General features: G+C 42.8%; 4 protein-coding genes across 6 annotated transcripts; all 4 read left to right on the forward strand.

Moving 5' to 3' along the window:
• The first annotated feature begins 17,807 nt into the window (after positions 1-17,807).
• Positions 17,808-36,926, forward strand: LOC125641921 (kazal-type serine protease inhibitor domain-containing protein 1). Its single transcript, XM_048862519.2, has 4 exons — positions 17,808-18,693; positions 27,342-27,502; positions 29,442-29,586; positions 30,738-36,926. The coding sequence occupies exons 1-4, from the start codon at positions 18,234-18,236 to the stop codon at positions 30,860-30,862; spliced, it is 891 nt and encodes a 296-aa protein (XP_048718476.2). The 5' UTR covers positions 17,808-18,233; the 3' UTR covers positions 30,863-36,926.
• Positions 36,927-40,170: 3,244 nt separating this feature from the next.
• Positions 40,171-320,669, forward strand: RANBP17 (RAN binding protein 17). Of its 3 annotated transcripts, XM_048862507.2 has the most exons (28): positions 40,171-40,295; positions 51,697-51,843; positions 58,081-58,171; positions 59,866-60,032; positions 64,725-64,790; positions 65,856-65,960; positions 68,759-68,924; positions 69,947-70,020; positions 74,716-74,835; positions 76,016-76,162; positions 77,259-77,431; positions 80,968-81,161; positions 93,261-93,366; positions 94,620-94,755; positions 195,246-195,319; positions 207,981-208,061; positions 215,283-215,346; positions 215,435-215,543; positions 223,399-223,502; positions 229,923-230,011; positions 238,013-238,120; positions 242,785-242,867; positions 269,388-269,602; positions 270,889-271,027; positions 277,292-277,458; positions 307,039-307,137; positions 315,604-315,731; positions 320,275-320,669. In XM_048862507.2, exons 1-28 carry the CDS (start codon positions 40,278-40,280, stop codon positions 320,369-320,371), a joined length of 3,267 nt encoding a protein of 1,088 aa, XP_048718464.1. In that variant the 5' UTR covers positions 40,171-40,277; the 3' UTR covers positions 320,372-320,669. The 3 variants fall into 3 exon arrangements, with proteins under 3 accessions (XP_048718464.1, XP_074987476.1, XP_048718465.1); XM_075131375.1 differs by lacking the exon at positions 51,697-51,843; XM_048862508.2 differs by lacking the exons at positions 40,171-40,295; positions 51,697-51,843 and having other exon boundaries at positions 59,925-60,032.
• A 29,055-nt stretch (positions 320,670-349,724) lies between these two features.
• On the forward strand, positions 349,725-356,079 carry TLX3 (T cell leukemia homeobox 3). The gene is made up of 3 exons (XM_048860776.2): positions 349,725-350,276; positions 351,505-351,748; positions 354,616-356,079. Exons 1-3 carry the CDS (start codon positions 349,862-349,864, stop codon positions 354,824-354,826), a joined length of 870 nt encoding a protein of 289 aa, XP_048716733.1. The 5' UTR covers positions 349,725-349,861; the 3' UTR covers positions 354,827-356,079.
• Positions 356,080-434,936: 78,857 nt separating this feature from the next.
• On the forward strand, positions 434,937-456,825 carry NPM1 (nucleophosmin 1). The gene is made up of 11 exons (XM_048861081.2): positions 434,937-435,098; positions 436,074-436,153; positions 444,314-444,433; positions 445,453-445,546; positions 446,875-446,975; positions 447,959-448,023; positions 449,137-449,188; positions 451,226-451,315; positions 453,319-453,426; positions 455,085-455,159; positions 456,472-456,825. Exons 1-11 carry the CDS (start codon positions 435,038-435,040, stop codon positions 456,508-456,510), a joined length of 885 nt encoding a protein of 294 aa, XP_048717038.2. The 5' UTR covers positions 434,937-435,037; the 3' UTR covers positions 456,511-456,825.
• Positions 456,826-485,808: the final 28,983 nt, after the last annotated feature.

Raw genomic sequence — 485,808 nt, forward strand, 5'->3', positions numbered from 1 at the left:
TGGGGTTGGGGATGAGGGGTTTGGGATGCAGGAGGGTGCTCTGGGCTGGGTTGAGAGGTTTGGAGGGCAGGAGGGAGATTGAGGCAGGGGAGTGGGATGTGGGGAGAGGCTCAGGGGTGCAGGCTCTGGGCAGTATTTACCTCAAGCAGCTCCCGGAAGCAGCGGCATGTCCCTTCTCTGGCTCCTAGACAGAGGCTCTGCTGCGCCCTGCCCTGTCCGCAGGCACTGCCCCTGCAGCTCCCATTAGAGCGCCAGAGGGGGCCCTTTGAGCGGCCCCCAACCCTGCACCCCGGCTGGAGTGGTGGAGCAGGGCAAGCCCCGCTCCCCAGTGGGAGTTTGAGGGCTGGCTTAAAATGCCTGGCAGGCTGGATGCAGCCCGTGGGCCGTAGTTTGCCCACCCCATCTCAAAAGCATCAATGGCATCTATTAGTAAAGACTAATAAATAATATTTTTTTTCTTTAGATCTCAAAGCACTGCAGGACTGGATACAGGCTCTCCCGCACTGAGACAAATGGTAGTTCCACCCACAGAATGTGCACATTTAATGCAAGAGACATTGTACAGTGGGGATAAGCAGGGAAAGTTTTGCCTTAAACCAGTACTGGCTTCCAGTTGTTGCTTCAGTATGGCATCTCTGCAGCATCTTTTGTGCCCTCCCTGTAACAGAAAGTAGTGCTTACTTGAATTGCCGAGTGGGATAGCAGCTGAGGCGAAAGGAAAGTCCTCAAAGCTCTCCTTTTTATGCCTTGCCTGCTGATTACATGTTTTTAGGGACAGGTAGCTTTTGCTAATGAGACTTTTAATAATAAAGTTTTCATTGCTTTGGAAAATATTAACTTTGCTGGGTAGATCAAACAAGCCCTGCAGTTATAGTTACAATATCCTAAAGATTTAGCTTCCCAGTAATAATAGGTCTAAGCCTTCGCACTGCCAGAGGCTATAACTATTTTATTTGAAATGAAACCTCTCATAAATATCCAACTATGAAGTCACTTTATATCAGTTGCTGTTATATAAACTGGACAGGGCTAAATATCCCATCGGCCAATATCAGGGCTGCCAGAAAGAGAAGCTGAATGTACAATGCCTGCAAATTGACAGATCTCCTTCTCTTTATTAAGCCATCCTGGGAAGCATTTTGTTTTGCACATTATAGCAACTTCTGTGACGATTGCAGCCATGGGCCAGTGGTCATAGCAGAGTTATCTTCTCTAAGCCTCAGAAGGTACGTCTACACTTCAAAAAAAAAAAAAAAAAAAAAAAAAGCCCTGTGGCAGTGAGTCGAGGAGCCTGAATCAGCTGATGGGGTTTGTGGAGCTTATGCTATGAGGCTAAAAATATAAGTGTAGACGTTGCTTCTCAGGCTGGAGCCCAGGCACTGACACCCCCCTCCCCACCCCTTTGCCAGGCTCCAGCTTGAGCAGGCATGTCTGCATTGCTATTTGTAGCCCCATAACACCAGCCTCAGTCAGTTGATCTGGGCTCTTAGACTTGCTGCCGTGGGAAGTGGGGAGGGTAAAGTTTCAGTGTAGATGTACCCAGAGATCTAATCTCCTCTTGATGTCTGTTCTATCAGCCCCACAATGGGCAGGGATACTAAAAGGAAGCTGGGCTTAAGTTTTAGGAATATGCATGCTCTATTCTGCTCTCTGTCAGCCCTGGTCTACACTAGGACTTTAGGTCAAATTTAGCAGTGTTAAATCGATGTAAACCTGCACCCGTCCACACGATGAAGCCCTTCATTTCGACTTAAAGGGCTCTTAAAATCGATTTCCTTACTCCACCCCTGACAAGTGGATTAGCGCTTAAATCGGCCTTGCTGGGTCGAATTTGGGGTACTGTGGACACAATTCGACGGTATTGGCCTCCGGGAGCTATCCCAGAGTGCTCCATTGTGATCGCTCTGGACAGCACTCTCAACTCAGATGCACTGGCCAGGTAGACAGGAAAAGAACTGCGAACTTTTGAATCTCATTTCCTGTTTGGCCAGCGAGGCAAGCTGCAGGTGACCATGCAGAGCTCATCAGCAGAGGTGACCATGATGGAGTCCCAGAATTGCAAAAGAGCTCCAGCATGGACTGAACGGGAGGTACAGGATCTGATCGCTGTATGGGGAGAGGAATCCGTGGTATCAGAACTCCGTTCCAGTTTTCGAAATGCCAAAACCTTTGTCAAAATCTCCCAGGGCATGAAGGACAGAGGCCATAACAGGGACCCAAAGCAGTGCCGCGTGAAACTTAAGGAGCTGAGGCAAGCCTACCAGAAAACCAGAGAGGCAAACGGCCGTTCCGGGTCAGAGCCCCAAACATGCCGCTTCTATGATGAGCTGCATGCCATTTTAGGGGGTTCAGCCACCACTACCCCAGCCGTGTTGTTTGACTCCTTCAATGGAGATGGAGGCAACACGGAAGCAGGTTTTGGGGATGAAGAAGAAGATAGCTCACAGCAAGCAATCAAGCGGAGAAACCGGTTTTCCCGACAGCTAGGAACTGTTTCTCACCCTGGACCTGGAGCCAGTACCCCCTGAACCCACCCAAGGCTGCCTCCTGTATCCGGCAGGCGGAGAAGGGACCTCCAGTGAATGTACCTTTTAAAATACTATACATGGTTTAAAAGTAAGCATGTGAAAGGATTAATTTGCCCTGGCATTCGCGACTCTCCTGGATGTACTCCCAAAGCCTTTGCAAGAGGTTTCTGGGGAGGGCAGCCTTATTGCATCCTCCATGGTAGGACACTTTACCACTCCAGGCCAGTAATACGTACTCGGGAATCATTGTACAACAAAGCATTGCAGTGTATGTTTGCTGGCGTTCAAACAACATCCGTTCTTTATCTCTCTGTGTTATCCTCAGGAGAGTGAGATATCATTCATGGTCACCTGGTTGAAATAGGGTGCTTTTCTTCAGGGGACACTCAGAGGTGCCCGTTCCTGCTGGGCTGTTTGTCTGTGGCTGAACAGAAATGTTTCCCACTGTTAGCCACGAGGAGGGGGGAGGGTTGAGGGGGTAGCCACGCAGTGGGGGGAGGCAAAATGCGACCTTGTAACGAAAGCACATGTGCTATGTATGTAATGTTAACAGCAAGGTTTACCCTGAAAGAGTGTAGCCACTATTTTATAAAATGTGTCTTTTTAAATACCGCTGTCCCTTTTTTTTTTCTCCACCAGCTGCATGTGTTTCAATGATCACAGATCTTCTCCTTCCCAGAGGCTAGTGAAGATTAGAAAGAAAAAAAACCGCACTTGTGATGAAATGTTCTCTGAGCTCATGCTGTCCTCCCACACTGACAGAGCACAGACAAATGAGTGGAGGCAAATAATGTCAGAGTGCAGGAAAGCACAAAATGACCGGGAGGAGTAAGTGGCGGGCTGAAGAGAGTAAGTGGTGGGCTGAAGACAGGGCTGAAGCTCAAATGTGGTGGCAGCATGATGAGGAGGCAGGATTCAATGCTGAGGCTGCTGGAGGATCAAACCAGTATGCTCCAGTGTATGGTTGAGCTGCAGCAAAGGCAGCTGGAGCACAGACTGCCACTACAGCCCCTGTGTAACCAACCGCCCTCCTCCCCAAGTTCCATAGCCTCCACACCCAGACGCCCAAGAATGCGGTGGGGGGGCCTCCGGCCAACCAGCCACTCCACCACAGAGGATTGCCCAAAAAACAGAAGGCTGGCATTCAATAAATTTTAAAGTTGTAAACTTTTAAAGTGCTGTGTGGCATTTTCCTTCCCTCCTCCACCACCCCTCCTGGGCTACCTTGGTAGTCATCCCCCTATTTGTGTGATGAATGAATAAAGAATGCATGAATGTGAAGCAACAATGACTTTATTGCCTCTGTAAGCAGTGATCAAAGGGAGGAGGGGAGGGTGGTTAGCTTACAGGGAAGTAGAGTGAACCAAGGGGAGGGGGGTTTCATCAAGGAGAAATAAACAGAACTTTCACACCATAGCCTGGCCAGTCATGAAACCGGTTTTCAAAGCTTCTCTGATGCGTACCACGCCCTCCTGTGCTCTTCTAACCGCCCTGGTGTCTGGCTGCGCGTAACCAGCAGCCAGGTGATTTGCCTCAACCTCCCACCCCGCCATAAACATCTCCCCCTTACTCTCACAGACATTGTGGAGCGCACAGCAAGCAGTAATAACAGTGGGAATATTGGTTTCGCTGCGGTCTAAGCGAGTCAGTAAACTGCGCCAGCGTGCCTTTAAACATCCAAATGCACATTCTACCACCATTCTGCACTTGCTCAGCCTGTAGTTGCAGAGCTCCTGACTACTGTCCAAGCTGCCTGTGTACTGCTTCATGAGCCATAGCATTAAGGGGTAGGCTGGGTCCCCAAGGATAACTATAGGAATTTCAACATCCCCAACAGTTATTTTCTGGTCTGTGAATAAAGTCCATTCCTGCAGCTTTTGAAACAGACCAGAGTTCCTGAAGATGCGAGCGTCATGTACCTTTCCCGGCCATCCTATGCTGATGTTGGTGAAACGTCCCTTGTGATCCACCAGAGCTTGCAGCACTATTGAAAAGTACCCCTTGCGGTTTATGTACTCGCCAGCTTGGTGCTCCAGTGCCAAGATAGGGATATGGGTTCCGTCTATGGCCCCACCACAGTTAGGGAATCCCATTGCAGCAAAGCCATCCACTATGACCTGCACATTTCCCAGGGTCACTACCCTTGATATCAGCAGATCTTTGGTTGTGAGGGCTACTTGCATCACAGCAGCCCCCACAGTAGATTTGCCCACTCCAAAATGATTCCCAACTGACCGGTAGCTGTCTGGCATTGCCAGCTTCCACAGGGCTATCGCCACTCGCTTCTCAACTGTGAGGGCTGCTCTCATCTTGGTATTCATGCACTTCAGGGCAGGGGAAAGCAAGTCACAAAGTTCCATGAAAGTGCCCTTACGCATGTGAAAGTTTCGCAGCCACTGGAAATCGTCCCAGACCTGCAACACTATGCGGTCCCACCAGTCTGTGCTTGTTTCCCGAGCCCAGAATCGGTGTTCCACCGCATGAACCTGCCCCATTAGCACCATGATGCATGCATTGGCAGGGCCCATGCTTTGAGAGAAATCTGTGTCCATGTCCTGATCACTCACGTGACCGTGCTGACATCGCCTCCTCGCCTGGTATCACTCTGCCAGGTTCTGGTGCTGCATATACTGCTGGGTAATGTGTGTGGTATTTAATGTGCTCCTAATTGCCAAAGTGAGCTGAGCGGCCTCCATGCTTGCCTTGGTATGGCGTCCGCACAGAAAAAAGGCGTGGAACGATTGTCTGCTGTTGCTCTGACAGAGAGAGGGGCGACTGACGACATGGCTTACAGGGTTGGCTTACAGGGAATTAAAATCAACAAAGGGGGTAGCTTTACATCAATGAGTATTTCAGGCAGGACTTCACGGAGGGTTCCAATAAGAAATGGTGCACCTAAGTAATTGTTCTTATTGGAACAAGCAGGTTGGTCTGGCCTCTGATTGATATATGGCTAGATTTACCTCGCTGTACCTTCTCTGTGAGTGACTGCAGTGTGACCTAGAGGAATGAGTCCCCTAGATGGGGGTGGGGGGAGCAAATGAATACAAAACAAATCTGGTCTATTTCTTGTTTTGATCCACTCCATCTATCTTTTACATCTTTGGCTGGCAGCAGACGGTGCAGAAGGACTGCAAGCCATCCACATCTCATGGCTGCTCGGCAGAAGATGGTACAATAGGACTGCTAGCCATCCTCATCTCTTCCCTGCCCAGCAGAAGATGGTACAATAGGACTGCTAGCAATCCGTATCGCCTGCCTGCTCACCATAAGATGGTTCAATAGGACTGACTGCAGGACTAAAGAGAATGACCTGGTCAAGTCACTTCTAATGTAGTCCCTGCACCCATGTCTGCCCAGGTCCACATCAGCCAGGAGCACCTCGGACATGACGATGACAGCTACCAGTCCTATCGTACCATCTGCTGCCACAAGGCAATGGGTTGCTGCTGCTGTGTAGCAATGCAGTACCACGTCTGCCAGCACCCAGGAGACATACGGTGACGGTTACCTGAGCGGGCTCCATGCTTGCCGTGGTATGGCGTCTGCACAGGTAACTCAAGAAAAAAGGCGTGAAACGATTGTCTGCTGTTGCTTTCACGGAGGGAGGGAGGGAACGGGGGCCTGACGATATGTACCCAGAACCACCCACGACAATGTTTTAGCCCCATCAGGCATTGGGATCTCAACCCAGAATTCCAATGGACAGCGGAGACTGCGGGAACTGTGGGATAGCTACCCACAGTGCAACACTCTGGAAGTCGACGCTTGCCTCGGTACTGTGGAAGCACTCCACCGAGTTAATGCACTTAATGCACTTAGAACATTTTCTGTGGGGACACACACACTTGAATATATAAAGCCGATTTCTAAAAAAAACACTTTTATAAATTCGACCTAATTTCGTAGTGTAGACATACCCTCAGACTACAGTTCCTTATAATACTGCCAAGAACCAGCACTCTATTCTTTGGTGCCCAGGGGCTGGAGTTAAATAATAAAATAATATATGTTCATTATCACTTTAATCTTAGTTTTGTACCATGCCTACGTTTGCCCATTTTTAATAGTGTGAGATAAACGTGTTTCTGTTCCAAGCTCCAGTATTTTCTTTCTTAATTAAATTGGTACATTTCAGGGTGGCTAAACTGCCCCCTCTCCCAGCCTCCCTGTTATCTTAGCCCACGTACATGAAGCTCTGAGAATAGGTACTGCACTCTTCATGACAAGCGAGCTGAAAGGACCATGGGCCAGATTTTAAAGGTGTTTAGGCAGATTTTTAAAGATATGGAAATAGTGGGTGTTAGATGCGTAGGCACCATTGAAAATCTGTCTAGGCACCGATCTGCATCTTTAGATGCCTACATAGCTTTAAAATCTGGCCCTATATGACAATAATAATGCATTGCTTGATTAAGCATGTCCATGTTCCAAACATTTGCCTTCAATAACATTGGAATATTGAGAAGAGTAGGAGTAATAGCTAGAATGCAGCAGACTGATCTGGACACTGTCCGAACTGTTGCAAATTTCCAAATTCAAACCCTTTTTTAAAGGTTCAGCTCTGTTGCGCAAGAGTATGTCTACACTGCAGAGAAAAGCCCATGGCTGGCCCATGCCAGCCAACTAGGGCTTGTGGGGCTGTTTCATTGCAGTGTAGACCTCTGGGCTAGCGCTGGATCCTGGGCTCAAGGACCTTGAAAGGTGGAAGGGTCTGAGAGTTTGGGCTCCAGTCCCAGCCTGGAAGTCTACACTGCAATCAAACAGCCCCACAGCCCAACCCCTGCAAGCCTGAGTTGCGGGTATCTAGTTGCTGTGTAGGCATACCCTTAAAGTCCTGCCCTACCCCCAACTTCCACCTTGCCATCATCCTGGCATTAGAATAGCTACCCGTCAGCCCATCTGTCTCCCCTCTTCCCTGCCCACCCACACACAACTTACCTCTTTCCTACTTTTCTTTCCAGGAGGGCAGCTCTGTTGGGGTCTGTGCTAGTCCCTGGGAGCTCCTTATCGAATCTTTGCAAGTACTGATGCATTCCAGAATCACCTTTGCCCCAGATTTTAATACTAATATGCATTTATGTGGCAACTCTCATATCAAAGACCTTTGAAAACTATTCATAAAGAATCATTTCTGCATCACTGCAGCCCTGCCTGGGGTGAAGCAAGGCAATTGTTCCACAGCCATGGTACGCAACAGTTTAAAACAAGAACTGACGATGACTATTATATCCACTGCAAATGCATAACTTAGCCTATGAACATTCAAAGCAGAGATGCTAGGGCCCATGTGGTACATCTACAATTTGGCTGTTTTTCCTGCTCCCAAGAGAGGAGCAGAGAGATGAGAGAGAGCTCTCCTTTTTGCACAAATTAAGGAGCAACTGTACTTGATTGAAGTGAGCCTATGACTCTCAGAAGCCTTAAGGTTGTGAGTTCAAAATGAAGGGACTAAGGGGATTCTTTAAGGCTCCAGCAAGAATACAGAGGCTACCCAAAGGAATAATGCATGGCCTTTTCTTAGATGAGTGCATTTCAGCCAAGGCAGTTCAGTGGTGAGAGAGAGTATCCAAAGAAAAGACAGAGATAATGTGTCAAAGGATTTCCACCTCAATAGCTTGCTAGGCATTACTTGTAAACCATACTTCTAATAAATCTATTGAAAACATCGGAGCATCGTAGTGAAAATAATGGAAGTGACCTGCAGTAGGAAATCAAGAGAAGGGATTGTCCCTTACAGTCCTGGAGCATGAAAATTCCACCTACCCTGTCTTTTTTTTTTTTTTTTTTTGAGGAACCCAATGCTGTTCATTGGAATTCAGCCTGAACTGTAGCGAATTCCCTGCCAGACAAATGGGATTGTAAAGTTCAAGGACTGCATACATGTCCTGTTTTGTGTTTTACACCACTAGTTAATGTTGAAAATACTCTTTCTACAGCAGTCTGAGACATGCAAGTCCTATGCTGAAGTATTACCAGGCAGTGGGGAAAGCACACAAAGTAGGTGTGGGATATGGGGAATGCTGGAAATGTGGTGGTGGTATATGGGAAAACACTGCTGTGATTCTTTAGGTGGAAGTGCTACCACTTTCCCTTCCCTACCTCATCCCCACCACATCCCACACCCGTCCAAAGCCGAGCTTCAGATAAACATCTGAATATTTGGCACTGAGCTTCCAAATCTTTTAAGTACTAGCTACATTATGTGGCATGGGTCAGTGTATTACTGGAGGAACTTACGAAGCTTTTTGGATTCTAACGTTTATTATCTGCATCCATGGTATAGAAGAGAAGAAGCAAAGCAGCACTGAAAAGACCCCCTGCAACGCTCAGACCTTGCAAGGAAAACTTTTTTTTTTATGTAAGCAGATTTTGTTGTGCAAAATGGGATCCAAGAGCTTGCATAACTCAGATATCTGGCACTAGAATACTGTCGCCGGCTCTGGCTGTGCAGGGTAAAGATTTTGAATGCCTATAGTCATCCATAATGTAGCAGAAGTTGAAGCATGAAAAAGCAACAAATCCATGATGAGCACCAACAGTCAAAGACCAATCCAATTCTAGTGATCAAAAACCTAAGGGGAAAAGCCGGTCTAGGTGACGGACAACCATCATCCTCAGGAGATAGGCATTGATTGTTTCTAAAAATAGCATTACTGTGGGCTACCTATCAGGCAAATGAGCAAATTGATGGCACCTCCTTTTAATCTTTCAGAGAAAACAATTAAAATATATAGGCTGTATTATTAAAATATGTAAAATTTATAATTTAATTATAAGATTAGAGCTTTATAGCCTGATGGCCCCACTGTATTTTGCATATTAGTGAACAATTGCTTCCTTAAAGCACGCAGTAGAATCATTTACTTGATACTTGAGAATAAGTTAATTATGGATCCCCTGCCTTTGACTAATGGATTTAATAATCACGTTACTGTAGAATTAACTTCTACTTCCCCGTGTTATAGCACTAATGAGGAGATTCATAAGTTAAGTTTCCTAAAAGTAAGATTGGCGTGTGTTCATGCGCACAAAGCTGCCCGTACAGTTCCGGCTTCCAGCCAGCAGTTCCTCCAAGAACATTTTCATGGTAGCCATCACTTTTGCCTCCATCTATCCTTAATCCCCACCAGCAGCTTGCCATCCCCGCAGCTGGCTTTGCCAGAAAGCTTAGTTTTCAGTGTGAAAGGATAATTTCCAATCTAAGGGCCAGGTTGTAAGAGAGGATGTGAGGAACCCTTCCCTCAACACATTTTTGCTCACTTATGCATGGGCCACCCAGAATCTGAGCCAAATTCTGCTCCCCATAACACCAGTGCAAATTCAGAGTAACTCCATAGGTCTCAATGGAGTTCTACTAATATAAAACTAGCAAAAGCTCAGATTCATTCCCTTACTGCTTAGCTCTTCAAGCAGACGGACCAACAGATGCCCACATGGAGGTACCAAACTGTGTTAGCAAAGAAATCTCTGTAAATTGCAAGGAATTTGATCAAAGAGAAGCCCTGGCACATTGGAAAGATTCGTACATAGCACAGTGAGAACATAACTGCACACCTCACAATGCTTGGTTAGCATCCCCAGCCTGGAGACTTGGTTAGGGTCCCCAGCCTGGAGACAGAAGGACAAAAATCTTAGTGCCAACAGCTAACAAGCTTTGGGTGCCAGAGACAATTAATGCTCCAGTCATTGCCAAAGAGCTATAAGGCAGGAAAGTGGAGAAGTAGTACAAAGACAAGAATGCCCAGCCATTACCACACTGCAAGTGGGAAATAACTACATTTCAAAGAGAACTTGCCTGGCAAGCGGTAATAGCTATTGCCTCTGGACCAAGGTCATATATCACTGCCACCCCCAAGAGTCGGACCTACAATAGGAACAGAAGGTCTCTAAACAAAATCAAGGAGTACACTAGCTCTCTTGAGGACATTCATAATGCTGCCAACAGAGGTAATACAAAGCCAGCCAGTCACTGACAATGAAAATCAGCAGGAGCAGCAAACACAAGTTCAAGGTGAAGATCCACCTCAGCTACCAAACAAGCTTCTACAGAAGAAACCGTTTTGACTTCAAGAGGAGTTTTCCTGAAGGAGGATTGAGGGTCTGGCCCACAAACCAGGTGGAGTACTACATTGTCTTGGGTATGGTCTCCTAAACTCAATTCCTCTTTCGCTCAAATAGCCTCTTACTTAAACCAAAATTAATCAGGACATGCAATGTTTACAGTGGATAGTCATATAGCCATGCATTTGTGTTGGGATACTAGGCCTGGCATCTTAAACGCACATAAATAACAGCCTCTGTACGGAGCCCTTTCGGTGATGATTACAGATCTGACAAGGAACTGGGATGCAGCAGGAGTACTGGGACTGTGTAGTGTACAAAGAGATGACAGCAAGGAACTAGGGTAAGGGGGGAAACTGAGATTGGATTAGAAGTCCAATAAGGGGCACTGGGACTGGAAGCCAGTGTGTGGGGGAGGGAGGAATAGATTTGAATTCTAGCCCTTCCTCTGCCACACAGTTCCTATGTGATGCTGGGCAAGTCACTTAAAGCAAACTTTTTACAAGGGGTCACTAATTGTGTTCCTCAATTTCTAGGTGCCTGACTTGAGATCCTGGCATCTGATTTGCAGAAGAACACAGCTACAACTGAAGTCTAAGACTTTGTCTACAGTAATGAAGTAAATAGATCTAAATTACGCTAGTTAAGTTAACTTAATTCGATGTAGCTTAGATTGACTTAAAGCGCTGCCAACACTGTGCTGTGTCGATGGGAGAGCACCCTCCCATTGATTTATTGTGTTTTCACCAGACCCGCTAAATCAATGCCGCTGCATTGATTTAGCACTGTTGTGAAGACAATCCCTAAGGGAGGGATTTGAACATCAGATGCTAAGTACTCTGAAAAAGCTAGTACTGGGCATCTCAAATTGGGGAAACTTTTGACCTTAATCTCTGTGCCTCAATTCCCCATCTGTAAAATGGAGATAATAGCTTCTTACCTCCCAGGGGTGTTGTGAAAATAAATACGTAAATGTTTATGAAGCAATAGCTCCTTCAGCAACGAGTGCCATGGAAAAGCCTGTAAGGTGGTTAATAATTCTGTCTTCAGAACAGGGTTTGAACAGAGTGCAGTAAATAAGGCCTAAGGCCACACAGTGAACAATGAGGATACAACAGAATATTGAGTAGCTCACTGAATGAGGCAAGGGACCTGTGGGGAAAAAAAACAGTGCGTGCTCATGTAAATAAAGACTGTATCAAAATCCATGCATTCAAGGGGGCTGAATTATAGCTTCATAAGCAACCTGGTTTCTGGCATTGCCTAATTTTTGAATCCTTGACTCTGCAACCTTAATATGCTTTTAACGTTGGGGAAAGGGGAAGAGGGTAGTGAATGCAATGTAAATATAGAATTAACATGAATATAAACTACAGCTTCCTAGCTATTCTTTCAGATTTCTTGCGAGACCACAAATGAAGATTTGTGCAGGGCTCTCAACTCTCCCTATAGGGTTCTGCAGGGGAAAACAACGGAGGGAGAGACCTGGTCAACGGTTACCTTTGGAACCCTAGTGTAGCCCCATTCAAGTCTAGGGGAGGTGTTGTACATTGGTCTTTGTTTTTTTTAGCAGAGATCTATCCACTGAGTGCTTACAGAGATAAGGGGCCAGGCTCTGAGGTCCGTACTCAAGCAAAATTGAGCAAATGTCTCCGGATCTGGCCCACAGACTAGAACACCTGACTCCAATGTTTTCTTCAAAAGAAATAATATGTTAGGGTTGTCAAGACCCAGTTTCAGGATGCTTCCACCATATACCATGTATTACCATGTAAAGCCAAGTAATGCAGTGTAATGCTGCAATTTAACATAATACTGCGACATGATGAGAAGCCAGGAAATGAATAAAAAAATTAATTTCCTAAACAATTCGCTTAAAGGAATCACTGTGCAGGGGAAATATGGTTTTGCCATTATCCTGCTGGAAGAAGCATTGCTACGACTGGTAGCAGGACATAATGTGTTCTATCAGAGGAGTTCAGGATTTTTGCTATTATCAATAAGTGCCTATTCCTTGGGGCTCCAGTTACCAGCCTTTCTGCAGAAACCTGACAGCATTCTGCTCATTCTTGCCCTGTGCCAGTGAGACCAACTGGTTTGAAGTGAGCTGCATTAGTGGAACAGCTCCTCCCAGCGGGGTTAAGGAGCCAGTTTCTCAGCCCCACAGTGGTACATAGGGACCTTAAAGCCATAAAGGGAATGCTGAAAGTTGCAGTAGGATGTATTCAATGGGTGGCCCAAGCTTGTGAAATCTGCTCTTTCTGGAGCACATGCTACTCTGGAAGTTATTCTTTCAAGATAGCACATCCATCTGGAATCTGCTTCTTCCAACACATGCCCAATTCTGGAACTTTCTCCCTCAGGTGGTTCTCCAGAGCTCAAGCTTGGTGAGCCTCAGGAAAAACCTACTTGTGAGGCTAGGATTTTGCTTGACTTTATGGCAGGAAATGATGGGGCTTTAACAGGCTAGGGGTTCTGCTATAGTCTGTTGATCTCTTATTAGTTTCACTGTGGTAGCATGTACAGGTGCCTTGGCAGTGGGGATGAGTACAAGTTTCTAAATAACTGCAAATAAGATACAAAAATAAATCAGAATGTGGTTTATTTATTCAGGGATCCCATTCCACCAACATCTCTCCAATCCCAAGCAATTTAAAATGGTTTTTGAAAATTGTCCTGAGAGGGTACCAGCCCGATGCATGGGATGAGGCTGTCTGCCATGAATCTGGGCAATAAGGAAACACTAATGATTTTTCACTTGCCCATAAAAAAAAATCACTCATTAGGGCAGTTTGATTCTGCAAACTGACTACATGAAAATTGCAACTTGCTCTTCAAATCCGCTATCTGCATATTCATATTTCAGCGACACAAATATATCTCACTGCTTTCTCTCCTGTTAGCCCTAAAGAGCCAACTCAACTCAAAGACAGTAAGCTGGAGACTGTTCCTTCCTGCTTCTCATCAACATAATTGTCAGTTGCACATGGAAGGTGTTAGGGTTGTACAGGTGCCACTGAGGTAACCATCTGAGGACCGTGAGTTGCACAGGTTGGGCCTGCAGTCATGGTAGCAATCTGTGAGATGGACAGATCTTAGGCTTGACTTTCAGAACCCAGGCTGAGTTTGCAGGCCTAGGCAGTCAGACCTCTCTCTACATGTAAAATGAACACTTTTAATATAAATAATTGAGGCACAATAAATCAGGACCCATCAATACCATTTTTAGAGTTGCTTTTGCAGCAGAGAATTGCACTCGAAAGAAATTAAGATGAGGATCTTGAGTATGCCAATGATATTGACTGTCATGGACCATGGACTCCTGACCAACTACAGATAGAGCTGCAAAAAACTGCAGAATCTGTGGGACTTAAGATCAGTGGTAAGAAAACCAAAGTTATGCAAGTTTCCTGTAAAATGGTAAGGAATGACCTGCTGATGCTGCGTGTGGATGGCAATGACAGTGAATGGGTGAATCGCTTATCCGGGTAGTGAGTTGACAGCAGGAAGTTCTATAGCTGCAGAAGTCATATGTCGTATCAGTCTTGCATCTATGTAATTTCACCTTCTTCAAAGATCTCTGTTTGGGCCATGGGATGTCTGTGTGACAACTAAGATAGGAGTGTTCAATGTGGTAGTGATGATGATTTTGTTACATGAAGCAGAAACATGGCCATTATAAACAGCTGAGGAGAAATGTTTTGCGTTTTATTTCCAGTGTCAAAAGTTATGGCGTGTTCCGGTGGCTTGATTTTTGTCACAAACAAGGAGCTAGTTACAAGGAGCTGCAGTCTTGCACCAGTTGACAACACGACAGCTGCAGTGGTGGCATCCTGTCTGATGTGCAGAAGATGGAATGCTTTTACAGATGTTTTATAAAGCTGAGGTCAAAGGATGGAGAGCAAGAGACTGACCACAAATGATGTTGGAAGATGCCATTTTGAGGGATTTAAGAAGCCTAAACCTTCCCAAACTGACTCTTGCTGAAGGAAGATTTGCAAAGGACTGTTCAAGATGGAAGGCCATTCTGTGCACCACCACATCTACATCACATCCATGTGAATCTGCTGCTGCTGGGTGAATATAGCATTTTAAAACCATTTAGAACTGTGTTAGAGAGCTGCTTTGGCATCCCAGTAGAGCAGTCTTTGAGGGACAGCTGAACACAGATCAGAGTTCATTGGTTTAGTCATAGAGTGGTTAGGATTTTATATGGCTTTCCATGGATACAGTTTTAGATAGTCTTCCAAGGCAATCCCACAATACACAAAACAAAGGCAACAAAGCAAATGCTTGGCAATTTCTTTCTTTCTTGGTTAGTACTTAGATTGTAAGCTGTTGGGGGCGGGAACTGTTTTTGTTCTATATTTGTACAGCACCTAGCACAATATGCTGTGACTGGGGTTCCTATGTGCTACTGCAATACAAATCATAATAACTGCTAATCTAGCAGGTCAATGTAAACTAGACTCACTGACTAGTGCTTTATCTTGTCTCGTGGGTCCATGAACTACCAGCACTTTAGAAATGGTTCCTTAAGCGTCATGGTAATGACCATTTAACAAAATACTGTTACACACTTTAAGCCACATTTCAATTTGTCATTTACCCCTTTTTGAAAATGGCATAATTGGATGTCTTGCTTGGGGTTGCTACCTGAATAGAGGATCAGAAGGGGACTGGTTAGTGAGGGGGAAAGGATGGGGTGTGGGCAGACAAGGAAGGGGTGTGGTTCAATGGTGAAGGAAAACTGTGGAAAGCAGGGTTGCAGAGTGGAGTCTTGGAGACTGAGGAACAAGGAGAGCTGGGTTGGGTAAGAAAGTACTTTGTCCTGGAAGGGTATTTCAGAGGGTTGGGCTTTTCAGTCTGAATGGGCAATACATATTGTAACAAGATGTATGCAGAACAACCAAGTCACAAATGTGACCCGATTTTTGTAAACCTCCTCCATTACCCTCTTCCCCATCCCCCCACTTCTTTAACCATGTTTACCGTTAGATAAGTTCTTTAGAGCAGGAAGTGTGTCTTCCTATAAGTTTGCGGCAACAATCATACTAATCTTACCGATAAGGACACAATCATTTCCTGTTACGTCTGTGTTGTTTTTTATTTTGTGGAGAGCAACAGAATGTTAATGAAAGGAAGATATTTAGACTATGAAGTTGTCTGGGCTTCTGCAAAAGACAATCACCAAGTTTGCCCCTCCCCCTGTCCCCCACACACATTGAAACAAGCTTCCAAGCTTATACACATATTGAGGTAATACTATTTGCATATTAAACCATATAGAAATGTCCCTTTAAATCCTGGGTGAAAGATCATATTTCCACTCTGTGATTCTTCTTTTCTTCTGTATTTATTTAACACAAACCTTGGTTATGAAAATGTGAGCAAATTTGTCTCACTAGAGTCATGATCATCATCATATTGACTTTAATGTAGCTGCTACTTGTGAAAATTACTTCTGGCAAAGCTATTGCTAATGAAAGATTGTAGATGGTTCATGGGGTGTTAAACAGACACGAATATGGCCATCTGTTCATGTTTCAGTCTTGATCACTTTTATATTAGAGTAAGAAATGAGGCTCAAATAAAGATTGGATCAGCCCCAGACCATGTTAACACTCATTGTGCTGGGCTGCAAAAAGCTATCCAAAATGACCCAAGAATTTCTCACCTGGGACCTTTTTCAATTTTATGAAGCAACAGCTTTTTAATAGCTTGCTGAATTTCCATTGTGCACACCACAGGTAGTGAGAAAAATCAATGTTTTAAAAACTCATTTGACGTGGCTTTGAAGACAACCGATCTGATTTTCCTCTCACTTGCATTCATTTAATTCCATTGACTTCAGTAGAGTTAATCCTTAGTTACACCTGTTTAAGTGAGAGCAGAATCAGGCCTAATTCTTAATTACCTTATCTATAGTGTTAAATCTTCAAGATATATCTGAATTAAAGTGACATAGTGACTAACACTGGCTATTCAGTGAAAACCTCAGGCAACTGCCCGGCTATGTTAAGGAGTCCTTCCTACTTATTAACATCCTGAATGTCTGCACTGGGCTTTTCCCCAGTCTAACTTCTCTCTGCAAACATGGCTCCCTACAACAAGGAACATTCATTTTTCACTGCATATAAGCCTCTGAAAACTTCTGTGCTTTACTGTAGATTTTCATCCACTGCACTTCCAAGTAATGAAGTTGACATTGGCATTTAGAATCTGTAATGTGAAACAATATATGTACAATTAGAATTTGATGTGGAAGTGTGAAATATAAAATATATGAAATGGATCAAGAAGGTGGGATAAGAATCTGTTTCAATTAAATTCACTAGTCACATATTTGCTGATTCTTAAAGTTCACAGCATCACTTACATACTTAATATACTATTTTATAGTGTGACCCTACAGCCAGAGGTAGTGCACAGTACAGAATATGAATTAGCCCAGCCATGATGTAGACAATATGAAGTGTATCACAGGTCTCTTCCAGGCAGGCTTTAAATATGGGCCCTCAGAAGTTAAAAAATAAATGAACCATTTTAGCTGATATTCCCCCAAAAATTCATCTTCAGGCAAGCACGCAGCATGGAAAAGAAGTACAATTTACAGTGTTCCTTGTATCATTGGCCCTCTCCCCAGGGCCTGAGAGAAGATGAGGTCTCCCATCCTTGGGAGCGCTCTGAATCTGGGCTTAGCTAGCCCCGGTCCTCTCCCCTGGCACTTTCTTCCTGTGCCTTTTTATCAGTCCTCTGTTTATGACCTAATTAATCCTCTAGCACCACCCACCTGCCAGCCCGATTAGATAATTACATCCCAATCAGACCAGTCTGGAGGACCTAATTAGTGCTACAGTGATCAGAGTGCTGTCTGACCTGCTAGCTCCCAGCACTGTCACACCCCTATTACTATCATTTTCACAAGGCAGGGGGACAGAGCCAGAACAATGAATCCAGGGACCCACCTCCATGTTTGAAGTTCAGATCTGGTCCAAGTGTGATGGCTTGGGGCCATCTCTACAAAGGATCCATAATGGAATTATGAATCCAAACACACGCAGACTAGGGAGATATTTGGACCTAAATCTTGGTCCAAATGTCCTGGCTCTGGCTCAGATCTAGAGGTAATTCCCTAGTGTGCTGGGCATTGATTTCCACCCATGTTTAGTTCTTTGTGACTAACACTATTAAGGGAGTGAGAGAAAAGAGTGAAATAGAAGAAGGTATGTACTTCTCTGCTCTTTCATCAGTTCATTCTGTACCTCTTCCTACAGCGGCTACAATATAATGTTTTTCAATAGAGCAACTCTGCAAATTTGGCTCAAGGAGACCCTGAGCAAACAGCATTTCACAACCCTTCAACTCAGCTGTCAGAGGGAAGTGTGTTTCATATGTATGCTTTCCAAACTACATTAGAGAAAAGCTTCTAGGTTTGTATGCATTTTTATTTATCAGTTCCAGATCAGGAACCTGATGCTAATTTCTCTTTAAAGCCTCCGCAGTACATTTATATTCCAAAAACAAAAAAGGAGTGTGACGTTTTCTCTTTCTCACTCGCTCGCTCTTGCTGTGTGTGGGGGGTTCCTCCCACCCCTTGGCTTTACTCTAAAGACCTTTGCATTTCATTACAGTCTCAAGATGAAGGTTCTGGAGGTTATAGTAGTGCTGGTAGCCCTGGTACAAGTTTCTCAGAGTTTCCCCACATTGTACTACAGGAGCTGGATGAGATTGTTAAGGGAAGGAGATAGCTGTGGAAAATGCAATTTGGAACTTTGCTCCAAGCCTACACACTGTCCAGCCGGGACTGTATTAGATCACTGTGGCTGCTGTTCTGAATGTGGGAATGTGGAAGGGCAGATCTGTGACTTGGACAAGGTCAATCATTTCTACGGGCAGTGTGGGGAGAACTTGGAGTGCAGGCTGGATGCCGACGAACCCAAGTTTGGGGAAATCCCTGAACCACAATGTGTCTGCAAATCCCAGGAAAGTGTCTGTGGACCTGAAGGCAAGACCTATGCGAACATCTGCCAATTCAGTGAGGCTTATTCTGAGAAGAGAAGAAATATCAACATGAAGCACAAAGGACCATGTGAATCAGGTAACATACATAGACATGTATACCAAGTAAACTGTTCTCTAAACCAGATATATAAAGGAGACAAAGATTTGATGTTAATTTCTAGAAATATCTTTTAATGTTTCAGTCTTCTTACAGCAAAATTATGCTTCCGCATCATTATAATTACAATAGTACTTCTTTGAGATTTAAACAAGTAATTCATCAGCTGGTGTTTAATCTTGTGTGTTGTAAGCTTGTTTATTACCATAGTGGATTTTATATCACATGGTCACTAATAAGCAACAAATCTACAGACTAGGTGATCTCCAAATATGTGGCGTGTGAACTTGTATATTACACAAGTTATATGTAAAGTTATATATGACCATAATGGAATTAATGTCACAAAGTCACTAATAAGTGAAAGATGTTCAGAGTAGCTGAACAGAAAGTGAAATGTGGTGAGGGTCGACCACAGAGGTAAAAAATCTATAGAATTGTTATTTAATGCCTGAATTGATATTGCAGTGGTGGGTAGCAAGGCATGTCTCAGTTAATATGGTGGTGAAACCGGAATGGAATGGAATAGAATAAGGTTTGGAAATCACTTTAATAAAATTCCACTCTTGGTATAAAGAGTTAAAAACAATGTAACAATGATTTTTAAAAGATCTAAAGACCCACTGATGATTACAAATCCACACATTAGAACAGAATCAAACTGGAATAATTTCCCTAAAGGCATTTGCATTCATGGCGATTATATAAAATTAAGAACCTCATTTCAGTTTGTTGAGGCTTTAAACTAAATACACCTTTGGCTATATTTTATTTGCATAGGTAAGAAACAAGCATTCAGATGCAGCTACCCCGCATAGCGGAGTGGTAGGAGAGAGAATGAAGTGATTAGGATAGTTACTTGAACACTGGCTGTTTTTACAGTCTGATTTTAATGTGATTCATCTTTCAGGAATTAGTATCACCATCTCACACAGCCGATTTCTGAGTGACCTAAAGCACATTATAGAGAAAGGTCCAAATTACACACAGCGAGACACAAATAGGGACTCAGAATGCACATATAGAGGGACTCTCTATACAAGATCTCAAAGTGTATATATGTTTGCAGTTTATCTGAGATTATATGTAGAGTTCACACACAAATCTGTACACATGAATATTCCTGTTTAAAACTGTAATGATGCATCATCTCCTATCAATTGTTTTATATAGTATAAAATGTTGCTTGGAAGTAGCCTCATTTCTTTGCAGAGAATTTGAAGCTTCTTGTCTCTTCATGACTTTCTCCCCGGAAGTTTATTTAAATTGTTTGCTTGTTTTACTAAGCTGGACTAGTAAGCACTGAGTGCAAGCAGAACCAAATGTACAGGATCCTCAGGTTTGCACATCAGCAGAGATGCCAAAGAAAATTCTCCAAATGCTTTAGCCCCACTGCCCCTTGGAACAGAAAGGATATTGCAGAAGACTAAAGTTGCACTGAAAAAATGTGCTTGAAACAGGAGATCCAGAACACCGAACTATTCCACTGATAACCTCTTGTGGTTCAGAGGTGATAGAGGTGATAGCTTGTACGTTGGTTACTGGTACAGCATTTGGCACAACAGCCTATAGTCCTCGAGGTCCATGTCGTATTCCCGCTGGGCTCTTCCCATTCTTGGCTGTGAACAGACAACCCTGGGCCAAATTCAGAAGTGATATAAATGGTGGGTTTTGTTACACTCCGGTCCACATATATTTGCTCCCTGGACCCGGGGGGCAATTGCATGAGGGTGGAGGTTCATTGTCCGGGGAGAGAACAGAGCAATCCCCCTTTCCTGTAGGGGGTTTGCCAAGCATCTTTAATTTGTGGCCTTGGCTCCATAGGAGTGTTGCTGGCCAAGGAGCTCAGAATGTGCACATCCGTTGATTGTCCTGCTCCCACCCTCCCTCCAGCAATCTCAGTGCCAGGCAGTTCCAACCCCCCGACAGAATGGGGGTTGTTGTCTGCCAGCCCAGCACCCACTCCAGACTTTGTCATGAGGATCCTATATGCTGGCAGGAAGGAATCCAGCTACAGGGACTCCAGCTACATGAATTTGCATTCATGCTGGGATGGAGGAATTGTTGCAGGAAAAGCAACCAACTAGAGGATGCAAGATAAATTAGCTCCCCCTGCCTCCATCTCACCTTGTCCTCTCCAACCCTACCAGAGTCCTTGCTGACTGAGGTTTGGTAGCACTGCTGTTCTAGTCCATCTGTTCATTCTCCTCTCCTGGCATGCCAGAGCTCCATGGGGAAAGGTTGATACTGACTCTCCTAAAATTCCTCTGCAACCACACCCACAGTGCTGCATACATAGAACTAGTCACTTTAAAGAGAACCTTGGTGGCTTTAGTTTATAGTCTCCTTGCAATTTATCAGTCATACATTGGAGTGGGGAGCAAGCGGTGCGTCCACCTCTGGTCACACCTTCTGTTCCTTAGCACTCCCATTTTCTGCTGCCTACACACTGGTGCGAACAAGGGCAGCATATCAGCACTCCAGTATATTTACAAGTGCTCTTGCAGGTGGCAGGCATTTCAAACACTGATTCTGATCCACTCTGTAATTGTGTAAATCAGTAACTCCTGGATCCTGGGAGTTAGACTACATGACCCTTGCTGTTCCTTCTCACCCTATGATTCTAATACTGATTCTGCCCCTGTCTGTCTCTCTGGCCTTGGACAAATTGTTTAGCCTTTGTGTGCCTTAGTTTCTCCAAGTGTAAAATGGGCATAATAGCTCTTTCCCACATTTGTAAAGCACTTTGCAATCTAAGGATGAAAACTCTGTAGAAATTCACAGTATTGGTATAGCAGCAGAGCAGAATATACACCTTACTTTATATTTGTGCACTGTGTAATGCACAGGATAATGGGACTTTATAAGAACTTCAGCATGTTTTACTTCAGTGCAATAAAACTTTATGTGATCTTAGGGGAAAACATTAAGAAGTTATGAGAGGCTGCCATGCCAAGTTGTCATACAAAGCTCTTTGAATTGTCTTCCACCACGTGAAAGAATAGATAGGATTTCAATGGGGAATATTTGCTTAAAAGCCAATTCCAAAGGGTATAAAAGGCATTTTAGCTCTAAAGTGGCAGAAAAAAAGTAAAAGATTAAAAGGTATTTTAAATCATATGTCACTAACACAAATGCCCAAGAATCTAGATGAGGATAGTACATTGAATGTGCTATTCACCACTGCTCTGTGCCTTGTGAGCTTGTTTACAGTGCTGCAAAGTGTGTGTAAAAGGCCACCATTAGGTTATGGCAGTGCTTTATACCAGTTTCACATAGCTACAAGTAATTCTAAAACGTGTAAGGCAGTGGGAAGTCTAGGCCCTGAGATTGGCAATTTGTCTGTGCCTAGGCATTCTGCTGGTTGTCCTTTGTATGAGAAACAGATGTTGAGCACGGATCGGTATCTTTTGGTAGCATTCTGTAAATATATACATCACTAATCTCAATGCAAGTTGTTTTCATACTTTTCCTTCAAAGCATCTCCTGTCCTAGGGATGCCAAATAGATTAATTGTATACAGCAACTGATGAATAAACAAATAACAATAAACTCCTTTCATCACAAGAGCAGACTTTTATCTTCTGTCTGCCACAAAAACACACACACAAAGGCAAAGTCACACACAAGAAAAGGCCCTTTTTCCTTCCCCGGAAGGTTGGTTTGATCAATTTCTATAATAGCTTACAAAAATTGTTAACTGTATAGATGACATGCAGATTCTCCACACTTAATATATCCTCTTTCAAACCTTTGCTGCTGTTGATTTCACGAAGCAATAGACCCAGCCCACAGCATTTCTCTTTACAGACAGTAGCACAAAATACCAGATTATTTTAATGGGAATTTTATACTAAAGGAGCAAAGGAATAGTTTACCACCTTATGTGAATTGTGTTACAGATCAGACAAATAACAGTAAAGATAAATATCATATAGTTTGAGAAATATACCATTTTGTTGTTACCAAATCAACATTCTTTAGTTTGAGTTTGATGTTGGATTGAAAAAAATATAATAGCACTTAGAAAATGATTTCTGCACTTTTTTCAATAGTTTTGGGGCTTATGGCTATTTTTCTCATATCTGTGGCGGCAGCGATAGGTAGGGTAAAATTCATGGCCAAGATTTTCAAAAGCAGCGAGTGATTTTGAATATTCGCTCTCCCTCTAAATCCGTCCTCCTTAAAGCTTCCACAAATGGACGCACCCCAAATCATTAGCCACTGTTGTAAATCCTGGATCATACCGCTGGCTCAGAGTGTAAGTACACTACCTGGTCCCTGGAGAACTTGGAGTCATCTATAGCTCATCTTCCCTGTCCCTTTGCACAGGTGCTCAGGAGAGAGGTTACAAGGGAAGCAGCTGTGGGGAAATGCTTTTTGGTAGATAATGCTCCAAAGCCAGAAGTCTGGGAGCTTTGCTGTTTAGTCTCTGATTGTGTTGAATGATTTCCCTGTCTTGTCATAAGCATTTACCTTTGCTGAAGGGTAACTGTGTCCTCTTTTGGTGAAGTAATTCTACAAGTAAATAGGCTTTCTGAGGTGAACTATGTGGGGATTTGAGGGGCAACATACTCCCCTGCAACCCAGACTGAGAGCCCTGATCACTAGTCTTTGGCTACTACTCTAGCCCAAGCATGGTTTGAAGCAAGTGAATTCATCCACTTGGTAGACTCACTGGGTATGTCTATACTGCATTGTATACCCACGTCTGAGCATCCACACTGCATTGTAAACCTGAGTTAAAATTGCTGGGTTCGGGTCTCACAACCATGCTGATGTGTTCAAACTGCACTGTGCAGACCTTCTGACTGGGGTCTGTGGCTTGAGCTGATTCCACACTCCAGAATGACAGAGCTTGGTTCTGAGTCTCAGTGAGACTCCAGTTCTTACTCAGCACTGCTAGCAGAGTCTGTGGGTCTGAGTCCAGAGGGGATCCAGGCCCCAATCAAACTGATTTCTGTTTGGCTGGAAGAGGGGCTTGGGCTCAAATTTCTGTCTGAACTTGAGTTGATAGTGCAGGATAGACATACCTACTGTGGGCATTCCCCTGGCCTGCTCAAGAACTCCCCACATTTACTCCCACAGAACGCCACTCTGTGGCATGAAAGGGGTTGCAAACCCCAACCTCCCTACCCCTGTTGCCTCTTCAAAGCTCGTCCTCATTGATTCCCCTACTGAAGCACAACTGGGATGTTTCAGGCCTTATGCTGTTGGTGGAAGGGGAGGCTGGATTTCAGTCATAAAGACTGTGCCAACCTAGAATGAAGTGGAACAGATACACTGCATGTGAGATGCTCCCCTCAGGAAATGCTATAGCAAGGTATGTGTATTAAGGGTAAAGGCACAGTTATGTGAACACAGACACACATGCAAGGCCAGAGTTGGAGGTATGCAAGATCAGAAACACATGCAAAAAGGAATTGTTAAAAATCTGGCCTTCAGTACATATTGTTCTTAAAGTGCTGGATTACCTGAGTTCACTTTGCCCTTGCAACAGGCAGCGAGATGTTTTTGTGAGACCAGATTCTTAAATCATTCTGGGTTTTTTTTAATCTTTTAGCACCTCACTTTTGATTGGAATTGTTAAATACTGCAAATAATTTGTGAATATTCATTCAAATTCCAAGTGCCTGCTCGGTTTGATCAGTCTATATACCTTTTTATTTGCTATGGGTGCGTGAGCTTGCACTGTGCTGAGTGTTCTGGCACTGATCCAGCAATGTTTTTAAGCACATGCTTCACATCAATCAATCAGATTGCCCATGTGCTTACAGTTAAGACTGTGTTTAAGTAGTAGATTGGAGCTAGAGTGCTCAACACCTTACAGCACTGGGTCCTGTTTGCAAACAGCCACACAAGCAAGGTTCTGTTCACAGGAATATCTGTAAATTTGAGTTCTTTAGATGAATACTTGGATCAGCATCTGAGCACAGGTATCCAGAAGTAAGAAGGAATATTCACCTGTTTAAAAAGTTTCTCATCTAATCTGTGATCAGAAATAACAATCTACGTAACGAATAGTAACAAGTCAAGTTAAACATTTTGGCTTCCTATGCTTATCTGTACTTCCATGGGGAGTCTCATTAAGATCAATAGAACGACCAGTAGTAAAGTTAAGCAAATGTGAAAATTTCTCATCCCAGCCATTCAATGTATCCTTATGAATTCTGAGTACATTAGGCAACTTTGAAAATCTCAGCCCTAAAGGATTTGAATGCCTAATTCTCATTAAAGCTCATGTGAATTAGGTGTTCAAATACTGTAGTCAGCTTTGAAAATCTGAGCTTAGAAGAAAACCAGGATTGTTTAATGAGCAATATATAAATAGCAAATGAGATAAATTTGCTGGATACTTTATCTGAAATGCATAATTTGACCTGGTTTGTATTTGATGTTGTCAGCACCTAACTAGATCAATTCTATCTGACAGCATGTATTGAAGCTATTGTTTGGAAATCTGGAGCATTGCTTTGCTTTGACAATTTCAGCTGCTGAAACATTCATTCTGCAGAGACCTATTGACTCAAATTTCAGAGGCAAAAATGTATTTATTATTTACCAAAGCTCCCATTTCCAAGCATCTGGGACAGGGGATGAACTATGTGGGGATTAAAATAAATAAAAAATAAAACAATTAAACCCAAACTGGACCTAGTGTCCCATAAAATACAGACAACTTTAAAGAAAGAAAAAAAGAGATAGGAAACATATGTTCAACTGAAAAATGTGTGTGAGTTGTGGACAAACATATTGGGGGAAAAATGCAACTAGATCGCCAAAACAAGGCTATAACAATGATCACGTTGGGTTTTTTCTCTGATTGTTGATGTAACAAATCATCTAGTATGTTCAATACAGGCATAGTACATGCTGCATATGTACATTCAGTAGATGCATTCATATAGTACATTCATCCTGACTCTTATCCTTGAACTGTTTATTTTCTTATTGTGTTCATAGCACTGGATGGGCTCCCTCTTGTGGTTAATGTAAACCTTTTCTTCTTTCAGCCGAACGTGTGAAAAGCTAGTGAATAAATAAGGTAGCTTTAAACTACAGTATAGCTGTTTATTTTTTATTGGGTAAAATGGTTCAGATAACTGGTCGTTCATAAGACTGAGATTCTACTGTATTAGTATTTTATGACCTCTATGTAACATGCAAAAATGCATTCTCTTTGCTTTTTCAAAACAAAGTACTGATATGTGCTCAAAAATATTAACAATTTTTAAACATAAGTTATATTAAGCTGTGATCAAATTAGGCAAGATAGAAAAGGCTTATGCCAGGTATATTAAGCATTGTTTCACTCAACACTACAAGTCCTCATTCTGCATGTATTGATCTCATTTATAAGCTCTGTAGCCCGGTATAAGGTTATATTGCATGTTTGCATTGTAAACTTCTGTAACTGTGTAACTCACCAAACAGGAAAGAAGCATTAATAAGTGTAAAGTGCCGGTCTTGTGGACAACAGGGCCTTTGGAACCAAATGAACCATTGTAATACCTCAAAAGGACAAATACTTTGATTACCTTCTCCACTGGCATGAAGAGGAGTCAACCACTGACACTTCTATCACAAGGATCGGCAACCTTTGGCACATGGCCCACCAGGGTAAGCCCCCGGCAGGCCAGGCTGGTTTGTTTACCTGCCACGTCCATAGGTTCGGCCGATCGCAGCTCCCACTGGCCGTGGTTTGCTGCTCCAGGCCAGTGGGGGCTGTGGGAACTGGCTGCCAGCACATCTCTCAGCCCACGCCACTTCCCACAGCCCCCATTGGCCTGGAGCAGCGAACTGCGGCTAGTCGGAGCTGCAATCAGCTGAACCTGCGGACGCAGCAGATAAACAAACTGGCCCGGCCCACCAGGAGGCTAACCCTGGCGGGCTACGTGCCAAAGGTTGCCGATCCCTGTTCTATCAGTTTGGAGTCTGGGGAGAAGGGGATAAAAATCTCTGACAAGGAGAAACTTGGTTCTTTTTGCTGCTTGGACTCTAAAGGGGCAAGAATCGCTAAGCAAAAGCCACCCAGCTGTTTTGCCTGGGTTTGCCCCAAAGGACATACAAAGTCAGCTTATGACAGCAATTTCTATTATCTTTTGAAACTCAAGACTGATACTCCTTTGTTTGTGTATCTTACCTACTTTAACCTCATAAATAATTCCTTTTTTTCTTTTCTTATTTAATAAACGTGTAGTTAGCTTATTTCAGGATTTGCTATAGGCATCATCTTTGGGTTGAGATCTGAGTAAGTGACTGGCCCTATGGGACTGGAAGTAACCTGAATATTATTGTGATATTTGGTGTAAGTGACAATCTGTGATGCCTAGGTGGCAAGATAGACTGGAATGCCCAAGGGGACTGTCTGTGCCTCCATGGTAAGACTATTATAGTGCATTCAGAGTTCACACTTGTTACTGGGTGGATGAAACATAATTATAGAACATACCACCAGTTTGGGGTGTTTGCCAGCCTCAGAGCAGACTGTCAAGAAGCAGGGCACTCACAGTTGTGAGCCGCTCCACATGGCACAACAATGTTGTTTGACTTTTTCTTACCGCGTACAGGCAGTTGCATTTTACCATGTGCATCTATCAGGCTCTTTTCATATTGGTTCCTTGCAGCTCCTGTTATTTCTTTGCCACCTCAGGATGCTCAGAATTTCACAGGTAATGACGTCATCTTTGGCTGTGAAGTGTCTGCCTATCCTATGCCACACCTTGAGTGGAAGAAAAAAGGGAATAAAATGTTTCTGCCAGGAGATGATGCCCACATCTCAATCCAGGTAGATCATACTTATTCCATGTATCATGTTTTATACTATTGAATTGTGTGGAGGAGTTGGAGGGTTAAGGAGGCTATCTCATTTTTACTGACGTTCTCCTGTTGCAGAGACAAATTGGGTGAGGTAATACCTTTTATTGGACCAACTTCTGTTGGTGAGAGCAGGTTCAGGTCTCCTGTTGCTTCACTACATAGCCCAGTTTATCTACATATGATAAAAGGTTTAGAAAACCTGACCTATGAGGAAAGATTTAAAAAAACTGGGCATGTTGAGTCTTGAGAAAAGAAGACTGAGTGAGGACCTGATAAGTCTTCAAATATGTTAAGGGCTGTTCTAAAGAGGACGGTATCAATTGTTCTCCATGTCCACTGGTGGTAGAACAAGAAGTAATAGACTTAATCTGCAGCAAGGGAGATTTAGGTTAGATAGTAGGAAAAACTTTCTCATTACAAGGACAGTTAAACTCTGGAACACACTTCTATGGGAGGTTGTGGAATCTTCATTGCTGGAGGTTGTTAAGAACAAGTTGGATAAACACCTGTCACGGATGGTCTAGGTTTACTTGGTCCTGCCTCAGCGCAGGGGCATGGACTCAATGACTTCTCAAAGTCCCTTCCAGCTCCACATTTTTAGGATTCTATGAACGTCAATAACAGGATACAACACTATTACAAAGCCTATGTTATTATGATAAATAGCTTGCCAGCACGGGGTGCTACAGTATGATCCTGCCTGGGAATTAAGAGAATTCTGCTTTCAGAAGTGCTTGATGAGAGAGGACAGCATATGTAGAGGAAGAAGTAAACCCTGAATGTCGCACTGTCTTGGTTCTCTCTCTAATGGATCTGGTCATGATCCAGCAGTCCTTACCAGGAAAAACTCCCATTAACTTCACTGTGATTTTTGCCTGCATAAGGACAAAGGGGATCTGGGTCTCTGATCGTTAGCAGTTAAATCGCTGCTGTCAAGATTAAAAGTGTATATTAAATCTAATCCAAGAGTATATACGAAGGTGGTGTACCCCATGCTGAGGAAGAAGTTCCTCCACCAACTTGTGTGGCAGGAAAAATAAGAGCTTTCTGGCCTAGAAGGTAAAGTGGCTGCAGGCCTTGGTAGGGACAACAGCCTTTAAAAGGAAGTGTTCGGGTTGTGGGAGGGGCCCTGGATTCCAGAGATGAAAAGTCCTGTGCCTGGACCTGGGTTGAGAAGCCCTTTGTCACCTTTTATGCTGTTCAGACCTGGGCACTGCAGGCAAAGTGAAACAAGTTTGCTTTTGAACTCCCAGCCATGTTTGGGATTCACCACCCTTCTGGAGCCAGAGCTTCCATAGACCCCTGCCTGGAAAACATGGAGCCTAGCACTCAGCCAGCTCAGTGCAGGAGCCAGCTGGTCCAGCCCAGCGGGAAGGGCTGAGTCTCCTCCCCTAAAGACTAAGACACCACCTGTGATTAGAGGGGAGCAGTACCCCCTGGAGAATGAAGGTGGGGCTGGGCCAGCTGGTCACACCAGAAGATAATAGAGGTACAGAGATCTAAAAGCCACCATTTCTACCCACCTGTACCCTCACCCCCAGAAAACTTTAAAGGATGAGAAGTAGGGTCTGGGAGGCATATGGAGAAGCTGGTGTATGGAGCAGAAGGGGAGTCAGGTGTGGGGCTGGGGATGCAGAGTGGTGTGTGTGTGGGGGGGGGGTGTCAGGGCTGAGTGTTGAAGAAGTTTGGGGAAGTGGGCAGGGGCAGCATGAGTTGAGGAGGCCAAGGGCAGCAAAGGGGAGGGGCACACAGGAGTAGTTACAGCTTGGAGGCCAAGGGGCAGTGGCAATGTACAGTAATTGAGAGCACAGTTTGGCCCCAAACATAATCCAGGTAATTACCCTTGTGGAAAGCATCCTCTTCTCTGGTGTCTGCTAAACCTTGACAGTGTGTTTGCCTTCTCTAAGGCAAGAGGTGGGCCTCAGAAGTATGGTGTGACAGGGTGGCTGCAAATTCAAGGCATCAAGAAATCAGACGAAGGCATCTACATCTGCCAAACAAAAAACAAGTATGGCACTGCGTATGCATCTGCAAGACTGAAAGTCATTGATGGTAAAGTGTTTTTCTTTTGAGGTGAAGAATTTTCAGCATTTGGTTTCAACACTTAGAGCCCGGGTTTCAAATGCATCTGCCTCACCTGGTAATGCAAATCCTCTGTGTTGGCACTTAAACTGATGCTCAGGTGCATAAAGCAGGCAATTGCCTCTCCTATGGTGTGGATCTGTCAGGGGCTGAGCACCCACAGTTCCTACAGACTTCACCTCACAGGGATTGGCCCTTATGTATTAAGGTGAGTGTCCAATTCTGAATGTCCTATTAAGAGGGCCACATTTGAAAACCATGTCCTGTCACTCTATCCTTATCCCTTATCTCTTATCAGCTCTAGGTATTTTTAGTCAAAAATGTGTATGAAGTGCAGTAAACAAAAATTGATAAACTGGTTAATATCATGGGGATTTGCTACAATTTTCACCTTTTTCCATCTGAAAGACACTGTGGATCACAACTGTAAAGTTCACAAGACACAAATTATTCTGCCATCCCTTTTTACACAACCCCCCCTTTGACTACAGGTAGAGTTTCATATCAGAACCATAGCTGCATGTGGCCCTGAGCAATTCTTAGAACTTCAACAATTCTGTTTAATCATTTATTTTTTGAAAAATTAGGAAGGAATTTGGAATTGCTTTTAATAAGGGTGCTTAGAGAAACACATGAAATAACTTTTACTATTTATTTTTTATTGGGCCCAGTCCTGGAGGCGAAACTCCTTTTTACTTTAAAGAGAATTGTGCTTGCATTGCATGGGCAGAAGCAGGCTACATTGTTCATGTTTCCCTCTTGATATGGTCCTCCTTCTCTTTGCCAAACAATGGGATTGATTTTACAATGGTAATTTCATGTGCAGAGCACTTGCAGGATCAAATTCATGGCTTACTTGTGTTTGGAACAGAGTTAAAATAAGTGTGTTTTCAACACTTGAGTGTGAGCGAGAGCTAAATACTACAAAGCTCCCGTTGACTTCAATGATACAGAAACGAGTCATCAGATATTGCCTCTTTCTCTCCAAAAGAGAATTTACTAATCCATTAACAAGTATGTTTAGCTCACTGTAGAATTCTAAAGTCATGTTATCTTCCTCTTAGTTCTTGCTTTGTATATGTTCCTTTTAATGTGGAGACAATTTATGTCTTGCTGTGCAGGTTCATCCTCTACATTTCAGATTTCTGCTGGCAGCAGAACCACAAGCTACGCTACAGATTATGGAGACTATTATGACCATACTGAAGAGGAGGAAGAAGATGAATCTGGGGACTATGAAAATTGAAATAAGTTCCTGTGTTAGTCTAGACTTATTAAGGGTCCAATATCCTTCCCTTTCAGCTGTATTTACTAGTGTGATCTGTTCTGTAAAGAGTCGTTTCCTTCCCACAGTTTGTATATCATTCTTCTGGAATTTGCAAGTTGTGCTCAGTCATTTGGCCAAAGAGTACTGTACTACATATCAGTAATAATAATAATCAGATAGACCAGGGGCTCTCAAACTGGGAATCATGACCTCTCGGGGGTTGCGAGGTTATTACGGGGGGGGGGGGGCACGAGCTGTCAGCCTCCACCCCAAACTCCGCTTTGCCTCCAGCATTTATAATGGTCTTAAATATATAAAAAAGTGGTTTTTAATTTATAAGGGGGTCACGCTCAGAGGCTTGCTATGTGAAAGGGGTCAACAGCACAAAAGTTTGAGAATCACTAAGATAGACCATAGGCTGGTATTGTCAGACTATTGAACACAACTGTTAAACATGGACGTGCCTATTAAGTATTCTGAAAAAGATAATCTTCTCCATTTTAATTTTTTTAAATGGTGAAGATTGGATTAACAAAATCAGTTCCGAAATTAAAGGAATTCTTTACCTGACATCCATTATTTTCTTTCTGCATTGCCCATGTAGATATCAAGAGAGCATTCACAAACACAAGTAGTTACGATTGCAAAATAGCTTCAAATCTAACTCCTTTCATACTTTCAGGAAGATTTTCCTTTTCTGGTTTGATAGCTTCTAGGGTTAGTCTCAGCCCAAAGTGAATTGTCTTTTTTTTTTTTTTTTTTGAGCTGAGTGCATGAAACAATTACACCTTTCCCACTGTATAAATACAGCAGGTCTCCTAAGTCATCATCCTCGTCAGGGGCAGAAATTTACTATCTGACAGAAGGGATCTGGGACCCAAGGAGCAGTGAGGAAAATCCAGGGCTGCCTGTGCAACCAAACCGACAGACATACTGTATGGCTCCACCCAGAATTATTTATTTACCTCCTATTCTTTCCCTCCATCTTAGAGACCAATGTCCAAGGCATGGATCTTCACTTATGCTTTAAGCAGCATTGTGTAAGCTGGGGCTTTCTACAAATTAATGTGGAGTTAGCAGGAGTGGCTACTCCTGGTCTCTGTCCATACCCTTCAGACACATGGAACTCCAACTGCACAACGGTCACATAGACAAAATTTTGTGGGCTCCAACGCTCACTTTTTTTGTGATGCTTCCAACTAACAGTGCATTTTAGCTGCACATGCTTCTGATCCCTTGAGATATTGCATTCATGGAAATGCCAAAGCCATTTTTTAAAAGCAGAAAATTATTTCTTTTTTAAAACATTCTGGGAAAATTCACATACATTTTTCAAGCAATCTCAATGATTGACCAAATGGAACACAGCCAATCTAATGTACTCTAACGGCCTTCAGTCTTGTTTCTCCACACATTTAAAACTTTAACATTTGGAATATAAAATGATAGCCCTTAAAAATTTGCCTAGATTTAGATAACTAAAGAATTACCTGAGGCCAAGATATTCAATAATGGGTACCTGTAGTTCAACTCTTAAAGCCAAATTTTGGGCGCTAAATAAGTGTCCTGGTTTTCAGACATGCTGAGCACACATTACATCCCATTGCACCCAGTGTTTAAAGTCTTGGCTTCAGTATTTTCAATCTTCCCTCCATATTTCCTATACTAAATACAGTGATGTATAAGAAATGCAGGAAATAGTGTGGTAATATTCTCTATTTATCCAACTTAAAGTTAGGAAAGTTTTAAGTGAATCCACTGAAAATGGTGCATTGACTTTACGTTAATTTAGTTTTTTGCATTTAGCATATATATATATAATGTGGGTGTTCTAAATGTATGTATTGTGAAATTTGAACATCTCCTTTATTCTTAGGATGTTGCTTTTTCTGCCATATGACACTGGAAATTTAAATTTTCTTTAGATTTGCAATAAAGTTGTAAGCTGGATATGAACCCTGTTTATAGGTGCTGAAACTAGCGGTGCAGGGGTGCTGCAACACCCCCTGACTTGAAGTGGTTTCCATTCCATACCGGGTTTACAGTTTGGTTAAATGGCTCTCAACACCTCCACTATAAAAATTGTTCCAGCACCCCTGACTCTGTTTGCCATGAGGTATTAATGAACTTCATGGAGATAGCAAAGACATATTTGGAGGAATTGTTTTTTGTTGTTGTTTTTGTAGATTTCCTAGCATGATGTTAATTTAGGAATGAAGTTCATGCCATAAGGTCATTGACAAGATCATTTGACTTAGGTTTAAAAGATGGCTTTGGATTTAACCAGTCGCCTTATTGTTATAAGCTATTACCAATATCTCTTACATTTTTGTATATTAGCTAAATGTTTATTAATTTAAAAAGAAACTTGATCAGTAGATTTTATTAATTTCTAAAATGTAATCTATTTCTATTGAAAATACCCAATCCACAGATATGGAGTTCCAGGGGACTTGTTTGTTTGTTTATTTGTTCATTACTACAAACAAGAGATTACCAAAGAAAATAATTTCATTGTGGTAAAGTACATATCAACACAGGGGACCAAAAGATATTATCTTCAAAACATTATGTGTGGAGACAAACTAGAATTCTTTATGGTCTCCTGCTGCTAATGCAAAATGAAAAACAAAGAGAATGACAGCTGGAGGAGAAAAACATATATCGTACTAGAGCTGTGTCAAAAACTATACAGTTGTATGCAAACTAGATAATTTGGCTGGATTCTTTGTGACCACCCTCAGAAAGCAAACATTTCCAAAGCATAGTTTTCACAATTAAATGTATTTTGTTTGTGGATGTGTGTATTTGGGGTAGTTTAACCACTTCATTGCTGTGTTATTTATTGCCATGAAATTCTTATTCCTTTCAGTGGAAATACTGTGCAACAAAAAATGTGAAGTCATTCAAGCAAGAGGGCATGCACCAAGCTGATCTTTTCTTGGCTGCTTTCTCTCTCTCTCTCTCTCTTTTTAAATCAGACCTTTCGAAATTAAATAAAAAGGATACAACAGATTCAGCCTTTTTCAGGTGGGATAACAATATGCATAAACACAAACAAATAGATCCAGTTTAGGGTTTCTCTGTAGCAAGAGAAATTGTTCTTTTTTAAGAAACCGAAAAAGGGTTTTATTCTTTATATTCAAAATTTTTGGTGGCAGAACCTCCACACACACACACACACACACACAAAAGAACCTGAGTCTTGGTTTACATTTGCCCTGCTACGCTCTATCTGGGTCTCTAATGGGGTTAGGAGGCAGTTTCACTGAGAGTTTAGAAACATGCACACACTTTCCCTCTGACTATGTTTGATTTTAAATCCCTGGAGTTTCCCACTTTTTCTGCCCATAAAAATGATTGTTCTTGCTCCCTATGAAGACTGGATCCTCAATGCAACTAAGACAAGCACGGGGAGGGATAGCTCAGTGGTTTGAGCATTGGCCTGCTAAACCCAAGGTTGTGAGTTCAACCCCTGAGGGGGGCCACTTAGGGATTGGGGCAAAAATTGGGGCTTGGTCCTGCTTTGAGCAGGGGGTTGGACTAGATGACCTCCTGAGGTCTCTTCCAACCCTGATATTCTATGATTTTAGCTCATATAGCCACACACTAGACAAGAGTGCACAAAATTGGCATGAGCTCCACATTCCCACAGGTGAACAATGGTGTCACTCTCTAATACTCTCAATTCTGCCCAGCCCAAGAAACAAGAGCTTTAAGTTTGCTCCAGCATTGCATATTGACTGTCTTTTGAGCAAAACATTCACCCAGCAAAAGGTTGCTGTTGCTTATCGTAACACTATGCCTATGAATCTCAGTGCATTTGTAGTTATTTTTTTAATCAGTTCCATTATCACAGTATTGCTGCCTCACTGTATGCAAATATCCTGACCTGCTAATATGAATGACGCAGTATTGTAATATACAAACAATTGTGTATAACACAAAGCTGAATAAAACCAAAGGCTTAATAATTTACTGTGAAAGATATAATACATTTAAATAATCCAACAGTAACACATTTGATTAGGAGGGACCCTTAATATTACAAATCTTAAAATGGTACAAGTATTTATAAGTTTTTGTGCAGTTAAATGTTACCTAGCCACTATAGTCCAGTGGATCGAGCTCAGAGTTGAAATACAGACACTTCTGAGCTCTAATCCTCTCTCGCTGTGTAGCCTTTTGGCAATTCACTTCATTTCTGTCTTATCTTCAAAATGGGATGTTGTGAGGTTTAATTTGTTGCTATCTATACAGTGTATGTATACAGCACTGGACAGCAGCTAGTTCTGCTGGTTTCTGAGGTGACTTCCACATGGATTACCACATCATACAAGATCCCAGGAAGAGATGACACAACCTTTGGCCAACTCACAGCTTGATCAAAATGTTTTGCCACTACAGGTGTTACTACATGTAGGTGGTGGCAGGGAGCTAGAGTATTGTTCAGTTCTCAGAGGAGTGGATGCTGACAATGAGGTGTGTGTTCTAGTTACTTGCAGAAAATGCAAGGCATTATCCATTAGTACAATGGCCTCCTGCAATGTCTGGGGCAAGCGGTGGAGAGTGTCAAGAGACACTTGCCCAGAAAGCTTGCTGAAAGGTGAGGCACTGTATCATGGGATAGAGCTGGGACACCCCTCTGAACGGATGCAGTTACAACATGTGACCTCCTATCCACAGTGAGGAAAAAGCATCATACTCAGCATTTGTCCACCCAGACTGGAGCTAAAGACTTGCCCCTGAGTAGTGCAATCATCAATCAATGGGACCAATTCCTGTAAAGATCCTGGAGCTGCATTTGTATGTGGATGCAGGACATTTTACTGGTGTTGCAAGTTCTGAGTATTACACTTTGTTGTTTGCAATGCTATTCTGCCTAGGGTAAATAGGGTTTAAGAAACTGTATTTGGAACCCTGCATTGGCTCCTCATTCAGCTTCTTAAGTAAAATTCAAATAGAAAGGAGCTCATCCATCTCTCAGCTGCTACGAAGCATTGATGGACCAGAAGCTTCCTTTGGGAGGAAGGGGAGGACAGACAGAAGAAAGAGGAAAAGGAGAGGGTGTGACCATTGTTATTACAGTTACCCCATTAACATTTCCCCACTGGGCAAAGGGATATTTAATGATATTTTGGTGATAAGGTCCCAGCCATGAACCATTGGGCATTTGTACATGGCTGTGAAAACATCAGGAAGACCCAGCTATGAGCTGTATGGAATATGTGGAACATTTGGTGATATTATTGATACCAATAGTATAAAATTGCAAATAATCTGACCAGATATGCCCTGTAAGGTACCTTCAAAAATGTTATTTGCCAAGTATGATAATCTTGTTTATAGAAAAGGAGTACTTGTGGCACCTTAGAGACTAACAAATTTATTTGAGCATAAGCTTTTCTTTTTGCGAATACAGACTAACACGGCTGCTACTCTGAATCTTGTTTATATGTTTATCACCTTTGTATTGTGAGTTATAGATATGTATGGTATATCTGTATTTCCAAATTTGTGCTGTGTTTCTGTGACACACCCCCAGACAGGTTGGCATCAGTTGCTCTGCATCCTATGCCAGCTCCTCTCTGCCCTTGACCTAGCCTATTTGATGGCGCATCAAGGGTCATGAGCTGTACAATGAACCCACTGAAAGGAGCCAGGGGATACACTTATGAGCCAGCACGGCGGTGGACAGCTTTTCCATGCCATGTCCTGTGAAGCTTGTTTTTGGGATACAGAAAGTACAAGCCGCATGCAAAGGGAATATAAAGGTCAGCAGCATCTTCTCTATTTTGTCTTCATTCCTGCTTTTTACCTCTGGAGTAACTTTTTTCTACAAACTGAAGCTCTGAACAAAGGACTGAATGACCCATATGGATGTGTTCCAGAGGGACTTTCAAGCCAGCAAACTTGCCAAATGCTAAGAACCTGATATATGGACTTTGAAGTCTTATGTATGTATCTGAGTGCTTTACCATTTAACAACTCTCTTCTTGTTCTTTCTTTCTTTTATAATAAACCTTTAGTTTTAGATGTTAAAGGATTGGCTGGCAGCATGGTATTTTGGGTAAGATCCAAACTAATATCGACCTGGTAATGTAGCTGGCCCTTTGGGGTCAGAAGAACATTTTTTGTAGTGAACAGAGTTTTTAAATAACTTCTTACTGTACTGGACCTATGTGCTGATTGGGAAACAGAGTGCTGGAATGCAAAAAAGAGGACTGTATGATTTCTTTTTTAGCTTCTTAATAACCAGTGTGGGGGATCAGGAGCACAGTTTGTGACTGGTTGGTGAGTCTCACTTCATTGTTAACCACCAGTTTTGGGAGTATTTGCTTTCCTTTTTGCAGTCTGCCCTGACCTTGGCATTTTCAGTGAGAGCTACCCGAGGCACCCCAGGTCACACCAAACAATCTGAATGTGGTTTTGGATAATCACAGCCCATACTTCTGCAATGGAATACTAGATTATCCAGTTAACATTCACCAGGCTTTATATTTATACAAACACCAACCAAAGGTGGACAATAGGCACCTACCCAGCATAATAGGTGTGTGCAGCTCAGAAAGGGTCTACACTGTCATGTTAACTGTGACCCAAGTGGATCCTTGCCTTACTATACACATTTGATGATGAGTGATGTCATGCATGACAGAGCCATTAAGAACCCTTCATAAATATATGTATCTATGGGCTGATACATCATCTGGGGATCCATGAACCCGCTAACCTGAGCTGCTGCCCTGCCCACAGTACTCAAGATACAGACCCCAGACTTCTGCATCAGAAAATCTGTTCCAAAGACAGAGTATCTTGGCCCTGTCGGGTAACTAAGGCTGGTAAGATGAGGAAATTGTTCAAGCAGGTATATAGCCCCAACAGGCAGATAATTGCACAATGTTCCCCGCCCACCTCCTACTGCCAAGCAACTCTGCCTAAAATTGCTCTGTATCCTGTGCCAGCTCCTCTCTGCCCTCCTAATGCACACTGCCTCTCTCCTTAGTGCTCAGTCTAAGGGACAAGGTGGGAATACACATGGGGGAAGACAGCTCAAAATGACAGAGCAAGGCAGGAAGTAGTAGGTGTTTTGGCAGAGTAGACATAGGGCCAGTTTAGATTTATTTTAGATGAGAGTCCTGACCTGGCCTTGTCTTCCTGAGGCTGCCAACCTGATCCTTTGCCAAATGCTTAGTTCTTAAATTGTTATAACTAATTGGCTTTGTTCTTTACAAAGCTTTGCACAGCAGGAAGCACGGTTTAGGTGCACAACATACAAGCCTGAGGAGAGCCTATGCATGGGGCACATGTGCTTAAGAACCAGCGAGCCAAAACCCCCTATGCATGTGGTTCCTAATCCACAAGTGCACAGTACAACAAAAGGGCAGGGCTTATGCAGAGAACGGATGTATCTAAGGAGGCATGGACTGACGTTTGCAGGTTATGGTGTATGAGTGCTCTTAGGCCTCACTCTTGATACTAGGCAGAAGTAACCTGTTTTCTGTACAGCAGTGCTCAATTAATGCACAGTCAGGATTCCCTGCATTTCCAGTCTTGTTCATTGCTTTTTAAGATTCTTATACATATCACACTTTACAGTTGTTCTGAGTAGGCCCAAGGTCTTTCCGTAAAATGTAGGAGTTTTTAATCTTATAGTTACCACTTGTACTAACAAGTTTCTTTTAGCAGTTAGTCCGATTCATTACTACACTGCATCAGATCCATAGCCAGAAGAAACGCACATACAACCTCCATGCTATAATTAAGCAATTGGCCATTATTTTTATTATCCCCGAGACTTTCTTTTCAGTTTCCATTCGTAGTAATTCTCTCTATTTTGGGGATATTTGTTGGGCTCCTGACCCATTTTCCCTTTAGTTTTTTTTATTATTATTAATACTATGATTATTTTTATTACTTGTATTGCTGTAGCATCTAGGAGCTCTAGTAAAGGACCAGCACCCCCACTGTGCCAGGTGTTGTACAAAAAGAATAAAAAGACAGGCCCTCCCCGTCCCCCTTTCCTTGTGTGTATCTCTGTGCCATTTTGCATGTTTTGCGACTTTCTCTTTCCCGATTGCTTATGATCATCCAGGTACTACTGCTCTTCCATGCGATAAAGAAAGGGTGGTGATTTTGGTGAGGTACATGTCTGGGAGTCAGGGGATCTGGGCTGAGGCCAAAAATTCTTAACGTGGTCTTTGATTTTTGAGGGCCAAATTTCAGCCTTCCCTATGCTTCTTCACCAATGGCAAAATAACTCGTGTGACATTCTCTTGGGGCTCCATGTAGCACCACGTAGGAAGTAAAGCAGATGCTTTTTTCTGATTACTATATTTGGATTTTGAACTAAAATGAGCCCTAAGGTAAACCCATTCCACATGGATTTAAGCAGAGGATCATTTTCCTACACCAAGCAGGAGATTTTGGAGTCATTGAGTCACTTGCTAGCAGTGATGTGTTCCTCTGCCTCTACCAGCCACCAAGACCACAGCAGCAAAAGGACCATTTATTGGTTCAATAGAGTCCCGGACATCTTGACTCACAGCAACGTCACCATTGATGGCAATGGTGGCACGTACAGGGCATTAGTCTTATGGCTTTTGTCCAATTACCACATCCCTCCAGCCTAGCATGCCGTCACCTTCAGCATCCCCTCCACTGTATGCAGCAAGAGAAATGGGACCATGCACCACACTGAACAGAGGAAATGGAGTAACAGTCCATCTCCACCAACCCTCTTGCCCCCATCTACTCTGGACTGGATTGTGCGCTCCTCCTTATTAGCGCTGGCTGCTCCGTGCCTCCCATCGCCCCCAGCACGCTCCACATTCCGCTCTCATGTCCCCCTGCTCTCAGCTGCCCTGCTCTGCACTGCCTCCCCCACTCCCTGCTGGCTTACACTGCATTATTCCCCCCCCTCGCCCTGCGTAGCTGTACGGCGTGGCTCTCTCCGCTCTCTGCTGGCTGTGCACTGCCTCCCCTCTGCCCATCTCATCACTGCATACAGTCTGGGACACTTCCCCCCCCCCCCCAGTTTACCACTGCATTCCCCCACACTTCCTTTCTGCCCCCATTCTCCTTTCGCTCTTCTCCCCCTCCCCAACAGTGCATCGCCCCCACCACCCCAGAAACACACTGCATCCCCGTTTCACCCTGCCCCCCTCCCCCATACACTGTATTGCTCCTCCCCCTTGCTGTCGCCCCGCCCCTTCACACTGCCCCCTCCGGCTCGCTTCCCTTCTCCCTCACTGTATCGCCCCGCCCCCCCGGCTCCACACACTGCATTCTCCCCCTCCCCGGCTGTACACGCTGCCCCCGCCCCGCCCCGCGTTGCCCCCTGGCCCGGGCCGGGCACGGCCCCCACGCCCGGCTCCCGGTGCCGCTCGGGAAGATGGCGCGGCACGTCCAGGTCAGTGCACCGCGGGCCGGGGCGGGCCGGGCGGAGGAGCCGTTGGGAGCCGGCCTGGCGGTTGGAGCTGCTGTGGCGCGCTGGGTCGGCCACGGAAATGGCCGTGGGGGTGTGCGCCGGGGAACCGGGCCATGGGGTGGGGCCAGGCTGGGGATGGGGTAAGGGGTGCGTGGGGGGGGGGGAGGGGAGTAGGTAGTACCAGAGTGCGTCGTGGGGAGTGCCAGGGTGGGGAGGGGGATGCTGGGGTGGGTCGTGGGGGGGGGGGGGTACCGAAAGGGGTGCCAGGATGGGTCGCGGAGAGGAACTAGGGGGGTGCTAAGGTGGGTCGGGGAGGGGTGTACCGAAGGGATTGCCAGGTGGGTTGTGGAGGAGTGTACCAAAAGGGGTGCCAGGTTGGGTCGGGAAGGGATGCAGGGGGGTGCCAGGGTGGGTCAGGGAGAGATACTGGGGGATGCCAGGTGGGTCGGGAGGGGTACCAAAGAGGTGGGTTGGTGGGCACTGGGGCGGGTTGTGGAAAAGACGGTGCCTGGAAGGTTGCAGAAAGCTGGAGGGATGGTGCCATACTCTACAGGGGGAATAATACTGGTACAGTGTAAGTGCCTCTGGGTGTGAAAGGGGGACCGATGTAGCAAGATAGCCAGTGCAAAGGTAGTCCCAGGACGCAAATGATATAGGGAGCAGGAACAGAGCTGTGCAGGAAATGGAATTTCTCTTCTGCTGAAAATTTGACACGTCTGGGGGAAAAAATCAGAACAGAAGTTGGACATTAAAATTTCTAAGGGATATTTAATTTCCCACACATCTCTACTCCTGCTTCAGCTTCCTGGGTCATTTATAATCAGTTGGCACCTTTGCACCTGACTCCTTTGCATTGGCTGTCTTGCTGTGTTTTCCAAAGCATTGCTGCAGCTACTTCAAACCAGATTGGAGTGCATTTGGGAAATACAGGCATCAGTTGCATGTGACCACGTGGGTTGGTATCATATTAGGAGAGGGTTATGCCAATTCCATTTCTGCTTGGAGGGGCAGTGTATTTCCTATGTCTGCTCTCTGTAATCTGTCACTGGCTTTCCCCACAGTAATGGTGTTATTTTTTAAAACAGGCTAGTGGAAAATACCTATATTCAATCATCCACTTTAGTTTCTTGCAGCAGAGAATTGTGCCCTTCAGCATGTCCTATTTATTAATTCAGTGTGCTTTTTGAAACATCATGCAACAAACACAATACATTGATTAAATAACAAGTTCCTGCATATTGACAGAATTCCAAGTAGAGGACACAAGTTAGTCCCTGCCTACCAGCGTGCATCTTTCCTACGGTTTGCCTCAAGCAAAAACCTGTCTGATAAGGTATGTCTGCATTTATGACGGTGTGTAAATTACAGGCACTACAGGAGCTTCTGGAGCCTTTCCCCTCTGGAGCCTTTCACTGTGGCCAGGAAAGGCTCTGGCAGGGGGAGGTAGTGGGACACTACGCTGCTAAAAAGAGCGGTATAGACATGGGAGGCACTGCGTGGCATGCAGTGAGCCTTGTATGGTATAAACCCTAGAGGTACTGGTGTGTAAAGCACTCTAAGCCATGTGTCACGATCTACACTGCTATTTATACCCATGCTAGCTGGAAGTGCAGTGTCTGAACTCTGCACACCGTCTTAAGTGTGGCTGTACCTATAGATGTGCCTTGCAGAGTGCGCTGAAGGGCGGCAGGCCCTGTCTCGGATAGACCAACTCATTTAGGGCTAGATTATTTTCCTGTTCTGACTATTGTCTAGTGTTTTGTCCAGTGTAGTTTTAAAAACCAGATGTGATGTGCCTTCCCTCATTTCCTTTGGGCAGTTACTCCACAGCCTAATATGTGTCATTGGCATGAGGTTTACCCAGATATTCAGCCTAAATATTTTCTGACTTAATTTCAGCCTGTTATTCATAGTTGTACTCTGATATACTGTACCAGATAATTCATTTCCATCCTTTGTGCTCACATTCAGCTATTTGGAGTCTGTAAATCATCGCTTAGTCAAGCTATAAATGTTTAGTTCTTTTAATCTGTGATCATAAATCATTTGTTTCAGGGACCTGATAACCTTTATTACTTTATTCTGGATTTTCTGAAATTTATCAGTACTTTATCTGGTATTTATCGAGGGCTGAATGCAGAATTCCAGATGTGATATAAAGATGGTCAATAGTCTTGTCCATGACATGGTACCTCAGTAGATGCTGCCTAAAATTGTGTTGACCTTTTGGAGCACAACCATACTGCATAGCAGACTTATGTCTCTTTTCCCAGTCACTATTGCTTTCAGGTCTCTTTCATTACTTTTGCTTCCTTGTTTGTTCCTCTCCTTCTCAGTGTGTATTTTGGATTATTTCCCCCCAGATGTATTTGCTTGCTTTTTTCCAAGTTTCATTTTCCTTTTAATCTGAATGGGAGTGGTTCACTCAGTTTTGCATCTGGGATTGTTACATGTTAGTTACTTTTTTTCCTATAAAATTCAGAGACTGATTTCTCTTTCAGCTTCAGCATCCCCTAGATGTACAAATTATCTGTAACCCCCCCTCCCCCAAGTGGCTATTTCCACAAGTTTTTAATGTGCAAACTGTATATGGCCATTTGAAGGTTGTATTATACAAATTCAGGGGCAGCCAATCAAATCCAGTGAAGGTTTCAATGGCTACCTTTAAAAAAAAAAAAAAAAAAAAAAAAGTGATTCTTCATACTTCTCAGAAATGTATTCTCAGAGTTACTGTCTCCCTTTCCTTGACAGAATCGCTGGGAAACTACATACCATGGTTAATTAAACCAAATTTAATTAGACAGAGATTCTGTTAGCGGTTTGTCTTCAAAATTTTCTTGGACTGCCATTTAGCTGAGTTTTGATGGTTGTAAATTCAATCCTTTTATTTAAAATAAAAAACAAAGCTTTAAGCATTCATTTATAGGTGAAGGTGTGGACGAAGAGGAGCAAAGGCAGCTGACTTCAGAGTATCCATTCTAAACAGGGCCTGTCACATATTAGATTAGGCCTATTAGGATTTCCCTGGCTGTTTCTTTCTAGGTTACACTCAGAGCTTGAAATATTTAGCAGATGCCTTCTAATAGAAGGACTAGGTCTACTAACTGGTAGCTGATGAGAAAGATGAGGGTGCCTACCAGTGAAATCATGTTAAAAAGTCCAGTTCCTACCCCCAGCTTCTGGGAAGTCAAAGGATGTTGGGATTTCTATTGGTATACTATCCCTGAACCTTGTTCAAGGGACTTCATCTTTCATATCATTCTCTAGCTAGTTAGGTCTCTAATAAATCTCAATTCTCTGGCTGATGGACAGGAGAAAGGATCCTTTCTCTCTCTCCTCCCCACTCACCTGAAGACCTCCTTTGAGTGTTGTTAGGTGGATAGATATTTTTGCTGTTTTGCCTGTCCTCTAGCCTCTGAACTATGAGGGTCTCCTCCCTATGAGTAGCTGCATTGTCTGCCTCTGCTGATCCTAGTTTTCAAGCAGCAATACAGTGACAAGAATCATGTCAATTTCATTTTAATTTTTCCCCAAAGGTTGAATAACACCAGTGAAACTGAGTAGTCTTGTCAATTTCTCCTTGCTGCCAATTCGAAAGATATGAGCTATTGGTGTGCAGACTCAGGAAGACAGAACTGTGTTGCATGTATTCTGAAGGATATCTTTGCAACCAGAAATGAAAGCTTCTGTCAGAGAATCTAATGGCTTTTTGCCAGGGAAAACATCCCATTTTTTGTTCTCCTAATTCATTTCATTGTTCCCTCCCTCGTTTTGCTCCTTTGTTCTTCCCTTGTTTGTCTTGTTCCAATTAATCTCGGTACTAACCTTCTGGATAGTGAAGAGGCAGTAATGTTTTTTTTGGGACTAGCCATTAAAGGGTATTCTAGAAGGAGACACTGTATACCTAGAGATCAAGGTCCAGATTCTTAAAGGTATTTAGGTGCCTAACTCCCATTGAAATCAGTGGGAGTTAGGCACCTAAATGCCTTTGAGCATCTGAGCCCACAGGCCTCACCTTTGTAGTCCCTCTTAGTTGCTTTCTGGCCAAGATTTAACTTGAATTCTGGGCCTAAATTTTTGTAATCCCTGCCATTATTTATAGGTATTCTGAATAATATGATTTGACATTGTTGGAAATTCTGCCTTTGGAAAGTTGTACTTAGAGGAGGAAGTGGCAGTGGCCACTGGTTTACATTTTCAAATTCTGTGATGACTTTCTCTGAAGTCTCCTCTGCAGCCGCTTTTACTATTGGAGTAAAAAACCCCAAAAATGCTTGGTGGCATCCTCTGTATTTGGAAATGGTCATAAATAACAAGCACCTGCCTAGTCCTGGATTAAATACTCTGGTGTTGAGGAAACATGACGTTTGCCTCATTTGTGCCAGCAGCTATATTAGTGGATGGGCTGGTATTTTTTCCCCCGAGGCTCTTTAAAGCAGCTAGAGTTGTACAATGATCTTCTTACAATTAATATTTCAAAAGTGAAACACAAACAGTAGCTTGGAGGGTGCATTTTTGCTTCATTTGAATTCTTTGCAAACAGATTACAGTAGTTTCTTCAGCGTTTGCTCTCAGGCTTCAGTGTGTCAAGAAAATTTTAAATGGTTGCTAGTCCTTTGAGGATACGACTTTCTTTTCTTCTGCTGAATGATCAGGATACACATACTTAAAAAATCATTCTTGTTTTAGAGCTATTATCAGCACAAGTGAATTTCCTGTACTTAAAATGGGGAATGTCTCTAAAGCTGTTAATTTTGTAACATGGAATATCATTTTACTCCTTGAACTTGTGATTTCAGTAGGTGTAGCTGAGGAGTAGGATATCTCAGTTTGAGTAAGGGCTGGTCTATGCTAGGATCTTATAATGATATAGCTACATCTCTCAGCGGTGTGAAAAATCCACGCTCCTGAGAGACATAGCTATACTGACCTAACCCCGGGTGCAGACAGCACTAGATGGGTGGAAGAGAGAGCCCCTTGGGGAGGTGGATTACCTATGCTGACAGGAGAAGCTACACTAAAATGTTGTAGCTGCTCTCCTGTAGGGTTTTAAGTTAGACATACCCTAAGAGGGTAGTGTGGTCCTGTATTTACCCAGGCTAAACTTTATTAAAAGACAGCATTCTAGGAACAAGAGTACTTGTGGCACCTTAGAGACTAACCAATTTATTTGAGCATGAGCTTTCGTGAGCTACAGCTCACTTCATCAGATGTTTACCGTGGAAACTGCAGAGCAGGACAGTGGGGTGGGAGGAGGTATTGTTTCATATTCTCTCTGTGTGTATATAAAGTCTGCTGCAGTTTCCACGGTAAACATCTGATGAAGTGAGCTGTAGCTCACGAAAGCTCATGCTCAAATAAATTGGTTAGTCTCTAAGGTGCCACAAGTACTCCTTTTCTTTTTGCGAATACAGACTAACACGGCTGTTCCTCTGAAACCTGTCATTCTAGGAACGTAACTTTTCGCCTTGAACAACCTGAGTCTTTGTATCCTTCCTTAGATTTGCACACAGAGGGTCTCTGCTACACATGGATCTTGCCCCTCCCTACCTGAAAGCGGAGTTGGCCATCTCGGCAGCACTATCCCCCATCCCTTTTACGTATCCCACAGAGGGGGTCTCACATGGTTAGGAGATGGAGGGTGGAGTGGCTGGACTGGAGCGGCCATAGGCACACAATATTCCTCCTTCAGCCTTACACAATTTAGTCAGGAAAGATAATGCAGACCCAGACAGTATTATCTTTTCCACGGAGTACCCATCCACTGGGATCCCACAACCAGTGTGTGTTCCGTGGTAGAATGGTTAAATGAAAGGCCTTGTTGTTTACCTCATGGGAAGGGCATGGAGGACAACAAACTCCACCTCTCTCAGGAATGTCCTCTCATGGGACATCCTCTCATAGGACATCAGGGTTTGACCCAGGCCAACATTTGTAGAAATGTGAAGGTACACTTAGGAGAAAAATGCTAGCTAGATTTTTTTTGGTGCGGAGTCCTTGTTTAGCTGTGGATGCTTTTGTTTGGAAGCAGACTTAGTTGTCTGCATCTTGAATTGAGGGTTTATTTTTTTTAAGTGAGGAATCATGAGTGTTGTTTTGTGCAAGATCATGCTACTGGTTAGCAAAGGAATGTCTTTTGAAAGTGTGTGCTTTCCCAGGGAATAAAATCTCTTAACTGTCTCCTGTATCTGAAGCAGTGCCAATGGCCTATGCTGAAAGACAACTAGACTGAATTTTTCTCAGTACATCATTTGGACAGTTCATATGGTGAGAAGCACCACTGTTAACTGTAATGAAGTTAAAGGTTTTAGTAAAATTGCTAATTTTGGAGACACTTTGCAGAATAGTAATGTTATTGCTGGGAGATCAAAGTCAGGGAAAGTAAATGTAAGATAGGAACTGTTCTAATCCTGATAGCATACGATCTATTTGAAACTGATGAGAAAAAGCTCCTCATCATCCAGAGTGAATAGCACTAAGGTAGCTAATATATGATTAGTTATTATGATTTGTTTGTTTTTTAATAATTACATTAAATGCAGATTGCTTGCATTGATTAAGAACATAAGAATGGCCATATTGGGTCAGACCAATTGTCCATCTAGCCCAATATCCTGTCTTATGACAGTGACTGATGCCAGCTGCTTCAGAAGGGAAGGAACAGAACAGAGTAGCTATTGAGTGATCCGTCCTCCTGTCATCCACTCCCAGCTTCTGGCTGTCAGAGGCTTAGGGACACCCAGAGCATGGGGTTGACTATCTTGGGTAATAGCCGTTGATGGACCTACCCTTCATGAACTTATCCAGTTCTTCTTTGAACTCAGTTATACTGTTGGCCTTCAACATCCCCTAACAATGGGTTGTACAGATTGACTGTGCGTTGTGTGAAAAAGTACTTCCTCATGTTAGTTTTAAACCTTGTGCTTGTTAATTTCGCTGGGAGATGCCTGGTTCTTGTGTTATATGAAGGGGTAAATAACACTTCCTTATTTGCTTTCTCCACACCATTAATGATTTTCTAGACCTCTGTCATAGCCCCCTTTAGTTGTCTCTCTTCTATGCTGAATAGTCCCAGTCTTTTTAATCTCTCCTTGTATGGAAGCCGTTTCATATCCCTGATTGTTTTTGTTGCCCTTCTCTGAACTTTTTCCAGTTCTAATATATCTTGTTTGAGATGGGGTGACCAGAACTGCGCGTAGTATTCAAGGTGTAGGTGTACCGTGGCTTTATATAGTGGCATTATATTTTTTGTTTTCCTATGGTTTCTTAATGGTTTCTTAACCTTTCCTAATGGTTCCTAACATTGTTAGCTTTTTTGACTGCTGCTGCACGTTGAATAGATGTTTTCAGAGAGCTATCCATGATGACTCCAAGATTTCTTTCTTGAGTAGTAACAGCTAATTTAGACCCCATCATTTTGTATGTATAGTTCAGATTATTTTTTTTCTATGTGCATTACTTTGCATTTATCAACCCTGAATTTCATCTGCTCAGTCACGTGAGATTCTACTGTAACCTGTTCTCAGTCACTTTTTGAATTTAACTATCTTGAGTAATTTTGTATTGTCTGCAAATTTTTCATCTTACTGTGTACCCCTTTTTCCAGATCATTTATGAATATGTGGAACAGCACTGGTCCCAGTACAGATGCTTGAAGGACCCTGCTATTTTCCTCTCCCCACTGTGAAAACTGACCATTTGTTCGTACCCTTTGTTTCCTGTCTTTTAACGAGTTACTGGTCCATGAGAGGACCTTTCCTCTTAGCCCATGACTGCTTACTTTGTTTAAGAGCCATTGTTAAGGAATCTTGTTAAAGGCTTTCTGAAAGTCTAAGTACACTATATCCACTGGATCATCCTTGTTCACGTGTTTGTTGACAGTCTGAAAGAATTCTAATAGGTGTGATTTCCCTTTACCAAAGCTTGGTTGACTCTTCTCCAACATATTCTGTTCATCTTTGTATTTAGTGCTACTGGGTGCATAAATTTTTCACAGGAAATCATAATTATGTTTAATCCCAATTCTTTTCATTAGTTTGGATGGGAAACTGCTCTACACACTACTGACCTGTGTATGCAGATTTATTCCCAAGAATGTTGCATGTGCATTGAGTTATATAATTACAGAAAGAAATCCTGGAGGAATCAGAGATGATCTATGGTTTATCTCCTGCTGTTCCCCAGAGTTGCATGGATGGAGGTTATAATTCAGAAATAATGTGACAGAGGAGACTCAGTGGACTATGTAATTAATGTGTATTAAGTGTCCGAATGATGGTGGGTTAATGCCAATTTTTATTTGCCAGTGAAACTTTAACTCAACAAAAATGTTGACCTTGGTACCTGCTACCACTTCTTTTTTAAAGGATTGCAGATTTATCCTCATTCCAATTTTTTAGTGGCAGTGTAAGTTGTCTATAATGGAGGTGCCTAAAGTGAAGTCTGAGTTTATTAGGGAAGATTTTTTTAGGCCAGTTTCTAGGAGAATGAAGATAGTAGCAGTAAAGTGGCTTCCACTTCCTCCAGTGGGATGGTACTGGGTTTGATACTTAGAGAGACAATATCAGAATATGTGGGGGAAAATGATTCGTTGTGCAGTTCCAGGTACATAGTTTAGAGGCTGCTAATATCAGAAAAATAATACTTGCTGATTAAAGGAGCTGCTTCAGCATGCAGAGATTAGTATGCAGGTCTTAATTGCAAGGTCATCTTCAGTGCTCTTGTACGTGCCTTTTATTTTTGTACTCCTCTCTAGTGGAGAAGGGACTTCTGTAAGGTCTCTTTTGCAATGTAAAGTGTAGGAGAGACTAAAATGACCTTTCTGTGAAAGAAGCGGACTCTGAAATGCTGAAACATTCCAGACATGACCTGAGGAGTTGCTATGGCCAGTCCCCAGGGTGCTATTTTGTTTGCTTTTGAGTTGAGATGTCCTGCAATGGGAGTTCAGTGAATGAAAGAAAAAAACTGCTAAAATAGAAGGGAGGGATTGGACGGAAGTTTGTAGCTCAGCATGAGCTCTAAGGAAGGAAATTGAAGAGAAGTGACCCAATATTCCATGGAGCATTTCAGGGGATGCAGATCCATAAGTATGGATCTTGTTTGAAGATCTGTTGTGCCAATAACTGTCAGAGGGTAAAGTGAATATAAACAACTGTTGGTGAGTGAGTGTTGGGCAGAAGAGAGTTTAATTCCTTTGAGTTAGTGTCTTGTTTGGGCGTTAGTGTACATATGTTGTTTTTTCAGGGTCTTATTTTCATTCATTAGTTTATATTTATAGAGGAATAAATAAATCTTCCCTTTTTATGTGACCCAAGGAGTGAGTTGCTTGAAAGAGAAATGTTTTATCTTTAGGAGATGCAAACCTTTAAGAATCAGAGGGGTAGTCTTGTTAGTCTGGATCTGTAAAAGCGGCAAAGAGTCCTGTGGCACCTTATAGACTAACAGATGTATTGGAGCATAAGCTTTCGTGGGTGAATACCCACTTCGTCAGATGCATGTAGTGGAAATTTGAAAGGGCCCTTTGCCGCTCTAACCTTTAAGGGAAGCGCTAGGGGGATATGAGATGTGTGTTGTCTTAATACTTCTGGGGGAATTCTTGCCACTACGCAATGCAGAATTTTGCAGATATTAACGTGTGTGCAGAATTTCCTTTCCCTCACAGAAATGGGTTGTAGTGCTGCTGGCCACCACTAAGAGCTGCTGGACCCTGCAGAGCCCAGCTCGCACATAAAAGACACTGCCGGAGGGAGGGAGAGGGTTCCTGGCAGCTACAGTTCCCAGCAGGTCCTGAGGGAAGGAAATGGCACATAGGAAATTCCCTGCAAGCCTGGGCTCAAGCATCAGGCTGTTTCTCCCTCTGGATCCCTGGCCTCTGAGGGGGAGGGGAGTGAGTGTCTGGGCCACAGCTGGGCTCTGCAGGGGAGAGGGTGCGGGTATCTGGGCAAGGAGGACCCTGTGGCTGGGCTTTTGGGGGGAGAGGGTGAAGGTATTTGGGCTGGGGGCAACACATTCAGTTTGCCCAGTGTGTGTGATAGTTTCAAAGCCACTTAGAGATCTGGATGCCCAGTTCCCATTGATGGGAGCTGGTAGTCCAAATCCCTTTTAGGGTAAATTTACCCAGAAAATGAAGGTGTGATAGTAGCATGGGTAAGCATACCCATGGGCCAACAACCCGAGTACATATCCAGGTAACCTGCAGCCTTGTACTGGGACAGCCAGCCCACTTTGAATCCTGTGCTGCCACATCTTCACTACTATTGTTACCTGAGCTAGTAAGGTTAAAGGTAGGATGGATATGCTTACTTGTGCTGCGGTCACACCTTCATTTGCAGTGTAGATGTCTCCTTAGACAGCTCTTCAAATCTCAGCCTGAAAAATTTCTGTTTTAGTCACTAAAACCTACCAGTGGAAGAACGTGTTCACCCTTCTCATGATAATTGGGGGGTGGAGTGGGGGGGACGGGAGGGAGGAAGGAAAGAGTATTGTAATTTCTTATTAGAATAGTGATTCAAAGTAATTGCTAACTGTACTGACCCTACGTTGTTCTAAAACAAGTGTTAAGTATGAAATGACAGCTGGACTTTTTGTAGACTTGGGTCTCAGTCTTGCAAAGAGTTAAGCCATGCTTAACATAAAGCATATGGATAGACTCAGTGACTTTCTGTTGGTCTTGCATAGATTTCTCTCTGGTCTTCAATCTTCATTTGGCTTCCTCTTAAACAGTATCTTGTTGATTCTTTCTCTTTTCCTCCTGTGTTGCATTATCTCTCTCTAAAATGTACCTCATGTTATAGCTGCTTTTTGCATTTAGTACTTTCTTCATTGTGCTTTCAAATATTGACTCTTCAGTCAATAGCTTACAACATTTTCATGCTATTATCAGATATGCTCAATAAGCCAAGTGTTGATTTAAAGCTTACCTTCGCTATCTTTGGAACTTACAGCTAATGTTAGAGAGCAAACTTTTTTTAAAAAATACATGTTAAATTTGGATTCTTTTTATTAACTTTACCAGACCTGTTGTTTCTGTTCTAAATTTCAAATTAGGAGTAGTCCATGGTAAAAGAATTGTGTTATGTCACTTAATTTTAATCACTGGTGTAATGTCTTCCATTTTAGTACTGTGGTATAAAATCTGTTTGTCTCTCTTGCACATATATTTTACTGGAGTTCTGTGCCACTCTTATTGCAGTGGGAATTGGGAGGGAAAGAAGCTACTGGGGTTTGATTGCACTTTTCTGGAAAACTGAGCATAGGTAGCATTTTATGTTACTGTACTGGATATATGTCAGTGTTTGTAAATAGCCAGTACTATGAATCTTAAGTAAGGCTTCCACAGGTGAAAGGCGTATTTGGAGGTTTCAGTATTGTTCTTTCTTAACAGAGTTTGGCAGAGCTAGAAGTACTATGTAACCAGCTCTATGAGGGGACTGATCTAGCACAGCGGATACAAGCAGAGAAGGTGCTCTTGGAGCTTATTGACAGCCCTGAATGTCTCAGCCAGTGTCAACTTTTACTAGAACAAGGAACAGTAAGTACTTGGGAGAAGTGTAAAATCTGACAATGTAAACATGCATTTATCATGAAGCCCACATTGGAGGTCCAGGTAATGTCAGTGTAAACGCAGTACATGTGAGATGCTCATCTCTTATAACAAATTGAGTTTTTTCCTTCATAAATAAAATTCCAGCAATCTGTCTACACACACAAATTGGTATTAGAGGGTGGGCTTTGTGGGATTGACAGTACCTAGCATTAGAAAGCAGATGGCCAGAAACAGGGGGAAAACCTAACTATGGGGGAAAATAGATGTAAATGTTGGTCTAATACTTGCAAAAGGTAGGAACCTTTATGCCACCTATTGCTCAGTATTGCTCCTCAACATGATTTGCTCCAGCACTTTTACAGTTAAGTCCCCTATGCTCCTGCTCGTCCAAGTTAGAATGGGACAGGCTAAGAATGGTATGAAAAGCCTTAAACTATGTTTTCCTGTTGTCTTAGTTTAAACCAGTCTCTTAGCATTGTTTCAGTTTTCTTTTTAGAGTACGAGGAGTCCAGTGTCACCTTAAAGAAAAGACTAACATATTTATTTGGGCATAAGCTTTCGTGGGTAAAAACCCACTTCTTCAGATGCATGGAGAAGTGGGTTTTTTACCCCACGGAAGCTTATGCTCAAATAAATCTGATCATGTTTAAGGTGCTACTGGACCCCTCGTTGTTTTTGTGGATACAGACTAACACAGCTACCCCTCTGATTTTTAGAGTATTATGTCTTTTTTTTGTATTGATATTTTACTTGCAGATATTTTGTCAGATTTAAAAGGTGGTGGGGGAACCAACCCTGAGTTAAACCTTCAGTCCTTCATAATCATTACAGTGTTTTGGAACATTATGATTTCAGATGACATGCCTAAGACATGTCCGTTATCTGGAAATCATTGACATAGTTGGTAATGCCTTGGAAGAACTTGACTCATCTATCATATTAATGGATGCTTAAGGAGTTCTTAATTCTGTTTATCATTATGATACAGTTAGGTTATTGCAATAGATGTTGCAAAATGCATTCTCAGTGGGGGGAAAATGAAAATATTCAAAGTTAGTATAGCACATTGGCCTGGTCCTGTAATCCATACTCTTGAGTAAGGATTACTTATGTGAGGAGTCCCATTCATATGTGGTTGCAGCTGTGGTCTCTTCGTTGAACAATGGTCTGGTGAATCGAGTGTTTTGGAGCCAGGACACCTACTACTTTCTATTTCCAGGTCTGCTACTGAATTTCTTTGACCTTTAGCAAGTCAGTTAACTTCTTTCTGCTTTAATTATCCTCTCTATAAATTGTTATTTGTTGACTCAGCTTTGTAAAGTGCTTTGAGATCCTTGGATAAAAGGTGCAAAATCTTATTTTTAGAAAGGACTCAATTATTCTGTGTCTTCAATAAGACTTTTGTTCAGGATGTGAGAAATGCAAGCATAAATATTGTTCTCTTCAATTTTCGGTGCATAGTAATTGCATTACAATCATTCAAATTCCATAATAGTATCAAGTAAAACAAATATAGGTCCTGGTCATGCAAAGATTTACACACATACTTAATTGTAAGTGTTTGCATAAGTCTTTACAGGAGTGGGGCCATAATGTGAACAAATGTAACAATACAGTTGAGCTACAGAATTGTTGTAATTAAGATACAGAAAATTCAGAATTCTAGTAAATTTCCTTTTTCGGTGTGTGTATGATTGTCTGAGATCATGTGTAAGACTGATTTAATATGTGGTACATTTTCTCATAGGGTGGGTGAATGGCTTCTATGATCTAATAAGTCTTTTCCATGTATAATAACTATCAACTGACATCAAAATAGTGCTCAACAGCTTTGTTGTTAAGGTGTCGTTTCCATTTCTGTTATTGTGGAGGCATGGTAGTGGCTCCATTGCTAAGATTATAGTTGTGCTGAAGCTTACACTTGAAGCAGGAATTAAACCTCTTGCATTTATGAAGAATATAATGTATCCAGCTATAGCACTTTTTCCTCAGTAATGAATTTTCAAGTAAATCTGTTAGTTACAATCATTTTAAAATGGCACATCTAACTTGCTTTTGAAAATTTATAGCAAGTAAATTCCTTAACTCTGATCTGTTTTATTTACATTATGTACAAATACATATAAAACAAGGTCTGTCTTTACTAAACCATACATATTTTTCAGATGTAATGTGTATTGTTTAATCTGAGATTATTAAAAATCATAGTGTATATCTATGTGTGTGGTGTAGCCCAGCCCATAGAGCTAGCTTTAGCATCAATTTTACTTAGCAGTAAGGCAAGGAAGCCTCCAGGCCTGTATCCTGTAAGACAGTGGCTGTCAACCTTTCCAGACTACTGTACCCCTTTCAAGAGTCTCATTTGTCTGACATACCCCAAGCATGGACAGTGAGTGCCATCGGCTGGGGGAGGATGTTCCTCCGCAAACAGCCAGGCATGGCCCCACCCATGCTCTGTCCCCAGGCCCCTTTCCCCTCCAGCTTTCGCTTGGCACGGCTGCTCCAATCTCCCTGTGGGATGGCCCCAGCTCCGGCCCTCCCCGTGCTCTGGGCCTGGGGAGGCTGAGCCCTCATTGTCTGCCCTCCTGCTGTTCTGAGGCTGGGGTGTGGGGCTCCCTCCCACTGCTCTGGGGTGGGGGTGCTGCAGCCACATTGTCCGCCCTCCTGCTGCTGCGCTGCTCGCTCCAGGGCTAGGGGGGCAAGGCTGGGGCACCAGCCTGGGGTGGGGGGGGTCTGGGATGGAATGGGGGGCACAGAAGGGGTGGGGCCTTGAGCAGAAGGGGCAGGGCTCGGGGCGGTTTGCGTGCTGCTCATGACCAAGTTTCATCTCACTTAAAAACTACTTGCTTACAAAATCAGACATAAAAATATAAACTTGTCACAGCACACGATTACTGAAAAAATGCTTACTTTCTCATTTTTACCATAAAATTAATTGCACTTATATTGTACAGTGTATAGTATACAGGGCAGCAAAAACAAGTCGTTGTCTGTCTGAAATTATAGTTTGTACGTACTTTGCTAGTGCTTTTCATATAGCCTCTTGTAAAACTAGGCAAGTATCTTGATGAGTTGCTGTACCACTTGGAAGACCTCAGCATACACGTACCCCTGGTTGAGAACTACTGCTGTAAGACAAAAAGAAAAGGAGTACTTGTGGCACCTTAGAGACTAACCAATTTATTTGAGCATAAGCTTTCGTGAGCTACAGCTCACTTCATTGGCTTAAGCAGTTAGCATAAGGTTTGAGGCCTATGAACTTTGGCACAAATAAGTGGCCCAATGGTAACACCTAAGTTTTGGGGAAATGGGAATAGAGTGTTTAAAAGGGAAGTTTGTACATAACATTTGGCAACTGCAGGAATATTAAACTGATACTAGGCTTGGATATTTTAGTATAGAATTATTGGCAAATACTTAACTATGAATTTGCCTTGACAACAAATTGGTGTATACGGTAATAAGTTGAAATCATTAATATACTAAACTCTCGGATAAGGGCACCCCAACATTAGTAGGTGTCAGGGTTCCCTTCCCACTCTGAATTCTAGGGTAAGACGTGGGGACCCGCATGAAAGACCCCCTAAGCTTATTTTTACCAGTTTAGGTTAAAAACTCCCCAAGGCACAAATTCTCCCTTGTACCTTGGATTAGGTAACGCTGCTACCACCAAGTGATTTAGACAAACTCAGGGAAAGGACCACTTGGAGTTCCTACTCCCCCCTAATAGCCTCACAAGCCACCACACCCCCTTTCCTGGGGAGGCCTGAGAAAAAACAAGATGAGCACAGACCAACCTTGGGTTTTTTTAGGAGACTAAAGAAAAACCCCAGTCAGATTCAAAAAAAAACAGAACTTTATTGGAGAGAAAAAAGGTAAAAGAAGTACCTCTGTAAAATCAGAATTGAAGATAATCTTACAGGGCAATCAGATTCAAAAACACGGAGGATTTCCCTCTGGGCCAAACTTTAAAGTTACAAAAAGAAAACCAGGAATACACCTTCCTCTCAGCACAGAGAAAATCACAAGCCAAAACAAAAATAAGCTTATGCATTCCCTTGCTAGTACTTACTAATTCTAATGGAGTTGGATTGCTTGCTTCCTTGATCTGTGCTCAGCAAGCACACAGAACAGACAGACCAAAACCTCTCCCCCCCCCCCCCCCCGCACCACTTTTGAAAGTATCTTGTCCCCTTATTGGTTCTTTTGGTCAGGTGCCAGCCAGGTTACCTGAGCTTCTTAACCCTTTACAGGTAAAAGGATTTCGTGCCTCTGGCCAGGAGGGATTTTATGGTACTGTATACAGGAAGGTTGTTACCCTTCCCTTTATATCTATGGCAGTGGGGTAAGGAAACACAAATAAGAAAAAGGGGAGAAACCCCTACTGAATATGTGTTAGGCACAGCGGCATCAGTGTAACATATTATAAACACCGGTATGCTTGGGAAGAGAGAGATGTATGTTGCCCTTGAGAGGTGCCAGGATGATGGCCACTGGTGATAGTGATGAGGAAGATAATGGATAATATTTCAGGTTGTTCTGCAAGGGATGGTGTGAGTATATGGGTGTTCAAATGTACATTCTTTATTATTTCTGTCTACCTTGCTGGCTTAGAGTGTTGGTGACTTTGCTAACTCTATTATTAAACTATTACAAATACAGAAGTGTGAGTGTTGTAACCATGCATATCGGGGTTCCCAACTGACCAGTAATTTTGATAAAACTGGGGTTGATCTTGAGACAAGAATCCGTCAAACCCTCAGAGTGTTAACTGGAAAATCCTAAGTAATCAATATAATTAATACACAATCCACAGATCAGGGAACAGTGGTTTGAAAGGGTAAGAAATTCAAGTACGTAATTAATTTTGTCGGCCAGATGCTGAACCCCAACTCAGCAGCACAAAGCAAGTGTAAAGCTACAGTGGAGGGACAGCTGGGGACTTTTCCAACAGAGGTAGTGCACAGCGGTGGGAGGGCTAGGAAGGAAGCATGCCAGAGGTGGAGGTAGGCAGGTGCAGATTGCTCTATCTGATCTGGGGTTGGTGCAGTGCTTCCTGTGAGGCCACTGAAACCTTAAAGTGGTCCTATGGCTGTTTTGGCTTCCAACAGGCCCAAGATCAAGGGGGTAAAAAGGTGGATTAGAGCTGTGCTTTTCCCCCAACACTTTTGTGTAAACAGCTGATAATCTGGCCCAGTGTTTTTTGACTACTGTATGGTATGGAAGTTCTAAGAATGCAGTTTTAAGATGTTTGTGATTAAACTATTAAGTAATATAGTGTTAGAAGGTTGATGTTAAAATTGTGCATTGTAGTGTGATCTTCAGGTCTTTCATGTGTGCATTTAGGGAGATAGTATTGTTGAATTGAAGTGAGTCTGCTAGAGGGGAATTGGTATAATTGAGTGACATAATGGAAGTGGGCTAATACTTGAAGAACTAGCATTTTATTAGGTGTGAATGTTGCCTTTTTGTGTTTTATGCAGTTGTGAAGCAATACCCTTGAGAAAATGACAGAGTGTGAGTTGTAATAACAGTTTTGAATGTTGATTTTTGCCAGAGTCATCTTTGAAATCCCCAACTCAATTTGCTGAATTAAAGAATATCTTTAAGGAGTTTCATTCCAAGTGCAATTACAGTTTTCATAGAGAGATGTCTGGTCTGATCCATGGCATTGCCAGAGGTGTTGCGGATCACATCTCTTGTGGTCTCAGATGAAGAACGTAGTTTACTTTTCAGTCTTCAGGGCTGTAATGAAGCTTATTTTTACCATCATGCACAAAAAACTCAAATGCTAAAGTCATAGGTATTAAACAAACAAAGACTTCAGATGTTCGAATCCAGGATTCTTGTGACTAAATCTAGAGTGTGACAAATTCATCCCTTAGTTATAAAACATCAAATGATTTAAAACCAAATATTTGAAAACTCAGCCAGTGATAAGAATGGGAAAGTGTTGTTAGAAAAGTAGTTCCAATCACAAGTCTACATTTTTTGAGGGTGCTGGACAAGGGGAACGGAAGGGTCTTCTTATTTCCTATATCTTGGAAATTTTAGTGATTTTAAAAGCAATTATGTTGTATTTATATTTAATTTTTTGTGTATCGAGTATATAGCCAAATCATTGTCTGACCAACTGTATTCCTACCTGTTCGTTCTGCTTTCTTTTCGCATAATCTTTTTTTTTTTTTTTTTAATAAAATGGTATGGTGTTTGTTTCTATAGACATCCTATGCTCAGCTTCTAGCAGCAACATGTCTTTCCAAACTTGTAAGCAGAACAACTCCTTTACCCATCGAACAAAGGATTGACATCAGTAAGTAACTTGTATTATTTCTATTAAAATTGTAGTTGTAGTCAGAGAATGACTCTAACCTGACACTGTCAGGTTCTGCTTTTATTCTCTTCTGTTAACTTCCAAATAAAATTTTTTCACTTTCAAAGCCAAAAATAGCTGGATTTTCCAGTTGCCAGAGCAGTAAACACCTGCTGGGACCTAGAAACTACGTTAGTCCTTTCTGTGCTTTATTGGACAAAAGGGAGAGAACCTGACCACATGGGTGTAAAAGAGAGCACAGTACCCTTTCCTGCTGTCACTTACTCTTGTAGAGGGGCCTGACATGATGGAACTCATTTCCTGCTCTTGCCAGCTCCTTATTTGACAAACTCACTGATTGTGGATGCAAATATACATTGCATCCATCAGGGGTGTAGTGGTGGCTGTGTTCCCCTGCATATAGGAGAATTTTAGGAGGAACCCAGTTTCCCATCTGTAAAATGAATATAATAGTTGTCATCCTTACCTACCTCACAAGGTGTAGTGAAGGTTAGTGAATGTTTAGAAACATGAAAATTCCTAGATATTAGTACACCTACTAATCTCTTATATTTACATGTTACTCCATTTTTTCCCCTTCCGATTAGCTCTTGGAAGTTGTGATAAGCAAGTCAGGGCAGAGTTCACTTCCAGACTTAGGACCCTGCACAAACTTACACATGTGTTTGATTTTAAGGTTGTGATATTAACTTCATTGTGGCTACTCATGTTCTTAAAATTAAGCAAGTGTGTAAACCTTAGTAGGACTGATCTTTGAATAATTAATCATTTTGCATGAGAAACATCTGAAATAGATTAGAATTATCAGTACTGTCAAATGTTATTTAGACCAGGGATGAGGAGAACACAAACATTTTAGAATGTTTCAAACAAGTTTTAGGTATTTTGCAAGAGGTGTTAATCTTGTAGAAAAATGTCTGAGAGGCCTAGGATTGAATGTACATAGAGGAAAGCCTTTCAGATTAGTATTGAGGCTCCCTACTGAGGAAATATATAGAAGTGTGCACTACTTTGGCTAGTGTTGTACCTGTTCTGTGGAGAAAGGATTGAATCTACAGGGTTATGAATCCACCTTTCTTGAGGACTAATTTCAGCCTACATGTTGTTTTTCTTTTGAAAATGAACTTTTGTACAGGTATATGATAAATCATCCTGCAAGTGTATAAAACAGAAATGACCTTCCCTTCCACTCCCCAGGAAACTGTTTTCTTATTTGAGGAAGGTGAAAAGTTAGGTGAAAAGTTTTCTGCCCTAGGAAATATGCCTCGACAGAACTGAAAGCAGCCTGTACATGCGCATACCTGAGAACACTGTTGTTAGTTTCTTGTATTTCATAAATGAGGTATGAAGGCTGCTGTTGCATTTAAGGCAGAGTAATTGATGCCCAGTATGTGGGACAAAATGAATGATTAAATTGGTTAACTGGTCAGCATCCTTGGTATTCACAAACTATTGTCAAATGTATGTTAGAATAATAATTACATACATACTTTGGTGCAAGTAGCTCCAATGTAGTTAATAGTTTCCATGACTTAATTTTTTGAAATTAGTGTCTTTATACTAAGCATAAAAAAAATTACATCACATGACCTAGATTCCCACATTTGTTATAATGGCTCAAGTGTGTGTTTTTTAAAAGAATAGTGAGGTTGACTAAGCATGTGTCTTTACAGGGAATTACATTCTGAACTACATAGCCTCTCAACCCAAACTGGCTCCTTTTGTCATCCAGGCTCTTGTTCAGGTCATCGCTAAGATTACAAAATTAGGATGGTTTGAGGTTCAAAAAGATCAGCTCATCTTCAGAGACATTATTGCTGATGTAAAAAAGTTTTTACAGGTAAGAAAAATTATCCAATCATGCTGCTACTTAAAATTACATAGTCTTGCGTTAAATTTATCTCTCTTCTCACTTAATGAATAGCTTGCTGAGTAACCCAAAGGGTATTTATACACATAGATTAGAAAGGCAGGGACCAATGCCAAAAAAAATTGCTTAGGTCAAAGGACCAGAGCAGACCTGCCAGGTTTAAGGTTTAGTTTTTAGCAAACTGCCAGGGCATGGAATGCTTTATTCCATTCCCCATTTTTTTCAAAGGTATAAAACACTTGTTTTTCACCTTGGCAGTTTGAGTTAGCAGACTTTAAAATCATGCCATTCTGGTTACCATCTTTATTTTTCCCCATTTGAATTCTAATAGAGTTTTAGCAGCTATTATCTCAAAAACATGAAGAAATGAGTACTATACCATCTGAAAGGTGGGAATCTCATCCTTCAAATGGAATAAAGCATTAACTCTGACTGTGGTGATTATTGCAATAATGGCTGCTACAATTGTGCAAACAGTGGTCAGTTGTAGGACCAGTACAAAAATTTTGCAGGACCAGTACACTTTTCTAAACACTGGTCCTTGATAATGGATCAAAAAGAAAAAAGTTTCTGTATTTGATACAGTGGTTGCCATTAAAATCTTTACAGTGTTGCCTTTGTGATAACATGTCTGCCATACTCATGTAGCTTATTAACAGGAATATGGAGAGATACTGCCCTAACTGTAACTACTTGCAAAGGTATGTGTAAAGATTTTTACTGTACTGCAGAGATGATCTATAAAGTGGTTTTGATAATGACATGGTCAGCATTCCTCCTCTCTCATGGTCACATTAAAAATCTTTTCCTGCGTGACCCAAAAAAGCAGAGCTGATTGCTTTAAAAAAAAGAAAGAAAGAAAAGAAAAGAGAGAGTTAGAATGTGTATTCTGTCTCAGTGGGGGTGGAGTCACAATTTGTAAGGAGTCTGCCACTTAGGCAATGGAAGTGGGTAGGTGGTTCCCAGTGTGGGGTTGGCGTTGTGGGCTTTCCTTGTCTTATGACCTAGTGTGTTTAAACCCAAGTCACAATAATTGAGCTTTTAGTTAAAGGGATATGAGCGAATAAGGGAGGGTTACTCACCTTCCCCTCCAGCATTTGGGGCCATCTTGCTTCCCACCCAACCTTGGCTTCATTGATCCTGGCACAAGGAATCTGATTGGACCCAGTATGCCCTAGAGCAGTTAGGTTAGACAGGGCCAGGTGGCAGGGACCAGCATGAAAATCTGCCGGGTGAAACTAGCATGGTGGTCAGGGAAAGGTGAAACCTCCCACTCTGCTACATGAGCAAATTCTTTCCTGACTCTGAAAAACAACGATCTGCAATGATCGCCTGGCAGACATTGCCAGAAGCAGTAGCAAACGATTCAGGGTATGTGTGGGTTGTTGTGATGCCCTCAATGGGAGTCCTTATGAGCAGTCCAGAGGAACGTGCAGGAAGATTACAAATGTCATTGCCTCTTATCTCAGAGACATAGGTGGAGCTTTGAAAATAAGGAGACTAAAGACAGGTAATACTTTGTATTGGTCGGGTGGCATATTGGAGCATTGCACCCTCAGGGATGAGCTTGACTTTGTACATGGAAGGAAGGCTAGGCGGGGACTTTAGCTGCAAGGGATTGCAATGCACACATAGCTGAGTAAGGACCCAACTGTTTTGGTTAATTCCTTTTAAGGTTTGGAGTAAAACAGTTCAATAAGGTTATGACTAGTGATCTTTAAACGAAAGGTGGTGTGGAGAGTTTTATTGGTGCTGCTTGGTGAGTGGCACAGATACATTCTTGTGTTTTTTTTCTACTAGTCTCTAAACACATCCATAATCCCTAGATTAGGAACAACATTAAAACTCAAGAGTGTAAGGAAATTAGTATCAAAATGCATACATGGAATGGGGCGGAGGGGTTATTTTCTTTCCAGAACTTATTTCAGTGAAATATCTGTAGTGGATTTGTCTAGATATTTCTGCATTTATTTCCTTAAGGGATGGTATTATGTATTGTTGGTCCAGGACGCTGTCTGTGGTGGTGTTTCTGGCTACTCCACAAGGAATATAATGGGTGCAACAGTTTCAGTCGTGTTCTCTGCCATTGAATGTCAGATTTATGCTTCATTTGTTTCTCTTTTTCAAAATAATTTGATTATAATATGTAAATGGAATTTTTTGAGCTAAATTGGGAATGACAATAAAAGATGGGCTGTAATATTTATTAAAAACAAACTCTTGAGTAGTATATTGTAGCTTCTTTGCAGTTATTTTTTTAAGTGTAATTGGATTTTACATTTAATATTAATGATTGCAGTGTGAATCTGCATTGGGTAGTTCACTAATAATGGAGGCTTAAATACAAAAAAAAACTTTGCTACTTAAGAGATTTTTCATTAAATTAAAAATTCCTCTAGAGGAGAAAATGAAGCTATAAATTTACTAGTGAACTGAATTTACTATTGAAATTGAAAAAAAAATCAAGCCATAATAGTATATGTTGATAATTAGTGAATAGCAGCCTTAGCTATGTCCATCTTAGTAATCATATGTGAATTTGATCCAGTTTGAATTAGAATGTAATTTACTGTGTAGAGAAGGTGTTTAGGAATCAGGACTCCTGTGTTCTATTCTCAGGTCTTCCACTAACTCTCTCTACCAACTTGGGCAAGTCTATACTTTAGTTCCCCCCTCCCCTCCCCCCATTTGTAAAATATGTTTAGTATTTTCTTATTACCCAGGGCGCTTGTGTGATGTAATGAATATATGCAACCTGCTTTGAGGTTCTGATATGAAAGACATTAAGGTGTTTAAGTTACTATTCAAGATCTATTTAAATAAGTTCCCATAGTTATCTGCTCCGTGATTGTGGAACACTTTTACTTTTTCTGTTTGTAGTACCCATTTTCTTAGTTTGAACAAAAAGCAAAACCAAATCTGTAGAGTGCCACTTGACCAATATCAAGAGTGCCACATGAGCAATGCACATTTAAACAGACAAAATAACAGTGACCCTGAAAAAAAACCTTGTTTCTGTGCACTTCCCGTACCCATTTTCCAAAAGAGGCCCTTCCTACTCTGGTCCCATCAGGAAAAGCCTGAACATATATGTGGGCCTTGAAGTGTGCTGAAAAGATTGACAAAACTGGCATCTGTCAGGCAAAAGGGAAGGAAATTAATTCCAGAGTCAAAGACCCTCTTCTGAGAAAACACTGTCACCATACCCTAGATGTATAAATCTTGGGACTATCAGCTTGGGTAATCAAGTTGATCACAAGTGCCAGGTTAGAACACCGGTGTCAGAGGAGGGAGGACATAAACCATAAAGAGCTTTCAAATCAAAACCAGCGCTTTATCTTTTACCTAGAAGCAAACTGGAAGCCAGGGCATTCTATGGAGCACAGCTGTAATGTATATTCCATAGTCCTGATTGTCCACTGCTCTGCACCTTGTATAGTCATTCACACCAGTGCAAAGCAGGTGTTTAAAAAAAACCTCTTACCCCATCATGCTGATTTGGTAGCCTTGTACACCTACTGTGCACAGGTATAAATGACTATACAAGGTGAAGGACAGTGGAGAATCAGACCCCATGTGTAAGCAATGAAAGTCTGCATTAGCTGAAGTTTGAGTGCTCTTCAAGGTTACTAGATTAATCCAGTCTGGAGGTGACAAAGGCAAAGAAAACTGAGGCAAGTTCCACATTTGAGAGAAAAGGTCTACACTGCTATCTGGATGTCCCGAAACAGCTGAGCAACTGTTGATTGTAGACTTTGATTCAGAGGATTATGTCCACCTTCTGTAAGAAAAGGCAGTAATCTGTAACACTAATTAGTTTACCATTGATTTTAAATATTTTTTAAAAAGTGATTATCTTAATCATGTTTTAATATTCAGTGCTCTGTAATGCCCCAATGAGGGGAACTCTATTGTGTTCTTATTGAAGTTCAAAGTAATATTAAATCATTTCTATGAATAATATGCTAAAGAGTTGTTTATTAGTAGTAATTTCACACTTACACTTTTATAGAATGCCTTTCATCTCAAAGCATTCTAAAGAATTGTTCAGTTGTGGGTCATACCCTCTGATATGATCCTGTGTGGCTCCCATTGAACAACACTAAATATATAGAGGAATTACTTCACCGGTAAGATGCAGACACTTGCAGGATGGAGTATGTCAGTCAGGCCAAAACCAGCATTCTGCTTGCCAGCATAACGGGGAATGTTTGACCAGACCTCAGTGTAAGTCTGTACTCTTCTGAAAAGTACCATCTGATCTTTAATCCACCCAGGATGCTTTTTTTTTAAACTCTCATCTAAACTATGTGGGACTCATTACAGCTACCTTGGAAGGATAAAGGATTGAATTAACTCTAGAGAAGTGTTTAATAGTTCCTCTAATGTAGATATTCAGAATATATATTTCTAAACGGAAGATATATAATATCATCCTTAAGTTTTAATGTTTTATGGTGAGATTTTGAAAGCCGCTTTGGGGATTTGGACTTGCAATTCATACTAGTTTAATGAGAATTGGACATCTAAATCTTGTAGACAACTTTAAAAATCTCAGCCTAAAAATTTAGGTTCACCCAACCTGTTTCTGCTAATATTAGAAATGTCTAGTGTTACATTTTAGATGTATAGATTAAGGAATTTATCTGTTTTGTTCTATAGGCAACTGTGGACCATTATATCATAGGAGTGATGATTCTTTCAGAACTGACTCAGGAAATGAACCTAGTAAGTATGTATAGTTTTTTTCCATTTGTACAAGATGAATGTAACTCTGCTAAAGCAGTGTGTCAGAGTCCCCCTGCACACTATAGAAGTGGTATTAAAAAACAGGACTTAGACTTGGAGGATTCTTTTGTTTTAAAACCCCAGGTGTTTAGAGGACCAAGACTTCTCAATGGGTGGGTGTGACCTAAAAGTAGGTTGCCCATCAGCTGCGGAGTGGGAAGGGGGAAAACATTGCCAAAAAATATATAGCAGCGAAGGCACGGTGAAATAGGCTTCAGCTGTACAAGCCCACTCAGAACACTGGGTACATATGTTGCTGGCCCATATCATACACACGACTATGTCTTGACTGTTTTTTAGCTGTGCAAACTAGATTAAAATTAGCATAGGTATGCCTACCTGAGCTGCAGTCACGCCTCCAAATGTGGTGTAGACATACAATCTCAGCAGCTGGCTCTTTGTGGTTTTGTACATAAAGTTCAAAGAAGAATTATCCTGGAGAGTGAATTTTGATTCTGGTGTTCATGGTTTGGGATGGAGGGTAGGGATCAAGCTAGAAATGGAGTGTATTGATCAGAGAGAAGGAAAAACACCAAAATTAAAGCAAAGGAAAAATGATTTGGTGACCTGACTTGGTACAACACTAAAACAGGAACAGTCAAAGTGCAGACCAGCTCTCCCTCTCTTACAGAACTCCACAGTGTTGGAGCAATTTCACATGAAATCCATAGGTGATGTGTTGCAGAACAGCTGCTGAATATCTCATCGCTTGCTTCTGCTTGTTCTTGGTGTTGCTGTAGACCTAGTAGGTCAGCATCATGAGTAGGGACTAGGATAAAACAGAAATAATAGGTAATATAGGAAAAAATAGAACAACAACAACGGATAGGAAAGCACAGAGTCAGTGGGTGTTGGTATTGGTAAGAGAAACCAGGAGGCCTGGACTTGGTACCAGACCATAGTCTTCATCTGTTGTGACTAATGCCTCAAGTGCCAGAAATGCCCTTTCACTAGTCTTAAGGACGAAAAGAGACTTCTTATTTTTGTGGCCTTATTTTTTTTTAGGTTGATTATTCAAGACCTTCAGCGAAACATCGTAAAATAGCTACCTCATTCCGTGATACGTCTTTAAAGGATATTTTGATGCTGGCATGCTCTCTTCTAAAGGAGGTAAGACTGTTTTATAACTGAAGCTAGTATTAAAATGCCTTAAAATGAGGCTTTTATGTTTTTACTGCTTTAAATTTATGCTAGGTATTACTCTGAGTGGACAAGGCCAGTCTGGACCTAGACTGGTGTTTGCTTACATCAAATTAGAACACACACGAGCAACCGATAAAATGGTTGAATTTTTGAGTGCCTGTCCAGTTTGTCTATTTGCTTCTTCAGTTACGTTCTACCTTCCACAGTAGGCAGCACGTATCCTGAGCTTTTCTTCTTGTTTCCTATGTTGTTTCCCTAGTTTAGTTTTATTTTAGCTTAGTTAGGCCTTCTATTTTAGTGTTATTAAAAAAGGATGATAAATCCTCTTTATGTGGCAGAGCAGCCTGGTCTGACCAGGGGTTTCTGCCTCTTTTGTTAGCCCTGTGAGCCTCTGTGTGGCACTCTGAGATAGTTCAGACAGTAGCATAGCTGGGGAGGAGCGGGGCAGCAGTCGCTCCCCCACTGAGCACAAGTGGCGCCTTGTCAATGTCTTGGCGCCTTTTCAATTTTCCCCTGTTGAGGGAACAGGGGGAGCGATCCAAAAAAAAAGGCACCACCCAATGTGGCACTTTTACTCACCCAGTGGTGCTCCGGGTTTTCGGCGGCACCACGGCGGCGGGACCTTCACTCGCTCTGGGTCTTCGGTGACACCTTGGCGGCAGGACCTTCAGTGCTGCCGAAGACACCTGGAGTGAGTGAGGGCCTGCCGCTGGAGTGCCGCTGGGTGAGTAAAAGCGCCGCAACAGTTAGTGCCTTTTTTTTGGATTGCTTCCCCTGTTCCCTCCATCTGGCTACCTGGCTGAGTTCAGACCCCAGCCTCTCCACAGGCTTGACAGCAGGTACTGAGGAGCAGCCTTCGGAAGCCAAAGAGTCTCAGGCCCATGTAGGCTGAAAGGACTCCAAAACTGGGCCTTACTCTTTGCGTCTTGTCTTCCCTGCTGATCAAGGCTGTTGTTGTGCTTAGGAAGCTGCTGAGCTCTGCTTCTTTTAAGCCCAAGCAACTGCTTGCATTTGAGAGTAGTCTATTTTGAAAAACAACAATTGCTTCCCACTCCTTCAGTGCTTTCTTTGCTAGTTGTTCAACACTTGAGGAAAATCAAATTATTTATTTAGGTGGGTAACGCATGTAGGCTCAAAACCACAGCGCCTCCTGCTGGTTGCTCCGGGAATTCGCTCTGTCCAGATTTGGAGCACCCTCTGCAGGTGGTGTCTCACCTGTTGCTCTGCAGTGTTGTCTGGGATCCTCGTTGCTCCCTAGCTTGCAGTATCCTCTTCTGGACACTGCCCTCCCGCAGTGCCCACTACTCCATTCTCACCCCCTTCTCACACACATGCCACACCAAACATTCTCCAGCCTAGTTGCCTTCAAGCTCAGCTGAACTAAAGTTAAATTGATACTCCCAAACACTGAAAAGTCTGCACGTGTTCAGCCCAGCCACCCTTCCAGGTAGTAGTTAATATGTAATAATTAAAACATCTGTATAATGCCAACTTCTCTTCAGGAAACTATAGTAATAAGTATAGCATTTACTAACTTATTTAATTGTGCACTAAACTAACATTTATCAAATCACTGGTGTAACTTCTACCTATAAAATGTAAGCACTCACATAAAAGTTGTATAAAAGCTTAGCAGAGTAACAAGTGTAATTGGAAAATAAAAATAAAATAGAGCAAGCTCTTGGTTTCCAAGCTGGGTTCTTTATGTCTCGTGCATCGTCACCAGTGATGAAGATTCAACAATTACAACTCAGTTAACAATTCTGCTGATGGCTCAAATAGATTCCAGCTCCCTCTCTGAGTCAAAACTTTTGGTCACTAAATCAACAGATATGACTCTGAATATAAACAGGGAGCAGATTCACTGAGTAAGAAGGGGCTGCATTTTGATTGTTGTTTTGGCCAGAAAAGTAACTCTTTAAGGGAAAATTTCCCAACCCAAGAACAACTTTAGTGACTAATATGTTTGAAGCTCAAAACTCATTGCCTTTATACTATATGTTCATAGTGGTAGTCAGTTGTTTAATTTGTGGTTGTGATGGCTTTCTTTGTAATTCTATATTATGGTAATTGCTGTAGTTAGAGAAGGACCTGTGTAAAACTCATCTTACTCAGAATATATGCTCCTTGTAAGCCTCCGAATCCCATCAGTGAACTTCACTGACAAAAGTGTTTACCCTTGGCTCTGTAGGGCTAGCTGAGGGACAGTGAGTTGTATTGTATTCTGGTCTTGTATATCACCAAACTGTTAGCTAAATTCAGATTACAGGCCTTGTACTACTGATGATGTTGTAAAACAGGAAGAACCCATTCTGGTTCTCATACCCCAGAGGAGTTTCTGGAGCTTTTGAATTGTAAAGTGAAAACATATTTGCTCTGGAGCAAATGAGGGAGAATGAGTATGGAATCCCAAATGTAAAATTTAGATACATTCTTCTAAGTTTTTAACCACACTTTAAAGATTAGGTCTGTATCTTGGAGATTCACAATTTATATACCAATACTATAGGAAAATGTATCACTTTACTTGCCTTTTTGAGAGAGAAGAGAACTGTCTCTTGTGGAATAAAATCGAATTTACTCTATCCTTTATGGGCAAAAAATCCTTAAAACTTAAAATTTATATTTAAAAAATTGAAATTTCTCTAACTATGTACTGACAATCTGTTGTAAAGATTTAGAACCAAATATTTTCTGTTTCAAAATTATATTCAATTTGTTGTATACAAACACCTTAATGAAATGTTTTAATTTTTTAACTATAGGTATTGGCAAAACCTTTAAACCTTCAGGATCAACAACAACAAAGTTTAGCAATGCATCTCTTGAAACTTGTCCTCAACTGTCTTAACTTTGACTTCATTGGCAATTCAGCAGATGAGTCCGCAGATGATCTATGCACTGTACAAATCCCAACAAACTGGAGAACAAGTAAGAAAAGATCATAACTGTTAACACTAAAGTACATTCTACATGAAAGGGAATATGTTATGTTTGTTTTGATACAGTACTTGTAATTATAAAGTTATCTAAGATCTTTTCCTGTAAGGTAGTCTTGTTTGCTGATATATTAAACAGGAAACCTCATGTGGCTATTCTATAATTTCTATCTATAACAGAAACAGTAAGGAAAGAGACAGTGTACTATGCCACACCACGGTGTGCAATTCAAACTGTTCTCTGCAGGTTCTTATACCATGCCCACACCGAAGTATCTGAGTATCTTGAAGAGCTGCAGTAAGCTCTCTGTGTGTATAATACAGGTCGCTTATAGAATCACGTTCCTGGGTATCCATGTGTGACAGGGCAAGGTCCCACCCCTTCTTCTGCTCTGTCTATACAGACTATTTGGAGACGTTCAGTTGTTAAACACCACCATGTAGTTTATTTACATTTGATCTTAGTGGGCCATACATATATAGCTGCAGGTTCTGCTCAATCCTCTGCCAAGGAGGAGAGAGGGAAGAGGTGTCTCCACCCAGAGATCCTTCTTGGTTTTGCCTCTCCTAGCCTGTTTTTCCTTCTTGTGCCTTCATTTACCCTCTGCCTTAAAGGGCCAATTAGCTGGTTAGTCCAACCTCCAGCCCATTCTAATTCACTGATTAGGCACAGTCAGGTCCACTGCCTGGGTGTGTGAATTAACTGGTGTTTAAGTGATCAGACAGCTTACTCAGCTGTTGTTCCCAGCACTTTGTCACACGACTTGTTGTACAGATAAATTTTTTTCTTTTAATGTATAGAATAGATTAATTGTGCTAAAAGAGCATTACAAGGTCTTATAAACTATACATTGTTTGAGCTGAGCTATTTGGTACACTTATATTAATATTCTTTAATCAAATTGTACCTCACTCTTAGCTCTTTTATGAAAAATAAAAACAAATCTGGTGATAGATATTTAATTATTACTGATAAACAGTGATAAAAACATCTCTCTTCCCCCCCCCCCTCAGTCTTCTTAGAACCAGAGACCTTGGACCTGTTTTTTGATTTGTATCATTCCCTTCCACCAGTGCTGTCGCAGTTGGTAAGTAAAGCTTAGTGATTTACATTATAATAATTACTAAAAACCAGTTCTCTTTTGACTTTGTAAATTTATTAAACATACAGGCTAAATGTTTACTCCCTGTCCATCCCCAGTGACATCTTTGGTGCCATCTGCATATAATTTGGGCCATCCCTAGTAAATGGAGATGTAAATTTTTTTTGCATGTTTAATAACTTCTGTAACCTCATGGTCATGATTTGCCATTTGAAATATACAATAAATACACCAAATATGTTAAAAGAATATCATTAAGATTGCAAAGTCAAGCACTCAGAAGTTAGGACATGCCAGAATTAAGGTTGTCTGTGCACCCTTAATTTGACCCTTAATGTGTGTGCATTATGATACAGTCTTTAATTATGATTATACACTATTTTATCTCCAGGACTGCTGCCTCATTCAGGGCAACCAGTGCTTTGGGGAGGCTCACTACCATCAGCTCCCAGTCTTCTTGCCCAACCCAGTCAGAGCCTCACCACCACCAATAACAGTCACAGTTTCTGTCCCTCCTCCATCCCCTCTTACAGTCCCAATCTCATCCGTCTCCTTTTATCTAGCCTATTTCTTGAACACAGCTGAATTCTTTTTGCTGACACTTGCCCCCCCCCCCCCCCCAAAAAAAAAATTCCACCTGAGGCAGACAACCAGCATGGAAAATTTTAGCCAAACAGTTGTTCTTTAAGTAGTGCCCCTATAGGTACTCCACTGTAGGTTTGGCAGCTCCCTTTGCATCTTGGATCGGAGATCTTCTGTAGCAGTGCCTGTTGGGCCTCACATTCACTCCTCTCCATCTCGCGCTGGGGTCGGCATCTATATATAGCATTGTGCGGTCCAGCTGCCCTCAGTTTCTTCTCAACCACCTTTGGTGTGAAACCGAATCCAGAGCAGAGCCCTTCTACCTTTAGAGATACTCTAATTAACTTACCTTACTTTAGTAGTGATTAGCCATTTTCATTAATTTTCTCCCCCTAAAAAGAAACCAAAACTTTGCTACTCTTCCCTCCCCGTTACCTTACGCTTCCCTGTTTCCCGCCCACCCTGATTGGGAGTTCTCCCCCTTGGGACTATGCTGGGATCCCCCTGGTTCAAGAGGTATCTCTCTTCTTGGTAGGCCTTACCCATAAGCAACAGTCACTCACAGTGCATCTGCTGCCTTGGTGGGGGCCACATCACAAAGAAGTGCATCCACTGCATCAGCTCAACCACCCGGACCTGAAAGGACCATGAACTCAGACTGAAACTTCTCCTCATGGAGAGTTCTCTATGGCCAGCTTTGGACCCCAGCCCTGATACTTCTCAGGCATGACTCTCGCACTCGACTTGGTCATCAGCTGACCCCTGCTTGTTACGGCCATCCAAAAGGAAATCCTCTCTTTCCTGCTCAGATGGGAAGAAACTGGCCACTACATCGCTTTCAAAGGAACCACCTCAGAGAATGCCATCCCCTGCGAGGTCAGTAGCCTCACCATCATCAGGGGTCAGACTTAACTCCCATGACCGTCTGGGTACCTCCAGTACTGGAGCTAAACAGAAGTCCAAGAATCATAGAATATCAGGGTTGGAAGGTACCTCAGGAGGCCATCTAATCCAACCCCCTGCTCAAAGTAGGACCAATCCCCAATTTTTGCCCCAGATCCCTAAATGGCCCCCTCAAGGATTGAACTCACAACCCTGGGTTTAGCAGGCCAATGCTCAAACCACTGAGCTATCGCGCCCCCCACCCCCAAGGACTCTAAATGGGCAGGGTCACAGGTGGACACGCTGTCTCTTGGGACTGAGACGCACAGTGAAAGAGCTTCCAAAACAATACCTCCAGCTGCTCAGCCACATGGCAGCAGCCACGTTCGTGGTAAAACATGCTGGGTTGCACATGCACTGTCTCCAGGTGTGGCTATGCACAGTACCTCCCAGACAGTCTTCACTAACTCCAGTCTATGCCTATCAAGATCAAGGATTCACTACACTGGTAGAAAAAACACCAAAACATCTGTATGTGGGTCTTTTTTCTCCAACCAGCAATATCCCTGATTCTAACAACCGATGCCTCCCTAATCAGTTCAGGAGCACACCTTCAGAGCCACATGGAGCAGGGAAGGTGGGCCTCCACATCAACCTTCTAGATCTAGATTCACAATGCACGCCGACATTTCCTACCACTGATCAGACACTGGACAGACAATATCGCCTGCATATTCTACATCAACAGACAAGGCGGAGTGAGGTCCTGCTCCCTATGCTTGGAAGTACTGAAATTGTGGAATTGGTGTATCCAACACAACATCAACATTTCAGCCACATACCTGCCTGGACACCAGAATACTACAGCACGTTCACTGAGCAGATGATTCTCACAAGACTGTGAGTGGGAACTAGAGACGAGTCCTTCAGTGCATATTCAGCCACTGGGGATTTCCCCGCATAGGTCTCTTTGCCACACCAGAGAACACCAAATGCCTTCAGTTCTGGTCGCGGGAGGGTCTAGGCTATGGGTCTCTGGAAGATGCCTTCCTCATTACATGGGATACTCTAGGACTTTATGCCTTTCCACCTTTTCCCCTCTTGTTTAAGGTACTTCACAAAATACAGGTAGAACAAGCCCGAGTCATCTTCATAGCCCCAACATGACTACGACAAATGTGGTATTCTTACCTCTTACGCATGACGGTGTGTTCTCTGATCATCCTGCAATTGATTCCACACCTCCTCTCTCAGGATGCAGGCTGAATTCTCCATCCCAATCTAAGTCTTGCTCATCTGAAGGCATGTCTCTTTCATGGTTTAAGGATTCGGAGATGACCTGTTCAGAGGCAATAAAAGAGGTTCTCTTAAATAGCAGACATGACATGACTCACCGTACTTACCTCCAAAAATAGGAAAGATTCCAATCCCAGTACAAAGCCAATCATGTCTCAGCAATGAACACCCTGTTAGCACTCATTCTGGATTATATTCTAGATCTTAAAAGATCAGGCCTATCTACAAGCTCCATTCGTATGCACTTGGACACCATCACAGCATTCCATCCCAAGATAGATGGCTATTCCATGTTCACCCACCTGCTCATGAAGAGATTCCTTCAAGGCCTTTTGAACCTTTACCCTCACATATGACATCCCACCCAACCCTGGGATCCCAACCTCATCTTGCACCCTCTCACCAGATCACTATTTGAGCCCATGGCAACATGCTCCTTCATTCATCTTTCCATTAAGACAGCGTTTCTTGTTGCCATCATGTTGGCCCGATGAATAGGACAAATAGGGGCTCTCATGGCATACCCCCCATACAACATTTTTCCTAAGGACAAGGTCATGTTACACACGCATTCAAAATTCCTACCCAAGGTACCATCCTCCTTCCATTTGAACCAACCTATCCACCTTCCCTTTTTCTTCCTGAAGCCATACACCGACTAACAAGAAGCAACTCTACTCACCCTGGACGTTAGGAGAGCTTTAGCCTTTTACCTTGCTAGAACTAAATCGTTTAGACAGTCGCCACATTTATTCCTCCCAACTGCCAAATGATTGAAGGGAGTGTCTGTATCCAAACGACATCTTTCCAAGTGGATCACACAGTGTATACACCTTTGTTATCAACTGCACAACCAGCTACCTCCACCTGGAAGTTGAGCACATTCCACTCGCTCTGTCTCCCCTCGATTGCCTTTCTCAACAATGTGCCGATCACTAGCATTTGCAAAGCAGCCACCTGGGCATCTGCGGACACTTTTAGCCAACACTATGCAATTATCCATGACACAGCATCAGATACCTACTAGGATGCACTGCCTTCTCCTCCTTATTAGACGCCACTCCGAAGCCCCAGCTTTCCATCTAGGGGCACTGCTCTACAGTCACCTACAGTGGAGCACCCGGTTACTCACCCTGTGCAGTGGCTAGGTTTTCCGAGATGTGTGTTGTTATGAGTGCTCCACTACTTGCCCTTCTCCTCCTCTGCTTTGGAGCTCAAAGATAAGCTCTATGTTAGAGAAGGAACTGAGGGCGGTTGGATCTCACATTGCTCTATATAGATGCCACCCATGGCGCGAGACAGGGAAGAGCGTATGCAGCCCAATGGGCACTGCTATCAAAGATCTCTGATCCCAGGCGCAAGGGGTGCTCAGCACCTACAGTGTAGAAACCATAGGGAGACACAGCTCAAAGAACCTCAATTAGTGCATAAGGTGAGTAACCTTCTCTTTGGCAGTTATTATACGGAATGGAAAAAACTGTCTTATAATGAAAAGGAGTACTTGTGGCACCTTAGAGACTAACCAATTTATTTGAGCATAAGCTTTCGTGAGCTACAGCTCACTTCATCGGATGCATAAAGTGGAAAATACAGTGAGGATGTTTTTATATGCGTGTATAAAAACATCCTCACTGTATTTTCCACTTTATACATCCGATGAAGTGAGCTGTAGCTCACGAAAGCTTATGCTCAAATAAATTGGTTAGTCTCTAAGGTGCCACAAGTACTCCTTTTCTTTTTGCGAATACAGACTAACACGGCTGTTACTCTGAAACCTGTCTTATAATGGGAGGTGTTGAGCAACCTGAATAATAAGTGGTGCAACAGTCCTGGGAAAAATCCTTCCAAGAGAGGGAAAGACGACTGGTCAGGCAGCAGAGATTTGCTTTTTTAATTTTACAATTATTTTCCTTTTTTTAGGCACTTTCCTGTTTGGTTCAGTTTGCTTCTACAAGAAGATCTTTATTTAGCAATCCAGAACGCGCCAAGTATCTTGGGAATCTAATCAAAGGAGTGAAAAGAATCCTTGAAAATCCTCAGGTATTTTTGTTTTTTAAATTCTTTGCAAATGTTAAAATTATTTGTGAATTTCTGTACCCTGTCACAACCCTGTTGCCTCTCTTTATCCCTCATGACCTTCTTCAAGAGGTCTTCCTTTAAACTTCCAATCTTCTCCTCCTTTCTTAACCAGAAATCATTTTGGGACACGGTTCATACAAAATAAGCTATGCACAACGAAGTTGTCATTTGTTAAATTAACAATGTTTGGAGAGATGTTATATGGCCTTGTCTCAGCCATGTAGGAATAAAGACAAGAGGCAATGGAGGTGGTTTAATTAGGCTGCACCTTTTGTTCACACAATGTATCTGGAAATAGCTGGCAATAAATCTTACAGTGCTGGTCATCATTCTGTCCTTAATTGTTTTCACTTATTTGGGAGGGCTGCTGTCAGCCCTTCTTCCCAACCTGGTCCCAGCCAGCATGTTGCTGGGACCCCACTGCTTACCCCTAATGTGAAGGTTAAGGGGGACTGAAAAATGTGGGGGGAATTGTCTTCCTGCTATACCAGCCATTACAAGCACCAACCTCCCTTTCTCCAGCTTCCGTTAGAGGATGCCTCTCCCTAAATCCACTTACAACTCCTGTGTATCCCCTCTATAATGAGTACCTGTGCTGGGCAACGGCCACACTTGCTGCTTATTTAATTGTGACATCTTGGCCTAACCACCTTACCTATCTCATCAACTAACTTGCTGTGGGGAAGGCTAAAACACTCCACTCTGCCCCAGCCAATCTGGCAGTGAAGAAAAAATTCCTTCCCAGCACCAAATAAAAAAGGGGCTAGCACAAGCCCACAACTGATCATAAAACCTGGTTCTGCTCTGATCCCGTGGTGGGAAGATGGGTGGTGTTGATCAGGGATTGAGAGAGAGCAAGAGAATTCTTTCTGGAATGCATGGGTATAAATACCTCTGCTCCTGCCCCGGTGCATATGGTGGGTGAGTCCCTGGTCCAGCAACTTCCTGTAGCCCCCTGGGCTCCACTGAGGGAAATCTGTCCCCCTCTTCAACCTTCTCTTCACCCAAATACAGTAGGGACCCTTAAAGGATCCTTGTCCTCTTTTCCCTACTGCCCAAAGAGTCACTGCATTCAGTTGCTGTGAGCATATTAGGTTAGTCTGGTGATTTTAAAAAAACTTTGTTTCTTCTGTAATTTTAGGGTTTATCTGATCCAGGTAATTACCATGAGTTCTGTCGTTTTTTGGCTCGACTAAAGACAAACTACCAGTTGGGAGAACTAGTAATGGTGAAGGATTACTCAGAGGTTATCAGATTGATAGCCAATTTCACTATTACTAGCTTACAGGTAAGGATATATACAGCCTTAAATCCTTAACGGATGTGGGATTTGGTTTGGGGAATTTTTTTGTTTTGTTTTTGGGGTTGGGTTTGTATTCAGTTGATGTTATTTTACTTGAAAATGTACTTTGTTCCAAGTTTGCCAGTAATGTAACTTTGTAAACTCTTCAGCCCTGGGCTCACGTCTTCCTATGTGTTTGTGCGAAAGTGTCTAGTACAGGGGTGGCCAAAATTACTGACTCTCTGAGCTGCATATGACAATCTTCAGATGTTTGAGAGCCCCCGGGAGGTGCCTGCTGGGACTCGGGGCTTCAGTCATGTGGGGAGAGGTGTCTCAGGGCTTCAGCCTTGCTCCTGCGCTGAAGCCCTGAGCCCTGGCAGGTGCGCCCCCTGGGCCTGAAGCCCTGAGACCCCCTCCCCGCTAGACAGAAGTCAGAGGTGATGCATGGGAGGGAGCACAGGGGTCAGGTTCCCCCTCCCCCCTGCCAGATTTTTACCAGGGTTTGCTGGCTCCACTTGATCATGTGGTGCCACTGGGCCCTCTCCCTGTACAGCAGCTGCTAGAGCCAGCAAGCTGGGAGCTCCGGCCTTGGGGACAGGCAGAGGAGCTAAAGCAGCGGCCCCTCCCTGCAGCTCCCAGTTCTTTGCATCTGCCTCTTCACAAGGAGCTAACATCTGGGAGCTGCAGGGAGGGCCCTCTGAGGGTAAGAGAGGGGTGTGACTCCAGCTTTTGTAGGGGGAACCTTTAAATTGTACCCCCCACTCCCAGCAGGCACCAGTTGTCTCACACAGAAGCTCCTAGCTGCACCATCCGGCTGCTAGGCAGAAGCCCTCAGCCTCCCTCCACCCAGTCTGGTAGGCAGAGAATGCGGGGAGGGGTGTCCACAAGCCACACTTCAACTGTAAAAGAGCCAGATGTGGCTCGCGAGCTGCTGTTTGGCCACCTCTGGTCTAGTATAATTCAGTGGGGCCTTGATTCTGATTGGGATATTTGAGGACTTCCTCAACATAAATAATACTAGTAGGGAAGATAAGGTTTGAATGTTCATGAATTTTCACAGGATAAGATATGCTCTAATGAAAATTAATTTGTTTCTTTGTAGCACTGGGAGTTTGCTCCAAACAGTGTTCACTATCTGCTAACTCTGTGGCAGAGAATGGTAGCATCGGTACCTTTTGTGAAATCAACAGAACCACACCTTTTAGATACATATGCACCAGAAATTACAAAAGCATACATTACTTCTAGACTGGAATCTGTTCCTGTAGTTATAAGGTAAACCTTCTTCAGTATAAACAGAACTTTGCAGTTTTAGAGCACTGATTAGCTGGTACATTGTTCTTTCTGTTGTGCTTTTGTTTTAAAATCAATAAAACTTAATGGTCTTTTTCTCACGTCAGTTACATTAAATTATATTCATTGATTGTAGTCATCACTCCTGTTTTACACTGTTGTGAGATCAGAATTTGGCCCAGTGTCTTAAAACCAAAATTAAAAATGAAACTTGAGTTCAATTTGTTTCTTTTCCAGAGCCCCCTTATTTTATAAAAAGATCCTTGCCCATTATAATCCAATATCTAAAATATTGTTGATGCTGAGCCTCTTCTGCCATTTATACCATTAGAGCAGGAGCTTCCGAGGGTCCCTCTCTACATGAGCAAAGGAAGGCAGCAGAAGCAATCCCACCTGTTAATGAAAGGGTGGGAGAGAGTAGCACAAGATGAGGTGGCAGAATTATTTTAAAATGTGATTCTGCTCTGAAAAATTACTGTAAAGTGGTCCCTTTTTACTCAGCACATCTGCTCCCTGTTGTATTCGAAGTTATAGTTGCTTATTTTAGTAAAAAAAATAAGCTATGAGCTGTTTTTAAAAAATATATATTTATTCCTCTGTTCTCCACAGGGCCAATAAAGCTAGGAGAGAGTAAGTTGGATTCTATTCCAATTCATGTATCATCAACAAAATTGCTCACTAAGTTCCACTTGCAGAATCTCTTTTGTTGTCTGTGTGAACTTTTTACTCGTAAACTGAGCATATTCTATCCATAACTAACTCTTGCATGCACACAAAAATGGAACACCAGTATACATTTTCTATAGTCGCTTTTCAGAGAATAACTTTTCAGAGAACTTTTAAAAAAATTGAATAAAAGGGTTGTTTAACAATTTCTGTACTAAATGCCATGACAGCTTGGTTAATGAGATACAAATCTGTGCTGATTCTGTATTATTTTTGCTTTGCAGTACACGTTTAAGTGAGTACTACCTTCATTTGCTATATAGATTTATACTTATTGTCCCAGCTAGTAATTCTTATTTATTGACTTGACATTTTATAGCCAAAATCCTTTTTATATTTTAGACAAATTTACCATACGATCACAGCAAATAAAGCAGCCAAAGAAAAAATGTGTTTTGAATGGCTAAAAATGTTTAATCCTTCTTCGGGGGGCCTCTGTGCATTCCCACTTGCAGGGTCTAGTTCCTGTAGTGTCAAGCTGTGAAACTGTATAACTAAGCTTTGTGTCCTGTGGGGTGCATCCTCTCATGCTAGGATGCTGTCATCATGTCAGTCTGTATGAGGAAGAGCACAACCACAGCCATCTCAGTTCGTTTGCAGCAAGACCGAAGTGGAACTACTTCTCAAGTCTGCAAGCATGTTAGCCTATCCTTTTACAGTGAGTGAGTCAGTCATATTAAAATTAGAGTAGATGAGGTCACTTGCCTTGGATTACCCCCTAGGCTGTGTCTAGTCCTGAACTCTGTTTGGAGTTGAAAAGATGTGCCACCTGCTCAACCATCTTTCCAGAGACAGATGAACATGTTTGGTGCCTACAGTGCCTGGGACAGGCTCATAGTCTCCCAGGAGACAGCTTGCTGCACTGTCTCTTCTCAGGTTTCAGAGTAGCAGCCGTGTTAGTCTGTATTTGCAAAAAGAAAAGGAGTACTTGTGGCACCTTAGAGACTAACCGATTTATATGAGCATAAGCTATCGTGAGCTACAGCTCACTTCATCGGATGAGAATTCATCTCTTCTCAGTTGAGGAGAACAGAAAGTTAATACTGCAGGTGCACTTGGCTTCCTTGGACTATCCTCACATTCTTTTGGGAGTGCTGAGGTCTTCTGTAAAAAGATTTGAGATGCATTTTGCTGCCCCAGCTTCATTGCCCCCCTTGTTGTCTGGCCTCAGATTGACCTTCCTGAAGCAAACGCTTACTTGGGCTGAGTCTCCTGGTTGGTACTGTCTAGTGCTGTATGCTTTATCCAAACAGGACTGCTCTAGCACTGCTGTCTTTGTTGGCATCAAAAATTTCCTTGGTTCGCTCCCAGTCAGCACTGGTCAACGTCACTATTCAGAGTCGGGCTTCCAGATCTCCTCATGATCCTGTCCCAGGGAAGAGAAAAGAAAAGAGGAGGAAGCATTCTGATCTGTGAAAGGAGCCTAAGGAGAAAAAGAAAAGGAGGCACTGTTCTTGGTCTCCTCTACTGATGCATGTCCTCTGTAGAGACTGCTTACCTGTTTTGACATTACTCTTGGCACACCCACTAGCTGTACATCTAACAGTGGGGAAGGAGAGCATACAGGCAGACATCCTCAGCAGGAAATCTTACAACCAACATCAGTGGTCCCTAAATGAGGTGGTATCCTCATTATTCTTCAGCTGTGGTCAGCCACAAATTGACTGATTTGTGACCATTCATAATGCCAGGTGTCATCTACTGCACCACTGGTCACAAAGATAAAAAATCTTCATCGGATGCATTGCTGCTGAATTGGAGCAGTCCTCTCCTAGCCTTCCTTCGATACCCAGACTTGTAAGGAAAATCAGAGAGGATAGAGCCAACATCATACTGCTAACACAAATGTGGCTGTGGCAGCATTGGCACACTGTTCTGTCCAGAGAACTGTTGGTTCCGCTTCCGTTGTGCCCTGACCTCCTTTCTCAATGCCAAGGGTGGATTTTTTTAGTTATGGCCTCTGAACCCATTATAGTGTTACATAAAGAAGTCATTTTGAGACCTCACCCCAGCTTTATATCTGTGGCGGTGTCAAATTTTCATCTGTCCCATTATATCTCCCTTCCTGTTTTGTTCCTCAGATCCCAGGCTACCCAGTGATGTTCTGCTTCTACGTCTTAGATGTTGAGCTTTGTTACTCCTTAGCCAAATAAACAGTATCTCTTGGCTTAAAGATGTATTCTGCTAGGGCCAGAGCTGCCTATGGAGCTGCCTGAGACTGCTATGGTAGAGACTTGCAAAGCAGCAACATGGAGTTCTGCTTATTCTGTCATTAACAATTATTCGTTGGACTTGGCATTGCGATCTAATGTTCAGTTTTGTAAGGCATTGTCATAGCCAATTTTTGCGTAAAATGTCTTGTCCACCATCCTCTAATAGGAGCACTACTTACTACTTTCTCATAAGCGGAAATGCATTGAGGCCCTTGAAGAAGAAAGTGGAATTATTTACTAGTAACCATTTTTCTTCAAGAGTTATCTCTGTGCATTCACATTGCTCATCTGTCTTTCCCCTCTGCCTCTGAGTTCTTTGTATTTCAGGACTCTGTCGGCTCGGGAGAAGGATAGAGGTGGTTGGGGTGTGTATGGTTCTTTATATAGATTATATGGTTTAAGCCAATGATGACATTGCAGCATGAGAATGCTAATGGACTGCCCTGAGGACACAACTTTGTTATACAGTCCTGTAGCTTGATGCTGGAGATGTTAGTTATTACAGATGTGAATGCACAGAGGCAACTCTTTAAGAACAATAGTTTCTAGTAAGTAACCCCTATTTTATGTTTATTGCAGAGATGGTTTGGAAGATCCTCTGGATGATACAGCTACTGTATTTCAGCAGCTGGAGCAACTCTGCACAGTCAGCAGGTGTGAATATGAAAAGACCTGTGCACTTCTTGTACAGTTGTTTGACCAAAATGCACAAAACTACCAAAAGCTATTGCATTCTTCTAGTAGGAATCCACTAGAAATCACAGTCCAAGAAGGTTAGTATTTATTTCATTTATGATTGAGACTGCATTGTTCTCTGTTATGTGGACTTGAAATGGTGCAAAATTATCCATCTGTGTATGAGAGGGAAGTGTGATCCGGTGGTCTGAGTACGTGTCTGGAAAGTGGTAACTCTTGAGTTCTAACCCTGTTTTTACTTCACTTAAGTCAGTTTGGCCCACATTTTCAAAAGTTGCCTCCAGCATGGAGTGCCTCAGTTTTTGGGTTCCCAGTTTTAGAACCGAAAGTTCTGACTTTCAAAGATGGTGAAAATCCACACTTCAATTAGAAGGCAGTGGGAGCTGTGAGAACTCATCACTTCTGAAAACCAGGCTGTACATTTCTCAGGTTGGATACCTGAAAACCGAGGGACCCCTCAGGTTGGATACCTGAAAACCGAGGGACCCAAACTTGACAGATACTTTTGAAAATGTAGGCCTTAACTTCTCTGATTTGACTGCCCCATCTGTAAAATAAATACACCAATTATCCTTACTTCCCTCTGAGTTTTGTGAGGATCAATTAGTAGTATTGGAAAAGCAGCTTAGTTATAAAGAGATAATGTATGTAAACTGTACAATATTATGGCCTATGTAATGTTATTACATAGATTAATTGTTCCTATCTGTGCCTTGTTTAACTTGACCATGTAAATGACTAACTCTTTCCTAGTGTAGCTGTTTTATAGTTATTGCATCTTTATATGACTGAATTGTGTTGTTCCCTCCAATACAGCTGTTCTTTTGTTGTCGATATTTTGGATTGGATATTGCCATTCATACTGCTGCTTTTTGTTAACATCTTGAAAATGCAGAGTTAAATGTGGGGAGCCATTTTATTCTAGCTTATGTAATGCACGTGGTCTGACTCTTTCTCTTACTTCCCTTCCCTGTATGCACCTGTCACTTCCCCTTTGTGGTCCATTAGCAAACTTGCATTGAAAGGCAGTTTTCTGTTCTCCAGCTGCAGTCTGTACTTCACTGCTGTTATTGGATTCTTCTACACATAGAGTCAAAGGGGAATGATCAGCTACAATAATGCAGGAATGTTCCATAGGCCAATACTTGGCATAAGAGAAAGTTTGGTGCAGTTTAATTCTGTATTGCTCCTTGCAGAAGAATTCAGTTTCTTTTCTGCAAACTAAACACTTCTGTTCATGCTGAACAATAAATGTTACATCCCTTAGTTATACATACTTTAATTTAGATGTTTAATGGCTTTTAATGTTACAAAATAAGTTAATATTATATTAAGATCTCATTTTATTATATTGTCTTGCTCTCTGTATCGATGGTGATGCGGTCATGGTTTACTAAACAATAATCCCCAAGAAATGGGTCATTAACAGTAGTTAACGATTACTTGTGATCTATGGTAATGACTGATTTCTTTGGGATTATTGCTGTTATAAACCATAATTACAGATTATTACAGCAATAATTATTTTGCCAAAGAAAAAATATGTAGTCTAGCTAAGCAGCTGCAAAAGCAAGTGCCCTGAACACTTCATATAGTGGAAGTAGAGAAGAACAGGGAAAACTGTAATGGTAAACTGGTTTTGTGTTAAGAGTTGAGATTCTGCTTTCCACAAATGAGACTGGAGAGAGAGTCATCAGAAAAATAGCCTTTGTTTAAATCTGAGCTACTTCAATAAGTGTCAGAGTAACTAGTTTTATGTTTAAATACAAATTGTTGACAAGAGTGTGTGGTTCAAAATAGTGGCTCTGCTGTTTGAACCATACAGCTCTGAAAAGCAGCTGCTGTTTGCTGCTGTCTTTTGAAATGGCCACTCTTTACTGGGTGGCTTTAGCCTTTCAAGTCACTGGAGAGCCTGCTGTTGATTTGGTCATTTTAGTTATACAGTCCTCTGGTGCTGCTGCTTCTATACGTTGTGTAATTTGGCTTAAATTGGCTTCTGTACGTTGTGTAATTGTGGAATATTTTTGTGCATGGGTGGTCTTTTTTTATTTGATGGTGGTGTCTGTGTGTGTGTGTGTGTGTGTGTGTGGAGAGGCCTCTTGAGAACCACAAATCTAGTAAGTTATTACAATGGTCTCAATACTCTCTGGAACCCTTCTTTAATAATAATTAATAATTTATAATAGAATATATATGGTCAAGTATAAACATTAGCTAATGAATTCTCATAACATTCCTCTGAAATAAGTAGGCATTCTCTCTTTTTTTTGAAAAACAGATGAGTAAATTGAGACAAAAATTAAGGCCAAATTTTCAAAAGCATTCAGTAATTATGGTTGCCTCAGTTGTTGCATGTGCAATTTGAGATGTGTGCAGCACATAAGAAAATTAGGCTGGAGGTGTATCAGGCATCCAAAATCAGTGTTCACTGCTGAAAACTTTGGCATAAGCTACTTGGTTAAAGTCTCACTTAGGGTATGTCTAGTTGCGATGTTTACACACCCAAAGAGTCCAAAAAGAGCCAAGTTTAGTGCTCAGGAGCTTCTTTTTCAAACAGCTGGTCTCATGTTCAAACAACTGGTCATGCTGCCTTCCTAGAGAGGGGCTCTTGTGCAGGGCGTATTTTACCTTCATAGTTCTTAGAAACTTGTAAATAAAATATTTTTTATTGCAGTGTTTGGCCATTTGGCAAACATCTTATTTTTTGCTGCTCCTTTGAATTAGCTTGCTTTTGTAATCATCTTTCTCTGGCTGTGCATTAGCCCCGTGCCATCAGTGATGAGTTCAGCAAGTATTTCACAGTCTTTGGAACACAGTTGTCCCCATAGGTGATTAATAGACACCTCCTTTGTTGATTCACTAATGTTCTATGTGATTACGTACAGTATGGTTGGTCAATGTATGATATCACATAGCTTTTTAAAAAACAGATTATCTAGAATCCAGGGGACGTTCTCTCGGATTATATATTTTTTGACATTGTCCAAGTGTAAGTGCCTTAACAGGTTAATAATTCTCCTTTTTAACTTAAATGTTTCGACAGCCATCACAGCAAATCTCATAGATTTTAAGGCCAGAAGATACCATTATTCTGACCTCCTGTATGTCAGATTGTAGAATTTCACCCAGTACCTCCTGTATACTGCTCAATGAGTGCCAAATCAGCCTGTGACAGAATCACAAAAATAACACTTATTTAAAAACTACGTGTTTGACTTAGTGTGAGGAGTTAATTTTATAATTTATTGGAATAGAAAAAGATACTAACATTTGGTACTGTTAGTCCAGATTGTTTAGACATACTGCAAAATCTTTGCAGAGAATCAGTCCCCCTGCGGTCTTCAGTCAGAGGTCCCCTCTGCCAGTGGGTCTGAAGTCAACTGAATCCATCACATCACACCTTTCCTCAAGTCCACAGAGGACTATTGGAAGGTCCAGGATAGGCACATGGGGGGGATGAGGGTTGGGGTACAGATAATGGGCCTCCAAGGGCAGCCACTATCTGGCTGCATTGCATGAAAGCATGTGTAAGGCTAGGGATTAAAGATAAGTGCAGAGAGACAGTGCCTCCATGCAGCTGGCTCTATCCTTCTGTAGGTTGTGGGGGGCTGACCTCCCTGCTTTCTTATCTTGGGTGTGGGAGGCAAACCACCATTTCCTTGGTCTCAGATATCTAATGAATTTTAAAGTAAGTGTCATCAGTGTCTCTCCAAAACTGTAAAATAATTTATTAATGTTCCTTTGTGCCTTGGAAGTAAAAGTAAACATTAGCATATGTATCCCTAAGCTTTATCTGCTGGTGATTTTAAATTCTATTGCAAAAGTTTTTGCAAGATATAGATCAGAATGCTCTGTTATAAATACTTGTATTGAAAATCATGTTCCCCTTATTTGCATTCTGTGGTACATTTTAGTATCTATTTTATCATTGCTTGTGTTCTTCCCATTAGATTACTATCACAGGGTTTAAATGTAGGGCCTGATTTTGTTGTTGTTTACATCAGAGTAACTCCATTAATGACATGGAGTCATCCCTTATTTACACCAATGTCAGAAATCTGGATCAGACCTTTAATGCATAGGTGTGTATCTCGGAAAGATTTACCTGAATGGGCCTGGGCAGCGAAAATTCATTGCCCTTCAGTTCTGTACTTTCAGAATGTGTCACTGTAAAACTTGGGGGAGATTAAATGAAGCTTAGTGGTATACAAATGAAGAATTCAGTAAAGAATGTGAAACAAACTTTAAACACTAACATATATGCAAATTGGAGCATGCTATACATATATCAAAAACTCTATTATACACTACTTAGAATAATTTTTCTCTATACATGCATACTTTTGGGTAATGTGTTTTGTCATGAAGAGATTTAGGATCTTTCCAAAAAGACAGAACAAACAAATCTGAAAAGTCTGTCTGTCTGTCATTCTTTCTTTCTCTCTCTCATTTTACCTATTCCTTTAAGATAAAATATAATATTTTGCCCTCATTCTCTGCAGAGAAATGCCATGAAGGACAGTATGTGGCCATTGGTATGTTGTTTAAAAGGAAAATATTGCAGTGTTCATGTGTCTAGGTTTTCCTTGGCATTCAATATTGAAACATGTTTTGGTCAAATCTCCAAGGCCTTGTCTTTACTAGGGAAAAAAAGTGTGTTCGTAAATCGAGGTTAAAATCCTAGGGAAGACCAGGCAGTTTCTGGTTTTCACATAAGTTAGCTGGTGGAGTTAAAGAATATGCTCCACCATAGCCTTAACTCATGTGTAAACTACCTTGTCTTCACTAGGCCCTGGTCTACACTAGGACTTTAGATCGAATTTAGCAGCGTTAAATCGATTTAAACCTGCACCCGTCCACACAATGAAGCCCTTTATTTCGACTTAAAGGGCTCTTAAAATCGATTTCCTTACTCCACCCCTGACAAGTGGATTAGCGCTTAAATCGACGTTGCCGGCTCGAATTTGGGGTACTGTGGACACAATTCGATGGTATTGGCCTCCGGGAGCTATCCCAGAGTGCTCCATTCTGACCGCTCTGGACAGCGCTCTCAACTCAGATGCACTGGCCAGGTAGACAGGAAAAGAACCGCGAACTTTTGAATCTCATTTCCTGTTTGGCCAGCGTGGCAAGCTGCAGGTGACCATGCAGAGCTCATCAGCAGAGGTGACCATGATGGAGTCCCAGAATCGCAAAAGAGCTCCAGCATGGACTGAACGGGAGGTACGGGATCTGATCGCTGTTTGGGGAGAGGAATCCGTGCTATCAGAACTCCGTTCCAGTTTTCGAAATGCCAAAACCTTTCTGAAAATCTCCCAGGGCATGAAGGACAGAGGCCATAACAGGGACCCGAAGCAGTGCCGCGTGAAACTGAAGGAGCTGAGGCAAGCCTACCAGAAAACCAGAGAGGCGAACGGCCGCTCTGGGTCAGAGCCCCAAACATGCCGCTTCTATGATGAGCTGCATGCCATTTTAGGGGGTTCAGCCACCACTACCCCAGCCGTGTTGTTTGACTCCTTCAATGGAGATGGAGGCAATACAGAAGTAGGTTTTGGGGACGAAGAAGATGATGATGAGGAGGTTGTAGATAGCTCACAGCAAGCAAGCGGAGAAACCGGTTTTCCCGACAGCCAGGAACTGTTTCTCACCCTAGACCTGGAGCCAGTACCCCCCGAACCCACCCAAGGCTGCCTCCTGGACTCAGCAGGCGGAGAAGGGACCTCTGGTGAGTGTACCTTTTAAAATGCTATACATGGTTTAAAAGCAAGCATGTGAAAGGATTACTTTGCCCTGGCATTTGCGGTTCTGCCTTTGCAAAAGGTTTCTGGGGAGGGCAGCCTTATTTCGTCCTTCATGGTAGGACACTTTACCACTCCAGGCCAGCAACACGTACTGGGGAATCACTGTAGAACAAAGCATTGCAGTGTATGTTTGCTGGCATTCAACCAAAATCCGTTCACGCGGTGGGAGGAGGCAAAATGCGACCTTGTAACGAAAGCACATGTGCTATGTATGTAATGTTAACTTTCAAGGTTTACCCTGAAAGAGTGTAGCCACTGTTTTATAAAATGTGTCTTTTTAAATACCGCTGTCCCTTTTTTTTTCTCCACCAGCTGCATGTGTTTCAATGATCACAGGATCTTCTCCTTCCCAGAGGCTAGTGAAGCTTAGAAAGAAAAAAAAACGCACTCGCGATGAAATGTTCTCCGAGCTCATGCTGTCCTCCCACACTGACAGAGCACAGACGAATGCGTGGAGGCAAATAATGTCAGAGTGCAGGAAAGCACAAAATGACCGGGAGGAGAGGTGGAGGGCTGAAGAGAGTAAGTGGCGGGCTGAAGAGAGTAAGTGGCGGGCTGAAGACAGGGCTGAAGCTCAAAGGTGGCGGCAGCATGATGAGAGGAGGCAGGATTCAATGCTGAGGCTGCTGCAGGACCAAACCAGTATGCTCCAGTGTATGGTTGAGCTGCAGCAAAGGCAGCTGGAGCACAGACTGCCACTGCAGCCCCTCTGTAACCAACCGCCCTCCTCCCCAAGTTCCATAGCCTCCACACCCAGACGCCCAAGAACACGGTGGGGAGGCCTCCGGCCAACCAGCCACTCCCCCACAGAGGATTGCCCAAAAAAAAGAAGGCTGTCATTCAATAAATTTTAAAGTTGTAAACTTTTAAAGTGCTGTGCTTAAAGTGCTGTGTGGCATTTTCCTTCCCTCCTCCACCACCCCTCCTGGGATACCTTGGTAGTCATCCCCCTATTTGTGTGATGAATGAATAACGAATGCATGACTGTGAAGCAGCAATGACTTTATTGGCTCTGCAAGCAATGATTAAAGGGAGGAGGGGAGGGTGGTTAGCTTACAGGGAAGTAGAGTGAACCAAGGGGCGGGGGGGTTCATCAAGGAGAAACAAACAGAACTTTTACACCGTAGCCTGGCCAGTCATGAAACTGTTTTTCAAAGCTTCTCTGATGCGTACCGCGCCCTCCTGTGCTCTTCTAACCGCCCTGGTGTCTGGCTGCGCGTAACCAGCAGCCAGGCGATTTGCCTCAACCTCCCACCCCGCCATAAACGTCTCCCCCTTACTCTCACAGATATTGTGGAGCACACAGCAAGCAGTAATAACAGTGGGAATATTGGTTTCGCTGAGGTCTAAGCGAGTCAATAAACTGCGCCAGCGCGCCTTTAAACGTCCAAATGCACATTCTACCACCATTCTGCACTTGCTCAGCCTGTAGTTGAACAGCTCCTGACCACTGTCCAGGCTGCCTGTGTACGGCTTCATGAGCCATGGCATTAAGGGGTAGGCTGGGTCCCCAAGGATACATATAGGCATTTCAACATCCCCAACAGTTATTTTCTGGTCTGGGAATAAAGTCCCTTCCTGCAGCTTTTGAAACAGACCAGAGTTCCTGAAGATGCGAGCATCATGCACCTTTCCCGGCCATCCCACGTTGATGTTGGTGAAACGTCCCTTGTGATCCACCAGAGCTTGCAGCACTATTGAAAAGTACCCCTTGCGGTTTATGTACTCGGCGGCTTGGTGCTCCGGTGCCAAGATAGGGATATGGGTTTCATCTATAGCCCCACCACAGTTAGGGAATCCCATTGCAGCAAAGCCATCCACTATGACCTGCACATTTCCCAGGGTCACTACCCTTGATATCAGCAGATCTTTGATTGCGTGGGCTACTTGCATCACAGCAGCCCCCACAGTAGATTTGCCCACTCCAAATTGATTCCCAACTGACCGGTAGCTGTCTGGCGTTGCAAGCTTCCACAGGGCTATCGCCACTCGCTTCTCAACTGTGAGGGCTGCTCTCATCTTGGTATTCATGCGCTTCAGGACAGGGGAAAGCAAGTCACAAAGTTCCATGAAAGTGCCCTTACGCATGCGAAAGTTTCGTAGCCACTGGGAATCGTCCCAGACCTGCAACACTATGCGGTCCCACCAGTCTGTGCTTGTTTCCCGAGCCCAGAATCGGCGTTCCACAGCATGAACCTGCCCCATTAGCACCATGATGCATGCATTGTCAGGGCCCATGCTTTCAGAGAAATCTGTGTCCATGTCCTGATCACTCACGGGACCGCGCTGACGTCGCCTCCTCGCCCGGTATCGCGTTGCCATGTTCTGGTGCTGCATATACTGCTGAATAATGCGTGTGGTGGTTAATGTGCTCCTAATTGCCAAAGTGAGCTGAGCGGGCTCCATGCTTGCCGTGGTATGGCGTCCGCACAGAAAAAAGGCGCGGAACGATTGTCTGCCGTTGCTCTGACGGAGGGAGGGGCGACTGACGACACGGCTTACAGGGTTGGCTTCAGGGAGCTAAAATCAACAAAGGGGGTGCCTGTACATCAAGGAGTATTTCAGGCAGGACTGCACGGAGGGTTCCAATAAGAAATGGTGCACCTAAGTTATCGTTGTTATTGGAACAAGGAGGTTAGCCTGGCCTCTGATTGATACATGGCTAGATTTACCTCGCTGCACCTTCTCTGTGAGTGACTGCAGTGTGACCTAGAGGAATGAGTCCCCTAGACAGGGGAGGAGGCAAATGAGTACAAAACAAATCTGGTCTATTTCTTGTTTTGACCCACTCCATCTATCTTTTACATCTTTGGCTGGCAGCAGACGGTGCAGAAGGACTGCATGCCATCCACATCTCATGGCTGCTTGGCAGAAGATGGTACAGTACGCCTGCTAGCCATCCCCATCTCTTGCCTGCCTGGCAGAAGATGGTGCAATACGACTGCTAGCAATCCTCATCTCTTGCCTGCCTGGCAGAAGATGGTACAGTACGACTGCTAGCAGTCCGTATCGCCTGCCTGCTCACCATAAGACGGTTCAATAGGACTGACTGCAGGACTAAAGAGAATGACCTGGTCAAGTCACTCCAAATTTAGTCCCTGCGCCCATGTCTGCCCAGGCGCTCCCAGCCGACGCGGCCAGGAGCACCTCGGACACGATGAGGACGACTACCAATCGTATTGCACCGTCTGCTGCCAGAAGGCAAGGGGTTGCTGCTACTGTGCAGCAAAGCCGTACCGCGTCTGCCAGCACCCAGGAGACATAGGGTGACGGTTACCTGAGCGGGCTCCATGCTTGCTGTGGTATGGCGTCTGCACAGGTAACTCAGGAAAAAAGGCGCGAAATGATTGTCTGCCCTTGCTTTCACGGAGGGAGGGAGGGAACGGGGGCCTGACGACATGTACCCAGAACCACCCGCGACAATGTTTTAGCCCCATCAGAGCGCTCCATTGTGACTGCTCTGGACAGCACTCTCAGATGCCCGATTGTTTGCCATTGCTCTGACGCTGGGAGGGGCGCTTACAGGGTTGGCTTCAGGGAGCTAAAATCAACAAAGGGGGTGGCTTTACATCAAGGAGTATTTCAGGCAGGACTTCACAGAGGGTTCCAATAAGAAATGGTGCACCTAAGTTATTGTCCTTATTGGAGCAAGAAGGTTAGCCTGGCCTCTGATTGATACATGGCTAGATTTACCTCGCTGCATCTTGACTGCAGTGTGATCTAGAAGAATGAGTCCCCTAGACAGGGGAGGGGGGGGAAGCAAATGAGTACAAAACAAATCTGGTCTATTTCTTGTTTTGACCCACTCCATCTATCTTTTACATCTTTGGCTGGCAGCAGACGGACTGCATGCCATCCACATCTCATGACTGCTCGGCAGAAGATGGTACAGCACGACTGCTAGCAGTCCGTATCGCCTGCCCGCTCACCATAAGACGGTTCAATAGGACTGACTGCAGGACTAAAGAGAATGACCTGGTCAAGTCACTCCAAATTTAGTCCCTGTGCCCATGTCTGCCCAGGCGCTCCTGATCGACCTCACAGAGGCGACCAGGAGCACCTCAGACATGACGATGACGGCTACCAGTCGTACTGTACCGTCTGCTGCCACAAGGCAAGGGGTTGCTGCTACTGTGTAGCAATGCCGTACCGCGTCTGCCAGCACCCAGGAGACATAGGGTGACGGTTACCTGAGCGGGCTCCATGCTTGCCATGGTATGGCGTCTGCACAGGTAACTCAGGAAAAAAGGCGCGAAATGATTGTCTGCCCTTGCTTTCACGGGGGGAGGGAGGGAACGGGAGGCTGACGATATGTACCCAGAACCACCCGCGACAATGTTTTAGCCCCATCAGGCATTGGGATCTCAACCCAGAATTCCAATGGGCAGCGGAGACTGCGGGAACTGTGGGATAGCTACCCACAGTGCAACGCTCCGGAAGTCGACGCTTGCCTCGGTACTGTGGAAGCGCTCCGCCGAGTTAATGCACTTAATGCACTTAGAGCATTTACTGTGGGGACACACACACTCGAATTTATAAAACCGATTTCTAAAAAACCGACTTCTATAAATTCGACCTTATTCCGTAGTGTAGACATACCCTAGGATACTACTTTGAGTTAGTTAACTTGAGTTAGCAGTACAACTTTTTTCCTGGTGAACATACAGGCCAGGAGTAGCATTGTAGTTGAGGGGACATGTTAATGTGCAACTGGAAGCTCTAACAATCTGATAAATCTCTTACAATTCATCTCTTAGATCAGGCACTGAAGTGACTCCATCTTATGGGAAAATACTATTTTAATACCACTATACCTTTTTTCCCAGTTGAGGGTATTCCTGGTTACTAGGTCTCATGGTTAAACACAAATAATTTAGCTAGGGCTGCCATGGTCTAAATATTGAAGATCAGGGTCTTGTAATTAAACTACATGGGAGAAATTTAAACTGTCCTAATTTCTGCAACATGGCATTGGATTTCCTGAGTTTTTGGGATACACAGTTTACATGATCTGCAGGTATAAAAACTCTACAGGGATAGTACTGTAACAGTCCTGAAGATCCCATACTTATCAGGATGGAGCTTACAGTCTGCATACTGGCTAAGCCCCATTGGCAATGTATACAGACCTTGTAAGCACAAGGGTGGTACGTATGGATCTTGCAAAATTTACATATTGATCCTACAGATATTCTAATTGTTGGGCTGTACCTGCAGACCTTGTAACCTCTGAAGTGGCAATCACATAGCTTACAAGATTGGCAGAATGGGCCTGCAAAACTTTTAATGGATGAGATGCACCTTCAAAACTTTTCAGCTCTGATGGCAGTGCCCATAGACCTTGAAAACTACATGATGGAAAGCTACTAATTTTCTGGAATAGGAAATATTTAACTCTAAGAGCATACAGGCTTTGCCCTGTGTCTGCAAAACTTCTGATTTCATTGGCTCAGAACTAGAGAACTTATAAACTACCAAGAGAGACTCTGAAGTTTTTTAATTTCTTATTTGAATGCGAGGTAACAAACTACAAAGGCTGTGCCTGTGGAATTCATAAATTTTGCCAGACCTGAAGAAGCTTATAAATCCTGTAGCAACCTCATAGAATCCCTAAAGTTAAAATAATTATTGAGAATAACTCCCAAATGAACTCCACAACCTTTAAAAACTTACATTAATAAAACAAATTTGACTTTCTAGACTAAGTGGTGTTTGAGGTGAAATGCTATGAAAAAATAGAAGTCTTGTCAAAAAGCAAAAAACTCTTACATTTTCCTAGCCCGAACTAACTTCCGTAAACTAAAAAACAAAAACAACAACTCTTATGGTTAAAGACCAGATGTGAGAGCATTCATATAGAAGGGAGAGTTAAAACTGAGGTGTGTATAGCATCTCATCCTCTTAAAATGGAAAGCAAATTACAGCTTTAACTATGGAATTGCCAGCACAGTTGATCTATCCTGTGGATAGGTTCTGCAGGTCGCTAATAAATTGGACATTCCTGAGTCATACTGATAGTCTGGATAGAGTTCCTTCTTCCTCTGAGCAATTGGTTCTGGGCTCTGTCAGAGAGAGGATACTGAACAATATGGAAGTCTGGTCTGCTCTAGTCTAATGCCTATGTTCATATTTATAGTTAAGGTTTTTTTTTTTAAAGAGGAAGAAACCCTCAAATCTGGCCTTTTCCTTTGTGAGCACTCGATTGTTCCTAAGTGTATAATTTTAATTGGTTTGTCCAGTCCACTTTAAAATGTCTTGAGGGATGACGCTTCCACCACTACTCTTGCAGACTCTTCCACAGTCATATGTCTTACAGAACTATACTCTGCTAATGTAGTTGCTTATTAGCGGGTTTTTCTTTCTTTTTAATGTTAGGACGTCTGGCGTGGCTGGTATATCTTGTTGGTACTGTTGTAGGAGGAAGATTAACTTATACCAGTACAGATGAACATGATGCCATGGATGGAGAATTATCCTGTCGGTAAGTGTATTGTTAAAACAAACCAAAACAGGGGTTGTGTTTTTTAACATGTATTGGTAAACGAGAGGTGCCCAAACTTTGCCCAGTTGTTGGATCCATTGGTATCTGCTACAAATTCAAGGGCTGTACTTAATTTGTGTAAATTTGAGCCAATTGCAACCGTGCTCCTTCATCTTTCAATATGGTGGCATGGTTCTAGATCTCAGGATGTAGTGTTTTCATCCTGATCTGAGTGGCCAGGCAGTAAGTCACTTAGGGCTTGAATTTCAAAATTGACCTCTCATTTTCTGTGCCCCAGTTTTTAGTGTCCAACTTTGGATGATTGTGGCCTGAGCACCTGCAGCTACCATTTGTTATGTACATAGACTTAAAAAGGTAGTTATTATTTATTATGCACATGGACTTAAATGGTAGTTTTGCTAATTGTTAGTTTTATCGTTTGTCTATTTCCTGGATTGCTTCCTTCATTTTAATCACATGAGTTTGCAAATAGTGAATTCAGTGGCAACTGCAGATGCTCAGCACCTTTGAAAATTAGGCAATAGGCATTTGAAGTCAAATACTCAAAATTTGAGGCCACTTTTAAAAATATGGGCCTTAACCTGTCTCTGGGTAGAGAGTTTATTGAAGCACAGACTGGGTGAGAGGTTATTGTGGATGATACCACATTCTCTGTGCTAAATAGGGAATTCCCACTTGCCCTGGCTCTACACCCAGCACATTTGAAAAAGGGACTTACACACTAAGAATTGGCTAATGATGCCTCTATTTACATCCTCATTTCAGGCTTCACTAATTTGCCTTGGACTCTGCATCATTATTGATGTTCTACTATGTGTTGTTAAATGAGAGAGGTATTTTAAAACAGACCTTGTGTATCTGGCTTCTAATCCAGATATTGCATATTTCAGAATTAGAAAAAAGTCATAGTAATTTTCAGAGCAACCGAATAAATTGTCTGAGAATTATATAAATGCTGTACTAAGAAAAAGAGCATTTCGCAAGTTGACAGAAGTATAAAAATGTATTTCAAGTGACAGAGCATAGTTTAGCAAGAAGCATAGTTCTGATGTGCAGCTGTGTGTGGTAGTCATGTTAGTAGTTTATAAAAGAAGGAAATGCAAGGAAGAAAAGTAGCAAATACTAGCTTAGGCAAATAAATAATGGCTGATGGACCCATGAGAAATTAGCTGTCAGAATATCATTTGTGTCTTTGAAAATTCCTCCTGAGAATGTTTTCCCTTGGCATTAAGAGTTTTTCAGCTGATATCCTTGATGGATGCCCAGTTACCACGGTCTAGTAATGAAAAAGTAGAACTCGCTATTCTCTGGTTTTTGGATCAATTCCGTAAAACATATGTGGGGGACCAGCTGCAGCGAACCTCAAAGGTAAGTCTTTGCCGCAAACGAGATTTGTGTAATTAAAATGAAGAAATCTGTGTAGGAAATGGGTTACTAATATATCTTAAGTGTATGTGTAAAAATATGTGCTGGAGTGAAAACTGAAGATATTATCTGATGGATATTAAGCTTATAGATATTTAATTTATTAATTTTTGATGGTTTGAGAGGATTTACCACCTTGTATATTTTAAGGTTTGGCATGCAGAGAGTTAATATTTTTAACAGTTGTATTCATTTTATAGTTTTAGGTTAGTTTGCATTTCAGTTTTTTATTTCAAACATTTAACTGGGTTCTGCTATATTGTGTTATATTTCACATCTGGGTACACAAGATTTATTCTTTTAATAGTTCTTTTCTTTTGACAGTTACTCATTTATGCAGTTTCCACTGTATTTCTCACATTATTTGGCTTTTCTGCATTTTAAATAGGGAAGGAATAGGGAAAAGTAAGATACATTCTTGGAAGAAGCAGCAGTTAATTCACCTTAACTGTAGGGGACAGTCATAATATAGATATTATAAAGAGAACATCAGTAAGACAGTATCAGTTGATCTTGAGAATGATTGAAGGAACATTGTTTGTTTGTGTTTGAGCCCCAAGCAAATCTTTAGGAAGACTTTTGACAGTGACTAAGATTTTTTTTTTTACTTATTGTACCCATGCTTTCTGGTGAACAGTCCCAAACCAAAGGATTATTTTATCCCCCTTGGTTTGAATCATACTTTAGGGTTATTGAATGGCTCCTTACTTTGATATTAAAAATAAAGTTTTATATTATGCTGAATTACTTTTTCATGGAAACTTAAGTGTTGCTTTAATTGCCAAAGCTGATTTGTGTTTTTCAAATATGACAAATTGCTTTATAATATTACAATAACAGATTCTGCTCCCAGTCCTGCTCAGATCTGACAAAACTCCCATTGACTGAAATTCAGTGGAAGCAAGGTTGTCATAATCATTCTGATCAATAATATCTGATTTTTGTCAGGTGGTAAATAAATGTATTGATGTGCTAATTCTCCTTATTGTGTGTGGGCTCTTGCTGTCCGGGCTGGTGCTGGGTGGAAATGACCTGTTAATGCATGATGGAGTATAGTATGCTATACTAGACTGTCATGGTTTTTTTTAGCACCCTCTCCCAGCCAATCCAGCAGAAGCTGTGCCTTCCATTATCATTCTGGTGTAGGGATAGTACTGAGTACTACTGGGGGAAGAATTTGGGTCTGGGTGAAGTGATGTCCTAAAAATGAAGCATTAACACTCAATTGCCTGGAGCTTCTCTGTCAAAAGAAGATGTAAAGTCTGAGTTCTTGCACACTAAATCATAACATGATGCACACAAAATGTATTACATTTACTGGCTGAGAAGTCTTAAGATTGCTGTCACAACTGCCATTCATATGAAAGCTGAAATAGTTAACTGTTGATTTAAAATGTTACTAAATATCAAAAATGTTTTTTAATTTGATGTATTGTCAATCCCTTATAAGAAAAAGAACACAACTAGTTTCATTTAAAGAAGATGGGGGAAATGATGTAAGAATGTCAGGATTTCTGTTTTCCCCAGATAGATGTGTATGGATTAAAGCAGTAGTCACCAATATCTTATTTGTGACCAAACTGGTCAACTGTCATGATGGTTCGGGAAGGCTTTCTTACAGAACTACTACTAATGGTGAAAAAAATTTGAGGTCTTTTTTAAAAGTCTAGTTACCGTATTAGGAATAGAACAACCAATCTGATTGCAACTCTGTGTCCGTTATATGCCCATTTTTATGAGTTGACTATATCTTCTACCAGTATAATTTTAATTTATAGAGAAATTGTACTTCATATTTTTCCCCATTCAGGGTCGAATTCTACCACCATTCCTTGCATGGTCTTATTGGCCTCACCACTTTAATGTCTTGAGGCCTGTCACTCCACTCCTGCACTAAAACCTGATAGAGGAAGAGCTTTGTCCCAGAATTTTCCATTATGAGGACTATACCCCAGTACACAAAGTCAGAGGAGACCTGTGCATGGTGGGTCTGGGGTGTGTGTGTGTATGTGTGTGTGTGAGTGAGTGTGAGACCCCTGATTTTTCTGTTATCAACAGAAGTTGCATGCCTGTTCTTGCAATTAGCTCCATATGTGTGGAATCCTGTGTGTTGAGCCCCACTGAAGTTGGTGTATTTTTAAAAACTGATCCCAAACTATATTTATTTGATATTTTATGTGTATGAGAAAAATAGAAAACAGAACTTGTGCTATCTTTTTATTGTTTTTTCCTGCTGTAGCGGCATTTGTAGCAGCAGATGGCATTCTATCCTCGCAGTTGTAAATCCTCTGGTACTGCATATTGCTGGCAGGTAGCTACAAATATGCAATAAAAGGATTCAAGCTTGGAAGCAGAAAAACAGATATATATCAATTGGCTAAGTTAATATCCATTTATATAAATATTCATGATGATTCAGATTGTTGTACAAAGTTTTGTTTACAGAACAGATAATGGATATTCTGCATATTTCAGCCATATTGAGATAGTTTGAAATAGTTTTATGTGAACATTGTTAAAACATTGGATCTTATGTTCATATACTCAGAAAACTGAGTAATCTAACTTAATTACAAGACTTGTTCTACAGTTAGTGTAATGTAGCAAAGTTTCTTTTGGCTTGGTGTAAATTTGGAGCTACATTTTAAAACCTCCTATAACATCAAATATCAGATACATAGATTGTAGGAGAGACAATGAAAATAATTCAGCAAATTCATTGCCTATGGTCTGTTGTTCATTAAATGGTCCTCGAGGGTTTTCTTTCTAAGTAAACTGAAAAAGCCGCAAAGGCTGCTCCCATAGTGCCACTACATATTTGTGGTACCACTGAGCAGGTGCTACTGTATTGTCAATGAAAGAGTAATGCACTAGGATATAGTCTTTCCGAGTTGTACACATTAACACATGTAATATGTTTCTAAGTGCTATTGGGCCATATTCTCTGGTATGATATAGCGTAGCACTACTGGTGTATTTTTGTCCTAAAGCTGATGTAACTGGCCCAACCAGACTAATCCCACTATAAAGCTAATCCTTTGGTGGCATATTGCTGACACAGGAGCCGTTAGTTTAGCAGGAAGGAGATGTGTCTGGAACTGCCCTGGGCTGTGCTGATCTTGGGCTGTGTTTTCAACTCTTTGGACAACCGACAGCTGTTCTAACATGGTGCCTGGGGTCTGCCTCTGAGCAGAATATCATTTGGATCAAAGCAATGCAGAGATGAACTTTTTAAACCATGTTTGTGCCACCACCAACAGTCTGTTAGCAGATCAGCCTCACATGAGGATCTGGCCCATTACTTCAGTAACGAAAGTCTTATTTATTACAGAACACTTTGTGTTTCATTATTTGACTAATTTATTAAATGGGTTTTGTCGGTATTCTTAACTTGTGACTAATATGTACATTTATTTTTGTTTTATTATTATTAAAGGTGATTATTTCTTCCTGTTCAGAAAATGTAAGTGATAGGGGAAATGTCATGAATATTTGAGGGAAATAACATACACGCTCAAGAGGGAAATGACCCTTTCTCTTACATGTGTTGTATTGCTAAAGTATGGTTTTTGAGGATATTTAAGAGGATAGATTTTAGCCAGATACATGCCCCAAGTAGTGCTCTGGTATTTGTGAGGGGTGAGGATTGATATCCTAGTGAGATAGTGGGGTGTTTCCTTCCTCCTGACTGGCAGATTTGAAACTTCCTCAGTCACTTGATTTCCCTTTTGGGCTTGGAATAAATGACCAGGTCTTTGAATTGGGGGAAGGAGTGATGGGCAGGAGTGCTTTCTTGGTCCATTGTCAGTGGTTGGCAAACTTCCCCTCTACCTTTGAAATTTACTTTTATAGGGGCATTGTTGATATGCAGTCACAAGTATTGAGAGCCAACAGTAGATGTAGTGTTTCCCAGAATGCTTAGGTCTACAGGAAACCATCACTGTATTGTGTTTAGAAAGAAGTTTTACCTCTCCACAGATTGGTTTTGGGGTGGGTGGGTGGGGAGGGGTGTGTGTGTGCGTGTGCACATGTGAGTTGAGAGGGAGTTTAAACTTACTGTACAGCAGGCATTCTCAAACTATTTAATTATGTTTAATACAATATAATAGAGAGATTATCAGGTGATCTCTCCTATCATCAGTATTCATATTACTTTCCCGTAGCAAGTACAAAAAATGCTTAAATGGAAGAGTAACATTAGGAAAGTAAGGAGTGTATTTTCAGCTGTCTTTTTATACAGTTTAGTAGCAGGAAACAGGTCAGGACAAGATAATCTGTAAATGCTACATAGGCCACCAGCAAGTGCCCAGCATGTCGACAATGGTCCATGGACCATAGCTTGAGAACTTCTGCCCTGGGGAAGTGCTGCTTGTGATAGAGCTGCAATGCATGTTTAATTTAGTCACAGAAAGAGGGCTGGTTTGGATGATTATGGCTTGGGGAGACACACCTCACTGTATCTGGGCTCTTTGGTTCTCATCAGTTTGTGGCTTGATATTACCTTGGGTAAATCTGAATATAGCACATTGGAGAGTTTTTTTTTTTCTTTTCTGGATAATAAATAATGGGAGTACAACTCAGACGATAAAATGCATAAGCTTAATAGGGTTGATAAAAGTTATGGTGGTCACTTAAACCAAGTCAAGTTGGTGGTGTCTGCATATCCTGACCTCACAGTAATAGCAACTGTCATTACTACCAACAGTGTGTTGTTAAGTTTCTCATACATTTAAAGTTTATAGTAAAGTTATAAAAAGTTACTCTTGGCTTAAATTTCCTTTTCCTTTTATAGACTGAGTTGCTATGTTTCTAGGATGCGAAGTTAAAAACATACATATGTACATACACACTCAGATGCCCCACAACACTCTTGGACAAACTGTATTTTTAAAAACAAAAGACTCCTTCTAACTATCAGCTCCTTTTTAATTTCTGTGGTTTTGTTTTTTGAGTATGGTTGTAAGTATGTACTAGATTTGAAGGTGGTGATGGGATTTACTCACTAGATTGCTCTAGTGGTTTTACATACTTTATAACCTAAGATAATTTTTTTTAAAGAAATTAAATTCAAAATGTTAAGGTGCTGAATGAATTCAGAATCAGTGCTCTAATACTGTCCATCATTTTCATTGCTTTGTGGCCTCTATCTTTAGTCTTCCTCCCTCTTCCCATTTTCCTTTTTCTCCCCCATCACCATGGATTAAGGATTATGTCTACCTTAATTATGCACTTGCCATCTTTACTTTGTACAGCATGTGGTGCTATTTAATAGCTTTTAACCTTGGGTTATATTTTTAGGATTGGGTCATTCTACAGCAATTTCCAAAACACTTAGGGCCAGAATTGGGTCCTATTACACCTTTGGGCAAGGGCAGCCTTGTGAAAGTAGCATTAGTAAGAGCAAGTGCTTTGATTTGGCTGTGGCACTTAACAGAGCTCCATCACAGATTAGTCCTGTTAGGATCAGGAGTGGTCTTCCTGAGGACTTGTATGGTTAGGCAGGGGAGTACTCTGGTTAAAATGTACAGATAACTCCCACATCCTGGTCCAGAAACCTGTTCCATTAATCTGGCTGCAGGTGACCTGCAGGGTGTGAACTCCACAGATTTTGGGAGGAAACCAGAACTGGGTCAAGTAGCTCCAATGAGCTTGTCTACCTCTTTACCTGTTTGTTCATATGCTTGAGGAGGGTGAGTTTTAGCTCCTAATTCAGATAATCAGGTTTTGCAAGTATATATCTGACAGCTTCAAAAGTATTTGTAAAGCAAAACGTTTTCAGTTCCACATTCCAGTACGAACCATTTTAAAATAAAAGTTTCAAATTTGAAATCCAACTTGCCAGATTCTTGGTTTAGTCTGAGAATGTAACGGAGGCTGATTGTCTTCCCCTGGCTCTGTCCTAACCCCAGTGTAGGTTAGAGCAGTCTGGGGGCTGTTCTAATCTACACTAAATGGCAGTGGTTCCCAAGGGACCACTCACTAGTTTAGGAATACTGGGGTCTAGTGTGTTCTGACCTGCCACGCTTCTTGCTGCCCCATGCATAAAAATGGAGGGATGCAATGGTAGAGTATTCTAGAGTAAGAGCAAGCTCCCATGCCCAGCTAGGGAGATACGGGCAGTTTTACTCCATTTGTGCCAGCTGAGCAGTCCAGGGAATCTGGCCCAGTATTCTCATTTGGGCGTAGAAGCTATGGAGAAGGGTAAATGGTAGAGATTATTGTATTTTAGTTATCCACAGTAAAAGTTATTCCTAAACTGGGGAATTATTGTGAAGTAGTTTAACTAATTATTGATTTTGGTGGGGGGGAAGATCTCTTGCTGTATATTATGTATAATACCATCACATTCCATCTACTTGTCTGTCTAATCAATATAAAGGTCAAGCTATTAAATAATATTTGGGACTACATTAATATTAAGATGCTTTTCCAATCTTTTAACTTGTAAATGTAAAATATGCGCTTTTGAGAAATAGAGCTGCATCATAATAAACAATAATTAGGAGAGTTAGAATTAGACAACAGTATATTGAGGGGGAAGAAAGGAACAAAATATGTTGATTTTAGGATAATTTTCAGCCTTGGTAAATGTAATTTGCTATTGCTAAAAGTACAATCCAAGGGTATTCTGACATCATTTAAGCACTTTTTGAATTTAGGGCCACGTTTGTTCTCTGATGCAGAACGTCTGCTATATTGACTTACGTTGATATCTCTTCACTACGCTATCTCTTCATTCATTTATTTGATTGTCTTCTCTGTAGGCAGGATAACATTAGAGCTGATAGGAACAAGAAATACACGTACAGAATTTGGCTACTTTTGGCTCTGATCCTGTAAAGCATTACACATAGTAGGATCCTTGTGCCTATGCGGATCCGCATTGACTTAACTGGAGCTCTGTGTGTGTGCAGGCACTGGCCTGTGCAAGCTATGTAACAGGATCGGGGCCTTAGTGTCTTCGTGATTAATGATATCTTAACAGTTTTGAGTGATGACCCTTTTTCTGAGGTGTAAAATATATACATTGTTTTATTTCATTACAAGAAAGTAAAGGATTGCTGTGCTGACAGGTGGTAGAAATTAGCAGGCAGTTTTGAAATTGTGCTGTGCACTAGAAATTAGATCTCATTTTAATTCAGCTTTTCCCAACTAGTAAATGAGGTTAATGCCATACATATTCAGCTGATATGGATGAAGAAATTGATATAAAGTAGATCAACATAGCTACAGGGCTAGTTTAATTTATAGGTAAAGAGGCAGTGATAAATGGGAGTAATGTAGTAGTGGTCACTAAACTCCTCAGCCATCAGGGATTCAATAGTGTTAGTTGCTCATTAAAGATATTGTCGGGGTGCATCAAATAGAAATTTGAAAAGGAATAGCCAACTAACCCCTAATTATCAAAATATAGAAAATACTAATTATGCCTTAATTAGCTTTTCTTTTAATGTACTGAAATTGTTACTTTTTGTGTAGCACAAATGGATAGTTATAACAACAATAAATAGGTTGTTTTAATAACTTTCTTTTACCTCTGGGAAAACGGCACTCCAATTTTTAATATGCAATAATGCTTCTCTGTAGCCTGTAGGAGATGAAAATTATTAAGTAGCTTTATTTTTTGAAGATTTTACAGCAGCTTTGGGAAGAATTATTTCACCATGCATCAATTATTTTTAATTGAACTGAATATTTTTCAGATTGCATGAAATGCCTCTCACTTGAGTTTAACATGTAGAGTTTGTTAAGGAAGCATCATAATGAGAACTGGGTGCAACTTGCCTCCGTAATACATTCGAGTAGGGGTATGGAATGATTAAAGTTTCAAAAGATGGAAAGAGGAGGCAACAATTTATTTTTATGTAGATAAAACTGAGATAAGCCATGACTTCCTTGTCAAAAATATGCTATAGTTTACAAATACTCTGGTTATTAAAAAACTTGTATCCGAAAATAGGATATTGCCACACACACATTGTTAGTTAATGATCATGGGGAATGAAATTATGGATAAAATAGAAGGGTTCTGATGAAATATTTCCAATTTGGAGTAATGTTCAGTATATGTGGAAGAACGCATATTAAAGACAGTAATCATTTACATCATAGGGACAGATCTTGGCTTTAGTATTTTCCACAGCATGGCTACCAGACTGTACTCCACAACGACAGAATGCTGTTCTTAAAGTGCTTGCTTCAAAGCTCATGAAGTCAATGGAGAGTCTCCCACCTAAGTGAGTAAGTCTGCCCACCTGGAAGACTTTTGTCAATTTCACTTGGGCAGAAAGTGAAATTGACAACAGCCTTCCAGCCTCTCTGGCAGCCACTCAAGAGGCAACTATCCGCCTCCCCCAGCTATGGGGCCAAATAGGTAGAGAGCCTGGCCACACAGCTTTCCTCCCAGACAAAAAGACAGAGAGCCTAGCTACTCAGCCTCCCCATCTCTCCACCAGCTCTGGGAGCCCAAAAGACAGAGAACCCAGACACACAGCCTCCCCCCAAGCTTCAAGGACAGAGAGGAAGAGAGTCAGAAAGCTCAGCCACTCCAGCCTCAGAGCTTGGAGGGGAGGGGAAGAACAGAGGCTGAGTGCCTGGGGTCTTTGCATTGCTGGCCCTAGCATGTGGAGTGGGGTGGGTGGGTGGGGAAGAGAAAGGGGAGAAGCACACTGTGCAGCCTGGCTTTCTGCATCTCCATGTTACAGAACTGGAGGGGGGGAGGAGAGAGGTTGAGCACCAGAGTCAGGCCTTGGCAGCCCTCCTGGAAAGCTCTTATCATCTGTGCTTTAAGAGCCTTCTGAGGCGGGGGTCATTTCAGTTTTCTCAATGGAAAAATCAAAATTTTTTTGGCAAAACTGAAATCTTCCTGTGGAACACTTTGGTTTTGCGAAAAAGCCTTTTTTTTCTGCCAAAAAATCATTTAGATGAAAAATTTCCTACCAGCTCTATTAAATATGCTTTGTTTTAAAAATCCTAAAGGCATACAGAACAGCCTTGATCTAAGGCCAATATAGAATGCCAACAAACAAATATATTACAGGAAGGCAAATATAGAAGTCCAACATGAATAAGCTTTAAATAGTTAATAAGTTAGGGAAGGGAAGACTATTTGGCTATTAGGAGGATTTAGTAAGGAAGCTGCCCCTGGTTACTATAAGTATTTCCAGTATACCTATATTCAAAATACAACAAAGAGCATTGCAAGGTGAAGCCGGGTACAACATGTAGCCCCTAACAGCTGCTTTGCTTGACATTTTCAATTCCTGAGATGAGTAGATGAATTAATGAATGGTATTCACTTGCTGGTGAAACAGAAAATATTAATTCATGCATTTTGTTTAATTCTCAAATTCTTAAAGTTAACTTGAATCTCTGCCATCCTGTTGCAATGCATTCAGGAGTTAAAGACTGTTCTAGATGTCTATTTTGTTTAAAAAGAACCCCACAAAACACGCAAGAAGCAGAGCAGAAGAGCACATTTTTCACTTTGTGGGTCCATCTGACACCATATATTCTGCATTACTTATTACCCATTTGACCTAGTTTAGAAGTTGTAATATCTGGATTTATGTAAGATGAGAGCAGGAAGAGAATCCTAAGATGTGAGAAATCTCCCCTTGATTATAGTAGGAGCAGAATATGGCCCAAGACAGTGACATGGTATAAGAACACACACTTAACTCCCACTTCAACCACACTCTTGGAATATGATTTGGGGAGACTCCTTTTTTTAAATTCCTTTCTGAATCTCTATACTAAATGCCCTGTAATACAACCCTCATTATAACAAAGCATGCTCATAGCTCTTTCTGACATACTGTGCCATTGATTTATCAGCACTTGGCTTTATATACAACAATACCTCCCCCTCACGCCACAAGATTAATTTGTTCTGGGCAATTGCTATTAAAAAATACTAATCTCTCTCAAATCACAAATTATAATCATATCCAAATAACCTGATAATATATTTGCCAAGCACTTAAGAAGTCAATCATTTGAATGGAAGCAGTATTACTTTTAAGGTCTGCAAGTGATGGTATCAATTCTGAATCGTTTAAATATTAGTTTACAAAATATTGCTTATAGCTTAATAGCATCATAGATGTAGCTTCACAAAGATATTGGCTCTAGACAGTAATTATATCCTCAGCCTAATGTTGTGGTTAATGGACATACACATTTCAGTGATAATTGCAATGCCTGAACATGATAATGTGCCTTTATTAGCAGCTACAAAATAAAGCTGAGTTAGAGCCAGTTGCAGAACTGAACTATGATCATTATTTATTTTGAAGATTGCTTGATTTTTATTGGAAAAATATTCTCTAACAGCACAAAACTTTATAGAAACCAATGTTTTGATTATAAATATAGGATTAAATACTAATTATATAAATGTTCATACAGGTAGTGGCTGGTGTGAATAAATGGACTAACTTAATCACATTATAAAGTAGAGATAAATGAATGTCTAAAATATGCAAAAAAGCATATCTTAATATTGCAATGTCAAATATTCAAAAGTTAGAAAATACCACAATTAAGGTTGCCCATTCAATCTTAATTTGACCCACCTGTATTCATGCATTTTGGTATAGTCTTTTATTACATAATGTCATATTACCTTTTCTCCCCCCCAGAAGACCCTTGCCATCCCAGTACGCAGACTGGATGGAGCTGAGGGAATGAATCCTGTTTGTGTAGTGAATAAGGCTGTTTGTCTGTAAGATCCTTGCCTCATTTGCTGCAGAAGTTGGAAGATGTGTAGTAATGAGACAGGAAACTGTAGGAAGAAAAAGAATGTTCTTGTAGTTAAGGAAGCTGAATGCTATGCTGGAGAAGTGGATTTTATTCCTGCATCTGCCACCACAAACTTCCTATGTCCAATGACATAGAATTACTAATCCAATATTTGGTTAAGATCTGCATGGGAGTCACAGAGGAGGTACTGAGAGACCTTATCATGGGAGGTCACGGAAAATGTAACATTTTGCACAAAAGGTTCAATAAAATTTAGATGGTAAAAAATGGACACCCCAGCTATTGTTTCAGTGAAGAGTGCAGGATCCAAGTGTAAGTAGCAGGCTGCTAAAGCTTCTGTTAAACGAGTACTAACCCCCTTACAAAATATTATTTAATACATAAAGTGCAGACCATGACAAAACATGTCATGAAATCTCATTGTTGCATAAGGTGTTTAGTCCAAAGCTTTGATTGCAGCTCAGAGAGGCATACCTGTGCTAGCTTTAATCTAGCTAGCGCTGCTGAAAATAGTGGTGAAGACATGGTAGTGCCAACCCCAGCTAAAGCTAGCATTCAAGTATGTATTTAGGTTTCCAGGTGAGCTTGTACAACCCATGCCACTGTGTCTTCACTACTATTTTTAAGCAGCCTATCTAGATTTAAGCTAGCATGAGTGTTCCTACCTGAGCTGTAATCACACCTCTAACTGCAATGTAGACATACCCTTTGTTTGATCTCAGTTCTCTCTAAAGAGTGATTTAGAAAGATAGATCATTTACTAAAAAGGACAATAGCATGTTGTGCCATGTCAGCTTAGAAAAAAATAAGAGGACAAATATGAGACACACAGTTTTACATGCACTGATTTGAAACCACAGTGTGCAGTGTATTCTCGCTGCCTAGAGTATGAAAGGGTGGAGAATGTGGGAATTTTTTTACAAAAATGCATGACTCAGTTTACCCACTCACATTGTATTGCTACCCACTTATATTGTATTGCTACCCACTTGGTGTGACGAAATTAATTCCTCCCTTGGAGAAGGGAAGTAAGACAAGACTCTCAGGGTATGTCTTCACTACCTGCTGGATCGGTGGGAAGTGATTGATCCAGCTGGGATTGATTTATTGCGTCTTCTCTAGGCGCAATAAATTGACCCCCAAGTGCTCTCCCGTCGACTCCTGTACTCCAGCACTGCGAGAGGCGCAGGCAGAGTCGACGGGGGAGCAGCAGCAATTGACTCACCGCGGTGAAGACACCACGGTAATTTGATCTGAGTACATCGACTTCAGCTATGTTATTCACATAGCTGAAGTTGCGTAACTTAGATCTTTCCCCCTGCTAGTGTAGACCAGGGCTCAGAGACCATGTCAACCCTACAGCACTGACAGGGGTCTAGTGGCACTACAGAGGCACAACTATAGTACTGTGATACTATAGTGTAGAAGAGATTTTTCTGTCAGTGTAGGTCAGTGGTTCTCAACCAATGGTATTTGTACCCCGGGGGGGCTCAGAGGTCTTTCAGAGGGTACTCAACTCATCTAGATCAGTGTTTCTCAACCTGGGGGTTGCAGCTTCCAGAGGGGTCGCAAGTGCAGGGCCGGCATTAGGGGGTGGCAAGCAGGGCAACATTTTTCATCAGAAGAAAGGCATATCGGTCATTAAACAGAGAGTGTACTTAAAATTTTGTGCCATATTTACAATTTGTATTTTGAAACCTCAAAACGTAAGTTGCGTCTTGCGTGGTTATATTTACAGTATTTTGCTCACTTAGGTTTGCCAAAGGATTGAATGGGCATGGAGAATAACCACCCCTGCGATCTCTAGAGATGGACCCTCCAGGTCGAGGTGGTTCAGGGCCCTCTCTGGGGCAGTGTGGGGAAGGCAGGACAGCTGCTGCTCATTTTTTACCTGTACTATGGATAAGCAAATGAGCTTTACTTCATGAGCACTCAATTCACTTAATTTTAAAGATTTTATTTTTGTTAGGAAATAATTTTCCCTAAGTAACATTCTTTGAAGGTAAAATTACGTGTGGACAGATACCTCTGAGGCATGTAGCCATGAACAGATGGATAGCCAGGGTAAAGTAGTGAAAATGTTAAAACTCTGACTTTACAGTCAGCTATAAGGTCTGTATTAAATATCACAAGTGAATTGTCATTCTTAAACGTAATCTTTGCCAGTCCAGTCTCTAGGAGTATTTTCCATGTCTTTTGTCAATCAGGCACAAGTTCCAATAAGATTCTTAATTTCCCAGTGCCTGCCATTTCTCCCCCGCCACCTCGTCACATATCATCACACCTTAGTTATTGCTGTAAAATGTGTTCACTTTACCTGCATTTTTCCTGTTCAAGTTTACTACTAGTTTTAATTTGCAAATCAAGACTTATTTCCAAGCATTTGTGTTGAAAAACAAACACCATCTGCATCCTTTAGAAGATATAAGGAAAGACAAGTAACATAAAGAAGGCATGTTTAGGGAACCTGATTCTCGTCGTCAAGATACTGTCACTTGCCCATCCAATCTAACGAGCAATAAATCATATTCACTCTAATGGAGATGAAGGCATAGAGTCTAGTTACTAAGAACTGTTTCCTGCAAAGCACAACAGCCAAATGTGTGATTATAGTATCAGGATCACTTATAGTTTGAGATATAAATGAAGTTTGATCTACTGCCTCAGTGTTCCTGTTCCCTTGCTTTGGAAACATAATGAAATTGTCATAAATGTGAACTGGGCCTTTGTCTTGGTCTGCACTCAAATTTGCATAACATTGCCAAAATATTAAATGGCCTGGCCTGCTCCCAAAGATTGGTTATTTGGGGAAAAGACTGGGACCATGGGAAAGAGTTTCCTAGTGTAATTAGAGGAGGACATTGTTAAGGTTCAATACCTTTCCGCCTCTGAGGAGAGTGAAATGTCATCCCCCGCCCTTCTCTTTTTCCACTGAGTCAAGACATTTTTGACAGATGTTACTTGTGTAAACAACTATACATAAAGTCTCCAGTTCGCTAACTAAAAGAAAAAGTAATTCAGCACACAGAACTCTATTTGTCCACTTGTTAATACGTGGCTCAGCCAAGCATTTCAGCAATTCAGATGCTACCTTCCCTCTAGGCTGTCAACAAATTATAGTTTCTCTAGTCGGATAAAGAAGATTGAGTGGGGCATGTCCAAAGCTGGATCCAACAGTAGTGACCTATACCCATAAGTTGTTTACAAGAAGACTTTAATTTAAGGATTCTCTTGGGTCTACCTTAATTATGTTTTTAATCTCTCATTCAGCCCATTTAAAGGTAGGCAGTTCAGGATTCTTTGCAACACTTATTGCCCACTCAGGCTCAATGTCCTGTGTGACAATCCACTGAATTAAAGATCCCTTCCATTTACTTTTAGCTGTGGTAAGGTGTAGAGGAAGACCTTTCCATCTCTATCTCCAAATGCTTTCATGAAGCATCACTTTTAAATGACCACAATAAGATCAGCAATGCTCTTGATTAATCTAGGGGATGTTTTAGTACTCCACCCATTATACTGGACACTTACTATGGAATCACATGCTGTCCTTTAGTTCTTCAACTATATCCCAAGACACTGAAAATTTTCATATTTGATGATTTAGCAACCAGTAGGTAAACAGACAGCCTTCTGCCTCCAATAATTCCTGTTTTTGTCACAAGTTAATAAAAGTGATTTAGAACACTGAAAAAATAATGGAATATTTGATTCCCCAGAGGTCTGAGAGATGAGAAATGACAGAGTTTGGTAAACGAGTAGCCTGATGCAGCTCAGTATGTCGCCTAATGAGAGGAGGTGCCTTTGGATAACTGCAGCTCAAAGTGTCAGTCTATAACTATTGTGTAGCCCATGGCGTCAGAAAGGTTTACCTCTCCTTGTGGTCACTAAATATAATAAAAGTACGTGCAGAATTCTTTCTTCAGTACAGAATACTCTTCTTTTTATTCTATAGTCGCTTGTGTTTTGACCAGTATATGATGGAGACAGCGACCCATCTATGCTAGGATGAGCTCCCAGACTATCAGACAGGGCACTGGAATGCCACAGACATCTTGTCAGTAAGCTTGTTAGGCGGTTTCCAGACTCCTGCAATTATTACATTGGCTTATTACTGCACAGGTAGAGCACACCATCAGTCCATCACAAAGGCTACCCATTTGCGGTATTGGAATGATCAATTTGAGAGCATTAAGAAGTAATGAGCACCCCCCAGCTCACCAAGTCTATTCAGACTTTGACTAAGCAACTTCCTTCAAAGTACTAGTGGAATGTTTCTCTTAGGCCCAATGGTCTTATTGAACCAGAGATCAGCTTTCAGTGGCTACCAGTTAAAATTCTATTATCTGTACAGTGGTCCTAGTGAGTTCAGAACCTGAGTGAGTAATTCTTACTCCTGATATCATTTAAAGTTATTGCTGAAATGGTGGTTGAAGGAACACCAGAGATTGTTGTGGAAATATTTGTGTTCAAATTATTTCAGCAGACATACGATTTTTAATCGAATATTCAAACTACTCAGATTTTTCATCCCCTATGTGAATTCTTGCTGCTGTATGACTGGAGTTATTTACTAGCATCCCACACCACAATGGTTCCCAAAAAGTGGGATAAGTATTTTAAGGATCTCTGCCATGGGAGAAAAAAAAGAAACACTTGAGGACATTGAGCCATATTTTTAGTTTAATATTACAAAGCAAAACTCCAAGAGGGTGGGTGGAGGATAGAAATAAAATATTTGTGGAATGATTGATTTATTAATATGGAACTCTAGTGTGATCTTTTGAAGGAACTTCAGTTGAGTACTCAAAGCCATCTTCTCCATCTGAAAACATGTTTCCTCACATTCAGAGACTTGAAAAGGAAGATCAACAATTTAGAGAAGACATATTCTCTAAACAGCACTCTATGGTACTAACTTGGACTTCTCAGTTTGGAGATTTTGTTAGGTGTGCATTATATACCTCTGGTAAATCTGAATGAAAGAGACCAACAGAAATTGCCATACCTTAAAGACTTGTGAAAAGTCCAAGGTGGTTAAGTCAAATGTGCATGAGATTTTTAAAGCTAGTTGGTACTAAAGCAGTATTTTGGCAGAGGTGTGTGAGGCTGGACAGGTGAGAGTTCTGATTGTTTCACCTTAAACCAAATATACGATCTCTTCCTTTTTGTATTTTTCAGCCTACTCCCTTGGTTGCCTTTGAGCAATTAGGAGAACTAATGATGCTTTCCAGATCAAGTTATGAGGAACCAAAACAAGTTAGAAAAAGATTTAAAGTTAGATTATCTAATTTTTAAATGCTCATATTTTCAAAAAGCCTTGTCAAATTTATCTTAATTTGTGTGTATGTCCATATGTATGTGTATGCATATATAAATACATTTTATATTAATATTTGTTTTAGAGGAATACTTAGTTTTATCCTTAAAATTATAGTCAATAATTATCATTGAAAATCCACATATTATATTAACGGGCAGTGAAAGTCTAATTGTTTCTATGGATTTTGGCTCCCTTCATAGTGATACCTCACTCTGCTAAGAATACACCTTCAGTCCATTATATGTAAGATCAACGGTGCTAATCCATTTGGAATGAAGCATTTCATACCTGCTAGATAAGTGATAAATGCTGTTTTCCAAGAGGATTATTGCCTCCACATCCTCTACTGCTTAGAAGAGAAGTTTCCTATTTTCTGGTTGTTCCCCATTGGAAGTACAGATATAGGCCTCGTCTGCATGAGAAAATTGTTCTGATTTAACTACATTGCGTTAGAAACTGATTTAGTTAAATTGGTACATTCCCCTTGTGTGGACATGCTTTCAATCTGAGTGCCTTGTGTCAATTTAATTTAAGTCAGTATAGAGTGATGGCCACCCCTTCAAGCAGGCAGTGCTCTTTGCAACTACATGGGGAGAAGAGTTGCTATGCGAAAACTCCCGAAGTGAGAAGGAGACACACTTTTGCCAAGTAGACCTTAAAGAATTATAACAAAACTTCATTTGTGGTGAATTTTTATCTGAGATACAGGGTTTAAAAGAGAACTAGATAAATTCTTGGAGGTTAAATCCATTAATGGCTATTAGCCAGGATGGGTAAGGAATGGTGTCTCTAGCCTCTGTTTGTCAGAGGTGGAGATGGATGGCAGGAGAGAGATCACTTGATCATTATCTGTTAGGTTCACTCCCTCTGGGCACCTGGCATTGGCCACTGTCGGCAGATAGGATACTGGGCTGGATGACCTTTGGTCTGACCCGGTATGGTCATTCTTATGTTCTTATGTACAGCACAAACACTCTTAAAACTAAGAATGTTCCACTGTATGGGTTTTAAAATCCCATTTTCATTGGCAGATTTAAAAAAATTATATCCTTTGTCTGATAGGACCTACAGACACTGTGTGCCAAAATGCTGGAGAGTCAGTAGAGAGAGTGCAAGTTAATGCCTACCTCTTCCTTGAGATAGGCTAGTGTCATTGATGGTTTTTTGTGACAAAGTAAATAAGTAATACCACATTACTTTTCATGTTCCATTAGAAAGGTTCTTGACAGTGACTCTTCTATGCAGATATCCTTCAGCAAATGTTTACTCTTGAACTCTATTAGTTTTAAAACTATACAGCTATTTTAAAGAACTATGCCACTTTCAATTAGAAATGAGCTCCAGTATCTAAGGAAGTTTCATTTCAACCAAAGGACTCAATCATGGTTCTTTCATGAGCCTCAGATAAGGGACAGAGCATAGTGGCATTGCCCTTGGAGCAGAGTGGAAGGTAAACTGTGCCTTCTGAGTTCTCCCTTGCTCCAAGGAGGAAGTACCTTGCACCAGGTCTATATTTCACCCACTTGTGAGGGAGGGGAAATGTGGCAGCCTTGTGAAGACTGCTCTCTTCCCCACAAAGGTACCCACAATCTGAAGATAAGGGGGGTCCATTAAACTTCCTTACAAACCAGCCCACTGTTTGGCCCAAAATGAGTGCAGAGCTCATGGAAAACACATTTCATTTTTAAGCATGTTTGCCTCTTAAGAGCCATGGCATATTTTAAGAGAGTTGTGTACCTGAAACCCTATAATTATTTGCATATGTTTAATAAAAACAACATACCTATCTGGCAACTACATTTTTATTTGGCTAACATCATCAAAATGCAGATGACCTAAAATGGTACATTGTTAGAATAGTAATATGCTGCTTGGAAAAAAATACCCTGTGATTTAGTTTTGATTCTGACAATACTCAAAAGGATTTGTTATGTCTTACAGACCTTTCTGCAAACTACTAATGGGATGAACACAATATATCACTTTTATAATAGTGAGCTATTAAAGGCAAACATAAAGCAGTCTGAAGCCCATAAGTGCTGCCAACAGCTCCTACTTTAATGAATTCCCTTTTAGATGTCCATTAAATGCTCATGGCAAATGTACTCATAATGGAAATGGCAAATCTAAATGGGTAGATATGAATAATCCATGGAGTTTAAATTCTGTTTATGATCATCTTCACATTTAGTTTTCAAGACAACGCAGTTTAGTTTTCATTACAGTTTGGAATAAAGAGGACAGGGAGTAATTGATTGCTTCAAGCAGATTAAAATCAATGGCTTTCTTTTCAAAGAACCAGTTCAATGCAGTAATTCCAGCTTTAAACATTGATTTAGGGAACTCAACACAAAATGTTTTGTGCTGTGTGAACTTTTATGTGGAAAGACATATTAATTTTATATCTGTATATGTATATAGAAATATATAGAGGCTGTTAGTGTGTGCATGAGTTAATAATGATCTATATTAAGATATTTGGATATTATTGCAATCATATAATGAATAACTGAGATCCCCGTCGTCATTGTACTACTGTTTCTAACCCATTAGCATGGAGAAATTACAGCCCATCATACATCATTACTGTGATTGAGGCTTTATTACCATATTCTCAAATTGTTTCTTGACATAAACTAAGTAGACACTAGACAACTATAGGTAAGCCATAGACTATGCATTATTGTGCTGGAAGTATTGAAGGATTATTGTAGCGTAATGTGGCAAAACTTATGAGGAAAATAAACTTGGCAGCAATAGCAAACCTGAGTCGTCATACACTTATTTGAAAGGTCAAATATATTTGTTATGATCAGGTTATTGTTTGCTTATTTCATGAATCATACTCTTCATATTTCAAATAGACCTTATTTATTTTTAATTGCAACCTTTAAAGCCTATAGACTATACGCTGTAATGTTCAACTTCAGAAATTGATTGACAACTCACAGAGAATTGGGATGTTCATCTTCATTGTGGTTGTGGTGGTGGAGTGTACTAAGTACTAGAGTTACTGAAACTGTAATGGCAACTGTATTCCATTCTATTGGCAAGGGGGAAGTTAAGGAAAAAGGCTAAATCAGCCAATGCAATTGAGGTAAAAAGTGATGCAGTTGTTTACCAAGCAGACAGAGGCAGCATCAGCAGCAACAATTTGAGGTGGTGTATTAAAATATTTTGTTTTGGTGCTAACAGATGGATAAACAGATTGTATTGGGATCTTGGTGGCAGCTAAATCAGCTATCTTGGAGGGGATTAAAGGTCATGAATGCAAAGGAGGAGTGGGACTTTAAAAGTGTGGTCTAGATGTTACTTCCCCTGGGAAAAGAAAATCAAGACTTCCTTTTTTAAAAAAAAAAAAATTTGTCAGTGAATTTAGTGTTCATGAAAAGTAAGAAGGGAAGGGCTTAACCCATAGTTCTAATCCTGACATGTAATTGTCCCTCCGATTCCAGTTCCATGTCTGTCTTGAGCAGAGACTGCCATCTGTGCTGAAGTGTTTGGTGGAATTGGGATGTTGGCAAACGGGGGACTGGGATGAGAATGTTAAATTCTCTTTCACTTGCTAGCAAACAGAGTCAGGAATTGTATGCAGACCTGAAGAGAGAAAACAGTGGCACTATCCACTTATCTATACATACTGACCTTCCTACCTTGCAGCCCTCTCCTTGTAAGTGTTCCTTTTGTGTTGCATCTCTTTAAGGAAAGTTGGGACCTCTCCAATGTCTGAGCAGAATCATTTAAAATAACATTATGGTTTTTAGTGTGCAGATTTTGAGATAGGACATAACTGGATTAACTTTGACTAGGCTAAGTAGGCATTATTTGGCTGAGAGGTAATGGAAATATTCAGGGCTTCTGAAATAGTTCCAGCTTATTACGATTATTATCAATTATGATTATGATTCAGTAGTGCCTAGAGGCCCAGGTTTGGATTGGGGTTCCACTGTGCTAGTAACTGTCCACATATATGAGCCACTATTCAGGAAAGTACTTAAGCACATGCTTAAAGTTAAACATGTGCTTAAATGCTTTTTCTGAAGAGGATTGTTTTCCTCAATCAGGGCCATAACAAAAATGTGATCCTTCCTCCAAAGAGTTTACAATCTCTATATATGATGAGAGAGAGATGGATACAGTAGATTTCACTTATTAGCAACCTCTTGGTTGCCAGCAAAAAGTTGCTCTTGTCTGGTAGTTGCTAATAAGCAGAAGGCAAGTTTGTGAGGCAGAAGCCAGGGAAGGAAGCATTGGGATGTGCCTTCCCTGGCTATAGCCCTGCAAACCTGCCTGTGGGCAGGGCAGCAGCGAGGAGGAGGGGCTACAGCCAGGATGCCAGGGTTTTCCATGGGGAGCAGGAGCGCTGGTGGGGCTCATGGAGCTGCATGAAACCTCTCCTTGCACTCTCCAGGGGTCAGGGCTCAATACATCCCAGGATTTCCTTCCCTATGTGCAGTCCCCGAGCCGAGCTCAGCCCAGAGAGCATGGGGATGGGGAGTACCAGGCAGCTCCAGCGTCCAGGCTGCCTGTCCACCCCAACTACTGTTCTGCCCACAGCCTCCCATCTCAGCCTGCAGCCCCTTATCCCCTGTGCACATCCTGTGTGCAGACAGGTTTGCCGGACTGCAGCCCTAAAAGAAATCACTGGGATAGACTGAGCACCAGATGCAGGCAGGTTTGCTTGGCTGAAGACCGGGAAGGCAGATCCCAATGCTTCTTTCCCTGGCTGCAGTCCCGCAAACCTGCCTGCAGGGGGTGGTTGGCATGTCTCCGCACTTCCTCTTGGAGCTGCAGCCCTGCAAACCTGCCTGCAGGTGGAGCCTTTCTTCCAAAATATAAGGAGTACTTGTGGCACCTTAGAGACTAACAAATTTATTTGAGCATAAGGTTTTGTGAGCTACAGCTCACTTCATCGGATGCATTCAGTGGAAAATACAGTGAGGAGATTTATATACACAGAGAACATGAAACAATGGGTGTTATTATACACACTGTAAGGAGAGTGATCACTTAAGATGAGCTAATACCAGCAGGAGAGCCGGGGGGGGGGGGGGGGGAGAGAAAACCTTTTGTAGTGATAATCAGGGTGGGCCATTTCTAGCAGTTGACAAGAGAGTCTGAGGAATGGGGGGGGGGGGAAATAAACATGGGGAAATAGTTTTACTTTGTGTCATGACCCATCCACTCCCAATCTCTATTCAAGCCTAAGTTAATTGTATCCAGTTTGCAAATTAATTCCAATTCAGCAGTCTCTCATTGGAGTCTGTTTTTGAAGTCTTTTTGTTGTAATATTGCGACTTCTTGGTCTGTAATCGAGTGACCAGAGAGATTGAAGTGTTCTCCAACTGATTTATGAATGTTATAATTCTTGACATCTGATTTGCGTCCATTTATTCTTTTACATAGAGACTGTCCAGTTTGACCAATGTACATGGCAGAGGGGCATTGCTGGCACATGATGGCATATATCACATTGGTAGATGTGCAGGTGAACGAGCTCTGATAGTGTGGCTGATGTGATTAGTCCCTATGATGGTGTCCCCTGAATAGATATGTGGAGACAGTTGGCAACGGGCTTTGTTGCAAGGATAGTTTCTTTTAACAACAAAGCCCGTTGCCAACTGTGTCCACACTTCAATCTCTCTGGTTGTGAGCTCAGCCGGGATCTTGAAGAATTAGTTGTGGCTCTGTGATGCTGTTCCTATTCTTAAAGGAAAATTCAAAGTAACAAGACCAGACTAAATAAGTGTGTTGACTGAGTGAGCAACTGTCCTAGGAACAAATAGATCTCTTAGAGCATCTCTTTGGGGGACTCCTCTCAAATATAAGAGTAAATCTTACTTCACTGGCCAGTATTATTGCTGGCTATTCTCATGTGTAGGTCATCTTGTTTCCCAGGGGAATGTGGAACTGATCAAGTAAGAAAATAATACATAGATTAGGCGGAGCATATTTCTTTTTAAAATACACTCTGGTTAGCTATGATATAAATATACAGTGTGTTTCTGTATGTGTGTAAGCTTATTTAATTTTCATGGGCTGTGTTTATAGATTTGAAGGCTACTCCCATTTTTTACCAAGAAAAAGATTTTCATAATGATAAATGATATCAGAATCTTCCTAAGTGTTTGATTTTCATATGGTTATCTTTCTAATTAAAAACACAGTAAATACAGGAGAAACACATATTAAATCATTTTAAGATTAATTTGATATTTTTATTTGGAGATTTAGGCTAACCTAAGTCTCCTATAATTAATGTTACCAGAAAGGCAAAGGGACATTCATTAAGTATATTGTGCCAGGGCCAAACTTTTTGCCTCCTTGCTCAGAACAGTCTTACACCGTCACAGTTCTCAGGTGCGTTTTCTGTGGCTAAACAGACCCTCTGCTTTCGGTGCTGTCAGTCCACAACTTTCATGAGCATCCAGTTTATATGGGCACATGTAATGTAATTTCCCACTTACGTTAAATTACAAGGGTATGTAATTAAGCTGTTTAACTCAAGTAAAAGTTAAAAGCAGACACTGAATTTGTCATAACTTCTGGCCAACCCCATTACAATAAAAATTAGAACTGGGGAATCTCCAAAGTGATATTTCAAGTTGAACCTTCTTTTACTATTTGAAAAGTGTTTAAAAAAAAATGCTACCCCATTAGAATATTGCTGGACCTTCCTCATGATTTTATTTTGTCTACAGTAATATAACAGTTAATACAGATTCCACTGCCAGACAACACATACATGTTTTATAACTATGATGTAATCAAAGGCCAATACATTTGAGCCATGATGCTGCAGGGGTGATTTTTTTAAGTGTTAAAAATTACACATATGCACGCACACACAACATAACTGTAAATATCTGAATGTATTCTTGTCCAGAGAAAATGAGCTAGGAAGCATTATTCTGGCAAGGAAGAGCATAAGAAGAATAGTAAGAAGCCAATATGGTTTCATCAGGAGCTCTTTAATGACCTGAAAATCAAAAAGGAATCCTACAAAAAGTGGAAATATGGATGAATTGCTCAGGAGGAGTACAAAAGAACAGTACAAGCATGTAGGTACAAAATCAGAAAGGCTAAGGCACAAAATTAGTTGTATCTATCATGGGACATAAAAGATGATAAAAAGAGGTTATTTAAATACACTAGGAGTAAGAGAAAGACAAAGGAAAGTTTTCAGAGTAACAGCCGTGTTAGTCTGTATTCGCAAAAAGAAAAGGAGTACTTGTAGCACCTTTGTAAATTGGTTAGTCTCTAAGGTGCTACAAGTACTCCTTTTCTTTTTACAAAGGAAAGTGTCAGTCCTTTACTTATTGGGGACGGGTAACTGATAACTGATTACTTCAAGCAGGGTGAGGTGTTTAATGCCTGTTTTGCTACAGTTGTCACTAAAATATTAATTGTGTTGAGTATCTGGTTGTAAGAACAAGGGGGAAGGAATGCAAGGCAAAATAAAGAAAGAACAGGTTAAATATGTATACAAGTTAAATGTGTTCAAGGTGGCAGGGCCTGATGAAATTCATCCAAGGGTACTGTCAGGATTAAGGACCCACAGATACTCTGCTTCCCTGATAGTTTAACGTCCAGGCAGTATAACGGGTGCAGCTGGGCCTCAGCTGAGCCGTGTGGGTGGCCAAACTGTCCCATGGGCTGAGGGAATCAACAGACCTGCTCTTAAGACAAGCAGCAGCAGGCACTAGCTGCTCAGAGCATTCACCCAAAGCTGCGTGTGCTTATGTCTAGCCTTCTCCAGACTTGGTTCCAGCATTGCTCATGCCTTGCCTCACTACAGGTAACCTGGTTCTGACGCTCGGCTCCAATTCCTCACCTCAAACTTCAGCTCTGCCCTTGGCTCTGTCATTAGGCCACTGACTTTGGTTCTGAAGCCAGGCTCCAGTTCCTGGCGACCAACTCCTGCTCTCACCATAAGGCTTCACTCCTGCTCCAGCTACTAGGCATGACCTCCTACCTCCCAGTGGCTAGACAGGCACTTGAACTAGCTGAAGCAATCTCAGAGCAGTTAGTGATTACATCTGAAAACTCACTGAGGATGGGTGAGGTCCCTGGGCACTGGAGAAGGGCAAACATATCTTTAAAAAGGGGAACAAAGAGGATCCTGGAATTATAGACCAGTCAGCCTAACTCTGATACCTCAAAAGATACTGGAACAAATGATTAAACAATCAGTTTATAAGCATCTAGAGGATAATAGTGTTATAAAGAATAGCCAGCATGGATTTGTCTAGAACAAATCATGCCAAACCAATCTAATTTTTCTCTTTGATAGGGCTACTGTTGTATTGGCCCGGGGAAAGCAGTAGACAAGATATATCTTGTTTTTAGTAAGGCTTTTGACACAATCCTACAATGACATTCACAAGCAAACTGTGAAATGTGGTCTAAGTGAAATTACTATAAGTGGGTGCAAAACTGATTGAAAGACCATACTCAGAGTAGTTATCAATGGTTTGCTGTCAGATTTGGAGGGTATTGTCAGAACCCCTGAGACCCCAGTATTCATCACTGTCATGTAATTAGGATATGTTTTGTACAAAGTATGTCTTGAGAGGTATCATTCTTAAAGTCTTGATCTGCCAGACATTAATATTTCGTTGGATTGTATGTGGTATCGATGTATGTGAAGTTATTAAATTTAGCTATGTATGTGTTACTGGAACATGTGAGGTTGAAAACACCTACAAGCAGCCTTTCAGGTACAACAGTAAAAAAGCCAAAGAATGTTAATGGCTTATTGAGGAAATGCACACAAGCACAAGGATTACCCCAGGAACTGTATACAATAGAAACCTCTCAAAGATAGCACTACACAATGAGAACTGTTTGACCCTGGTCACAGCAAAAGAGTTTTCCAGCAAGTGGGAAGAAGATATAAAAGAGGGACAATGACATCGTGAGGATACCTCATTCTCCCTGGAACAACGCACCTAGAAACATCTGAGGGGCAAGGACTGTACTGTGAGAAGTGATGGTCCCAGGCTAGAAGGATCTTTAGTCTGTGTATGAAAACCTAAGAAAGCCAAGGCTACTTGTGCCTTAAGAGTCTTCCCGCTTGTTTATCACTCAGGGTGAGAATTTGCTAATTTATATCCTACCTATCTAGTGTATTAAACTCAGATTACGGTTTTATTTATTTACTAAGGTAATCTGCGTTGATCTGTTAGCTATCCCTTATAATCACTTAAAATCTACGTCTTGTACTTACTGAACTTGTTTTTGTTTTAAATAATTTGTGTAATTCATAATCAGGGGAGCAAGAAGCTGTGCATATCTCTCTCAGCGTTGAGGGAGAGGGCAAATTTCAGTTAGCTTACGCTGTACAGTTCTCCGTACAGCACAAGACAATACAATTTTGGGTTTACTCTCTAGAGGGTGACTGCACTTGAGTGCAGGGCAAATCCATAGCTGAAAGCCTTCCCATGTAGTACTGATTTCAGTGTCTGTCTTTCTGCAGCTGGTTGTGTCTCTACCTGTGTGTGTGCTAGAGGAGGTTTGAGGGCCTGGCTTAGCAGGACAGGGTGTGGAAGCCCAGGCTGGTGGAACAGGCGGGCTCAGTGGTACCCCAGAACTTCAGGTGGCACCCCGGAGTGGGGGGTAACCTGTCACAGGTATATATAGTGGGTCCCTGCAGGGATCAGTCCTGGATCTGGTACTACCTATATTCAATATTTTCACTGATGACTTGGATAATGGAGTGAAGAATGTGCTTATAAAATTTGCTAATGACACCAAGCTGGGAGAAGTTCCAAGCACTTTGGAGGATGGGATTAGAATTTCAAAAACGCCTTGATAAATTGGAGAATTGGTCTGAATTCAACAAGATGAAATTCAATAAAGACAAGTGCAAAGTACTTCACTTAGGAACGAAAAATCAAATGCACAACTACAAAATGGGGACTAACTGGCTAGGTGGTATTAGTGATGAAAAGAATTTGGGGTTATAGTGGATCACAAATTAAATGAGTCAACAATGTTATGCAGTTCAAAAAAGTCTGTTCTGGAGTATACTAACAGAAGAATCTGTCATATGTAAAATATGTGAGGTAATTGTTTGCTCTACCTGACACTGGTAAGGCCTCAGCTGGAGTACTGTCCAATTCTGGGCACCACAGTTCAGGAAACATGTGGCCAAACTGGAGAGAGTTCAGAAGAGGGCAACAAAAATGAAAAAAAGCTTTAGAAAAGCTGACCTATGAGGAAAGGAGCCTGACCTATGAGGTTGAAAAAAGTGAGCATGTTAGTCTTTGGAAAAGAAGACTAACAGTCTTCAAATATGTTAAGGGCTGTTATAAAGAGGACTGTGAAGATAGAACAAGAAGTAATGGGCTTAATCTACAGCAAGGGAGATTTAGGTTAGTTTAGCTATTAGGAGAAGTTTCTATCTATAAGGGTGGTTAAGTTCTTCCAAGGCTTCCAGTAGAGGTTGTGGAATCCCCATCATTGTAGGTTTTTAAGAACAGGTTGGATAAACACCTGTCGGCGTGGTCTAGGTTTACTTTATCCTGCTTTAGCATGGACTTGACTTCCTGAGGTCCCTTCCAGCCCCACATTTCTATGGGTATGTCTACACATTAGGTCGATATTATAGAAGTCAATTTTCAGAAATTGATTTTATACAGTCGATTGTGTATGTTCACACTAAGCACATTAAGTCGGCAGAGTGCGTCCTCACTACCATGGCTAGCATTGACTTATGGAGCGGTGCACTGTGGGTAGCTATCCCACAGTTCCCGCAGTCTCCGCAACCCATTGCAATTCAGTGTTAAGATCCCAATGCCTGATGGGGCAAAAACATTGTTGCAGGTGGTTTTGGGTACATATCATCAGTCGCCCCTCCCTCCGTGAAAGCAATGGCAGACAATCATTTCGCGCCTTTTTTCCATGCGGATGCCATACTGCTTTCAGCAGACGGTTCAATAGGACTGCTAACCGTCGTCATCCACCGCTTCCGCTGCAACTCTGCTCTCCTGCAGACGCCATACCATGGCAAGCATGGAGCCCGCTCAGATCACCGTGGCAGTTATGAGCATTGTAAACACCTCGTGCGTTATCCTGCAGTATGTGCAGAACCAGAACCTGCAAAAGCAGGCGAGGAGGCGACGGCAGCGTGGTGACGAGAGTGATGAGGACGTGGATGCAGATGTCTCTCAAAGTACGGGCCCCAGCAATTTGGACATCCTGGTGGCAATGGGGCAGGCTCGTGCCGTACCACACTGATTCTGGGTCCGCGAAACAAGCACAGACTAGTGGGACCGCATAGTGTTGCAGGTCTGGGATGATTCCCAGTGGCAGCGAAACTTTCACATACGTAAGGCCACTTTCATGGAATTTTGTGACTTGCTTTCCCCTGCCCTGAAGCGCAAGAATACCAAGATGAGAGCAGCCCGCACAGTTCACAAGTGAGTGGCGATAGCCCTCTGGAAACTTGCAACGCCAGACAGCTACCGGTCAGCCGGGAATCAATTTGGAGTGGGCAAATCCACTGTGGGGGCTGCTGTGATCCAAGTAGCCAACGCAATCACTGAGCTGCTGCTATCAAGGATAGTGACTCTGGGAAATGTGCAGCTCATAGTGGATGGCTTTGCTGCAATGGGATTCATTGCAACTGTAGTGGGGTGATAGACGGAACCCATATCCCTATCTTGGGACCGGACCACCTTGGCAGCCAGTATGTAAACCGCGAGGAGTACTTTTTCAATGGTGCTGCAAGCACTGGTAGATCACAAGGGATGTTTCACCGACATCAACGTGGGATGGCCAGGAAAGGTACATGACGCTTGCATCTCCAGGAACTCTGGTCTCTTTGAATAGCTGCTGGAAGGGACTTACTTCCCAGACCAGAAAATAACCGTTGGCGATGTTGAAATGCCTATATTTATCCTTGGGGACCCAGCCTACCCCTTAATGCCATGGCTCATGAAGCCATACACAGGCAACCTGGACAGTAGTCAGGAGCTGTTCAACTATAGGTTGAGTAAGTGCAGAACGATAGAATGTGCATTTGGAATTTAAAAGCTGATTGGCGCAGCTTACTGACTCGGTTAGACCTCAGCAAAACCAGTATTCCCTTGTTATTGCTGCTTGCTGTGTGCTCCACAATATCTGTGAGAGTAAGGGGGAGACGTTTATGGCGGGGTGGGAGGTAGAGGCAAATCGCCTGGCCTCTGATTATGCGCAGCCAGACACCAGGGCGGTTAGAAGAGCACAGCAGGGCGTGCTGCGCATCAGAGAAGCTTTGAAAACCAGTTTCATGACTGACCAGGCTACCGTGTGAAAGTTTTGTTTTTCCTTGATGAAAACCCACCCCCTTGGTACACTCTACTTCCCTGTAAGCCAACGACCCTCCCCGCTTTGATCACTGCTTGCAGAGGCAATAAAGTCATTGTTTCAAAATCATGCATTCTTTATTAATTCATCACACAGATAGGGGGATAACTGCCATGGTAGCCCAAGGGGGTGCGGGAGGAGGGAAGCACCAGATGGGGTGGTGGATGAGGGGAGGAGGGAAGGACAATGCCACACTGCTCTTCAAAACTTATTGACTGCCTGCCTTCTGTTGCTTGGGCAGTCCTCTGGGGTGGAGTGGTTGGGTGCTTGGGGCGCTCCCCCCCACCCACCCCCATGTGTTCTTGCGCGTCTGGGTGAGGAGGCTATGGAACTTGAGGAGGGCAGTTGGTTACACACGGGCTACAGCGGCGGTCTGTGCTCCTGCTGCCTTTCCTGCAGCTCCACCAGACGCTGGAGCATATCAGTTTGATCCCCCAGTAGCCTCAGCATTGTTTCCTGCCACCACTCCTCTTGCTCCTGCAACCTCTCATCTTGCTTGTCCCTCCTGTCCTCGCATTCATTTTCTGCTTTCCTGGACTCTGCCATTGTTTGCCTCCACACATTCTGCTGAGCTCTTTCAGTGCATGAGCTCAGAGAACATTTCACCACGAGTGTGGTTTTTTTGCCTTAGCCTCTGGGACGGAGATGATAGGTGGACCTTTGAAACATTTGTAGCTGCCGGAAGAAAAAAAGGGAGAGTAGTATTTAAAATGATACATTTTAGAGAACAATGGGTAGACTCTTTCACGGTGAAGCAAGCTGTTAACATTACATAGCACATGTGCTTTTGGTACAAGGTCGCATTTTGCCTCTTTATATTGAGGGCCTGCCGGTTTGGTGTGAGAGATCACACACGCAGGGCCAGGCAACAGAATTCGGCTTGCAGGCAGCCATGGTAAGCCACAGTCTTTCAGCTTCTTCAACCTTCATAACATGTGGGAATGGTTTCAAACAGCAGCTCCCTCCTTTCCCGTACCAAGCACCCGTTGGGTTGGCCATTTAAAAGGAGGGGCTGCGGTTTTCAGGTTAACGTGCAGCACAAACCCAACTAACGCTCCCCCCCCGCCTTCCCCAATTCTCTGGGATGATCACTTCACCCCTCCTCCCACCGTGTGACTAGTATCAGGGAAGATCCCTGCCAGCCAAACGCGAACAGCTCAGCGTGAACGCCCCCACCGTGTGGCTAAAAGCAGGGATGATTTTTTTTCAGCCACAGGCAAACAGCCCAGCAGGAACGGCCACCTCTGAATGTCCCCTTAATAATGTCCCTGGAGGATTTCCGCTCCATCCCCAGACACGTTAACAGACTTTTCTAGTAGATGTACTAGCCACGAATGCATCCCAAGTCTTCAGGGCAAATTAATCATTAAACACGCTTGCTTTTAAACCATGTATTTATATTTACAAAGGTACACTCACCAGAGGTGCCTTCTCTGGCTTCATAATCCGGGAGCCTGCCTTGGGAGGATTGGGAGGGCATTGGCTCCAGGGTGATAAACAGTTCCTGTCTGTTGGGGAGAATGGTTTCTCTGTTTGCCTGTTGTGCGCTGTCGTCCTCCTCTTCCTCGTCCCCAAAATCCTCATCCCTGTTGCATGAGACTCACCCCTTGCAGGGGTCCACTGACAGGGGTGGGGTAGTGGTAGGGGCACCCCCTAGAATTGCATGCAGCTCATTATAGAAGTGGCACGTCTGGGGCTCTGACCTGTCGCGGCCGTTTGCCTCTTTGATTTTTTGGTAGGCTTGCCTGAGCTCCTTAATTTTCATGTGGCACTGCTGTGGGTCCCTGTTATAGCCTCTGTCCATCATGCCCTTGGAGATTTTCTTCAAATATTTTGGCATTTCATCTTTTGGAACGGAGTTCTGATAGCACGGATTCGTCTCCCCATACAGCGATCAGATCCAGTACCTCCCGTTCGGTCCATACTGGAGCTCTTTTACGGTTCTGGGACTGCATGGTCACCTCTACTGATGAGCTCACCACGCTGGCCAAACAGGAAATGAAATTCAAAAGTTCCCGGTGCTTTTCCTGTGTACCTGGCTAGTGCATCTGCATCGAAAGTGCTGTCCAGAGCAGTCACAGTGTAGCACTCTGGGATAGCTCCCGGAGGCCAATACTGTTGAATTGCATCCACACTACCCCAAATTCGACCCGGTGATGTCGATTTCAGCGCTAATACCCTGGTTGGGGAGGAGTACAGAAATCGATTTTAAGAGCCCTTTAAGTCGACAAAAATGGCTTCGTCGTGTGGATGGATGCAGGGTTAAATCGATCTAACGCTGCTAAATTCGACCTAAATTCATAGCGTAGATCAGGGCTAAGATTTTGATTCCCCACTACAAAGGGTAAAAGACAATAGATACACAGGTAGAGTCCTATACTGCTGTAGGTGCTACAACTAGGAGCTGGTAATGAAATTGAAATGAGAAAATGAAAATGTTCACTATATAGGAGGAGAAGTACTTATAAAATCAAAAGGGGGGGAGCTTTTATCATAGATGGTTGCAGTGAAAAAACAGTACTATAAGTGATGTGGATAATCACCAAAAAAAAAAAAAAAAAAAAAAAAAGGTGAAGTACTATGTCCAGTTACTTGTCAATTTACATGATTTGTGTTAATCTCAGGAAACTGAAGTGTAAAACACAGTGAACCAAATTCAACCCTGATGGGTTAATGGGAGTTGTGGCTTGCTTGATTCATTGCATTTTGCATGATGGTGCTTTGGAAAAATAAAAAATAATAATAATGATTCTTTGAGTGATTGTCCATATGGATTCCACTTCTAGTGCACATGTGCTCCACACACATAAGATTGAATTATTTTGGTCATTAGTGTCAGTTGTGGCTGTATCTGTACCCTTGATGGCCTCACACACTCCCATTTGAGGGCATACAGGATAGAGTGGGCCCAACAGTCCCTAATTTACCTGTTGTCACGGAGTGTGGGGGAGTCCAGGCCCTGTACCTCTCTTCCTGGGATTCACTGAGACTCTCAGCCAGCCAGTAAAACAGAAGGTTTATTGGACAACAGGAACACAACAGAGCTTGTGGGTACAACCAGGACCCCTCAGTCAAGTCCTTCTGGGGGAGCAGGGAGCTTAGACCCCAGCCCTGCGGTTCCCTGCGTTCCTCCACTCAGCACCAAACTGAAACTAAACCCCCCCAGCAGGCTCCCTTCTGCAGTCTCTGTCCACATTCCTGGGCAGAGGTGTTACCTCCCTCTCCCCCTCCTGGCTCAGGTTACAGGCTCTCAGGTCTCCCATCCCCCGGGCACATTCCCAGGTCAACACTCCTCCCTCTCTGCTGCGTCAGGTCACATCGTCACACCTGTTACCACCTGAGGCAGTGTAGTGAGGCAGAGAGGCCTTCCACGGAGGGGGAGAAACCCCTCACTGAGCTCTGATGGGTGGAGCCAGGCCACGCTCACCCCTCCTTCCAGAAGTCAGTGAGTGTGACGGGAAGTATAAAAGGCGGGTCTGAAAGCTCAGCTGGACAGCAGCTTCCGGAGGAGCCAGATGCCTCCTGCTTGTTCCCAAGCTGGAAGACTACTGCAGGCCCCTGGGGAGCTGAGGACTGGCCAGAGCTGCAGGAGCCCTATGCTGATCCAAACATGGAGGAGCTACCAGCACTACCACAGGCCTTCTACCCAGACGATGTGGACAAACCTCTACCGGCCAAGGTACATGCCGAAGTGGAGTTAGGAAGTGGCCATGGAGCAGCCGACCCTAGTCTTGCTGCAGCACTGCCTGAGCATAGGTTAGCGTGTTGTGGTCAGGATTCCCACTGACCCAGTGGCAAATCCCGCTGCCACTGTTAGGGCCCTCGGCTGGGGCGCAGTGGACTGGGTGGTGTTCTGCCGACCCAACCCTGGGATGGCAGTCTCCCCCTCTCGAGGCCAAAAAGCCACCACTTGTTGGCCATCTGCCAGAGCCAGGATGCCCGAACCCCTTGCTGCTCAACCCTGAACACAGGCCCGAGCCATAGACCTTTGTTGCCCCACCCTGCCTTAGGGCTTGGGCTGTCTAACTGTGTTTGCTGTTCGGCCCTGAAGCAGGCCCGAGCTATAGACTCATTGCCCTGCCCTGCCTGAGAGCCTATCTATCTGCCACTGCTGCTCAGCCCTGAACACAGGCCCAAGCTATAGACTGTTGCCATGCCACTAATTCCCCATGACAGGCGACGCTTAGAGACGTAGTGAGGCGGACTGGCCTCCCATGGACCTGGAGGGGGAGGAAGCCCACTGCTGAACCATTACAGGCAGCAAGACAGGACCCCTTCCTTATTTGCTTCTTTATGTACTCTGTGTGTGTGTGTGGCATAGTGAGTATAGATTTTTTTCTTGTGCCCTTTAATAAAGTGGGTTTTATTTTGGTGGTGTTTTTATGGAGGAGGTGGTTTGTGTTAGGAACTTTCTTGGTACTGGGATTTTTCCACTATTGCTGAAACAAAGCTGGGGTTCAGATCTTGCCCCTATGCAATTCTGCTCACTTTTTTGTCTTGGAGAGGCGCACATCACCAATAGATGATCAGTCTGTCACTCCTTTTCTAAGAGGACATGTGAGGCAAGAGAAGCCCATCTTAAGCTGTTTCCCTTGGAGCCCTCGATGAGGCCAGGAAAAAAGGGCATCCCAGGTCTGAATAGACCTCCTCAGCTAGGGCTTCTGTGAGCTTAACTCCAAGATCGTGGTCTCACTCTTAGAAGAGATCAAACCCCTCAACCACCGAGACCAGCTGGGCAGCTAAGTTCTCCTTCACCCAGTCATCAGACTGGGGTAGCAAGGAACATAATTTCCACTGTGAGTGTAGGCATAGGTCACGCTCAGGACCTAGTAAAATGAGGCAAAAATCTCCTTTGGCCACTGAGAAGAAAGGAGGTTTGTGGTCCCACTGATGCCTTGGCAAAATCTGGTCACCAAATAAACATGATCCATTCTGAGACAGCAATCCACGCTTCACTCGATACTGACCATCTTAGCACTGAAATCGGCACACATGGTGCCGCTAATTCCAGTGCCAATCCCTGCAGTGAGGATGCTTCTGGCACCAAATTCGTTGGTGTTGAAGTTATTCTTGGTACTGAGTGATCTTGCAGTGATTGCGCGATCTGAATCATCATTGCTCTATTCAGCTCTTAGTGCACTCTTTACGTTGGTATTGATTACTGGTACTGCTACCATTCACCTTGTTCATATTCATGTGACCCCAGTAATATTATGGAATCCAAGGGTTGGACTATAAATATAAACCCATGAAATCTTGGGAACACTCACCTTGGTATCCTCCTTCACTGCCGCATGCGCCCTACTTTTTGTCCCTGTAAAGTGCAGTCTGCCCCCTAGTCAGGCTCTTTGAGTCATGCAACTGGCTATGAAGACTGGCTCTACTGCTTTCCCACCCCTCATCGAAACTTTGTAGGGCTGTCCGGGCAGCAGCAGGTGATAGTCTCACAGCCTGTGCCAGGACAAACATCTGCTGGAAATAGAGGAGTATTTGATTTCAACGGTAATATACTTTTCCTCACCAGATGAGGAACTAAGGCTCTTCACTCCTGGTCAGCTGGGTGACTTCAAAATATTTCAAGAACTTTACATTGTGTAGCACACGTTTCAGTAACCTATATATGGAGAGTAATGCAAGAAAAATCCCACAAGTTACTGGACATTCTGCATTCCTCCATACCTGGAAGCCTTTTCATGCCCATCCAAGAAGAGCTATTGGAACCAGCAAAAGAAATTGTGGCAGAGCCTGGCATCCATAGCACCCACCTTTAAAAAGGTAGGTAGGCATTATCAAGTCCCCTCTACAGGGTTTGAATATTTTTACACACACCCAGTTCCTGGATCACTGGCAACGGTGACAATAACTGAAAGAACCAGTCAGCAGGGACATCCAAGAATGACACCAAGAGACAAAGACCCCCAAAAAGCTAGACCCTTGTGGCAGAAAGATTTATTCATCACTAGGTCTACAGATGCATATCTTAAATTACCATGCATTTCTGCCAAAATATGATTACCTCAACTGGGTCAAAGTGCCACAATTCATAGAGAAGCTTCCTCAAGAACATAGGGAGGAAGCAAAGTCTATTGTGACTGAAGGACATTGGATAGATCAAACATTGCTACAGCTTATGTTAGATTCTCCGGATATGGCAGCATGTTCAGTGGCAACCTCACTACCATGCGCTCCAGCTTCAGGAATACTAAAGAAGATTAATTCAATGTGTGTACAGATGAAGCCCTGTATTCTCTAAAAGATGCTAGAGCCATGCTCCACTTGCTAGGAGTATATACCCAACCCCTAGGAGAAAGATGGCCAGGTCTGAAAGCTTCACAAGATAGAAGCCCTCCACTTACTCTTATAATGTGCAGATGTCTCCGAGCCACTGAGAAAGAAGCAGCAGTTCCAACAAAGGAGGTCCTCTGCCTTTTCCTCCTTTGCTATGCACCATGTCTGCCTCATGGCAGCAAGTTTGATACTTGTGTCAGGAGCCACTCAGAACTATTAGAAGATCTGTGGCCCTTCTCTTTCCCTTTTGGCAACTGCCTTTTTTACTTTCAAGAGGCCAGGAATCAAATTCTCAGATAGCTTGGTCTTAGAAACTATAAATATTCAATTTCAGTGACTTCTTACGCCTCACCCTCTTCCTGGTCCATCTTTTGGGACCTCTTTTATTAAATACTGTTACAAATAAAAGTGGATTCCCTTCTGACGCTCTGAGTAGTGGAAGAATCATAGAATATAAGGGTTGGAAGGGACCCCAGAAGGTCATCTAGTCCAACCCCCTGCTCGAAGCAGGACCAATTCCCAGTTAAATCATCCCAGCCAGGGCTTTGTCAAGCCTGACCTTAAAAACCTCTAAGGAAGGAGATTCTACCACCTCCCTAGGTTACGCATTCCAGTGTTTCACCACCCTCTTAGTGAAAAAGTTTTTCCTAATATCCAATCTAAACCTCCCCCACTGCAGCTTGAGACCATTACTCCTCGTTCTGTCATCTGCTACCATTGAGAACAGTCTAGAGCCATCCTCTTTGGAACCCCCTTTCAGGTAGTTGAAAGCAGCTATCAAATCCCCCCTCATTCTTCTCTTCTGCAGGCTAAACAATCCCCGCTCCCTCAGCCTCTCCTCATAAGTCATGTGTTCCAGACCCCTAATCATTTTTGTTGCCCTTCGCTGGACTCTCTCCAATTTATCCACATCCTTCTTGAAGTGTGGGGCCCAAAACTGGACACAGTACTCCAGATGAGGCCTCACCAATGTCGAATAGAGGGGAACGATCACGTCCCTCGATCTGCTCGCTATGCCCCTACTTATACATCCCAAAATGCCATTGGCCTTCTTGGCAACAAGGGCACACTGCTGACTCATATCCAGCTTCTCGTCCACTGTCACCCCTAGGTCCTTTTCCGCAGAACTGCTGCCTAGCCATTCGGTCCCTAGTCTGTAGCTGTGCATTGGGTTCTTCCGTCCTAAGTGCAGGACCCTGCACTTATCCTTATTGAACCTCATCAGATTTCTTTTGGCCCAATCCTCCAATTTGTCTAGGTCCTTCTGTATCCTATCCCTCCCCTCCAGCGTATCTACCACTCCTCCCAGTTTAGTATCATCCGCAAATTTGCTGAGAGTGCAATCCACACCATCCTCCAGATCATTTATGAAGATATTGAACAAAACCGGCCCCAGGACCGACCCTTGGGGCACTCCACTTGATACCGGCTGCCAACTAGACATGGAGCCATTGATCACTACCCGTTGAGCCCGACAATCTAGCCAGCTTTCTACCCACCTTGTAGTGCATTCATCCAGCCCATACTTCCTTAACTTGCTGACAAGAATACTGTGGGAGACCGTGTCAAAAGCTTTGCTAAAGTCAAGAAACAATACATCCACTGCTTTCCCTTCATCCACAGAACCAGTAATCTCATCATAAAAGGCGATTAGATTAGTCAGGCATGACCTTCCCTTGGTGAATCCATGCTGGCTGTTCCTGATCACTTTCCTCTCATGCAAGTGCTTCAGAATTGATTCTTTGAGGACCTGCTCCATGATTTTTCCAGGGACTGAGGTGAGGCTGACTGGCCTGTAGTTCCCAGGATCCTCCTTCTTCCCTTTTTTAAAGATTGGCACTACATTAGCCTTTTTCCAGTCATCCGGGACTTCCCCCGTTCGCCACGAGTTTTCAAAGATAATGGCCAATGGCTCTGCAATCACAGCCGCCAATTCCTTCAGCACTCTCGGATGCAACTCGTCCGGCCCCATGGACTTGTGCACGTCCAGCTTTTCTAAATAGTCCCTAACCACCTCTATCTCCACAGAGGGCTGGCCATCTCTTCCCCATTTTGCGATGCCCAGCGCAGCAGTCTGGGAGCTGACCTTGTTAGTGAAAACAGAGGCAAAAAAAGCATTGAGTACATTAGCTTTTTCCACATCCTCTGTCACTAGGTTGCCTCCCTCATTCAGTAAGGGGCCCACACTTTCCTTGGCTTTCTTCTTGTTGCCAACATACCTGAAGAAACCCTTCTTGTTACTCTTGACATCTCTGGCTAGCTGCAGCTCCAGGTGCGATTTGGCCCTCCTGATATCATTCCTACATGCCCGAGCAATATTTTTATACTCTTCCCTGGTCATATGTCCAACCTTCCACTTCTTGTAAGCCTCTTTTTTATGTTTAAGATCCGCTAGGATTTCACCATTAAGCCAAGCTGGTCGCCTGCCATATTTACTATTCTTTCGACTCATCGGGATGGTTTGTCCCTGTAACCTCAACAGGGATTCCTTGCAATACAGCCAGCTCTCCTGGACTCCTTTCCCCTTCAAGTTAGTCCCCCAGGGGATCCTGGCCATCCGTTCCCTGAGGGAGTCTAAGTCTGCTTTCCTGAAGTCCAGGGTTCGTATCCTGCTGCTTACCTTTCTTCCCTGCGTCAGGATCCTGAACTCAACCAACTCATGGTCACTGCCTCCCAGATTCCCATCCACTTTTGCTTCCCCCACTAATTCTACCCGGTTTGTGAGCAGCAGGTCAAGAAAAGCGCCCCCCCTAGTTGGCTCCTCTAGCACTTGCGCCAGGAAATTGACCCCTACGCTTTCCAAAAACTTCCTGGATGGTCTATGCACCGCTGTATTGCTCTCCCAGCAGATATCAGGAAAATTAAAGTCACCCATGAGAATCAGGGCATGCGATCTAGTAGCTTCCGTGAGCTGCCGGAAGAAAGCCTCATCTACCTCATCCCCCTGGTCCGGTGGTCTATAGCAGACTCCCACCACTACATCACTCTTGTTGCACACACTTCTAAACTTAATCCAGAGACACTCAGGTTTTTCTGCAGTTTCGTACCGGAGCTCTGAGCAGTCATACTGCTCCCTTACATAAAGTGCTACTCCCCCACCTTTTCTGCCCTGCCTGTCCTTCCTGAACAGTTTATAACCATTCATGACAGTACTCCAGTCATGTGAGTTATCCCACCAAGTCTCTGTTATTCCGATCACGTCATAGTTCCTTGACATCACCAGGACCTCCAGTTCCCCCTGCTTGTTTCCAAGGCTTTGTGCATTTGTATATAAGCACTTGAGAGAACCTGTTGATCGCCCCTCATTCCCAGTATGAGGCAGGAGCCCTCCCCTCACAGACATTCCTGCCTGTGCTTCCTCCCGGTATCCCGCTTTCCCACTTACCTCAGGGCTTTGGTCTCCTTCCCCCGGTGAACCTAGTTTAAAGCCCTCCTCACTAGGTTAGCCAGCCTGCTGGCAAAGATGCTCTTCCCCCTCTTCGTAAGATGGAGCCCATCTCTGCCCAGCACTCCTCCTTCATGGAACACCATCCCATAGTCAAAGAATCCAAAACCTTCTCTCCGACACCACCTGCGTAGCCATTCGTTGACTTCCACGATTCGACGCTCCCTACCTAGGCCTTTTCCTTCCACGGGGAGGATGGACGAGAACACCACTTGCGCCTCCAACTCCTTTATCCTTCTTCCTAGAGCCACATAGTCCGCAGTGATCCGCTCAAGGTCATTCTTGGCAGTATCATTGGTGCCCACGTGGAGAAGCAGGAAGGGGTAGCGATCCGAGGGCTTGATGAGTCTCGGCAGTCTCTCCGTCACATCGCGAATCTTAGCCCCCGGCAAGCAGCAGACTTCTCGGTTTTCCCGGTCAGGGCGGCAGATAGATGACTCAGTCCCCCGGAGGAGAGAGTCCCCGACCACCACCACCCGCCTTCTCCTCTTGGGAGTGGTGGTCATGGAACTCCCAACCTCAGGACATAGCATCTCATGCCTTCCAACCAGCGGAGTCTCCTTCTGCTTTCTCGCCCCAGACATATCATCTGGTCTACTCTCTGCAACGATACCTGTGGAGAGAACATGAAAGCGGTTAGTTACCTGTGTCTGTGTTACTGGAACCCGGACATTCCGCTTACCTCTTCTGGAGGTCACATGTTGCCAAGCGTCTTCACTGGCCTCTTGGCTCCTCGGTGCCCCTGGAATTCAGAGGGAAGGGTTTTACTCACATTATTTTCTAATCTCAAAGAAGAAAGGGGGCTTGGTGTCCAGTACTAGGTCTGAGATGTCAACAAGTTCTTCTGCTGTTTCAATTTCAGGATGATAACTCTGGAGCCCATAATCCCACTGTTAGATCTGCAAGACTGGTTTGCAGCTCTCAACCTACAAGACATGTGCTTTTCCATATAGATTTATCATGTGCAAAGGGAGTACCCGCACTTGGAATCTGAGTTACTCCATTCTGACAATATGCAGCCACTGCCCTTTGGTCTTTCAACAGCACCAATGGTATTTACCAAGGGGTTGGCAGTTGTGGTGTCTCACTTAAGGAGACAAGGAATCCAGCTATACCTGTACCTCAATGGCTGGCACATATAAGGAAGTTCACTACAACAGAGTGAACAGTTTCATTCACCTAATTCTATATCTTTTCACCACACTGGGCCTCAGGATGAACAGAGGAAATTCTACACAATTGATTACCCAGAGAATAGAGTTCATAGGGGCTATATTAGATTTCACATCAGCAAGATATTAGCTACCACAGGAGGGATTCCAGACCATGGTAGACCTCATCAGCTATCTCAGGCTCATCCACAAATGCCTGTAAGTATATGCCTCATACTCCTGGGTCATATGGTTGCCTGCCTTATGTCATACAGCATGCAAGACATCACCTGTGCTCCATGCAAGGGTAGTTAAAAAATGTGTATTTACCCAACAGACATCACAAGAACCTGAGATCCCCCTGAGAAGTCCTCTGATTGTTTAATTGATGGAATGCCCTCTCTATGTATGCAAAGGAGTAATATTTTTCCACCTCTACCACCAAGAGACTGATGACAGGTTCCTTTACGTTCAGATGGAAAGCTCTCCTAGATCACCTTGAGATCCAAGACCTCTGGACTCCCAAAGAGATGCATTTCCACATAAACATTCTGGAATTCAGAGCTGTTCTTTTAGTGTGCATGGTATTTCTTCTCATGCTGCTCAGACTAATGATCCAGATAATGATAGACAACACAACAACGCTTTATGTCAACAGATGTGGAGGAGCATGGTCATCCCCCTCTTAGCCAAGAAACTGTTCATCTCTGGAACTGTTGTATTAGTAACCAGATCACATCAGTGGCTCTCCATGTCCCAGGCTTACAGAACCTCAGAGCAGACCAATTCAGCAGGCAATTTTGAGATGACCACAATGGACTCAGTCTTTTGCAAATAGGGATATCCAAGAATAGATCTGTTTGTTGTGGGTCTGAGCCCAGGTTCCCTGGTAGATGCTTTCCTCATTTCATGGAGTCTGGGGATAATGTTCTCTTATCCTACATGCCTGTTAATATCAAGGGTCCTGAGAAAAGAGCGGATTCAGCAACAATGATCAGACACTCTTAGTATTCGGACCTAACCAACATGTCAACTCCGGTCCTGATCACATCACCTGTCTTACCTGACATGATCTTTCAGACCAAAGGGTCATGTTTTGCACCTAGACCCAGTATCACTGCATGTGACAGAAACTTCCATCCAAAGAAACTGTTCAGGTGATCCAGAATATTTTGGTGCATAGCAGAAAAGACTCCACTAGTCTCAGCTATTCAGCTAAATGTATTTGGGAAGTACAGTGTAATTTTGTCCCCCCCCTTAAAAGCCCTAATCCCTGATTATCTAGACTGTTTGCTACCCATAAAACATTCAGGGCTATCGATCAGCTGCATATGGGTACATTTAGCAGCAATACCAGCACATCATCTGCTCATTCAGGGTCACACAATATTTTTCCTCCTCTATGGTTGCAAAATTCCCAGAGGGCCTCATTCATGTCTTTTCCCAAATTCAGGAGCCCCGTCCTTGGGATCTCAACATAGTCTTAGCTGGTTTAATGGAACCTCCCCTCTCCCTTTTGAGAACCTAGCAACTTGTTCTTTATACCTTCTCTTTCTGAATAACAGCTGTGTTAGTCTGTATTCGCAAAAAGAAAAGGAGTACTTGTGGCACCTTAGAGACTAACCAATTTATTTGAGCATGAGCTTAAGACTTCCTTTTTAATTGTCTTTACATTAGCTTGAAGGGTAGGGGAAATTCAGGCCCCAGTAGCTGGCCCACTTTACACTGTGTTTTATGGGGATAAGGGAAAGCTTAGACCGCACCTTAAGCTTTTAACTAAGATTGTCACAGATTTCCATTTAAATTAGCTGATTCACCTGCTGGTTTTCTTCCCTAAACCCCACAGGGAAACCAAACTGCACACAATTGATATGGTTAGAGCTCTGTCATATTACCTTGACAGAATAAGACTCTTGAGGAGCTTTCCCAGGATATTCATTTGTAGACAGAGTGTTTTAATGGGTATCTAATTGTATTCAATCATGCTATAAAATAGCTAGATTAGCTTCACCCATGTAGGTTAGAGTCCATTCCAGTAGGGCTCAGGCAGTTTCTGTGTAAAATATCTCAGAAATGTGCAGAACAGTTGTGTATGGAAATCAGTCCACACTTTCACCCAGTTCTATCTCTTAGTCTTGAGGTCTCAAGATCTGATGCTCACTTTGGCAGAGCTGTCTTAAAATCATTATTTAAAGCAGATTCCTAGCACTTCTGATTTTGAAGTCACTGCTTACTAATCACTAGAAGTAGAATCCAAGTGACCAAACTTGGATTTGAGGAGGAAAGAAAGGTTATTTACCCTACAATAACTATGGTTCTTTGATTCTCCAGCTCCTCTTCCTCCTTCCCTCACTACTATGGAGCCCTGTGCCATATGGATTCTGTATGGGTGAAAGAACTGATGGTGGTTGGGCCTGCTCCATACTTTATGTTGTTGGGTGAGAGGGGCATGAGGACATCCAGGGTGTTTCAGTGGACACTGCAGGCTAAAAGAATCTTATCTTGTGTGCATGGGGTGCATGTTCACCAGAAGTGGAATCTGTGTGGACAACAGACCTCCAAGAACCACAGTCACTGTAGGCTAACTAATTGTTCTTTGTTGTTAGTTAATTGTATTGTATTAATGTCGAAAGGATATGATCAGGATCTGAACAAAGAGCTTGCCTTTTAAAGTATATTCACGCGTTTACCTTTGTATTTTCAATAAGTTTTTCAAGCAAAGATTTTCAAGTTGGACTGAAATGATTATTTTGAAAGATTACACAGTGCTTCCTCTTAAAAGGTCATCTTTTACAAGCAGTTACCACACAATCATCCCTCAGATACCAGTTTTCCATACAGCATATTTAGGCCCTGCCAAGGCTCATGCTTACGTACCCTGCCAAGCTGGTACCTAGAACATAAAATAACGGTGGTATTTCACGTATCAGCGTATGGCAGCTGCTGGACTTATTCATGGCCATCGATGGAGCCTTGTGCTGCAATGTATACACCATTGTTGCTATACATTGATATGAAATCACTTTTAGCACAGTGCCTGGAAAAGAGCTTGCTTATTTTGCATTAAAAAAAATTAAGTACAACTGCGTGATCTTTCTTGGTGTAGGAAGTTCAGGATGTCCAATATCCTTTTCACATTGTAGTTCTTGATAACTAGACATAAAATGTAGATTAAACTAAGAAACATTTATTCACTGTAATATCCCACTCTAGAGGGGACATGATCTCTCTTTTTGTAACCCTTCCTTAGATTTCTGTTCCTTAATGAGAATGAAGTATATACTTCTTGAGGGACTTCAGCTAAAGAGAATGGTTACAAACACTTCAGTAGTGCAGAATCTACAAACCAGAAATTTCATATTAATGATCATTGTGATACAGCCACATGTAAGAACTTTGTTGTGATGGTTAAAATATGATTCACCTAGAAAGACTTCAAAGAACAGCATATATCAGATGTTCAGCTGAAGGCTTCTTTTTGTATTTACTGTTAAGCAGTTTTTACTGTTCAGATGCTGTCATGCATTAAGTGTATACTTCATTCTCATGATATGGATGTTTGTTTAACTCTCCAGTATACAGCTGTAGTACTCTCTTCAGCGACTATAAACCCAGTTATAGCCTCCCCTCATTATAAAAACACCTTTTTTCTCAGGCAAAATACTCTGAAGATAGTGATGTGCTATTGTATATGGTGTTATGTAATTCCATTACCTCTTTAATGGATGTTAGTTTAAAAGCAGCTTCCCCAGTGCCCTCTAGTCTTTGAGCCATGAATGCAACCATGGGGTTAGCTCAATTGTCAGTGAATCAGTATCATATTTTTTCAAGGAGAAACTTCTGTCAGTAGATTTGGAGTGTGCCATCTGGGAGCAAACTTGGTTAGGCAGCAATTTTTCTTGAATTGAAGACAGTTGCAATTATAAGCATTCCACAAAATTGTATTTTTTTAATTAGGCATGAGGCATAACAAGGAATAGCTTCACATTAAGTTTTGGGGAGCCAATAAACATTAAACAAGCCTTATTAGAATTTCACAGAGCTGTAGAAAGGTGTTGCAAGAATTCCTTTATCATATGGTTTTACCATTTTTTTTTGTATGGTATTGTACTACATAAACGCTTCTATTTTTATATATGTTGAATCTCTTCATGTAAATAACACATTGTCCGTGAGCTGTAGCTCACGAAAGCTCATGCTCAAATAAATTGGTTAGTCTCTAAGGTGCCACAAGTACTCCTTTTCACATTGTCCAGGGTTATTTTTTGACTAATGTATCAGTATATATGTATTCTCTATTTAGACATCTAGCCAAAAACAACTAATAATATTTTTGCCTTAAACTACTTCTTTTTTGTTTTGTTTTGTTTCTTTTGCTAAGTATTAATCTTGGGTATTGCTTGGATGTTTAGACTTACAACATGTTTACATCTGCTTTGCTCATGTAAGGTGGAGAAAATTCCATATTTACTCATAATAAAAGTATTAGAGAAACTGTCAATAAATTTTCTGTCATAATTGAATCATATGATATCTAAATTGTTGATAATGTGATCTGCTCGTTAAACAAAAGTGTCTGGAGAAAATGATGGATTAATTGACTGATGGCTAAGGTTTCTCTCAAATATAATGGTTTACCCAGTTTGATTTGATTTGTGTAAAATAACTTTCTCTAATAAACAATTTGCTCAGAGGCAATAGAAGAAATGAATGGTTATCAAACCAAACTTAATTAGTCTATCCTAGATTGATATTACTTAGGGAGTCTTCGTTTTAATTGTGGAGGGCTGGATACAAAGAGTTCGGTTCATTATATTTTTCCTTTATAAACACTATTGTGTAACTACCTATGGAATAATAACATGTGATTTCATTTTAATAAATGCTTGTAAAGTGAATTAGCTAATTATGCCAGGCTAAAAATGATTCCTTTAATTATTTTGGATATTTAACTGGTACTTCAATTTTATTATTGTTAGTCTGTAAATGTGATTTGTATTAGCTCTGCCAAACTAATTATAATATATAACTTAAACAATTTGAACCGGTTTGTAATGCTTCTAATGGACCCTTCTGTGCTAAGTAAAACATTTCTATTACACAAACTATATATATGAAGAGGGAATTGTTATAATAAATTCACTGTAAGAAAGTGAAGACCAATAATAGCAATATTTTTTCTTTAAAAATATATTGTGATTAAACAGAAAATTTGAAACCGTTTAAAAGAACCCTTGCATAATCTTGTGCAAAAACTCAACTTATTTCCTTCAGAACCAGGTTGATAGGTAACATAACTCTTTAAGCCATGCTGTCAAGTAGTTTAATTACAGCTAACTATTGGGCCTAAAGTAAGGTTTTTACAAAACATACTATTGATAGAACTGTTTTCAGAATAATTTATTGAGGTGCTGACTTAGCAGTCCATCCCTATTGAACAAAGCAGTTAATGGAATTTAAGTGCATCCTAGTCTTCAGAAGTTAAAGACATGCTTAATTGGTTTGCAGAATCATGGTCAGCATCATGCAGGATTGAGTTTTAAGACGGTCAGTTTAGGCTGAATATTTTGCTTTGGTTTAAAAAAAACCCACAAAATAGTATTGGTAGAAATGTTTTCTGAATTTTGTCTTTATACATGTCTATGGAAAAAACTGTTGTTTAGAAGTTAATTTAAAAGTGGAAAAATCACATGAAGGGTGAAGAGTAAATTAGGTGTTTATAGTTATTTCTTTTTGAATAATCTAAGGTGTTAGCAGTACAAGTAAGCAAATTGTTTTTCTTAAATTTGATTTTTCCTCTTTTAGGTTACTTAAATTTACTGTAGGTAATTTAATTTTATAGAGACCTGAAAAATCTCTCAGTAGAAATCTCACAGTAGAAGGAATGGAGAGTTGTTTTTTGCTTGTTTGTTTCACCTGTATGTTTTCATTGACTGTGGGTTTACAGTCTCCCTTTGGAGCCTGAAAAGTTATGTACGTAAATTTCTGTGTATGGAACTGACTGTACCTCTTAATCTGTTTGAGTGACAGAAAACTACTACAAAGTGGGGTGCTAAGTTTGGAGCAGAAATGAACACATACAAAGAATTCAAAATTAAAAATAAATACAGTAAGCCTTCATTAATGCTTTCTGATGTATGGCTACTTACATAGGGAATAGCCACATTGATTCCCAAGTTGTAGGTCTTTAAAAAAAATTACATATCTGCATCTTCACTGTGATTCAGCCTTGCTTTCCAAGAACAGCCTTTGTGAGAGGATATAGTAATCATTAAAGTAATAAAAAGTGCTCTGTTAGTTCGACAGATTACTCTTTAAGCATAGTTTTAAGAAAATAAAGAGAATCTAACAAGTCCTAGGACACTAATCAAACACCAAAGCCCAAGAGTGAAATCCTGGCCTCATTAAAGTCAAAGGCAGTTTCCCATTAACTTCAATGGGGCTGGGATTTCACCCCAAGTTTTCACTACCATTTCATGTGAAATGGTTTAATTATTATTTTAATAATAAAAAATACCAGATACTGAGATGAAAATACATTGTTCTAACCTTATGCTTTTACCCCTTCAGATTCAAACATTGAGTGGTGCCTTCTATCTTACCAGTTGTCATAAATATAAAGGGAAGGGTAAACCCCTTTGAAATCCCTCCTGGCCAGGGGAAAGCTCCTCTCACCTGTAAAGGGTTAAGAAGCTAAAGGTAACCTCGCTGGCACCTGACCAAAATGACCAATGAGGAGACAAGATACTTTCAAAAGCTGGGAGGAGGGAGAGGAACAAAGGGTCTGTGTCTGTCTGTAGTCGTCTTGGCCAGGGACAGAACAGGAATGGAGGCTTAGAACTTTTAGTAAGTAATCTAGCTAGGTATGTGTTAGATTATGATTTCTTTAAATGGCTGAGAAAAGAATTGTGCTGAATAGAATAACTATTTCTGTCTGTATATCTTTTTTGTAACTTAAGGTTTTGCCTAGAGGGGTTCTCTATGTTTTTGAATCTAATTACCCTGTAAGATATCTACCATCCTGATTTTACAGGGGGGATTTCTTTATTTCTATTTACTGCTATTTTTTATTAAAAGTCTTCTTGTAAAAACTGAATGCTTTTTCATTGTTCTCAGATCCAAGGGTTTGGGTCTGTGGTCACCTATGCAAATTGGTGAGGCTTTTTATCCAACATTTCCCAGGAAAGGGGGGGTGCAAGTGTTGGGAGGATTGTTCATTGCTCTTAAGATCCAAGCGTCTGGGTCTGTAGTCACCTAGGCAAATTGGTGAGGCTTTTTACCAAACCTTGTCCAGGAAGTGGGGTGCAAGGTTTTGGGAAGTATTTTTTGGGGGAAAGACGCGTCCAAACAGCTCTTCCCCAGTAACCAGTATTAGTTTGGTGGTGGTAGCGGCCATTCCAAGGATAACGGGTGTAATATTTTGTACCTTGGGGAAGTTTTGACCTAAGCTGGTAAAGATAAGCTTAGGAGGTTTTTCATGCAGGTCCCCACATCTGTACCCTAGAGTTCAGAGTGGGGGAGGAACCTTGACACCAGTCCCAGAAATATTTTCAATAATTTGAGAGAGGGGTGTCTGCATTGTCCTGCAGAGCCAAATGTTGCAGATAAGGTTTCACCCCTGCCTTCCGGGAACAGCAGCCCAGCACATTTTTATCATTTTACGATGGTTTTTTGCAATGTAATACCTGTCATCTCAGCAGAACATTGAGAATGGTGGGTGAAGAGAAGGGCTCTGTCTTCAATGGGTGAGAACATCAACCCTGCTCCAGTGCCGTTTAGCTAGGTAAAAAGGGCTGAAGCAGTGTAGAAGGGCCCTAAGAGCCATGTTTCTAGCTGAGGGAGAATTGCCTCAGCTCTGGAACTGCTGAGACAGACCTAAGGCTGGCTTCTGAGCACTCCGTCCCAATCCCTGGCATTCCAGGGATGAGACTGGGGGCAGTAGCGATGTGTTGGGGTGGGATGTGAGCACACAGTGCTTCAAGAGGTGCAGCACTCAATTACACCTAGTATATTTAAACACGCTCAAAGTTCATACAATCACTGAATAGATGTACAAGTATAAAATATCACTTTATTGCCTGTTTAAAAACAAATACTCAGTTTTGCACCTGTGTTCTCATGCTGTTAATCCAACAAAAACACACTTATAACCAACACAACTTTAGACATTGTTGAAATCATTGATTACAAATGAAAATGTAATACCTTCTGTAGACATGCCGACTCCTTTCTCTGTGGTAAATAATTTATCTGCGAACTTTGTTTGATGAATGAGGCATTTCAAACGCTCTGGTTTATACTGAATGTATAGGGTGAACCGGGTGATGATGGGTGTGTGGTTTATATCTGTGAGATGAGGCATCTGATTTATTTCCGAGAGGGTGAATATGGAAGGTCTAATGAGGTTTCTGCTGTGCCGCTTCTCTGCTTGTTCATAACAAGTAGGTCAGTGCCCCTATCTGTGGAATTTGGAGGTGACCTAGTTTTGCTGGAATCTCCAGAACTAAGCACTGGCATTCAACTCAGGTCACCAGAAATTCAGCCTCTGGCCGTGGGACAAGTTGGCTGTTCAGTTTCTCCTGACTACTTTTGTTTTATAATTTTTATTCATTTTTATGCAATAGCAGCTTCATTTCAACTCCTAGGTCTGGTCTCCCTCTCCTGAGCTGAGGAATCATGAGAGCTTCAAGTATCTACCTCTCTGGTTCCCCTAATAGCTAATGGGCTCCCTCTGTGCCCCACCACAGCAGCAAAGAAGCCCTGTAAGCATCAAACCAAGTCAAAGAGGCAGCTTTTCAGGAGCCTGAGTAAGAGCTATGCCCTGCTGCCAAAAGCCACCAACCCTCTCTCTGCTAGGGCATGGGTCAGATATACTTGCTGCCACAAACCACCAACTTTTGTTCTGCCAGGGAGTAGAGCTTTGAGTCGCACCAGCCTGCTAGGTCTCTTCCCCACCAGAAACTCCATCTTGTTAAGGCTTGGCCGGTAGCGTGAGTGAGCATTTCTGAGGAGAGGAGAAGCCTTCACAGCCTGCTCAGGGGTAAGTCTTGCAAACTCCAGAGACTTGGGGTCTGAAAAAGACAAAAACAAATGTCCCCTTCATAAGGCAGCAATCTGTATTGTTAATGAGCAAGTGGTGTAAAATCAGTTTCCTCCTTTGTCTTCTTAGACTGAGGGAGTGTTTGCTGGGACTGTTGTCCATTACAGGGACGCTCTGTGATCTGCTCCTTCCCATCCTGGCAGCACGTTCGAGCATGCAGAGAAGCTTTTACTTCTATGGAGCTCTGTCTCATGCACTCTTGTAATGAGAATAGTACCTGTCTGATTTTCAGCCCACGGACCTTGACTCCATCTGAAGGGCGGGAATGGGTATTACTCCATTACTTTCCCTTTCCATAGTCTGGCTCTTCATTATAGTATAAAGAGCACTTCAGGTAGTTTGGGCCCTGAAGAGAGCCAAATGAGAACTCCATTCCCCATGCAGCTGCACCATCATGGGATTAAAGAGGGAAAAGTGGGAAATCCCTTCCCATGTTCAGAATGCCTCCAGATTTACTGAGGGTTTATCCACAATACCACTTAAATTGATGTAAATTACATCGCTCAAGGGTGTGAAAAAGCCACCCCCATGACCAACATAAATTACATTGACCTAAAGCGGTGTCCGCACCGCTTTCCTGTCGGCATAGCACATCTTCACCAGACACACTACAGCGGAATGCAGCTGCGCTGATGTAGTGCTGTAGTGTAAAGCCCTGAGAGGTATTAGTTGTCTCCTACAGTGCTTATATGGGTGGCAGCCATCTAGCACACTATTCCCATAATGAGGATACTTGTTCCAGTACAGCTCCTCAGTTGAGAGGTCCCCAGTCCATAATAGCATATAAATAACCAGGATAAATACCACACAAAATACACAAATTAAATGCGTGACTTTCCCAGGACAGGAAATTAGTGATTTGCAAGGAAACTATTAATATTGAGAATAATAAAATATCATCTTCAAGCATTATTAGACACAAGCTTTCCCATACATGCTTCTTTGAGGACATCATAAGTTCCAAATGGGGATTTTTATTTAAAAACAAACTTTAAACTAAAATATATGAAAACATCAAGAAATATCCTAAGTTTTGGGAACCTAAAATTGGTCCTGCAGTAGCTCCACCTGTGAAAGACATAGTTGCACCTTCAGAAAGGGAATGTACTTTCAGAAGATCCCATAGACCATAAGAGTGAGGACCCACTATAGTATTATTCAAATAGTATGGGGGACAGGGATTTTATTGGAATTATCAGAAGTTCTGATAACTGAGAGGGCAGAAGCCATTCAGCAGTAGGGTGGCCTCCTCTGTGGCTGGAGGCTGATCTGCCTCCTCACAGTCCTGGATGGAGTTGCGGGGGAGGGGTGTTGTTTTGCCCTGTTCACCCACTCCTGTGATAACTGGGCTGCAGAGGGCTCTCTGTGCTGCTGCAGGGCCGGCAATACCCAGCCCCAGCAGGAGTAAGGTGTGGGGCAGAGCAAAGACCACAGGCCTAATCTCTGCTCTATTGCGCCAGGACCACAGCCTTCCCTGCACCTGGTGCCTGCAGGGATCAGGTGTCGCTGGCCCTGCAATAGAGCAAGGAGCCCTCTGCAGTTCTGCTGTCACAGCCCCACTTACTCACTCCTGTGACAGAGGGGCCGCAGAGGGTCTCTATGAACTGCCGCAGGAGCCATTCAGTAGCAGGGTGGCCTCCACCGCAACCTCAGACTTGTCCTGCTCCTCCTTTTCGCAGTCCTGGCCAAGAGTCTCTGCTCTATTATCTGAATCCCTTCCTTGTCCCACAGCATGAGATATCCAAATCCCTTCCTTGCTCCCAGTATAACATGAAGGTTCAGATAATATGATTTTGGATGAATGGGAGTGTACTGTATATAGCAGTTTCCAAGTCTCAACTGTAGCCATTTCAGACCAAAAATATTTTCTGTACTTAGTAAGGAAGATCAGGCAAGGGAATGATCCTAGGTTTGAGTGTGAGATTATGCGTTTTGTAGAGTCATAGAAGATTAGGGTTACCAACCCTCCCGCTTTTGCCAGGAGTCTCCTGAAATCACGGTCTATCTTTTGGACGGTACTTCAGCTAAACCAGGAGATACTGGGCACTAACAGACGGGTGCAGCTCCTTTACCTGCCTTGGCTCCATGCCGCTCCCAGAAGCAGCCAGCACCATCCCTGCAGCCCCTGCAAGAGTGGGGTAGGGGGGTCTCCCAGCGCTGCCCCCACCCTGAGCACCGACACCAAAGCTCCCATTGGCCGGGAACTGTGGCCAGTGGGAGCTGTGGGGGTGGTGCCTGTAGGCAGCGGTGCGCAGAGACTCCCTGGCTCCCCTGCCTAGGAGGCACTGCCAGAGGGATGTGCCAATCACTTTCGGGAGCTGCCCGAGGTAAGCACCAACCCCCCGATCCCCTCCCACACCCGAACTCCCTGCCCCAGGCCAGAGCTCGCAGCCTGCACTCGGTCCCGGAGCCTGCAGCCCGCACTCGCTCCTGCATCCAAACTCCCTCCCAGAGCCCGACCCCTCATCTGCTCCTACACCCAAACTTCCTCCCAGAGCCCACACCCCCCTCTGCACCCCAACCCCCTGTCCCAGCCCAGAGCCTGCACCCAAACTCCCTCCCAGAGCAGGACCCCACACCCCTTTCAAACCCAAACTCCCTCCCAGAGCCCATCCCAACCCCCTACCCCAGCCTGGTGAAAGTGAGTGAGCGTGGGAGAAAGGGAGCGACAGAGGGAGCGGGATTGAGTGAGTGAGGGTGGAGCCTTGGAGAAGGGGCAGAGCAGGGTGTGGGAGTTTGAGTTTGTGCAATTAGACAGTTAGCAACCCTATCAGGAGGTCATCTAGTCCAACCTTCTGCTCAAAGCATGACCAACTCCAACTAAGTCATCCCAGTCAGGGCTTTGTCAAGCCGGGCCTTAAAAACCTCTAAGGATGGAGATTTCATCACCTCCCTTGGTAACCCATTCCAGTGCTTCACCACCTTTCTAGTGAAATAGTTTTTCCTAATATCCAACCTAGACCACCCTGACTGCAAGTTGAGACCATTGCTTCTTGTTCTGTCATCTGCTACCACTGAGAACAGCTTTGCTCCATCGTCTTTGGAACCCCCTTTCAGGTAGTTGAAGGCTACTAACAGATCCCCCCCCATTCTTCTGCAGACTAAATAAACCCAGTTCCCTCAGCCTCTCCTCATAAGGCATGTGCCTCAGCCCCCTTATCTGTTTCGTTGCCCTCTGCTAGACTATCTCCAATTTGTCCACATCCTTTCTGTAGTGGGGGGCCCAAAACTTGACACAATACTTCAGATGAGGTCTCACCGGTGCTGAATAGAGGAGAATAATCACTTCCCTCGATCTGCTGGTAATGCTCCTACAAATGCAACCCAATATGCTGTTAGACTTCTTGGCAACAAGGGTACGCTGTTGACTCATATCCAGCTTCTCATCCACTGTAATCCCCATGTCATTTTCTGCAGAACTGCTGCTTAGCCAGTCGGTCCCCAGCCTGTAGCAGTGCATGGGATTCTTCCGTCCCAAGTGCAGGACTCTGCACGTGTCCTTGTTGAACCTCCATCAGATTTCTTTTGGCCCAATCCTCCAATTTGTCTAGGTCATTCTGGACCCTATCCCTTTTGGCACCATTTGTGGCATGGTATTGCTTCTGGAGTGTATATAGAAAATAAGATATAATAGAAGAAATCTGGGCCTTATTGAAGTCTATCGGAGTTTTGGCACTAACTTCAATGGAGCCAGGATTTCAATCAAAATATTTTATTCTTGACCAGTGGGAATTTATGTAGGAAGATCTGAGTCACATATTTTTATGTGATGGACAAGAGACAAAATAGTGGGATGTCTCCACCATAATGAATGGTGAACTAGATAATGCACAGTGGCAGGTTCTGTTATTGGTTTGTATTTGATGGTAGACCATATTGGAAATGTATAGTATGTAATATGGGTATTTGTAAAAGACTCACTAGTCCATAAGTTGTGGCTAGGTGCCACTTCAGGGACATAATTAAGGATTTTCTGTTGGTCTGTTTATTTTCCACATTCATATTTATTTAGCGATTGATAAATTCTGAAATATCTTTATAGTTCACACAGTCTTCCCTTCACCCACTAATCATTATATTAAATACTTCTTGTTAAACTGTAACTTTCCTTAGTATGACCATGTTTTAAATTTAAATACCATCTTTACCTATAGGTTAATCAAGTTCTTATTGGTTTTATATATAGTATTCATAGCAAGATATACTGAACAGACTAAGCTTATATGTAAATAAGCGTTTTTTTAAGAACCATGCCTGTTTTGGGAATTTTTTCAATAGTATCTGTAATAACGTCTCTGGATTTGGTTGGTAAATTCTCTCACTTCTTTCTTCTCTTCCCTCTGCCTCTAAGCACAATATTGAAGTTGGTCCTGGAAAACAGAAATAAAGAACAGTAGGAAAACTCACATTAGTACTAGCTAATGTGTATATCTTTAAAAAAAATAAATAGAAATTTGGTCTGTTTGCTTAAGTTAAGTCTGACAGTTTTCAAATATAGAACCTAATTTCATTAGGTAGTCTTTTTCATTCTATTAAAGAAAACATTTGTACACAAATTTATGTCCCACAGTCATGAAATTATTAAAGATTCTTTTGCTTTTTCAAGTGTGTTTTTATGGGTCAGTGAAAGATAGTAGTTTTATTTAATAGCAAATAAGTGCAAATCAGAAAGTGCTGCTAAAACTTTCAGTTGGATTAAAAATGCAAGTTTTTCCTGAAAGTATTAAAACTTTAGCATCAGGATTGAAAATCTGTCTTATATTTATTTAAAGAAATATTATAGGATTTACCTTACAAGACAGAAAGCAGTCTTGCAAAAGAACTGATGGTATCTATAAGATAAAATTGTTACAAGCATAATGAGCATAGTTAGGGAAAATACTACTTAAATATTTTAAGCTAATGTATATAGAATGTTTTTTTTAGCAGTTCAAGTCTTAAGTATATGATAAAGAGATATATTTGGTATCCTTTTACTGTGTGTGAACTCATTTAATTTCTGTTATTCAATATGTTGGGAAACTCCTATGTCAGCTGACTGGTATAAACTGATAAATATTTCATATACATTCATATTAAATTATCTCTCACTACATACCATAATTAACCTGTATTTATCAAATAACTGTACAATCAAATGCCACATCACATAGTGTTTTGTAATTAGTGTGTGTGCGCATGGAATTATGTGAATTTTTCAGATTATTTTAAGCACACAAAATCATGACTTGGTGGGGGTTGAGGGTAACTAGTATCTCTCATGATCAGGTCATAAAAGTGTACATAATTCCCTATTTAACTAATGGCTGATCAAGGACAACTCTTTAAAGTTGTCATAAATATAAAGGGAAGGGTAAACCCCTTTGAAATCCCTCCTGGCCAGGGGAAAGCTCCTCTCACCTGTAAAGGGTTAAGAAGCTAAAGGTAACCTTGCTGGCACCTGACCAAAATGACCAATGAGGAGACAAGATACTTTCAAAAGCTGGGAGGAGGGAGAGAAACAAAGGGTCTGTGTGTCTGTCTATATGCTGGTTTCTGCCGGGGATAGACCAGGAATGGAGTCTTAGAACTTTTAGTAAGTAATCTAGCTAGGTATGTGTTAGATTATGATTTCTTTAAATGGCTGAGAAAAGAATTGTGCTGAATAGAATAACTATTTCTGTCTGTGTATCTTTTTTGTAACTTAAGGTTTTGCCTAGAGGGGTTCTCTATGTTTTTGAATCTAATTACCCTGTAAGATATCTACCATCCTGATTTTACAGGGGGGATTTCTTCATTTCTATTTACTTCTATTTTTATTAAAAGTCTTCCTGTAAGAAACTGAATGCTTTTTCATTGTTCTCAGATCCAAGGGTTTGGGTCTGTGGTCACCTATGCAAATTGGTGAGGCTTTTTATCCAACATTTCCCAGGAAAGGGAGGGGTGCAAGTGTTGGGAGGATTGTTCATTGTTCTTAAGATCCAAGGGTCTGGGTCTGTAGTCACCTAGGCAAATTGGTGAGGCTTTTTACCAAACCTTGTCCAGGAAGTGGGGTGCAGGGTTTTGGGAAGTATTTTGGGGGGAAGGACGCGTCCAAACAGCTCTTCCCCAGTAACCAGTATTAGTTTGGTGGTGGTAGCGGCCAGTCCAAGGACAACGGGTGGAATATTTTGTACCTTGGGGAAGTTTTGACCTAAGCTGGTAAAGATAAGCTTAGGAGGTTTTTCATGCAGGTCCCCACATCTGTACCCTAGAGTTCAGAGTGGGGGAGGAACCTTGACAAAAGTCAATCAAGATCTTTTGTATCACTACCAGAAGTTGAATCATAAGCATTCCTAATAGATTGGCTTCAGTCCTGTTTGATTCCCAGTAGACAACTAGATTACATGTGGCTCTTGATGAATAACTTTCCTTACTTGTGTTTCACTCCCAGAGATTGACTCCTCCAGTTTCTCTATCAGTGTGTCTTGAGGATGAGGATAGAATTAAAAAGCTAGGCACATTTCAAATCATAATTGTGGACATTGTTATTTTGAGTCAAAAGGATAACCAACTAGTAATTAATTAATTAGACAAGCACAGGAACTATTAGGGTTTTACTGTGTCTGAAGATCTTTAATGGATGTACGCATGTATGGTGTCCTGAGTCTTTGCTTGTTTAGCTAGGATGCTATGGTATCTCATCCAGACAGTAAACTCACCACACAAGTTACCTTTTGATTAACAGGTGGGGAATGAGATGTTCCTTTAACATAGTTAGCTGTTAAAATGTTTTCTTGGAAAATTCCTATCCTTCATTTATAAACATTTTTTTAAAAATTGCTTTATTGTATGAGAGAGCTGTGTGGACAGCCATTTTAAAATTTGTTTTCTTATTGCTAAATAGCAACAACAAAAGTAGATATTGTATGATAGTTTCTGTGTCTAAAAACTTCTACTGACAAACTATATAGAATGAATATAGCAGGATTATTGAGGCATCTTTTGTATTTAATCCACACATGGATGCAAAAAAGATGCTGCCCATGTAGAACATGAAGATCCCTGAAGAACAAAGTTTTATCATCTCATTTAGTAGGCCACCACCAAAGAAGCAAGTCAGCAGATTGACAGAATCCACCTTGTAACCAAGAAGAATTATGTTTTAATCTGTTTCATTGTATCTGTAACATTCAAACTTTGACTTGGAAAGAAACAGCTAATAAACACATTTTGAAGTATTATTTGTGCTTAGTGAGCTTTGTATGAAAAAATGATGCCCTGTAGCACCCTTGAAACAACATTTTGTGGACAAATTTCAGAAGTACATCCATGAAATTTGTGAGCACAGAACTTTGGGAGCCTTTTCTGTTTTACTGTTCATCTCAGAAACAGAGTTTAAGCAACTTGTCCAAGGTCACCAAGGAATTTTATGGTGGAACCAGGAACAGAACCCAGATCACCTGACCTTTGTCTTTTGATTCGGTCTCAATACTTAATCAAATGTTGTGGTTGTTTGGCTGTGATATTTCTGTTGACATAGGCAATCTTTTTCTGATAAACTTACACCAACTAAAGTCTTTCAAAATATTTGAGATCCTCAGTAGGTGTTCTGTGAGTCCGAAGTGTTGTAGGTTCTTGTGATTACTATAAAACACAGTCCAAATGTGTACATGGGGAGGGATTTTTAAACAAAAGTTTGTTCATTGAAAAATGTCAGTTAATTGAAATGTATCAGAGTCAATTAGTGAGTGAGTGCCCTAACTGCTGAGCTATAGAGACCACTTTACATAAAGAATTGTAACATTCACTGTGCCAGAGAGAGGGAGAAACTGACTCTCTAGCTTGGTGGTGTGGGAGACTCAGGTTCAAGCCCCTGCTTTGAATCAACCTCCTATATCTCAGGTGAGTGCACTAACCCCAGACTATTGGCTATTCTGGGGGTGGGTCTCTCTCCCTTATGTATTTTAATGAAATTTTTTGAAAAGTCTCATTTTTGTTCCACGTTGAAATGAAAACAAAATGTAAATTTTTTGCAAAATGGAATTATTTTTCCAGCCAGCCCTATCCACAAAGAGCTTTTTCCAAATGATTTCTTTCCCAGAAGTTTACTACACATACAAAGTTCTTCTCAGTTTACTGTGCCTATTTTCATCTCTGTCTGGGCAGAAGATTACACTCCATCTTTATTGGACCCGTACCTGCCACTGTGATCCATAAGTTTGACCTCCACGCTTGATTATTGTGACGCCTGTCTAGAAATGAAGCCACATGCTCTGAAATAGTTTTGATAGGTGCCTGCATTTTGTACCAAAGTGCTTAACACCACAAGTCACTATGAACTCCTAACAACAGTATTCCACTCTGTAGTGGCTATACATTGAATACAGCCTTGCGGTTCATTAGTCTCTCTCTCCTGATATTTAAAGCCTTCCATGAGGTTGGTCTCAACTTCTTGAGAAATGACCTCTCCCTCCACAGCTATGATCCACTGAAACAATAAAACTGTTAACTAGTGGGAGATTTGTGAATGCAGGAGACAGAGCTCTTTCAGGAACTGGTCCTGGGTTATGGTACTCACTCCTATTGTAGACATACATTGTTAACTCTGGGGTGCCCCTCTGTGCTCAGACATGGTGTTATAGGAGACTTTGCCTCCCAATCTCACACTGTTCATTACTTGCTCAGTCTCAAGAGTAAGTTCCAGATGGTCCTTTCTCTGGACTCCCTTCTTGGGTCACCAGTGGCTCAACCCTCCAGGGTGAACTAAAGGTCCAAGTCCAAACTACCATACAGATAGTCCTCCTGCACCTGCCACTGTTGGGCTTCACCAAAACCCTCTGTTGCTCCTCCATCAGGATTCCTCTACCGCCTCCCTTCTCTAAGGATCCTGACAGCTTTCCATAGGGATCCCCCTGCTGCAAAGCTTCTCCTAGCTACTATCTCTTCTGCCCATTCTGAGCTTCTCTTCTGTTATTTTAGGCCCTAGCTCAGGGCTCCCTGACAGGAGGCTATTCTGCTCCCTATGGGGGTCTCAGACAGTCTTCCTCAGGCCCTTCCCAGAAGGGAGCTCCCCCTTGTTCCTCTTTCCAGGGTGTCCTTCCCTTTACTAAGTTCTCAGCCCTATTTAAGGGCCTAGCTCTGCCTCTTCTGGCCAAAAGCCAATTAATCGTACCCTAGGTGTGAGCATGACTAATTGGGATCAGCTTCTAATTAAGCCCCATTGCACCCAACTGTGTCACTAATTAGCACTTAGGTTGCCAGCTCACAAGAGAGGCTGAGGGATAGTTGCTATCAGTCATGGGCAAAGCTGAGCCCAACTTACCTCAAAGGGCCAGCTAGCCCATGCCACCCTACTAAAGGTGAGAATGAACACAAAAATAGCCATGTTCATAATTAAATGGAAAACTAATTTCTCTAAAATTGAGGAAAAGCTAAGTTTATGCATAGGCACACAAATCTACACACACACACACACACACACACACAAACATAAATACCTCCAAACTAATCAAGCTATTTTTTTTTCTGTAAGTTGGGAAACAAGGAAGGGAAAAAGACTGTTATGTCTATTTTTAAATACTTCATCAGTGCTCAGATACTACTGATTAGGCCATATAAGACAAGAATAGACACCTCCTTAGCCCTATGTCATTACAGCGGATTAGTGAAATGGAAGCTATTTTTCTATTTATTTCCTATGGAATGTGAATTTGTTCTCTCCTTCTCTCCCACCCCATAGTGAGTAGATCTATCATTTTTGTCTTATGTGTTACAGCAATCTGCTGTTAATTTACAAACTCTGGAGCAAGTTTTAAACTTTATCTGGCTAAATTATACTCAAGCTGGGCACTTGGATGTACAAAATTGGTATTTTCACAGTTAGCCATCTTTGTACAAGATTTGCTCGCACAGTTAGTTTATTCCACACTTACAAGATTCCAGTCACCATGGAAGTTTGGCTGAACAATGTACCTGCTTCAGGCTATTCCTCAAAGTACAACCAGCCTTTTAACACTGATAGTATGTACGTGCAGATGGCCGGGCATGTAATTTCTAGACATAAGTATTACGTAAACAGTGGGCTATTTCTTCGCTTTTTTTATGGAAAGTTTTTAGATTTCTTTTATATCTTTTATATCAGTATATCTGTGCCTAATGCTGGTAGTTCCTTCATAGAACTAAAACATCTGCAGAAGTAATATTTGATTTCTAGATTATTTGATGTTTAGAGAATAAAAATAAAACTAGGCTTGGTAGAGTACGATTTTTTAAAAAATTTTGACAGATGATAATTTTTAAGCAGGTTTTTCTATTTTTAACCATTTTAAATTTTCACTGTTGTGGAAAATTATTTTTTCCACAACAGTGAAAAATTATTATTGCTCAGACAATAATTATTTAATGATAGTAGACATTGAGATTTAAAAAGTTAAGTCTTTAATACCATTAAAACACAAGTTGTCATTATCACATGTTGAAGTATACAAAGTAAATAGTCTTATCAAACTCTAGTAAGTTCTCAAGCAGTATTTTTTCTTACTTTGCCTACCTGTACATTTTGATGGAAATGTTTTTTCACCTATTTATGTGTACAGTGAAATTGACATTTACTGATAAAAATCTAAATCTTCCAAGCCTAAATAAAACCAACATTCCTTGTAATAGTTCAGTCAGCTAGTAAATGGCATTCAGGATTAGACAAGAGGTGACTTTAAGCTTTAATGGAAAAAGCATTTTTAAAAAGGATTGTGTCAAACATAGTACAATAACTCTAAAATGAGAAAGGGCTGGGAGAATGCAAGAGTGAAAGGATGTGCTCTTACCTGTTGCCAAATGTTTTTTCATGTATACATTATAGCTCTTTTTTGTAATGGTCAGTATTATCCTTATTGTGTACTGTTTACATGTCTGACTTCTTGTTTGGATTTTACTTGGTGATTTAGTATTAATTTTTAATGTGAAAGCACTTAGCATTAGGAGTTTGACATTTTGTCTGACCTTAATCACCAGGAGGATCATGAGAGGTTTATTCAGTGGGAAGAGAACTGTTACAGCTCTGACAGAAATGATGGGAAATAAGTAAACAGCCTTTTAAATCTTCACCAGAAATCAATAGGGTTTAAAGATGATGGACGTTGGTGTTTTTTGCTGCTTAAGGACTTCAACCTTTTACGGGAAAATATCTTCTCAAAGTGTCAGCATTTTTCCACCTTAGCACAATGAATCACCGCTGCAAATAGAACACTCTGCATAGAACACTCTTCATCATTATTATGATGATGATGTTGTATATGACTGTCTTCGATAATGCAAAAGATGTTTTGCACTTTTGTACATAGAGAGATGCGGCCATACTTCATAATGTTGCTAATTATTGTTCCGTACAGGCCAGCAAAATAACTTTATACTTGGTTCATGATGTTTAAACTGATAAATTTGTGCTGTTTGTTCTGTCATTGAAATGGTTGCTGTTTCTAATTTTTCCTGTTTGTTAGTCGTGTTTTCCTCACATCAGTCGAAATAGCTTTATTTACGTGACAGTTCTCAACTTCTTTTAGTAACCAAGGATAAAAGCCGCTCTAGAGTCATTGAATCAAAAAGTATTTTAGAAGTGATACAGGTTTTGAGCTGGTACACAACATATTGTACGGTTTTGCTTTTTGTGAATGATTTATTAGACACTAGGATGCTACAGTATTTAGTAATATATCCACAAACAGCTCTATTCAAATCCAAGTATTCATACATTTATGTCATCATCAATCATATGTTGTGCTATTTGTTTTATATTATACAATATTGGATTCCATTTTAAAATAGCTAAGTATATAGTAAATTATTTTCAAATATAGTAAAGTTGCTGTTAAATAGTAATTGAGAACTTGACTTTCAAGCTTTCAGTTAATTTGTTTGCATCCTTATGCAGCCATTTACTCTGAATAAAGTGAACAGGATTTAATTTGTGATTTGTAGACAACCTTTTACATTAGAAATGATAACTGTAGCAACTATGGTTTTATGCTAATACCTAAGTGTGCCACATATACTTGTAGATAAAATTGTCCCTTAAGACCACCTGATATAAAGTGATCTTTGATTTAAGGATGCAGTACTTTGGCTACATCTATGTTCAATGATTATTAAACTGGAGTTATTACATACAAGCTGATGGAATATTTTCAGTAGTTTATCTCAATTGATTAGCCATATCGAGTACAGGATGGTGAGAAACATTTGAAGCAATTCTTCCTTATTTTTTGTAAAGCAGCCTGTCTTTCCCTGTTTTGCTTTTAGTTTTCCATTTCCCTTAATACTGCAAACCAACAGAACTATAATATAGCTGAATCAGATTAGGATATCAGTTTTGCAAGGTGCTGAGCACTTTCGCCCTGATGCAGCAATCACTTACGCATGTGCTTAACTTGAAGCACAGCATAGTCCTGTTGAAATCTGTGGGACTACACATGTACTTCAAGTTCGACACATACTTAAGTGCTTTGCAGGATTGGGGTCAGAATGCTCAGCACCTTGCAAGGATTTGCATCCTTTTGGACAGTATGTAGGAAAAGCTTCTTGTTGATGTGATGCTATCTGGATTTTGACAATGATAATAGTGTCTCATTTTTGTTCTGGCCATAAAACTAAACTCAACATTTTAAGAATTTGTTAAAGATTGGGATAGTATTGTTAGGCAGCTCTTACTCTTTTGAAAACTTATAATCGATACTTAATAACATAGTAGAGGAGTACTTGTGGCACCTTAGAGACTAACCAATTTATTTGAGCATAAGCTTTCGTGAGCTACAGCTCACTTCATGAAGTGATGAAGTGAGCTGTAGCTCACGAACGCTTATGCTCAGATAAATTGGTTAGTCTCTAAGGTGCCACAAGTACTCCTCTTCTTTTTGCGAATACAGACTAACACGGCTGCTACTCTGAAACCTGTTAATAACAAATAGTGCACTTAGCTGTACAAAAACAAAGCTAGTGTACATGTGGTGGGCCAGATCTTCAGCTAACATTAATCAGCGTAGCTGATTTGGTGTAAAATATGTAAGTAAATATAATGTTGCTTTCTTTGTACTGGACCTTTAAATGTCTAGGAGTTTGCTCCCTGCTGGGAGAAGCTGCCATTTTGTTTTCAGTTCATATTCAACCTGTTAACAGAGGAGATGCACACTGTGCTCTCATGGAGACCTTTCTGTTCTTGTTTCAGTATTTTCCCCTAATCGAAAATAAGTAATTTAGAATGAAAAAATATATTTGCTCTTTGTGTATGGAAAACATAACAATACAAGTAGATAATTACTTGTTGATAATAATTAGAAGGTATATGCATTTTGGAGGGGATAGAGGGGGTACAGACTTTAAGAAATACTGAACATTGGTCTAATTCGTCTCCCATTGAAGTCACTGGTAAAGCACCCATTGACTTCATAATAATACTGCCATCAGTGCAGCGGACTGCACTAGATGACCTCTCGAGGTCCCTTCCAGTCCTGTGATTCAGTGAGAGCAACATTAAGCCAACACTCAAGTGCTTTTGAAAAGAAGCCCTTCATTTTAATGAACTTTACAAACATGAACTAATCCTCGTAACATCCCCATTAAGGAGGAAGTGTTATCCCTGTTACTTATGAGGAAACTCAAATAGAGCTTTCATGACTTGTATCAGGTGACAGAAGGACTGTATGTCAGAGCCAAGGTTAACTCCAATGAAAAAAAAGACTACAGCGCTGCCTATAATGTTTGAAGAAATTTTCACCTGTCTCTGCTTTATGCAGAAACTTAGATGAACATCAAGGATCCAGATAAATAAATAACCCAAAACAACAGCAAGCCTCAGAGTAGCAGTGTCAACAAAAGAATATTATAAAAGGAGATGGCTTTTGACATGGTTTAGAACTATTTTACTGCCATGCCCTGAGTGGAGAGTCAGGAAAAAAATTGATTCTAAATTGTTTCAACATCATTCTGAATGACAGCTGTGAAGCTAAGATCTTCTCATAAATTCTTTTTTTTTAACCCCTCAGCATCTTCTACCTTTTTCTTTCAGTCTTGATTTACCCATAACTATGGGCACTAAATTAACATTGGAATCTGATTTTCTTTATTTTTCCAACAATAAACTGAAAATCTGCCAGTTTAGTAATTTTGTTTCCTCTTGTCTCCTTGTTGAAGCTTGCTGTGGTACCTTAAATAATTTTCGCCTTTGTTCACGGCAAAGCCCAGAATTCTGAAGATAGAAAGTAATTTTCTAAAGTCATTTATATGGGTCATTTATGCATACCATCTCATGGAGATGAAGCATTGTGCCTGCTATTGTGATTTGCGTACACAAACTCTTTTCTAAATTATTAATGTGTTTTAAAAAAATCGTTAGCTAAATTCTGGGCTCGTATTTTTGCCCTCAAGTTCTCCTTCAGATGCTGTTAGAAGTAAACAGGTTTTATGAATTCTTCATTAAAAATTAAGAATTAAAAATAGGATGAAATCCTCATCCCACTGAAGTCCATTGCTACACTCCCACTAACATCAGTCAGGCCAGAATTTCACCCAAGATGCCTTCCCATTTCCATTTCTTTTACATATGTTTGACTTACCATCTTACTTATGTTTACCTTAGCCAACAGACTACGACATAATTGTTTTATAAGTTACATACAAGGAGTAACCTTTGGGTTTATTTGGTGGTCTTACCATGGCCTGTTGAAATAATTGTTCTGGTTTGGGAGTTACTGGTATCTCTTCTCTGCCCCTCTTTTTTAAAAAAAAAAAAAAAATCCTAAATCAATAAAAGAAACATAGAAGTGGAGTGCTGGAAAGGACCTTGAGAGATCATCTAGTGCCGTCCCCATTGCTGAGGCAGGACCAAGTATATCTAGACCATCCCTCACAGGTGTCTGTCCAACCTGATCTTAAAATCCTCCAGTGATGTGGATTCCACATCCTCCCTTGGAAGCGTATTCCAGGGCTTAATTACTCTTATAGTTGGAAAGCTTTCCATAATATCTAACTTAAATCTTCCTTGCTGCAGAGTAAGCCCATTACTTTTTATCCTACCTTCAGTGGATATGGAGAACAATTGATCATCCTCTTTATAGCAGCCCTTAATATGTCTGAAAACTGTTACCAGGTTTCCCCTCAGTCTTCTTTTCTCAAGACTAAACACTCCCAGTTTTTTTAACCTTTCCTCCTAGGTCTTGTTTTCTAAACCTGTTATAACTTTTATTGCTGTCCTCTGGACTCTCTCCAATTTGGCTACATCTTTCTAAAGTAGTGCCCAGACTTGGACACAGTAATCCACCTGAGGCCTCACCAGTGCTGAGTAGAGCAAACAGTTACTTCCCAGGGCTTACGTACAACACTTCTGTTAATACACCCCAGAATATTAGTCTTCTTCACAACTGAATCACATTGTTGGCTCGTAGTTGTGATGCACTATAACCCCCAGATCCTTTTCAGCGATACTACTGCCTAGCCAGTTATTCCCTATTTTGTAGTTGTGTATTTGATTTTTTCCTTCCTAAGTGCAATACTTTGCACTTGTCTTAATTTAATTTCATCTTTGTTGATTTTAGACCAGTTCTTCAATTGATCCAGGTAATTTTGAATGCCTAATCCTGTCTTCCAAAGTACTTGCAGCCCCTCCCAGCTTGCTGTCATCCACAGATTTTATAGACATCCTTTCCACTACATTATCCAAGTCATTAATAGAAGTATGGAATAGTACTGGCCCCAGGAATCACCCCTGTGGGACTCCATTAGATACGCCCTTCAGATTTGACAGCAAATCATTGATAGCTACTCTGAGTATGGTCTTGCAACCAGTTTTGCACCCACATTATAATAATATTTATAATAATTGTTTCATGAGAACATAAGAATGGCCATACTGGGTCAGATCAATGGTCCATCTAGCCCAGTGTCCTACCTTCCAAGAGTGGTCAGTGCCAGATGCTTCAGAGAGATTAACAGAACAGGGCAATTATCGAGTGATCCCTCCCCTGTCATCCAGTCCCAGCTTATGGCAATCAGAGGTTTGGGGTCACCCAGATCATGGGATTGTGTCCTTGACCCTCTTGGCAAATAGCCATTGATGGACCTATGCTCTGTGAACTTATCAAATTCTTTTTTTAACTCAGTTATACTTTTGGCCTTCACAACATCCCCTGGCGATGAGTGACTGTCCATTGTATGAAGAAGTACTTCCTTGTGTTTGTTTTAAATCTGCCACCTATTAATTTCTTTGGGTGACCCCTAGTTCTTGTATTTATATAAAGGGGTAAATAATGCTTCCCTATTCACTTTCTCCACACCATGCATGATTTTCTAGACCTCTGTCGTAGCCTTCATTAGTCATCTCTTCTCTACACTTGAACATCCCCAGCCCGGGAAAGTCACGCTCTGGCTTTCTAGCCCTTAGGGGGCACACACCTTTTCCAAGAAGCCAGACATCAGCCCTGACCACTTAATGTGCAGTGAGGTAAATTCTTCCTATCTTGCATTTGCATTGGAATAGTTTGCTGTTATGCATTTAATATTGTCTCTTTGAGAAACTGCCAGTTCTCCTGAATGCTTTTTTCCCTTAGATTTTATTCCCATTGGATCTTACCTGCCAGTTCTCTGAGTTTGTTGTAGTTGTAGGTAAATGTAGACATTTTTAGGCAAAATATATGAAGGTTTGTTCTTTTTTCCTTTGACTTCCAAACCTTTAGTTCAGGAATTTGTGATTTTGTGGCAACTGCAACTATTGATTTAAAAATATAGTGCGACTGCAGCTCTCTGCTCATTTTAGGTGTATATTATTCTAGTGCAGGTGAAATAAAGATTTTGGAATCTTACATTTTATATTAGATATAATTTATATATTTATTAATACATGTGCATGCACACACACACGTACATGCTTTCCTGTATGCCTTTAGGATTATAGTAAAGATCTATCTTAAAGCTGAGGAAATTCCTACTGCAGGATCATAAGATCATCTGAACTGGGTGGGTTTTAATTTTATCTTTAATTTACCCCATTGTGTCTCATTGAGACCATTCCATCCTTAACTGTGAGTTTCCTTGCTTTGTGTCTCTTACATGTATATGTTTGACATATTTCCACCTCTATTTAACATTTAATATTCCACCAGTTGAAGTTAACATTTTCCTTCAAGACTCTGTATTAGTGTCTTAAAAATTTCTGTCTATAATATAATTTACAGGATTTTCATGTTTATTGTCCACCTGAAAAGCTATTGAGTAAAGTTTATTTGTCAAGTATTAAGATTTTAAGCTTGGAGAAGGAGAGTTGGCAGTTTTTCTTTAAGTATTGTCCTTGATACCACCATGGAGGGCCTGGTTAAACACAATGCTTGGTTGCACTTTACATGCCCTAAGAAGTGCACCCATAAACTGAATTTCGGAAGGTTGGAGAGGAAGTACATAAAACATCAGGAAAAAGTTTAAGACGCCAGGACAAAGGCTAGCTGTGGGCAAGACTTGCCCTATACTAGGTTCCATGACATGCATTTCAAGAAGAATACCTGCTTCTTCTGTGGTAAGCTGCAAGCTTGAAGGCATTCATTAAGCACAGTTTCAACACATGAGACAGGTGAGAAACTGCATGAAGTAGTCACCCTTAGAACATTGCATAGAAAGTTAAGTGGGTACATTTACCCAAACAACACCCATGCATTTGACATGATTTGTATGAAGCTTTCAGAACCCAAAGAATTATCCCATGCTCCATCTCTCTATGGGCTCTAGTCAAGAACAGACTAAAGCTGTGTTCAAATGCAAATAAGAAAATCAGAGTGAAGATGTTAGGGACTATTAGAGCTAACCTTAGATAGGTCATTGTTTGCATGCCTCTTGGTAATGTCCAGATTTCAGCGTAACGTGGATCTACATGACACTTTGGGAAAATATGCGTTCTCCATGGTACCACAGTTGACGTTCGACTGTGCTGGAACAATGTATGTGTGTCAAGCAAAAAGCAAACTAATGCTCATCTTGCATGAGCTTCCTAAGCCATGATCTACTGACAATGTGACTAGTTTCTTATGCCAGCCGTCGTACATGGTATGATAAACCAGAAACTGTTAACATCTACTGAAATTTGGCTGAATATTTCATTTGTGAGGCTACAGAGAAAATACTGGACCTATGAGGAAGTCCACCTCGTATTTGATATGTATGCAGAGGAATCAATTAAAAATATTACCAGAAAGAAGAGACTCTATGGTATCGCAATTGTCCATACAAAAGCATTGATTGCACAAACATCTCCAACTTTATAGTGAAGAAGCTACTCTCGCATTCTCATACAGAAAACACTCCAGCATGCAAATAATTGCTCAAAGAATTTCATCATTGCATGGTGTAATGAAGTTGATGCCTCACATTATTCAATGCAATTTCTTCGTGGTTCCCATGAGGAGGCTGATGCTGAAATTATCTGGCATGCCATCTATGACACTAGTAGACAAGGTGCCAGTTTATGCCTCAGTCCCCATGTTTTGGTCTAACACTGACAAATACTGAGCTCGAATCAATGTGGCTCACCTGTATATTAGTATTGTTAAAATAGATATTAGAATTATAAGAATGTGTTTAGTGTTTAAACTTTGTGAAATGCTTGTGAGTTGCTGCATGCAGTAATCTCACTTATAACATCTGTGTCCCATATTGTAAGGTAATATTTGAGCAGTTGTATTGTGAGCCTCTGTGACTGTGTAAATCACCAGACAGGAGAGAGACATGAACTGGGGTGAAGTACTGCTTTCCAGCGGAAGGTGTTATGTCCTGCCTGACAGGAAAGGTCCATCAACACCAGATGGACTATTGTGGGATGAGAAAGAGGACAAAAGACATTTGTTGTTTTGCGCCATTCACCCCCGCGTGAAGAGGAGTCATGCAAATGGGTTTCTTCTATCAGCTCAAGGGTCTGTATCTCTATGGTGCTTGAACTTTGGAGTGCCAGGTTTACTAGGCATAAGCAAGAGATCCCCAATGCCTAGTCTGGGTTAGCCCTAAATGTTGTATTGACCTTGTTTAGTATAGAAGCTTTTATTCTAAAAAAAATGTGTTGTTAATTTAAATGGCGGTGGTTATTTGTGAAAATACCATCTTTCTCACATCAGTCCTTCAGCTAATCAAATGCTTGTGTGCAAAGACCAGATGCTCACCATCCTGAAAATGTTTGTCCAGCAATCTGTCTTGTACAAAGAAGTGAAAGTGAAGTGTGGACGACTATCAGTGTGACAACATGTCCAGTGGCATCCTAGACGGAGATGACACTGATGATGACTTTGATGAATAAATGTTTTCAATCCTACATGTCAAGGCTAACTGTTTTAGGATTACTAATGATCAATGTCTTTTTGTATAAACAATGCACTCCTGTGTTAAAGTATAATTAAAAAATAATTTTAAATACATTTTCTCCATTACGTATTTACATAATTGTTCTAGGTTTGTCACATTTGGTACCATTGTGTTCATGGGAGAAATTGCTTTCAAATGATACCCAACTCTGCCCATTTCTGACAAGATTGTATTATCAAGATTTCCACCAACCAGAGGACCTGGAACAAGTCCCCCCCTTCCACGCTGCAGAGGGTGACACCATTAAAAATATGATTCTGTAAATTATTATGACTCAAATGACACCTCCCTTGCTTTTTTGTCACTACCTTGCTCCTGGAATGAGACTGTACTACATTACAGTCCCAGAGTTAATTTAAGACAGTGCACCCTTATGCATAATGTTTGGAGTGAGGTTACTGTAGTCATTGCATGGAGATATTACTCTAGTCTTCTGTTCAGGCTTGACTGTCAAGTGGGAGGCAGGTATAGGGGCTGGAACAAGGGAGTTTGGGGGTGCTGCCACAGCCCCTGGCTGAAGGTAGTAATGACAACCCGAATACATGGTTCTACCTTTAGCACCCCCACTATAAAAATGTTCCAGCACCACTGGAAGCAGGTGGTGAAAAAGTACAGAAACTTTTGCTTTCCCTTATTTTGGCCTTACTGAATGTGTAATTGTTGTATGCTTGTGGTCATGAGGATGTGAGGTTGATACTGTTGTGCTATAGTTAGGTGCCATGCATGCTTCCATTTTCTTCTGCCATTTCATCATCAGCAATGTCTGTAATTCTAGGTCTAGTTCTTCTGCAGTAGAGGCTGCTAGTAGAGTATGTTCAAGGGCCATATTCAACTGGTTCCCTAGACTGAAATCACTGAAGTTTTCAATTGTGACTTAACTCCTTATGAGGCATACAATGACGGTTATTTTAATGAATGATGCAGTATGGGGGGCCGCATACGTAAGAACAGCCATGCAAACATACTGTGTTTGTATATATTTCTATATATGCACTGACCACTTCAATGCATGTTCAAATTCAGGATTACAGAGGGAAATGGCTGATGTAACCCACTATTGCATGTTGAGTACTAATAGATAACCTATTTTGGATTGACTTACTATTATTGATTCATGGATTTAATAGAAAAAACTGAATCATTGGCTATCTGAAAGGATTAACAGTGTTATATATTTTCTGAATTAAAGAGTGGCAGGAACGTAAACTGTGAAGCTGCCATTAAATTGACAGAGTGAATGTTTATGCTTGTTACATAGATGTTAGAGGTCCCAATCGTTTGTCAGTGTGCTCCTATAATACATGCAGTACATCTTCATTAGATAGGCATATAGCAATCAGTTTCATGTTTCCGGATGAGCGTGTGGCCAGGCCATAATTAACCTTTTGAACCAGAATTTGTAACAGAATGTAAAATCAGCTTAGCTTATCAATTACACTCACACTCAATTGATAGTTTCCCAAAGTGGGTTTATGGTGGAAGGATGGAGGTAATAATTTACTCATCTTTTTAGAAAGTACCAAAAATATTCATAATTTCTCCAGTGATAAATTTAAGTAAAGCTGAATGCCCAACTCTCATATTTAACATCACTGTATTTCAGCACATTAAACACTGACAGTGACTGTGAATACTATACCTGCCATAAGTAAGATGCACAGAAGTTTTTGCTCTGAATAAACCTGAGTAAAGAATTATTGTTCTGTATAGAGAAATCCATCAAATTGCTAGGTGAGAATTTTTTAAAGGGAGAGATTTATTTGGAATACATTTGAGTTTTCAGATTTAATAGGAATCTTCTCATTGACATTGCAGAAGCATTTGATTGTTGAAAAATTATCCATGTTACATCAGAGTTTGCATTAATTTCAATATTTGTCACATTTCAGAAACTTGAGCTTTAGTGTACTTGTGTTCTTAAAATAAATACTGAATTTAAAAAACAGTACTTTAATATGATGATTTTTAAAGGCATTATAAACTATATTTCTGTTTCTTTCTCCTGATGTAGCCTGGACTTATATATTGAATTTCAGTTGTACTTGAAGGGAAAGCATTACAGTTACTTAATGATAGTATTCAAAGATAGCTAGCAAAAAGTTTAACATTTTTCTTAAGCAAATGATATATCTCTTTGATTTTATTTTTTTAGGGTTGTCCAGTACTGTGTGTATATGCAGAGTGCTTTGAAATCGACTTTTTACATTTTGTTTTCCCCATAATGTACTTTATTCAGCATAAAAATGAATAAGACTGTAAGTCAAGAACTGACTGCTTTTTGTTAGGTTTGTTTCTGCTGTCACTATTGTTATACAGATATAGAAGGATTTCCTTCTTAAAGAATATTTTATCATTATTATTCTATTAATCTAGACAGTAATTCCTCTGTCCACCCCTGTAATATCTTAAGATAGCGAAAAAAAATCCTATTGCATGTCCATAATATATAGAAGATTCTTAGCATGCACTCTAATAATTCTGACTGGCTCTTTTCTCTTTTTAGTTCTGAAAATTTGATTTTTAAAACCTATTTAAATAAACATAGAATTACCAGACTGTCTTCTGTGAAAAGCAATAAATGTTATATCATTGAGAAGACTTCTAACATGTTTTAGCTCTTTCATGTGTTATTTAGAAGCTAAACACAATAATATTCGTCTTCCAAAGATAAGCAAACTTTTTTAAGCTTATCTTATGCTATCCATTTTTTCCTACCCTAATTTCTAGTGATTACTGCTAACTCAACAGTGTCCACCAAAGACTGGTTACTCTTCTGCTAGACATAGCCTGTCCCTGGGGAACATATAGAACTGTTTTATAAAGTGGTGATCAAAGATGACCAAACAGAGCAAAATTTGAATCTCATCCCTCTTGGCGAGTGCTCTTCATTAGTACACTTACTAACCAAATTTCGCTTGGGCTGGAAAGTATGCCGCCTCTTCTATTCCCTTCCTTCACTTCTCTGTGGTAATTTAAAATGATTTGAGATGCTCATAATTCTCAAGCTTTTATTTAGTGGTTTTGTAGTTAAGGGCTCTGATGTTAGGATTGAACTCTAAAACTCTTGGTTTTGAAAAATGTCCTTCCTTTTTATTTGGATTCTGTTGTTTTAGGCAATGGAATTATAGACTAGCTGTAAAACAAGTGGCTTAGATTTTCAGTCATGGCTGTCAGCCAGCTTGCAAATAAGAAGCCTTCAACAGTTTCATTTGGCTTCAACTGCCACCCCAACCAAAGTTCCCCATGAGCTCTTGCTGCCATCAGGAGACTCTCCCCATGTTGCATAACAATATATTCTTCTTAAAATGAGCATGACCCTGAATGACAGTAGACCCTGCATGGAACAATCAAAGTTGGAAATGGGCCAAAGTGTTTTAACTACTTGGAGAATTTGTCAATTTCTTCATAAAACCTGAAACCCATGAAAAATGAAATTAAAAAAATATAAGAGGTTTCAACCTAAAAAGAAGAACCCTTAGCAGGAAGTGCAGAACAATCTATCTCAGCACCTTAGATCAGATAGAAGCAGTGACAGAGAGGGATGGAAGAAACTAGTTTCCACCCTGTGCACTAGCATTGGTGTGAAAAGATGTAAAAATAATCAACCTAAAAAGACCCAGAAGCTACCATTGTCAATTCATTTTTAAACCAGAATGTAATAAAATAAATATCCATAATCTGATGTCTGTTGTCTTTGCAAAAGTTCACTGCCCGTATAAAATGTTAGGCTGATGTTTCCAGCAGCTCCGGTTCCTTCCTCTCTGTCCTCTGTGGGAAGCATATTTCCACAGATAACACCATTGCAGTGTTTGTTTAACAAGCAAAGATTGTAGGGCTTTGTTCATTTTAAGTGTTCACTGCAGACCTGTGCTCTCAGTCGCGTGATTTAATATTTAGGGTTTTTTAAAATCTGTTAATGTGTGTATTTAGATTTTTAAGTCCCCCCTAGGAATACTGGGTGCTGTATACAAATATGTACAAAAAATTATCAGTGGCCCTAATCACAAAATGTCATCAAAATCCACTACTGGGTATGTATAAAAATCTCTTCCATTCTAGAAACCCTGATTCCCCATTGTATTCCCACCTTCCCTTTCTGAGGGGTAAGCCTGGGAGATTAGATGTGTTGTAGGTATACTGTAGCCTTTTGGGTTACTGAGAGCTTCTTGAATGAATGTTTTAAGATTCAGCTTTAAAGTAATTATCAATTCTATCAATCACATCCATACTTGGTGGAAGTCTACTTAGCACAAACTTAAGACTCCCCAAATCCTGTCTAGGACAAAACCTGGGATGGGCGGGTTTCTTTGGGGCAGTCTTACATTGTTCCATGTGTTAGTCAGGAAACTAGAAGGGTTTCCTCCAAGATATAAACCTGTAGACTTGGAAAATACTTATTAGGTCATCAGGTCCATCCCTCAATGCCTGACAGTGCATTTTCTCGTGCTGTGTCCAGTCTGCATGGATTTAAAAGTTGTATGGCCTGATTTCCAGATATGCTGAGCACCCACAACTCCATTGAAGTAAATTGGAACTCAATGCATCTGAAAATCAGGTCACCAAATACTAGGATCTTTACTCCTTCACTTGGGAGACAAAGTTTTGAGGTTTTTTTTAGATGATTTCATACTGTTAGGGCAGGGACTACACTGTATCTGGGAGTGAGCCTCCCAACTGGTTCCATGGACTCATGTTAATGAGACTTGCAGTAGTGCTCTAAAAATAGCAGTGTAGATGTTGCACCTGGGCTTGGAGATTGGGCTCTGAAGCCTGGGGATGGGGTGGGCTTGAGAGCCTGAGCTCTGAGATGTATCTCAAAGCAACATCTACATAGTGGTTTTTAGAGCACTTGCGCAAGCCCAGCTTCAACAGGACTGTGGACCCAGACTGGAAGTGTTGCTTGAGATACAGTGTAAATCCATTCTTAGGATCATTTCTTCCCTTATTTGGAGAATGATTTTTGGTTGCACTGTATAGACCAGACAGGTTTCTTTTTTCTTTCAAACCCGCTTTACCTGTTGGTAGCCCTGCTTGGGCATTGCTCAGTCACTCAGGACATTTAGTCCCAGAGCCCAGTTACAGTTAATGTTCCTCTACGTAAGAAATTTGAATTAAACCACGTACAGGTGTTTGGAACGTCAGTTTTGGGAGTTTAATAAATGCTTATTTTGCTCACTGTAGCAAATGTGAAACATCACAAGGTGGAACGAAGCCCTGTTTGAGCACTTGTTTCTGTTTCACATTACTTCTCCACTGTACAATAGATGAAATCTTCGTGTCTGGAAGTTCTTGATAAATACGTTGCTTTGCTGTTCTGGGAACATCCTGAGGGGAGATTTTATTCTCAAAGGATTTGCACTGGACTTCTTTCCACAATACCATTGTTTGTATTTAAGAAGATTTGTAATACCGATTCAAGAAATAAGTTCCAACATTCCCAAAAATTTCTTTTTTTATTATTGATATTATTTTAAATAATAAAATATATTTGTGTTACTTTAATATTTATAAAGCAGTCGCTCTTTGGTGAGGGCCTTTTCTAGGGTGGGATGCTATTATGGTCGGTGCTGCATAAATACACAGTAAATGACAGTCCCTGACCCAAAGAGTTTACAATCTACAAGATGAGAGAGACTAATTTTCTGCACGTGTGCGTGTATTCTTTTTAGAAGTGTTCTGGAGTAATGTTTTATCATTCTTTTTTTCCCCTTCCCCTCTTCATTCTTGCACTCCAGACACTTTTGAGTTTGTGGTCTGTGATCACTTACAAATATTGTATGGATTTAGCACTAAAATAATAAGTGCACCAGCAAAACCATTCTCATTTTAAAAAGAAATAAGATGTCATTCTTCATAATGAGGTTAAACTTAATTATGAAAAAATGCTTGTTGAGAAAAATAGCTAACTTGATGTTAACATATTTTAAAATCACTTATTTCTCTCAAAGGTTTGTTGTACAAAAATCAAGAGAAAGCTAGGGCTGTGTTTGTAAAATGTCTCTTGCCAAGTCTAGCTGATTATTTACAGTGTCATATTAAGTTCAGGAAACACCAACAAAACACAACGTACAGTTTCTTTAAAAGATGTTAGAGAAGAAATGAGGAAACTTTGGACATGGGAGTTAGTTCAAGAGGAGATTAAAAAAAAAACAAACAAACCTCCCATCAAGGAAATGATTTTAGCTGAATAGAAATGTTCCTTTATCTGAAGGGTTTGCTTTCTCATGGTTTTATATAGTATTGGGGTAGTAGAGGAAGTTGAACACCAGGGCCCTAGGCTTCTCCCACTCTGCTCTTGCTGCTGCTGTCCAGGGACAGTTCTCTGCTTAGTTGTGGAATGTATGAGCAGAAGTTACTGTAGTCTAGGACTATGAAGATACCATCAGGACCTGGCTATTACCAACTTCCCTACTGCTTCACACACACACACCCTCAGTCTTTTCTCACTTACTACATTAGTCTCATAACCAGACGACACAGCTCTAAGTATCTCAAACTGTTTACATAATTGAGGATCACAAGGCTCTGGATGTATTGAACCAGCCCTCCCCTCACCCAGTGCAGTTTTAAAGGAATGGGGGAGATACTGAAGTCATGTACCTCTACCCCCAAAGTTCTACTATTGGCTAATCCCCTCTCCTACCATATGGTGCTGCGCAGTTTCTCCTTCCTGTTCAATGCTGGAGCAATTTTGAAGGGTCCCTCCTCCCCCCCCCCCCCCCCCATGGAAATTCTGTTGACAGCTTCAGCCCACAAGACAACTTCAGTGGAACTTATACCGGTGCTGAAAGTTAGGCATGTGCTTGAAGTGCCCTGCTGAGTCAGGACCTTAGTTTCGACCTACTAACAAATGAAAGACATAAATAGGTGTATTTGGAATAGGCATAAACCTTTTAATTTCATTGAAATAATTGAACTCTCAGTAAAAAACATTTAAATATTTTTCTAGCAAAATATTTAATTCTTTTATAAATAGGGATAATTGGCAGGTATGTGCAGGAAATTCATGTATGTTTACTATAGACATAGCTTTTCTCCTAACATCTTGTGCACAAATCCCTTTTTCCAGTGGATGGCCTGTAATAGTGATATGACTTGCTGCTACTGTACTTACGTTACTATGGCTTTGCACTCATATAGCATTCTGGTATTGTTGGGTTATATGCTATGCTGCATATTGGTGTGATTTTGTTCCCTAATTTGTATGTGCTTTTACAGTTTCTAAAGACTTACGTACTTTCAAATAATGATATTCATTTAAAAGAGACAAGCTTAATATATGCCAGACGGTTGTGATTATATAAATGGGGAAAATCTGCTGTTTCTGCATTGTATTCTAATGGTTTTTATTTGTTGAAAGCAAAGAGACAGAACCTGTAGAAAGACATTTTAGCTCATTATTGTAAAATCAAGTTTCCATTTAAAGGCAAAGGTTGTATATAGATAATGTGTGCTAGAGTAAAGAGTCTCTCATATAAGAATGAGTGTCACTTTCATATCTGTACTGAAATATGCTGAAAAACATGTATGCGCTACAGTAAACAGTCTCATATAAGAATAAGTGTTCCTTTCTTATCCATACTGAAGTGTTCTGAAAAACATGTATAAGAAAGCTGTGATAATGAGCAGTACAGTAGAGAGAGGTGATTTACAATACCGGTTTCTGACAGCTATAGTGCTGAGATTCCCAGGGTATCTGATCACTGCATTAGCATGCTGACAGCTCAGCATTTAGGACATTATGGTAATTTATCCTGCATATGCTGTCACCTGCACTGTCAGAGTTTCTTTTTAATGATGGTATAACTATTTTGTTTGTTTGTACTGCATTCTTTTCATTTGGCTAATGCCTTCTCATTAGATTGCACCTTGTAAATGAGAGTAATTAAGTGCTTCCTATAGCTCAGATGCAATGATTAAGTTGCCGGGCTGCTGCTGATTATCTTTTGTCATTTATCTCTATTAATCTGAGCATATTCCACATGATAAACACATGTAATTTTTTGCTTATGTTCAATAGGTGAAATTTATAGTTTCTCAGTGGAGCCCAAGCAGTAAGTGTATATTTATATACCAATAGTAAGTTATTCTGCTCATGTTTGTGTGTTAAATAAACATACAATTATCTGTGCAACTAAGGCAAAACCGCATAACGTCTAGCGCTATGTAGAGGCTTCAGTTTTTTAAAGTGCATACTTCTTATTGGAAGTTACTATTGATAACTTCTAATTAAGTCTGTGTTTCTGTATGGTTTGTTTTCTGGGATGTCTGCAAAGAGAGCTATGATTTGTAATCCTTTTTCATTTAGGATGCTGAAAATGCTTTCCATTTTCAACAATGGGTTGTTCTCATATCTTTATTACTATTTATTCTTATAATACAAAACCCCATCCCTAACAGGAAAACATAGTTTTGATGTTAATATTTCCACATTAAAGTACACCACGACTAAACAAACCACAACATAGCAGGCAGGTGGCAAACTGAACTTCCCTTCTCAAATTTAGAAACCCTTACCTACGTGGAGCTGGAGCTTGAGGAAATAACTTTTGGTCCTATTCCTGCTTACAACACTGCAATAATAAAATATACACTGAATAATAGTCATAATTATACAGTACTTAGATTACCCAGGGTTGTGTATTTTAAGGACCTTAGTATACCCGTCTTCAAAAGATTGCTAGAAGATTAGTCTAATTTCCCTTTATAGTTTAAGATAGGTAATTAGATGACATGATCAGACAATTATCCAGTTACTATTACAGTACAATTATCAGTACTTTGGATTTTTTATATCAAGGTCTAATTGAAAAGTAGCCCAGACAGCTAATGAGTATTTCAAGTGAATAACTTATTTTGAAAAATGACTCTTTCAGAGGAACCATTTCAGAATGCTCCCTCTTTCAAATGTTGCCCAGAATTTGTAAGGTTTCTTTGAGTTTCTCTTGCTAAACAAACACAGCCCCCAAACCTCTAAGCTGTACATTCATTCTCTGTCTTCTCTGTCACTTGCTATCGTGCACGCACGCGCCCATTTTGATAACATCACAGATACTAGGTCACTTTTGAAATTTTAAAATTAAACCCCAAAAGAGATTTCCCCTTATTCAGAATAATTTTCTGAACTCCCCGACGATTAGCCAGTAGAACTACTCAGATATGTCAGCTACTCCTGTGTTCCTGTTCTACCAGCCCGTCTCCCTCGCTCACCATTTGAAGGGGAGGCAGGGGCAGCTGTGGGAGCCATAGAGGGTGAGTGGGGATATGGGAGGGCAGGCAGAGTGAGCCTTTGGAGAAACGCAAGGGATTGAGCACAGCTTCGAAGATGAATGGGGATGTACGAGGAGAGTACGAATGGAAAGGGCCTTGGGTGTGTTGCAACCTGGATAGGGGACTCCAATGCTAGGCAAAAGCTGTAATCAGGACTGGAACGTTTGCTTTTCTTTTAGGTTGTCAGTATTTGTCAGAAGCCTAATTGCCTACTTTGTATCCAAAGGGACCTTAACTTGGTGAAATGCACTTGATTTTTCAAACACATCCTTTTAAATCAATACATACAATTATTTAATGATACATTAATTTTAATTATTTTCTTGTACAAAAATATGGACTTTTTATAAACTGTAAACCAATTGGTAGCTTGAAATACATGTTAATCAAATAGAGCTGCTATCCATTAGTAACATTTGTTTTCTTTTTAGAAATATAACTTTAAGTTCATCTACATTTTTAATGCAATAATATTAAGGACTAAATGCAGTTTGTGTGGGTCTTTTGGAGCAGTTGTTTAAAATCCCATGTACTGAATTCTGTTATCATTTCTCTTGGGTGGATCAGGAAAGCAGTTGAACCCACTATGATGGCTGCTGGGCTTTCATTTCTCTGTGACTGGTAAATGAAACACATGCAGCCTCACCAAACTACATGACTAATGACAACCTCCAGTGGGTCCTGCAATCAAAGATTAATTTGCTTTATCAAGTTTAAAGAATAGTAGGCGATAAATCATGTCAAAAAGAAATAATCAGTGGCAGGCTGATGTCCTTTTGTACAGTGGAGGACAGGTGCAATGGAAGATTCATCTGCCATAGACAGTTAATTTTGTTCTCACACTGTTATGTTAGTCTTAATTTTTACTTAGTTGATATTTCAGTCAGACAACATCCATTGTCAAGATCAACTAGTATTATTTTTTGTCTAAAATGTAGAAAATAGGTGGTTACGTTTTTCAAAATAAATACTTTTTGAGACCATGTCACTTGGCTACAAAATCAAATGCTTTCATCGCATTTTCTTTAATAATTGATGGACATATTTGTACACATTTCTTGTTTTTTTCCACAACCTCATATGGATGAGGATAAAATTAATTGTTATAGTTCTATACACAGTCGTAGTGTACTTTTACAATTTCCCCTTCTTCACATTTGTGGATTTTCTTACTCCATCGGTAGAGAAATATGTTAGTTATAAAACTAGTGGACAAGTGGAATAAGGGACTAATGCAGATTTTCTGTATTGTGTAGGATTTGGGTGATATTTCTTTAAACAGTTTGAGCCCTCTAGTGGTGCTTTCTGTGGTTTATATTTAAAAATCTGCCAGAGTGGCAGTGTTTTTATACGTAGCTAGTAGAACTGGCCAGAAAAGAGCATTTTCTTCTCAGGAAAGAGAACCGGGGAGCATGGGAGGACAACGGGCTGGCCAGACAGCCTGCCTTGCTTACATCAAAACTGTCATCAAAATAAATTAGGGCTGTCAATTAATCTCAGTTAACTCACGTGATTAACTCAAAATTAATCACGATTAAAACAATTAATTGCACTGTTAAACAATAGAATACCAATTGAAATTTATTACATATTTTGGATGTTTTCTACATTTTCAAATATATTGATTTCAATTACAACACAGAATACAAAGTGTACAGTGCTCACTTTATATTTATTTTTATAACAAATATTTGCACTGTAAAAAACAAAAGAAATAGTAATTTTCAGTTCATCTAATACAACTACTGTAGTGCAATCTCTTTATCATGAAAGTTGAACTTACAAATGTAGAATTATGTACAAAAAAAACCCTGCATTCAAAAATAATACAATGTAAAACTTTAGAGCCTGCAAGTCCACTCAGTCCTACTTCAGCCAATCGCTCAGAGAAACAAGTTTGGTTACAATTTGCAGGAGATGATGCTGCCCACTTCTTGTTTACAATGTCACCTGAAAGTGAGAACAGGCATTCACATGGCACTTTTGTAGCCAGCGTTGCAAGATTTTTACGTGTCAGATATGCTAAACATTCATATGCCCCTGCATTCTTCGGCCACCATTCCAGAAGACATGCTTTCATATTGATGATGCTCGTTAAAAAAATGTGTTAATTACATTTGTGACTTAACTCTTTGGGAGAGAATTGTATGTCTCCTGTTCTGTTTTACCTCCATTCTGCCATATATTTCATGTTATTGCAGTCTCGGATGATGACCCAACACATGTTCATTTTAAGAACACTTTCACAACAGATTTGACAAAACGCAAAGAAGGTACCAATGTGAGATTTCTAAAAATAGCTACAGCACTCAACCCAAGGTTTAAGAATCTGAAATGCCATCCAAAATCTGAGAGGGATGAGGTGTGGAGCATGCTTTCAGAAGACTTAAAAGAGCAACACTCCGATATGGAAACTACAGAACCCGAACCACCAAAAAAGAAAATCAACCTTCTGCTGGTGGCATCTATCTCAAATGATGAAAATGAACATGCATCAGTCCACTCTGCTTTGAATCATTATCGAGCAGAACCCGTCATCAGCATGGACGTATGTCCTCTGGAATGGTCGCCGAAGAATGAAGGGGCATACGAATGTTTAGCATATACAGCATGTAAATATCTTGCGGCCCCGGCTACAACAGTGCCATGCAAATGCCTGTTCTCACTTTCAGGTGACATTGTAAACAAGAAGTGGGCAGCATTATCGCCTGCAAATTGTAACCAAACTTGTTTCTCTGAGCGATTGGCTGAAGTAGGACTGGGTGGACTTGCAGGTTCTAAAATTTTACATTGTTTTATTTTTGAACGCAGCTTTTTTTGTACATAATTCTACATTTGTAAGTTCAACTTTCATGATAAAGAGATTGCACTACAGTAGTTGTATTAGATGAATTGAAAAATACTATTTCTTTTGTTTTTTACAGTGCAAATATTTGTAATAAAAAATAAATACAATGTGAGCACTGTACACTTTGTATTCTGTGTTGTAACTGAAATCAATATATTTGAAAATGTAGAAAACATCCAAAATATTTAAATGGTATTCTGTTATTATTTAACAGTGCGATTAATCGTGCTATTAATCGCGATTAATTTTTTAATCGTGCTATTAATCGCGATTAATTTTTTTAATTGCTAGACAGCTCTAGTAGCCAGGCCTTGTACGTTGTGTACAGTTAATAAACACAATTATGAGAGACAAACTGCCAATGTGGTTATTTCCTATTTTCTTAGTTGCGTAAAGAACAAGTATCACAAGACTCTTCATGTAAGTAAAATCAATTTTAAATGTTGTGCACAGACTATATTTGAACAAAGTAGATTATAATTTGGCTAAATTATTAGCAATTGTTGTTTGTAATTGCTATCATATAGGCTACGGACAGGCTCAGGTAACTCTCAGATAGGGCTGTTATGACATCAGAAGTAGTTCAACCAATCACTACCCTTCCTCAATAGCCAATTTGCAGGCAACAATTCTGTTGGTTGTAGTACTGGTATGAGAGAGATTGAACATGCATCAAGAGTTTTCATTGGCAGATTAACTGGCCCACGTGGCACCGTTTCTAAAGATTCAGTGGCTGCTTACTAGCATGGACATCAGTGTTTGAAAGTCTCCCCATGCCACTCCTGTCTCAGCTACACTGCTCATTGAAGTAGCACTGTCAAGGGAGCTGAGGCCAGGAGCACATGGGGAGCCCATAAAGTACAGACAAGCTGAAACTCAGGGATTGGTCTCTCCCTGCCCTCCCTTCCCACAACACCAATAAATTGGTCGTAAATTAAGGGCCAGATTCACTAGTACACATCAACAGCTTTGTGCTGCTCTGGTGATACAAAGCTGCTGTAACTCCATTTTACCTGTCTAGTGCATTCTGACTGCTATGGTGTGCTAGTGAATCTGCTCTTTAAAATAAAGTAAAAAAATCTCAAGGTTAATATTACTTATCCTCAAATCATTAGAAATACTGCATGTTCTCTGCCTCAGCTGAGTAAGCCCTTGGAGCTATGATCAGTGCTTTGCTGAAGTGTCAGTATAACCTTAACTGAGCATCCTGAGTTTATAATGCTTGGTTTAGCAATAATTTAAAACATCCCTGTGACATGTTTACCCATACGTTACTGAAATATTCACTTAGCCATAACTCTATTCTAACAATTGTTTGTCTGGAAATATATATATCATGGACCAGAATCTAATCTAATCAATGTGCTTATTTCCACAGAGCAAGAGATCTAAATTAATTTGGAACCAGGCATTCCATATTAGTTGGAGTTAAAAAATAAATAAATAAAAATCCCCAAACTAAAAATGTTTAGAGTCCAAACTGTCTTATCTCAAGCTTGGAAGAATCTTTGAAATGAAGCTATGTCCCATAATAGAAACTACTTTTTCCTGAGGAAAATCTTGTGTGACAGTCTTCAGTGCACTAGATGTCATGCCATTAGTTTGGGGACCGTCAGTGTGTCTACGCAATTTGCAATAAGCATTGAAAGTAGAGTTGGAAATAGAGAACCTTCTTGTGGAAATCAGTTAAATGTTCTGAGATAATTTAGATGAACCCCTCAGTGCCTACCTTTGATTCTTTTTCAGAACTGTTCTGAGGCTACTCCATTTCCTCAGTACCTCACAGGCCTGGTCTACACTGCGGGGGGGGGAGGGGATCGATCTAAGATACGGAACTTCAGCTACGAGAATAGCGTAGCTGAAGTCAACATACTTAGATCGACTTCCCTCAGCATCTTCACGGAGGTGAGTCGACTGCTGCCGCTCTCCTGTCGACTCCGCTTGTGCCTCTTGCAGAGGTGGAATACAGGAGTCAACGGGAGAGCAGTCAGGGATTGATTTATCGCGTCTAGACTTCACGCTTTAAATCGACCCCCGATAGATTGATCGCTACTCGCCGATGCAGCGGTTAGTGTAGACCTGGCCACAGAGTCAAGAACTAGAACAAATTTTGAGGTGAAGTAAGTTACCCCTAAGAATATCTTGAGTGTCTGCAGGAACCATCAGAGTTTATAACTCATTGTTTGGCAGTAATTATATTTTTGGTTTTGTTCCTGTTTTGCTTTGTTTTGTTTTGCACCAGTTGTGACAACCATACCATTGAAGTAGCTTGAATCAGTCTGCATGGATGCCCTTGGAGCATGCCGCAAGAGTAGCTTTTGTAAAAGGAGGGAATTGTTTGAACTGGAAGATAAGTGTTTTCTCTGATGAAAAACTCCTGTTCTGTTTTTCTAAAGTAAAAGGACAATCAAGTTCTTTTCTCCAGAATCTCTCAGTCTATCCCATTTATTTTGGAAATCTTAAGGGATATTAGTGCAAGTGTGATAATTTCTTTACATAAGTGGGTTAGAGGAGGGCAGAAGGCATATTCATCTGACCAGTGAGAAGCCAATAATTAGTTGACTATACAACTATCAGAGCAATGGCATGGTCAGTAGTGAACATTGCACAAGTTATCTTATACATAACCATTTTCCACAGCCTTGAAATAATGTTGCAGCATATACAAAGTTTGGATTATTCTCTGTGTTCATCAGCTCTTTGTAAACGTACTCAAATCCTCCCAAGGTTAGGTTATTTTTATTGAGCTACTCACAAACTTTTCCTGCATATTGTGGACTAGTATATGTATGGAATAAAATAGAATAGGCTTATAGGTTGTACTGGTATAACACTAAGAAAAGGAGTACTTGAGGCACCTTAGAGACTAACCAATTTATTTGAGCATGAGCTTTCGTGAGCTACAGCTCACTTCATCGGATGCATACCGTGGAAACTGCAGAAGACATTCTATACACAGAGACCATGAAACAATACCTCCTCCCACCCCACTCTCCTGCTGGTAATAGCTTATCTAAAGTGATCATCAAGTTGGGCCATTTCCAGCACAAATCCAGGTTTTCTCACCCTCCGCCCCCCCCCCCCCACACACACACACACAAACTCACTCTCCTGCTGGTAATAGCCTATCCAAAATGACCACTGTCTTTAAAATGTGTATGATAATCAAGGTGGGCCATTTCCAGCACAAATCCAGGTTTTCTCACCCCCCTCCACCCCCCTCCAAAAACCACACACACAAACTCACTCTCCTGCTGGTAATAGCTTATCCAAAGTGACCACTCTCCTCACAATGTGTATGAAAATCAAGGTGGGCCATTTCCAGCACAAATACAGGTTTTCTCACCCCCCCACCCCCTTTTTTCAAAAAAACACACACACAAAAACTCACTCTCCTGCTGGTAATAGCTCATCCAAAGTGACCACTCTCCCTACAATGTGCATGATAATCAAGGTGGGCCATTTCCAGCACAAATGCAGGTTTTCTCACCCTCCTCCCCCCCCCCACACACACAAACTCACTCTCCTGCTGGGGGGGGGGAGGTGAGAAAACCTGCATTTGTGCTGGAAATGGCCCACTTGATTATCATGCACATTGTAGTTAGAATGGTCACTTTGGATGAGCTATAACAGCAGGAGAGTGAGTTTCTGTGTGTGTGTTTTTTTGAAAAAAGGGGGTGGGGGGGTGAGAACCTGTATTTGTGCTGGAAATGGCCCACCTTGATTTTCATACACATTGTGAGGAGAGTGGTCACTTTGGATAAGCTATTACCAGCAGGAGAGTGAGTTTGTGTGTGTGGTTTTTGGAGGGGGGTGGAGGGGGGTGAGAAAACCTGGATTTGTGCTGGAAATGGCCCAACTTGATGATCACTTTAGATAAGCTATTACCAGCAGGAGAGTGGGGTGGGAGGAGGTATTGTTTCATGGTCTCTGTGTATAGAATGTCTTCTGCAGTTTCCACAGTATGCATCCGATGAAGTGAGCTGTAGCTCACGAAAGCTCATGCTCAAATAAATTGGTTAGTCTCTAAGATGCCACAAGTACTCCTTTTCTTTTTGCGAATACAGACTAACACGGCTGTTACTCTGAAACCTGGTATAACACTGTTATTACGTAATGATTGTATAATATTTTAACGTAGCTTTCTTCCTCTTGGAGTTTAGTCTGCATCTCTAAAATGTCATTTGAAGGATAGATAATTGTTTCATTCTTCTATCACTTGCCAGTGCTCCAGAGCATGGAGAAAAGCCGTTTATTACAGCTATATGACAGGTCGCATCGATATCTTCTTCACTGAATGCCATAGACTATGGAGTATTCCAAGTTGGTTCAAAAGAACTAAAATGGGAAGGCCATAAGCAGGGGTTTGTATTGTTATTTCTCCAGAGTATTCTCACTAGTGATGAGTTGTTACTCCAGGCATGTAGATCTATGGAGAAAGCAGCCTTTTGGGAACACAATTTGTATCTGAGCCATTTTTTATGTCTAAGTATTAAATGATTTGTGTGAATTTTACATGTTATTGAATGTAAAAGACTTGTTTATTAGAATGCATTTAGCAAATGTCACATAATAAAATATTAAGCAAAATAATCTGTACTGGGAAAAAAGTTGGAATGAATATTTAATTTCTAGATCTATTTTAGATACCCTGAAGACAGGATACACAGAAAATGATATTTTAAGTAACTGAAATATTGTGGACCATCTTTGAGTGAGTTCTCAAAAGTAATGGCACACTGTTTTATTATCATTCACCTACATGTTTTCCATGCACTTTATTCAGGAAGAGATTCTACGCCGGTTTGCTGTATGTTTGCTAATTTTTAGAATATTATTAGTTCACTGCTAGCTATATAAACACCTAAATGTCTGTGCTAAGTCATAGCTGAATAATCCAAATTAATTTTTGAAATCTCTTTTTAAGATAAATTAAGTGTATAATAAATGTACAAGTCATCAGTACATACAGGACAAGTTAAGAGATTGTTTAGTCTTTCAGATTCTCTGACATACAGATTAGTCTCATATTTTACAGTATTCCATTATATATCCTATACACATAATCAAATCCAGCTTGTTGGTTTGAGAAGTCAGCAGAACATACTAAAAATATGCTCCATACATTATTAAAAGGCATTACTATCAATCATATTACAAACTGATTGCCTCATGTAGAAAAGGGCAATCAAAATGTAGATGTAGTGGCTGTACATCTACAGATTCAGGCACTTAGGAACATGCATATGTGGTATTTGACTTACGTCTGCATAGGAAATGACTTGATGCTACCTACTTGACTTATTTTGAGACACGAGCCGCTACATCCCTCGGTATGTTAAACTGTTCCTGAAAGTTCTGGATGGCTCATTTTCCTTAGATTGACTCCTAGTGCTAAATCATTTATTTCTAAAATGAGTCACTTTATGGGGCTTGTGATAGACTGAATATCTGCACGCTTATGTACAAACACTTTCTCAATATATTTAGAAAATTAACGTTTAGCATTGTCACTGTAATGATTGTCTATAGCAGATTTTATTCTATAGCAGATTTTATTTATAAATGTCTGTTATGGTAAAGGAGTTTTCTATTCATTTAACATATAAAAAAATAATGTCAGTGCACGTTGTGTCAATGAAGGTGTCTCTTTGTTTCCACATATCACACAAAGTATTCAGATGATACTGAGTCAGATGCCTGTCCTCCTTCCATTGAAGTTAAAAGGAGGAGCGCTTCTACTTACTTCAGTGGGAGACGGAGAAGTGTCCTAAATAGTCAAAGAGATAATCTGATGATTTAGCAGCTAGAATCTCAATATGTTGCTATACAGGAGAAATAATAATAAAGCTTTAAAGACCTGAGACAGATAAAAAAGGAAATTCTGAACCCAGCTATGTCAACTTTGTCTTTTGTGCTTAGACATCATAGCACATACTGATGATTTGTCGTCTGAGCCCTCAGAACTCTGAGAAATCACACATACAGCACCAATTTCTTCTCTCAGTAACACCTGTATAAATCTCCATTTCAGTCAGTGGAGTTACTCCAGCTTTACGCTGATGTAAATGAGAGCAGAAATGAGCCACACCGTACTTGCTCCAGTGCATTGAAATAAATGTTTTAGATAGAGAACAAAGTGACAGTCTTACCTGGGAATTGGTTTGCTTATGTATTTTGTGTCAGAAATGCCTGGTAATCAAAATGTTTAAGAATGTAAAATAAAAACACTGAAGTGGAAGTTAGATTGGCTCCTGTCTGGGCAGGGAGTTAGGCAGGCATTATGAAGTAACTGCAAGAAAAGATTGAAAGAAGCAATTGTAACACAGCTGGACAACTCCTCCCTTATGAAAATAATGGGATAGAAAGAGAAAGTGTTGTGTCTCTTGTTTTCCCTATTTGCCAACTGTGTAGATGTATCTTTTCACTCCTATTCTTGGTTTATAAAAATCTCTTTAACAATTTGTGCTCCCCGCACATCAACCAGCTCATAACTGTGTTGAAACTTGTGTTGAAAAGATTTTTAAAATATTTTCCTTAAACAGGAGAAAACTAATGAAGATGGTACCTCCATGATCCTATTTCTGAATAGCCAGTCTGTAACTATTCACTTTATTGTGATTTGATCAAATGTCGGCCCTCTTCTGTTAGCTGTGTAGTTTCCCTCGTTATCAACACTGGTGGTAGTCCACGTTTCTCTGAATGTAGGCAAGAGAATTTAGGGCATACTTCGCTCCACATACCACTTGCAGCTATTGCCACACATTTCAGAGAACCCTACAGTAGAGGCTGAAGTGGAAGACTTTCTATACATTACCCAAAATAATTATTTGTTGGGATTCCTGGGTTCCATTCACAATTCTGCTATTGGTCAGTTTTGTGATTATTATTACTTTTGTAACCTATTTAAATATTGATACATTTATATTCAGGATCCATGCTGATCCACTGGGATGGATTTTTTTGTATTTACCCATGCTATAATCACCTTAGGAGTTGCATACCCCGTAATACCTACAGATAGTGTCATGTTTCAAGGCTAAAATGTCTAGGTTGGTCAATATCTGATTTTAATCAATGCTTGATATCCATATAATTCCCCTTCAACCCTTCCAAAATGCAGCTGTCAAGTATCTTATTCATCCATAGATCAGCCCACATCACTCCTCTTGCCTAATCCCCCACTGGCTTCCTCAGTTTAAACTTTTTACATGAAATCCTCATTCCATTAAAGTCAATGGCAAAATTCCCATTGACTTCAACAGGACCTGAATGTCATCCTTTATCTTTGCCTTCAAAGCCCTACATTATTCCATCCCAATTAGTGTAATTTTTAATGGTGTCTTTGTTCATTTCTCCAATTTCACCAACCTCAGTGCATCTGTGATTTCCTTTCTCTGTCTTTGTGCCTTCTTCCCGGCATCCTCCTTTGCATGGAACATCACCCTAGTCCAAATATGCCAGGCCCCCGCTCTCTCTTCATTTATATCCCTCGTTAATGTCACACCTATTTTGTGACCCTCCACAAATGTGTATGCTAAGTTATGTCAGACACCCCACATTTTTGCTTTGTTTAGTCCTTTCTCTGGGTTTCCTAATGGTTATGACTTATTTTTTTCTAATCCCTAAATTTTGAGCTCTTTTTGAGAATATTTTGCGTGTATATTGGTGTCTTGTAGAGTGCCGAGCACATATGCGACACACAAAAAGAAATAATACACACTACTCCAGGAAGCCATCAATTATTCCAGGGAGTGGTGGCCCCAGGTAAAGGGAGTGCAAAAGTGTCTTAAAGCCACATGCCCCACCCCATTTTCCACCAAGCACAGCGTAATCAGACTAAACAATCTGCCCCATAACATCTCCATTAAATACATTGATAGTGATGTTGGAAATAAATATGCTGTAGATAGTTGAAAAAAATTGAGCAGGAATACTGTAAGTATATATGTGGTTTTATTTTGGGAGGAGGGTGGGTAATATTATTCTTTATACATAATTAAAAATGAATTGATATTTTAGAGGCATTATGTAGGAAGAAAGTTACATGGACAAAGCAATACCGAAGCCACTAATGTTATAAAAATAGCAGGAAATGGAGGAAATTAATAACATGGCAATACTTTGTAAATATGTTTTCGTCATCACGATAGACAGTTTAAAAGAATGTATTGCTTAGCTTAATGATTTAGAAGACAATCAGATACTAAAGAACAAATGCATGAAAATAGCTGAGTACATTGACTAAAAAATAATATAGGACAAAAACAAAGGAAGGTAAAATGCACATCGGTTTGTACATAGTTTAGATGTTATTGCTTATACTAGTTGTAATAAGGCAGAACATTATTTGAGAGCAGCTTAATTAATTTAATCTATACATATGGAAGGTATACGGATAATGAAATAAGATTACATTTAATGTATTTCAAAATCTGTTTTTCACCCAAAAATGCTTACTTAGGGATCTATAAACATAATTAAAAATAGGAATACTGGTTTTTTTTTTTTGGCTGCATGTGATATAAATACATGTTGTGATTATTATTGAAAACCTACTGGGAATAGTAGTTTTAACAATAAATAACTGCTAGTTTTGAGGAATGTAATTGAAAAACCAATGTTCCAATTTTCATCAAGGTGATTTGAAGGACATCTTTAAAAATACATATTATTTAAACTATTTTTCACATAAATGATTTAACCAAACCATCTGCTAAATTTTATATTCAATTGTATACTTTTTAGGAAAAGCCTAAACAAGAAAGTTATTCTTTGTATGCTGTTTAATCTTATTCGTAACCCCTATTTTACCCTCAGCTGTTAGGTAAAGGGTCAGATTTTACTAACATGGCTAATAGGACATAAATACAGACATTTTCACATGGTGTACCATGTAAATGTAAACCTTTGTAGTTACAAGTTTTTGTAGCAGGAGAATTGTTTTAAAAGGCATGTAATTTATTAGCTATCAGTAGCTGCTTTATTGCCTTGCTGCGCTGCAGTAATAAATAAAAGAAAGTGAACTGATTTTACAAATGGCACACAAGGTGCACATTTTGTGAAAAAAGTCTTTTTTTAAAGAATTGGCATTAAATCCTTTTTTTGTGATGACAAAGAGTCTAAGAGTGCAAACTGTATTTTCTGTTTATCGAAAACAGTGTCTTTTTTTCTCGGGGGCATTTTTTCCTATGATCATCAAGGGATTTCAAAAGCAATAAAGTGTGGAATCATTGTTCGACTTGAACAGTATTAAAACTTAGGTTTTAATTTCAGTGAAGTAATAAGATTTGAACCTGTCTCACATTACAGCACTGTAAGGCATTTAGCAATTGTATTTTAAAGGGGGTTTTTAAAATGCAGCTCACTTGTAAGCTAACTGTCTGTCTAGTAATTAATAGTTTCTCTTCAGCACAGGCTGTTGTGATCTTACTAGAAAATCTCAGTTTTTGTTAATAACAAATTATGATAATTGTAAGGATGTTAATTCTTAATTAGTTTAAACCTTCAGTCATTTTTTGCTCTTTTCTGAGAATGATTTTAAAATGAAGACAAAGAAAAAAAAGTGAAGTTTAAGGAATTCAACATAATTTTCAGCTTCCATTTTTTTAAAAATGTGACATTACAGCTACCTGTAAATTTCAAGAAACTTTATTACCTGATTAAGAACCTACTTCAGCTTCCTGCCAAGAATGAATAAAGTATCTTATGCATACACACTGCTTATAAATCATGACTGTTAATTATTTTTACACAGAAGTACATATAGGACAACGCTGCATAGAAAGCTAACTGTTCCCTGTACTCATGTGTTGAAGCCTAGAACATTGAGACGTACCTGTACAGCTTAACAAAAGACATAAAGGTTTAAAATACAAATGTTTCTTCAGATCAGCTTGACAACATATTGGCTAATGAGACAGTATTTACCATTGTGAATAGCAGTTGAAAATAATTACATGCAGTTAAAAGAAAAAGTTTACACAAAGATGCATGTTCAAACGAGCCATCAATGTTTAACATTTGAGTAGTGAGCTATGACCTTTCATGATGATTTTGAACAGTAACTGCCTCCATTAGCCATAAGGTTTGTTTCTTTATTTTAGTAGATGGCCTAGATTGTAAATATTAGAGGATCTAAAATAAATCAACACATTATCCTAAGGATACAAAATGTAAGAGCTATTTGTGGTTGGAAACCTTTGACAGATAGTTTGGATGAAGCAGATGATTGCCCGCCTCTCGTATCTGGCCTCCATTGCTATGCCTGCAGGCAGTTTAGTGTTATAGTTGTATATTGATGTCAGGGTTACTACTGAGTGGCTAGCAATGACAGATGTCTATAATTACAGGCAATGCTTCCAGTATTTCAGAAGGGCCAGCCTATGTTGAACAATTATCTTATTTCTGGCTTGCCAAAGAGTGTTGTTCAAATTGCTAGTATTAGCTATGGGGACTGTAACACCTCTCCTAATGCCTTGGGATAAATGTGCAAAAGGCAGTCAGATATACAACTTAAATACAAAATCTTTTTAAAACAAGTAATACTGATAAGATTCAAATGCTTAAGGCTTGATGCTGAAAGGTGCTCAGCACCTGCAGCTACTATTGAGGTCAATGGGAATTGCACATGTTGAACACTTCTTATAAATAGACCATTATCATTTAAATGATTAGTTTAGTTTATTATTTACATGTATCTGACAAAATCTTAATGCATATCAGAGTTCTGAGTGTGCCATTGATCTAGATAAAGTTAAGCACTTACAGTAGAATTTAATTTACCATCTTTTTATAGCTATAACTGCAAGTAGGAATATTACCCCTTAAGATCACTAGTTTTGTCTAAATGTAGCTCTTTTCTTTTGCAGTTTTCTGACTGAAGTGAAATTTGCTCTCATGTCCATATAATATTGGTTAAACTCAATCATTAAAGGGTATCAACGCAGTATTTAGGTTTCCCATTAAATACATGACTGCATATGGAGCTTGAATCTCTGATATAATGCTGGTCATCTCCTGGAAACTGCTGCCACAGAGTGGGACACTGAAAACCTACAAATTTAGGCAAGAAGGATAGAAGGGCATGGTTCTGAAATTAATAGAGCTTTTGATGAGAACCACTAGAATTTGATCAAATGTGCATCAAAATGCACATACTTAAACAGATGGAGGATGGAAGTCAGAGAGAATGAGAGAATGCAATTTAAAAAACCCCATCATGGATAGTGACTAAGTAAATATACAAAGTATTATTTACAATTTAAATATATTTAAGTGGTTTACTTAATAGGGATGGATTTAACCAGGTGCTTAGAGTTAAACATGTGCTAAAGTGCTAGAATAAATGAATAAAGTATCTTATGCATACACACTGCTTATAAATCATGACTGTTAATTATTTTTACACAGAAGTACATATAGGACAACGCTGCATAGAAAGCTAACTGTTCCCTGTACTCATGTGTTGAAGCCTAGAACATTGAGACGTACCTGTACAGCTTAACAAAAGACATAAAGGTTTAAAATACAAATGTTTCTTCAGATCAGCTTGACAACATATTGGCTAATGAGACAGTATTTACCATTGTGAATAGCAGTTGAAAATAATTACATGCAGTTAAAAGAAAAAGTTTACACAAAGATGCATGTTCAAATGAGCCATCAATGTTTAACATTTGAGTAGTGAGCTATGACCTTTCATGGCTAAGGCCTAATAGATCAATTAAAATGTCTAGCAGGAAAAAAAGGGAACAAAAATTTAAATTATCTTCAATTACGTGAATGTTTGAAGGGCCATGGATACATCTTGTATATTGATCATCCAAAATACCTTTAAACTAGTGACTGCTGGTATCTTCAGTTAGATCAAGTGTAGCCCTTTTAATGCTTAAGAATTCAATATTTTGCTTCTATATTGAACGTCCAACTTCTTTTTATGATTATTAATCCAATATAAAGACAGAATGGAATTTTCTTTGTAGGCTTTTTACACTGGCTTCTTACTCTCTACTGTCACAATACATCATAATTTTTTTAGAACCAAGCAGTAGATTTAGAAATGTCAATTTGCATAAATAAGCCTAATTTTCTGTTTCAGAGTGACCTCTTGCTCAGCTCTGCTTCTTACTTTTCAAGCTCTCAAACTGTGAGGGTGGCCAAATTGGATTTTTTTCCTCTCTATAATAAATAAAAATGAAAACTTTGTCCAAAGAATATTGTGCCTATATTTGGGCTGCACCCATAACCACAGGGCTGGACCAGCAACAGTCCCAATAGTTTTGTACTAAGAGCATCAGAAATGCAAATCACTCTCCAAAGAAACTCCTTATTCTCCTCAATATGCCTTCAAGGTGGGCAGATACCTTCAAGATGGAAGGCAGGGGGGCAACAGAGATCTTGGGAAGAGATTGGAAATATCAAAGGCAGGATGAGGAAAATTAGTGGATTTCACTCCCCACTTCAGAGAAATCTGATTAAATAAAAAGCAATTTCCATTAAAACGATTCTCTCAAGTGGGAAGTGCAGAGATGGACTTCAGATGGACAGGTGGGGAATTTGCAATCCTGGCACCATAGTTTCCTGTGAATCCTTTTCCTCCAAGTAAGCTAATGGGAGTGGGACAAGAATAACCCATGATGGTAGCATTAAGTGCTGATATCATTAGAAGCTGTGCAGATGAGCACATCATTTATATGATGATAAAACATTCCCCCTGTGTTGTGGGGAGAGAGCACCCTTGATGCTGGCATTGAGTCAAAGGGATGTTCATACATATGTATAGTACGCTCATGCTTCTTCCTCTGGTGCTACAGCTGAGTTGCAATCACATTATTCTGATTATTATAGTCACTAACTACTATTTTAAAATGACATTTTATAGAATGCCTACGCCAAGCAAAGGATATTCCTCTACACTATTTTTATTAAACTTGATATACATCTCGTATATAAATGTATCATACTATTCATGTCATCGGTACCCTTCCTCCTCTGCTAGTTGCGGGGGCGGAGGCAGGTGGCAACAAATGGGAGAATGGTGTTTTGATGCCCACTAGAGGGTCAACTCGTCCCCGGTTCACATAGATTCTGGTTGAAAGTTCATAAATACCTATTTTACTTTCCGACCCTCCGACCCCCACAGTATCTGTATCGTACAGATGCTCCCCGGCTTACGCGAGTGTTCCGTTCTGGAACTCCGTGCGTAACTCAAATTTTGCATAAGTCGGAAATGTATCTCCAACCATTATGCAAAAAAACCGAAAACAAAAAACCCTCCTATTTCTATCTTACGGAACTTTTTTCATAAATGCGGATTTGCATAAAGCAGGTTTGCGTAATCCGGGGAGGATCTGTATTCCTAAAGTAGGGAGCTAAACATGCAGCTAAAGAGGAAATGGCTCACCTCGCTACTCAGCATATTCTGTTGGCCTGGTTCTGAGCTGGGGATCTTGAGATCTCACTTTTTAAGACAGGTCCCTGTCCATGTTGTAACTGTTCAGGAATACAGGCATTCTTGGTGGCATAGTTCAGGGCCTGCACAGTGTTCTCCTCTTTGTGCTCAGATACAGGTAAATGAGTTTGGAAAGCTTGAATTATTATCTCAGTCCCTTCTCCTTACTGTCCTGGATGACAGTTAGCCTGATAGTCAATTCCTTGACCTATTAAGTAGGGACGTTAGCAGCTGTGTGCTGTATGTTTGTCTCTATGTATTGGGTTCTTTTTCTCTTAGCTTTTTAGGCCAACTATTTAAACCTGGAAGCTCATACTTTCAAAGTCATTGAGAGGGGATTTGGAAGTTCAGTTCCTGTTGATCTTACTGGGAATTGGGCATACAAATTCCTTAAGTAACTTTGGAAGTCTCATTCTGGGTGCCTAAACAAAGACACCTAAATCTATATTTAGGCACATGTATTTTTCAGATTTTTAGAAGCCTCTAAAGATCAAGCCATTTATTTAGGTGTCTAACTTAAGCACTCAGCTCCTGACCTGTGATACACTGGTAGGGTATGTAGGGACTGGGGCTGGCTCCACTAGCCCCTTCAGAATAAGTGCAAAATTCCAAACTAAGGGCTAGGTAGTGACCAGTATATGGCCCAGCATATGCACCAAACACCAAGGAAATGTAGTCAGTCCCTCTAGGCCCCCAAACAGATATACTGTTCTGTGCAGCATACACTTGAGGAAGGCTCATACTGCTCCTTTTTGGAAAAATAGTAAGGAGTGTTCCAGAGTAATTCCACACCCCACCCACCCACCTCTTCTGCATTAACATCATGGTTCAAGGCTCAGCCTGCAGCTGTTACTACTTGGCTCCTGCCCAGCTGGCTTAGAAGTAGTAAAGGCCTAGTTTTTCCCTCAGTATCTGATGACAAAATACTTTAATGTTGTGTTCTACATTAGTACTTGTTCTCTGTAGCAAGGCCTGGAGAGTATCAGGAAATTATAACATCTTAAGCATTTATTGTGTGCCTAAGGGTAATAACTTTACTGTAGTTTTCTGAAGATTCATTATCCAGAATCTTAATTCATTATAACATCTTTTATGAAACATATAGAATCAACATTTTCTTGTATTTTCTTATTTGCACAGTGTGTGAGATTCATTGCTCTGTTTTAATTTGTTTCATGTGGTGCATTTGAGTACATTCCATACAGTGCCGTTATTGAATTTCTGTGACTGTCATTATATAGCCATACAACCTTTAGGAACTCATATTCTGAGTTTCCCAGTTCTGTAATCTGTTTCACATTTAAGGATTGACATAATTAGCTTCTTCAGAGTTCTAATGATAGTTCCAAAAAACAAAGCTAAACATATCTAGGGCCAAAAGATTACATGAGCATAGAGCAATAAAACTTTAATTTTTACAATGCTTGCTATATTATATCTCTATATTTTCTTAAACTATAAGTTCAAGCAAGTTGCTTCATGAAATTTTGTCTCTGCCCATGTATTTATATATCTCTCCCTCTTTTTCTCCCTTCCTGTTTTGTAGTGTAGCAAATAAACTTCAAATTAGTTGTGAGGGAAAGAATAGCATTATGTTATTTGAGTAGCTGATGAATTAGATGAATTTTGGATCGCAGAATATGCCCTCACTTGTTCACAAGCTCAGCTATTGTCTACTGTAAACCTCTAAGTACTATTGAGTTAGTGTTAATGGTACAGATGAAGAAGGTATATGTTTTGACATTGGTTCACAACATCCTCATCCTATACATGCTCCTTTCCTTCTGACAATATTATTCATTTACTACCCAATTTACTGTGCTGGTCACATGCCTTCTTTTCACTATCATGCCAGTTTCTCTGTTGCTTGATTACTGTGTTATCCATCACATGTTTACTGTGTGAAATCATAGAAACAAAGATCCTAGCCAGTGCTTCCTTTATACAGTGTTCAGTATGCGTGGCAATGAAGGAGTCTCTATCAGTGTAGGGTGAAGTTACCACCTGTCCATATTTTCATCCCATGAGCTCAGCTTGCAGAATGGTTAAGTCCAGAATTAAATTGGGAACCTCAAAATTTGGTGGTGTTTCATTTTCTTATTGTGAAGTTCAGTTGCATTGTGGTGATGTTACAACATGACCACACAGCTCTATAACCTGATGTTGGGTCTGCATGTGAAGTTGCGATATTGGGGCCGGGCTGGGCTGAGAAAAGAGTATTGAAAATTCTAAAGATGGCAGAAAATTAATTATACCTTTGGCAGTTTCCTTCCAAATTATGCTTAATCCTTCCACTAATGTAAGGGTTATAAAAGGGCCGGAATGCACCAGTATTGGTGCGATATTGCTGCCTAGGGTAATTTAGGATGCAGGTATTTCATGAAAGTATGTCATCATGCAATTCTTCTGTGGCTCAACCCAACTGAGTACATATATGGCACCTGTATTTAACTCAATGAGAGGAAGCAAAAGAACCTGATTCAATTTTAAATTGGAAGTTTAAAATGAGGGCACTTCAGGGGGGACCATGCCACATCACCCTAAGGCCCAACTGGCAATATTACCCTCTGGCCCTTAAATGCATTCCATACTCTTCTGCTAAAATTTTGTAACTCATTTTATGTCCAAACATAACAACTGACTAATGACTACCTTCAGGAGTCCGAAAAAATGGTACTTACCAATGTTTGCATTCTGTTGCTATGGAGGCCAAAACTATCGAGTTGCTCAATGCAAAAGCATATTTCATTTTGGGTAACGATGTCACTATGTATGTTTAAAATTTTGTAGTTTCAGAACAAACCTTAAATCCAAGTAAGACTGTGTAGTTGACTAATGTCTCCTATACTGTATAAGGATATTGCCACTTGCCTCTGGAAATGGCAAATCTTAATATTTGGCTGAGAAGGAAAAGATTTCTGGGTTACAGAAGGAAAGCTAACTTAAAATGTAACGTTTCAGAGTAACAGCCCTGTTAGTCTGTATTCTCAAAAAGAAAAGGAGTACTTGTGGCACCTTAGAGACTAACCAACTTTCCACAGTATGCATCCGATGAAGTGAGCTGTAGCTCACGAAAGCTTATGCTCAAATAAATTGGTTAGTCTCTAAGGTGCCACAAGTACTCCTTTTCTTTTTGCTAAAATGTAACATAACTCCACTATTACGTTCTCCGCATCATAGGTAGAGAAGGAATTGCATGAGTGTGAGAAATGTTGGAACACAAAACCAGCATGCAGTGTTGGAACCAGCAAACCCTGGTTTTGTTTAGATTTTCATGTGTGTGTGTGTGTGTGTGTGTGTGTGTGTGTGTGTAGGGAGAGAGAGAGTATGAAATAAGTGGTACTGTCAGTGACACCTATGATTAAGGTTGTCTAACACTTTTTTATATCTGTATTACCTAATGTTTATTGAAGATGGGTTTTAACCACTTGATTATCTACTTGCAAATTTGCTAAAGATTTATGTCATCTTACAAAATGTGTAGTAGTCTTTAAAACAAGCACTGTATTCATACACTGCCTTAAAATGACCATGTCACATGTGAAAGCAAATCAGATTGTTGCTGTTAATGAGCTTTTCAATTTACTATTCAGTGGATCAGATAAGTAGATTTAAGAGGTAATGATCCTGTTTAGCACTCCAGCTTGGCTGTCAGATCCTAGTAGTTGAAGAAAATCCTCAGGGACAAAAGCGTTGACACAGTTCTTGATGGGATAATGGGAATCAAAGCTAATGGATGATAAAAGGAGTAGTAAGAGTTACAAGGATAATTGTGGATTAAAGCACTGCTCTTTGTCAACATTGACTGTTGTTCCAGTATTTTATTTGGTAAACTCTGATGTGGTGAGAGCCTCCTTTGACAACAGAACACAATGCTAATATAGCAGGTGAGCACTTGTGCTGGTATTTCCTATCACAAGAAGGAAAACATCTGAATATCAGTATATGTTAGTAAGGAATGCAAACCTTTCTGGTGAAAAGATTTGATGTGAAAAAAGTAGAAAACAAATACAGAGGTTAAACTTTTGCACACACAAAAATTGGATAGTATAACTTGTTTCAGTGGCATAGTATTTACAGTTCAAATACCAGACTCTGTGTTTTGAATATTAAATATGTATGTATTGTAAATGATAGTTCTTTAAATATTTAACATTACTTTTTTCAAGGTATATGAAGGGATTGTACTGTCTATAATAAAGAATTTTAGTATTCCAATTGTCTAGTTCACCAAAGATTTTGTCACTATATGATAGTCCTATCAAAAGTTGACATTTTTACATATACTGGAAATAAATATATCCTTGCTGGTATCTCCAGTTATTGCACAAATTGTATTTTGTCACGACTGTATTGTATTCCAATTTGAAATATGTAGGATATGAAAACATATCTACTTACTCCATCATAGAGTTAAATACTGGCATTTCCTAAGAGTGACTTAATGGGGTGGCAGCGGTGGAAATGGGTATAAACAAGAATGATATCCTACCAGAAGTATTCAATATCTGTAATTCATTGCAATTTATAAGTGTGATAAGTAACGTTTCAGAATAAAATTGGCAGCTAGATGGCACCAGCCTTTCATCGTTGGGTGGCTTCAGTTACACGTGTTGTGACTTTGATGATCTAATCCTAGATCTTAATACATACTTGCCCTGAGCACATAATATGGCAGAATTACATACAGTTGGTACTCCTTTCTTTGGTGGGATTTAGGGTTAAAATAGGAATACTTAAGGACTGAACTAAAATGCACTAGTTGGTAGAGTTGTGTTTGACCCAGGTCTTTAATGAAAAGCAAGGGTGCTGTAGCTCAAAATGAGGTGCACAGGCAGAACAACATGAAGAATTTTGCCAAGTGCCTGTTCCCTCTCTCTCAGATTCTAGTAGAGTTCTATTAAGTAATTACTTTCGTGGTCACTAAAAATGTCACCAAAGTTTGTAAAGAACTTGCAGTAATGCTAACTGTGAGACATAATGCTACTGTATCTGACTTGACCTGCTGATTGATAAGTCATCATAATAACAGATCCCTTTAAATGGCAGAATATAAGGAAAACTTGAGAGTTAATCAATGTCCTGGACCTGGAATGAAGGGTGATCGAAAATCACACAACTCAATGTCTTTACGTTACTTGTAAAAAGAAAAGGAGAACTTGTGGCACCTTAGAGACTAACCAATTTATTTGAGCATAAGCTTTCGTGAGCTACAGCTCACTTAAAGCTTATGCTCAAATAAATTGGTTAGTCTCTAAGGTGCCACAAGTTCTCCTTTTCTTTTTGCGAATACAGACTAACACTGGGGCAATCTGACCATAAAAAGAAATGTCACAGTGGTCTGGAGAAGACAGACAAGGAAGCCTAGTCTGCCTTCCATTTCTTGATAAAATGGCTGCCAAATTATCCCTTAGCAAACACAAGGGTATTTACAGCAAAAAGGACAATAATCTATAAGTGACACAAATAAACACAATACTTTGTATAAGTGCTCTGGCACCACGGTTGATGGGTACCACAGAATTATGTTAGAAAGATAATAATTATCAGGGTGTTTTTTTTCACATGGATTGTTTCTTGGCTCTATCCTATTTAACATTTTTATCAATGACTTGGAAGAAACCATATAATCACTGACAGAGTTTGCAGATGGAACAAAATTGGGGGAGTGGTAAATAATGATGAGGACAGGTCAGTGATTGAGAGCTATCTGGAATGCTTGGTAAGCATACAATACAAGCAAACAATATGCATTTTAATATGGCTAAATTAAATATATACATCTAGGAACAAAGAATGTAGGCCATACTTATAGTATGGGGGACTCTATCCTGGGAAGCAGTGACCCTGAAAAGGATTTGGGGGACATGGATAATCAGCTGAACATAAGCTCCCAATGTGATGCTGTGGCCAAAGGGCTCATGCGATCTTGGGATGTATAAACAGGGCAGTCTTGAGTAGGACTAGAGAGTTTATTTTACCTCTATATTTGGCACCGGTGTGACCACAGCTGGAATATTGTGACCAGCTCTGGTGCCCACAGCTCAGGAAGGATGATGATAAATTGGAGAGAGTTCAGAGAAGAGCCACAAGAATGATTAAAGAATTAGAAAACAGGATGCCTTATACTGAGAGACTCAAAGAGCTCAACCTATTTAGCTTAACAAAGAGAAGATTAAGGGGTGACTTGATTACAGTCTGCAAGTACCTACTTGGGGAATAAATATTTGATAATGGGTTCTTCAATCTAGCAAAGAAAGGTATAACACCTTGGTTTGGAAGTTGAAGCAAAACAAATTCAGACTGAAAATAAGGCATACATTTTTAACAGTGAGGGTAATTAACCACTGGAACAAATTACCAAGAGTTGTGGTGGATTTGCCATCAGTGGTAATTTTAAAATCAAGATTGGATGTTTTTCTAAAAGATTTGCTCTAGGAATTATTTTGGGGAAGTTCTGTGACCTGTGTTACACGGGAGGTCAGACCAGATGATCTCAATGGTCCCTTCTGGCCTTGGAATCTATGAATCTATAACACGGCTGTTACTCTGAAACCTTTACGTTATTTGGAAGGGAAGGGAAAGCCCACAATTGGATACATGGGGAATGCCTAGTTCTACCTGATTACATCAGTGAAAATGCAACAACTTACCAAATGTAAGCTAAGGTGCAGGAGCAACATTTAAACCTATGCTGCTAAGGCTAGAGAGTGGTGGAAGGTATTGCTTTGCTTCACCCCATTGAGGCTGCTTATAAAGTGCCATTACCTCCAAGAGAGGAAGTGGTTTGCTCACTAAACCACAGAGTAAGTGCATGCTTATACTGAGTATTTACCATTTCTGTTTGGGAGGATATGGTTAAGCAGGGGTGAGTGAAAATCTGTGAGCCCCAAATTCCTGAATCATTGCCTTGGAGGATGAGAGTCCTCTATATATGTGATTTAGCCAGGGCCAGATGGATTGAGAGAATAACCCACATTCATGCTTGTACCCTTTAGCTGCATAAACAGAATGTGGAACGGTTAATATATTTTTGAAATAACATTTTTGATGCTCGTAAATGTCTATAATGTGTTACTGTTGAAATGTTTATTTTCAGGTGTATGCCCGAATGTCAGAAGTCTTAGGAATAACAGATGACAACCATGTTCTAGAAACATTTATGGCAAAAATGTGAGTTTGTGCTTGAGTTCTATTCTATACATTCTTTTGTTTTGTCTTTAATGTTTATCCATAATCAAAGTTTAAATTGTAAATACCCAGTTGAATTTTAATGAGAATAATTCTAGGTGTTTTCATAAATAGTTTTAAAAATTGAGACATGGGGTAAAAGTTTCAAAAGAGCCTAGGTGCCATTTTGGGCTCCTAAATGCTGCCTGTCAACGGGACTTAAGCTCCTAGGTGCCTAAAATGCTTTTGAAAATGGGATTGAGGAGCCTTGACCACTGAGACTCTTTTGAAAATATTGACATTGGTCATTATGATCTTCAGTGTGGGTGCGTACACATGCTCCACACACATATATCATTTTTCTCTGTGGCTTAGCCTGCTTGGCCACCGGGCTTTCCTCTCACTTGTATACGGGGCAGTCCTCTCACATGTACACTGGTAACAGCCAGGAAAGACAATCAGCCAAACTGAAGTAACTTCGCTCTCTTTGGTGGCATCTCATCCTTATCTCCCCAGTTTGATACTCACCACATTACAGTACAGATGCTGGGAAGTGAGTGCTATGTCTTGCTTATAGTCACACTCCAGAATTTTCAAAAGAAAAGAGTTGGAAGCTCACTGAATGGGGCAAAATCCCTCCCCTAAGAAAATATAGATTCAGACAGGGATGAGACCATGGAAGACCAAGGTTTGTGAAGCAGCTAGGGAAGATTATAATCACCAGCCCTCTCTCTTGTGATACTTCCTTAATAAATTAATTCTACCTGCTATCACAATGTTCAAATAGATGTTTTTATTCTCCCTCTAAGAATACCTCTAAAAAATTATCAGATATCTTCATGCCTGTTCTCAGGCACTCTCTGTGGTTTCCTGGGGGCATACTTTTCTTTTTCTCACATCCAGCAAGCCCCAGCGTTTGCAAGTTCTACCCTGTCTTTCTGCCTATATCAAGACTCGATAGATTCCCTTCTGAGGCAGACAGGGTTGCCTCTGAAACTGAGGTTTAACCCCTGAAGCAAGCCAAAAGAGTTTCTCAGGGAGGAGTAGGAACATCTGCTCCAAAATGTGAAGGCCCCCAGGAAAACACAGATTCTAAAGGTCTCCCTGTGTTCCTGGGAATGGAAAAGGAACAGGGCACCTTTCCTTTCTATCCCTCCCAAATTGGCTTCCTCTAAATCTGGTCTATTTAGACTTACAAATAGTTTTCAATAGGGCATTGTCATTGCTAGGAAAACACCCTACTAGAACCATAAGATTAACTATAACCGGTTGATACAATACTAAATATAACAGTAATAAGTCAACAGGACCAGATGATATTCACCCAAGAGTTCTGTAGGAACTCAAATGTGAAATTGCAGAACTACTCACTATAGTCTGTAACCTATCATTTAAATCAGCTTCTGTACCAAATGACTGGAGGATAGCTAATGTGACAACAATTTTTAAAAAGGGCTCCAGAGGTGATCCCGGCAATTAAAGGCCAGTAAACCTGACTTCAGTACTGGGCAAATTGGCTGAAACTATAGTAAAGAACAAAATTGTCAAACACATAGATGAACATAATTTGTTGGGGAAGAGTCAAGATGTTTTTTGTAAAGGGCAATCGTTCTTCACCAATCTACTAGAATTCTTTGAAGGAGTCAACAAGCATGTGGACAAGGGGGATCCAGTGGATATAGTGTACTTAGATTTTCAAAAAGCCTTTGACAGGGTCCCTCAGCAAAGGCTCTTAAGCAAAGTAAGCTGTCATGGGATGAGAGGGAAGGTCCTCTCATGGATTGGTAACTGGTTAAAAGATAGGAAACGAAGGGTAGGAATAAATGGTCAGTTTTCAGAACGGAGAGAGGTAAATAATGGTGTCCCCCAGGGGGCTGTACTGGGCCCAGTCCTATTCAATATATTCATAAATGATCTGGAAAATGGGATAAACAGTGAGGTGGCAAAATTTGCAGATGATACAAAATTGCTCAAAATAGTTAAGTCCCAGGCAGACTGCGAAGAACTACAAAAGGATCTCACAAAACTGGGTGACTGAGTAACAAAATGGCAGATGAAATTCAGTGTTGATAAATGCAAAGTAATGCATATTGGAAAACATCCCAACTATAAAATGATGGGGTCTAAATTGGCTGTTATCACTTAAGAAAGAGATCTTGGAGTCATTGTAGATAGTTCTCTGAACACATCCACTCAATGTGCAGCGGCAGTCAGAAAAGCAAACAGAATGTTGGGAATCATTAAGAAAGGGATAGATAATAAATCAGAAAATATCATATTGCCTCTATATAAATCCATGGTACACCCACATTTTGAATACTGTGTGCAGATGTGGTCACCCCATCTCAAAAAAGATATATTAGAATTGGAAAAGGTTCAGAAAAGGGCAACAAAAATGATTAGGGGTATGGAACGGCTGCCATATAAGGAGAGATTAATAAGACTGGGACTTTTCAGCTTGGAAAAGAGACGACTAATGGAGGGATATGATAGAGGTCTATAAAATCATGACGGGTGTGGAGAAAGTAAATAAGGAAGTGTTGTTTACTCCTTCTCATAATGCAAGAGCTGGGGGGTCACCAAATGAAATTAATAGACATCTGGTTAAAACAAACAAAAGGAAGTATTTTTTCACACAACGCACAGTCAACCAGTGGAACTCTTTGCTAGATGGACCTTTGGTCTGACCAGTATGGCCGTTCTTATGTTCTAACTTGTTCTTTTCTACAGTGACTACAAACGTGTTTAACATTCTGTAAGTTAACATGACTTCTCCAGGTCGTTTTCTACCGTGACCTAATTTCCTAGTGAAGACAAGACCTAAATGGCTTCCTTTCACCAAGATAAAGTCTGCTGTTTTAGCTTGCTTTAAGAAAACTGTCCGACCCATCAAATCTAACGTTTCTCTAAAGAAACCCTATGAGCTAGGTCAATGGAATGGGAATGAACAGAAAAATACTTGTTCTGGGGCCTGCACAATTCTATACTACATATTATTTTTCTTTTGTGTCCAGATCAGCTATCAGTCAGTTGACCGAGGTCCAAAAATCTCAGGATTTTTGTGTTTTCCAAACCCACTCTCTGCCCACATGTGCAGGGAGCGGGAGAGTATCAAATCTGATGAGCCAGCAAAGAGGAGTGTTGTGGGAAGTAGGGCCTTTCATCTGCTAACTATCCTGTGAGTCTTGAGGACAAATAATAATAGTTCTCCTAATAAAAAAAAAACCCAGAAACATGTCCATGTATTGTATCTTTTTCTCCTTTCCCCTTCTCTGTAAATAGGCTTGGCAGAATTCAGGGTGGTTTTTTTATCATTTTGATGGATAATATCGATGTTTGTTTAAGCATTTTTTAAAATGTTTGTTGATTTAAATTTTCACAATTGCAAGAAATAATTTAAGCAGTAATTTTTTATTTTTATCAATTTAAATTTTCACAATTTGGGGAAATTTTGTGTAGGTCAGACAATGGTGGAGTCAAGACAATAATTATTTAATGACAGTCGATGTTGAGATTCAAAAATTTAAAGCTTTATAACTGTTAACACAAATTGTCAACATCACATGTCAAAATATACAAAGTAAATATCCTTAAATCAAACTCTAATAAGTTCTCAAGCTGCATTTTTCTTACTTTGCCCATCTGTAAATTTCTATTATTTATGGAAATATTTTTGTCAGTTTGTGTTTATACAGTGAAAACTACGTTTATTGGTATTTATCAATAAAAATGTAATCCTTCCAACCCTATTTATAAACTGTTTCTACCTTGACTTGATTATTTGTAATGTGATTGGGGCAGGGATCATGTTGAGTTCACTTATCTATATAGCACCTAGCATTCTTATGCGGGATCCAAGAATAAATAATAATAAATAAATACAAATTGTTTCCAGGAGGTGAACAGAGCTGAGGTTTTGTTCTGTCCTGCCATGGTAAAAATACATTCTACCTGCTAGTGTATATTCCTCGGCAAATTTCTGCACACCTTCTCTAAGTACTACAGGCATCAGCTAATGCAACAGTGTTTGGCTGAAGTGTGCTTAGAATGGCCCTCCCCAGAGAAGACCTTTTCTTAGGAAAACAAGTGAAAGAAGTCACTATGGGTATTTCATCATTCATTCCCCTTCCTCTGCCACATAGGAGCATCTTTTAGCTTCTGAATGCTGTATTCCTACCCACCTAGTATATTTTAGGATACTGTATTAAGAACTCTGATCTGTTTTGAACAGAACAAGCCACAGGAAAACAAATTAGTTTTCCCCTTACCTGTGAACATGTTTCCTGTGACTTGGTCAATCAGCACAGATACTACCCTTAATGGACACTTGTCCTGCAATTTCTGGAAGAAGCACTGGCTAGGGAATTAGGCAGTTGAACCTTCGTTCTTTGAGCTCAAAATGGAGTAAAACTAGGAATCAGAGGAGGGTCCATTGTATCAAGTATAGATGCTTCAGTATGATTGGCTGTCTTTCCTTCTGTTGCTACCAATGAGAGGAAAACTTTGTGTCTTGTGCCCTATGACCAAGTCACAGAAGATCAATTAACAGGTAAGAGGATAAGTTCTACATGCATTTAATTTTGTCATGTATATCTTTGCATAACCAGTGTAAACTAAGCAGTAATGAAATCCTATGTATATGCTTAGCATTTTAATGCCATCTGGAACACTTCTGAAAAAGTTTAAAAAACAATCCTAGTTTTTGATGACATGTTCTGTATTTTTCTCATTTCTCCTCCTTCATGGTTTATTACATTTGTATGAAAATAGTATCTTTGTTTATGAATTTTTCATTGATTGCACTGGAGATAATTTTGGTATCACAAAAGGAGTATTTATTTCTTAATGTGGAGAATAAGCAGTAAATACTATTATCAAATGACAAATCTATTTTCTGTACACCTTTTTATGTCCCTAGCCATTAAAATAAACTGTCTACTTATCAACAATAGTGTGCTTAGTGTAAATCTGAACTAGAGTCCATAGTATACTGACACAGCAAATAAAACATTATGGGTCAGTCCTGACTGGCAATATTTCTGTTGCTTTATTCCTAGGCCTAATCTGAGCAGATTCTGACATCTGTGCCAGATAGTCTGCATGTTTTATACTATGGACACATGACTACGCTGAGATTACCAGTCACTTTCCCTTGTGAGCCAAGTCAATACCTTAACCCAGGGGTGGGGAACCTATGGCCCAGGGGCCTGATCTGGACCACATCTTTATTTCATCCAGCCTGTGGAAAGCCTCCACACCATGGGCTGGAAACCCTGAGCCTTGGTGACCCTCCACGGGATTGGAGCCGTGAGCTCTGGCTCGCCCCACTGCTGGGGGAAGCTAGGGTTGCCAGGCTGTTAAATATCCAGTTAGCTGCATGCAGCTCCTGTAGGTAGCCGACATGTCCCTGCAGCTTAGGTGCAGGGCCAGTCAGGGAAGCTCTGTGTGCTGCCCCAGTGCTGGCTCCCATTGGCCAGGAACCACAGCCAATGGGAACTGCAGTGGCGATGCCTGTGGGCGTGGGCAGCGTGCACTGCACAGAGCTGCCTGACCATCCCTGCTCCTAGGAGGCGAACATGTCAGCCACTTCTGGGAGTAGCATGGAGGCAGGGAGCCTGCCTTAGCCCAGCTGCACCGCCAACTGGGGGCCATCTGAAGTAAGCGCCACCCAGCAAGAGCCCATACCCCGAACCTCCTGCCCCAGGTCGGAACCCCCTCCAGCACCCTATCTTCCTCCCACACCCTGCATCCCCACCTGCAACCCAAGCCCCAGCCCTGAGCCCCCTCCCGCACCCAAACTCCCTCCCGGAGCCCTCACCCCGCCCCCCTTCCACAACCCTGAGCCCGTTCCTGCACTCCAAACCCCTTGGACCCAGCCCGGAACCCCGTCCTGTACACCATACCCCTCATCCCCAGCCTCACCCCAGAGCCCTCACCCCCTCCCACACCCGAATCCCCTGCCCCAGCCCGGAGCTCCCTCCTGCATCCTTAACCCCTCATTTCTGGCTGCACCCCGGAGCCTGCCACCCCAGCTGGAGCCCTCACCCCCACTCGCATTCCAACCCCCTGCCCCAGCCCAGTGAAAGTGAGTGAGGGTGGGGGAGAGCAAGCGACTGAGGGAGGGGGGCTGGAATAAGTGGGGGGTGGGGCCTTGGAGAAGGGGTGTTCAGTTTTGTGCAATTAGAAAGTTGTTAATCTTAGAGGAAGCCCCGAGCCTCCACCCCAGCCCCATGGGGCTAGAACCGCGAGCACCAGCTCTCCCCCCACCCCTCCCCACTCTACCCCCAGCAGGGCTGTGTGTGGCCCAGGATTGATTTTTTCTGTCGGTCAATGGCCCCTGGTAGAAAAAAGGTTCCCCACCCCTGTCTTAACCCAAATCTGTAGATTAGAAAGCCATTAACTCTCTGCACAGGCTAGACCCATTGATCTCACCTTTTTTTCTATGTAAGGAAAATGTTAACACTCGTGATAACTATTTTTTTAGTACTGTGTTCTTCATAAATTCCACTGTGATTGACATTAAAATGCCAGTGTTTCTGTGCATTTGTATGGTGGTATGTAAGGCATGACAGTTGCTGTTTTGTTAATGCACGGTGTTATCTGACATAGCACCCTTATTTGCTATTCAGAGGGATAATGCTTCCTCTTTAATGGCAAACACTGTCTTTCATATCAGAAAGTGAGAGAAATTCATTTGTAATGTTGAAGTAATACTTCACCATTGCAATCTAACATTAGAACTATTGAATACCCTTGTGATCATGTTAACTACTTTTGCATCTAATCTATAGTACTAGAGTCTTGAAAGTTGTTGTCAAGGTACTTATAATGTGTGACAAAAATATTCTGTACTTAAATGCTGTGGGAGGAACATAGGGAACACGAATATAATGGTTTGATATGCAATGGTCAAACAAGTGGTGATCCTTCATGACATTAATGAATTTTTGTATTCCACTAATTAGAGGACTTGTACCTCCTCTTGTAGTAGCTTGCTGGTTCTTATGACAAACTTAGTATCTGGTTGCCATGTGCAGCATTCCTTCAAGTCTGATGTGACCTTAGTTGTGACTGAAGTGAACCACATTTCTCTTATCTTGGTTTTTAACACGTATTCTACTAAACTATCTTAGCTGCATCTGCTCTTAATATCAGCATTGGGTCATCTTCATTCATATAGTCTTAAATGTCTCCTTTTGATTGCTGTAGCATGAACTTCATGATGCAGAATTGGTCAGTAATATCAATTGATGAATTCTTTAGTCACGTTTATGGTGAACAAGCTGTTTTACATGCATCTGATACCTGCCAGTAGCACTGGTGATATGAGCTAGCTATTGTTTGCCAAGTGATCTTAGCCATATTCAATTCATGTGTTAGAGGTTGTCTTGAGTAGCCATTCCTCAAAGAATTGAGTTATTTTCTGAGGTTGGTCACCACAATGAGGTTGTCTAAATTCTGATCATCATTTCAGTTAATTCTGTCAATTCATATGGCCAAATGTAGATCTTCCATTATCCTTCCATTGGAAGTAATTACCAACCTTCTTTTGAACTTCTGGACATCACTTTCTAAGGGACAGGTTTTTATACACTCATATGGCCAATCATGCAGTGAAAGTATCTATTATCAGCCATAATTGTATAGGTGTCCCATCAAGAATCTTGGATTTCACAAGGAAGCCCTTTTCGTTTCCACTGTCCTTGCTTAGCTTCACCAGTGCTCAAGAAAGTTGATCTTCATTTGAAAAACACTAAGACCCAGATTTTTAAATGTATTTGGGCAGTGCAGTGCTCAGCTTTGCATTGCCTAAGTCTCATTTTCAAGAGAGATTTAGACACTTAGGAGCCAAAATCCCAATGAGATTTAGGCTTGTAGAGACTTAGGTTCCTAAATCTATTAGTCATTGCACTGCTGAGTGCAGCAACACCTAATTAACTTTAAAAATCTGGGCCCTAGTCTCAAAATAAGTTCTTCCAGCTTTATGCATCTTACATCACAGCTAAACTCATAGATTTATGTACTCTTGTGACACAACTATGTAAACTCAACTACTCTCAGCTTTTATTTAGTCAGACTTGGGCATATTCAGTTGTGATTGGTAACTGGTTCATGAAAAAAGGATTAAAGTTTGTCAAATTCTTCATTTCAAACATTAATTTGTTTAGCATATTGTTTGTGAACCCATCCTGATCTCTGCAAATATTATGATGTTTAAACTTGTGACATAGTTGTGGTAATTAATTAGTAGTCTTTGGGTTCACAAAATGTTCGTTCATATTATCTGGTATTTGTTTTACATGATTGGTTACCAGAGTCGCATAGTATTGTTTCTGCTCCCTGGTAGGATAACTGAAATGAGATGAGTGAATAACTAATCACAAACATCTCCTATGAATGTATGGATGAATCCAGTAATTATCTATCCAGGGTACATGTACACATATATATATTTTCCTAGGGTGCTTGTCTTCATACTATCTAAGTACCAAACATTCATGGAAAATTCAGGATTTGTGAACATGTTCCCAAATACCCAGCAATTTCCTTGATGCTTGTGAATAGCCAGTATGACCCCATGAACCGTAGCAAACTACAACTCAAAGATTTTATTTGTGAAGGTATTTTGTGTTTTTTTAACTATTTGCATTTACCCAGCTCTAATGAAGAGTATATATTCACTCCTTGTCCATGTGCCACAGGAAGTTCTGAACTGTAAAAGATGATAACCTGCAAGAAATAATTAAAACATGCGTATATAGAGCCCTGTTGCTAGCATATTGCCCATTTCCTCCTTGTTAACTGAAACACAAATAGCACACTATGGCTGAGATTTCCAAAGACTTTTAGGTGATTTGAATGGGAATTGGGCATCCAATATTTGAAATTTTCAGCCTAAAATATTAAATGGTGGTTTTGTCTCTTTGAATTTTAAAAATCATTTTGTGTAAAAGTGTCCAAAATAAACTTAGTTGGTCACTAAGAATATCCCTATACTATGTGACTTGAGTTGTTCAGCTATTTTGAAATTTGGCTCATGTCATCCATAGTTAACCTTCTTCAACGTTTTGAATGTTTGTTTATCATTCATATCCACATAAAAATAAATGTCACAACATGCATATATAGCCTTTCAAGATCATAATTTTATTTGCACATCATCTCCATTTTTGTAATACTTATACAGGTTTCCACCCTCCTCCTCTTCATTTAAGGTAGCAAACAATAATACAAGGCTTGTAGTTTTATAACAGGGATGCAAGCAATGATAACTTGAGGAGGCAACCATCACCCTGTGACCCAAGTAGACTTGCAACTCTCTTCCTGCTCACACCTATGCCTCAGTTCTTCAGTCTCCCCTTTCCAACATTCACTGTACACTTTGGTTTTTCCCATCCTCATTCTTTTCCTGATTCTTCATAATTGTCCCATATGCTCCTTTCTCTAGAGTTCCCATCCCATTCCCAATGAAGTAGTAACCTCCAGAGGTATCTTATTCATTCCAGTACTGCCACCAAGTTTACTACAGTTCTTTTTTCTGCAGTCATCATGCAGTCAGCACCATGGACAGCTCTAATAGCAGGGTGGGTTTAAAGTTCTGGGTTCACGTATTAAGAAGACGTGGTGAGCATCATCAAGGGAAGGAAAGGCAGTAGAAAATTGTTGAATAGTTCAGAAAGGTTGAGTGGAAAGATACTTTTACAACCATCGTTACCCCTCTTCATTAATAGATACCCCTAATTATACAAACTTTGACAATAAGTGTTCACTTGTCAGAATAGTTTTAATTAAGATGTTTGTATGTTTACCTATGTTTATGAAATATATGGTAACTTATTTTTGCTTAGGATTCAAGGTAAGAGAAGGAGAAGGGGGCGGCGATTATTCAAGTTTTTTTTAAATACAGAGCCTAAAAATAATAATAAGGCAAATAGTTTCAAAGGTACTACATTAAGAAAAGCATAATCTTTGATATGATCCAACCACAAAATGAAGCAGTTTTTACCTTAGACAAAATAGCATTAAAGTAGGGCTCACGGGTAGTAGGGTTTACAGGCAGTCTCAAGATCCTCTTGTCTGGTACAAACTCAGAGGCCTGAGTTCGGTTATTCTGATCCCTTGGTACTGGATCTAATACTGGTACTAATAATAAATATGTCTGTATTTGCGTTACCAGAATAATGGTAAATCTTGCCATTTGGATGTTGTCTCTTTTCCAGTTTATAAACACTGGAACAATGTTAATGGCACTATTTCATTTTTTGAGAACATTTACAGCCCAGTATTTTGGTTTTGGTATGCCAAATATGGAAATATTATGTTATTTCTTTGTTGCCACTTCATGTATATTTGCTTTTAAAAATGTGATCTCTGTTAGTCTGTTATGTTAGTTTCTGTCGACTCTGATTGGCAATCCTGTTAAACGTAATTGTTTCCGTCATGCATTTGAAGTTTCCTGCTCAGTTGCTTTAACGCTCTTTGACTTAGTATCTTTATCAGTTAGTCACTTAAGAGACAGAGAAAGGACACCAGCACTTGGACTCAAATGCTTGACTTCTTGAAGAGCTTGAATTTCTCTCCTATGTTGTTCCTTGGCTTCTCTCCCTCAAATATTGGAAAATCATAAAATTGGTTTGGTGTTCTGTACACTTAGTTATATTTCTGTTCAGATTTTACAGATTTTTCCTATGAGCTGTTATGGCATAAATGTAATTTAATATATTACATATTAATATTGTCCATCGTTCCTGTTGCGTGGTGTCGATAGACCAAAAACAGAAATGGAAATTGTCGGGACTATGCACTGACCAATATGTCGCCAACCTTTTACATGCATGATTCGTACTTTTCGTCATCCAAATGCAGCAGCATACTGAGCAAAAAGAATAGGCCAAAGTGGGAAGAAACATAAGAAGAAAAGGAAAAGTCAAACACGAGTGGGACAGCTTTTTTTAAATGGTCTGTTTTGATTCTTCTCTCTTTAAACATTCAAGCTTTGGATGCTGAAGTTTAGAATAGATTTCTGCTTCTTTTTTTTTTTTTTTTTTTGAGAATTGCCTTTTATGATTTTGGCTTTGATATCAGATATGGATAATCCAAATTGATTTTTATTGCTTTCTACAGTATATATCTGTTAGGGTTTAGTATAGCAGAAACATTTTGAGAACTCCCTACAATAGGGATAAACTGTAAATTATGGACTTGCTAGGACTTGCTAGAATGAGCTGTTTCTTTAAGGCAATATGAGCCATTGTTTTTGTTCATTGTGGTTTTTATTAAATGAGTTAATGCTTATTTTGTGCATTTAAGATGAGAAGCTTTGTTTTTTGCAGTGTCAGCAAATAATTATGGGCAAATAATTGTTTGGCGCTTGTCCAAAACTACATGCATGCACAAAAAACCACACACACACACACACACCCCTATGAGAAAATACTTCACTTTTATCCTGCATAGTAGTGTGTGTGTGTGTGTGTACACCCAAAAGATAAAGTGGAGCAAAACTATGCTGATTTAAGGCACTTAACTTCTCTACTTCAGGTTCCCCATCCCCAAAATTTAAGTAACACCACCTACTTATGCACCTTGCATTGCAAACAATAAGGGTATACAATGGGTACTGAGATGTCATTGAATTTGAAACATACATTTCAGAAGGGCTCTGATGTTTTCTTTTAATTTCTGTAAATGAATCCAGCATTAGAGTATCTGCTGTATATTTTCTTAGACAACACACTCTTTCTCAGCACTTTGTTCTTTCCAAGAGGTTTACAAATATTAAGAGGTAAATTTATGTTTCTTACAAGCCAGAACTGAGGAGCCATCTTAAGTGATAGTATCTGGAGGTACATGACCTGGTGTGCTGGGACAATGGGGAGCTAAGGGCTTTAAGAAGTATCTCTACTAAGGGCATCCACCCAAGGACAGCCATAATTTGGCCTAAGAGGTATTGGTTAATACTTTGATATTAGGCTTGTTTTCAGGTACTGAAAGAGAAAATATAAACCCTTTTGTGTTGTATTGTTTTCAAATCCAATGTTTGATCTATACCAATATACACTCTCATTAGGGTGTTTTGGATTTTTTAACAATACTGCTTAGGAGAGATGGCTGGACCAAGTTTAAGGTGCTAGCTTTAGGAGGCCCAGGTTCAATTCCCTTTTCCACTACAAATTTCCTTGTTGACCTTTGGCATGTTGCTTAGACTCTCTTTGCCTCAGTTCCCCATATGGAAAATGGGGATAATGGCATTTCCCTACCACAGTTATGAAGTGCTCAGATACTACATTATCGGGGGGCCATATAAATATATAAGATGGATAAGGAGAAGGTTGTATTTGGGATGGTATATTTTACCATGAAAAATGGTGGCAGAGCAACTGATAGGGAAGTGGTAAAAATAGGTTATTTAACGCTAAATTTGTTGTAGGGTTATAAAATGTTGAAATTACTGGTTCAAGAATAAAAAGTATTGAATTAACTTATTTTTTGTAATGTTTCCAATCTCGTGAACATAAAAAGAACAGTATCTACCAGAAGAATGTATTTGTACAATAGTACCCTTGCATTTTGTGTGTGTGTGTGTACTTACTCACTCCCTTCTCGCAGAGGGAAACATTATTTATTATAAACTCTCTCTCCTTTTTTATTATTATTATTCTAGTGTTACAAACCTTAAATGCTGGGGAAGATGCGAGCCTGTGATTTCAAGAACTCTTCAGTTTCTAAATGATCTTTCTGTTGGATATCCTTTTTATTGTACATTGGGGGTCCTATACAATGAAAATAATTTAGTAAAAATTAATATTTTCAAGCCATTTTCCATTTTATAGGAAATTGTTTTAACACCAGTGAGAATATTAATATTAAAATATGAGTTTGGTTTGGCCTTTTTATATGCATAGCACATTTTAAGTTATTTTGTGTTTCCCTATTCTGATTGTCAACACAAGATTATCCATGTGACTAGTTCATTAACATCATAGTCTTATTCATGACATCCTCCAGAGGACAAGAATGTCATTGACTCTAAAAAAGAGCAAGGCTGGACCCATTTTGACTCTGATTCAACTAAGGTACTTAAACCCATGCCTGACTTTAAGTACGTGAGTAATCCCAATAGAATCCATGTGACTACTTACATCCATAAAGTCAGGCATGGGCTTAAATACCTTGTAGAACCAGGGCCTTCATTGTTTGTATGTGCAACACCATGATCTTGAATTTTTGTTAACAGTTCAGCTGAGTCCCGGGTTAGATTTTGCTTTGACACAAACTTTTTGAGACTGCAACTTAAGTCATACATCATAAAAGAGGGTGTGATATGTTTACTTTTTGAAATTCTGACAAGTCAGACAAGAAGACCAATTTTCAAAGAAAATTAGCATGTAGTAATTTTTGACATATCAAGATGTTGAAGTGGATACAGGCAATACAAAACAAAAATGTTCAGAACTGATAGAAATGTTCAGTAAAGGAAGTCCTTCGATATTTTAAAAATAAAAACTGCTTTTCTTTCAGTTTCAGGTGAAGAGATTAATGTTATAGATAGTCAGAAAGGAAAGGAGGCTGGAAAGTGCAGCCTTGAATCATTTTATTTTCTCCTTAGAATTCTAGTCATCACAGCAGAATGTTAATATATTTCATTGTATTAAATGCTGCTTATTGTTTTGCAGATTGAATAAGTGCATTTCATTTAGCTAAAATTATGCAGTGTATGTTTTCTCACACTTACTACAAGTATCATTAATCAGCCAACATGGGAGATGTTAAATATATGTATATCTACTGTTAACACCACCAGATATAATGGGGCACAGGTGAAATCTAAACATCACTAAGGTATTTAACAAAAACAAAAAGGGGATTGATTATTGCACTGCATGAATAAGAATGTACAAGAGTTAATGGGTTAGCTTTCCCACTACTGTGTCTGGTTGTATTCAATACAGTAAGTTAACCAAGAAGTTTAAAATATTGCACCTAATTCAAAATACGTATTTGGTTTGTTGCTCGTTTATGTATGTAAGCTGAAATAGTCACCATTATATTACTGTTAACAGCAATGAGACGGTTATATGTTTGTTATTACATGACTAAGAATTTAGAAGGCAGCTCTGCTTCCCCACCACCACCACCATAGGAATGGGGGTCAGGCACATAGCATTTGATGTGCAGGAATGTATTTGAGACCTCCCTCACCATCCCAGCCCTAAAAAATGGAGAACAATCTGCAATTACTAACACAATAAATGCTTGTTTTAAGGCTGCAAGGTGACCAAGGAATATGTTGATGGTTTAACAGTTTTCAGATAGTACTTTGAGTAAAGTAGATGAGTTTGCAGTATGTGATTTGGATACAATATTACAATGAGCTGGGAGCTTAAGCAGGGGTATATACTTAAGTGTCCTGAAGAGCAGATTTGTAAGGAGACAGTTTTCCTTGAGGTAATTTATTACGTGTTGCTAAGATCCCTGATAAAAGCAGAGCTTTAAAGCTGTGTGATATGAAAGTATCCAGAAGTAGTGATACCTTTTCAAATATACTGCTATGTAAATGAGACTTCAAAATAAAACGCATTTTAAAATCAATAAGAAGAAAGATGAACTAAAGCCATAAACATCAAAATATATTTAAGCAAACATTCTAAGAACAGTAGCTTCTCTGGTTTAGATGGGTGGGGTAGGACAGATAGCTTTAATGCTGGTTCACTTCACTGTGATGTGTGTGTATTAGTTAAGTTTAGAATTGTGTTCCTTGGCAAACCATAAAAGATTTCAAAAGTATTAGACACCCACTTTTGTGCTGGAATTTAATATGCAACTTTTTATTGGAAAATAATCGTCCTTGTCTGGCAAAATCCACCATGCAATATTTCTGTTAGTAGGCATAATGCAATAAAGACAGGGAGGGCTATTTATCACTACAAATTTTGAGGATTTCAGGATTCTTTTTATTATTTTAATATATTTCTTTGGTATTAAATCAGAAAAATGATAAATTACACCTGTCGAGGCTGTTTTTCCTTTTTGCTGGAAAATGATGTACAACCCAATTTCACTGGTCATTTTGGCTTTTAAAGATATGTATTTTTTTTTCCTATAAAAAACTTCACCAATAGGTTTTTTTTAAATAATAATGCTGAAGTACTTTTTATTTCTAAATCTATGAAGTGGTTTATAAGTACTTCCTGGCATTGCAAACTTTGGCCTTTTCACACTTTTTGTTTGTTTGTTTGCTTGCTTGCTTGCTTTAAATAATGATTTTAAAGGACTTTGGAAGAAACATTATATTTTTAAGAGACCAGATTCAGTGGCTCCACTTTTCAGCATATGATATAGAGTACCTCTAGATTGGGTTGAAAGGTTAATAACACATAATTTCAGTTCTTGGCCAATATTTGTCATTCATGTGCATATAATTTTCTTATTAGAAAATTAATCTCTACATGTCCAGGCAGTCTCTAAATGTTCATAGAAATTTGGTACTTATCTTTTTATTATGCATAAAAGTCATTATTTCTAAAGATTCTCTTAGTTAAAAAGAAAAATCTTAATGCTAATAAGCACTCTTCGTAACATAAAAAAGGAAAAAAACGACATTTTTCAAACAACAAAAGGCAACAATGATTTGTATTGGTGTCATGTTTTACATTATTTTAACAATGATTCCAGGTTTGCATATTCAGAAATATATTAGCCCAATTTGATTTTAAAGCTCAGTTATTTGAATTATAAATCATTATGTCCCTTCTAGCTGATCATTCATGAAATATCTTTGAATTCATTTACATAATGGAATACATTAGTGGTTCCTTTATGTCAGTGCCGTCGTAGTGCTCCCTCATGCATGTTTAGTCCTTCCTAATAATTAACTTTATTATCATACATTTTCCATAACAAAATAATTATAATTGTGTTGTTATTTTGTAAAGCAACTGGCTGCAAAATACTCAGTTTGTCAAAAAGTCTGCTTTATCCACGTTTATTTTTAAAGATCTCTGTGATAAGCAGGAAAAATTTTATAGCTTTGCATTGTGAAAACAGATAACTCTTAACCAAGTACTGCAGGTTAACAAAAATAAATACACTAAATATTTCCTTAAAATCAGGTTAGCAGGTTTGCCAAAAGCAGCTATATTCCCCATCCACAGCCTTTTAAGGAATTGAATAATAACTTTAAAAAATAGTTTGATCAGTTTGAAGTTAAAATTAATCATTCCTACAAAAACCTTACATCATAAGAACATTGGTTTCAGAGTAGCAGCCGTGTTAGTCTGTATACGCAAAAAGAAAAGGAGTACTTGTGGCACCTTAGAGACTAACCAATATATTTGAGCATAAGCTTTTGTGAGCTACAGCTCACTTCATCGGATGCATTCAGTGGAAACATCCGATGAAGTGAGCTGTAGCTCACGAAAGCTTATGCTCAGATAGATTGATTAGTCTCTAAGGTGCCACAAGTACTCCTTTTCTTTTTGCATAAGAACATTAAGGTTGCAAATTGAAGCACTCAAGTCAGGAAATAACAATCTCAACTGCCCACTTGTGTGTATGTGTTACAACAGACTTGAAATATATTATCTCATGCTATTTTTATCCGCAGGGTCCCTACCTCATTCAGTGCAGGGGATGACCAGTGCTCAATTAATGAGACAGCTGTTCAGTATTTCTTTTTATCCTCAAGGTACAGTGTGTGGTCCCATATTTCATTGACTGCACACCATCCAAACGCCATATTACAGACACTCAGAGTCATTCAGAGTACACAGTACAACTGTAGGGAATGGAGAAATGTTCTGGAAAAAGATCCTGTGGGGGCAAAATTGCATGTGATCATGCAGCTGAAAACTGTATCATAATACACGTGCACTGAGGTGGGGAAAGGGTTAAAGTTATGCAATCAACCTTCCTGACTTTTGAGTGCTTCTTTAATTTAGTTTTGCAACTTTAACTTTTGTTTAGTGTAGTTTTTAAAAGGGATTTCCTACATTTAAAAAAAAAATGAAGAAAAAGAAATCCCACTATGTGGGATAAACTTGGGGCCAGATTCTCAGCATCAAAGCAGGTGGAAGACTGCCCTAAATGGGCAGCAATGGATTCCCTTAATGGAGGAATTCTCAAGGGATTAGCACCAACACAGAGGATGTTTTTGAGGCAGAGTATATTTGCCAGGCCACAGCTCAACCCTTAGAGAGCCATCTGCTCCCCCCTGATGTACACTGAGCATCTGGCCTCTTGTGTTTTATTAACATCCTTTAAATATTTTCTAAACATCATACTTTTTAAATGTCATACTTCTGACTTCGTGCTCAGCATTTAAACCTGTGTTTTGGTGCAAGAAAATAGAATACTGGGTAAAGGCCTGAGCAGTCTTAATATTAACTGTGGGTTTTAGTCATGGTTGGAAATTCAGGATGGAAAGAACACCCATAGTGTTAGGCAGTGTAAGTAATAGCACACTATTGAGCATTGCTCAATATGACATAACTTCACAATATAGTTGTATGCTGTGGCACCAGGCTGAACACTTAAGATCCCATATGTTATGTACTTTCTATCAGGTTGGGATACCCAATGACAGACATGGCAGTTCAAACACAGTTTTGTCTTACATTGTAATGGGGACCAAACCACCTCACTGAGCCAAGATACAGCTCTGAAGAAGTCAGAGGCTATAGTATGATTCCTGAACCTTATTCAGAGCCATATGTATTGTAGGACAGACCATGTTTTAACTTTGAAGACTGAAATGTTACGGGTGAGTCCCTTGTTATGTCAGAAATTAGCATGGATCGGACCTAAGTTCCCAGAAAACTGAAAGTGCTGTTATTGCAAACAAACATGTTCCCTTGAGGGTGACATTGCACTTAGAAATTTGTAGAATTGACTTAAAGTGACCAAAAAAAGCACTACACGAAGCAATTCCGAGCTGTGAGGTTGTGGTCTTGTAAGTAAGATTCCTTCCTCAATCCTGCATGTTTTCTAAAAGTTTAAATAACTAGTAAAACATTGCAGGTATCTGTATCTCTTCATATAATGGGAGCTTCTGTTGGAAAAACATGGAAATATGTTTTTTCTTCGCAATTTTTAAAGGGCGAAACTGTTTTCTTGGATACACATTTTGAAACCACTTCTGTCAACCGTGTGACTTCAAGAGCCAATGGCAAACTGGATTTGCATTGTTTTGCGAAGATTTTGCATAAATGATTGTGGCTGGGATTTTTAGGCACCCAACTCCTTAGCCGCCTTTGAAATTCCCTGTGTATTCATATATATGCATAAAGATGCACAAGCAAATGTAGAGTTCTTTGTCAACATTTGGCCCTTTAGGTCAATGATATGAACGAAACTTTTCTTTTTTTAGTAGTTGATAACCTGCAGCAGGTTTCATTTTTTAATAATTATTGCTTTAGAGTGTAATTAAAGACGGCAAAGTTGGCATAGGTTATGATTTTTAAGTCTTTTTTTTTTCTTGGTTTGTAATAGAGTTCTGCATACACAGTTTTGCAGTAAATACATCTTAAATGTACTGGATTCATCCTGAGAATGATCCACTTTATTGCTCCCATAAATATTCCACTGGAAAAACATGACCTAGTGTTCATTAACAGCATGAATGGGAGAGATTCCTACTATTGGTAGAGTTGTGGGGGTTTTACCTTTTTTTTTTTTTTTTAAGATATTGTCAGTTTTCGCTTGTCTGTTTGCTGAAGAATCGGAACAGTATATAAGCCTAAGAGATGTCTTATTTGACTTACTGACTTTTCTGGCTAACCAAACCAAGGGCGGCTTGATTCTGCAGTGTGTTGAGAAGCCCCCAAGTGCCATTTATTTCAGCAGGGACTGAGATGCCTCAGCATCTCTAAGATCAGATTCTTAGCTTAGTTAGCATCATCTTTGGTGGTTGACAACTGATTTTAAGAAAACTAGCGAAATGTTGTAATTCCTCTTGTTTTTTTTAAATGTTGCATATAATTATGGGTTATTGTCTTGGGGGGGAGGGGAAATAAAAGTATTCAAAATCCAGAAGCACTGAAGGGTAGTTTTATATCCTGTAACTTTCTCTTTCCGTCTGTGAACCAAATGCTTCTCTAAAGATGCCATCCTGCAGGAGTCTCACCTTTCAGAGTTCAGAGGTTACCTTTTTGTGTGTGACAAGTAGGAGTTCTCTTGCATCTTATTTTTTGTCTTTTTTTCCCCTAAGGCAAGATTATCTTAAATTGCACATCTTCCACACCCACATACCCCTGGGAACTTCATCTCCCATGCAATCAAAAGGAGAGTTCTTATACTCAGTAAGGCTGGCATTTAATGACCAGTAGTTGGCCTAACTGGCCCAGTACACTCCTTCCACTACCCTTAAAGGTAAAACAAGCAAACACAAAAAAAACTCTGAAGAGCTAGGGAGTTACTTCAATGTCACATTTAGGAGTAAAGAAGAATTAGAAGTAAGAATTAAAGCAAGGAGAATTAAAAGTAAGGGAATTCCTTTCTGCCCAGTGTGGTCCAATTTAAGGCCTCCAGCTAGCCAATTTGATTGCCCATTGGCAACCTCTCTCAGTAAAGGCAAATCCTATTGACCGGCTGCCACTACAAAACAGCAGTATTTCCTCCACCATCCTAGCCATGTGATACTATCTGGAAAACCAGCACCATTTATTGTTGAAAACTTTTACTTTAATTCTAAATATCGTTTAATTTATTGGCTCTTTTGCGACTAAAATATGTGACATGAAAAGTAATTGCTTTGGTTAATAATAGATCATCATTTTTAATGTTCATATACTATTTCTGTGCTGTATATTTTTTCAGAAACACCATATTTTAAGAGGTGTATTTTAATACTTTGTTAGCAATTTGTATCATTCATAAAAATTATTATATAATTATGCAAGTTAAGTTTACAGCAATATTCACATCTCAGCATAATACTGTAAGGGAGACTTTCCTTAACATCTGCTACTTATATTCTCTTAAAAAAACTTGTGAAAATAGATGCTGTGAAGTTCATGCTTCAGAATCACACAGTAAGTTTTCTTATTATGTTCAAATATTTTAGACTCCTTCATAATTTTATACACCATTTTAACTCGTGATGCACTTATGTTTTGCCAGAGTAAACACTTTCCTTTTTTGGGGGTGAATGATAATTACAGTCTCAGTGACCTTAGATGCCGAACAACTTTCTACACTGCTCTCACTCGCCTCCTCATGGTAGATTTAGGTAAGGTGTTTCTCTTTGATATTTTTGTAATCTTATTAATTTCAGTAACAGAGCTTAAGTCTTCTTAGTGAGAGGTTACTGACACTATTAAAAATAGGTTATGAGTTCAGTACATCTGTTCTAGATGATGTTTAAAATACTTCACAATAGCTTTTTAGGTTTGTGGCCATTGAAATACAATAGTCTTTTTTTTTTTATTTGATAGATTTGATTATAGTAATATGAGTTCTGAAAGTGAGACCAGTAGTTTATTGCACTGAAGGCCTTTTGGATCCATTAGTGTAATTTAGCTACTTATAATGTAAAGGCCTGATCTTGTGACATTCTAAAAAGTTTCACCTTTGACTGACTTCAGTGACTACTCCAAAGACACTGGTTTCAATGTTTACTCTAGCAGATGGTGTACTACTTCATATAAATTCTCAGCCTGTGAGGAATCTCAGCTCTCAGAGTTTGAATCAGAGTATTGAGCAGACACTTAATGTATTTGCTTAATTTTACACACATGAGTAGTCCCGTTTGAAGTCAATAAGATTATTCATGTGCATAAATTTAAGCATGCACATTAAGTGTTTGTAGGATCGGGACATTAGTGGTTAGCCTGGTTTGCACCAATATATTGCCAATAAACTGATTTTATCCCATCCCTTAAGTAACCAGGAAAAGAATCCTTAGCACCACATAATATTAATTTAGGACTCATCAAGCAGGTAAGACTCCTTTTCAATCTATTTGTGAGCACAGTTTTAGTCATTAGTTTAGTAACAATGATGGGTGGTTACATACTAGCACAGATAACAAATTTACTAAAAGAAGCATATGATTAGTTTGCAAGAAACATAAGTGATGAGCCAAATCTCCAACCAGTGTAAATTGACATGGGTTCCGTGAAGTCAATGGAGCTACACCAGTTTTCATCAGCTAGCCCATTAGATGCAATTATATGTATTATTATTTTTATATATATTATTATTCAAATTATAGTCATAATAGTTCTTTCCCCTAAAGATTTCTGTGCAAAAATTACCATTTGTGAGAATGAGTGTTTGCTAAATTAAAATTAGAGATGGGCAGAAAAGGGAATGTCAGCCTTCTGAGAGAAAGTTGGATTAGAAATAGAGTAGGGTTTGAGGTCTAGGTTTATCTGATAGTGCCATCATTTCATATGAGCAATGCTGCAAGGTTTGAGCTGCAACTGGTGGAACTCTCATAGGTGTGCCAAGATTTCCTGTATCTTCAGTGGTAGAAATTGCTTGCAGTCAGCTGTTCTCACAAATTTGATGTCATTTTGGAATTTGATTAATTTAGTTAATTTTGGAATAGCAGTTTGGTTCATGATGCCATGTCAATTAGAGATATGAGTCTACATTCAGTCTGGCTATAGTTCAAGGACTCTCTTGAGCTAAGTCAAGTATTACCCTTTAGTTTTTCTAGATGCCCCTAACTTATTCCTGGCTTTTCTGTGGGTGGTGGTTACCCTATTTGTACCCTAAAAATAGTCTTTCCTTCCTGAGGACATTTGGGTCTGTCATTTATCCTCTTTTCTGCCATTTGTTGTTTTAATATTTGGATATGTTAAAAACAGGAATTAGGCAAGTAAATTGATTTTTCAGGCCCCCACAGAAAGATTTAGCCAGGCAACATATATGCAAAGGTGGCTTACCTCAAAAACTGTCTACACTTGCAATTCAACTGTTTTCAGGACCAGTTCAGCTGCATCCATTGCTGACACCTCTTGTAAGCAGGGGGTAAATTTCCTAGTGGAAACCATGCAGCTTTAGTGATTTTCCCTACAGGAAGAGCAGAGAGTGAGCAGAATCAACCCATCTAGGTGATAAAAGTCACATCTTCAAAGAGGTGTTGTGTGAGCAAGATGCCATTCCGGTTGATAACTCTAGGCAAGTGAAACACAAGAGAAATGTGATTGCTCAGAAATTAATGGTTCATTGAGATTGGCTTTATTCCTGTACGTTAGTGGCCAGAAAACCTGACAGGAATAGGGCTAGCTGGGGGAAGACCTAAACAAACTTATTGGACTAATATCCTATGGATTTCCATTTGGAGTATATTAGATTGTCTGTTTCTGACCTTTCAGAGAAACACATCTAGAGAAGTGTACAGGGAAAACTCTGCTTTACATTTGAGAATACAGATGTGAAACATCAAACACACATGAGCTATACTTTTCGTGTGTGTGTGTGTGTGTGACAAATACACGCTTTTTAAATGACATCATTCTTAACCTTATAGAGCTGTAAGCTTTATAAACAAGCAGCAAGTCATCAGTTTTAGTCCAAAGAGAATTGGTCATCATACTAGTCATCCTTTTCAGGCTTTCTAAAATTAAAAGAAGAAAGGATTTGTTAAGGAAGTTTTTCATATTATTGACTTATAAAAATAATTTACATGGAGATAGTATTAAGATGAAGTCTCATGATAAATTAGTGCTTTTTAAGAAATGGAATGTGCTTTTCTGGATTCAAGTATAAAATTCTTTGTAAATTAGCCTTTTATAGAAAGTGTAGAATTAGTTATATTTAAACCATTCCCTTTCGAGTGGTTAGAAAAACCAAATCAACCATGGGGGAGGGAGCAGTAATTAGCAGTACATTAATTGGCATTTACTTTAAAAGGCACTTGGTTTCTGTTCAGTAATTTGAACCTTGTTTGAATGTAATTACACTTTGAATGCTCTGTGTGCCCCAGGTTGTATTTCTAATGAAAATAGACTTTTTTGACATTTACAGTTGCACCATTTTGTCAAATGGTCCATGGCCCAAGATTTTTAAAGTAAACTAAATATTCACTTGTGTAAGCTATAGAGTAAAGAAAATAGTTACTGAAACTCCAACAAAGTGCTTTTTTAAGTAAAGGTTTCAGAAGATTTTAATCCAATTTTTCTTTCCATTCTGGATTATCAAAGGCTTTACACATAAATTATAAAAAGCTCCTTCTGGAGACATTGGGTCTGATTCTCCACTGCCTCTGTGTAGTTATTTACACCAGTGCAAAATGAGTCCCTGCTCAGTGGATATAAAACACTACCAAATAATGTAAACCACAGCCAGATCTACTCAGCGAGGTGCCTGCTTGTGAAATGCTGCTGTCTGCCCTTAAAGCATGAAAGATCCACCAAAATGTTCCACTGAAGGATCTTTTTTCTTTCAAAGGGCATAATGGGGCCGTAGATGAGTCTAAGTGCATGCTAGTGTGGCTTGGATCATCGCAAAAGAGCAATTTACAGTAGTAATTTGTTCATGAAATGGTTTCTTTCTTTTCCAGTTTTTTAAAAAAGCATCATTATTTAACGCTCATATTTTATATTACATGAATGTGGATCATACAATAATCATACTGATAATAGTGAACGGGGACTTGCTTTTGTGGTTTGATTTTTTTTTTAACTGAAGTAAAATATTTGAGGAATTTAATGTTTTAGAGCTGATTATATCTGGGCCGCCTAAAAGAGTCTTACTCCATTAAACTTATCTTGAAAACAAAAATAATGATAAAGGTACTTTTTCACTTGGAAGAACCAGTTAGGTTGCAATAAAAAATTACTTAGGTTCCAACCTGTCACACAATCATTGGACAATATGGCACATGTTATAGTCTCTTACCAAGGGTTTGGACAATAGCCCATTTCAGCTGATGGGTTTTCCATTGACTTTAAAGGGATTTGGATCAAGCCCCAAGAACAAAAAAAGGGCTATAATAATAGTCAGAGAGATATAGGATTACAGATGGCATACACAAACTAGCCAATCCTATGTATACACCAAATTCATCCACAAAATGTTGAAGGAAAAATAGGTAAAATGTCTCCGAAAGACATTTTGCAGAAGGATGTCATATTAATTCCTCCATTAATTTGTCAGTTTTTGCCATAACTATTTTCCTCTCTCATTTCTTTTTCCCAACATTTTACCTAACTATGGGCCAAATTCTATCCTCGGTTATGTGTTAATGGTTTCCATTTAATTTGGATGTGTGGGTATATCTGAGGGGAAAATGTCTTTAATGATACACATGAAAGGATCCAGTATCTAGTCAGGTTTTAGTGTCTTTCTTATAAGCTAAATTTAGGCCTTGATTCTGCAAAGACAAGCACAGAGCAGACCCCTGTTGAATTCAGAGAGGCTCTACATATGTAGGGTTCCAGCCACACAAGTGTCTTTTCAGGATCTGAGCCTTAATTTGTTTGTTCTCCTCCCGTTCCCCCCAAATATGAAAATCTATCAGAAAAGTAAAAGTATCTGGGTGATGCATACAGTATCTCTGGAAATAGGAAATAGCTTTCAATAACTATGAAACATTATGGAAGGTTATAGAAATTATTATAATTTGTATAACAATTAGTAGGTTATTATAATTTAGCAGAACGTATAATCATGGCAGAACTTTGACACATTTATATAACATTAGTGGGCAATAATTATACAAAAAAACCCGTTTTCATCCCTTTATAGCAAATTTCACTGTTTGAAACATGTCTAGTTAGAAGTGTTGTCTGAAGGCTCATGCATTTTTCCTGGTAAGTGTGCAATAATTGTACGCAGAGCGGATAGCACCACATATTATTAAGGTCTCTCAACAATTGGTATTATAAGTCCCTGTTTTCATTTGCTTGTTTGGGCTGAATTTTCTATGCCAGATGTCTGCTTTAGGCTGAATTTTGGGGGGAATTGGGGGTTGATTTGGATTGGATTTTTTTAGAAAACTTCAGCTAAAGTGGTTCAGCTGCTTCCAAGACAAGTGCTAAGGAAGAATACATTGTTTTGCCCATGTTAAAAATTCTGGTGACATTTTATTTGAAAGGTTCTGCTGCTTCGGTGTTTTGGAGTAGAACTTGAAATTTAACATGCTGTGGCATTTTGCTGTCCCTGTGAAAATCCAGCTAAATATGACCTAATTATAAGTCTTTGAAAAATAACAGTTTACATGTGCTCAGTAGAGACTTTTTAGATTTTTAGAAGCAAAAATCACGGAGCATTCCTTCCTCATTGAGCATGCTTCATTTCCCTCACAGCTCCTAAACATAACAGGACAGTGCACGTGCCATCACCACAGAGTGACTGAGCATGCACCAGCCCAGGGCTGCAGGGGCAAAGCCAGGCTTTCCCAGTAATAGCTACACCCAGCTTCTCCGAGCTGGGCAGCGGAACTCAGAGGAGGGATCCTCTCTCTTGTGCTCTCAGTGATACACACACACAGTCACCTAGGCAGCATGGAGGAAGAAGCCTTCTGATTCGAAAGCAGAGGGGAGAAAAGCCAGATTGGGGGGAATGAAACAGTAGATTGAGACAAGAATTCTGGTAAGACAGGGACTAGCTTTGAAGGAAGAGAAACTGTTACTGGGACCAGGAGCCAGTTGGTAGGGGGAATGTGAAACTAGGACTGGTTGACTGGAGAGGCTGGGACTTGGAACCAGGGAAAGGCAGGCTGGAACTGGGAGCTGGGATAGAGTGGGGTTGGGACTAGGAACCAGTTGCCTGGGGAAGGTGGAAACACTGGGATTGGTTGAGGAGCTAGGGAAAGGGGAGACTGGGACTGACTGGACAAGGAGATGAATTAGGAACTGGGGATGAAGGGCGGAGGGGAGAGGAGACAGAGCTGATGAGCTGAGTTACGGGGGGAGAACTGGGACTGGCTGGGCAAGAAAATTGGGATTGGGTGTGGGAAGGTGGAGGGACTGGGATTGGGGAGCAGAGGTCAGGGCTTGGACAGGTAGCTCAGAGGGGGACACTAGGACTGACATGGCAAGAAGACTGGGACTAGGTAGGCAAGAATGGAACTGGGTTAAGGGGCTAGATTCACAAGGGGGGCGTAATTGTTGCAATGCTGAGCGGTGCAGTGCCTGACTTTCAGGTGCCTTGCCACCTGCTGGAATTCACAATTCTGAGTTAGGTGCCCAGGAGGAGAGGATGGTGATTGCTGAATAACCGCATGGCTGTGGTGCTGGTGGTCCTCCTTATACCCAATAGCTCAGTAGTTAGAGCACTCTCACAGGATGTGGGAGATCCAGGTCCAATCCCCCCACTGCCTAGTGTGGAACAGTGAATTTAACCCAGATCTCTCACCTCCCAGGTGAGTGCCCTAACTCTTGGACTATAGGGCATTCTGGGGTGGGTGTCTCTCAATATTTCCCATGTAAACTGTTCCACTTGGTATAAATACTTGCATATCCCCTGGATCAGGGACTAGAACATGGGTCTCCCAGGTGAGTGCGCTAACAGCTGTGCTGTAGAATCATTTTCACTCTCTCATTGGTCAAATGAATATTTTAAGTATTTATAAGGGGGACCATCACCACACCACCTGCTATGCCAGCTGTGTTTTGTTTGGGGCCTGATCTAGTAAGTTTGCTCTTAATCACCCACTGAGCATGCCTGCTGGATCAGGCCCCACAGGTGCAATAGGTAGGGAAATGCCTTGTTTGTGAATCCAACTGGGGCTTAGGCATTAGCTAGGTGCCAAGTTGCTAGGCTGTGTTGGGACTTAGATAGCTGTATGCATACCCAGAGACGAAAAATGAGGCACCTAGGGGACTTACCGGTGGAAATTTAGGCACCTAGGGACTTTAGGTGCCAGCAAGACACACACACACACTTTGTTAAAAGAATATTATTAAGGTTGCAAAGTCAAGCACACTTTTCTGCCAGAATTTAGCTTGTCTGTGCAACTTTAATCCCCCCCTTCCCCTGTGTTATGATACAGTCTTTAATTCCATGATCACAAACTATTTTTATCTGCATGAGCCTTGCCTCATTCACTGCACAGCATGGACCTGTTCTGGGGATGAATCAGGGCTGAGTAGTAAAGGATGAGCCCTGCCTCATTTGTTGTAGAAGTTGGAAGGTGTATAGTGAATGAGTCAGGGAATTGCAGGAAGTTAAAACATGGTTAATACAGTTGAATGCTGTCCTAGAAAACTGGATTTTATACCTACCTCTGCCACAGAGTTCCTATGTAATAGTAGGCAAGTCACTTAATCCAGACTTCACAAGTGATCACTGATAGTGTATTTCTCATTTCTGGGTGCCCAACTTGAGGCCCTCGGGTCTGATTTGCATAAGAGCTGAGCACTCACAGCTGCAACTGAAGTCAGTGGCAGATAATTTTAATATATAAAGTGCTATAGTCCTAGGTTAACTTGAGCACCAAAATTAGTAGAAACACTTTTGACTGTAATCTTTGTGTCTCACCTCTCAGGGGTATTTGTGAAGCTCTCAGATACTATAGTAAGGAACAACAGAGAAAAGCCAACAAGGAAATTAACAATCCTATCTTCAGAGCAGGGTTTGAACAGTGCATTAAATAAGGCCTGAGGAATGAGGAGAAAACAAAATATTGAATATCTGTTCATTCAGTGAGCACTGTCCATTCTGTGCACTGAATGACACGGGGGTCCTGTGGAAAAAATAGTATGTGATCGCGTAATTAAAGATTGTATCATATTGCGTACCCACAAGAGGCCAAATTAAGATTGCACGAGCAACTTAATTCTGGCTTTTTCTGACTTTTGAGACCTGGACTTTGCAACCTCAGAGAGAATAGAAATATAAAAAGGAGAAAGAAACAGAACATGTAGAGAGACACTGGTCTCAGTTTTAAGTCATTTGTGACCTAAAGTTTCTATCTGTATTTTATGTTCGTTCAATCTGTGTGCCTCAGTAAAAACATTTAAAAACTAAGGGTCCACTTATACTGTCCTGGCCCAAAACTCCCTTTGACATCAGTGGAGGTTTTACCTTCAAATGGACTATGGAATTGGACCCTAATGAATGGCAGGATGAATGTGCTGTGATGCTCTCGTTTTTTGGGTTTTTTTTTAATTTATTTTATTTTTCTGTAGGTGAAGATGAGGATGAGTTTGAGAATTTCATGCTACCCCTTACAGTTTCATTTGAAACTGTAACTCAGATATTCAACAATAGTTTTAAACAAGAAGAGGCAAAGGTAGGTTTATTTCAGTAATAGGGAAAGAAATTATTTATCAGTAAAATAAGCTAATTGTGAAGTAAATGTTTCACATTTTTTTCATCTTTGCCATGTATATATGTCTATAATTTTCTATATAATGTTGAAATAAAATGGCTGTATATGACTTCCCACAAGTCAATCTCTTACACATACTTTTAGATTTTGGGAATGGTTTGACAATAAAGTGATCTCTTTTCAGCCATATTTATAATCAAAGAGACAGATTTTCCTCTTGTGGTATTTGACCTGGTTCTTGTGTAATACTCCCTCTTCCTGTGTATGTGTTTTTATTTTCTTCATATGTATTAACATATGTATTTGGGGAGATTTGGAAAGATGTAATACACTTGATAAAACACTGCATCTTTACAGTATTTTTTTTTTCAAACAAGAATTTAATATATAAATCAAGACTTTATTAAATGGCTGGGCATATATGTATAAATAGGAACTGGTCTTGAAGTATTGCATCCTTAAACTGAACAAAGTGATTAGGATAACTGATAGCTAAATAAGGTTTTTATGTGCCTGTGGGAGCCATATTAGGATTGATTTGACAAGTCAGTTCAGCTGTGGCAACAGTCATAATATCTAACACAACATTATGTTTTATTAGTAAAATTCTTAAGTGCAGCAAGCTGTTTGTGTCAAAACAACAGTATATTTTAGGGGGGAAAGGACGTGCTAAATGGGAGTAGCAGCTTCAGGAATGACAATACATTAGAGTAGTGTTGTGCTAAATAGATTCCCCTCCCCATAATGAACAAACAGTTAACAATGCACTCTAGAGTGCCCATTTCAGATACATTGCGTAATCTATGGGAAGCCCAAACAGATTTGCTATTTTAAAATATGATGGAAACCTTAACAGTGCATCACCATCTTTTCTTCTCGCCCTTTCCTGAAAATGTAAACTGTCATCAAACATGCTAGAAATGTTTGACAAATAATTTTTGTCCTCCTTAGTACACAACTCACATTTACAGAGCATGTATAGTTTATAACCACTTAGATTAAATTTCAGAGGACCAGCCGTGTTAGTCTGTATTCGCAAAAAGAAAAGGAGTACTTGTGGCACCTTAGAGACTAACCAATTTATCAGATGTATACCGTGGAAACTGCAGCAGACTTTATATACACACAGAGAATATGAAACAATTAACATCTTAGAAAATATGAATACTCAGCTCATTGCTTCAGTGGGTATTGTGAAAAAGACCACATACCCCAGATTCTGTTTTGGATGTTGCTTCTAGTATTTAATTTGTAAGCTGCTTTTCACATGTTAAATAGAGAGAGTCCAAAAGGGTTTGCCTTTTATTTTAAAAATTATTGATTTTAACAATTAATTTTAAGAGATCATTTTTAGAATTCCCTTCTTCATAAGAAATTGCATTTATCTCATTTGAGGATTCTATCGTATTTAAAACAATTTTGCTGCAGTCCTGTCTGGTCTGTGAGAAACTCTTTTACTGAAGAAATTTTAATGGAGTTCCAGTGATATATCCCTAAACTAGCAAGTTCTTAACGACCCTGGAAAGTGACTGCTTGATTACACTTTAACGGTATTTGCAAATAAAATCACAAGTAATTAAAGGGAAATCTCCAGGCTTTTGAGCAAGTTTGATGCATGATAACTGCCTGATTCAGCTTCATCTAGAGTAATGCTGTGTAGACAAGAGCTACTGAGATCAATAGCAACATAATGATAGTGGCAGAATTAAGTGAGTAACCTGAGAACTGTGTCTTCAGAATGCATGCAGCTGCCACAAGCCAGGGCCACACAGTGCACTCCGTTCTTCCATCCTAAATGTTCATCAAAAGACGCCCTGCAGGAAAATGGAGTTAGATGCTCTTTATTGCTGATCGTGTCTCTTGCCACATTTATCAGGGAAATTGGATTAGCAGTTGGCAGCTGCAGGTAGACAAGGTTCTGCAGTGATTAAATATGCAGCTTGGCTGCATTTGTTGTGACAGACCTTTAGTAAATTCTACTGTAAGCACCATCTGTCTAATTTGTATAAAGGAAACTTGGTGCTTTAAGCTACTGATAAAGAACTAAATCTGTTGCTCTATCATAAACAAAACTTTTGCTCTAAATTCTTTTAAATATAATTTATGTTACAGCTATTTTTCTATCAGGATGAATAAATAATACATGCAAAGTGCTTTCAGGTACTTCATTGTGCAAGAACTGGAAACAAAAACAGTTCAGTTCTCTTCTTCAATAAAATGTTTAGTATTCCAATCCACAGGGAGGTGACACTGTTAAAATATCACCATGAAAATGGCCCAAGACTGCCAAATTCATTTAATTTGTGGCTTTTACTAGGATTTTCTAACTGGCTGGTTTTTTATATTTCTGAAGTATGCAGCTGAAAAATGATCACAACAAGGGAGCTCTTCCTCATTGAAATACATTTGTGGTTAACAAACCTGTGTATAAAACATACATTTAGGTTTGTTTTCCAGTGAAATCTAATATAATTGAAGAGGACTTCAATTATTTTCAATTATAAACTAGTATTTACCATGAGCTTTTTTCCATTTTTGAAATGAAGGGGGGTGTGGGGGGGGGAACGATAGTATTAAAACTACTGTCATTTTTTTCTCTCAAAAATATCTGGATTTGCCCTGACATTCCAGTTAAGTAATATATTGACTGGCTAGACTGAACCTCAGTGGTGCTTTTATGTGAGTTATGACATCCTCAGTTTTGATAGGAATGAATGAAAACTGTATCGGAGGAAGAAGGGCAGTTAAATAGCAACATGCTATCTTTAGCTGGTTCGTAAAAACTCCATACTGTTAAATTATTTAAAATCCTTGATTTTCAGCTAGCACACATTAAAAGTTTTCACACTAAGTGCCAAATGTTGCAAACAGCACTTTAACAGAATGATTTTGCTTTGATCCCTGTAGCAGTTCCTGAATAATTTATCACAGGTTATTGCCTTAATTCTGGAGAGGGATAGAGCAATAAAGGCAGATGAAAACACTCCAGTTGAAACACCTTGGGGCCTGCTCATTCCTCTGACACGGCTCTTTTGTTGGAACTATTTAGAGGTTATTAAGACGTGTCTCCAGAATTAAGAGTATGCTGTAAGGATGAAGACAGCCATCTTAATTCTAAAGACAAAGCACAATGACCCTTCACCTTTTTTTCTTCATTGTTATTATATAGTAGAATTATGAGGATAATATTATAGCTGCACCCAGTAGTGCCACTGTAGTTAAGGGTCTGTCAGACTTTCCATTACAAACCCCATTTTGGGGGTGGGTGGCGTGAGTGGTATCTCGTCTGTTTCAAAGTGCATTAGTCAGAAACTTGGCACCCACTGTCAAGCCACAATTCCTGTTTGGGCTTTTTTCCCCTTACAAATATTTAAATGTTCCGTTCTTTTCCATTTAGAAATTCAGAAAATAATGTTTTTTAGGATTTTAAACCATAATGTCAGAATTTAAAAAAAAAAAAAAAAAAGGGAGGGTGGGGGGAGACCTTTAAATTACTCTAAAGTAGACCTACCATTTTTTGGTTTGTGGATGGAAGAATACTTTGAAACAGGCTAGTTATTTCATTAGTATGAAAATCAGTTTATAAGCCAGCATTCTGACTACCTAAAATTCCCCTGCCATTTCTCTCGGATACAGTATTCTTTGCTTCTGAGTCTAAGGTATTGTCTAGTGTTGCTGTGTGCTGCTAAACAGCTGTCACCTTGCACCCAGATATGACTGCATTTCAGCTGTGAATGAAGTGATCCCTTTATATGCTGCTTGTATTATTCTGTTACATTTACAAAGCATGTTAGGAACCCTCAGGATGAAGACCCACAAGGTGCTGTCTAAGTATATAGTGTTGTTTACTATTTTTCTTAACAATTTTTACACCCACTGTCATTTGAAAATTCGTAATGGGCTAATAAACCAGAATATATTGGGAGTTTAATCCGTGTTCTGCCACACCTGTGTAAAAATCAACTGCAGTGAGCACAAGATCTTAGGTGAAAGGGCCAGGATTTTACCTGGATACACTATGTGGTTGAGGTGTCATTGTATGAGCAGTTTTGGCATCAGTGTACATATTCAGTATTACTACTATACAAAGTCTAGTTCCAGTGAATAATACTTCACCATTGAGTTTAGTGGGACTTTATATACTAAGAATGTGTAATATATTAAAGATGAGTAGTATATATTAAGAATAGTATAGATAACAGTGTATGGTGTTTATATAATGATAGTAGTAGAAAGTAAAGATTCTAAAACCAAAGAAATTCAGTGGCTTTTCTCAAATCACTCAGTTGTTCTTTAGTACTGAAGATCAGTGGCATGTGAAATGACCTGCAGTTTCAAGGCCCTCTGGTAGAAGGGTACTGTGTCATCGCTTTCTAAGTGTGACATGCCCCCATTTATCAGGTATCTATATGTCTTGCTACCCAGACATTTCCTAAATATTTTACCAGAAAGAATGTTTTTCAAAGAACAGTTGCTTTTCTAAATCAATGAATATGTACTTCAGGGTTGGTTGACTGGTCAGTTGTGTGTGTATGTGTAGTCCCTGTCTCACAAACATCTGACCATGGGCTCATTCCTATTTTTGCCTGACTTCAAACAAAGCCAAGTTCAAATGAGGTGCTGAATATCTTAGGAGTCTTTCTAGAGACCCCTACTTTTCCTTTGACCTTCATTCCTGATAGTCAGCCTTGCTTATGGACCTTTTCTTTCTGTGGCTACGGTGGGCAAAAGAGCCGAGATCACTCTCGAATCCTCCACCTTCACCCTGCATTGCTGGATGTGGATATATCCTTTTTTGATATTGCACCTTAGTATTGTTTAGTAGGAGATGTGCAGTGTGGTTATGAAGTTTTTTTACATAGGCCACACATCTGCTAAACGCTTATTTTCCACATGGAAGAATAAAGATATTAAATGCCAAAATGTAGGTGAATGTCATGTTAATATTATAATTTTAGGTCCCAGTTCTGCATGATGCTGAGCATTTCTTGTGAGGTAACCTCAACTCAAGTTTATGAGAATTGAGGGCTCTGAGCATCTCGGATGTTCAGGTCATTTGCACACTCAAAAACCAGGAAATCCAAATGGTAAGGTTCTCATAGTAACCTTTATTTACCCATGTTTCACATAGGGCCCAATTTACCCTCAGAAAAACCTCTGCAACTCCCATTGAAGTCAATTGGACTAGTGCGTGCATATCTGAAAGTAGAATTCAGGCCTTGTGTAAAGTAACATTTAGTAGCATAACAAGTAATTTGCAGCACTCCATTCATTATGTGGGTAGGTTAAAGTTAGTATGAGATCCTTACCTTTTGCATATCTGGACTTACGAATATTTAACATTGTTGCCAAATACTACTTTACTGAAAGTTTTATATTTAGTTTCTCTTGATATTTTTACGAAAATGAAAAAAGATTTGCACGTTAATCCCCCCTACTGGTTTCTCTGTGTGCTTCCACAATTGTTTAGTGAAACCCTGCAGTTATATGGTACTTCATAATGGAGCAGAAATACAAACCACACCTACAACACCAAACTAACACTGATACTGCATGTTTCTGTTGCTCAGTATTCCACTAATCAGTATGGAATTTTAACTGGAGTGGAAATTTCATGTAGTGTATGTTTAAAATTATTTTTTCATTCACTTATAATTGTTAATTCTTAAAATTTACACTACTTACCTGAAAATCAGTCCTTTATGAGGATTACCACCTGGGAACTTGCAGCTGCTTTTCATTTATGTCTGTACCCCAAAAACAGTTTTAAAATATTTTTACGGGGTGGGGGAAGTATATTTTTTACTGTCACAGCATTTACTAAGAATGGGTGAATGGTTTTGCTCAAAATTTTTTAAAAAATTATTTTTTGACTGAGACCTAACTTGGAAAATGATATCAGAAAAGATTTTTTTCAGAAGGATATAAGTATATGAAAATAGAGTATAATAGAAGTCTCAATATAACCGTAACAGTAATTTTTTTGAGTATCAATTAGTCTTATACCTTACATAAAATAATGCCAGCTCAAGTTAACTTTTTATTATTAGTGTTGTTATTTTAATATAGTCATGCAAGAAGCACTTTTAAACTTTAATATGCAGCATTCGTATATTATGTTTTAGTTTGCCTTAGTCAAAGGTACAGTAAACTGAGTAACCTAAAATGTTCCCTAAGCATTTTATTAGCATTTACTACCATAAAACTTGGGCAACTTTTTTTTTTTATAAAGAACCTATGGTTTTCTATAGAGAAGGATTTGAGCGAGACAGTTAAACTAATGAATCAAAATCAGATATATGGTCATTATTGGCTGATTATTACTCCATCTGCTCTGTGCTAACGTGAAAATCAATTACTCTGTCTCTTTCCCACTGACAGCGTATGTTGATCGGGCTGGCAAGAGATCTTCGAGGGATTGCCTTTGCGCTGAACACAAAGACCAGCTACACCATGCTGTTTGACTGGATGTATCCTTATTACACTATGACAATACCAGCTCTGTGCACAGAGGGATACCAGGCCCCTTGCATTAGTTTAATAGTGTGGCACAGTGGGGAAGAGGAAACAAAGCTAAATGAACTAATGTGTAATCAGCTAAAATTACAGCACAATGGCAACCATGCAGTTAACCGGGAGGGCAGCATTTGGAGAGAAACCACAGAGAGGTCACTTTTTCGTTGTATCACATTAATACCTCAGAAAATATATCTAAATGGTTCCCCTCCCCACCCCAAGCCTGTGATGTTTCCATAAACATACGTTGGCTCAAACTCAAAATATAATGTACCTACATTTGGTTAAAAATGACAGCAAAGACTACTAAAAAAAAATGTTGCTTCCCAAGTGTTAATCCTGGGGGACCTCTGTATCTAGTATGATCTGGTCTTTCATTTAGCCAATAAGTATCCACTTACGTCAGTTTTATTAATATCATGACACACACACTTGTCTTGATGAGAAGACAACAGCTATATTGCAAAAATAAATGGTAATCTAGAGTTACAGTTTTTCTCAATATGCAAAGATCAGGACTACTGTGTTTGTTTTAATATACTGGTATACTTTTTTACTGCTGTGCTAAAGTATCTAATAATACACACTGGTATTTTGTTAATACAACAGGGAGGTCTTTGATGTTTTTTAATAAGTGTATCAGTCATAAATTTTGTCATTTCAGTCATAGAATCATATTAATCAACTCACTATCCCAATATATAGTGAGATGAGTATAACAGTTTGTATGATTTAGACCTACTATGCATGATTGCTGTAAATTTGTTTATTATACTGGTAAAATAACATACAAATACAATATTGTGCTTTATTAAAAACAGGGGGCTTTGAAATGGGATAATTTTAGACAAATGCTGAAAGTTTACTATACACTGATAATCTGTTTGGAGAACACATAACAGTATATCTTTCTAGAATTGTGACCAGGAATATAGTTGAATATGGGCGAAAAGGTAGAAAGGCTGAGCCTTTGTTAGGATCTGTCCAACTTCCACTGAAATCAATGGACAGACTCACATGGGAGTGGGATCAAGCCATTCTCAAGAACCTTGCTTCCTTTCAAGTGAGAGAGTTTGTGGAATCAAGGCCTGAGATAATAAGAGGCCTCATCCTAACTCTTTTTTAAATCAATGGAAAACTCCATTTAATTTCAATAGTAAAAGATGGAGCCACAAACTACTAAAATCAGGATGTAAGCATATAAATTTTATAACAGACACTGTCACACTTACATTATTAAACCTGAAAGAAATTTAAAATTCTAAAGTTTACTTTTTATATTTTGTTCAGCATGGGCAGGAAAGAGAGATCACTGGTACTATCAATTTAATTTTCAATAAGTTTCATTTTCTGTTTCCTCTGCATTAAGCCAATGTTTATAGATTCTAAGCCCAGAGGGGACCATTGTGATCATCTAGTCTTACCTCCTGTTTAACGTGGGCCTTAGAACTGTCCCAGAGTAATTCCTAGAGCAGATCTTTTTAGAAAGACAGCCAGTCTTGATTTTAAAAATTGTCTGTGATGGAGAATCCACCTCTCCCCTTGATAAATTTTTCCAGTGGTTAATTACACTCTCAAAAAATGTGTGCTTTATTTTCAGTCTGAATTTGTCTAGCTTTAACTTCCAGCCATTGGATCATGTTATACCTTTTTTTGCTAGATTGAAGAACCCATTATTAAATATTTGTTTCCAGTGTAAATACTTACAGACTGTAATCAAGACACCCTTTTACTGTCTCTTTGTAAAGCTAAATAGATTGAAGTTTTTGAATCTAACACTGTAAGACATGTTTTCTAATCCTTTAATCATTCTCGTGGCTCCTCTCTGAACTCTCTCCAATTTATCAATATCCTTCTCAAATAGTGGGGACCAGAACTGGACGAGATATTCCAGCAGAGATCACATCAGTGTCAAAGAAAGAGGTAAAATAACCTACTGTAACTTCTCTACTCCTGTTCGAAGTGTGGCAATGTTTGCACTGCAAATAGTATCGGGAAATGTATAAATTCAGACAGAGCCAGATTGAGATATCCTACAAGGAAACCTCTGGGGTTAGGAGAGGAATTCCAGCCAGAGTTTTCCTCAGGTCATTCTATTGGTGGTGATCACAAAGTTTTTACCCCTTTGCAGAATGACCAGGGTCATCCACTGCTCAGAAATCCACAGATCTCCTTGGTACCCTAATGAGCCCTACTCTCCTGTCTGGCTGCTCCTGTGGAACCATATTGCCGGGGGCTCTCCAGCCTGTGGCTATCCCAGGACCTAGCCTTTTTACGAAGGGCTGTGCAAGAAAGGAAACGGAGCCTTTGGTTGTATTATGCAGTTCTCATTTGTCAGTCCCATGTTCTCTCCCTGTGCAAAACTGCAAAGCTCCCTCTGTGGGACCAGGAATGGTGGAGGGGATTGCAGTATAGGGGTGGCTGATCTCCACTCTCTTTCCAAAAGATAGATCCATGCCTGGAGGGTCAACATATCATAGGAATCACCATGCTGAGTCAGAACAATGGTCCATCTAGCCCAGTATCCTGTCTTCCAAAAGGAACAAGGCAATAACATGGATGGACCTATCCTCCATTAACCTAATTCTTTTTTTGAACCGATTTGCTCCATTCCACACCTGAATCCAGGATTGTTTCCATTGTTTTTAATTTCCTGAACACCCATAGTTAATATTAAATTTCTTTTTTTAACTTTTTTTTAACAAACCCTGTATCTTTTTATTTGGACTGCCAGATAGCATTCCTTTAATTGACCTTAACAATAAAAAGATTAATATATACACAGTAAGAGGAATTAATTTGTCCAAGGCTTTTCTGAATCCCCTCGTTTTCTGTATTCAGTTGATTCTTTTTCCAAGCATATCTGTACACACGGACACAGAAAATATTCCCCTATCACCTTTGGCTGTAAACAAACAAACAAATTCATGCTTCTGTTCAGTGCATTTAGCTTCTGCTGGGGTCCAGCTCCATCCTCATATTGATCTCAGTATTATAGCAGAGTAAACTGCCATCATGTCAACTCGTATTTACTGGGTCTAAAGGGTGTAAGCTACAATGGTATGTGTTGGGGGGGGGGGTGAAAGAGTTTTCTTTTAATTTGGATAGGGATTTTTATACTTAATTAACATTGTAGTATATAAATTAATAACCTTTAAGTGCTGAATTGTATGTGTGGACATGCTACAATTATAACTGCCCAAGTCTAATAGTAACAGTTGTTTTCAAACAAATATTCCCCTGGTTTGAAAACCTTGAAGTGAAACTAACTATAAACAAAAATTAAACTGACTTAGGTGATATTCATTACCTAAACTTAGAGAAATGCAGCAAATAAGCAGTATAAATAGACAAGAGAAAATTGTTAGTTTAGTAATATAAGATGTTATTAAGGTAAATAAAGGAGGTTGTTTGGAAGCGTTAATTTTAAATCAGTGGTATAAGAGTTCACTGGTTAATATAATACTTTATCTCAAGTGTGGCTGGAAATATTTTGATTCTAATCTCTTCCCATTTATTTCAAGAGAGTTACACATATAGTGAACTTTTGAGGATCAAACCTTTAATTTTTTAAGTTGTTCCAGTTTTAGGTCATAGTTTTCCTCTGTCTTGTTTCTGATTTTGAAGAAGTATGTGGAATTTTACTTTTGTCCAGTAGATGGCAGAAATGAGCAGAAATGAATTATTTTAAATCTTTTGGTTTTGTATTTGATCTGAAAACTGTTGTGTCCTATATTTTACCATAGATTATGATGATATTAGGGTCATGATTTGGAGGTGAATTGTCAGTATGCTGAAAGCTGTGTTAGATTGCCAAATAGGGTTGTTTTGTAGCAGGCTTGCTTATACTAATTGAGTTTCTGTAGCAAATCAGGCTCCTTGGAAAAAGGCCAAAGGCTTTTCATAATTGTATTGACAGGAAAATGAATATGATAAATGGTGTTCATTCAGTTGAGACAAGATTTATTGTTTTCCTCTGGGCAAGGGATGAAGAGCAAATATTTATAATAATAGCAAAATTTGTTTAAAAGTTGTATTATTCAATCTTTCAGAAGGCTTTATTAAAATATTTCCAAAGATTTTTTAAGCAGTTTCCGATGGTTACGTTCAGGATCTTCCCAGAGAATTCCATTAATGAAAGATGAATAAGTAGATGATACAAAAATAAATAAATAAATAAATATCTTGGATATGAAAGTCATTTATTCTTCATGAAATATTGATATGTCAAGTTGTCAATGATGATTCCAGTATTACAGCTTCTGAAAGTTTATATGCTTTTTATATTCAGAAATGTGGTTTGTATAATTTGTAGGGCAGGCCTGAACATGCAGGTGAAACCTTCTATAAAAGCATGTCCTGTTTAGAGTAAAATCAGAATCCATTTTCATTAATGGAGATTATCCCACTAATAAAATATTTTGTTTTGCTATTGACTTCAAGACGATGTTTGTAAAATGTGAGTGTATTACCTGTATTACTCCAAAGTGACAGCAAGCTGAAGTTTAAGTTCCCCGGTATGTCTGTGGGGAGCTGGTGCAGGATCAGGGCTGTACCCAACTATGTTGTTACTCTCGATCAGTGTTTCTTAAAACTAGTCGGGTACCCCCTTGTTAAATTTTTCAGCTGTTCCTTTCAGTTGACATCAATTATTTAATGAGCTTTAATTCCTGTGACATAAGCAAGTTTGTAGTAAGAAACTGTCTTGCCGGACTTAAATTACCTTATTAGGCTGACTCAGGGTTTTAGTCAGTAAAGCTAAAGTAGCATTAGTATATAAAAAAGATGGGGATCTGTGTTTGGAGTTTCCTCTCTACTAGTCATTCACACAATCCCCTTTCTTATGTTGATGTTTGTTTGAGAATGTGCCCCTTCTTTATGTGAACTTACAAGTAGGTTTGGAACATTTTGTTTTAAATAACCAATATTCTTCTGTTTTTAATCACTGTTCTAATAAATATCTAAAGATTCATCTCCTGTATCCTTAAAACAATAATTCCATATGCACGGGCAGAGACATTTTATAAGACTGTATGCAGAGGATTAGTCAAGAAAAATACTCACAATTTTACATAAGCAGTAGTGTTTCCCATTTAAAACCATTATAGTTTTTAAAGTATTAAATTTTCATATTTTTTTCCAATTAGTTTATAAGTGCTCATTTAGAAGAACTAAACAATCAGTTCTAGATATTTCAGTCCTGTATCCGCAGAGGCAGTATAAGGTTTTCCTTTAAGCAACCAGCCTTTCCTCTGCATCCAGTCTTTAGCCTGTCATAGGGAGCCCCTTAGTGCCCTTTGTGTTGATAGATTCTATGATGATGGTCACTTGTGTACATTAGCGTACTAAAGCTGATTTTATTTTATATTGCCCTGTTATTATTTATTTGTCTGACCGTAGCACTTATGAGCTCTAGTCTTGGACCAAGATCCAATTGTGCTAGGTGCTATACAAACCCAGACCAAAAACATGGTCCCTGTCCCAAAGATCCTTTGCTGTTTGCATTTCACTCACCTTGGACAATGAAAATCAGTTTGTCAGTTTCACTTCGTGAATTAGCAGGATTCCACAATGTTTGAGAATATAAACACTGCAGATGGGTGTTTAAAAACAAGTCAAAACTGTTTTCACTGGAATTTTTAAAAATAATAAATCATGGAAATATTTTTGTTGACCCCAAGTTTTGTAAAACCCGGTTTCTGCCAATGGATGTAGATGTGACACTTGAACTTTTGAGTTGTGGCATCCCCGTTTATATAATGGGGTTGCCAGCTCAGAATGCCCAGTTGTGTCTATCTCCAGCATGCTGGCTGATACAGTTTTAGAAGAATTCAAAGATTTCACAAGTGCTCAGCTACAGCTTTGAATACACTAACAAAAGTGGCTTTTGTTCACAATGGGTTTCAGCAATAAGTGCAGTTGAAGTGGTGCTGAATATGGTTTAAATTCAAAAGCAAACTGTTCAGCAGCATTTCAGAAACTCTGGTGAAAAGCTGCTCCCCCCACTGGTGCTCCAAAAAGCCCCCAGAGACAGCTTGGGCACATAGCACTGTCTCACCACCCCATTTTCAGTTGCTAAATTATATTAAAAGACCAGTAGAAACACACTGAATATTTTCCTAATGTTACTTTTCCATGTAAACTCTTGTTGTAGTTGTCACAGGGCTGCAGTTTGAGCATGAATGGTAGGGGTTGGCGTTCTGCATGCTCCGCTAAGCGTATGAGAACTCCTGTTCTAAGGCCTTGCCCTCTGACTTATTCTCAGTGGAAGAAGGGCTGGGTTGGTGTTGATAACGGGCTGTGGCTATGGTTCAGATTATATTGAAAAGTTTGTGCCAGGACAACTCTCACACTATCTAGAATCATGATCCTTTAAATATCTGTTAAACAGATAACATTCCAGTTAGACTGGGAGATGGTCTTCTCTGTGTGGTGGATGAAGATGAAGTGTCCATGCTGATAATAATGGGCCTGTCAGCAGCCGTTGATACAGTTGACTTGCTTATGCATTTCCAGGGGACTCTGTGGGGATGCTGTCAAGTGACATTGATCTTTTCTATTGGAGAGAGCCCAGCGAGTAGCTTTGAGCAATTACTTTTATCCAAGGGCACTCTCATATGGGGTTCTGCAGATTCCATCTTGGTCCTGTCTGCATATTTGAGGCCACTGGGAGTGGCAGTGAGGAAGTATGAATTAGGGTGCCTTCTGTATTCAGATACCACCCAACTTTATGTGCCTATCCCTCCCAGTCATCATTTTGAACGTTTTAGCCAGTGTCTGGGTGAGAGTGGTCTGGTTGGGAAGTATTTCCAATAAAATGAAGGTGATGTTGACAGATTTATGAAAGTAGCCGAAGATATGGCAATGATGTGTATGCCCCAGAGGGTATTTGGCCATGTTATGTTACTTACGTACACAAGGTGGCTGTCGGATTTGAATCCCAATTATTTTGTTACAGAAATCTTGATGGTGGATGCAACCATGCTAAGTCTGATAAAAAGAAAAGAACTCCTAGAATGGGACAGAGGCAACTCTTTAAAGAGTGTTTGAGATATCAGGCTCTTCTGCTATATACTGCTTATGCCTCCAGAGCCTCAGGCAGATGGCAGCAAAAACTCTCCAGAGTACTAGGACAAACAGACAGAATTAGCCAAAATGCTTTCCTTCTCAGAGACAGCAATATCATTCAGCAGCAGTGCCACGTATGATGACATTAGTCTCCACCAGAAGGGCACTATCGACTCAAGGCAGGGCACTCCAAGGCTTGATTAACTTTTCTCCCATTTAAAGTGAAATGTCTTTTTGGGTAAGTACTGTCATTTAAAAAACAAAACAAAACCCCTCCCCAAATCCCCAGCAGATAAAAGACCCCCAGAGCAGCTCCAGAAAAGACAATAGGAAATCTTTCCCGCGCAAATATAACAGAAACTTTTACCGTCTTTCCTGATCCTACTGACCTGTGGTAAGTCTAACAGACATACTGGAAAGGTTGTTCCCTTCACCTCTGTGGCTGAGAAAATAGTTAAGACTCTGTGGCCTATTTGGTCCTTGGCTTCCTGTAGAGACTGCCAGCCAGGATGCCAGTTAATACCAGTTATGGTGGGTGCGAGGAGTGTATGAACACATTGTCTGCTGGGAATTGGAGAGAGCCCAGAAGTTAATTTTCTGTACACACACAAAACTCTTTCATTTGCCTGAAATTATGCCAGTTGTATATATTCCAAATATGATTTTTTCAATAACTGACCTATTTTGTACTTAATTTTTTGGATTTCCAAGGGATTTATTCTTCCAGGCACTGACAAACTTGGATGTATGGGTTCAGAGCCTCAGCTAGGGTAAACTGGTAAAATTATGTACCTGGCTCACCAATTTACCATAGTGAGGTTGAGGTAAAGTTAATCTGAAAAATATTAATTTTGGGTATTTGCATTCTTTAACCCATTTTATGAAAGATACACATCATACCTTCCCATTCTACAAAGAGCTATTGAGCTGTGGTATCGTGAAGCAGCATGTACAACTCCTATCTTGAAGCTTATGGCAGAGCTCCTGCAAAACAGGTAATGATCATGTGAGAGCTGGGTAAACAATAAGTGGCACTGTAGTTTGCAAGACTTCGTTCTGTCTACATTTTTATATCATGCCCATTATTGAGGTATCCTGACTTTCTTAACTTTCTCACTAATGTCTTTTCGGACTGTGCTATGGAACAAGAACTAGAGAGACCACAGCTCCACCAGTGTTCTTGTTTTGATTTGCTACTGTGGTAGCCATTAAAAAGTCAACCCTTAAAGATGCAACACAGGATAATCTGTGATACTGCATTTATTTACTATTCAAAATAGACTGAAATAATTCAGATGCATCTCAGCTGCCATGATGTGGTAACCATAGTTAAACATTGACTTTTTAATGGAGATCACTGAAAATAGTACACTAATTTCTGTCTTGTGTTCCCTGCAACCTCTAAGTAACACTAAATGTGGCTTTACATATTTGTAACTTACTTTTACAGTTCCCCTCCAAAGAAAAAACAATTTCCAGGTACATTTGTATCCTGAATGCTTCAGTTATTCAGACTGGAGAAGAAGGGTATCTCGGACAACACTATTTCTAACCAACTTTTATGTAATGTTTCCCTCTCCGTGAAATCCTCTTGGCACTTGCTGGCTCATGGAAGAGATCCCAGAATGATTTTCTGATCTGATGTAAAAACCCTGGATTACATGTGTTGCAGGGTATGTCTACACTGCAATTAAAAATCCGTAGCTGGCCCATGCCAGCGGACTAGGGCTCATGGGTCTCGGGCTGTTTAATTGCAGTGTAGACATGTCCTAGAGCCCAGGCTTCAGTTTGAGCCCGAATGTCTACACCACAATTAAACAGCCTCTTAGTCCAAGACAGCTGGCACGGGCCAGCTGCAGGTTTTTAATTGCAGTGTAGACATACCCTAGATGAGTCTTGTTGTTTGGGATGCAGAACAAGAGCATTTTGTGATATCCTCATGGAATCTGCAGATGCTAAGAGGATTGCCCAAAGGGAGAAGAGACTTTGGAAGGGGAAAATGAAAGGGAGCAGGGGGATTAGAATGATTCTCTGCTGGAGACCTCCATGACCTGTAAAGATGAGGCTTTCATCAGAGAAATCTGTGCTTTCCTCAGGTTCTATTTTTCCCTTGCAAGTTCATCTTTAAAAGAAAACAGATAAAAAAACTGTTTAAAACAAAACAAAAAAAGCTTAACTGAATGATGGACCACTGGTTCTACAAAGTTCAACTCTACCCCCAGCAAAGTTAGTGAGTATCACTGGAGTTTAAGCCCTGAATGTCAATACAGAACTTCCAGGTCAGTTCTCAGTGTCTTTTGCATTTGTGGATTGGCTTGCTGTGACATTACCTATTGTTTGTGTAGGTTAATTTCCTCTTTTTATCATGGTAAGAGTGTGTCACGGTTCCTCCCCCACTCTGAACTCTAGGGTACAGATGTGGGGACCTGCATGAAAACCTCCTAAGCTTACTTTTACCAGCTTAGGTTAAAACTTCCCCAAGGTACAAACTATTTTACCCTTTGCCCTTGGACTTCCACTGCCACCACCAAACTTTATCTGGGTTCCTGAGAAAACGTAGTTTGGAAACGTCTGTCCCCCCAAAATCCTCCCAACCCTTGTACCCCACTTCCTGGGGAAGGTTTGGTAAAAATCCTCACCAATTTGCATAGGTGACCACAGACGCAAACCCTTGGATCTTAGAACAATGAAAAAGCATTCAGTTTCCTTACAAGAAGACTTTTAATAGAAGTAAAAAAGAATCACCTCTGTAAAATCAGGATGGTAAATACCTTACAGCGTAATTAGATTCAAAACATAGAGAATCCCTCTAGGCAAAACCTTAAGTTACAAAAAAGACACACAGACAGGAATAGTCATTCTATTCAGCACAGCTATTTTCTCAGCCATTTAAAGAAATCATAATCTAACGCATATCTAGCTAGATTACTTACTAAATTCTAAGACTCCATTCCTATTCTGTCCCCAGCCAAAGCATCACACAGACAGACACAGACCCTTTGTTTTTCTCCCTCCTCCCAGCTTTTGAAAGTATCTTGTCTCCTCATTGGTCATTTTGGTCAGGTGCCAGCGAGGTTACCTTTAGCTTCTTAACCCTTTACAGGTGAAAGGATTTTTCCTCTGGCCAGGAGGGATTTTAAAGGTGATTACCCTTCCCTTTATATTTATGACAGAGTGTAATAAAGTACTTTAAAAAGTTTAATCTCTGATACCTGATACAGTGATACAACATATTCTGTAGACTATTTAACAGTGCTGCAGCTTATTTCAGAGATAAGGTAGTTAACAAAGAACCTATAAGAACACTAATAAGACTAAACAAAAGCTAAGTGATGCTAGAACAATAAATCTCATGCAAGGGACAGCTTTTCAAACTACTTTCCATATTCTCGCTATTCCTCCTTCTACTGGAATTCAGAAAATCTGCATTGTTTGCTTAAGAGGACATCACTTGGGGTGGATTTCTTCTTTGTGTGCTGCCTTAACCTTTACAGGTTAAAATGCATTAGACAATACATTATGACAGGGTTAAAATATGTTACAGAGTATCAGTGTGTGCATTATGCTGCTGTGATATTGAGATGTATTTGGTTTTGGTTTTTTGCCTCTGCCAGCCAGCCATCATTTTTGTGCTTGTAGAATACACATATGTTTTATTCAGTGTACAAATGTTTTCTTCTTGTAAATTAAGGTATGAGCAGCTAGATTTATCCCAAAATTTGCACCAGATGGACCCTGTAAATAGGGATCCTGGCAGAAAAAATATGGACTGCAGCAGAGCAACGTACCTACAACTTCCTTTGCACTAGGGTCCCGCAAGCACTCCGCAAAGCACCAAAAATAGGTGACACACAACTAGGACAGCCAAGAGATGCTCTGATTCAGTGCATTCAGTGGTAGGGCTCCTGTGCAGTTCCCAATAGAGACTAAGGGTAAAATTTGTATAAGTGACTTAGGAGCCTAAGAGTTGTGTAGATGAACAGTTAGTGCACAGCAAACTGGGATGTAAATCTACAGCACAGTAGCCTGACATCCACTTGCTGTCCACGTGGACCCTGCTACCATGCACTGAAAGTTCCTTGTGCTCTTTGATCTACTCTCATTTCAAAGTGAAGTAGATCACAAGACCCTAGGCTCATTTTCAGAAGTGATTTATAGGCTCTTGTTGACTTACAGTTACACTTAGGAACCTAAGTGCTAAGTCACTTCTGAAAATAGGGCTTAGTCTTCAAAATCACTTAAGGGCTTTTGAAAATTTTACCGTAAAGCTACCTTTCTCCTTGGATTCTCCCAGGGGAGGGCATTGATGAAAACTTTGCTTGCTCTCCCAGTGTTCATATCCATATTGAGTACACAATAGCTATTTCTGGCTTATGGAGATGGTGTGACAGCACAAGCAGAGGTGAGACTTGTCTATGGTGTGATCTCTTTCAGGTCTGAGTACATGCATAAGCATGTGTAGATGCTCGTTATGAACTGCACTCTTGCATCTGGCTTACATTTGGGCTTCTCTACAAGATGGGGTAATGCCCACTTACAGGTGTGTGATTTCAACATGTTTAGCATTAATTGGCCCATGTAGACCCTGTTGGTGTGCACCAAAGGTTCCTTAGTGTGCTTTAACACTTTAGTGCACACTAACACGGTCTACATGGACTAATTAATGTGCAGCACATTTGTGCACTTTAGAAATCACACCCCCATAAGTGCACATTACCCCACCATGTAGAGGATGCATTTATGTAATTGAATTCTTAGTGGGAATTAACTGATGAAATAAGCTATTGGGGTATAGTAGCTAAAGTAAGAGTATAAACTAATTGTTTGCATTAGGAAGAATTTGTAGCATTCCTCTGAACTGCAAATAAGCCAAAGGTGCTCACTAGGAATTTGAAAGTTTATTATTATTAGAATCATAATAATGTAGGGCTGGTAGGGATCTTGAGAAGTCATCAAGTCCAGCCCTCTGTACTGAGGCAGGACCAAGTAAACCTAGACCATCCTTGACAGGTGTTTGCCCAACCTGTTGGGGACTCCCCAACCTTGCTTAGAAGCCTGTTCCAGAGCTTAATTACCCTCAGAGTTAAAAAGTTTTTCCTAATATCGAACCTAAATCTCCCTTGCTGTGGATTAAGCCCATTACTTCATGTCCTACCTCCAGTGGACATGGAGAATAGATCCATCTCATCTTTAGAGCAGCCTTTAACATATTTGAAGACTGTTACCAGGTCTCCTCTTAAGTTTTCTTTTTCTCAAGATTAATCACACCCAGATTTTTTAACCTTTCGTCATAGGTCTGGTTTCCTAAACCTGTTGTCATTATTGTTGCTCTCCTTGGGACTCTCTACAATTTATCCACATCTTTCCTAAATTGTCGTGCCCAGAGTTGGACACAGTACTCCAATTGAGGCCTCACCAGCACCAAGTAAAGCATTACCTCCCATGTCTTACATACAACATTCTTGTCAATACCACTAAGAATATTAGCCTTTTCCCAACTGCATCACATTCTTGACTCCTGTTCAATTTGTGATCCACTATAACCCCCAGATCCTTTTCAGCAGCATTACCACCAGTTTTTTGTTTGTTTTTAGGAATGAGCACATTGCTAATTTTTTCCCACTGTAATGATGTGAATATTTTTGCCGTTATTTTTTAGGTCACAGCGTTTAAATTTTGATGTATCGTCTCCTAATGGAATTCTTCTCTTCAGAGAAGCTAGTAAAATGATTTGCACTTACGGTAGGTATCTGTTTAATGTTTTCTTTGCAATATAAATTCTTTGACTGTTTTGTGGGGTAAAAGCCCCATTACTTTCATTCCCTTGATCCTTGATGTATTTGTGAACAGTTAACAGGAGTATGAAGTGTTTTGGCCAATATCAGCACCTTATGCTATACTCCTTGTCTGATACATACCTTAGGAGCTCAGTATACTCATACACCATGGAGTGCACTACTTACGTCATTTGTTTCTTGCAGCCATGCATTCACACACATGTGTGCACTCCCAGACCACCAAAGCCAGAGAAAAATGCTTAGCAGTACCAGTAGAGGCAGCACTTGTGCCCTTTGCCTCATAATGCCTCCCCTGGCTATATAACAGTGTTGCTGCCCCAGCCCCTCTCAGTTCCTTTGCACTGCTCACAGCTAGAGTTGGAGTGCTCTGGGTAGTGTTTCTTCACACTGCCCTTTGTTTCTCTCAATTATTGAAAACTTCTTCTAAAGGATTAGTTAGTGGTTTATTAGTAGTACCTTAGGTTAGTTAGTGAGGTTACTTAGCTGTTGTTTCCTGGTGGAATGCCTTCCCCAGGATTTGAACATTGCCCATCGTGGGCGGTGGGGTGAAGGGACTATTCCACATAATGATCCCCATATGCAGTGTTTGTTGTGCCTGAGAGAGAGGCACATTAAGGACAAGTGCTCTATCTGTAAGTCCTTCAAGAAAAGGACACAGGTAGCGAGGGATTTGAGACTCAAACAGCACCAGGGATGAGACCAGCCCCTCAGCCATCGTTGGAGCCTCAGAGTGCCAGTGTTCCTCAGCAGGACTCAGAGGCGGCCTTTCGATGTTGTCTCAATACCAAGGAATGGGTCAAAGGTCCAGCTCCCTCACGGGTGCTCGAGCAGCCATGGTACTAGTCAGCAGCCAGTGAGAAATCCTGTCAAGAGAAAGCAAATCCACTCCCAAAGACAAAGAGGCAAAGAAGTTGGATCTCATAGACAGAAAAGTTTATTTGACCTTCTTACAAATGGAAATCACAAATCAACAGGCATTGTTCTCAAGATATAACTTTGTAAATTGGGACTTCGACAAAATTCATGGAGCGATTGCCCAATTCTTCTAGGGAGGACTTCAAGGCATTTGTAATGGAGGACAGTCTGGTGTCCAAGACATCATTGCAGTCAGCCCTAGACTTATCTGACACAGCCTCCAAAGTTGTGGCTACAGCAATCATGATGAGAAAAGCATTGTGGTTGCATAATTCATCATTGTCTCCAGATGTACAACAAAGTGTAAAGGACCTTGCGTTCGTTTTAAAGACTTGAGTGCAACAAATGTGCTCTTCGGAAATTTATGCCAAAGCCTCAAAAAGTTGCCAATTTACTGGGAAACAACAGCAGAAATACTGTTACCCAGCGATATTTTAGACAGACACCTTACCAACCAAGGCAAACTGCCCCAGGAAAGGAATAGATCTCACAAGAGGCAGTCTTCAGGGTCTAGTTTTACTCAGCCACTCCATCCTCTTCCATCACTGGGCAGACAGCCTATTTGACTAGCATGTTAGGACCAGCAGACCAGTTGTAAACATCCTAATCACATCACCTCAGTTTGGGGACAGGCTGGCCCACTTCTACAGTGCCTGGGAAATAATAACATGGACAAATGGATCCAAGACACTATATTTGTGTTACACCATACAATTTATATCCATTCCCCATTCCAACCCTCCTATCTCATCCCTTTTCAAGGACCTTTCTCACAAGTAATTGCTTTTCAGCAAGTTCTCTGTGTGCCCTGGGAGCTATAGAGGAGGTCCCTAATCAGTGTGATGAATGAGGAGCCTATTCCCGATATTTCCTAATCTGCAAGTCCAAGGGAGGAGTGAGACCTATCCTCAGTCTCCACAATCTCTACAGATAAGAACATAACGGCCATACTGGGTCAGACCAAAGGTCCATCCAGCCTAGTATCCTGTCTACCGACAGTGGCCAATGCCAGGTGCCCCAGAGGGAGTGAACCTAACAGGTAATGATCAAGTGATCTCTCTCCTGCCATCCATCTCCACCCTCTGACAAACAGAGGCTAGGGACACCATTCCTTACCCATCCTGGCTAATAGCCATTAATAGACTTAACCTCCATGAATTTATCCAGTTCTCGTTTAAACCCTGTTATAGTCCTAGCCTTCACAACCTTCTCAGGCAAGGAGTTCCACAGGTTGACTGTGCGCTGGGTGAAGAAGAACTTCCTGTTATTTATTTTAAACCTGCTTCCCATTAATTTCATTTGGTGGCTTCTAGTTCTTAAATTATGGGAACAAGTAAATAACTTTTCCTTATTCACTTTCTCCACACCACTCATGATTTTATATACCTCTATCATATCCCCCTTAGTCTCCTCTTTTCCAAGCTGAAAAGTCCTAGCCTCTTTGATCTCCCCTCATATGGGACCCGTTCCAAACCCCTAATAATTTTAGTTGCCCTTTTCTGAACCTTTTCTAATGCCAGTATATCTTTTTTGAGATGAGGGCCCACATCTGTACGCAGTATTCAAGATGTGTGCGTGCCATGGATTTATATAAGTGCAATAAGATATTCTTTGTCTTATTCTCTATCCCTTTTTTAATGATTCCTAACATCCTGTTTGCTTTTTTGACTGCCGCTGCACACTGCATGGACGTCTTCAGAGAACTATCCACGATGACTCCAAGATCTTTCTCTTGATTAGTTGTAGCTAAATTAGCCCCCATCATATTGTATGTATAGTTGGGGTTATTTTTTCCAATGTTCATTACTTTACATTTATCCACATTAAATTTAATTCCCAATGACTTAGTTTTGTGAGATCTTCTTGAAGTTCTTCACAGTCTGCTTTGGTCTTAACTATCTTGAGCAGTTTAGTGTCATCTGCAAACTTTGCCACCTCACTGTTTACCCCTTTCTCCAGATCATTTATGAGTAAGTTGAATAGGATTGGTCCTAGGACTGACCCTGAGGGAACACCACTAGTTACCCCTCTCCATTCTGAAAATTTACCATTTATTCCTACCATTTGTTCTCTGTCTTTTAACCAGTTCTCAATCCATGAGAGGATCTTCCCTCTTATCCCAGGGCAACTTAATTTACGTAAGAGCCTTTGGTGAGGGACCTTGTCAAAGGCTTTCTGGAAATCTAAGTACACTATGTCCACTGGATCCCCCTTGTCCACATGTTTGTTGACCCCCTCAAAGAACTCTAATAGATTAGTAAGACATGATCTCCCTTTACAGAAACCATGTTGATTTTTGCGAAACAATTTATGTTCTTCTGTATGTCTGACAATTCTTTACTATTGTTTAAACTAATTTGCCCGGTACTGACATTAGACTTACCGGTCTGTAATTGCCAGGATCACCTCTAGAGCCCTTCTTAAATATTGGTGTTACATTAGCTATCTTCCAGTCATTGGGTACAGTAGCTGATTTAAAGGACAGATTACAAACCATAGTTATTAGTTCCGCAGTTTCACATTTGAGTTCTTTCAGAACTCTTGGGTGAATGCCATCTGATCACGGTGACTAGTTACTGTTAAGTTTCTCAATTAATTCCAAAACCTCCTCTAGTGACACTTCAATCTGTGACAATTCCTCAGATTTGTCACCTACAAAAGATGGCCCAGGTTTGGAAATCTCCCTAACATTCTCAGCCGTGAAAACTGAAGCAAAGAATTCATTTAGTTTCTCTGCGATGACTTTATTGTCTTTAAGTGCTCCTTTTGTATCTTGATCATCCAGGGGCCCCATTGGTTGTTTAGCAGGCTCCCTACTTCTGATGTACTTAAAAAAAACATTTTATTACCTTTTGAGTTTTTGGCTAGCTGTTCTTCCAACTCCTTTTTGGCTTTTCTTATTACATTTTTACATTTAATTTGGAAGTGTTTATGCTCCCTTCTATTTGCCTCACTTGGATTTGACCTCCAATTTTTAAAAGATATCTTTTTATTTCTCACTGCTTCTTTTACGTGGTTGTTAAGCCACGGTGGCTCTTTTTTAGTTCTTTTACTGTGTTTTTTAATTTGGGGTATACATTTAAGTTGAGCCTCTATTATGATGTCTTTGAAAAGTGTCTGTGCAGCTTGCAGGATTTCATTCTAGTCACTGTACCTTTTAATTTCTGTTTAACTAACCTCCTCATTTTTGCATAGTTCCCCTATCTGAAATTAAATGCCACAGTGTTGGGCTGTTGAGGTGTTCTTCCCGCCACAGGAATGTTAAATGTTATATTATGGTCACTATTTCCAAGTGGTCCTGTTATAGTTACCTCCTGGACCAGATCCTGCGCTCCACTCAGAACTAGATCAAGAGTTGCCTCTCCCCTTGTAGGTTCCTGTACCAGCTGCTCCAAGAAGCAGTTATTTAAAGTATCGAGAAATTTTGTCTCTGCATTTCTTCCTGAGGTGACATGTACCCAGTCAATATGGGGATAATTGATACATCAAACATATCAGGTTATGCATGGTTGCTCTGGCTACTATTCCTTCCGGTGTGGATTGTAGCAATTGGTTTGCTGCTCTTGATCTACAAGACACTTATTTTCATATGTTGATCTTTCTGGGCCACAGGAAGTTCTTGAGATTCCTAGTTGGCAATTGTCATTGGCAATACACGGTTCTCCCCTTTGCCCTGTCATTGCCTCTGTGTGTTTTTACCAAATGCATGATGATGGTAGTTGCCCATCTCCGGAGGAATGGAATTCATGTCTTCCCATAGTTGGATGACTGGCTAGTAAGAGGAAAGTCTGAGAAGAAAGTCCTCAGTCACATTCCATTCATGCTGGATCTTTTCGATCTGCTGAGGCTGATCCTGAACAAAAAGAAATCAGCACTGAACCCTTCCAAAAAATCGAGTTAATTTGGGCCCTACCAGACTTTACAAATTTGATGGCCTTTCTCCTGTGCAAATGATTCTGTAAAATTCAGCATCTGTGACTGGATCTCCAATTGCATCCTACACTCTCCAGCAATTGTTGAAGCTAGTCCAGCGTTCAAGTTACCACTCAATAGATGTTCTTGTGCGAGTACCTCAGGAAATACTAAACTCCCTGCAGTGAAGGACAATTCAGGACAATATGTGCCAGTGGATTCACTCTGTCTGACCCACACCTATAAGAATGTTGGTCACCAATGCCTTTTCCATAGGCTGGAGAGTGCATCTGGGATCGCTAACAATTCAGGGATTGTGACTGGAACAGGAAGCATCCTGTCATATCAGAGTACTGGAGCTTCAGGCAATATATAACATGTGCCAGTCCTTTCTGGATCACATCCAGGGAACAATGGTGCACATACTCATGAATAATACCATTGTGATATACAATGTCAACAAGCGTAAAAGAAAATATCATGCTGGTAGCAGCTCACCTACCAGGGTCTCAGAATCAGCTGGCTGATCACCTCAGCAGTACCTTCTCGGACAGTCACGAGTGATCGCTAAAGAACAGTGTGCTCAGGGCCCTCTTTGAAGAATAGGTCCCTTTCATCAACCTGTTCATGACAAAGAACGTAAGGAAATGTCATCAGTTCAGTTCGCGAGCAGGGTTCAGTCTGAGATCCCTCACTGCATTTCATCTGAATTGGGGTCCAAGTCTGAAGTATGCTTTTTCTCCCTATCCCTCTAATCCCTCAGGTTATCCTCAAAATCAAATTGGACCATACCAAGCTGATCCTGATTGCCCCAGCCTGGCCAAAACAATGTTGATTCTCCAGCCGTGCACTGTAGGTTTGACCTCCCAAGTCTCTTCCTCTTCTCCATGTGTTGTTAACTCAGCATCATGGCCAGGTTGTTCATTCAGTGCTGGACAGTCTACACCTTTCCACAAGGATGTTGCATTGCTGGATAAGGAGAAAACTCTGTGCTCAGAAGCAGTTAAAGAAGTTCTGCTTATTAGTAGAAAATCATCTACGAGTGCCACCTATTTGTCTTAGGTAGAAGAGGTTTTTGATTTGGGCTACCTCAAAGAGAATTCATTCTATGATAGTCTAAATTCAGAATTTCTGGACTACTGGCTGCATTTGAAGTCTTTGGGCCTGGCTCTTGGCTTCTTGAGAGTTCATTTGGCTGGGATTTCAGCTTTCCACCCTCTTATTCAGGGAAAGTTGGTCTGATACTGGCAAGCCACATGCCGGCTCTTGCCAAGGTTTTAGGCCTCAGCCAAGCTCTGATAAATTCACTGCTGGAATCCAACCTTTCACCTGTGTGTTAGCATGGATAAGATTAGCATTTTATGTATACCAGTGTGTTTAGTTTTCAGATTTTATGAAATGCTTGTAAGTTGCTGCATGCATTAATCTCACTTATGATATCTTAATTATATGCTATGAGGTAATATTTAAGTTTTTGCTTTATAACTGTGAAAAATGTTTGCTCTGAAACTGTGAACCTTTCAGGAGGAATCATCTCCTGCTCACCAAGAAGGCTATCAAAATTAAATGGGCTATTGTGAGACATCACAATACAAAGACTTTTGGTAATTGGCCCTTCAAACCATTAAGAGGCTAGTGCTGAAGGGCTTGTTCCATCAATTTGAATACTGGAAGAAAGAAAAAAATATCTGACAAGAAAATTTTTGATCTCTTTGCTGTTTGGACTCTCACATGGCCAGAGCTATGAAATGGAAGCAGAGATCCCTAAAAGACATTTATATCTGACAGATTACTACAACTGTGTCACCTTTTAAAACCACAGACTGTAAGTCATTTGTGTATATAAATTTGCTTGCTTTAACCTTTGTGACAAACTTCCTCCTCTACCTTGGTGGGTCTTGCGCTTATTGGCGGATTTGCTCGCCTTGGAGCTTCACGGCAGCCCTCAGTTTGGCCATTTTCGTGAACCCACAGTCTAGGTCAACTCCTCCTGTGTCTGACCAGGAGTTGGGAGGTTTGGGGGGAACCAGGGCCCGCCCTCTACTCCGGGTTCCAGCCCAAGGCCCTGTGGAATGCAGCTGTCTAGAGTGCCTCCTGGAACAGCTGCGCGACAGCTACAACTCCCTGGGTTACTTCCCCATGGCCTCCTCCCAACACCTTCTTTATCCTCACCATAGGACCTTCCTCCTGGTGTCTGATAATGCTTGTACTCCTCAGTCCTCCAACAGTCCGCGTTCTCACTCTCAGCTCCTCACGCCTCTTGTTCCCAGCTCCTGCAAGTGCACCACAAACTGAAGTGAGCTCCTTTTTAAACCCAGGTGCCCTGATTAGCCTGCCTTAATTGATTCTAGCAGCTTCTTGATTGGCTGCAGGTGTTCTAATCAGCCTGTCTGTCTTAATTGTCTCCAGAAGGTTCCTGATTGTTCTGGAACCTTCCCTGTTGGGAAACGGAACGTCTTTTGCTTGCTCCTCAGCTATCTGCTTTCTATTCTTTCCTAAAGCCCCCTGGCCCGGATTTTTCTTACTTTTTGCACCTGCCTTAGTCCCCCTCCGACCGGGCCAAACGCTTTTTTGGTTTTTTTTTCATTTTTTGTGGTTTTTTTCCGTCTACGTCCTTCGCCAGCACCCGCCCCCCCCCACGCCTGCTTTCGGGCGCAGCTACTTGCCCCAACTGAGCCCCCGGAGGAGGGGGGGGAAGATTGCCGATTTGCTGTCCGGAGGGGGGAGTGGAAACCCCCAGACCCAGCCGTCTTGCCAGCAGCTCGGACTTTACAACATTCTTAACATGCCGAAGGCCTTGGAACACAGCCAACACAGCCGGAGAAGGAGATTTCAGCAGACAGAAGAAATAATTCAAGGGAGCTATAAATCATCGTGAAGAGGGCCGTAAGATTGAGTAACTTTCTGAATTATACTCTCGTGGGGGGGAGTTTGACTGTGATTACTTGCGTTTGTGGTGGCACAGGGGGTGTGGCGTGGAGACCCCCACCCCCGATCCATCGGTGCCCCTACCCCCCATCGTTATTACAACTGTCACGGCCCCCCCGCCGTCTGTCCCTGCTGGCAATCTGCCATCTCCTTTCGTATCCAGCTGTTCGCTTTGAACTTTGCCTTCCGGACCGGACACAACAGCCGACCAACCGAGACTCTTTGGACAAACGTGTGTGGGTCTGCACCCCCCCCCCCGGATTGCTTATTCTACAGCTTACCCCTATTACTGGACCCCGATTTTGTTCCCCCCCCCTCCTCCCAGTCCCCCCCCCCTCGGCATTCCTTCTCTTCCTGTCCGCAGCCTAGCGGAAGGAGGGGCTATTCCATTTTCTCCCCTCCCCCCTCCTCCTTCCGGTGCCTCCCTGTCTTTCCCTGCTCACAATGGCGGGGAATGAGAGGGGTGAGATTGCTTCCACAAAATTAGTTGTCCCTTCCCCACCACCACCCCTGCCCGACCCCCAAGGTCCCCCCCCTGCCACTATTGCAAAGATACTTGCCACCCCCCCTGCTGGGGCACCGGTAGCAGGAGGCACCAGGGTGACTGCTGCTGCTGCTGCACCCACCGCCCACCCAGATTCTAGGAAACCCCCCCCGGTTCGCCGGAAGGGCCAGGGCGGGTGGAAAGGAAAGGGCCCCGCTAAAATCACTGAGCCCTCCATGGCAGGGGCTGCCCCCACCGCTGCGGCCTCGTCATCAACCGTGGCGCCCCTCCCTGTGTTTCCCTCCACCAGCTCTGCGATTGCCCCTCCCCCGGCCCCCAGGATGTATGCTCGGGCGGCGGCGGGCTCTCCCCTACCTGCCGCCTCGTCATCTCGCCCCCCCCCCGCCTCCGCCACCATCACCAGCGGCCGAGGCCCTTTCCCCGCCTTGACCAGGAAGCACGGCGTCCGTTGCCTCCTGGTGCCCGCCTCGCCCCACGTGGAGACATACGTGCAGGCGTTGGCGAAGGTGGTAGGACCCACGGCTATTGTGCTGGCCTCCAAGATGTATGGGAAGGTTGTTTTCTTCTTAGCCTCGGAGGATGCCGCCCAGGAGGCGGTAGAGGGGGGCCTGACGGTGGGGGGGGTGTTTGTCCCCCTAGAACCGTTAGAAGACCTGGGCGTCCGCCTCGTCCTTACCTCCGTTCCTCCCTTCTTACCCAATGCTGCCCTGTTACCCGCTCTTTCCACCCTGGGGAAACTTGTCTCTGTCATCAGCCCTCTCCCGTTGGGCTGCAAGGACCCCACCCTCCGTCACATTTTTTCATTCCGCCGGCAAGTGCAGCTTCTACCACCGGCAGGGGCGCGTGACGAAGAGGCGCTTGAGGGGTCCTTTCTAGTCCCCTACCAGGGAGCCCGCTATCGGGTCTTTTATTCTACCGGAGAGGCCCGGTGCTACCTCTGCCGTTCGGCGGGGCATGTCCGCAGAGACTGCCCTTTGGCCCGGGGGGGAGGGGCCCCCGAAACCCCCGAGACCCGGCAGGACATTGGCCCCGTTGCTGCCGACGCCCCTGGCTGCCCGGCACCTGAAACCAACCCTCCTCCTACTCGACCCATTGCTGCTCCCGTCCGGGCCCAGGAGATACCTTCCCTACAACGCCCGGGCGAGCAAGGGAGTTCCACCCTTGCTAGTACCAACCCAACAGAGCCCATGGAGGAGGGTGGGGCAAGGATATTATCGGGTATAGGAGAGGGCCCTCCCCAAGGAGAAGCCCCCGCCCCTCATGTTGCCCCACCGCTACCTCCCCGAACCCCTAAACCATCGCCTCCGCCCCCCGGCACGACCCCTGCTAACCAGCCCCCAGATGACGCTATGGAGGGCTGGACCCTAGTCCAGGGGAAGCGAGGCAAGCGGAAGGCTCGAGCTCCGCTGCATCCACCCGACGCAGAAGCCCCCCGGAAGACCAGGAAAGGAGGCACTGCTATCGAGCCTCCCGCCACGGCCGTGAGCGAGATCCATCCGCTGGTGTCGGGAGGGGAAGACGGACTGGCATTGGAGGGCAGAATTCCCCCTCCACGGGAGACCCTCCCCTCCGAGACTTCTGAGGACGCCCCTTCTGCCTGGACGCTACCCGAACCCCCCGCGGACCCCGAGGCGGCCGTTGAGGCGGACCCTAGAGGAGAGGCCCCCGGGGTGGCAGGAGTTGGCCTCTCCCCCGTGTACGCGGAGATTGAGGCCCTAGTTTTGACCCCGGTCACCCAGGGAGGGGATGATTTGCTGCCGGCTGACCTTGAGCTGGGTAGCCTTACCCCAGCCTCCCTTTCCCCATGCTCCCTCCCCCTAATTGTCTTCCCGGGTGAGCACTCTGCAGAAAGTGGTCCACCACCTGATGCCATGGCCGCCAAGACCACCATGGAGCCAGCATCTAGCATTATTGGGAGCCCCCTCCCTTACCCCTTAACCCTTGACTTTGCTCAGGAGGCACTTTCCTTTAGCTGCTTGCCTCCTGCACCCCAGAGCCTTACCCCTGCCCCTGCCCCCACCCCTGCCCCTGCCCAAGGTCCCTCCTCCTGTAATGTTAATGCCGCCCCTGGGGTTATTTCCTTTCCGCCTTTTGCAGATTCCCCCCAGGGAGCAGTCTTTGCACTTTCTAGCCGCGACCCATTAGGAGTGGCAATTTTTCCCCTGCCATCCCCCTCCACCCCAAGGCATGAAATGAATTTAATAACCCCAGCCTGTCAGACGCCCCGTCGGTGGTCCGCACCCTGTCTACCTGCCTTAGCGGACCACGAGGCTGTATTAAGAGGCCCATCAGGGAATACCCCGGGAATTATAACCCCACCCCCCCATGAGCTGCGGCATGCGCTACGGAAGTTCCTAGAGCACACCCGTGGCGCCCGCGACAGGGCACAGCTGGCTCTTCGGCTATGGGGGGACTTTGATCAAATCCTCCAGGCCACAAGGGCCCTTATAAAGGAAGGCAGGGGGCAAGGAAAGCGCGGTGCTGCGGCCTACGAGCGAGCCCGCAGCTTCCGACGCGATCTACTCACCCACGGGATGGGTCATGGGTTGCTGTGCAACCCGCCGGGGGCCCTGAATCCCCCCGTCAATACGAGGCCCCCACCCCCCCAGCCCTCCGCATGACGCCTCTTATTATTGCGACCCTGAATACCAGGGGCTGTAGGATGGCTCTCCGCAGGTCGTATGCCCGGGCGGTGACGGGCTCCCCCCTGCCTGCCGCCTCGTCATCTCGGGGTCCCCCCCCCCGCCTCCGCTACCATCACCAGCGGCCGGGGCCCTTTCCCCATCTTGACCAGGAGGCACTGGTGCCCACCCTCCTTTCGTTCCACCGGCAAGTGCAGCTTCTACTGCCGGCGGGGGCGCGTGACAGAGAGGCGCTCCAGGGGTCTTTCCTAGTCCTCTACCAGGGAGCCCGCTATCGGGTCTTTTACTCCACCGGAGAGGCCCGGTGCTACCTCTGCCGCTCAGCGGGGCATGTCCGCAGAGACTGCCCTTTGGCCCGGGGGGGAGGGGCACCCGAGACCCGGCAGGACATCGGCCCCGTCGTTGCCGACGCCCCTGGCTGCCCGGCACCTGAAACCAACCCTCCTCCTACTCGACCCATCGCTGCTCCCGTCCGGGCCCAAGAGATACCTTCCCGACAACGCCCGGGCGAACAAGGGAGTTCCACCCTTGCTATTACCAATCCAGCAGAGCCTATGGAGGAGGGTGTGGTAAGGATATTACCGGGTACAGGAGAGGGCCCGCCCCAAGGAGAACCCCCCGCCCCTCATGCTGCCTCACCGCTACCCCTCCGAACTCCTGAACCATCGCCTCCGCCCCCGACACGACCCCTGCTAACCAACCCCCAGGCGACACTATGGAGGGCTGGACCCTAGTCCAGGGGAAGCGAGGCAAGTGGAAGGCTCGAGCTCCGCTGCATCCATCCGAAGCGGAATCCCCCCAGAAGACCAGGAAAGGAGGCACTGATATTGAGCCTCCCGCTACGGCCACGAGTGAGATCCATCCGCTGGTGTTGGGAGGGGAAGATGGACTGGCATTGGAGTGCAGAATCCCCCCTCCACGGGAGACTCTCCACTCCGAGACTCCTGAGGACGCCCCTTCTGCCCGGATACCACCCGAACCCCACGCGAACCCCGAGGCGACCGTTGAGGCGGGCCCTAGAGGAGAGGCCCGCGGGGTAGCAGGAGCTGGCCTCTCCTCCGTGTATGCGGAGATTGAGGCCCTAGATTTGACCCCGGTCACCCAGGGAGAGGATGATCTACTGCCGGCTGGCCTCGAGCTGGGCAACCTCACCCCAGCCCCCCTTTCCCCATGCTCCTTCCCCCTAATTGCCTTCCCGGGCGAGCACCCTGCAGAAGGTGGTTCACCACCTGATGCCATGGCCGCCAAGACCACCACGGAGCCAGCGCCTAGCATTACTGGGAGCCCCCTCCCTTAACCCTTGACTCTGCTTAGGAGGCACTTTCCTTTAGCTGCTTGCCTCCTGAACCCCAGAACCTTGCCCCTGCCCCTGCCCCCACCCCCACCCCTGTCCCTGCCCAATTCCCCTCCTCCTGCAATGCTAATGCCGCCCCTGGGGTTATTTCCTTCCCGCCTTTCGCAGATTCCCCCCAGAGAGCAGTCTTTGCACTTTCTAGCCGCGACCCATTAGGAGTTGCAATTTTTTCCCTGCCATCCCCTTCCTCCCCAAGGCGTGAAATGGATTTAATAACCCCAGCCTGTCAGACGCTCCGTCGGTGGTCCGCACCCTGTCTACCCGCCTTAGCGGACCACGAGGCTGCATTAAGAGCCCCACCAGGGAATACCCCGGAAATCGTAACCCCACCCCCCCATGAGCTGCAGCATGCACTACGGAAGTTCCTAGAACACACCCGTGGTGCCCGCAATAAGGTACAGCTGGCTCTTCAGCTATGGGGGGACTTTGACCAAATCCTCCAGGCCACAAGGGCCCTTATACAGGAGGGCAGGGGGCAAGGAAAGCGCGGTGCTGCGGCCTACAAGTGAGCCCGCGGCTTCCGAAATGATCTACTCATCAACGGGATGGGTCACGGGTTGCTGCGCAACCCGCCGGGGGCCATGAACACCCCCACCGACAAGAAACCCCCACCCCTCCAGCCCTCTGCATGACGCCTCTTATTATTGCGACCCTGAATACCAGGGGCTCTCCGCAGGTCCCAGGTGCTCTCTTACCTTTGGGAAGGGGGGTACTATGTAGTTTTCCTGCAGGAGACCCATACGGACCCCACCGCCAAGGACAGGTGGCGGCTGGAGTGGGGGGACGGGGTATACTTTAGCCACTTTACGACTTGGCAAGCTGGAGTGGCGACCCTGTTCTCCCCCAACCTATGGCCCGAGGTGCTAGGGGTCACTGAGGCCGTGCCGGGCCACCTCCTGCACCTTCGAGTCCTTATGGAGGGGCTCGTGGTCAATCTTGTTAACATCTATGCCCCGCAAATGAGCCCAAAGCGGCCACAATTCTATCAGCGGGTGTCCGACTTTCTCGGCACCCTAGATTCACACGAGTGCCTGGTCCTGGGAGGGGACTTTAACACCACCCTCGAGGAACAGGACCGCTCGGGGGCCGAGCCGAGCCCGGCCGCCGTGAACATTCTCCGGGGAATAGTTGAACATTACTCCCTAGTGGACGTCTGGCGTGACCATCACCCAGATGACACTTCCGTGTTCACTTTTGTCCGGGTGGAGGCCGCTCGATCACACCACTCTCGGTTGGACCGTATTTACTTATCCCGTTTCCATCTTTCACAGGCCCACTCCTCCGCCATTCGGCCGGCCCCATTCTCCGACCATCATTTAGTCACTGTAACGGTCTCCCTCCGTGCAGAGAGACTGGGGCCGGCCTATTGGCACTTTAACAACAGCTTGTTGGAGGACGAGAGCTTCGTGACGTCCTTCCGGTAGTTTTGGCTGGCCTGGCGAGAGCAGTGGCGTGCCTTTCCCTCGGTGCGGCGATGGTGGGATCTCGGGAAGGTGCGCGCCAAGCTCTTCTGCCGTGACTACACTCGGGGCACCAGCCGACGGAGAAATGCGGCGATAGAGCAGTTGGAACGGGAGGTCTTAGAGATGGAGAGGCGCCTGGCCGCCGACCCCGAGGACCCGTCCCTCTGAGGAGCGTGCCGGGAGAAGCGGGAGGAGCTCCGGGCCCTCGAGGACCACCGGGCCCGAGATGCCTTCGTTCTGTCCCGCATCCGCCTCCTTCGGGAGATGGACCGCGGCTCCCGCTTCTTCTGTGCCCTGGAGAAAATGAGGGGGGCCAAGAAACACATCACCTGCCTTCTTGCGGAAGACGGCACCCCCCTCACGGATCCGGAGGAGATGTGTGGGAGAGCCCGTGACTTCTACACAAGTCTTTTCTCCCCGGATCCGACCGATCCTGACGCTTGTGAGGTGCTCTGGGAGGAACTCCCCACGGTCAGCGTGGGCGACCGAGACCGACTAGAGCTGCCTCTCACCCTGGCCGAGTTCTCGGAAGCCCTCCGTCGCATGCCCACCAATAAATCTCCGGGCGTGGACGGGCTGACCGTGGAGTTTTACCGCGCGTTTTGGGACATCCTCGGCCGAGACCTAGTCACTGTCTGGGCTGAGTCCTTGCAGAGCGGGGTCCTCCCTCTGTCGTGCAGACGAACGGTGCTCGCCTTGCTGCCGAAGAAGGGGGACCTCCGCGATTTACGAAACTGGCGTCCCGTCTCACACCTTAGCACGGATTACAAAATCGTAGCGAAAGCAATCTCGCTGCGGCTAGGGTCCGTGATGGCGGACGTGATCCACCCAGACCAGACCTATACTGTCCCGGGTCGCAGCATTTTCGACAACCTCTTTCTAGTCCGAGACCTTTTGGAACTCGGGTGGAGAGATGGTCTGTCATTCGCTCTCCTGTCTCTTGATCAGGAGAAGGCGTTTGATAGAGTAGACCATGGGTACCTCCTGAGCACTCTGCAGGCGTTTGGACTCGGACCTCAGTTTGTGAGTTTTCTCCGGGTGCTGTATGCCTCCGCGGAGTGTTTGGTTAGGCTCAACTGGACCCTGACTGAACCGGTCAGCTTCGGGCGAGGAGTGCGGCAGGGGTGCCCCCTCTCGGGCCAGTTGTACGCTCTGGCGATCGAGCCTTTCCTCTGTCTCCTCCGCAGGAGGATGACAGGGTTGGTGCTGTGGGAGCCGGAGCTGCGGCTGGTCCTGTCGGCGTACGCCGATGACGTACTCCTCGTGGTCCAGGACCCGGGCGACTTGGCGCGAGTGGAGGCATGCCAAGCCATCTATTCGGCAGCCTCCTCCGCCCGAGTCAACTGGGTCAAGAGCTCTGGCTTGGCGGTGGGGGACTGGCGGCAGGTAAGCTCCCTCCCACCCGCACTTCAGACCATCCGGTGGAGTGCGGGTCCACTGCTCTATCTCGGCGTTTACCTTTCCGCCACGCATCCTTCCCCGCCAGAGAACTGGCAAAATTTAGAGGGCGGGGTGATAGAGCGGATCCGGAGATGGACGAGGCTACTCCGATGTCTCTCCCTCCGAGGGAGAGCACTGGTGCTTAACCAACTAGTCCTGTCCACGCTCTGGTACCGGCTCAACACCCTGGCCCCGGCCCCGGGTTTCCTGACCCACCTCCGGAGATTGATTCTAGAGAAGTGTCTGTACACTCAGGTCCGCGTTTTCCGCCTCCAGGCCCTGCAGAGACTCTTTTATAGTGCATGTAGTTCGGCGTGGAACAGACTGGCGCACGCCTTCCTACGCCGTTTCCAAGGGTTTCGATATGACCGGCAGCTCTTTTATCTTTCACCGAGAGGTTTTCCGCGAGACCTCTCTGGGCTGCCGGTCTTCTACCAGGACCTCCTCCGGACCTGGAAACTGTTTCTAACAACCAGGTCCGTGGCGGCCACCGTGGGAGCAGATCTCCTCACAGAGCCCCTGCTACACAACCCCCAGCTCCGTGTGCAGGTGGCGGAGTCCCGCTCGGTGCGCCAGAGGTTGGTCCTGGCGGAAGTCACGAGGGTCGGAGACCTCCTGGACTACGACCGAAGAGACTGGCTGGATCCCCTGACGCTCGCTCGGCGCATGGGGCTCTCCAGCCTCTGAACCCCCCGGCGCGTGCTTCAGGAGGTGAAGGCCGCCTTGACCCCCGCTGCTCGGGCTTATGTCAACCTGGCCTTGCGCGAGGGCGCACCCCGCCCATCCTCTACCCCAGGCCCGCCAGACCTTTCCATTGGGCCCCTACCGTGCCGATCCCAACAAACCCCTCACCCTTTCACTGCAAGCCGGCTGCATGAACTGCAGCCGGTCAGTTTTCAAATCGCACCACGGAAATACTTATATACACTTACGCTTCACACCCTTCACGCCCACACCCTGGTGTCCCGCCCCGATACAAAGTGGCGGGACCTCCTGCCACCCTGGGAGGGTGAGCAACCTCGGTGGGCCAGCCTGTATTCCACCTTGGTCCCAAGGCCCGTCAGGGACATCAGTTGGCGGCTCCTTCACGGAGCTGTGAGCACGGGCGTGTTTTTGACACGGTTTACCCCCATCCCGGACACTTGTCCTTTCTGTAATGTGAGGGAAACCCTGGCGCACGTATATTTAGAGTGTGCCAGATTGCAGCCCCTTTTCTGGCTCCTCACAAATATTCTATTGCGCTTTTGGCTTCATTTCTCCCCTCACCTTTTTATCTATACACTCCCCATCCGTGGCCCCACAAAGTCACGGGACCTTCTGGTTAACCTCCTCCTAGCCTTGGCTAAAACAGCCATTTATAAAACCAGAGAGGGGAGGTTGGCCCATGAAGCGTCCTGCGGTTGTAGGGCCTTTTTCCGATCCTCAGTACATTCACATATCCGGGCGGAGTTCCTCTGGGCGGCGTCCACCGACTCCCTTGACGCCTTTGAGGAGCGGTGGGCGCTGTCCGGGGTTCTCTGCTCGGGGACCCCGTCCGGTTCCCTCCGTCTGACCCTTTAATTGAGGGGAAGAGCGAGAGACGCCAGCCCCAGCCGTTGCCGCTGTGGATACCATCATTACTGTCATCTAGGAGGGGTCCTATAATACATGGGTGTCTACCCCCCCACCCCTAAACCGCCCACCCCGCAGCCGTGCCCATCTTGCCAGGCACTCTCAGGAGAGGGATAATTGGTGACACTGGGCGCAGCACTAAGTAACTCGAGGGAGTGGAAGACCACGAGTGTCGAGGAAGCCCCCCCGCTCTAGGCCACCCGGTAACTCAGGAGGGTGGAAGACCACGAGTGTCGAGGAAGCCCCCCCGCTCTGGACCCAGGCTAGCCTGAACACTTCTCCCTCCTGAAAGCTGCTGTGTTATACCTTCTGTTTGCGTTGTTTCGTTGCATAGTTTGTTTTGTTTCCTTTGGTAATTCTTGTAAGTGTTACAAATAAACTTCTTTTTGTTTAAAAAAAAAACCTTCCCTGTTCCCTTACCCAGGGAAAAGGGATCTACTTAACCTGGGGCTAATATATCTGCCTTCTATTACTCTCCTGTAGCCACCCAGCCTGACCCTGTAACACCGTATAATAATCATCTCATTTCTTTTTTCCTAGTTAATAAATTCTTAGTTTACTATATATAATTGGCTTCAAGCATTGTCTTTGGTGTGAGCTCTAAGGTACAAATTGACTTGGGATAAATGACTGGTCTCTTGGGACTGGGAGGAACTTGAATATTTTGTGATCTTTGGTGTATAGCATCCAACTATCACTAAGTTCAGCTTGCCTGGGTGGCAAGATAGACCAGAATACCCAAGGGGACCCCATCGTAAGACTCTTTTAGTGTCAGGAGTTCACATTTGTTAGTGAGTTGGTGAAATCTAATTATAGAACACACCCCAGTTTGGGGTCTCTGCCCTGCTTTTTGGCAGTCTGCTCTGAAGTTGGCGCTCACAGTTGTGAACCACTTCAGTCTGTGTGACAGTCAGTATTTTCAAATGCTATGGTAGGTAGCTTTCTGAAAGGCATTGTCCGTCTTTTTCCACCATTGAAGAAAATGGTGTCATTGTGGGACTGTAATACGGTCCAGTAATATGGAACTGATGGGTCCACCATTTGAGCTGATAGCAACATACTTGTTAGTTCTCCAGTCCCAGAAGACAACCTTCTTGTTAGTTATAGCATGTGCTGACAAGTCAGTGAATTACAAGCCTTAATGGCAGATCCCACATACACCCAGTTCTTCAAAGACAAAGTAAATTTAACACCACATCCAAAATTTCTGTTAAAAGTGATATTTCAGTTTCACTTTAATCAGATTATTTACTTACCTGTATTTTTTCCCAAACCACACTTGGGTGCAAAAGAACAATGCCTTCATGCTTGAGCTGTGAGAAGGTGTTTGGCATTTTAACCGGAAAGGACTAACCATTTTGTTCGTCACCTCAGCTCTTCGTATCTTATACTGAGCAAATGAAAGGACAATCAGTCTCAGCTCTGACCACTGCTAAGTGGATAATGATGAGTATTGCTATGGTTTATGGAACAGCTCAGACTGTGCCTCCAAAGTTATTACAGGCTCATTTGATGAGAGCTAAAGCAACATCACTAGCGTTTCTTAGAGATGTTTCTAAGGTAGATATCTGCAGAGCTGCAACATGATCCTAAGTAGAAACCTTTGCTAGACATTAGACTAAAATCACGGCATCTGGGGTCAATGCAAACTTTGAGAAGACAGTGCTACAGTGTCTGAGTAAATAGGCTTTGAGCCCCATCTCCTCAGTGAATGGCCTGTGAGTCACCTGAGTGGAATACATGTCTGCAGCCACTCGTAGAAGAAAAGACAGCTACCTGTGATGTAACTGCTATTCTTCGAGATGTGGACACAGATATGTATTCCATGATCTACACTCTGTCCCCTGTGTACCTGGGGTTTGGTGCAAAGGAACTGAGGGGTGCACCTCCATTATATAGCCAGGGGAGGAGCTATGAGGCAAAGGACATGATCATCACCCATGGGGTACTGCTTGCTGAATTTCTCCAGCTTTGGTGCGCTGGGCACACTCACACCTGAGTGAAATACATGTCTGCATGCACACATCTCAAAGAACAAAAGTTACAACATGGGTAAATGACTATTTTTTACTTTGCAGTATGTGTCTTCTAGCAACTTTTTACGTATTCTTTTCAGAAATGCAAACACCCTTTGGATGTTTGATCCAAAGCTACAGGTTGATAGGTCTGGAGTGACTGCATGTATCCAGAATATATTCCAGCAGTTCCAAAACATAATGGGCCCATAACAACTTCACCCTTGAGCACTGTTTAAACATTTATAAGTTGCACCATCTTTCCAGCTCAAGACATGCACACAATTGAAATAGGTCTCTGACATCAGCTATCTATATTGAGATTCAATGTATATTTTGAAAGAAATGTTACTAAGTTTTTGTAATGCCACTTTATTTTAAGGAAAGACCATAAAAATCCTTTTTTTTTTTTTAAGAAGCAAAACTGATGTTTTAAAATTTGTGTTTACTGCACTTACAGATACATTCTGGGGCTGGAATTGGTATGTGTTCCATGGCTTCTTGTTAAAAGATACTTAGATGCAATTACACATTTGATTTGTAGTGTATTGAAGCAGTCAGCATATGCAGACTGCAGAAAGCACTTATTTAGGGAAGGAAAAAATGATTCCAAGTAAATCTTATTTCTAATAAACTCATCTCCCCCATTTTATTTTCAACTACATCAGTTAGTGTGCTGCCACAGTTTTTTCAACCTGTTCTCCACTAAATTTATGTGAGTGATTAACCAAAATAAAAAACAATTCAGCTCAGGAAAAGATAAAAACTGGTAAACTTTTAAGCCTCCTAAATACTATTAGCTATGCATTTAATTTAGATTTAATTGCTATGTGCTTCCTCTTGATGATCAAAGAGATAGATAGTTATGTTGTTGCTTTAAGCCTAGTTGACTCATTCTCCTTAGATCCCCGTGCAGACCTGCTGTCCATTTTTCCCTGCCTCAATCGACTTTTACCATCCTTTTTTTCCTTTTTGAAAAATCACCTCATCATTGATCACTCATCAGTTGGCATATGCCTTGTAACCCTTTCCCTCACCATCTACTCCATCTTTACTGGATCTCACCCTGTTCCATTCATAACTGATGGTAACTTTTCTCCACATTCTGAAAAAAACTTCACTTGCTAACTGCTGTCCCAAACACCTTTTATGGGGCACCTGGGAAGCCCAGTAAATTCTCAGTCCCCCAAGAGATTGTCAGCCCTTGCCAGGAGGAATCCAACATCTTCTTGGTCTTGCTAGACATGAGCTGTGCTATTCAAAGGAAAGGCATAAAGCAGTACCAGATTTAAGATTAGTAGTAAGATAAGTAGTAGAGTTGAAGAGATTACTAGAACCCCCATCAGAACAGATACCTCCCCCTATTCCTGAAGATGCTATGATGGAAGATGAGACAAAGCCTCAATGTTTCTAGTTCTGTGACTTGTGTTATACAGGAAGTCAGACTAGATGATCACAGTGTCCTTTCTGGCCTTGGAATCTATGAATCTGCCATAAATAATATATTTTAAAATAGATTTGATTATTTCAAATAATTATGACAAGATTTCCAAGTACCATAGTATTTATTTGTCAAGCTTTTCCTGCAGTGCTCAAGACCAACCTCAGGGCAGACTATTAAGAATGAAAGCACGAACCCCAAATTGGTTGTGAGTTCTGCACTTAGATTTTACCAACCAATTATCAAGTGTAAACTCCACAGGCACTATAATGATCTTAACATGGAGTCACAGATGGTATCCTTGGGTACTCCAATCTCCTTACCCCAGGTCAGTTGCACTTTAGATCTAATACCAAGGACAACGCTTGTAGCCAATCATATAATAAACTATGTAAAGTTTTATTAACTAGGAAAAGGAAATAAGAAAGTTATTTGCAAGGTTAAAGTAGGTAAACATATCTACACATGAATGAGTTCCAATCGTAAGTTTCAAAAAGTAATAGAAGCTGGTTACAGATGTTATTAGGGAGATGAATGTACGCAGCAACTCACAAACATTCAATAAAGTCTACTCACTAAAACACATTCTTATGATTCTAATACCTAGTTTAACAATACTAACACACTGGTGAGCCAGACTGGTTCCAGCTATATATCTGTCTGTGTTCAGGGAACTTTGGCATGAGCAGGCACCTTCTCTGCCAGTATCACAGTGTCCACGTTGTTTTGTAGTTTTTAATAACTGTCCATATAGTCCTTAGCAGCGTTGAAAGGGCTCCGGAAGACAATAATGATCTTTTCAAAGCCTGATTGTGACAGAATGGGAAATCATTAACTTTTCTTTTCTTGTTTGAGTGATTGGGGTAATCTATATGTACAACACATCTTGAAGAACCACAGTTACTGTAGGATAAGTAACCCTTCTTTCTTCATTTTCATTTTTTGTCTCCTTTTGAAAATGTTGATAAAGTAGATGTGTGTCCTACTATGCAAAGAGAGACTGACATGTTTATAGGCATGTTTAAAAGCAGCCAAGGTTTTCCCAACATGTTTGAAAATGTTTGAATCATTCTGCAGGACGAAAACATACAGGTGAAGGTCTCTGGGTTGCAGTGAACCTTGCCAACACAAATTGGTATTTCTCTGATTTAGTTTGTTATAACGAGCAGTAAAGCCATTTCAAGAGACTAAAATAAATTGGCTTACAATCATCACTATTAAAATGCCACTATTTGCCACCAATCACAACACAGTGTCTGACATTTTAAGTGTAGGGAAATGCTCTGGAATCTCATATGTTGGCCAGTACTGACTTTTTATGGCAACAAGACTATGTTAAGAGCACTTTTAATTTATCTTTAAAAATGCAATGGAGGCACTCTATCTTAGAGTAACTAAACTATAGTCCATGTGTTTTTTATCGCTCAGTTGACATTTCTTTAACATTTAGGGATACACTTTTGAGTCATTGGAAGGGAGCAAGTGGTGTTCTCTGGAGGAATGAGCAAAGGGTTGGGAATCCAGAGCTCCGGGATTCTTATCCTAGCTCTGGCAGTGACTCACCGCATGGTCTTGGCTACTTCAGATCACCCTTCTGTCAGTTTCCCAATCTTTAAAATAGGGATAATACTACTTCAGGAGAGGAGAGAATTAATTCGTTCATGTCTGTACAGTCATTTGGATGTATAAAGCACTATATAAATTATTATTCGAGGATCTCTGGCTAACTGGAGTATCTAAATCCCTGTGCTGTCCTTTGAAGGATTACCCCCCCTTGTTAACATGTTTTGGTTTTTTCTAAACAAAAGTTGAGCCTCATATAGCAACATGATTTTATGAAGTGGAGCTTTAAGAAAAACACCATACAACACAAGACTAATGATATAATTGCAAAAATTGGCAACACAGATGCATACTTTATATAAATGTGGAAATAAACTTAGTTATAGTGTGATTTACATCAGTAGGTGAAATGAGGGATTACGTTAATACAGACTTTTTCTTGATTCCTCTCAAATAATGATATCCTCACACACAGAGACATATCTATATCCAGTTGGTAAAAATTCTGCTTTTAGAATTCTGACTGGCACCAAACTAACGACAGGAAAACTCCAGATTATGGCTCAGTTACACTGAGGATCCTCTTGATCTATAAATCAATTCAAAACCTCGGTCCAAGCTGTCTCTCTGTCTGGTCAACCCTGCAATGCACAAGCAGCAGCTGAGGTCATCCAATGCCAGTCCACGTTTACCTAAACGTGCTGCACTGGTGATTATTGTTACAACTCTTTGGTTTCCTCAGTCTGGAACTCCCTGATCAGAGCTGTCTGGCATGTGATTCTTTCCTTTTTTTAAATGCAGACACTGCATGTCTAAGAAAATGTGACCTTCCTCAGGCAATGAAAAACTATTGCCTCAGGCCTTGTGTCTCCTACAGTACCGTTACGTCAAGCAGGCATTTGCTGTCTGCAAATGCACTTTCACTCTTGTCTTATTTCTTAAATATGAATGACTTTTCTGAACATTCATTTGGGAGGACTGTACGCTTCTTTCCACTCACAACTTGCATTTTAGGTGGATTGGCATGTTTATGGACTGCTATATGTACACAAACACATGCTGCATTCTGTATTCAGTATTCTATAAGAATTATGTGTTCAAGTAAAAAAGGGAGTGTGTTTGCAGATTTATGTATCTCTTCTCTCCACTTCACTCTAAGTGGAACACTCTCTGTAGTGTCCTATGTAATGGCAGACTGGTATATAGGGATATCTTACATATTGCAATGAAGAGTATGGTATAAACGCCTAAGGGTCTCACTTCCAGAGGTGCTGAGTATCTTCAATCCCTATTGTCTTTAACTGCAATTTTGGGTGCACGGCACTTCTGAAAGTCAGAACCTAAATAAATGGATACCTACTGTTAAGTCTGTTTACCAATTGCTGTGCTGTGAATGCCATGGCACCAGCGACTAAAATCTCCATTATAATACCTTTTCACTGACATGGGTATTGTGGCAAAGGCAGTCTAGTTTAAGCAGGCTTTGTGACAGAATGCAGTCACTGAAGTGGTGTAAAAAAAAACAACCTTACATTCATTTGGACTTGGCTTAGGCTCCTGCTTGAGAGGTAAACTCTCATTGTAGCACTCCACAGTTAGTGTGGCAAAAGATACTGTGTTGTATCCCTTGCAGCCAGTATGACTGAATGATAAAAATCCTCAAGGATACAAATAATTTAAAAAATTACTGTCAGAGGGGAAAATTGACAGGATTTGTGGACAGCGGAGTCCACCGTTCTTAGCAATATACGGTCACTGAATTTCACTTTTAGTTCTGTATATACAAGTCTAGTTCTTAGAGCTTGTCTACATAGGGACATCCAGGAAAGTTAATCCAAATTAATTAAAGGTGTGAATTTGAACTACATTAGTTAAACTGCATTAAATCCCTGTGTGAATGCTATTACTCAAAATTGAAGTGGCCTTAATTCTCTTTAGCTTAATTCACTTTGGAATTCATTTTAACTATCCCCTTCAGAATCACACCTTTTGTTAATTCAGATTAACCTTCCTGGATGTCCCTGTGTAGATAAACCCTAAATCTCCTTGTTATATGTTCTTAGGTTCCCAGCTGAAGAAGAACTGTGTTCTAGTGCATTTGGGGAGCATCTGTTCCTTTGTTTTGTGGTTTCTTTACGTTTTTGTAACACCTTTATCTCTCTGTTATAGGAGACTGACATAAAAATAATACTTTCAATATGCCGTTTTTATTTATCTACATTCTGTCATGATATACTTTGATATAAGTTTTTAATTTTGCTTCAGCTTTCAGCTGTTCTAGCAGTTACTGCACAGGGTCAGCGTTGAGGTTAGCCACAGTAGCACAAAACAATTTCCTGTTTTCAGAGCCCAGGTAACATTTGGATGAGGATTAAATTTTACCACATTTTCTAGTAGCCAGAGACAATTATTTCTAATGAGCTTTAAATTGCTTCTAGAACATGTATTTCAAAACATAGTGTAGTAATCCATTCAGCCCTAGCAACTTAATAAAATAACATTTCTTTTTAAATTTTTGGTTAAATTGTTCCTTGCTGTATTAGTAGTATTAGATTTTCAATCTACTGCCCAATTTAAAAATTGATTGTTTTTTATGCTTGGGTACTATTTTTCTATTTCCTTCTTTTGTAGCTTAGTATTGGCATTTACAGCGACACCTGTTGGTGGAGGAGAATGCTAAAATATACTGTTATCCATTGTAGACTCTCACAAATGCCAACATCCAGTTTTGGTCTCTGAAAACTTTAGGTACCCGATTTTTGAACATCTTGGCCTTGAACATATTGGTTACATCGCTTGGAGAGTCTTTACTCACGTTTCCTTGCTGGTGCAACTTGTGGAATGTACCCTCCCCTTTCTCTTCTTTTCACTATAATAGTCCAATTTTACTTTACGTGGTGTTGTTGTAACCATGTGGGTCCCAGAATATTCGAGAAACAAGACCTGAAGAAGAGTTCTGGGAAATTTGAAAACTTGTCTCTCTCTCTCCAACAGAAGATGGTCCAATAAAAGATGCTATCTCACCCACCTTGTCTCTTCAGTTTTACTTAAGCATCCAGGAGACTTATTTCCCTCCTTTTCAGTTGAATAGAAAATGCCCAAGAATACTAGTATGAAATGATACCATGTCTGTGTCTGTCTGATATTTGCAATGTGCCAAACCACCAATGTGAAAGTTCGGGTTGTTTTGTTATCTGTTTTACCATTCCAATCCAGATTTTAAAACAACAGCTTATCTTTTGTGGGTTTAACGTATGCACATATATTTTCACACCACCAATAGATTTTAAGGGTTACATCCTACCACTTGTTTGGTTTAAGTACCCAACTGCAGATGCAGATCATGTGAAAGCCTCCTTAAAATCAGGCCTTGTTATGAATGAAATGACATTAAGTACTGTCCCTTGTATTGCTGGTTTATGTATTTATTTCTGAAGGATTACTTCAAGTGAGTGGAAGAACAGTAACAGAAAATCAGTACTAAGCTTACATCTCACTCTTTAGCAGCTACCCTGCTATGAGAAGAATATGGTCCAGTGAGGAGGGTGCTTAAAATAGAATAAGAGTGCTTTATTCCAAATTAACTTAATCCGTATGGACACTCTTATTCCAGAGTAAGAGCATTCACGCCTATTGGAATCAGGATTAGCTATTTGGGAATAACTCCCAGTATAGATGTAATCCATGCCTGCTGGGTGTGGTGCTCTGTCCCCCTCTAGTGGCACCTAGATCACCTAGAGATTGATGAGTCTGCTATAGCCTTGGCTAAGAGCCATCTGTTTTAGATTATGCAGTAGAGGCTTATACATGTGATTTAGCTCCAGAGGTCCCAGGTTCGATTCTGCCTGCCAACACTGATGTTACATAGACAAGCCATAACAGTCACAGTGCTTCAATTAATAGGAATAATACCTCCCTTCTTACAGGGGCATTGTGAGGATCAATACAATAGTGACTGAGGTGCTCTGATACTATGAAAATGGAGGTCATATAGGTACCTGGATAGACAAATAGAGAGCATTAGAAGAGCTCTTCTGAGTTATTGCACAACAGAACCAGAAATCACTATTGCTTCATACTAGCAACACCAAATATTTACTGTTCTGTAATATTTTTACATTAGAAATACTGAGATTATCTGAGTGATTCACATCTGTGGACTGGTAAAATAGTTGGTTTTGTAATGGACATATCTGTGGTGTGAGTGGTATGTTTAATGTGCGTGTACATAAACAACCATCCCAAGAGGCCACCATGGTAATGGATCAAAACCAGGCTAAGTTACAGTATGGAAAACTATCAGTTAAGGCCCTGATTCTGCAGTCAGATCTACCATGTGGGAACCACCCTGAAGGCTCTGTGTCTGTGCCTTGGTTGAAAAGTCTGTGCTAATTGAGGATGTTGGCCTACGTCGGTAACTGAGAATCCATAGGTTATGTTTTTACTTCTTACACTCTTAATTACTCAGCAGCTTTTTAAATGTATACATGCTATGTATTTAAAACTTTGCAATTGTTTTTTTACTATAATTACAAAAGAAAGATCCTATCCAGGTAGGCAATAATAAAAATAAAGACAAAAAGTGATAAAAGAGTGAAATGAATGTTAAGTGACAGAGCTATCCAGATTTGCAACTGTTTATGTCAGTTTCTTTCTCTTCTTTTTTTCTGAACAGGTAATCAGATCCTGTCTCTTGGGACTCTGTCAAAAGATCAGGTTTATCCACTGAAACTCAAGGGCATTTCCATCTGCTATTCTGCACTCAAATCTGCCTTATGTGGAAATTATGTCAGCTTTGGCGTCTTCAAGTTGTATGGGGACAACCACTTTGACAATGTACTCCAGGCCTTTGTCAAAATGCTGCTTTCAGTATCCCACAGTGACTTGCTTGTAAGCAATTATTCATCTTGGGAGTCTTTATGTGAATTACGAAATAATATCACCACAGGCTTCAAATTGTTATAATGAGACAGCAGGATCTAGAACAGCTCAAATGCAATTTATATTTTTAGTCCAGTTGCTTGAGTGTATTTATAGCCACATCTAGAATATTAGTATTTCCATGTATGATAGAATTGTCATAGCAGATTGTAACATTTCCAAAATATTCACAAAAACATGTCTGGGAAAGAGAGAAGCCAGTTTTGGCTTTTTATGTCCAGGAAAACCACATTGGGGTTCCCTGGATATAATTTAAAGCAGTATTTGGCCCTATATGATCTGTCAGCCTGGGATTAATCTGAATTTATATAACTCTTCTGGTGTGCTTTCTATAAAACAACATTAAAATATTAACCAAACTTTCTTTGAGATGGCTAGTCTCATTCCAATGGAACTGTCACTTCTCAAAGACAACAAATCGAGTGCATGATCAGCTTTAGCTTGGACAATGGAACTTTCTTCAGAACATTTTCATTTGGAACTGCCATTTTCCACACTGAGGGATGAATCAGATAGTTAGAGGTGCTAAATACTCAGACTTTTGCCTTAGCCCTTTTGAAAAATTACCCCAGTCAAATACTGGTATATAGCTACATGATAGTGAGCCCATGCAGCCAAGTCTGACAGTCATGTCAGTAGTGAAGGTAATGCCCCTAATAACCCATTCTAAAGCCTTGATCCTGCAAATGGATCCAGACAGGCATATATTTATACCCACACAGAACCCAATTAAAGTCAGTGGGCACAAGGGTCCGTCTATGCGGTTCAAGTTGCAGAATCATTGCACAAAACTGTAATCTCTGTGATGCATTCAGCCAACCTGGGGTTAGTCTCAAAAAGTCTTCTATGTAGCATGAGGAAGCACTAGCCACTGAACTGTCAAACTGTTCCCAGAACACTTGATCTGAATAATGTTTTATACCAGTTTTACTGAGCTGCTAATGGGATGTAGCATAAAAAGGTTAATATGACTTCATTACCCAGGGATTTTTGTAAACTAAAACTGAGTTTATGTATTTGTATGGTAACCTACAATCAAAGATTTCCACCATAGACAGACTTTTTTGTAGAAAAAAGCTGTTAATTTAATAGATAATTGGGACTTATTACAGCATCATTCTGTGCATTTTTATAATCTTGTTAATATTTCAGCCAGCTTTGCATTTTTAATGCTATAATTTCTATTAGCCCATCGTATTTCTTACTTTCTATCAATGTTTGTTTTTCTTTTTCAGCAATATCGAAAACTAAGTCAGTCTTATTACCCACTCTTGGAATGTCTCACCCAGGATCATATGAGTTTCATTACCAGTTTAGAACCTCATGTGCTAATGTATATTCTTACCTCAATATCTGAAGGACTCACTGCACTAGGTAAGTGTTACTTATGATTTAGCTGAAATTGGAATGTGGGGAATATGAAGTCATTAGAGTGAGATTTAAAAAATGAACAACTCAGCACCCAACCACTCTCACTTAACCTTCTACAATAAGTGGCCCATTAGAACATTCATTTGCCGTGTAACAAATTATTGTCTAGAGACCATGGGAGACGGTGGGTGCTGAGCATTCTGATAATCTGATCACTTATTTTAGGTGTCTAAATGGGAGCTGAGCTCTTCTGAAAATCTGGCCAGTAGTGTATTGCATTAATATTTTAAAATGATCTTTCTACAAATTAGAAACTTTAAAAATAATAATGATGTGCTTCTAGTTGGGTTATCATTGAAGAAGTTTTACAGCAGTGAAATATAAAATGATTTATTTGTCCCATAAGCCTCACAGTAGAGAATGTTAGTATATGACTCATTTTGCCTTTCAGAGATAAAATTTGTTAGCATATGGAATAGTAACCTCCGGCTGTTCACTTTTCATTTATCAGCATAACTGGTAGATGAATAGAGATGGCTAAGCTAACCTTATCAATAAAAAAGAAAAATTAGGTTTTACATTATAAAGAATATTTATTGGCTGTACTTCACAGAGTAAACAAGCATCATATTTAGAATTATATTAAAAGTAGTCTGGTTGTAATTGATCTTCATTCATTAGCACTTTTTAACAGATTATTGTCCAGATGTTTGATTAAAACTGAAATTTGATTTCAATAGCTTAAATTCAGTCAAAATATGGGGGTAGAGTATAGAGCCTTAAAGAAAGATGTGTATGTTGCAGTTACATTTTCTAACCAGCCTAGAAAACAGGACCCTAAAATGATAGTCAGGAATGGCTCTCTTATTACTTTGTGGAAGGAGTTGTATTTAATGAATAGCCTGTAGGTATGATATTTGTTTATATAGACTTTCTAATAGCTAGAATTGTTTACCTCTAAGGTCAGTCAAGCCCTGTAGTAATGAATGAGTACACTAGGCATCACAGAGCATTCCAGAACTTCACAAAACAGATTCCATGTTTCTCCTGTTAGAAAAAGCATGCTTAGTGGGGAAACGGACATTGACTAGATAAGCAACATTACTGAGGAGTCCTCAGATCATTTTATTATATACTACCAAAATGCCAAATAAACTATTTGTCCAAAAAATTTCACTCAGCTCTATTTAGTTTGACACCCACCCCACACCCAACTACTTTGACTGGGTCATATCCAAACCTTATTGTAACTTTGTGGTCCTGAAGCAATCTTTTCCACTAGTGTATTGACAATAATAGTTGCACAGATGCAATTTCTTGGCAGGTGAATTAATTTCTGTTCACTTTGAGTTGTATTGGACTCCTATCTACCATATTTAGTAAAATTCCAGTTATGTTTCCCATTTTTCTCTTGCATTCCCTAGCATTTCAAAAGAACATTAGACTCTACATAAATGTTAAGTAATGAGACATACCCTTTGATCTGAATGAACCTCACTTGCACATTAAAAGGAACTCACTTGTCTTTCCCTGAATTGTCAATCAGAAACAGAGCCTTTTTACAGTCCATGCCTGAGTGGTAAAGTGATTATTTAGCTATAATATCCTGTTTCTTAATAACATCAACATGTATCGAAAACTGATTTCTTGATGGAAGGTATCGATTCTGTCACATAAGTCATAAAATCAATTCATATATTCAGGTAGTTAACTTTACACAGTAAAATGAGTAATTTTCCTGTTCCTACAACGGGATGTCAACAAAAGCTGATCTTCCCTCAATAAGAGCAATTAGTGGCCATGATCCTAAGGGAGTTAAGTGCCCAAATCCCATTAAATTTAATTGGGATTTGGGTTCCTAACTCTCTTTGGCTTCTTTGAAAAATCCCAGCATATGGAGTAATACATGTTATTTGTATAATACAGTGAAGCAAACAATTATTTCATTTTTGTTCATGTTCCAATATAGCCTTCTGCCCTTTGAAAATGGACAATTTTGATATAAATTGGATCCCTCTTTTAGTGAAGCAAAGCATGCATGCTGCAAAAGCATCTTGAAGAATAGCAGTGTCAAGGCTGCAAGCAGTCTGATGGGGTAAAATGTATTGTAAACCATTAGAACGTATGAATCATCTTCAAAAATAATTACAAAAATGAAGTACCTCTCTTTTATTTAAAAAATTAAATCCCAGGAAATGACTTTTTCCCCCCTCCCTAGGAGAAATGTTTGTCTATATATTTTCATTTCTCTTAGTTCATGGAAGCTCAGCATTTGAGATTTGTACTGTAGCTCTAGCTGAAGAATAAAGAAGCCCCAAATCCTCATTTCTCAGCACTGTTCATTCTGTCCCTGAGTGGACACTCTGCATGCATCATGATTTCACACTTGATAATATACTGTGAAATTATATTTATTCCTTTGGAGGCCCCTGGCTGTAAATCAGCTGTAATGGAAGTCCTCATCTAGGCTTTTATTGCAAGGATAAACACTCCAACAGTTCTCTTCTAAAGTGTTTACCTGGCTTTTTCACAGCTGACTCAGTGGATTGGAACCTTTTAACGTAGCCTGCCTGGCATGTTGTCACTAATCTCTATGTGAAGCTTTTCTAATTCTCCTATGATTAATAGTGCAATTATGCCATTCTTTGAGAAAAAGAAAAATATAACATTTTCTATGCCTTGCTTTCTCATTTAGATGTTAAGTTGCTTAAATCTGTTTACTTTCCTAGTTTACCCACAAAGGTAGATAATGCTGGCATTGTAGTGTACGGAATTGATGGACAGAGAAATGCCACTTAACACAAGTCTGTCCCATTTACCTTTACCTTAAAAACAAAAAAATCTCTTAAATTATGACATGCTCAACAATGTTAGCAAGCCATTTAAAAATAATGCTCTTTACATCTATTGGCACCATTCACTAAATGTTAATGTTAAAGCCAAAAGGCCTCTTCAAGTTGTTTTTGCAATAATGTCAGCCACCTTAAGGCTGATGTAAATATATAACTGATTTGAGTGCTTGGGCGATCATCTTGGCTTTTCCTATTTATCCAGGCCTGCCTCCCAGTTTTCCCACGTGATCCTTTCTCTCCCTATTCCATCTTTTCCTTCTACCTCCAGCCCAGAAATTGTAGCTTTTTCTTAAACTTATTTGCTCCAGATATATGATTATCTGTCTTGTGTGAGATTCAATAAGAACTTCAGCACAAGGCTCTGCACACCCAGAAAAATCAGTTTGGTGGGCTTGCGTGACCTTTATGTCTGTGATGCCCTTGCAATCAGAAGGAAAAATGAGCACTGAAAAGCATATTTGATATATCGTTATGGGACAATATAAGTAGCCCTTAACACTTGTATCAGATCCTTATGAGCTGGTGATAGGATAGACCTGTCCACTGTCCTTCTAAGATCACTTACTGTAGAATGTAAAATATCTACTTGCACAGTATCAACATGTTTAGAGCCACTGCGATTTTATAGATGGATGTTCATGATTTACTTTGTTGTATTCAATTTAAAACCAAATGGAGTTAAATCACTGGGGTAGAAGTACAACAAAGCCATCCGATGGAATTTGTATTTTTAAATACATTGCCGTTATTGATGTTGCTTCAGTTCAGCCATCAGTTGTATCTCTTGTTTATATGCAGGACTGTTTTTAGTAGAGAAAACAGTAAGGGCCTGTTCCTGCAGTCTTTACTCAGGCAGATCTTCCCAGCAGCCTGCACTAGTTGAGTTCAATGACAAAACATCAACTGATTTTAGTGGAGTGGGCTCGCTTCTGCAAGATATGAAGCGCTCCTGTGAGGTGTTGGAACACCCACAGCTTCAGTGGAAACCATTGAAAACGAGGGAGCGCAGCACCTCTCAGGAGTGCTTAATACCTTTCAGGATCATGTCACAGGTTACGTCTACGCTACAAGCTAGGGTGTGATTTCCCGCTCAGCTGCACGTGCTCATGCTAGCTCGATGATGTAATTGCGGTAGCATGGGTCGTGGAAGTGGCAGCACAGACTAGCTGTGCTGAATACAAACTTGCATGAAATGGGTGGGTACATACCTGGGCTGCCACAGCTGTGCCGCTGCGGATACGCGCGCTAGCCCAATGAGAGGTAACGCAAGTATGAGTCCGCGAGCTGGGAATCACACCCCTAGCTCGGAGCGGAGACATAGCCTTGTGAGGTCAGTTGTGACTGTGTTGTCCATTAAATATTTCCAAAGACCTCAGAAGAATGTAACTTTGAAAACTATGTAATGCTGGTATTTAGATAAAGGAAAGTTAAAAACAACATGATACACAGAGTTTAAAGAGTTAAATTGACACAGATCAAAGTATTCCAGTGACAAGAAGGATATATTTAAATGAACACTGCAAGGTTGGCAAGCCTCCAAATTAGCATAGTTCAAAGAACTCAAGATAAATTTAATTGGATCCTTCTAATCCCCTTCCCTTCCAAATGAACGTTTAACAGTTTAATTCCTTCTCCGGCTCCCACGCACCCCTACTCCGATAGCCCATCTAAGTAAGCACTATGAGCTGTAAGTGACCTAGTCTTGTTCCCACTCAAATCAGCAGGAGTAGGATGGAGCCCTAAATGCTGGTGAGCTCATTTGAACGTGATGTTTGCACCTGCAGAGAACATCAGTTGCGACTGAAACCTGCATCCAGCAAATGAGGAAGTTAAAAAATTCTGTGTGCACAGAGAACTTTGGTGCTAGGATCATGAGGAACCAACAGTTGGTTAAACTGGGACTCTAATTAGAACCCAATATTAGAATTGGTAGGGAAACTACAGCTGAGACTAGCGACTGAGGGTTTAAACTGCAGCCAGTGTGCTTTGGGCCAGGAAAAATGTCAGCTGATAGACTAAGAAAAAATATGGGTGAGCGCTGCTATTTTGTACCAGTACAGCTAGAAAGAAGAAAAGGAGCCTGCACAGAGAAAAAAGGGCCAGCACGCTGTTCTTGCCACACTGATGCATGTAAACAAACAGCATCCACTTCCACAGCAGCAGCACAGCAGGCAACACCTAGCAGCAAAATAACTTACATAAATCAGACAGACATAGTTACTTTCAAATAGGTTTAAGCTTTTAATCTCTCAATGTGTTACCTTAGTTATAGATATAATCAGTAAAGATATGAGGTAGCTGTTGCTCCTGCTTCCAACATATCCTGCTTTGCTGTCATGCCTTTACAGTCCAGGAAAAACAATGGAACATTAGTCAGTAACCGTAATTTCTATGATGTTATTATCTTCTTTACTTTTTTTAAAAATGGTAATTGAACCATCACGCCTTAAACTAGGTAACCAATTGATACTTTACTGACAGGTTTCAGAGGAACAGCCGTGTTAGTCTGTATTCGCAAAAAGAAAAGGAGTACTTGTGGCACCTTTGAGACTAACCAATTTATTTGAGCATGAGCTTTCGTGAGCTACAGCTCACTTCATATGCATCTGATGAAGTGAGCTGTAGCTCACGAAAGCTCATGCTCAAATAAATTGGTTAGTCTCTAAGGTGCCACAAGTACTCCTTTTCTTTTTTCTTGATACTTTACTGTAACACTTCTCCTTCCTTACCCCATTCCCCTCCCTGCTGTTTGTGATCCTCACTCATTGTTTGGCATCTAATGTGCAGGTTGTAAGCTCTGAGGGGCAGGGTAGCGCCACTTAGGTGTGTCCTGTAAAATATCTGGCACACGTTTGTATACTAGAAAATGATACATAATATTGGGGGGGAGGGATGCTACTAGTACATTTGTGAATACAAACCTTCATTTATACACTTCTGAGATGCTCAGCAACAGTCAAGAGGTTAAAAAAGTTACTTTAAATGTTCACGGTGTCTCTTTAAATTGAATTTTTAAACTCTGTAAAAAGGCTATAAACAAACAATCGTAGTTTCCAAAAATCTGAAATCTGCTGAATATATAATTTCATATAAGTAAAAGTAATGTCCTGATTCCGCAATTTACAATGTGCGGGTAAATCACAGCTCACACAGAACCTCAATGAAGTTTGTAGGACGTTGCATGGACCCAGCAGTCCACTGTCCATTGTGAATTGCAGGATTGGGGCCATAATCTGCTTAATACCAAGAAATTTTAAAAGGAAAAGAACAAGTAGTAAAATTAAGTATCATTTAACCTGATATCCAGGCTTACCTTGTGTGTATTATTTTCTTCACTCCTGCAAGTTATTCATAATAATTGTTTTGTTTTATTACAGAAGCGATTACAAAACTATTTCTTTCATTGCTTATGCAGATACAATTGTCTCCTCCAGCTGTTGTGCTAGTTTAGACTACGTTGTTACCTCCCTCTTCAAGCACATAGCAAAAGAAGGCAAGAAACCAGTAAGATGTAGAGAAATATCACAGGATGGACAAAGATTACTGCACTTCATGCAACAGAACCCTGAAGTCCTACAGCAGGTAAACTTAAGCTCTGCTCAACTTTCCTCTGAGATGTTATTAAATTTGTGAACAAAGTTTATCCCTATTTATTTTCATCATTTTGAAGTAATTTAGATTATGATAACTCCAATTATTTACTAACAGGATTGGTCTCTTTAAATTGATATATATTTGCACCCCAATTAATTTCAGAGTTGTTTTCATGCCAGTATTCTTGAAGTATTGTGAAGATATTTTTTCTCACGCTGATGACATGGCTATTGTACTCACATTTTAGGATAACTTTTTACAAGGTTTCACTTTAGTTCATAGGCTGAGGAAATGAAATATTCATCATTATACTCATTTTATAAATTATCCCCCACAGTTACTTTTTTTTAAAAGGGAGGGGGGTATCTCTAAAGTATTTGAGGTAGAGCAAGAACATTGTGGTATTTTAAATCAGCACATTTTTCTAGTTGGATGTGATTGATATTGTGCTACAATATTTCATTTGTGCGGTAGGTGACATTTTATTTGGGGGGTTTTGTGTCAAAGGCAAATATAAGAGTAATCAAATATCACGCTTCAGGGAAGAAACTGACTACTGCAGTAGTCAGGAAGGACTTTTTCTCCCAGCAGTGTACATAATCCAGATACATTAAGGTTAGGTGGTGGTTAGGCAGGTGCAGGGTATCGGACTAATTAGTTTATCTTAAAATTTCATATGGCTTTTTTTAGTACCTAGAACCAGTGGTGAGCTGGAGCCGGTTCGCACCAGTTCGCTAGAACCAGTTGTTAAATTTAGAAGCCCTTTTAGAACCGGTTGTTCCGCGAGGGACAACCGGTTCTAAAAGGGCTTCTAAATTTAACCGGCCAAAAGTGGTGCCTTAGGTGCTGACTCCATGGGTGCTCCAGCCCTGGAGCACCCAAGGGGAAAATTTGGTGGGTGCAAAGCACCCACCAGCAGCTTCCCGCCTCACCCCCGGCCCCAGCTCACCTCCGTTCCACCTCCGCCTTCTCCCCTGAATGCGCCACCCCGCTCTGCTGCTCTGCCTCCCCAGGCTTCCCGCGAATCAGCTGTTCGCTCAGGAAGCCAGAGCGGGCTGAGAAGCAGGCAGCAGCTTCGCACTCAGGCCCAGGGAGGCGGAGGTGAGCTGGGGGGGAAAGGGGGGCGCGAGGAGGGCCGCCCGCGCCGCAGCAATTATCCTGGGGGCGGGGGGGCGGCGCGCAGGGGAACCGCTCCCCGCCCCAGCTCACCTCCGCCTCCCTTGGCCTGAGCGGGAAGCCGCCGCCTGCTTCTCAGTCCTCCCAGGCTTCCCACCGACCAGCTGATTCGCAGGAAGCCGGGGGAGGGGGCGGAGAAGCAGAGCGGGGCGGCATATTCAGGGGAGGAAGAGGAGCAGAGGTGAGGTGAGCTGGGGCTGGGCACAGGGCGGGCAGCAAATTTTCCCTGTGGGTGCTCCAGCCCCGGAGCACCCAGGGAGTCGGCGCCTAAGGCGCCACTTTTGATGTGATCAGTGGGAGAGCGGCCGTTCTCCCTGTTACTCCCCTAGCTACTCTCCCCCGTCCCTAGGAGCCAGAGGGACCTGCCGGATGCTTCCTGGGAACTGCCCCGGGTAAACACCTCCGGGACTCCCCATCTCGCCCTCTGCTCTTAGGCTCTGCCTCTGGCTCTTAGGGGTGGCGTGGGCACCCACTACGGTGGCCCACGAGACCCTCCTGCCCGGTTCAGGGGGCAGTCAGGGGACAGGGGAAGGGGGTGGATGGGGCAGGGGTCCTGGGGGGGTGTCAAGGAATGCGGGGGGGTTGGATGGGGCAGGAGTCCTGGGGCAGCGGGGGTGGGCAACGTCCCCCTTGTGGGGTGAAGAGGGAACCCGTTGTTAAGATTTTGGCAGCTCATCACTGCCTAGAACTACTACACTGCAAGGATCCATGGGGTCCCAAACCACCCAATACAGTTTCACTGACAGTTTCACAAGAACAGAATTGTTGGGGCTTTTAAAGAAAACAAAGGATGTCCGCAAAACACCATGTTGCAATGACCTTTGTCTTCATGCTTAGGTAGCAAATGTGTTGGTTGCCATTTAAAAAAAAAATCGGCATGTGATAACTGGGGTAACTGTGTGATAATTGTTATTTACTATTCTAATTTAGAGGATGAACATGGCAAATGCTGATTTTTTTAAGCATGCCCACTATACCTGGCAAGTAGCATATTGAGAGTATATTTGAGACATTTATTACTGGCACTGTTGAGATATGACATGATGCCATTATCATGTCTCACAGTACCCTTACCCTGTGCAAGTTCTATGGAATCCAGCAATGGATTCCATATTTGCAGATGTCAGAGTGGGCAGTACTGTAATATGAGCACAGTGATGGGAGTGTAAAGGACAGAACGGGCAGCCTTGACTCTGAATTTCCACACATTTGTTGCTTTTGTTACAACCTTAATGTAATATTTTGTGTGTTGTTAATAATACTCGGTAATCTTCAATTTATAGCATAAGACTAAGCAGTGATCAATCTTTATTAACTTCATAATCTGTGGAATACATTATATTTTATTTTGAATGCAGGCTTTCAGATACTCTTTTAAATATTAATGACTGGTCTCCAGTAGTCAGCATAAATATGATTTGCATTAGCACTAGTCATATCATATTGAGTGCCTCTGATGTCAACTGTTCAGTGTACTAATATCTGACATCATCTCCCGAGGTCACTGACAACTTTGACCTTTATTCTCATGCATGGTTTCTGTAGTCTCAGAAGCTCTTTTTGAATTGATTTGAAATTTTGACTCTTCCCTTTATGAGGCAGTAAAATTGATAATTATTCAGATGGGAACTGAGCACTGAGTGAAAAATCAATTCCACCCGCTCTCTGCAGCGTATAAAATTACTTCTGAGTCTGCTGGACTGAACGGATGGCCAAGGTAAAAGCAGCAGGCAGGAATAGTAGAGAGGATTAGCTGGCTGGAGCTAATAGCCTAAAGGGATGGCTTTTGAGATGAGGGAGTGGGCCGGTTGGGGGTTATTATTAGCAGTGATGGGACTCATTGATCATATGTTTACATCAGGTTTCCATTGGGTTATAAATCAGCCCTGAATAGAAACGGAACTCAAGGCTTTGCATCTTACCAGAGGGACAAGATATTAGATTATTCTCATTTTCACACTCAGATGAAAAGTGAGCCATTGATTATTCATCGGCTGGCCATTAAACACTGGTTTTATAGATGATTTGACTATCATGGAGGCTAATGAACAAGGTTGCTGCTTCATAACTAGAGGTCTCAGTTTTCAAGACATCTGTGTCGGTTAAGTAATGCATAACCCTATTAAAAGGAATGGGTTACAAATTGCTTAACAGTGCTGAAAAACTAGACCCTAATGACTAATTGTGCTTTGAGTTTAGAGAGGTTTGTCAGCTCTTTAAACTAAACTGATGCAATGATACTGTAATTATTTACTAGTTAGAACATTTTTTTCAGCTTAAATCTCTGGAATCATAATTAGACATTTAAAAGTTGCTAGTGGATCATGAAGAGTATCTTCTCTAAAGTTGTTTAACGAGCTATGAAACTAGAATATCTTGATCAAATGATTTTCTTTTTGTATCAGACAAATTGAAATTGAAATGTACCTCAGTTTTCTCATCCATAAAATGGGATTGATAATATTTATCTACAAATCACTTTAAGGTCCTCTGAGGAAAGATGCAATACAAGTTCAAAAGGTTATTATTGATGATGATATAACAGGCTTTATGATGAAAATAATAGAGGTGACATGGCAGTGAGGCACATAGTCATACTATCTCTATGCACATAAAACCTCTTATTTTGTGTCCTAATATTTTCCTCTAATTAATAAAGAGGAATATGAAAGCAAGATACAGCCTAATCTCATTTTATAAAAGTTAACTTCATCATTGTGTGACTTCTGTCATTGACAGCCTATTAGAAGAGTTTGTGACAGGTGTTGTCAGTGACAGTACATACATTGCCTTGCACTTAGCATAGAACAGAAAATATGCCTCTGTTAAATAAAATTCCACAAGTGGCTTAGTCACAGTAAAAGCTTGAAAAAAGGAGTACATATGAGATTGAATGTTTAGTCAAGTATAGCAGTGAGCACCAATCTGCTAGAGCCTCAAGGGTAAAAAAAAATAAAATAAAAATTGTGCAGATTATTTAGGATTAACAGTCAGCAATATTAAAGTATTTCCATTAACTGCAATCTGTTGATGGGTATTCATTTAGTTATGCCTTAGAGTGGAAAATCCCCAAAGGGTAGGCAGTTGAGTTAGTGTGCTTGGAGGGAGAGCAGTGGGATTTTAAGAGTTGTGTCTGTTTAGTGTGGCTGGTCCTGTCTGCTAGATTAATAGAATAAAATAAAATTGTGTAGAATGAACATCCTTATTGGAGTTGCCGGTAGCAGCATAATTGCAAGAGCTGCGGAAACAACACCTTCCACATACCCAGAATGAGCCCATTCTAAGAGGCAGTATTACTGATGTGATTTTAATTTTACATTCTTAGCTAATGTCACTCTAAAGAGTTCGTCTTATGTAATGTTAACACAGCTTCTTTGAAACAAATAGCTTCATGTTTTTATGTGCTGTGCAGCTCTTTGGTTCAAGCCAAGGCTAAAAAAGCCAACATGTCTTTCTATTTTTTTAAACCAATTGCATTTAACTGCAGATTTTGAATAGCTGACATGAGCTATAGGGATCATGCTTCAGCAGAGACATAAATGGAAACCACATTCATTCTTTTCTGCAGTCAGTCAGTCAATGAAAATTACTTTTCTATAGTGCTTTTCATGCCATGTATCCCAAAGTGAATTACAACAAAAAGGAAATCAGCTGCCTTTTTGTTGTTGTTTCCTGTGCTTAGATTGAAGTGGTATTGTTAAGCATTTTGACATACTGTATGGTACATTTTTCATACTTAAAATTCTGATTCCATTTCATTGTAGTAAGCAGCAGGAGAAGCAACAGCATACTTAATAGATGCTGTGAATTTACATGAGGATTTAAAGTAGACTTGTCTCACTTGGGAACACTCTAAAATATGTCATTAATAAAATGTGTTAATGTTTCTGTCTGATGTTTTTCATAATTAGCAAAAAAAAGACCACACATATTTGTGTTTAGGCAAACGGCATCTGTTTCGGATTCTTCTGTGCCTAGCTGTGCAGTCAGACTGCTGAAATTGTACCATCACAATCCAAAGTAATTTTTGGGGTAACGGAGTGATGTCATGAACCCAAGTTGACCACTTTACTACTGGTTCACTATAGAAGAGAAAGCTGGCCAGGAAAGGGAAAAACTTACTGAAAAGCGAGTGTGAAGAAATTGAAAAAGCCAGGGGAGTCACTGGCAAAGCAAATGACTGGTTGCTTGTGACAATTGCCTCTGTATGAAAGTCCCTGTGTAATGAACATCTTCCCATACTTAAAAAGAGAAAGATGTCTTTTATCTTATGGCTCCACCTTATTTTGTTGCATACAATTAGCCAGGACATTTTGTTGGGGAAGTCTCATTGTTCATGTATCCAGTTTAGAAGCACAGAAGGGATATCTTGAGTGTGGATTTCTGATTCCAAACTGGACATGAAATATTTCACAACAAATCTTCTCTTATAAAATTCTCAGTGAGTGGTTGTGTACCATGAACTGATGTGATTCAGTCATTGACTATAATTCACTAAATGTATGTGTTGCCATAATCACGGAGGCACCAATCCTTTTTCTTTAGCCTTTAGAGCGGTAGAGAAAAAGTGTGGCCTTGTGATTAAAGGGACACCGCTTCTCTTTCTGTTTGCTTTGTTCTGTCACATAGCAACATTATTTATAAATAAGTGGATGGGAGCCTAAAAGCACAAATATGAGATAGGGACTCAAGGACAGGTATAGTGCCAGAAACAACTACTTAACATTCATGTTTTAAGGTGTTGGTGTCTCTTGAAGGCATGGGAATGGGAAATAGCTCTGGGTTCTGCTCCCGGCTCTGCCACAGACTTCCTGTGAGTCCTCAGGCAACTTATTTTGCCATCTTCAAATAGAGTAATAGATCCTACCTCAAAAGGGTGTTGTAAGGCTGTATTAATTAAGGGTAATGAATGGGAGGTGCTATCAAAGTATTACTGTACTTATCACTTGAGCGGAAATGTTGCATAATAGAAAGGTCATTAAATAAATGGTCCAGTAAAGCTTCTAAATTCATGTGTGCTGTTAGTTCAGAATGACTTTTTCATGTACGATAAGCTAAATTAACCTAATATATTTGCTTAACGTCTTAGCTTATCAAAGAAAGAGCTGTTCTTTGGTTTTTAAACTAGAAATATTTGTATTTTAAATTATGCCCATTCTGTAAAATTGTTATGAAGGTAGCATGCTAGTCCCATCTGAAAATGTTCAGGCATCATCTGCATTTGACCTTGCAATTGTCTACTTTTATAGCCATTTTCCCCCAAGGGTCTTAAAGACATTTACAAACACTAATGAATTAATTCTCACAACCCTGTAAGATAAGTAAAGAATATATCAGAGTCACTTTCCCCACAGCAGAAGTATGACCATCTCTAAAGTAGGATGTAGTAATTGTTCAACAGAGCTGGATTTCAGGCACGTTTTAATGCTCATCTGTTTTCTTTGAAGGGTGCTTTGAGGTATTTGGGGCAGTTGATGGGGGAGGGCTAGTGTTGTATGATGAGTAGATTATGTGGGTCATGTTGTTTAATTTTATATGTTTTAATGTTGCACAGGTGCTCAGAGCTTTGATTAGGTAACAAAAAAAAATTAAATAACGTAAACAGTTCACAGCTACATGGAGCAACAGTTTAGGACAGGAAAGTAAAGAATGCAATATCCAGTTGTAACTAAAGGCAGATCTGGATATTATTAAAATAAAAAGTGCCTTCCAAATTGCCATGTTCCTTTTTTTAATACATTTAATTATGTGGTATATTTGTTTTTCCCATAGACTTCAATAAAATATATGGCCAGTGTGGAGCTGCTCACACTAAACAAAATAAAAACATTGAGGAGATTTATAATACATACGCTTTGGACCATGCAGAAAAATTCATGGGGAAACTCCAGCGTATGCATATGTAATTAAAAGGAAATAGAATGATACTCAGAGGGTTCAGTTCTGAAAAGTGCTGAGCACTTTCACACCCTAATCCAGTAAAGTATTTAAGCACATGCTTAATTTTAAGTGCCTGAATAGTCCCATTGTAGTCAGTGAAACTGTTCCTGTGTTTAAAGTTACGCATATGCTTAAATGCTTTGCTGGAACAAGGCTGGCAGAATTGAGCCCTAAATGCCTTGATACAACAATAAGAGATTTTCATGAGGGCATCTGTTTTCAGCCTCTTAGCACAGTTTAAAACTGTGATCCAATAGTATCATAACTTGCTTTATTAATTGAAAGGGATGGAAATATACCAGATGTAGCCCAAGCCAGCAGAGACTTGGGTGGCTAAGCAACAGAAAAGACACCATATTGAGCGAGCCAAAATTCAGTCTCAAAGTCATTTATTTTAACCAGTGACAATACATTTAGACTCTAGTGTTTCAGCTTTGATTGATGGTTTAATATCATATATAATTTTTTTAATGAAGGGAAACCATTTAAATATGTTAACATGTACACTAGTAGTCTCCCATGTACATAACTGCATTTAATCATTACTCCAATTGTTTTTGTGCTTGTGTAATTTGTATCAGTAAGATAACTATGTCAGAGCCATCTCATCTTCATGAAAAATATGGTTTTGTTTGCTTTATACCTAGCTCTAACTGCGTATATGTAGATGCATCAGTAACTTCAATATAAAATATAATGCTAACCACCCAGTTATCACTACACTGGAGTGCTGTTAATTATGAAATTAGAAGAATACACAGGAGCCTAGTCCTCTTTCTGGTACTGTTTTGTTTAGTGCTATGCCTTGATTCAATATTAGATATGAATTAAAGCATTTGATTTTTAAGAATTTTAACACTAAACTACATAATTAAGTTTTATTATCTATGTACCCGAAGAATGCATGCTCTTATTAAAGGTGCTAAATCAAAACGAGAATCTCTTCCTAATCATTCAGACTGAGACAAAGTTAACACAGGCAGATCTTGGGGTGGATGGAAGTTTAGTTCCATGAAGTAACAAGTATTGTACAGAATGCATGTATGGAAACAAAAAGCCATAATTTGGCTTGCAGGATAAACTGCTAGAGGTGTCAGTGTAGGATGTGTACCCTAAGGCTAGGCAGCTGGTGTATGTATGCTTTTGTTTATCAGTTACTGGTTTATGTAGCCTTTAGGCCAGCACATGAGACAATCACTCCTGCAGGGTCAGCTGCTGGTCAGAAGCAAAGTAAGAAAAGACTTTGCGTTAAAACACGTCAGCCATAATTTTAGTGCAGCTGGCACCTGCTACTGGTGCACAGCAGGAGGGTTAAAGGTCAAAGAGGCAGTTGTTCTAAACTCAGTGATGGCTTAAAGGGACTTGTAGATTAATCTGCTTTATTAACTTCTGTATATTAGATAACTATTGCAATGAATGACAGTCCGTCTTTCTGAATAAGTCCCATCACCTCTTTCACTTGTAAATTGGCTTTTGAGTGGTGAATATTAAATACAATGCATTTCAGGGTAATTAAATGAAATCATTAGGATGATGTTTTACCATCATATCTATAAGTTTATTGTGTATTTATCATGTATTACTTACCATTCATTGCTTTTGGGTGGAAAAATAAGCCAACATTTTTCCATTACAGAATCAAAAAACTGGCTGTATTTCTCAATAAGCTTATCTTTGTATGCTATATAAATATTTTCAAAAATAGCAAATACATACACAGAAAAGTGTAACAAATATGTATTCTTTGTTTTTGCAATGCAGTGTAATACTTGAACACTTTAAAAATGTTTAACTTTTGCCATACTTCATTCGTTTGTTACATAACGCAAAGACCTCAGAAAAGCATGTCAGTGCTAGTTTGAAAAAAAATTATCTTTGCCATTTAGCAGGTTTGAACCAATGTTGTGAATAGTGCCACCCATTTTGTCAGGGCACTGTGGTTTTCCAAAATCCAATTAGCAATGGTATTTGCTGTCTGGAAATAATACAGTATTGTACCAAAATGGATAAGGAACAGTGACTCTCCCTTTTGTGTTTTTTACCACTTAACTGATGATCTGCCACTGACAGATAATTTTGCCAAGGGAATGATGGTGTAGGTTGTCTATGAACAAAAATTAACTTACTCCAACAAATCAAGTTGAAATTTCTGGCTAAGCACTTGCATAGAAGGTTGCTTAGTTGCTATTGGACACCACTGGATTGTCCTGCCCAATGCAAGGTGCATAGTGAATAGGACTGGGCTCTTGTAGAGATGCTGTAGTCAATGCAGCAAGGACTGTTACAGAGCTACAATACCCACCTGTGGAAGTGAAGAAACAGACTGACAGAGCCAGAAGAGTTCCCAGAACTCACCTACTACAGGACAGGCCCAACAAAGAAAATAACAGAACGCCACTAGCGGTCACCTTCAGCCCCCAACTAAAACCCCTCCAACACATTATTAAGGATCTACAACCTATCCTGAAGGATGACCCAACACTCTCACAAATCTTGGGAGACAGGCCAGTCCTTGCCTACAGACAGCCCCCCAACCTGAAGTGAATACTCACTAGCAACCACATAACACACAACAGAACCACTAACCCAGGAACCTATCCTTGCAACAAAGCCCCTTGCCAACTGTGCCCACATATCTATTCAGGGGACACCATCACAGGGCCTAATAACATCAGCCACACTATCAGAGGTTCGTTCACCTGCACATCTACCGATGTGATATATGCCATCATGTGCCAACCATGCCCCTCTGCAATGTACATTGGTCAAACTGGACAGTCTCTACGTAAAAGAATAAATGGACACAAATCAGATGTCAAGAATTATAACATTCATAAACCAGTTGGAGAACGCTTCAATCTCTCTGGTCACGCAATTACAGACATGAAAGTTGTGATATTACAACAGAAAAACTTCAAAACCAAACTCCAGCGAGAGACTGTTGAATTGGAATTCATTTGCAAATTGGATACTATTAACTTAGGCTTGAATAGAGACTGGGAGTGGCTAAGTCATTATGCAAGGTAACCTATTTCCCCTTGTTTTTTCCTACCCCTCCTCCCCCCCCCCCCCCGTTCCTCAGACGTTCTTGTTAAACCCTGGATTTGTGCTGGAAATGGCCCACCTTGATTATCATACACATTGTAAGGAGAGTCATCACTTTAGATAAGCTATTACCAGCAGGAGAGTGGGGTGGGGGGAGAGAAAACCTTTTGTAGTGGTAAACACCCATTTTTTCATGGTTTGTATGTATAAGAACATCTTCTGTATTTTCCACAGTATGCATCTGATTAAGTGAGCTGTAGCTCACGAAAGCTTATGCTCAAATAAATTGGTTAGTCTCTAAGGTGCCACAAGTACTCCTTTTCTTTTTGCGAATACAGACTAACACGGCTGTTACTCTGAAACTTCTCTGTTCAGTACATAATCTGGACTATGGAAAAAATTTTGCACCCGGTAAAAAAAGGTTGTAGTGTAGTAGAAAACTTTCTGCACCAGGCACACAGTTTTCAAAAGTTCATGTAAACTGAATAAGTCCAGTATTGTGTGGAACCATGATCCATTCACTGCACAGTTCGCTGCACTGAGAAAGAGACTTAAGGAGCTCTGCCTCCAAATCAAACCTTCACAACTGCATATTGGTTGAGGCCCCTCTCCTTCATATACAGGACACAGCTAAACAGGAGAAACACAGGTCTCCTGTGCAAGAAAACAAGTAAAAGGCACCTTGATATTGGATATCTTCTCCTTTCAAAGGGGAAAATAAGTCCATTATGTGAATATTAATACTTTTAGTGGCAAATAAGCACATAGGGGCTGCCATACTGGGTCAGACATGGGACTGTTCAGCTTGGAAAAGAGATGACCAAGCAGAGGAGTAAAGGAGGGTATATTAGAGGTCTATAAAATCATGACGGGTGGAGAAGGTGAATAAGGAAGTGTTATTTACCCCTTTGCATAACACAAGAACCAGGGGTCACCAAATGAAATTAATAGGCAGCAAGTTCAAAGCAAATGGAAGGAAGTGCTTCCATACCCTTGGACATCGTTGTTGCCCTTCTCAACTCTTGCAGTTCCACCCTGTACTTTTTTGAGATAGGGCAATCAGAACTGGACACAGCATTCAAGGTGTGGATACTCTATGAATTTACGTAGTGTCATTATGATATTTTCTATCTTATTTTCTATCCCTTTCCTAATAGTTTCTTAACATACTATTACCCTTGTTGTCTGCTGCTGTGCATTGAGTGGACGTTTTCAGAGAACTATCCACGGCGACTCCAAGTTCTCTTTCCTGAGTGGTAATAGCTAATTTAGAACCCATCATTATATATGGATAGTTGGTATTATTTTTTCCAGTGGACATTACTGTGTACTTATCAGTGTTGAATTTCATTTGCCATTTTGTTACCCTGTCACCCAGTTTTGTGAGATCCCTTTCACAAATGTCTTAGCCAAGCTTATAACAGACAAATATTAATATATTTAATATTATATAATATATATATATAATATATTAATATATTTGGCCCGTAATGACCAAGGTAGATTTGGTTTCCAGTGACAAAAGACATGGATCCAGAGAATCCCACTAGGATTATAGTTTGGTCATTGGCAATTTGGGTGACCATGTTCATGAAATGACAGATTTCATTTATTCTAAGGAAAAGAAGGAATGAGAGGAGCAGAATAAGGATAATGGACTTCAAAAAAGAAGACTTTAACGAGCTGAGAGAAGTGGTACATAAGGTCCCATGGGAAGAAAATCTAAGAGGAAAAGGAGTTCCGGAGAGCTGACAGTTCCTCCGGGAGCCAATATTAAAGGCACAACTGCAAACTATTCCGATGCAATGGAAAGACAGGAAGAATAGTAAGAGGCCAATATGGCTCCATCAGGAGCTCTTTAATGACTTGCTGAAAAGAATCTGGGGGTTATAGTGGACCATAAACTGAATATGAGTCAGCAATATGATGCAGCTGCAAAAAGGCTACCATGATTATGGGATGTATTAACAGAAGTGTTGTATGTAAGACACAGGAGGTAATTGTCTCACTCTGCTGGGCATTGGTGAGGCCCCAGCTGGAGTACTATGTCCAGTTCTAGGAAAGATGTGGACAAATTGGAAAAAATCCAGAGGAGAACAACAAACATGATGAAAGGTTTAGACCTTTTAGACCTTAGACCTATGAGAAAAAGTTAAAAAAAACTAGACACGTTTTGTCTTGAGAAAAGAAGTCTGAGGCGGGGGGACCTGATAAGTTTTCCAATATGTTACAGCCTTTTATAAAGAGGAAGGTGATCAGTTGTTCTCCTTGTCCATTGAAGGTAGGACAAAAAGTAATGGGCTTAATCTGCAGCAAGGGAGATTTCGGTTAGACATTAGGAAAAACTTTCTAACTATAAGGGTGGTTAAGCTCTGGAACAGGCTTCAAAGGAGGTCATGGAGTCCCCATCATTGGACACATTTAAAAACAAGTTGGACAAACACCTGTCAGGGATGGCCTCAGTTTACTTGGTCCTGCCACAGCATGGGGGGCTGGACTTGATGACTTCTCAACGTCCCTTCCAGCCCTGCATTTCCATGACTCTATGAGCTGTGGTCCACTAAAACTAATGTATTTTTCTTTACCTAACCCCATCACCCCTCTCCTTCTTGCTGCATAGCTTCTAAGAGATTAGACTAAGTAAATACATTTAAATTAGATTAAATTTTCAATAGGGGGCTCTCAGGTCTTTCTAACAGCTCACGAAAAGCTCACTAGGAAAATGCATAATTTTGAAGGGAAGAAATGCCTACAGGCGAGACACACTGTAGTTCACTGGATAATTTCATAAGAGAGTATTTCCTATGAAGAAAGTCTAAATTTGGCTTGGATACACTACAGCTGAGTGGTTCAGCTCTTCCCCCCGCCACCTCCTTTTGGTTTGGTGATGCCTCGGTATCAATTTGTTAATAAATCATGTTACTTTCTTCTTTAGTACTTTTATTATGATCTCGTTTTAGAGAGATGTTTGATTGTGTTTCACTTTAACAAATACACTTTTTTAAAAAGTGACATGCTTAAACCATTAACTTTGGTTTTTATTAGATAGCTTCATTTAAGAAAAATCTCTCTTAAGGCCTGATATATTATTTTTCCATTAATTACTTCCTAGAAAAAAGGATTTTTAGATTCTGCCTTTAAAAATTTGGGGCTCAATTTTCCCTTGGGTCTGAACTCCTCAAGGTGCAGGCAGAGTCAGTTACAGCTCTCTGATTCTGCAGTGGCTTGGCCCTGTTGTGTGTTAAAGCAGCCTGAGAACTGCTCTAACTTACACCACTGGAATGTGATCTCTAGGGGATCTTTACTCCAGTGAAGTATTAGTCCAGCTTAGCACTCTTTCACCATGCTCCTCTCTTCCCTGACACAAATGCCCTGTGCTGGTAGGCAGCACATCCTGTACAGGAGTCAGCTCTGTCCTAAAGGGATTCTCTGCTGGTGAGTTACAAGCAGTATCCAGTCCTTTTGCATCGCCACCAAAGCAGTACAAACAGAGCCAGAGCCAAAACACAGAATCTGGTCCTTAAGTTAGCGTAGTTTACTGCTGAACTCCCACAGAGCTCCCCTTAAAATTAATCAGTTAATTAGAGTTAGTGTAGTCTCCCATCAAAATCTTTTAGCATGACAAGTAAAATAATCTTCCATAGATACTTAAAGGATTTAAGTCCATCAGAAAAAATTCATAAAGAAATTTGTGAGAGATGCTAGCTCTTGAAATGTTGAGTGTCAAACTGCAGGGGTAATGTGTTTAGGAGGAAATATAATATTCAGTTCACTTTGTTTTGATGACTGCATGAAATAGCCTTGTGCTATTATCCTTTGTTGTTGTTGTGAAAAGTGATATTCACTAAGAAATGTGGTGACTATAAAAGATAAAGAAGTAGCTTACTTATTACCATCTTTATCACCTATCTGTCTTCCATGTTTATTTAGAATAGCTTCTGTTACAGTACAGTTCATCACTGATTTACTTTACCAAACGTCATCTTAATTATTTGTTAAAAATAGTTGCAAATGACAAATACGTTTTATAGAAATTAAGATCAATGTGTGAACAATTTGAAAATAGAAGAAGGGCTAAATGTATTGGATAATTTATTGGTGATTAATAATTTGATCAGCTTTCCCTAAATATGCTGTTACTCTACTCTGATGCAGTCAAGTAGGATTACCATAGTTTGCTTAGACCACTGTCTCTCATGCTGACCGATAATGTCTTATTGTTTCCTTATATTCCCTGTATCTGTAACCATCTGTTGTCTGTTCTCTTATCCTTAGATTGTAAGTTCTTTGGAGCAGGGACTGTCTTTTTGTTCTGTGTTTGTACAGTGCCTAACACATTGAGGACTTGATCCATGACTGGGACTTCTAGGTGCTATGATAATACAGATAATAAATAATAATAATTTTGGAAGAGAGTGTTGTTGAGCGGGAACTGGGAGTCAGGACTTGTGGGCTCTATATACTGCTTTGCCCCAAACTCACTGAGATACCTTGGACTAGTCATTTAGGGTATGTCTACATTGCTGCTGGGAGCATGCCTCCCAGCCCGGGTAGACAGATGCACTATCTCTGTTGGAGGTAGCATGCTGAAAACAGCAGTGTGGATCTTGTGGCAGAGGCTAGCTGCCTGAGTAAAAGCCCACCTGAGCCTCTGGCTCCATACTCAGGTGGCTAGCCCCAGCTGCCCCCTGTGCAGCAACATCCACACTGCTGTTTTTAGTAGAACTAGTGCAGGTCGGTCTACCTGGGTGGGGAGGCACTGTCCAAGTTGTAGTGAGGACATACCCTTTGTGCTGCTTTCACCCCCTAGCCTCCCCTCCACATCTTGCTTTTCAACTCTTCTATAGATTAACCCAAAACTGTTTTTAAATTAATAGTTCCAGTTTATTTTCAATGATAATGTCCATAATAAACTTTGTCTAACCTCACCCTGTCTCCCTGCTTGAAAGCAGCTTTGGGAGGCTGTTCTGCAATCTTAGGGCAGAAGACCAGAGAACAGACCGTTCTGGGCAGAGATCCTGCCATAATGAGAAGGATTCTCCTACCTGCCTTCATGCTCCAAATCTCAAAAGCTTTTGGGCAGGGGGCAGCCAGCAACAGTCTTAGCAGCTTAGAGGAGGGGAGTTGCAGTTCCCAAAACATTGGACAGAGTCGGGAGACAGCTTATGTCTGAGCATCTTAAGGGAGGCGGACAGTGCAAGTCCCAGCAACAGTGGCAGGGTGGGAGGGAAGATGCTGACAAGTGATGAGCTTACTTACAGAGAAACAGACTCCTGCTGAGGGCATTGGCATAGGAAGTGTGTGAAACTACAGTCCTCTGCTACTGAGAGGATCAGATTGTCTATAACCTTTCATTTGTCCAGAGACTCTGGAACTTGAAACAGTTGTATTCCCGTCATCACTCAGATAAGAATGGTTATCGAGGAAGGGGAGGTGCTCCTGTCTACTGTTGCAAGGGGAGTGCAAAGAGTCACCCATATGAGACAGTAATAATAATTTTATTTTGGAAAGGCCAGGCTTTGCTGAAAGACAGAGAATGAGTTCTTCTTTAAGTGTTTGCTCATGTCGATTCCATTCTAGGTGTGTGCGTGCCCACGTGCACGGTCATCGGAGATTTTTGCCTTTGCGGTATCCATAGGGTCGGCTGTAGCACCCCTTTGAGTGCCGCACTCATGAGTTGCTATATTAGGCGCCGCCGACCCTACGCCCTCTCAGTTCTTTCTTACCACCCGTGACGGTTGGTCAGAGCACATTTTCTTGCATGGCAAGAGTGTTAGCGGTTCTTACAGTCCAACTTTCTGTCTCCTTTGTTTTTAGTTGATAGGTACTTAGACCATTAAGTTAAGTGTTAGACTAGTAGTTTAGGAGTTAGAGTCCCGGCTGGGACTTCGCCTCGGAGCAGGGCATGTCCTGTTCCCTAGGGTTTAAGCGATGCTCATCATGCAGCCAGCTGATGCCCATTAGTGACCCCCGCAATAGCTGTTCAAAGTATTTGCGGGGGGTCCCACAGAAAGGAGAAGAGCAGGATCTGCAAAAACTTCCACCATAGAACTCAAAAGGAGCAGGATATCCGATTGAGGGCCCTTTTCACGGAGGCTACGCTTCGTCCTACCTCAGAGCCCTTTCAGTCGGATTCCTCACCTGGCACTTCAGCATCAGTGTGCAGCACACCACCGGCACCTGAATCCACCAGGCACCATTCCCCCTCTCCAGTACCTAAAAAGTGGTCGAAGTTGACGAAGCCCGCCAGCACCACCGAGAAAGGGGCCAGGCCACGTGCCCGCTCCTGAGCAGCTCAGGGGTACCACTGCAGTCGGACCCCCAGCCAACCAGGGACCCACCTCCAACTCCTGGTAGGGTCATCTGTGCCCAAAGCAGACCCGGCAGCCAAAGAGCAAGTAGGCCAGCCGGCATCGCAGATGCCAAGCCAGGCAATCGACCCAGCTAAGGACCCAGCATCTACGGGCAAGCTGGTTATGGGACCACCCTCTAAAGCAGCGGAGCATCCCAGGTCCCTGGACCACAGTGGTTGGTCCCCATCAAAGTGGCCCTGGACCCTAGCACCACAGTCTCTGTCCCCAGTTAGAAGACACAGGTCCCTGATACCAAGGTCTCCACCTACAAGGCACGGGACATCTGAGTCACGATGCCGATCCCCATACCCACGGTACCGTCGAGCCTCCCACCAGAGTTCATCACGGTACAGATCACCATCACTTGGGCAATCTCCTCGGCATCGATCCCCCCGGTGCAGGATTGTTCCCGGTCGCTGCACCAGTCTCCAGCTTCCCAGTACTGCTCTTCGGGCAGGCACCCTCCTTACCCTCTTTGCCCTCTCCTTACCGGTTGCCGACAAGGGTCAGTCAGCAGACTCAGGCATCTACAGCGGTGGCAGCATGGAGGCAGGGGCAGTGGCCCGCTCAGTGGTAGTACTGGAACCTGTGGGGTGTTCCTCCCAGACTGCATCAGACAAGCTGCCCCCAACACAGCCAGCACTGGAGTCGGAGCATGGTGCCGAATCTGACGTGGGGGGCAACACAGCAGGCCCCAACACCCAAGGAGCCATCTCTAGATGAGTATGGGGAAACCGCCCCTCCCCCTGCAGTGCAGTTGTCTTCGTCATCTCCGGACAAAGCAGTGGTGGGCCCCTCGCAAATGAGCAGCCCCCCAACGACTTCAAGGAGCACCAAGCCCTGCTTAAAAGGGTGGCTGCCAGGCTGAACTTGGAGGTCGAGGAGCTAGCGGAGGAGTCTGATGAGTCATGTTACACCCTCTTCCACCCCGACCTGGGTCACATTGCCTGTCCACCCAGGGTCCTTAAAATTGCCAAGTCTGTGTGGCAGACCCCCTCTTCCATTCCGCCTACCTCCAAGAAGGCAGAAAAAAAGTACTATGTCCCGGCAAAGGGATTTGATTACCTGTATGCCGACCCTCCAGCGGGGTCCCTGGTCACGTCTGCCATCAATTAAAGGAACAGGCGAGCGGCATACCGAAAAATGAAGATGCTAAGAGGCTGGACTTGTTTGGCAGGAAAATTTATTCGACAGCTAGCCTACAATTTTCAGATGTCCAACTATCAGGCCCTACTAGGCCTTGTAGGACTCCGTCAGCAAGTTGAAGAAGGGCCTTCCACAGGACCGAGCCCAGGAGTTCGTCACATTGGTGGAAGAGGGCAAAAGCAGGGCGAGAGGCGCCCTCCAGATGGCATGAGATGGCACAGTCTCGGCGGCTAGGGTAGTTGCCTTTGTGGTGGTCATGAAGCACAGCTCCTGGTTGCAGTCCTCCAGGCTGTCCCAAGAGATCCAGACTACCTTTCAGGACCTCCGTTTGAGGAAGCAGGGCTGTTCTCAGAACTGACCGATGGATGACTCCATGGCCTTAAAGATTCCCGTGCCTCACTCCATTCCTTGGGCCTACACACTCCTCAGCAGGCTAGAAAGCCGTTCTGTCCCACGCCTCCTCTGCCCCCGTCAAGGTCCTGGGGTGTTCCCCAGTCCAGCTCCTACAGGAAGAAGAAAAGGAGTACTTGTGGCACCTTAGAGATGAACCAATTTATTTGAGCATAAGCTTTCGTGAGCTACAGCTCACTTCATCAGATGCATACTGTGGAAAGTGTAGAAGATCTTTTTATACACACAAAGCATGAAAAAATACCTCCCCCACACAACTCTCCTGCTGGTAATAGATAAGTTATCCGATGAAGTGAGCTGTAGCTCACGAAAGCTTATGCTCAAATAAATTGGTTCGTCTCTAAGGTGCCACAAGTACTCTTTTTCTTTTTGCGAATACAGACTAACACGGCTGTTACTCTGAAACCTACAGGAAGAAGGACAGAGATAAAGGGTTTTAAGCGGTGGCACCCTTTCTTCCCATTCCTCTGCCCAGCCTGGTTCTTCCAGAAGCCATGGAAGCGAGAAGCAGATGTTTTGGGAGTGCGCCTGAGGACGGTGCCCAAGTCACTTCTCAGGATCCACCCTCCTGCTCTTTCCTCAGCCGCCTGCGCTCCTTCCAGTCGGCCTGATCGTGGCTGACCTCAGACCATTGGGTGCTCGACATAATATCTTCAGGCTACACTCTGCGGTACATGACCGACCCTCCTTCCAACCCCTTTTCCCTGTCCCTCTTCAGGGACCCTTCTCATGAGCAGCTACTCATTCACAAGATCAAGAACCTCCTGCTCCTGGGGGCAGCGGAGGAGGTCCTTCCAGACATGAAAGGGAAAGGGCTCTACTCTCACTATTTCCTAATCCCAAAAGCAAAAAGGGACGTCAGACCCATTCTGGACCTGCGCCGCCTCAGCAAGTCTCTCAAGAAGTTAAAGTTTTGCATGGTCTCTCTGGCTTCTATTATTCCCTCCCTGGATCCGGGACACTGGTATGCCACCCTCGACCTGAAGGACGCATATTTTCATTTTCCCAAGGCACAGGCATTTCCTCCGTTTTGTATTGGGCCACCACTATTTTCAATTAACAGTGCTGCCCTTAGGTCTCTCATCAGCTCCGAGAGTATTTACAAAGTGCATAGCGCCAGTGGCCACTTACCTGAGGTGCCGAGGGGTGCAAATTTATCCATACCTAGACAACTGGCTAATAAAGTGCTGGTCCCAGGATCAGGTGCAGCGGCATCTCGATCTGGTTTACTCCACCTTTCGCGACCTGGGGCTGTTAATAAACGAGACGAAATCTACCTTAATTCAGTGCAACACACAGAGTTCATTGGAGTGGTCCTCAACTCTACTCAGGCCAAAGCCTTCCTCCCCGAGGTTCGGTTCTAAGCCATGGCGGTCCTGATCTTGTGCATGCAAACCCTCCCTCTCACCACCGCTCACATGTGCCTTGTTGGGCCACATGGCAGCCTACACTTATGTGGTCCAGCACATGCAGCTCCACCTCAGTCCCCTTCAGATGTGGCTGGTGTCAGTCTATGTCCCCAGCAGACACAGCATGGACCATGTGAGAGTCAGGGTCCCAGACCACATACTGTCATCACCCACATCGTGGTAGAATCCTGCATCGGTGTTGGAGGAGGTTCACTTCCCTCCGTCCCTGTCGGTGACCCTTGTCTCCAGTGCCTCGGACCCTGGGGTGGGGAGCCCACCTGGCCAATTTCAGCATGCAAGATCATTGGTCAAGTCATGATCACTCCCTACCCATCAACGTCAGGGAGCTCAGAGCACTTAACCTGGCCTGCCAAGCCTTCCTACCTCACATAAAAAAAACAGGGTGGTACAGGTCCTGACAGACAACACAGCACCTATGTGCTATATCAACAAGCAAGGCTGGGCCAGATCATCTGCCCTTTGCCAGGAAGCCCTCAGGCTATGGAACTTCTGTGTGCAATGCGGCATCCATCTCGTAGCTGTGCAACTCCCCATGGCCAGGAATGGTTTGGTAGATGGCCTCAGCAGGACATTCTTGTCTCTCCACAAGTGGTCCCTCCTTCCGGAAATGATCAGCTTAATCTTCCAGTGGTGGGGGACTCCCTGGGTGGACCTGTTCACAGCCAGGCAGAACAGGAAATACCACATTTTCTGCTTGATTCGGGGGATCAACAGAGGCTCCCTGTCAGACACTTTTCTGCTCCCATGGTCGGGGGCTCCATTGTATGCCTTCCCTCCAGTACCACTAATTCACAGAGTACTCATGAAAATCAAGCAGGACTGGGCAAATAGTGCCGACTTGGCTGCGCCATCACAGGTTTGGCACACTGCTGGACCTCTCGGTGGCTGCTCTGTTACAGCTGCCGTTCAGGCCGGACCTGCTCTCCTAAAACCATAGCAGTCTTCTGCATTCGAAGCTGGTGGACTGCACCTGGTGGCCAGGCTGCTGCATTGTTAAATGCGGAGAACATAAGAACATAAAAATGGCCCTACTGGGTCAGACCAAAGGTCCATCTAGCCCAGTATCCTGTCTTCTGACAGTGGCCAGTGCCAGGTGCCCCAGAGGGAATGAACAGAACAGGTAATCATCAAGTGATCCATCCCCTGTTGCTCATTCCCAGCTTCTGGCAAACAGAGGCAGCAGTGTTTGGCCACTGTCCAGCGGGTCCTGTTGGGCAGCAGAAAGCCCTCCACCAGAGCGACCTACCTGGCCGAATGGAAGCAGTTTGCTTGTTGGATCTCGGATAAAGGCATTCAGCCCAAGCAAGCCTTGCTGCAGTTAATCCTGGACTACCTGCTGCATCTCTAGATCCAAGGCCTGTTCCTTGGGTCCACTTGGCCGCTATTTCAGCCTTCCGTCCACCGCTCAAGGGTAGGTCAGTTTTCGCCCAGGACATGACTGCTAGGTTCCTCAAGGGCCTTGAGTACCTCTACCCATATGGCAGGAACCCTGTCCTGGCACATGGGACCCACACTTCTAGCCCCTGGCTTCCTGCTCTCTCCTTCTTCTTTCCTGGAAGTTCGTATTCCTAGTTGCAATAACTTTCCGCCGCCAGGTCTCTGAGATTAGGGTGCTTACATCAGAACCGCTCTATACGGTCTTTTACAAAGACAAGGTCCCGCTGCAGCCACACCCAGCTTTCCTGCCCAAGGTGGTCTCGCAGTTTCATACGGGCCAGGACATTTACTTGCCTGTCTTTTTTCCAAAGCCGCATAAGGAGGAGGAGAAGGAACATAGATTGCATTCCCTAGATGTCAGGAGGGCACTAGCTTTGAAAGGACCAAGCCATTCCACAAGTAGACGCAATTGTTCATCGCAGTGGTCGACAGGACGAAAGGTCATCCAGTGTCCACTCAAAGAATTTCTTCTTGGATCACTGCATTCGCTGCTGTTAACGATCAGGCGAAGGTGCCCCCTCTGGTGATTGTAACTGCCTACTCAACCAGGGCGCAAGCCTCTTCAGTCGCTTTCCTAGTTCAGGTGCCTATCCAGAACGTCTGTAGGGCTGCCACCTGGTCATCCGTGCACACATTTACATCCTGTTACGCAATTACCCAGCAGACCTGGGATGATGCTGGCTTCAGTAGAGCAGTACTGCAAGCCACTAGACTGTGAACTCCGAGCCCACCTCCGAGGATACTGCTCGTGAGTCTCCATTACCAGCCCTCCTGCCCCTCTGTCGGAGATGCCAGCAAGAAGGAACTGAGAGGGCGTAAGGTTAGCAGTGCCTAATATACCAATGCATGAGCTCGGCACTCAAGGAGGCACTACAGCCGACCCTACAGATACCACTAAGGCAAAAATCTCCAACGACTGTGCACGTGGGCATGCACTCCCCTAGAACGGAATGGACTTGAGAAACACATCTTAAAGAACAACAGTTACGAAAAGATAGGTACTCATTTTTTTATTAATTTCTGGTAAGGATATCTAAAGACCTCAACGCTTGTCCCTGCTCCACACACACATGTCTGCAAAGTGTAAAAAGTTGTGCAATCAAGGGCTCAGTACTAAAAGCCTGTTCTGTCAGAACTCTGTCATCCCTTGATAATGCTATGGACCTTTTATATCCTCATGGCCACTGTACTGGAAATGGCATCTCAAATAGGGGCAGGAATTAATTTGAAGTGACCATCATAATGTCCGAGCTCAAGACTGCTGAATACCACCATCAGGAAAAGGCAGCTACTGAGTTCATTTTGCAAGTGTAAGTTATTCCAGCCCCAAGGTAGAATAATTTGCTGCACATATGGGTAGGCAAAAGGAAGCTGTGCAGATACATGGGTTTGTAAACATCTGTCAGCCACATCAGCTATCCAGATACAAAATCTAGCACTTCAGGCAGCATGTGAGTAAGTGACATTCAACAGAAGACTTACATGAAATTCAGTGTAGACAGAAGCAAGGCAATACATATTGGAAGTGAATAATTAAACTAATAAATCTTATTCCCCCTCCCATGCAGAAAGAGAATTTACTTCACTCCTCAGCCTTCTTCCTATTGCCAAAGTTAAGACTGTCGCTCATTATACTTAACCCATGCCACCCCTACAAAAGCCAAAATTAGCCCATGCACCACCCACGAGACCTCTTCCCCTCGTACTAGATGATGTTATGTTATTCATGAGACTGACCACCCATATGATAGGTGATGTACATCACCCATAAGCCTTACTCGTCCCCACATTCTGATAAGGTGCGGCTATGCCCTTTGTTACACCCCTTCAAATGAACAGTTCAGATGCAGGCAGTACTTAGATGGGATCTAGCACAAATACATATGTACCACTATATTAAAACATCTATAGCAAATTACAAATGTTTAAATTTGGTGTTTGTGCCCCCCTAATTTGTGGGGACAGTGTTGAGTTCTGAATGGCACATTTGCAAGAATATAACAGCTTCCATTTTTCCCAGCTGTTGTATTTACTTTCTAATGCAGTGCAAACATCTGCTTTAAAAGCTTGTCAACCGTTTGAAAGACAATTTACTACTAGCCAAAAGTTTCAAATACATAACGTGGAGATGAAAGTGAGCTTTTACCTTACATAGTCCATTTTATCCTGTTGATCTACATTTTGCTGCCATTGAAATAAATAATTTATTACAGTTTATTTCAACAGAGGAAAAGTAAAACTGTTTGCAGTGTGATGTGTGGGTAATATTAAGAATAGACACATTGCATACAGTTGTCATTAATTAACCTAGAGCTATCATTCTGAATGTATCTTCTCCCGAGTAAGTGGTGACATATGTACTGTAGATAATTCTTTCCCAGAGAAAGAGCCAGACTTTGATACTTGAGGTTAGTAGCTTCTCACTCTATGAGTAGTTCCATTAATTTCATTGGACCACTGGTGAAGTAAGATACTATTGCATGTCAGAGAGGCTTTCAGAATCAGGCCCAAACTGATTAAAAGATTGAATTTGGGGGGGATATTGAGTATCTGAAATAATGGAAAAATTAAAACAACGTCAGAACAACTGTGAAACTCCATTTTTCTGCTTGCCAATTTACAGTGAGGAAAATAGAGATTTTAAAACTACACTAGGTGGTTACAGTTTTGTAAATGGGAAGGGATCATATCTTTCCCCTTATAAAGTCAGTGAATAAATGTAGTGTTCATGCTGGATTTGAGACCAGCTCATTCACTTCAGGCTCTGTGCAAACTTCCCCAGCCAGTTCTGACATGATACTTGCACTCTGACCTGTGGTAACCCCCTGCCAGTCTAACCTTGGGTTCCTTTCAGAGGGAACTGCCAGTTCTGTGGTGATTTTATGATGTGCAGGTATGGTGAAACAATTAACTAATTTTCACTGTTGACTTATGCAAGGAAAGTGTGCACTGGACAGCTAACAAACTTCTCAATAACCCTCCCTCTTGTCTTATATCGGGCTGGGACAAGTGATCATGGAAATTTTCTTTCTAAATACTTCATCCTTTGAATTTATAGTTCAGAAAGTGAACAGTGGACCAGCAGACAATGCTGCACTTAAGGATTTATTTACTCTATACGTTTGACAACAGTAAGATAGGGTGGTTGTGTCACTCAGCCTGATTAGGCAGAATATAGCCAGGTTTGTACTGGTTCATTTAGCTCCAGCCATAACTGATATGTACTTCATCAGCAAAGAGCAATCAGTTAATTATGCTCAAGTGATAAGGTGTATTAAATTTGAATAGGATCATGTTTGTTTCTACTCAGAGTGTCGACTTGTGAGGAGATCATAGTGAAGGAAACAAATTGCCCTACTTACTAGAAAATGTAGCATTCAGAACTAATTTGTAAGTCATTTACAGTGTCAGAACTAATTTTCAAATATATTGGCATCAGATGTTCTTTTAATTAATTGTGGATGGAAGGTGGTTGTTCATTTGGGTCATGTTTTCAAAGGCATGTGTGTCAGGTGAACCATGCAAAATGCCACACCCCATGAATAAGTATTTGCCAGACTTTTTGTTAGTGTTCCGTATCTATATCCTGCTTGTGTGTGGGTGTAAGGGTGAGAGAATAGACCTATCTCTTAGCCAGTAATATGCAAACAATAGATATAACCTGTGACACAAGTAGATCGAGAGAGTTTATAGCAAATCATGTTTCAGTCTGCTGAAACGGCTGCATGCAAATTTCAATTCATATATATGTCCTGGGACTGGGACCCCAGGAGTGACTTCTCAATCATATATACCTTAATTTTCCCCCAAATGAAGCAAAAAAGCTAGACAACTCTGAGGACTGTACCCAGGCCAGACTCAGTGTTGGCAACTCTCATGATTTTATCACAAGTCTCATGATATTCTGGGATTTTTCTTAAGGCCCAAACTGCTGGAATCCAGATATTGCATGGGAATCTCAGTTTAAACAACAACAAAAAAGTCTGAATGTAGCCCTCTTGGTTGCAAAGCAAAATGTGAAAATGTGACCTGACTGTACCCTCAAACCTGAGTAACCCAAAGGCAAATATAAAGAACTCTAAATTAATTATATTTTTAAAAACTATCATTATTTTTAAGCTAGTCCCATAATCTGTAGAGCGAGATAATGTGGACTGGTTCACAATTTTGGAGCAGTTAGTGCCCACTACAGTTTATTAGAAAATGATGCTCCATATACTTGCTGAAGAGGGAGGTGTTGGTGAAGGAAGGAGTGAAAGCTCCATTGCCGATGGAAATTCGTATTCATGGTTTCTAAATTAGGAGGTGGCTCTCTGGAGCCTGAGACACAAAAACTCATCAAAAACTTTGTGTGCAGAACTACAAAAATCTGAATATTTGTAATATTTGAAATTTCCTTAACAGCCAAGTGTTTGATTAAAAGCTGTTTGCGCTTTTAGAAATGTACCAAATCCTTGGCAAAGTGTTGTTTTCTATCACATAATGCTGTCTCTGAGCTTACATAGTGTAGTTCTTAAGCATGTTAAAATGTGATTGGTTGCTATAGAATAAAATATTCATACCAACGGTAAGAGAGAAAGAAATGAGTTATAGGCTCTGCTGTGATGCAAGTTCTGTCCTACTGACAACATGAAGCAGCAAAAAAAGCTCTTCAATAGAAAGGCAGCTTATGCGTCCTTGGGAGTGAATTTTTATAGTGAGGGATGTCTTTGGGAGTTTTTCCTCCAGCACCCAAGAAAGAGACTCTGAAGCGCTAGCATTGCTGGAAAAATGCATCCCTACTCCCACAATTCCCATCACTGGATTTCGGGACCAAATAAAATGGTATCAATAGACCTGGGCTCTGTTCCTGGCTTTGTCACTGAACTGCTTTGTGACCTTATTGGTATGTCCACAGTGCAATCACAGGGTGTGATTGCCGCTCATATAGACATACCCTAGCTAGCTTCAGTCGAGCTAGCTCAGGTACCAGTAGCATTGAAGTTACAGCAGTACAGGCGTCAGCGCAGGCTAGCCTCACCAGTATTTACCCAGAATTGTGGGCGGGCATTTACAGCTTCACTGCTCTGGTACCCAAACTGGCTAGTTTAAAGCTAGCCCGGGTTTGTCTACATGAGCAGTAGTCACACCCTGAATCACATACCCTCTGTTCTTCAGTTAACCCGTCTGTGAAATGGGATAATGCTGGCCTCCCTCACAGGCCTGCGGGGAGGTAAATTGATATGTGGAAAGCACTTTACAAGTCTCAAATGAGCTGTGGTGTAGAAGCGCAGAGCTGCCTTGTTGTTGTGACACTTATTTATTCTCAATGGACTCCCCGGTATATCATTCTTCAATCAGTTAGCCCAGCTGAAAAATTTTATTATCTGCAGGTCAGTTCTGGAGTAGCAATTTTAGCTTGCTGTGTCAGTCCCCTTATTAGCGTACATGACTGGAAGGATGAGGGGGTTGGTTCTAGTTTAAGTGATAACTAGATTCCTCTTCCTTCAACAGTGTTTGGTTTTGTCACCCAGCTAATTCAAAAATACTAGTTATAGCTAATTTTATTTTAAGAAAATGGCTGATTCAGCCAGTTCCATACATACTGCTAACATAAATACTTGTATTCGGATAAATTACATAAATACTTGTATTCGGATAAATTACTCCATGGGAATAGAGGACATTACTCAGTGCTTTCCTCAGACACTCCAGGAGTTGTTTCAGTTCCAGTGTGACTTGAACACCTGTACTATAAAATGTTCATACCAGATTCTGGCTCATGAAAGCCATAGTGTTTTAGAAGAAACCCTCCCAAATTAGCAGTGTCTGAAAGGAAAAGCTGTAGTTTCCGTCTTACTAGTCAGTCCATGAAGAAGCTGTATATCTGTACTTCCTAACAGCATTGTATTAGCTGAGGCAGGTGTCGGTTAAACTGAACCCAAAACTGGCAGCTCTCCCCAAATGAAGGGATGCATGTAGCTTTTACCCAGGTAAGTAGGGACAGACCACCAACACACACACCAGGTACTGAGGGCACAGCCTTCTTGTAGAGAAGGTTGAGTCTGTCCTGTAATGGCGCCATTTGGCTTTCACTGAGGAGAGTTGAGCTTCTTTGCTGATTATGGCCAGGAGCTTCACTAGGGTGTGCATTTTGCCTTCCTGCTTTATTATTTTTGTACCAACATAGATTGGGACTTGAAATCTCAAAGAAATGCTCATGTGTTATATGATATGGTTTTGGAGATTTAGTAGATGGCACTCTTCCCTCTCAGTCAGTATTGAACGATTGCCCCAGGATTGGTAGTAGGGTAAATTCTGCTCAAGAAGGTTCCATCTTTCGAATTAGGCTAAATACTAAAAGCCTGGCTACTGTACTTGCAACCATTACATATCCAGTGGCCCCTTTTCCTAAAAAGTAGGGGTGTATCAATCTTGATATCCTGGCTGAATGCAGACTTGGGTGATTCCATTTTGCCTCCGAAAGATTTCCCTTGTATTTTCAAGTGCTTGCTTTAAGATCCCCTGATGAAAGATGCCATAGAGTTATGAGGAATTATTATTGCTGCTGTTCATGTTTCAGGATCAACGAAGTTCCTGTCATTACTTCCCCAGTGGTTTTTAGTGTTTGCATTAATTGAACTATTGTCTTTATCCTGGGTAATTGAAAAGTAGCTTGACATATGCATGTTATGGGAAAGCAAAGTGACGGATTAGCCTTTCCCACGCCGCACCTTGTGCTCCTAGCATCAAAATTTCAAATAATTTTTGGCTATCTACTTGTTCCAAGTGATTTGTAGTACTGGGATTCATCTTTTTTCATTTAATGAAACATGTTGTTTGACTTAGCCTTGGTCAGTTATTACAGGCTGGTTTGCAGTGTGGTAGTTCTCTGGGGACTCAGCTCATAGCTACTCATTGGCCTAGAAGAAATGATTTAATGATTTTCCACATTCTCTGTGTGTATTTGGTTTTAGGGCTAGTAGATATTTTACAAATGTGAGTCAAGTTCTTTGTTGGTGGCATTTTACAAATTTTCACTCTGTCTAATCCCAACCAGACACTTTTTAGATTCATGTGTGTTGTGCCCCTTAGCATTTTGGGCTCTAATGTGTTTCCAGAAGATCGTAGGGCATTTTATCATCAAATGGTTTCTTTGCTTATTTTATTCATTTTGTTTTATTAAACTCAGGCTCATCCAATGCACTGGGTGCACATACAATCTCTACAAAAGCTACAAATAACAATGATAACTCAATACCCAACAATAAGGCTTTCCCAGATACCTCCTCCCCCGAAACAGAACCCCATCCCTCCCAGCAAAAGCCTGGGAGTTGTAATAGGCTTTGCAGCCAAACTTGGAAAAAGCCTAGGAGAGCTAATAAGCCTTGTATTGTTACCTGAAGAGAAGCCACTTGTGGCTCCGGCAAACCAATGGGGACAATTAATTCCATAACTGAGACCCCCACATTGTGAATGCCCTGCCTCCAACCCTTCCTGGATTAATAGTAATAATACCTAGTGCTTTATATTCCTAGATGTCCAAGTGCTTTACAAAGGTGGGTAAATATCATTATCTCCTTTATACAGAAGGGGAAACTGAGGCAAAGGGGCGAAATGACTTGCTGAAGTTCACATGCCAAATAAGTGGCAGAGTTGGGAACAGTACCTAAGTCTCTTGATTTAGGGCTTGTCTACATGAACATTTATTTCACGGCAAGCTGGGGTGTAAATCTACCCTTCAGTAACCTGCTGCACACTTAGAAGCTGTTTGAATCCTGCTGACACACTAAAAGTTTGAGTGGCCTTTGATCTCGCCCACTTTGAAATGAGACTAGATCAAAGCACAATAAAGAACTGTTAATGCATGTCAGCAGTGTCCACATGGACAGTTAGTGTGCAGCAACCTAGTGGGGGAGAGATTTACACCCCAGCTGGCTGCAAACTAAATATTCCTGTAGACAAGCTCTCTGTCTTTGCTTTTGCCTTCACAAAAGTAGGGAGCTCTCAACTCAGGTGCCCCAGCTGATCACAAATACTGAAGTATCCCACAAGAAAAGGGGTGGTCTCTGAGGTAACAGGGACCCATCCAATTTAAGGTTAAAAGCAGCACTTTGAGTGGCATCTGAAAATGAATTTGGAACTAGTGCAGATTACTAAGCATAGATGTGATTTTTAGGTAGCCATTTTTTACATCATCTGAAGTGTATGAGTAGTGGTAAAGATCAGCACTAGACAGAACACACTGAAGTGATCCATCCTCAAGGGGGCAAAGGCACGGGTCACTGTAGTGAGGTCTGCATCTGATAACAAATCATCCCAGCTGTCTGAACAGGGATAAATGTCAAGTCATGATGTAGTCCGTTTTCTGGTTAGTTTTTTCTTTAAACAAACCTTGGGTGCCATTTTTCTAGAACTTTCTACTGATAATGGCATCTGTTGGGTATGGGAATAATTATACAAGAGTGAGTTGTGTAGAAAAGGATATAACGTATTTGGGCACACACATGATGCCAAGGAGGAGTTCAACATTGTTTGAAAAGGGATCATTTATTTTTCTGGGCAGTCATTAATTAAAATCCTTGGGACCAAATCACACGTTATAGGACAAAATATACAAACTAATGCAAAATAAATGCATTTTCTTTCAGATGATGTCGATTCTGATGAACACCATCATTTTTGAGGATTGCAGAAACCAGTGGTCTGTGTCCAGACCACTGCTAGGGCTTATACTTCTCAATGAGAAGGTAAGTGTTGCAGAAATGCTACCAGATTCATTCTGCACATGCTCACTGTTGTGTCTGCCGAGATGGTTGAAATAAAATCCTCTGCTGGGAAGCTTAAGTTAAATACTATTAAATCTCATTTTTGGTGTTGAAACTGAATTTTTTAAATTTAATTAATTTTCACAATGTATGCTGTTTGTTTACTTTTTGCATTTCCCTCAGCTAGTCAATTTTTAATCAGTTGCTGCTTCTCATGCACTAGTCCAGTGCAGTAGCATTTGTGTTGTGAATGGTGCTGGAAATGTTTTGACTCCAGGCAAAAACAAAACTGAAAATTTTCAGCAAAATTATTTTTGCTGATAATTTTAAACATCCCTGTTAATACTATGCATTGCCAAACCTGGTGGTGTTGATCAGTAACAAAACCTATATTTGGGTGACTAAACAAGCTGGCATTGTCCCTTTAAGCACAGTTTTAGGGGATGCTAGCTATAAAACAGAAGAGTGTTCAGATTTTGTCATGTTTGCTCTTTGTATTCACTGTATTTGCTCAGTAATTAACTTGTACCTTACTGAACATAAAGTTGCATTTGCTCATAGACTTACAAAGATTTCAAGACTTTAACAAACTAAAATGTTCTTTGCCATGTCTGACCCTTAATGCACACCACTTTTTAGATAATTGAAAACTAGAAGTCACTTACAAGACTGCCAATCCTTGCACTGGGCATTAGACTAGGATAAATATAAAGCCACGGTTTCTAGTCCTCACAATCTCATAGATTTCTGTGACCCCTCCTGTAGGTTTTCCTAACCAGTGGAAACATTACTCAAAGTATCACCCAAGTTTCACTGGAGAGATTTGGAGCCATATTTTCTCCTTCATGCCCAGCCTACAAATACCACACATACCAGTTATCGAAAGGAAAGCAGAGAACAGCCCAACAGCAGAACCTTGGCCCTCATGATGCTCTCCAGCCACCCCATCCCTGACAGTAAGGCTCACTTTGGAGTGATGCTGCTATTGCCTACTTTTCTTCAGCTTCACACACCTCCCCGGTAGCCTCTGGCAAGGAAGGGCAGGTGCTCTCCTGTTCTCACCCCCTCAGATCTTGCAGAGAGAGCCCATGCATTCAGGGATAGGGAACATGGCACAGAGCTATTGGCCACCCTTTCAAATTCCCCACCTCTTTTCCTTGCTGTCTTGTTCCCTTCTACCCATGTCAGGGGGTGGAGGAGAGTATCCGGCACAGATGCTTTATAAGTGCTGGAGAGCTGCTCTCAGTGAGGGTGAATGACCTAATTTATGTAATAGAAAAATCCAGCCACACCTTCACCAACAACTCAAGCCCAACCTGCGGGTCACAAAAGTACAATTAACCTTTTTGTTAATTTCTGCAACTCTGATCTTCCAGGGTCCAGCCAGATGTAGAAACCCTGCAAACACAAGTACTCTTATGTACCAGGTTTCAGAGTAACAGCCGTGTTAGTCTGTATTCGCAAAAAGAAAAGGAGTACTTGTGGCACCTTAGAGACTATCCAATTTATTTGAGCATAAGCTTTCATGAGCTACAGCTCACTTCATCGGATGCATACTGTTGAAAGTACAGAAGATCTTTTTATACACACAAACCATGAAAAAATGGGTGTTTACCACTACAAAAGGTTTTCTCTCCCCCCACCCCACTCTCCTGCTGGTAATAGCTTATCTAAAGCGATCACTCTCCTTACAATGTGTATGATAATCAAGTTGGGCCATTTCCAGCACAAATCCAGGTTTTCTCCCCACCCCCCATCTCCCCCCCCCCCACAAACCCACTCTCCTGTTGGTAATAGCTTATCTAAAGTAATCACTCTCCTTGCAATGTGTATGATAATCAAGGTGGGCCATTTCCAGCACAAATCCAGGGTTTAACAAGAACGTCTGAAGGGAAGGGAGGGGTAGAAAAAACAAGGGGAAATAGGTTACCTTGCATAATGACTTAGCCACTCCCAGTCTCTATTCAAGCCTAAGTTAATAGTATCCAATTTGCAAATAAATTCCAATTCAACGGTCTCTCGCTGGAGTCTGGTTTTGAAGTTTTTCTGTTGTAATATCGCAACTTTCATGTCTGTAATCGCGTGACCAGAGAGATTGAAGCGTTCTCCGACTGGTTTATGAATGATATAATTCTTGACATCTGATTTGTGTCCATTTATTCTTTTATGTAGAGACTGTCCAGTTTGACCAATGTACATGGCAGAGGGGCATTGCTGGCACATGATGGCATATATCACATTGGTGGATGTGCAGGTGAACGAGCCTCTGATAGTGTGGCTGATGTTATTAGGCCCTGTGATGGTGTCCCCTAAATAGATATGTGGGCACAGTTGACAGCCCCCCAACCTGAAGCAAATACTCACCAGCAACCGCATGCCACACAACAGAACCACTAACCCAGGAACCTATCCTTGCAACAAAGCCCGTTGCCAACTGTGCCCACATATCTATTTAGGGGACACCATCACAGGGCCTAATAACATCAGCCACACTATCAGAGGCTTGTTCACCTGCACATCCACCAATGTGATATATTGAAGAACACTTCAATCTCTCTGGTCACACGATTACAGACATGAAAGTTGCGATATTACAACAGAAAAACTTCAAAACCAGACTCCAGCGAGAGACTGTTGAATTGGAATTCATTTGCAAATTGGATACTATTAACTTAGGCTTGAATAGAGACTGGGAGTGGCTAAGTCATTATGCAAGGTAACCTATTTCCCCTTGTTTTTTTCTACCCCTCCCTCCCCTTCAGACGTTCTTGTTAAACCCTGGATTTGTGCTGGAAATGGCCCACCTTGATTATCATACACATTGCAAGGAGAGTGATCGCTTTAGATAAGCTATTACCAGCAGGAGAGTGGGGTGGGGGGAGAGAAAACCTTTTGTAGTGGTAAACACCCATTTTTTCATGGTTTGTGTGTATAAAAAGATCTTCTGTACTTTCCACAGTATGCATCCGATGAAGTGAGCTGTAGCTCACGAAAGCTTATGCTCAAATAAATTGGTTAGTCTCTAAGGTGCTACAAGTACTCCTTTTCTTCTTACGTACCACTTAGCCCAAACAAGGATGTAATGGAAATCTTGCAAGAAAGACAAGAGTTCTAACCCAGTTTCTCTGCCAGAAAGGTTCAGAGAAGCAGCTGGTCTTTGAGGGATTTATCTGAACCTTGTGAGCTTTGCCCATATCTCATATTTACTAAAATCTTGAGTGTCTGCTTCCAAGGCAGATTATCTAACCAAGGGAACATTCTTCCGCTCATCCCTTCCGTAAGATCTGAAACTGTCTATATTAGGATACACTCAGCATGTCGCCTTAGTGCAATGGTGGGCAACCTGCAGGCTGCACACAGCCTGGCGCAGTAATCCGCTGGCGGGCCGCCGACAGTCTGTTTACATTTGCATGGCTGCCCACAGCTCCCAGTGGCTGCGATTTGCCATTCCTGGCCAATGGGAGCTACGGGAGGCGGCATGGGCTGTAGGGATGTGCTGGTCGGTGCTTCCCGCAGCTCCCATTGGCCACAGGGATTGGCCACTGGGAGCTGCGGGCAGCTCTGCAAATGTAAACAAACTGCCTTGCGGCCTGCCAGTGGATTACCCTGACGTGCTGCAGGTTGCCCACCACTGCCTTAGTGGCTTAATATAATAGTCTGAAAAGGAAACAATTTCAGTAAATTAATGTGAGTTTGTCTAAACTTGTGCGATTTGCTGTGTATGGCAACACATTGTTTCAGAAGATATTGACCTATAGTATTCTCCATACTTCAGAGCAGGATCTTACTTTATTCAGAATTGCTTTATCTCTTGGGCAGTCACAAGTGTCAGTGTATTACTGCTTTGGAGAATGAATTGTCTATACAATAAGATAGTGCTAGGAAAAAATAAGACACTAAGATTAGCGGCAGCCGCATACATTAAAATTCAAACTGAAATCCCAACCATGGAGGGAAACTAATAGAAGAAGAAAATATATCAAAAAGAGAAGCGCTGTCTCATCATTCACCTGTGCTGAAGGATCCAATTTTAGCCATATCCAATAGCACTGTCATTCATCTTCTTGGTGTGTTATTGTGATTTAAATCCAAGCTCTATAAGAGAGAGCAGTTCTTTTAAAATGATTGAGAGGGAATAAGGGCAAATTCAGTGTTTAGAAAAAGTTTATGACATCACAATATTATACTTTACAGATGGAAGCAATATTTCCTACTTTGGGAGGAAAACTAATCATTTTCTATGTGCTCTGAGTCACTGCATCATTATAAAAGTGGGAAATAAGTAGTTTTGTGCATTCCCAATCTTGTTCAAGATGACACTTTTGTTTATATAATGCCTCTGATTTATAGCATTTAAATATTAGCGTGACTACATATTAATTATGTGCTTTTACTGTTAGCCACTTTAATGTAAGAAGAAATTAAATATTTCACTTGAAGATAAAACTGTGCAGTGGTGAACCCTAAGAAATAAATATGTGGCAGCAGAGTATTCTCTTTCTACTTAAATTAGACTAGTTCTAATGATCATGGGCTTTGTTTGTCAGAAATGTGTGTGTACATGCACCCTTACTTAGCACCAATTGAGCTATGGCACAATCTCTTTTGTAAGGGTGGGGAAGGGGAATGTCACCTACCTGGGTCACTTCCCTGGAAGGCTTAGCTCTGAGAATAAATGAGGCGTGAAGGCCCCGTTGGATTGCCTCTTTCCACCCCATACACTTCAATGCCTTATTCTGCAGGGCCACAGGAAAGGTCTGAAACATGCTTGCATGACTGCAGAAGTGACTGTTTTTAATTCATTCCAGCCAACTGCTGGTAAATAGATTCCCTTAATTCAAGACATAATCTCTGTAGCTACATTTCCTGCCACCAGCAACCATAATGGTTACTCATACTGTACTTTTGCTGCTTGGTGGTCTCCTCACTTGTTTTAGTGGTATCTTGTCCATCCATAATTCAGCTCACATGTAAGAGGAAGATATGCCTCATGGGTGCAGACCAGTGCAATTTGCATGTGCCTGTGCCTGCAAGAATAGCTGTGCCCCAGCAGCAGTTGCACTTGGGGTTTCATAGACGCATCATCAGCAGAAGCTACACTGGAAGGATGCTGAATCCGTTCTTGTCACCACCCCTCCTGAGTCACCCTACTCACAGTACGGGGGGGGTTGCAGGTGCTTCTGGCACTACTTCACCACTCCATTAACTGCCAGCAGGAGTACACAAGCTGGGTTACACCAGCAAAGGGAAACTGGCCCACAGTGGCAGGCAGAGCTGCAGGAAATCCCTTCTGTATTAGGACACTGAAGCAACTATTGCCCTCCAACCAAACGATTACCAGGTTAGTGGAGAAGAAGGCATGGGAATCCGGGCAAACGTGGCTGCTAGCAAAAGAGATGCCATTGCAGAAGGTGCTTAGAAACCCTTTCAGGACTACTTGGGATCTCGGATCAGCTCCTGGCAGGTAGCAGCCCATAGACAAACTTATCAGTGGAGGAAGTTTTGCAGTTAACTGTCAAACTATTGATGAAGGCAATTTTTATGAAAAAATGTATCCTTGTCCACGTTTTGTTCACTTTGAGTGCCTTCCTTCATGGCAGCTCTCTCTAAGGAAGCTCTGGAGAAGCCACTGCTCAAGAAACCAACTCATGGACAATCTTGGCTTTTCGTTGGGTTGTGGGCTGTGCTAGAATTATCCATCTCTCTGCCATCTTGGGGCTAGGCCATGTTCTTCATCATCTGCCCTGACTGTCTGTTGGCTTTAAACTATAAGGCCCTATACAGTTTGGGAGCTGGCTACCTGCCGAAGAGCTCCTCACCATGCATAAGACTGTTGCCATTGTGGTCAGTGGAGATGCTCAAGCTAACGTCTCTCTGGTTTTAAAGGGAGGGGGCTGATGTCAAGGCATTTCCTGACATGGCATTAAACAACATTGCCTTTTAAGATTCTTGCCCTTCCTATTCTCCCATTGGGCTGACAGAGCCCAGATCTGTAATATTAAGGCCTTGCTGCAAGGCTCTTCTGTTTTCTCGGCCTTTTGTTGGCAGGCAGGTTGAGGGAGGCTATAGGTTTGTTGGGCAATTCATATTTTTAATTTTGGGGGTTGACCAATGAGAAAGCCATTTCATTCTGGCTTTCTGCACGTTTTCAGTATCTGTATAAGCCCCTAGAGCTTGGGATAGGTGCTTTTTAAAATTCACATTGGGGATTGCAAAGGCCTGATTTTCAGCCTAGCATTATCCAGGCCTCTCTTTATGCACCTTCAATTTTGGGGGTGCAGTCTAGATCTTGTGCATGATGCCTAAATGACCTAAATTTCATCAGCAGTTATTTGTGGCCAGGTTTTGAAAATTTGGCCCTAAAATCTTCCAGTGGCTTCTGCTGGGACACACCAATGGTACAGCTTGGACTGTGAAACCTATCTTCCAGCAGCGGTACCCTTTGAAGTGTTCTGACAACTACTACCTTTCCTGACTCTGAATGTTCAGAGGGTGCGACTATGGAAGAGTGGCAGGAAGCATCAATCACCCTGCTTCCTTTCAACCATGGGAGCAGATAGACCAGCAGCCTCAGTGGTCCTGGGACCCAGATTCATCAGAATGGATCATGGCCAGTGCAATCATCTTTTTGTTTAGCTAGGTTTTAGTTAGTTGGTGTTTTTTTTTATTTTTCTTCTTCTTCTTTTCTTGTTTTGGTTTGTTTTGTTTTGTACTAAGGATCTTACTGCTCTGGCACCAGTCTTTTGTTCCAATATTATGGAATTTGAAAACAAATCTGGGTTCAAAGGTGCGCTACTTGTCCTGCCATTTTTCCTGTTTTCAACATCCATGTGTGTTGTTTGGCCTGCTTGGGGAAGGTTATTTGCGTTCTTATTGCTCCATATGCAGCTTCTTCACTCCCAGGATCAGAAAGGTGCATCAGAATAGCCTCCAAGTTATGCTAGTGCTAGAAGTATTAGAGTTAAACCTTCCAGTTCTGAAGCACCAGGGATCCGTAAGTGCTGGGAATTCAGCCTCAGCTCCAGCCCCCAAGGGGGTTAAAAAGCCCAGCACAGTTGTTGGCCTCCTTAACTGGAGCCAGAATTGTACTTTACAGGTGGAAGCAATATTTCCTACTTTGGGACACACACTCTCTCCACTTGACAGCATGTGCCATAGGACTTTGACAGTTTTAGAACTTGGCCTTCAGTGTAGTACTTACTTAGCTCATGGAGTCTCTCTTCAAACGCATGGGAGACTGTTCCCCGTTTCATCTCTTGATTAAGATATCCTTTTCTGTAGCTATTCCATCTGCTAGAAAAGTGAGTGAGCTGTAGGCTTTCATGGCGGACCCCCACTCTTACAATCCTTCACAAAGATAAAGTGATGGTAACAAAATTCCATCTTAACCAGTTCATAAACTTGCCAGTGTTTTTCCTTAGGCCTCACTCTTACTCAGGAGAAGCTAGGCTGCACACCTTGGATGGCTTCTATTTAAAGAGATATGCAGAAAATCATATAGACTGTTTATCTCTTATGGGGGGAAAGTACAGGTCAGGTAATGGCATCACATAACATTTTCAAGTGGGTTGGCCTCCGTATTGAAGAGTGTTATGAACACACTTCTGTTCCTCTTCCAGAAAGGCTTAGAGCACCCTCGCCTAGAGTGAAGGCACTTCCGTGGCCTGTATTACACATATTCCCATATTAAAAACTTGTAGAGCTGCCACCTATCGCCCAATTCATACTTTCCACAAACCATTATTGCTTAGATCTAGCATCGAGGTCAGACGCCTGGTCCAGTAAAGAAGCATTACAGTCTATATGTCAGAGGCCGTCTCATCCCACTGTCCAGAGGGAGGAGTGCTTCTGGCCGGACTCCCAAGAGTGGGAATGGGTAGGAGCCATCTGACAAAGAAATAAAGGCTGTTCAGCTGTAACTGGAGTTCTTCAAGATGGACTCTACATATCCACACTCTCCACACACCGTCCCTCTTCCTGGGTGTCCTAATTTCAACTTAGGACCTAAGGAACCAGTCAAAAGACCTGAGGCAGCCAGTTCACCATGCTGGGGGGAGGGATAGCTCAGTGGTTTGAGCATTGGCCTGCTAAACCCAGGGTTGTGAGTTCAGTCCTTGAGGGGGCCATTTAGGGATCTGGGGCAAAAATTGGGGATTGGTCTTGCTTTGAGCAGGGGGTTGGACTAGACAACCTCCTGAGGTCCCTTCCGACCCTGATATTCTATGATTCTATGAACCTCTTACTCCAAACATTGTGAGCTGCTTGGTGCTCAAGAGCACTCCAACAGGCACTGGTGTTAATACGTTCCAGCAGTTCATGCTGCACCATCGGCGCATCTCAAGAGTACGAATGCACAGAGCTCATTTAGGGTTCTGATTACAGGTGAGCAACCTCTGCTTTTCACTTCCAAAGTTTGTTTCCTAAGTATTTTCTGCCTTTTGATCACAGTACTTCAGTGAATTAAGAGCAAGCTTGATAACCAGCCAGCCTGACAACAAACGAGAGGTCCTTGACCAGTGCTTTAGGAACCTAATGGAAGGAGTGGAACAAAACCTTTTGGTAAAGAACAGAGACAGGTAAGCTCACAACACCCAAAGTGTTCTCTACTGATTAAAGCCAAATAAAACACTCAACCGGAGAATAACATAACAGAGTATTCTGGGCTAACCTGCAACTACAGTGGAGTTTGTTAGCTTCCTTTAAAAGTAAGGTTATGTCCTACCCAATAATCCTCCCTTAGACTTACTAGTTGGAGCCAGAGCATTTGATAATTATCTATTTAGTTGCTTTTAAATATGTATTTATTTAGGATAGTCTCAAAGGCAGGGCCTGCCAGGAAATGAGTGCTCCTTTCTCTTTTTGGCCACCACCTCCCCACTGAAAAAAACTACCCCATTTTCTTGGGAGGAGCATAGGTCTCCCTTTCTCCAACATATGGTCTCTCCAACAAAAACCAGTCTGATGCTCTTGGGTGCTGCAGAACTACGATGGCTTCTGCAGCGTCTGCTACTCTAAGTGCTGCTGCTTTGACTGACCCTAGCCCCTGCAGACGTAAGGATGTAACTATGAACTGTAAAAAGACAGAAATGGGAGAGGGTCAGTTGGATCCTCATACCAGCTAACTGTAACACTACTGAGCTGTTTTTTGTTTGGTTTTTTTTAGAAGACCAAGATTGGCAATTTACTCACTTTCACCCTCGCTGTAAAAAAATTGGGTTAGTTTAAAACAAGAGCAATAGAAGTTGACTGCATTTGAGGTTCACACTAGTTGTCTGTTACCAACTGTGTTTTCACCTCCCCTCACCTTTACTCCACCAAACCAAAATCTTAACGTGATTTATACCATGGTAGAATTTCCTGGAAAGCTTGAGACAAACTGGACAAGACATTTGGGAGTGGGGAAAGTTAAAACAATTAGATGATTCCATTTCTCCATTGTTTTCTGAGAAATGTTGACTTGTCAAAACTCCAAAACAGTTTGGTTTAGAACCCCCAGATGGGTTTTAATCTGTTGTTTTACTCTAGGACTGGTGCCTTGGGCTATTTTTAGGTGGAAGAGGGTTGCTTTTGAAATTATTTAGCTGTTAAAATACATTTTTGAACACATTATGGTCTCTGCAGAGATGATCATTTCCTTATATCCCTGATACTAAGTTTATAAACTCCACATGACCCCACTGTGGATAATGGCAATGGAGGGAACCAGTTGAGAGCGGGCAGTGTGGAGATGGAAGGGGTCCCACCTAGTAGTGTAGTGACCACACTTATTCCATGAAATAAGTCCACTTAACATGCCTCATATGCAGCTTTCTCCATGTAGTGGGGAGCCATGTGGGAACCAGGAAGGAGGAAACCATAAGAGGTAATGGTGGCAGACAGTCTGGGGAGGATAGAGATCCATCTCTGCACAGTTTGTAAGCTCCATGGGGATTTCTGTGACTGAACAATCCCACCAGTGTTTTTAACAACTAAAGAAATTCCCAGAGTATTTATTTATAGGTAGATAGTTCAAGCCTTAACTCCATATCTGTCAGTTACTTAAAGGGAAGAACCCTTGAGATAATATTTTCTAAGGAAATAAACAATGTTGGCCTGGAAATTTAAAATTAAAGTTATACTTGAAAGGTTTTAAAAGTACAGAAATACAGTTAAGGTCCCACAACCAACCTCAGCCATTAAACAGTAGAGTCACCCATCGAACAACCACAGACTAGGTGTCAATCTTATCAAATCATGTCCATGACTCAGGTGTGAAATGTTATGGGACTCCCATATTCTGGTGTACAGTTAGCACTGAGCTACTTTACTCATATAGATTCATAGATTTGTAAGGCCAGAAGGGGCCATTGGCTCATTTAGTCTGACCTCCTGTATCTCGCAGGCTAGAGAATTTCACTCAATTACCCCTCCATTGAGCCCAGTAACTTGTGTTTGACTAAAGCATAACTTGCAGAAGGGCATCAAGTCTTGATCTGAAGACATCGAGAATCCACCACTTCCCTTAGTAGTGTGTTCCAATAGCTAATCCCCCATCACTGTTTAATAAAGAAATGGTGCTTTATTTCTCATCTGAATTTGTCTAGTTTAATATCCAGCCATTGGACTTCTTATGGGCCACTGTAGCATTTAACCTGAACACTATCTGACTTTAAATTGATATAGCAAACGACTACCGTCTTTGAGTCCACATAGCTGCTTGGAAAAACAGATTAGCGTTCGCATCTCATCACCAAAAATGCCCAAATTAAGGGCTATGTCCCCTGGAGTATTTAGAGTTTAAAAGGTATGTCGTATACCATGAGGTTTGCCATTGACATGTCATATGGACAAAGGGGCTGAACTCCCCTTTCACCTCCACGCTAACACTTAGGTGCATTGGCTGGGGTCAGTGGGAGAAGCTTGTGCTGCAGCTACCCATGCTGTCTCTGTTCTGTGGATGACCAAGACTTCAGTCTTGAGGGCTATCATCACCTAACTTGCATAAGCCCTAAGTTCAAACACACACAGCCTCTTAAAATAGAATTGCAACGTACGGTGTCTGTGGAGTATTCTAAACTCCAAAGGTTGGGTGGTCTTCTGGGAAGTCTTAGTAGCTGCAGCTAGAGATATGTAGACTGCTCACTTGGGGGTCATGTGAACAGGTATTATCTAGAATCGTTAAAGGAACGATACATCAAATGAGTGATCTTCTCTCCCAGCTTCCTGGGATGGCTTTTAGGCAGCCATAATATGAACAAGCAACATGTCTTATACCCAGGCCAGGGGTGGCCAACCTGTGGCTCCGGAGCCACATGCGGCTCTTCAGAAGTTAATATGCGGCTTCTTTTATAGGCACCGACTCTAGGGCTGGAGCTACTGATGCCAACTTTCCAGTGTGCCTGGGGGTGCTCACTGCTCAACCCCTGGCTCTGCCACAGGCCGTGCCCCCACTCCACCCCTTCCCGTGCCCTCGCTCCTCCCTCTCCCCCCCATCCCCCTGAGCCTCCTGCATGCCACGAAACAGCTGACTGGGAGGTGGGGGAGGGAGAGGGAGGCGCTGCCGGTGGGTAGGAGGCGTGGGGGGTGGGGGAACTGTTGAGGGGCTGCTGACGTATTACTGTGGCTCTTTGGCAATGTACATTGTTAAATTCTGGCTCCTTCTCAGGCTCAGGTTGGCCACCCCTGACCTAGGCAGTCCTATTTTCAGAGGTTATTTTGGGCTCTTTTAAGTGTCTTGTAACTTCCTAGAAAAGTCTATTTTACTAGTTTATTTTAATTTGGAATGTTCAAATGTGAGCAGAAATCAGTTTTCATTAGCAAAGAAATAAACACAAAAGTAAAGAAGTATGCACAGAAACATTCTGAAATGCATCCTCTGTAACCACACGCAGCAAGCCCTAACCTACCACCCTGCTGCTATCTGCAGTGAATTATGAAGAGCATGAATAGGAAGGGATATCAGCCCCAATCCTTTCTAGGGATCTTAGACCCACCTGGAATCCCATTGGCTTTGCAAACGTCATCTACACAGAGCCCTTTGCAGGATCGGGGCCTTAAACCGTAATTCACAATTGGTGTTCCTTGGACATCTTCCTTAATCTGACCTTACTGAGCCTGTGAGATTTGACAGCCTCCAAGCAAAGAATGTTTCAGCTGCAATCAATGCAGCTGCAGCATTTAAAAAAGGAGGAAGGGCCCTATATTTGGGGGCACATCTAAGATCAGGATTGTGCCTAATATTTTAAATTAGAAACAAAACATTTAATTTCTGCTGCTGAAAATACGTATGTGAAATGTGATAAATGGCAATGCTACACTGTGTTTTAAATAAAGACAGACTGAGGAAGTGGATTTGATCTGGATCAGGTTTGTACTTGCTTTTAGGGCTGAATGAGGGCAAGGGTTCGGTTTCAGGTTGTGATAGTGCTGAAATTACATGTGCTGTCCTAGTGGGATTTGGGCCCCAAAAAAGCTGTACAGTATTCATTGAGTTTGCACCATCTGTTCTCATATGATTTTTGGACAAATCAGTACCAGAAAATAGGCCTTATAGTATACATATCATATGAAAAGTGGTTCAGATATGAGATTCCAATTCTGGCCCACCTCTGCCTTAAACTTGCCAGGAAATATGGTAAAAGAGACAGTTCCAACTACGTTGATAAACAAGCGAATTTGGTCTGCCTTACGTGTAACTGTGTCCTGTTCTGCTGAGACACAGGTTGTACTCTGCCTTCACTATCAAGAAAGGACACTAGGTCTGAAATAGTCTGAACTCAATGACTTTCGGAGCATGTTGGCACAAAGTCATTCATTTGTCAAGGTTTTGGGGGATGGTTGAGGGCATTTTTCCCATAAGCAGCATGGGATTCAAAGGAGCTTTCCTGATTTGATTTCCTGGCTGGCTGAATTTACCATTCATAAGCAGTTCATGCTCCTAATGGTCTGAGCTTACAGGCTGTCTACATATAATGTTTTTAATGCTGCTGGCTAGTTGTTATTATGTTGTAAGACTAATTATTAGGACACCTAGAGATTTTATCTGAGCATTTTTAATGTTTTTCCTATTGTTTAAATCTAAATAAATCCATAAATCAGAGGTCTGGTTTAACCAAAGATTTGGGGTTTTCTCGTGCCCAGATTCACCCAGAACATGTCGGTCTTTCGAAGAGACATGGCTGATGCCCTGCGCTGTGAAGGGGCTACGGAAGCAAGCAGTTTAGATATGATGAGTTGACGCTGACTTTGGAAACCAGAGCATTGACTAACAACATAAAGACTTTGAAAGTTTTGGATCTCACCATATTGTTAGATAGGAGTTGAAAACTATTTTTTTAAATAACTTCTGCCTTTTTATATCTCTGGCCTAAACATAAGAATTTATAACAGTGAAAATGATGTAAAATCAGTCTTAGCTTAAAAAACATTTTCAAACTTTCTTATCAAAATTTATTATCCCTGTTCTTAGACATGTATGAAATGGTGTAGAAACAATACTTAACCAAAGAACAAAATAAACACGCATTGCTTCTAAATGTGTACTAGTTAATGATTCTTAGTTCCACCCATAGCAATAAATAATGTTTCTGACCGCTTTCACTGAGGTCACTTCTGATTGAAACTTTGAGACAAAGATTGGTATAAATTCTATATGAACTCTCTTGAATTAATAAAAATGATTATTTTTCTACAAAATGGTTGCATGTATATTTTAAACATGAGGTTTATGACTCTGCACACTGCAAAGAAGAACAAAGATTAGCAGAATGAAAAATGAGCTCTTTTGGACTAAGAATGTAATAGGAAAACCTAGAATATGGGATATTATAAAGCTTAGAGACAGTAATGCACTCTTTAATGAGATAAAGATAATACTTTCATTACACAAACATACATTTCAAATGTCTTATTCCAGAAAAAAAACCACAAACAAAAATACAATTGTTGAGACACGTCTTTAAAAAGAATTAAATCTGTCACCCCTGGAAAAAAGAAAGCCGGTAGTAACAGACACTTATTTCCCATATTCAGAGTGGTAAATGGTATAATGAAAGGGTGCATTTAAAATAGAAAATTCAGCAGATTGCTCTTCAGAGATCATAAAAAGTTCAATATGTGCCAAAAAAAATTCCTTTTATGCTAAGGCTCATGCATGCATTATCCGCTCTGATTTGGTATAGGACAATTAATTTCCATTTTGTGGTGGGTATCAATTATTGTGTGGGTTGATGAAATACACCAATTAATTGGAGTGAAATTTACCAAAAATTGAACTATTTAAGCAGTAAGTCAATTACATTTTTTAATGTACAAAAGCTATTACATGCAATTAGAAACTGCTGCTATCTCATTGTTTTCTTAACTAAGATGTAAATAATCTACTTCATATGTTTTTCATGCCATCTTATATTTGGGTAACTTGGTAATATTTTTAGCACTTTCTTGAAAAGAATATACCACTTTCAGTGCACCTAGAGTGGGGGAAGTTCAAATCAGTATTTCCTGTAGACATTTTCCTGTTTTTTCTGTGATTATCTTATATTCTTTCTCTACAAATTTTAAATAGTTACAGTAGGAACTATATAGGAGATGAAATCATTCAGTTGAGCAATTTTCTGTTTGCCTTACATTGAAGCATAGCTAAAGAAAATAGTGTAATCTACAGCCATAGGGCCTAATTTGCAGAATTACTGAGCACCAAAAAATCCACTTGAACCCCGACTGCCTAACATCTTTGAAAATCAGGCCACTTTTATTTAGGTGCTGTGACAAAGTTCCTCCTCTACCTTGGTGGGTCTTGCGCTTATTGGCGGATTTGCTCACCTTGGAGCTTCACGGCAGCCCTCAGTTCGGCCGTTTTTGTGAACCCACAGTCCAGGTCAACTCCTCCTGTGTCTGACCAGGAGTTGGGAGGATTTGGGGGGAACCTGGGCCCTCCCTCTACTCCAGGTTCCAGCCCAGGGCCCTGTGGAATGCAGCTGTCTAGAGTGCCTCCTGGAACAGCTGTGCAACAGCTACAACTCCCTGGGCTACTTCCCCATGGCCTCCTCCCAACACCTTCTTTATCCTCACCATAGGACCTTCCTCCTGGTGTCTGATAATGCTTGTACACCTCAGTCCTCCAACAGTCCGCGTTCTCACTCTCAGCTCCTAGTGCCTCTTGCTCCCAGCTCCTCACACGCACGCCACAAACTGAAGTGAGCTCCTTTTTAAACCCAGGTGCCCTGATAAGCCTGCCTTAATTGATTCTAGCAGCTTCTTGATTGGCTGCAGGTGTTCTAATCAGCCAGTCTGTCTTAATTGTCTCCAGAAGGTTCCTGATTGTTCTTGAACCTTCCCTGTTGGGAAACGGAACGTCTTTTGCTTGCTCCTCAGCTATCTGCTTTCTGTTCTTTCCTAAAGCCCCCTGGCCCGGATTTTTCTTACTTTTTGCACCTGCCTTAGTCCCCCCCCGACCGGGCCAGACGCTTTTTTGTTTTTTCTTTTCATTTTTTGTGTTCCGTTTACGTCCTTCGCCAGCACCCACCCGCCCCCCCCCCACGCCTGCTTTCGGGCGCAGCTACTTGCCTCAGCTGAGCCCCCGGAGGAGGGGGGGGAAGATTGCCGATTTGCTGTCTGGAGGGGGGAGTGGAAACCCCCAGACCCAGCCGTTTTGCCAGCAGCTCGGACTTCACAACATTCTTAACATGCCGGAAGCCTTGGAACACAGCCGGAGAAGAAGATTTCAGCAGACAGAAGAAATAATATAAATCATCGTGAAGAGGGCTGTAAGATTGAGTAATTTTCTGAATTATACTCTCGTGGGGGGGAGTTTGACTGTGATTACTTGCGTTTGTGGCGCAAACCTCTTTCTAGTCCGAGACCTTTTGGAACTCGGGCGGAGAGATGGTCTATCGTTCGCCCTCCTGTCTCTTGATCAGGAGAAGGCGTTCAATAGAGTAGACCATGGGTACCTCCTGAGCACTCTGCAGGCATTTGGATTTGGACCTCAGTTTGTGAGTTTTCTCCGGGTGCTGTATGCCTCCGCGGAGTGTTTGGTTAGGCTCAACTGGACCCTGACTGAACCGGTCAGCTTCGGGCGAGGAGTGCGGCAGGGGTGCCCCCTCTCGGGCCAGTTGTACGCTCTGGCGATCGAGCCTTTCCTCTGTCTCCTCCGCAGGAGGATGACAGGGTTGGTGCTGCGGGAGCCGGAGCTGCGGCTGGTCCTGTCGGCGTATGCCGATGACGTACTCCTCGTGGTCCAGGACCCGGGCGACTTGGCGCGAGTGGAGGCATGCCAAGCCATCTATTCGGCAGCCTCCTCCGCCCGAGTCAACTGGGTCAAGAGCTCTGGCTTGGCGGTGGGGGACTGGCGGCAGGTAAGCTCCCTCCCACCCGCACTTCAGACCATCCGGTGGAGTGCGGGTCCACTGCTCTATCTCGGCGTTTACCTTTCCGCCACGCATCCTTCCCCGCCGGAGAACTGGCAAAATTTAGAGGGCGGGGTGATAGAGCGGATCCGGAGATGGACGAGGCTACTCCGATGTCTCTCCCTCCGAGGGAGAGCACTGGTGCTTAACCAACTAGTCCTGTCCACGCTCTGGTACCGGCTCAACACCCTGGCCCCGGCCCCGGGTTTCCTGACCCACCTCCGGAGATTGATTCTAGAGTTCTTCTGGTCAGGAATGCACTGGGCCCCTGTTGGAGTTCTTCATCTACCCCTGAAGGAAGGAGGGCAGGGCCTGAAGTGTCTGTACACTCAGGTCCGCGTTTTCCGCCTCCAGGCCCTGCAGAGGCTCTTTTATAGTGCACGTAGTTTGGCGTGGAGCATACTGGCGCACGCCTTCCTGCGCCGTTTCCAAGGGCTTCGATATGACCGGCAGCTCTTTTATCTTTCTCCGAGGGGTTTTCCGCGAGACCTCTCTGGGCTGCCAGTCTTCTACCAGGACCTCCTCCAGACCTGGAAACTGTTTCTAACCACCAGGTCCGTGGCGGCCACCGTGGGAGCAGATCTCCTCATGGAGCCCCTGCTACACAACCCCCAGCTCTGTGTGCAGGTGGCGGAGTCCCGCTCGGTGCGCCAGAGGTTGGTCCTGGCGGAAGTCACGAGGGTCGGAGACCTCCTGGACTACGACCGGAGAGACTGGCTGGATCCCCTGACGCTCGCTCGGCGCATGGGGCTCTCCAGCCTCCGTACCCCCCGGCGCGTGCTTCAGGAGGTGAAGGCCGCCTTGACCCCCGCTGCTCGGGCTTATGTTAGCCGAGCCTTGTGCGAGGGCGCACCCCGCCCATCCCTTACCCCAGGCCCGCCGGACCTTTCCATCGGGCCCCCACCCCGTAGATCCCAACAAACCCCCCACCCTTTCACTGCAAGCCGGCTGCACGAACTGCAGCCGGTTAGCTTTCAAATTGCACCACGGAAATACTTATATACACTTACGCTTCACACCCTTCACGCCCACACCCTGGTGTCCCATCCCGATACAAAGTGGCGGGATCTCCTGCCACCTTTGGAGGGTGAGCAACCTCGGTGGGCCAGCCTGTATTCCACCTTGGTCCCAAGGCCCGTCGGGGACATCAGTTGGCAGCTCCTTCACGGAGCTGTGAGCACGGGCGTGTTTTTGACACGGTTTACCCCCATTCCGGACACTTGTCCTTTCTGTAATGTGAGGGAAACCCTGGCGCACGTGTATTTAGAGTGTGCCAGATTGCAGCCCCTTTTCCGGCTCCTCACAAATATTCTATTACGCTTCTGGCTTCATTTTTTCCCCCACCTTTTTATCTATACACTTCCCATCCGTGGCCCCACAAAGTCGCGGGATCTTGGGGTCAACCTCCTCCTAGCTTTGGCTAAAACAGCCATTTATAAAACCAGAGAGAGGAGGTTGGCCCATGAAACGTCCTGCGATTGTGGGGCCGTTTTCCGATCCTCAGTACATTCACGTATCCGGGCAGAGTTCCTCTGGGCGGCGTCCACCGACTCCCTTGAAGCCTTCGAGGAGCGGTGGGCGCTGTCTGGGGTTCTCTGCTCGGTGACCCCGTCCGGTTCCCTCCGTCTGACCCTTTGATTGAGGGGAAGAGCGAGAGACACCAGCCCCAGCCGTTGCCGCTGGGGATACCATTATTCCTGTCATCTAGGAGGGGTCCTATAATACATGGGTGTCTACCCCCCCCCCCCCCAAACCGCCCACCCCGCAGCCGTGCCCATCTTACCGGGCACTCTCAGGAGAGGGAGGATCGGTGACACTGGGCGCGGCACTGGGTAACTCGAGGGGGTGGAAGACCACGAGTGTCGAGGAAGCCCCCCCGCTCCAGGCCACCAGGTAACTCAGGAGGGTGGAAGACCACGAGTGTCGAGGAAGCCCCCCCGCTCTGGGCCCAGGCTAGCCTGAACACTTCTCCCTCCTGAAAGCTGCTGTGTTATACCTTCTGATTGCGTTGTTTTGTTGCATAGTTGTATTGTTTCCTTTGGTAATTCTGTAAGCATTACCAATAAACTTTCTTTCCGTTTCAAAAAAAAAAAGCTTCCCTGTTACCTTACCCATGGGAAAGGGATCTACTTAACCTGGGGCTAATATATCTGCCTTCTATTACTCTCCTGTAGCCATCTGGCCTGACCCTGTCACAGTGCCTAAATGTGGAGTAGGAACCCAGTTTTAGGTGCCCAAGTTAGATTAGTTCAAAGGCTTTATTGTTATTACTGATCAGATAAATAGCATCTGGTACAATGAGTCACTTTCCCATTGAGAACTTAGACAAAATTAGAATCTTCTTTAAGTCAAATTCTGAAAGCAACAAAATCTAAACTACTTTAACGAATGTTTGGGAGTGGAGGGGTTGTTTGCTGGTTTTCATTCTACCCCTGAAAATGGCTCCAGGAGTCTATGTGCTAAATGGTCTCTCCTTTTTTGGCAAGTTTGCTGTAGAAACCACTTCAGTTATCTGTTTCAGAGTGGTAGCCATGTTAGTCTGTATCAGCAAAAAGAACGAGTACTCCTCGTTCTTTTTTCAGTTATCTGGAAACTCTATACATTTGCATTAAAAGGTTCAGATTAAAACTAATGTGTTCGTTGACTCTGCTTTTCTTTGTCGTACTGCAGAAATAAATAATAGTTACATGCAATCAGCTTGCACCCACAAATCAGTCAGTTTACTGGCTAAATTAGCCTGCTCTGCTGAAAGCTAAATTTGGGCATATTGAAAAGAAGCACCATGTGCCCTCATAACTCAGCACTCAGATTTTAGGGCTTCCTCTAATATAAGGCTATTGACTCCCTGGAGCATTGAAGTGCATTTTCAGAATTTCACTTCTAAAACATACCTTGTTACAAACAAACAAGGTCCTAAACTGGGCAAACTTGATATGCATATTTGAACAGCATCTCAACCTCAGTTAACAATTGACAACTAGAACTTATGTAGAGTAGACAGTCGTATAAACATGCCTGCTTTTAGGTTTGAAAATAGATGGCATAGCAAATAAAGCCTATATATTATGGCTCCAGCTTCTTTCTTAAGAGTTTTAACTGTCAACTCTTCAAAGGGGCACTGTCAAAGTGAGTAGAGTCCAGAATTTAACCGACCTTTTCTTTCTCTTCACCTGTTTACAAAGTTCATGTAATTTTTTATATTCGTTTTCTCCACAAGTGCTTTAAAGCATCCCCCTTCTTTAAAAACAAAAGGTGTGGAAACAATGGAGGGATAATATTAGTGGGGAGATGAAGTGCAGACTCCCAAGGTGGCTGGGGAAATTACCACAGTGGTGTCCTCTCAAGAGATCACTGTGAGCTAGCCTGAGTGATTATTGTAAAGTGAACAAATCAGGACTTGGAAATCAATCTGATTTTCCCCCAAAGGTACTACGTATAACCATAGTGCAAAACCTAGTCATCTGAAGAAATCCCAGTTAGGTCTTCCTTCTATGAGGGGGAATGAACTACCCCCAAAAGGAACCTAGCACAGGTTGTATTTCATATGACTATGAAAGGCAGACCCAGCTGTCCAAGGAAAATACAAAGTTTTAATACTTTGCCCTGCTTGCATAAGAAGGCTTTGAAGAAACTCAGCCACTGGTGTATGCTTTATAAAATAATTCCTTAGACTTTTTAATGTTTTATTGTACTGTGAGTTTATGGTGACAGCAAACCTTTCAAACTATAGAGGGATAACACACTTCCTTGCCAGATTAAAAAATAATGTTAGTGAGGATTTTATGTACCTTAGTGTAGATTGCTGTTAAGAGTGCTTCTTTGAGAACATTCTCTTTGAGGTTTACAGAAAGCGTAATAAAATATGTAAGTTACATTTCTACAAACAAAAGCCATCATATAAGTTATTTATAAGTGTGAGATCGAAACAGTATCACGATAAATAAACCCTAATGGATACCTGCGGCATCCATCCTAACATAATTTGCCCAACAAAAGTGTTGAAACCAAGTCATATTTAGTAGAAAAATCTGGCAGGAACAGAGCATAGTTGTACAAAATAAGAAGAATAAAATGGAGCAGAGAGGCAAGCCATTTGTGGGGGCTGGCTGCTCCATCAGGTTTGCACAGTGATCTGTATGTAACTCTCTCAGCCTTCCCCTTCCAGGAGTAATAAGTTTGATGCCAGATGCACAAGGTGATCAGATGTGTGTGTTTTCCAAGATCATCCCAAGTTAACAGGACATTTCTAGTTAGTTTGAATGGAATCAGTGTTGTACCCTGATTTTACCAGAGATGGCAAAATAATGTCCAGTACCAACCGCTCACTTCCTCTGGCTCCTCCCCTTTAACTTTGGCTCCTCCTCTGGTACATCTTTTTCTCATCCCCACCTCCTAATTTACTTTCAGGTTTATGTGTACAAAGCAATTCCACAGCCAAATAAATGGATGGGTAATTTCATATTACTTTTACATTCCTGTGCAATCTTGCCCCAGAGTATAAATTTAAATTTTCAAAAATCAAGTCACTAACCCTTATGGTTATGAAGATGAGCCTCAAAATATGAACTGAATGTAACTTTGTTTGCCTGAGTCTGCAGACAGCCTGAATCTAGCTGCTTTGAGTGTGAACTGCACCCATTCATCTCAAATAGTTGCCAAGGATGGCAATGTATATTTCAGTGTTGACTGTTTCACTGCTGATCATTTAGCTTGAACTAACCTCAGGCTAATATGCTTACTTCTTGAGGGAGGTAGTGGCAGATACTGGGGCAGGATACAATGGGGCATACAGGAGTTGAATAAGGGAAGAGGAAATGTAGAGGAAACTCTGACAAATTCCACCGACAGACCAACCTCCACTCACATGAGACACCAAAACAAGACTCCACTCTTAGTTGCACTTCATAGTAACAATCCCTTCTCTCCTATCTTGATACTTTGATCATCAGTGAAAGAGTCAACGACATTGGACGATGACAAATCAAATGTCAACTTCAGAGTTAAAAACCCTTAAAAATGTGAAAAGCAGCCATTCACACCTCTCTCAAGGTCTATTGGTTTAGACTGCATGCAAACTCAGGCACATATCGCTGCATCAGTTAGACTGGTTTCCCATGCGGAAGGTTTTCACAACCAAAAGGACTAGAGACGTAATTATAATTTTTAAGTAAAAGCTTGGAAGCTGGCGCTCAGCAGCCTTCAGAATAAAGTACCGGTGAGCTGGAGAGGCCCACTAGGCCCCCTGTGGCCAGGTAGTTAAGAAATGCTCGGGTGGGAATGAGAAATTCCCCACCCCAGAATGTAAAGTCGTCACTACCCGGCCCTTCCCCGGTGACCAAAAGCCTCAACTTCTGCTTAGCTACCAACCCCATTTCCCTCGTTTCCCCCTCCCCCGCACACAACTTCCATAATGCATTTCTGCCTTGTCAGTGTCACAATCTGGAGCTCCTCAGAACAGTTAAAATGCAGAGGCAGCATAAATACACTGACTCCTGCACTGACTGGACCCAAAGGAGGTGAAGGATCAGGAAAGCAATATGTATAATTATGGGGTCCCAGCCATGTAACTTTGTTCTAATGGGACAGAGAGGACACAGTGCCTCGTTTATTCAGAAAGTCAGGATCAAGTGCTATTTGTTTGCTGGGCCCGATACCCTACCCACCCACCATCCTGCCTGCCTCTCTATTGGCTGCTTTGCCCTATTCTTTGACTCTGCCTTGCTACCCTATAGATTGCACCTCAGATTTCCTCCCAACAGCCCAGCAGGATCAAAGCGGGAGAGATGGCCCTCAGGCAGCCTGGCGATGCACAGAGGCAGTTGCTGGGACTGACTAGCAGTAAGGTAAAGGCTGGCAGGGGAGAAGAAGCAGGGATCCAAGGAGGGGATAGTGATGTGCTTGCAGCCATTACATCCCTCTTCCCAAGCTGTCTCCCCTCCCCTCCTCAGTCCCCACCCAAACCTGCCTTTCTTGCCCACCCCCCAGTTGCAAGTCTTCTCTCAAACCTCCCCTCTCCTACCCAACCCCCAGTCACACCTGAACCCTAAAACTCTCCCATGTCCCCCTCCCACCAAGACGTATTTTCTAATCCCCAGTAGCCAAACCCCGGTATGTGCTTGCCTCCCAATACACACACAAATAAGCTGCTCCTTAATGACAGCCTGAGCGGTGGCCCACTGTGGGAGCTCTGAAATCTGCTCACCCGCCACATGCTGCTTGTTAACATACCCTCTGCCTGCCATATACAGGATGTGAAATGCTCCACCTTCCTCGCCAGGCTAAAGGCAAACACACACCCCTGAAACTGCTTTCCCAGTTACTAGTGCTGAACTAGTTAATGAAGTCCAACAGCCCTTAGTGTGGGTCAGTTACAATGGGAATTGATGGGTCATGGCTAGAAAATATTTGTGTTCAATGTTTACAAAGTAACTGTGTTCAGCATTAAACCTCAACCAAGTACACCTGTCCAGAGAAGGCTAAGGATAACTATAATTACCTGGAAAAACAACGAGGAGACCTTGTGTCACCTTAAAGACGAACAAATTTATTTGGGCATAAGCTTTCATGGGCTAAAACCCATTTCATCAGATGCATGGAGCGGAAAATTCAGTAGAGAGGTATAAATACACAGCATATGAAAAGATGGGAGTTGCCTTACCAAGTGGGGAGGTCAGTGCTAACGAACCAATTCAATTAAGGTGGAAGTGGGCTAGTTTCAACAGTTGACAAGAAGAGAGAAAAAATTACTTTTGTGGTGCTAATGAGTTCAATGTAATCTAGGTGGCCCATTTCAAACAGTTGACAAGAAGGTGTGAGTAACAATGACCCATCCACTCTCAGTCTTTATTCAGGCCTAATTTGATGGTGTCCAGCAAATTAATTCCAGTTCTGCAGTTTCTTGCTGGAGTCTATTTCTGAAGTTTTTTTGTTGAAGAATTGCCACTTCTAAGTCTGTTATTGAGTGTCCAGGGAGATTGAAGTGTTCTCCTACTGGTTTTTGAATGTTATAATTCTTGATGTCAGATTTGTGTCCATTTATTCTTTTGCCTAGAGACAGTCTGGTTTGCCCAATGTACATGGCAGAGGGGTGCCATGTACCTGATCAAAATACCTGATCAACATCCTATACAGCAAACAGGGGAAGAACAAGAATGAGCTCTCAAAACACATATACCAATGTGACATATGCCATCATGTATTTTGTTAAGTCTTTGGTCAATATTTAAGCAAAGTATTTTTCCAAATTTGTGGAGCAATGTTCTGCGGGTGGGATTTTCTAAACAATGCCCCACGCATAGAAAGTTCAGGTCCACAATGGATACAACCATCTAAATTTGCTGTTGGCCTGTGGGTTTTGACCTTTCTATTATTATTTTATTACTATATAGTGCCTGTGGGCCTAATTCTCATTTACACAAAAGCCCCTTTACACTGCTCTGGCAGAACAAAGGCGGCTTAGTGTAAATGAGCAACAAGACCACAATGTGCTTTCCCTTTGAAGAAGACACAGAAAGAAATGGTTCTGTCCTGGGGAACTTACCAGCTAACTGTTACATGTGACACACCCAGATGGGGTGCCAATGCACTTGAGAGGAAGTGGAGTGATAAAGGACAAGGGTTATAGCACTACAATCATGTGGTAACTCAGGCAAGTTGCAAAGGCTCTTTTTTATGGCTGTTAATGATAAGGGAGATACTATCTGCTCACATTTGTCTGAATGATTCTGCCAACTATTGCCCCTGCAGTGTGCACCTCCCCATATCCATGAATTCTTTACAGCTGTGTGAAAGATTTGTCTCTCAATGGAAAACCCATGGATCTTGGGCCATCAGTGATGACACCCCCCTCCCTCTCCATGCTTCCCACCCGGACCTTGAAGCACCGATAACCTGTCGTAATTCTACACAAAGGGGTTCAGGTGAGGAAAGCTTTCTGCCTGTGGGCATTAGACGCCAATTTCTAAGAATATTCATTGTGTTCAATATCTGATAATTGCAGAAAACGTGAACAGAATGAGCGTATTTCCATGTAGCGTATTCAGAAGAACAGACCAGTCTACGCGTCTAGCTGGTTGTCTGATGACTGACCGCGGTGATACCACCTAGAGTTAAAACAAGTTGGTGTCCAGTCAGCATTTGGGTGTGAGACCACCAAGGGTCTGCAGAAAATACAGCACTGCTCTGAACTAATGGCCCAGCCTAGTGATAGGATGGGTTTGTGCTGCTGCAGTGTGATCCTAACCGCTTGTGGGCATTAAAGATGCCGTGCGTTTCATAAGAGTTGACTGAGTTACCCTAGGAATCCTGGCCAAATTCCCTCTTGGCGAACGCCATTCCAACTACTTAAATTCGCACAGGGTTACCATAGGACACAACATTCTTCCCTCACTCTTCTTCATTGTTGCCGTGGGCTAGCTGCTACGATCCACCCTAAAGGTGGCTGCAGTTCATCGGTACATGATCTGTTACAAGTATAGAGAGAGATTTCATTATGCATGGGTATAGTTATGTGCATACACAATTACGTGTGTGCTAGATAGAGTTCGTAAAGTGCTTTGGGATAGAAAGTGTTCTCTAAATGTGAGCTGCTGCTGCTGTTCTGTTTTCTTTCTAGAGCTGGCTACGGCACCACAGCCAAGCTAGAGTAATCCATCAAAGGGAGCTGCTAGAGCTCACTAGGTGTCTATTAAGAAATGAGTATCTGGCACCACTTCATATAAGCTGGAAATCATTCTTCCTTCCTTTGGATTTCATTGTCACAACATCAGTGATTCATAGAATATCAGAGTTGGAAGGGATCTCAGGAGGTCATCTAGTCCAACCCCCTGCAGGACCAAACCCCAATTTTTGCCCCAGATCCCTAAATGGCCCCCTTAAGGATTGAACTCACAACCCTGGGTTTAGCAGGCCAATGCTCAAACCACTGAGCTATCCCTCCCTCGCTGATGCTGAGTCCCTTTTGCATTCATACGGCTGTGTTATGCAGAGCCGTAGGAATTCCACAGCAATACAGCATCAAGGTTCCAGTCTTATGATCTGCTACCTCTCATTTTGAGAAGGCTTTCCGAGTCCCACAGGGATTTCCCTTGGTCTCGTTCCCAGCAGCCTGTCCCTCTCACCTCCCAAACAAAATGCTTCCTTTTAGAAATAATTAAGTAAGAATAGTAAAATCAAAACAAATGTAATGGATCGTTTGGCCCAAGCTGAAATTTTGTCATAAACGTTTTAACCGAGGCTACTTTACAGTCAGAGCCATAGAGCTTGCGGGACACATTGGACGCTGCTACAGCCCTGATGCCAGCAAGGACACAGAACGTCTTGGTTTGGATTGGAAATTGGCTTTCAGTTCAGATTTAAGGGCCAAAAGCAGCCCTTCTGTAGTGGTGTGAGAGAGTGTCTGACATAAGCTCCTAAGTGCTTCGCAGGTTTCTGGTGAGCTGTGCTCATGTTTAAGTCCATGGGAGGTTTAGCTCTGGGTACATTTTGTTACAGATCCCAGATGTTTGCTGGAAAGTGGCAGGGAGAAAGCTCCTGTGTGGCTCAGGGGTTGGTGATGAGATGTAGGGCCTTTCTCCTCTTAGGCCCTGGTTCCTACTCATCTGAGGTGCTTGTGAAGGTATCTTAAGCTCTGCTCAGCAGTGACTAGAAAATTGTTCTCAGCTGGGGGCTGTTCAGTGCCCAGGTCCTAATGAGGAGAGCTCCCATCCCCATCCCAAAATCCACTATTGCTGCCAGAAGTAATTAACACTTTCCTCAACAATCTCTGCGGAGCAGTGAAGGAGCTAATGGTTGGCGACAGACCTAACCCCAAAGGGCTGTCTCTTGGGTTCAGCAGAAGCATGTTGGCAAGGCTGTGGGGTAAGTTTGCCTGGCTTCTGCCCATGCTGTACCCACTGTCTGGACTCACAGAGGACTTCAGTCTCCAGGGCTGTCAGGCTGGCATCGTTCATGAGCACTAAACTCTGGCAATTCAGCCCCTGGTACCCAGGCTGCTACTTCTGTCTACAGAGCAGCATTCCCTGTTGCTTCTCCTCCTCTTGTCAATGGCTCCGACATTCAGGGTTGCTCCTGCAGTTTGCAAGGCCCCTTTGGAGGCAATGAGTTTAAGACTCACACACACACACACGAACTCCTATCACCCCATTGCACCAGGCAGACGGCTGGTGCACCCCAGCAGTCTTGGAGAAGCACCTGCCAACTAGACCAGAACAGTGCCCACAGGGACCATCCATTGCTGCCAGCATGACCTTGGTGGCCAGACAGGCTGGAGGAGAGCCCAGGGAGATGCTCAGTGCTCTGTCTACCTGTGCCAGGTCTGCATTTACACTCCAGAGGCTGTCATGTCCTCAGGCAGGTGCTGCCCGGGGCTCCATTCTCTACGGTACATGCAGAGAGAAGCCCAAAAGCCTCTGAATTCTGGGGACGGTCGAAGCCAGGTCTGACCTCTGAAGCTGAGAGCTCAAATAACATTGAAGCTGTTGTTGGCCGTGAGCGCTGGGCGCCTGTGTGTGTGTCCCTGGCAGCCTGTGTGCCCTGCACCCTGGTGTCCTGGGACCCCATGCGCCAGGTGCTATGGTTCCAAACAGTGACCATATCAAACCTCCCTCACTGCCCCATCCTGGAGTGAGGGAGCTCTGCCAGTTAAGCTGCCCGCAGAGAGACACTGCAGTTGAAAGGACTCTGTCTCATTAGTTTATGTATAAATGTGCTTCCCAGAATGAGCAGGAGCCAGGGTAGCCATCAGCTGTGTGCCTTGGAGAGGTCAGTGCTGTCTCTCCCAGGGCTCTGCAGGGAGGGATGCTTCTAAGGACTGGGATATTCATATTGGCTGGGAGGGCAAATGCTCAGAGTGGGGAGAAGGGGAAGAGAGGGAAGCAGCTCTCCCCCTGTGCTGCCAGAGAATCAAGGGGGGAATCCACATCCCCACCCTCCATCCCTTGGGATGAGAGTCTATGTGCAGTGTGGAGGGGAATAGCCCCTAATCAGAGAGGTAGCAGCATAAAGGTGTGTAGGGACTGCCCTGGGGGTAGAGGATTGGGGGGGATGAAACACACACATTTTACACACATGCAGTGTGTCTGTCACACACCCACATGCAGACACACTGTCACATACAGTCTCTTTCTCACATACAGTCTCTCACTCTGAATTTCTCTCTCTCCCACTTCACACATACACAAAATCTCACACACACAAGAGTCTGTTTCTGGACACTATGGAAGTTTCTCAGGGCTTGTCTACATGGACACTTAGTTCACGGCAAGCTGGGGTTTAAATTGGCACCACACTAGCCTGCCACACTCTTAAGTGTCCACATGGACCCTGCTGTTGAACACTAACAATGCCCTAGTGTGCTTTGATCTAGCCTGCTTTGACACAGGATACAATCAATGCACACTTGGCGCTAAGCGCACGCAGCAACAGCATCCAGATGGACACTTAGCGCGTGACAAGCTAGCGTGGCATAGATTTACGCAGCTTGCTACAAACTAAGCATCCATGTAGCCAAGCCCTGAGAGTGAGGCTGTGTTTGGTATGTGCTGTACACAGGAGCGGTCTCTTTCTTTGTTTGTGTTTGTTTTGCATTGTAACTTTAGTTGCTTTGTTTTAGGGGTGGCGTTGTTTCTCTCCCCCCCCTTTTCTTGGTGGGCAAGGGGGGTGCACCATGGGGTCCACTTCAGATGGGTTCACCACTTCCCTGCAGCCATGGGTTTCGTTGCATGCCTACTGTCTCCAGTTCTGCAAAGGCCGGGTTGCTGAGGGTAGATGGGCTAAAATAAAATCTCCTTCTCAAATGACGACACCTACAGTGATTTTCCTGGCCCATGAGCAGCTCATAAATCGTTTGGTTCAGGAGGAGCTCTGGGCCTAGGAGTCCTGGCTGGCAGTTTCCCCCTTGTTTTCTCCTGCCACTAACGTAGTTTTTTTCCAATCTCCCCCCTTTCTTTGCAATGAGATCCTGGTCTCTGCAATGGGGAGGTGGTTGCTGCTGTTGGGATGACCCTGCTGGGCTGCAAGAGCGAGGATGTGACACCTGATTAATGTGTTTTTAAATAACCCCAAGCAGCCCTTGAGCCTGGTTCTGGAGCACTGTGCAGAGAGGATGGGTTATACAGTGTTTGTGCACCTGCGTTTCTGAAATGTTTCCTGTGTGGTGAGCCAGGCCACCTGCAGAAGTCTTGCCCCTGTGCTGCTGACTCCAGGGATATCAGTATGACTGGGGGGGCCCAGGATAGACGGGAGGAGGCTTGTGCCACTGGGACCAGCATTCCCCCTCACCCTAGATGGTCTGCTGCTGTTCAGGGGTCAGCCCAGCCAGGGGAGCACTCTGCTGTGACCCGGTCAAATGTGACTCTATGCTTGGCCAGAAGCCTCCGGGAGCCTGAGGAGCATCTCCTTGTGGAGAGAGCAGAGACATGCTGGAGAGGTGGGTGGCCCTGCCTTCCCCAGGTGTAGTGAGCCCACTGGCTTTGGATCCTACACGCTGCAGCAACAACACTGAGTCCCAGCCCCGTGGCTGCCTGGCTCCTGAGAGATCAGATGTGAGCGCAGTGCCAGCCACTCCTCCGGAGCCTGTCTCCCCATGAGGAGGTTGTTTTTGTGTTGAAGGCCAGTGTGAATATTTGTTCAGTCCTCTATGCCCCCCACTCACTTGTCTAGCCATCACTATATCTATGTCAGCACCTCCCTCTCCCTGCCTGGCTTCCACTGGTGCTGTGATGCCAAATTGTTGCAAGACCTGACTTTCACCCCTGTGTGTGCTGTGTTCTGGGAGCATTAGCAGCAGCAGGAGCCCTTGTTTGAGTCCCTGAGACAGCGGTGGGATGTCAGGAAGGTCCAGATCCAGTTGTTCTGCACACCCAGGTTGCTCTGTGGTCCTTGCATCATGCAATGAGTGCCCTGAAGTGGGACATCTTGAACCTTCACTGCAGAGTCACGGTTGAAGCTTGCATAGCTCTGCCAGACTCTTCCTAAGAAGAACCTGCTTCAGGGGTGATTGCTGGAGGAAAAGGTGCTGGGAGCTCTGGTTCATGCCTGTTTCGCATAGCTGCAGGACACTGATGCTCCCACATTACAGGTCTTTGGTACGGAGAGGAAGACTGTGGACCATTGGCAGACTCCCTGTCTCATCTGCCAGCCGGCGTAGAGATCCTGAGAGCAGCTGTTTCCTTCTGCAGTGCTGGGCATTTGCCAGAGGTCTGCAGAGTTCTGGCACTGGAGGAGCTGCACCAGGGGTTGCCCTGTGCGATTAGCGAGGAGCCAGAGGTGAACGTAGGCCGGCACAGCGTACCAGGAAGAAAGCGGCCGCCGGGATGGGCCGGTACACAACCGACGTTAAAGCGCTGCTGCGGCAGCACTTCCAGGACCGTACCGGCGGGGGCTGCCAATGGCAGGGGGGACGCAAAAGGGGCAGCTGCCCCGGGGCCCAGCGATTTAAAAGGGCGTGGGGCTCCCAGCTGCTGCCGCTACTACCGCAGCAGCAGCTGGAGCCCCGGGCCCTTTAAATCGCTGCTGGAGCCCCGGGCGGTGCAGGCCAGGCAGTGCTGAAGGGCCTTCTGGGGGAGGCTGGTGTCCCGTTTGCCAGCCCCAGGTCCCAACTGCCGGTCCCTCTGCTGCTGCCTGGGGTGCTGGCCACCAGCCATGGGGCTCCACTCCTGGACCCAGCCCAGGGCTCCGTAGCCACCCCAAGCTATGGTCCCAGCCTGGGACAGTGAGGGGCGCAGACAGGGGCAAGGGGGGTTGCAGCTCAGCACTCCCACCCTAAAAATTGTACCAGCAACACTGGCCCCGCCCCTTCCAGGGGCCCGGAACCGACCCCTCTCTACCTTACCCAGGGGCCCAGCAGCCCTGCATACTGGTAAGAGATGTAAGTTACTTTCACCCCTGCAAGGAGCAGTGGCATCTGGAGGCACTTCCTTCCTTGCAGGAGCTCTCTGTCACAGTCCAGCAACTCCCTCCTTGGAAAGGTCCAGGGATTGATGGGCTGCCTTCTGAATATTATAAATATTGTTGGGCTCTCACTGGTCCTGACTTTTTCCTGGTGGTGCTAGAGCGTGTCCAGGGGAAAGAACTACTTCTCCACCGTAACCGGGGAGTACCTGCCTTGCTGACTGAGAAAGGAGCTCTGTATGCCTTGCAGAACTGGAGACCTGCTTCCCTCCATTCCGATCACAAGATCCTATCTGGGCCCTCAGCCAATCAGATACAGATCTATCTGGACTCTTTGATACATTCTGATCAGACGTATTTATCCCTGTCACTGCATTTGTGACAAGAACATAAGACCGGCCATACTGGGTCAGACCAAAGGTCCATCTAGCCCAGTATCCTGTCTTCCAACAGTGGCCAATGCCAGGTGCTTCAGAGGGAATGAACAGAACAGGTAATCATCAAGTGATCCATCCCGTCGCCCATTCCCAGCTTCTGGCAAACAGAGGCTAGGGATGCCATCCTGGCTAATAGCCATTGATGGACCTATCCTCCATTAATTTATCTAGTTCTTTTTTGAACCCTGTTATAGTCTTGGCCTTCACAACATCTTCTGGCAAAGAGTTTCACAGGTTGACCGTGTGTTGTCTGAAAAAAATACTTCCTTTTGTTCGTTTTAAACCTGCTGCCTATTAATTTCATTTGGTGACCTCCAGTTCTTGTGTTATGAGAAGGAGTAAATAACACTTCCTTGTTTACTTTCTCCACACCAGTCATGATTTTATGGATCTCTATCATATCCCCCCTTAGTCGTGTCTTTTCCAGGCTGAAAAGTCGCAGTCTTTGTAATCTCTTCTCATATGGAAGCTTGATTTTAATCCAGGATGTCTTTACTGCCAACAAACATTTCAGTCTGGATGTGGGGTTTCTTTCAGTGGACCAGGAGAAGCTATAGCTAGGTTTGACCGTTTACCTCTATTAAAAGCATTTCAGATTGGGCCAGTGTTCCGTTCAAACGTTCATTGTTACCATAACATTTTCAGGGTTTTACAGATTAATGGGAGGTCTTAGCTTCTGCTTCCCAGTACACAGAGGCATCGGGGTGCTCACATCTGATATTACATGCTCTGAGACTGCCTCCTAATAAACTGGCTGACCAGGCTCTGCTTGCCAGGGTTGCCAGACGCTTTCCCTGTTTGTCAGCCAATGCGGAAGATGTCTCCGTTTTTATCACATCTGAGGTGATATGTGGGCACTTTGCACCTGTTTGCAAATATATAAATGCTCATGCTCTGCCAGAATCCTTTGGGCCCAAAGCCATGCCTTCCTTCTGGCCTCTTGGCAATGGGTGTTCTCCCTCTGCTGTCCGGACAGTGGCAGTGGGGCACCTCTGGGATTAAAGCGCTGTGGGGGGAGGGGGTGGATCTGAGCAATGTACGATGAAGGACTGGGAAAGGGCTGAGGAGGGGGTGCAGAGCCATCTACAGAAATGGTGCTGGTTCCTTCCTGGGCTTTCTTTTCAGCTTCAGCAGCCAAAAACCTTGTGGCCTCAATGTTGTGGCACCAGCTGGTGTGTCTCGGCCCTCCCCCTGGACTGGATTCAGAGGCACATCAACTGCTGGTTTTTTGCAGTGGTTCCCATTGGTTGTGCCCTGCCCTGCTATACTTGCCATTGCATGAGGCAGGCTAGGGGCTCGTGGACCTGCTCAGGAGAGTGGCGGTGTTTCATATCTGGTCTGTTCAGCAATTGCTGCATTCCAACTTCCCGCTGGTCTGGCGGTGCCTCCTTTTCTCTCTCCTCCCTTGTGCTGGGGGGAATAGGCTTTGACTCTCGCTTGTTTCTACCGGTGCCAGAAGATGGGAGAGTCTGGATCTGCCTCTGTTTTACCATGGCCTTTTCAATGCCTGGTGACTCCTGCAATGTGCTTGGCCAGACCATTTTCCAGCCCATGGCTCTTGAAGGAGCCACGGGTTCTTTAACCAACTTTTTCCCACAGATGCTGTCCCTCTACGAGCTTGTTTTCTGTTTTTCCCCCTACTGGGTTTGCCAGGCTGCTCCTGGTTGGTCAGGCTGGAAGCCTGTGGCGGTGCTGGCTGGTCAGACTGGGATCCGGTCTGTGCATTGTTTGGATAAGGTGTCTCTGATTTCCAGGCAGCGCTTCTTTCAGCGGGCCGATCAGTATCTGCAGAGGGTTTTTGCAGAGACGGTTCTTCCAGGAGGGTTCACTGGTTGTCTCCCCTTCGGTGGATGGGACTTGCATGCAGCCAGCCAGGTTGTTTCCCTGCTAGATGTTCTTCTTCTGGCAGTAAACAAGAAGCAGCTCTATAGCATCAAAGCGCAGCATTATTCCACCTTCTCTGATTTCCCTGACACCTCTAGGAGGGTGCATTTGTCTCTGGACAACCACGTGTTCCTGGCCTAGAGGAGGCTGTACAAGGTTCCTCTCCCAAAGCGCTCAGGGGACTTGCCGTGGTGGGTCTTGCAGAGCATTGAAGTGACTAATCCCATGAGCTGCATCTCCCCTGGTGTGTCTGCCCACTGCCCCTTCTGCTCAGCTTCAGGGTAGAGTGTTTCATTTGATCCTTGACTACCCCATTTGATTCCTCTCTTTGATTCGTTGCAGCAGCTTTTCAGCAACTTAGGACTGGTTTTCGCCAGGCTCCTATATATTTTGGAGGTGAGAGAGAGCACCCACAAATGACCTGTGTGCTCCCTGGCCCATTTTTTACTGGGTCATGCCAAATCGTCCGTGTTGAAATCCCACAAGTACTGAGTAGCAGTGGCGGCAGGGTACGATGCGCTGAGGCAAAGCTCCCCGAACTGATTAAGGCCCAGCTGCAGGTTGACGCAGCTTTTCTCAGCTGGCTCATACCCTGGCTTCATTTCAGCTGACCTGGTGCATTAGCAATGTTTGGCTGAACTTGGTGATGGCAACGCTGTAGTATCTGTGGTTACCCCCATTGTGTGTGCGCATGCATGTAGGGTCAGGTATAATCGTTTACATTTTGATAACACTTTTTAATGTTGCATATGGTCAAGAAAGGTGTTCTTCGCCCCCTCTCTGACCCAGTCTCTCTGTCTGTCTGAAGTCACTCACACAGACTGTCTCTTACAGTCTCTCTTGCACACACATGCAGAGTTTCCCTTTCTTTCACACACACTGACATTGCTGGTGGGGAGGGACATCAATCGTTGGGGGGGGGAATAAATCTGTCTAAATATTAAAGTGCTCATGGATCAAAGCAGGCACCACCCAGCCTCCCAGCAGCTAAAAATAGCTGCACAACTGTGCTATTGTCTCAGTGCAGCTCAGGCTCCCTCAGTGGGCAGGGGCACTAATGACCAGAGGAAGGCGGACACGGGAGAAGGGAAGCCCATCTTCACATGCTGCCTTACCTGAGCCCTGCTCCCACCTGCGGAAGGGCTCAGGCCCATCCTGGAACAGTAATACTAGGGCAACCCACCCCCAGCCTGGCTGTCAGACTCCTCCAGCACAGTTACAGCTAAGCCTCTGCTCTTATGGATCCTCCTATTGATTGAAAAAAAACTGGGTTTGTTTAGTCTGGAGAAGAGAAGGCTGAGCGGGGACATAACAGTTTTCAAGTACGTAAAAGGTTACAAGGAGGAGGGAGAAAAATTGTTCTTAACCGCTGAGGGTCGGACAAGCAGCAATGGGCTTAAATTGCAGTAAGGGAGGTTTAGGTTGGACATTAGGAAAAACTTCTGAACGGTCAGGGTGGTTAAGCACTGGAACACATTGCCTAGGGAGGTTGTGGAATCTCCATCATTGGAGATGTTTAAGAGCAGGTTAGACAAACACCTGTCAGGATGGTCTAGATAATACTTAGTCCTGCCTAGAGTGCAGGGGACTGGACTAAAAGACTTCTGGAGGAGGTCCCTTCCAGTCCTCTGATTCTATGATTCTGTGTTTCCTAGTGCTGATGTCCTGGCATTTTCCTTAAAGGCACCAAATAGAGAGTTTTTAACACATGGCAGTTTACATAGACTTAGGGCCCACTAAAGAGACTGGGGGCATTGACTGGGGACAGGTGCCTGCCAGTCACTGCCTGGTTTATTTCTTCTACACTTTCACCACTGAATGCATCCGAAGAAGTGGGCTGTACCCCACGAAAGCTTATGCTCAAATAAATTTGTTAGTCTCTAAGGTGCCACAATTCTCCTCTTCTTTTTACTTTCACCATTGCCATCCTTAGCTTGTGTGTGTGATTGAGCGGGGGTGTTTGTTTTCTTTGTTCAAAGGGGGAAGCTGGCCAGGGTCTGGATGAAGCACAAGAGCTGTGTCATTTGGGTGACTTTGGCTGGCTGGATAATTTCTTTCCAAGCCTTTAGTAATCGGCGAGTTTTAAACTCCACGCCACAAAGTGCTTCGGTGGTCCCTGTGTGTCGACGCAAGAGGCATTTCCAGCCCTAGGGTGTCAGCCTGGCTGCTGTTCGGGAGCTAGGAAAGAGGGATAATATATGCGTCTAATAGAAGTACAGAAATAAGCGAAATAACCCTAATGGGCTGCCTACCGGTTTCCTGGTTTATTGCATAGCTAAAAATAACTGTAGTCATAGTTTGAGTCAATACAATGCACGTCTGGCGGGTTCAGGACCTTCCAGGCGGAGCGGAGCTCTATGTTGGTCAAAACGGGGCTGGCGAACACGGAAACCTTGTTCTGTGTCAGGGGGAAGGGGGCTCGCGATTTTTTTTAAAAGGTGTCGCTTGTTGTTCGTTTGTAAGCGCCGCGCATTTGTACGAACCTGGGGCATTATCTGTTGTTCTCCCCAGCGGAAGCAACCAATGTCTTCTAGCTTCTGTGTATTTTAGCCGTGGAAAAGTCTGTCTCGCTAATTAATTCCCCGAGAAAGGACGTAATGAAGGTTTATAATCCGAAATACAAAACCAAAACCAGCTCCCCCGCCGCTCGAACACCTAATCGTCGGAAAGCAAAGAACAAACGATGTCGAAATAGCTGCACGTGCGAATGGCCTTTCGATGTAAGGTCTGCATGGGCGCATATAGTCCTCTTGGTTCGGGGACTACAAAACGGATTCGTTCCTTTTTACATTTCTCGAAAACAATTCGCAGCCGAAGAGGCAGGAAATGTTTGGTCCCAACGCAAGAACTGCTAGCTTCCAAGTGGATCGAACAGTTACGACAATGCCTCAGGCTGGCTATATGCCAGTCTGGATTTTCAGGTCACCTGTGCGTGTTCCCTGCCCCTTGACTGCAGTTAAGGTCACCTGTTAACCCGCCCTTCCCTCCACAGCCCCGCTACTCCGCTGGTTAAAGAGAGACGCGCAGTGAGGCCGGTTGTTGCTTTCCAAAGGTGTTAGTCGAGCATGGAATCGGGTGGCCCAGGGCCGTGTCTTTTGGCACTAGATTACTCTGTGAAACGAGGAGCGTGAGGCGTTTGCTGAGATGAATTACCTGGAGCTGAAGGAATGAAAACCAAACACAGAGCAGTTGCAAGGGGAAGTGGGCGGGGGGGCTGCACCCTGGCTAAACTCCCTGCGTTGCTGGCTAGCGGAGCGGGCTGCCCTGCCCACAGCCCAGAGCAGGGTTGGGGGGGCTCATGCCAACGCAAAGCGGGGGCGCAGGAAGGCTCGGGTCGGAGCGAGCAAAGGGGTAACATTCTCCCGTCGCCGGCCGACTTCTAGGGGCGATGGCTGTGGCAAGAGGAGGGCAGAGGCCGATGTGGACACGAGTGGGACCCGCGTTCCCGGGCACCAGCCGGAGAAACCCTTTTACGGCGGGGCGGGGCAAGAGAGAGAATTGCAAACTAGACCCAGCCAGAGGAGTCCGCCGAAAAACTCACTTCAGCTCAACTCAGCCGCCGGGACAGGGCCCGGGTCCCAGGGCATGTGCTCGGTGCGCTCCCCAGGGCCGGGCTCCGACGCTGGGGTGAGCCAGCGCCCTGGGGCCACACCGCAGTCGGTTGGATGCATTTTTTTTCTCGGAAATAATGGCTGGAAGTTGCTAAAACGATGGTGCGCCCCGGGCCTCTGGAGCTATTGTCCCCCCGCCGGCCAGCGGGCTCCCAGCCCCACTGCCTGCAAGAGGCATGTCTAACCCTGGGCCCCAACCCACGGCCCAGCCGCACTTTGGCCAAGGGACATGCCAGACATTTGCCTGGCTTTCCTAGGCCAGCGGCAGCAGCGTGCCCAGCTTAGCACGGGGAACAGTGTCTGCCCCCCAACCCCCAAGGTATCGGCCTGACCCCAGGCCCCCTGCGCTCAGTGCCAGGCTTCCCCGTTGGCTCCAGCTGTCTCTGTCCCTGAGTCGGGGGCACGTTTAAGATCCTTTTTTACGATCCGTGTATTTACTGGTGCAGTCTCTCCCCTCCCCCGCCGCTCGCAGGAGAGCGGCTCAGGCCCTGCCAGGCTCGGCGGCCTGGTCGACGTTTCGCAGGTAGCCTCCAGCGAAAGGAAGCAGAAAGTTTCCCTTGCAGCGGCTTGCCAGTGGCAGGTGTAGCGGGGAAGCGCCCGCTGGGGAGACCCCGGGCGCTCTGGCTTCTTGCCTTCGTCCCTTGAGCGCACCTCTGCAGCCTGCCCGGGGCTTGGCGCGGCACTGGGGGCAGTGGAGAACTGGGCCCGATCCCGCAATGGCAGTTGCAGTTCCGAGGAGTTTTGCCTGGGGGCAGGCTCGGGCCTTGCCCCGGCTGGGCTGCGTGAGCGGCCGGGGTAGCTGGCTCGGCCCCAGCAGCGGCCTGGCAAAGCAGGGGCGCCGGGACGGTCCCCACAGCTTTGTATTCACGGTGCCCGTAGCAGGGCCCGGGCAATGCTGCCTCCCCCAGCACTTGCAGCTTCCCAGCCCCAAACCTGGCCCCAACCCCTGGCAGAAGTGACCAGGCTGTGGGCTCCAGACAGCACTGGAGGGTGACAGCGCCCTGGGGGTGCAGCTCGGCTGGCTGGCTATAGTTGTCATCCCCTTACACCCCGCAGAGCTGAGGTGAATGGGCTTTTCCTCGCTAGCTTTATTGCCCCCCTCTCCTCTTACAGCCCTGAATTTGCTTCCCGAAGGGAGACATGAACTAGCCCCGCGGCAGCATAGAGCCCCAGGCCCGAAGGGGCCAGCGGACCAGCTCGCCTGAGCCGCGTGTCACAGGCCACCAAGCGCACCCAGCAGCGACTGCTCGGAGATGACCGTCTGGATTTCATAGGTGAGCTGGCCCTGGGTCCCTCACGTGTCTCCAAAGCATAGGCCGATGACTGACACACGCAAAGCCACGGGCAACTTTTGAGCTAGTCTAAAACTGGGGTTTGAAAACTTGGCGACAAAAAATAGTTAAAGAGCTGGTTTGGCTTTTGTAAATAAATATGCCCACTTCGCTTTTTTATTTAAAAATTGATAGATGGGTTAGATCAGATTAGATCGATTACAGTAGACATTGACAAAGACAAAATATATAGTGGTTTTTTTAAAATATATAGGTGGGGGTGTATACACATTTTATACACACACACATATATACACCACACACACTGAGGAATATTTTTAAATTAAAAAATCTAAGAGGATATATTTATTTACAAAATATTACCATCACACAATTTGATATGCATATCGTTTTGTAGGTATAATTTTGTTTGCACATAGACACACCTACAAAAAAGAAAAGCAGCAAATCGACTATGGGAGAGCAGCATTTAAGGAATCCATACGTCCAAGGTTATTAATTATAAAACATAATTAAAGTAAAAGTACAGAACGTCAACATATTAAATTTAAAAGCTAATATTAAAATAGAGTTAATATTTAATAAGGTAGCCACGCGTTACGAAGCTGTATGCTGATAGTGTATATTTAACTGTGTAAAACTAGGAGAGTTTTCCCAAAGAAAAATGTATTGTTTAGCTGATTATCAAAGACTCTGTGATAGATTATCCATTTCACAAAAATAATATAGATATCTTTTTAAATATAGTAATAAAAACATACTAGCGCCTTTTAAATACACTATTACTTACCAGCCCTTTTCATATTGTACTATCACAGACACTTTGGAATTGGTTTAAAAGCACATCATTCATTATTCAAAGCTCATCTTTGCATATTATTCCAGCTCAAGTCTGCCAGGCTCCCTGTGAAATCGTTCACAAAATTGATAACAGCAGACACACATGCAATAAAAAGATAGCCTTGGGCATCCAGAGCTCCCATTATGCAGATCAAGCCGCAATTTTCTCTAACAAAGCCTGCCCTGATTCAGGACTGGGTGTCATTTTATTTATTTAGCCCTCTTCTGTTTCGTGTGTGTGTGTGTTTAAATCCTCCCTTGCCATTCAAAGGCAGGCTGGGAGGGTTGGACTGAAAGCGGGGTTCAGAGAAGTGATGCCTGGGGCAAGGCTACTAGGGGTAAGTTTCCCTCCTCTGCCTCTTCCCGGCTGGGAGGCTCCTTCCTGAAAGCTGGCATCCCAGCTTGCTGGTAGCCTGCAAATCCAATTAGCTCCACTCTATAGAAACTCAAACTAATGATCAGTCAGCTTAGACACGCGAGAGCAAGTGGAAAAAAATCCAATTAGGCTCCTCTCCGCCTCCCAGAATTACCAGGCCGGCGCAGCTCGGGAGGCCGGAGTCAGCCCCGTTTGCCATGCACCCCTCTTGCTCCCCATGGCTAAGTGCGGGGGCCCGGCTGCTCGCCTGCAGCCGCCGTCGCCCCTCTCGGTTTTATTTTTTAAACAAACTCTTCACTGCGGTGCCACTTTTCAACCGCGATTTCTGCTCTCGCCGCACATGCTGCGAGGGCACCGCTCTCCCCTGCCCTCCCGTTTCAGCCCATGGCCGGGGCTGGTTAGGTTGGGGAAAAGAATATTTAATAGTCATATTTATGTCGTCGTAAAAGCCTCCAAGCAGCCAGGCTCCTGGGGAATGAGATGAATCCAAGACGGTGGGGCTATTTTCCCCTTAATCGGATTAGCAGTGAAAGAAATACCCTTCAGATGTCATCTCGGCTGCCTCTTAACGTGGCCAGCCAGAAAGATGCGTCTCCTTAATTGATAAGTCCTCTCAATGTCAAACAACTGCTTTGCAATCGGCTTGTGTCGGCTTCCATGATAAATCTCTACTTTATCTCCCCCTGCCCCGGATTTGAGCATTTTCGGAGTCAACGCTAATGGGCCCTTAAAATATTCAATAGTTCAGTTCAAAAAAGTTCGTTCGGAAATCCAGCAAGCTGAGCCAAAGTGACGTGGGCTGGCAGCAGCGGGGACTGTTGTCCAGTGTGGAGATGATTTCGAAATTCACCTGGATCCGTGATTTTACCTGCACCTGGCGCCTATTTAAATCTGTCTGGATCTACTGTAGTGTAGCTAGCTCCAGAGGGGGGAAATATCCATGTCTGTGAGCTAAAATAATCCAATCTCAATTGCACCTCACATTATCAATTGCACCTTCATGTATCTGGAGGTTCCCACACACCCCATATTTTCCTGCTAACTGATCCTGAGCATCGATCATTCGAAGTTAGTTAATAGGGATCTGGTTCCTTGATTGATTTTGCCAGCGCCTTTAGAAGCAGGTAGTGATTTTGTACCCTGCCACCTCACCGGTGCACCTGGATATTTCTTAAAGGCGATACCAGTGAAAAGAGAGTTTATAATGGCTAGTCGCTCTTCTTTCCAACTCCTCCTGAGCGTCCCCTTTGATATTTATTTGGAGCTTACATCGACACGTAAATCCACCAGAAATTAACAAACTATCATATTATTAAGAGCTTCTGCTTTTAAAGTTCCCCATTCCTGGAAATTAACATCTGTTTGGTTGCGTGGGAGTCTCCTGGGCAGCCGCTTTATGATATTTTCGGTGCGATCAATGGACTGCCAGGAAGAAGAAGAAGAAAGAAAGAAAGAAAGAAAGAAAGAAAGAAAGCATTATTTGTGTGTGTGTATTTCTCTCTGTATATGTCTCACTTTAGTACAAACCTTCCACGGCAGTTGCTTACAAATGGTCTTGGAATTGAATTCTAGCGGGATGGGGATCTTTGTGTGAGGGGAGAGAAACAGACACAGCTCACGGATAATTCCTGACAGCCACTAATACACCAAATAGCACTTTTTACTGTCCTGGATTTAGAAACAGCCGGTGAGATTTAACTGTCCATGTTAGCAATAAAACAGGCGTCCTCTAATTTTCTTTCAGGAAGACCCAATGGCATCACACTGTCCTCCGTGCTGTACATAAATCCATGCATTAAGATTCCCTTTGCTTCGATGCATTTCTTGAAGTTGGAAAGAGTCTTTAATAATCGTTTAAGTATCACTGTGAGGGAAAATCCATTGGGCTATTTTTCCCTATCCTTGAATAAATTGTGACTTCAAAACAGAAACAAACCAAAAAAAAAAAAATCCCCAAACAAACCAACAAACCCCCCCAGAGATTTGAAACGGAAAAAATGAATACAAAATACCCCTACAATAAAATAGGGAGTTTGTTTTGTTTTTTAAGCTCTACGTATTAGGATCATGAGATGTGGGGAAATCCTCCAACCTTGTCACTGAGCAAAATTGATCAGTTGGGATATAGTTTAGGAAACAAATATTGGCGGAGGATTTTTGTGTGTCTTTGGTTGGTTACAGCCCTGCTTTTAATTTATTTTCCTTTCTTGCCCCCCTATTCTTCAGCGTTTCGGTGCAATAAGTCCGATAACTCCACAGGTCTGTTTGCATTTACTGCTGCCATTTAAATTATTCAGTGTGTTGCGGTAATTGAATCCTAAGCTTTAAAAACTAATAAACTCTCTCCTTGTCGCTGCTTTCTGAAATCACAACATCAGCCCTAACAGGTGCTGATCAAATACTATTACATTCTATTAAAAGGAAAATTCTATTCCCTGTTTTCATTTCCCTTTATAAAAGGGAAACTAAGTAAATGCATTTGAACGTTATTTAATTTTTAACGCCTTTAGTCCAATTTGGACGTTAGGGAGCGTCTACAAACTCACTTAACAGTCGTGTACGGCAATAAGTTTGTTGACGTAAATTAATCCAAAACGGAATCTGTGTATTTCTCATTGTTCCCCTCCCCCGCGTCTTTCATTTTATCTACAAGAGAGGCTGCCCCACGCAAATATTGGGCCGGCCGGTCAAACGGAGAGAGAAATAGGCTATTGAACTAAAATAAGTACGTTTGGAATTTGTAAAAACACAAACATTGCGGGAAAGCCGGAGGCCCTATAGTAATTAACTAGGCGCAGTGTAAACACACACAAAATACAGTTAATAAACAGGGAGAAATGTTTCCCATTTAATTCCTGAATTGGATTCCCCTCCCGTCCAGAGGTAAATTTAAACTAAATTCACAGTTTGCAAAAAACCCCTTTCAAACCAAGATTCCTAGGGGGCTGTGTTTCTCCTCTGAGCCGCGCTCACCCGTGGGGTTTGCAATCTACACGAACTCAAGTCCAGGTCTGAGCCCTCTCTCGCTCTCTTTCCAACGGGTAAGCGTAGTTCCAAAAAGGCAGCGTTCTACGGGCATATGTTTAATGACCCCTTATAAGGAATCCGGGGGGGAAGGCGAGCATGTGCCTTTCCTTCAGCTAAATTGCAACGGGGTAAGATTTCAGGAGTGTCCCCTGAAGTGGTGCTTAAGACACTGAGCATTAAAAAGCACCAAAGAGGAAAATGTGGGAGGAAAGGGGACCAAACTCTGGGCTTCAAACCCCAGGAGCCCATTATTTTCCCCCTTTGCCTTTTTTTTTTTTTTAAATAGCTCATGTCCTACTAGCACCATAAGGAGAGCCGATGAGCAGGTAAACACCCAGCAAAACTCTTCTCTGCGCCTCAGTAAGGTGTTTACACACTGCATAATATTTATAAACAGAAACAATAGGAAAGAGTTGCATTACATTCTAAATTAATCCATCCAGGGGGAGAGGCAGTTTTGTCATTCGCATCCTGGAATTCTGTACAACTAGCATGTTAGGTAATAAACAAGGGGAGAGGGGAATGCCTCGTAATTGCAAAGCTTTGTTAAATTTCAAATCGCTAATTTCTAAGGACAACAATCGCAGATGCTATTGTAATATCCGCCGCACATTATCTTAGCTAATAAATTTGACCTATTGTTCGTTTGTTAAAATGATGTCACCTTGGAACAGTCCCTAAGCTCCTATTTCAATGAATTAGGCCTTTATTGAAATTCGGGAGCCAATGGGAGGAGAGAGGCTTGTTTATTGCGTCCAATGGCAGCTGCAGGACAGAAATTAGAAGCAGAAACTCAAGGTTTGGTTCAAAAAAGATGACACAGAGCCTGTCGGGCTGGACCACTCTTGGCAAAGTTTCAGTCTGACATACACCAGGACCTACATGGATCTACTGTAAAGGAAAGCGAGCGTTTTATAGGGGAATTCATACAGTTTTGAGCCAATATTTCTATTCACCAAGGATGGATCAGCCAACGAACACACAGACCCAGCATCAACACGAACCCATCAGCTTTGGAATTGATCAGATTTTAAATAGTTCTGATCAGGAAAACTCTTCCCAGCCTGCCCCCCGAGGATCAGACAACACAAATTACCTGGGAAGCCCTGTGAGCAGAACAAGTGCCCCTTATCCTTCCCTTCCAGCTTCCTTCCCTGGCATCGGGGCGCCTTTTGAAGACTCTGGATCTTACAGTGTGAATCTGAGCTTGGCTCCAGCTGGAGTGATCAGGGTGCCAGCTCACAGACCCATCCCTGGGGCTGTGCCACCTCCAATTTCTAGTGCCATCCCAGCTATGCCAGCTGTACCCAGCCTTGGCAGCCTCAACTTCCCTTGGATGGAGAGCAGCAGGAGATTCGTAAAGGACAGATTCACAGGTAAGGGCTGATTTTTAACATGACCCTGAGAGTCCTGTTTTACCAAGAAGTTTTCTGCTACAGTCAAACTGCACTAAAACAGCATAAAAACGTGTCAGGGTTTTCCCTTTCCAGGCTTTTAGAGCCCCCACATCTGTTACTGCACCTGGCGCAGGACAGGAAAGCTTTTTAAAATAGGGGGTTACTTCTTTCGGGCGAGGGGAGGAAGCATTACCTTGAACCGACTAATTAAGAGAAATACATTTTGGTTCCAGTTTTTGTGCCCACTGTAACGATTGCATTACCCCTGCACTAACTGACGAACAACCGTGTATGGATTGTGTGCCCAGCAGACGTAGCAAGGACAGACAAAACACACGGGAACTGTGCTTTAGTTATTCCCGTATCGCTGCTGGCAGAACAGAAATTGCAGCCGATTCTGGATCGCCCTGAAATTTCCATTCAGAAAATCCAATTGCCCAGATATCGTTTCTAATCACAATCAAAGAGGGGTGGAAATGGAGTGGAGGCACTCCAGTAATCCCCGTCCATAATCCGATTAGGGAGTGTGTCCTGAAGAATCTAAACCTTGAATGATAATAACGGCGATTAGCATTTAAACGGGTGTAAATAAAGAGGATTCGATTTTAAAGAGAGAGAGAAGTGGGGAAACTGAGCGCCAGATACAGAATATAATCTGCAGAAAGTGCTCTGAACATTGCGCATCTTCTTGCAGGTTTGGCAACTGTATCTGTGGAGGATGAAGTGATGGGGGGACGGACGGACGAGGGGAGAGAAATAAATAAAGTGTAGTACTTACAGCAAAGCATTGGCAAGGATGTCCCCTCCCCCCTGGAGAAATTCTGGTTTTGTTTTTGGGAAAGAGGAGAGAGAAAAGACTAAAACCCGACATTAAAATGAAGAGGGATGTGCTCCATACCCCTGGGGATGGGAAGCCCATGCAAACCCCCGCCCCCGTTAATACAATAAGAACCCAAATCCTGGTTCCTCCCGGGTCCTGGGAGCTCTGCTCTCCCTGCTCAGGGCCGTGCCCTGTGCGCTGCTCCTGGGCTGCCGATCCCAACCAGGCCCTGAAGCCTCAGCAGGACTCTCGCTCTATGGCGATTGCTGGGAGGGAGCCGCCGGCCCTGCGCCCAGGTGCTGCGCCAGCTGCAGGCCTGGGGCCAGAGGGCTGGTCCGGCTGGGGGTGCTGGGCTCTCACCTGCGGTTCTGTTTGTCCCCCGGGCAGCGGCGGCCGCGCTCACCCCCTTCACCGTCACCCGGCGGATCGGGCACCCCTACCAGAACCGCACCCCGCCCAAGCGCAAGAAGCCGCGCACCTCCTTCTCCCGGGTGCAGATCTGCGAGCTGGAGAAGCGCTTCCACCGGCAGAAGTACCTGGCCTCGGCCGAGAGGGCGGCGCTCGCCAAGTCCCTCAAGATGACGGACGCGCAGGTCAAGACCTGGTTCCAGAACAGGCGGACCAAGTGGCGGTGAGTCCGGGCCTAGCTGGGCAGCTCCCTCCCGGGACCCCTGCCCTCCAGGGCCCCCTTCCTCTGGGCTTCTGTTCCTGTCTCCCCTCATGCAACTCCTGCGCCCTCTTCTTATTGCCCCTGACTTACCTTTCCTGCGGTCCCCTCCCGACCTGCCCGCTCCCAATTAACCCCTCTCCCCTCCCCACGTCCCCCCTCCGCCCGCTCCCATCTCCCCAGTCCCTGGCTGCCTCTTTCCCCCTCGGTCCCTTTCCTGCCCGCCTCATTTACATGGAGGGCAGCAGTGTTTCTATCTCCGACTCCTGGCCTCAGGCTCAGCTGCGGCCGCTCCCCACCGAGCCCCGGTTCTGCTCGGTGTAACTCTGTCCGTTTGCTCCTTGCAAAGCGAAAGCTCCACCTTTCCCGCAGTAGCTGCCAGGGTCCGGGCGGGCCTTCCTCCGGGGAATCGGGCAGATCCTTAACAGCTAACAGAGGGGTAGAAATGGACCCCCGGCGAGGTGTGTCTCCACTTTTGTGCCATGCCGCGTGGCAAAGGAAGACCTCAAAGTTGGTCGATCTGCAGGCAGGGAGGAGCGCTGTCACCGCTACACCTGCTAAAAGGGCGAACCTTTAGTATTAGACGCAGGGAAAGGCATTGCATAAAGAAAGGATATTTTGCTCTTCAACTTCGCCCCAAAACGAGTTAATACCGAAGAAACCAGCTGTCTGGATTGTAGAAATTGCCGGGCCTCCCTGGCGCGGCGGATTTGGAGTCAGGTTGTTTTAAAATATGTGACATTTCGCTAAACCAAAGCAGGACATATTATTAGCCCGCCCCTAAACGAATTAAACAGCGTTGTTCTTCGTCCCGTTCTTAAGACTATATGAACGTAAACATCTAGAAAGTGGCTCCATACCCTGATTTTCCGTTTCTTTATATTAAAAATTGACGAATGTAATTCGTAGCAGTAAAATTATCTGTAAAAATGTCACTTGCTTTGTCTTGATTACAGAAGGGCCAAGAAAAACGAGCTAAAATCTGTTTTGGTCCCCTTTTCCCCCTCTCTCCAGGATGAAGTATAGGCGAACAACCCTTTTAATTGAGATTTTAAACCAGCAACATTTCACTGGAAATCTGCACGGCAGGAAAGTGGTTGTTTTAAATGATTTCCTCAGAAAACATCACTGCACTTTTTATCCATTCGCGGCTGGTCTGAAAAATAGAAAATAGAACATTCAAGGCGAGGGAGCATTGTGCATCCTATGTTTGCTAATTGGCTTGCCTCCTTTCTTTTCAACATGTAGAAAATATGGGATTTGGTGTGATTATCGGCCGTCTAAAATAACTTTCGGAAATACCCTGTGTCTGTAATTCGATTCCTCCGATAATCTTCCTCCAATAATCTTCGTGCGCAATTCTACTGAAATATTATTTCAAAGACTATGTGTTAGTTTTCTGGTGTAAAGGACGGGGCTGTGTTCGGGATATTTTTAGCTGTTTAAAATGGAAATAAATTCCCGAAGTACAGCCCTTTCTCTTGCATGTTAGTATGAAACATCCTGAATTAGAGCAATTGACTTTCACAGTACGATCACCGGTATTAGCAGCTAATAGTGTTAGCCACTATATATAATATTGCTTACAAAATTATTGGTTTCTTATAACTGGATTTCCGATATTTTTAAGGGATTGCGGTCGGATTTAAGGAAATTTCAAGCCTTGCAGCAATTATTGTAATTACCGAAAAGTATCGATAATAATGCCATAAACCCAGCGAGACATTCAGACATATGTATTAGTGGCACGAAAAAGCCGTAATGAGCCAATTACCTTTGAAATGTCATCTCAACGCTTTGCACACAAACCCAATAGACTGATAAATACGCTGGGCAGGCACTGGGATGTCAGAATGGAGGGCTCTCGTGCTATTTAGCAGCAGCATTAACTGAGGGTTTTTCCCGGGCACAGAGGCTGCAGGGCCCTTTGTCATGTCTCTGGGAGCACAGACACAGCGCCAGTTCTTTTGTCCGGGCTAACGCCATGTAAATCGGAGGTTCCCCTTCTGCAGCTGCAGGGCAGATGTTAGAACAACTTGTTGGAGACGCAGGCGTTAAGCAAGAAGAATACGTCTCTGTATCTACATATGGGGTGTGTGGGGGAGACCTGGGGTGTGTATAACCTGAACAGACACAGGTGTGCGGTCTCGTTACACACGCCTCCAAAGTGCGCGCGGCCGGCACGGAGCCGATTCCCGGGCAGGGTGCGGATTGCGCTGCAGTTGTGTTGGGGGCAGGATCGAGAGGGGCCTAGGCTGCTGGGGCCAGCGGTAGGTCCCATCCTGGGCAGGGCCCTGAGGCAGACGCTGCAGTGCGCCCCAAACATCTCGCCGCAGCACAAGGGAGGCCGCCCCCCCCCCGTGGTTTGGGGCCGGCGGGTGCTGCAGGGCTGGCCTATGGGGGGAGTGGGGCTCAGCACCCCAGGCTGAGATGCCGGGGGGGCGATCCGTCCAGGCCTGGGCGCTGCCAAGAACCGGGCACCCTGTTTGGGGCGCTGCGTAAATAACCGGCCCTCTGTTTGCACAATGCCGAGTGAGTGCGTTTTGGTTTGATCCCGGCCTGACTCTCAGAAACCCGCCTCCCAGCCCCAAGATCTGGGGAAAGGGGATCAGAAAAGGGGGGCGGCGGACAACAAACACCCTTCCCGGGAAAAGAAATATCCCCTCCCAGTCCCCAGTCATTCAGACAGGGCTCCCAGGCCAGGCCCCAGGCCTCCTGTCCCCGCAGTACCGGAGGCAGAGCCGGGCTGGTGAGGAACAAAGACGCGTGGCAGCCAGGAAGGGGGGTGCCAGCTGCGGGCTGCTGAACTGATCTGTGTTGTGTGTGTTTAGGAGACAGACCGCCGAGGAAAGGGAAGCGGAGCGGCAACAGGCGAGCAGGCTGATGCTCCAACTCCAGCACGACGCTTTCCAGAAATCCTTGAACGATTCAATCCAGCCCGACCCCCTCTGTCTACACAACTCCTCGCTCTTTGCGCTGCAGAACCTCCAACCCTGGGAAGAGGAGAACGCCAAGATCCCACCTGTTACCTCGCTCGTGTAAAGACTTGGGGTCGGGGCGGGTGGACAGACAGCGCCTCCCCCACCTCTCCCTGCATGACCTAAGCCGGGCACGAAGCAGAGTTTGGCAGACAGTTTGCTCCAGCGAAATGACTGGTCTCTACAAAGGGTGGGCCGAGGCCAGCTTCGGGCGGCAGGACCCCCAAACGGAACTGGTCCCCGTCCGCAGCCTCTCGCCTGCCGCAAGTGGTCTGCGAGATGGTGGCTTTCGAGCTAGATCGCTCTGCGGGATGTTTTTGTGAACGCGCTTCTCCTTTAAGACGGGGTCCTGGGCTTGTCAGACGGAAACTTGGACAAAGGGCTTCCGGAGAGATCGCTGGTGCCCCCAAAATCAGTGAACTTGCGGAAGGGATTGAACCTGAGTTTACAAACCCATGGAGAGTGTTTGCATCTGGAACGGGTGCATGAACTTTGCAAAGAGGGTTTGCTGGGTAGCCCTTGGAGGAAGACGGGATCTCATCTCTGATGGCCAGAGTGGGTGTCATTTCCCAGAAATGGGCTGGGGAAAATAATCTGGAAGCGAAAGCAACTGCCAGACCTATAACTAACCTCACTCCATTACTTCCCGGAGGGTGTGTAATGCTCGCAGGTTAGTCTATAGCCCAGGACAAAATAATCACCAGAGTATTATCATCCTGGAGAACTGGACACTTTATCAGCTCAACTTGTAAATTCATATCGCTATCCCGTTAGGAAAGGGAAATGTCACTTTTTTTCTTTGGTAAGAAGTGTTAAATAATTTAATTTATTTCTGCAGTGAGATTTTGGGCACTATTAATATGGATATATAATAACTGGATTATTTATTCCAAAATCGGAACATAAGTATTTATGTTGGCTCTGGAACAAAAGGCTATTTCCCCCCTATTTTTAGGAGATTCTAAAACTATATATCACTTTGCAGAGGGAACTAACTGGAACTTGTGCCTCGTTACCTTAGGAAACCCTATTAAACTGAAAAGCAGTAGCTTCCATCTGTCCCAGGTGGAGTCAATGTCACCTGTAATGTATTCACCCTAGTAATAAGGGCTCCTTGCCGGCAACGCACTCCTTCCTGTGTCCTCACCTCCTTCCAAGCTTAGCGCACAGAAAGCAGCATCTGCACCCGGCCTCCTTTGCCATCGACTCGAGAGAAAGCGCCTTATGTTTCATAACGAAGAAGATCTGGGGTTGACACCGACCGTGTCTAATACTTTGTACTTGCTGAGATCTGTAAATAAACGTTTTCTTTAAAAACGCCTCCCGTTGTGTGTGTGTGCTTCAAATTCCGGGTGGGAAGGGGAAGGCAGCCAGAGCCGTGGGTCTGCTCCGGGGGCGGAGAGAGGACTCGAAAACCACAACGCCACGTTCCTACCTCGGGGAGGGCAGAAGGGTCAACTCGAGAAGGACCGCCTGAAACCAGCTGCTCCTACCTGGTGAGGAAGGGGAAACCCTGGGGGAGGTGGACACGCACCGCAAGGGCTTGTGCTGGAGTTGATCTCTGGGCAGGATCTTTAGAGATCAAGCTGCTATCAATTATTTAAGTCAGTGGCCCTTGTAATAATAGACACTGCAGAGGGATGCTGCAAGAATGGCAGATAAGGAATTAATAATCAAATGATTGAAGTTCAACACAGAGAACGGGATTCGGTCCTGCTCTGAGAAAGCTCAGCTGCCAGTCTGAGTAGAAATGGGCCCAGGACAGACAGATAATATTCACCAATTCGATTTATTCGGAGAATTAGTAAATAATTCTATTTAAATACTGGGCCTGTGAATGTCACTGGCCAGGCACTGTTCACACCTGGAAAAGAGATGAGGATTATATTTGTAGAAGTATTAGGAATTTAATGGTCAGTATTACTGAAGGATCTGGCACATAAGGTGTGAATTTTGCAAGCTGTATTTAGCAGGCATGAGTGACACCTGCACAGGTAGTTTTCTGAATTTGTTTTTTTTTTCCCAAGGGATACATAGCAGGGCCTTAGGAACCCTGCAGATATTCTGGGGGGATAGAAGCACATTAGTGCAGACATATGGATCAGCTATTTAAAATAAAACACTCTTGTGTCTTTTTAGTGCTGAAGAAATCATTTGAAATCTGCCTGCTTGCTATGCTGGGGTGTGATTCTGGGGCCTGCATTATTTTTTAATACTGAAAAATTACCAATGAAAAGAAATATGTCTGCAAGTGGGAAGCAGCTTCCTGGCATGGAGAGGCGCTGGTGATATTACTCTCTATGTTACAGCATTTTGGGCCAGTGGGGCCCTCTGCAATGTCAATGGTAGTTTCTCATGCATGTTTGTATCGAGGTAGAGCTAGACTTTTTTAGGTTAAAAATGCATCTTTTATGCATAAGGATGTGCTAGGCTATTTCTTGCCTGTCCCGCTTCCTGGGAGCAAGAGGAGACCACCCCACATCTGCTATAGGCATGGGTGGCTGTGTTCAGCCCCAAGACATCCCTTACATGCCGCTGTTTGGTGTGCAGGGCCAGGGGGCATACTGGGAGTGGGGTGTGGCCTCCAAGGCAACTCATGGCTCATGCTGGAGATGCAGAGGACCTGCATCCATGCTCTTTGTAAAATAAACACTCATCAACTTGCACAGGAGTAAGGGCTGCAGGATCAGGTCCTAAATGACTGTAGACTGTGGGTGTGATTTCATGGACTTCAGTGGGAGCAGAGTTAGGCTGAGCCTGAGTGCTTTTGAAAACCCCACCCACCGCCACCAAAGTGACATATGCAGCCTGTCCCTGGAGCCCTAGGCAGACATCTCCCTCCAAAGTCCAAGCAGCTTCATTTCCTCTCTGACAGTTGGTGACCAGCCTTACTAACTACGCAGAAAAAACCCATATTCCACAGCTGAAACAACCAACCAGCCAAGAACAAATGTAAACCACATTCCCGCATCCCTTAGTACCGGTGTCAGATCTGAGGCAGCTGACTGACCAAAACCGCACCTCATGCAGGAGCCATGGGCATATCCTCCTGCATGGGAAGTCCATCCACAACAGCCATGTAGGAAGGTGGGGCTTTTTCTACTTCTATACGTGCAGTGGAGTTAGTTTATTAGAATACACAGAGTTTTTCGTAGGTACGGTAGCAAGCCCTAAGGTTTCTGCGCACTGCAGGGTCAGGTTCCTTCCTAGATTTAGTTCTAGGAGGTAATTGATCATTATTGTACACAGGGAGTGAATGTGCTAAGGTTTTCCGTAATATATAGTACGGATGAGCAACTAAAATGGGGCTGTGACTTCTGAGGCTTGCAAAGAAAGCTCTTAAAAGCAAGGCGTTCAGATCTCTGCAAAAACCTCAGAGGTAACAAAAATGATCTCAGTCAGGTAAACTAATGGGCACCATTTAAAAAAAAGTTAACATTTGCCAGTCTACGATAATTGCAGCACCACATTATCTCCTGTTCTAAGTACCGGAAGCTACCATGGTTGCCACAGCAACCTGGGGCAATGAGTGCAGTTTTTTTAATGGCACACATTAGCTGGAATTTATATACATATTCCATGGGGGAAAAAAACCCCACACACATTAAAAGAACATTGTTAAGGTTGTAAAGTCAAGCACTTCACATGTGAAGGAATGCCATCATTAAAAGTTACCTCTACAACCTGCCAACAGGAGAAGGACACCTGTCCCAAGCAGCCCCTGGTGATAAACTGCATCTCCAATCACCTACATTCTGCCCTCTAACCTGTTTCAGGCAGGAGCACATCTAATATCTCAAGCCTCTGAGCCTCTTTCAAACCCCAATAAAACAAAATCAAATGGATCCTGCCATAATTATTTCCTTCTCCCCAAATCCTTCATGTATATCAGGTAAAAGCAAGGGTTGAAAATATCTAATGATCCAGTGGTAAAGGCAGGCAGCATTCAGTACTGGACCAGAGACAGTTTAGAGGTGGAATATCTTGAGAACGACCAGGGTGAGAAATGTCTATTGTAGCACACTGGAAAGCTGGGAATTCCATGGTCACCAGTGATGTGTACTGCTAGCCTCTAACCTGGGCTATCTGTGAGATACTACGTTGTAATCACAACTATCAAGTCAAAGAAAAGTTGTCTTGGAGCATTTTTAAAGGTGTAAAAAAGTTCAAATTTTTTGGCCTATACTCTGATGGTACCCCAAATCACTTGGCTTTACAGGCAATGGGCCTGGGATATAAGAAAACTAATCCACGTTTAAAACAAAAATGTTAAACTTGGACACATTTCTAAAATAAGTTTGCTCTGAAATATGGCATGAAGCAAAATACACAGTGGTGTGAGAGGTTATAGAGTTTACTGACATCTGTTTGAGATGAACTGCATAATCTACATATGACTAGGCCACACATGAGTAAGGTAGCTATCCCAAACTCCTGCCCAGGGAAATGTATTCTGCCAGACACCATAATATATTCACTTCCTCTGTATGTATCATTATGCATTTATACAAAGTCATATATAAAATGTGTGTGTGTGTGTGTTTAGACAAACAGATATCCAACAAGCACATGCATGGATGCGTTCACATGTTTGCACCTGCACAGGGTATGTGTCTAGGCGCATCTGCATCCTTTGCCTCACAGAACAGGTGTACAGGGCCTGAAGAAATTACTCCAGCTACTGGGCTGGAGCAAGTTCTGCCAAATGGTTCCGCAGTTGCTCCCCAGTCTAGGAAGGAGAATTGCTGCCCCAGCCCTCCATGTATTTGCCAAGAGCATAGCTTGGCTACTCAAACAGGGTGCTAGTCTCTAAAACCAGACTCCCTTTGTGCAGTGCATCCAGCTGCTACTGCACAGGCCTCTGCAGGGGTGGAATGTTACAAAAACTGCATTTTAGAAACCTCTAATAAACCAAACAAGTTTCCCCAGACATAAACAGATCACAGATTTAAGGCTGAATATCTTGTGACTTACCATGGTTAGAAACAAATGCTTTAGTCTACGGTTAAGAGGGATTCCTGGTTTTTTAATGGTATAAGAGCTAATCTTTAGCCATTAAGGGTCTCAGGGTATTGGAGTTTAAACCTCTCAGTGGCCCAGGACTGAATATTGCCCATCCTGGACCTTGGTTCAGTATCACTTTGAGGGAAATTACACATTTATTGCAGGGGTGGGGGCGGGCTGGAGGGGAAAAAGAAAAAAGGAAATATTTATCTAGCATCTTTCTTTCTTTTTTTCTTTCTTTTTCTTCGACTTGTGGCTGTTTAAAGCTTCTCCAGGGTTATGTCTATTAGCAATAGTCCCAGGAGAGATGGCTGAGTAGGCAGAGTAAAGATAAGGTGGAGAGGCAGTCCAAGGTGCAATAAATGCAATTTAGCATATGATTCTGCAATATATCACATGGTTATCAGCACCATAAATGTAATCATAGAATCATAGAATATCAGGGTTGGAAGGGACCTCAGGAGGTCATCTAGTCCAACCCCCTGCTCAAAGCAGGACCAATCCCCAATTAAATCATCCCAGCCAGGGCTTTGTCAAGCCTGACCTTAAAAACTTCTAAGGAAGGAGATTCTACCACCTCCCTAGGTAATGCATTCCAGTGTTTCACCACCCTCCTAGTGAAGAATTTTTTCCGAATATCCAACCTAAACCTCCCCCACTGCAACTTGAGACCATTACTCCTTGTCCTGTCCTCTTCTACCACTGAGAATAGTCTAGAACCATCCTCTCTGGAACCACCTCTCAGGTAGTTGAAAGCAGCTATCAAATCCCCTCTCATTCTTCTCTTCTGCAGACTAAACAATCCCAGTTCCCTCAGCCTCTCCTCATAAGTCATGTGTTCCAGACCCCTAATCATTTTTGTTGCCCTTCGCTGGACTCTCTCCAATTTATTCACATCCTTCTTTTAGTGCGGGGCCCAAAACTGGACACAGTATTCCAGATGAGGCCTCACCAATGTCGAATAGAGGGGAACGATCACGTCCCTTGATCTGCTTTCTATGCTCCTACTTATACATCCCAAAATGCCATTGGCCTTCTTGGCAACAAGGGCACACTGCTGACTCATATCCAGCTTCTCGTCCACTGTCACCCCTAAGTCCTTTTCCGCAGAACTGCTGCCTAGCCATTCGGTCCCTAGTCTGTAGCTGTGCATTGGGTTCTTCCATCCTAAGTGCAGGACCCTGCACTTATCCTTATTGAACCTCATCAGATTTCTTTTGGCCCAATCCTCCAATTTGTCTAGGTCCCTCTGTATCCTATCCCTGCCCTCCAGCGTATCTACCACTCCTCCCAGTTTAGTATCATCCGCAAATTTGCTGAGAGTGCAATCCACACCATCCTCCAGATCATTTATGAAGATATTGAACAAAACCAGCCCCAGGACTGACCCCTGGGGCACTCCACTTGACACCGACTGCCAACTAGACATGGAGCCATTGATCACTACCCGTTGAGCCTGACAATCTAGCCAACTTTCTACCCACCTTATAGTGTATTCATCCAGCCCATACTTCTTTAACTTGCTGACAAGAATACTGTGGGAGACCGTGTCAAAAGCTTTGCTAAAGTCAAGAAACAATACATCCACTGCTTTCCCTTCATCCACAGAACCAGTAATCTCATCATAGAAGGCGATTAGATTAGTCAGGCATGACCTTCCCTTGGTGAATCCATGCTGACTGTTCCTGATCACTTTCCTCTCATGTAAGTGCTTCAGGATTGATTCCTTGAGGACCTGCTCCATGATTTTTCCGGGGACTGAGGTGAGGCTGACTGGCCTGTAGTTCCCAGGATCCTCCTTCTTCCCTTTTTTAAAGATTGGCACTACATTAGCCTTTTTCCAGTCATCTGGGACTTCCCCCGTTCGCCACGAGTTATCAAAGATAATGTCCAATGGCTCTGCAATCACAGCCGCCAATTCCTTGAGCACTCTCGGATGCAACTCGTCCGGCCCCATGGATTTGTGCACGTCCAGCTTTTCTAAATAGTCCCTAACCACCTCTTTCTCCACAGAGGGCTGGCCATCTACTCCCCATGTTGTGATGCCCAGCGCAGCAGTCTGGGAGCTGTCCTTGTTAGTGAAGACAGAGGCAAAAAAAGCATTGAGCAGATTAGCTTTTTCCACATCCTCTGTCACTAGGTTGCCTCCTTCATTCAGTAAGGGGCCCACACTTTCCTTGGCTTTCTTCTTGTTGCCAACATACCTGAAGAAACCCTTCTTGTTACTCTTGACATCTCTTGCTATGTGTATAATACGTGTGTCTATATATAATATATGATTTAAATATACAAAAAGTCAGAAAATGAAAAGTTTAAGGTTCTTGGAGTAACAATTTTCCCACGTGCCACACCTTGTATCGTTGATGTACATTTTAACCTTTAACAACATAAGTATTAATATATTAAGCTACAACATTCAAAAACAGCAATTACAACATATCTACAATGTGACCAGATTAGCCTTATTCTTAAACTTCTAACTGTAAAGATACATTAACAGAGGTTCTATTTTAATTTCCCTGTTATTTTTTAAAAGCAGCCTTAAATCACCAACTGTCAACTAGCAGAGCTTCTGTAAAAATACTCAGATAACACACAGCAGGCTGAGTTATAATGCATAATAAATACCTTGCTCTTATGTAGAGCTTCTCATCAGATCTCAGAGCACTTTACAAAGGTTAGTATCATTACCTCCATTTGACAAATGCGGAAACTGAGGCACAGAGCGCTGCAGTCTGACTTGCCCAAGGTCATGCAGCAGCAGACCTGGGAATACAACCCCAGTTTCCTGACTTCAAGTTCAGTGCTCTATCCACTGGGCAACACTGCCTCTCTACGTACAGCACTTTTATTAAAAAACAATTCAATTAGACATGAATAACGGCTGCATGGAAATCAAGGCAAGTTGAGCACTCTCAACTCTACTGTAGTCAAAGGGAGGTTTGCCTGAGCAAAGACTGCAGGCTTGGGCCCTCACTGAGGGTTTGCTGGCCTAGCTTTTCAAAAGAGTTCAGTATCCAATAGCTCCCATTTAGGCACCTAAATAAGCAGCCAGATATTCAGAAGAGCTCAGCCCACTGGGAGCTTCTGGATGCTGGGCACCTTTGGAAATTGCTCCTGGTATGCATACCTATGGGACACGTTTGTGTCAGAGAAGGTTTTCTCTTGGTTCTTGGACAAATACATGCACTGCCTGAGACCCAACTTGGTGCTCTTTGTACAAGTCTCAGAAAAATAAGCGTGGGGGTTGAAAACAGTTTTGTCCCCTCTGCACTAACAATTATGCCCCCTTCAGCATGAAGGACCTAATCCCCAGCAATGCCGAGTGCTTGCATAAAGTGCTGAGCACGCTTAGCTACCACTGAAGTTAGTGGACTTGTTTTCACTGCAAAGTTAACTCGAGTTGTAACTCAAGTGTTAAGGTAAACTCTTAACTGGAGCGTGCTCTGCTAGTCACTCCAATTGGCTGCTCTATCCGGGAGTGCAGGCTACAGCTTCAGTGAGCACTGCTCATTAGTTCAGGGCTGGCTTTAGGGAGTGCGGGGCCCGACTGGAACACTCGCTTGTGCTCACCAGTGGCGCTCCGGGTCTTCAGCAGCGGGTCCCGAAGATCCGGAGTGCTGCCGGGTGAGTAAAACTTAAAAAGGCGCCAGCACGGGGCCCTCTTAAGTACCGGCATGGAGCCCTCTTAGGCAAGGGTCCCGATTCGGGGGAATCGGCCTAAAGCCGGCCCTGCATTAGTTGCTAGCTCAACCATACTGCAGTGTGGATGCAGGCTAGCTCCATTTAGTGCTGTCAGACCTCCAATACCTTCCCACAATTCCTCCTGTGTGCTCAGAAAGGACAGACAACTTCTCCCACTTTGGAAAAGAATTCATTGAGGGGCTCAACTTACAGCTTCACTAAGAACCCTGGGATGTGCTACCACCCGAAATTTGAGTGCCACACTACGGTGCCAGTATGGACACAGCTGTTCAAGCATTTTAGTGGCCTCTCTCAATCAAGTGTGGCCTCTCTCAATCAAGCTAGAGTAACTCAAATGTAGGTAACTTGACTTGACTCTGCAGTGAATACAGATCCTGGGAGAGCTGATGGAGCTCCTCATAGGATTGGGTTTCAGTTAATTGATGTCTGTTGCTGACCGTTGTCAACAATTGCACAAATCCTAGTGTCTGCATACCTGAATCCATGTGTAACCCACTTGTATGCATTGCAGCAGTTACTGGTATAAATTTACTGGTATAAATAAATAAAAGGGCAGAAACAGTGGGGAGGGTTTTTGGTTTGGGTTCTGTGTCTGTAAACATGCCAGAACTAAGTTGGGTGACTCTGCTGGATGGACCAGAATCATCCTGAAATTGGGTCTGACAGGCACTAGGTGTGCTCATTAGCCATCTGAAGCTACTTGGGTGACTTCCATTGTGGGCAAGCAGCCTGTCAGGACACAGCCAGAGACATTCTCTGAGAGTGGAACCAATAAGAACACCATGGGAAGGGGAGGAGTTTATAAACAGAGGAGTGGGAAGCAGCCAAAGAACTCAGAAGTGGAGCAGCACAAGGACCAGAAGGACCTGCTGTGGGGATTGTGTTCCAGGGACTTTGTCAGTTTGTTGGATTTAGACTGCAGGTCACCACACCCTGCTGGAGAAGAGGACTAGGACTGGTGCAGGCTGGGCAGTGGCAGACTGACCTTCCAGAGACCCAAAGTGGGTTTGAAGGAGTCTGTGGGACTATCACTTGTCTCCCAGACTTTAAGGAGCTGGTGACCTTGCAGAGGGTTTGGACATCATTCCACAGAGATCAAGAAGGGTAGATCCTTCAAAGAAGAGCCCTAGGGGAGGGTAAGTCTGTGCATGCAGCTTGTGATAGTAACAAGCATTATATTTAGGGATAAGCCCCCAGAAAGTGTTGTCTTTAAAAGAATTGTAATTGACGCTATCACAGTCGTTTCCAAGCTCACATGTAAAGTGTTGTGTTTATCTATGGCTATAGATTTAGTAAGAGATTTTAGGAGATTTTGTGTCACTCTCCTTCTGTCAGAGATTTAACTCTGTATAATAATCCATCGCTCTAGATAGGTATATAGACATAGCAAAGTCCGGAAAAGACTAAACTCTGGTCTATACCACTGCAGATAGAAAAGGTGAAATACAGGAAGGGGAAAGAACTACTATACTTGACATTAGCATATTGCCTTCCCCAGAGCCATTATACATGTATACTTGAATCCACACCAGGAATGTCTATAACTTCATCTAGTTGCAGAGATGCAAGTTACAACATATGCCTCAATTCAGGAAAGCATTTAAGTATGTGTTTAAGTCCTATTCAGTACTTAATCACACACTTAACTTTAAGCACATGATTAAAGTACGTGCTTTGCTGAAGAGGGATAGACCTAGGCAGTGTGGCAGTTAAGTGATATTTAAGTCAGTAGGACCTAAGCACCTAAAGTTAAGCGGTTCCCTGAATAGGGAATGGGCTGCTGAATCAGGGCCTATAGGAGGAATGCACATGGCAGAACTCAGAATAATTAGAGTTTGGGGTAATTATTTCCCTCTTAATGTCCCTCATGGTCTTTGCTCTTCAAACAAAAAACTGCACACATGTTGTTCTGAAAAGACCAAAACGAAACAATCCCAACAACAAATGCACATGCACACACACACCCCCTCCCCTGCCCCGTCCACCTCTGTATAAAAATTGCTGTATAATTTGGGTCTTCAGCACAATGTGTTCAGGCTATTAGCTACTACAAAGTAAAGTACAGTGATCAGGACTGTATCATCAGTTGTTTTCCTAAAATCAGTTGGTTATTAGCTCCTCTTCGCCACTCCATGATGAAAGAACAATCCCGTTAAACATGCAAACTGCACACTATTTCGAGGTCTTGATGTACAGAAGTCGTTTTCCTCAGAGATATAATAATTTAATTTATTTATAGCCAGCATAAATAATGCTGAGATTACACCTTGGATAGAAAATTACATGCTGCAAAGGAAATTCATTCCTTCACCCAATCTTCGTAATTGCTGACCAGTAATTATTGAAAAATAAACATGGGACCCAATTGTTGCTCATTGTGAGGTTCTGTAGGGAGAAGAGCCCAGGCCTGCAGGGTGGCTGATGCCTCCATGACTCTACCCAGCAGCCATGGTAGGCTGCATGCATAATATCACATAGGCCCCATGGAGATAAACACCATAGTAAGTACCATCTGAAGCCTGGATTGACGTCTTCTTTTGTGGCCCCAATTGATCCATGAGTCCAAGAGAAGCACCAGGAAGTGTCTGTGAGACTAGGTGGACTCCCCAGCCAGCTATAGCAATGGGCCTACCTCTCTGCTCACTCCTGGACTTCGAGCTCCAGTTTTTGCCCTTGATCTCTGACTCCAGTCCCAACTCTTGGCTTTGGTACTTGGACTTTGACCCCTGACTTTGGTGCTTGAACGCAACCTAAGCTGTCAGACTCAGACACCAGCCTTGACCACTAGGTCTAACCACCCAAGCATTGATTGTGACATTCACCTTGGTAAGTGCTTACTCACACAAGTAGTCCTAATGTCCTCAGTTGAGTATGCATCAATGTAAGGACTGAGCAGTCAGGCGCTAGATCATCCTTCCTATGGGTGATCCTATTACTGACAGTCTTTTTTAAAAGTATGGGTTGAAATTCACCCTTTGGCAGTAGGCCACACAGCAGTTCTCCCACTGGTGTCAATGGAAGGTGTGTACAAAGATAGAATATGGGTAGGTGTGTACAAAGATAGAATATAACTAAACTTTCAGGCCCCAATCCTGTAAACACTTAGATATGTGAGTAACTTTATGCACTGGGTTGAATGGGACTGTTCACATGGGTATTGCTAAATATTCACATGCATCCAGGTTTGCAGGTTCAGGACCTTATCCTTCATTATCATTCATTGTTTGCTACGTGTCTTATTGCCAGGGCCGGCCCACAACATTTTGGCACCTGAGGCGGGGAGCCCAAATGATGCCCCCATGCCCCCTTGCTTGGGCCAAAACTTTGAAAGGTCTCATTTCTGCCTTCTTCCTGTTCTACTCCTCTCATGGTACTGCTCTGCTACCTATCCCAATAAAGGAGAACTAACAACTTAAAATGTCTTGTTCAAAAATTTTAAGTAACACTTAACTTGCAAACACCTGAACAGCAAATGTAACTTTTCTTGTCTGCATAGTAAACACTGGCATTTTTATCTGTTTGAATAATCAAAGTGGTGCTTTCCATGCCTTCTTGGTTGCAAAGATTTGAACTGCTTCCTGAAGGTCCACAGTCTGGGCTAGCTCATGCTCTACTGAGGTGGTTGCAAGGCCGACCAGCCTCTCCTGTGTCATTGTGGAGCATAGATGTGTTTTTATTAACTTCAGCTTGGAGAAGCTGCGTTCTCCACTGGCAGGTGTTACAGGAAGTGTTAGAAGTATGCGCAGAGCAACAAAAGCATTTGGAAAGAGGGTGGTCATCTTATTTGTCCACATATATTCCAGAAAAGCCTTTGGAGTTGATCCTGCTGAAATATATCTTGAAAGGGCTTTCAGTTCATCACCTAAATCACTTGCATCAATATCATGCATGTCACCTTTTGTCAACACTGTCTCTAGTGCCCTGCATTGCTGATATAGGTCGTCTTCAGGTATAGTGAGGAGTTCTGGAATATCATACAACAGCCAGAATATACTGCTGTGGTCCTTGAGCTCCATGAAACGTTCTTCAACTGACTGTATTGCACAATCTAGCACCTGGTTAAAGAATTCAACTTTGAATTGTTGTTTGGGGTCTCTTACTAGATTATCCCGTGCCCCGTAATCAAAATGTCGTCTTCTTCAGTGACTCTTGTATTCTTCAATGGGTGGGAAAATAGCTTCAGTGTGAAGTTCCTCTGCCAACTTCTGTGCACTCTTCAGAACATTTTGAAATCCCTCATCTGACCGGTAAGACTGTAGGCCTGATTTTGCTTTGTCCAGTTGTTCCATTGCTCCAGATATATCAAGGTCAACACCTTGGAGTCTCTTGCTTACAACATTTATTTCAAACAGTATGTCATGCCACAACACTAAGCCACACAGAAATTTGAAGTTATGTATGTTTCTGGTGATTCCATTTCCCTCTGCCACTGCTCTCCCATGAACAGTTCCTGTCATTGCATTATCCTCCTGTCATAAATATAAAGGGAAGGGTAAACCCCTTTAAAATCCCTCCTGGCCAGAGGAAAAATCCTCTCACCTGTAAAGGGTTAAGAAGCTAAAGGTAACCTCGCTGGCACCTGACCAAAATGACCAGTGAGGAGACAAGATACTTTCAAAAGCTGGGAGGAGGAAGAGAAACAAAGGGTCTGTGTCTGTATGCTGCTTTTGCCGGGGATAGAACAGGAATGGAGTCTTAGAACTTTTAGTAAGTAATCTAGCTAGGTATGTGTTAGATTATGATTTCTTTAAATGGCTGAGAAAAGAACTGTGCTGAATAGAATGACTATTCCTGTCTGTGTGTCTTTTTTGTAACTTAAGGTTTTGCCTAGAGGGATTCTCTATGTTTTGAATCTAATTACCCTGTAAGGTATCTACCATCCTGATTTTACAGAGGTGATTCCTTTACTTCTATTAAAAGTCTTCTTGTAAGACAACTGAATGTTTTTTTTCATTGTTCTCAGATCCAAGGGTTTGGGTCTGTGGTCATCTATGCAAATTGGTGAGGATTTTTATCAAACCTTCCCCAGGAAGTGGGGTGCAAGGGTTGGGAGGATTTTGGGGGGAAAGACGTGTCCAAACTACGTTTCTCAGTAAAACCAGTTAGAGTTTGGTGGTGGCAGTGGAGATCCAGGGTCAAAGGATAAAATTAATTTGTACCTTGGGGAAGTTTTAATCTAAGCTGGTGAAAATAAGCTTAGGAGGTTTTCATGCAGGTCCCCACATCTGTACCGTAGAGTTCAGAGTGGGGGAGGAACCTTGACACCTCCATAATGGCAACTATGGCATCATCTATCTTCCCAATTTGGTGTTTGATAGGCTTTATCGCCTCCAGTCGACTTTCCCATCATGTGGCACTCAGTGGTTTCAGGGTCAGAGAGGATGTTCCCAGATGTTGCTTCAAAATTTGCCATCGATGAGTTGATGCAGAGAAAAATACAAAGTTGCTTTGAATTACATTAAAAAATTCAGCAGCCTCACTAAAAGCTGATGCTGCATCACTGACCACCAAGTTCAATGAATGAGAACTGCATGGGAAAGCTTGAGGGTTTAACTCTCAGATCCGTGTCTGCACTCCTCTGTTCTTTCCTCTCATGTTGGCACCATTATCGTAGCCCTGACCTCTCATGTCAGCTATCGCAATTCCCATATCTTCCAGCTTTTTAAGAAGCACATTTGTCATACCAGCTTCTGTAGTATCATCAATGTCAATAAATTCTAGAAAATGCTCTCTGACAGTCACCATTGCAGGGACATTTTCACTAGGTTCTGTTGTTGTTACAAAATGCACCATTAAAATCATTTGTTCCATATGGCTGATGTCAGGTGTGCAGTCCAGAATAACATCCGATGAAGTGAGCTGTAGCTCACGAAACCTTATGCTCAAATAAATTGGTTAGTCTCTAAGGTGCCACAAGTACTCCTTTTCTTTTTTGAGAGTAATAGCTTGCTGACTTCAGATCTGCCACAATCTTCTGTTTTGACTTTTGTTGCCAGTAACTGTATGATCTCATTTTGATTTGTTTTTCCAAGGTAGTGGTGTGTGTACATTTCTTGGGTGGTGACTCTTCTTAGATGCTCCTGGAGCATCAAACTCAGCCATCAGGTCCACAATTTTAAGGAAGTTTCCATTGTTTGGCCCATACAGCTGATCTGAAGTGCCACACAGTGCTAGGTTTTGGGTAGCAAGCATTCTTACAATGGCAATGAGCCTTTTCAGAACATTTTGCCAGTAAAGAGACTGATGCAATCTTCTCTTGATGCTGATCATCTATGGTGGCCTTTAACCTTAGTCTCATCTCGAGCTCTTTCCACCTATGGAATGCTTTCTGGGGATTTGCTGCCTTCTCATGGCATGCCGGATTTCTAGCCACATTTTTCCAGTCCTTTGATCCTGTTGAACCCAATGTGGCTGGAACATTAGACTGGAAGAGTTTGCAACAAAAACAGTATACAGCATTCTGGGCTTTTGAGTACATAAGCCATGGCCTCTCCACTTTGTCACAATTGGGGATTTCACGCCAGTAATGTGTTGGATGGAAGCTTCTATTTTCATTGTCTTTGAGGAACATGAAGTTTTTCACTTACTGTGGCCCATGCAGTACAAGGAAGTCCCTTAGGCTACTGCTCAAGTGGGTCCACAGTCCTGGATCATCTAGACTTAGGGAACGAACCTCAGCAGCAGCTGTTTCTTGCGCCTCCACTACGCTTTTCTCTGGTCTACCCTTTTCTTCAGGAATGTGCATGGTTAAATCCATTTGAGACGGAGATATGGATGCTGCAGCAGCTGCCTGGTCACCTGCACTCTGATTAACTGGAAGATCAGGCATCTCCTCACCACTCACATCCTCACTGGGGCCGGAAGGCTCACCATGAACATTTGTGTCTATGTATCTCAGGAGAGCTCCTTCCTGCTTAGATAGAAAAGCTTCCTTTGCTTTTGCTTTTTCTGAATACTGCCCCAGAGGGGCGTTTTCTTCTTTCACTCATGACTGCTGTTCTGTGCCAGCTATCGTGGCTCTCAACACTCAGTTGAAGGGAACAAATAAGCAGGCTGGTCGCAGGGTCTGAGTGAGGGAAGATATCAGCCTCTTAAGGGCCTAACTGGCTGCTACTACTTCAGTTGACTGCCTGTTCTCCTCAAGTGGGTTCAGGGAAGCAGCAGGAAACAGGAAGCTCCCTGAGAAGCTGGTGTCAATCAGTCCAGGCTCTTGGGGGTGCTAGAGAGGTACATAAGAGGCTCCTCCTCCTCTCTCTCCCTGCAGCTCCTGCTGCTTTCTCTTATTCCCTCTCACCTTTTCTCCTGCCTGCCTGTTACGTCTCTTGTGCCCTCCTTCCTCCAGCACCGCACTCCACCATCTCTGTGCATCTAGAGCAGAGAGAATACAGATGCACCAGCAGCAGACACAATTTTCTACACTCTGGGTCCTAGTCGCACCCCCCGCCCCTCCGCACAGCCTGGCACATGAGGTGGCTGCCTCAGTTCGCCTCATGGTGAGGCCAGCCCTGCATATTGCCACATTCAGCCCAAGTCAGTGGGGAATTCCGGCGAAACTTTAGTTCCGCCATTATTTCTGTCCATTGTTTTATCTCCTTCCCTGTCTGCCTGCCTCCCTGTCTCTCATGTCCAGGGCCTTGCCTCCCCTGGGGATTTTAACAAGTGGTCTAGCACAGTGGCAGTGTTAATATAGACGGGACGTGGGCGTTGTTATCCTTGTTCTCTAGGCCTGCCTGGTTTGACCCCCTGCTGGTCAGAGGACCTGGGTCTGGTCTACGCTAGCACCATACCACTGGTACCACCAGCTGCGCTGCTGCTAGACCAACCGTTGGAGATTCTTGGTGCAGGCACGGTTTTTGGAGACGCTGTGTCTTCTAGTGGCTAGAGAGGTGGACTGGGGCTTGGGAAAGCAGCGTTGTGGTCCTGGCACTGTCGCGGACCTGCTTCGTGACCTTGAGCAAGTCTCTTCACTTCTTTTTGGCTCTGTTTCCCCTCTCACCATTTGTGTGTCTTGTCCATTTAGGTTGCAAGCTTTTCAGGGCAGGGACTGTCTCTTATTATGTGTTTATACAGCTCTTTGCACAATGGGGCCTGATCTTGTTTAGAGCTTCTAGACACTGCTATAAAGACGGTACAGATTCTTCCCTTTGTGTTTCTTTCCTGCAGCAACTGTCAATCCCCCACTGTGGGCTTCATTCCCACTGCTAACATGATCAGCAATGACATTGTTAATGTTGACATTAAATGTGCATCATTAGTTTTCAGAGTTAACACTCAGATTAGCACGTTGGGGTGGAAGAGCTGACACCTTTTAGAGCCATTGTTGCCAAACTATCAGCAGATTCAGGAAGACAACGCTGCACTGGTTATGTTTGGTTCGTGTTTGGGAGGTTTTCTTCACCACCAGAAGAGCTACAGACATTTGCTTCCTTAAAATGAAGCTTAGGTTCTGCAGAAACTGAGTATGTCACCATGAGCCACACAAATTCATTATTGAGCCAAATCCGGCCAATGGGCTGGGTATAAAGCTGTGTCCCTGCCTTCCTTTAAAAATAGTTTTTAGATAGAAAAAACAAATTGCAGGGGTCTGATTCAGAAGCGGTGAGTTATGTGTAAGTGCTGTGACTCTGGTGCGGTATGTTAGCAGGGGAACTCAGGTGAAATCCAACCCTACATCACAATGGATATGCTGTGGTAAAATGGCATGAAAGCAGGGGTCTGATTCACAATCTGCTGTTGAATGGCACATTAATTCTGAGGGACAAGGTAGGGGAGGCAATAGTTTTGACTGGACCAAGAGACAAGTTTTGTTGGTGCAAGAGACAAGTTTTCATGCTCTTCTTCAGGTCTGCGTCAGCTTCAAAGCTTCTCCCTCACCAACAGAAGGGCGTCCAATCAAAGATATTACCTCCCCCACCTTGTCTTTCTCATGTCCTGGGACCACCTGGGCTACAACAACCCTACAAACATTAATTCTGTATGCTCCAGTGATGAAGTGATGTGCTCCTGACAAGCCTAATATGGTGACTGCCTGTTAGACAGGGTGGAGTACCAGTATGCTCACACTGGATCAGGAAAGGGTTAATGATTTATCTTGGAGATGGACCCAGGCCAGCTCCGCCCTGCTTCTCCTGCCAACCTTGGACAGGGGGCCCTGCCGCTGGATAGAATAAAAAGGAAAGAAGGAAATTCTTGACTATCCTGACACCTCCTGGAGTGAGCTCAGAATAGGGAATCCTGTGAGCCTGCAGGTCAGAGGAAAAGGCTTGGGCCAGCTGTATTGTTCATTTGGGTGTTAATACCATGATGTGCTTGGAAGGAAGGGAGTTTTGACCTTACATTGGGTCTTAGAGCAGCGGACGAAGATGCCCATTCACGGGTCGCAAATGGCAATGTACTCTGCAAATGCGTTACATGGACCAGGCTCCTAGCACTAAAGGTTTCCACTGTACCTCTCACCTGTGATTTATGGCACGTCTGAGAGCATGTGGGTGAAGCACTTGCTACCCAACCCTTGCAGTCATTCTCTAACAAGGATTGGCCAGGATACCTAGAGCTGGGTTCAGCACCCCTTGCTCATATGGCTTTGAAGAAGGCCTTAATGATTTTGTGACTGTGCAGAGGCTGTGATCAGCATCTGCTCCTTGCTGAGCTTTGGGTATGCACTAGGACACAAGTCACACCAGCAACCTAGCTAGTTCCAAATAAAAATCTACATGAAATTTACAGGAAAAGTCTACATGTCATATATTGATTACCAGGAGCCTTTCTGCACTATGCATTGACCTAAGCAGAGCTTGTCCCATGGGAGCTAATCTAAACTAAGCTAAGCTAAGATGGGGGTTGGATAGAATCTGGAAAATAAATGGGAGTTTCCATGGTTCAGTTTGGCTCTCCAGACCTCATGAAACAGGTGGATTGCTTGTGGAAAAAGGGAGGATTTATTATTGTGAAGTCTCCAGTCTAGCCTCTTTGGGTCTGATCCTGCAGCTGCCTCCTTGGCAAACTCCCACTGAAATCCATCATCGTTTTTTGCACAAGGAGACATGCCTTCCTTCGGCTTTGAGCTAGATAGTAGCAAAAAGTAACAAGGCTTCTGCTGGGGGGCTGGACTGGGCAACATTCACAGCAGTATTTTGTCTGTGATATCACTAAGCTGGTTCAGGCTTATGAAAATGGAAGGCCACCAATCTGTGCCAAGTGAGAGTCCTTAGATAACTTAAGCTAGATTCCACAATACCCACCTCCTTTCAAATGATCCCATTCATTTTGCGGCCAGTATATGTTGCATTATGTACGCTGACTTTCATTGGCACACACCACATCCAATCCATTAGTTCTGTGCATTTTGGATGCACTTACATTTTTTATTGCTCCTAGTTTTGTGTCATCAGCAAAGAAAGGTAAAGTTGATCTTTAGCTAAATCGTTGCCATGGATTATTGCAATTGATTACAACACAGAAAGAGAGCTTTTCAAGTTTCAAAGTTACACTCTCTTTTATTTCCCCAAGTAGTAATCTGTACTGTTTAAGTTATTGCACAAGGACTATATCTGTACGAACTGTCTATATTGCATTTGTTGTTCAAAACATTTGTATTAGCAGGGTTTTTTTTCCAATTCTGTACATCATGCTTCTTGTTTTCCTTTTTTGTTCTGACACTATACAGTAGAAACACAGTGAACGTTCCTTATTCAATCCAATTACAGAAGAAAGGAAAAGATAAATCAGATTAAATGCTGAAGAGGGGACAAACTAGTTCAGCAAAGTTGTCTAGTTCACAGTATGTGGCCACCCTTGGATTATAATAACATTATTATTAACTGGGCATGGCCTATAGAATGTTTCATCCTGAATGATCCCCAGGCACTTTACAAACGAAGGCTCTGATCCCACCAGTGCTTCCACACACATTTAACTTCACTTGAGTGAATAGCCTTGTGAAAGTCTATGGCCCAGATCCTCAAAAGTAGTTAGGCACCTAACGCCCATTGATTGCAATGGGCGTTAGTCTCCTAAATATCTTTGAGGATCTGGACCTGTGAGACTAATCATGTAATTAAATTAAGCACGTGTGTTTGCAGTATAAGGGCCTATGCTCTGCACAATGTACTAAATTCTTCCCTCAGTTACAAATATACAATCCCACTGAAGTTAATGGGGTTTCAGAACTGAGCGCAGAATCTGGCCCAGCACGTACAACACTTATTTCACCCACCACAGAAATGACCCAGTTTCTGTGGTGGAAGGTGGTTAGCTGTAACACAGAGCACAGCAATGCTGCATGTGCAAAGATTACTGTGTCCCGTGGAAACTGGGGAGGGAATTTAAGTAGTGTACAACAATTTTCTTAACTGCACAGAACCTACTTGCCACTGGCAGACCAGGAAACTGAGACATCAGAATATCATTTCAACTAGCTGGAAGGATCAGGTTGCCTTTTTTTCTTTTTTTTTTTTTTACAGGCTTGTTATATGGCAGCATTCATCTTCATTGTCCTCGTAAATAAACTATGGTAAAATAAGCACTTAGGCCTGGATGCACAAAAAGGAGTTAGGCACTGCAGTCTCTGTTTCAGACTCCACTGTGATGCACAAAATGCCCATTGAACCTAATCTCACTCAGCACCTAAGATTTTGCAGTAAAAGTTCCCTGGGTGCCTATGTTTCTGCCTCTGAGCATGCACACTGCTGCCTCCCTCTAGGTGCCGAAGCCCCAGAGCAGTTCACAACCCAGAAGAAGAAAGGCACTTGGTCACCTAAATTGTGTGAGGGGCCCAATCCAGTCAATGTGCTCAGGGGTTGCCGACCGGATCAGGCCCTGTAGGGTGATTCACACAAAACAGCCAGAGGAGAACTTTCCCTCATAGCTCTCTCTGGCCCAAATGACTGAGAGAGAAAGCGAGTGAGTGAGCAAGAGAGACTCTCTAGCCTGGAGGTTAGAGCACTCACCAGGATGGGAGAACCAGGGTCCTGTCTCCTGCTCCAGTGAGTCATTCATTATTTATCCAAAGTACAACAGTTTCCAGAGGGGAGACTGAGGGACTCCCTGCATCAGAATATCCCACAGCCTACTGGTCAGGGCACTCACCTGATACGTAGCAGAGCCCTGGTCAACCCCTTTCTCCTCCTGAGGAGGAGTGGGGATGTGAACCAGGGGTCTCTTACACCCCAGACAAGTGCTGTAACCAGCGGTCTAAAACGTATGAGGGAAGTGGTCCCCCTCTTCCCTTTCTGTGCACCCCGCCCCCAGCTTCTTGCAAAAATGATAGAGGCGCCTAACTCCAGAGAGAGGTTCCTGGCTGTGACTCACCAACAGAGCTAGGTGCCTCCCTGCAGCCTGGATTTAGGCACTTGCCTCTGTGAGAGGGGTGGGGCTTAGCATACCCCACTCTTGTTTGCATCTCCCATTGCCTAGCTTAGGTAGCTCCCTACCTAGCATGCTGGCTTTTGTAAATGGCAATCTAAGGTGCCTATTTTCCCCCAAGCATTGTATAGGAGCCTCGGCACCCAACTCAGGCTTTGTGTATCATAGGAATTTTCTAGGTGCCTAAAAGTTAGGTGCTGGGTTGCCCAGCGTCCCCACATCTAACTTCTTCCATGCATTCAGCCTTTACTGAAAGGGATCCCAGGGATGGCACATGAATGTCTACCATGCTACTAATGCTGAGCACTGATCTCATGTTCATTGGGTGATGCACCTCTGACCCCTGCCATGCCGGAGCTAGTGGTCTTCCTTCCCTTCCTTTTAGCTTTGCTGGAAAGGCAGGGGATCAGATCCACAAAGGTATTTAGCTGCCTAACTCCCATTGATGTCAGAGCTGGGGACCTAAATACCTTTGAGTATGTGGGCCTGGGTGATTAACTTCATGGTGATGCCAGGGATTAGGGAAATGCTTGTTGATAAAGAGAGAGGGATTTCAAATTTGGCTTGGGCCAAAACTAGGTTTCCATTTCGGATTTTGGCCTGGCTTAATTTTATGATTTTTGGTAAGTTTTTTTTTTAAGGTTTCAGTTTTATTTCTCACTAAATTGAAGCCAATTTACCCCAAATCCCCCAAAACAGGTAACATAAAAGACTTGACAAGAAATATGAAGGGGGCTTCTAGCAGGCATTAATTTCTCTGCCTCTGGAGAATCCCTAATGCCCTGGCACTACTAGGAACCCTGCAGCCCCTGCACAGCTGAGTCTCACTTAGTGTGCTCCTCTACCTGATCTGTATTTGCAAACAGAAATACTACAGGTGCATTTTATTGAAAATGTGGCCCTACCTGTCTGCACATGCAGCTCGCTGTGAACATGTTACACAGTCGAAGGCACTGGAACAGCTGACCGACATGGACTCTGCACCCGGAACAATTTAGTTCACTCAATTAGCAGCTGAGAAGGGTGCACAGAAGGGAAGGTCCTTTTTTTGAATTTTTATTTTATTTTCTCATTCTCCCAGGTACCCCACAGGTCAGAGCCACTACTGAAAGGGATCAACAATTGAGCCATATTGGACTTACTGTATTTGCATTGTCATTATCTAGACATTGGGTTTGTTGCATGTAAAAGATGTACGATATCTTTGATTGAAAATCAACAGGGATTGAGCACTTAGAGTGGGATTTTCAAAAGTGCTTAAGCAGGCGAGGCACCTAACTCTTGATTTTAATGGGAGTCCCACTTGGTGCCAACCAGCATCTTTTGTAAATAGCTTCATAAATCTGGCCTGAGGGCCCTAATCTGCTTTGGTCCTTTTGAAAATCCCACTATAATTCCTTTAAATATCCCAACCAAAATTGGAAGGTGCAGTTAATTAAGCACCTCTATAACAGTGGCTTTGAAAACTAACTAAACAAACTTGTGACTAATTGGTGACCCCTGAGAATTTTATATATGACCTGGTTTGTGGTCTGAAGTGAGAGAGAAGTTTGGCTAGAGCAAGAGGCTATTAGACATGTAGACTGTTGATAAATGAATGGCTTGGGTATTTTAATAGGAGAGAGTAACAGAGGGCCAAATCTTTCCCTGGTGTAAATCAGCATAGGTCCACAGACTTCAGTGGATTTCCCCCCAGTTTACATCAGCTGAGGACTTGATACTGAGTACTGAACTGATAGAAAATATCCTAATGACTTTCTGTTATACTTTCTCTTTCATCCGCACATGGAATTCCCATTAATGCTAATGGCTGCGGCTTGTGCTTATTGCAAGGGAATATACCCTGGCACTGTGGGTATGACTGCACATTTTCATGGTCAATTCCATCAGGATTTGTTTGGAGGTGAAGGTTCTTTTCTGTCTCTAAAGAGCCAGTATTCTAAAGCGGAGAGGCAAAACAAAGCAATTTGTTAATAATTAAAGAGGCCTTCAAACCTTTTACTTGGATTGAGTAGGGTGGGGCTAAAAGGGAATATCTGTTTTATAACTTGGCATTTGAAGGAGGTTGGATTTATCTAGTTAGTTCTACCTATCTACCAAGCTGAGACAAACATCTGGAGAAGTCCTCTGCATTGTTTAGGCACACTGCATGTAACTTCCATTTTCATTTCATTACAGCACCAAGGACCAAATTCATAACAAAACTATTACTGGGTTGCTCTTGGAATGTGGCAGACAATTAATTATGTTGCAACAAAGCCACACAACAGTGCCTCAAAGTCTAGGCAAAAGCTGCTGCAGCAGTAGCAAGCTCTATCATTTTACGTTTCATTTAAGCCTTCTCTCCCAAGGAATAGGCTCTCTGCCTCACTTTTACACACACACAACCTCTGCAGCACTCACATCCATGGCCTTGTGCCAGGCTTGTCCCTGGACTTCTACTCCCCAGCAAGCCTCATGCCACTATGGTACGCGCACGAAGAGCCAGTGTCTGGTTCACTAGTTAGCTTAACAGGCTGTTACCACTTGGAATACTCCTGACTAGCTAGTAGGGATGGCTATTTAAAGTTCTCCCCTTGGTCTTTTCTGCTGAGATTTCTTCCAATGGTTTTTCTTTTTCCTTATGGAGTTTGCTGCTGTGAAGATGGCTGTTTACATGCTGCCTCCTGGCTTTTCTCTGTGGCACACACTGTTCTTTCTCTCCCTTCAGCCACAACTAGAATCCTCCTAGTCCTGCTTAGATGTTCAGCAGCTATTTTTCTCAGTTAATCCTTTGCCAGTTGCTTAGCACTCTCCCACAGGGTTTTCTTGCCAGCTAAGGTCTTCTACTACATGTATTGCCATAGTATCTGAGAGCCTTAGAGATGTGGTCAAGTTCACACATCTCCATCTCTCTCTCTCTCTCTCCCCCCGCTTCCCTCTTGCAGTAAAGAGTTGGGTTTTTTATAGTTGCCGTGATTTTTGTGCAGTTATTGAGTGAAGTGGCTAGGGCATCTTTCTCTGAAGGTTAGCGGAGGCTTGTAAGACATTCTAATACCTTCTGAGAGCATGTTCCACAGTTGTGGGCCAGTTGCCTGTGCTCCTGAGTCCCAGTCTTGAAGTTCACAGTTCCATTGTTCCAGTGGAAGGTAGCTGTTGGGGGGAGGCCATGTTGCTGCAGGGTGAGGGGGGGCTCCTAGGAAACATAGGCCAGTCCTGGGGGAGGGGGGCTTTGAACTTGAATGTGCCACTGGTATTCAAGAGGAAGTCAGCGGTGAGACAGGAGCACTGGGATGACACAAAAGGTGACCTCTGTTGCTATGTAAATGGGCTGTCCCATTCTGTGGTAAATGAAACACTTTGGGGCAGGTGGTTTCGTTCCCAGGCACAGCACATTAGAGTGATCAACCCTGGACGTCAAGAATGTGTGGCTCGCCTAGGCTAGGTGTAAGTCTAGCAGGAGGGAGCAGACTCTTCTTGCGAGTCAATGCAGATTTATTCAATGAGGCGGCGGGGGTGGGGGGATGAGGGGGTGATGTAATAGAAGAGATAGGTCTTACAGTTTTCCTCTCCCCCATCATCTCAGTCTTACCTACATTCATCATTATTCTGCTGTTCTACATCCAGTTGCTGACCTTGGCCAAGTCTTTGGAAATGTGGGAGATGGTGCATTTTACATCTGGTGTGACGGTGGGTGATGTCTGTGTACTGAGGTCTCCCCTTGGGACTTTGTACGGACATGGAACAGGATAGGGAAGAGGATGGATCCTTGTGGGTTTCTACAGTCTCTGGAGGTTGTGGATCAAGGGTCCAGCTCAAGTCACTGGGTATGACCTGAGAGGAACAACTGAAGCCATCTCAGCACTACCTCTCTAAACTCCCTTCCAATGTCTTCAGCATTCCATAGACATCTGTAAATTTGACTTCCTCAAACACTATGAAATCCAGCGTGAATATGGATTGATGGCCCTTGACCAAGGCCAAGAGGAGATAATCCATCTATTTCAACAACATTGTCTCTCTCTCAGGTCCCCTCTTGAAGCCTGATTGGGAGGAGTCCAGGATATTGACAGTAGCTGGGTGGTGTTAGAAGGGAGCTATTCAATTAGCTCTCTAGGAATGAGAAGTTAAATAGCAGGTGGTAGCTGGCAAGGTCGGGTGCATCAACTGATGGTTTCTTAAGTATTGGTCAGACTCTGATGTGTATTAGGATGGGAGCTAGATTTCCTTCTTTAATGGTAGACTTGGAAGGATTAGATTTTTATCAGTGAATGTCTGTAAACGTCAATTTCACTACACACACACACACACACACACACACACACACACACACACATGAAAAAAAGTATTTCCATCAATAATAAATTTATAGAGAGGCAAAGTAAGAAAAATGCTGCTTGAGAACACATTCGAGTTGGATTTAAGAATATTTACATTGTATATTTTGATGTGATCTTGATTTGTGGTTTAATAGTTACAAAGCTTTAACTTTTTAAATTTCAACATCTACTGTCATTAAATAATTGTTTGACCCCCTCCTTGTCTGACCCCTCCCATGTACAACTGTGAACATTTAAATAGGTTGAAAAAAGTGCTTAAAATAAACATTGATATTATCTGTCAAAATTATTTTAAAAGCCTCAAAACTTCAAATTCTGCCAAGCCTACTTAAAGGAGAAGCTGATGATCTTGGTTAATGTTATGTTCACAGCACACACACACACACACACACACACACACACACACACGTTCAATAAAAACACAAATACTCCTGCGGGAAGGTTGCAATTTAACACTACTTTATTTCTTAGGATTCAGAACAATGTGATGGGAGATGAAATGTGGGTGGGGGCAGAACTGTGCAGGGCCTCTACTAGTGAGGATGAGCAGTCTGAACTTTATACAAGATCCAGTGCTGGGACTTGAGGGGCTGGGACATAACTGAAGCAGCAGGAAAGTAAGATGAGAAGAGCTACTGAACACTTACATTCCCACTGAAGTTTCAGTTGGGAAAAAGGGTCCTTCTCATCCTGTCCTAAAATGGTGTGTTGTATGTTGCTGAACAACTGTTTTGCCCAGAGATAGCAGCATTTTAGTGGTGGGTGAAGTGACCTCTGTGTATTAGTTTGCTTTGTGATGCTGTTAGGATAAAAGTTGCCATGGCAATGTGAGGTTATTCCTGACGGAGTCAGACTAAAATACTGTCTGACTGAGAGATCGGTGTACCAATAAAGACACACAGTAAGGGCAATTAACCAGACCTGCTAAAGTGGAAAGGGAGTGGCAGACTCAGTAATGGAAGAAGGAAGATCACTGAAGGTAGCACCAATGCTGTAAGGAAGTGCTTCTCAAGCTATCTGATGTGGGGGACCGGCAATTTTTTTCCCCATTGTGCACGCAGACCGTGGACCACCACTTTGAGTAGCACTGCTGTAAGGGATGCATGTAAATATACACAGATCTGCCTCTTTGTCAGAGGATATTCCAGACCTAGAGAGCTCTGATGCTGCTGGTATGCTGTTGTAGGATCTAGTAGCAACTTCTAGGCAGGTCAAGGGAGTATATAAGGAGTGACGTGCTGGTGGAGGGCAGTGGCTGCCCAACTGACATCTGTGTTTGGTGACAATAGCACAGCCTGACAAGCTCAGTGTGTGTGTGGTGCTCGGCAGCAGGTGGAAAAGCTGTGTGGAGAACCACCTGCTCTCCAGCCTGTGTGCCTGTCTGTCAGGGTCATGTCAGCAGCAGGGGACGCTCCTCTGCATACTGTCTCCAGAAGGAGAAATAACTGGAAATGTTGCTCCCAGATAGGGCTGAGAAGCTCCAGGGCTTGAATCTGGGGGCTTTATAATTGGCTTGGAAGGAGAAGACTCTGATTTTTATATGGATTTCAAAGGATAATATGGATTCTTTTTCCCATGATGACTAACAATTATATTATGGATATCATTTTTTTCTGCACTGGAAGGAAATTTTTAAAATTTAAAAAATGCTTCAATGCTTAATTATTATTTATTCAAGGCCTGCTGACCACAGAAACCAGCATTCCTAGATTTAAAAATAAACTCCTATGGCCAAATCCTGCACCTGTAACTCCACTTGCAAACTGTGGGCAGTGTGAGTGCTCAGCACTTCTTGGCTCAAAATGGTTCAAAATGGTGTGCGAGAAAGTAGGCACTAGCCTTTAGGACACAAGGTTTCTGCCTTGACCCAAAAAGCAAAGTTCGGAAAATAACCAAAGCTTCGGTTTCCTAATGTCAGTGTCTGGGCTGGGCAGCTCTTTGTGTGATCAAAGTGGGCACTGCTGTGAGTTGGGTAAAATTAAGAGTCCAGTGCTGATGGCAAAGCTTTGTTGGTATTGGGCATGTGCCTCTGGAATTCACTCAGGTCCTTGTTCAAAGCCCTTTGAAGTCAGTGAAAAGGCTCCCATTGACTTCACTGGGCTTTGGCTCCGGCTGGCCTAGCAGAAATATAATTAAGCATGAAGTTGGCCACTTTTAGCAGGAGCTGCAAGGCTCACCTCCTTGCCACACCTTCCTAACTCATTACAGCCTCACTGGTAAACTGCAATCTGCAGCATAGCACGGTGCATGGTCTCTTATAGCAAGACTCACTGTCTTAACTTAAGCCCAGATACAATGGTCATGGGAGTCAAATAAATGTTTGTAATAAAATAAATAATTAACATCAATGGACCCAAGGCATTTAGGGATTTTTTTCTTCATTTGAAACATAATAGAACTGGGAAGAATTTGTCAAGGAACAACTACAATCACAGTAGTTAGCACTGCGGAGCACACACAAGTTCATGGTTCTGAGATGTGTATTTCTGGGCTAGACTGTTCTCTGGTCACAGAGGCAGGTGTAATGTTTCCAAAATGTTCTATATTATTGAAAAGCTGATTCAATAAGCAATGACAAGGTGAACATTGCCTCAATTTGCCATAGAAAAATTTGAAGTGATCATGAAAAATTGAATTGTTGAACACCAAGATAAACATAATATAAAACAACATGGCTTCTGGAATAACGGAAAATCATCCCTCTCTAATCTACTGCAATTCTGTGAGCACTTCAAAGAATGAGTGGATAAAGTGTGAGAACCTGTTGCTATCATTTGTTTAGACTTTCTGAAAATCTTTGACAAAATCCCTCACATGAGGGCATTAATAAAACTAAGTCATGGGGGCAGGCATAAGAATCATAATGCATTAGAAACTAGCTAGTAGTAGAAAGTAGAAAACAAAATAAATGGTCACTTTCCAATGTGGCAGCATTAACAGTGGGTGCTCCAAGGATTCATATTAGGACTGATGTTGTTTACTCTATTTATTTAAAGTGCTGAAAAGGGGGTGAACTCTGAGGTAGCAAACATTGCAAATGACAGGGAATGATTTTGATTAGTCACAACTAGAGAAGACTGTGTTTGGAACTGCATAGGGGCCTTGCAAAGCTAGGGGAGCAACACACCGGCAGGTGAAATTCAAGTTGACTGATGCAAGGTGTTGCAAGTTGGATAGAATAATTTCAGCTACCCGTACACATTGCTGGATCAAGAACAGGGCCTGAGCATCATTGTGGAAAATATAATGAAAACTAGGGCTCAGTACGTAGCAGTGGTCAAGAAAACAAACCAAATGTTAGGAGGTATAAAGAATGGGATAAAAATAATAGTGAAAATATTATAAATGCCATTATATATCAATGGTAAACTCTCACATGGAATACTATATTTACTGCTGGCCACTCTGTCTCAGAAAAGATATAGCAGAAATAGAAGGCTTCCAGAAATATGTAATGAAAATGATTATATGTACAGAGAGACTTTCACAGGTAGAGAGATTGAAAAGAATGGGACAAATTAGTTTAGAAAGGCAGTGACTAAGAGGGGATGAGAGAGAAATACACACAATAATAAATGCAATGGAGAAGGTAAATTGGACTCTTGATCCCCTTGCATAATACAAGAATAAGGGGCCATTTAATTAAATTGAAAATTAACAAATTTTAAGTGGATACAAGAAGATATTTTGTACATAGTGCATAATTAACCAGTGGAACTCATTGCCACAGGATACCACTGAGACCAAGCGCTTAGTAGGATACAAAGGAGGTTTAGATGTTTATATGGATAAATGAGGACATTCACAATTTCACATTAAATTGGGTAAAGGATTTTTAATAAGCGATGTAAACCATCATTCTTCAGAGCATGAGCCAGTGACCAACTGACATGGGTTGGAAAGACACTTCCTTTATGAGGAGGTTATTCAGAGATTCTAAGGCCAGAAAGGAGCATTGTGATCCTGACTTCCTGTGGGACACAGGACTTCCCTGAGTTAATTTCTGTTGGAACTAGAGCAGTTCTTTTAGGAAAAACCTCCGATGTTGATTTAAAAATTGCCAGTTATGGGGAATCCACCAGAACCCTTAGTAAGGTGTTCCAACGATTAACTACCCTCACTTTTAAAAATTTGCACCTCATCCTCAAGTCTGCATTTGTCTAGCTTCAGCTTCCAGTCATTTGTCTGCTAGACTGAAGAGCCCTCTATTATCAAATTTCTCTTCCCCATGTAGGTACTTATAAACTGTGATCAAATCACCCCATAACCTTCTCTTTGTTAACCTAAACAGATTGAGTTCTTTGAGTCTTTCACAATAAGACACGCTTGCCATCCTTGTCCACTATGAGAGGCTTTTTTATCTTCTTCTGAAGTATCCAGTATTTAGCACGTGCTGAGCCAGAATACTGGACTAGATGGACCATTGCTCTGATCAAGTCAAATGATTCCTTTGTTCTTAGTTTTTGTTGCATTGCTTCAGTTTTCACATTCTGGGGTCCAAAGTAAGTTTAAATGATGCTTATAATTCATGGGGTGTTTTTTTTTGGAGTGGTTGAATATGTTTATCCAATGTTTACACTATATTAATTAACCCAATCATTACAGTATTCCTTATTATTCATTTTGATAAAAAATTCAGTTTATATTACTCTGCCTATACATTTTTAGTAGGCCACAGGTCTTTTTTTATGGACAATTGTCATAAATATAAAGGGAAGGGTAAACCCCTTTGAAATCCCTCCTGGCCAGGGGAAAGCTCCTCTCACCTGTAAAGGGTTAAGAAGCTAAAGGTAACCTCGCTGGCACCTGACCAAAATGACCAATGAGGAGACAAGATACTTTCAAAAGCTGGGAGGAGGGAGAGAAACAAAGGGTCTGTGTCTGTCTGTAGTCGTCTTGGCCGGGGATAGACCAGGAATGGAGTCTTAGAACTTTTAGTAAGTAATCTAGCTAGGTATGTGTTAGATTATGATTTCTTTAAATGGCTGAGAAAAGAATTGTGCTGAATAGAATAACTATTTCTGTCTGTGTATCTTTTTTGTAACTTAAGGTTTTGCCTAGAGGGGTTCTCTATGTTTTTGAATCTAATTACCCTGTAAGATATCTACCATCCTGATTTTACAGGGGGGATTTCTTTATTTCTATTTACTTCTATTTTTTATTAAAAGTCTTCTTGTAAAAAACTGAATGCTTTTTCATTGTTCTCAGATCCAAGGGTTTGGGTCTGTGGTCACCTATGCAAATTGGTGAGGCTTTTTATCCAACATTTCCCAGGAAAGGGGGGGTGCAAGTGTTGGGAGGATTGTTCATTGTTCTTAAGATCCAAGGGTCTGGGTCTGTAGTCACCTAGGCAAATTGGTGAGGCTTTTTACCAAACCTTGTCCAGGAAGTGGGGTGCAGGGTTTTGGGAAGTATTTTGGGGGGAAAGACGCGTCCAAACAGCTCTTCCCCAGTAACCAGTATTAGTTTGGTGGTGGTAGCGGCCAGTCCAAGGACAACGGGGGGAATATTTTGTACCTTGGGGAAGTTTTGACCTAAGCTGGTAAAGATAAGCTTAGGAGGTTTTTTTCATGCAGGTCCCCACATCTGTACCCTAGAGTTCAGAGTGGTGTTTTTTTTTTTTGGAGTGGTTGAATATATTTATCCAATGTTTACACTATATTAATTAACCCAATCATTACAGTATTCCTTATTATTCATTTTGATAAAAAATTCAGTTTATATTACTCTGCCTATATATTTTTAGTAGGCCACAGGTCTTTTTTTATGGACAATGCATCCCTATATTGTAGACATTGTCTGGGGAGAAGTTGAAGTGTTTGACAGCTGGGTAAGGGAGAGATGACGATCCTGACACAAACGAATGTGTGGGAGGCAGATTGAGACTCTAGGATAAAGACATTACCTGGATTTTTTTGCTAAAATTATCAGCAGTGAAACAGTTAACAACATATACATGTTATCAGTCGGTTTCAGAGTTAATGGCCCATTATGTTGAGTGGGGCCAGCTCACACCATTTAGATCCATTATATTTCAGGCTGTTTATAGACTCAGGAAGACAGCCGTGCTTCTAAAGTCTGGAAATAATTTTAAAAAATACAAATATTTGATTCTAGACTACAGCTCTGCCGCAAAGGGTGCAGTCTGTGGCAAGTTCCATTGGCATGAAATCATGCATATATGGTGCCCTTATGCCAAGTGTACTTTCAAGTTTGCCCTGTTCTCCTACAACATAAAAGCAGGTAAAGAGTTTGTCAAAAATTATACAAGTTATTAACCTCTGAAGATGAGATTTGAATGATAATGAAGGCAAAATGTTCCGTACAGCAAAGCTAGTGGGTAGCTGCCACAGGAATAACATATATTTTACTGTCATTCATATAGGCCCTGATCCTGCACCACTGAAGTCCATAAGAGCTCTGCTATTGCCTTTAGTGGGTGTAGAAACAGGCCCATAATTCATAACTCCAAAAGTGTAGCATTGTAGGAAGTTCTGTAATTAGGAAAAAGGAAGGTTAATCTTGTATTCTATATACTACTATGAACTAAAAGTGGTTTGTCAGTGACGAAAAGTGGGGGAAAAAACCCAAACCTTGTTGCTCCAATTCAGATTCTGTGGAATTTATTGCCTCCTCTCATTGGTTCAGAATGCTGAGACATTCCACAGCAAATAGAAAATGTATGAACAATTTGCTTCCCTCCCACCCCTCCTTCAACTTTTCCCAAATATGTAAACTCTGGAAAAAAAGCTTCATTCTTTCTAAATGATCATTCAATTGCCTCCAGACTGTATCTTTTGTTGAATTTATTGCTTGCTATTTAGAAAAAACTGAAATGCATTTTGCATATTAACATGTAACTCTTGTTCCTGTCTGCTCAGTTTGGAAATGGTTGGATTGCTTTTATAAAGAAAAAAATGGCTAATAAAATTGGCCCCAGCACCATTGCTTTGCAATTCTTATGAACAGTAAAGTGCTACTTACAGTCATTGATGTTAAAAGCTATTTCTAAATTATGGTGCCATTTATTATCTCTAGTGTCCAAAGTAAGTTTAAATGATGCTTATAATTCATGTTTTACCAAATTTCCTTTCCCCCCCGAGGATACCTCTGATTAACTTATGCACATTTAAGCGCTTTTTAAATTCTTCTTTTATTGCCATTATGCTCTGAAAATCTCAGCGATTCTCAAAAATGGGTAATAAACTTGAGATAAAATGCTGCAGTTTTAGATCAATGCTGACATATCACTGTGGTGATTTCTTCAGAGCTAAAGTGATAATGCTTCATATTTACAGAATATATACTAGGTTATTGCTACAGTATTACCATTTTGTTCTAAGATGAAATGAGTAATTTACCAATTTATTAAACAGTTACATTTAAGTATTGCTTAGGACATTACCACACCAATCTGTTTACTTAGCTTGAAGAGTTACCATTAAGAAACCCTGTTTGTTTTGGTAAAATTTGTAATCATGGCCTCCATTAAGAAACTTATTTTTCTGCAAGCCTAATTGCTGGAAAATGAGTTTCTCCTTATTTACTGTGGTATATTCTGCTAAGACAGCTAAAAATGTCATCCTAGCAAGAAGTGCTGGAGAAATTAATAATACATACACAGAACAATTTTAATTAGTATAATATCAAGTGTTAATAGAAGATTTATAATACAGTTAAGAGTTCTAATGACCACAACAAAAAAAATGTGAAACATATGGAAACAGTCTGTTAACAAACAAATACCATCCAACCCCCCCACAATCCAGCATAAAAAAACCACCCAAAACAAAAAAACCCAGACCACCCTTACAAGCTAAACAAAATGCTTTTGTTAGCACTATGGGCCCAATTCTGGCCTTCCTTACATTAGAGCAACTCCTATTGAATCTACAGGGCTAAATTCAGATCTCATTTAAACCAGTGTAAATCCAGAATATCTCCACTGATGTCAAGAGAGCTACTCCGGAGTGGCTCCAGTATCTTTGAGATGAGACAGACAGATCCTGAGCTCTCAGTAAAGGTACTTTGCAAAATGCACATACTGTTTATAAACTCTATCACTATCAGTGTGCAAGCAAAGTGCTGGTGATTTGGGAACACAGACCAAACTTGAACCAATGCTGATCCATCAAACCCTTGTGCAATTCTAGGCAAACGCTCTGCCCAGCTCTAGGAAAAGATGCTCATTTGGATGGGTCAGGGATACAGAGGTTTTTACCAGTTCGTATCTGACCAAAAGGTTAATCACTTTGGACTAGAAATCTCAGTGCTGTGCAGTGGGTTAGTGCAACAACTTTTCATCTCTGGAGAGATGGCTTCCGATAGTGGCTCAGCAGTCACAGAGCTAAATTTGATCTCATCCCAATCCCCATAAGTACATGTTACAAACCCAAGCAATCTGGTCTAATTTAGTACAGGTGGCAGTCAGAAAGGGCCCGATTTGTAGCCAATGGGAGCTGAGGATGCTCAGCTCCTCCTAGGGTTGGGGCCCTAGTAGAGGGTGAGGTTGGAATGCTGTGGGGGGCAGGTGGATGAGGCTAGAGAGGATAGTGGGGTGGCACATCAGGGATTTTAAAATACTCTCGCTCCTGCTTTTACACTTAATTGCGATAGTGTTTTTGGTTTTTAAAGGGACAGATCCTCAGCAGGTGCAAATTAGCGTAGCTTGAGACGAGACAAGTCAAATGAGCTGATTATACCAGCTGAGGATCTCGCCCCAAAATGTTAAGACCTAGTCGGGTAGTGCATAGCCAGGCAAGGTAAATTAAGGCCCAGTGGGAGGTGGCTCTGGGGAAGGAACAGAATAAATACTTCAGGACTGAGCCCTTCATGTTTCAGAATAAAACTCATTTTTAAAAATATGGAGCCTGAACATTCGATTCCATTAACCAAACCGTTACTAAAAGGATGCCGGAGAGTTGTTTATTTTCTTTGGACAAATGCCTATTATGCCCCTATCCTCTTAGACCCAAGCAAAAATACACAACAAACAACAATCAGGATTGATCAATACAGCCTCCAGTCGAGAAGTGCTTCTAACCTCGTTCCTACCAATCCCTGCCAGGAACAAAAATATCCCCTTCCAAGTAAAAATTTAAATAACTTGCATGGACTGCAAGCTCTTTGGGGAAGAGACTGTACCTGCCATGGGGATTTAGACAGATGGTTCCCACTGAAATTGATAGGAGAGACAATCGCAGCTCCTAGCACAATTTGGGTGCAAAGGAAATGGAAATAATAAGTAAGAAGCTGCTAGACTGAACAAATTGATCTTACTGAACATCTTGTTCAACATCCCCAGACTCGGGCTTTGGCAGACAGCAAGGCCTCCACTGCCTGCTGGCCAGTGTTTAAATTCAGGGACAGACAGTTAGCACGTTCCAGCTGATCACAACTGTCCCAATGAGTTCCATAGAGAATATTATAAATAATCAATGCCCTGGATGGCACCCAGGAGCAAAAAGGAAGTTAGCTCAGAGCCTGGAAAACAGGCGTTGGGTGCACATCAGCTTTCCAAGCTCTACCAGCAGTATCTATCTGCACTAGCTGGAGCTTCTGAATGGTGCATGGAGTAGCCCCATATTGCAGTCATGATAGTGCAATCCTTCCTAGAGGGTGGTGATTTGGGAGTGTTCCTGAAATCACAGATGCAATGGCCAGGAGTCCCTTATCACATCTGTGTTCGGCTAGGCATCTGCAGCCTTCTCTTTCAGATCCAGATCTTGCACAGTGGGGCATGTATTTGCGACTCCTAAATGGGATTATTGCAATGGATTATTCTCAGGGAGCTGCTATTCTGAATTCGTATTTGTCCTGTGGTTGCATCTAGATGCTCTGGCCTCTTTGTTCTAGGCACTGTCCAAACATATAACAAAGAACTGGTTCCTGCCCCAAAGCATTTACAATCTGTTACCCACTGATCTGCAATCTCTCAGACAGGTGGGCAGCCCCAAAGAGCTGGGATGAGCACGACATAAGGGTGAGATGGCTATGATCAGCAAACCAGTACGATATATCACACTGCCTCCCACCCCTGAGGACTGATCCGTAGCTATAGCTACAGCTCTGCAGGCAGTGGGTATGTCCACCCTGCAATTAAACACCTTCTGGCTGGCCTGTGTCAGCTGACTCAAGCCCCCAGGTCTCAGGCTGTGGGGCTGTAAAGTTCCAACTGTGGCTGGAGCCTGGGCTCTGGGATCCTCCCAAACGTGGGGTCCTGGATCTCGAGCTCCAGCCCGAGCCCAGACATCTACACCACAGTTTTACAGCTCTGTTGCCAGAGCCCTGTGAGTCTGCGTCGGTTGCCACAGGCCAGCCACAGGTGTTTAATTGCAGTGTAGCCATACCCTGTGGGGCTCAGATAGGGGCTTGCTGACTGGAGGTGCAAGCCTGTATTTGTTATTTCACTGTATCCAAATAGGCCTATCTTAAGAATTCCTGTCCATTTGGAGTAAAGAATGAGCAGCCATTAAATTGTACTTTGGCTGTTCTGGGCTTGTTCAGGGCACTGGTTGATGGGGTGTCTGTAGTGCCGGTTTTGCCTTGGTGTCTGACCTCTGCAGTCTAACAAGATGAGTAAAATGCTTGTTTCCTTTGTCTCCGGTTTGATCCAGGGAGTTTGTTTTCTGTAGGTAATAAATAATTGATGGCAAAGCCTCTGTCCATAATTAAAATGGATGCCCCTGGCCTGCCACAAATGATAGCTTTTCCAGTAATGAACAGAGTTAGGCATGTGTTAAGTCTAGGATACATTCTGTTTCTCTTTTGATGGGCAGCAGCACTGCGCAAACAGGGGGTGGAATATGCAATAGTCAGTGTTATAACGGTTAAGATGGCTCAGGCTGCGGATACCTCATGAGCTTCAATGGGAACATAATTGGACACTCTGGGTGGTGAACTCTTTCTCCGCTCTAGGCTTGAGGCTCAGTGCTTGGCTCTGGTTGAGGTCCACAGGACTGGAGGGAAGCAAAGTGGTGGCATGCCATCTTTCTGCCCCAACCTGGGGCCAGCTGGCCACTCTGGCCTGGCTTTTATTTAGGTACCTATCTTTAGGCACTGTCCTGGGACAAGTACACTGGTCACAGGCACCCATATTTGAAAATGTTGGCCATTGCCCATAAGCTCCAGATACTGGGGCAAATTGGTATCCAGCCTTCCCCAGGAGTGTCTCTCCTCTGCTCCAGGGAGCAGATGAATGTCAGGGAATGTTCAGATTATAGGTTAAGCACAAGGGGGTTTCATTCCAAAAATTCATATCTCTGACTTGACTTATTTGTCCTTTCTAGGGCCACAAAAAGATGTTCCCTACGAATGTAACCATATTGATTAAGTCATAAAGTATACATAATATAAATAATCTATATTGACTCTTTTTACATTAACTTATCTGTCTTTTACTTCTTCTTACTCCTCAATAATGCTACAATTATGTAAAGAAATACATTAAAGTCAACATTGTCCCAAAGGAAGCAGATCTGCCATTATTATTATGATTGGCCCTGTGCCTAGGTACAAGCTTTAGAAAACCAAGCAAAACGAGCTATTTATGTCAGCACTGGGCAGCTAAGCAAGTGCTCCAGGTGTTCTATCCCCAGCTTGATAGGACTGCATGGGTAGGCTTTGAGGAGGGCAGATGTCGATGAGGAGTGACTGGTACTTCCTGACACCTCAGTAGCGGCATGTCCCCTGTGGAACTTGAGTGGTTTGCTTGGATCACATCCAGTTGTGGAGGCATTCAGGGGACAGCGCTGTTGCCAGGGGAAATCAAAACTAGCCTGGCAGTTGCACAGGGTCAGCCACTAGCCTGTCGGTCCTGGCTGTAGTTGTGATTACAGCTCATTCTCTCCTACCAATGTCCTTCAATGGGACTGATGCTCTGTCTGTCGTGGTTGGAGAAGTGGTGATGTCCCGGAGGCCACACCGGGGATGGGAAGGGGTGCAGCTTGGAAGGGGAACCTCCCAACAGCTCATTGACAGTGTTAGCACGGGCCTTCACTTGGGAAGGGTTAGAATGGGAGGCAGTGGTCTCTGGGTGAAATTTCACTCCAGCGCCGAGAGAAAACATAGGGCCTATGCTCCACTCACAACCCACAAAAGCCCCCAAGATCGTGGTGCCTAAGCCTCATGCTGCCCCTCTTCATGGGAGGAAATTTCCTCCTGTATGAATGTATCACAGCCTGCTGGCTGGGGACTGTGTGAGTGGGCAATCTCAGACCATCCCTGGAAGCCGAAACCATTACACAGACAAAACACACTCAAGAGACTGGGACTGGGAGCACAGCACAAACTTGGGGATCATCTCTGCTAGGGGGGAGGGATAGCTCAGTGGTTTGAGCATTAGCCTGCTAAACCCAGGGTTGTGAGTTCAATCCTTGAGGGGGCCATTTAGGGATCTGGGGCAAAAATTGGGGATTGCTCCTGCTTTGAGCAGGGGGTTAGACTAGACAACCTCCTAATGTTCCTCCCACCCTGATATTCTATGGTCTCATCAGCACACCAAGAGGGATACCTGCATGGGATAGGCACCACCAGTAATGATTCTGATGCCTCCTTTGTAAAGCACTTTGAGATCTGCTGATAAAAAGTGCCATAGCAGAGCTGGCTACTGGTGCACAGCTCTACCTACTTTGCTAAACACAGAGGAAGAGGGGTTCCTCCTACTCCCTCTCCTGGGCTTAGGGGAGCTGAGCTCAAGAAGAAGCTTTTTATTCGTACATTGCTCTTTCACAGAGTCCAAGTTGTGTATACATTAAGTGTGTTTTAGTCTTTTCCATTGCAAAGGAAAAAGAATCCTGGAAAATCCTGTTCTCATGGCTGTTTTGTGTTTCTGCTCTTCTTTTTGTAATTAGTCTAATATACGATCTGCTCTCTGAACTTTTTAGTGTAATTCGGTACTGGAGTAGGACCAGACTGACACTGTGACTTGCCAGATAAACGAAGCGCTTCCTTTAATTACTTGGATGAGGTTGTGCTATATAAGGCTGTAGAGAGACCAACCCTTTCCTGTGCAGACATGTCTGTTGGATTGCATTTTGTTAATAACGCTTAGCATTTATATAGGGCTTGTATGGGATACAGCTGTTACAGGAAGGTGTGAGCTATCGTGTTTATCAAAGCAATATAAAAAGCCATGAGTAGGACAGGGAGCACAGGAGTACCAGATCATGTATTAATAGGAGTTCTGCAGTGAGGCCAACAGGTACTCTTGCCTAGTAGCAGGGACGGCGGCCCAAGGCTCTGATCCCGCAAACACTTATGCGTGTGCTTATTTTGAAGTCCTACTGACTACTCACATGGGTAAAGTGAAGCATGTGCAAACGTGTTTGCCTATGGGAAGAACGTGTAGCTAAAGATCTTATTAGCACAAAGGGGATGGTGCATAAGACCATGCCTCTGCAGACATGCCCATTTTCCATCCATATCCTGCCCCCATTTCAGTCTGAGTGTAAGGGTATGTCTACATGACAATCAAACACCTGAGGCTGGCCCAGGTCAGCTGACTCTGGCTCACAGGGTGTCATAAATATAAAGGGAAGGGTAAACCCCTTTAAAATCCCTCCTGGCCAGAGGAAAAATCCTCTCACCTGTAAAGGGTTAAGAAGCTAAAGGTAACCTCGCTGGAACCTGACCAAAATGACCAATGAGGAGACAAGATACTTTCAAAACCTGGGCAGAGGGAGAGAAACAAAGGGTCTGTGTCTGTCGGTATGCTGCTTTTGCCGGGGATAGACCAGGAATGGAGTCTTAGAACTTTTAGTAAGTAATCTAGCTAGGTACGCGTTAGATTATGATTTCTTTAAATGGCTGAGAAAAGAATTGTGCTGAATAGAATGACTATTTCTGTCTGTGTGTCTTTTTTGTAACTTAAGGTTTTGCCTAGAGGGATTCTCTATGTTTTGAATCTAATTACCCTGTAAGGTATCTACCATCCTGATTTTACAGGGGTGATTCCTTTACCTCTATTTACTTCTATTTCTATTAAGTCTTCTTGTAAGAAAACTGAATGCTTTTTCATTGTTCTCAGATCCAAGGGTTTGGGTCTGTGGTCACCTGTGCAAATTGGTGAGGATTTTTACCAAACCTTTCCCAGGAAGTGGGGTGCAAGGGTTGGGAGGATTTTGGGGGGAAAGACGTGTCCAAACTACATTTCCCAGTAAACCCAGTTAGAGTTTGGTGGTGGCAGTGGTTATTCCAAGGACAAAGGATAAAATTAATTTGTACCTTGGGGAAGTTTTAACCTAAGCTGGTAAAAGTAAGCTTAGGAGGTTTTCATGCAGGTCCCCACATCTGTACCCTAGAGTTCAGAGTGGGGGAGGAACCTTGACACAGGGCTTGGGCTGCGGGGCTGTAATATTGAAGTGTCAGTGTTGAGTTCTGAGACCCTGCAAGGGGGGAGGGTCTCAGAGGCCAGACTCCAGCCCGAGCCCAAAGGTCTACAGAGCAATTTTATAGCCATGTGAGCCAGAGTCAGCTGACCTACACCAGCCGCAAATGTTTTATTGCCATGCAGACATACCCTAAGGTAGCAGGTGGTCAGGAAGCTTGAGGATTGCTGCTATTCAGTGCAGACGGCTACACATAGCACATAGCCTAACTTGTGCTCATGCACAATCTCTGCTCGCAGCTGCGCTGGCAAACACAGCCTTGCTGTGCACTGTGCAAGGACATCCAAGAAACTCAACATTCTTAATATACACTGGACCTGATCCTGCAAGGTGTAAATTACTGAATTATCCTGCCCTCTGCACCAGTACAGCATGCCTATAGTAAGGGATTGACACAGGTGTTACTGGTGTAACCTGATGTCCCAGCTGGATTTGTTGGTAGCAAGGATTGAATCAATATGTCTGAATCTAAAAGCATGACCCACTGCTGCCTGAGCTGAAAGATCCATCCAGCTCTGCTAGTTCAAAGGCTGGACAGACTGAGAAACCTTTATGTCGTCCAGCCACTAGAGGGAGACAGAGCTACACTTGGTAACGGTGAGTTACAATGGTGCACATTTTCTTTATAGACAAGGCTAGGAAGGAGAATCAGGGCCAGTTAGGATAAATTACTTGCCAAGGTCATGCATCGTGTCAAAGACAAAGCCAGGAATAAAAACATAACTCAGTGCTCTAAGCGGTAGATGACACTCCCTGTTCTAAATTAATCTCTGTGAGCCAAACTCTGCTTGGGTTCACTGTAAATCTGGATTAATTCCATTTGACATCAATACAGTTGCTCTGGATTTGCCTCCGTGTAACTGAGAGCAGAATGTGACATGGTGCTTTTAAAATCTTTTAGCATTGAGGCAAATGATTTCTATAAGGCCAAAATGTAGCCCCGTATGTCTGTCAGCAATCATATGTAATTATGATTTTGGTATGGATCATATACAGCTAAAAGCTTGTATATTATATTGCTAAACCCTTGTTTTATTACCAGTTAGGCCAAGATTTTCAAAACCAACTAGTGATGTTGGGTGCCTTAATATGTAGGTCCTTGGTTGGTGACACCTTAGAGAGGCTTGATTTTCAGAAAGCAGCTGCTGAGCACTATCTAAAAACCAGGCCCCATTACAGCATCTCAAGTTGTACTCGCAAAAATACTGGTACCCCAAATCACTAACCAGATTCTGGCCCTTAATATTTATCAATAAACTTAAAAATGAAGCCCACTGTTATGTTACCATCATTCTTTCTGATTGAATATAACAGAGGGGGCCGTTTTTTCTTGTTTTAATTTGATTAGATGATTCTGAGGTCTGTCTCATCAAGTGTATGTTTTCCTGGTTGTGTGTTCTAGGAAGACACTAAAGCACTATGACAATAAGCCTCTGAAATCTTTGTTTTCTTGCTTTCATCCCTCTTTATATGGCAAGTTTACAACAAAATGTTTAGTACTGAAACACCAGGCTGCTGTAATAAGGAGAGAGACTCCAGTGAGTCTCCTCCAAGACGACTTAAATCAACAACCCTGTTAACAGCCTCTAGTGCCCTCTGCTGTATTTCAGGAGGTACAAGCTCCTTAAGAGCCTATCATTAATATTTTCAAAACAGAAGGAAAGCAGTGTCCCATAAAGGCAAACTTCTTAAAAAAAAATTGTGACTTACTAGGAGAAAATCTTGGTTTTGTATCTGATGCATCTGATTCAGTGGGTTATACCCCACGAAAACTTATGCCCAAATAAATTTGTTTGTCTCTAAGGTGCCACAAGGACTCCTCATTTTTGGTTTTGTAGTGGTCTAAAATCATAAATGTATTGTGCACCTCGATATGGAGTTTAAACTAGGGCTGTTGATTAATCGTAGTTAACTCATGCAATTAATGCAAAAAATTAATTGCGATAAAAAATTAATCACAGTTTTAATCGCACCGTTAAACAATAGAATACCAATTGAAATTTATTAAATATTTTGGATGTTTTTCTACATTTTCATATATGTTGTATTCTGTGTCATAATTGAAATCAGTGTATATTATTTTTATCATTTTAACAGTGCAAATATTTGTAATAAATAAAATAATAGTATTTTTTCAATTCACTTCATCCAAGTACTGTAGTGCAATCTCTTTGTTATGAAAGTGCAACTTACAAATGTAGATTTTTTTTTGTTACATAACTGCACTCAAAAACAAAACAATGTAAAAATTCAGAGCCTACAAGTCCACTCAGTCCTACTTCTTGTTCAGCCAATTGCTAAGACAAACAAGTTTGTTTACATTTACAGGAGATAATGCTGCCCTCTTTTTATTTACAATGTCATTAGAAAGTGAGAACAGGCATTTGCATGGCACTTTTGTAGCCAGCATTGCAAGGTATTTATGTGCCAGATATGCTAAACATTCCTATGCCCCTTCATGCTTTGGCCACCATTCCAGAGGACATGCTTACATGCTAATGACGCTTGTTTAAAAAATAAAATATAAAAAATAAAAAAATAATGCATTAATTAAATTTGTGACTGAACTCCTTGGGGGAGAATTGTATGTCCCCTGCTTTGTTTTACCCATATTTCACCATAAATTTCATGTTATAGCAGTCTCAGGTGATGACTTAGCACATGTTGTTCATTTTAAGAACACTTTCACTGCAGATTTCACAAAACGCAAAGAAGGTGAGATTTCTAAAGATAGCTACAGCGCTCAACCCAAGGTTTAAGAATCTGAAGTGCTTTCCACAATCTGAGAGGGACAAAGTGTGAAACATGCTTTCAGAAGTCTTAAAAGAGCAACACTCTGATGTGGAAACTACAGAACCTGAACCACCAAAAAAGAAAATCAACCTTCTACTGATGGCATCTGACTCAAATAGTGAAAATGAACATGCATCAGTCCACACTGCTTTGGATTGTTATTGAGCAGAACCCGTCATCAGCATGGACTCATGTCCCCTGGAATGATGGTTGAAGCATGAAGGGACATATGAATCTTTAGCTCATCTTGCATATAAATATCTTGCGATGCTGGCTATAACAGTGCCACTTTCAGGTGACATTGTAAACAAGAAATGGGCAGCATTATCTCCTGTAAATGTAAACAAACTTGTTTGAGTGGTTGGCTGAATAAGAATTAGGACTGAGTGGACTTGCAGGGTCTAAATTTTACATTGTTTTATTTTTTAATTCAGTTTTTTTACATAATTCTACATTTGTAAGTTCAGCTTTCATGACAAAGAGATTGCACTACAGTACTTGTATTAGGTAAATTGAAAGCCAGTATTTTTTTTATTTTTTTTACAGTGCAAATACTTGTAATCAAAAATAAATATAAAGTGAGCACTGTTCACTTTGTATTCTGTGTTGTAATTGAAATCAATATATTTGAAAATGTAGAAAACATCCAAATATATTTAAATAAATGTTATTCTATTATTGTTTAACAGTGTGATTAATCACGATTAATTTTTTAATCGCTTGACAGCCCTAGTTTTAACTAGTTTGGCACTTTACAATAACAAATTTTTGATTATTGATGGGCAAGCCTCCAAAGCATGTGATCTCATGAAATTTACAGCTGGATTGCTAGAACAAGCTCAGGATGTTCAGGCTGGAGTTGGGTCCCATCTTGTCCCCAGCAAAGACAGAGATATGCAACAGCTGGAAGAAAAAAAAAAAAGTAAAGTTAACTGAACTTACTTAATAATTGTTTGGATCTTCAAAGGGCTCAGCAGCCATTAAAGTTAACAGAATCCTATGAGATAGGTAGGTAGAGGCTTGTCCACATTAGGGATTTTTGGCACCATTATAACTACATTGATGTAAACTCACCATATCGATGCCCTGTGAAACAGGGCATGCAAATCAGCATGAACCGAACCCGTGCAAGCCTGGCTTTACACCATGCTCTAAGTGTTAATGTTTTCTTTTACAGATGGAGAAGTAGAGCTAGAAAGAGATTAAGTGGCTTACAAAAGGCCGCCCACATCAGAGCTGAGCTCAGAACTCTGGAGCACCTGGTTCCCAGGCCTGAGTTCAAAGCACTTTGCCAGCTTCAGCAGGAGAGCCATGTGAATGCTAATTTGCTGTGATCTTGTACTTTAACTGCATGAGTTACCACAAGTTTATGACACTGAAATTAAACTATGCTGATAGGCCAGGAAGGTGGGTCATCATCCATGTAGGTCAGCTTCAGCCTATGAGGGACCCTTCCCAGTAGATCCCTAGCATGCATGGGATGTGAAGACCTCACCCTCTATCCATGGCTCACCCAACCGCACAGGAGATGGGATACATTTGAGCAAGGACAACAGACAATTCTGGCATCACCTTGTCAGGATCTGGTCTTGAACATAGGCCAACTGGGTTCTTGGGAAGTAGCCCTGACTGTCACACCACACCAACTCATCCAATTAGAAGGGAATTCACAGACTGGGGTGGGCCAGCTTCAAGGGTTCTGCGGCCTACTTACTGATTGGTTGGTGACCATATATAAACTTTCTGCTTCCTTTCCGTCAGCAAATTCATGGATGACAGTAAGCTGCGGGGAGAGGTAGATATGCTGGAGGGAAGGGATAGGGTCCAGAGTGACCTAAACAAATTGGAGGATTGGGCCAAAAGAAATCTGAGGTTCAACCAGGACAAGTGCAGAGTCTTGCACTTAGGATGGAAGAATCCCATGCACCGCTACAGGCTGGGGGCCGACTGGCTACGCAGCAGTTCTGCAGAAAAGGATCTGGGGATTATAGTGGATGAGAAGGTGGATATGAGTCAACAGTATGCCCTTGTTGCCAAGAAGGCTAGCAGCATATTGGGCTGCATTAGTAGGAGCACTGCCAGCAGATCAAGGGAAGTGATTATTCCTCACTATTTGGCACTGGTGAGGCCACATCTGGAGTATTGCATCCAGTTTTGGGCCCCCCACTGCAGAAAGAATGTGGAGAAATTGGAGAGAGTCCAAGGGAAGGCAACAAAAATGATAAGGAGGATGGGGCACATGAGTTATGAGGAGAGGCTGAGGGAACTGGGCTTGTTTAGTCTGCAGAAGAGAAGAGTGAGGGGGGATTTGATAGCAGCCTTCAACTACCTGAAGGGGGGTTCCAAAGAGGATGGAGCTTGGCTGTTCTCAGTGGTGACAGATAACAGAACAAGGAGCAATGGTCTCAAGTTGCAGTGGGGGAGGTCTAGGTTGGATATTTGGAAACACTATTTCACCAGGAGGGTGGTGAAGCACTGGAATTGGTTACCTAAGGAGGTGGTGGAATCTCCATCCTTAGAGGTTTTTAAGGCCTGACTTGACAAAGCCCTGGCTGGGATGATTTAGTTGGTGTTGGTCCTGCTTTGAGCAGGGGGTTGGACTAGATGACCTCCTGAGGTCTCTCCTACCTCTAACCTTCTATGAGTCTGTTCTTGTCTGAGCAACAAGCCATTGCCCACTAGTTGTCGCTCAGACCCCGCTTGATCCTGCCTTGCCTGACGCCGCCAGCTATTTGGTTGTACATTCTCCTTGAATTGGATCTCCTGGCTATTGGACTGCTTGTGTGAACTCTCACCACTAAGCTGGATAGTCGTTTGACCTGCCTGACCCATGCCTGACCCACCCGCAATAATAAGAATTAGCATGCGCACAGTGTTTCACACCTCAGTACGTGATACAAACACTAATGAGGAGATTGCTTTATGTTTTCTATTAGTAGCTTGTCCCTACACTTGGGCTTTAATATCAGTTATTCTAGGGCAGTGGTTCTCAAACTTCATTGCACCATGAACCCTTCTGACAACAAAAATTACTACATGACCCCAGGACAGGGGACCAAAGCCTGAGCCCACCCAAGTTCCACAGCCTCGGTATGAGGGGGGCCAAAGCCCAAGGGCTTCAGCCCTGGACGGGGTTTCTGTAACATGGGCCCTGCCACCCAGGGCTGCAGCCTGAGCCCTGATGCTCAGGGCTGAAACCTTTGGGCTTCAGCTTTGGCCCCGGGTGATGGGGCTCGGGCTTCAGCTTCATCCCTGGGCCCTAGCAAGTCTAATGCCAGCCATGGGGAGCCCATTGAAATGGGGTCACTGCCCACTTTGTGGTCCTGATCCAGTGTTTGAGAACCCCTGTTCTAGGGCAAGGTCAGCCATCCCAAATAATGCTTGGTTGTTAAAGTGATCTGCTGCTGCTCCAGCAATCCTGCAAAGAGGCTGGTGGAAGCCTCTCTGGATGACCGTTTTCTTAAGGCGTGCTTTGGTTTGGGGGGGGCTGAGGGGGTGGAGCCAGTACTGCCCACCCCAAGGGCCCATACACAATCCCCAGAAACACACAAAACCAGACCCTAGGGGGAACCCACAGAAAGCCAGGTACACGCACACACGGAAAGAAAACTTGTTTTTTTTAGCATTGCTCCTGTTCGCCTTCTGGGCCATTTGGGGGGTGGGGGTGGGGAGGGAAGCTCCCTTGCCTCTCAGTAGTGAAGATAAAACCCTCTGCATTTCCATGCGCCCGTGCGCTGATGGGCGTTTCTGGTGGAATGTGCATTAAGGCCCAATTCAACGTTACTCTACAGTCCCTTTGTGCCAGGAACTACCCCCTGCCGCGGGGGAGCCGTGTGCTGCCCAGCTCTGGGCTGCCTCCAGGGTAGCCCCAGGCAAACAGGGCATTCCTGGGTGGGCCATGGATGGAGTGGAGGGTGGGCTGAAGGAGGCAGGTTACAAGGGGGCATTACCAGGGTGCACACATGCTTTTTTCAAAGCTCCATGGAGGCATTGAAGCTCTAATTCAGGGCTGTCCTCGCCTGTGCTGGGGGTTGCGTTGAGCCAGAGCCAGCATGGGGATGAATCTATCCCTCCAAATATACAAAGTGCAACTGGTGGGATGCTTCCCACTGGCTGCTGGCTCTGATCTCTGCCCACTCCCTGGGGATGGGGAGGAGGAATGATGGAAGCATAAAGTTTTTTCTTTGCAATCAGAAAGGCTAGAGACTAACTTTTGAGATGACAGCTCTGGTTCTGGAGAAAGCCATAAAACCTACAGGCAGGCTCCCTGGGTTCCTATCCCGCCCTGCTCACAGACACCAGGGAGCAAATGTGCTTTTACCAAGTAGAAGAAATGCCGAGCTGAGCTTCGGCTTCTGCTGAATTAGTTCCTTCAATTCCCTAAGAAAGCGGTTACTACAATCTTACATCAGATCACACTCTGAGGAGCACAAAGCCAATTTGGGGGAACGCAAGCCAGCACACATTTAACTGGAATGCTAATATTTACTGTTTGTAGCAATCCAGGCCTAAGAAGTGGGTGAAGTCACTAGCTGGGGATTATAACTTCAATTAGGTAACGTTAATAGAGGAGGCAGCAATGCCTCATTGAGGGAAATTACTAAAATTGTACTTTAAGGACAGTCAATTATCTGCATTTTAACAAAACAACAAAAAGATGAAACAGAAGCCCTTGGAAAAAGAATTAGAGAATTAGAGGGAACATGTCTGTTTGGGGAATCCTAATATTTTGGTGGAAATCATTAAGTGAAATTAAATACTATTTTAAACCAAAGGGATAGAATATCTAATTAAGTTAGCAAAAAGGGTTGGGAAAGGGGTATTGTGGAGGGAATTAGAGAGATGGTTTATTAGCATATCGACGGAGGTGAGGCCCCTGGAAAAAATAGGTATATTAGAAATGGGGGATGGGAAAACTGATCGGAAGTTTAGGGAGGATTTCTTTAGGGTGACTCCAAGGTTTTTGGCCTTCGGAGCAAGGTCAAGGTCTATGTTCAGGAGAATGGTCCAGTAAGAAATGTGGGGATGGAGAACAGGTCAGTTTCTGAACATAAGATTCCAAGGGCCAAATGCTGTAACACATGTGGCAGTTTGGGCCCTCAGATGTGGAAGAGGGAAGAGAAGTCTATACTACATGCTTCCTCTGTTCCCAACCCTGAAGAAACCTCTCTTCATGACACAGCTTTCTTGGGGCTCCCTGCAGTTTTGGGATGGAGGGATGGAGTGGGAGGAGCCAAAGATAAGCCACCCTGCATAGGAGATAATGTAGTCTAATGGACATGGCACTGAGCTGGCAACCAGGAGACCTAGACTTTTATACCTAGGTCTGTCCCTCATTTGCTGTGTGATCTAGGACAAGTTCCTTCACCTCTCTGGCCTCCAGTTTCCCTATCCATAAAATGGGGATGAAAATGCATGTACTATGCACTTTGATAAGTTACTATGAAATCTATCCATTAAAAGTGCTAGCTATTACTATTAACAAAATACCCAGGCTTGTTTATTGCCTTTATTTTGATTTTGTTAAGCCCCCCCATCCTAAGATCTGGGTGCTTGCTTCAGTCCTAGCTTATGGTGGCATTATTTAGATATATCTATTTTAGTTAAATAATTTGACTGTGGCTCCAGTCGTGGTCAACCCTATGTGTTGTGCACTGTACAGATGCAGAGGAAGACAGGGTCCCTGCCATGAAGAGCTAGCCAACCACACGTTTAAAAGGGGTTTTTACTCTGATTTTTCTCACGGTATAAAGAATTCCTTCATTACATGCATTTGCAGACGGGGTTCTACAAATTCCAACCATTTAACAAACTGTACCAGCAAAAGTCTTATGCCTAAAAGCCTTTCTTAAAAGAACTTACCAAGTATTTTGACCTACATCATCATCTTGTTAAATTCATCTGATGATATGAGACAGTTAGTATAATGTACTATGCATATTTCACTAAAGAGAACTGTACCCTTCAATTGGTATCTGATGTGCACTTTGCAATAACTGCTATTAGTTGTCTATAAAACTCCTAGACATGATTTGATTTTATTTTATTACCATTATATTATTTTACTTTGTAACATATAGGGGGTGGCGATTACAGGTCCTCAAGTGCTTACTGGGAAATATTTAACCCAGGATGTTTTATTTATTAGCATAAAGAGACACAATGGATTGTTGATGATTAAAGTGATGATACTGCTGCCATACTTGTCAAAAATATCGACCTAATTCAATAGAGAGGCGACAGTCAGTCTCCATGTTGATCTATGCTGAAGCAAACTGCCTCTGAAAGCCGTACAGTACAAAGCCTGAATTGGCCTCTTAATTTTATGCTCCAGGGCATAGTATAAAAAAAGGGAATTCTTTCTAAGTGCCTATAATTGCATGTTACCAGAACCCCAAATATAAGGCAAATTTTCAAAATTGTCAGTATTATGCTTTCCATTTCAATTCCTTCCCATCTCTAAAAAACCATCACAACGAAAGGGAGCTTTAAAATGCATCACCATCCCACATCATTAATAAAATATACAATGTGCTTAGACTTCAGTTGCAAATGTACATTTCAAAACAAAATACTCTTAAAAAAAAACAAATCCGTTCTTCCATTACTTAGCTGTCAAGTGCTGTGATCAGGGGTCTGCTTTGCCCATGTAACATCGCAACCGTCAATTTGAAAATATGTTTGAAATATCGAAAGCATTTCCATTTTCCATCCACCCATGTAGGGTGGAATGTAGTTTGCCGTGCTCACACAGGCTGACTTAACTAGGAATCCTCAGTGAGTAAGGCTAATAGGTTTGGATTGGCCCAGCTGTCAGTGGGCTTTTTAAACTGCAGCCAAATTATCTGCAGGTGCCTTTGTGCTTGTAAAATCCTGCATGTGTGTTATAATATACTACTTAACTTATACTGGATGCAGACTGTATCCTTGATGGGAGAGCTGCTTCAAACTTCTTTGCAACTGGATTGTCCTCTAGTGTCTGAATCAACAAGGATGTAGACTCCAGTATTGCCACAGCTAATGGAGAGTCTCTGTAATAAAAGTGTGGCAGGTAAGAGACTGGATTTTAATTTCTGGACCAGTCGCCTGGATGGTTCAGGGTTACCAAACGTCAATACCTGTGTCATATGACAGGGGTTAGAATCCACTGACTACCTTGACTTCTACGACATCTGCTGTAGACAAGCCTAATTCCTTCAGATGTCCTGAGAGTTCGTGGCTGTTGCTGTGTCATCCTGGAAGAGGATGCAGCATATGACTTGCTGGATCATGTGGGGAGAAGTAGGGCCATGGCCCCATCCCTTGCCCCTTTGGAAAAAACTAGTACCACTATAAGTACTGGCCTCACGTAGCGTCTGATCCTTCTCAATGAGGGAGTCGACACAGTCAGTGGGAAGCCTTCCATTGATTACAATGGGTGCTTTGTCAGGCCCATAATGCCCTGGATGATGCTCGTGCCCAATCCTTCCTACAAAGGCCAAGCCTTAAAGATTTAAACGCTGCTTTTAAAAAGGTGATTAGCTTTGCATGCCAGTATCCTAGCATCTGCCTTGATGGCAGGTCAAATATGCTCCCCCAGCTGCTCAGTTTGGATCGGGTTTTTCTACTTTACTCTTCTGAGAAGATAACAACAGAAATATAAGATTAACTATTTTGTACACTTGATGGCTTCATTGGACAGGCAATAAATCTATACAACTGAATTGGAGAAGATGCTGTTCAAATGCTATTATCTGTCTCTCTATTATTGAACTGGGATCGTAGGACTGACTTAAAGAGATCCTTCAACCTCCAACACTCCCTCCCTGGGAGATGCACACTATTTGATCAGTTCCATGACTAAGTTCTGTGCTGTATCCAAAACTTTCATTTCCTGCCCCCCGCACACTTTGATTAGGTTCCTTCCTTCTTATTTTCGTCTCATTGTTGCTTTTCTTTTTCAGTGCCACCTTACTGAATTTTTACAGAGTGCAAATACAAGATCATTTAAAAGGTGAGTGTTACAAAAACAGCATTAGAAACCAAATGTGTCCATTGAACAAATAGTGGCAGTGCAAGCAAGTGCTCCACCGACATTTCTTAAAGCTGGATGTAGCAGCTTTAAGACAGAGGCGATCACTCAGTCTCTGTACCCACACCCTCTTGCCTCTCAGTGTCTGGCCTGCCACTAAGGCTTCAGCTGTAACAATGGTTTCAGAGTAGCAGCCGTGTTAGTCTGTATTCTCAAAAAGAAAAGGAGTACTTGTGGCACCTTAGAGACTAACCAATTTATTTGAGCATAAGCTTTCGTGAGCTACAGCTCACTTCATCGGATGCATAAAAGTGGAAAATGCAGTGAGGATGTTTTTATACATACAGATCATGAAAAAATGGGTGTTTATCACTTCAAAAGGTTTTCTCTCCCCGCACTCCACTCTCCTGCTGGTAATAGCTTACCTAACTTATCAAGGATTATCATACACATTGTAAGGAGAGTGATCACTTTAGATAAGCTATTACCAGCAGAAGAGTGGGGTGGGGGGAGAGAAAACCTTTTGAAGTGATAAACACCCATTTTTTCATGATCTGTGTGTATAAAAACATCCTCACTGCATTTTCCACTTTTATGCATCCGATGAAGTGAGCTGTAGCTCATGAAAGCTTATGCTCAAATAAATTGGTTAGTCTCTAGGGTGCCACAAGTCCTCCTTTTCTTTTAGCTGCAACAATGTTTTTTGCAATGGGGGCACTTCTCTATTAGGAACTGCTCCGAGATCACAACACATTTCACCTGACAGTTTTTCCGCACTCCCTGTCTGATGTAGGTGTTAGTGTCATCATCAGCTTTTTCAGGTCTTGGCAGAAGAGCACATATACGTTTGGAAAATGTGAAGAGCCAGACTTCACACCGGTATAACTGCGCTGACTTCAGTACAGTGACTCTGGATTTAGAGGGGATTCAGCCAAAAGTATATACAAGATTTTAGACTACAAAAGGTGTTACTAATTTTCAGACTCAAAAAGATATAGTTAGTTATCAAAAGCTTGAGTTCCCCTGTAATATTATCTCCTATTTACAATCCTTAGTATATCAATGCTACTGTATATTATCTTTCCAGGTTAAAATCCTTTGTCAGCTACCCTGACATCTAGATTTTTCCTAGACGCCATAATTTAATAAACATTCACTTTGACATGCGTAATTTCACAGTGCCCTCTGGTGTACATGTTCCTCTAATGCATGGTTTTGGCTTTCATGGTTTCTCTTTGGCTCTAACAAACATACCTCATTTTCACAGCTTACTTTTATCTCTGCTGATCAACATTTTCTGTTCTGAGGTATCAAACTTAAATGCAAGGCCCTGGTCCTGCAAACACTTTGCGTATTCCTGGACTATTCTCAGTAATAAAGTTAAGCACATGTCTAAGTGTTTGTAGGATCAGAGGCTAGAGCCTATCATTGTAATCTGAATTATCTGTCATGCTAATGGTTCTCAGAGCAATACTACAGCACAAATCATCACACAAACTTCCAGGTTAAGAGGTCTGGTCCAGCAGTTTGTATTCACAGGAGTAATCCTCACTCACATCAGTAGTCCCTTTTGAAGTCAATACAATTAACTGCTTGAGTAAGGTTACAGAATTGTTCCCTAATTTTCCAATACAGTAATATTTAGTTGAATATACTAACAAGAGATTAATGGGCCAAATTCATCCTTCGTGTAACTCTGTGGACTTATTGTAGGCAGAGGGTGGTTTTATCGCATTAGGACTAAACTATCCTAGAGTAGTGATGTTGCTGGAGCTGTGCCAATTTCCACCAGCTGAGAACCTGACCCACCCCTTTTCATTACATCAAATGGCACATATTTTGTAACTTTTCTCAGTTTTGACACCTGAGAAGGCGAACAGTTGCATGCACTGAGCACTGTAAAGCAGAAAACTCATCCACATAGAACTACAGAAGTTGCAATAATTCAAAACAATTAAGTAATTGGGCATGAAGGAGATAGTGACTGCACTGAGTGCTCACTGAAGGAGTTATAAGTGCATTGTGAGGCTGAGCTGGGAGGAGCAGCTGAAATGCCAATTGCTTTTTGCTCTAGGCTAGCCCTGCAATGGCACATAACGTCCTCATACGGGATACCACACTGGTGAGCCTTTCTCCGAGCACTTATAGTGGTGCTGGCAGCAGTTGTGCACCATTGCCTATGCCTGGGGCGTGTTGCAGCCGTGACAGGTGTTTGCAACACCCAGATTCTCTAATGTAGAAAAGGCCCATTCGTGTGCCTATAAGTCACTTCTACAGAAATTCCTGAAATGTAGACCTCAAAATAGAATGGCAAAAGTCTTTGAGAGAAATCTGATAAGGCTCTGGGATCCCGCTAGGACAACAAGGGTGGCAGGTGACAAGCTAAACTATGCCCCTAGAACTGTAGCTTTGTAACTAAATATTAAGAAACTGCAAAAGAAAAAAAGGGGGGCAAATGAAATTGGTAGGACTGAGCTCTCAACAGAACTGGCAGATGCAAGAAGGCAGCTACATCAGATGCTTCCGGAACAGACAGAACATACAATTAGATTGCCTCAGCTGCTGAGATCTCACTCTCTCTGCTTTGTTTCCCTGGTTTAAATTTTTACTTTGTAAGACAAAGAGCTCAGCATTGACTTATTAAGGATATTAAAAGAGAGAACAACAAACTGAAGTACAGGAACATATTAGAGCTTTCCTCTTGAGTTTGCTCTTAGTGTTTATGCTTCTGAATTTGAGGAAGAAATTGAAAAGCTTCCATCTGTGTGAGGAAGCTGGAAACCCCATTTACTATAAATGAAGTCGTAAACGAATTTAAGAACTAAAGTCCCATAAACCCCCAGGCGTTGCTGGACTTTCAATCTCCTTTTAAAAGGCTTTATTGCAAGGAAGTGCACTGTTCCTGACCAGAATTTTCAGTTGGCATGTGAGATAATGTACCAAATATAACAAGCCCTGTGGGAGAGGCATCACGCGCTAGTTGTGAGAGTAGTCCTAGCTCTGTCATTTACTTGTGGGATCTGTGCTATGCCCCAGCTTTCCTTAAATCCCTTAAAGAAACCCCTTCAGTAGGGCAGATCTAGATGGGTCCCACCTTTCCTTAAGGATAGACTGTGCAGGCTCAGTGCCTCCGAGACTGAGCCGCTGGGCTCCACTAATCTTATTTCACACCATGAGCTCTGTCCAGCAAGTGCATCTGAGATTACTCTCTTCAAGGACCAATGCACCTCAGGAAGTATTTGCAGTGACACCAGGCAGCCTTTTCAAAAACAGAAGAGGGTGTATGTGTCACCTGGAACACAGCATGGAAAATCCTCAGATGGGCATAGTGAAGCACAAATTACGACATAGTCCATACTGGCCAAGCCAGTGCAACCAGCAAGCCAAACTGCCAGGGATGTCCATTTTCGGCTCTGTCTCTCTGTAAGTCCCATGTTAGAGCTCTGTCTCTCCAAAGGCCAGGTCTTACCCTCGCCTCCTGTCATCTCTTGGTTCATTTTCCTCCTCCTGCAGAGCCTAGTTGAGTTCACATGTTCTGCCTGCTAGAGTTTCCCATGGTTAGGTGTCAACTGTGCAGTCCTTGGGGCTCCAGTTGTCTCTGGGGATCCTCCACTGATCTGGGAGGGTTTCAGCCAGTCCTTTAATGACCCATCCGTACTACTCCAGGCAGTTACCTGACATCCCTCAGTCTCCAGCGGTGTCCCAAGAGCAGCTTTTTAACTCATTCATACCCACTGAGGAGCAATCCCTAGCCAAGTAAGTCACTATCATGCATATCTTTCATAAAAAGATTACAGAAAATTCCCACTTCATCAAACCATGGCAAAGGACCTAACCTTGCTGCATCTCAGTTTCCCCTCTGTAAGATGAGCGTGTAAAATGCTTTGAGATCTTTGAATGAATATTTTATTGTGTGGGTTTTTTAATCCTGTTTCCATTCTCCTCTCCATCAGTTTCTTAGCTCACCAGCTGCAAATTATTATCATTGCTAGTAGCAGTAAAGTCTAGAGACTCCAATCAAGATGGGGGCCCGTACCTGTGGTCTATTACAAGGAACAGATAGTCCTTGTGTCAAGGTTCCTCCCCCACTCTGAACTCTAGGGTACAGATGTGGGGACCTGCATGAAAAAACCTCCTAAGCTTATCTTTACCAGCTTAGGTCAAAACTTCCCCAAGGTACAAAATATTCCCCCCGTTGTCCTTGGACTGGCCGCTACCACCACCAAACTAATACTGGTTACTGGGGAAGAGCTGTTTGGACGCATCTTTCCCCCCAGAATACTTCCCAAAACCCTGCACCCCACTTCCTGGACAAGGTTTGGTAAAAAGCCTCACCAATTTGCCTAGGTGACTACAGACCCAGACCCTTGGATCTTAAGAACAATGAACAATCCTCCCAACACTTGCACCCCCCCTCTCCTGGGAAATGTTGGATAAAAAGCCTCACCAATTTGCATAGGTGACCACAGACCCAAACCCTTGGATCTGAGAACAATGAAAAAGCATTCAGTTTTTTACAAGAAGACTTTTAATAAAAAATAGAAGTAAATAGAAATAAAGAAATCCCCCTTGTAAAATCAGGATGGTAGATATCTTACAGGGTAATTAGATTCAAAAACATAGAGAACCCCTCTAGGCAAAACCTTAAGTTACAAAAAAGATACACAGACAGAAATAGTTATTCTATTCAGCACAATTCTTTTCTCAGCCATTTAAAGAAATCATAATCTAACACATACCTAGCTAGATTACTTACTAAAAGTTCTAAGACTCCATTCCTGTTCTGTCCCTGGCAAGCAGCATACAGACAGACACAGACCCTTTGTTTCTCTCCCTCCTCCCAGGTTTTGAAAGTATCTTGTCTCCTCATTGGTCATTTTGGTCAGGTTCCAGCAAGGTTACCTTTAGCTTCTTAACCCTTTACAGGTGAGAGGAGCTTTCCCCTGGCCAGGAGGGATTTCAAAGGGGTTTACCCTTCCCTTTATATTTGACACCTTGTCCCAAGGCAAAACAAGCAAAACTGTACAGAGTACTCCAATAGAGGGTGTGTCGTATACAGCTTGTTGTACATACAAGCAGAAATGGGTCTGAATGGAAACGGTGAATCAAAATACCCACAAAGATTTTAGAAGGCAATGATTTTGAAAACTGAACCTGTTTCTAGTTTGAATTTTGCAAATGGCACCGCACTTTATAAAAGCCTGGAGCAAAACCTGGATCTAAATACCCCAGAACTTTGGGAATGTTTGAAATCCAAATTCAGTGGCCTAATTTCTGGCTTCAGTTCTGAGTTGATTTGTTTCTGTACCCTGGCCAGGAAAGGGGTGGCTTTAAGCTGCCTTTGCTTTTCTCATACCCAGAGACTGTTAAATTAGAACAAAATCAGGGCTTCTGTAATTTGCACGCTACGTCTCATGTCCACCCCCTCCCCTCGGCCCCACTGGCTGTGGGAAGCAGACAATAGTGATCCAGCTATGACCCACATACTTTACACAGCTCAGTAGCAGTTTCTGAACTAGTATAGGAATTTTGTGGGCAATCTACCGATCAGGGTCATACCCTGTCACCGTCCAAGAACTGAGCCAATCAGAGCACAATGTGTATACAAGGAGTGTGGGGGGGAGGATATAAATATACAGGCTCCAGACAGCCCTGTGTACTTAGAGATTGTTTCGTGCACAGCTGAGAGAATTCACAATCCCTGTACCACAGTCCCTTGGATAAGGTGAGTGCTATTCCAGCTTTACTTATGAGGGAAGCCCTCCATTACGATAACGCTTGGTCTGTAGTGTGCTGTATGGACCTAGCTGGAGAGCTGGGAGGGGAGCATTTGTGATCTTTAGAGATTACAGAGCCTATGACTCTCACATTTATCTAACTGCTTTAAATGGGAATTCTGTCTGTTCTAGAGAGAGAGTGTGTCTGTGCTCAGTGAGGAGAAAGTTTGTAAATTCTTACTTGACAGCAGGAAAGACAACACTCCAGGGAACTGGTGTTTTATATGCTGCTCCCACTCTCTGTACTGCATTGGAGACAGGCTACAGATTTCTGCTTCACCAGCATCTGAGGCCCAGTCAGCTATTAACCCAAAGGCTGGAATACAGCTAGCAGTGGAGACCCCAGACTCTTTGTTTGGAGGCTGGGTTCTGAAGTGTTTAGAAAAGAACTTCAGTGCTGCCATTCTTCTCTCTGCCCTGGTCTACACTAGGACTTTAGGTTGAATTTAGCAGCGTTAAATTGATGTAAACCTGCACCCGTCCACACGATGAAGCCCTTTATTTTGACTTAAAGGGCTCTTAAAATCGATTTCCTTACTCCACCCCGACAAGTGGATTAGCGCTTAAATCGGCCTTGCCAGGTCGAATTTGGGGTACTGTGGACACAATTCGACAGTATTGGCCTCTGGGAGCTATCCCAGAGTGCTCCATTTTGACCGTGCTGGACAGCGCTCTCAACTCAGATGCACGATTGTTTGCTGTTGCTCTGATGCAGGGAGGGGCGACTGAGGACACGGCTTACAGTGTTGGCTTACAGGGAGCTAAAATCAACAAAAGGGGTGGCTTTACATCAAGGAGTATTTCAGGCAGGACTTTACGGAGGGTTCCAATAAGAAATGGTGCACCTAAGTTATTGTTCTTATTGGAACAAGGAGGTTAGTCTGGCCTCTGATTGATACATGGCTAGATTTACCTCGCTGCACCTTCTCTGTGAGCGACTGCAGCGTGACCTAGAGGAATGAGTCCCCTAGACGGGGGGGCGGGGGGTTTGCAAATGAGTACAAAACAAATCTGGTCTATTTCTTGTTTTGATCCACTCCATCTATCTTTTACATCTTTGGCTGGCAGCAGACTGTGCAGACGGACTGAATGCCATCCACATCTCATGGCTGCTCAGCAGAAGATGGTACAATAGGACTGCTAGCCATCCTCATCTCTTGCCTGCCCGGCAGAAGATGATGCAATAGGACTGCTAGCAATCTGTATCACCTGCCTGCTCACCATAAGATGGTTCAATAGGACTGACTGCAGGACTAAAGAGAATGACTTGATCAAGTCACTCCAAATTTAGTCCCTGCGCCCATGTCTGCCCAGGCGCTCCTGATCGACCTCACACAGGCGACCAGGAGCACCTCGGACATGACGATGACAGCTACCAGTCCTATTACATCGTCTGCTGCCACAAGGCAATGGGTTGCTGCTGCTGTGTAGCAATGCGGTACCACGTCTGCCAGCACCCAGGAGACATACGGTGACAGTGAGCTGAGCGGGCTCCATGCTTGCTGTGGTATGGCGTCTGCACAGGTAACTCAGGAAAAAAGGCGTGAAACGATTGTCTGCCCTTGCTTTCAGAGGGAAGGAGGGAACGGGGGCCTGACGATATGTACCCAGAACCACCCGCGACAATGTTTTAGCCCCATCAGGCATTGGGATCTCAACCCAGAATTCCAATGGGCAGCGGAGACTGCGGGAAATGTGGGATAGCTACCCACAGTGCAACGCTCCGGAAGTCAACTCTAGCCTCGGTACTGTGGAAGCGCTCCGCCGAGTTAATGCACTTAATGCACTTAGAGCATTTTCTGTGGGGACACACACACTCGAATATATAAAACCGATTTCTAAAAAACCGACTTCTATAAATTCAACCTAATTTCGTAGTGTAGACATAACCTAAGACGAACCCAGGTGACGCCCACTAGTTACTATGAGCACACTGTAAAGACTGAGAAATCATCTCTGAACGAAGATCAGAAGGGAATGTGTTTATATGTGTGTACTAAATATAGAAGTGTAGATATTTCAATATATGTACCAGCAACTTAGTGGGTAAGTCTGTATGAGGAACATGAGTAGACCTAGGGCCTGTCTTCATGGTCACAGCAAAGAGCACTAGAGGGGTGTGAATTCATAAGAGTACTCATGTGTGCATGTGAACTGGCCTGTGTAGACCTTGCTGGGTTGCACTGAAATTCCCTAGTGTGCGTTAAAGTGGATCTACATGGGCCAATTAGCATGCAACAAGTTGGTGCACTTTAGAATGCATATCCCTCTAAAGCTCATTGCTGCGACTGTGTGGACAAGCCCTTACTAACAGCTTTTGTCTAAAAATTATTCACAGCACTATGAATATATTAGCAGTGTTTTCTGTGAGTATTAATGTTTGCTTATAAAAGTTCTGTTGTATACACTAGAAAGTCTTGCCATGGCTTAGAAAATTGTATAACAGGGATCGTCAACCTTTGGCCCATGGCCTGCCAGGGTAACCTCCATGACGGGCCGGGCTGGTTTGTTTACCTGCCGTGTCCACAGGTTTGTCTGATCGTGGCTCCCACTGGCCACAGTTTGCCAGTCCAGGCCAATGGGGGCTGTGGGAAGTGGCGCAGGCCAAGGGGTGTGCTGGCCGCTGCTTCCCACAGACCCCATTGGCCTGGAGCAGTGAACCGTGGCCAGTGGGAGCCGCGAAAGGCCAAATCTGCGGATGCGGCAGGTAAACAAGGTGGCCCGGCCCACCAGGGGGCTTACCCTGGCAGGCCGCGGGCCAAAGGTTGCCAATCCCTGTTGTATAGTATTCTTCGAAGTTTGATTGGGAACTGTTAACACCTACTTGCCAGGGTTTTACATACAATAGCTCTAAGGTTTAACTCTATAATGCAGTGGTTTCCAGCCTGTGGTCTGCAGATCTTTGCGGGTTTGCAGACTCTGTCTAAAATTTCCAAAGGGGTCCACACCTGCAATTGAAATTTTGTTGGGGTCCACAAATGAAAAAAGGTTGTAAACCACTGCTATAATGGATTCTGAGAAGACATAGCTCTGGCCTGTACTTCAGCAAAGACTTAAGCTTGGGGGCAGAAAGAAGAGGAGTGTATTAGTTTTATATAATTCTGTATTAGCCTCTTCCAAGCCCATTACACAGCGACACCCTTTCTATTCCATGGGCTAGAAGGGTGACCAGCATGAAGCCCTTCTATTGGTTTGGTGCTGGCTGTGTTGACCCCCTGTGCTGGGGGTATCCCCAGCGGCTGTGTCTACCACTTTCCTGCCTACTCTACGCTGCTGGAGCAGACCACAATGGAGAATTAAGAGCACCAGCTTTGAATTCTGCTTCTTCCAAGTTAAAAGGGAAGCAGTACTGCCCATGCGTGTTAGACCCCAGTGACCATCAGAAAGTTTGCTTGTTTGTCTGTTTTATGAAAGCAGCTTTTGTTTTCTATAGCAGATGCAGGATGTTGGCACCCTTCAGTTATAGTTCAGTTGCCCATTTCCCTCCCAGGCTGTCCCATACCCTGCTCCCTTACAATTTCTCCCCATCCCCTTTTCACAGTTTTCTGGACTGATTGTCAGAGATGTTGAGCACCCACTGTGTCTGTTCCATTGCAGCCTCCTTCCTGAACTTGTCGAACATGACTAACCATATCAGAGGCAGACAGTTAAAGGTCCAGAGCTTAAATTGAGGGGTGAGGGAAGAGGCCAGATATTTTTCATTGATCATTTGAAAATGTAATATTATACATTTTATTTATGCATTATCCATGCCCTAAAGCCCCCGAGAGCCTGACAAAATCGAACAAAAATATGACTTAATAATAAAGGCAACATAAAGAAACTCAGTAAATTCTGCTAAGGAAATTGATTAGTTTGGATGGTTTTAAATGTCCATATTATTATCTTTTCATTACTTGTTTTCTAAATAGGTTATTTTTGATTCAGGCTTTGCAGTTCACATTTAGGGAAGGGCTGTCAGTGTTGCCTACCCCACCTAATCAAAAATCATGAGGCTGGCGTTAAAAAAAAAAATCACACATTTTTAAATAATAAATTTTAGATTCTTTTTATTTGCCTTCAGGTTTGTGAGCCCTTAGATGGTCATGTTTCCAGGTTTTTCCTCTGCAATCACAAGAGCCAGAAATTTACTTAAAAAAAAAAATGGAAGCAGAGATTCTACTATAATCACATGATTCCAGGAGCTGGGCCTTTACAAAAAACACCAAATATCATGAGACTTGCGATAAGTCCACAAGAATTGGCAATACTGGGCCAACGTAAGCCAGTGAGTGTCTATGAAGAGACCTCTGGACACATTATTACCAAGTATAGTACTCTCTACCTTGCCATGAGCTAGATTGTATCCTCTAGAGCAGGGTATGCAGGGGATCTTCTGCACATGGATTTTCCGTGTTCTGCACAGAAAAACAGCTCAGCCATCTTCACACCAATCTCTCTCCCTTCCTGTGGAGGCCTCTCCATGCAAGAGGAAGTGGAGGAGGCTGGATGAGCTGGAATGGGACAGGGACAAGGCTGGAGGATACGCAGTGTTCCCCACTTTAGGCCCATAAAAATTAGGCAAAAAAGATAACACTGTCCAGGCTGTATCATTCTGTATCCCTGTTTCCTCAGAGCCTCCCCCAGGGTCCTGGAGGCCATTGGAAGTGCAGTTCTAATGGAGCCAGGCTACCAGAAGGCCAGGCATGGTGTGGAGACCCAGGGACTCCAGGTTCAGGGGTGATTCCTGCAGTTTTTTATGCGGGTGAGGGAGGGGCGTGTTCCATGCTGTAAATGTGCAGCTGCCTGTCCATGCACTGCTCCTGCATGGTGTGCAAGGGCCCTAAGTGAGATGCTCCCAAGTCTCTAGGCCTGATTATCCAATGCCTGGCACCTTGTGCAGTCAGGCACATACCCCACTGCAGACTGGGTGTAAAGTATTACCATTCTGGTGGAGTAGCATTTTGTGCTCACCACATAGTGTAAACGACTGAACAAAGTCAAAGGCAATGGAGAATCAGACCCTCCTCACAGGGAAAAAAGCAAAGGAATTTTTTCCTAAACAGGATTGACTTTAAATGCGCTTACTGTGAAAAGAGCGCTTAGAACTCAGGCTGTGTCGACATCATGAGCGAGAGGTGTGATTCCCCTGCTTGTGTACATATACTCACGCTAGCTCAGATTGAGCTAGCCCAGGTATATATAGCAGTGTAGTCACAGTAGCATGGGTAGCGGCAGAGCATGTGAGACAAAGGCCGGGAGGTATTTAGGAAGCTGTTTTCAGGATTGTTAGATTTCAGGATTGTTCAGCTGCTGTTGAACTTCAAATCCTGCAAGGCAGCCCCCTGAACAAAAGAAATCGCTCCTGTTGCTCAATGCCCAGCAGGGGCTGACTGCCTGTGTTGATGCAGAGCTAAGGTTGGCCGACAGTGCCTTGGACTCTTCCAGAACGTGAATCACCCTATCCTTATCTCTGTTTCCTGGGTTCCAGCGGTTTAAGGTAAAACACAGCTAGAGCTCTGAAAATTGGGAAATGCAGTATAAGGTACATACCAGCTGTGACGGGGCAAGGCCAGATGGCTATAGAAAAGTAGTGGGAGATAGATATATTAGCTCCAGGCTAAACAAATCCCTGGTACCAGGATAAGTGAAATGGCAGCTGCTCCAGGTCAATTAAGACACCTGGGGCCAATTAAGAACTTTCTAGAAGGCAGGGAGAACACTAGGTTCATTGGGACACCTGAAGCCAATCAGGGACTGGCTGAAACTAGTTAAAAGCCTCCCAGTTAGTCAGGTGGGTGTGGATGTCAGGAGCTCTGGGAGGAAGTTGTGCTGTTGGAGAGACTGAGCAGTACACACCATATCAGGCACAAGGGGGGAATCCCTGAGGTAAGTGTGAAGTGGGGGCTGCTGTGGGGAAGTAGCCTGGGGAATTATACATGTCATGTTTCTAAAGGGTCAGCTACCATAGCTGATACTATTAGGGTCCCTGGGCTGGAGCCTGGAGTAGAGGGTGGGCCTGGGCTCCCCCCTTCTCCCTCTTCCCCCCCCCCCCCGTGATTAATCACTGAGACTGGGAGACAACAGAGACTGTGCATGGGAGGATAGCTTCTTCTCACCTACCTCACTGGCTTGTGATGAAAATGGCTCAGTAGACTGTGACCCTTGTCTCTAGGGAGAGGAGGGTTACATGGAGGGTCACAGTGAGCCTCTGAGGCTAGTGAAATCTGCCAGGAAGTGTGGGACCATGGAGACAAGGACAGAGCTTTGTTACAAAGCCTTGCCCTGCAACCTTACCTCTGACCTCAGGAGCTGGCCAGAGCCACTAGGGGTTATACTGCAAGTATGTTTCAGCTAGGACTACCCCATAATAAGCAGAGGGGAGGCATGACTAAACAACTATGGCATTTTGTGTGGTTGTGTTTCCCACAGAACTGTATTCTCTCACTCATTGACGTGTGCTCCCACTGCCCGGCATGGAGTTGGGAGCAGCTATATGGAAGGGCGCAGAGATTATCTGCAGCAGGTCACTGCAGCTCACAGACTGAAAGAAGGAGAGGGATGTCTGTGCCCAAAGAGATCACACCTCTTGGGCTCTGTTCTGAGTTATGTGGGTAGTGCAAGCAGGGGAGCACAATGGCTTATTCTTGAGGTGGGGCCTGGTAGCATTACTCCTGGGGGAATTCTGCACCAAAAAGTATTCTGCGCACACTATTTTAAAATTCTTCAAATTTTATTTGTCAAAATAACACTACATAATCATGCCAGTTTCAATTATTTTGGTAATTTATTTCAAAATACCTGTCAGCAAGTATGTCTGCAACAATACAGAGAGACACAAAAATTCTCCGAGTACAGAGTTAAAGAAACCCCTATGACAACCCTGTTCCTGTTTCTCTGCTCCCTCCCACTCCCGATCCCAGACAGGCCCCCCTCCCAGCCAATATACCCAAACCCCCTACCCTCCAGCACCCAACCACAGCCCTCCAGCCCAGATACCTGCACCCTCCCCCCCAAAGCCCAGCTATGGGGACACCCCTAGCCCAGACACCCCCCATCCCTCACATCCCAGGGATCCAGAGGGAAAAACCGCCTGATGCTCGGTTCCAGGCTTGTGCGGAGTTTTCTACATGCCATCGCCTCCTTCCCTCAGGGTGTGCTGGGAACTGCAGCTGCCAGGAACCCTGTAGTTTCCTCCTCTGCCCCCTGGCAGTGTCTTCTATGTGTGAGCTGGGCTCTGCTGGATCCAGTGGCCCCTAATGGCAGCCAGCAGCACTGCAGCCCATTTCTGTGGGGGAAAGGAAATTCTGTGTGCACATTAATTTCTGCAAAATTCTGCATTGTGCAGTGGTGCAGATTTTCCCCAGGAATATAACATGCATGATGGTGCTCTGCAGGCCAGAGGTAAGGGCAGATAATGTTCCAGAGGCCACTCTTAGCACAAGGGTAACATGTGGCCATTCTGGGGTGGTTTGTGCAGAGTAGGTGAAGTGGTTGAGCCCAGGCCAGGCACAGCCAGCTCCCTATGCAAGTGGGGTTTAGAGCAATCTAAAAATTATAGACCCTTATTGTGAGGCTGAATATGAGGAATCCCTGAACCAAATTGTCATGGTCCAGGGTGGCTGCACTGGTATTTTCCCCTTGGTGGTTCAGCAAGTGCATCCATTTTTAGGCCTCTTGCACCCAACCGTCGCCTCTCTTGGATGGGGACACATGCTTCCCTCCCTCCTGACCAGGGTTTTTCCAGGCGCTGCAACTCCGGACCTACACTGCAATACTCCCAGCAAGCGGGACTGCCTAAACAGGCCAGCATCTGCACTTTTCTCCCTCTCCAGAGGCTATAAACAGTGTAATTGCTCACAGCGAAAAGTGACCATGCAGCTCTTTCTAAGCAAGCATGTTTATTCTTCAGGTGACAGCATTACAAAGAAAACATATTAAAAACCAATAAAAATTCCTATATGCATACTAAAAGCTTACCAGAGGTCACCTGCCTGTCTTGCAGTCCTCCATAGGTCAAAGTCCTCCCAATCCTTCCCAGGAATCATTGGGTCCCCCTTTGACAGAAGGTTCTGTCCATTTGCTGGATGAGAGAGAAATCTCTGAGTCAGTTTAAACTCAGGCTATTTATCCAAAAGTATTTTTGCTGCCTGTTGGTACCTGTACAATCCAGTTTAACATAAGAAATGTAAGAATGGCCATGCTGGGTCGATAGTAAATTTAGCCCAGTATCCTCTCTTCTTACAGTAGCCAATTATTGAGTGATCCATCCCCTGTCGTCCAGTTCCAAGATCTGGCCGTCAGAGGTATAGCCATCTGGCCTCATAGCTATTGATGGGAATATCCTTCATCAACTTATCTAATTCTTTTTTTAACCCTGTTATAGTTTCGGCCTTTACAACACTGGAGGTCCTGGTGATGTCAAAGAACTATGACGTGATCGGAATAACAGAGACTTGGTGGGATAACTCACATGACTGGAGTACTGTCATGGATGGATATAAACTGTTCAGGAAGGACAGGCAGGGCAGAAAAGGTGGGGGAGTAGCACTGTATGTAAGGGAGCAGTATGACTGCTCAGAGCTCCGGTACGAAACTGCAGAAAAACCTGAGTGTCTCTGGATTAAGTTTAGAAGTGTGTGCAACAAGAGTGATGTAGTGGTGGGAGTCTGCTATAGACCACCGGACCAGGGGGATGAGGTAGATGAGGCTTTCTTCCGGCAGCTCACGGAAGCTACTGGATCGCATGCCCTGATTCTCATGGGTGACTTTAATTTTCCTGATATCTGCTGGGAGAGCAATACAGCGGTGCATAGACAATCCAGGAAGTTTTTGGAAAGCGTAGGGGACAATTTCCTGGCGCAAGTGCTAGAGGAGCCAACTAGGGGGGGCGCTTTTCTTGACCTGCTGCTCACAAACCGGGTAGAATTAGTGGGAGAAGCAAAAGTGGATGGGAATCTGGGAGGCAGTGACCATGAGTTGGTTGAGTTCAGGATCCTGACACAGGGAAGAAAGGTAAGCAGCACGATACGGACCCTGGACTTCAGGAAAGCAGACTTTGACTCCCTCAGGGAACGGATGGCCAGGATCCCCTGGGGGACTAACTTGAAGGGGAAAGGAGTCCAGGAGAGCTGGCTGTATTTCAAGGAATCCCTGTTGAGGTTACAGGGACAAACCATCCCGATGAGTCGAAAGAATAGTAAATATGGCAGGCGACCAGCTTGGCTTAATGGTGAAATCTTAGCAGATCTTAAACATAAAAAAGAAGCTTACAAGAAGTGGAAGGTTGGACATATGACCAGGGAAGAGTATAAAAATATTGCTCGGGCATGTAGGAATGTTATCAGGAGGGCCAAATCGCACCTGGAGCTGCAGCTAGCCAGAGATGTCAAGAGTAACAAGAAGGGTTTCTTCAGGTATGTTGGCAACAAGAAGAAAGCCAAGGAATGTGTGGGCCCCTTACTGAATGAGGGAGGCAAACTAGTGACAGAGGATGTGGAAAAAGCTAATGTACTCAATGCTTTTTTTGCCTCTGTTTTCACTAACAAGGTTAGCTCCCAGACTGCTACGCTGGGCATCACAAAATGGGGAAGAGATGGACAGCCCTCTGTGGAGATAGAGGTGGTTAGGGACTATTTAGAAAAGCTGGACGTGCACAAGTCCATGGGGCCGGACGAGTTGCATCCGAGAGTGCTGAAGGAACTGGCGGCTGTGATTGCAGAGCCATTGGCCATTATCTTTGAAAACTCGTGGCGAACCGGGGAAGTCCCGGATGACTGGAAAAAGGCTAATGTAGTGCCAATCTTTAAAAAAGGGAAGAAGGAGGATCCTGGGAACTACAGGCCAGTCAGCCTCACTTCAGTCCCTGGAAAAATCATGGAGCAGGTCCTCAAAGAATCAATCCTGAAGCACTTGCATGAGAGGAAAGTGATCAGGAACAGCCAGCATGGATTCACCAAGGGAAGGTCATGCCTGACTAATCTAATCGCCTTCTATGATGAGATTACTGGTTCTGTGAATGAAGGGAAAGCAGTGGATGTATTGTTTCTTGACTTTAGCAAAGCTTTTGACACGGTCTCCCACAGTATTCTTGTCAGCAAGTTAAGGAAGTATGGGTTGGATGAATGCACTACAAGGTGGGTAGAAAGCTGGCTAGATTGTCGGGCTCAACGGGTAGTTATCAATGGCTCCATGTCTAGTTGGCAGCCGGTATCAAGTGGAGTGCCCCAAGGGTCGGTCCTGGGGCCGGTTTTGTTCAATATCTTCATAAATGATCTGGAGGATGGTGTGGATTGCACTCTCAGCAAATTTGCGGATGATACTAAACTGGGAGGAGTGGTAGATACGCTGGAGGGGAGGGATAGGATACAGAAGGACCTAGACAAATTGGAGGATTGGGCCAAAAGAAATCTGATGAGGTTCAATAAGGATAAGTGCAGGGTCCTGCACTTAGGACGGAAGAACCCAATGCACAGCTACAGACTAGGGACCGAATGGCTAGGCAGCAGTTCTGCGGAAAAGGACCTGGGGTGACAGTGGACGAGAAGCTGGATATGAGTCAGCAGTGTGCCTTTGTTGCCAAGAAGGCCAATGGCATTTTGGGATGTATAAGTAGGGGCATAGCGAGCAGATCGAGGGACGTGATCGTTCCCCTCTATTCGACATTGGTGAGGCCTCATCTGGAGTACTGTGTCCAGTTTTGGGCCCCACACTTCAAGAAGGATGTGGATAAATTGGAGAGAGTCCAGCGAAGGGCAACAAAAATGATTAGGGGTCTGGAACACATGAGTTATGAGGAGAGGCTGAGGGAGCTGGGATTGTTTAGCCTGCAGAAGAGAAGAATGAGGGGGGATTTGATAGCTGCTTTCAACTACCTGAAAGGGGGTTCCAAAGAGGATGGCTCTAGACTGTTCTCAATGGTATCAGATGACAGAACGAGGAGTAATGGTCTCAAGCTGCAGTGGGGGAGGTTTAGATTGGATATTAGGAAAAACTTTTTCACTAAGAGGGTGGTGAAACACTGGAATGCGTTACCTAGGGAGGTGGTAGAATCTCCTTCCTTAGAGGTTTTTAAGGTCAGGCTTGACAAAGCCCTGGCTGGGATGATTTAACTGGGAATTGGTCCTGCTTCGAGCAGGGGGTTGGACTAGATGACCTTCTGGGGTCCCTTCCAACCCTTATATTCTATGATTCTATGATTCTATGAACATCCCCTGGCAACGTGTCCTACAGGTTGACTGTGTGTTGTGTGAAGAAATACTTCCTTAAGTTTGCTTTAAACCTGCTGCCTATTAATTTCATCAAGTGACCCCCTTATTCTTGTGTTATGTGAAGGGGTAAATAACATTTTTTCCAATTCTAATCTTTTTTTAGACGGTGTGACCAGAACTGCATGCAGTATTCAGTAAAACAAGCAGTACCCTTAATCTTGTTGCCCTTCTCTGTACCTTTTCCAATTTTAATACATCTTTTCTGAGATGGGGTGACCAGAACTGGATGCAGTATTTAAGGTGTGAGCGTACCATGGATTTATATAATGGAATTATGATATTTGCTGTCTCATTATCTATCTTTTTCCTAATGGTTCCTAACATTCTGTTGGCTTTTTTGATTGCTGCCGCACATTGAGTGGATGTTTTCAGAAAAGTATTCAACATGACTCCAAGATCTTTTTCTTGAGTGGTAAAAGCTAATTTAGAAACCATCATTTTGTATGTATAGTTGGGATTATGTTTTCCAATGTGCATTACTTTGCACTTATCAACGCTGAATTGCATCTGCCATTTTCTTGCCTTGTCACCCAGTTTTGTGAGATCTCTTTGCAGTCTGCTTTGGGCTTAACTATCTTGAGTGATTTTGTATTATCTGCAAACTTTGCCACCTCACAGGGCTTTTTGGTTGGATATTTGTTTTTGGGTTTTTTTTGTAGATCACTTCTGAATATGTTGAAAGCTCAGGTCCCAGTACAGATCCTTGTGGGACCTCGCTATTTACCTCTCTCTGTTCTGACAACTGACCATATATTCTTACCCTTTGTTTCCTGTCTTTTAACCAGTTACCGATCCATGAAAGGACTTTCCCTCTTATCCCATGACAGCTTACTTTGCTTAAGAGCCTTTGGTGTTGGACCTTGTCAAAGGCTTTCTGAAAGTCCAAGTACACTATCCACTCAATCACCCTTGTCCACGTTCTTGAAGAACCCTTCAAAGAACCCTAATAGACTGGTGAGGCTTGATTTCCCTTTACAAAAAACATGTTGACTCTTCTCCCAACATACAGTGTTCATCTATGTGTCGGATAATTCTGTTCTTTACTATAGTGTCAACCCATTTGTCTGGTATTAAAGTTAGGCTTACCGGCCTATAATTGCCTGGATCACCTCTGGAGCCTTTAAAAAAAAATCAACATTTCATTAGCTATCCTCCAGTCATCTGGTACAGATGCTGATTTAAGTGATAGGTTACATACCACAGTTCTGCAATTTCATATTTGAGTTCCTTCAGAACTTTTAGGTGAATACCATCTAGTCCTGGTGACTTATTACTGTTTAATTTATCAATTTGATCCAAAACGTCCTCTAGTGATACCTCAATCTGGGATAGTTCCTCACAAGTGTCACCTAAAAAGAATGGCTCAGGCGTGGGAATCTCCCTCATGTCCTCTGCAGTGACGACAGATGCAAAGAATTAATTTAGCTTTTCAGCAATGGCCTTGTTTTTCTTGAGTGCCTCTTTAGCACCCTGACTGTCCAGTGGCCCCATTAATTATTTGGCAGGCTTCCTGCTTCTGATATAATTTTTAAAATGTTGCTGTTTCTTTGTGTGTCTTTTGGTGGTTGCTCTTTAAATTCTTTTTTTGGCCTGCCTAATTATACTTTTACTTGCTAGAGTTTATGCATCTTTCTATTTTCCTCAGTAGCATTTGACTTCCAGTTTTTAAAGGATACCTTTTTTGCCTCTAGTCACCTCTTTCACTCTGTTTACCAATGGTGGCATTTTTTGGTCCTCTATTTGCTTTAATTGGGGTATACCTTTAAGTTGAGCCTTTATTATAGTGTTTTTTAAAAGTTTCCATGGAGCTTGCAGGCATTTTGCTCTTGTGAGTGTTCCTTTTAATTTCCATTTAAGTAACGTCCTCATTTTTGTGTATCTCCCCTTTTTGAAGCTAAATGCTACTGCAGTGGGCTTCTTTGGTAATCCTTCCCCCCCCCCCCAAAGATGTTATATTCAAATTTATTATGGTTGCTATTGTAACCCACACACCTCCTGGGTGTGGTGTTCTGCATCAGCGCCAATTCCATGGGTGCTGTGAGCTGGAACACCCACGGGGAAAAATTAGCAGGTGCTCCACACGCACCAGCAGTCAAGCTCTTCTTGCCCCCATCCCCTCCTCCCACTCCCAGCGCTTCCCGCCCGCCACCTAACAGCTGTTTGGCAGCACTTAGGACTTTCCGGGAGGGACAGGGAGGAGTGGAGACATGGCGTGCTCCAGGGACTTCGTAAAGAGGCGGGGCAGGGGCGGGGACTTGGAGTGAGGGGGTGGAATTGGGGCAGGGCAAAGGTGGGGCAGGGCCAGGGCTGGCGGTCGAGCACCCACAGGGCAGAGGGGAAGTTGGCGCCTATGGTGTTCTGTCCCCTCTAGTAGCACTGACATCACTTAGAGATTAATGAGTCTGCTCTACAGCCTTAGCTAAGAGCCATATGGCTTTTAGCTCATGCAGTAGAGTCTCATGCGCTAAGCTTCAGAGATCCCAGGTTCGATCACAGTCTGTCAGCATTACACTATTACCACGTGGTTCAGGTATATTCACCACTTGGAAAATTTTGCACAGATCTGGACCTCAAACTATGGCTTTGATCCATCCCAAACTGATATCACATGCTTGGATGTGATCTTGCCTAGTGATCTCACTCTTGGATCAGTTTGAACTGGTATATGCAAGCCTCTCCAGGTGGTGTTATCTGGAGGTGTTACAACCTGAGTACATTTGCCGAACAGCCCACGATAATCTCTCTCAAGGTTTTTATACTGTTGCCTATCTCTGTAGGATCTGAGCTCCTGTCATGTAAAATCAATAGCAGTAGTGAAGTTTCTCTTGGACTTCATGGAGTCTGGCACTTCTCCCTTTATGGGGCCAAAACTCTGCTTGGCATTGGGTCCCTGAATGGGGAGGATTCTCAAAGAGTGTATGGCAGTGGTGGGCAACCTGCGGCCCATCAGGGTAATCTGCTGGTGGGTCGCCAGACACTTTGTTTACATTTGCACGGCTGCCCGCAGCTCCCAGTGGCCATGGTTTGCCGTTCCCAGCCAATGGGAGCTGCGCGAAGGGGTGTGGGCCGCAGGGACATGCTGGCTGCCGCTTCCTGCAGCTCCCATTGGCCAGGAATGGCAAACCACAGCCACTGGGAGCTGTGGACGTCCGTGCAAATGTAAATAAACTGCCTGGCAGCCCGCCAGTGGATTAGCCTGACAGACTGCAGGTTGCCCACCACTGGTGTAGAGGATGGAACAAAGCTAATGTGCTGTAGTACTGGCACTCTGCCCTAATCACTAACCTCCTGCTTTTTTGCCCTCACTCCCAGTATACTGCCTGTTGTGCAGGAGCTCTCTACAGATGCTACCAGGGCTTTCTGATTAGCTCTTATACTCCAGGCCTCTTTGGTATGTGTTCCAGGCAAAGCCAGGGTTGGAGTGGTCAGTACCAGTCAAAGGGAGTGAAGCGGGTGGTGGGGAGGAGGAAAGAGTGTGAAAGGCACTCCTTGCATTCATCACTGGCAGGATCACAGGTGGGAAGCAGATTTCACAATCACAAATGGGTGAGGATGGCATTGTGCCCACCCCATCCTCCCTTCCTTGCACTGGCCAGCGGAGGTGTTCAGCTACAGAAGGGAGTGTACCTTGCACCCCTGTAAAATTTGGTGCAGCAGGTGCACGTGGACATGGGAGTGGAGGAGGGATTTTACTTGCTTGAGGCACTGTGCTTCCCAGAGCATCTCCAGGAGCAGGGCAGCTCTGCTTCACATCTGTGTGTTCAAGGCACAATCTGGCCTAGGGTGACCAGAGGGCAAGTGTGAATATTGGGACAGCGGGTGGGTGGTAATAGGTGTCTATATAAGAAAAAGCCCCCAAAATCGGGACTGTCCCTACAAAATTGGGACATCTGATCACCCTAATCTGGCCTGGTACATTTACGTGCTCTAAACTGCTTACAATAGAGCTCCATTTATTCTCACTGATGTTGTTCCTGGTGGTAACATTAGAAATGTGTTATATTCCTATTGTAATATGCAATTCAAAGTCATCATGAGAGGCAGGCAAGCCATGTTTATAAGGGACTCTGGTGACACGCTGTGTGGCATGAGAAATTGCTCTTCCTCTCCATGTCATCTTACAGGGTAAGGTGACCACCTAAGAAAAGTGGAAAAATAATGTCACTTTATTCCTCTGAAATAAATTGAATTACTTGTTATTAAAAACAAAGATAATCTGATTTTCTTTTTATAAAACAAAACAAACATCCTGTTTCCATTTGAGTTTTTGAAAACCACAATGGAAACATTTTTATTGGTCTTTTTTTTCATAAAAGCTTATTTTTACAAAACCTACATTTTGGGCCAAATTTGTTGTTTTAGTGTCCCTTTGCAACAGTTGTAGAGAAATGAGAGAATCTGGAAATATGATTGTCATGCTCTGCGGTTAAATAAATAGGATTCCCAGAAGAAGCTGAAGGGAGTAACAGTCATTCAAAGCCAATGAAATGTATTATTACGCTAATCATAATTGCCTGGCTGTTAACATTTTCTCCCCAGTAGTAATAATAATAATTAATAATATACTTTGAATTTGACAGATCTTTTATGCAATGAGACAGCCTGCAAATGAAAATGGACACAGGTCAGAGACTTCCACAATAGTAAGGTCAAATTCCTGTGGTGTCAGGATAAAGAAACTGCTTTGGACAGGTAGAAGGGAAGAACCCTTTTCTTTGAGTTTCCCTGATAATGCTAGGTTTCAGAGTAACAGCCGTGTTAGTCTGTATTCGCAAAAAGAAAAGGAGTACTTGTGGCACCTTAGAGACTAACCAATTTATTTGAGCATAAGCTTTCGTGAGCTACAGCTTATGCTCAAATAAATTGGTTAGTCTCTAAGGTGCCACAAGTACTCCTTTTCTTTTTTCCTGATAATGCTGTGGCCAGATGTTGAACAGAAATGGACAGGGAACTGTATGTGATTTCTACCTGTTTAAAAACAATTGCAAGATGAGACTAATTGAGGTGCATCTGTGACAACTCGCCAGGTCATCCCAATATGGAGCTCTCCATATTGTTTGCTTTCTGTGATTGGAATGCACCCCTTTATTCACACTCTACACACCACTGTAATGATCTTTGTACAAAATATGCCTTGTGAGGAATTGCTTGAAAACTAATACTGTATCTCTCTGGTCAATAATATCCTGGTGAAATATAGGTAGCAACATTATATGTAAAGTTATGAATTCCCCCTAAATGATATTGGTGGTGGCACATGTTCAAACCCATGTAGCCCTGATTAGGCAGAACTGGTCAAGCAGATTTTAAACAAAGGAATGTGTGTTTACCTCAGTTTTCATATAAGTTGTAAACAGGGTCCTTAGACAGTAAGAGAGGGAAGACAGGAGACAAAGAACCTGCATTTCAACAAACAGAGGTGAGAAGAAAGAATATGTATCCTCTTTCACTACCAGACATCATGTCACCTTCTTTACTGTTTAAATCAACTTTGCTTTGAGAGGTAACCTTCAGGAAAATGCATCTCCAAGGAGGACTGGACTATAAAAGTGAGGGTCAAAAACACCTGAAGTTATCTCTCCCTATCCATCTTTCTCTCTTCACCTGAGAAGGCAAAAGAAACAAGTTAGACTATTAGAGCAGATCCTGGCCTGAGAATTTGGTCAGCAATGTACTGAAAACATGTGGTAAGGGACTTCACCTTGAAGTCTAGTTTATAAAGTTTTTTTATCTCTTTTTCTTGTAACCATTTTTGACTTTAATGCATCATCACTTGTACTCAAAATCTATCTCCTTGTAGTTAAATAAACTTGTTTTATTCTTTAATTAAAACTACTCCAGTGTTGTGAATTGTTTGCTTCCTTAAATGGAGTTACCCAGAGTGTTGTATGTTGATCCCCTTAGAGGGGCAATGAACAGGAGACGGCTGGACAGATTTTTTTGGGGAAAATCTGGGACAGGGAATGTGTTGGGGCCACCCTGCAGGTAGTAACTAAGGCTACTGGAAGCCAGAGCGTTGTGATGTTTGCTGACAGGCTGCTGGGGTCAGAGTTACTGGACCAGGGCTGTGGCTATAGACAGACACTTAGGGTGTAACCTGCATGCTGTGTGAGGAGCAGCAAAGCATTGTAAGGCACTCCAAGTTGCAGAGCAAGTGCTGACACTATCCCTCAGTAGTCTGGATTGCACCTCGATATATCATACTTGTGTTACAACTTTTTTAACAAGGAGAAATGAACCTCCCTGATTCACTTTTTTTTGTGGGGGATCATATACCTCTGCATGATGGTTATGCTGCAATTTTCCTTAAAAATGGTTTTACCTTAGCCTATCGAGCCTCAGGAGCTGAGACTCCAGACAGAATCCCCCTTCCTTGTACAATGTCAGGCCCAAATACTGCAATGAGATCCGCATGGGAACACACTTGCAAGGCTCCATTGACTTCACTGGGGTCTGCCTATATGGATCCAATTGCTGGGCCTGGAGCTCCAATTTGAAAAATCCAGGTTCTAAGTGCCAATCAGCAACTTATTCAGAGGGCTAGGTGGAGGGTATGCATCTTGTTCAGTGGGCAATTGGTAATTCTATCTCACTTTTGGTCATCCTCAGCTGCTAGAGAATCTTGTAGGAATGAATTAGAGGTATGACCCCACTGGAGCCTTAGGTTAGATGTCTGAGTGGAGCAGTGACTACAGACGATTTGGGGGACAGCTATGGAAGAGTTCAGGAGAAGGGGCTTGGCAGACTGAATGGGGACAAGGACCTCAACTAGAGGCCCAGGCGTGTCTCAGAAGCTATGGATGACCAGGTTTAGGGAGGAGCCTGCCTTCGGAGAGGAGAACTTCTAGCCCAAAAGGAGTGTGACTGTTAAAGGGGCAGGTTGCCTTTTAAATTAAGTGAGATTGTAGACTGCTTCCATGAAAATTTGTTTTAGGGAGGAATGTAGCAACCTGCATGGAACTTGGAGGGTTGCTAAAGGGAAAAATTTGGAGGCGACACCAGAAAGTCAGTCTGTGTGCATATGGCTGGAATGCTAGCACCAGCTGTAGCATCCCTGTAAATAGTTCTCTTCATAAAGTGCCAGTTTAGTTTTAGAAGCATGGAGTCCTCTCATGTTATTACCCAGCATGTGGTATATAAAACAAGGCATAGTTAGCTGAGGAGACTTCGGAGGAGGAAGAGCCACTGGCTATGCAGCTGGGTGCTACCCCAACAGAAGTAAAAAGATGGGCTACAGCCAAGGCGCAAGAGACCTGGATCAGAGTGTGACCACTCAGACAAGGAAACATAGGCTACATCTGTGCTTCAAAAAAAGAAAACAAAACAAACCCGTGGTGGTGAGTCTCAGAGCCCAGGTCAACTGACTTGGGCTTGTGGGACTTGCACTATGGGGCTAAAAATAACAAGAGTGTAGATATTCAGGCTCTGGCTGGAGCTTGGGCTTTGAGACCCACCAAGAGGAGTAAGTCTCAGAGTCAGAGTTCCAGCCCAAGTGGCAATGTCTATACTGCTATTTTTAGCCCCAAAGCACTAGCCCCATGAGCTTGAGTCAGTTGACCCAGGCTCTGAGACTCGTTGCTGCTCGGGGTTTTTTTTTGTTTTCTTTTTTTTATTATAGAAGCACCCTTAGGCAGAACAAATGGGCCCTTGTCTACACTGGAAAATCATGCTGGGGTTGCTCTGGCCAGCACGCAGAGAGTTAACAGTTAAAGTCGGTTCATGGTAAGCCTAATGCTTACCTGCTAACCATTTAACATTTTACATCCCTAGTTGATTATCAATTACAATCTTACATTTACTAGTTTCTTCACTGGTTTATAGTAATCTATGGTGTTAGAGGGCTTATTCCTTCACCCGCTCACTTCCCTGGTCCTTCTCGCATTAACAGAGAGCAACAATATCCAAAGTCCAAAAGTGCAAACAATTCAATGTTTATTGGGGTGAACTTCCAGCAAGCAATGATACCAATTTTCTTCCTTAGTGTCCCCCTTCCCAGCTCTGACACCACAGAGCTTTGGCTGTGTCCCTGTTCCCATTCCCTGTTCCCATCCCCCCCCTTACTTCCTATTTGACTGCAGACTATATAGTAAAACTTGAGTTCTGCTTAGCTATACCTTAATGAATCATTTTACTGAAATTTAACTAACCAATCCTAACATATCGTAACATGATTATCTAACCAATTATATCCCACTACCTTAATTGGTTTACACCCAACAAAATTAATTATACAGCAGACAGAAGCAATCACAGAACCAGACAGAGATTATACAGACATACAATAGGGATGTGGGGACTACAGTGATAGAACAACAAAGAAATGAGGATTTCACACCCTAGCTATGGATAAGTGAGTTCTTGCCAGACAGGATGCTATCAAACAGTTTTCTGTAAATCTTCTAGGCTTTTCCCTTTCTCTGGTGGTGATAGATTGGATCACCTTTTTAACAGCCCCAAACTGCCTTATTTCAGTGTGACTGGTGAGGACGTGACCATTCACTTCCCAGCTTATGGCTGCCCCTGCTGTTTAGCCAAAGGCCTTAGCCTAAGAACAGGGCCTTAGACTGTCACAGTATGAGAAGGCCCTTACACGGGCAGACAGTGATTTTGATTCTTTCTTTTATACCTCTATAACTAGCTAAGTGATAAGAATACACCTCAATTCTTAAAGTATAGGTAGGCCTTTTCAGACAGGCCTGAATATCTATATCCTAACATATGGCTCTCTGAAATGAGATGTACAGAGCCGCATATCTCTAATGTTCATGTAATTGTTACCTGCAGCTCCTGTGCAAGCACTCCCAATTCATCACACATCCTGAGGCAAAGAATGTCCCATTTGGCAAAGTTTACTACATGACTTAAAGCTGGGAATGAGCAGCAGGGGCGGATCAACTCTTACAAAACAAATATCGTGTGTGTGCAAAAATACACCTTAATATAAAGAATGTGGGAAGAGGCATAGGCGCCGAGTCCGTGGGTGCTCTGGGACTGGAGCACCCACAGGGAAAAATTGGTGGGTGCAGAGTCCCGCCCCCCCGCCCCAGCTCACCTCTGCCTCCGCTCCACTCCTCCTCCTCCCCTGAGCACGCCGCTGGGTCCTGCTTCTCTGCCCTCCCAGCCAGCACTCGCTCCGTGAAACAGCTGTTTCGCGCGGCAAGCCTGGGAGGGAGAGAGGAGGAGGAAGAACGCGGTGCATTTGGGGGAGGAGGCGGGGATTTGGGAAGGAATCTAATAGAAACAGGGAAGAGTGAAGCTGGGGCAGGGCAGGGGCGGCACAAGCACCCACCGGTGCCGACAAAAGTTGGCACCTCTTGGAAGAGGAATAGCGAAAGTATGCTGGTACAAAATCTGCTAAACAACCCAAGTCTCTGTGCTCACCTCACCCTAGTGATGGGCTCTCTGCACTGGTTCCCGATTGAGAATTGCATGCAGTTCAATGCCCTTACAGAATTTGTCCATGGAACTGGGTCTAGTTATTTCATTGAGTCTTCTTCCATGACTATGTTGTACCACAACATCTACATTCTCTAAAACAGGGATCAGCAACCTTTGGCATGAGACCTGCCAGGGCAAGTCCCCTGGCGAGCTGGGACAGTTTGTTTACCTGCTGTGTCCGCAGGTTCGGCCAATCGCAGCTCCCAGTGGCCACGGTTCGCTGTCCCAGGCCAATGGGGGCTGCAGGAAGCGGCGGACAGCACATCCTTCGGCCCGCGCCGCTTCCCGCAGCCCCCATTGGCCTGGAGCGGTGAACTGTGGCCAGTGGGAGCCGCCATTGGCAGAACCTACGGACACGGCAGGTAAACAAATTGGCCCGGGCTGCCAGGGTGTTTACCCTGGTGGGCCACAGGCCAAAGGTTGCCAATCCCTGCCCTAAAACAATAAAATTGTCACCCAGTACATAGAGACTCATGACAGAAGGAAAGAGAACTTTCACAATAGCTTTATCCAGACTATGGAACTTGGTCCAAAACAAAATAAGAATGAATGCAGACCTCAGGTTTCAGAGTAGCAGCCGTGTTAGTCTGTATTCGCAAAAAGAAAAGGAGTACTGGTGGCACCTTAGAGACTAACCAATTTATTTGAGCATAAGCTTTCGTGAGCTACGTGCATCCGATGAAGTGAGCTGTAGCTGACGAAAGCTTATGCTCAAATAAATTGGTTAATCTCTAAGGTGCCACTAGTACTCCTTTTTCTTTTTGCAGACCTCACTATGTTCAAAATAAATGCAAAACACATCTCTTTGACTTGGTGTTCCTTAAATTTTTTGTTCTCTCTCTCTCCCTCACATTCATACACACCATACACTAGTCACACAACCTATAAGTTAATATTTCTCTAAAGGAAAAAATAGAAAGAAATTTTGTAGTGTAGACATGGGCTATGCGATAGGCTTTTGCTAGCACAGCTGTGTAAGTCAGAGATCACATCTCATCACACCTTTGACCAACAGAGATATGCCGCCAAAAGCTTGCAGTGCAGACCTGACGCAAGGATAATGGATGAAAATATTTCCATGTGAGTTTGGAGGAAACCAGAAATGCTTTTGAGAGTGTAACCAGCCCCCTTCATTTCAGTGAGGTGTTAACTCAGATCTCCATGATGGTAATCTGAATATCAACATTTTTAACTGCTTCATTCCTCATGTCAGGCCTTATCTGTACAGTGATACCACTTTAATTATATTGATCTATTTTAAAGTGGTAGAGTCCCTTTAGTGCACACACAGTTATAGTCCCTTGGCTATGCGGACACTATTCCTTTAAGGCAGGGGTTCTCTCATCACACCATGACCCCCTTCTGACAACAAAAATTACTACGTCTCCAGAAGTGGGGACCAAAGCCCAAGCGCTTCAGCCCCAGGCACGGGGCCTGTAACCTGACCCTTGTCACCCAGAGCTGAAGCCCTTGGCCCTGGGTGATGGGGCTCAGGCTTCTGCTCTGGACCCCAGCAAGTCTAACGCCAACCCTGGTGACCCTATTAAAATGAGGTTCTGACCCACAGTTTGAGAACCGCTGCTCTAAGGGTATGTCTACACAGCTCCACACGCATGGCTGGGCCATGCCAGCTGACTCAGGTGAAGCGGTTCCGGTGAAGGGACTGTTTGAGTGCAGACACTCCGGCTCCAGCCCCAGCTCTGGGATCCTGCCACTTTGCCTTATTGGGATCCAGGAAGTGGGTGTGTGAAGCCCGCCCACTGCTAAAGGATCCCCCCCCCCAGCCTAAGTGGGGGGTCCACACGACCTGGAAAACCAAATAATTACAGGGGACAACTAATGAACAACAGGGACAGGAGTGCGGTCAAAGGGTCAAATGAAGAGAACCAGACGGGGACACCGAGCAGAGGAACCCGGACAGCGCCCACTGCTCCTCAAAGGCGTCAAGGGAGTCAGTGGACGCCGCCCAGAGGAACTCTGCCCGGAGGCATGAATGAACGGAGGATCAGAAATAGGCTCCACAGTCACAGGAGACTCCATTGGCCAACCTCCTCACCCTGGTTTTATAGATGGCCACTTTAGCTAGGGCCAGGAGGAGGTTGACCAGGAGGTCCCGCGACTTAGTGGGGCCACGGACAGGGAGTGCATAGATAAGGAGGTGAGGGGAAAAGTGCAACCAAAATCAACAAAATATTCATGAGGAGCCGGAATAGGGCTGCAGCCTGGCACACTCCAGGTAGACGTGCGGCAGGGTTTCCCTCACGCTGCAAACGGGGCACGTGTATGGGATTGGGGTGAACCGCGCCAAGTACACGCCCGTGCTCACGACCCCGTGAAGGAGCTGCCAACTGATATCCCCGGCGGGCCTCGGGACCAAGGTGGAATATAGGCTGGGCCACCAGTTCCTGCCACTTTGCAGGCGCTGGAGTCTGGGCTCCAGCCTGACCATCTACACCGCCCCTTAGCTCCAGCTCCTCGAGCCCAAGTCAACCGGCACACACCAGCTGCGGGGATCTAACTGCAGTGTAGACATACCCAACAGCAGGGCCCTGCTGCTCAGGGGCGTGAAGAGGGCTGAGCTGCCTGAGGGGATCTACACTGCACAGCCCTGCCACTGTGGCGCAGCCGCTTCCTACGGTTCCCATCCTGGCAGGGGAGCACGCAGGGCTGTATAAACCGCCCGCGCGGCGGTGTCCCCTGAGCGGGTCAGGCCTCGGAAGGGCGTGTGGTGGGGGTCACAGCTCTGCCGTGGCTCTTTCCGTCGCCACACAACGCGTGACATTGGGGGCCTAGCCCCAGATGCACACGGCTGCGGGAGAGCCCAGCCCACTTCCCCTCAGCCGCAGTTAACTTGTGTTCGCGTGGAGGGGCGCGGCTCAGGGGGGTTGCCGCGAGTGATAATAGCCAGGAGCAGGGGACACCGACCGCCATTTTGAACACAAGGCACCCCCCCTTTCCCGGGTTGAGGGGACAGAGAGCTCGCGAGAGCGCACACAGCAAGGAAGCGAAGGAGCACGCGAGCGAAGCCGGCGCACGCGCAGCGTAGACACTAGGGGGTCGCATGGCTGCCGCGGTGGAGAAAGGCAAGAGGAAGGGGCGGGGTTGCAGAGTGCAGCTCTCGCGAGAACACGGAGGCTATATAGTGGTGTGGGGGTGGCGAAAGCTTCCCCTCAGTGCAATTCCGTCCGGAGAGCGCAGCCACTAGCCCCCCAGGAGCAGGCCCGAGACCATGGAGGACAGCATGGACATGGAGAGCATGGGCCCTCTGCGCCCCCAGACCTTCCTCTTCGGTAACGACCCGCGCCGCCCACGATCGGGCCCGTCCCGCCTGGGGGCCGCTATCCTCGCGGGCATGGCGCGGCCGCCTGGGCCCAGGCTGCTCACGGGGTGGCAGCGCGCACGGGGGCTGAGGGGGGGGGCCGCGGGACGAGGGTTCGCGGCGGGGACTCCGCAGAGCCGCTCCAGGAGCGGCAGCCCCCCCACCCCTCCGACCCCACGTGGCTGGCGCTCGCACGTGGCGTCTGCTCCGGCCTCGAGCTCCTGGCAGCGGCCGGCGCTTTGTTCCTTCTGCTCCCCGCGTTCCCCAGGCAGGAGCAGCCGCTTCTCCCCGGGGCTGGTTCCCGAGCTAGCTAGTTCCGAGCGGCTAGTTCCCGGGGATGCGCTTCCCTCGCGCGCGGCGGGCCTGCAGCCGGTAAATGCCCTGGGCGCACATGGCAGCGTGGGGCGGCTGCGTCTCGGGGTGAAGCACGTGGAAGGGCCGCGCTGCGAGCAGAGAAAAGGCGTGGGCGGAACCGGGCCCCGCTTGTGAACCCCGCAGGCCCATATTTAGTACGCGATCGGCCCCACTGCAGCTAACTGTTTTAATACATTTGAATCTCAGCAGCTTTCACAAACGATTCTCTGAGACCCCTTAAAAATTACCGACACTTGCGAATTACCAATCAGGTGACCAAATAAGAAGCAAATATTGTGCTCTGCCTTTTTCTAGCGTACTAACAAATGTTCTGTCCTTTTTTTTTTAAAGGTTAGCTTTGGTATTGAGACCTCGCTGCGTTTCTTTCTGCTATTAAATCTGAGATGTGAGCATTGAGGAACCCTGCATTTTGTATACAAATTTAGATTTTTGAAGTGCAAGCTTGTAGGTTTTGGCTTTACTAACGTCTAATAAATAAGTACTGAAAGGAAAGACATTTTAATATGTAATAAATATATGTGCAGTTTTATAGTTAAAATATTTTACCTGTAACTTAACCGAACTTTTGCAGGTTGTGAACTAAAAGCAGATAAGGAGTATCACTTCAAGGTGCACGATGAGGAAAATGAACACCAGTTGTCACTGAGAACAGTAAGTCCTCGTGCTCGGAAATTTAAGATTATGGTCCTGTGGAAGGTAGCTTTCAGCCTTCATAATCATGGGAATCATAAATGAAAATCATTGAATCACTTTTATCCTGCTGTATAGTTTTGTGTGTTGGATGTTGTGCTCCATTGTATTTCAGTGGTGCTTTTGTGAAATTTATAAAAGCTACTTAAGTATTTTGAGATAGATACTTAAGAGTAAAATTACATGAAACTTGTTATTTTCTATTCAGTTTACATAATTTGTATTTAAATTTCTTCAGAATTATTGATGTAATTAAAATTTACTAAGAACTCTTCTTTTTGATGAAGAGAAATTAATTTTAAAATAAGCATGTTATGTATGTCAGTTTTATATGTCGGAACGCTGTTTTGGAAAAGTAAAAACAATTTAATACAAATTGAGTAATGATTATACCTTTCACTACTGCAAAAATTAAAATACCTGTATGTCAAGCTTAAACATTTACTTACCAAGCAATTTGTTCAGTTGCTTGCCAGTTTAAGAATTCAGGATTCTTTTCTATTGCAAGACTAGATGAAATAACTGTGTGTGATACCACTGCTTTTGCCATATAGCAGGGTGGATTGATTTAAGTCACTGATTTTAATCATTGCAAGCAGGAAACTTTAATTTAAATCCTCAATTTTAGTCATGTTTTGCATTTTTTCCTTGTTAATCAAAATATTTTGATTTGCAGCTAAACATAGCCTTTATGTTAAGTTTGGTGGTGGTTTTTGCTAGCAACATATTTAATTATGCTGTGACATATCTTAACTTACACTTTAGATTCTTAATTTTTACTTGTTAGAAAATGGTGAATGATGTACTTTGACGATGGTTTTTTATTACTTTTTCTCATGCTGTATTTGGATAGAAATGCAAATTTAATTAAAATGCACAAAATAAAATTTTAACTTTACTAAATAAAACTACTTTAAATGTGCTGGTACATAAGAAAAAAGTTGAACAAAACATGGTTTGTGTTTAAAGCTAAGTAAGTCTTATCTGTAGTTAGTGAGTTGAACTGATTGTCTGGTCACCATATCCTTCAAGATTTTAGAACTAGTAGATCTCATACAAACATAAGAATGGCCCTACTGAGTCAGACCAAAGGTCCATATAGCCCAGTATCCTGTCTTCCAACTAGTGGCCAGTGCTGGGTACCTCAAAGGGAATGAACAGAACAGGTAATCAAGTGATCCATCCCCTGTCGCTCATTCCGAGCTTCTGGCAAACAGGCTAGGGACACTATTCATAGAATATCAGGGTTGGAAGGGACCTCAGGAGGTCATCTAGTCCAACCCCCTGCTCAAAGCAGGACCAATCCCCAACTAAATCATCCCAGCCAGGGCTTTGTCAAGCCTGACTTTAAAAATATCTAAGGAAGGCGATTCCACCAGCTCCCTAGGTAACGCATTCCAGTGTTTCACCACCCTCCTAGTGAAAAAGTTTTTCCTAATATCCAACCTAAACCTCCCCCACTGCAACTTGAGACCATTACTCCTTGTTCTGTCATCCGCTACCACTGAGAACAGTCTAGAGCCATCCCCTTGGGAACCCCCCTTTCAGGTAGTTGAAAGCAGCTATCAAATCCCCCCTAAGTCTTCTCTTCCATAGACTAAACATCCCCAGTTCCCTCAGCCTCTCTTCATAACTCATGTGTTCCAGTCCCCTAATCATTTTTGTTGCCCTCTGCTGGACTCTTTCCAATTTTTCCACATCCTTCTTGTAGTGCGGGGCTCAAAACTGGACACAGTATTCCAGATGAGGCCTCACCAATGTCGAATAGAGGGGAACGATCACATCCCTCGATCTGCTGGCAATGCCCCTACTTATACATCCCAAAATGCCATTGGCCTTCTTGGCAACAAGGGCACACTGTTGACTCATATGCGCTTCTCATCCACTGTATCCCCTAGGTCCTTTTCTGCAGAACTGCTGCCTAGCCGTTCGGTTCCTAGTCTGTAGTGGTGCGTGGGACTCTTCCGTCCTAAGTGCAGGACTCTGCACTTGTCCTTGTTGAACCTCATCAGATTTCTTTTGGCCCAATCCTCTAACTTGTCTAGGTCCCTCTTTATCCTATCCCTCCCCTCCAGCGTATCTACCTTTCCTCCCAGTTTAGTGTCACCTGCAGACTTGCTGAGGGTGCAATCCACACCAGCTTCCAAATCATTTATGAAGATATTGAACAAAACCGGCCCGAGGACCGACCCTTGGGGCATTCCGCTTGATACCGCCTGCCAACTAGACATGGAGCCATTGATCACTACCCGTTGAGCCCGACAATCTAGCCAACTTTCTATCCACCTTATAGTCCACTCATCCAGACCATACTTCTTTAACTTGCTGGCAAGAATACTGTTGGAGACGGTGTCAAAGGCTTTGCTAAAGTCAAGGAACAACATGTCCACCGCTTTCCCCTCATCCACAGAGCCAGTTATCTCATCATAGAAGGCAATTAGATTAGTCAGGCATGACTTGTCTTTGGTGAATCCATGCTGACTGTTTCTGATCACTTTCCTCTCCTCTAAGTGCTTCAGAATTGATTCCTTGAGGACCTGCTCCATGATTTTTCCAGGGACTGAAGTGAGGCTGACTGGCCTGTAGTTGCCAGCATCATTCTCCTTCCCTTTTTTAAAGATTGGCACTACATTAGCCTTTTTCCAGTCATCGTCCGGGACTTCCCCAGATCGCCATGAGTTTTCAAAGATATTCCTGCCCATCCTGGTTAATAGTCATTGATTGACCTAGCCTCCATGAATTTATCTAGTTCTTTTTTGAACCCTGTTATGGTCGTGGCCTTCACAACATCCTCTGACAAGGAGTTCCACAGATTGACTGTGCATCGTGTGAAGAAATACGTTCTTTTGTTTGTTTTAAACCTGCTGCCTATTAACTTCATTTGGTGACCCCTAGTTTGTGTTATGAGAAGCAGTAAACACTTCCTTATCTACTTTCTCTACACCCGTCATATCTCCCTTTAGCTGTCTTTTTCAAGCTGAAGAGTCCCAGTCTTATTAATCTCTCATACGGAAGCTGTTCCATACCCCTAATCATTTTTGTTACGCTTTTCTGAACCTTTTCCATTTCCAATATATCCTTTTTGAGATGGGGTGACCACATCTGCAGAGTATTCAAGATGTGGGCTACAATGGATTTATATAGAGGCAGTATAATGTTTTCTGTCCTATTTTCTATCCCCTTCTTAATTATTCCCAGCGTTCCGCTTGCTTTTTTGACTGCCACTGCACATTGAGTGCATGTTTTCAAAGAACTAGCCACAATGATTCCAAGATCTTTCTTGAGTGGTAACAGCTAATTTAGACCCCATCATTTTATATGTAAATTGGGATTATGATTTCCAATGTGCATTACTTTGCATTTATCAACATTAAATTTCATCTGCCATTTTGTTGCCCAGTCAGCCAGTTTTGAGAGACCCTTTTGTAGCTCTTCGCAGTCTGCCTGGGTCTTAACTATCTTTAGTAATTTTGTCACCTCACTGTTGCCCCTTTTTCCAGTTCATTTATGAAAATGTTGAATAGGACTGGTCCCAGAAGAGACCCCTGGGGGACACCACTATTTACTATCTCATCCTTTCACACATAGTTTTATTCATCGATTGGAAGAAGAAAACAAGCTTTCCTGCCTTTTCAACTCCTGGTTGTTTTTAACTGTTCATGAGTTAGTCATTAAACTGAAATGAAGAAAATAGCCTCTTCTGCAAATGCAGAGAATATTGCTATCAACAGCTGGGTTAGAACTTCAATAAACTCTGGTTCCAGGTGCTTAACCAGGGACTCTCTCCAGTTCAGTGGTTTGAAACTTGGCAGCAATGTACTGCTTAATATTATTTTTGTATTTATTTGAATCATTTTAATAATTATAGTAAATTTAGCCCTTAACATAAGATGTTGATTTCAAATCTAATTTAAAATACTTACAATCTTTGATTTTTATACACTCTGCACATAATTTAATAAAATACGGTATCTTTCATTTATTTCTTCCTAAAACATTTAATGTAGTGATTGATGCAGAATGCCAGAAATGTCTACATTTCAGTGGTGGACTGAAGTGATTTCTATACATAGTCTGTAAAGCTCCTTGAGATTTTTTTGGATGAAACTGTAAATAGCAGCAGTTGATGAAATCATGCTTAAGTGTAGAAAATGCTCTCTTACTCAGATTTCTTTTAATGTCTTTACCTGTTGATGAGGGAAAGAAAACCCTGGACTCAGTTTAGATGATGTTCCTTTAAAACATATAATTATGAAGTAATTATGTATGTATGTTAATGCAGGGGCGGGCAAACTTTTTGGCCTGAGGACCACATCGGGTTGTATGGCTGTGCCTCCCCAAACAGCCAGGCGTGGCTCTGACCCCGCCCCCCTGATGCCCCCCTCTGGTGAATCCTGCCCCATCCAACCTCCCTGCCCCCGATGCTTGTGCGCACCTCTCTCTGTCCCCTGCCCCATCCTTCCCTCCCTGTCCCCTGACTGTCCCCCTGCCACTCCATCCTCTGACCACCCCTGCCACTATCCATGCCCCTGCCCCCTGACCACCACCCCGAACTCCCCTGCCCTCTGTCCAACCCCCATCCTGTCCCCTTACTGCGCTGCCTGGAGCACTGGTGGCTGGCAGCGCTAGGGCCGCGCTGCCCAGAGCACCAGGACAGGCAGCCATGCCGCCCGGCTGGAGCCATCCATGCCACTGCGCAGCACAGAGCACCGGGTCAGCCCGCAGTTCTGCAGCTGCACTACTGGCAGAAGCTCGCAGCCCCGCACTGGCATCACAGTGAGCTGAGGCTGCGGGGGAGGGGGAACAGCAGGGGAGGGGCCGGGCAGGAAGGTCCTGCGGGCCGTAGTTTGCCCACCTCTGTTATTGAATGTTTTTCAGTTTGCTTTTAAAGAGAATAAGCATTGAAATGCAAAATTAGATTATTTTAATATTAATATTAAATAAAATTAAATTTATTTTCACAATGCTGAATATGGGTTGGTTGTCCCATATGGAGCTCTAAGGGGGATAATGGTACTTTTACAATTGTTTGTAGCTGTTTAAAAATCAAAGCAAGAAAATGATTAAATTTTGCAGTTGATAGACTTTTTACACAAGACGAGCTTAAAAAACATCAATATTTAAGTGTTACATTTTTCTTGCTTTTTCTGGAGTTTTACTGCTTAATTGTCCTTATTTTTGAAGCGTGTCAAAGACTGGAGATTGAGCTCTTGGGTGTACCCAAAATCAATCATGTAATATGAAGACTATTAAATTGTGATAAGTGAAAGCCAAATTAAGTTACATGATAGCAAAGAGCTGGGTACTTAAGTCTGCCTAGTCATTCTTGTGTTAGTTCCTATACACTGTCTCCTGTTCAGAAGAACATACAATCATTACGAGAGCAATGATTCACTTACTAAATGAAACATAACTTTACTGGAGCCAACTGTAGGTTATTCAGTCGTGGATATCATAAGAAAGCTCACACTAAAAAGTACTGTCGGCGGCGGGGGGGAATCTATACAGTCTGAAACTGATGCACAATTTTGCTGCAATCCTAACAGTGGGAAAAGGCATTGCCTCTAATGCAGTTACTGTGGGATAAGAGCCGTTCTTATTCATAAACACACTTCTAGCAGTTAAGGTGTCACATACAAACTCAAAGAAGTAAAGTTAGGCCAGTTGCCTGCCTGCTTCTCCACCACAATTCAGCACTGTCACAATCGCCATATGCTATAGGGAACACACATTTTAGCTCTGCTTGAGTGTGGAGGGATTATAGCCTTCCAGCATCAGTACAGAAAGTTTTCTGAATATTTCTGAAATATTCAGCATCCTGGACAGCATTTTTCATAATTTACAATTTGTTAATTTATTAATAAATGCATAGTAAGCCTCTAAAAAGTAGCCCATCCCTTAAATAAATGCTACGAAGATCAGTTTAAAAAAAATGCCATTTGAGGCTAAAAAAATCATGACACTCAAAATAAAATTCTTAAGGGTCTGATATTTAAATAAACCTTAGGATAACATTGATTTGAAAAATTTCAGGAAGTTCAATCTTTAAGCGGATTGGGTTGTAAATCAGTGGAAGGTGTATATTTTTCATAGTAAACGGGTTGATTCCCTGTATTTAATGAAAAGTGAAACCAAGCCTTTACAATAAGTTCTTCATTGGGGTTGTGGAGTGTACATTACTAGGAATTGAGATTGTATTTTTGTCTAAAAGATACTCTAGTCTAATCAAACAGGGATTAAAAAATTCCAGAAAGTTCTGTTGCCTGTGTTATGCAGTTCGTCAGATTTCGATCACAATGATCCTTTCTGAATGTCTAATCTGTAAATCTATAGTTTGTACTGCAGTAGTCTCCAGAGACCCCACTTCACAGAAAACTGTCCCTGCCCCCAGGAGTTTCCAGATGAAATATAGATATGCTAATTTACATAAATATTCTCCCAGTAGATGGGGAAGAGGTGAAGTAGATAAAATGGAATCTTCTGATGGTATGTTTAGGAGGTAAAGGTCATAATGAACTACATGTGAACTATATATACGGCAATACATAACATAAATCACTGAGTAGTCTTTCAGATGCTTAACTTGTCTGGAGTAGGTATAGAGAGGTTATTTTACCTCTATTGCGCACTGGTGCTACTGTTTCTGTGTTGAGTTTTGGGGCCCACAAATCGAGAGATTTTAATAAATTGGAGAGGGTTCAGAGAAGAGCCAGAACAATGATGAAAAAAGTTAGAAAACATGTCTTATAGTGATAGACTTGGGCAGCTCAATCTATTTAACTTAACAAAGACAAGGTTAAGGGGTTATTTGGTTACCTTCTATAAGTTCCTACATGGGGAACAAAGATTTAATGAGCCCTTCAATATAGCAGAGAAAGGTATAACACAGTGGCTGGAAGTTGAAGCTAGGAAAATTGACAGGAAATGAGGGGTGATGGTGGATTTTCCATCATTAACTTTAAAATCAAGATTGGGTGTCTTTCTAAAAGATCTGGTCTAGCAATTATTTTATGGAAGTATTATGGCCTGTGCTATACAGGACATCAGACTACATGATCACCATGGTTCCTTATAGATTCTGTGGCCATAAGTTACATGGCTTCCTGACGCAAACTCAGCTGCTACTCATAGCTGTTGGAAGGCTATTAGCCACTCCTCTGAGCTGCTAATGCAGTCTCTTGCCACAAAAGGATAGGGTGGGCAGATCAACAGACATACAAAACAGTTGCTGTCAGTCAGTAAAACACAGCAGAACCGTTGTCCCTGGTTTTTATGTGAAAGGATAAAAACACTTACCTATTCATTTTCTCCACACCATTCATGACTTTATAGACCTTTGTCAAGTCTCCCCTTAGTTGTCTTGTCTTCTAAGCTGAATGGTCCCAATCCTTCTAATCTCTCTTCACATAGAGGATGTTCCATACCCTTAATCGTTTTTGTTGCCCTCTACTTCTTTCAATCCTAACCTTTTTTGAGATGGTGCGACCAGAACTGTGTGCAATATTGAATAAACAAGCAGTAGCCTTAGTCAGATCTTATAAGATACTGGCCTCACTTTCATCACAGATACCTGGCTAGAACTCCTGTCTGGACCAAACAGCTTTCCCCAGCCAGTTAATTGGTATGGTGTAAGTCTAAAGAGAACAAGAGGTGAGGTGGCTGTGCTGTTTTCATCTGTGCAAGTCAGTGTCCCTGGAATATCCATTACCAGATGGATTCACCTGGCCCACTAGATCAGTTTGATCTTAGTCACTATGGTTTTGGGGAATGATGGAACTATACAAATATACAACTAAACACTATAAAAACCTTGTTTTGTTCAATGTATCTTATAGCATAAAAAGTTCAGTTTGGTTACTATTTTCTCATTATTGAAAATTAATAATTCAGGTTATATCTAACTGCAGTCTGATGCTAATTAAATAAGTCTCTGGTGGTTTCACTGCAGAAAGATAACCAAAAAACATATCTTTACTTAGTCTTAAGGGGTAAAAATACTGTTAAAATTGTGAATTACTTTCAAATACATTTTAAATTCTAAGTTTCTTCTAACAGTTTTGGCAATTTAAGAATGGTGGTTCAGCTTTTCATAAAGGAGAATATATTTCACTTCTTGCATAGGTCAGTTTGGGTGCTGGTGCCAAAGATGAATTACATGTCATAGAAGCAGAGGCATTGGACTATGAAGGGAACCCTATTAAAGTCACACTGGCATCTTTGAAAATGTCAGTCCAGCCTACGGTAAGGACAAACATATATTATTGATAAACTTTGGTGTCAAGTGGTAATCTCAGCTAAGAAACACTAACAAAGTAGAAATAATAAAGCAAATCCTTGTTTCTAACTTCAGGAGTTAAATGAGAATTTTTAAAATACTTCTGTTTCATTTGTATTCTTGGATGGGTCTCTGGTCAGTTCATTCTCAGGTTCTTGGACATGAGCATAACTGTCATTTAATTTGGAAAATGGAAGAATTTTTAACTTTATAAAGCTTCCATTTTAATTAAAATATGGGGGGGAATTGCGTGGTCTAATGTTTCTTTAATCTCTTAATGGAAGCTTATTTTGTGCTAAGCTGGATCTGAGTGGGTTTCCTTAATTTAGAGCGATTTCAGTTATTTGTAAATCACAGTGCATGTTACTCAGCAAATGTGCACCTAGGTGTTCATTCATAACTGCACGTGTCAGTGATGAATTTCTGTTGCTTTATTCATTAGTCCTATAGAGCCAACAAGTGTGAGATAGATGTTACTCCTTATGCATAGTTTATTCCAACTGCACCTGTGCATACCCTTTGGGGGAAGGCATTGGGTTACACAGTGGTGAAGAGATGATTATAAAGGTGGAATTGAGGGGCCAGGTAGACCCACACAACCTATATACTGATGTTGATCTATAGTGAGATGAGAACTCAGTTTGATTCTCAGACCCCAGGGAGGTTTTTAGATACCTGCCAGGGTTCTCTCTTGGTCTTACCTGTTTAATATGAGTCTAGTGGAACACTGTAGAGCATGAGTGAGGTACTGTACTGGGTACCACTTGTATGTGGGTTATAAATAATGCCTCCTGAACATTCTAATAATTCCTTCTTGACTGTTGCTATGAGGAAGCTGCTGGTTTGTTGTGTTTGTGTTAATTTCAGCTCTACCATTTTCATTGTTTCTGCATCATTTCGGTTGACTGCCTGTTCTGGCACTTATTATTTGGTGGTCAGGTGTTGACTAAGTTACTGTTAAATAACCAACATACTTTCTCTTCAGGTTTCTTTAGGTGGCTTTGAGATTACACCTCCAGTTGTTTTGAGGTTGAAATGTGGTTCAGGGCCAGTTCATGTCAGTGGCCAGCATCTTGTAGGTATGTTATATTTAAAAATGCATTGAGAAGACTTACAAGTTTCATATTAGTCACAAATATAGAATACATTCTAAACCAGGGGTCTCAGACTCAAATGACCATGAGGGCCACGTGAGGACTAGTACATTGGCCTGAGGGCCGCACCACTGACCCCTGGCCCTAACCCCACTCCACCCCTTCTCTGAGGGCCTGCCTCTTCCCACCCCTTCCCTGAAATCCCCACCCCCAACTCCGCCCCCTCCCTGCCCACAGGGGGTCGGGGTGTGGGGTGCAGCAGGGGGTTCAGGGCAGGGGTTGGGGGGGGATGGTGGGGGCTCAGGGCAGGGGGTTTGGCTGCAGGAGGGGTTCTGGGGGTGGGTCCAGCCTGGTGCGCACATGGGTCTGTGTGTTGCCCTGGCCGCTCCCACGGCCAATGGGAGCTTTGGGGGAGGTACCTGGAGGAGCGGCCAGGGCAACACAGAGACCCCTGTGCCCCTCCTCCCCCAGGTCCTGTCCACTTCCGGGAGCAGTGTAGGGGCCAGGCAGGCAGGGAGCCTGCCCTGTCCCCAGTGTGCGCCAGGCTGGAGCTACTCTAGGTAAATGCTGGTGGGGTGTGGGTGCCATGGGGAGCTGGCGGGCTGCAGAAAATAAGTACGCGGGCCGCGTGTTTGAGACCCCTGTTCTAAACTGACCAAACTGGTGAGAGTTTGTGTATCAGCCCAGGTAAAGCTCCCTCTGCTGGACACACTAGGCCAAAAAGGACCCTTCCACAAAAGCATGAGCCCATGTTCCTCTTTCAGCCTCTGGTTTTAAATGCTATCATTAACACCCAGTTTCTTTGTTTCCTCTTTCTGGGAAAATTCCACTGCTTTAGACTCCTGCCCTATCCAGAGTAGTTGGAAAAAACTGGTGTCAGCTAAGATGCGGCCATTCCATTGTCCTAAGATTGTTCTCATTCAAATGGGAACAATGTTATGTTAATGATTCTCCATTGTCCCTGGTCCTAGAAGGACACAACCCTTACACTAATAGTATATGACTGACCCCATGTCTAGTGAAACATTCATCAATAAATTTTGTAAAATTAGCCATATTTATAGGTTGAACATAGAAAGATACCCCAAATAGTCACAGCTTGATTTTTGGGTAACATGGTTGCTTACTAGTGGAAAAACTACTTCTGCATTTGTTAATTCTAAAACCCCTCAAGGGAACTCCAGTTCTAGAAAATGGACAGTGATATGTGTTTTTTGAGGTTAAAAAATGACCCATTTTTTTGTAGCTCTGGCTGACCCGATTATGGTCAACACTTCGACCTTGTACAAAAATATTCATGTATTGTTTCTTAGCATTAGAGGAAGAACCAGAGTCTGAAGATGAAGATGAAGTGAAGATATTAAACACTTCCGCGAAGAGACCAGCAAGCGGAATAGCAGCTAAAACTCCACAGGTAGAGTTGATGTTTCTTATGAAGTAAGTTCAGGACTTTCTCCTGGAAGAGTTTATATCACTACCACCTAAAGCAGAGTAAGCAGCTGGATTTCTTACTGCGATTAAGGTGGTGATTGTTGACAACTGTAGGAGAAAGGTTACTTGGTACTCAGATCCTGGAAATCAGTACTAAGACTTTCCCGTACATAGTTCTAAAGTATATTTAACAGTATTTTTAAAGTCTGACTGGATGTTAGTGGTTAGCATTTTTCAGTTTGCTTTTTAGTGTAAAAATTGGGGTTGAATGTATAACTGGTGGTAGTGAAAAACCATATCCTGTGTAGTTAAATTGCAGATAATGCACAATGATGGGCCTTGTCACATAGTATTCCATGCTAGTATTCTTTCTTAGTTTGTAGCATCAGCTGTATTTTTAAAACAAATGCATATCTTGGCTTATGGTGAGCATATGGTTAACTCCTTTAACTTCATCAGTGTTTAAACTTGCTTCCGTTGTTTTAGACCTTGGGCTTTCTTTTCTTGGTTCTTGTTACAGGGATTTGGTAAACCTTTTAATTTATTGGCATTAACAGAACTGATTTTTCTGACTTGTCTACATCTATAAAAGTTGCAGTGGTTCAATTTTAACTTAATTTAAAAAATGATTTGGTTAAACCAGGTCCTTAAAACTCATCGGTTTTAAACCAGTATCGTTTTAGTTTGTGTCCGTAAATTTACCAATACAAAGTAATCCAATACAATTCAGGTGTAAATCAGTTTGAAGTACCAACACACAAGTTGGCACCAGGTTACTTATTTGATATAAAGTGACACATTTAAACTGGTGGAACTCTAGAAGAGGCCTTCATCTTGTTGGGGATACAGTACTGTTTATGGGAAGAGCAAATTTCTGACAAACCTTGTGTACCATCTGTATTGCACATTCAGAAAACCATTTGTTTAACTTTGTAACCAGATTTGTAACAAATCTTTTCTCTAAAGAAAAAAGCAAAACTGTTAGAAGATGATGATGAGGATGAAGATGACGATGAGGATGAAGATGAAGAGTGTGTATCTTTCTCCTTTTTTTGCAATGCATTTTGAAATGTTTAGTTTTCAGAGGTAGTGACTTCCAAGCATGAAAAATATGCATGACATTGAATCAAGGGTATTTAGTTCTTACTTAGCCTAGAAATTTTATAGTGAGCCTTACCTCCAAATATGATTTGGCTTCATGTGTCATGATGTTGTTGTATAGATTACGTTCAACACTGACTCAAGATTGGGAGTCTGTTTTAGGCATTTGGGAAAGTGATGGGATCTTTCTTTTAAAAAAAAAAAAAATAAAAGAGAGATCCCCTATACGTATGTGCAAGAATTTTTTTGAAGGAAATGGTGTTGAGATATTCCAGTTCAGTTAGAGGAGCAGGGCTAATTGTCTTATTGAAGCACATAAATGAATCCAGGAGCACTTGCTGAAGTGCTTCTGTGAGAGGCTGCTGTGTTGAAAACTGTAAGGGAAAACAAATGATAAAAAATGACATCTGACCCCTTCAGCAAAACTTCTTAATCTTCTGGCAGCGCGCTACTTCTGTACTAAAGCAGAATCTAGAGGTAGCATAGGGGGTGAGAAAACCAGAGGGGAGAGAAGTGTTAGGGGCAAGTGCAAAGGTAGGCAGAAGTGGAGATCTGAAAGAAGGGAAGAAAGCCATTTAAGCCGAACAACCTAGGTTTTAAATCTTCTATTATGAACACTTTTTTGTAGAGCATCTTAATATATATTTTTCTCATTACTTTATAAATACAAAACTCTGCAGAGTATGCTGCATGTACTTGAAGTGGCAATTTCCAAGCATGAGATAGAGTTTTCCTAAGTTACTCTTACTGCAGTAGTAAGTGGAAGAAAATTAGAAAAATGGTCTTTTAGTGTTTGAAAGATTCTCTGCTTTGCTTGATACCCATTCTTCCAAGATGGGTAGTAAAATATTAACCTTATAGAAGATTCTTTTCAAGTTGGTGGTCTAACTTGCTTTTGACAAAGTCCACTTACTTCACTAAAACATCTTCCATTGAAAGAACAGGAATGAGGATGAAGTCACTGAAAAATGAACTGTTTGGGTTAATTGAAAGTTATGTACCTATTGGGGTGGGCTTCTTAGTAATGTAATTTTTAATTCTAGTGATGATGATGATTTAGATGAAGAGGAAGAAGAGAAGATTCCAATGAAGAAAGTAAGTAGTCTTCATATTTGAGACCATGTTTGTCTGGATTTTTGAAAACTTGCAGATCTTAAGTATCAGTCACCCTAAAACATAATGAAAATCGTGGTTACATATTTAGGTAGTAGAAACTTCTGTCTCAGATACACATGACTGTTGTAGCTTTCTGCTTATTTTATGTAATTCAGTTTCAACTTTGAGACCATTGAGGTAATGCAAAAACCCAAGTAGTTGGCTCAACCCTGTATGTACAGCCCTGCAGAAAACTTATCAGTATGCTACAGGAAATTAAACCACCGGCTTTCATTTCATTCAGAATTATTTCATCTACAAATTATATATGAATAGTTATTTAATTCAGTTTCTGTTGTCACAGTTGTGCTGCAGACTCAAAGCCTCTAACTTTTAAAAACAGTTTTGCCCAAAGTTTGTTTTTACTTACTGATACTGTTAACAGGTTAGTTGTCTTAAACTTCCAGGTTTCTTTTAACTAATCCAGTTAATCCTAGGTTTTTTCTTTGCATGCTCATACATACGTTCCTTAATCCTCCTTGGTATATTTGGCCAACTCTCAAACTAAGTATGTGCTAGTTCAAGGGCTCCCAGTGGAATTGGGGCACATAATTTAGTAGTTTGCCAGGTGTGGGCATAAACATTATTGTAATTAGCTAGAAAATGAGTTGGTACAAAATTGGGTACTGGGGGGCAGAGGAGTTTGGCCTGGCAAATCCTGTAATGAAAATGGGGTGCAGCCTGGTTCCAGTATCAGTCGGGCCATAGAGTGCACCTCTTCTGAAGAAATCCAGGGATTTCTTGGTAAGCTTGAGTGTTGATCACCAAGTGTGGAGGGGGATGGAAATCTTCAGATAATTTTAGGATATGTCAAGTATTACAGAAGTTTATTTTCATCTTTAAAACTTGTAAATTTATCCTGTAGGGAAACTTCTTTTATGTAAAATATCCAGCTGCCTGGGAAAAGCTTATTTGTGTTATTTTTCACTGCAAATGATCGATTTGATGTTTAAAATTGTCAACCTGCACTCCTTAAATTAATGGGATACTTTACACCTTGTTTAATCTTTCAGTCTTTTTGCAGACTTGGGACAGCATCACATCACTTCATATTTCAAAAGTTACCTTAATCAAAAGGGCTAGGTCTTTTAAATAAAAGCTTGGCTGGTCTGTACACAAACTTGTACTGAAGTAACAAAGTGGTTTCTAATTCACAGCCTGTTTGGTTGTGAGTTCTGTCCAATCCTAGCTATCCTTCCATTTTCCATTCAGTTGTGCATATATGCTTATAACTAGTGAATTGTAGACTTATAATTGGAGTACAAACTTTGGAATGTGTTGATAGGAAATCTTAATCACTCCATTGTGCTTTTTCTTATCTGTAGCAAGTAATTAACACTTGACCTATCAAATTCCCCATTCCATGTGTGTTCACCCCCTTTGGCCCTGTTATGTGGCAACTGTTCAAGTGCCAGTAGGAGTGCCTTTAGACCATTATTTGCCCTGCTACAGGGCAAATAGCTGGTACTATATAGTGGTACCAGCTGTTTTCTTGCTCATGGAGTTTGGCATAGCAAAAGCAGCAGTGACTTGTTTGTCAAAGTAATCCGGTTTTGCATATAGGATTTAGTAGAATAAAACACAAGGTATCTCCTATGTGTACCCCCTTTGCTCCCGAAAACCTGCATACTTTCTGCCAAAATGACCTGCATATTCATTCTACTTTCATTTGATGTAACGGACCGGAATTTGTCTGCAGTGTATCAGAAGCCCATCTTAGATTTTTATAACCTAGACAATTTCAAGTCCTTTAGATTGTGGTTATTTTCACTGCTAAAGTGAGTTCCCTCATGAGAAATGCAAGGAAAAATCAGTGTTCTCTTAAATGAGAATAAACCTTTCTAGTTGTCAAGTATTAAAAAAAATAAAAATAAATATCTTTGTTCTAAACGGTTTACTTTTGTTCTCCAATTTGTGGTTATTACATAACTTCCTTCGATTGTGAAGATGCTAAGTGTAAAATTCTTTTAACTTCAGCCTGCCCGGGATTTGTCAGCAAAAAGTACTCCAAAATCAAAGCAGAATGGAAAAGATTCTAAGCCGTCCACGCCGGCATCTAAATCAAAAGTGAGTGACTACGTATAATGGGGAAAAAAAATTCAGTTGAGTGTAACATATGAATGTTGGAAGCGGTGTAGCAGTTCTAGTTGTATTCACCCATAACTTGGTTTCTCGCTTAAAGACTGGACTCATTTCATTATCCACATCTTTTCATTTAAGGATAAAGTTAATAAGGGAACTGGGGTATACAGGCTCTTGGGTGAGCAATCAGCACTGATCTGAATTTGAAAAGAGAATGGTTTATTATCTAGGTTAGCTCAACTAACCATGGACTGCAAAGGGTAGCCAGCTCAGAGCTTAGAAACCCTGAGATACCTACTCTCTCAGATGTTTTGTTCAGCACAGAAGTGGATATGGTCTAGTCACATCCTTGTTATGGTTAGATCTTGACCACCTCCATTGAGGCTAGGATTTGCCTTTGCTCCTGTCCAGTAAGGTGACCTGTTTTGATTAATGTAAGTATTAAGCTTGAGTTCTTAATCCTATCAAATGGCCCCTTAATCAGTGCCAAGCAATTCTCATGTGCTTTTGATTCAGTTACTGCATAAAAAGCCCTTTCCGTTTGCTCTTCACTGATCACATGTGAATTGTGAACTAGGAAAGTTAGGCGGTGCTAGAAATCATTCTGCAAATTTTTGAAATCCTACTGCCATGATTAGTGAGGCAAAGGATTTCTTCTCCACAATAGTGTCCAAGCTCCTAACCAATGCATATGAATGAAGATAGCAGTCATCTTGGGAAAAGTAGCAGGCTAGATTTAAGTAAAAAAGCCATCAGTCCAGGTGATAGCCCTTCTTCAGCATTCCCCCCCCCACCCCCAAAACAACAAAAACCCACACTTTCTGGAGCATGCAGGCATTTGGCTTTTTAGTAGCTTTTTGAGATTGTTTTGGATGAGAGCTATCTGAACTTAGTCCAGATAAGTGAAGTAATGATGGGAAAGGAAAGATCGGGTCTAAGCCTTTGAGCTACAGTCATAGTTCAGACAACTGTTCTTTGCTAGAAAGGCAAGAAAAAATAATTTTCCAGCCAAGCAACTAGAGGCTTGCAGATGTATACTATCCCTTTAGCTGGAATTATCTATAGAATTATAATTAGTAGCTGGAGCAGACATATGCACCACTGTTGATGCTGATAACCACCAGCCTAATGGTAATAGGTTGTCTTAGGGCATGGCTACACTGGAAACTTCAAAGTGCTGCTGTGGGAATGCTCCCACGGCAGCGCTTTGAAGTGCGAGTGTGATTGCGCGCAAGCACTGGAAGAGAGCTCTCCCAGTGCTCCTGGTAATCCACCTCCACAAGGGGATTAGCTGGGAGCACAGCTCCCAGTGCTTGGAGCCTGTCTACACTAGCGCTTTAAAGCGCTCAGACTTGCTGCGCTCAGGGGGGTGATTTTTCACACCCCTGAGCCAGCAAGTTAGAGTGCTATAAAATGTGTCGACAGGCCCTTAGTGTTTTTAAGTTGGGTAGTTCCTATTAAGTTTTGCCTTTTATGTTTGTCTTTGGAAGAACTGGGTAGATAATTTTCCTGAGAAGAAAAAGGCACACAGAAAATTTTCTGTGATTTGGTAATAAACCATTTTGTAGTACAGAACGTATTGTTTGTAACATCAATATCAATCTAAAGTTTGAGTGGTTTGTACATGTGCCCTCTTAAAACCTGTCACCACTTGAAGTGAGGAGCACAAATTAAATAATTTTCCATTTTGTGATGACTTTTCTAATACCTTATTGAAGATTGAGAACATAAAATCTACTGGTGCAACAGTCATATGGAAACTGGAGCAAGAAGGAATCATCCAGTATTAATATCCATATTTGGTCTTAGTATACTTAAATGATGTCCAATATATTTTTTATATTCAGTCGCTTCCTTTGTATTGTTTGAACAGTGTTTTAATAACTTCATTTCTAAAACAAAAGCTGAAAGTAGTGAGAGAATTATAGTAGCTTCTTTGCAATGGCAAAATCTTGACAAATGTGTAACAAACTGGCTGCTTGTTTCAGACTCCGGCATCTAATAAAAAGGAAAATAAACCACAAAGTCCAAAATCACCAAAAGTACCCCTTTCGCTAGAGGAGATTAAAGCAAAGATGCAGGCAACCATAGAAAAGGTGAGTTTAAACTGATGGAAATGTTCATTTTCCAAATGGAATACTTTGTCCTGGATTTCAAGTAGTTCAGCAATGCTATCCTGATGGAAAGGAGATGTGACAAATATCCTACTAGAAGACACTGAGACGTCAATATGAAAATGGCATTGTAGGGTTTCATGTTTTCAGTCTTCCCTGTCTTCAACATTAATTATGCACTCATACTTAAATTTCAAACTCTCTTAAAATTAGACACCTAAAGTCGTATGTAGATACCTAAATCAGCATTTAAATGTCTAATTGGTAATAAAGATGCACAAGGTTGAAAATTTGGCCCTCATTTTGTAAGTAAAAGCTTGTTTGGTCTAGCCCCAGAGACCCTTGTGCGGAATCTGTTAAGGTATGGGTACCTCCTCATTCATCACCTTCAATAAAGAGTTTCACAGACTGAGTTACGCCTTCAGTAATAACTGTGTAACCACCATATCTTCAGTGAGGTTTGGCTAGGTGTAAATGATGGTATAGATGGAGAAACAGGTTGCTATTTTATTCACTTTCAAAGTAACCACACCCTTTACAGCAGACTTGGAGTGAGTGTGAGCATCTCACTTGTGCAGAGTGGGTAAATATTAGTAAGGCTGCGATTTAGTCACAGGTATTTTTAGTAAAAGTCATGGACAGGTCATGGGCAATAAACAAAAATGCATGGCCTGTGACCTGTCCATGACTTATACCTGTGATTTAAATCTTGCCGGGAGGGGGAAGGAGAAGTGGCTGGTGTGGCTCTCCAGGACCACCTGAGCAGCTGACCCCAAGGTCAGCCACACTGGCCCCTACAGAAGTCACCAAGATTGCGGAAAGTCACAGAATTCATGACTTCTGTGACACACAGAGCCCTACATATTAGCTTTGTTTTGTCCTTCAGAGTTTGGCTCAAGCTTACCAGTCCTGCTGACCACTTAGCTAATTTATAAAATACAAATTGGTTCTAAAATGTAGTCTGACACTTAGTAGAAAACTTGCTTTATCCACACTTTAAGGGTGGAAAACATACTGTTTTAAGCTTACTCATTTTGAATTGTTGGGTATATCATTGCCCTACATGATCTAATAGTGTAAATCTTCAAAATTTTCTTAATGTAATATAATTTTGAATAGCAATTTTTTTGCTGTATGATTGTACAGGATAGGTGGTGGTTATTTTAAAAGAAAATATGGAGGGTGCTGGGGGCCACAAGTCCCTGGATGTCTTTAAGAGCTTTAGTCTGCAAATTACTTGTACATTGAATCCCAGAGATGCGTTCCAACTTCATAGATGCCTCACACTTAGGTGCATGTGGATATTAACAGCCAGCAATATAAGCTATAAAAATGTTGGCCACTGATGCTGAGATGTGGTGATAGACATTATGCTTGTTTTTTTTAAGGCAAGTCAATTGCATAGGCAAGGGCCTCATACTAGGGTGATGGGTTTGGTAAAAGAACCTTGATGATGCTGAAATTTTTATTTTAAATAACTTTTGATGATAGGGAGGGTTTCCTGACACTATATAGTTAGCTTTGAAAATTTTTACTTGTACTAAGGATTTAAGACTTCTTAAGGGTTCTCCATTTATTGCAGCCATTCAGTGGTTTTACATACTAAACCTTTACCCTTTTTTTTTTTTTTTTTACAATAGGGTTCTGCCCTTCCTAAAGTGGAAGCCAAATTTGTCAACTATGTTAAGAATTGTTTCAGGACACAGGACCAGAAGGTAACTGAATTTACAGTGGCTTGGAAAAATCCAAAAGAACTTCTGTAACAAGATTTATAGATTCTTTTTCACTTTTAATCTCTACAAGCTTTGGACTTTCAAAGGGTTACAAACCACAAACAATACCTCACATTAAATAAATGGAAACTGTTTTAAGGGTTTAGTTGGCTACGATGGAAACGCTAATGTTTTATTACATTTTTCCAGCTTTTATATGGTTAGTGAATTATCTCTTGCTTACTAAACCCACAGAATTTTCCTTTTGGCACCACATTGGCTAAGGAAATGAGCTGTGGTTTTCCCTGCTGCTGCATTTGGCAACTTGGGCAGTCTGCTCTTAAACTCCCTTTTGTTAAGGGATGGGCTGGGAAGGGGGAATTTTGCAATAGAAATTATGGCAGTCTTATTTCTTTGTCTTCCAAAGTCAACTTGACTCTTGTGAAAGGGCATGCCAAAGGCTGGTATCAGAAAGGTACAGGATTAGTTATTGCTTGACATTAGACTAACCTTGCATGTCTTAGATTTCCCTATCAAAATTCCTGAAGCATAAGGAATTTTATCATTGGAAGAAGGTTTTATGCTTTTCCTGCTTTCTCCAGTGGTCAAAGGTGTTAAATTGACTGATAGACAAAATCATAAGTTCTTGAAAGAAAATGTTTAAAAGCAGTTAGTCCCAGCTACTGAAGTTGATTTGCCTTAAGTCAGGGCAGACAGAGTTCAGCCAATATTTGCCTAACTGGTCCACCACACCCTTCCTCTTGACTTTCCTTCACTAGATTCTTAGTGTGCAGTCTCTTTTTTAAAAAAAAACTGCATTTTTAAGTTTTGCTGAAAAGTATATTTGGTTCAGCAAAGTGCATGGCTTATACTCTGCATAGTATGTAAAGGATTCGTTGCCACATTTTTGTGCCTCTTTCTACAAGACTTTGAGGTGTAATCCTTTTAAGCTAATCAGTATTAAAGCAGAGTAGAAACTTGCCTTTTTACCAGCCCATTGTTTGCCACAAATAGCACTTTTTAGAGGATGACAACTTCTTAACACAAACATCCAAAAACACAACTTACTATGTGTTCAACGTAGAGTTGGATACAGCTTTTTTCAGATTACAGCATTTATGTAGCTTTATTTTAATACTTTTAACCAATAGTATAAATGTGTGGAGTAAAGATAAATACAGGAGTAATGATTTTTAAAATACTTCATATATACAGGCATAGTTCAGTCCAGTTACCTCCAAGTTGTACTATCCAGAAGATAGGTAATTACACCATTTTTAACTTCAACTTCTAACATTTTTGTGTATACTTTCAGGTTATTCAAGCTCTCTGGCAGTGGAGACAGACTCTGTAAGAAAGAAAACAGTTTAAACCATTCATTAAAATGTGCAGTCTTATTTCTGTAACCATTAATATTTGGCTGTCCTTTTTATATATGCTGAAAGAACTTTCCCTACTGTCTGATAAATGTCGTCCAGAATACTTTGCCAAGAATGTGTTGTCCAAAATGCCTGTTTAGTTTTTAAAGACGGAACTCCACCCTTTGCTTCATTTTAAATATGTATGGAATGTTTTGATAAGGCATAGTAGAGGTGGTGGTCAGACAAATGGAAATGGTGGGGAGACTAAATGTACATGTGAAAATAAAATTTAGTATTTTGATAAAGTACTATCGTTTCTTTATTTTTGTGGGCTTAGGGGTTGGGTTGCCTGTGTATTGAATGAGAGCTTTTAAGTTCTCATAGGAGTTGCTAAATGTATTCCATATTTTTACCCAAACATGTCTCAATCTCTTTAAATGAGATTTTTAAAAAATGAAATAGTCTGAGATGAGGACAGTGTATGAATCAATAACACGTTGAAGATGGTCAGCCTTACAAACACAACTCTTGCACCATATACCATTGATCACATGAGCTGAACAGGTGCTGAACGTTATTAAACAGTAAGAAACATGGTTGGGGGCAATGATGGATTAATCCTGGCTGCACTCATTTGAAGAAAAGACCTTATCCTTAATTTCCTAGACTGTCCCAAAGTGGCTGTCTTCCCTCTAAGGAGATTGTGTTGGGCCTAATGAGCTTTCTGTGGAAAAATTTGCAGACCTGTGCTGGAGTGTCTGCTCTTTGAGTGCTGTGGTATGCCAGTGTTCTTTGGTTTTGAGTAAACATTTTTAAGACCAGTGGGCTAAAAGTTTTGGAGGGTACATTAGGAAACAGTTTTTAATAGGACCTATTATTGGAATTAACACTGTTCAGAAGATTTTGACGCTGCTTGTGGAGATGTGCCATGCATATCTGTTTCTCATTTAACGAGAGAGCATAGCTCTTTTATTCCAAATCATTGGATATCCTTGTTCTGACAATTAAAATAGTTAATCCTTTGTACAGATGCCCCTTGTGCCAAGCTTTTGGGCTTTGGACTAAAACAGCTTCTGGTATGAGTTAATGCCTTTCCAAGTCTCTCTCCTCTGTGGATGAGGCAGTCTGCAAAGTGTATAAATCAAAAATCTTAGTCAGAAATGGCAAAGTTGATAAGTAGAGCCACCACTGGACCCAGGGCATGAAAGGTAGTGTTAAAAACAGAAGATGAGAGAATTGCCTTCCAGGTTGAAATCTGAAAACCTGACCAATTCTTGCTGTGAAATGAAAATGCCAAGGTAAAGCATTTGCCCTTGTGTGTTGAAGCAACAGAAAGGAGCAAGTGAATGATATGGTGTTTACCACTTAACACGTTACTTGGTATCTTTCATTTCTGATCAGGCTATACTCCTGCTGTGTGGTAGGTGGTAATACCTGCATATTGGAAGTGCGTATCTGGTTTATACTGTCACTATGTGAGATTGATAAATGCCCCTTGTGTCAAACTAGTCCTAAATTTTTCAGCAAGGTCTGTAGCAAATGGGAGATGCAGCAGCATTTCAAGAAAAGAGGAGAAAATGACTGCTACAGTATCCTGTATTAATCTGAGGCTGTCCCTGTGCTGTCTTCAGTGTACTGCAGATTTTTATACTGACAGAGGCATTATAGAAGTTGAGGGGGAGGTTTTGGCAGCCTAGTAGACAGCTGGTGCTCTTATCAGCAGGGGAGTTGAGGTACTTTGGGATAAACTCATTAGTTGGATATTTTAGTAAATGTAATGATAGTCCAATTCACATCATTCCACCCTCCCAATCTATTTCCCAGTGGTTCCCAACGCACTCCTCCTTTTCTTGTTCACATAGGATTCAGGGGGACCACCTTAGTTGCATTCCCTTCCTGTGGAATGGTAACAATTACACAAGTACTGGCCCCCACAGGTTGCGGATATTACTTTCCAGGTGGATGGGTATGTTTTTGCAAGTGTGGATAAATATGGGCTAGCCGCCTGATTCAACACTGTAGACCATTGTTCTCACCAAGTCTCTCGTGATAGCCATTAACATTAACTGAGCATTTTGTATACCTACACACACTTCTCCCCATGTTTGCCTTCTGAAGCCATCCCCCACTCATGTCATAAGGTCTCCTGCCCAATGAGTTAACCACAGGTTCATCTCTATTGCTGTCCTCCATCCTGTGGCAACTGCCGATAGTTGCTGTGTTGTTCATTGATTTGTTGAAATCTCACATTTCGGCTTATCAGTTTGGTTACCCACTTGTCCCCCATGTACCATGCACCCAGCAGTGTTTCCTGCTGCCCACAATCCCCTTTTCTGATGACTCTGGGTGTGCTCCCTCACCCACCAATCGAATTGTTTCAATCTCTTTATGTATGCACTACAGTTGGGATGAATTTGGTCCACCCACCATTCCTTAGGGTGTACAACCAATGTAATAGAGTGAAAGGAGATGTTGAAAAGTGCTGGCTGCACCCTCTCCTGCAATGGTTCTCATGTTTGGTCACCAGGGAATATTCTCAACTCCAGGCTGCAGCCAATTTTAAATTTGGGCTCTTCCAACTTGGCAGCCATATCACCTGTAGGGTTACATTCTTCAAAATGGTTAACTCGGCATATACACCATGTCCCAACTTCCATCCAAAAACCATACCAGTGTCCCCTTCTTTACCTGATTGGGGTTAGCTGCCCAAAACACCTGGTGTTGGGTTTTTACCTGGGCTGGCTTCACATTGGTGTGGTGTGCCAGACAGGTGTAATCTGCCTACCCAGACTGCGGGTTCCTTTGCCACTTACTTCTGCAGTAATGTTTTCAGCTTGTAGAGCCAATAACACTTTGCAATACGCTGCCCACTCGTTTGTCCCTATAAAATAGTATGCATGTTTAGCAGCCAGTGGGGGTCATGATAGGACTGGACTATTACCTCTGCATTCTCATGAGGTATTTGAATTTCCCTACCCTGAGTAGGTACACAACATCACCTTTTCACACCATCCATACTCAAGTTCCACAACACTCAAAAGTCAGGAGGCAAAGGCCACAGGTCAGTCCTTTGCCCCCTACATGTGTGTCAATGCACACCCAGTGGTAATGTCAGATACCAAAGGGTACAGGTTAAAGGGTTTCTCCCCATCTGGGGATACCAGCACTGGTTATGTGTTCCTTAGTACCCTCACTACACTCTTCTGACCATTCCCAAATTGAGGCTCAGATTGGGTTGAATAGAGGTTGGGCTATTTCTGCATAATTGGCCATAAAATTCCTGCAAAATTCAGTTAGCCCCAGAAAACTTTGCAAGGTTTTAACATTGGTGGGCAGCTGCAGGGACTGGATTAATTGCACCTGTCCCTTATCAATCTCCCTTCCCACCTGAGATCCCTCCATCCCAGGTAATTTACCCTTGTCTGTCCCATTTGTGCCTTCTTCCTATTGACTTTTAACTCCTCTTTTGCCAAAGCCTGCAGGACTTGCTCAGTAAGTTCCCTGTCTTCCGCCTCTGTCCCTGACATTAGCAGCAGGTCGTCTACATATTATATTGTATGCATCTTGCTGAATCCACCTCCTCCAGAGCTTGTTTCATGTATCTGTGGAAAATTGCAGGGGAATCCCGATATTCCTGGGGTAGGACTGTCCAGCAAAATTGTCTGCCCTCCCATGTGAATGCGGTTTTATATTGACATGAGGTAGCTAGTTGTAGAGACCAAAACCCATTAGCTATGTCCAAAATGGTAAAAATTTGGAATTGGGGTCCAATACAGGCCAACATTTCAGGGTACACTGCCACCACTGAGGCTGGTGACTTGGCCAGAGCGTTTAGTGCCCTGTAATTAACAGTGAGGTGCCAGGTAACATTTGGCTTTCTCGCTGACCACACAGCAACATTACAAGGGGACGCAACCACTCTAATCAGTCCCCTCTGTTCCAATTCCCCAATAGTTGCCCCTATTTCTGTCAGTGCCTCCCAAGGAATAGGATACTGTTTCTGGGGGGAAGGGTCCATACCGCCCCTTTCACAATCCGAATTATCCTTAGCCCACACAGGGATGTTTCCATCCTGCTGGGGGTGGTGGGAGGGCATATGCTGCTTTAATGGTCATAGTGGCTATCCCTATTGGAATGGTATAGCCCTGTCTGTCCTGCTTCTGTCCTCGTAGATATACCGAGCTGGCTAAGTCCAGTACAAGTCCCAGCTTGTGTAAATCTCCTGCCCCCAACAAATTGAGAGTATTATTACAACCCTACATAATCTCCCCTTCCCCCCAGGTACCTTTGATCTGTCCCTTCCTCAGGGTTAATTGTGTCTCTCCTCTTGTTGCCCTTACAACTGTTGCAGTTCCTTCTGAGGGTCTCCCCTGCTCCCATGTGGTTAAACTGATGGTTGCACCAGTGTCTATCAAAAAATCCCTCCTGGGACTCCCTTCGATTGCCCCCTGGAGTGTGGGGCGACCAGATGCATCCCATTCTAAACTGAGAACATGGACAGAATGCCCCTAAGTTGCAACACCCACCTCTGTCCCTCCCACTTGTTCGGGGTGGGACCGGGGATCCTGGCACCAAAGTTGTGTGCCTGGCATTTCAGGCAGTCCCAGTCCCCAGTTGTCCGGGGCAACTTCCCCTCTGATCTGGTAATATCCTGGGTAGTCAGTTTAGCCTGAAGTCTCTGAATGTGTTGCTCTGTAGCTGTCCGTTCGTCCCTACTACTCCCCCGAGACCACGACCCCTCCCTCTACATCCTCCCCTCCTGGCTGATCCACCCCTTTCCGCCTGATACTGACCTCCCAGTGTAATAACATGGACTGGCTTTTCCTCCTGATGCATTCACCTCCACACAGCTCCAACAAGTTCAGGGTGCTGCAGCTGTAAGTGCCCCACAAACTGTGGGGCGCTCAGCTTCAACCATTTCTCCAGCAACTCCACACCCCTACCATGCTCCACACCCCCACCAGGTCCCAGTGCCCCTGCCTGGGGCATCATCCATGGACCGTCCAGGGAATCCACCCAGCACCATGCCCATGCCTGTATGCGATTAAGTATATCCCACCCTGTTTCCCCAGGGATTCACTATATCTTATTCATCCCCGCAGTACAAGAGTACACACCGAACAGCTGTTTTTCCACCTGTCCCGGGATTAGAAATGGGTGTGCCAGCCTGGCCCCTGCCACATCAATTCCCAAGGGGCCCCGTCTCAAACGACTACACCATATGATCACCTCGTCCTCGTGAGTCAAACTCTCCATCTCCCTGTCCACCTCCACTAGCCACAGCACAAACTGATCCCAATCACCCTGGGGTACCTTTCCCAGCCAGCCCAGCACTGCCTCCCAGTCCTTCAGGGACAAGGGGCAGATTTCCATCCGTTCTACTACTTGGGGGACCTGCTCCTCCGACTCTGAAACGGGCCACTATTCCCGCCCCCTGCAGTTCCTCCCGAGTAGCCTCTGTCACAGGGGCTGTAACTGTGGTTCACTGGTGTACAACGTCCACTGGCAGTCAAGGGTATAGTGTATTTTCAGGGTAGGGAGGAGGAGGTATTTTCTTTAGTACCATTGGTGGGGCAGATGGTTCTGGGGGCCCCCGTTCATTACCCCCATGTTTACATTGATACAGTTCATCCTCTAAGTCTTCTACTCTCCCCAGCAGTTCATCTCTCTCCTGCCAAACTGCCTCACAGGACTCCTCTGTCCATGCAGAATCCCATGCCTTTAAATCGGCTACTTCCCTGCTAGTACGGATTTTTCCATTAAACAACGTTGTTGTACCACAATCCCCTCCAAATCCTTAATATGTTGGAGGAGATCAGCTTCCCATTTTACCCAGTATGCCACATGCCAGCACACCATCCCCTTTTCCTGACATTCTTTTCCTCTGGGGTCTCTCAAAACCTCCCCCATCTCCTTCCCAGTCTCATCCCAGGTCAACCCCTGCACCTGGTATGGACCCTGATTCTTCCGTATCCTTTTATTTAAAAAATTCATTACCTTAGCTTACCAGAACCCACAACTGCCATCATGTGGGGCATGTGCCAAGAGCCCGCCATACCCCCTCCAAGCAGCTGCACGGACTGGTGGGGAGGGGGACTTACCTGGCTGCCACTCACCTGGCCGATGCGATGCATCTGCATCAAGATGTTAGCTCAGGGGTTCTCAAACTGGGGGTCGGGACCCCTCAGGGGGGTCATGAGGTTATTACATGGGGAGGGGGGTCACGAGCTGTCAGCCTCCACCCCAAACCCTGCTTTGCCTCCAGCGTTTATAATGGTGTTAAATATATAAAAAAGTGTTTTTAATTTATAAGTGGGGGGGTCTCAAACTCAGAGGCTTGCTATGTGAAAGGAGTCACCAATACAAAAGTTTGAGAACCACTGCGTTAGAGGGCTTTCCCTCAGGGCCTAATTTTACCTGGGCCTGTGCAATCCTAGAATATGAGAGACCATTCCACAAAGAGCATAGTGTTCTGATCCCAGCCCAAATGTTTAGAAATTCTTTTTAAAAATTTCCATTAAGAGTTATTTTTTTCCTCCCATTGAGTACACTGAGGAGGCCTGAGATCCCATGGGATTATTGAACAAATGCCATGGATGTTTTCAACTGACCTGCTGCCTTTAACAAATATATTCATCTAGGCACATTAAGAACAGGATTACTACTGCTGAGCTGTAAAACCCCCATGATTTAAAAGGCACATGAGCCAGTATGATTTCCAGTCCTTGAGGCTACTTTTCCTTTAACAATGAGAGAACACAGGTACAGACACAGCAAAAGAATTCAATATGACCAGGGCTGGCCCTAGACCAAATGGTGCCCCTGGTGAGGAGCATCTTCGGCAGCGCTCGCTGCCCCCCAACATTTGTTCAACTTTTGAATACCTTATTTTTTATTGCATTTGTAGCCCATTTTACGACTTTGCACGATTTGCATGCATGATTTATCCCTGTTATAGAAAATGATAAATTTGCACGCTAGGATCTGTACATCTGTATTTATGCCATTTATAATAAAAAAAATTAGTTTCCTCTAAGCTTATGGAAACTTGGGTGGCCTGACCCTAAATCCAGCCCCGAATATGACATTTAAAGAATAGGAGGAAGCTACGCACCCCCAACTGGTGTGATTGTTTCAGGTGAAAATTCTCCCTTATATGCACACACACAACTCAGGGAGGAGAACTGCACCTAGGTTCCCCTAACTTCTGGGATGGACCTGTCTGTCCCCTGCATTTGCTCCCCTATCGCTATTCTGCTTCCCTTTCCTCCTCAGCCTCCTCCCCCTCACATCCCTCTCCAGTCCCTTACCAGCCAGGGTGACCATATTTTTCAAAGAAAAAAAGGGGACACCTCCAGCTGCTTGCCCGAGGCCCCCCGCCCCCCACCAGAAGGCTGTCACCCGTTGCTGGAACCCTACAGGGCCCCCTCAAGAGGCTGTCACCTGTTGCTGGAACCCTGTGGGCCCCCTTCAGGAGGCTGTCACCCTTTGCTGGAACCCTGCCTCTCCTTATGCTGGAACATTGCCTCCTCCTGCTCTGCCACCCGCCGTGCAGGAACCTGGCATCTTCATTCACCCCTTCTGCATTGCACCCCCACTTTTTTGACAAAAGTGGGCATTTGTCCTGTTTGCTCTTGCCAACTGATCAAGTCGGCAAGAGCAAATGGGAAAAATGCCTTTTGGGAAAAAAAAAGTAGGGATGGTCGGGACAGGGCTTAAAAAAGGGACTGTCCCTGCCAAAACTGGAGGTTTGATCACCCTACTACCAGCACCCTTCTATTCAGCCTCCCATCCCTCTGCCTTTTGTCTCCTTCCTGCTCGCCTTGTTCCCCTGCTCTCCATCCTCCCTCCTTAGCCAACCTCAGGTGGTGCTGAAGACCGGACTCTTACTCTGCCACCCATCCTTCCCTGCACTCTTTCCCTTCTAGCTTACATTTGCTTTTCTTTCCCTGAAAAGAGTTTGCCCCTCGGAGCCCTGTCTGCCTTTCAGGAAGTAAGGGAACACCAGAGCCACCCGCCCACAACAAGAGCAGGAGAAAGTTAAGACAATTGAGCAATATGTTAGTGTCTGCAGTCCAGCAGGAGATGGCAATGCTGTGTGTCTGCTGCCATGTGGGAGGTTATAAATGGGCAGCAGATCCAGTCACAAAGTTGTTTCCCAGCAGGGGGAAAGCTCTGCTGGCTACTCTGGAGTCTCTGTGTTCAGAAGTGACAGCGATAATAGGGCAGCAGTCCTCTAAGGCAGGCACTCTCAAACTGAGGCCTGAAACACTTGTTTTAGGCTATGGCTACACTACAGCTTACGTTGACATGTTATGTCACTCAGGGGTGTGAATTAACCACCTGCCGGAGTGACATAACCTATGGCCACTTAAGTACTGGTGTGGACAGTGCTAAGTTGATGGGAGAGCTTATCCCGCTGCCATAATTACCGCCACTTGCTGGGGCTGGAGTAATTAAGCCGACAGGAGAGGTCTCTCTGCAGGAATCCTGTTTAGCCAGCCTGGATGTTAGAAGGGCATTGATCTTCTACTTAAATAGGCCCAAGCTATTTAGGAAGTCATCTGGGCTCTTCATTTTCTTCGCAGATAGATCCATGATGTCTTCACTTAGGACGGAAGAACCCAATGCACAGCTACAGACTAGGGACCGAATGGCTAGGCAGCAGTTCTGCGGAAAAGGACCTAGGGGTGACAGTGGACGAGAAGCTGGATATGAGTCAGCAGTGTGCCCTTGTTGCCAAGAAGGCCAATGGCATTTTGGGATGTATAAGTAGGGGCATAGCAAGCAGATCGAGGGACGTGATCGTCCCCCTCTATTCAACATTGGTGAGGCCTCATCTGGAGTACTGTGTCCAGTTTTGGGCCCCACACTACAAGAAGGATGTGAATAAATTGGAAAGAGTCCAGCGAAGGGCAACAAAAATGATTAGGGGTCTGGAACACATGATTTATGAGGAGAGGCTGAGGGAACTGGGATTGTTTAGTCTGCAGAAGAGAAGAATGAGGGGGGATTTGATAGCTGCTTTCAACTACCTGAGAGGTGGTTCCAGAGAGGATGGTTCTAGACTATTCTCAGTGGTGGAAGAGGACAGGACAAGGAGTAATGGTCTCAAGTTGCAGTGGGGGAGGTTTAAGTTGGATATTAGGAAAAACTTTTTCACTAGGAGGGTGGTGAAACACTGGAATGCGTTGCCTAGGGAGGTGGTGGAATCTCCTTCCTTAGATATTTTTAAGGTCAGGCTTGACAAAGCCCTGGCTGGGATGATTTAATTGGGGATTGGTCCTGCTTTTGAGCAGGGGGTTGGACTAGATGACCTCCTGAGGTCCCTTTTAACCTTGATATTCTATGATTCTATGATTCGATCTCTGCTCAGAGACTATTGAAAGGGATATGTGGATGTATTATCACTTGTTATGGTGCTGCAGACGTTCATTTGCCCCCCCAAAGGATGATACCACATTTCAACCAATGCACAGGCAACATCTGCAGCATTACTGAAAAATGTACCAGTATCTGAATTATGTAGGGCTGCTACATGGGCTTCAGTACATACATTTTCAAAATATTACGTCCTGATCCATGCTGTCAGATCCGATGTGGCACTTGGTTCTTCTTCAAGTGCTTGCTCATGTCCATTCCATTCTAGGTGTGTGCATGCCCATGTGTGCAGCTGTTGGAGATTTTTGCCTTAGCAGTATCCGTAGGGTTGGCTGTAGCACCCTCTTGAGTGTCGCGCCCATGTGTTGGTATATTAGGCGTTGCCGGCCCTATGCCCTCTCAGTTCCTTCTTACTGCCCATGGTGGTTAGGCGGAGTGCCTTTCCTTTGTCTTGCAAGGGCTAGTGGTTCTTCTATTTCAGACTTCGAGCCTTAAGGCTTTGTAAATAGTTTGTTTACAGTATTAGTTAATAAATAGTTGTTAAGTAGTGTAGTTAGACATAGAGTCCCAGCGAGGACTTGACCCCAGGCAGGGCATGCCTCGGTCTCTGGGTTTTAAGCCCTGCTCTGACTGTAACAGGCCCATGCCTGTTAGTGACCCCATAGCAGCTGGTTCAAATGCTTGGGGTAAATCACACGTGAAGGAGAAGTGGCATATCTGTAAGAACTTTCGTCCCAGAACTCAGAGAGAGTGAGACATCCATTTGAGGGCTCTCCTCATAGAGGCTGCTCTCTGGCCAGTGTCTGAGCTTTCCTGGCCAGACTGCCCTGAGTACCTCGGCCTCGGTGCACAGCGCACCCCCAGCACTGGGCTCCACCCGTCACCGCTCCCTGTCACCAGTGCCTAAGAAGAGTTTGAGAAGAGTGACTCCCAGGCACCGAGCAAGAAGGGCAAAGGACCCAGTTTGGGCAGACAGCCCACACTGGAGCCAAATAGCCCTCTCTCCCCCAGAAGGTACAACTTCAACTTATGGGACTCCCTCCATCAGTTCAAGGACTCCCTGCCCCAGGACTCAGCCCAGGAATCTGGGGCCCTGATGGCGGAGGGTATGACAGCTGTAAGGTGCTCCCTCCAAATGGTGTGGAATGCGGCCGATTGAGTAGCTAGGGTGGTCATGTCAGCGGTGGTCATGAAGCATAGCTCCTGGCTTCAGACCGCTGGCCAATCCCAGGAAATGCAGGCCTTGATCCAGGATCTTCCCTTTGATGGCAATGGTCTCTTCGCGGAACAGACTGATGTGAGGGTGCACAGACTGAAGGACACTCGAGTCACTCTTAGCTCACTGGGTCTGCATATGCCAGAGTCAGTGATGAAGCAGGTCCAGCCACCGCCAAGGCCTTGGCTGCCTCGACAGGGGCCTGCAAGGAGAAGGGATAGAGACATGAGTTTTGGTCATTGCCACCCTTCCTCCTCCTGCTCCCCTGTGCAACCCGGCCCACCAAAGCCTCATGATGGCCAGAAGCACTTATTTTGAGGATGTGCTTGAGAGCAATACCACAGTCAACTCCCGGGATCTGCCTCATTCTTTCCTCACCCGTCTTCATCCCTACTGTTCGGCCTGGTTGCGGATCACCTTGGACCGTTGGGAGATGGAGATTGTATCTCGGGGCTACACCCTCTCAGCCACCCCCCCCCCCTTTCCCTGTCCCTCTTGAGGGACCCTTCTCATGAGAAACTCCTCATTCAAGAGGTCCGAGAACCTAATGCAGCTGGGGGAAGTGGAAGAGGTCTCCTGGAACATGAGGGGAAAAGGATTCTACTCCTGTTATTTCCTACTCTCTAAAGTGAAAGGGGGTCTAAGACCCATTCTGGACCTGCGCCTCAACAAGTCTCTCAAAAAGTTGAAGTTTCTTATGGTCTTCCTGACCTCCATCATCCCCGCCCTGGATCCAGGAGACTGGTACGCCACCCTCAATCTGAAGGACACTTATTTATGTATCTCCATCTTCCAAGGTCACAGACGATACCTACGTTTTGTGGTGGGCGGGTGCCATTTCCAGTTCATGGCACTGCCCTTTGGTCTCTCGTCTGCCCTAGGGTTTTTTACAAAATGTATGGCACCAGTGGCTGCTTACCACAGGCATTGAGGTGTTCAGATCTACCCATATCTCGATGATTGGCTAATAAAGGGCAGACCTCGGGATCAGGTGCAAAGGAGACTCGATCTGGTTTGTTCTACCTGCTGCGACCTGGGCCTGTTGATAAATGAAAAGAAATCGACCATAAGGCTGGTGCAATGAATAGAGTTCATTGTGGCTGTTCTCAACTCCGCACGAGCCAGAGCCTTCCTTCTGGAGGCGTGTTTCCAGGTCATGTTGCATCTGATCGCCCATGTGAAAAGCTACCCGCTCACCACTGCTCACACCTACCTGCGGTTGTTAGGACTACATGGCCACATGTATGTACGTGGTTCAGCATGCCCAGCTCCATCTCCGGCCACTGCAAGAGTGGTTGATGTCAGTCTACTTCCCCAACAGACATGATTTAGACCAGGTGATCAGGGTGCCGGTTCACGTACGATCGTCCCTGGTTTGGTGGCTGAGCCCCGAAATGGTGTTGGAGGGAGTTCCTTTTGTGGCCCCGTCCCCGTCGCTGTCCCTGGTTTCCAAAGCCTCTGACCTGGGCTGTGGAGCCCACCTGGGTGAGCTCAGCATGCAAGGCCACTGGTCGTGGGATAATCTGTCCCTCCACATAAAGGTCAGGGAGCTCAAAGTGGTTCGCCTGGCCTGCCAAGCTTTCCTGCTCCATGTGAAAGACAAGGTGGTGCAGGTTCTGACAGACAATACTGCAGCGATGTATTACATCAACAGGCAGGGCAGATCCTGATCGTTGCTCCTTTGCCAAGAAGCTCTCTGCCTTTGGGGCTTCTGTGTGCGGCATGCCATCCATTTGGTGGCTGCGCATCTGCCCGAGGCCAAGGATGTGGTAGCAGATCGCCTCAGCAGGATCTTCTTGTCTCGCCACAAGTGGTTGCTCCACCCGGAGATGGTCAGTGTGAGGGTGGGGGACTCCCCGGGTGGACCTGTTCACGTCCCATCAGAACAGGAAATGCCACATGTTCTGCTCATTCCGGAGATTGGACAGGGGCTCCCTGTCAGATGCCTTTCTGCTCCTGTGGGCAGGGGCTCTGATGTATGCCTTCCCACCAGTGCTGGTAATCCACAAGGTCCTTATGAAGATCAAACAGGACAAGGCGAAGGTGATCCTGATAGCTCCTGGATGGCCTTGGCAACACTGGTTCGGCATTCTGCAGGACCTTTTGGTGGCTACCCCACTACAGTTGCCTCTCTGGCCAGACCTGCTGTCCCAGAACCACGGCAGTCTCCTTGCGTCCAAACCTGGCAACACTGCACTTGACAGTGTGGCTTCTGCATGGCTAAAGGCGGAAGAATGGGAATGCTTGGTCCGGGTCCAACAGGTCTAGTGGGTAGCAGAAAGCCCTCCACCAGAGCCACCTATCTACCCAAGTGGAAGAGGTTCACGGGCTGGGCCTTGGACCGGGGTATCCGGGCTAAGCAGGCCTCTCTGCAGGCTATCCTGGACTATCTTCTGCAAATCAAAGTCCATTTGGCTGCTATTTCGGCTTTCCACCCTCCGCTCCAGAGCAGGTCAGTCTTCGCTCACGACACGATTGTCCATTTTTTGAAAGGTCTGAAGTATCTCTACCCACAAGTCAGGGATCCCGTCCCTCCCTGGGACCTGAATCTCATGCTGTTGCAGCTCATGGGTCCTCCTTTGAGCCTGTAGCTTCCTGCTCCCTTCTCCTCCTCTCCTGGAAAGTTTCTTTCCTGGTAACAATAATATCCACCTGTAGAGTCTCTGAGATCAGGGTGTTTACTTCAGAGCTGGCCTAAACGATGTTCTACAAAGACAAGGTCAGCTCCGGCCTCATCCAGTGTTCCTGCTCAAGGTAGTTTCACAGTTTCATACCGCCCAAGACGTACTTAGGTGTCTTCTTTCTGAAGCCACATACATTGGAAGAGGGGCACAAATTGCACGCCCTGGATGTCAGGAGGGTGCTTGCCTTCTACATCGACAGTACCAAGCCATTTCGTAAGTCAGTGCAGTTCTTTGTTGCGGTGGCAGACAGGATGAAAGGTGGCTCAGTGTTTGCACAGAGGATTTTGTCCTGGATCACGGCCTGCATCCATTACTGCTATAATCTGGCAAAGGTGCCTCCACTGCTGACGGTGACTGCCCACTTGACATGGGTGCAGGCTTCATCAGCAGTCTTCCTGGCCCAGCTGCCGATTCAGGATATCTGCAGGGCCGCTACCTGGTCGTCTATCCACTGGTTTACGTCTCATTATGCGCTCACCCAGCAGGCCCAAGACAATGCTGGCTTTGGCAGAGCAGTGTTGCAAGCTGCATAACCATGAACTCTGAGCCTGCCACCAGGGATACTGCTTGTGAATCACCTAGAATGAAATCAACATGAGCAAATGTAACCCGCACACCTCCTGGGTGCGGTGTTCTGTCTCATCTAGTGGCACAGAGACCAGTTATAGAGAGAGTTAAATGAATTTGCTCTACAGCCTTAGCTAAGAGGCAGTTGGCTTTTAGTTCATGCAGTAGAGGCTCATGCTCCAAGCTCCAGAGGTCCCAGGTTTGATCCCACTCACCGACAACCGGGGTCTGTCGATGTTACAAGTGGGGGCTTGTCCAGAATTTCAACTGGGAAGTCTCTGAAGCTTGGGACGCGCTTCCTCATCTAGTGGAAGTATTAACCCACACACCTACTGGGTGTGGTGTTCTGTCCCATCTAGTGGCACAGAGACCATTTAGAGAGAGAGTTAAATGAATTTGCTCCACAGCTAAGAGGTAGTTGGCTTTTAGCTCATGCGGTAGAGGCTTATGCACTAAATTCCAGAGGTCCCTGGTTCGATCCCGCCCGATGATGACCGGGTCTGTTGACATTACACAGGCACTTGAAGAAGAAAAAATGGTTGCCTAACTTTCGTAACTGTTCTTCTTTGAGATGGGTTGCTCACCTCCATTCCATTACTCACCCTCCTGCCCCTCTGTCGGAGCTGCCGGCAAGAAGGAACTGAGAGGGTGTAGGGCCGGCAGCACCTAATATACCGATGCATGGGCACAGCACTCCAGGGGGTGCCACTGCCAGCCCTACAGATACCTCTAAGGCAGAAATCTCTGGCAGCTGTGCACGTGGGCACGTGCAAACCTAGAATGGAATGGACATGAGCAACACATCTCGAAGAACAACAGTTACTAAAGGAAGGTAACCATTTTTTCTTCAGTACTGTCTTCAGTTCTGGACTCTCTTCTGAAGCTCCCTCCTCCATCTGGGGATACTGCTTGGAAATCACATGAAGCAGAGCACCCATAGAGACACTACTTGAAGAACAGGTGTTACTCATTTCAGGCAGTAACTGCGGTTCTATGAGATGTGCGTCACTATGGGTGCTCCGCTAACCGTCCTCCTTCCCCTCTGCTTCGGACTGTTCCTTTCAGTGGAGAAGGAACTGAGGGCAGTTTGCCCACACAGCCCTATATAGCCTCAGTATCTGGCATGAGGAGGCATAGGGTGCATGCGCAGGCCGAACGAACATGGCTAGCTGGAAAATCTCCCATCAGGCACATGTGCAGCTGAAGTGGAACACCCTTATGAGTACACATCTCAAAGAACCACAGTTGCTACATAGAGTGAGTAACCTCTTCTGTGTAGCTCAAAAGCTTGCCTCTTTCACCAACAGAAATTGGTCCAATAAAAGAGATTACCTCACCCACCTGGTCTTTCTTATATCTGTCCAAGTTAGACTGTTATGCCTTTGTGCCTGTAAACTTTGAAGCTCTATGGAATAGGCGTTCTGTTTGTTGACTGACACAATTTGCCTATGGCAAAGTGCCATGTACCAGGGTGTTCTTGGTAGCAGGACCCTGGCTATGGAATTCCTTACTAGAATAGATCAAATTGAGTGATATTCTGGCTACCCTCAGCTCAAAATGAGAGACCTGAGCCTTTCCCACATAAGTATTTCACATGCACGCATGCAAACATACAATATACAGCCAAGGGGCACAGAGGGAAAAGTCACCGTTGACTTGTTTATTTTTAAAGTGAGTGAATTTGCTGCTTGGATCCCAAGATGATAGATGCCTTAGGTATACCTAGGGCAGACAGATGTGCATTATGTATAAATGATATTAACTAAAAGGGTAGAGAAGCATTTGGACAAGTATGTTAGTGGTTTTCTTTATGTAGATATGGATCTTGAATGCAGCTTTTAACTAATAAAATGCTATCTTGCTCTATCATGTGAAAAGCTCAATAAAGAAAATGCTAAAAGGCCAGGGAGAGAGTTTGGGAAAGGAGCGCTAAATGCTGGACATGACCTTATTACTAAATGGAGAGCTCTACTTCCTCCATTAATTTAGTTACATGACTGAAGTTATCCACAATCTCATAAATCTATTGGAGAAACACATCACTTAGTAAATTGCTACTGTCTAAAAAGAGTCAATAACATTAGTGAGTCCACCATAGTATTAGGTTAAAAACCAACCATCTCAGTTTCACAGTGCCTGATGGGTATGGGCAATCGCAATGACCTGTGGCAATGATAACCAAAGAGCGAAGCAGTGACGGCTTGTTGGGCACAGTTTATCTCGGTATGTAAAGGCATCCTTCCCATCTTTCTGTGAATTTATCCTGGCACCCTTTTGCCATCCACAGAGGTCATCAACAGGATTGGAATACTTAGATCCACCATACAGACCTCTGTCCCTTGAGCACACACAGTAACTGATAGCAGTTGGTGCAATTGTAAATTGTTTGGAGAGTTCTTTTTGTCTGAGTTCACGCTAGAAGAAATGCTTGTAGTCCTTTTCAGATGCTGAGTGTACCCCAGTAAAGTCAGTTGTACCTGACTCTCTCCATTGTGGATTCAGTGATAGCTTGTAATTTCCTTAGTTTTTAATGCTTTTATTTTCCACCCCAGTGACGTGTAATGGTGTACCTTGCACTGAATTGCATTTAAGAACCTTGGCTAGAATTTTCAAAGGGGTTTAAGCACTCAAAGCCCATTGAAATTCACTCCTTTGGCCTCCTTGAAAATCCCAGTCTTTAACGATGAGCTAAAGTATTGGGGGGGGGGGGGGGGGAATATATCAGCGGTGTGGCTCAAAACATGGAATATTTTCCCTTTAGGTGAATCAGTGAAAATATACGGCCATTTTGTAGCATGCAGAAGAACTTCTAAGCTAGTGAGTTCACAAGAATTCAACAAGGAAGGTGAGATTTTTGTTCCAAAAGTTCCCTACCCCAGTCAGGCTCTCTATTTAATTGAATTTTTAGCTCCTGCAGAGTGCAGGTCAATAAGTAGTGGTATTTGCTGTGTGTCGCCCTCATGTTGCTTTGCACTATTTTTATTAGAAACAGTCACACACGGCATTCAACCCAACTTTGTTTCTCATGATGTACTGTAGAGGGATGACACACTGTATGCGGCAAGGATGCACCCTACGTCGAACATAAGGTTTTCAAACTCTAAAATTTGTACAAATTGCACAGAAAATTCAAAGCTGTCAAAATTGATGTAATTTTATTACTTGTATTTTCAATGAATCAATCCCTTGTAAAATGGGTCACACCCTCCCTGCATTGGTGACAGCAGTCCTCTATGGTTATCCATAAAAAAAGTCCCATACGGACACTGGCAGTACTGCTCTGCTAACATTTCTCAGTCTTGACCTGGAGCACATCATCTCCAGGGGAAAAAGGGTAACTCAGTCTCCATGGCCATTCCGTCCTTAGCCTTTCTTCTGAGAACACCAGCGAGACTACTAATTATTGAGGTGTGGACATTTCTTCACTAGAAACCAGACTGAGCCCCTGAATTCATTTCACACAGGCTTCAAAGCAGCTGTTAGATGGTGACCTACAGATGAAAGTCTTTATATCCCTTTACTGAGACCTGAACCATCCAGTCCCTACATAATTGGGTTTAGTTTTATTGAAAATTGCCAAGGGTAGAAACATAAGACTCTCTTTGTATATCTGGGCTGTATCCTATTATAATACATTCTACACAAGAATGAAAATTGTTCATTATAGGTACATAAAGTTCAAAACTGAAACATTCGAAACCTAAGAAAATTGATATCGACATTATTTCTAAGATTGGTTTTAAATACAGCTTTTGTTAGTATTAAATTCAGATTACAGTATTAAATTACATACCACACACATGAACAATTGTCTAGCAGAAACCAAAATGGAATAATAAGAGGAGAACCAAACTGTCATTGAGGTGAAAATGAAATAGTGAATGTGAGCTCAGCAGAACAGGATATGTCCTGGTGACCATGGCTGCTAGGAGTCACTGCAAAGGAAAAAAAGGCAGTGGAGCCAAAAGAGAATAATTTGACCAAGAAAGTAAATGTAGAGACTTTAAGCAAAAGTGAAAATATATAGGAAGGAGAGAGTGTAGCCTAAGGAGAAAAGCAGGGAACTGGGGGAAGTTGGGATTCCCAGCTTCTCTTCCTCACCCTGTTGCCTGCTCTGAGAAATTGGGTTAGTCACTAAGGGCCAGATTTACAAAGGTATTTAGGTGCTTGAAGATGCAGATAGCTGCTTAGTGAGATTTAGAGAAGTGCCTTATTCCCTTTGCTGTCAATAAGAGTTAGATGCCTGACCTGCTTAGGCACATTTGAAAATCCCACTGGGTGACTATCTGAATCTTAGGTGCCCAAATAATTGTAAATCTGGCTCTCAGGCCAAAATGGTCATGCTTGGGTGTCTAAAGTTAGGCATCTAGCTAAATAGCCTGAGCACCCAAACGGCTTCCACTGATTCTGATTAACAGTGATACTAATCCAAACCACGGCGGCCTAAGCCTGCCCCAGACCCCAGTGGATGTGGAAGGTTCAAGAGCTAGTAGACATCGATTAGCCATGTTTTAGCTGTGCAGAGGGAAAAATTGAAGGGGGCCCATATGTGCCACTGAACCCAACTCAATAGATCTTCCTGTACTGTGCTACGGGAAGGTGCAGTGGGTGGATGAGATGGGGCCAGTGGGTCTGACTACATGGATTTATGAACAATTCCTCTTAAGGATGGTGATGTAGTCACCACACTGCATTAGTGGCCACAGTGTAGTACCACATTTGATATTGGGATTGAAGCACAGAATCACACTCCTAGGTCCCTATGTACCTCTCTAGCACCCAAAGCCATTCGCTATCCAATACTTGGCCTATAGTTATTACGATTAGAATAATTCTGAGTTGAGATCGTTCAGTCCTCAGTAAATATTATAGACACCAACGTTAAGATTGACAATGTCCAATAAAGCCCCCAACCTCTCTGCATTTTCAGGAAGGAGTCTGGAGCAATGCCCTTCATAGGTAATCATCATGTACACTTTTGCCAGGGACGCTGTCTGGAAGAGCTCTAGTAAACGTCTGTATGATAGGAGCAGGATGTGGGAGCCTGATAGAATTCTGCCCTCACCCTTCCATAGGGTCATGGGACTGATGAGTGCACAGCTGTATTTGAGAGACTAATAGTTCTTTGCTTTACAATTAAAGAGACTGAACAGGCTATCCCATTTTGTCCCACTGGCTCCATATAATTTAATTCTCTGGATGATTTTTTTCAAAGGTAGTTTGATTTAATTTTTCTTTATTTTCATGTTTTATTCCAGTGTATTGGCTTAAGGCATGATTGAGTAGGATGAGCTCAGTGCAGCACTGAGTGGCAGCTGTTGCATCTCAAAGACTGGCACCTGCTCATAGCCACCTAACTTAAAGCACAGATCTAGTGCATGAGCAACTGTATATACTTGTTATTATTAACTTGTGGCTCAAATACTCAGTAAGAGAGTTCAGTATTTTGGATATAAGTATATTTATGACTTTGGTGTTTATGTTCATTTCCTATGCATAAGGGCATTTTCAAAGCATGGGTAACTGGCAGAACCACTGCAGGTGCATAGTTGGTCGTGGTGATCTCACCGGGTAGTTCTTCAGTAGGCTCCAGTCTTGGAAAAATTCCACGGTGAAGGAATTAGTGACATTTAAGCTGTCATGGGATAAGAGAGAAGGTCCTTTCATGGATTGGTAACTGGTTAAAAGACAGGAAACAAAGAGTAGGAATAAATTATCAGTTTTCAGAATGGAGAGAGGTAAATAGCAGTGTCCCCCAGGGTCTGTACTGGGACCAGTCCTATTCAACATATTCATAAATGATCTGGAAAAAGGGGTGAACAGGGAGATGGCAAAATTTGCAGATGATACAAAACTACTCAAGATAGTTAAGTTCCAGTCAGTCTGCAAAGTGCTAGAAAAGGCTCTCTTAAAACTGGGTGACTGGGCAACAAAATGGCAGATGAAATTCAATGTTGATAAATGCAAAGTAATGCATATTGAAAAACATAATCCCAACTGTACATATATAATGATGGGGTCTAAATTAGCTGTTACCACTCAAGAAAAAGATCTTGGAGTCATTGTGGCTAGTTCTCTGAAAATATCCACTCAATGTGCAGAGGCAGTCAAAAAAGTGAACAGAATGTTGGGAATCATTAAGAAAGGGATAGATAATAAGACAAAAATATCATATTGTCTCTATATAAATCCATGGTACTACCACATCTTGAATACTGCGTACAGATATGGTCGCCCCATCTCAAAAAATATATATTGGAATTGGAAAAGTTTCAGAAAAGGGCAACAAAAATGATTAGGAGTATGGAATGGCTGCCATATGAGGAGGGATTAATAAGACTGGGACTTTTCAGCTTGGAAAAGAGACGACTAACGGGGGATATGATAGAGGTCTATAAAATCATGACGGGTGTGGAGAAAGTAAATAAGGAAGTGTTATTTACTCCTTCTCATAAACACAAGAACTAGAGGTCACCAAAAGAAATTAATAGGCAGCACGTTTAAAACAAACAAAGGGAAGTATTTCTTCACACAACGCACAGTCAACCTGTGGAACTCCTTGCCAGAGAATGTTATGAAGGCCACGACTGTAACAGGGTAAAAAAAAGAACTAGGTAAGTTCATGGAGGATAGGTCCATCAGTGGCTACTAGCCAGGATGGGCAGCGATGGTGTCCCTAGCCTCTGTTTGCCAGAAGCTGGAAATGGGCGACAGGGGATGGATCACTTGATGATTACCTGTTCTGTTCATTTCCTCTGGGGCACCTGGCATTGGCCACTGTCAGGAGACAGAATACTGGGCAAGATAGACCCTTGGGCTGACTCAGTATGGCCATTCTTATGTTCTTATATGACCTGAGTTGGTTTGGTTCCTCCACATTGTATCTACTCAGAGCTCATGTATTCCCAATGAGAAATTTCAGCATACTAAAATTTAAAGTCCCTCTTGGATTAATTGATAAGTAGCCCACCCTGCATTTGATGGGCAATGCAATTTTGAAACTGTTGAGGCTGAGCCAGTGGCCTTCCAGAGCTCAGTTTTCATGTTTGACAGATTACTGGTTGAACAAAGCATGGTAACACAAAACTGAACTGTGTGCGCAAAACACAGATCAGGCTGATAAACATCACAACCGCCCAAACCTTTTCTAATGTTTGGATCGTTGTGACATGGAATAACATTGTAAAGTGGTCACCTGTGTGTTACATATTGAAGTTCCCATGGGGAATGAGCAAAACTATCTTTGTTGCTTCCTGTGAATCGATGGTCCAGGCCTTCTTGAAGAAAGCCTCGCTGTTGTTCAGATGTTTGTTGTGCTCTAGATCTCAGAGGTTTTTTTTTTTTTAAATTTGAAAACTACAGCTTTCCTTGTTCGGTCTTTCTAGGTCTCTTGGTATATTGCGACTGGATATCACAGTGGCATTTATAGATCCTAATGCCCAACTACCACACTGTGGTCTTACACATTTTTGTAGTCCATGTTTGTAGAATTATTCCTGTATGTTGTAAAAAAGTGTCCAAGCAAGGCTCTGCTTTTTGTGGCTACACAGCTTCAGAACTGAGCCCAACACTTTGTGATTGGCTGTATTTGAATCCTGACTATCCAATCACTGCATCTACAGCCATGTCATTTGACAGATACTATACTTCTCATTAAAGGATTTGACTCAATGTCACATCACAGAGGAAGGCTCTGATTATGTCTATTTGCTCATAGTTGTCTTGAGAGTGCTATTCCAGCAAATACAAATAGTTGAAAAATATCTCTACCTAGAGCTAGCTAACCTACCTATATTGCATAACTATTTCTAAAGCCCCTGTCATCATGGTATCTAAATGTCTATTTGTGTCCAGACTGGATAAAGCTAGGCCATGCACCACATCCCTACTAAACATTTCCAATGCTTTTAACTGAGGATTTAAAACAGCAAAATCCTTCAAAAACATACCTGCTTAATTTTCAGTAAAATTGTTTTTTCTCCTTGGGATCGGAATATCCTGGGAGTAAATCGTGCATGTCACCCGTGTGCAGCAGCTCGAGATGCACTGCTAAGCTGTATGTCTTTTTAAAACATGAGACCACTTGTTTTCTTTTTTAAAGAAATCTTGGAACTAAAGGAGCCAAGGGCTGCTTGCCCTGCTGTACGCCAGGTGCAGTATAGCTGGATACAGCAAAAGCCTTTTTTCCACTTTCTTCCCATTCACATTCCTAAGTTCTGACGTGAAGGGGTGTCTAGGGGCTGTGAAGGTTTCCCACTCAAGCATGCTATTAATTCTTTGGCCCCATTGAATACGCTTCATACTTTGTGAAATGTCTGGTCGTTCAGTGATGTGGACCACTGGAGCAGAGAAAGTGAAACTCATTTCACTGGGGGGGCCTTAACAGCCATATAAGCGGAAGGTCATGCTGATCAGACTTTGATTTGAATTGGTGAAGAGCAGTAACTAATCCAATAAGCCACCAAGGCCCTGTAGAACATAGTCTTAAATCAAGCCTTTGCGTGTGTGACTGAAAAGAATTAACACTAGGAGATCATAAGGAGTGCTCTGCTGTATATATTTTACCTGACCAGTGCATCGATTAATATAATTTGGTGAATATCAAGCTCTCAGACATTTACTGCACTTGCCTTCATGCTATGAATGTGCTCTAGTAAAAATAAACAATTTAAAATTGACGTGTTCCGTTTCCAATGGGAATTTGTTGTGCTGGCTGGCTGTGACCTGGGAATCAAATGAAACAGCAGCATCCATCAGTGAATTAATAGCACTGGGGCTGTGCTGTTTATATATTTTTGAAACCAAATAAGAGCTCTGTTTTCCACAGAAATGGGAAAATAGGACTCCCAATAAACAACTGTCCTTTATCCAGCTGCTTTCAGACACAGTATTCTGTTTCTTACACTCAGCTTAACATACTATTAATGTTAACATTATTTTCAATATAGCAAATAAGATTTGAAAATTAAAGGGCTCCGGCAGGCAGTTTAAACCCAGAATGTAGGTTTTGTTTAGAAAAAAAATCACACATAACTTAAGGTGGCTAGAAATGTTTTAATGATTCCAATAAAATCCAAGGTGCACATCTGAAAACACCCCCTGGCAGAGCTGGCTCCTCAAGGCATCCAGGGAAGGGTCTCAGCGGGTTAGGTGACTCTCAGTGTGTGTAGATCTGTTCAATTATGGCAACTGAAGGGTGAGAGGCAGCAGCTGTTGCAGGTGAGCCAAACAACAACCAAGCTGAATTCGTAATGCCAGTGTCAAGGTTGTCTCAGCGAGAAGTTTTTCTGTGCATAATTTGTAGGTTTACCATCTCTGACTGCTGTAATTTTCCCCAACTGCTGAGAGAAAAATTATAGCTCTGGCTTCCAAGTCCGTAAGTCTGTTGTGCTGCTTCTCATTCTCTGCTAAGATCCGGTGCCATCTGATGCAGCAGGTACCTTCTTCAAGAACCATTGTATCAAGAAGGTTGTCTCAGTTGCACGTGATCAAACTGTAACTAAATGCCATCAAAAACGACACCATAAACTACAAAAGCGAAGCTCAAATGGCTTCTTAATACCACCAGATCCTACAAAAAGAAGGCATAGCTGTAGCTGCACTGCTACAACTGGGTCCATGTGGGGAAACCCATATGCCCAGGCAGAGTCCCACTGAAGCCAAAAGCAAGAGTTCGTCTGCCAGGCACATCGATGCCTTAAGATTTTTTTGGGAGTGTAGCGAGGCGGTGTAGTTCTCCACTGCCCCGGAGAGGGATGAGCCCCTCTGGATGCCAGAGTGGGCGGAGCCAGTGGAGCCTGCGCCCGCCCCCCAGAGGTCAAGGTGGAGGACAGGAAGTAAAGAAGCCCAACCCCAGAGCTCACTAGAGACCCAGCCGCCGGAGAAGCCAGATTCCTGTGGCCTAGCTCCCAGTTGGGAGACTCCTGCAATTGGTGACCGACACGAGGACTGGCCAGACCAGCCGAGGCCTTATGCCAACCAGGCCCCAGAGAAGCAGCTAAGCCTGCCCATGGCAAGTTACCAGAGGAGCTGCCAAGCCTACCGCTCGCCGGGTACCCTGAGGAGCCCATGGTGCTTGAGTCCTTGGAGGACACCGTCCAGACGCAGGTACCTCTAGAGGGGGAGGTAGGAAGTAGCCTGGGGGCAGCCGACCCTTGTCTGGCTGCAGCACACCCAGAGCCGATGTCAGTGTGTTGCGGCCAAGATCCCCACGGACACAACAGCAGGCCATCTGCCGCTGCTAGGGCCTCGGGCTGGGATGCAGTGGAGTGGGTGGGCCTGCGGGTGGCAGTCTCCCCCTATCCCAGGCCCTTCAGAGCCAGGGCCTGTGCCTCTGGAACTTATTTGTTTGCTCAGCCCCTGCCTGAGGGCCTGAGTCCCAAAGACCGCACTGCCCACCCTGACTCCAGGACCTGGGCTTGTTGCTTATTTGTTTGCTCAGCCCCTGCCTGAGGGCCTGAGCCACAGACTCTTTGCCGCCTGCCCTAATACAGGACCTGGGCTTATTGCTTAACGGTTTGCTCCGTCCCTGTCCAAGGACCGGAGCGTGGGACTCGCTACTGCCTGCCAACCGGGCGTGAGTAACTATTGTTTTGCCTTTACTGCTGCTGTGGCATGAGACCCCATGGTGAGACTAGTTCCCTGGACGTAACCAGATGGACATAGCGAGGCAGAGTGGTTCCCCGCCGCCCTGGAGAGGGACGAGCTCCGGACGAACCCCTCCACAGGGAGGTACCTTGTTTGATAGATAATACATCTGACAAACACACTGCTGCTGATATCTGAAACAGGCACTAACAGGATCACCGGGACAAATTAATCCATGTGTAACTCTGGCGACTTCAGTGGTGTCACCCCAAGGATGAATTTGATCTATGTAAATTAGAGAGATAAAAAGCCCCGTTGGTCATCTTGTGTCAGTGCCTGATTATTCTCTATTGCACATTTAGTAGTGTTTGGTTGAATCTATTTTCAAATGTCTCAAATGATGAGGTTTCCACTTCATACAGAATCTTTCTCTCTCATGGTACCTCTGGTGTTGCTGCTCCAGATTCCACAAGTGCAGAGGCACAAGGTGGAAGTGAAAAGTAACTAAGTTTTCCAGTCTTCACCAGAAGCCTGGAGCTTAGCCTGGTTCTAGTTTTGGGCAGAGGATTGAACCAGTTCTGATTTTATCCAAACAAGTTTCCCTTTCCCCTTTAGGTACAGGATGCAAGAGGACTGCTGGCTGTGAGTGTGCTGCTCAAAATCTCCATTTCACTCCTTCCTACTGTGCCCTGTTTGGATCCAAATCCTTCTCCTCGAGGGACATAAAACAGCAAGATAACGGGGGTCTATTTCTTTTATTTGTGGATTTAGATTTTTAAACTGTGGCCTCATCAGAGCTTGTGGTCCATGTACAAAGCTGTTAAAAATATGCATCCAGTGCACCCAATGGCCACATAAATAGTCCTTCCCACCAACTCAACAGTCACTCTCAATCCACTCACCACCCTCAGCCAACCCCCTCAGAAAGAGCCTGGGAAAAGAGACGGGCAATGCACCACCCCTCTGAAAGTCAATAGTCTCTGGCTCTTTTGGACCAGTGAATTCCAAAGTTAAGAGTCTTTCACTTCCTCCTTATATTTAAATCTGGGTGACGTTAGTTTGACCTCCTCTACCACCACCCTCTACCATGGGATGCATGGTGTATCATGCATATCAATGCTCAAGCCTAAGTAATAATTGCACTGCTATGACGCCTTCCTTCTGAGGATGTCAGAGCACCACACAACTATTGATGAATTATGCCACACAACACCCCATAGATAGGGAAGCTTATCCCCATTTCACAGATAAGTACAGGCACAACTGAGGTGCCACACTGAGTGGCAGAGTCAAAAACTGAATCCAGGAGTCCTGAATTCCCAGCTATAATCACTAGATAGCAATGCATATCATGTTTGAAGAGGGGAAATGGGCCCCTTTCAGATTTCACATGTTGCCAGAACAAAGCTTAAGGTTGTAAAAGTAGTAGAAAGCCGTAGCTTGATGTTATCAATGGAGGGACAGGTGAAATGTATGGCAGATTGGGCTATATTTTTTTACTGTTACCATATTACTCAAAAAAGTAAAGGGAAAAATTTTTAGTGGGGAGTTTTTTTGTTTTTGTTTCCCTCACAAAATATAGTGCAAAATCACCTAGCATCAAGTGTCATTTAAAACTGGAATAGATAATCAAACAATTCCAGTCCTGACCTGCTGTGTGATTCTGGGAAAATCACTTGACCTCGCTGTGCCCCCGTATCACCACCTGTCCTTTCTCTGTCTTGTGTGTTTAGATTGCAGGCTCTTTGTGGCAGATATTATGCCATCCATTATGGAGTCCTGATCTGAGCTGGGGCCTCTAGGTTGTACCATAATATAAGTAATAAAAGATGATCATTTAATGTACAGAATGATCCTGCATTAGCTGAGGATGTACAAGGTGGTCTGATAGACCAGTGGTTCCCAAATTCGTCTGTAGAGTCACTGCTGGCTGATGGAGCACATGTTAGTGGCTCATGGGGAGCTGGCTGTGTTACGATCTGCTTCCAGCTGCTTGCCAAAGTGTCCAGGATTTTCTTTGTCAGGAACAGATTGATTCTATAGACTGTTTCCATAGCTGACATCCATTTTTGTGTTTAAAAAATGTATATTGACTGTACCTCAGAAAATAGCCTTTGTAGAATTTATTTTTAGGAGGTTTTACAATGCTACAGCAGTGGGGAAAATGAGAATTATTTAGCTGTGACTGGAGAAGAGTTAGAGGGAACTTGATGGAAATGCGTCAGCTTCTGAAAGGCATGATGACAATGCATAAGTCCTTCCTTTTTACCTTGTCCCATAATGTGAGAATAAAGGGGGGCCACTCAGTGAAATTGATAACTAGGAAGCTTGAAAAATAGATACATGAATGTAACTATTTTTCATGCAGTTTGCGGACATCCTGTGGAATTTTCACTGCTGCAAGAGGTCACTGCGGGTCCTCTCTATTCCCACTGACACTGAGCAGAGTGTTACCGTTGATGCCAATGGGAGCTGAATCTGGCCCCAAGTCAAATATTGTGACTGGATTTTAGAAGGCTGGGATAATTTTTTGACCTTTGCTGACATTGCTGGTCATGAAAGTTGAGACAGGGGTAGTCAAATCGGATGCTTGAGGGCCTAAAGCGAGTGAAGGCAGTTGTTAAGCAGGAACTACTTCCCCTGCCCACCCCCCAACTTCCAGATGGCGTTGTGTAATTGGTTACATTCATTATGCAGGATGTTATTCTTAAGCATCAGATACTTACCACTGCCAGGAGCAAGATCCCAAACTTACTGGACCGCTGGCCTGATGTGCATGGAAAATCCTATATTTTTCCATTTGGAGTTGCTCATCTTCCAGGTACGTGAGCAACATCCAACTACAGCTAGAAGGAAAAGTCCATTTTCTCCTTCTAACAGCACCCTACCAAACACTCTGTCCTAGACTAAATAAAGTAGGCATGAAATAAGACTAGGTGGAAGTTTAATATTTTTATCCCTAAACAGAGATTTTAAAACAAGTCTCTCCATCACAGTAATTAATCCATGAATTTTAGTGCAGTATCTCCCATTGGACAATTTAGGGATTTGAACCATGATAAACAATGGACTTTCAAACCTCAACAGAAAAGCTCTGATGATCTTTCACGAGCTGGTCCCTGTAAACAAGGACCAACTGCAGGGATGCTATTTGAGTTTCACAGCAGTCCATCATTATCATTATGGCCCTGATCCTGAAGACATTTAAACATGTGCATATCTTTATTCGCAGGAGTAGACCCATTAAAGTCAGTAGGATTATTAATGTGAACAAAGTTATGCAGACAGGTGTCTGCAGGACTGGGGTTTATGGAGCAACAACTGCAAAGAATAAGGATGTTGCAAAGAATAAGGATTTGTTGCTAAAAATATGAAGAGAGCTAGAGCACTGTGTCATTTAAATGGGGATATGAGAGGGCCTGAAATACACTGGTATTTGAGTGGAGAATTTAAAAACCTTAAAGTTATGAGCTATCGTTAGGTTCTCAATTAATATTGTGTTAACTGACATTATGTTCTCTTTTGAGAATTAGAATAGTTCCAGGCATTTTGTCTACTATAAATGAATTTTTGAAGAAGGGGAAATACTCACTGTACTCTCCCAATGCATTTACATGCATGAATTTTGTCATTTATTATTTTTAAAAATGGTTTTTAACATGAGTTGAAGCAGACTCACTTGGGTCCCCGCTGAGCAGTCTGAGTATTTAGATGAGATGGTTGGAAAGCATCTACACCCTGTTGTTGGCATGAGTAGTCCTTTGACTCTTCCTCATTAGGCCCTTACTGCATGACCTAATTTCTGGTGGCTTAGAGAGGCTTGCAGTGCTCTTTAACATAGCAAAGGACATAGGTAAAACAACAGCTTCATGGGCACAGGTAGTCGGAGTATAACTTTACAGCTCACTCCACCGTAATCGCCTAAGGAATAAAGTAGCTCTTTGATTGACATTCAGCATGATGATAGGCTGGGAGTCGGGTTTTAGGCTGCTGCAGGTGATGCTTGCACCTGCAAGGTTCTTCCACTAGATGGCAAGCGAAGCGTTTTGAAACTAAAACTGGCGGAGGTGGAAAACAGCTGGGATCTGGGGAAATTCCTTGACTTGCACTGTGTAAACCCAAACAACCTGATTCTGCTGTAAATATCCCAACGTGGAAGATGTGGCAATCATAATAAATAGTAACCTGGCAAAATGCTGCCCCCAGCTCCACAGATCTGAAGGGTGTCAGCAATTTCAAGGCTGAAAGCATCTCTGTGCCTGCATTTCTCTATGAGTTTGTGGCTAGAGCCACACCGATCACTTAGCTGTGTATTTCAGTGTGCATTTACCATACGGCTCAGGATGATCCGAGCTGTTTCATTAAGGGTTCACTGGTGTTAAAACAGGAGACAGCTGCTGCTTTCAAAAGGGATGGCTGCTCCTGATCAGTCAAGGAGAATGTTTGTCAAGGTCCCAGGGTTCTCCGCCCTCGGGGAGTTTGACAGGTGAATTGAAGCGTGAACCGCCCGTCTGGTGAAGTTGGCTAGCGAGTGGGAATTCCTGCTGCAGCACATCTCGCAGGTGAGTGGGTCTGACACTTTCATCCTGGACAGCAAAGACAGACAGACACCGATCCACTCGCCTCCCCCTGCCCCAGATCCGCAGTGCCACTAACCCACATTCCCAGGCGGCACACACAGCCCCTCCCCCCCACCCCTGACACTGCCCTTACACGCCGCCTTGCACTGACTGAATCGGAGTCACTTCTCATTTCCCCTCGAGCGCACACACGCCGGAAGGCAGGGCCTGGGCAACGATCAGAGGAGGCTGTTTTGTGCCCACGTACACAGTAACAACACCTGGCATGAAGCAAGG

The sequence above is a fragment of the Caretta caretta genome, chromosome 8 (genome assembly GCF_965140235.1).
Source record: "Caretta caretta isolate rCarCar2 chromosome 8, rCarCar1.hap1, whole genome shotgun sequence".
NCBI lineage: Eukaryota > Metazoa > Chordata > Testudines > Cheloniidae > Caretta > Caretta caretta.

Bases quoted from the DNA above. Each gene is read 5' to 3' on its own strand.
- TLX3 (XM_048860776.2), top strand. From the start codon at position 349,862: ATGGATCAGCCAACGAACACACAGACCCAGCATCAACACGAACCCATC. The intron at 350,277-351,504 runs GTAAGGGCTGAT...TCCCCCGGGCAG, and splicing joins CGTAAAGGACAGATTCACAG to CGGCGGCCGCGCTCACCCCC. The intron at 351,749-354,615 runs GTGAGTCCGGGC...GTGTGTGTTTAG, and splicing joins AACAGGCGGACCAAGTGGCG to GAGACAGACCGCCGAGGAAA.
- NPM1 (XM_048861081.2), top strand. From the start codon at position 435,038: ATGGAGGACAGCATGGACATGGAGAGCATGGGCCCTCTGCGCCCCCAG. The intron at 446,976-447,958 runs GTAGAGTTGATG...TTTTCTCTAAAG, and splicing joins TAGCAGCTAAAACTCCACAG to AAAAAAGCAAAACTGTTAGA. The intron at 451,316-453,318 runs GTGAGTGACTAC...TGCTTGTTTCAG, and splicing joins CGCCGGCATCTAAATCAAAA to ACTCCGGCATCTAATAAAAA.
- RANBP17 (XM_048862507.2), top strand. The intron at 76,163-77,258 runs GTAAGGATATAT...GTTTCTTTGTAG, and splicing joins TCACTATTACTAGCTTACAG to CACTGGGAGTTTGCTCCAAA. The intron at 81,162-93,260 runs GTTAGTATTTAT...TTTTAATGTTAG, and splicing joins AGAAATCACAGTCCAAGAAG to GACGTCTGGCGTGGCTGGTA.
- LOC125641921 (XM_048862519.2), top strand. From the start codon at position 18,234: ATGAAGGTTCTGGAGGTTATAGTAGTGCTGGTAGCCCTGGTACAAGTT. The intron at 18,694-27,341 runs GTAACATACATA...GGTTCCTTGCAG, and splicing joins CAAAGGACCATGTGAATCAG to CTCCTGTTATTTCTTTGCCA. The intron at 29,587-30,737 runs GTAAAGTGTTTT...CTTGCTGTGCAG, and splicing joins AAGACTGAAAGTCATTGATG to GTTCATCCTCTACATTTCAG.